General features: G+C 31.2%; 5 protein-coding genes across 15 annotated transcripts; 4 read left to right on the forward strand and 1 right to left on the reverse strand.

Annotated features, from left to right (window-relative positions):
• The first annotated feature begins 76270 nt into the window (after window positions 1-76270).
• LOC107451551 (uncharacterized) lies at window positions 76271-315022 on the forward strand. Of its 8 annotated transcripts, none has more exons than XR_015429033.1 (36): window positions 76271-76439; window positions 211260-211397; window positions 212731-212837; window positions 214378-214482; window positions 217640-217762; window positions 220142-220264; window positions 223104-223229; window positions 226295-226417; window positions 226488-226610; window positions 229382-229513; window positions 233682-233804; window positions 249167-249289; window positions 252409-252531; window positions 252614-252736; window positions 254804-254926; window positions 255011-255133; window positions 258856-258981; window positions 261527-261652; window positions 265062-265184; window positions 275932-276054; window positions 278887-279009; window positions 283050-283169; window positions 286104-286241; window positions 288743-288871; window positions 291943-292068; window positions 292775-292917; window positions 293073-293205; window positions 296587-296789; window positions 300631-300718; window positions 302360-302506; window positions 303313-303454; window positions 304583-304711; window positions 305446-305574; window positions 306271-306396; window positions 311352-311486; window positions 314711-314777. XR_015429033.1 is itself a non-coding variant. In XM_087150875.1 (36 exons), the coding sequence occupies exons 1-36, from the start codon at window positions 76357-76359 to the stop codon at window positions 314725-314727; spliced, it is 4428 nt and encodes a 1475-aa protein (XP_087007001.1). In that variant the 5' UTR covers window positions 76271-76356; the 3' UTR covers window positions 314728-315022. The 8 variants fall into 8 exon arrangements, 7 of the variants coding, with proteins under 7 accessions (XP_087007001.1, XP_087007002.1, XP_087007006.1 ...); XM_087150875.1 differs by having other exon boundaries at window positions 303313-303435; window positions 314711-315022; XM_087150876.1 differs by having other exon boundaries at window positions 291946-292068; window positions 303313-303435; window positions 314711-315022.
• Idh3b (isocitrate dehydrogenase [NAD] subunit beta, mitochondrial) lies at window positions 240450-244380 on the forward strand. Its single transcript, XM_043054000.3, has one exon. It carries the CDS (start codon window positions 240552-240554, stop codon window positions 241701-241703), a length of 1152 nt encoding a protein of 383 aa, XP_042909934.1. The 5' UTR covers window positions 240450-240551; the 3' UTR covers window positions 241704-244380.
• Window positions 315023-326051: 11029 nt separating the features above from the next.
• LOC147803315 (uncharacterized) lies at window positions 326052-331272 on the forward strand. Its single transcript, XM_087150491.1, has 3 exons — window positions 326052-326642; window positions 326808-330023; window positions 330181-331272. Exons 1-3 carry the CDS (start codon window positions 326052-326054, stop codon window positions 331270-331272), a joined length of 4899 nt encoding a protein of 1632 aa, XP_087006617.1.
• Window positions 331273-341732: 10460 nt separating this feature from the next.
• Window positions 341733-401346, forward strand: LOC107451550 (1,5-anhydro-D-fructose reductase). 4 transcript variants are annotated; one of them, XM_087150882.1, is made up of 10 exons: window positions 341733-342033; window positions 359728-359898; window positions 366012-366128; window positions 370368-370451; window positions 371282-371398; window positions 373706-373836; window positions 375515-375593; window positions 387137-387220; window positions 390821-390912; window positions 401255-401346. In XM_087150882.1, exons 1-10 carry the CDS (start codon window positions 341980-341982, stop codon window positions 401295-401297), a joined length of 972 nt encoding a protein of 323 aa, XP_087007008.1. In that variant the 5' UTR covers window positions 341733-341979; the 3' UTR covers window positions 401298-401346. The 4 variants fall into 4 exon arrangements, with proteins under 4 accessions (XP_087007008.1, XP_087007009.1, XP_087007010.1 ...); XM_087150883.1 differs by lacking the exon at window positions 371282-371398 and having other exon boundaries at window positions 341765-342033; XM_087150884.1 differs by lacking the exon at window positions 359728-359898 and having other exon boundaries at window positions 341822-342033.
• Window positions 401347-439043: 37697 nt separating this feature from the next.
• On the reverse strand, window positions 439044-455897 carry LOC147803316 (disco-interacting protein 2 homolog A-like). The gene is made up of 6 exons (XM_087150873.1): window positions 455620-455897; window positions 455367-455497; window positions 453155-453231; window positions 451008-451104; window positions 444833-444910; window positions 439044-439358 (listed from the first exon to the last, which is right to left on the reverse strand). Exons 3-6 carry the CDS (start codon window positions 453200-453202, stop codon window positions 439351-439353), a joined length of 231 nt encoding a protein of 76 aa, XP_087006999.1. The 5' UTR covers window positions 453203-453231; window positions 455367-455497; window positions 455620-455897; the 3' UTR covers window positions 439044-439350.
• Between the last annotated feature and the right edge of the window lie 49900 nt (window positions 455898-505797).

Consider the following 505797-nt stretch of genomic DNA (forward strand, 5'->3'; position numbering starts at 1 on the left):
TTATTATATTTTGAGCTACTTTTCAATATTTTAAAGCGAATAAAGTGTTCTATATGTGAAAAGAATTATTTTTCTTTGTTGAAGAGTGAATAATAGCTAAAAAAGGGACAAAAATTTTATCAGGATTCACGCACACATCATACCCCGTAACTCCCTATAATATTAACCTATAAATTTCAAACTCCGCCCAAAATTAGAGTTTAATGTTTGGAACAATCGTACTGAAGTATTTTTTTTATAAACCAATTAGTGGACCCACAATGGGCCAAAATATGTTTTGTTTACTAACCGGGAGGAGGTGTTTTAAGCTAAATATTCGCAGGGTTGGCAAGCGAAGCATGGCGCAGTTGGTAAAGCTGAGTGGAAAATTTGCTTTGTTGTCCCGTTGGCCATTGGTTCGAAACCCTGCTAGGGTGGACATAAAATTTTTTTTTTTTTTTTAATATTGTTTTTTTTAATATATTTTTTGATATTTTAACGTGAATCAAGTGTTCTGTATATAAAAAAACTATTTTTCCGTTGAGAAAAGGCGAATAATAGCTAATAAACGGAAAAAATTTCGGATAATTTTTATTTATTTATTTATTTTAATTTATATTATATTTTGAGCTTCTTTTCAATATTTTAAAGCGAATAAAGTGCTCTATATGTGAAAAGAATTATTTTTATTTGTTAAAGTGAGAATAATAGCTGAAAAAGGGACAAAAGTCGTATCAGGATTCACGCACACATCACACCCCGTAACTCCCTATAATATTAACCTATAAATTTCAAACTCCGCCCATAATTAGAGTTTAATGTTTCGAACAATCGTACCGAAGTATTTTCTTATAACCCAATTAGTGGACCCACAATGGGCCAAAATATGTTTTGTTTACTAACCGGGAGGAAGTGTTTTAAGCTAAATATTCGCAGGGTTATCAAGTGAAGTATGGCGCAGTTGGTAAAGCTGAGTGGAAAATTAGCTTTGTTGTCCCGTTGGCCATGGGCACGAAACCCTGTCAGGGTGGACATTAAAAAAATTTTTATTTTTTAATATTGTTTTTTTTAATATATTTTTTTATATTTTTATAGTGAATCAAGTTTTCTGTATATAAAAAAAAACTATTTTTCCAATGAGAAAAGGCGAATAATAGCTAATAAACGGAAAAAATTTCGGCTAATTTTTATTTATTTATTTATTTTAATTTATATTATATTTTGAGCTTCTTTTCAATATTTTAAAGCGAATAAAGTGTTCTATATGTTAAAAGAATTATTTTTCTTTGTTAAAGAGTGAATAATAGCTGAAAAAGGGACAAAAGTCGTATCAGGATTCACGCACACATCACACCCCGTAACTCCCTATAATATTAACCTATAAATTTCAAACTCCGCCCAAAATTAGAGTTTAATGTTTCGAACAATCGTACTGAAGTATTTTTTTATAAACCAGTTAGTGGACCCACAATGGGCCAAAATATGTTTTGTTTACTAACCGGGAGGAAGTGTTTTAAGCTAAATATTCGCAGGGTTGGCAAGTGAAGCATGGCGCAGTTGGTAAAGCTGAGTGGAAAATTAGCTTTGTTGTCCCGTTGGCCATGGGCTCGAAACCCTGCCAGGGTGGACATTAAATTTTTTTTTATTTTTTAATATTGTTTTTTTTAATATATTTTTTGATATTTTAACGTGAATCAAGTGTTCTGTATATAAAAAAAACTATTTTTCCATTGAGAAAAGGCGAATAATAGTTAATAAACGGAAAAACTTCGGAAAATTTTTATTTTTTTATTTATTTTAATTTATATTATATTTTGAGCTACTTCTCAATATTTTAAAGCGAATAAAGTGTTCTGTATGTGAAAAGAATTATTTTTCTTTGTTAAAGAGAGAATAATAGCTGAAAAAGGGACAAAAGTCGTATCAGGATTCACGCACACATCACACCCCGTAACTCCCTATAATATTAACCTATAAATTTCAAACTCCGTCCATAATTAGAGTTTAATGTTTCGAACAATCGTACAGAAGTATTTTTTTATAACCCAATTAGTGGACCCACAATGGGCCAAAATATGTTTTGTTTACTAACCGGGAGGAAGTATTTTAAGCTAAATATTCGCAGGGTTATCAAGTGAAGCATGGCGCAGTTGGTAAAGCTGAGTGGAAAATTAGCTTTGTTGTCCCGTTGGCCATGGGCACGAAACCCTGTCAGGGTGGACATTAAAAAAAATTTTATTTTTTAATATTGTTTTTTTTAATATATTTTTTGATATTTTTATAGTGAATCAAGTGTTCTGTATATAAAAAAAAACTATTTTTCCAATGAGAAAAGGCGAATAATAGCTAATAAACGGAAAAAATTTCGGCTAATTTTTATTTATTTATTTATTTTAATTTATATTATATTTTGAGCTTCTTTTCAATATTTTAAAGCGAATAAAGTGTTCTATATGTTAAAAGAATTATTTTTCTTTGTTAAAGAGTGAATAATAGCTGAAAAAGGGACAAAAGTCGTATCAGGATTCACGCACACATCACACCCCGTAACTCCCTATAATATTAACCTATAAATTTCAAACTCCGCCCAAAATTAGAGTTTAATGTTTCGAACAATCGTACTGAAGTATTTTTTTATAAACCAGTTAGTGGACCCACAATGGGCCAAAATATGTTTTGTTTACTAACCGGGAGGAAGTGTTTTAAGCTAAATATTCGCAGGGTTGGCAAGTGAAGCATGGCGCAGTTGGTAAAGCTGAGTGGAAAATTAGCTTTGCTGTCCCGTTGGCCATGGGCTCGAAACCCTGCCAGGGTGGTCTTTAAATTTTTTTTTTTTTTAATATTGTTTTTTTTAATATATTTTTTGATATTTTAACGTGAATCAAGTGTTCTGTATATAAAAAAAAACTATTTTTCTATTGAGAAAAGGCGAATAATAGCTAATAAACCGAAAAAATTTCGGATAATTTTTATTTTTTTATTTATTTTAATTTATATTATATTTTGAGCTTCTTTTCAATATTTTAAAGCGAATAAAGTGTTCTATATGTGAAAAGAATTATTTTTCTTTGTTAAAGAGAGAATAATAGCTGAAAAAGGGACAAAAGTCGTATCAGGATTCACGCACACATCACACCCCGTAACTCCCTATAATATTAACCTATAAATTTCAAACTCCGCCCAAAATTAGAGTTTAATGTTTCGAACAATCGTACTGAAGTATTTTTTTATAAACCAGTTAGTGGACCCACAATGGGCCAAAATATGTTTTGTTTACTAACCGGGAGGAAGTGTTTTAAGCTAAATATTCGCAGGGTTGGCAAGTGAAGCATGGCGCAGTTGGTAAAGCTGAGTGGAAAATTAGCTTTGTTGTCCCGTTGGCCATGGGCTCGAAACCCTGCCAGGGTGGACATTAAATTTTTTTTTATTTTTTAATATTGTTTTTTTTAATATATTTTTTGATATTTTAACGTGAATCAAGTGTTCTGTATATAAAAAAAACTATTTTTCCATTGAGAAAAGGCGAATAATAGTTAATAAACGGAAAAGTTTCGGAAAATTTTTATTTCTTTATTTATTTTAATTTATTATATATTTTGAGCTACTTCTCAATATTTTAAAGCGAATAAAGTGTTCTATATGTGAAAAGAATTATTTTTCTTTGGTAAAGAGTGAATAATAGCTGAAAAAAGGACAAAAGTCGTATCAGGATTCACGCACACATCACACCCCGTAACTCCCTATAATATTAACCTATAAATTTCAAACTCCGTCCATAATTAGAGTTTAATGTTTCGAACAATCGTACAGAAGTATTTTTTTATAACCCAATTAGTGGACCCACAATGGGCCAAAATATGTTTTGTTTACTAACCGGGAGGAAGTATTTTAAGCTAAATATTCGCAGGGATATCAAGTGAAGCATGGCGCAGTTGGTAAAGCTGAGTGGAAAATTAGCTTTGTTGTCCCGTTGGCCATGGGCACGAAACCCTGTCAGGGTGGACATTAAAAAAAATTTTATTTTTTAATATTGTTTTTTTTAATATATTTTTTGATATTTTTATAGTGAATCAAGTGTTCTGTATATAAAAAAAAACTATTTTTCCAATGAGAAAAGGCGAATAATAGCTAATAAACGGAAAAAATTTCGGCTAATTTTTATTTATTTATTTATTTTAATTTATATTATATTTTGAGCTTCTTTTCAATATTTTAAAGCGAATAAAGTGTTCTATATGTTAAAAGAATTATTTTTCTTTGTTAAAGAGTGAATAATAGCTGAAAAAGGGACAAAAGTCGTATCAGGATTCACGCACACATCACACCCCGTAACTCCCTATAATATTAACCTATAAATTTCAAACTCCGCCCAAAATTAGAGTTTAATGTTTCGAACAATCGTACTGAAGTATTTTTTTATAAACCAGTTAGTGGACCCACAATGGGCCAAAATATGTTTTGTTTACTAACCGGGAGGAAGTGTTTTAAGCTAAATATTCGCAGGGTTGGCAAGTGAAGCATGGCGCAGTTGGTAAAGCTGAGTGGAAAATTAGCTTTGTTGTCCCGTTGGCCATGGGCTCGAAACCCTGCCAGGGTGGACATTAAATTTTTTTTTATTTTTTAATATTGTTTTTTTTAATATATTTTTTGATATTTTAACGTGAATCAAGTGTTCTGTATATAAAAAAAAACTATTTTTCCATTGAGAAAAGACGAATAATAGTTAATAAACGGAAAAGTTTCGGATAATTTTTATTTTTTTATTTATTTTAATTTATTATATATTTTGAGCTACTTCTCAATATTTTAAAGCGAATAAAGTGTTCTATATGTGAAAAGAATTATTTTTCTTTGTTAAAGAGTGAATAATAGCTGAAAAAGGGACAAAAGTCGTATCAGGATTCACGCACACATCACACCCCGTAACTCCCTATAATATTAACCTATAAATTTCAAACTCCGCCCATAATTAGAGTTTAATGTTTCGAACAATCGTACCGAAGTATTTTTTTATAAACCAATTAGTGGACCCACAATGGGCCAAAATATGTTTTGTTTACTAACCGGGAGGAGGTGTTTTAAGCTAAATATTCGCAGGGTTGGCAAGTGAAGCATGGTGCAGTTGGTAAAGCTGAGTGGAAAATTAGCTTTGTTGTCCCGTTGGCCATGGGCTCGAAACCCTGCCAGGGTACACATTAAAATTTTTTTATTTTTTAATATTGTTATTTTAATATATTTTTTGATATTTTAACTTGAATCAAGTGTTCTGTATATAAAAAAAACTATTTTTCCATTGAGAAAAGGCGAATAATAGCTAATAAACGGAAAAAATTTCGGATAATTTTTATTTTTTTAATTATTTTAATTTATATAATATTTTGAGCTTCTTTTCAATATTTTAAAGCGAATAAAGTGTTCTATATGTGAAAAGAATTATTTTTCTTTGGTAAAGAGTGAGTAATAGCTGAAAAAGGGACAAAAGTCGTGTCAGTATTCACGCACACATCACACCCCGTAACTCCCTATAATATTAACCTATAAATTTCAAACTCCGTCCATAATTAGAGTTTAATGTTTCGAACAATCGTACTGAAGTATTTTTTTATAAACCAGTTAGTGGACCCACAATGGGCCAAAATATGTTTTGTTTACTAACCGGGAGGAGGTGTTTTAAGCTAAATATTCGCAGGGTTGGCAAGTGAAGCATGGCGCAGTTGGTAAAGCTGAGTGGAAAATTAGCTTTGCTGTCCCGTTGGCCATGGGCTCGAAACCCTGCCAGGGTGGTGTTTAAAATTTTTTTTATTTTTTAATATTGTTTTTTTTAATATATTTTTTGATATTTTAACGTGAATCAAGTGTTCTGTATATAAAAAAAAACTATTTTTCTATTGAGAAAAGGCGAATAATAGCTAATAAACCGAAAAAATTTCGGATAATTTTTATTTTTTTATTTATTTTAATTTATATTATATTTTGAGCTTCTTTTCAATATTTTAAAGCGAATAAAGTGTTCTATATGTGAAAAGAATTATTTTTCTTTGTTAAAGAGAGAATAATAGCTGAAAAAGGGACAAAAGTCGTATCAGGATTCACGCACACATCACACCCCGTAACTCCCTATAATATTAACCTATAAATTTCAAACTCCGCCCAAAATTAGAGTTTAATGTTTCGAACAATCGTACTGAAGTATTTTTTTATAAACCAGTTAGTGGACCCACAATGGGCCAAAATATGTTTTGTTTACTAACCGGGAGGAAGTGTTTTAAGCTAAATATTCGCAGGGTTGGCAAGTGAAGCATGGCGCAGTTGGTAAAGCTGAGTGGAAAATTAGCTTTGTTGTCCCGTTGGCCATGGGCTCGAAACCCTGCCAGGGTGGACATTAAATTTTTTTTTATTTTTTAATATTGTTTTTTTTAATATATTTTTTGATATTTTAACGTGAATCAAGTGTTCTGTATATAAAAAAAACTATTTTTCCATTGAGAAAAGGCGAATAATAGTTAATAAACGGAAAAGTTTCGGAAAATTTTTATTTCTTTATTTATTTTAATTTATTATATATTTTGAGCTACTTCTCAATATTTTAAAGCGAATAAAGTGTTCTATATGTGAAAAGAATTATTTTTCTTTGGTAAAGAGTGAATAATAGCTGAAAAAAGGACAAAAGTCGTATCAGGATTCACGCACACATCACACCCCGTAACTCCCTATAATATTAACCTATAAATTTCAAACTCCGTCCATAATTAGAGTTTAATGTTTCGAACAATCGTACTGAAGTATTTTTTTATAAACCAGTTAGTGGACCCACAATGGGCCAAAATATGTTTTGTTTACTAATCGGTAGGAAGTGTTTTAAGCTAAATATTCGCAGGGTAGGCAAGTGAAGCATGGCGCAGTTGGTAAAGCTGAGTGGAAAATTAGCTTTGTTGTCCCGTTGGCCATGGGCTCGAAACCCTGCCATGGTGGACATTAAAATTTTTTTTATTTTTTAATATTGTTTTTTTTAATATATTTTTTGATATTTTAACGTGAATCAAGTGTTCTGTATATAAAAAAAACTATTTTTCCATTGAGAAAAGGCGAATAATAGCTAATAAACGGAAAAATTTCGGATAATTTTTATTTTTTTATTTATTTTAATTTTTATTATATTTTGAGCTACTTTTCAATATTTTAAAGCGAATAAAGTGTTCTATATGTGAAAAGAATTATTTTTCTTTGTTGAAGAGTGAATAATAGCTAAAAAAGGGACAAAAATTTTATCAGGATTCACGCACACATCATACCCCGTAACTCCCTATAATATTAACCTATAAATTTCAAACTCCGCCCAAAATTAGAGTTTAATGTTTGGAACAATCGTACTGAAGTATTTTTTTTATAAACCAATTAGTGGACCCACAATGGGCCAAAATATGTTTTGTTTACTAACCGGGAGGAGGTGTTTTAAGCTAAATATTCGCAGGGTTGGCAAGCGAAGCATGGCGCAGTTGGTAAAGCTGAGTGGAAAATTTGCTTTGTTGTCCCGTTGGCCATTGGTTCGAAACCCTGCCAGGGTGGACATAAAAAAATTTTTTTTTTTTTAATATTGTTTTTTTTAATATATTTTTTGATTTTTTAACGTGAATCAAGTGTTCTGTATATAAAAAAACTATTTTTCCGTTGAGAAAAGGCGAATAATAGCTAATAAACGGAAAAAATTTCGGATAATTTTTATTTTTTTATTTATTTTAATTTATATTATATTTTGAGCTTCTTTTCAATATTTTAAAGCGAATAAAGTGCTCTATATGTGAAAAGAATTTTTTTTATTTGTTAAAGTGAGAATAATAGCTGAAAAAGGGACAAAAGTCGTATCAGGATTCACGCACACATCACACCCCGTAACTCCCTATAATATTAACCTATAAATTTCAAACTCCGCCCATAATTAGAGTTTAATGTTTCGAACAATCGTACCGAAGTATTTTCTTATAACCCAATTAGTGGACCCACAATGGGCCAAAATATGTTTTGTTTACTAACCGGGAGGAAGTGTTTTAAGCTAAATATTCGCAGGGTTATCAAGTGAAGCATGGCGCAGTTGGTAAAGCTGAGTGGAAAATTAGCTTTGTTGTCCCGTTGGCCATGGGCACGAAACCCTGTCAGGGTGGACATTAAAAAAATTTTTATTTTTTAATATTGTTTTTTTTAATATATTTTTTTATATTTTTATAGTGAATCAAGTGTTCTGTATATAAAAAAAAACTATTTTTCCAATGAGAAAAGGCGAATAATAGCTAATAAACGGAAAAAATTTCGGCTAATTTTTATTTATTTATTTATTTTAATTTATATTATATTTTGAGCTTCTTTTCAATATTTTAAAGCGAATAAAGTGTTCTATATGTTAAAAGAATTATTTATCTTTGTTAAAGAGTGAATAATAGCTGAAAAAGGGACAAAAGTCGTATCAGGATTCACGCACACATCACACCCCGTAACTCCCTATAATATTAACCTATAAATTTCAAACTCCGCCCAAAATTAGAGTTTAATGTTTCGAACAATCGTACTGAAGTATTTTTTTATAAACCAGTTAGTGGACCCACAATGGGCCAAAATATGTTTTGTTTACTAACCGGGAGGAAGTGTTTTAAGCTAAATATTCGCAGGGTTGGCAAGTGAAGCATGGCGCAGTTGGTAAAGCTGAGTGGAAAATTAGCTTTGTTGTCCCGTTGGCCATGGGCTCGAAACCCTGCCAGGGTGGACATTAAATTTTTTTTTATTTTTTAATATTGTTTTTTTTAATATATTTTTTGATATTTTAACGTGAATCAAGTGTTCTGTATATAAAAAAAACTATTTTTCCATTGAGAAAAGGCGAATAATAGTTAATAAACGGAAAAACTTCGGAAAATTTTTATTTCTTTATTTATTTTAATTTATTATATATTTTGAGCTACTTCTCAATATTTTAAAGCGAATAAAGTGTTCTATATGTGAAAAGAATTATTTTTCTTTGTTAAAGAGTGAATAATAGCTGAAAAAGGGACAAAAGTCGTATCAGGATTCACGCACACATCACACCCCGTAACTCCCTATAATATTAACCTATAAATTTCAAACTCCGCCCATAATTAGAGTTTAATGTTTCGAACAATCGTACCGAAGTATTTTTTTATAAACCAATTAGTGGACCCACAATGGGCCAAAATATGTTTTGTTTACTAACCGGGAGGAGGTGTTTTAAGCTAAATATTCGCAGGGTTGGCAAGTGAAGCATGGTGCAGTTGGTAAAGCTGAGTGGAAAATTAGCTTTGTTGTCCCGTTGGCCATGGGCTCGAAACCCTGCCAGGGTACACATTAAAATTTTTTTATTTTTTAATATTGTTATTTTAATATATTTTTTGATATTTTAACTTGAATCAAGTGTTCTGTATATAAAAAAAACTATTTTTCCATTGAGAAAAGGCGAATAATAGCTAATAAACGGAAAAAATTTCGGATAATTTTTATTTTTTTAATTATTTTAATTTATATAATATTTTGAGCTTCTTTTCAATATTTTAAAGCGAATAAAGTGTTCTATATGTGAAAAGAATTATTTTTCTTTGGTAAAGAGTGAGTAATAGCTGAAAAAGGGACAAAAGTCGTGTCAGTATTCACGCACACATCACACCCCGTAACTCCCTATAATATTAACCTATAAATTTCAAACTCCGTCCATAATTAGAGTTTAATGTTTCGAACAATCGTACTGAAGTATTTTTTTATAAACCAGTTAGTGGACCCACAATGGGCCAAAATATGTTTTGTTTACTAACCGGGAGGAGGTGTTTTAAGCTAAATATTCGCAGGGTTGGCAAGTGAAGCATGGCGCAGTTGGTAAAGCTGAGTGGAAAATTAGCTTTGCTGTCCCGTTGGCCATGGGCTCGAAACCCTGCCAGGGTGGTCTTTAAAATTTTTTTTATTTTTTAATATTGTTTTTTTTAATATATTTTTGATATTTTAACGTGAATCAAGTGTTCTGTATATAAAAAAAAACTATTTTTCTATTGAGAAAAGGCGAATAATAGCTAATAAACCGAAAAAATTTCGGATAATTTTTATTTTTTTATTTATTTTAATTTATATTATATTTTGAGCTTCTTTTCAATATTTTAAAGCGAATAAAGTGTTCTATATGTGAAAAGAATTATTTTTCTTTGTTAAAGAGAGAATAATAGCTGAAAAAGGGACAAAAGTCGTATCAGGATTCACGCACACATCACACCCCGTAACTCCCTATAATATTAACCTATAAATTTCAAACTCCGCCCAAAATTAGAGTTTAATGTTTCGAACAATCGTACTGAAGTATTTTTTTATAAACCAGTTAGTGGACCCACAATGGGCCAAAATATGTTTTGTTTACTAACCGGGAGGAAGTGTTTTAAGCTAAATATTCGCAGGGTTGGCAAGTGAAGCATGGCGCAGTTGGTAAAGCTGAGTGGAAAATTAGCTTTGTTGTCCCGTTGGCCATGGGCTCGAAACCCTGCCAGGGTGGACATTAAATTTTTTTTTATTTTTTAATATTGTTTTTTTTAATATATTTTTTGATATTTTAACGTGAATCAAGTGTTCTGTATATAAAAAAAACTATTTTTCCATTGAGAAAAGGCGAATAATAGTTAATAAACGGAAAAGTTTCGGAAAATTTTTATTTCTTTATTTATTTTAATTTATTATATATTTTGAGCTACTTCTCAATATTTTAAAGCGAATAAAGTGTTCTATATGTGAAAAGAATTATTTTTCTTTGTTAAAGAGTGAATAATAGCTGAAAAAGGGACAAAAGTCGTATCAGGATTCACGCACACATCACACCCCGTAACTCCCTATAATATTAACCTATAAATTTCAAACTCCGCCCATAATTAGAGTTTAATGTTTCGAACAATCGTACCGAAGTATTTTTTTATAAACCAATTAGTGGACCCACAATGGGCCAAAATATGTTTTGTTTACTAACCGGGAGGAGGTGTTTTAAGCTAAATATTCGCAGGGTTGGCAAGTGAAGCATGGTGCAGTTGGTAAAGCTGAGTGGAAAATTAGCTTTGTTGTCCCGTTGGTCATGGGCTCGAAACCCTGCCAGGGTACACATTAAAATTTTTTTATTTTTTAATATTGTTTTTTTTAATATATTTTTTGATATTTTAACGTGAATCAAGTGTTCTGTATATAAAAAAAAACTATTTTTCTATTGAGAAAAGGCGAATAATAGCTAATAAACCGAAAAAATTTCGGAAAATTTTTATTTTTTTATTTATTTTAATTTATATTATATTTTGAGCTTCTTTTCAATATTTTAAAGCGAATAAAGTGTTCTGTATGTGAAAAGAATTATTTTTCTTTGTTAAAGAGAGAATAATAGCTGAAAAAGGGACAAAAGTCGTATCAGGATTCACGCACACATCACACCCCGTAACTCCCTATAATATTAACCTATAAATTTCAAACTCCGTCCATAATTAGAGTTTAATGTTTCGAACAATCGTACAGAAGTATTTTTTTATAACCCAATTAGTGGACCCACAATGGGCCAAAATATGTTTTGTTTACTAACCGGGAGGAAGTGTTTTAAGCTAAATATTCGCAGGGTTATCAAGTGAAGCATGGCGCAGTTGGTAAAGCTGAGTGGAAAATTAGCTTTGTTGTCCCGTTGGCCATGGGCTCGAAACCCTGCCAGGGTGGACATTAAATTTTTTTTTATTTTTTAATATTGTTTTTTTTAATATATTTTTTGATATTTTAACGTGAATCAAGTGTTCTGTATATAAAAAAAACTATTTTTCCATTGAGAAAAGGCGAATAATAGTTAATAAACGGAAAAGTTTCGGATAATTTTTATTTTTTTATTTATTTTAATTTATTATATATTTTGAGCTACTTCTCAATATTTTAAAGCGAATAAAGTGTTCTATATGTGAAAAGAATTATTTTTCTTTGTTAAAGAGTGAATAATAGCTGAAAAAGGGACAAAAGTCGTATCAGGATTCACGCACACATCACACCCCGTAACTCCCTATAATTTTAACCTATAAATTTCAAACTCCGCCCATAATTAGAGTTTAATGTTTCGAACAATCGTACCGAAGTATTTTTTTATAAACCAATTAGTGGACCCACAATGGGCCAAAATATGTTTTGTTTACTAACCGGGAGGAGGTGTTTTAAGCTAAATATTCGCAGGGCTGGCAAGTGAAGCATGGTGCAGTTGGTAAAGCTGAGTGGAAAATTAGCTTTGTTGTCCCGTTGGCCATGGGCTCGAAACCCTGCCAGGGTACACATTAAAATTTTTTTATTTTTTAATATTGTTATTTTAATATATTTTTTGATATTTTAACTTGAATCAAGTGTTCTGTATATAAAAAAAACTATTTTTCCATTGAGAAAAGGCGAATAATAGTTAATAAACGGAAAAGTTTCGGATAATTTTTATTTTTTTATTTATTTTAATTTATTATATAGTTTGAGCTTCTTCTCAATATTTTAAAGCGAATAAAGTGTTCTATATGTGAAAAGAATTATTTTTCTTTGTTAAAGAGTGAATAATAGCTGAAAAAGGGACAAAAGTCGTATCAGGATTCACGCACACATCACACCCCGTAACTCCCTATAATTTTAACCTATAAATTTCAAACTCCGCCCATAATTAGAGTTTAATGTTTCGAACAATCGTACCGAAGTATTTTTTTATAAACCAATTAGTGGACCCACAATGGGCCAAAATATGTTTTGTTTACTAACCGGGAGGAGGTGTTTTAAGCTAAATATTCACAGGGCTGGCAAGTGAAGCATGGTGCAGTTGGTAAAGCTGAGTGGAAAATTAGCTTTGTTGTCCCGTTGGCCATGGGCTCGAAACCCTGCCAGGGTACACATTAAAATTTTTTTATTTTTTAATATTGTTATTTTAATATATTTTTTGATATTTTAACTTGAATCAAGTGTTCTGTATATAAAAAAAACTATTTTTCCATTGAGAAAAGGCGAATAATAGCTAATAAACGGAAAAAATTTCGGATAATTTTTTTTTTTTTAATTATTTTAATTTATATAATATTTTGAGCTTCTTTTCAATATTTTAAAGCGAATAAAGTGTTCTATATGTGAAAAGAATTATTTTTCTTTGGTAAAGAGTGAGTAATAGCTGAAAAAGGGACAAAAATCGTGTCAGTATTCACGCACACATCACACCCCGTAACTCCCTATAATATTAACCTATAAATTTCAAACTCCGTCCATAATTAGAGTTTAATGTTTCGAACAATCGTACTGAAGTATTTTTTTATAAACCAGTTAGTGGACCCACAATGGGCAAAAATATGTTTTGTTTACTAACCGGGAGGAGGTGTTTTAAGCTAAATATTCGCAGGGTTGGCAAGTGAAGCATGGCGCAGTTGGTAAAGCTGAGTGGAAAATTAGCTTTGTTGTCCCGTTGGCCATGGGCTCGAAACCCTGCCAGGGTGGTCTTTAAAATTTTTTTTATTTTTTAATATTGTTTTTTTTAATATATTTTTTGATATTTTAACGTGAATCAAGTGTTCTGTATATAAAAAAAAACTATTTTTCTATTGAGAAAAGGCGAATAATAGCTAATAAACCGAAAAAATTTCGGATAATTTTTATTTTTTTATTTATTTTAATTTATATTATATTTTGAGCTTCTTTTCAATATTTTAAAGCGAATAAAGTGTTCTATATGTGAAAAGAATTATTTTTCTTTGTTAAAGAGAGAATAATAGCTGAAAAAGGGACAAAAGTCGTATCAGGATTCACGCACACATCACACCCCGTAACTCCCTATAATATTAACCTATAAATTTCAAACTCCGTCCATAATTAGAGTTTAATGTTTCGAACAATCGTACTGAAGTATTTTTTTATAAACCAGTTAGTGGACCCACAATGGGCCAAAATATGTTTTGTTTACTAACCGGGAGGAAGTGTTTTAAGCTAAATATTCGCAGGGTTGGCAAGTGAAGCATGGCGCAGTTGGTAAAGCTGAATGGAAAATTAGCTTTGTTGTCCCGTTGGCCATGGGCTCGAAACCCTGTCAGGGTGGACATTAAAATTTTTTTTTATTTCTTAATATTGTTTTTTTTAATATATTTTTTGATATTTTAGCGTGAATCAAGTGTTCTGTATATAAAAAAAACTATTTTTCCAATGAGAAAAGGCAAATAATAGCTAATTCACGGAAAAAATTTCGGATAATTTTTATTTTTTTATTTATTTTAATTTATATTATATTTTGAGCTTCTTTTCAATATTTTAAAGCGAATAAAGTGTTCTATATGTGAAAAGAATTATTTTTCTTTGTTAAAGAGTGAATAATAGCTGAAAAAAGGACAAAAGTCGTATCAGGATTCACGCACACATCACACCCCGTAACTCCCTATAATATTAACCTATAAATTTCAAACTCCGTCCATAATTAGAGTTTAATGTTTCGAACAATCGTACTGAAGTATTTTTTTATAAACCAGTTAGTGGACCCAAAATGGGCCAAAATATGTTTTGTTTACTAATCGGGAGGAAGTGTTTTAAGCTAAATATTCGCAGGGTAGGCAAGTGAAGCATGGCGCAGTTGGTAAAGCTGACTGGAAAATTAGCTTTGTTGTCCCGTTGGCCATGGGCTCGAAACCCTGCCAGGGTGGACAATAAAATTTTTTTTATTTTTTAATATTGTTTTTTTTAATATATTTTTTGACATTTTAACGTGAATCAAGTGTTCTGTATATAAAAAAAACTATTTTTCCAATGAGAAAAGGCGAATAATAGCTAATAAACGGAAAAAATTTCGGATAATTTTTATTTTTTTATTTATTTTAATTTATATTATATTTTAAACTTCTTTTCAATATTTTAAAGCGAATAAAGTGTTCTATATGTGAAAAGAATTATTTTTCTTTGTTAAAGAGAGAATAATAGCTGAAAAAGAGACAAAAGTCGTATCAGGATTCACGCACACATCACACCCCGTAACTCCCTATAATATTAACCTATAAATTTCAAACTCTGCCCATAATTAGAGTTTAATGTTTCGAACAATCGTACCGAAGTATTTTTTTATAAACCAATTAGTGGACCCACAATGGGCCAAAATATGTTTTGTTTACTAACCGGGAGGAAGTGTTTTAAGCTAAATATTCGCAGGGTTAGCAAGTGAAGCATGGCGCAGTTGGTAAAGCTGAGTGGAAAATTAGCTTTGTTGTCCCGTTGGCCATGGGCTCGAAACCCTGCCAGGGTGGTCATTAAAATTTTTTTATTTTTTAATATTGTTTTTTTTAATATATTTTTTGATATTTTAACGTGAATCAAGTGTTCTGTATATAAAAAAAAACTATTTTTCCATTGAGAAAAGGCGAATAATAGCTAATAAACGGAAAAAATTTCGGATAATTTTTATTTCCTTATTTATTTTAATTTATATTATATTTTGAGCTTCTTTTCAATATTTTAAAGCGAATAAAGTGTTCTATATGTGAAAAGAATCATTTTTCTTAGGTAAAGAGTGAATAATAGCTGAAAAAGGGACAAAAGTCGTATCAGGATTCTCGCACACATCACACCCCGTAACTCCCTATAATATTAACCTATAAATTTCAAACTCCGTCCATAATTAGAGTTTAATGTTTCGAACAATCGTACTGAAGTATTTTTTTATAAACCAGTTAGTGGACCCACAATGGGCAAAAATATGTTTTGTTTACTAACCGGGAGGAAGTGTTTTAAGCTAAATATGCGCAGGGTTGGCAAGTGAAGCATGGCGCAAATGGTAAAGCTGAGTGGAAAATTAGCTTTGTTGTCCCGTTGGCCATGGGCTCGAAACCCTGCCAGGGTGGACATTAAAATTTTTTTTATTTTTTAATATTGTTTTTTTTTTAATATATTTTTTGACATTTTAACGTGAATCAAGTGTTCTGTATATAAAAAAAACTATTTTTCCATTGAGAAAAGGCGAATAATAGCTAATAAACGGAAAAATTTCAGATAATTTTTATTTTTTTATTTATTTTAATTTTTATTATATTTTGAGCTACTTTTCAATATTTTAAAGCGAATAAAGTGTTCTATATGTGAAAAGAATTATTTTTCTTCCTTAAAGTGTGAATAATAGCTGAAAAAGGGACAAAAATGTTATCAGGATTCACGCACACATCACACCCCGTAACTCCCTATAATATTAACCTATAAATTTCAAACTCCGCCCAAAATTAGAGTTTAATGTTTCGAACAATCGAACCGAAGTATTTTTTTATAAACCAATTAGTGGACCCACAATGGGCCAAAATATGTTTTGTTTACTAACCGGGAGGAAGTGTTTTAAGCTAAATATTCGCAGGGTTGGCAAGCGAAGCATGGCGCAGTTGGTAAAGCTGAGTGGAAAATTAGCTTTGTTGTCCCGTTGGCCATGGGCTCGAAACCCTGTCAGGGTGGACATTAAAATTTTTTATATTTCTTAATATTGTTTTTTTTGATATATTTTTTGATATTTTAACGTGAATCAAGTGTTCTGTATATAAAAAAAACTATTTTTCCAATGAGAAAAGGCGAATAATAGCTAATAAACGGAAAAAATTTCGGATAATTTTTATTTTTTTATTTATTTTAATTTATCTTATATTTTGCGCATCTTTTCAATATTTTAAAGCGAATAAAGTGTTCTATATGTGAAAAGAATTATTTTTCTTTGTTAAAGTGTGAATAATAGCTGAAAAAGGGACAAAAATGTTATCAGGATTCACGCACACATCACACCCCGTAACTCCCTATAATATTAACCTATAAATTTCAAACTCCGCCCAAAATTAGAGTTTAATGTTTCGAACAATCGAACCGAAGTATTTTTTTATAAACCAATTAATGGACCCACAATGGGCCAAAATATGTTTTGTTTACTAACCGGGAGGAAGTGTTTTAAGCTAAATATTCGCAGGGTTGGCAAGTGAAGCATGGCGCAGTTGGTAAAGCTGAGTGGAAAATTAGCTTTGTTGTCCCGTTGGCCATGGGCTCGAAACCCTGTCAGGGTGGACATTAAAATTTTTTATATTTCTTAATATTGTTTTTTTTGATATATTTTTTGATATTTTAACGTGAATCAAGTGTTCTGTATATAAAAAAAACTATTTTTCCAATGAGAAAAGGCGAATAATAGCTAATAAACGGAAAAAATTTCGGTTAATTTTTATTTTTTTATTTATTTTAATTTATATTATATTTTGAGCTTCTTTTCAATATTTTAAAGCGAATAAAGTGTTCTATATGTGAAAAGAATTATTTTTCTTTGTTAAAGAGAGAATAATAGCTGAAAAAGGGACAAAAGTCGTATCAGGATTCACGCACACATCACACCCCGTAACTCCCTATAATATTAACCTATACATTTCAAACTCCGCCCATAATTAGAGTTTAATGTTTCGAACAATCGTACCGAAGTATTTTTTTATAAACCAATTAGTGGACCCACAATGGGCCAAAATATGTTTTGTTTACTAACCGGGAGGAAGTGTTTTAAGCTAAATATTCGCAGGGTTAGCAAGTGAAGCATGGCGCAGTTGGTAAAGCTGAGTGGAAAATTAGCTTTGTTGTCCCTTTGGCCATGGGCTCGAAACCCTGCCAGGGTGGACATTAAATTTTTTTTTATTTTTTAATATTGTTTTTTTTAATATATTTTTTGATATTTTAACGTGAATCAAGTTTTCTGTATATAAAAAAAACTATTTTTCCATTGAGAAAAGGCGAATAATAGCTAATAAACGGAAAAAATTTCGGATAATTTTTATTTTTTTATTTATTTTAATTTATATTTTATTTTGAGCTTCTTTTCAATATTTTAAAGCGAATAAAGTGTTCTATATATGAAAAGAATTATTTTTCTTTGTTAAAGAGATAATAAAAGCTGAAAAAGGGACAAAAGTCATATCAGGATTCACGCACACATCACACCCCGTAACTCCCCATAATATTAACCTATAAATTTCAAACTCCGCCCATAATTAGAGTTCAATGTTTTGAACAATCGTTCCGAAGTATTTTTTTATAAACCAATTAGTGGACACACAATGGGCCAAAATATGTTTTGTTTACTAACCGGGAGGAAGTGTTTTAAGCTAATTATTCGCAGGGTTGGCAAGTGAAGCATGGCGCAGTTGGTAAAGCTGAGTTTAAAATTAGCTTTCTTGTCCCGTTGGCCATGGGCTCGAAACCCTGTCAGGGTGGACATTAAAACTTTTTTTATTTTTTAATATTGTTTTTTTTAATATATTTTTTGATATTTTAACGTGAATCAAGTGTTCTGTATATAAAAAAAACTATTTTTCCAATGAGAAAAGGCGAATAATAGCTAATAAACGGAAAAAATTTCGGATAATTTTTATTTTTTTATTTATTTTAATTTATATTATATTTTGAGCTTCTTTTCAATATTTTAAAGCGAATAAAGTGTTCTATATGTGAAAAGAATTATTTTTTTTTGTTAAAGAGAGAATAATAGCTGAAAAAGGGACAAAAGTCGTATCAGGATTCACGCACACATCACACCCCGTAACTCCCTATAATATTAACCTATACATTTCAAACTCCGCCCATAATTAGAGTTTAATGTTTTGAACACTCGTGCCGAAGTATTTTTTTATAAACCAATTAGTGGACCCACAATGGGCCAAAATATGTTTTGTTTACTAACCGGGAGGAAGTGTTTTAAGCTAAATATTCGCAGGGTTAGCAAGTGAAGCATGGCGCAGTTGGTAAAGCTGAGTGGAAAATTAGCTTTGTTGTCCCTTTGGCCATGGGCTCGAAACCCTGCCAGGGTGGACATTAAATTTTTTTTTATTTTTTAATATTGTTTTTTTTAATATATTTTTTGATATTTTAACGTGAATCAAGTTTTCTGTATATAAAAAAAACTATTTTTCCATTGAGAAAAGGCGAATAATAGCTAATAAACGGAAAAAATTTCGGATAATTTTTATTTTTTTATTTATTTTAATTTATATTTTATTTTGAGCTTCTTTTCAATATTTTAAAGCGAATAAAGGGTTCTATATATGAAAAGAATTATTTTTCTTTGTTAAAGAGAGAATAATAGCTGAAAAAGGGACAAAAGTCGTATCAGGATTCACGCACACATCACACCCCGTAACTCCCCATCATATTAACCTATAAATTTCAAACTCCGCCCATAATTAGAGTTTAATGTTTTGAACAATCGTTCCGAAGTATTTTTTTATAAACCAATTAGTGGACACACAATGGGCCAAAATATGTTTTGTTTACTAACCGGGAGGAAGTGTTTTAAGCTAATTATTCGCAGGGTTGGCAAGTGAAGCATGGCGCAGTTGGTAAAGCTGAGTGGAAAATTACCTTTGTTGTCCCGTTGGCCATGGACTCGAAACCCTGTCAGGGTGGACATTAAAAAAATTTTTATTTCTTAATATTGTTTTCTTTAATATATTTTTTGATATTTTAACGTGAATCAAGTGTTCTGTATATAAAAAAAAATATTTTTCCATTGAGAAAAGGCGAATAATAGCTAATAAACGGAAAAAATTTCGGATAATTTTTATTTTTTTATTTATTTTAATTTATATTATATTTTGAGCTTCTTTTCCATATTTTAAAGCGAATAAAGTGTTCTATATGTGAAAAGAATTATTTTTCTTAGGTAAAGAGTGAATAATAGCTGAAAAAGGGACAAAGTCGTATCAGGATTCTCGCACACATCACACCCCGTAACTCCCTATAATATTAACCTATAAATTTCAAACTCCGTCCATAATTAGAGTTTAATGTTTCGAACTATCGTACTGAAGTATTTTTTTATAAACCAGTTAGTGGACCCACAATGGGCCAAAATATGTTTTGTTTACTAACCGGGAGGAAGTGTATTAAGCTAAATATGCGCAGGGTTGGCAAGTGAAGCATGGCGCAGTTGGTAAAGCTGAGTGGAAAATTAGCTTTGTTGTCCCGTTGGCCATGGGCTCGAAACCCTGCCAGGGTGGACATTAAATTTTTTTTTATTTTTTAATATTGTTTTTTTTTTAAATATATTTTTTGACATTTTAACGTGAATCAAGTGTTCTGTATATAAAAAAAACTATTTTTCCATTGAGAAAAGGCGAATAATAGCTAATAAACGGAAAAATTTCGGATAATTTTTATTTTTTTATTTATTTTAATTTTTATTATATTTTGAGCTACTTTTCAATATTTTAAAGCGAATAAAGTGTTCTATATGTGAAAAGAATTATTTTTCTTTGTTAAAGTGTGAATAATAGCTGAAAAAGGGACAAAAATGTTATCAGGATTCACGCACACATCACACCCCGTAACTCCCTATAATATTAACCTATAAATTTCAAACTCCGCCCAAAATTAGAGTTTAATGTTTCGAACAATCAAACCGAAGTATTTTTTTATAAACCAATTAGTGGACCCACAATGGGCCAAAATATGTTTTGTTTACTAACCGGGAGGAAGTGTTTTAAGCTAATTATTCGCAGGGTTGGCAAGTGAAGCATGGCGCAGTTGGTAAAGCTGAGTGGAAAATTACCTTTGTTGTCCCGTTGGCCATGGGCTCGAAACCCTGTCAGGGTGGACATTAAAAAAATTTTTATTTCTTAATATTGTTTTCTTTATTATATTTTTTGATATTTTAACGTGAATCAAGTGTTCTGTATATTAAAAAAACTATTTTTCCAATGAGAAAAGGCGAATAATAGCTAATAAAAGGAAAAAATTTCGGATAATTTTTATTTTTCTATTTAGTTTAATTTATATTATATTTTGAGCTTCTTTTAAATATTTTAAAGCGAATAAAGTGTTCTATATGTGAAAAGAATTATTTTTCTTTGTTAAAGAGTGAATAATAGCTGAAAAAGGGACAAAAGTCGTATCAGGATTCACGCACACATCACACCCCGTAACTCCCTATAATATTAAGCTATAAATTTCAAACTCCGCCCAAAATTAGAGTTTAATGTTTCGAACAATCAAACCGAAGTATTTTTTTATATACCAATTAGTGGACCCACAATGGGCCAAAATAGGTTTTGTTTACTAACCGGGAGGAAGTGTTTTAAGCTAATTATTCGCAGGGTTGGCAAGTGAAGCATGGCGCAGTTGGTAAAGCTGAGTGGAAAATTAGCTTTGTTGTCCCGTTGGCCATGGGCTCGAAACCCTGTCAGGGTGGACATTAAAAAATTTTTTATTTTTTAATATTGTTTTTTTTAAATATATTTTTTGATATTTTAACGTGAATCAAGTGTTCTGTATATAAAAAAAACTATTTTTCCAATGAGAAAAGGCGAATAATAGCTAATAAACGGAAAAAATTTCGGATAATTTTTATTTTTTTATTTATTTTAATTTATATTATATTTTGAGCTTCTTTTCAATATTTTAAAGCGAATAAAGTGTTCTATATGTGAAAAGAATTATTTTTCTTTGTTAAAGAGAGAATAATAGCTGAAAAAGGGACAAAAGTCGTATCAGGATTCACGCACACATCACACCCCGTAACTCCCTATAATATTAACCTATAAATTTCAAACTCCGCCCATAATTAGTGTTTAATGTTTCGAACAATCGTACCGAAGTATTTCTTTATAAACCAATTAGTGGACCCACAATGGGCAAAAATATGTTTTGTTTACTAACCGGGAGGAAATGTTTTAAGCTAAATATTCGCAGGGTTAGCAAGTGAAGCATGGCGCAGTTGGTAAAGCTGAGTGGAGAATTAGCTTTGTTGTCCCGTTGGCCATGGGCTCGAAACCCTGTCAGGATGGACATTAAAAAAATCTTTATTTCTTAATATTGTTTTTTTTAATATATTTTTTGATATTTTATAGTGAATCAAGTGTTCTGTATATAAAAAAAACTATTTTTCCAATGAGAAAAGGCGAATAATAGCTAATAAACGGAAATAATTTCGGATTATTTTCATTTTTTTATTTATTTTAATTTATATTATATTTTGAGCTTCTTTTCAATATTTTAAAGCGAATAAAGTGTTCTATATGTGAAAAGAATTATTTTTCTTTGTTAAAGTTTCAATAATAGCTGAAAAAAGGACAAAAGTCGTATCAGGATTCACGCACACATCACACCCCGTAACTCCCTATAATATTAACCTATAAATTTCAAACTCCGCCCAAAATTAGAGTTTAATGTTTCAAACAATCGTACCGAAGTATTTTTTTATAAACCAGTTAGTGGACCCACAATGGGTTAAAATAGGTTTTGTTTACTAACCGGGAGGAAGTGTTTTAAGCTAAATATTCGCAGAGTTGGCAAGTGAAGCATGGCGCAGTTGGTAAAGCTGAGTGGAAAATTAGCTTTGTTGTCCCGTTGGCCATGGGCTCGAAACCCTGCCAGGGTGGACATTAAAATTTTTTTTATTTTTTAATATTGTTTTTTTTTTAAATATATTTTTTGACATTTTACCGTGAATCAAGTGTTCTGTATATAAAAAAAACTATTTTTCCATTGAGAAAAGGCGAATAATAGCTAATAATCGGAAAAATTTCGGATAATTTTTATTTTTTTATTTAGTTTAATTTATATTATATTTTGAGCTTCTTAAATATTTTAAAGCGAATAAAGTTTTCTATATGTGAAAAGAAATATTTTTCTTTGTTAAAGAGTGAATAATAGCTGAAAAAGGGACAAAAGTCGTATCAGGAATCACGCACACATCACACCCCGTAACTCCCTATAATATTAACCTATAAATTTCAAACTCCGCCCAAAATTAGAGTTTAATGTTTCGAACAATCAAACCGAAGTATTTTTTTATAAACCAATTAGTGGACCCACAATGGGCCAAAATATGTTTTGTTTACTAACCGGGAGGAAGTGTTTTAAGCTAATTATTCGCAGGGTTGGCAAGTGAAGCATGGCGCAGTTGGTAAAGCTGAGTGGAAAATTACCTTTGTTGTCCCGTTGGCCATGGGCTCGAAACCTTGTCAGGATGGACATTAAAAAAATCTTTATTTCTTAATATTGTTTTTTTTAATATATTTTTTGATATTTTATAGTGAATCAAGTGTTCTGTATATAAAAAAAACTATTTTTCCAATGAGAAAAGGCGAATAATAGCTAATAAACGGAAATAATTTCGGATTATTTTCATTTTTTTATTTATTTTAATTTATATTATATTTTGAGCTTCTTTTCAATATTTTAAAGCGAATAAAGTGTTCTATATGTGAAAAGAATTATTTTTCTTTGTTAAAGAGAGAATAATAGCTGAAAAAGGGACAAAAGTCGTATCAGGATTCACGCACACATCACACCCCGTAACTCCCTATAATATTAACCTATAAATTTCAAACTCCGCCCATAATTAGTGTTTAATGTTTCGAACAATCGTACCGAAGTATTTCTTTATAAACCAATTAGTGGACCCACAATGGGCAAAAATATGTTTTGTTTACTAACCGGGAGGAAATGTTTTAAGCTAAATATTCGCAGGGTTAGCAAGTGAAGCATGGCGCAGTTGGTAAAGCTGAGTGGAGAATTAGCTTTGTTGTCCCGTTGGCCATGGGCTCGAAACCCTGTCATTATGGACATTAAAAAAATCTTTATTTCTTAATATTGTTTTTTTTAATATATTTTTTGATATTTTATAGTGAATCAAGTGTTCTGTATATAAAAAAACTATTTTTCCAATGAGAAAAGGCGAATAATAGCTAATAAACGGAAAAAATTTCGGATAATTTTCATTTTTTTATTTATTTTAATTTATATTATATTTTGAGCTTCTTTTCAATATTTTAAAGCGAATAAAGTGTTCTATATGTGAAAAGAATTATTTTTCTTTGTTAAAGTGTGAATAATAGCTGAAAAAAGGACAAAAGTTGTATCAGGATTCACGCACACATCACACCCCGTAACTCCCTATAATATTAACCTATAAATTTCAAACTCCGCCCAAAATTAGAGTTTAATGTTTCAAACAATCGTACCGAAGTATTTTTTTATAAACCAGTTAGTGGACCCACAATGGGCCAAAATAGGTTTTGTTTACTAACCGGGAGGAAGTGTTTTAAGCTAAATATTCGCAGAGTTGGCAAGTGAAGCATGGCGCAGTTGGTAAGGCTGAGTGGAAAATTAGCTTTGTTGTCCCGTTGGCCATGGGCTCGAAACCCTGCCAGGGTGGACATTAAAATTTTTTTTATTTTTTAATATTGTTTTTTTTTTTAATATATTTTTTGACATTTTACCGTGAATCAAGTGTTCTGTATATAAAAAAAACTATTTTTCCATTGAGAAAAGGCGAATAATAGCTAATAATTGGAAAAATTTCGGATAATTTTTATTTTTTTATTTAGTTTAATTTATATTATATTTTGAGCTTCTTTTAAATATTTTAAAGCGAATAAAGTTTTCTATATGTGAAAAGAAATATTTTTCTTTGTTAAAGAGTGAATAATAGCTGAAAAAGGGACAAAAGTCGTATCAGGAATCACGCACACATCACACCCCGTAACTCCCTATAATATAAACCTATAAATTTCAAACTCCGCCCAAAATTAGAGTTTTATGTTTCGAGCAATCGTACCGAAGTATTTTTTTATAAACCAATTAGTGGACCCACAATGGGCCAAAATATGTTTTGTTTACTAACCGGGAGGAAGTGTTTTAAGCTAAATATTCGCAGGGTTGGCAAGTGAAGCATGGCGCAGTTGGTAAAGCTGAGTGGGAAATTAGCTTTGTTGTCCCGTTGGCCATGGGCTCGAAACCCTGCCAGGGTGGACATTAAAATTTTTTTTATTTTTTAATATTGTTTTTTTTTTCAATATATTTTTTGACATTTTAACGTGAATCAAGTGTTCTGTATATAAAAAAAACTATTTTTCCATTGAGAAAAGGCGAATAATAGCTAATAAACGGAAAAAATTTCGGATAATTTTTATTTTTTTATTTATTTTAATTTATCTTATATTTTGCGCATCTTTTCAATATATTAAAGCGAATAAAGTGTTCTATATGTGAAAAGAATTATTTTTCTTTGTTAAAGTGTGAATAATAGCTGAAAAAGGGACAAAAATGTTATCAGGATTCACGCACACATCACACCCCGTAACTCCCTATAATATTAACCTATAAATTTCAAACTCCGCCCAAAATTAGAGTTTAATGTTTCGAACAATCGAACCGAAGTATTTTTTTATAACCCAATTAGTGGACCCACAATGGGCCAAAATATGTTTTGTTTACTAACCGGGAGGAAGTGTTTTAAGCTAAATATTCGCAGGGTTGGCAAGTGAAGCATGGCGCAGTTGGTAAAGCTGAGTGGAAAATTAGCTTTGTTGTCCCGTTGGCCATGGGCTCGAAACGCTGTCAGGGTGGACATTAAAATTTTTTTTATTTTTTAATATTGTTTTTTTTTTAATATATTTTTTGATATTTTAACGTGAATCAAGTGTTCTGTATATAAAAAAAACTATTTTTCCATTGAGAAAAGGCGAATAATAGCTAATAAACGGAAAAAATTTCGGATAATTTTTATTTTTTTATTTATTTTAATTTATCTTATATTTTGCGCATCTTTTCAATATATTAAAGCGAATAAAGTGTTCTATATGTGAAAAGAATTATTTTTCTTTGTTAAAGTGTGAATAATAGCTGAAAAAAGGACAAAAGTCGTATCAGGATTCACGCACACATCACACCCCGTAACTCCCTATAATATTAACCTATAAATTTCAAACTCCGCCCAAAATTAGAGTTTAATGTTTCAAACAATCGTACCGAAGTATTTTTTTATAAACCAGTTAGTGGACCCACAATGGGCCAAAATAGGTTTTGTTTACTAACCGGGAGGAAGTGTTTTAAGCTAAATATTCGCAGAGTTGGCAAGTGAAGCATGGCACAGTTGGTAAAGCTGAGTGGAAAATTAGCTTTGTTGTCCCGTTGGCCATGGGCTCGAAACCCTGCCAGGGTGGACATTAAAATTTTTTTTATTTTTTAATATTGTTTTTTTTTTAATATATTTTTTGACATTTTACAGTGAATCAAGTGTTCTGTATATAAAAAAAACTATTTTTCCATTGAGAAAAGGCGAATAATAGCTAATAATCGGAAAAATTTCGGATAATTTTTATTTTTTTATTTAGTTTAATTTATATTATATTTTGAGCTTCTTTTAAATATTTTAAAGCGAATAAAGTTTTCTATATGTGAAAAGAAATATTTTTCTTTGTTAAAGAGTGAATAATAGCTGAAAAAGGGACAAAAGTCGTATCAGGAATCACGCACACATCACACCCCGTAACTCCCTATAATATAAACCTATAAATTTCAAACTCCGCCCAAAATTAGAGTTTTATGTTTCGAGCAATCGTACCAAGATATTTTTTTATAAACCAATTAGTGGACCCACAATGGGCCAAAATATGTTTTGTTTACTAACCGGGAGGAAGTGTTTTAAGCTAAATATTCGCAGGGTTGGCAAGTGAAGCATGGCGCAGTTGGTAAAGCTGAGTGGGAAATTAGCTTTGTTGTCCCGTTGGCCATGGGCTCGAAACCCTGCCAGGGTGGACATTAAAATTTTTTTTATTTTTTAATATTGTTTTTTTTTCAATATATTTTTTGACATTTTAACGTGAATCAAGTGTTCTGTATATAAAAAAAACTATTTTTCCATTGAGAAAAGGCGAATAATAGCTAATAAACGGAAAAAATTTCGGATAATTTTTATTTTTTTATTTATTTTAATTTATCTTATATTTTGCGCATCTTTTCAATATTTTAAAGCGAATAAAGTGTTCTATATGTGAAAAGAATTATTTTTCTTTGTTAAAGTGTGAATAATAGCTGAAAAAGGGACAAAAATGTTATCAGGATTCACGCACACATCACACCCCGTAACTCCCTATAATATTAACCTATAAATTTCAAACTCCGCGCAAAATTAGAGTTTAATGTTTCGAACAATCGAACAGAAGTAATTTTTTATAAACCAATTAGTGGACCCACAATGGGCCAAAATATGTTTTGTTTACTAACCGGGAGGAAGTGTTTTAAGCTAAATATTCGCAGGGTTGGCAAGTGAAGCATGGCGCAGTTGGTAAAGCTGAGTGGAAAATTAGCTTTGTTGTCCCGTTGGCCATGGGCTCGAAACCCTGCCAGGGTGGACATTAAAAAATTTTTTATTTTTTAATATTGTTTTTTTAATATATTTTTTGATATTTTAACGTGAATGAAGTGTTCTGTATATAAGAAAAACTATTTTTCCATTGAGAAAAGGCGAATAATAGCTAATAAACGGAAAAAATTTCGGATAATTTTTATTTTTTTATTTATTTTAATTTATATTATATTTTGAGCTTCTTTTCAATATTTTAAAGCGAATAAAGTGTTCTATATGTGAAAAGAATTATTTTTCTTTGTTAAAGAGTGAATAATAGCTGAAAAAAGGACAAAAGTCGTATCAGGATTCACGCACACATCACACCCCGAAACTCCCTATAATATTAACCTATAAATTTCAAACTCCGCCCAAAATTAGAGTTTAATGTTTCGAACAATCGAACCGAAGTATTTTTTTATAAACCAATTAGTCGACCCACAATCGGCCAAAATATGTTTTGTTTACTAACCGGGAGGAAGTGTTTTAAGCTAAATATTCGCAGGGTTGGCAAGTGTAGCATGGCGCAGTTGGTAAAGCTGAGTGTAAAATTAGCTTTGTTGTCCCGTTGGCCATGGGCTCGAAACCCTGTCAGGGTGGACATTAAAATTTTTTTTATTTCTTAATATTGTTTTTTTTTAATATATTTTTTGATATTTTAACGTGAATCAAGTGTTCTGTATATAAAAAAAACTTTTTTTCCAATGAGAAAAGGCGAATAATAGCTAATAAACGGAAAAAATTTCGGATAATTTTTATTTTTTTATTTATTTTAATTTATATTATATTTTGAGCTTCTTTTCAATATTTTAAAGCGAATAAAGTGTTCTATATGTGAAAAGAATTATTTTTCTTTGTTAAAGTGTGAATAATAGCTGAAAAAGGGACAAAAATGTTATCAGGATTCACGCACACATCACACCCCGTAACTCCCTATAATATTAACCTATAAATTTCAAACTCCGCGCAAAATTAGAGTTTAATGCTTCGAACAATCGAACAGAAGTAATTTTTTATAAACCAATTAGTGGACCCACAATGGGCCAAAATATGTTTTGTTTACTAACCGGGAGGAAGTGTTTTAAGCTAAATATTCGCAGGGTTGGCAAGTGAAGCATGGCGCAGTTGGTAAAGCTGAGTGGAAAATTAGCTTTGTTGTCCCGTTGGCCATGGGCTCGAAACCCTGCCAGGGTGGACATTAAAAAATTTTTTATTTTTTAATATTGTTTTTTTAATATATTTTTTGATATTTTAACGTGAATGAAGTGTTCTGTATATAAGAAAAACTATTTTTCCATTGAGAAAAGGCGAATAATAGCTAATAAACGGAAAAAATTTCGGATAATTTTTATTTTTTTATTTATTTTAATTTATATTATATTTTGAGCTTCTTTTCAATATTTTAAAGCGAATAAAGTGTTCTATATGTGAAAAGAATTATTTTTCTTTGTTAAAGAGTGAATAATAGCTGAAAAAAGGACAAAAGTCGTATCAGGATTCACGCACACATCACACCCCGAAACTCCCTATAATATTAACCTATAAATTTCAAACTCCGCCCAAAATTAGAGTTTAATGTTTCGAACAATCGAACCGAAGTATTTTTTTATAAACCAATTAGTCGACCCACAATCGGCCAAAATATGTTTTGTTTACTAACCGGGAGGAAGTGTTTTAAGCTAAATATTCGCAGGGTTGGCAAGTGAAGCATGGCGCAGTTGGTAAAGCTGAGTGTAAAATTAGCTTTGTTGTCCCGTTGGCCATGGGCTCGAAACCCTGTCAGGGTGGACATTAAAATTTTTTTTATTTCTTAATATTGTTTTTTTTTAATATATTTTTTGATATTTTAACGTGAATCAAGTGTTCTGTATATAAAAAAAACTTTTTTTCCAATGAGAAAAGGCGAATAATAGCTAATAAACGGAAAAAATTTCGGATAATTTTTATTTTTTTATTTATTTTAATTTATATTATATTTTGAGCTTCTTTTCAATATTTTAAAGCGAATAAAGTGTTCTATATGTGAAAAGAATAATTTTTCTTTGTTAAAGAGAGAATAATAGCTGAAAAAGGGACAAAAGTCGTATCAGGATTCACGCACACATCACACCCCGTAACTCCCTATAATATTAACCTATAAATTTCAAACTCCGTCCATAATTAGAGTTTAATGTTTCGAACAATTGTACCGAAGTATTTTTTTATAAACCAATTAGTGGACCCACAATGGGCCAAAGTATGTTTTGTTTACTAACTGGGAGGAAGTGTTTTAAGCTAAATATTCGCAGGGTTGGCAAGTGAAGCATGGCGTAGTTGGTAAAGCTGAGTGGAAAATTAGCTTTGTTGTCCCGTTGGCCATGGGCTCGAAACCCTGCCAGGGTGGACATTAAAAATTTTTTTATTTTTTAATATTGTTTTTTTAAATATATTTTTTGATATTTTAACGTGAATGAAGTGCTCTGTATATAAAAAAAAACTATTTTTCCATTGAGAAAAGGCGAATAATAGCTAATAAACGGAAAAAATTTCGGATAATTTTCATTTTTTTATTTATTTTAATTTATATTATATTTTGAGCTTCTTTTCAATATTTTAAAGCGAATAAAGTGTTCTATATGTGAAAAGAATTATTTTTCTTTGTTAAAGAGAGAATAATAGCTGAAAAAGGGACAAAAGTCGTATCAGGATTCACGCACACATCACACCCCGTAACTCCCTATAATATTAACCTATAAATTTCAAACTCCGCCCATAATTAGAGTTTAATGTTTCGAACAATCGTACCGAAGTATTTTTTTATAAACCAATTAGTGGACACACAATGGGCCAAAATATGTTTTGTTTACTAACCGGGAGGAAGTGTTTTAAGCTAATTATTCGCAGGGTTGGCAAGTGAAGCATGGCGCAGTTGGTAAAGCTGAGTGGAAAATTACCTTTGTTGTCCCGTTGGCCATGGGCTCGAAACCCTGTCAGGGTGGACATTAAAAATTTTTTTATTTTTTAATATTGTTTTTTTTTAATATATTTTTTGATATTTTAACGTGAATGAAGTGTTCTGTATATAAAAAAAACTATTTTTCCATTGAGAAAAGGCGAATAATAGCTAATAAACGGAAAAATTTCGGATAATTTTTATTTTTTTATTTATTTTAATTTATATTATATTTTTAACTTCTTTTCAATATTTTAAAGCGAATAAAGTGTTCTATATGTGAAAAGAATTATTTTTCTTTGTTAAAGAGTGAATAATAGCTGAAAAAATGACAAAAGTCGTATCAGGATTCACGCACACATCACACCCCGAAACTCCCTATAATATTAACCTACAAATTTCAAACTCCGCCCAAAATTAGAGTTTAATGTTTCGAACAATCGAAGCGAAGTATTTTTTTATAAACCAATTAGTCGACCCACAATGGGCCAAAATATGTTTTGTTTACTAACCGGGAGGAAGTGTTTTAAGCTAAATATTCGCAGGGTTGGCAAGTGAAGCATGGCGCAGTTGGTAAAGCTGAGTTTAAAATTAGCTTTGTTGTCCCGTTGGCCATGGGCTCGAAACCCTGTCAGGGTGGACATTAAAATTTTTTTTATTTCTTAATATTGTTTTTTTTTAATATATTTTTTGATATTTTAACGTGAATCAAGTGTTCTGTATATAAAAAAAACTTTTTTTCCAATGAGAAAAGGCGAATAATAGCTAATAAACGGAAAAAATTTCGGATAATTTTTATTTTTTTATTTATTTTAATTTATATTATATTTTGAGCTTCTTTTCAATATTTTAAAGCGAATAAAGTGTTGCTATATGTGAAAAGAATAATTTTTCTTTGTTAAAGAGAGAATAATAGCTGAAAAAGGGACAAAAGTCGTATCAGGATTCACGCACACATCACACCCCGTAACTCCCTATAATATTAACCTATAAATTTCAAACTCCGCCCATAATTAGAGTTTAATGTTTCGAACAATTGTACCGAAGTATTTTTTTATAAACCAATTAGTGGACCCACAATGGGCCCAAAATATGTTTTGTTTACTAACCGGGAGGAAGTGTTTTAAGCTAAATATTCGCAGGGTTGGCAAGTGAAGCATGGCGCAGTTGGTAAAGCTGAGTGGAAAATTAGCTTTGTTGTCCCGTTGGCCATGGTCTCGAAACCCTGCCAGGGTGGACATTAAAAAATTTTTTTTTTTTTAATATTGTTTTTTTTAATATATTTTTTGATATTTTAACGTGAATGAAGGCTCTGTATATAAAAAAAAACTATTTTTCCATTGAGAAAAGGCGAATAATAGCTAATAAACGGAAAAAATTTCGGATAATTGTTATTTTTTTATTTATTTTAATTTATATTTATATTTGAGCTTCTTTTCAATATTTTTAAAGCGAATAAAGTGTTCTATATGTGAAAAGAATTATTTTTTCTTTGTTAAAGAGTGAATAATAGTTGAAAAAGGGACAAAAGTCGTATCAGGATTCACGCACACATCACACCCCGTAACTCCCTATAATATTAACCTATAAATTTCAAACTCCGCCCATAATTAGAGTTTAATGTTTCGAACAATCGTACCGAAGTATTTTTTTATAAAACCAATTAGTGGACACACAATGGGGCCAAAATATGTTTTGTTTACTAACCGGGAGGAAGTGTTTTAAGCTAATTATTCGCAGGGTTGGCAAGTGAAGCATGGCGCAGTTGGTAAAGCTGAGTGGAAAATTACCTTTGTTGTCCCGTTGGCCATGGGCTCGAAACCCTGTCAGGGTGGACATTAAAAAATATTTTATTTTTTAATATTGTTTTTTTTAATATATTTTTTGATATTTTAACGTGAATGAAGTGTTCTGTATATAAAAAAAACTATTTTTCCATTGAGAAAAGGCGAATAATAGCTAATAAACGGAAACATTTCGGATAATTTTAATTTTTTTATTTATTTTAATTTATATTATATTTTGAGCTTCTTTTCAATATTTTAAAGCGAATATAGTGTTCTATATGTGAAAAGAATTATTTTTCTTTGTTAAAGAAAGAATAATAGCTGAAAAAGGGACAAAAGTCGTATCAGGATTCACGCACACATCACACCCCGTAACTCCCTATAATATTAACCTATAAATTTCAAACTCCGCCCATAATTAGAGTTTAATGTTTCGAACAATCGTACCGAAGTATTTTTTTATAAACCAATTAGTGGACACACAATGGGCCAAAATATGTTTTGTTTACTAACCGGGAGGAAGTGTTTTAAGCTAAATATTCGCAGGGTTGGCAAGTGAAGCATGGCGTAGTTGATAAAGCTGAGTTTAAAATTAGCTTTGTTGTCCCGTTGGCCAAGGGCTCGAAACCCTGTCAGGGTGGACATTAAAATTTTTTTTATTTCTTAATATTGTTTTTTTTAATATATTTTTTGATATTTTAACGTGAATCAAGTGTTCTGTATATAAAAAAAACTTTTTTTCCAATGAGAAAAGGCGAATAATAGCTAATAAACGGAAAAAATTTCGGATAATTTTTATTTTTTTATTTATTTTAATTTATATTATATTTTGAGCTTCTTTTCAATATTTTAAAGCGAATAAAGTGTTCTATATGTGAAAAGAATTATTTTTCTTTGTTAAAGAGTGAATAATAGCTGAAAAAATGACAAAAGTCGTATCAGGATTCACGCACACATCACACCCCGAAACTCCCTATAATATTAACCTACAAATTTCAAACTCCGCCCAAAATTAGAGTTTAATGTTTCGAACAATCGAAGCGAAGTATTTTTTTATAAACCAATTAGTCGACCCACAATGGGCCAAAATATGTTTTGTTTACTAACCGGGAGGAAGTGTTTTAAGCTAAATATTCGCAGGGTTGGCAAGTGAAGCATGGCGCAGTTGGTAAAGCTGAGTTTAAAATTAGCTTTGTTGTCCCGTTGGCCATGGGCTCGAAACCCTGTCAGGGTGGACATTAAAATTTTTTTTATTTCTTAATATTGTTTTTTTTAATATATTTTTTGATATTTTAACGTGAATCAAGTGTTCTGTATATAAAAAAAACTTTTTTTCCAATGAGAAAAGGCGAATAATAGCTAATAAACGGAAAAAATTTCGGATAATTTTTATTTTTTTATTTATTTTAATTTATATTATATTTTGAGCTTCTTTTCAATATTTTAAAGCGAATAAAGTGTTCTATATGTGAAAAGAATAATTTTTCTTTGTTAAAGAGAGAATAATAGCTGAAAAAGGGACAAAAGTCGTATCAGGATTCACGCACACATCACACCCCGTAACTCCCTATAATATTAACCTATAAATTTCAAACTCCGCCCATAATTAGAGTTTAATGTTTCGAACAATTGTACCGAAGTATTTTTTTATAAACCAATTAGTGGACCCACAATGGGCCAAAATATGTTTTGTTTACTAACCGGGAGGAAGTGTTTTAAGCTAAATATTCGCAGGGTTGGCAAGTGAAGCATGGCGCAGTTGGTAAAGCTGAGTGGAAAATTAGCTTTGTTGTCCCGTTGGCCATGGTCTCGAAACCCTGCCAGGGTGGACATTAAAAAAATTTTTTTTTTTAATATTGTTTTTTTTAATATATTTTTTGATATTTTAACGTGAATGAAGTGCTCTGTATATAAAAAAAAACTATTTTTCCATTGAGAAAAGGCGAATAATAGCTAATAAACGGAAAAAATTTCGGATAATTTTTATTTTTTTATTTATTTTAATTTATATTATATTTTGAGCTTCTTTTCAATATTTTAAAGCGAATAAAGTGTTCTATATGTGAAAAGAATTATTTTTCTTTGTTAAAGAGTGAATAATAGTTGAAAAAGGGACAAAAGTCGTATCAGGATTCACGCACACATCACACCCCGTAACTCCCTATAATATTAACCTATAAATTTCAAACTCCGCCCATAATTAGAGTTTAATGTTTCGAACAATCGTACCGAAGTATTTTTTTATAAACCAATTAGTGGACACACAATGGGCCAAAATATGTTTTGTTTACTAACCGGGAGGAAGTGTTTTAAGCTAATTATTCGCAGGGTTGGCAAGTGAAGCATGGCGCAGTTGGTAAAGCTGAGTGGAAAATTACCTTTGTTGTCCCGTTGGCCATGGGCTCGAAACCCTGTCAGGGTGGACATTAAAAAATATTTTATTTTTTAATATTGTTTTTTTTAATATATTTTTTGATATTTTAACGTGAATGAAGTGTTCTGTATATAAAAAAAACTATTTTTCCATTGAGAAAAGGCGAATAATAGCTAATAAACGGAAACATTTCGGATAATTTTAATTTTTTTATTTATTTTAATTTATATTATATTTTGAGCTTCTTTTCAATATTTTAAAGCGAATATAGTGTTCTATATGTGAAAAGAATTATTTTTCTTTGTTAAAGAAAGAATAATAGCTGAAAAAGGGACAAAAGTCGTATCAGGATTCACGCACACATCACACCCCGTAACTCCCTATAATATTAACCTATAAATTTCAAACTCCGCCCATAATTAGAGTTTAATGTTTCGAACAATCGTACCGAAGTATTTTTTTATAAACCAATTAGTGGACACACAACGGGCCAAAATATGTTTTGTTTACTAACCGGGAGGAAGTGTTTTAAGCTAAATATTCGCAGGGTTGGCAAGTGAAGCATGGCGTAGTTGATAAAGCTGAGTTTAAAATTAGCTTTGTTGTCCCGTTGGCCAAGGGCTCGAAACCCTGTCAGGGTGGACATTAAAATTTTTTTTATTTCTTAATATTGTTTTTTTTAATATATTTTTTGATATTTTAACGTGAATCAAGTGTTCTGTATATAAAAAAAACTTTTTTTCCAATGAGAAAAGGCGAATAATAGCTAATAAACGGAAAAAATTTCGGATAATTTTTATTTTTTTATTTATTTTAATTTATATTATATTTTGAGCTTCTTTTCAATATTTTAAAGCGAATAAAGTGTTCTATATGTGAAAAGAATAATTTTTCTTTGTTAAAGAGAGAATAATAGCTGAAAAAGGGACAAAAGTCGTATCAGGATTCACGCACACATCACACCCCGTAACTCCCTATAATATTAACCTATAAATTTCAAACTCCGCCCATAATTAGAGTTTAATGTTTCGAACAATCGTACCGAAGTATTTTTTTATAAACCAATTAGTGGACACACAATGGGCCAAAATATGTTTTGTTTACTAACCGGGAGGAAGTGTTTTAAGCTAATTATTCGCAGGGTTGGCAAGTGAAGCATGGCGCAGTTGGTAAAGCTGAGTGGAAAATTACCTTTGTTGTCCCGTTGGCCATGAGCTCGAAACCCTGTCAGGGTGGACATTAAAAAATTTTTTATTTTTTAATATTGTTTTTTTTAATATATTTTTTGATATTTTAACGTGAATGAAGTGTTCTGTATATAAAAAAAACTATTTTTCCATTGAGAAAAGGCGAATAATAGCTAATAAACGGAAAAATTTCGGATAATTTTAATTTTTTTATTTATTTTAATTTATATTATATTTTGAGCTTCTTTTCAATATTTTAAAGCGAATATAGTGTTCTATATGTGAAAAGAATTATTTTTCTTTATTAAAGAAAGAATAATAGCTGAAAAAGGGACAAAAGTCGTATCAGGATTCACGCACACATCACAACCCGTAACTCCCTATAATATTAACCTATAAATTTCAAACTCCGCCCATAATTAGAGTTTAATGTTTCGAACAATCGTACCGAAGTATTTTTTTATAAACCAATTAGTGGACACACAATGGGCCAAAATATGTTTTGTTTACTAACCGGGAGGAAGTGTTTTAAGCTAATTATTCGCAGGGTTGGCAAGTGAAGCATGGCGCAGTTGGTAAAGCTGAGTGGAAAATTACCTTTGTTGTCCCGTTGGCCATGGGCTCGAAACCCTGTCAGGGTGGACATTAAAAAAATTTTTATTTCTTAATATTGTTTTCTTTATTATATTTTTTGATATTTTAACGTGAATCAAGTGTTCTGTATATTAAAAAAACTATTTTTCCAATGAGAAAAGGCGAATAATAGCTAATAAAAGGAAAAAATTTCGGATAATTTTTATTTTTTTATTTAGTTTAATTTATATTATATTTTGAGCTTCTTTTAAATATTTTAAAGCGAATAAAGTGTTCTATATGTGAAAAGAATTATTTTTCTTTGTTAAAGAGTGAATAATAGCTGAAAAAAGGACAAAAGTCGTATCAGGATTCACGCACACATCACACCCCAAAACTCCCTATAATATTAACCTATAAATTTCAAACTCCGCCCAAAATTAGAGTTTAATGTTTCGAACAATCGAACCGAAGTATTTTTTTATAAACCAATTAGTCGACCCACAATGGGCCAAAATATGTTTTGTTTACTAACCGGGAGGAAGTGTTTTAAGCTAAATATTCGCAGGGTTGGCAAGTGAAGCATGGCGCAGTTGGTAAAGCTGAGTTTAAAATTAGCTTTGTTGTCCCGTTGGCCATGGGCTCGAAACCCTGTCAGGGTGGACATTAAAATTTTTTTTATTTCTTAATATTGTTTTTTTTAATATATTTTTTGATATTTTAACGTGAATCAAGTGTTCTGTATATAAAAAAAACTTTTTTTCCAATGAGAAAAGGCGAATAATAGCTAATAAACGGAAAAAATTTCGGATAATTTTTATTTTTTTATTTATTTTAATTTATATTATATTTTGAGCTTCTTTTCAATATTTTAAAGCGAATAAAGTGTTCTATATGTGAAAAGAATTATTTTTCTTTGTTAAAGAGAGAATAATAGCTGAAAAAGGGACAAAAGTCGTATCAGGATTCACGCACACATCACACCCCGTAACTCCCTATAATATTAACCTATAAATTTCAAACTCCGCCCATAATTAGAGTTTAATGTTTCGAACAATCGCACCGAAGTATTTTTTTATAAACTAATTAGTGGACACACAATGGGCCAAAATATGTTTTGTTTACTAACCGGGAGGAAGTGTTTTAAGCTAATTATTCGCAGGGTTGGCAAGTGAAGCATGGCGCAGTTGGTAAAGCTGAGTGGAAAATTAGCTTTGTTGTCCCGTTGGCCATGGGCTCGAAACCCTGTCAGGGTGGACATTAAAAATTTTTTTATTTCTTAATATTGTTTTTTTTTAATATATTTTTTGATATTTTAACGTGAATCAAGTGTTCTGTATATAAAAAAAACTATTTTTCCAATGAGAAAAGGCGAATAATAGCTTATAAACGGAAAAAATTTCGGATAATTTTTATTTTTTTATTTATTTTAATTTATCTTATATTTTGAGCATCTTTTCAATATTTTAAAGCGAATAAAGTGTTCTATATGTGAAAAGAATTATTTTTCTTTGTTAAAGAGTGAATAATAGCTGAAAAAAGGACAAAAGTCGTATCAGGATTCACGCACACATCATATCCCGTAACTCCCTATAATATTAACCTATAAATTTCAAACTTCGCCCAAAATTAGAGTTTAATGTTTCGAACAATCGTACCGAAGTATTTTTTTATAAACCAATTAGTGGACCCACAATGGGCCAAAATAGGTTTTGTTTACTAACCGGGAGGAAGTGTTTTAAGCTAAATATTCGCAGGGTTGGCAAGTGAAGCATGGCGCAGTTGGTAAAGCTGAGTGGAAAATTAGCTTTGTTGTCCCGTTGGCCATGGGCTCGAAACCCTGCCAGGGTGGACATTAAAAAAATTTTTATTTTTTAATATTGTTTTTTTTAATATATTTTTTGATATTTTAACGTGAATGAAGTGTTCTGTATATAAAAAAAAACTATTTTTCCATTGAGAAAAGGCGAATAATAGCTAATAAACGGAAAAAATTTCGGATAATTTTTATTTTTTTATTTATTTTAATTTATATTATATTTTGAGCTTCTTTTCAATATTTTAAAGCGAATAAAGTGTTCTATATGTGAAAAGAATTATTTTTCTTTGTTAAAGAGAGAATAATAGCTGAAAAAGGGACAAAAGTCGTATCAGGATTCACGCACACATCACACCCCGTAACTCCCTATAATATTAACCTATAAATTTCAAACTCCGCCCATAATTAGAGTTTAATGTTTCGAACAATCGTACCGAAGTATTTTTTTATAAACCAATTAGTGGACCCACAATGGGCAAAAATATGTTTTGTTTACTAACCGGGAGTAAGTGTTTTAAGCTAAATATTCGCAGGAATGGCAAGTGAAGCATGGCGCAGTTGGTAAAGCTGAGTGGAAAATTAGCTTTGTTGTCCCGTTGGCCATGGGCTCGAAACCCTGTCAGGGTGGACATTAAAATTTTTTTTATTTCTTGATATTGTTTTTTTTTAATATATTTTTTGATATTTTAACGTGAATCAAGTGTTCTGTATATAAAAAAAACTATTTTTCCAATGAGAAAAGGCGAATAATAGCTAATAAACGGAAAAAATTTCGGATAATTTTTATTTTTTTATTTATTTTAATTTATCTTATATTTTGAGCATCTTTTCAATATTTTAAAGCGAATAAAGTGTTCTATATGTGAAAAGAATTATTTCTCTTTGTTAAAGAGTGAATAATAGCTGAAAAATGGACAAAAGTCGTATCAGGATTCACGCACACATCACAATCCGTAACTCCCTATAATATTAACCTATAAATTTCAAACTCCGCCCATAATTAGAGTTTAATGTTTCGAACAATCGTACCGAAGTATTTTTTTATAAACCAATTAGTGGACACACAATGGGCCAAAATATGTTTTGTTTACTAACCGGGAGGAAGTGTTTTAAGCTAATTATTCGCAGGGTTGGCAAGTGAAGCATGGCGCAGTTGGTAAAGCTGAGTGGAAAATTACCTTTGTTGTCCCGTTGGCCATGGGCTCGAAACCCTGTCAGGGTGGACATTAAAAAAATTTTTATTTCTTAATATTGTTTTCTTTATTATATTTTTTGATATTTTAACGTGAATCAAGTGTTCTGTATATTAAAAAAACTATTTTTCCAATGAGAAAAGGCGAATAATAGCTAATAAAAGGAAAAAATTTCGGATAATTTTTATTTTTTTATTTAGTTTAATTTATATTATATTTTGAGCTTCTTTTAAATATTTTAAAGCGAATAAAGTGTTCTATATGTGAAAAGAATTATTTTTCTTTGTTAAAGAGTGAATAATAGCTGAAAAAAGGACAAAAGTCGTATCAGGATTCACGCACACATCACACCCCAAAACTCCCTATAATATTAACCTATAAATTTCAAACTCCGCCCAAAATTAGAGTTTAATGTTTCGAACAATCGAACCGAAGTATTTTTTTATAAACCAATTAGTCGACCCACAATGGGCCAAAATATGTTTTGTTTACTAACCGGGAGGAAGTGTTTTAAGCTAAATATTCGCAGGGTTGGCAAGTGAAGCATGGCGCAGTTGGTAAAGCTGAGTTTAAAATTAGCTTTGTTGTCCCGTTGGCCATGGGCTCGAAACCCTGTCAGGGTGGACATTAAAATTTTTTTTATTTCTTAATATTGTTTTTTTTAATATATTTTTTGATATTTTAACGTGAATCAAGTGTTCTGTATATAAAAAAAACTTTTTTTCCAATGAGAAAAGGCGAATAATAGCTAATAAACGGAAAAAATTTCGGATAATTTTTATTTTTTTATTTATTTTAATTTATATTATATTTTGAGCTTCTTTTCAATATTTTAAAGCGAATAAAGTGTTCTATATGTGAAAAGAATTATTTTTCTTTGTTAAAGAGAGAATAATAGCTGAAAAAGGGACAAAAGTCGTATCAGGATTCACGCACACATCACACCCCGTAACTCCCTATAATATTAACCTATAAATTTCAAACTCCGCCCATAATTCGAGTTTAATGTTTCGAACAATCGCACCGAAGTATTTTTTTATAAACTAATTAGTGGACACACAATGGGCCAAAATATGTTTTGTTTACTAACCGGGAGGAAGTGTTTTAAGCTAATTATTCGCAGGGTTGGCAAGTGAAGCATGGCGCAGTTGGTAAAGCTGAGTGGAAAATTAGCTTTGTTGTCCCGTTGGCCATGGGCTCGAAACCCTGTCAGGGTGGACATTAAAAATTTTTTTATTTCTTAATATTGTTTTTTTTTAATATATTTTTTGATATTTTAACGTGAATCAAGTGTTCTGTATATAAAAAAAACTATTTTTCCAATGAGAAAAGGCGAATAATAGCTTATAAACGGAAAAAATTTCGGATAATTTTTATTTTTTTATTTATTTTAATTTATCTTATATTTTGAGCATCTTTTCAATATTTTAAAGCGAATAAAGTGTTCTATATGTGAAAAGAATTATTTTTCTTTGTTAAAGAGTGAATAATAGCTGAAAAAAGGACAAAAGTCGTATCAGGATTCACGCACACATCATATCCCGTAACTCCCTATAATATTAACCTATAAATTTCAAACTTCGCCCAAAATTAGAGTTTAATGTTTCGAACAATCGTACCGAAGTATTTTTTTATAAACCAATTAGTGGACCCACAATGGGCCAAAATAGGTTTTGTTTACTAACCGGGAGGAAGTGTTTTAAGCTAAATATTCGCAGGGTTGGCAAGTGAAGCATGGCGCAGTTGGTAAAGCTGAGTGGAAAATTAGCTTTGTTGTCCCGTTGGCCATGGGCTCGAAACCCTGCCAGGGTGGACATTAAAAAAATTTTTATTTTTTAATATTGTTTTTTTTAATATATTTTTTGATATTTTAACGTGAATGAAGTGTTCTGTATATAAAAAAAAAACTATTTTTCCATTGAGAAAAGGCGAATAATAGCTAATAAACGGAAAAAATTTCGGATAATTTTTATATTTTTATTTATTTTAATTTATATTATATTTTGAGCTTCTTTTCAATATTTTAAAGCGAATAAAGTGTTCTATATGTGAAAAGAATTATTTTTCTTTGTTAAAGAGAGAATAATAGCTGAAAAAGGGACAAAAGTCGTATCAGGATTCACGCACACATCACACCCCGTAACTCCCTATAATATTAACCTATAAATTTCAAACTCCGCCCATAATTAGAGTTTAATGTTTCGAACAATCGTACCGAAGTATTTTTTTATAAACCAATTAGTGGACCCACAATGGGCAAAAATATGTTTTGTTTACTAACCGGGAGTAAGTGTTTTAAGCTAAATATTCGCAGGAATGGCAAGTGAAGCATGGCGCAGTTGGTAAAGCTGAGTGGAAAATTAGCTTTGTTGTCCCGTTGGCCATGGGCTCGAAACCCTGTCAGGGTGGACATTAAAATTTTTTTTATTTCTTAATATTGTTTTTTTTTAATATATTTTTTGATATTTTAACGTGAATCAAGTGTTCTGTATATAAAAAAAACTATTTTTCCAATGAGAAAAGGCGAATAATAGCTAATAAACGGAAAAAATTTCGGATAATTTTTATTTTTTTATTTATTTTAATTTATCTTATATTTTGAGCATCTTTTCAATATTTTAAAGCGAATAAAGTGTTCTATATGTGAAAAGAATTATTTCTCTTTGTTAAAGAGTGAATAATAGCTGAAAAATGGACAAAAGTCGTATCAGGATTCACGCACACATCATACCCCGTAACTCCCTATAATATTAACCTATAAATTTCAAACTCCGCCCAAAATTAGAGTTTAATGTTTCGAACAATCGTACCGAAGTATTTTTTTATAAACCAATTAGTGGACCCACAATGGGCCAAAATAGGTTTTGTTTACTAACCGGGATTAAGTGTTTTAAACTAAATATTCGCAGAGTTGGCAAGTGAAGCATGGCGCAGTTGGTAAAGCTGATTGGAAAATTAGCTTTGTTGTCCCGTTGGCCATGGGCTCGAAACCCTGTCAGGGTGGACATTAAAAAAATTTTTATTTTTTAATATTGTTTTTTTTAAATATATTTTTTGATATTTTAACGTGAATCAAGTGTTCTGTATATAAAAAAAACTATTTTTCCAATGAGAAAAGGCGAATAATAGCTAATAAACGGAAAAAATTTCGGATAATTTTTATTTTTTTATTTATTTTAATTTATATTATATTTTGAGCTTCTTTTCAATATTTTAAAGCGAATAAAGTGTTCTATATGTGAAAAGAATTATTTTTCTTTGTTAAAGTGTGAATAATAGCTGAAAAAAGGACAAAAGTCGTATCAGGATTCACGCACACATCACACCCCGTAACTCCCTATAATATTAACCTATAAATTTCAAACTCCGCCCAAAATTAGAGTTTAATGTTTCAAACAATCGTACCGAAGTATTTTTTTTATAAACCAGTTAGTGGACCCACAATGGGCCAAAATATGTTTTGTTTACTAACCGGGAGGAAGTGTTTTAAGCTAAATATTCGCAGAGTTGGCAAGTGAAGCATGGCGCAGTTGGTAAAGCTGAGTGGAAAATTAGCTTTGCTGTCCCGTTGGCCATGGGCTTGAAACCCTGCCAGGGTGGACATTAAAATTTTTTTTATTTTTAATATTGTTTTTTTTTAATATATTTTTTGATATTTTAACGTGAATCAAGTGTTCTGTATATAAAAAAAAACTATTTTTCCAATGAGAAAAGTCGAATAATAGCTAATAAAAGGAAAAAATTACGGATAATTTTTATTTTTTTATTTAGTTTAATTTATATTATATTTTGAGCTTCTTTTAAATATTTTAAAGCGAATAAAGTGTTCTATATGTGAAAAGAAATATTTTTCTTTGTTAAAGAGTGAATAATAGCTGAAAAAGGGACAAAAGTCGTATCAGGAATCACGCACACATCACACCCCGTAACTCCCTATAATATTAACCTATAAATTTCAAACTCCGCCCAAAATTAGAGTTTTATGTTTCGAACAATCGTACCGAAGTATTTTTTTATAAACCAATTAGTGGACCCACAATGGGCCAAAATATGTTTTGTTTACTAACCGGGAGGAAGTGTTTTAAGCTAAATATTCGCAGGTTTGGCAAGTGAAGCATGGCGCAGTTGGTAAAGCTGAGTGGAAAATTAGCTTTGTTGTCCCGTTGGCCATGGGCTCATAAACCTGTCAGGGTGGACATTAAAATTTTTTTTATTTCTTAATATTGTTTTTTTTTAATATATTTTTTGATATTTTAACGTGAATCAAGTGTTCTGTATATAAAAAAAACTATTTTTCCAATGAGAAAAGGCGAATAATAGCTAATAAACGGAAAAAATTTTGGATAATTTTTATTTTTTTATTTATTTTAATTTATCTTATATTTTGAGAATCTTTTCAATATTTTAAAGCGAATAAAGTGTTCTATATGTGAAAAGAATTATTTTTCTTTGTTAAAGAGTGAATAATAGCTGAAAAAAGGACAAAAGTCGTATCAGGATTCACGCACACATCATACCCCGTAACTCCCTATAATATTAACCTATAAATTTCAAACTCCGCCCAAAATTAGAGTTTAATGTTTCAAACAATCGTACCGAAGTATTTTTTTATAAACCAGTTAGTGGACCCACAATGGGCCAAAATATGTTTTGTTTACTAACCGGGAGGAAGTGTTTTAAGCTAAATATTCGCAGAGTTGGCAAGTGAAGCATGGCGCAGTTGGTAAAGCTGAGTGGAAAATTAGCTTTGTTGTCCCGTTGGCCATGGGCTCGAAACCCTGCCAGGGTGGACATTAAAATTTTTTTTATTTTTAATATTGTTTTTTTTTAATATATTTTTTGATATTTTAACGTGAATCAAGTGTTCTGTATATAAAAAAAACTATTTTTCCAATGAGAAAAGGCGAATAATAGCTAATAAACGGAAAAAATTTCGGATAATTTTTATTTTTTTATTTATTTTAATTTATATTATATTTTGAGCTTCTTTTCAATATTTTAAAGCGAATAAAGTGTTCTATATGTGAAAAGAATTATTTTTCTTTGTTAAAGTGTGAATAATAGCTGAAAAAAGGACAAAAGTCGTATCAGGATTCACGCACACATCACACCCCGTAACTCCCTATAATATTAACCTATAAATTTCAAACTCCGCCCAAAATTAGAGTTTAATGTTTCAAACAATCGTACCGAAGTATTTTTTTATAAACCAGTTAGTGGACCCACAATGGGCCAAAATATGTTTTGTTTACTAACCGGGAGGAAGTGTTTTAAGCTAAATATTCGCAGAGTTGGCAAGTGAAGCATGGCGCAGTTGGTAAAGCTGAGTGGAAAATTAGCTTTGTTGTCCCGTTGGCCATGGGCTTGAAACCCTGCCAGGGTGGACATTAAAATTTTTTTTATTTTTATTATTGTTTTTTTTTAATATATTTTTTGATATTTTAACGTGAATCAAGTGTTCTGTATATAAAAAAAAACTATTTTTCCAATGAGAAAAGTCGAATAATAGCTAATAAAAGGAAAAAATTTCGGATAATTTTTATTTTTTTATTTAGTTTAATTTATATTATATTTTGAGCTTCTTTTAAATATTTTAAAGCGAATAAAGTGTTCTATATGTGAAAAGAATTATTTTTCTTTGTTAAAGAGTGAATAATAGCTGAAAAAGGGACAAAAGTCGTATTAGGATTCACGCACACATCACACCCCGTAACTCCCTATAATATTAACCTATAAATTTCAAACTCCGCCCAAAATTAGAGTTTTATGTTTCGAACAATCGTACCGAAGTATTTTTTTATAAACCAATTAGTGGACCCACAATGGGCAAAAATATGTTTTGTTTACTAACCGGGAGTAAGTGTTTTAAGCTAAATATTCGCAGGAATGGCAAGTGAAGCATGGCGCAGTTGGTAAAGCTGAGTGGAAAATTAGCTTTGTTGTCCCGTTGGCCATGGGTTCGAAACCCTGTCAGGGTGGACATTAAAATTTTTTTTATTTCTTTATATTGTTTTTTTTTAATATATTTTTTGATATTTTAACGTGAATCAAGTGTTCTGTATATAAAAAAAACTATTTTTCCAATGAGAAAAGGCGAATAATAGCTAATAAACGGAAAAAATTTCGGATAATTTTTATTTTTTTATTTATTTTAATTTATCTTATATTTTGAGCATCTTTTCAATATTTTAAAGCGAATAAAGTGTTCTATATGTGAAAAGAATTATTTTTCTTTGTTAAAGAGTGAATAATAGCTGAAAAAAGGACAAAAGTCGTATCAGGATTCACGCACACATCATACCCCGTAACTCCCTATAATATTAACCTATAAATTTCAAACTGCGCCCAAAATTAGAGTTTAATGTTTCGAACAATCGTACCGAAGTATTTTTTTTATAAACCAATTAGTGGACCCACAATGGGCCAAAATAGGTTTTGTTTACTAACCGGGAGGAAGTGTTTTAAACTAAATATTCGCGGGGTTGGCAAGTGAAGCATGGCGCAGTTGGTAAAGCTGATTGGAAAATTAGCTTTGTTGTCCCGTTGGCCATGGGCTCGAAACCCTGTCAGGGTGGACATTAAAAAATTTTTTATTTTTTAATATTGTTTTTTTTAATATATTTTTTGATATTTTAACGTGAATCAAGTGTTCTGTATATAAAAAAAACTATTTTTCCAATGAGAAAAGGCGAATAATAGCTAATAAACGGAAAAAATTTCGGATAATTTTTATTTTTTTATTTATTTTAATTTATATTATATTTTGAGCTTCTTTTCAATATTTTAAAGCGAATAAAGTGTTCTATATGTGAAAAGAATTATTTTTCTTTGTTAAAGTGTGAATAATAGCTGAAAAAAGGACAAAAGTCGTATCAGGATTCACGCACACATCACACCCCGTAACTCCCTATAATATTAACCTATAAATTTCAAACTCCGCCCAAAATTAGAGTTTAATGTTTCAAACAATCGTACCGAAGTATTTTTTATAAACCAGTTAGTGGACCCACAATGGGCCAAAATATGTTTTGTTTACTAACCGGGAGGAAGTGTATTAAGCTAAATATTCGCAGAGTTGGCAAGTGAAGCATGGCGCAGTTGGTAAAGCTGAGTGGAAAATTAGCTTTGCTGTCCCGTTGGCCATGGGCTTGAAACCCTGCCAGGGTGGACATTAAAATTTTTTTTATTTTTAATATTGTTTTTTTTTAATATATTTTTTGATATTTTAACGTGAATCAAGTGTTCTGTATATAAAAAAAAACTATTTTTCCAATGAGAAAAGTCGAATAATAGCTAATAAAAGGAAAAAATTTCGGATAATTTTTATTTTTTTATTTAGTTTAATTTATATTATATTTTGAGCTTCTTTTAAATATTTTAAAGCGAATAAAGTGTTCTATATGTGAAAAGAAATATTTTTCTTTGTTAAAGAGTGAATAATAGCTGAAAAAGGGACAAAAGTCGTATCAGGAATCACGCACACATCACACCCCGTAACTCCCTATAATATTAACCTATAAATTTCAAACTCCGCCAAAATTACAGTTTTATGTTTCGAACAATCGTACCGAAGTATTTTTTTATAAACCAATTAGTGGACCCACAATGGGCCAAAATATGTTTTGTTTACTAACCGGGAGGAAGTGTTTTAAGCTAAATATTCGCAGGGTTGGCAAGTAAAGCATGGCGCAGTTGGTAAAGCTGAGTGGAAAATTAGCTTTGTTGTCTCGTTGGCCATGGGCTCGAAACCCTGCCAGGGTGGACATTAAAAAAATTTTTATTTTTTAATATTGTTTTTTTTAATATATTTTTTGATATTTTAACGTGAATGAAGTGCTCTGTATATAAAAAAAACTATTTTTCCATTGAGAAAAGGCGAATAATAGCTAATAAACGGAAAAAATTTCGGATAATTTTTATTTTTTTATTTATTTTAATTTATATTATATTTTGAGCTTCTTTTCAATATTTTAAAGCGAATAAAGTGTTCTATATGTGAAAAGAATTATTTTTCTTTGTTAAAGAGAGAATAATAGCTGAAAAAGGGACAAAAGTCGTATCAGGATTCACGCACACATCACACCCCGTAACTCCCTATAATATTAACCTATAAATTTCAAACTCCGCCCATAATTAGAGTTAAATGTTTCGAACAATCGTACCGAAGTATTTTTTTATAAACCAATTAGTGGACACACAATGGGCCAAAATATGTTTTGTTTACTAACCGGGAGGAAGTGTTTTAAGCTAATTATTCGCAGGGTTGGCAAGTGAAGCATGGCGCAGTTGGTAAAGCTGAGTGGAAAATTACCTTTGTTGTCCCGTTGGCCATGGGCTCGAAACCCTGTCAGGGTGGACATTAAAAATTTTTTTATTTTTTAATATTGTTTTTTTTTAATATATTTTTTGATATTTTAACGTGAATGAAGTGTTCTGTATATAAAAAAAATTATTTTTCCATTGAGAAAAGGCGAATAATAGCTAATAAACGGAAAAATTTCGGATAATTTTTATTTTTTTATTTATTTTAATTTATATTATATTTTGAGCTTCTTTTCAATATTTTAAAGCGAATAAAGTGTTCTATATGTGAAAAGAATTATTTTTCTTTTTTAAAGAAAGAATAATAGCTGAAAAAGGGACAAAAGTCGTATCAGGATTCACGCACACATCACACCCCGTAACTCCCTATAATATTAACCTATACATTTCAAACTCCGCCCAAAATTAGAGTTTTATGTTTCGAACAATCGTACCGAAGTATTTTTTTATAAACCAATTAGTGGACCCACAATGGGCAAAAATATGTTTTGTTTACTAACCGGGAGGAAGTGTTTTAAGCTAAATATTCGCAGGGTTGGCAAGTGAAGCATGGCGCAGTTGGTAAAGCTGAGTGGAAAATTAGCTTTGTTGTCCCGTTGGCCATGGGCTCGAAACCCTGCCAGGGTGGACATTAAAAAAATTTTTATTTTTTAATATTGTTTTTTTTTAATATATTTTTTGATATTTTAACGTGAATGAAGTGTTCTGTATATAAAAAAAAAACTATTTTTCCATTGAGAAAAGGCGAATAATAGCTAATAAACGGAAAAAATTTCGGATAATTTTTATTTTTTTATTTATTTTAATTTATATTATATTTTGAGCTTCTTTTCAATATTTTAAAGCGAATAAAGTGTTCTATATGTGAAAAGAATTATTTTTCTTTGTTAAAGAGAGAATAATAGCTGAAAAAGGGACAAAAGTCGTATCAGGATTCACGCACACATCACACCCCGTAACTCCCTATAATATTAACCTATAAATTTCAAACTCCGCCCATAATTAGAGTTTAATGTTTCGAACAATCGTACCGAAGTATTTTTTTATAAACCAATTAGTGGACCCACAATGGGCAAAAATATGTTTTGTTTACTAACCGGGAGTAAGTGTTTTAAGCTAAATATTCGCAGGAATGGCAAGTGAAGCATGGCGCAGTTGGTAAAGCTGAGTGGAAAATTAGCTTTGTTGTCCCGTTGGCCATGGGCTCGAAACCCTGTCAGGGTGGACATTAAAATTTTTTTTATTTCTTAATATTCTTTTTTTTAAATATATTTTTTGATATTTTAACGTGAATCAAGTGTTCTGTATATAAAAAAAACTATTTTTCCAATGAGAAAAGGCGAATAATAGCTAATAAACGGAAAAAATTTCGGATAATTTTTATTTTTTTATTTATTTTAATTTATCTTATATTTTGAGCATCTTTTCAATATTTTAAAGCGAATAAAGTGTTCTATATGTGAAAAGAATTATTTCTCTTTGTTAAAGAGTGAATAATAGCTGAAAAATGGACAAAAGTCGTATCAGGATTCACGCACACATCATACCCCGTAACTCCCTATAATATTAACCTATAAATTTCAAACTCCGCCCATAATTAGAGTTCAATGTTTCGAACAATCGTACCGAAGTATTTTTTTATAAACCAATTAGTGGACACACAATGGGCCAAAATATGTTTTGTTTACTAACCGGGAGGAAGTGTTTTAAGCTAATTATTCGCAGGGTTGGCAAGTGAAGCATGGCGCAGTTGGTAAAGCTGAGTGGAAAATTACCTTTGTTGTCCCGTTGGCCATGGGCTCGAAACCCTGTCAGGGTGGACATTAAAAAATTTTTTATTTTTTAATATTGTTTTTTTAATATATTTTTTGATATTTTAACGTGAATGAAGTGTTCTGTATATAAAAAAAACTATTTTTCCATTGAGAAAAGGCGAATAATAGCTAATAAACGGAAAAATTTCGGATAATTTTTATTTTTTTATTTATTTTAATTTATATTATATTTTGAGCTTCTTTTCAATATTTTAAAGCGAATAAAGTGTTCTATATGTGAAAAGAATTATTTTTCTTTGTTAAAGAAAGAATAATAGCTGAAAAAGGGACAAAAGTCGTATCAGGATTCACGCACACATCACACCCCGTAACTCCCTATAATATTAACCTATAAATTTCAAACTCCGCCCAAAATTAGAGTTTTATGTTTCGAACAATCGTACCGAAGTATTTTTTTATAAACCAATTAGTGGACCCACAATGGGCAAAAATATGTTTTGTTTACTAACCGGGAGTAAGTGTTTTAAGCTAAATATTCGCAGGTATGGCAAGTGAAGCATGGCGCAGTTGGTAAAGCTGAGTGGAAAATTAGCTTTGTTGTCCCGTTGGCCATGGGCTCGAAACCCTGTCAGGGTGGACATTAAAATTTTTTTTATTTCTTAATATTGTTTTTTTTTAATATATTTTTTGATATTTTAACGTGAATCAAGTGTTCTGTATATAAAAAAAACTATTTTTCCAATGAGAAAAGGCGAATAATAGCTTATAAACGGAAAAAATTTCGGATAATTTTTATTTTTTTATTTATTTTAATTTATCTTATATTTTGAGCATCTTTTCAATATTTTAAAGCGAATAAAGTGTTCTATATGTGAAAAGAAATATTTTTCTTTGTTAAAGAGTGAATAATAGCTGAAAAAAGGACAAAAGTCGTATCAGGATTCACGCACACATCATACCCCGTAACTCCCTATAATATTAACCTATAAATTTCAAACTCCGCCCAAAATTAGAGTTTAATGTTTCGAACAATCGTACCGAAGTATTTTTTTATAAACCAATTAGTGGACCCACAATGGGCCAAAATAGGTTTTGTTTACTAACCGGGAGGAAGTGTTTTAAGCTAAATATTCGCAGGGTTGGCAAGTGAAGCATGGCGCAGTTGGTAAAGCTGAGTGGAAAATTAGCTTTGTTGTCCCGTTGGCCATGGGCTCGAAACCCTGCCAGGGTGGACATTAAAAAAAATTTTATTTTTTAATATTGTTTTTTTTAATATATTTTTTGATATTTTAACGTGAATGAAGTGTTCTGTATATAAAAAAAAAACTATTTTTCCATTGAGAAAAGGCGAATAATAGCTAATAAACGGAAAAAATTTCGGATAATTTTTATTTCTTTATTTATTTTAATTTATATTATATTTTGAGCTTCTTTTCAATATTTTAAAGCGAATAAAGTGTTCTATATGTGAAAAGAATTATTTTTCTTTGTTAAAGAGAGAATAATAGCTGAAAAAGGGACAAAAGTCGTATCAGGATTCACGCACACATCACACCCCGTAACTCCCTATAATATTAACCTATAAATTTCAAACTCCGCCCATAATTAGAGTTTAATGTTTCGAACAATCGTTCCGAAGTATTTTTTTATAAACCAATTAGTGGACCCACAATGGGCAAAAATATGTTTTGTTTACTAACCGGGAGTAAGTGTTTTAAGCTAAATATTCGCAGGAATGGCAAGTGAAGCATGGCGCAGTTGGTAAAGCTGAGTGGAAAATTAGCTTTGTTGTCCCGTTGGCCATGGGCTCGAAACCCTGTCAGGGTGGACATTAAAATTTTTTTTATTTCTTAATATTGTTTTTTTTTAATATATTTTTTGATATTTTAACGTGAATCAAGTGTTCTGTATATAAAAAAAACTATTTTTCCAATGAGAAAAGGCGAATAATAGCTAATAAACGGAAAAAATTTCGGATAATTTTTATTTTTTTATTTATTTTAATTTATCTTATATTTTGAGCATCTTTTCAATATTTTAAAGCGAATAAAGTGTTCTATATGTGAAAAGAATTATTTCTCTTTGTTAAAGAGTGAATAATAGCTGAAAAATGGACAAAAGTCGTATCAGGATTCACGCACACATCATACCCCGTAACTCCCTATAATATTAACCTATAAATTTCAAACTGCGCCCAAAATTAGAGTTTAATGTTTCGAACAATCGTACCGAAGTATTTTTTTATAAACCAATTAGTGGACCCACAATGGGCCAAAATAGGTTTTGTTTACTAACCGGGAGGAAGTGTTTTAAACTAAATATTCGCAGGGTTGGCAAGTGAAGCATGGCGCAGTTGGTAAAGCTGATTGGAAAATTAGCTTTGTTGTCCCGTTGGCCATGGGCTCGAAACCCTGTCAGGGTGGACATTAAAAATTTTTTTTTTTAATATTGTTTTTTTTAAATATATTTTTTGATATTTTAACGTGAATCAAGTGTTCTGTATATAAAAAAAACTATTTTTCCAATGAGAAAAGGCGAATAATAGCTAATAAACGGAAAAAATTTCGGATAATTTTTATTTTTTTATTTATTTTAATTTATATTATATTTTGAGCTTCTTTTCAATATTTTAAAGCGAATAAAGTGTTCTATATGTGAAAAGAATTATTTTTCTCTGTTAAAGTGTGAATAATAGCTGAAAAAAGGACAAAAGTCGTATCAGGATTCACGCACACATCACACCCCGTAACTCCCTATAATATTAACCTATAAATTTCAAACTCCGCCCAAAATTAGAGTTTAATGTTTCAAACAATCGTACCGAAGTATTTTTTTATAAACCAGTTAGTGGACCCACAATGGGCCAAAATATGTTTTGTTTACTAACCGGGAGGAAGTGTTTTAAGCTAAATATTCGCAGAGTTGGCAAGTGAAGCATGGCGCAGTTGGTAAAGCTGAGTGGAAAATTAGCTTTGTTGTCCCGTTGGCCATGGGCTTGAAACCCTGCCAGGGTGGACATTAAAATTTTTTTTATTTTTAATATTGTTTTTTTTTAATATATTTTTTGATATTTTAACGTGAATCAAGTGTTCTGTATATAAAAAAAAACTATTTTTCCAATGAGAAAAGTCGAATAATAGCTAATAAAAGGAAAAAATTTCGGATAATTTTTATTTTTTTATTTAGTTTAATTTATATTATATTTTGAGCTTCTTTTCAATATTTTAAAGCGAATAAAGTGTTCTATATGTGAAAAGAATTATTTTTCTTTGTTAAAGAAAGAATAATAGCTGAAAAAGGGACAAAAGTCGTATCAGGATTCACGCACACATCACACCCCGTAACTCCCTATAATATTAACCTATAAATTTCAAACTCCGCCCAAAATTAGAGTTTTATGTTTCGAACAATCGTACCGAAGTATTTTTTTATAAACCAATTAGTGGACCCACAATGGGCAAAAATATGTTTTGTTTACTAACCGGGAGTAAGTGTTTTAAGCTAAATATTCGCAGGTATGGCAAGTGAAGCATGGCGCAGTTGGTAAAGCTGAGTGGAAAATTAGCTTTGTTGTCCCGTTGGCCATGGGCTCGAAACCCTGTCAGGGTGGACATTAAAATTTTTTTTATTTCTTAATATTGTTTTTTTTTAATATATTTTTTGATATTTTAACGTGAATCAAGTGTTCTGTATATAAAAAAAACTATTTTTCCAATGAGAAAAGGCGAATAATAGCTTATAAACGGAAAAAATTTCGGATAATTTTTATTTTTTTATTTATTTTAATTTATCTTATATTTTGAGCATCTTTTCAATATTTTAAAGCGAATAAAGTGTTCTATATGTGAAAAGAATTATTTTTCTTTGTTAAAGAGTGAATAATAGCTGAAAAAAGGACAAAAGTCGTATCAGGATTCACGCACACATCATACCCCGTAACTCCCTATAATATTAACCTATAAATTTCAAACTCCGCCCAAAATTAGAGTTTAATGTTTCGAACAATCGTACCGAAGTATTTTTTTATAAACCAATTAGTGGACCCACAATGGGCCAAAATAGGTTTTGTTTACTAACCGGGAGGAAGTGTTTTAAGCTAAATATTCGCAGGGTTGGCAAGTGAAGCATGGCGCAGTTGGTAAAGTTGAGTGGAAAATTAGCTTTGTTGTCCCGTTGGCCATGGGCTCGAAACCCTGCCAGGGTGGACATTAAAAAAAATTTTATTTTTTAATATTGTTTTTTTTAATATATTTTTTGATATTTTAACGTGAATGAAGTGTTCTGTATATAAAAAAAAAACTATTTTTCCATTGAGAAAAGGCGAATAATAGCTAATAAACGGAAAAAATTTCGGATAATTTTTATTTCTTTATTTATTTTAATTTATATTATATTTTGAGCTTCTTTTCAATATTTTAAAGCGAATAAAGTGTTCTATATGTGAAAAGAATTATTTTTCTTTGTTAAAGAGAGAATAATAGCTGAAAAAGGGACAAAAGTCGTATCAGGATTCACGCACACATCACACCCCGTAACTCCCTATAATATTAACCTATAAATTTCAAACTCCGCCCATAATTAGAGTTTAATGTTTCGAACAATCGTTCCGAAGTATTTTTTTATAAACCAATTAGTGGACCCACAATGGGCAAAAATATGTTTTGTTTACTAACCGGGAGTAAGTGTTTTAAGCTAAATATTCGCAGGAATGGCAAGTGAAGCATGGCGCAGTTGGTAAAGCTGAGTGGAAAATTAGCTTTGTTGTCCCGTTGGCCATGGGCTCGAAACCCTGTCAGGGTGGACATTAAAATTTTTTTTATTTCTTAATATTGTTTTTTTTTAATATATTTTTTGATATTTTAACGTGAATCAAGTGTTCTGTATATAAAAAAAACTATTTTTCCAATGAGAAAAGGCGAATAATAGCTAATAAACGGAAAAAATTTCGGATAATTTTTATTTTTTTATTTATTTTAATTTATCTTATATTTTGAGCATCTTTTCAATATTTTAAAGCGAATAAAGTGTTCTATATGTGAAAAGAATTATTTCTCTTTGTTAAAGAGTGAATAATAGCTGAAAAATGGACAAAAGTCGTATCAGGATTCACGCACACATCATACCCCGTAACTCCCTATAATATTAACCTATAAATTTCAAACTGCGCCCAAAATTAGAGTTTAATGTTTCGAACAATCGTACCGAAGTATTTTTTTATAAACCAATTAGTGGACCCACAATGGGCCAAAATAGGTTTTGTTTACTAACCGGGAGGAAGTGTTTTAAACTAAATATTCGCAGGGTTGGCAAGTGAAGCATGGCGCAGTTGGTAAAGCTGATTGGAAAATTAGCTTTGTTGTCCCGTTGGCCATGGGCTCGAAACCCTGTCAGGGTGGACATTAAAAATTTTTTTTTTTAATATTGTTTTTTTTAAATATATTTTTTGATATTTTAACGTGAATCAAGTGTTCTGTATATAAAAAAAACTATTTTTCCAATGAGAAAAGGCGAATAATAGCTAATAAACGGAAAAAATTTCGGATAATTTTTATTTTTTTATTTATTTTAATTTATATTATATTTTGAGCTTCTTTTCAATATTTTAAAGCGAATAAAGTGTTCTATATGTGAAAAGAATTATTTTTCTCTGTTAAAGTGTGAATAATAGCTGAAAAAAGGACAAAAGTCGTATCAGGATTCACGCACACATCACACCCCGTAACTCCCTATAATATTAACCTATAAATTTCAAACTCCGCCCAAAATTAGAGTTTAATGTTTCAAACAATCGTACCGAAGTATTTTTTTATAAACCAGTTAGTGGACCCACAATGGGCCAAAATATGTTTTGTTTACTAACCGGGAGGAAGTGTTTTAAGCTAAATATTCGCAGAGTTGGCCAGTGAAGCATGGCGCAGTTGGTAAAGCTGAGTGGAAAATTAGCTTTGTTGTCCCGTTGGCCATGGGCTTGAAACCCTGCCAGGGTGGACATTAAAATTTTTTTTATTTTTAATATTGTTTTTTTTTAATATATTTTTTGATATTTTAACGTGAATCAAGTGTTCTGTATATAAAAAAAAACTATTTTTCCAATGAGAAAAGTCGAATAATAGCTAATAAAAGGAAAAAATTTCGGATAATTTTTATTTTTTTATTTAGTTTAATTTATATTATATTTTGAGCTTCTTTTAAATATTTTAAAGCGAATAAAGTGTTCTATATGTGAAAAGAATTATTTTTCTTTGTTAAAGAGTGAATAATAGCTGAAAAAGGGACAAAAGTCGTATTAGGATTCACGCACACATTACACCCCGTAACTCCCTATAATATTAACCTATAAATTTCAAACTCCGCCCAAAATTAGAGTTTTATGTTTCGAACAATCGTACCGAAGTATTTTTTTATAAACCAATTAGTGGACCCACAATGGGCAAAAATATGTTTTGTTTACTAACCGGGAGTAAGTGTTTTAAGCTAAATATTCGCAGGAATGGCAAGTGAAGCATGGCGCAGTTGGTAAAGCTGAGTGGAAAATTAGCTTTGTTGTCCCGTTGGCCATGGGCTCGAAACCCTGTCAGGGTGGACATTAAAATTTTTTTTATTTCTTTATATTGTTTTTTTTTAATATATTTTTTGGTATTTTAACGTGAATCAAGTGTTCTGTATATAAAAAAAACTATTTTTCCAATGAGAAAAGGCGAATAATAGCTAATAAACGGAAAAAATTTCGGAAAATTTTTATTTTTTTATTTATTTTAATTTATCTTATATTTTGAGCATCTTTTCAATATTTTAAAGCGAATAAAGTGTTCTATATGTGAAAAGAATTATTTTTCTGTGTTAAAGAGTGAATAATAGCTGAAAAAAGGACAAAAGTCGTATCAGGATTCACGCACACATCATACCCCGTAACTCCCTATAATATTAACCTATAAATTTCAAACTGCGCCCAAAATTAGAGTTTAATGTTTCGAACAATCGTACCGAAGTATTTTTTTATAAACCAATTAGTGGACCCACAATGGGCCAAAATAGGTTTTGTTTACTAACCGGGAGGAAGTGTTTTAAGCTAAATATTCGCAGAGTTGGCAAGTGAAGCATGGCGCAGTTGGTAAAGCTGAGTGGAAAATTAGCTTTGCTGTCCCGTTGGCCATGGGCTTGAAACCCTGCCAGGGTGGACATTAAAATTTTTTTTATTTTTAATATTGTTTTTTTTTAATATATTTTTTGATATTTTAACGTGAATCAAGTGTTCTGTATATAAAAAAAAACTATTTTTCCAATGAGAAAAGTCGAATAATAGCTAATAAAAGGAAAAAATTTCGGATAATTTTTATTTTTTTATTTAGTTTAATTTATATTATATTTTGAGCTTCTTTTAAATATTTTAAAGCGAATAAAGTGTTCTATATGTGAAAAGAATTATTTTTCTTTGTTAAAGAGTGAATAATAGCTGAAAAAGGGACAAAAGTCGTATTAGGATTCACGCACACATTACACCCCGTAACTCCCTATAATATTAACCTATAAATTTCAAACTCCGCCCAAAATTAGAGTTTTATGTTTCGAACAATCGTACCGAAGTATTTTTTTATAAACCAATTAGTGGACCCACAATGGGCAAAAATATGTTTTGTTTACTAACCGGGAGTAAGTGTTTTAAGCTAAATATTCGCAGGAATGGCAAGTGAAGCATGGCGCAGTTGGTAAAGCTGAGTGGAAAATTAGCTTTGTTGTCCCGTTGGTCATGGGCTCGAAACCCTGTCAGGGTGGACATTAAATTTTTTTTTATTTCTTTATATTGTTTTTTTTTAATATATTTTTTGATATTTTAACGTGAATCAAGTGTTCTGTATATAAAAAAAAACTATTTTTCCAATGAGAAAAGTCGAATAATAGCTAATAAAAGGAAAAAATTTCGGATAATTTTTATTTTTTTATTTAGTTTAATTTATATTATATTTTGAGCTTCTTTTCAATATTTTAAAGCGAATAAAGTGTTCTATATGTGAAAAGAATTATTTTTCTTTGTTAAAGAAAGAATAATAGCTGAAAAAGGGACAAAAGTCGTATCAGGATTCACGCACACATCACACCCCGTAACTCCCTATAATATTAACCTATACATTTCAAACTCCGCCCAAAATTAGAGTTTTATGTTTCGAACAATCGTACCGAAGTATTTTTTTATAAACCAATTAGTGGACCCACAATGGGCAAAAATATGTTTTGTTTACTAACCGGGAGGAAGTGTTTTAAGCTAAATATTCGCAGGGTTGGCAAGTGAAGCATGGCGCAGTTGGTAAAGCTGAGTGGAAAATTAGCTTTGTTGTCCCGTTGGCCATGGGCTCGAAACCCTGCCAGGGTGGACATTAAAAAAATTTTTATTTTTTAATATTGTTTTTTTTTAATATATTTTTTGATATTTTAACGTGAATGAAGTGTTCTGTATATAAAAAAAAAACTATTTTTCCATTGAGAAAAGGCGAATAATAGCTAATAAACGGAAAAAATTTCGGATAATTTTTATTTTTTTATTTATTTTAATTTATATTATATTTTGAGCTTCTTTTCAATATTTTAAAGCGAATAAAGTGTTCTATATGTGAAAAGAATTATTTTTCTTTGTTAAAGAGAGAATAATAGCTGAAAAAGGGACAAAAGTCGTATCAGGATTCACGCACACATCACACCCCGTAACTCCCTATAATATTAACCTATAAATTTCAAACTCCGCCCATAATTAGAGTTTAATGTTTCGAACAATCGTACCGAAGTATTTTTTTATAAACCAATTAGTGGACCCACAATGGGCAAAAATATGTTTTGTTTACTAACCGGGAGTAAGTGTTTTAAGCTAAATATTCGCAGGAATGGCAAGTGAAGCATGGCGCAGTTGGTAAAGCTGAGTGGAAAATTAGCTTTGTTGTCCCGTTGGCCATGGGCTCGAAACCCTGTCAGGGTGGACATTAAAATTTTTTTTATTTCTTAATATTCTTTTTTTTAAATATATTTTTTGATATTTTAACGTGAATCAAGTGTTCTGTATATAAAAAAAACTATTTTTCCAATGAGAAAAGGCGAATAATAGCTAATAAACGGAAAAAATTTCGGATAATTTTTATTTTTTTATTTATTTTAATTTATCTTATATTTTGAGCATCTTTTCAATATTTTAAAGCGAATAAAGTGTTCTATATGTGAAAAGAATTATTTTTCTTTGTTAAAGAGTGAATAATAGCTGAAAAAAGGACAAAAGTCGTATCAGGATTCACGCACACATCATACCCCGTAACTCCCTATAATATTAACCTATAAATTTCAAACTGCGCCCAAAATTAGAGTTTAATGTTTCAAACAATCGTACCGAAGTATTTTTTTATAAACCAGTTAGTGGACCCACAATGGGCCAAAATATGTTTTGTTTACTAACCGGGAGGAAGTGTTTTAAGCTAAATATTCGCAGAGTTGGCAAGTGAAGCATGGCGCAGTTGGTAAAGCTGAGTGGAAAATTAGCTTTGTTGTCCCGTTGGCCATGGGCTCGAAACCCTGTCAGGGTGGACATTAAAATTTTTTTTATTTCTTAATATTCTTTTTTTTAAATATATTTTTTGATATTTTAACGTGAATCAAGTGTTCTGTATATAAAAAAAACTATTTTTCCAATGAGAAAAGGCGAATAATAGCTAATAAACGGAAAAAATTTCGGATAATTTTTATTTTTTTATTTATTTTAATTTATCTTATATTTTGAGCATCTTTTCAATATTTTAAAGCGAATAAAGTGTTCTATATGTGAAAAGAATTATTTTTCTTTGTTAAAGAGTGAATAATAGCTGAAAAAAGGACAAAAGTCGTATCAGGATTCACGCACACATCATACCCCGTAACTCCCTATAATATTAACCTATAAATTTCAAACTGCGCCCAAAATTAGAGTTTAATGTTTCAAACAATCGTACCGAAGTATTTTTTTATAAACCAGTTAGTGGACCCACAATGGGCCAAAATATGTTTTGTTTACTAACCGGGAGGAAGTGTTTTAAGCTAAATATTCGCAGAGTTGGCAAGTGAAGCATGGCGCAGTTGGTAAAGCTGAGTGGAAAATTAGCTTTGTTGTCCCGTTGGCCATGGGCTTGAAACCCTGCCAGGGTGGACATTAAAATTTTTTTTATTTTTAATATTGTTTTTTTTTAATATATTTTTTGATATTTTAACGTGAATCAAGTGTTCTGTATATAAAAAAAACTATTTTTCCATTGAGAAAAGGCGAATAATAGCTAATAAACGGAAAAATTTCGGATAATTTTTATTTTTTTATTTATTTTAATTTATATTATATTTTGAGCTTCTTTTCAATATTTTAAAGCGAATAAAGTGTTCTATATGTGAAAAGAATTATTTTTCTTTTTTAAAGAAAGAATAATAGCTGAAAAAGGGACAAAAGTCGTATCAGGATTCACGCACACATCACACCCCGTAACTCCCTATAATATTAACCTATACATTTCAAACTCCGCCCAAAATTAGAGTTTTATGTTTCGAACAATCGTACCGAAGTATTTTTTTATAAACCAATTAGTGGACCCACAATGGGCAAAAATATGTTTTGTTTACTAACCGGGAGGAAGTGTTTTAAGCTAAATATTCGCAGGGTTGGCAAGTGAAGCATGGCGCAGTTGGTAAAGCTGAGTGGAAAATTAGCTTTGTTGTCCCGTTGGCCATGGGCTCGAAACCCTGCCAGGGTGGACATTAAAAAAATTTTTATTTTTTAATATTGTTTTTTTTTAATATATTTTTTGATATTTTAACGTGAATGAAGTGTTCTGTATATAAAAAAAAAACTATTTTTCCATTGAGAAAAGGCGAATAATAGCTAATAAACGGAAAAAATTTCGGATAATTTTTATTTTTTTATTTATTTTAATTTATATTATATTTTGAGCTTCTTTTCAATATTTTAAAGCGAATAAAGTGTTCTATATGTGAAAAGAATTATTTTTCTTTGTTAAAGAGAGAATAATAGCTGAAAAAGGGACAAAAGTCGTATCAGGATTCACGCACACATCACACCCCGTAACTCCCTATAATATTAACCTATAAATTTCAAACTCCGCCCATAATTAGAGTTTAATGTTTCGAACAATCGTACCGAAGTATTTTTTTATAAACCAATTAGTGGACCCACAATGGGCAAAAATATGTTTTGTTTACTAACCGGGAGTAAGTGTTTTAAGCTAAATATTCGCAGGAATGGCAAGTGAAGCATGGCGCAGTTGGTAAAGCTGAGTGGAAAATTAGCTTTGTTGTCCCGTTGGCCATGGGCTCGAAACCCTGTCAGGGTGGACATTAAAATTTTTTTTATTTCTTAATATTCTTTTTTTTAAATATATTTTTTGATATTTTAACGTGAATCAAGTGTTCTGTATATAAAAAAAACTATTTTTCCAATGAGAAAAGGCGAATAATAGCTAATAAACGGAAAAAATTTCGGATAATTTTTATTTTTTTATTTATTTTAATTTATCTTATATTTTGAGCATCTTTTCAATATTTTAAAGCGAATAAAGTGTTCTATATGTGAAAAGAATTATTTCTCTTTGTTAAAGAGTGAATAATAGCTGAAAAATGGACAAAAGTCGTATCAGGATTCACGCACACATCATACCCCGTAACTCCCTATAATATTAACCTATAAATTTCAAACTCCGCCCATAATTAGAGTTCAATGTTTCGAACAATCGTACCGAAGTATTTTTTTATAAACCAATTAGTGGACACACAATGGGCCAAAATATGTTTTGTTTACTAACCGGGAGGAAGTGTTTTAAGCTAATTATTCGCAGGGTTGGCAAGTGAAGCATGGCGCAGTTGGTAAAGCTGAGTGGAAAATTACCTTTGTTGTCCCGTTGGCCATGGGCTCGAAACCCTGTCAGGGTGGACATTAAAAAATTTTTTATTTTTTAATATTGTTTTTTTAATATATTTTTTGATATTTTAACGTGAATGAAGTGTTCTGTATATAAAAAAAACTATTTTTCCATTGAGAAAAGGCGAATAATAGCTAATAAACGGAAAAATTTCGGATAATTTTTATTTTTTTATTTATTTTAATTTATATTATATTTTGAGCTTCTTTTCAATATTTTAAAGCGAATAAAGTGTTCTATATGTGAAAAGAATTATTTTTCTTTGTTAAAGAAAGAATAATAGCTGAAAAAGGGACAAAAGTCGTATCAGGATTCACGCACACATCACACCCCGTAACTCCCTATAATATTAACCTATAAATTTCAAACTCCGCCCAAAATTAGAGTTTTATGTTTCGAACAATCGTACCGAAGTATTTTTTTATAAACCAATTAGTGGACCCACAATGGGCCAAAATAGGTTTTGTTTACTAACCGGGAGGAAGTGTTTTAAGCTAAATATTCGCAGAGTTGGCAAGTGAAGCATGGCGCAGTTGGTAAAGCTGAGTGGAAAATTAGCTTTGCTGTCCCGTTGGCCATGGGCTTGAAACCCTGCCAGGGTGGACATTAAAATTTTTTTTATTTTTAATATTGTTTTTTTTTAATATATTTTTTGATATTTTAACGTGAATCAAGTGTTCTGTATATAAAAAAAAACTATTTTTCCAATGAGAAAAGTCGAATAATAGCTAATAAAAGGAAAAAATTTCGGATAATTTTTATTTTTTTATTTAGTTTAATTTATATTATATTTTGAGCTTCTTTTAAATATTTTAAAGCGAATAAAGTGTTCTATATGTGAAAAGAATTATTTTTCTTTGTTAAAGAGTGAATAATAGCTGAAAAAGGGACAAAAGTCGTATTAGGATTCACGCACACATTACACCCCGTAACTCCCTATAATATTAACCTATAAATTTCAAACTCCGCCCAAAATTAGAGTTTTATGTTTCGAACAATCGTACCGAAGTATTTTTTTATAAACCAATTAGTGGACCCACAATGGGCAAAAATATGTTTTGTTTACTAACCGGGAGTAAGTGTTTTAAGCTAAATATTCGCAGGAATGGCAAGTGAAGCATGGCGCAGTTGGTAAAGCTGAGTGGAAAATTAGCTTTGTTGTCCCGTTGGTCATGGGCTCGAAACCCTGTCAGGGTGGACATTAAATTTTTTTTTATTTCTTTATATTGTTTTTTTTTAATATATTTTTTGATATTTTAACGTGAATCAAGTGTTCTGTATATAAAAAAAAACTATTTTTCCAATGAGAAAAGTCGAATAATAGCTAATAAAAGGAAAAAATTTCGGATAATTTTTATTTTTTTATTTAGTTTAATTTATATTATATTTTGAGCTTCTTTTCAATATTTTAAAGCGAATAAAGTGTTCTATATGTGAAAAGAATTATTTTTCTTTGTTAAAGAAAGAATAATAGCTGAAAAAGGGACAAAAGTCGTATCAGGATTCACGCACACATCACACCCCGTAACTCCCTATAATATTAACCTATACATTTCAAACTCCGCCCAAAATTAGAGTTTTATGTTTCGAACAATCGTACCGAAGTATTTTTTTATAAACCAATTAGTGGACCCACAATGGGCAAAAATATGTTTTGTTTACTAACCGGGAGGAAGTGTTTTAAGCTAAATATTCGCAGGGTTGGCAAGTGAAGCATGGCGCAGTTGGTAAAGCTGAGTGGAAAATTAGCTTTGTTGTCCCGTTGGCCATGGGCTCGAAACCCTGCCAGGGTGGACATTAAAAAAATTTTTATTTTTTAATATTGTTTTTTTTTAATATATTTTTTGATATTTTAACGTGAATGAAGTGTTCTGTATATAAAAAAAAAACTATTTTTCCATTGAGAAAAGGCGAATAATAGCTAATAAACGGAAAAAATTTCGGATAATTTTTATTTTTTTATTTATTTTAATTTATATTATATTTTGAGCTTCTTTTCAATATTTTAAAGCGAATAAAGTGTTCTATATGTGAAAAGAATTATTTTTCTTTGTTAAAGAGAGAATAATAGCTGAAAAAGGGACAAAAGTCGTATCAGGATTCACGCACACATCACACCCCGTAACTCCCTATAATATTAACCTATAAATTTCAAACTCCGCCCATAATTAGAGTTTAATGTTTCGAACAATCGTACCGAAGTATTTTTTTATAAACCAATTAGTGGACCCACAATGGGCAAAAATATGTTTTGTTTACTAACCGGGAGTAAGTGTTTTAAGCTAAATATTCGCAGGAATGGCAAGTGAAGCATGGCGCAGTTGGTAAAGCTGAGTGGAAAATTAGCTTTGTTGTCCCGTTGGCCATGGGCTCGAAACCCTGTCAGGGTGGACATTAAAATTTTTTTTATTTCTTAATATTCTTTTTTTTAAATATATTTTTTGATATTTTAACGTGAATCAAGTGTTCTGTATATAAAAAAAACTATTTTTCCAATGAGAAAAGGCGAATAATAGCTAATAAACGGAAAAAATTTCGGATAATTTTTATTTTTTTATTTATTTTAATTTATCTTATATTTTGAGCATCTTTTCAATATTTTAAAGCGAATAAAGTGTTCTATATGTGAAAAGAATTATTTTTCTTTGTTAAAGAGTGAATAATAGCTGAAAAAAGGACAAAAGTCGTATCAGGATTCACGCACACATCATACCCCGTAACTCCCTATAATATTAACCTATAAATTTCAAACTGCGCCCAAAATTAGAGTTTAATGTTTCAAACAATCGTACCGAAGTATTTTTTTATAAACCAGTTAGTGGACCCACAATGGGCCAAAATATGTTTTGTTTACTAACCGGGAGGAAGTGTTTTAAGCTAAATATTCGCAGAGTTGGCAAGTGAAGCATGGCGCAGTTGGTAAAGCTGAGTGGAAAATTAGCTTTGTTGTCCCGTTGGCCATGGGCTCGAAACCCTGTCAGGGTGGACATTAAAATTTTTTTTATTTCTTAATATTCTTTTTTTTAAATATATTTTTTGATATTTTAACGTGAATCAAGTGTTCTGTATATAAAAAAAACTATTTTTCCAATGAGAAAAGGCGAATAATAGCTAATAAACGGAAAAAATTTCGGATAATTTTTATTTTTTTATTTATTTTAATTTATCTTATATTTTGAGCATCTTTTCAATATTTTAAAGCGAATAAAGTGTTCTATATGTGAAAAGAATTATTTTTCTTTGTTAAAGAGTGAATAATAGCTGAAAAAAGGACAAAAGTCGTATCAGGATTCACGCACACATCATACCCCGTAACTCCCTATAATATTAACCTATAAATTTCAAACTGCGCCCAAAATTAGAGTTTAATGTTTCAAACAATCGTACCGAAGTATTTTTTTATAAACCAGTTAGTGGACCCACAATGGGCCAAAATATGTTTTGTTTACTAACCGGGAGGAAGTGTTTTAAGCTAAATATTCGCAGAGTTGGCAAGTGAAGCATGGCGCAGTTGGTAAAGCTGAGTGGAAAATTAGCTTTGTTGTCCCGTTGGCCATGGGCTTGAAACCCTGCCAGGGTGGACATTAAAATTTTTTTTATTTTTAATATTGTTTTTTTTTAATATATTTTTTGATATTTTAACGTGAATCAAGTGTTCTGTATATAAAAAAAACTATTTTTCCATTGAGAAAAGGCGAATAATAGCTAATAAACGGAAAAATTTCGGATAATTTTTATTTTTTTATTTATTTTAATTTATATTATATTTTGAGCTTCTTTTCAATATTTTAAAGCGAATAAAGTGTTCTATATGTGAAAAGAATTATTTTTCTTTTTTAAAGAAAGAATAATAGCTGAAAAAGGGACAAAAGTCGTATCAGGATTCACGCACACATCACACCCCGTAACTCCCTATAATATTAACCTATACATTTCAAACTCCGCCCAAAATTAGAGTTTTATGTTTCGAACAATCGTACCGAAGTATTTTTTTATAAACCAATTAGTGGACCCACAATGGGCAAAAATATGTTTTGTTTACTAACCGGGAGGAAGTGTTTTAAGCTAAATATTCGCAGGGTTGGCAAGTGAAGCATGGCGCAGTTGGTAAAGCTGAGTGGAAAATTAGCTTTGTTGTCCCGTTGGCCATGGGCTCGAAACCCTGCCAGGGTGGACATTAAAAAAATTTTTATTTTTTAATATTGTTTTTTTTTAATATATTTTTTGATATTTTAACGTGAATGAAGTGTTCTGTATATAAAAAAAAAACTATTTTTCCATTGAGAAAAGGCGAATAATAGCTAATAAACGGAAAAAATTTCGGATAATTTTTATTTTTTTATTTATTTTAATTTATATTATATTTTGAGCTTCTTTTCAATATTTTAAAGCGAATAAAGTGTTCTATATGTGAAAAGAATTATTTTTCTTTGTTAAAGAGAGAATAATAGCTGAAAAAGGGACAAAAGTCGTATCAGGATTCACGCACACATCACACCCCGTAACTCCCTATAATATTAACCTATAAATTTCAAACTCCGCCCATAATTAGAGTTTAATGTTTCGAACAATCGTACCGAAGTATTTTTTTATAAACCAATTAGTGGACCCACAATGGGCAAAAATATGTTTTGTTTACTAACCGGGAGTAAGTGTTTTAAGCTAAATATTCGCAGGAATGGCAAGTGAAGCATGGCGCAGTTGGTAAAGCTGAGTGGAAAATTAGCTTTGTTGTCCCGTTGGCCATGGGCTCGAAACCCTGTCAGGGTGGACATTAAAATTTTTTTTATTTCTTAATATTCTTTTTTTTAAATATATTTTTTGATATTTTAACGTGAATCAAGTGTTCTGTATATAAAAAAAACTATTTTTCCAATGAGAAAAGGCGAATAATAGCTAATAAACGGAAAAAATTTCGGATAATTTTTATTTTTTTATTTATTTTAATTTATCTTATATTTTGAGCATCTTTTCAATATTTTAAAGCGAATAAAGTGTTCTATATGTGAAAAGAATTATTTCTCTTTGTTAAAGAGTGAATAATAGCTGAAAAATGGACAAAAGTCGTATCAGGATTCACGCACACATCATACCCCGTAACTCCCTATAATATTAACCTATAAATTTCAAACTCCGCCCATAATTAGAGTTCAATGTTTCGAACAATCGTACCGAAGTATTTTTTTATAAACCAATTAGTGGACACACAATGGGCCAAAATATGTTTTGTTTACTAACCGGGAGGAAGTGTTTTAAGCTAATTATTCGCAGGGTTGGCAAGTGAAGCATGGCGCAGTTGGTAAAGCTGAGTGGAAAATTACCTTTGTTGTCCCGTTGGCCATGGGCTCGAAACCCTGTCAGGGTGGACATTAAAAAATTTTTTATTTTTTAATATTGTTTTTTTAATATATTTTTTGATATTTTAACGTGAATGAAGTGTTCTGTATATAAAAAAAACTATTTTTCCATTGAGAAAAGGCGAATAATAGCTAATAAACGGAAAAATTTCGGATAATTTTTATTTTTTTATTTATTTTAATTTATATTATATTTTGAGCTTCTTTTCAATATTTTAAAGCGAATAAAGTGTTCTATATGTGAAAAGAATTATTTTTCTTTGTTAAAGAAAGAATAATAGCTGAAAAAGGGACAAAAGTCGTATCAGGATTCACGCACACATCACACCCCGTAACTCCCTATAATATTAACCTATAAATTTCAAACTCCGCCCAAAATTAGAGTTTTATGTTTCGAACAATCGTACCGAAGTATTTTTTTATAAACCAATTAGTGGACCCACAATGGGCAAAAATATGTTTTGTTTACTAACCGGGAGTAAGTGTTTTAAGCTAAATATTCGCAGGTATGGCAAGTGAAGCATGGCGCAGTTGGTAAAGCTGAGTGGAAAATTAGCTTTGTTGTCCCGTTGGCCATGGGCTCGAAACCCTGTCAGGGTGGACATTAAAATTTTTTTTATTTCTTAATATTGTTTTTTTTTAATATATTTTTTGATATTTTAACGTGAATCAAGTGTTCTGTATATAAAAAAAACTATTTTTCCAATGAGAAAAGGCGAATAATAGCTTATAAACGGAAAAAATTTCGGATAATTTTTATTTTTTTATTTATTTTAATTTATCTTATATTTTGAGCATCTTTTCAGTATTTTAAAGCGAATAAAGTGTTCTATATGTGAAAAGAATTATTTTTCTTTGTTAAAGAGTGAATAATAGCTGAAAAAAGGACAAAAGTCGTATCAGGATTCACGCACACATCATACCCCGTAACTCCCTATAATATTAACCTATAAATTTCAAACTCCGCCCAAAATTAGAGTTTAATGTTTCGAACAATCGTACCGAAGTATTTTTTTATAAACCAATTAGTGGACCCACAATGGGCCAAAATAGGTTTTGTTTACTAACCGGGAGGAAGTGTTTTAAGCTAAATATTCGCAGGGTTGGCAAGTGAAGCATGGCGCAGTTGGTAAAGCTGAGTGGAAAATTAGCTTTGTTGTCCCGTTGGCCATGGGCTCGAAACCCTGCCAGGGTGGACATTAAAAAAAATTTTATTTTTTAATATTGTTTTTTTTAATATATTTTTTGATATTTTAACGTGAATGAAGTGTTCTGTATATAAAAAAAAAACTATTTTTCCATTGAGAAAAGGCGAATAATAGCTAATAAACGGAAAAAATTTCGGATAATTTTTATTTCTTTATTTATTTTAATTTATATTATATTTTGAGCTTCTTTTCAATATTTTAAAGCGAATAAAGTGTTCTATATGTGAAAAAAATTATTTTTCTTTGTTAAAGAGAGAATAATAGCTGAAAAAGGGACAAAAGTCGTATCAGGATTCACGCACACATCACACCCCGTAACTCCCTATAATATTAACCTATAAATTTCAAACTCCGCCCATAATTAGAGTTTAATGTTTCGAACAATCGTTCCGAAGTATTTTTTTATAAACCAATTAGTGGACCCACAATGGGCAAAAATATGTTTTGTTTACTAACCGGGAGTAAGTGTTTTAAGCTAAATATTCGCAGGAATGGCAAGTGAAGCATGGCGCAGTTGGTAAAGCTGAGTGGAAAATTAGCTTTGTTGTCCCGTTGGCCATGGGCTCGAAACCCTGTCAGGGTGGACATTAAAATTTTTTTTATTTCTTAATATTGTTTTTTTTTAATATATTTTTTGATATTTTAACGTGAATCAAGTGTTCTGTATATAAAAAAAACTATTTTTCCAATGAGAAAAGGCGAATAATAGCTAATAAACGGAAAAAATTTCGGATAATTTTTATTTTTTTATTTATTTTAATTTATCTTATATTTTGAGCATCTTTTCAATATTTTAAAGCGAATAAAGTGTTCTATATGTGAAAAGAATTATTTCTCTTTGTTAAAGAGTGAATAATAGCTGAAAAATGGACAAAAGTCGTATCAGGATTCACGCACACATCATACCCCGTAACTCCCTATAATATTAACCTATAAATTTCAAACTGCGCCCAAAATTAGAGTTTAATGTTTCGAACAATCGTACCGAAGTATTTTTTTATAAACCAATTAGTGGACCCACAATGGGCCAAAATAGGTTTTGTTTACTAACCGGGAGGAAGTGTTTTAAACTAAATATTCGCAGGGTTGGCAAGTGAAGCATGGCGCAGTTGGTAAAGCTGATTGGAAAATTAGCTTTGTTGTCCCGTTGGCCATGGGCTCGAAACCCTGTCAGGGTGGACATTAAAAATTTTTTTTTTTAATATTGTTTTTTTTAAATATATTTTTTGATATTTTAACGTGAATCAAGTGTTCTGTATATAAAAAAAACTATTTTTCCAATGAGAAAAGGCGAATAATAGCTAATAAACGGAAAAAATTTCGGATAATTTTTATTTTTTTATTTATTTTAATTTATATTATATTTTGAGCTTCTTTTCAATATTTTAAAGCGAATAAAGTGTTCTATATGTGAAAAGAATTATTTTTCTCTGTTAAAGTGTGAATAATAGCTGAAAAAAGGACAAAAGTCGTATCAGGATTCACGCACACATCACATTCCGTAACTCCCTATAATATTAACCTATAAATTTCAAACTCCGCCCAAAATTAGAGTTTAATGTTTCAAACAATCGTACCGAAGTATTTTTTTATAAACCAGTTAGTGGACCCACAATGGGCCAAAATATGTTTTGTTTACTAACCGGGAGGAAGTGTTTTAAGCTAAATATTCGCAGAGTTGGCAAGTGAAGCATGGCGCAGTTGGTAAAGCTGAGTGGAAAATTAGCTTTGTTGTCCCATTGGCCATGGGCTTGAAACCCTGCCAGGGTGGACATTAAAATTTTTTTTATTTTTAATATTGTTTTTTTTTAATATATTTTTTGATATTTTAACGTGAATCAAGTGTTCTGTATATAAAAAAAAACTATTTTTCCAATGAGAAAAGTCGAATAATAGCTAATAAAAGGAAAAAATTTCGGATAATTTTTATTTTTTTATTTAGTTTAATTTATATTATATTTTGAGCTTCTTTTAAATATTTTAAAGCGAATAAAGTGTTCTATATGTGAAAAGAATTATTTTTCTTTGTTAAAGAGTGAATAATAGCTGAAAAAGGGACAAAAGTCGTATTAGGATTCACGCACACATTACACCCCGTAACTCCCTATAATATTAACCTATAAATTTCAAACTCCGCCCAAAATTAGAGTTTTATGTTTCGAACAATCGTACCGAAGTATTTTTTTATAAACCAATTAGTGGACCCACAATGGGCAAAAATATGTTTTGTTTACTAACCGGGAGTAAGTGTTTTAAGCTAAATATTCGCAGGAATGGCAAGTGAAGCATGGCGCAGTTGGTAAAGCTGAGTGGAAAATTAGCTTTGTTGTCCCGTTGGCCATGGGCTCGAAACCCTGTCAGGGTGGACATTAAAATTTTTTTTATTTCTTTATATTGTTTTTTTTTAATATATTTTTTGGTATTTTAACGTGAATCAAGTGTTCTGTATATAAAAAAAACTATTTTTCCAATGAGAAAAGGCGAATAATAGCTAATAAACGGAAAAAATTTCGGATAATTTTTATTTTTTTATTTATTTTAATTTATCTTATATTTTGAGCATCTTTTCAATATTTTAAAGCGAATAAAGTGTTCTATATGTGAAAAGAATTATTTTTCTTTGTTAAAGAGTGAATAATAGCTGAAAAAAGGACAAAAGTCGTATCAGGATTCACGCACACATCATACCCCGTAACTCCCTATAATATTAACCTATAAATTTCAAACTGCGCCCAAAATTAGAGTTTAATGTTTCGAACAATCGTACCGAAGTATTTTTTTATAAACCAATTAGTGGACCCACAATGGGCCAAAATAGGTTTTGTTTACTAACCGGGAGGAAGTGTTTTAAGCTAAATATTCGCAGAGTTGGCAAGTGAAGCATGGCGCAGTTGGTAAAGCTGAGTGGAAAATTAGCTTTGCTGTCCCGTTGGCCATGGGCTTGAAACCCTGCCAGGGTGGACATTAAAATTTTTTTTATTTTTAATATTGTTTTTTTTTAATATATTTTTTGATATTTTAACGTGAATCAAGTGTTCTGTATATAAAAAAAAACTATTTTTCCAATGAGAAAAGTCGAATAATAGCTAATAAAAGGAAAAAATTTCGGATAATTTTTATTTTTTTATTTAGTTTAATTTATATTATATTTTGAGCTTCTTTTAAATATTTTAAAGCGAATAAAGTGTTCTATATGTGAAAAGAATTATTTTTCTTTGTTAAAGAGTGAATAATAGCTGAAAAAGGGACAAAAGTCGTATTAGGATTCACGCACACATTACACCCCGTAACTCCCTATAATATTAACCTATAAATTTCAAACTCCGCCCAAAATTAGAGTTTTATGTTTCGAACAATCGTACCGAAGTATTTTTTTATAAACCAATTAGTGGACCCACAATGGGCAAAAATATGTTTTGTTTACTAACCGGGAGTAAGTGTTTTAAGCTAAATATTCGCAGGAATGGCAAGTGAAGCATGGCGCAGTTGGTAAAGCTGAGTGGAAAATTAGCTTTGTTGTCCCGTTGGTCATGGGCTCGAAACCCTGTCAGGGTGGACATTAAATTTTTTTTTATTTCTTTATATTGTTTTTTTTTAATATATTTTTTGATATTTTAACGTGAATCAAGTGTTCTGTATATAAAAAAAACTATTTTTCCAATGAGAAAAGGCGAATAATAGCTAATAAACGGAAAAAATTTCGGATAATTTTTATTTTTTTATTTAGTTTAATTTATATTATATTTTGAGCTTCTTTTAAATATTTTAAAGCGAATAAAGTGTTCTATATGTGAAAAGAATTATTTTTCTTTGTTAAAGAGTGAATAATAGCTGAAAAAGGGACAAAAGTCGTATTAGGATTCACGCACACATTACACCCCGTAACTCCCTATAATATTAACCTATAAATTTCAAACTCCGCCCAAAATTAGAGTTTTATGTTTCGAACAATCGTACCGAAGTATTTTTTTATAAACCAATTAGTGGACCCACAATGGGCAAAAATATGTTTTGTTTACTAACCGGGAGTAAGTGTTTTAAGCTAAATATTCGCAGGAATGGCAAGTGAAGCATGGCGCAGTAGGTAAAGCTGAGTGGAAAATTAGCTTTGTTGTCCCGTTGGCCATGGGCTCGAAACCCTGTCAGGGTGGACATTAAAATTTTTTTTATTTCTTTATATTGTTTTTTTTTAATATATTTTTTGATATTTTAACGTGAATCAAGTGTTCTGTATATAAAAAAAACTATTTTTCCAATGAGAAAAGGCGAATAATAGCTAATAAACGGAAAAAATTTCGGATAATTTTTATTTTTTTATTTATTTTAATTTATCTTATATTTTGAGCATCTTTTCAATATTTTAAAGCGAATAAAGTGTTCTATATGTGAAAAGAATTATTTTTCTTTGTTAAAGAGTGAATAATAGCTGAAAAAAGGACAAAAGTCGTATCAGGATTCACGCACACATCATACCCCGTAACTCCCTATAATATTAACCTATAAATTTCAAACTGCGCCCAAAATTAGAGTTTAATGTTTCGAACAATCGTACCGAAGTATTTTTTTATAAACCAATTAGTGGACCCACAATGGGCCAAAATAGGTTTTGTTTACTAACCGGGAGGAAGTGTTTTAAACTAAATATTCGCAGGGTTGGCAAGTGAAGCATGGCGCAGTTGGTAAAGCTGATTGGAAAATTAGCTTTGTTGTCCCGTTGGCCATGGGCTCGAAACCCTGTCAGGGTGGACATTAAAAATTTTTTTATTTTTTAATATTGTTTTTTTTAAATATATTTTTTGATATTTTAACGTGAATCAAGTGTTCTGTATATAAAAAAAACTATTTTTCCAATGAGAAAAGGCGAATAATAGCTAATAAACGGAAAAAATTTCGGATAATTTTTATTTTTTTATTTATTTTAATTTATATTATATTTTGAGCTTCTTTTCAATATTTTAAAGCGAATAAAGTGTTCTATATGTGAAAAGAATTATTTTTCTTTGTTAAAGAGTGAATAATAGCTGAAAAAGGGACAAAAGTCGTATTAGGATTCACGCACACATTACACCCCGTAACTCCCTATAATATTAACCTATAAATTTCAAACTCCGCCCAAAATTAGAGTTTTATGTTTCGAACAATCGTAAAGTATTTTTTTATAAACCAATTAGTGGACCCACAATGGGCAAAAATATGTTTTGTTTACTAACCGGGAGTAAGTGTTTTAAGCTAAATATTCGCAGGAATGGCAAGTGAAGCATGGCGCAGTTGGTAAAGCTGAGTGGAAAATTAGCTTTGTTGTCCCGTTGGCCATGGGCTCGAAACCCTGTCAGGGTGGACATTAAATTTTTTTTTATTTCTTTATATTGTTTTTTTTTAATATATTTTTTGATATTTTAACGTGAATCAAGTGTTCTGTATATAAAAAAAACTATTTTTCCAATGAGAAAAGGCGAATAATAGCTAATAAACGGAAAAAATTTTGGATAATTTTTATTTTTTTATTTATTTTAATTTATCTTATATTTTGAGCATCTTTTCAATATTTTAAAGCGAATAACGTGTTCTATATGTGAAAAGAATTATTTTTCTTTGTTAAAGAGTGAATAATAGCTGAAAAAAGGACAAAAGTCGTATCAGGATTCACGCACACATCATACCCCGTAACTCCCTATAATATTAACCTATAAATTTCAAACTCCGCCCAAAATTAGAGTTTAATGTTTCGAACAATCGTACCGAAGTATTTTTTTATAAACCAATTAGTGGACCCACAATGGGCCAAAATAGGTTTTGTTTACTAACCGGGAGGAAGTGTTTTAAACTAAATATTCGCAGGGTTGGCAAGTGAAGCATGGCGCAGTTGGTAAAGCTGATTGGAAAATTAGCTTTGTTGTCCCGTTGGCCATGGGCTCGCAACCCTGTCAGGGTGGACATTAAAAAATTTTTTATTTTTTAATATTGTTTTTTTTTAAATATATTTTTTGATATTTTAACGTGAATCAAGTGTTCTGTATATAAAAAAAACTATTTTTCCAATGAGAAAAGGCGAATAATAGCTAATAAACGGAAAAAATTTCGGATAATTTTTATTTTTTTATTTATTTTAATTTATATTATATTTTGAGCTTCTTTTCAATATTTTAAAGCGAATAAAGTGTTCTATATGTGAAAAGAATTATTTTTCTTTGTTAAAGTGTGAATAATAGCTGAAAAAAGGACAAAAGTCGTATCAGGATTCACGCACACATCACACCCCGTAACTCCCTATAATATTAACCTATAAATTTCAAACTCCGCCCAAAATTAGAGTTTAATGTTTCGAACAATCGTACCGAAGTATTTTTTTATAAACCAATTAGTGGACCCACAATGGGCCAAAATAGGTTTTGTTTACTAACCGGGAGGAAGTGTTTTAAACTAAATATTCGCAGGGTTGGCAAGTGAAGCATGGCGCAGTTGGTAAAGCTGATTGGAAAATTAGCTTTGTTGTCCCGTTGGCCATGGGCTCGCAACCCTGTCAGGGTGGACATTAAAAAATTTTTTATTTTTTAATATTGTTTTTTTTTAAATATATTTTTTGATATTTTAACGTGAATCAAGTGTTCTGTATATAAAAAAAACTATTTTTCCAATGAGAAAAGGCGAATAATAGCTAATAAACGGAAAAAATTTCGGATAATTTTTATTTTTTTATTTATTTTAATTTATATTATATTTTGAGCTTCTTTTCAATATTTTAAAGCGAATAAAGTGTTCTATATGTGAAAAGAATTATTTTTCTTTGTTAAAGTGTGAATAATAGCTGAAAAAAGGACAAAAGTCGTATCAGCATTCACGCACACATCACACCCCGTAACTCCCTATAATATTAACCTATAAATTTCAAACTCCGCCCAAAATTACAGTTTAATGTATCGAACAATTGTACCGAAGGATTTTGTTATAGATCAATTAGTGGACCCACAATGGGACAAAATAAGTTTTGTTTTCTAACATGGAGGAGGTGTTTTAAGCCAAATATTCGCAGGGTTGGTATATGAAGGGTGGCGCAGTTGGTAAAGCTGTGTGGCAAGTTGGATTTGTAGTCACGGTGGCCCTGGATACGAAACCCTGCGAGGGTCAACATTCAAACTTTTTTAATATTATTTTTTTAATATATTTTTCAGTACTTTAAAGTGAATAATGTGTTCTGTATATAAAAATAAGGTAGAGTGTGAACTAATTGTAGGAATTGAAGAAAAAGAGCGTGGTATCAGTCTATAAAAGTATCAATAACAATAAAAGTATCAATTGGGTGACGTGGTCCACACGTGCTAACACGTTACGTTCTTTGATGAATTTATTTGACACAGCGAATACAAAATAATTCAGTATTTAAATGTGCGCAATAAACTTTTCTTTTGTTCAAATAGAGCTATAAGTTAGAAATGATCACTGATGTTATTTTTAAAATATGTGAAAACTGAATCGATCATAGCAAAATTTAAAACAATGACTGAAGCTTATCTCATCAGTAGATTCCATTTCGTTTTTCGCTCATTCCTATTTAATGAATGAATTAATGTTTGAAACAAACCGTAATAACTTCGAGTGACATCCACTGCAAGTTCAAAGAAAATGTATTTGAACTTGAGTGGATGAAAAACAAAAGCATTTTATGAACGACTAAAAATTTGAACAAGGGGAGAGAACTAAATACAGTGAAACCTGCCAAGTTGACCACCCTTGTAAGTTGGACATTTGCATAAGTTGAACTCAATTATCAAGAACGGAATTTTTCCTATAAAATATAAAGAAGCAAAACTTTTGCAGCTTGACCACCTGTCTATCTTGTATGTTGACCACTGAAATAAGTCAATTTTGTCTAGGAGTATTATGAAATTCTGTTCTAAAACCCTCATAAGTTGACCAGAAAAAAAATTCAGAAAATTTTCTGTCATTTTGCAATGTATGTTAAAATTTCTCTTGTTTGGTTAAAAGTGTAAGAAGCTAATCTAATCCCTTTTGAGAGTTGACCATCTGGGGAAACTGTAGGAGGTCAGGTTTTGACCATTTCTTTCATCCAAAACATTGGGCTGATGTAAAGTCCAAACAACAGCGCCAAGCAACAATGAGGGTATACTTTTGTAAAAAATAGGCTTGTGAATGTAGTAATAACAGAACAAATTTTAAAGTGTTCAAATAATTTTGTTTTGTTAAAGTTTTCAAATGACATGTTTTCGTGTTCTGATATTTTAAGAAATTATTTTTATTAAACACTTCACATGCGTAACTAGCGAAATAATTTTTTAAAAAAAAGTTAGTCAAATATTAGAATTATATGTAACAAATTGATGTTCATTCGGATTTAAACACATTTCTTAAGATATTCATTTACCTATTTGCTAAATAAAATTTTTAAGTCAAGTAAAAAATTTTTTAAATATATAGCAACATGATATAGGAAACGAAAAAGTAAACAATGACCCACCGTCTCTGTAAGCTGCCCACTTGTCTAAGTTGACCACTAAAACAATGCACCAAAAGTGGTCAACTTACACAAGTTTTAAAAGAAACTTGGTAACCGAAACCTATGGCGGCTGATCTGCGCATGCGTCTGACTTCTTTTCTCCGAGAGAGGGAGAGAGAGAGAGTGACGCGGAGAAAGTAGAATGTATTTTTCATTCATTCATTTCACCTGAGTGAATCGGAGAACGTGTCGCTAGTTTTCGAGAGAGATAGAGTGTGTTTGGTTGGAAAGTATTGAAAGCCATGTGCCCGCGCAGCAATATTCTTTATTCCATTCTTTGTTGGGTTTTTATCATTTATTCCGTTGATGCACTCTCCCCAGACATGTAAGTACACATTTTATTTAAATATCCTCCTGATTTTTAGCTTTTGTCCCGCTATTGAAATTCTCCAGGAAAAGTGCTATTTTTCTTATTAAAAAGGTGCGTAGCGTTTTTAAAAAGTGCTTACTTTTGATTTACGTTTTTTAAAAACCCTTAAAGGTGTTGTTGTTTTTTATTCGGAGTTTGTAAAAAGTACAAAATTTTCTTTATTTTGAAAGGAGATTTTTATTTGGAGTTTGTAAAAAGTGCTAAATTTTCTTTATTTTGAAAAGAGATTTTTATTTGGAGTTTGTAAAAAGTGCTAAATTTTCTTTATTTTAAAAAGAGATTTTTATTCGGAGTTTGTAAAAAGTGCTACATTTTCTTTATTTTAAAAAGAGATTTTTATTCGGCGTTTGTAAAGAGTGCTAAATTTTCTTTATTTTGAAAAGATATTTTTATTCGGAGTTTGTAAAAAGTTCTTAATTTTCTTTATTTTGAAAAGAGATTTTTTCTTTGCAGTGTCGATTGCCGCTCTAAATTACAAAAAAAAAATGCATGATTTTTCCCAATTTTCTCTGCAATATTTACCAGAAACTAGTTATTTTATCATGATTATGAAAAGTTTTTGAATTTTATTGATTTTTATGTTTATAAATTAAGAACTTTTAACGATAGTATAAAATAATTTTTATTACTGCACAGATCCTATTTATGATTTTTTTGGAAAGTGAAAAATATTTTTTGCGTGCTTAAAAAGTACTTAAAAGGTGCTTATTTTTTATTGAGAAATACCCTGATTAAATATTTTTAACCCTTCAGAGACATGGCACTTTTACCTGTTGGGTTCGCGTATGTGATGCATTCAATCATTTTATTGTTTACATCACACTTTTCTTCGCAGAATCACATATTTTAGATTATAATTAGTCATAATTAATAATTTTAATTATACCAGGTAGTAAGTAAATTTGAAAAACTTCCAAATGTATAGGAGGGTTAATATTGTAATTAATCTATATGCATGCTACTTTTATTCAATTAATGTTAAAATTTATTAAAACTGTACAGATATCTAGTGAAAGAATGAAACTAATTTACAAATTCGGAAAAAAGACAAAATAAGTTTTGTTACATTTATGGTAATAAATCAAAATAGAGAAGCGCTTAAAGCAGCAAAATCCAAATATGTTTTATTTTAATTCAGAAAGTCGGAAACATAATTCTAGCAGAAAATAAAAATTATAAAAAAGTTTAAGATTTGTAACTTAATCTTCATTTAATTTTCTTATTTGTGGGCGTTTCTTTATTATGACTTATTTTGTGTACTTAGCCATTATTAAGACTTACTTTGTGATTGTCATTTATATATCTTTGCGTTGACATTTCAATTTTTCTAATTGCTTTTTCTTATTTGTTTTTCCATTATGGGATATTGGGGCACTATCAGTGCCAGACTAGGCCATGCCCTGGGGCCCCCAATGATTAGGGGCCCCCTTAAAATGGATTTTTTAAAAATAAATTTAAAAAAATAATTTTTAAAAAAAATCAATTTCAAATATATATTTTATGATTATAATATGTTATGATTACAAGGGCGCCGGCAGGGGGGTGCAAGTAGGTGCACCTGCACCCCCTGACTTTTTTTTAAGCAATTAGAGATACAGAAAAACAATTATGTTATAAGATTTGTTTATTAAAAATACTTTTATTCAAAAACAAATAATTAAGTAATTATTGATACATAACAATTAAAAAATTGTTTAATCAAACAGGAATTGTAATCGTCTTGTTTGCTCATCAAATCTGTTTATAATTTTTTCAATGAATTCTGAGTCATCTTTGATTCTTTTCTTATGCGCAATCTTGGCAGAGATCTAAGCTATATTTTTAAATTTCATTTCTTAAAATATAAATAATATTATATTTTCTATTAATTATTTTGTTTAAGAAAGGTGTATAATACAAACTGACTTCTCACAACTGTAAAACTTCATCATCACAATAAATACCAATTTTAAGCGTGCACAAACACGTTAGTAATACTGTTTGTAGTAATTTGTGTTTCAATGCCAGTGCCATCAATACAGTTTCTCGTGGCAAAATTTGCAAGTACAAGAAATTCGTACTTTTTTTTAAATTATCTTGTTAACAATGAAGAAATGTATCTTGAAAAAATAACAGATGAAAGTATATGTAATAACAAAACGAAATGTAATAAAAAAGCATTTTTAAAAAAAATTGGGGGGGGGGTAGTTTGTTAGAGGGTTGCACCCCTTTTTATATTATTCTGACGGCGCCCTTGTATGATTATGTTTTAGTTCTAATTTAACAAAATAAAGTGAAATTCAATTTGTTATTATTAATTTTAATTTTAAATATGCTTTCTTGAATGAAAAGACATATAAATACTTTTATATTTGAATATAAAAAAAAATATATGAGAAAAAAAATTTAATCAGAGGGCCCTAAAAAATTTTAGTGGCCTAGGGGCCCGCGTACGTTTAATCACTATCAGATTTTGGTTCCACAACTGACAACAGAAAGGCTCCTGTGTGTTAGCGGGGCAGTGCGTCCCCTGATGAAGTACTGTCCTGCTAACACGCATATCTTTAAAATTTTTATAATTTTTTTTTTCTGCTAAATTTTTTTTTCTGACTTTATAAACTGTACAAATATATAATTTGTATGATTATTTTGAAATCGTATATAATCGCTCTTTTTCACGAACGCAAAATTGAAATTGAATTGAATTTTTCATATTCGGATTCGTAGTTGTCCTCATATACTTGATTTTCCTGTTAATAAATATTTTGACCTGATATTCTTGTTTTTTGTGTGGTTTCCCTTTTCGTGAAAATCTCCCTTTATACCGTTAGTAATTATGTTATTTTTTTGTTTGTCAATGTATATAAATATTTTTATTTATTGTATATTTTTAAAAATTGCATTTTAAGTAGTTTTCTTAAGGACAGAAAACGTTAATCTATGTCAGAAATTGATGAATATTTTTTAATTCATTGAAATGTGTAACATTGAACTAGAATTTTGTAAATCATTTTTAAAAGTTATTCAAAGCTTAGGTAAAAACTTTAAAATTCATCGATTGATGATCGATCGTTTCAATGAATAAAGCTTAACAAACATTTAATTTGTTTGAAATTTAGTATCGGCATATTTTCGATATTGGTCTATATTGATTTAAATAAATAGAATTCTTGTTATAAATAGTTACAATTTAATTTTCTCATTGCGATTTTATGGTAGACGGAATGTTTTTGCATGAAAAAAATCATTTTTCAGAAACATTTCATTAATTTTATTTTTGATTAAAATATTTTTTTTTCTCATTCACTTGATTTTTCATACATATTCACATAAATATTATGCTTTCGTCCTCTAACTTTTCTCGGATGAAAATTTTTTCAAGATCTGCATTAAATAAATGTCGATAAATATTACATTTTAAAAGATCGCAGTTCTTTTAAAAGACAGCTGTTTCAATAAGATAGCCGCGATGGTTCAGAGGATAGAGAGTTCGCCTTCCAATGAGGTGAACCGGGTTCGAATCTCGGCGAGATACGAGTTCCATATCCCGCTAGCCCCGCCCGCAGTGCTGACGTGAAATATCCTCAGTGGTAGACGGATCATGGGTTAGAGCCTCCTTGCCGTCAGGTTAACCGTGAGAAATTCTCGTGGTCTTCCTCTCCTTGTAACGTCAATGCGGGTTAGTCCCATCAAAAAGTGTTCCAAGAAGGCAAATTTCTCCCAATACTTGATCCAGGAGTTCCCTTGTCTGCTGGATTGGGTTCAAAATTACAAGGTTACGGATTAGCGGTCGTAAACTTAAAAAATAAAAAAAAAAAGGAAATATTGGATCGGCTGTTCAACGATTGTTATAATATAAAGTATATCTTGCATTGTCTATAAAGAGGGGATATTTATGTATCGTAAACTATCGAGCCAACTATAATCGCCCAGTTTCTCGCGGGCCACTGGCAGGATGTAGCCAAGACTTGGCGATTATTCTGTCACAAATCGCGATACGGAAATCTCCTCAACTAATTATTAGTGTCCGTGTTCGGCTAACCACCTAACCAGAACATCTACTCCTGCACTCCAGAGCCCAAGGTCAAGAAAACTGAGAGGGGCACAGTAGGCCTTGGCCCTCTGTGGGCTGTCGCGCCACTGAGTTAAGTTTAGGTTAATTATTAGCATAATAATATTTAGAATTTAATTGGGTTTTTTTTCTTCATTCAATTTCAAATTTTGCAGCGGTATTATTTGAATTTAAGAAAAAAGTTACTAAATTTAGTCGCCACATTCTAAAATTACTTTTACAACCGATGGTAAAGGAGTTTCACCTCGGAAGCTCTTACTTTTTAGGATATGAAACCAGTAAACGCTTCAAACAATTTTTTTTAAATGCAAAATAAAAAACAGATTATTCTAAATATTTTTTTGTTCCAAAGATCGAATTTTTATGCACTACGGTACTATCTCAATTCATATTTTATGACTCAAATCGTTAAGAGTAGCCACAAAAAAGTGTAACTAGGACATCTTCTTAGTGTTACCCTTTTTGCATACATCACCTTAAGCTCTTGAACTATTATGGAAAATCGAAAAATATTAGTACAGTAATTTTTTATAAAGAAAAAAAACATTAGTTTAAAGTAATTTTTAATAATTATCAGGGGTCTGTTTAGAAGAAATTTGGGTCCGTTAACGGACCCTTCACAAAATATCTTTTCATAAAAACGGACCCTTCTCAAAATATTTTAACTTAAAAACGGACCCTTCACAAAATGATTTTTCTTTTAATCGGACCCTTCACAAATTTGTTTATCTTCATTATTATTTTGTTAATCGAATAAACCCTTTCCAGGGCAGAAAACAAGTAAGATGGATGTAAACGAATTAAGTTTTGTCTTCGCAGACGATTCTTCCATTATTCGTCCGAAATTAATATTCTGCGTTCAGCAGTATAGGCTAAATACCAAATATTTGTATGTTGCATCTCTAATTTAGAAGCAGCAATTGTTGTTTATTTTTTAAAATTAAATTTTTTTAATTATAATTTTACAGTGTTGAGCATAATCTTGTATATCTTTACAATTTAAAAACTCCTTGAAAAAGTTTTTTTTTTTTTGCAATAACGGACCCTATTTGCACAAATTCATAAAAGCGGACCCTGGTTGAAAGAATGTGAGTAATTTTTTCACAATTTCACCAAAAACGGACCTTTCACAAAATGTCTGGACAGACCCCTGATTATTTGATTTAATATAATAATTATATATCGACGTATCGAGCCTAAAAGAAATTCTCAAATTTGTATTTATTAAATTCTCCGTAGCAGAATCTTAGCGACTCGGCGACATTATCGCAGAATGTTGGAGAGTTCATCCAAAAAGATATTTCTTTTAAAAAGTAAAAAAAAAAAAAAATTCTCTTTTTTACAGAAATTTACACTTAATATTTGAATCATGCATTTAGATAATCACTTTTTGACACTCTCAATTTACGCCGATAGTATTGTAAATCGATGTAAATGTATCGATTATATTTTCGGCAGTTATTGATATTGATTTTCACGAGAATTTTAAATATCCCGATGTATTTCAATCAATATGGAAAACTCGAATATTGCATTTGAGTATTTACTTTTTAAGGCAATGATTCTATCGCATTTTTGGCAGTTATTGCTATTGATTTCTTCATCATTTTAAATCCGATATTTTTTATGCGTTATAATTTATTACAATAACCTAATCTCGAAACGAAATACGAATTTGAGAAGTCCAATTCACGTGATTTCGTCGGCGACCTTTTTGTCGGCAATTACTACTGCATATTTCGCGATTTTTAATATCTTTTTTTTAATTTATGATGATTATTTACAAAATACGAAATAATTTGTGCGTCCCTCCCCCAGCAAAATACTAGAATATCAGTCTTAATATTAGAATAAAATATTTATTACCTGTTCAATTAAAAATATTTATATTTACATTTAACAAACATACCTGTTCAATTAAAAATATTTATATTTACATTTAAAAAATATTTATATTTAACAAGCATATATGTTACTCATTTAAAATAACAAAAGAGCAGTAAACACAGCTCGTTTGTTATTTTAAATGAGTAACATATATGTTTGTTATTATTAAAAATATCTCGCGCAGAAAGATATTAACGCTAGAGAGTTTTGTCGCAGATAGCTGGAAAAAATTCTGCCACGGGGATTAAATTGAAATAACTTCAAAGACGTTGCATTGTCAAACAATGAGTTGTTTTTTTCTCATTGAATTTTAAATAATCATTTTTTTTTCTTTTTGTGATCGTGAGGGACGGCATTCTGCTGTTATTATTAGTTCATATTTGCGTATTTGAATTCCCATTTCCGGTGGATGTCGAGATGCGGAAATTGTTCCAGAATGAAGTATCCCATAAATTATCTTTCATTATAATTTATAAACGACTCATAAAGGAATATCTAACCTTTAAACCTTTTTTTCTGCTTTAATTGACTTAGTATTTTTCTTCTTCTTCACATTATAGATTTTTAACATATTTTACCTACCACAAATTTATTTGGAACATTTATAAGGTCATTTTTTCCCTAGTTAAGTAGTGTTATTCGAATCAGTGATCTTAATAACTAGATTCGAAATGAGATCTGAATCACTAGATCCAAATGTCATGATTCTGATTTGAAAAGTGATTCAAATCACATGAATTGAACCACTGATCTGAACTACTTAACTTGAATATTGATCCTAATCGCATGATTCAAAACGGTGATCCGAATCGCATGATTCGAATCAGTGACCTGAGAGAAACAGAGACTTCATGAGAAACAGTTATTCAAATCTCGTGATTTGAATCACTTGAACTAAATTATTTTTAAGATTTAAGAATGATTTATAAAGAGGTTATTCATTTAGCTCATTACTTAAAATGAATTTGATTTTCCGGACTTAATTTTTATGAGGTGAAAAAAGAAGTGCTGTGATGAATAAACTTGAACTTCTGTGCTTATAAATAACCGAATTTATAAATTATGAGTGAACTGCAAATGATCAAATAAACGGGGACGCTCACAAGAGAAATCTTCTTTCAAAAGCTTCACCGTTATTCACATAGCCGCACAAATCATTCGTTGAAAAATGGTTTTTTTATAAAATGAATATGTAATATTTTTTTAATTCTATTATCATGCACAATATAATCACATTTTGTAAGAGGAAAACACACTGATTATTTCGCTTTTCGTAAATCATCTTCACTCCGCTCAGCAAAACAAATCAAGAATCCAAAACTAAAGCGGATGCGTTTTCAACAGCAATAAATAATAACGTCCTTTTTAAAAAAGATAAAGAAACCGTAGACTTTCAGAATCATTTCATAATGGGAAGGGAAAAAAATAGCACTCTTTGTTAGAAAAAAAAGTAGCGCAATTTTAAGATTTGCAACGTTCGAAAAATAATGAGTAGCCCAAAAAGTAGCGTGTTGTCCAAATTCGATTTTCAGTAGCTGGGACTTTTAAAAGTATCCCAATCCGCTACTTGTAGCCCAATCTGGCAACACTGTGTATCTATCCTGGCTACTCTGTGCAGCAGTCCTACAGCTAGTGTGATTGCATGGATGGCCATACATTGGACACGCGAGCACCCCTAGTAATCGTCCACAGCCCAGCGATACGTTTGTGACAACCTTCAGCCACATGTGTTGCCTCTCATGGTGGGGCTCACAGGAACCATTTTTCAAGACACTGCGGGCCGGGATAGCCTGGTTGGTAGGGCATTGGACCCATGTCCAAGAGTTCGTGGGTTCGATCCCCACCGGTCTAAGATTTCCCGTGTAATAAATGGTGACTGGTACACGTTAAATCTGTCGAGTCACAAAGTCCAAAGGGTCGACTTACCGGTGTCATTACCGTAACTGTGGAACTAGGGGACTTCATAAGGGACTTGTATGTCTCAATGCTCTACTGCAGTGTTTCCCAAAGTGTGGTACGCGTACCCCTAGGGGTACGGGAATAGTTCAGCTGGGGTGCGCTTTCTTATGTGAAATATCTTGCAATAAACGAAAATTTCAAAAAAGCTAGTCATGAAAATTTGACGATGACGTATTTTTCTATTTGCTATTTTTTGAAGAATTAACAGTTAAAAATGAGTGGTGTCAACAACTAGTTGTGATTTTTAACTTTTGTGCAATTTTTTTATGGTGAAAAATACATTCAATTTTTTATGAGTGGTACACGGCGTTACGAAACATTTAGAAAGGGTACACAAAAGTCATAAGTTTGGGAAACACTGCTCTACTGTATAGCGCCCTGTATTCGAGTCCCATGAGGGTACGGCTTTGTGTTTTTTTCTGCAGTAAGTGATCATTTTGCTTTTATTTTTTAATCACTTATTTATATCAACGTACATTTACGTATGCAAAATCCGAACTTCTATGCCTCGAAAACCTTGACGAAATAGAAAATGAATATTTTTAGAAAAATCACAACTTAAGTTTATTGTAAACTGAGTCTTTTTCTATTTAATGCATCATTATTTTAGTCTTGCTTTTAAAAATAAAATTATTAGTACTGTATTTAGATATATTTATTAGACAACTATCATTACGTACATATTTATTAGTACTTATTTTTATGTTTTATGACTATACTTTTTATAGTATTGCCTTAGAATATATTTTTATACTTTTTAGAACATATTATTTAGTTCTGAACTTGCTATCTCGAAAACTCAGCGTCCTTTCTACTTTGAGAGAGCATACTATATATATATATATAAAGTTGTATTAGAAGTAAGAACATTTTTAAAAAAATTGGTAAGAATGACGTGTTACGACGCGCATTTTCGAGCCGATGAAATAAATTACGATGATCTTTTAAATATATTTTTATAATAAACATACAAATGAAAAACGTGATCTACTCAAACAAATTCTTTTGTTTTCTTTGTTTGCTGTTCCCATGGAGATAAGATATGCACCCAAGTAATTATTGAAACAGGGGAGATAAAAAAGCAAATGAGAAAGAGAGATCTTTGATCAGTGATTTATAGAGTTGATTTTGGAATCCATCACTTATAGAGCTTATATTTTGCCATAGGCGTAAAGGAATTCTTTTTTAAAACAATTCCTTTCGAGAGATGCCTTATGGTTGAGGCCTAGGGCTCTGTAGCAGTGATAATAATCAAACTTTATAAAATATTTTGAACATTGAAAAAATCTTGTTATTTATTTTATCAAATAGATGCCTCCACATTCTTACCGTGACGTGCGTGCACAAACATTCAAGTGTTGCTCTCTAAATGACTCCCGTCTCTGATGTTGTATATTCTACCCCTAAAACTCGAGAGTAGGGGAGAGTGGGGTCAATTGTAACAGGGTACGATTGTAACAGAGCAAAAATTTCGAGTGTCGGGTTCTAGATTTGGTTCATAGGTGGCGCACAAGGTGTATTTAATAAATCTACATGTACACCCCTGCTGGCAACCATTTTTATGTACTTTTGAAAGAGTTGCATAACAAAAGATATTTTCACGTTACGTAAGAACTTTTTTTGGTATTAGAATATTATATTGTAACAAAGTAATTTTGTTTGAACAAATAAAAATTATTAACCGAATATGTAAGTGGACACCTTAATTAACATTTCAAAAAAAAAAGATTAGCTTTGTTAATTAACTAGCATTGTTTTTAACAAATAAAGCTGAAATGGCGTCTTGGGGGCGATTGTAACAATAAATAAAGGGACGATTGTAACAGCTGAAAATAAATAATCTTATGTTTACAAACCATTACTTAACTCTTTAAGAACCACCAATAGTTTCCTATATCATTTATATTATGTTGCATGTGCATTATTTTATTTGTCACCTTTCACAGCATAAATTAAGATTTTTAACCCCTTAAAGTTAAAAGTGTAACCCTTTAGGTCTCTGCTCATTATTATTTTTACTCCTAAAATATCACTACTATTTTGATCGATAAAAAAATACATCACAACTATGATAATATGTATAATTAAATATGTTTTAGTTGAATTTATGAGCTGTTACAATTGACCCCGTAAGTGGGGACAATTGTAACAAGTGCACGACTGTCGAAAATTGTTAACAACTAATATAATAACATTTAAAATAAGGTACTTATTTTTTTTTCTATTAGAGGATAGTCTACTTTACTCGTCTGTCAATTAATACTAATAATATATTGGATTTTTTTGTTAGTTAAAAATAGTTAAGTAAAAAATGTTACAATTGACCCCACTCTCCCCTAATGATTCTTAAGATGTAGTTTTCTTAAGATATAGAATAATAAATAAACGAAGTTCTTTTAATTAACTTAATTGTAATAAAATTTATAACCGGTTTATTTTTTTTGTACTAAGGTTTTCAAGGAGATTGATTCTGTATTGATTGTCTGATTGTAGTCACTTAAATTTTTTTATTTTAGACAGCAGCGAAAAATAATTGGATAAGATTATGCTAATTTAGGTTTACAGAAACGTTGTTCTAGCTAAAATCTAATTCCTACTTTAGTGATCAGGTGAGTAATGAGCAGAATATCTAGGTTAATTCGTGAAATGAAATATTTTAACGGATCTATACCTAGTTAATTTGCACATTGATCATTAGATATTCTGTATAATAACTAATTTCTACAGGTTATATACCCAGTGGCACAGAATCGCAGCGACACGGTGACATTGTCGCAGAACGTTACAGTGTTCTTGCAGAAAGATTTCCCTTTTGAAAAGTAAAAAAAAAATTTACTTTTTCTTTTCTACAGATATTTACCCGTATAATATTTGAATCATGCATTTAGATACGTAATCACTTTTTGACGCACTCAATATACGCCGATAGTATCGCAAATCGATGTCATGTCTCGATTGTATTTTCGGCTGATATCAATTTTCTCATGGTTTTTTTAATATCCCGCTGTATTTCAAAAAATATGGAAAACTCGATTCGTGCATTTGAGCATTTACTTTTTAAGGCAATGATTCTATCGAACTGTTGGCATTTATTGCTACTTAATTTCTCCATAGTTTTTAAATCCGTTATTTTTTTTATACATTATTTATTTATTACAACAACCTAATCCTGAAGTGAAACACTCATTTGAGGAGTCCGATTCGCGTGATTTCGTTCTCGATCTTTTTTTCGACAACGGATTTCATGATTTTTATTTTTTATTGTGATGGTTATTTACGAAATGTGAAGGAGGAAATAAATAGTGAGTTTTTCCCCCCAACAAATTGCGTGAATATCATCCGTAATATAAGAATAAAAAATTATTACATGTTCAATTAAAAAAAATTATAATAGATTTTTTGTTGTAAACACAGCGCTGTGGTTATTTTGAACTAATAACACACACACACATATATATATATATATATATATATATATATATATATATATATATATATATATATATATATATATATATATATATATATATATATATATATATATATATATATATATATATATATATACCGAAGAGCCATTACATTATGACCACCCTCCATCTATAACAATGGGCTCGCCCAGGTTCTCATGGTTTCTCGCCCAGAAACAATGTTTTCATGGGGCACATTAGGACCCATAATCCTCATAAAACAATCCCTGACGTCTGTAAGCTACTTGAACACAATTACAGACCAGGTTCACCCATTCATGGCAACAGCTTTTCCTGCGAGGGATGGTGTTTACCAACAGGATAATACACCATGTCATAAGGGTCGAATCGTCGAGGAACATTCCACTGACTTTTGTGTCAGAGCATTTGTGGTCCTACGGAAAACCAAATTTGTGCTGCCACGCTACCTCCTAGCAATGTGAGGGAATTTCAGGGACCAGTTGGTGAGCGCTTGGTACCAGATACCTCAGACTACCTATCAGCACCTTGTGGAATCAATGCTCACAGTTTTGAGGGCTAAAGGTGGTCCTACATGTTATTAGCAAGGTGGTCATAATGAAATGGCTCTTTGGTGTATATATATACAGCGAAGAAAAGCATGTCATAGACTCTATCATGCCATAAACGTTTTTCTGTAGATCGAAATCTCAATGGATTTTAACTTTTCTTTTAATACTATTTATACTTATTGGTCAAGTACGTAAAAAGTTGACATTCGACCTTCAATTTTCATCGCATTTCACTGCGCCGTGTTATTACACTGTAAAAAAAAAACTCGGTTAATCTTTAACCAGTATTGGGTGCAAAGTTTCTCATTATCCCAACGTTTATTTAAATAAAAGATTATTTTATTTCAGTTACACCACATGAATTGGGAAGTATGATCTAGAAATACTTCCATGGTGCAACTGACTGCACCAAACTGACTGGTAAAAGACACAAAACTTAGACGGTGAACGATATTTGTTTACGACGCCATGTTTTCTTTGCAACTCGATCTCGGTGTATCGAGACGACTCGTGCATTTTGTTTCAAATATCAACTTATTTAAGTAGGTGAATGTTTTATTTGCATTCATTAAAGCTCATTTCTTTTATGTTGCCGTTTTAAATTTGGTTGGCGGTATAAAATGGTTAGAGGTACGTCATAAAATAACCTACTTACGGTGTATATAGTTTTGTTAAGCGGTTAACAGCAACAACAACCTTGGCCTATATCTGAGTGCTTTCTTCTGCTTTTATTAAAGAAAAAGAAACAATGAAAATAAATGTTTTGTCTCCTCAAAACAACTTTTGGTGTTAACCTTCTACTGATATTGAAAATACCAAACTATGGCTCCGTTTTATATATGCAATTTCAGTGAATGAATACCAATTTTTGGTGCAACGTGCCTAAGAATTTTTAACAGTGCAGATTGGAAAACCGATCACGGAACAGAAACGTTCTCTCAAGTCAGTGTTTCCCAAAGGGTGGTACGCGTACCCCCAGCGGTACGGGAACAGTTAAGCGATGGTACGCGTTCTTATGCGAAATATCTTGCAACAAACAACATTTCAAAAAATTTTATTTAAAAACATAACTAACCATGAAAATTTACGATAACGTATTTTTCTATTGGCTATTTTTTGCAGAGTTAACAATTAATAATGATTGGTGTCAACAGCCAGTTGTGATTTTTAACTTTTGGGCAATATTTTTATAGTAAAAAATTAAATTCATTTTTTTATGAGTGGTACACAGCGTTACGAAAAATTTAGAAACGGTACTCAGAAGAGTCATAAGTTTGGGAAACACTGTCTTAAGTATGCTCATTCACCTGATGGATACCTTAACTAAATTATGTTTAACCTTTAACTATTTCTACTATTTTCGGAATTTAGGGACAACCAAATAAATTTTTTATTTTATTTAAACAGACATTATTTTTTTCTTCTTTTAATTCCTCAATATTTGCTCCAGCTTAATACCAATTGATGCTCGGCGGTCGAGGATCAAAAATTTTTTTTGGAAGAAAATACTATTTTGACTGAACGTGCGTGTGTTTACTTGAAAGAATACTTCCATCAAAGATAAAAATTTGAAAAATTTAAAACTTTTCTTGTAACGAAATCGTAATAAATACATTCGCAGTCTGCAACTGTATGAGTTTCCATCTTTTTCTTTTTACATGAAAGGTCCCGGAATGAAAGAAGCTTTCGCAATAGCCATATTTGGATATAAACGCACTTGACTCCTGGTAATAGGAATGTCAAAAGCTATAGAATAAATACAAATTCATCGGATGTTTACACTAAACATATCAAAACTTAATATTTCTATTTCTACCACAGCCGAACAAATGATCGGTATTTATGCTTCTTGATTGAATGTATGAAATATGGATGTTAGAAGGGAAATAAACTAAAAAATTATAATTAAACGAAATTATATATAGCCAATTTTTATGTATTACAAACACAAAGAATAAGAATTTTTAATTCATTGCTCAAAGCATTTTTTACATATACTAAGGCAGTGTTCCCCAACCCCCGGTCTGCGGACCGGTACCGGTCCGTGGATCAAATGGTACCGGGCCGCACATTTCATTGAAACTGAATTTAAATTCCTAGGTTTATACCAAAAGTTAAAAATATCTGTGTTCCATTATTTTATTTATTTAAAAAAAAAGGGTTCCTTAAGGTAGTGACATAAATTTTTTAACGTTTTGAAACGATTACCCCCAGATGGAACCATCTCATTGCAAAGAAACAAACTCAGGGTTCCCATTAATTTATTGTTCTAGTAAATTAAAATGTTAAATCACTTTATATTTATTTTTTGGTGTAACTGTATTTTATTTTGAAGGCATGTTTAAATACAATTAAATTAAAATTAATAAATCAAAATAATCTAAAATATAAACAATCAACGTCCCCACCCCCTCCTACAGGCCGCGGTAAAATTATCAAACGTTGACAGGTCCGCAGTGATAAAAAGGTTGGGGAACACTGTACTAAGGTGTTTCTTTTGTACATTTTCCGCAAATATATTTCTTCTGATTATTATTATTTTCTATAATTCTTATCATTATTCTTATAATTACTGTAATTTCTTTTAAGAACGTGTGCTGCCTCGGTTGTTTCGACATTTTTCTGGGTAAAAACTAACAGTTGGTTAGAAATGAAGTAAAGCTATCAACATAAAATATAAGATACTTACCAAAAACATTTAGTTTTTGTCACTATTTCTGACACAAAAAATTGTCAATCTAAAATGTTAGCTTCTTTCTTGAAATTTGAATTCACAGTTATTCCGATTGAACTAAATAGCAACAGTCTCTGCAGAAATGTGCAACTCATCGAATGCAATACGTAGAACACGCAATTGCATCGTCATTTCTGATCCGATAACCTTATAAAGCAATATACTGTTCTCCCGGTCTACTGTGTGGTAGAAATAGGTATGCGACAAGTATTTTTCGAAACAAACAAAATACAAAAAATAAATAAATAATAGAATATTAACTGTATATAATTGTTAGAAAAAGTCATGAAGTCAAATGCATAAAAACGATAAGATGATAGTGCTAAGGCACCACAATTTCGTGACTAAAGTCATTACTGTGACAGAACATTGCGCACTGGTTGCCTTTACTTGTTTGACATGCTGGTAACCTGAAGCGGGGTGAGCCGCCATTGGAGATCGAATTTAGTTCCATCTACCGTTAGTAATAATTAATTCGCAGGTAAATAACAGCTTTATAACTTTTATGAGTTATGATAACCAAACGTATGTTTTTTTTTCATTTATTAATGACCACATTATGTGATTTCTCTGTTCAATAAAAAATAAACGAAAAAGTGATTTAATATTTATTCTTTTATAATATAAAAGAAATAACGAATTCCGTTGAATGGAAACTCATTTGATCTATGGGAGTTTAATTAATGTAGCTGTTTGTCTTTTCAAATGGAGCAAATAATCAGCAAATCTATTGTAATCAAGTGCTATTTGTTTAGTCTATTTGGTTTCGAAATACGGAAATGGAGGCCAGTTATTTCTAGTTGTTTCTCTTCTTAACTTGTTTAGATTTTCTTTCTTCATGCACACTTTAATACGTTAATACAAAAACATGCTTTTAGTAAAAAAAAAAAAAAAAAATAGTGGATGATTCGACATATACAGACAGGTAAGTTGTGTCTGGTCAATAACATAATATTTAATTTCGTTTTAAATTGAGTTTTTCAACAGGGCGGGGAGAGGATTTTTTCGACAATGTCAACATCCATCTATCAAAAGGCACCCTGACGATTGAATCACGTTAGTACTAGTGAATTGATGTTTAATAGTAGTAGTGGTAGTTACGCTACTCAACATTTATTTGCATTCTAATTTCTAAAAATTATGAAATATTAATCATACTGTAATCTACAACTCATTTTCGCGATTAATAATAATTAGTGTGCCGATCACTGGTCTGGTAGTTACTCTACTAGCCTACGGGGCCAGTGATTGTGGGTTCGAATCCCACCATAGGCATGGATGTAACTTGCCCTCACTCCCTACGTGTGTTCTGTGTCCTTTCTTCTGCGTGAATGTAACCCGCCCTGTAAACGTGTTTGTGGTTGTATGACGTGGGCGACGCTACTCCACCGTTGTGCCTTAGCCACAGGTGCCCACTGTGTAACTGAGTAGCAATTCTGAATAAAAGAGTAGACCACTGGATTAAGAGGTAGCAATTTTGGCACTTCGGAGGCCAATGAGAAATAGACCTAGGTAGGTGCCCGCCATTAAAAAAAAAATATCATTGTTCATTTTTTTTATAACCGTCGTTGAACAGCCGACCCAATTTTATGGGTTTACGACTACTAATGTTCAACTCCGTGGCCATGTCATTTTGAACCCAATCCAGAAGACAAGGGAACTTCTGGATCCAGCATTGGGAGAAAGTTAACTTTTTGATGGAGCTAACCCGCATTTGCGTTGCATAGAGAGGAAGATCGCGAGAACCTCCCTCGGTTAGCCTAACGGCAAGGGGACTCTAACCCATGATCCGTCTACCACTGAGGATATTATGCTTCAACACTGTGGTCGGTGTGGAATTCGTATCGACCATCCATCGCCGGGATTCGAACTCGGTTCACTTAATTGGAAGGCGAATGTTCTATTCCCTGAGCCATCGTGGCTCAAAATGTTCCATTTTGTAATAAAAATTTCAAATTTAAATCTGAGACTCACTATCGCACATAAATCAATAGTAAAACTGTTGTTACTTTAGCTGATCATCAGCTTAGCATCATTTTAGTCAGGGTGTTTGTAGGCGGTGGTAGACTGTATTTTATATAATCTCAAATATATAATCTTAAGACATCGAATGTATTATTAAAAGCAATATTTTGCTTACGCGAACATGATTCATAAATTAAACGATTTAATTTTCAATCCTGTAGATAGGAATTGACATCATCCCTTCTTCAGTTTTTGGCAGTGAGGTAGTTATGGGGAGGTTCGGGGGACAACCCCTCCCCCCCCCCCCCAAATTAAACATTACTTGAATAATGAACTATTGTACGGTAAGTAGGATGTAGATATAAAAAAGCTTTCATTATTCATTTTTTGCAATTTGAACGTTTAGTATTATATATATATATATATATATATATATATATATATATATATATATATATATATATATACAGTGGTGGCCAAAAGTGTGGACACTTTTTGAAAGTTTCATGTTTTTCAACTTTGTGTGCTTGTAGAATATATTAATTTTCATTTAAATACAAACGTTTATATATCAAACTGAAGGTAATTTAATGTGGAATTTAATAATAAATACAGTATTACAATATCTGTATTACAAAAAAAGTTATGCAATTAATAGTAAGATCTATCTTAGATTTGCATTTTTTTAAAGTGATACTTAGACAATCAATATTTAGTAGGATAACCCTTAATTTTTAATGTAATCAGGATGAAGCGCTTCGGCTATTCTACGTCTGACGTATTTTCTACCATCACTTCCAAAGAGCGATATTTTACTCTCATCACTACAGATTACTTGCTTCCATTGATTTTCTGACCATTTAATGTGTTCTTTTGCCAACTTAACTCGTTTTTCGCGTTGGATTTGATTTAAATATGGTTTTTTCCTTGGAATTCTAGCTTGTAGTCCAAATCCTGATAACCTTCTTCTTATTGTTTTTGAACTTACTGCAATACCAGCTGCATTCATTTCACATCTAATGGCATCCGATGCCATTTTTCTATCTTGAAGGCATAGCCATTTAATTTTTCTATCGGTAGTAGCACTTGTGTATTTTTTTCGGCCTGATTTGGCATCCTGAATGCCAAAAAATACATCGAAACTGTCCTGAAACCAAAATTGATACCTTCCATCGGGGATCTCTTCCCCAACAACGCACCATTTATTTTTCAGCAGGATTCAGCTCCATGCCACACAGCAAAAGTATGCAAAGCATGGTTCCAAAATAAAGGCATAGATATATTACCATGGCCAGGAAACAGTCCTGATCTCAATCCAATTGAAAATTTGTGGCGACGTTTGAAAATTCTTGTACGAAAAAAACGTCCATCCAATAAAAGACAACTAAGTGAAGCTATAATTGAAACTTTGCACCATGTGATTACGAAAGATGAACTCCAAACACTCGTTCACTCGATGAAAAGACGCTGTGAAGCTGTGTTAAAAATTAAGGGTTATCCTACTAAGTATTGATTGTGTAAGTATCACTTTAAAAAAATGCGAATCTAAGATAGATCTTACTATTAATTGCATAACTTTTCTTGTAATACAGATATTGTAATACTGTATTTATTATTAAATTCTACATTAAATTACCTTCAGTTTGATATATAAACGTTTGTATTTAAGTGAAAATTAACATATACTACAAGCACACAAAGTTGAAAAGCATGAAACTTACAAAAAGTGACCACACTTTTGGCCACCACTGTATATATATATATATATATATATATATATATATATATATATATATATATATATATATATATATATATATATATATATAAAAATTAGAAGGAGAGATGACCGGTAATCCGCTCTAACATATATTAAAACTCTACGCCACCGGTTTTTGGTATTTGACAAAATATAAGAAAAACGCGTTCATGCGTAAAATATATTTTGTTGATGAAGGTATTTTTAGATGTGAAAGTGACTAATTCAATTATAATTCCTGAGCTTATAGTGTTGACTCCTCTTCAAAATATCGTCTCTGTTGGCGGCATCTTTTTTTTTCTTTTCTTCTCAAGAATGCCTTTCTTGAAAGATAAAAGGAAAAACAAATAACTTGAGATAAATCAGAGCATCGAGTGTGTAAACAAAGAATTCTTATTTAATCACACAGATTTATTACGCATGGTAGTGAATTATTTCTTAAGAAAGTCAAGCACGAGCTCTGTTAAAAAAAAAAAAAAAAAAAAAAAAAATTAATCCAAAATACGTAGGTGTAGTGAAACGTCACAGATAATTCCTAGTGGTAGGGTAAAGCCTTTTGTTAAAATGTTAGTTTTGGTTCCCCATGTCTTTAATCATGATTACAAGATAACATAATTTTTTTGCAGCAGTAATAATTATTTAAAGTAATTATGATTCCAAGTAATTGCGATTACAAGTAATCACAACAAAAACGATTACGGGTAATTATGATGACAAGTAATCAAAATTTAGGATTACATGTAATCATATCTCTTGGTTGCTTGTAATCATGATTACAAGTAACTGATTTTGTAATCAAGATTACAGTTGTAATCAAAATTTTGAATGTTTGTAATCATGATTACAAGTAATTGATTACTGTAATTGAGTATTGTAATCACGATTACCGTTGTAATCAAAATTTGTAATCATGATTACTAGTAATTGGTTATTGCACCTGAAAAATGTTATAGATTACATTTCTACTCTACTCTGATGTAATCAAAAATTATGATTACATGTAATCGCGGTTACCAGTAATCGTGATCACAAGTAATTGATTATATATCCAGTAATTATCTGTAATCCATTACAGTTGTAATCGACGCCCAACTCTGGTAGCTTCTGTATCGTATTTTTAATTTAAAATCATTAAAAACATTCTTTTATTTTTTTATTTTTTTTGGGTCTGTGAATTTTAAATCTGCTGGTCGATTCACGAGACTAAATTTGTTTCAATTCACAATAGTTTATGAGACAAATATTTTCTTGTATGAAAAATTATAGTAATAAAGACATATTTAACAATTTATTATTATAATATTATATATATAATTTCATGATATAATACATATTTAACAAGATATTATTATAATAATATTATATATATAATTTAATGCTATAATACATATTTAACAATATATTATTGTAATAATATTATATATAATTTAATGCTCTAATACATATTTAACAATAGCTTTATTCGCAAATTATTTCCCCAACTGAAGTAGCACTCCAACTTGGGAAAGAATTTTATGACATCGCAATGTATGGAAATTCAAAGGGAGGCCCTTACCCCCTGAAACCAATTTCGCCGCCTATGATTTGCATATTTTTCTAGTATATTACATCATTTTTTTCTGTAATTCTTTTCTCTACCTTTCAAAATTTATGTCTAATAAGGCTTCTTCCTCTTATCTATGATTAAATTTTTTGTCGGTACTTTTCTTTTGTTTATTTCTGATGATTAGATAGTATCCTTCATCAGTTTGAAATTAGGAGGAGGATTTTTAGGTCCCTGTATGTTTTATTTTTTTTTCTTCAAAAATATAAAGAAATAAATTGAACACTCCACTTTTAGATTTGTTTAAGCTGTTGAAAAACTGTTTTGAAAAAGCTGAGGAATTCTCTGAACTTATAATGTATATATAATGTGAAAAATAAAAAATTTTTTTTAGAGTTTTAATTTATCACCCTAGTTTATCTGTACATCATCTAAGACAATAAGTGTAAAAGAAAAGCAACACACACATACTCAAACCCACTGCCACTAATGATCCTGTTACATGAAAACAATCTAACGCATGCATCAAAACGCAATAGAAAGAACTCTCAACAGAATTTGCAGAGCCAGCTGTCGGAAAATTATTGAACTAAAACTAGGATTACTATGAAGAAAAATGTATGGCCTGTCACATAAATTAACTATAAATTAGTTAATTAAGGTGAGATAAATTAATTTTGTTAACCACTTTATACTAACTAGGAGGCTCCGCCCCCTGCTCGCTAACGCTCGCCAACCCCCGAGAATTGCTACGCAATCCTATGTGGTTCACGCCGTGAACCATGGCTCGCTGCCCTCGCTCGCCAATGAGCACATTGTTCTAGCACAAAGACATAGTATTTTATCATCAAAGACACAGTATTGTACTTATGTAGAAGAATTCTACCAATGTTCTTATTGGCTTTTAAAAAAGTATATTAGCTATTTAGATTGTACATGGTGAAAAAATCAAAACATTAGCTAAATAAGAAACATGTTAGCAAAATAAATTATCAAATATTGCTTCACTAATATTCTGCATTTTAAAGCGTGAAAATTCAATGCATAAATAAACGCGAAATATAAAAAAATTCAATGCATTCAATACAAACACTTAAGCGTTTTTTAGACGTGCTCCCAGTAGAAAAATATCAATTCAACAGCGGCCTTTTAAAGCGTTCTCACTTCAATTAATTCCTAATTGAGTTTAAATTAAATATTGTCATGTTTTTAGTGCATGAATCTGAATTGAACAACCTGATAATGCTCACTCTGGTTATTGTTATCTGGTTGCTCACTACGTGCTCTTGCACGCCGAATCCAATCAATTAAAAATGAGAACTGTTGCCAGCACGAGAAAAGAAATATCATCGGTTTTATTGATACATACATACATACGTACGTATTAGCGTTTTATATAATATAGATAAATTTTAGAAAACCGTCAGTCTAATTCCGCCCTGAATGTATAAACAGTATAAGCTTCATTTTTAATTAAAAGTCACAAATATATAATTTAGATGTTACCTATCTGCAGCACAATCTGTTGGAAAAAACTTAAGAGCTAAAATCAGAAATTCCGAAAAGAATAATTTATATATTCCTCATGATTATTGCTGCGAGAATTATTTTTTTAAACTTAACTGTTATAAGCACTTGAGTCACAATCGCGCTATTTTGAATTCACGTCGATAAATTTTATTTTTAAATTCTCTACAAATGTGGAAGTGTTCAGTTTTTGAATTCACGCCGATAAATTTTATTTTTTTAAAAGTCTGTACGAATGTGGAAGTGTTCAATTTTATTATTTTATTATTATTACCACGTTTATATCAACTTGCCTTCGTGTATGTTTGTTCGGGTGGAATTTTGTAATCGATTTTAAACTAACTTCCCGACTAGCTACAGACTTCAAATTAGGCACATAGTTCAGAATTGGACGATAATGCATGAAAATGAAGAGAAAGAAGACATACAAAGTAAAAGTAAAGAAAAATTAGTATTTTCGCGATTGTCTTTTGTTGTCGATTCGATTATTTCAAATGAGTGTCACATGTCAGTTGAAAGGTTTTGCGTGCAGTGAGTGAAAAAAATTGAGATTTTGGAAGTGAGTACAAAAAAAATAAAAATAAAAAATAAAATTTTTAAAAACCACGTTTTTGTAGTGGAGAATAATAATTAAAAAACAAAAATTTGAAAAACGAAAAACGTGGGGTGCATGAAATACATAACAGTACATACACATTTTCTTCCTCATACACATGCACAACCACATCCACATACACATGCATATACACAAACATATTCCACATCCACATTCAGATACAATTAAAGATATACATACACATATTCTCATGAGCACTGTTACTGTTATGTATTTCATGCTCCCCACGTTTTTCGTTTTTCAAATTTTTGTTTTTCAATTATTATCCTCCACTACAAAAACGTGGTTTTTAAAAAATTATTTTTATTTTTATTCCCCCCCCCCTATATTCTAATTATTTTGTGCATTTCTCTCTTGATGAACATGATGTGGAACAAAGGGAGTGGCTGGCCGTGGGAAAGGGAGTGACCTCTCCTTGAAGTGGAACAATTCTTCACTCAATTAATGCCGTTTAGGACATAAAAATAAATGCCGCTGTCGCCACTTTTATGATGACTGGAAATTATTTCTCCCTATGATTAGAATATGTAACTTTATATTCAAAAGTTGATTTTTCGAATAATAATATTTGCTACAGGTCCATCGTAGTGTTTTTAAGAAAAAATGCTTATTTTCAATTTTTGTTTTTTAAAAGCCCTTAAAGGTGCTTTTTTTATTGGGTGTTTTTTATAAAGTACTTAATTTTCCCTTTTCGAAAATTAGATTTTTTTTCATTCTTTACCATGTCGATTTTCGCCACGTATAATGCAAAAGCGTGCTTCTCACATTGTTCTAAACAACGTTTTCACAATTCCATCACCACCATCCATTAAATCTGTCGGTCCGTATCGTATGAAAGCGCCAATCATTTTACATAATTTGATGAAATACTTGCGATTCCGCATATGCATCTACTGAGCTGGGTTCGGTGAGATTATTTCACTCTCATGTGCATCTCAGCTGCATTTTTCAAGATATTCTCAATTTCAGACCTCATTTTCCACCCTCTGATATCGAACCAAAACATCTCTTTAATCATTTTATAATGGCTGATATAGTCGAGAAAAGAGTTTTGTCAGAAACTAATTCTTTTATCATGATCGTGTAAAGTCTTTGAAAATTATTTTGCATATTGTTAATATACATAGTGCTTAAAAAGTACTTATTTTTTGTTGAAAAATTTGGCTACGCACCCCGATTTAGGTTTCTTTCTTTCTTTCTTTTTTTTAAAAAAAGAATTAAATTGTCCTATTAAGTGACGACACTCAAAGAAACTTTATTTTGCTTGGAATAGAAAGGCAAAAGAACTTTTTTTTAAAAAAAGAACTTTTTTTTAAAAAAAGCACTTTTTAGAAATTATGTAACAGATTTTTTAGAAATTATGTAATAACGTCAAGCCAATTTTTAATATAATTAAATATTTATAGCTATTTTTAAAAAGAAATAATTGGTACATCAGAAATAATTTAAAATTTACTATAAGGAATTGTTCAAAATTTCAACAGTTACGCATATTGTATTTTGATGTAATGCCCTACAAACAATACTTCTTAACTCATTATTTTTTTTAAAAATTTTATTAAATAGAAATACATATTTGTTAATATTTGCTTTAAACTCTTCAAAAGATTAATCCCCGAGTGATTGGATACATTGACTATGTATATATATATTATACAGGGTGCGTAGCGTTTTTAAAAAGTGCTTATTTTCGATTTTCGTTTTTTAAAAGCCCTTAAAGCTGCTTTTTTTTGGCATGGCGGTTAAAACGAGATAAAACGGTCAATTGTCAAAAACTTTCCAAACCTGCCTAATTATGATATTTTTTTAAAGTGCTTAAAAATATTTTTTGAGTGCTTGAAATGTGCTTATTTTTTGTTGAATAATTTGGCTACGCACCCTGTTATATTGTACAATTAATCACAATTTACTTTTTGTTACAATTTACTATTCAAATATATTAAGTATTAAAACTTAGTTTGAGTCAACTTTCAAATTTAGCTTCGTATTATAATTCATTTCTCTTAGAAATAAATTTCGTTCGAATAGTTATTTAATTACAATAAACTAGAGTTAGGTGGCCCGAATCAAATTGGACGATAAATTTATATAACTGTTTAAAACATGTTCTTTTTATTCCAGATCTTTTTTTCTTTTGGTATCCAAACATATCTGCGCCCCATAGATACTTTCGTAATTAATTCCACCTTCAAAAATTAAGTCCTCCTTCAAAAATGGCTTAAATTAGTATAGCTGAACAAATTAAGTCGAATACAGTGAACACTCCTTTGAAGAGTGCGTTTTTAGTGGTTCCCACCACTTATTTGAATGTTTTCAAATGCCTATAGTGGGCAACTTTGAAATCGGTGTCTTGTTTATAGAGGGTTCAAATTTCTTTTTTTAACTGTTATTTATATAAACGACGTAAAATTTTTATTTTATATGATATGTTCAATGGGTATATAATAATGACTTTTAACTAAAAATGAAGTTGTTGTTATGATAGGATATCACGTGGCGGCATCTATGGCCAAGAATTCGACTTCCGCCAAACCCGTTTGTAGGGTGGGCCCATTCATGCATCATTCATTCATCCACAGATCGTAATTTTGACGTGAACCAAACAACGATCCATCTCCAATTCAGTACCCCTAGAGGTACAATTTGTGATTGGGGACATGGAGGACTTTGTAACCCAACATATTTAACGAGCACCAGTCATCATCATTTACTACATGGGGATTCTTCGGCCGGCTGGATTCGTATGAAGTAATACACATTGGTCCGGGATAGCTTGGTTGTTAGGGCTCTGGGCCCTAGTCCAAGAGGGCGTGTGTTCGATTCCCATCTGCCGAAGACTCCCCGTTTTGTAAATGGTCACTGATGACCTTCGAATCTGTCGAGTCATAAAGTTTTCGATGTTCCCATAAAAAATCATACTTCTGTGGGTATTTACTGATCCAGGAGTTTCCTTGTCTTCTGGATTGATTCAAAATGACAAGGCTACGGAGTTGAACATGATCGAGTGGTCGTAAACACAAAATTGGGCCGGCTGTTCAACGACGGTTATAAAATTAAAATAAAAAGTAATACACATTATGTAGGAGTGTTTAAAATGAAACTGAAATTCGAGTGCTTCAAAAAGTACGAATCGGTTGTCCAGAAATGTTGACTTCAAATTGCAACTTCTTTTAAAAATGACGGAAATCGAAAAGATAAACATAAAAAAAAATCACTTTAGGGAGGCAACCACTTCGATGCATACCCATTAAAAATTTCGTTATAGGAATAAATTCGCTGTAAGGAAACTTCGCTGTAATGAAACTTCGTTGTAGTGAGACTCGACGCATTCAGTTAAATAATTTATAAACCAAATTACGTTCTATCATTATTTCTAACAAAAATACTTATAATATTTTTTTTTTATAAAGTGAGCCGTTACTTGAACCGAAATCCGCAGATGGCTCACTATAGCGACTGAAATTAAAACGAACAATCATCAATTTTTCTTTTCGTGGCCTTACTGATCAACATTTTTCTCCCATTGTTTATTTTTATCCTATATCCAATATTTAACTTGCGCTAGTTGCTCTTGCTATAAAAAAAACGCATTGGAAAAAAAAAAAAAAAAAAAAAAAACATTGTGTTTACTCTCTTCCCTAGCTTAACTCAATCATTTTCCTTCCATTTTCCCATCTTTTGGAACATTCAGTTTTATGAACAACGACACCTTTCAAGTTGTATTTTTATGTCCGTCATCTTCTTTTGTTAAAAAAGGCGGGAAAATATATGAACGCATTCTTTTTTATGATTAAATTTCATTCTTTCTTTTAACTTAAAAATTCCTCAGTTGAATTGTCGGCGTCCGGTGCATATAATAAATGCAAATGGCGGATAATACCCGATTCAGGATTTTATATGTGCCCAAATGGTCATAATAGGGGAGTATTTTGATCTTTGATATGCTGAATGCGCCGCTTGTTTAAAAGAGCTAAAACAGTCAACTTTTTAAAAGATGTTTCATTGTATTAGAGATAGTGCCGACAATAAGTTGAAAATTATTATTATGAAAGAGAAATTCTCAGAAGAATTTTATCGATAACTCTGAATTAGTTAACGATAATTCTGAATAATAATTTTGGAACAATTATGAATAAAATGGGATATAAAAGTATATACAGTCGAACTCGTTTATAACGAGCACAAAGGGACCGTAACATGTACTCGTTAAATCCGAGTGCTCGTAATAAACGGGTCCTTAAGGCAGGCGTGCAAATAGAAAAGGTCAAATTATTGAGGCTTGGAGGTCAAATTATTGAGTTTACATAAAATTTAATTAAACTTTAATTAATTTAATTAAATACTTTTCTTAATTTAATGACAACTATCCCCCCCCCCCCAACGAGCAAAAAATTTCTAGTGGCGCTTCAGTCTTAAAGGAAAGAAGCAATAAACGGAAAGAAAAATAAAGGAAAAGATTCTTACCAAAACATTTATTTTTTTCATTAATCTACATATTTAAAATAGTAGTTTGTTAGCTTACTTTGAAGTTTCAGTTCGCCGTTTTTTTTTTTTTTATTTCGAGCGCATTTCTTATCATTTTGAAAAAAAGATTGCAAGACAGAAAAATATTGCTCGCTAAAACCGGGTCTTGCTTGTTAAAAGCGACTTCTGTTCCATAGACTAACATTGATCCAACCAAATATTCTCGTTTCTCTCGGTAAATCCGAGTTCTCGTTAAATCCGAGCTCGTTATAAACGAGTTCGACTGTATATACATATAAAACTTTTTTAAAAAATACCGTATGTTGAAGAAATCTTTTAGTGGAATCGTACGATTCCATCTAGTGGTCGGTAGTAGAGCGCTATAAATGGCGAAACTACTGTGGTCGCTATTTTTTAAAAGAAGTAAGTAGTACGAAACAAAAATTTTTTTTTTAAATAAATAGTAGTTTGTAGCGCTTTCTGGTAACTACTTTTAACGTTAGTTATTAGTTAAATAAAGAAACAAAGTTCAAACGTAAAACATTTTTTGAATCTGATGGGTGTGAATCTCTCGCGGGCCTGTCAACGTACGCAATGAAAATGCCTCTGTGGTAGAATGAGATCTACGCCTGATGCTCTCAAAAATTGGTGCAAAATTGGTTCCTGAGGAATCGAATTTTAAATATCTGACATTTTTTTTAAATTCGATATCATAGAAACTATATAGTACGTTTTTGCGTCTGATTTCTTAACTTCAAACCAATTGATACACGAACGTTAACAAGTAAAAACCGGTTTGTATATGTTTTAATTCATTAAAAAAAAACAATTTGAGCGACATTTTCATGAAAACTCTTTTGTGTTCTCGTTCTTAGCTTGCCATGGACCTCTAAAAGTGTTCGAAGAAATTTCATCGAACTTTTTACATCCCCAAATTCAATTTATATTCCAAATTCGATACTTTTCCATGTGTAAATTTTTTTCATTTTTTACTTTTTTGCTTCTTAAGTAAATTTTGAAAATAAGATGATTTTACTGCAGTACGTATCTCGGCGTACCACTTTCCTCTTGTGACGCACGTTAATCACAAATATCTCTCCCCTCCTCCCCCCCAGTGCCGTTCCTGGCGGGTATGCAACGAATGCCCCGCACGCAGGCGCCCAATTTAAGGGGCGCCAAATTCAACTATTCGAAAAAAATCAAATTATAGCAAATTATTAAAAATCAAATTATTAAAAATCAAATTATAGCAAAGCTGTAAACTTTGATTACAGGAAGAAACAGTAAACTAATATAAGAAGTAACTTCTACACTGGAATTTACATGCAAAAAATCTGTTGTCGGCGTGTCGGCACTCAGCTTACGGGCGGCGGCGTGTTATGTTCTAAAACTACCTTGTTATTTGATAATTAGGTACTTAGGAATTAGACAGATCTTGCACATTTTCAAGTTAACGGATTTGTTTGCGTTGAGCGCCGTTTGAGAGTTTTAACTCATTTCACTCAGTTGAGCGACTTGAGTTATATTAGATTTCTTGTTAATTTCCGAATGGACGTGTTTTATTTATGACCTATATTGTACGTTAATAGTCTATTTTATTTGATGTCGAAAATAAATTTTTTGTCATATTTTTTCGTTGTTTTATTTTATTACGCCCATTTTCATAATCAAACACTTACACTAAAGTGACTTTAGTCTATAAGGAAACTATTCAGTTTAAACCTCAAACTAAAAATGATTATGAAAATTGGCCTTATCATCAAAATTTAAGCATAGTATATAGGGGCGCACAAAATTATTCTTGCACGCAGGCGTTCGCCACCCCAGGAACGGCACTGCTCCCCCCCCATAGATGCCCCCAAAGTAACTTTATAAGATCCATAATTCTGGCGAGACACATATAGTAACTACAGTCAAACCTCGATAGCTCGAACTTGAAGGGAGGGGAGAAAAAATTCGAGATATCGAAAATTCGAATTATCGAAAATCGCATGTTATCTATGGTAGAATAAAGAAAAATGCTCTTTACATACCTTATTTACTATTCCATATTTATTCTAAAAACACTTTTTACACTTTCATTTAGAAAAGATTCAATTATAGTTTACTTTAGAGATGTGTAAGAAAGTTTGTCTATAACACTTTCTAAGTGGACTATAGCTTTAAATGTCTTCTCTGACATATTTGGCTGCCTCTCAATAAATCTCCTTACAGTGTCCACTGCAGAAAGTGCTTGTTTTTCAGTAACATTGGGCGGTAAATCTTCGATTTCCTCATCCTCTTCTTCTGATAGTTCACAAGAAGCTTTCGTTTGAGCGATGATATCATTGTCATCCCACTGACCACACACTGTTACTGCATCATCTACGTATACAAAGTCATGAAATTCCATGTCATCAAGCTTCATGAGTCCGGTCAATCTGTCCCAATCATTTTCGTTGTAGTTTTCAGCAGAATTAACGATATTGATTGTTTGACTACTTTCGTGATCTTTAATGAATCCAGTCTTCTTGAAACCATTCATTATCGTAGAGGAAAACACATCATTCCATGCCTTGTCAGCAATTCTTAAAATTTTTGATTTTTTTTTTTTTGGAATTTTTTTTTAATTTTAGAAAGAAAAATCTACACTATTTATCGAAAAAAAAATTCAAGTTATCGAGTGATTAGAAAAAAAAAATTCGTGAAATCAAGTTTTTTTTAACATTGAGTGTATAGGAAATTTGAAGGGAATTTTTTTTCCTTCGAGATATCGAAAAACTCGTGAAATCGAGGTTCGAGTTAGCGAGGTTCGACTGTATATTACGTTTGTCATTTTCACCGCAATCGGACGTCACGCTTCCTTTTCTAATTTTTTCCTTCTCAAAGATAAAGATACATTTCAAGCTTATCAGCGCCTTTCACAGAAGACAGCGCATTCAATTTAAAACAAGGTTCCATTCCATTATGAAGGGTTGAGCACGGAAATGAAAAATTTAGTTTTATCTTTGTTCTTCTGTTTCAGATACAGTTTATTTTGTTTTCTGAATTTTTTCTTTTTATTCTTTCCAGACAGAGGCATTTCTAACATTTATAAATATCTCTTTCTATGTACAAAAAAAAAGAGAAACATTTATATTCGTGGTAGGCTTTACCTTTAACCATCGCACCAATGGATTCACCTCGTTTATATTAAAATACTATAGTTTAAATGATTTTATTTTATTTTATAACCGTCGTTGAACAGCCGAACCCATTTTTGGGTTTACGACTCCTAAGGTAGCCTTGTCATTTTAAACCAATCCAGCAGGTCAAGAGTACTCCTAAATCAAGTATTAGTAGAAATTTGCCTTCGTGGAGGACTATTGATGGAGCTAACCCGCATTTACGTTACATGAAGAGGAAGACCACGAAAATCTCCCACGGTTAGCCTGATGGCAAGGGGACTCTAACCCAGGATCCGTCTACCAGTGAGGATATTTCACGTCTGAACTGTGATCGGTGCAAACCAATCAATAGGATCAATATACAAATCAAACCGATCAATAAGTAAGGGATGATTTGGTAACAGATTTCACCCAGCGAATGTTAAAACTCGCTTGCGATGGAGGCATTTTTTTAGAAAGTCTGTATTTCATTTTTTTTTTTTTTTTTTAGAATTTCTTTAGACACCAAAAAATCATCTATTTTGTTATTGTAAGTTTAATTACACAAATATAAAGTGAAAGACTTTAATCTTAAAAGGGTCTGTATCCCTTCATCCGGAGGGGGCTTAATTCACATCTGCCCCCCCCCCCGGAATCCACGTTCCCTGTCTTCTTTCTAATCTCTCTACAGGGTGCGTAGGATTTTTAAAAAAGTGCTTAAAGGTGCTTATTTTTGATTCACGTTTTTTTAAAAGTCCTTAAAAATGATTTTTTTTATTCGGGGTTTGTAAAAAGTGCTTCATTTTGTATCTTAAAATCCTTTTTTTCTTTGCCGTGTCGATTGGCGTTCTAAATTACAACAAAATGCATCATTTTTCACAACTTTCTCTGCAATTTTCTATTAAAAAATTAGCTACTTTTTAAGGATGATGTAAATTTTTTGAAAATGCTTTTGAATTTTATTGATTTTTATGTTTATAAATTAAGACCTTAAAACGATAGAAGAAAAAAAAAAAAATTTCTACTCAGATCCTACTTATGAATTTTTTGGAAAGTGATGAAAAATATTTTTGAGTGCTTAAAAAGTACTTAAAAGGTGCTTTTTGTTGAAAAATCTGGCTACGCACCCTGTTCTAATCTGAATCAGAATAGATCCATGAGTTGGATCACCTTCATTACCTCCTCACACAGGAAATGTACGTCTTCTATATTAACATGTTTTTTTTTAAAAAAATGTACGTCTTCTAAATTTTTTTTTTTAAAAATGAACGTCTTCTAAATTAGCATGTTTTTTTTGTTTAAAAATGTAAGTCCTTTAAATTAACATGTTTTTTTTTAAAGTGAACGTCTTCCAAATTAACACGTTTTTTTTTTAAAAAAAAAAATTACGTCTTCTGAATTAACATGTTGTTTTTTATAAAAATAATGTACGTCTTCTAAATTAACATGTTTTTTTTAACAATGTACGTCTTCTAAATTAACATGTTTTTTTTGTTTAAAAATGTAAGTCCTTTAAATTAACATGTTTTTTTTTTAAAAAAAATTACGTTTTCTAAATTAACATGTTGTTTTTTATAAAAATAATGTACGTCTTCTAAATTAACATGTTTTTTTTAACAATGTACGTCTTCTAAATTAGCATGTTTTTTTTTTTAAATAATGTACGTCTTCTAAATTAACATGTTTAAAAAAAAAATTTTTTTTTGTAGACGGATATGGATGTTTGACTGTCAAAACTGGAAAATAAGGTCTTAATCAATGAGTCGGGAGTATTGGTATAATGCAAAAAGAGATGCGAGGAGAAAACTGAAATATAATTTCGCTTTTTGCATCGGGAGCTTTTATGAGCGAATCATAAACTCTTTGCAAAAAGTTTTTATCATTATTAATTATATATATTTTTTAATAATGGTGGAATAAAATTATAAACTGTGTCATTTTAAATCACGAAATACATTCATTCGAGTGTATGAGTGATGAAATTTTTAAAAAGTCGTAAATTTTGGATTTATGTTCATTCATTTTGAAGTAATTCGTGTCCATAATTTCATGCATTTCCTGAGAAGAAATTTCTCCCACTCATAAAATTGGTACCTTTTTTTATTATTGGAAAAGATAAAACCTTATTATTACAAACTATCTTCAGTTTCCGTCGTCAGAGAAGGAGAGAAGAGAGGGCGTGGTGCACTATAAATCATCGCAATAGGGTTGACGAAGTTCTTCCGTTTCTCGTTCTCCAAGGTTTCCTAGAAAAGAAGAACGTTTTATTCCAAGTGACGTATTCGTAAAATGAGTGAGGACCTAAACATAAAGTCTCCCAACAAATTACACCGGAATTGAATCACGTGATAATTCATCTACAGATTTATTATCATTTTTTTTTTAAAAAATTTAATTCTTTAGGACAGTAGTAACGAAACTGTGTAAATTCTTGTTGCACTAAAATCGTCCAATTTTTCATGGCACATCATCCGATACCAACCGATATTATCATCAAGAATTAAATTTTTTAAAAAAATAATATCAGCCTCCGATATTATCATATTTTTAAAATTTAATTCCTTATGGCGGAAGAAACTGTGTAAATTCTTAATACCCCAAAATCTTTCAATTTTTCATGGCACAACAACCGACACCGACCGATATTATCATCAAGAATTAAATTTAAAAACAAAATGATAATATCAACGTCCGATATTAACATATTTTCAAAATTTAATTCCTTAGGGCGGCAGAAACTGTAAATTCTTGATGCTCCAAAGTCTTTCAATTTTTCATGGCACAACATCCGATACTGACCGATATTATCATCAAGAATTAAATTTTAAAAAAAAATTATAATATCAACTTCCGATATTGACATATTTTCAAAATTTAATTCCTTAGGGCGGCAGAAACTGTAAATTCTTGATGCTCCAAAGTCTTTCAATTTTTCATGGCACAACATCCGATACTGACCGATATTATCATCAAGAATTAAATTTTAAAAAAAAATTATAATATCAACTTCCGATATTGACATATTTTCAAAATCTAATTCCTTAGGGCGGCAGAAACTGTAAATTCTTGATGCTCCAAAGTCTTTCAATTTTTCATGGCACAACATCCGATACTGACCGATATTATCATCAAGAATTAAATTTTTAAAAAAAATGATAATATCAACTTCCGATATTAACATATTTTCAAAATTTAATTCCTTAGGGCGGCAGAAACTGTAAATTCTTGATGCTCCAAAGTCTTTCAATTTTTCATGGCACAACATCCGATACTGACCGATATTATCATCAAGAATTAAATTTTTAAAAAAAATGATAATATCAACTTCCGATATTAACATATTTTCAAAATTTAATTCCTTAGGGCGGCAGAAACTGTAAATTCTTGATGCTCCAAAGTCTTTCAATTTTTCATGGCACAACATCCGATACTGACCGATATTATCATCAAGAATTAAATTTTAAAAAAAAAAATGATAATATCAACTTCCGATATTAACATATTTTCAAAATTTAATTCCTTAGGGCGGCAGAAACTGTAAATTCTTGATGCTCCAAAGTCTTTCAATTTTTCATGGCACAACAACCGACACCGACCGATATTATCATCAAGAATTAAATTTAAAAAAAAAAATGATAATATCAACTTCCGATATTATCATTTTTTTAAAATTTAATTCCTTAGGGTGGCAGAAACTGTAAATTCTTGATGCAACATAATCTTTCCATTTTTCCTGGCACAGCACCCGACTGATACCGACCGATATTATCATCAAGAATTAAATTTTTAAAAAAAATGATAATATCAACGTCCGATATTATCATATTTTTAAAATTTAATTCCCTAGGACGGCAACAACGAAAATGTGTGAATTCTTGATGCCCTTAAACAGGGATGGCGAACCTTTATACGCCGACGTGCCAATTTTTCTAAAAAATTGTTTAATGAGGTCATAGACGTGCCGTCAAATAATTTTGACTTCGTGATTATTGGGAAAACAATAATACTAAATACTATCTACTCAAAACTCTTTATTTACATTGAAAAAAAATACGCTTTGAAACAACTTGAAGTAACAGTGTGACTTCTGTTGTTGCAGATTAGATGACAAATAACTTATATTAAGTTGTAAGATGTTAGTTTAAGCAGGACTGTTATTTTTTTTTTGCTAGTTATTTATTGTTAGCTTGTTTTTTATGGTTATTAATTGTCTTTTTAGCATTAATTGTTAATTTTTTTATTAATAATTGTTTATTATTTTGTTTGTTTTTGTGGATTTTAATTTAATTGTTACATATGCTTCATAGTGTAATAACATTTGTGTAATAACAATGCATAGAGTGATAACAATTGTTATCGGTGGCGTGCCCAAAATATTGCACCTCGTGCAATAAATGGCACGCGTGCCATTGGTTCGCCATCCCTGCCCTAAAATCTTCTAAATTTTCTTGGCATAACAACCGATTTCGATTGGAATTTTGAAAATACGTCTTAGTACTATCCCCCCCCCCTTATTTTTTATTTTATCCTAACTTATTTTAAAATAATTTTATGAATATTTGAAATGGAAAATAAATAAACAACAGACCGCCTTTTATTTAATATTAAGCTGAAAGACGGCGTACCTAAAAAAGGGGAATTTGAAATGTTGATTTTTTAAAAATACACCCATAGCAGATACAATAAAAAATCTAAGGCTTTGATTTAGCACTTTAATTTGTTCACATAACAATAATTTACGAATGGTAAATTCAGAATTTCAAGACGCTTTTTTTTCTACCTCGTTTGCAGTTTAGTAAACAGCTTTGGTCTCCCTTTGTTTGTAAGGTTAAATTTCAGATCAAGCTTTTTTTTATCAACCACCTTTTCTTCTTCTTTTTTTTTTAACTTCGTAAGGTAGAACAAACATACGATTATCGTCTGCTTAGATTTTTTTTTTTTAGTTGTAGTCTACGCAAAGCTTATTATTATTAATCTCTGTAAATACTTATTATCTTTTTTGATAATGTTTACAATTTGTTGTATTCAAAAGTACGGTTTCTGAGTAATTGGTTTTAAATTTTATTTTCTTATATGTATTATTTATTTAATCTTTCTTTATTGTATTTATTCTTTCTTTCTTTCTTTATTTTAATTCATTCTTTATTCTCATTCTTTATTAATTTTAAACTTTGAAAATAACGAAAGCTTTTCTATTTTTCATGAATAACACTTTCACAGTGTAACAGGCAAAATAAATAAGTAAATGTTAAAAACTACTGATTAATATCTTAATCCGTTTTATTTTCATAATGATGTTTTTGAAAGTTTAAACTTATGAAGAAAAAAAGTCATCGCTCATTTTTCTTTAATATTAATAAAAATTGCCATTTTTAAAACAACTCATTTATCAGTTGTGAAAATTGCAAATCTTGTTTTATAATATATGGATGAAATAGAAATAATAGTTTTCACATTTTAAGTAGCCTCCAAATAAAAAAATTTCATATATACAGAAATTAAAGATTAATATACTGGTAAAAACAAATTAGAGGGACATTTGCAATAAAAGGCAAATAAAACCAAACATAGCCAAAATATCAACCGATATAAAACCATGTATATGGGAAAACTAAAATGGGCACAATGTGTACCCTAAATAAGAAAACTGATCATTTGTCCAGCAAAGCAGCTAACCGACATCTTGTCAGTTTGAGAAAAATATGCTTAGTTAGATGTATGGCTCCGTGATAGCTTAGCAGTGTTTCCCAAAGTGTGGTACGCGTACCCCCAGGGGTACGGGAACAGTTTAGCGGTGGTAAGCGTTCTTATGCGAAATATCTTACAACAAACGAAAATTTCAAAATTTTTTTACGGAGTTAACAGTTAATAATTAATGGTGTCAGCAGCCAGTTGTGATTTTTAACTTTAGTGCAATTTTTTTATAGTAAAAAAATACATTCGTTTTTTTTATTAGTGGTTACCACAGTTACGAAAATTTTAGAAAGGGTACACAAAAGTCATAAGTTTGGGAAATACTGGCTTAGGGGATAGAATGTTCGCTTCCCAATGAGGGGACTCGGGTTCGAATCCCAGCGATGGTGGGTCATTTTGTTGATTATTGTTGGTCGAAGAATTGATGTTTTCATATTACACAATAAAAACGAACATGACATATTATCAAACGATTTTTTAGTTGTCAAAATTGGGAAGATTTCCATAGTGTGATTGATCTGTGGTAGAATAATCGACAAGTCTTGGCAACTTCCGGGCAGCGGCCCGCGATAAACTAGAAAAAAAAAAGAAAAAAAACATTACAGAAAATGACTCACTCAAAAGATATAACTCGTAAGCATCCCCCGGTAAACATCTACATGTTTTTTTTTTGTTTTTTTTTTTTTAAAATTGCAAGTTTAAAATCTGTTTGGCACCTTGGCGATTGTAGTTAGCGCGACAGATCACGATAAGGAAATATCGCTTCAAAATGGAGTGCTATGAGTTAAGCTATCAGAAACTAATAATTATGTCGATTATTTTAAATCTCACGCAAATGAGATTTGCATGAAATCGCGCTAAAAAAGCTTTTTTTTTTTTAAAAAATATATGTGTTGAATTAAGTAAAATGATTCAATAATAATAACCTAATTGTAATCTCGTTAAATATTTTAAGCCAAAGAGATCATTTCGTAATAATGTAAAAAAAAATTTCTATATTATGTTTCCCAATTTCATCATATATTTTAATTGTTTAATTATCCAATTTAAATATCATTTTAATTGCATATGTTGACTGAACATGGTTTTACTCGAAGCTTATTACGAAAAATAATATATGTATTTTTTTTACTCTTTAATAGTAAAAATGTTTTCAGATTAATTCATTAAGGTATTAGTATGTTTCATCATGAAATATTGCTTATTAAAAAAAAAAAAATCGGAAACAATAATAGCGGAGAATAATACTAAAAATGATCATAAATAAATAATAATAAATAAATAATGATAAATAAATATTAACAAATTAATAGAAACAAGTAAATACCATTAAATTTAAGATGAGGAAATATTTTACACGTAAAAATAATTAACTTATATTAATTGTATGCCGATATCAACCAAAGTAAAAATAATTAACTTATATTAATTGTATGCCGATATCAACCAAAGTAAAAATAATTAACTTATATTAATTGTATGCCGATATCAACCAAAGTAAAAATAATTAACTTATATTAATTGTATGCCGATATCAACCAAAGTAAAAATAATTAAATTATATTAATTGTATGCCGATATCAACCAAAGTTAAAAATAATTAACTTATATTAATTGCATGCCGATATCAACCAAAGTAAAAATAATTAAATTATATTAATTGTGTGCCGATATCAACCAAAGTGAAAATAATTAACTTATATTAATTGCATGCCGATATCAACCAAAGTGAAAATAATTAACTTATATTAATTGTATGCCGATTTTAACGGCTTCCCTGATTTTTGACTCGGGTACGTATATGTAGCAAATATTTATCATCCCCAGAAAACTCGGGATAGTAAACTGATGGTAAAATTATATATTTTTTACACATAAAAAAATTAAAATTTCAACTTATAACTTGTGTATTAGGTTTTGTTTTAGTTCCTTGTATTTATTAACGAAATAAAAAAAAAAATATGTTGATTATTTGCATTTTTTTTTCCTTCAAAATAATTTGTAGGGGAAGTGGTTAATTAAAGAATCATACGATGCCAATGCATCGACTGCAATGGTTTTTGATCATTAATCATTTTATGTTGTAAAAAAAAAAATAATTTGAGAGAAACGGTTTCCGAAATATAAAAATCACAATTTTCGTGGAAAATGAAATGCAAATACTACATTTATATTATAATTACCTATAGTTAAACCCTTACATTAAAGTCAATTCTAAACCAGTTATTAACTAACTATATTTATCTTTTTTTTAAAAAAACTTTCATAACAATTAACTATTTTTGAAGTCGCGGTATGCATAATTTATAGCCTTGAGTTTTTAAATTTATTGTCTTTGAAATCTTGTCATTTTTTTGTATTTTATTCCTTTTTGCGCGATTTTTATTGAAATGTTTTTAAATTTTTTATATCGTTTTAATATATTAAATTATTTTTAAAGGAAAAAGAATTGTTATACAATAGATATATTCAAGCTATATTTTTTTGCTTTGATATCTATAACGAAGTAAATTATACAAAGGTTAAACCATATAGAAAGAGTTTTATTTCTTTTTTTTATTTCTTTTAAAAAAAATTAAACGATTTTTTTTAGTTTAGTCTACCTTTTAAAATAGACTGAGAAAAATGAATTCTTAAAGTTTGAAGTAAATGACTTGATAAAATCATTATCTAATAAGTGTAGAAAATTCTTTAAATATTTATTTATTTTTCTGACTTTTTTCCAATCTGTTAAGATATTATCTTTTATTGTGCCGTAACTTAATAGATATTTTAGTTTAAAAAAATTTATTTAACTGTTCTTCTGTTTTAAAGAATGAGTTTTCTAAGATTTAATGGCTTTATGCATCTTTATCCATGACTATAGGAAGGCTGTTTTTTAAGTAAAGGCTGTTTGAAAGTAAAGACCAAACGAAGGAAAATTTTCATGAAACAAATTTATTTTTTGATTTTACAAACGTTTCTTTTTTTTTCCGATTAGTTCACACTCTTCCTGTATCTTGTTCCAATTTTCAGTCATTCATAAAATACAGCAGGGAACCGATTATCCGGAACGATCGGGAGCATCGCTATTCCGGATAACTGATTTTTCCGGTTTTCTGAATCGCTACGAAAAGCTGTTTCTTTTATTGTTAAACGCAACTTAAAAAAAAATATTTGGAAATAATCTTGAAAAGAAGAAAAAACGATGAAGTAATACACTAATGATTATTTCCAAAATGATGGTAAGGTAAACATCTTTCAAAAAAGAAAGAAAAATCCTAAAATCTTACCAGGAAAAAAACATTTTTTTAAAAAAAAAAATGGCTGTAAAATTTATCAAATTTCGTTCCGGTTTTTTGGTTTTCCGGTTTTCTGATGTCCGGATAACGGGTTCTGTACTGTACTTTTTATTCATTCATTCAAATTCAAATACATTTTTTTAAACTTGTAGTGGATGATGACACTTGTTTTTATTACAGTTTTTTTCTTCAAATATTAATGCATTATCTGAAATTAATCTTAAATGAGAGCCGAATAAAAATTGAAAAATTAAAAATTGCGAAGTTTGGATGAACATTCGCGACTTTTCAAAAGATTTTTCTTTTCTTTTTTCGAAGTTTAGTAAAGAGAAAAATAAAAAGGAAAGCCACCTGAATTTCCGGAGGGAGCAAACGATTTAATCCTGTTACACCCTTCGTATCGAATTAAGAATAGGATGTCGTTGTTTAAGATTAGATTTTGATGAATGGTCATCTTAATTGGATCGTTTCCAAAAACTTAAAACGGATGTTTCGAATAATTGCTTAATGGACCACCCTCCTCATAGATTGCTTCTTATTGCATTCATTACTTCTTTCTTATCTCTCTTATTTGCTTTCATTGCCTTGTTTAAGAAGGAGCGTGAACAGCTACTTAAGAAAAGAGATTTTTTCTTATTCTTTTGGCGGAGTCGTTCTCAAGAGGAAGTTTCGAATGCAGGAAAAATCTTTATGATTACAGTCCGTTGGCCAAATTATTAGACGCACTGTAAGATTCTGTGTAAAATGTTAATTATCAGCTGATACACTATACAGCTTTATTGTTTTTACACCGACTGTTTGCACTTGTTTACATAAGTGTATCAATGGGTTAAATGAGACGATATATCATATAAATCAGATTATTGGATAAATTAGACGATATATTATATAAATATGGAATATTTATTATATCAGTGATTATATTAGTAGATATATTATAATAATTAGATGAAATTATTAGACGCATCATAAGATTCTGTGTAAAATGTTAAATATCAGGTGATACTCTATACAGCTTTAGTGTTTTTACGAGACTGTTAAATTAGACGATATATTATATGAATATAGAATATTTTATATTTTATTTTATAACCGTCGTTGAACATGTTTTTATAAAAATCTCGCCAAATTAGATATTTTTTTAACAAATTTCGTTATGGGTTTACGACTCATAATAACAAGCTTAAGCCCGTCCCGCCCCCGTAAGGGGGCATCCGGGGGCACTCGAAAGTTCGAAGTGAGCGTAACAGTTCAATTACATGAGCAAACATATTCAAAATTTTCAAATTAGAGTTTTAACAAATAGGTGGAATATTAAATATGAAATCCAGAAAACGGTGCTACTTAGAAATAAACTAAGGAAGCAAACATTACAAAGAAAATAAACAGTAACAATCAGAAGAGATATTGATGTCGCATCTTCAGTAGTGGTGCAAAGTTAATAAACGGAAACAATTTCACATGGAAAATATAGGCTGTTTGTAACTCAGAATATAATTATGGCTGGCACAACAGTACTAAAGTTATCAAATTCCAGTAATTATTATTATTATAATTTTTTTAAACAGAAAGGACATATATATACCATATATAAAAACTCTAGGAACACAAGTGATTAAAATTTTCAAAATGAGGAATCACATAGGGGCAGAGATTGACAAAGCATGAGACTAAAGCTCCAAAAAAACATTTTTTTTTTACGACTCATAATGTTCAACTCCGTAGTCTTGTCGTTTTGAAACCAATCCAGAAGACCAGGGAACTCCTAGATCGAGTATTGGGAGAAATTTTCCTTCGTGAAAGATTTTTTTATGGAGCTAACCTGCATTTGCGTTACATGTAACGGAAGACCACGAGAACCTCCCACGGTTAGCCTAACGGCAAGGGGACTCTAACCCATGATCCGTCTACCACTGAGGATATTGCAAGTCAACACTGTGGTCGGTGCAAGCTGGATGTGGAATTAATATCGAATGGGATTCGAACCCGGTTCACCTCATTGGAAGGCGAACGCTCTATCCCCTGAGCCATCGCGACTCAATATCAAATATTTATCATATCAAGCATTATATTAGTATGTTATATTAATTAGGACACATTATTAGGCGCACTGTAGTTTTTTATTATAATGATATGATTTGCACGATTATATACGCAATACTTCTATGTATAAACACACATGTAATGGGGTTTTTATTCGTGAGATTTTTTATACACTTCCTATTTGTATTTATTTTTAACGTATTGCATTACAATGTTAACCCATTGTTACACGAGCGTAAAGGAATGTTCATCGGAGTAAAAACAATGGGTTAACATTGTAATGCAATACGTTAAAAATAAATACAAATAGGAAGTGTATAAAAAATCTCACGAATAAAAACCCCATTACGTGTGTTTAAATATAAAAGTATTGTATATAAACTCGTGCAAAACATGTCATTATTAAAAAACTACAGTGCGTCCAATGATTTAGTCTAACTATAGTAATATACAAATACTAGTGGGCTGCGCCCCCTGCTCGCTAACGCTCGCCAACCCCTGAAAATTGCTACGCAATCTTTTATGGTTTCCTTCGCAAACCAAGCTCCCTTCACTCGCTACTAACTTAGGTACATTGCAAATGCACAAAATTCTAAGAATTCAAAACAATCATTCAAATCCATAAAACAACTTTTCTTTTTAAAAAAATTACGTCTTTTTAGTAAATACTAAGTCATTAAAATAAATTTGAATTCAAATAAATGACATGTAATTCGTTAAATCTATTGGAAATGTGCTATAGTATAAAATCTTAAGATAAAATTTCTAAAACTGATATCTCTTTAAAAAGGTTAAAATTTTGGCTATAATTAGGTCTATTAAAAATTGAAATAAGTGAATTGCAATGGAAAAACCTGCAAAAACAAAACATTGAATTTCGGAAGGAATCTCATTTGGTGAGAATGCTCTCTCTTGTCAAAAAATACAAAATAAACTGACCTCAAATAAAACTCCAAGGACTTCGAATCAAATAATTAAGGAAACTACTATCACGTTTAATATAAAAGGAAGATTTATTAACTAAACAATAAAATTACAGTATCGCAGTTCCAAAAAACGAATCTCACACTCACTCAAAAAAACAATTTGCATTCTAATTAGTCACCATAGCAACCACAAAACTCTTCTCGTTACCATCTATAAACTGATATATAATAAATAAATTATTTTACAAAAAATACGATGCGCATAAGCACATAATATTTTACACTCTGGTTACTTCAGTTTCCGTTTTTAAAAGCGCTCTATGTTGAGCCATCTCATCGAGATTTGGCATGTGACATTTTTAGCAGCAATCATTGGTCGATTTTGAAGCGTTGCCATTCGGGGAGTTGTAATGAGGCTTTTTTTTTATCGCCGTGTAAGAGAAATATATATATAGATAATACCTCATATAATAAATAATCTATATTTATATAATATATCGTCTGATGTATCCAATCGTCGAATTTTTTTAATTTAAGCAATCGATACACGAACATAAACAAGTGCAAACAGGTCAGATAAAAACAATAAAGCTGTATAGAGTATCACATGATAATTATAATTTTACATAGATTCTTACAGTGCGTCTAATAATACGGCTAGTGACTGTATATCCACGATATTGTGTGTCAGTTTTATTTTTGTTTTGAAACTTATTTCATTCAAGAGAACGAATGTTAGAACTTTAAAAAAAATACTCATTTATTTTAATTAAGCGATCTTTGAACAAAATGTTCCGCGTTCCATTAAATTTGTTGTACATGAATGACTGCACCTTTAAGCGGGATTCTTTTTTGAAAGTAATTAATACCTCGTAACCACACCCTCATTTTGAGATTAATACTTTCGATCGAACACTAATCAGAACCTTAACAATTGATTGATAATGAATCTCTGTGGAAAATTTTCATAAGTCAAAGAAGTGACAGCGTCAGCCCTCAGGATATTTTATTACAGACGCCATAATATGTTGCCCACCTATCAGATTTCGTTTTTTCTCTTTCCTTATTTTATCTTATCTCTCTTATACGCGATCATATAATACTTTTTATTTTATTTTTACAGCATTTAGTTTTATTTACAATTTAAAAAAAAAAAAATTATGTTTGTCACCAAACGTTCTTAAATATAGCATCTAATAAACTTGTGTGGAAGATGCGGGGGAAAATTTTTAATGGCAAATTCCCCTTGATGGCTACGTTGGTATTTTAAAACTTAAAATGACTGTAGAAAAATTGAGTTAAGGTAAACCTGAAATACTTTATGAAATTTTAAGTTCTAAAATTTTTTTTAAAATCAAAATGCAGTTAAACTAAGACAGGAGTAATGCCTTTGTTTCTTCATTTCGGCAAAGTTTGGCAAAATCACTTGCCTGTTTATTTACATTAAGTCTGTCAATTTCTTTATGAAATTTAACTTTGATTTAGACTTGTGGGTTGAAATTTTGACTCTGTAAGGAATATTTTGATTTTGTCACAGACTATTATAATAGTTTGGACTAATTGAGTTATTAGCCAACATGGTGTCTTGTTTTGATATTGTTGTCGATACACAATAAATTTTGATTCTGACACCTTTCTGTTTATTTTGAGGTAAGCAGGGCTGATTGTGCTCCGGAAAAAATCCGAATTTCCGGATTTTTCGCTAGCAGTGATCCGGATGCTTCCGGAGATCGAAAGTCCAGATGTTTCAAAAAATCCTAGATCGCAGAAGTTTCCGAAAATCAAATTTTCAAAGGTGGAACTTAAAAACACAGTTTATTTGTTTGTAAGGGAGAGCCAGATACTTTATAAGCTTATATTCATGATTAATATTCATTTTTTACCAGTAAATAGTTATTATAATCATAAACTCAAGAAAGAAAGACATATTTGTAAATTTTAATTACTTCTCCAGGTCATCATGGGTATATGCAAATGTTATAGGTATGTGTAAAATTTTAAATATATTTTAAGTAAACCAAGAAATATTGAGAAAAAAAACTTGCTTAAATTTTTTTCAATTTAAAGTTGTTGTTTTTTTTAACTCAAGAAATTTTCCGGAATTTTGACTTGGGTAAGGCAGGAGATTTATCATGAATAATTTTAGAAACAATTGCAAGCCATTCAATAGGAGAAATTGGTTTCTTTCAGAATCAGAAGAATTTTAATGTGTAGGGGTAAAGCGTTCGCCTTCCAATGAGGTGAACTGAGTTCTGATCCCAGCGATGGCAGGATAATATAAATTCCGCACCCAGCTCGCACCGACCACAGTGCTGACGTGAAATATCCTCAGTGGTTGACGAATCATGGGCTAGAGTCCCCTGTGGCTGTGGCCCTAGGCTAACTGTGGGAGGTCTTCGTGGTTTTTCTTCGCAAACCGGTGTCAGCCGCGTAAAAATACCTGATAATTAAGTAAACCTGATAAAACCTGATAAAAGTATCACCTGATAATTAAGATTTTACATAGAATCTTATAGTATGTCTAATAATTGGACCATGGAGTGTTATATATTTTTTTGTTTTCCTCTCCATGTAATGCAATTGTGGGTTAGTTCCGTCAAAAAGTCCTTCTCGAAGGCAAATATCTCCCAATACTGGATCCAGGTGTTCCCTTGTCTTCTGGATTGGGTTCAAAATGACAAAGCTACGAAGTTGAACATTAGTAGCCATAAACCCTAAATTAGGTTTGCTGTTCAATGACGTTGTAAAATGAAATTTAAAAAAAAAATAGTCACTTGTCTTAATAGATAATTAATAATCACATGTCTTGTAAGACTCGTAAATAGGAATATGTCAGAATTTGCAGTGTTATCACATAAAACTTTCATAACTATTAGTGTTATCGATTTAGTTTTGTTTTCATTTGATTCAGCGTTATATAGAAAATAATGCCTCCTTTTTTAGGTTGAATTTTCCCCCTGTTACGGCCCTCTCCATAAATTCGAAATGGTAGCTAAAGTAAGACAAGTTCCATTTAGTCAACATGAATCTGAACGAAAATTTAAAAACGATTTCCAGCTTTTCCCTAACTGTTTTTGATATAAGTGACAATCAATTCACCAAACATGACGAATAAAATAAATAAGTTCAGATTTATCTCTCTAATATTATACTCTACCGTATAAAGCAATGTCTTTTGCCTTTTGCGTTTGGTTCATTTATCTCTCTGTCTAATCTCTTTAAAAAGAACTTGTTGAACAGGAATTTATTCTATCTATCTATCAATCTATCTATCTCTCTCTCAAAAAAAAAAAAAAAATGTCCCGCACTGGACTAATCGTGTAGACACGGTTCCCTGCAGATCACCGAAGTCAAGCATCAGGCCGAGGCCGCGGTCAGTGTGCGGGTGGGTCACCACTTGGGTTACTCTGCGTGGGGACCGAGGGTATGCGGTATGGGTCTTCGTTAAACTGTTCACTGTAAAGTGCTCGACTTCGCTTGCAGGTCGTCGGGCAATCGAGGCGGGGGTGCCATCCCCTCTGCAGAGGATCAAAATTGTTATGGCATGTCTTCGGATCATCCTCAGGGATGTTTCCCAGACCTTCGCCAATAGCCTATTGTGCAGTTCTAGTGCGACGTAAATAAACTACTACAATAACTCAAAAAATAAAAAATTGAAGGTATTAATTATAAAGTAATATAAATATTAAAAATATAATTAAATACGATTTACTTCAAAATGGAGGCAAAATGGCTGTCTTTTTTTTTTTTTTTTTTTTTTCTTTGAAAAGAAACATTATTGTATTTTCATCTTGGACATCTTTAAGTGTTAATCATGAACTGTTCGGTACACAATTTCGCAGACACGGATAAATCCAGCACATTCTGTGTAAATTCTTTTAATGGCTGAATAGACATTGAACAGCCAATCAAGATCAATATTAACATTTTCGGATAGGTACAATGGTGTTTGATGGAGATTGTAAACTACCGTTTCGGATTCACAAGTTCATACATGAAATATGATTTGAAAGCTAGGCTTTTTTTCTTTTTTCAATTTTACATGAGTAGTGAATGTATCATTTATATTGCGTGGAAGACAGTCGACGATCTTGTGCAAGTTATTGGGTACGGTACGTTGACAATAGATCCTTTTATCCCTAACTGGTGATTTAACACCCAGCTCTCGTATTTGCATGAAAGGGGTTCGGAGAGTCACCATTCGCTCTTCGGTAGAATTCAATTCTCTCAAGCACTTTGGTACTTTTGTGAGGGAGGGGCTTCATACCTGCGTTTGTGAACGGAATCCTTTCGTTTTTCCGTCTGTGTGCAACGCTTAAGGTATTCCAGTCTACGTTCTTTGGCTTTTTCAGCTTCGGTAAGTCTAGGCCTTGGCGTCGCTTTTTTCTTGCTTCAACTCTAACTTTTGCGACTGTGTCCATCAGTTTGGACCCTCTTTATGTGTGATATTTACCTGAATTAGTATTGAAAGCGATCTAGTTTGAACTTTTGGTCAAAATTTCTGATTCCTAATTAAAACAAAAATATCGTTCAAATGATGAAATTCTCTTTTATTTACAACTCAACTAGTATTTATGGGATATCTCTGGTCCCATATCTCTAAAATAAACTCACCCACTTAATGCGTATCAAAATTAAAAGTGAGAAAAAAGAATTCTAAAAAAAAATTATCGAACAGCAACGGTCGCCACGCATGCGCACTGTTTACTTATTATTCTTGATTATTGTAGTTGAAAAGTGAGGACGTCATGAAATCCAAACCAAGGCCCATTTAACCAATGGGTAATAAATAAAAATGGAAATGGGTAACAAAAAAAAAAATCGATCTTTATTTTTCAATAAATAGATAATCCGGCCAGCTGTCAGTTGAAACATTACCACTTATTAACCAGCCTTATATTTTAACACTGGCCAGATGGTGGTTTTTTCCCCTTTCCCCTTAAGCAAAGAAAAATGTGTTTTTGCGATATATCTTGTCAAGAGTTTTGACAGAAAATATCATAATACAGTCTGAAAGATTCAACGCAGGGATGCAATGGGGCGGATAATTTAAAAAAAAAATGATTATGCAAATTTATTTTGCGTATACATATTCCGCAAGTTAAGTTAATTTCTAAATGTGCCTCTACTTAGGAAATAAATTAAATCTTTCAGAATCAAAATAATTTTTGACTATTCAGTTACTAACATTCAGTCCCTGACCAAATTATTAGACGCATTATAAGATTCTATGTTAAATCTTAATTATCAGTTGATACTATACAGCTTTATTGTTTTTACTTCACTAAAACCGGTTTGCATTTGTTTACGTTAGTGTATCAGTGGGTTAAATGAGACGATATATAATATAAATTCGACGATTGAATAAATGAGACGATATATTATACAAATATAGAATATTTATTATATCAGGTATTATATTAGTACATTATAATAATTAGATCACCCTAGCAACTTTTTGTGCAGTTCATTTCGGATCGTTTTGCCATCGTTTATACTTTAGTGTGAATATACAGTCAAACCTCGATATCTCGAACTTGTAGGGAGAGGAGAAAAAATTCGAGATATCGAAAATTCGAATTATCGAAAATCGCATGTTATCGATGGTAGAATAAAAAAAAGACATATTATTTACTATTCCATATTTATTCTAAAAGCACTTATTACACTTTCATTTAAAAAAAAGATTCAATTGTCGTTTGCTTTAGAGATGTGTAAGAAAGTTTGTCTATAACACTTTCTAAGTGGGCTATAGTTTTAAATGTCTCCTCTGACATATTTGGCTGCCTCTCAATAAATCTCCTTACAGTGTCCACTGCAGAAAGTGCTTGTTTGTCAGTAACATTGGGCGGTAAATCTTCGATTTCCTCATCCTCTTCTTTTGATAGTTCACAAGTCATCCTACTGACCACACACTGTTACTGCATCATCTACGTTTACAAAGTCATGAAATTCCATGTCATCAAGCTTCATGAGTCCGGTCAATCTATTCCAATCATTTTCGGGGTAGTTTTCAGCAAAATTAACGATATTGATTGTTTGACTACTTTTGTGATCTTAAATTAATCCTGACTTCTTGAAGCCATTCATTATCGTAGAGGAAGACACATCATTCCATGCCTTGTCAGCCATTCTCAAATTTTTTTTATTTTTTTGGAATATTTTTTTAATTTTAGAAAAAAAATCTACACTATTTATGAGGAAAAAAATTCAAGTTATCGAGGGATTAGAAAAAAAAATTCACGAAATCAAGTTTTTTTTAACATTGAGTGCATAGGAAATTTGAAGGGAATTTTTTTTCCTTCGAGATATTGAAAAATTCGTGAAATCGAGGTTCGAGTTAGCGAGGTTCGACAGTATTAGTTTTTTTTTTCATCCTGCATCTTTTTCATAAATTCTTATCAGATCACATCTCTCTTACTTGTTTACTATCCCGACCGTTATACTTTTTCAAATATTAAAGAACTAATTTTCCTCAGTTATAGTTCTCTTGTTAACATTTAAATTGTTTGGCTTAAAAGAAAGAAGAAAAAAAAACACATTACTAGCAAATTGAATATTGTTCAATTGAAATATTGTAAAATTTACAGATGCATAATCGCTCGGCAAATTTTTACTTCTAATCAATGTGGCTTTTTTTCTTCTTTTTTTTTTGGCGATAGAGTGTCGACAGATTTTTATTTGTTATTTCTTTTTTTCCGAAGCTCTGTCGCCAAGGAAAATTAAAAAAGCTATCGTTTAAGTGTCTTACACTTGAAGCAATGTGATGATTTTAAACCATGTATATTATCTTAAAAGAGAAGTCATATCTTGGCTTTAAAACAAACAAATAACTTGAAAATTATAGAAGTTATTAAACTTTTTTTTAAAAAATCGCTGATTGGCTGACATATTTCCACCTTCATAAAAATGAACAAACCACTGCCTTATTCTCCGTTTTTGCTAATTTTTATGAGCCCAGGTAATGCAGCATTGGAGTAAGTTTTTAAATATTGAAAAAAATTAGACCACAGAAGCTTTTCATTTTCACAAAACTGTTGTTACCAGACTCTATCAGAAAGTAAAATATTCTGTCGCTCTCTGAATAATAAATCTGACTAAAAAATAAAACTTCTAGTAAAAAAGAACAACATTTTATTTACATAATAATTTTCAGACGATTATTTCTTGTTCCACAAAAAGAAGACGTTGCCATGGCAACTCGGCAGTTTTAAAGAAATCAAAAGTTAGCTTTTAGCTTACATAACAAGTAATTAACAACTTTAAACATCAGTGGCTGTTCTCTGTTTTTGCACCGTTTTTAAAATAGCGTAGACAGCGTTGGGTTTAACTAGGTGAAACTTGTCCTAACAGTCATGAGTAACAGTTGCAAACTCACAGCAATTATAAAAATAGCATATTATTTGCAGAAAAGCATTTCATATGGCGACAAAGCTTGCGAAAAACAGCCTTAAAGTCAGATCGATTTGGCAGTTAATTCCCATCACAGCAGAGCCTGGCTTAGGCAGGGTAATACGGGGCAGTTGGCCCGGGCCTCCACATCAGAAGGGGGCCCCAAATCGAATAGAAAGTTTATTTTCCGTTTTCTTATTTATTGAACTTTTTTTTTTAAACAAAATATCAGCACAGTGTAAAATTCGCAAGTTTTATGTTATCTTCTTCATTCTATCGTATGAACACAAAAAATCTATTTTTCGTTAAATTCACTTTCTAGGGTGGAATTTAGCTAAATTTTCGCAGCTACGATGGACAAATTTGGACAATGCAAGTCTATATCAGATCTATAATGCCTGTATTTTTGCATATCACAAAATGTGGTATGTTTACTAAAAAACGAGTTTCTGATTGGTTTAATTGAGCTATCATAATTGGGTATACTATAGCCTACGTCACAGGATGTGTTATTCCTACTAAATTTGACTAAAAAACAGCATTTTCTGCGAACCTGATTTTCAGCAACAAGTAAACATTACATGAAGTGTGTTGTTATAAGTCGCTACTCGGCAGGTTGGAATTGTATTAGTCTAGTTCCTTTTGAAATATGAATTTAGCAAACATATTTAGAACTCAGCTTATTAATTAAACTAAAAGGTAAATGTTATTCCTAGTAAGTAGAAGTAGTTGTGTTTCTTTCATATTATACCCAGTTGCGAAAAACTAGCTGAATTGGGTATAATATAGCCTACGTCACAGGTTGTGTTGTTCCTACTAAATTTAACCCATGAACGGCATTTTCTGCGAGCCTAACTTCAAGCCACAAATAAACAAATGAAGTGTTCGATCGTTTAAATAGCTGCTCGCCAGATTTTATTGCATTATAAAGAAAAGTTATTGAAACTAAATACAAATAAATAAACAACAACAACTAAAACAAATAACAACAACTACTAATAACAGTAACTAAATAAACAACAACTAAATTCCATTCGTTTAGCATTGCGTCATATGTTGTTCCTACTAAATCGAAGTAGTTGTGTTTTTTCATATTATACCCAATTCCGCCTTAATGTCAGCAAGAATATGAATTTTTCGCAGCTAGATAACAAAGTTGACAATCAGCAAAACTGCGTTTCGGAAACTTCGCATGATGAACCAGAGAGTTGTCAGAAAATCAATAAAATGGACAGAATGATATTTGGTCGTTGGGTGGGGGGACTTTATAGCTAATTTAGGTACAAGTCAATTATCTTGTTATGTATCTGTAATGCGGTGAAAAATTTAAATAGCTCCATAAAGTTCGATTTTTCATTACTGAAGTAATGGAGCGGAGAAAAGGGCCCCCAAAGTAGTTTTCGCCCCGGGCCCCAATCGGGCTAAGTCGGGCTCTGCATCTCAGTTAAAGAAAAGATGCATGCCAGTAATATGTTTTTTTTTAAAAAAAAAGAAGAAAAAAAACAGACAAATATAAATTGCACGGTCAGCGGGTGTAAAAAGGAAAAAAAAACATAGATAGCTTTTTATCTTCGCCATAAATTTAAGAATCTAATCATTCAAAAAAAAAAAAAAAACTTCCCAATCAGCGGAACACTTTTTTTTATTTTTATCATCTATTGATTTAAAAAAAAAAAAAAAGCATCCAATCTTTCGTTTAAACAAATGAAATTCCAATTGTGACCAAATGACAGAATTTATGTGTTGGCCGCCGAGTTTTAAAACTACAAGTAAAGGGATTTCAACGACTCCCGACAGAGTCTTAAGATTCATTACGAAGCATGGCTACTGTAATTGTTCGTATTTCTTTTTGGACTGTAAAATCGATTCTGATACAAGTTGGAAATCAGCGGGTGCTTTAGTTTGTCTTATTTAAAAAAAAAGAAGAAAATAAATCGAAAAAAAAGCACCCGAAATTAATGGACCGCTGTTTTATAGACTCCTCCCACCTCTTCCAGAGAGAAGTAGCCTCGCGTCGCTAACTCGGCAGGAAATAGAAACGTTACGAGTGTCGATCAGACGTCGACGTAAATCATTACCTGACCCCTAGCACATGGCGGCCGCTCTTCTCTGTTACGTCTGTCGGCAGTCGACAGCCAATGGAAGAAAAAAAAATGTTGGCTATGATTTAGGAATAACAAAAAAATCGCCAAGGTTAGTTTCGAGGGAAAGCATTTCAGAAATGTTAAAAATCAAAAAGCCAGAAGTTTTTAAGTGCGTTACACTTGAGGCACAAAGCTATAACTCTGAAATATCAAAGAATTATCTGGGCTTTAGAGAGGACAAATAACTTGATTTCTTAAAATAATAAATAAAAAAATTATCTAATTTGGCGAGATTTTTTTTTTAAAAAATATCTAATTTGGTGAGATAATTTTAAAAATGTATTAAAAAATATCTAATTTGGCAAGATTTAAAAAAAAAAATCTAATTTGTCGAGATTTTTTTTAAAAAAATTAAAAAAATATCTAATTTAGCGAGATATTTTTTAAGAAGAACTTTGATAACAATGGGATACCTGCAAGTGACGTAGTTTGGGCCGGGATAGCCTGGTCGGTAGGGTGCTGGGCCCATATCCAAGAGGTCGTGGGTTCGATCCTCGCCGGCCGAAGACTCCCCGTGTAGTAAATGGTGACTGATGCACGTTAAATCTGTCGAGTCTCAAAGTCCTCCATGTTCCCACAACAAATCAATACCTTTGGGGGTACTGATCCAGGAGTTTCCTTGTCTTTTGGATTGGTTCAAAATTACAAGGCTACGGAGTTGAACGTTAGTAGTCGTAAACCCATGAAATTGGGTCGGCTATTCAACGACGGTTATAAAAAAAAAGTGACGTAGTTTGGTTATCTCAATCCTGATGGGTTGTTAAAACGTGGCATTTGTTTACGGTTGAAACCGTTCTTTCCGTTCTATTTCGAGTAAGCCAAGCCCGTTAAGCATCCATTCTCTTAAGTGACACATTCTATATTCTTTCACAAAGATTTAAATTCCTCCCTGTGTATTTCTTACTTAACATAAAGACAGGCTCGGAGCTATGTCGAACGTAAACAAACTAATTACGACGCATTAAAGTTGCCAGGTACACGAAGCAAAAATACGTAATGGTTACAATAATAGCGTGTGACAAATACCCATTCCCCCTTTAGGCGTTTTCTTCATACTAGAAAAACCCCTATATGTCATGTGATGCCATGTCTTTGTAATTCGCGACACTTTAGAAAGAAACTCACTGAGGAGCACCATGCGCGGAGGGGGAAATTCCCAATTTGACCGCATAATAAATGAACACTTGCAATTATTCTGACTTATAATACAGGAATATCCAGAGCTGCTGTACCAACTTTTTCATTGTCGCGCCGGAGATTTTATGTTTAAAATGGCAGCAAGATTTGTACTTTATTTAATCCCTATTATTAGTTCACAATCTCCCTATATCTTGTTCAAATTTTATATAAAATACTTTTTATTCATCCACTTAAGTTCAAGTAATTTTTTTTTTTTTTTTGGAACTTGCAGTAGATGACTCTTGATGTTAATGGCAGTTTTTTTTTCCAAATATCAATTCATTAATTAAACAGAAAAGAGCGAAAAACGAAATGGAATTTTCTGATGGGTTAAGCGTTTGTTATTGTTTTAAATTTTACTATGAGCTATTCAGTTTCTCACATATTTTAAAAATATCGTCAGTAATAATTTCTTACTTAGGGGAGAGTCCGGTAGCCCCCCCGCCCCCCCACTTAAGGAGTATTGCTTAGATTTCTGTATAATATTGAGTAATAATCAATATTTTTGCATGTTTCTATTGTTTTATCATCTAATTAAATAATGCTAAAAGAATGAACCAAAAAAGAATAGTTTAACTTAAAGAAATAGAAATTTAGAAAAACATGTTTTTCAGCTCTTTTCGAAATGTGTCGGGTAGCCCAGGGCTCGAAAAACCGCCCGTCCTCGGCGGTCAAAAATTACTCGCGGACAACAAATTTCTCGAATCCAACGTCCGCGCGGACGGCCATTTCTCCGTTAATGTTCGTGATACACTTTCAATTTTTGTTATCTTACAAGAGTCTAGCGCCTCACTTCTAAAATGACCCTCTAATCTAGAAATACAGCAACATACTGTGCGTGGTGGAATTAATGTTTTCTCTGTCTGGGAGCACTGCAGCGGTTGAAAGAGGCTTTTCAGCAATGAACTTTTAAAAAAAAAACACATTACGTACTGGTCTTAAACAAGAGTTAAACGCAATTATGAACATCTACCTAAATGGAAAACCCCTGTCAGATTTCCGTGCAGAAGCCTCTGTAAACCATTGGCTTGATTGTGGAACTGGCAAACATCATATTTGATTCATTTAAAAAACGCAGTACCCTCGAATAAATTGACATTCCAGGTAACTTGACCTTTGTCATTTAAATTATTTCCTAAAAGAAATAAATTATTTCATAAAAGAAATACTAGGTTTTGCTATTAGTAACCTAATATTTCTTTTATTACTGTATAATGTAACCCTAGTAACTACTAACTCATTGTGCAATTTATATAAATGTTAGTAATTAAGAGAAAATTATATTTTTATTTATTTAGAAGCTACGGGTTAGTTTCAAAGGAGGACGGGTACATTGTTGGACAAGCCGTCCTCGGGGACGGGTAAAATTTCTGAGTTTTTTCGAGCCCTGGGGTAGCCCCACCCAGTTACAAAAATTATGTTTTTTGACTGTTTTTTCAGGTATAAATGAAAATGACCAATGTATTGACAATAGATAAACCTCAGATAGGAATAGATTAGGAAAAATATCAGTATTCGGAGTTAAATGCAGTGGCTGTTCATCTTTAAAAAAAAAAAAAACATTGATGTAGGAAGCACCCGACAGTTTCATCTAACTTGACCTAGTATATATTTCGGACATTTACCCTAAAGCGACATGTATGATTTGTCAACATTCACCGGTGGAAGTCAACAACCACCTATTTCTGTCACTCACTGTAACATATATAGAAGGATAAAATTCTTTTGCTTCAATAATAAATAAAATAAAAAATCCTGTTTATATTTTCAAAAATTTTTTTTCCATCGATAGTTTACTGTTTAATGATTATACACTTAATTATTCTAGTCAGCAAATAAAATAATGAAGGAACCATTTGAAAAATAAATACATAGAAATAAAATAATTTATTCGTAGATAAAGGCATAATTTTTCACTTATCCCACGAACCGAATAACAAATAATTTTGCTATCGATAAATCTCGTCGAATAACGAATTGAAATAGAATATTCTGGGCCTCAAGCTCTATAATTAAAATAATCCCATTTTTTTTATTATTATTTTTTGATATTTTTTGCCGAAACTGTAAAAAGTTATAATTTTACTCTGATTAATTTCCATTCAAAAGTTCCAAAAAATCGTCACTATAAAATATTCTATTTCAAAACTAAATAGAAATTGATAAGTTACCAAATCAAAATATGCTTCTGCAAATAACAAACAAGGAAATAAAAAAACTTCAACTCTGACGTAAGCATTTTCTATGAATATTTTTTCCGAAATAATAGTAATTTTATCGGTGGTATAAATTTTTTTCTTCTTTTTTTTTAATGTAATCAGAAAATACTTCCAAGAGTTAAACATTAAGCTTTTTGTCGTTTCGTTGTCTTTTAAACGTTAAAAGTTCTTTGATTTAAAAATAAAAATAAGTTTCTGCAGAATGTAATTAAATTGATTTACATATATTTTTTAACTCGGTGCAACATTTACCTATATTACTAACCAAGCTATATTTAAGTACAAACTGTTACACTCGGTGAATTTTTTTACCCATATGCAAAATGGGTCTTATTTTGGATCTGATGACGTCCTCACACTTTTCAACAACGAGAACAGGGCCGGATTACACATTAGGCCAGACTAGGCCAGGGCCTGGGGCCCCCAATCATTAGAGGCCCCCCTAAAATGAATTGTTTGAAAATGAATTTTAAAAAATTAAGAAAAACAATGATTTTTTTAAAAAAAAACCATTTCAAATGTATATTAAAATATTTTCAAATGTTATGATTATTTTTTAGTTCTAATTTAAACAAAATGAAGAAAAATTTAATTTATTATTATTGATTTTCATTTAAAATATGCTTTCTTAAATGAAAAGATGTATGAATACTTTTGTATTTAAATAAATTAAAAATGTACGAGAAAAACAACTTAATCGAAGGGCCCCCAAAATTTGAATGGTCTAGGGCCCCGCGTACCGGCTCTGTACAAGAATCAAAAGTAATAGTAAGCAGTGCGCATGCGTTCTTATGGCGACCGCTGCTGTTTGATAATTTTTTTCAGATTTCTTTTTTTTCTTTCCTGAAAGCAGGCGAGGTGGATTTTTTTTTTAAAAAGAGCTAATTGAGCTCTTATTTTTTGATGAAACAAGTTAGTTCATGTTCTAAACTAGTTACTAATTAGTTCAAGTTGAAAATGCGCTTTTTAATTTCCAGCAGGGTGTTAGATTTGTTGAGGAAAATATCAGAGTCATAAAATGCTTGAAATGTTACTTGTTTTTTTGTTTTTTTCGTTGCTGTTTAAAAAAAATTCAAATTAATGTGCAGTTGTGACTCATTTTTTTTGTGTTTTTTAAAAGAAATAAAATATAGAAAATGATATTTCGTTAACATGCCGACATCATTCGTTAACATAGTGGACCCCACAATGTGTCTATAATAATTTCCTTCGATATGGTGCCATAGTATGTTAAAATATAATACCTGACCGAGTTTGATATAAATATAGATTAATATTAAAGGCAGATATAAGACCGTGTATAGTATACAGTCTCAGGCCAAATTATTAGACGAACTATAAGATTCTACGTAAAATCTTAATTATCAACGTTATTGTTTCGATGTGACTGAAACCTGTTTCACACTTGTTTATGTTCGTATATCAATGGGTTAACATTGTAATGCAAGACGTTGAAGATAAGTACAAATAGGAAGTGTATAAAAAATCTCCTAAATAAAAACCCATTACATGTATTTTTAAATGTAAAAATATTGTATATAAACTCGTGCAAAACATGTCCATTATTAAAACACTACAGTGCGTCTAATCATTTGTTCTAGTTATCTATATATATATTTCTCTTACACAGCGACAGTCCCGCAGTGGACTGATCGTTAGGACACTGTTCCCAGCAGATCACCGAAGTCAAGCATCACTGGCTGCGGTCAGTGTGCGGGTGGGTGACCACTTGGATCAGTCTGAGAAGGGACCGAGGGTGTGCGGTATCGGTCCTCGTTAAACTGTGCTACCGTAAAGTGCTCGACTTCGCGCGCAGGTCGTCGGGCTACCGAACGGGGGTGCCATCCCCTCCGCAGAGGATAAAAATTGTGATGGCATGTCTTCGGATCATCCTCCGGGATGTTTCCCAGACCGTCGCCAATAGCCCATTGTGCAGCTCTAGTGCGACGTAAATTAACAACAACAGCAACAACTTACATGGCGACAAAAAAAAGCCTCATTACAATCCCGCGTACCCGAATGGCAACGCTAGAAAATCCACCAATGATTGCCGCTAAAAATGTCACATGCCAAAATTTGTTGAGGTGGCTCAACATATAGCTCTTTTAAAAACGGAAACTGAAATAACCAGAGAGAGCATTCTCACCAAATGTGATCTCTTCCGAAATTCACCCGATCAGCTGCGGTAATCTCATACTATTAAGCTAGGCAGAAGTGACTTATAGTCTTTGTCGATAGATCTCTATTTTAGTATTTTGTCGAAAGCGCTTTTTTTCACGAATTTTATATATTACGAATTTATTTGACGATTTTTGATTTATATCACGAATTTATTTGGTTTTTTTTATTATTGTTATTAGTTATTCATTGAAAAATGAGTCTCAGTCGTGCTGCTGTTATAGTATCGCCTGATAATTAAGATTTTACATAGAATCTTATAGAGTGTTTCTAACAATATGGCGAGGGACTGTATGTAATGAAAACCTTTTTAAAAGTCAGATAGAATATTGTATTCTGAAGAACCAAAATAAGTTTTAAAGAACTCAGTCTCAAGATGGATCAGTTTATATTTAGTATGCGAAATCTGCATTTTCTCAAGCGATGCTTGTTTGTGGTGCTGATGACGCTGTCCTGATCTCGGCTTCTTTGCCATAAATCAATAGCTGAACGATTTATCATCACTCCCTCAACATTCTTAACTGTGTTTAAGGAATATCGTCTGCTTTACAATAATGCCTTCTGTAGACTGACTGTCATCGAATGGTTGTTCACCACTAGAAAACATATTTGTTTGTTTTTTTAATCGCTTCACAAAATGCACGAATTCGTCAGTAAAATTTTTGTGTTTTTTTGAAGACACTATTTAGTACAGAGCACGTTGAAATGCAAAAAGGGATTTCTTTACGCAAACTATGATAATAATATTTCTGATTTGAAAGTCAAATAGGCGTTTTAATTATGAGGAAAAGAATAGAATGAAAACTTATGCCTCTGTACAGTTGCAGGGGTAATTGTGAGTTCAAGTCAAAATACCGAAAAATTTCTTAAGTAAAAAAAAATAAAAAAAGTTTAAATCGAAACATTAGAAAAAAATTTAAACAAGGTTTTTTCCTTTTTCTCCATATATTTCTAAGTTTACTTAAAATATATTTAAAATTTTACCCATACCTATACCATTTACACATACCTATATTCACCTGGAGAAGTAATTGAAATTTTCAAATATGTCTTTCTTTCTTGAGTTTATGATTATAATAACTATTTACTGATAAAAAAATTAATATTAATCTTGAATATAAGCTTATGATGGCTCTCCCTTACAAACAAATAAAATATACTGTATTTTTAAGTTCCACCCTTGAAAATTTGATTTCCGGAAACTTTTGTGATCAATGATTTTTTGAAATGTCTGAAACTTCGATCTCCGGAAACTTCCGGATCACGGTTCGCGAAAAATCCGGAAATCCGGATTTTTTCCGGAGCATAATCAGCCCTGCAGTTGCGAGTCCAGTTGGAAAAGAATGTCATTAGAAATTGCATGTCATTCTATTCTTGTAGATTTCTTTTATGAAGAATATGCATCTAAATTTCATTTAAAAATAAGTATTATACTTGATATTCTTATGCTGTTGGTAAAGAGTTTGGTGGAATTTTGGAACATATACTTTATGAGACCATTAATTTTTTTTAGTGATGCCATTCAGTTTTCCTAAATGCACTGAAAATAAAATAAAAAATCAGTTCATATTTTTTTTAAAAAAAGGGGGGGGGAACATGTAATAGTGTAATGTTTTCAGTGTTATACAAACCCAGACTCAGTTATCACGGGTAACAAAATGAAGTGTAATAAACAAAGTATGTAACAAATGTCCTTCATAGCGTGTCAAATATCATATTAGCTTACTTTCATCGTTAGAGACGTTCCGCGGTGAACTGATCGTGAGGACACGGTTCCCAGTAGAACACCAAAGTCAATCATCTGTGGCTGCGGTCATAAAGAGGGTGGGTGACCCTTTGATCAGCCTGCGTAGGGACCGAGGATGCTCAGTATCGGTCCACGTTAAACTGTTCTACCGTAAAGTGTTAGACTTCGTGCGCAGGTCGTCGGATTACCAGAACAGGGAAGCCATGCCCTTTTACAGAGGATCGAAATTGCGATGGCATGTCTTCGGATTCTCCTAGTGGGAAATTTCCCTGACTGTCGCCAATAGCCCATTGTGCAGCTCTAGTGCGAAGTAAATAAAGTACCTACCTACCATTGTTAGAGACCCGTGACTTGATGGTCATTACATGTTGTAGAAATATATAAAAAGCTCTTATCACTATACCATACTCTATTGATTTTCACGAGAGAATCATCGTATTTTGCTACCAGTAGGCAATTTTCTGTAGTTATACTAATTTCTCCTGCTTTTTCTTTTAAAAAAAATTATTAAAAAAAAAACAAAAAATTTTCTCAACTATTTTTTAAAAAAAAATAATCTGAGCTTTTATTAATAATGTTTCTTTTTTTTTTTGTTGGTTAATGAACTACTGAAACTATTACTAATTGTGTATCTGCAAGTCCATGTTGGTATCCTAGAAAGCATTCGAGCATCCTCATAACCTTATGTCTGAGTCCATATATTCTGGACTTTCCAGTCTTGAAATTTACATTCACCTTCTAATGAAACTGCACAAATCGCTTATCGTTATATTTTGAAAATTCTTCAATTATCAACGCATTTTTACCTATTAATGCATTTTATCAATAGGACCCGATACTCCACCCGACACTTTTTCACCCAAACTGTCCAAATTAAAAATAAGGAGGGGTAGAGCAAGTGGGGCAGCTTATCCTTTTCTGACAATGATAGCAAATTGCGCTAATGGTTTTGGAGAAAGCTTGGTGAATTGCGCGCAAAGCAACCCTTGTGGCCACCCCTCTTCCATAAATGAGACAGTAAAACATTTTTAGATAATATCCGGGTCTCTCCAATAATGTCAATTACTGTTCCTTCACTTTTTCGACAAATATGCAATTTTCTATTCATAGTGACTTTCGTCTTACACATTTTCAATTAGTATTGGTAATTTCAGTATTTGTCTATATCAGTGGGCCCAGTAGAAACGTCATTATCTATTAGATGGTTCAACCTTTAATGACTTAAGAAAGCCAAATCCATGATAAATCTATTAAGAATAGTTTTTATACAGTAATAAATATCCGCAAAGACTTCAGTTCAATAAAATGGTGTCGTTAGAAATGAGGGGAACATTTTTTTCTTTCTGGGGGAAAAGGATTCTGTTCCCTACAGAAGGAGAAATTTTTTATTGCAAATTCTCTTTCCCCTTCAAAACTAATTTAAAAGAAAGAAAAAGTGATTTCAGGCAAACCTAGAATAGGCCATGAACACTCTTTTAGCACAATGAATCTCAACTCAACTCCCAGTACTTACCATTTAAACAATTTCATTCAGGATAATAAGTAGTATAAAAGTGGGTTATTCATAGAATTTGCATACACAATTGTAAATTTTAAACCAGTTCAGCAGATGCAACGGGGATTAAATAATGAACCGTTTGAAATATTCTAACAATTGTAAAAATTGTAACTACTGTCTACTGCCCCACCATTTCAAAATATATTAAAATCTATTCTACCTCACATCTGTTTATTATCTCCTCCCTTTCGTTTATTATCTTGTTCAAACTTGTCTGGTTAACAAGGTTTTTCGAAGCCCTTTCACCAACGAAAATAAAGCCATAGTTTAAGTGTTTTTTTCTGGAAGCAAAGCCATCATTTAAAACTGTATATGCCGTAAAGAATTTATCTGGGCTTTAAAACAAGCAAACATCTGAAATATTTTAAAATTTATTCTTTTTTTATAAATATTGCCAATTTGGCGACATCCTAGATGAAAATTGTTAACATCAATGACTTATTCCCATTTTTCTGCAAATTTTTATGAGCCCAGATAGTACAGCAATGGCAGGGTGCGTAGCGTTTTTAAAAAGTGCTTAAAGGTGCTTATTTTTTTAAAAAAAACCTGAAAGGTGCTTTTTTCATTGGGTGTTTTTAAAAAGTGCTTAATTTTCCCCTTTTAAAAATGAGATTTTTCTTTTACCGTGTTGATTTTCGCTACGAATTATGCAAAAAGACGCAGTTCACGTTCTATTTAACGTTTTCACAATGCATTCAACCCCAATCTATTTCGGCGTATTGTCAGTTCGTAGCGTATGAAAACGCCATTCGTTTTACATAATTCAAAACTTCATGATTTTTGACAACTGTCAAAAACAATGCAAAAGTTTTTTTTTATTTTGACATGACCGTTAAAACAAGATAAAACTTTCAATTGTCGAAAACTTTCCAACTCTGCCTAGTAATGATATTTTTTTAAAGTTCTTAAGAATATTTTTCGAGTGCTTGAAAAGTGCTTAAAAGGTGCTTATTTTTTGTTGAAAGATTTGGCTACACATCCGCAATGGATTAAGTTTCTAGATATTGAAAAATTAAAACACAAACGCTTTTCATTTTCAGAATAAGCATAGAGAGCTCAGACTGAACTTGAACTGACGGTCATGAGTAACTGTTTCAAACTCACATCAGTTATAAAAATAGCATAATTATTCGGAAATAAAAATCATAATAATTTCATGGGACCACAGAGCCTTCGATTAAGAGCCTTAACACTAGACATACCGTAACCGATCAAATGACCGTTTAAGAACTTCGGCTTCGAAAATGCGCTTATCATCTTATCGTTTTTGCACATTTAACTTCATGACTTTAACAATTATGTACTGTTAAAATTCTATTAGTACTTTTTTTGTATTTTGTTACTACCTATTTCTACCACAACCGGTCATTTGACCGGGAGAACAATTTATTGCTTTATAAGGTTATCGGATCAGAAATGACGATGCAATGCGTGTACAACGTATTACATTCGATGAGTTGCACATTTCTGCAAAGACTGTTGCGTCGTGAGTTCAATCACAATAACTGTGAATTCAAATTTCAAGAAAGTACCTAAAATTTTAGATTGCTCATTTTTGTGTCGGAAAAAGTGACAATAACTAAATGTTTTGGTAAGTAGCTTATATTTTATGACGATAGCTTTACTTCATTTCTAACTAACTGTTAGTTTTTACCCAGAAAATTGTCGAAACAATCGAGACAGGACAAGTTCTTAGAAGAAATAATATTAATTATAAGAATTATAATTCTTAAAATTATATAAATAATAATAATTAGAAGAAATATATTTGCGGAAAATGCCCAATGGAAATACCTTAGTATATGTAAAAATTGCATTAAGCAACGAATTAAAAATTCTTATTCTTTGTGATTGTAATATATAAAAATTGGCACTATACAATTTTGTTTAGTTATAATAAAGTTTTTGAAGTTATACTTCTTATGCGACTTCCAACAAGGTTGCGTTAAACGTTTAACGCTACATTTTTATTGGTCGGGAAATCACGTGGTAGGATCCAGTTTTCCCTCATTCATTTCCATATTGTTTTGGTTCTCACTAGCATAAAAATAATAAAAGTCATAAAAGTATTGTTTTTCTATAAATATTTTTTTAGTTTCTTTTGATACACATATAATTTAATAGGGTAGTATTTTTTATTTTCAAATTTAGTGGATAACAATTGTAAAAAATGAGTGAAAACAATCCCACGGACAATGCGACGGATTTAAGGTTCTCTCAAGGTAAATCTCTTGTGAATATCAATTGATTGTTTCTCTTCTGAAATTACATTATGACGCATTCACATACATTATTGATACAAATACATTTTCCCGGGCGAGACGATGAGGCAACCACAAGCACTTCCACTGGTTCAAGAGGTCCACGAGGGAAAAATGCACAATATTACCGTTATTACGGAGCACGGAAGCGAGCGGAGCAGGAAAAAGAGTCGTTGAATAGAACTAGTGATCCTTCTACGACTGCTGATTCTTCTACAAGTAACGTCGCAGGTTGCGAAGTTTAACTTCTTCCGTGCGGAAAGACTCCGCGCACTATGTTTTATAGTTCCAAACTTCCATATTTCAAACATTCAATTAAGAAACATGAAGTCGACCAGTTATGGTATAGAAATAGCTATAGATTAAGTGTTGGTATGTTTAGCGTTCAACTACTTGGCACTTTTTTATCTCATTACTTCTCAACTATCCTTTGGTGTTTAGACACTGAATAAGGGATACTATTGATGATAAAACCGAAACTACAGTACGCCCATTTCTGCTTCATTCAAGTTTTTCTTTTCTTTATCCTATAATTTTTATATGAATGAAATTTATGTCTACCAGACACAAATTATATGTATTTAAAAGTCTTTCATTTTTGTAAGCCTGATAAATTTAAAAAACTGAAAGGAAAGAATTTTAATTAACAAAAAAATTACAAATAATAATAAAAAACAGCTCTTGTGGCAGTTTCAGCTTCGGCTCCGTGTTCGAGAGCTCTCTCTCTGATTAATTCTCTTATTTACGAGGCAGAGAGTTGTCAAAAAATGTGGGTCACATTTCAATATTCTCATTCCATTCATGTTATGGGAGGCCTCCTATATCTACATTTAGAATGCATAAATAAAGGATCCAATAAATAATCTTTATTTCTTTCATAATTCATTAGATTAATCTAATGAATTATGAGTGGACGAACAAAGAGTTAGAACCGCAACATACATTATATTTGAAGAAAAAAAAATCCCCCCCCATAGATTGAAAACGCCCGTTAGAAAAAAATCTGATTCAGTAAAAGTCCGTTATAACGAAAAATGATAATGCCAGATGAAATCGTCGTTATAAGCAAGTTTGCCGCTTTGCACTTGTTTACGTTAGTGTATCAGTTGGTTAAATTCGACGATATATATAATATAACTTTGGCGATAGAATAAGTTAGACGATATATTATATAAATATAGACTATTTATTATATCATGTGTTATATTAGTCTATTATAATAATGAGATCAAAAGAGGGGACGCACTGTAGTGTTTTAATAATGACATGTTTTGCACGAGTTTATAGGCAATACTTTTAGATTTAAACATGCTTGCCATGGAGTTTTTATTTGGGAGATTTTTTATATACTTCCTATTTGTATTTATTTTTAACGAATAGCATTACTATGTGAACCCATTGATACAGGAGCCTAAACAAATGTAAACCGAGTATAAATGATAAAGCTGTATTATAGTATCACCAGAGCCGGATTATACCTTTCGTAGGCCCTAGGCATAGCCGTTTTTGGGCCCTCCCCTCCTTTCCCCACTCCTCCCCTCTTTTCAAAATATATGCTAAAATTTTCTTGCATATTTTTTTTTTAAATTTTTATTAATATGGATTTTAATTTACGAATTTTTTTATTGAACTTTATCTGCAATACCGACATACTGCCGATATTGCAGTTGATATCGATAATACCATTATGATTAGTTCGATCGATAACTATGTAAACACTTCACGTCAACAATACAACAACAAACCAGCAAAGAAAACAGTGAAATTGATAGTGAAATTAATTACAAGAAATATTTATACAGTGGAGAACCAATTATCCGGGATGCTCGGGACCATCGCTATCCCGGATGTCTGAATTTCCCAGTTTTCTGGATCGACCAAAAAGTGTCATTAATCGATGTTTTATCGAACCCGAATTACAAGGAAATTACACAAAAATTTGTCAGAATCTGAGATTAAACTAAAAGCGCAAAATTTGGTGAAAATTTACTCATCCGATTTAGAGAAAAACTTTGTAGATGAATTTTTACTATTTTCAAATTTATATGAACATAAATCTGCACAAGAAATGTTGAAGGCTCAAATTAAAGATAAACTTGTGAATATTTTTCCTAACGTTCACATTGCATTAAGAATATATTTGTCGATTCTTGGATCAAATGCAGAAGGAGAAAGATCTTTCTCCAGATTAAAATTGATAAAAAATTATTTGCGTTCAACAATGAATCAAGATCGTTTGGCATCGCTCGCACTTATGTCTATTGAATACGACATTTTGCCTAGTTTGGAATTCGACAGCATAATACAAGATTTCGTTGAATCCAAAAATCGCAAAAAAGTAATATATATTAGATCTATACTATACATGTTTAACTTTCATGCTTTTTGATTTCCATATTTTTAAAATAAGGCTTCTTTTATTCGAAAGAGGTTCTTAGAATAACTTTTCTGTTGACAAAGCACATCGATCTTTTCGAGTCAATCCCGACATTGTAATCCCCTCTTATCACTTCTGTTCAAACGTTTGTTTTGAATGGAATCCACATTTCAGCAGATCAACGCCTTCCTATAAGAAATGTCAGTTGTGTGTATTCACACTACACAAAATAAAGTTTTCCGTCGCACCTGTGACTTGATGTAACGGGTGGGGGGGGAAGGAAATAATTTCCCAAATGGCAGAAATGTTTGACATGTTCTAATTGGGAAGAAGGCATACGCGATAATGTAACGCGCATTTCAGATAAGATGTTTGGGACAATCTCTCATGAAAAATTAGCTCTGCGTGTGTCGGCAAGTGCTAATGGACGCGTATGCAAGCGATGCACGCCGGGATCGTAACTCACATGGTGCGTCACGATCATTTAAAGTTCCTTATCTTCTGAGTGGATGTCCCTCTTGCTTGAGTGCGATTTCAGAGACGCGACATCCGAAGGAACAGTTTTATGCGAAGTGTCGCGTAATGGTCGCATAAATGATTATCTGCCGACGCTTTCCCAAATTTTTTTTTTTTTTAGTTTCTAGGGTTGTTCCTATCGATAAAAAGCAGAATATTTCTAAGTTCAGCTGATGAATTAGTAACTTGAAATCCTTCCTTCATTCCCAAACTATAACTTCAAAGATAGTCCTTATTCTACTTAAGTTATTTCAAGTCGATGTAAAAAAAAAAGAAACCATATAGTAGATAAATATCTATCTGAAACAGAAATGATGGCGCAATCTTTATGAGGGGCATAAATGACTTTGTCTCTTATCATCTCCGTTCATCCTAAATGTAAATCAAATCAAAAGTAAAGAAGGAAAACCTCCTACAAAAGAGAAACAAGTAATATTTAAAAATAAAAAAATATATATTAAGTCAATTCCTACTAAGGTCAACGAAGAAAAAAAATTTTTTCTCCCGAATAAAACTAAAATTAATTCATTTAATTTGTGTAATGCATTAATATTTGAAAAAACTGTATTAAAAACAAGTGTCATCCACTAAAAGTTTAAAAAAATGGTATTTGAACTTGAGTGTATGAATAAAAAGTATTTTATTAAGGATTGAAAATGTGAACAAGATAGAGGGAATGTGTGAAACTAATTGTAGGAATTGAAAAAAAAAAGGCGCGTGGTATCAGACAATTATAAAAGTATAAATTGGGTGGCGTGGACCACACGTGCTACCATGTCATGTTCTTTGTTGAATTGATCTGACACAGCGACTATAAAATAATAAAATATTTAAATGTGCGCAAGAAACTATTTTTTTTTTTTTTTGTTGTTCAAATGGAGCTATAAGTTAGAAATGATCACTGTTCACGACCAGTTTGTTTCCCAAAAGTAGTGACTACATTTCGAAAGTAGTTTGGAGTCGCTACATTTGAAAAAAGTAGTTGTAGTTAGCTTCAATTGTAATGAAGCAATTGAAGTCTTAGTTAACTTCAATTGTAATAAAGTAGTTGTAGTTAACTTCAATTGTAATAAAGTAGTTGTAGTTAACTTCAATTGTAATGAAGCAATTGAAGTCTTAGTTAACTTCAATTGTAATAAAGTAGTTGTAGTTAACTTCAATTGTAATAAATTAGTTGTAGTTAACTTCAATTGTAATAAAGCAATCGAAGTCTTAGTTAACTTCAATTGTAATAAAGTAGTTGTAGTTAACTTCAATTGTAATAAAGTAGTTGTAGTTAACTTCAATTGTAATGAAGCATTTGAAGTCTTAGTTAACTTCAATTGTAATAAAGTAGTTGTAGTTAACTTCAATTGTAATAAAGTAGTTGTAGTTAACTTCAATTGTAATAAAGTAGTTGTAGTTAACTTCAATTGTAATAAAGCAATCGAAGTCTTAGTTAACTTCAATTGTAATAAAGTAGTTGTAGTTAACTTCAATTGTAATAAAGTAGTTGTAGTTAACTTCAATTGTAATAAAGTAGTTGTAGTTAACTTCAATTGTAATAAAGCAATTGAAGTCTTAGTTAACTTCAATTGTAATAAAGTAGTTGTAGTTAACTTCAATTGTAATGAAGCAATTGAAGTCTTAGTTAACTTCAATTGTAATAAAGTAGTTGTAGTTAACTTCAATTGTAATGAAGCAATTTAAGTCTTAGTTAACTTCAATTGTAATAAAGTAGTTGTAGTTAACTTCAATTGTAATGAAGCAATCGTAGTCTTAGTTAACTTCAACTGTAATAAAGTAGTTGTAGTTAACTACAATTGTAATGAAGCAATCGTAGTCTTAGTTAACTTCAATTGTAATAAAGTAGTTGTAGTTAACTTCAATTGTAATGAAGCAATCGTAGTCTTAGTTAACTTCAATTGTAATAAAGTAGTTGTAGTTAACTACAAAGAAAATATAGTTTTTTCGACTGCTGTTTTCACTGAACAGAAAAGTAAAATATATAACTTTTGTGGAAAAAAAAGAATAAATGATAAATATTTAAGTTATCTATCTACCTTGTAAATAAGTAAGTATCAAGTATGAATAAATAAACATCTTTACTGAGGAAGATATGTACTTCCCCAAAATGGCTGCAACGATGTACATTTCTAAATGTCCCCACAGTTATATAAGGACATCTCTATAATACACGATTCATTCTCTTTAACTGATGCATTTCTTGAATGGCTTAAATTAGTAGGAATTTATTTCATTTTTTCCCCTAACGAATGTAAATCAAACATTTCTATGCCCCCCACACTATTTAGAGGCCGCTGCACGCAACGGAATTTTATACATGATCATTTCTAAAGGGGGGCCCAGAATGACCTAATGCTGTGGTCGGAAAAACTACATAATTTTTGTAGTTTTCTACTACTACTTTGCCTCAAATGTAATGAACTACAACTGCTTCTACTTTGGTTTAAATGCAGTGACTACTTCGGAATTGTAGTCACTACTTTAAAAGAGACGAACTTTGTTGAAAAATTTAATTTCCACCCATGTTCAAAATGGTTCATGAATAAAATAAAAAAAATTGGCTTGCACTCAATATGAGGAAATAATTAGTAAATATTTATTCAGGTTTATATGCGCCGGTTTGTTATTTAAAAATATTTGTTCTTGAGAAATATTTCAATACTTCAAAAATATTTTTTCAGAAGTATTTGTTCTTGAGAAATATTTTTTCGAATCTGTTTGCATTTGTTTAAACTTAAACTTTTTTTTATGCCTTTTTTGACCACGGATATTTTAAGAAATGCGAAATTACCAAATACTTGCAATTTCTTGAAATCGCTTAACGCTCTTTTATTTCCTCTAAGAAATAAAGTACATCAAAAATACGTTTCCTTCCTTTTAAATAACATCATTGTTTCAGGAGTGTGATCAGGGCCGAATTACTCATTAGGCCAGACTAGGACATGGCCTGGGGCCCCCAATGATTAGGAGCCCCTTTAAAAAAATTGTTTGAAAATAAATTTTAAAAAATTAAGAAAAACAATGATTTTTAAAAAAAAATCAATTTCAAATATATATTAATAAAATACGTTATTTTTTTTAGTTCTAATTTAACAAAATAAAGTAAAATTTAATTTATTATTATTTATTTTAATTTTAAATTTGCTTTCTTAAATGAAAAGAGATATAAATAATTTTATATTTGAATAAATAAAAAATATACAAGAAAAAAAATGTAATATAAAGGGCCCAAAAATTTGAATGGCCTAGGGCCCCGCGTGCGCTTAATCCGGCCCTGAGTGTGATGCAATTGCATATGAAAATGTGACCGTAATGATTAATTATCTGTTTTTAGTAATGGCTAGTTTAAATATTAGTTATGCGAGATTTTAAATACGTACAGCCCCTGGCCAAATTATTAAACGCCACTCTAAGATTCTATGCAAAATCTTAATTATCAGGTGATACTCTATACAGCTTTATTGTTTTTATCTGACTGTTTGCACTTGTTTACGTTCGTGTATCAATGGGTTAAATGTAACGATATATAATATAAATTTGACGATTGTATACATTAGAGGATATATTATATAAATATAGAATATTTATTATATCAGATATATCATAATAATTAGACCAAGTTATTAGAGGATATATATTACATAAATATAGAATATTTATTATATCAGATATATCATAATAATTAGACCAAGTTATTAGAGGATATATTACATAAATATAGAATATTTATTATATCAGATATATCATAATAATTAGACCAAGTTATTAGAGGATATATTACATAAATATAGAATATTTATTATATCAGATATATCATAATAATTAAACCAAGTTATTAGAGGATATATATTACATAAATATAAAATATTTATTATATCAGATATATCATAATAATTAAACCAAGTTATTAGAGGATATAAATATAAAATATTTATTATATCAGATATATCATAATAATTAGACCAAGTTATTAGAGGATATATTATATAAATATAGAATATTTATTATATCAGATATATCATAATAATTAGACCAAGTTATTAGAGGATATATTACATAAATATAGAATATTTATTATATCAGATATATCATAATAATTAGACCAAGTTATTAGAGGATATATTACATAAATATAGAATATTTATTATATCAGATATATCATAATAATTAGACCAAGTTATTAGAGGATATATATTACATAAATATAGAATATTTATTATATCAGATATATCATAATAATTAAACCAAGTTATTAGCGCAATGTAGTTCCTTAATAATGACGTGTTTTGCACGAGTTTGTAGGCAATACTTTTATATTTGCACTTGCACTTGGTTACGTTAGTGTATCGATGGGTTAAATTAAACGATATATATTATAAATTCGACGATATGATGAATTGGACGATATAAGAATAGAATATTTATTATATCAAGCATTTTATTTTGATATTATAATAATTGGATCAAATTACTAGACGCACTGTAGTTTTTTACTAATGACATGTTTTGCACGAGTTTATAGGCAATACTTTTATATTTAAACATACACGCAATGGGTTTTTATTCAAGAGATTTTTTATATACTTCTTATTTGCATTTATTTTTAACGTATTGCATTACAATGTTAACCCATTGATACAGGAGTGTAAAGAAATGCAAACCGAGTAAAAACAATACAGCTGTATAGAGTATCACCTGATAATCATAATTTTGCATCGAATCTTTTGTGCGTCCAATTTGGCCAAAGACTGTATGTGTCTCGAGTTGCACCATTAAGTACGTTTGTGAAACAATACTTTGTTTTAATTCATGTAAAATGGCATTAGTATAAAGTGACCACATTTTTATTGAGACAAAGCGGGACAAATGGGATGAAATGAGAATTACAATTTAGTCAAACTTTCAACACGCACAATATATATATATATAAAAATACGAATAAATGTTTGCAAAAATATTTTCAACATCAACTGGAAATAAGTCAGATGCTGTTTGAATAGTATAGGTATAGAATGTGCGCTGCACACCCTACTCCAATATTTTTTTGCTGCAAATGTTCGTTAAGTTTCGTAAAAACGTTATTGATGCCTCTTCTAGCTTTTCCACCAAAATTTACGTTAGTGTTATCAGCACAATGGGCAATAATTTTATTGTTTAAATGATTCTTTTTTAAAATAGTACTTATTAAATCAAAAATTATTTGTGAAGTTTCACCAGGCAATGAAAAAAAAATCTAATATTATTCTATTTTTAATTCCTGTTTCTGGGTCAAAATATCTAACAGCTGTGGGAAATAATTTTAAGTCTTTGTGGTTGAAAGCATCAGAATATATGGATATAAATGCGCATTTTTCTAATTCTTTCTGCAATTGTGAAAACGAATATGGTGAAAAAACATTACAAATAATTGCTTCGGTTTTTGTCCTTGTACATGCATATTTTTTGTCGTATAATGCGACGTACAATCCATTGATCTGAAACTTTGATTGTGGTTTATGGCGTGGAAAGCAAATAGCCCTTCCGCTAATGCTAGCTGTTTTTCCGTGTTGCTAAAGCTAGCACTGCGAAAAAACTGTTCCATTTTAGATGAGGAAGCGACATTATTAAAAAATCTTTTGTGCCTCTTTGTCGCTAGATGTTTAGTAATATTGTTTTTCCCACCATGTGAGACCGAAAATTCAGCATTGCGTTTATCACACCGTACCATATAGTCTATTTTGGTACTTTTAATAAATGGAAATTCTCTACTTAACTCTTAATTAAATTTGCATCCTCTTTTTTTACTCATCTTTTATTTTGTGGGTAAATACTAGAAATGAATAAAAAATTTATTACAAAGGCTAAAAAAGAGTATTAAATTTTACCTTATTGACCGTTACTTTGTGGCGACTGTTGCTCAACCTTTGTCAATCAAATAATGAGTCAAACCGAACGTCAAATTGAAAACAACAAACCGCACTGTCTGCACCTGAATTAAGCCGAGACGTAAAGCCAATGATCGCACACCAACGAGTAAATCTAACTTGGTACATTGCCTAATTTAGTTTACTCTGCACGCATTTTATGTGTTTTTTTTTTTTTTGTATTTTTTATTTCTTTATATTCACCATAATGCTTAATAAATAATAGGAATATAATTTTACAGTACATTTAAAATAAGAAATGCAGATATTTTCTAAAAAGCGGGACATTTTTAAAAATCGGTGGGACGCGGGACTGTCCCGCCAAAATCGGGACGTGTGGTCACTTTACATTAGTATATAGTTTTTAAGCAGACTAATGTCAAAGTATGTTTTTCCCCATAGTTTTTGTTTTGTTTTAAGAACCAAAAGAAAAGAATAGCTCTGATTCATATTTAGTAAATATTTGACTTAACGATTCCATTAGTGTGGGTATTTTACTAACTTCTTCAGACCTTATCAGATTAAAACTCCAGTTTCTGATAAGAGCACTGAAACAGTTTTTATCTCTTTACCTTTATCGTGGGGGCCCCTCTTTCAGACCATCTGCATGCATAAATTACGAGGACGTGGGTCGAATTTAGTCGTGTGATTTTAATCTGCCATAAAATGGCGGCACGAGGACTGGGAACAAAATACGAGGTCGTTAATTCCGCGTTGTTTTATGGTGATCTACAAAACAATGAATATGACACAACATCTGTGATTCTGTCTCTTCTTCTCCCCCACAATTAGAATCTCCTCGATAACCTGAAAATCCTTTGTCGCAGACGATCCCACAACTCTGGCTGTAAGAATAAAAAAGTTATCTTTATTTGGTTGATTCGAAATGAGCGATCCAGTTTTCTAGTAGAGTTTTATTTTATTTTATTTTATAACCGTCGTTGAACAGCCGACCCAATTTCATGGGTTTACGACTACTTACGTTCAACTCCGTAGCCTTGTGATTTTGAACCAATCCAGAAGACAAGGAAACTCCTGGATCAGTACCCCCAGAGGTATTGATTTGTTGTGGGAACATGGAGGACTTTGAGACTCGACAGATTTAACGTGCATCAGTCACCGTTTACTACACGGGGAGTCTTCGGCCGGCGAGGATCGAACCCACGACCTCTTGGATATGGGCCCAGCGCCCTACCGACCAGGCTATCCCGGCCCCAGTAGAGTTTTATGACGAAATAAAACTTCTGAAGAGTTTACAACTATTGAAGATAACTATTTCTTCAGTTGTATACAGTCCCAGGTTAATTATTAGCCGCACTAAAGATTCTATGTAAAATCTTAATTACTAGGTGATACTATACAGCTGTATTGTTTTTTATGTGACTGAAACCGGTTTGTATTTGTTTACGCTCCTGTAACATTAAGTAAACATTGTAATGCAATATGTTAAAAATAAATACAAATAGGAAGTATATAAAAATCTCCTCTATAAAAACCCATTACATGTATGTTTAAATATGAAAGTATTGCTTATAAACTCGTGCAAAACATGTCATTATTAAAAAAATTACAGTGCGTCTCATCATTTGATCTCATTATTATAATATACTAATATAATGCTTCAAATAATAAATATTCTTTATTTATATTATATATCGTCTAATTTATATTATATATCGTCTAATTTATATTATATATCGTCTAATTTATATTATATATCGCCCATTTCACCGATTGATACACTAGCGTAAACAAATGCAAATAGGTTTCAGCCGCATAAAAACAATAAAGCTGTATACAGTCGAACTCGTTTATAACGAGCTCGGATTTAACGAGAACTCGGATTTACCGAGAGAAACGAGAATATTTGGTTGGATCAATGTTAAGTCTATGGAACAGAAGTCGCTTTTAACGAGCAAGACCCGGTTTTAGCGAGCAATATTTTTCTGTCTTGCAATCTTTTTTTCAAAATGATAAGAAATGCGCTCGAAATAAAAAAAAAAAAAAACGGCGAACTGAAACTTCAAAGTAAGCTAACAAACTACTATTTTAAATATGTAGATTAATGAAAAAAATAAATGTTTTGGTAAGAATCTTTTCCTTTATTTTTCTTTCCGTTTATTGCTTCTTTCCTTTAAGACTGTAGAGCAACTAGAAATTTTTTGCTCGTTGGGGGGGGGGGATAGTTGTCATTAAATTAAGAAAAGTATTTAATTAAATTAATTAAAGTAAGTATTAATTGAATTTTATGTAAACTCAATAATTTGACCTCCCAACCCCCCCTCTTCTGGTTGCACGCCTGCCTTAAGGACCCGTTTATTACGAGCACTCGGATTTAACGAGTACATGTTACGGACCCTTTGTGCTCGTTATAAACGAGTTCGACTGTAGTATCAACTGATGATTAAGATTTTACATAGAATCTTATAGTGCGTCTAATCATGTGACTAGGGACTATAATATGCGAAAAAAATTGGGGACCATAACAAGTTAGAGCGAAACTAATTTAAAACAGAAAAATAATTAAAATAAATCTTCTTCTTATGTGATTAGAGTTGGGACTGGGGCCCCTCGGAAATTGAGGACCCGAGCCCGGAACGCTTTACCGTAAATCAGTCCCTCAGAGAACGAAATAAGAAAGAGAGTGATAAAATGAATGAATGATTGTTCAGCCCTATTGCTCACCTGATAGCGTGAAATGAGGCGTCACTATACACCTTTGAAAAAAGAAAAAAAAAGAACACGCCCCGCGTAATTGCCTGAAACAAAAGGGAAAAAGCCGCACACCTCTATTGTGTAATAATAACACTTCTGATATGAATGATGGTTTGGCAAGCATTTTCAATTCATGCTTCCATCTTCCCATATGATTCTCCTCCACCAACTTTCAAAAAGTTTTTTCTAATATATTAATCCTTAACTTGATCAAGACTGTTCTTCCAAACCAGAGTATTACTTCATGTCCTATTTTTATTTCAATGCCTATTATTTTGCAAAAGGATGCTGTTTTAGAAAAGGATTTTCATAGCTGATGTGAAGTTTAACCATTACTTATTATAGTCCTGCGTTGAGTTTTGTGTATCAGTCAACATTCTCTGTCTCTTCTTTGAAAGTTCTGTCGGTAATACTTTTTAGAAGGAATAATTAGGATCATTCCTTCTAGAAAGCGTTTCGGATTCTTGGACGTTTTAGCAGTTATAAGAATCCTTTTTAATAATAGGATTCTTATTAACTGCTATGATATTTTTCTTAAACAGGTATTGATGACTCTTATATTGAGTTTTTGTCTCTTTTTAACCAGTCATTTTACACAAAGGTTGTTCTTTGAAGTCTCAGTGGTTTATTAAATATTATATTTATATAAAGTCATAGGATTCTTATAGCTGTTATAACAGGTATTGATGACTCTTCTATTGAGTTTTTATCTCTTTTTAACCAGTCATTCTCTAAGTCAGTGCTTTCCAAACTTTTTGTACCTGCGCCCCCCTCTTTGGAAAAAAAAATTGTTGTGCCCCCCTTAATTTTTCTAACAATCCAATTTCATAAACACTCATCTGATATTGTAGTTTATTTAATGGGCTACAAAATAATATACAATATTATGTACAAAAATACATAAAAAATTATTATCTATTTTAAGAAATAATAATATAATGTAATAAAAACAAATCTTACAAAAGTACAAAAAATAGAATTCAACATTAATACAACATTATAAAAATTTAATGTGAAGGGTGAGCTTGTTTTTCAGCACAAATTTTGTCAAACCGTGGTATCATTGAAGATATCGCGGTTCTCAGTTCCTTTTCAATCTTTAAGCAAGATCGATACTTTGTCTTTAAGACAGCTACTGCAGAAAACCCAGTTTCACATAAGTTAGATGTTACAAAGGGCAATAAAATTTCTAAAGCTTTATTTGTTAAAGTTGGAAACTCGTCCTTTACTCGTAACCAAAACGTGACAATATTATTTTTTTGACACCTTTTCGACTTTTTTGGTTTGTATTCGAAAATGATATTTTGGAATCAGCTGCGTGCCCCCCCTGCAGCAGTCTCGCGCCCCCCTAGGGGGGCGCGCCCCACAGTTTGGAACACACTGCTCTAAGTTAAGGCTGTTCCTTTGAAGGCTCTGTCGTAACGCTTTTTATATAAAGTAATAAGATTCTTATAACTACTGAGAGTTTTTTTTTTTTTAAAGTTATATTTGTGACTCTTATGTTCAGTTTTGTCTATTCAGCCACCATTCTCTATCTTAAGGATGACTTTCGAAAGTTCTGACAATTCTTGTCGTATTGCACAATGCATTTTTGCTGCTATTTTTTATGCAATACGCTATTTTCTGTGAGTTATACTCCATTTGCTGTGTGTTTGCAACTGTTGTTCATGACTTCTAGTTCAAATTCAGCCTATCTTTAATTATCTTTCACCGTTAATTCTGAAAATGATGTTTAAAACTAAGAGATTTGTCCATTCATTACGAAGCAATCATATGATATTACACAATGGTTAATTATAAAAACATTTAAAATGTATCTAACGTTTTAAAATTATTAAATAATAATAGTTATATTTATTTTTATATTAAACTTCATGTAAAATGAAGTCAGTAAAATGATATGCATTTTAAGTTATAAATACAAAATAGCAAAACATTGTTAGAAATTAGTTTTTTATAAAAAAAAAATTTTTTTAGCAATTACTACTGTTAATAAATAATACATTCATTAACTAAGTCTTCTGATCTTATAATCTTTTGAGAATGAAACGTATTAATAAAATGTTGAAATATTACAATTTAATTCAATTTTTAAAAATAAAAAGAAACTAGTTGAAAAATATCATTATATCATACATATTATTGCATGGCATTATGTATCCATACAATAAGTGTAATTATTGAAATTTAGAAGAAAAATTTTTTTTCTAAGTTTTCATCATATTTTTAAAAATATCAAATAAATGTTAAATTACGTTTAATTTTGACGCTAACACCTGAATTAAATTCGTAGTTAAATCCATATAATTACTAACGAGGTGTTTTTTTCTTTTTCTTCTTTATTTTTCTGGTGCTTTTCCTTCCTTCTATCGAGCGAGGGGAGGTCTCTACAGCTATGAACATTACAGCCATATTAATCATTTTTTATTCATTTATACTTTTCTAGTTTAGCTAATGTTTTAAACAAAATGTATGGAGCTTGCAAACACTGACATAATCTATCTTATTACTTATCCGCTTGAAACATAAAATACAGTCAAACTCCGCTATAGTGAACCTTCAAGGGAGCGAAATTTCGGTTCACTATAACCTGGAGTTCGCTCTATGCATACTGCAAACAATTTTAACTCATTTTTCCGAACTGCTCCCTTTTATGACGCATTATTTGAATTAATGAATACTAAAAAGAAACACAAAAATGAATGAAAAACAGTATGTAATAACTAGAGCCCGGATTTTGATGACCTAAAAAATCTCAATTAATGCCCTTAAAAAGTGCAAAAAATGCTCTCACAAACTGCAAGAAATGCCCTTAAAAGTGCAAAAAATGCCCTTAAAATGCGAAAATTGCGCTAAACAGACCTTATGACATGACTTAAATAGAAGTAAAAATATTGAACTAAAACAATGTTTTACTCTTTAAAATTATTATGAGTCGTTTCAAAAAATATAAAGCAACGCAATACTTGTTCTACGCTCATTAAAGTTTGAAAAATATGTTTTATATCCTAAAATAACAAAAAAAAAGGAAAATATATTGACTCCAAAACATTTTCATTTTGTATAGAAACTTAAATGAATGTAACAACTTCCATCTCATAATATTACTAAATATCAGAATTACAGTGGATTATTAAATTTCTTTAATATTTTGAAATGTAAACGAGCGTCTCTTGTCTGAAAGCAAATTTTTATACCAGGAGAAGCTTCTTTCGACGTCTACTGATGTTATTGGTGCGTACTTGAAAAGGACGGTCACACTTACTGACAATTCTTCTTCAATTTGAAAAGATGTTGCTTCACCTGTTAATATCCTGGAGATTTTCTTCATTGTTTGGAAGCCAGTGTAATAATAAAAAATTATAAAAAATAATAAAAAATTATAAAAAATAATAAAAAATAATAAAAAATTATAAAAAATAATAAAAAATAATAAAAAATAATAAAAAATTATAACTAGCATCTTACTAGCAGTATTCTACTATTCTTACTAGCAGCAGTAATAACTAGCAGTTTTCTTAGTTACAGCAGTTTTCTTTTTTAGCAGTTACTTAGTTTACTTAGTTAAGTGTAGAAATACATATATCTATTGTTATACAGTTAAACCTACATACCCCTTTAGCCCTCTTCGATGGAAAATTATCTTCCAATCGGAATCGGAACTCCACAGACGAAGAAATAGGTGTTCAAGTTCATGATAGTGGACCTTCTCATATAGAAAGAAGTATGCAATCAATTCATTAGATACCGCAATGAATTGGCTAGAACGTCAAGATGATGTTGATCTAGTTCAGTTAATTTATTTAAAAAGAATAAGGGATATGGCTGCTCAAAAAAGAGCATCTTCTTTGAAACAAAAGTCTTTGCGGGATTTCGTTTGAAATGGAACGTAAAGAAAAATGCGGTAAAATCAGTAATTGACAAAAAAATTATAGAAAGCAGAAATATGATTAAAAAAATTCGAAACAAAAATAAAGTAAAGAAAAAATATTTAAGAATGAAAAAAAAAATACTTTTAAACACGCCAGAGTTATTTTAGATATGTAGTACTGTCAGCCCTAAACCTGGAAAAAGTGTGAAGGGAAGTTAGTGCATAAATAATAGTTATTTAAACTAGATTTTAAACAACTTTCCAATTATCCGAACTTTTCATTATCCGAACCACGTTCGGTCCCGAGCAGTTCGGATAATCGGCGCTCTACTATATGAGTATAGCGAGGCACGGGAGCGAGCATTTCGTTCACTATAAACTATGTTCACTATAGCGGGGGTTGACTGTATTATTTATATGTTTCGCATTTCGTGGGAACAAACGGGCCTCTTCCTTTTCCGACGTTCATTACTGTTTTTCTTCGGGTGACCTATTAGAGGGGGGGTGGGCGGTGTCTTCTGGAGGTGTCGGCGCCCCCAGCCCCTAGTCCCCACCAAACACGGAGGCGCGAAGAATTATACACTTTGTTAGAGCTTAATTGCTGTGGTGCCCACCATGGGAATTTCTTTTTATCGGCGGGATGGGGGAGGGGGTAGAGCTGATTGTATTTCGATAATGGATTTGGACTGGGCCGTCCTCCTCCCCTGTATCACCCAAAGAGTCTGAAAAGGCGGTTCCCCGAAGAAAAAAAAGCCACACTCTCTCAGATATTTCTTAATTATAGTGAAAAAAGAAAACGATCCTTTTTATTTTAGAAATGCCCGGAGTGGGCTTAACATTTAACGTGATCTGCATTCGAATTAGGAGCTCTCGTAACTTGCTCTTATCTTAATTGTGATGTTTTGAAAGGTGTTTTCTTTTTTTTTTTACGTCTCTTTATTATTATTATTTTTTTATGTCTTTGTGCTCCAACGGTGACAATTATTGACGATGATGGAAAAAGTGGGAACTGTACTAAAAATAACGTGACACATTAATATCACTGGCGATAAAAATTTTTTTCTTCTTCGGAGTTTTAATGTTTCGTAGCATTTCGAGAACCTCCTGCAATATGCCTATTTTATATCATTACAATTCATTTCGGAGTTAAATGCATACTGGGCAGTGTGGCACTTGACCTTAAAAAAAGTATTGAAATCGGGCATACCGGGCAAATGTATACGGGACAGTGACACTTAACTGGATCTAGTATATATTTCGGACATTTACCGAAGCGACCATGTGATTTGTCAACATTTAAAGGTGGAAGTCAACAACCACCCATTTCTGTCAAGATATGCCAGAACATGACGCAAGCACTCGTTGCGTCAACTATTAGTGTACACAAAACGGCACTTATTTCAAAAAAAAAAAAAAAAAAAAAAACTCGCACATTGATACTTTTACTTACCCTAATTTTCATATCTTGTTTGAGTTCCTTTAGTGTCTAGCGTTTCGAGTGTGGTTTAAACTTTATTAAATGCAGTAAAGATCAGTTATAATAACAATATTTTGATGGAATACGCAAATAAGCTTATGTAACACTAAGATAGCCGTAAGGAAGACTCTAAAGATAAAATGATGTGCAATAGCAGTTCATTGCAGCATTTAAATGTTAATTTCAATAGAGTGATTACGGAAAATAAAAGTGCCTGAAGTTAACTCAAAGGAGCATTCTTTTGAAATGAGTTGCAATAACTTTCGTAAAAACAGCTAAATACTATTTCTTTTGTAAGGAGGAAGATAACTTGGCCGGTGGTCAGCCACACGGTTGCTTGATAAACATAAATATTAAGATTGCATGAAGAAAATCAGGTGAAATGATGTTCACTTTTAAATGTTGGTAAAAATTTCCACACTTTGCTTCCTTTTCCCGTCTAATATTACTTACGTAAATAGTAAAATTATTTTTTCCCACCAAAAAAGAGTTGTCGCAATATCGGATGACTTAGTAATTTGTAACTCGATATTAACATGCAATTTTAGTATTTTTTAAAAAAAATTCCTATTTTGATGTTGGAAACTTGTCGTAATAGCAGAGATTTCTTTTAGTAGGACCGTATTTGTTACATCGATCTTTTACTGTACTTTGAAAATATTCAGCTAAATTTGAACGTTTTGAAATGTCAACCTTATCTTTTTAATTGTAATTGGCGACACGAAGTCTGTTTGCGGATTTATTCCATTCAACTGGGCAGAATCGCAGCGACACTGTAACATTGTCGCAGAACGTTACAGAGTTTTTGCAGAAAGATCTTTCTTTTAAAAAAATTTTCTTCTTCTTTTCTACAGAAATTTAAGCGTAATATTTGAATCATGCTTTTAGATAATCACTTTTGGACGCTCCCAATTTACGACGATAGTATTGTAAATCGATGTCATGTTTCAATTGTATTTTCATCAGTAATTGATATTGATTTTCAAGCCGATTTTAAATATCCCGGTACATTTCGAATGATATGGAAAATTCGAATCGTGCATTTGAGTATTTACATTTTAAGGGAATAATTCTGTCGAATTTTTTGCAGTTATTGATTTCTCCGTAGTTTTTAAATCTGATATTTTTTATGCGATATAATTTATTACAACATCCTAATCCCGAAACGAAATTTGGGGTGCCCGATTCACGTCATTTCGTCGTCCATCTTTTTTTCGGCAATTTACTACTACGGATTTTATGATTTTCAATCTATAAATATATTTCTCTTACACGGCGACAGAAAAAAAGCCTCATTGAAACTCCCCGAATGGCAACGCTAGAAAATCGACCCATGATTGCCGCTAAAAATGTCCCATGCCTAATCTAGCTGAGGTGACTCAACATATAGCGCTTTTAAAAGCGGAAACTGAAATAACCACAGAGAGCATTCTCACCAAATGTGCTCTCTTCCGAAATTCTCCCTATCAGCTGCGGCAATCTCATACTATTAAGCTAGGCAGAAGTGAGTAGTCTTTGTCGATAGATCTCTATTTTAGTATTTTGTCTAAAGCGCTTTTTTTCAGTCCAAAATTTTAACCGGTATTAACCATTATTTAAAATTAAAATTTTAATTTTATTTCAGTTTTAGAAATTTTATCTTCAGATTTTATATTATAGCACATTTCTAATAGGTTTAACGAATTACATGTCATTTATTTGAATTCAAATTTATTTTAATGACGTAGTATTTACTCAAAAGATGTAAGTTTTTTTTAAAAAAGAAGTTGTTATATGGATTTGAATGATTGTTTTGAATTCTTAGAATTTTGTGCATTTGCAATGTACCCAAGTTAGTAGCGAGCGAAGCGATCTTGGTTTGCGAAGTAAACCATGTAAGATTGCGTAGCAATTATCGGGAGTTGGCGAGCGTTAGCGAGCAGGGGGGCGCAGCCCACTAGTTATATTTTTATTGTGATAATTATTTACAAAATGCGAGAATATGACCCATAATATTGGAGTAAAAAATCATGACACGTTTTATTAAAAAAAATTATATAGTTTTTTTTAGTAAACACAGCACGTTTGTTAATTTAAATGAGTAACCTACATGCTTGTTAACATTAAAAGTATCTTGCAGAAAGATATCAGTGCTAGAGTGTTTTGTCGCAAATAGATCGAAAAAAATTCTGCCGCCGACAAACTGCACAAAAATATCCTCTGCAGACAAGAGTAAAAAAAAAAGAAGAAAAAAAAAGAGGGAATTTGAAAGAAAAAAAATAAGTGGTAGACTTCCAAATAAAATTCAATTCTTCATGGTGGATTTCAAACACGATAAACGCTTCAATAAATAATCAAATAAAACTGTCCTAGAAAAACTGTCACAATTGTCATAATCGTTTCACTTGAATCTCAAACCCAGACCTTGAATGACACAGTGCGGTGCACAAAAGGACACTTCTTTTTTTATTTAAAGAAAAGAAAATTGAAAAGAAAAGGAAGGAAGAAAAGGGAAATATATATATAAAAAAAAAAGATCTCGAAACTGGTTGAAGAAGAAGGGGAAAAAAAAAAAAAAAAAAAAAAAAATGAGAACCTCATTCTATTGGCGATATGCTGGCGACAGGGCGACATTTCATCCGATTGAAAACGTGAAAAATGTGTTATGTTTTGATTCCTGAAATCATATTTTACGGTGTGTGATTATTTTGTAGCCGAGTCGGAATTCTCATTGTTTTTTTTTGCTTTGTAACTTCTTCTTTTGCAACATATTAACATAGTTCTACCGTCCGATAAATTAACGTTTTTTTTTTGTTTTTTTTTTTAACTGCTAAATGTATCGCATTACGAGAAAAGGATTGAATGAAACTTACATTTACTACACATTTATCAACTTAATTTTAAACTTGTTTTCATTGTCATTATTTTAAAATATGATATCTATTTCTTCGTATCACAATTATTGCATCTCTATATAACACAGAAAGATAACAGTCAAAAACCGTTGTCAGCGAACTCTAATTGGACCCAAAACGTCCTTAGTTTAAAGTCCAGTATTCTTTGTTTACATATCTATCTATACATAATAATAAACGCGGCTGTGTGTGTGTCTGTAATCACAATATATCGCCCCAGAAGCCTCGCCCAGGCACGAAACTCGGCACATAATTGTGTTTTGACATAATGAAGAAGTATTTTTTTTCTTTTTCAAAAATTTGGATTAGTTTTTTGGTTATCAGTCATTTCGTAAGAAAATCTATGCTTTTTCGTTTTCAAAGAGCCATATTCAAAAAACTATTAAAAAATGCATATACTTTTCTCCACTCTTATAAATGTATGCTATAGCGAACCTTACAATTGAAATATTAATTTTCGACAACTTAAACCAATAATATATGAAGGAATTAATAATTTAATTGTAAGGTTCGCATTAGTTTACATTTGTCAAAGTGGAGAAAAGTTTAACTTTTGTATTAAAAATGTGGCAACATATTCGATAAGTAAATAGAACGCTTCGCTTTGATCTATTTGTCGCTGCTCATAATAGTTATAATAAGTTTTTCTTCTTCGTTCCACGATCTATTTTTTTTCCTTAAGCGAAGACGATAATTTTTGTAGCGATGTAGAAATAGAAATTGATACCATAATAAATTATATAGAAATTGATACCCTAAAAAATTAATTCGTTTTCGTGTTCTTTTCATGTATTTAGCATTTTAGTTTTCTTTTTCTTAAGCGTTGTAGCTATATAATATATAAAATAGGAATTTGAGAAAAAATTGCAGGACAGGAACACTTTTATTGTCCACTAATCTTCAGATTTCCTGCTATGTTTAAAAAAACTTTATTTGTGAAAACCTTTAGCGTGGCGGACAGCTGGCCGCCTTATGCGGCTAGTAAGTAATAAAAGCTAGAGTCTGTGAAATATTTCTTTTTATCTCTTATTTAACTAAACAAATTATTTATCATAATAGGATAAATAATTTGCCAATATTTGTCAAGGGAATATTATTTCCTTAGCTCTGCTTTTGTTACGTTTTTGATTATTATGTCGAAAATTAAAGGCTCCTTAAGTATTTCCATGATATCATGTAATATTTTATTACAAACAAATTTTAAACGGTTGTTTAACTTATTAACTGGATTGTAATCATACAAACAAATTCCACTTTTATAGCTTTGCATTACATGAAACTTTACCCCCCTCAGCATAAGTAACTAAAATAATAGACACAGAATAGTCGATCACTGTTAGGAAATAACTTCCGTAAACAATCACTTCTAATTGTGGCTAAAAATATTTTACATTTTACCTAAAATTAAATAGAAATAAAAAAAAAATAGTGCGTGGAGTCCCTCAGCGCGGAAGAAGTTAAACTTCGTAACCTGCGACGTTAATTGTAGAAGAATCAGCAGTCGTAGAAGGATCACTAGTTCTATTCAACGACTCTTTTTCCTGCTCCGCTCGCTTCCGTGCTCTGTAATCACGGTAATATTGTACATTTTTCCCTCGTAAACCAATAAACCTCGTAATAAACTCGCAATAAACCTCGTAACCAATAAACCAATAAACCTCGTAAACCAAAAGAGGGAAACGTAAATTTTTCCCTCTTGAACCAGTGGAAGTGCTTGTGGTTGCCTCATCGTCTCGCCATGGAAAATGTATTTGTATTAATAATGTATGTGAATGTAATTTCAGAAGAGAAAATCTAACAATCAATTGATATTCACAAGAGACGTACCTTGACATAACCTTAAATCCGTCGTATTGTCCGTGGGATTGTTTTCACTCATTTTTTACAATTGTTATCCACTAAATTTGAAAATTAAAAAATACTACCCTATTAAATTATATGTGTATCAAAACAAACTAAAAAAATATTTATCGAAAAACAATACTTTTATGACTTTTATGCTAGTGAGAACCAAAACGACATGGAAATGAATGAGGGAAAACCTACCACGTGATTTCCCGGCCAATAAAAATGTAGCGTTAAACGTTTAACGCAACCTTGTTGGAAGTCGCATAAGAAGTATCACTTCAAAAACAATATAGTAGATAGACAGTTCACATATTCTCTAAGCAAATCACTAACTCTCACCCAGTAGTTGGAAAAACTACATTATTTTTTGTACTTCACTAAAACTACTTTGTTACAAATCTAGTTAACTACAACTGCAATTTTCTTTTTAAATGTACTGATGACCAACTACTTTTGAAAAGTCAGGGCCGTATTAAGCGTACGCTGGGCCCTAGACCATTCAAATTTTTGGGGCCCTTAAATTAAATTTTTTTTCTTGTATATTTTTTATTTATTCGAATATAAAATTATTTATATCTCTTTTCATTTAAGAAAGCAAATTTAAAATTAAAATAAATAATAATAAATTAAATTTTACTTTATTTTGTTAAATTAGAACTAAAAAAATTATCGTATTTTATTAATATATGTTTGAAATTGATTTTTTTTAAAAAAATCATTGTTTTTCTTAATTTTTTTAAATTTATTTTTAAAAATTTCCATTTTAAGGATCTTTTCATTTAAGAAAGCATATTTAAAATAAAAATAAATTAAATTTTACTTTATTTTGTCAAATTAGAACTAAAAAATAATCATAACATTTGGAAAAAAAAATTTAATTTATTAACAATATACAAAAATTATTGTTTTACTTAATTTTTTAAAATTTATTTTCAAAAACTCCCATCTTAAGGGGGCCTCTAATCATTGGGGGCCCCAGGCCATGGCCTAGTCTGGCCTAATGGGTAATCCGGCCCTGCGAAAAGTTGTCACTACTTCATTACTTAAAGGAGCCTAACTTTGCTCGAGAAATTAATTGACACCTGTGTTCAATGTGATTTTGAATAAAAAATAGGCCTACATTGAAGATGAAGAATTATTTAGAAATACAATCCCTGGATAAATTATTAGACAAACTGCAAGATTCTATGTAAAATCTTAATTATCAGGTGATACTCTATACAGCTGTATTGCTTTTACGTGACTGTTTGCACTTGTTTACGTTAGTGTATCCATGGGTTAAATGAGACGATATAGAATATAAATTTGACGATAGGATATAATTTAGACGATATACTATATAAATATAGACTATTTATTATATCAGGCATTATATTAGTATATTATAATAATGAGATCAAATGATTAGACGCGCTGTAGTTTTCGAAGAATGACATGATTTGCACGAGTGTATAGGCAATACTTTTATATTTAAACATACATGTAACGGGTCTTTATTAAGGATATTTTTCATATACTTCCTATTTGTATTTATTTTCAACATATTGCATTACAACATTAACCCATTGATACACTAACGTAAAGAAATGCAAACCGCGTAAAAACAATAAAGCTGTTACAGTATCACCTGATAATTAAGATTTTACATAGAATCTTATAGTGTGTCTACAGGGGTCTGTTTAGAAGAAATTTGGGTCCATTAACGCAGTGTTCCCCAACCTTTTTATCACCGCGGACCTGTCAACGCTTGATAATTTGACCTCGGCCTCTAGGGGGGGGCGGCGTTGATTCTTTATATTTTAGATTATCTTGATTTATTAATATTAATTTATTTTAAAACATGCCTTCAAAATAAAATGCAGTTACACCAAAAAATAAATATAAAGTGATTTAACATTTTAACTTACTAGAACGTTAAATCAATGAGAACCCTGAGCTTGTTTCTTTGCAATGAGACTGTTCCATCTGAGAGTAATCGAAGACAAGGACACCCGAAGTGTGTTGCTTATGTCCAGTTTATTCCGTTGTTTTGTTTTGGTTGGTGTTACTGAAGAAAACCCCGCTTCACACAGATAGGTTGTCGGAAATGGCAATAGGGTTTAAGTGCTGTGGTGGCAATCTCGGGGTATTCTGCCATGACTTCAATCCAAAACACAGGCAGAGTTGTTGTCTCAAACGTAATTTTAAGTCCGCCATCATTTGCAATCTTCAGCAGTTGATTTTCTTCTTGCACAGACATGCTAGATTCGTCCGATTTGTTGACAAATGGGTCGCAGATCCATTCCTTACCAGATATTTTTCATTTAGGGTATAAACCAGGGATGGGCAAACTTTTTTGGTCGTGGGCCAAAAATCTAGAAAAAAAAGTTTGGTGGGCCGAGTAAAAACTTCTGAAATAAAATAAAGTCAATTCATCATTGAGTGCATGTCACTGTACATCAACTTTGCGTTTTTTAGTTGCCATTTTGGGATAAAAAAATTTTACAAATAACTCAAAAAGACAGTAGCCATTTTATACATTTAATAATTTCACCATTATTTACAATGACGTTGTATGTGTGCAACCTTTCCATACGCAGTAAATTATGTTAGAACTCGAGCCGGCAGAAAAATCCGTTCGTTGGAACTTAAAACGCGTAGTCAGCCTCATGTGAAGTACAATTCACCTACATTAGATTCCATATGTCTGCTCCTCGAGAAAGACAAATACTAGTTGGAGCTAATCTACAGCTATTCTATAAAGAACTTTTGCTTTCAACATTTTACCAGTTAAAGCTGTTTGTGCTAACTATTTTAATTAATTTATGTTTTGTAGAACAAAAATAGAGAAAGTGAAAAGGTCATCAGTACTTTGTTAAAAAAGAAATCAACAAAAATAGTTTTAAACAAAGTAGATATATTCGCCACTGATCGACCAGTTAAAATTCTGTCCGCGGGCCGTAGTTTCCCCATCCCTGGTATAAACCTAGGATTTAAATTCAGTTTCAATGAAATCGGCTGCCCGCTACCATTTGATCCACGGACCGGTACCGGTCCGCGAACCGGGGGTTGGGGAATACTGCGTTAACGGACCCTTCGCAAAATAATTTATCTTTCAATCAGACCCTTCACAAATTTGTTTATTTTCATTATTGTTTTGTGAAACGAATAAAGAGAGGGGGGGGGGGTAGAGAAAGACAGATGTAAACGAACTAAATTTTTACTTCGGCAGACGCTTCTTCCTTTATAATCTCCTTATTTCTTGCTAAATACCAAATAGTTGTATGTTGCATCTCTAATTTAGTAACAGCAATTGCTGTTTATTTTGTGAAATTAAATTTTTTTAATTGTAATTTTACAGTGTTGAGCATAATCTTTTATGTCTTAACAATTTAACAACTCCTTGAAAAAGTTTTTTTTGCAATAACGGACCCTATTTGCACGCATTCACAAAAGCAGGACCCTGGTTGAAAGAATGTGACTTAACGTTTATTTTATATTCACAAATGACGAGTCATTTTTTCACAATTTCACAAAAACGTATCTTTCACAAAATGTCTGTACAGACCCCTGGTCTAATAGTTCACCCAGGGATTGTGTATATTAAAACCATCGGTAGATGCTTGCGCAGGTTTAATGTTTTATCTGAATGTGCATTTTGAGGATTCGTTGGGAAATGAAAGTGGAATTAAAATAGATTATTTCTGACACATTTCCATCCGAATTGGATGAAAATAAATATGACTTTGAAGAAGACGTTGGTCCGTGATTTTGTTTTTCGTTCCAGCTGAGTCAAGATAGCTGCTTTTCGCTGGGTCAATGCAGCTGCTCACTCTTGATTTCAATTGGGGGCACTCTCACCATTTCTGAAAGAAGAAGTCTTCTAATATTAATTTCTTCTTACATCTGCGTTTATTTTCTTCCATCACTCTCGAGACGTTGCAAAATATGTATAAACAGCTTTTGCGATATCCGTTTAAAGGGTCTTTATCTGCCCTGAGAGATTAAAAGAAAGATAACGTCAAATCATATGTTTTATATTGTATTATTTAGACAGATCTTTATGAATCATTTAAGCATCTTGAACTCTTCATTCAAGAATCACGAAAAATCTCATGAACTAGTATTTCATAAAACAGGGTGCTTAAAGGTGTTTAGTTTCCATTTTGGTTTTTTTTCAAAGTTCCTAAAGGTGCTTTTTTCACTTAATTTTTCCTCTACGAAAATGAGATTTTTTTCTTCCTCATGTCGATTTTCGTCACGTATTATGCAAAAGCTTGCTTTTAACATAGTTCTAATCAACTTTCTCGCAATTCATTCAACCACCATCCATTTCGGCGTACCGTCGGTCCATAGCGTATGAAAGCGCTTACCCTTTTATATGTTTGGTGAAATACTTGCGAGTCCGCATGTGCATCTACTGGGTTCTGTGAGATTATTTCACTTTCATGTGCAACTCTGCTGCATTTTGCAAGATGTTCTCAATGTCAGGCTTCATTTTCCCTTCTCTGATATCGAACCGAAAAATCTCATTTTATAATGGCTGATATAATCAAGAAAAAGAGTTCTTTGTCAGATTCTTTTATCATGATCATGTAAAATCATTTTGCATTTGGTAATGTATAGAGTGCTTAAAAATATTTTTTCAGTATCAAATAAGTGCTTATAAAAGGTGCTAATTTTTTGTTGAAAGATTTGGCTACTCTCCCTGTAAAATGAATGCCCGAGTCTGATGCACTTGAATTTAATGTAATAGCATACCTGCCAACTTTTAATCATTTCAAGGATGATTTTCCCCAGTGGTAGTAAATTTAAAATGTAATTTTAGGCAGTAACATTCGCTGTATTTTGAACAAGCGTATGCGGATTACTATGATAGTATTACATATTAATATATATGCTTAATTTTTTTAAAAATAGTGGTGGATGAAAAATATTATAAATTAAGTTTATAAACGACAGGAATATATAGAAAGCATATATTTTACTACCACTTTAAACATAGAAATAAAATTTTACGCCAAATGCGTAAAAGTTGGCAGGTATGTAATAGTTTTAATATAAAAGCATTCTTATAAATAATGAAACAATTAACAATAGTCACTCATAGGTTTAATCGTTTGTTGAGTTGTTAAAAATACCAACAAAAATGAGTAAAATATTTTAATTTAATTTTTTAAAGTTAGTTGGTTTGTTTAGAGTTATTAGCTTATACAATTTGTAAAAAAAAATAATTAAATTAAATGCTATTATTTGTACTATTATATCACAATACAGATGCATTAATTATATCGCCAATTAAAATTTTAAAAAAATTCATAGAGATTATTTTGTTTTTAAATTTATATTATACACTCGATAAATATTGCGCCAAAGAGATTTTATAGCAACATTGGGAAAATTTAATTTATAGATTTTTCTTCGCATTTTTAGATACTTATTTTGTGATAATTATTTTAACTATATTTGTTGACTATGGACACAAATTTATTAAAAGGTAATTCATTCACCGTTTCACCCCTGTAAAACGATAACTATAAGAAAGATATGAAGAAGAGAAAACAAATAATAGCCATGAATAGTGTCAAATAAGGGACCCATACATTATTTTAAACGTAACAAATACATTTCATATACATTACAACATATAGATTACATACAATTGCAAAAGTAACAGTAAAAAACATTTCATGTTTACAGTGCTACGTACAGTGTTAAAGGGGAAATAATTTAGTATATATCATCAAATACTGTTTCTGATTATTGTCAGAGCATTATCAGTTAAACAGAATGTAGTGGTAGACACACTACAGTACTCCCCCATCAGAATTATATCTGTGATAGAATTCGATGAACGGACACCCCTAGTTTATTCATATCTGTTTTGTGAGATGCCGGGAGAGCTGTATTAAGATCACCGTAGTTTTGGAGTGCGAATCGCGAGAGCTGTATTAAATTCACGATCGTAGTCGCTCCTGTGTTGCCTTTAACAGTCGAGTGTATACGTTGTGTGTGATCTTGACTGAGTAGCAACAGTGCGGGGAGGTGGATGATGTAGCAGTCACAAGTAGCTAGTCAACTGTTCAATGTGGACCATCCATCGAAGAAGGCGTGTTCAAATCAAATAGTCAAGCTAGGCGTGTTCAGATCTCGTCCGGGTCACCAATGTGGGGATAGTAATTATCCACCATGTCAACCGTCATCTATGAAGAGGTACTCCAAGAACACTCAGATGACTATTAATAACAAAGAAGATATTTTTGACTGTCATCGGCTTCAAATTAATAATATTTAAAACTGTATTTATACTGTTATAAATATTATTTGTTTACAGTATAAATAATGCTATATTATATATGAACGTTACTGATTTGACTGCATAATCAGGGGTCTGTTAAGAAGAAATTTGGACCCTTCACAAAATATCTTTCCTTAAAAACGAACCCTTCACGAAATATCTTTTCATGAAAATGGATCCTTCACAAAATAATTTATGTTTTAATCGGACCCTTTACAATGTTTATCTTCATTATTGTTTTGTTAATCGAATATACCTTTCCCGGGAGGAAAAAAAAGAAGAAAGACGATTCGAAACGAAGTAAGTTTCCCTAAGTTTATATTCCAAATGTAGTATTCTAAGAAAATATTTCTACTGTTACAGACATCGTGTGCACATTCTTATTGATATTAAACGATATTTTTTTTTCTTAATAAATAATTGATCAATTTATATTTATTCATAAAATTATTTAATGAATATCTAAGGATATTTTTTAAATAAAATATTATAAATTTAAAAATTGTTTAAGTGTACTTAATGCGTAACACATTAAAAGTGATACATAACTAAGTTGTGTTATTTAAAATATGTCAATTGAAAATAGTAAAAATTTGAGTGATTTTATTTCCAATATTCGTCCGAAATGAATATTGTGCTTTGAGCAGTATAGGCTAAATACCAAATATTTTTGTATGCTGCATCTCTAATTTAGTAGCAGCAATTGTTGAGCAGAATCTTGTATCTATTAACAATATAGAAACTTCTTGAAAAGGTTTTTAGCAATTTTTCGCAATAACAGGACCCCATTTGCACACATACACAAAAGCAGGACCCTGGTTGAAAGAATGTGACTTAAAGCTTATTTTATATACACAAATTATGAGTAGTTTTTTCACGATTTTACAAAAATAGGACCTTTTACAAAATGTTTAGGCCGACTCCTGATACTAAATGAGGGCTGTTAGTTTAAGCAATTCCGCCGGGATGTTCCTGACACTTCCACTTTTTATATGATTCATCGGGTTTTCTTAAAGATAAATCAAATTTTTTCCAGTACAAAACTTAAAACGACGAAGTAAATAAATAAAAAAATATTCAAATGCAAAAACATACGTACCATAACTTCACTGTTATGTTTCGTAAAAATATATAATAGAAATTTTTTTTAACTAAATTTAATTATTAAATCATTATTTCCTATTTACAACATTCGCGTTTTAATATCTTTAAATTATAAAACAATAATAGTGAATGACAAATGAACTGTAATAATATAATCTTCTATAAAATAATAATTTTCTTACACAAATACCGTGAGGTTATTATTTCAAATACTTTTCTGTATACAAAATTAAAATTTTTAAAACATTCGTTAATTTGTTCTAACTGTAAGAAGAAAATGTTTACTTAGCGCAAAAACTTTGCTTATTTTAAATAAAATATAGAGAACAATAAGATATAATATTTTACCGAGAGTTCGAAAATGAGTATTATCAACTAGAAATTCTGATAGTTATTTCCTGTAAAAAAGAAGAAAATAAAAAAAAAACTGTTAATAATAAAAAGAAAAAAGGTTCGTTAAAAGTTGCGTCTGATATATTTTTCTTTTAAAATTGAAAAAAGATTTTTGAGATAAAGTAACCATAACGTCAAGGACACCGGGATGAGAGGTCACTGTGACCGCCCAAAGATTTTAACTTTTCGGCAAATATTGTCTGGCTATTCGGCATACTTACACAGGGTGCGTAGCGTTTTAAAAAAGTGCTTAAAGGTGCTTATTTCGATTTACGTTTTTTAAAAGCACTTAAAGGTGCTTTTTTTATTCGAGGCTTGTAAATACAGTCGGACTTCTATTTAACGAACTTCAATTTTGCGAATTTCTCTATTTTGCAAATTTTTTCGAGGAACCAAGAACATTTTGGGAAATTTCTTCGTAAAATAACTTCCAAACAGCGAAGTGAATTGTCTATTGAACGAACTTTTCTTTCAGATCCACTTTTCCCTATTTCCCAAAATATTCCCGAACATTTCATACTTGAATGCATTTTATGGGAGAAATGACCTTGAATTGGTTTTCGAAGCCCCCCTTAACTTTTAGAGAAAGTAGTAAAATCCCTTTCCCTTTTCGTTTGCATTTCAAACGAAAAATTCAGACAAAATGAACGGATTTCATCAGCAGCCATTAAACTTATGAACGCATGTGGTAGTGTATGTTTAAAATTAATTCTATAATAAATGCACAGCTATAATTATATACATAAATTTATCTTTCTTTAGTTCAAAACGTATGGAGCATGATAGTGTAACACTGGATAATGTTTTGCTCTATTCTGGCATTCCATGCAGATTTCTTTTAGGGTTAAGATTTATAAAAATAAATAGTAGATACTAGTTTACAAGATAAAGGTATATCATTTGCTATTTTAATGATGTCTAGTGTTTATGAATTTAAAACCTGTTTTCCGTCATTTAAGTATTTCAAAAGATGATTTTCTATTTAACGAATTTTCCATATAACGAACTTATTATCGGAATTTAACGACTTTGTTAAATGGAGGTCCGACTGTAGGACTTAATTTTCTATCGTTTAAAAAGAGATTTTTTCTTTGCCGTGTTGATTGTCGTTCTAAATTATAAAAAAATGCATGATTTTCATAATTTACTCAGCAATATTTATCAGAAACTGGTTATTTTATTACGATTATGTGAAGTTTTAGAAAATATTTTTGAATTTTATTGATTTTAATATTTCAAACGGTAGAAAATTTTTTTTATTTCTGCACAGAGCAATTATGATTTTCTTTTGGAAAGTGATTAAAAATATTTCTCAAGTGCTTAAATAGTACTTAAAAGGTGCTTATTTTTTGTTAAAAGATCTGGCTACGCACCCTATGCTACAATATTTCATATTCCTACTTTTACTTATTCATTCTAAGAAATACAAATTAAATTATGACACGTTTATTTGACTTTTTTTATATAGCTATGAAAAAAAGTATGTTTTAAGTACAGTTTAAAGTACCCTTTTCACAATTTTGTTTTAAAGAAATCTAATCCGCTTCTTGTTATTGTCAATCACTCGTCTTCGCACTCTTGTTACCAAATTCAAGTCGTCCGAAAAGGAGAAATATAAATTAGCTTATAATAATAGCCTTCTATATCATCCATCAAGCAAATTTGCGAACGCAGTATTTTTCAAACTGTGAATACGCTATGGATGTATAGTTGAAACAGTTTAATTCGTTCCGAGAGCAACATTCCAAAACAGAAAATATTCAATTCTTTATAGCTTCCAGGACTAAGATGAATTAATTCTCCTCCTGCTATTGAATTAATTTACCTTACATATATTGTCCTCTGATTGCAAAAGGTTGAAGACCTCTAGATTAATATACTTTATTTCTAGATTTTATACTACACCCATCATACTTTACTTCTTAGCTGCCATCGTAAATTTCTTATTATGATTGTCAGATATTATTACACATTATGGTTGTCAGATATTATTACACATTATGATTGTCAGATATTATTACACATTATGGTTGTCAGATATTATTACACATTATGATTGTCAGATATTATTACACATTATGGTTGTCAGATATTATTACACATTATGATTGTCAGATATTATTACACATTATGGTTGTCAGATATTATTACACATTATGATTGTCAGATATTATTACACATTATGATTGTCAGATATTATTACACAATATGAATGTCAGATTTATTACACATTATGGTTGTCAGATATTATTACACATTATGATTGTCAGATATTATTACACATTATGGTTGTCAGATATTATTACACATTATGATTGTCAGATATTATTACACATTATGGTTGTCAGATATTATTACACATTATGGTTGTCAGATATTATTACACAATATGATTGTCAGATATTATTACACAATATGATTGTCAGATATTATTACACATTATGGTTGTCAGATATTATTACACATTAAGATTGTCAGGCATTATTACACATTATGGTTGTCAGATATTATTACACATTATGATTGTCAGATATTATTACACATTATGGTTGTCAGATATTATTACACATTATGATTGTCAGATATTATTACACATTATGGTTGTCAGATATTATTACACATTATGGTTGTCAGATATTATTACACATTATGATTGTCAGATATTATTACACATTATGGTTGTCAGATATTATTACACATTATGATTGTCAGATATTATTACACATTATGGTTGTCAGATATTATTACACATTATGATTGTCAGATATTATTACACATTATGGTTGTCAGATATTATTACACATTATGATTGTCAGATATTATTACACATTATGGTTGTCAGATATTATTACACATTATGGTTGTCAGATATTATTACACATTATGGTTGTCAGATATTATTACACATTATGGGTGTCAGATATTATTACACATTATGATTGTCAGATATTATTACACATTATGATTGTCAGATATTATTACACAATATGAATGTCAGATTTATTACACATTATGGTTGTCAGATATTATTACACATTATGATTGTCAGATATTATTACACATTATGGTTGTCAGATATTATTACACATTATGATTGTCAGATATTATTACACATTATGGTTGTCAGATATTATTACACATTATGGTTGTCAGATATTATTACACAATATGATTGTCAGATATTATTACACAATATGATTGTCAGATATTATTACACATTATGGTTGTCAGATATTATTACACATTAAGATTGTCAGATATTATTACACATTATGGTTGTCAGATATTATTACACATTATGATTGTCAGATATTATTACACATTATGGTTGTCAGATATTATTACACATTATGATTGTCAGATATTATTACACATTATGGTTGTCAGATATTATTACACATTATGGTTGTCAGATATTATTACACATTATGATTGTCAGATATTATTACACATTATGGTTGTCAGATATTATTACACATTATGATTGTCAGATATTATTACACATTATGGTTGTCAGATATTATTACACATTATGATTGTCAGATATTATTACACATTATGGTTGTCAGATATTATTACACATTATGATTGTCAGATATTATTACACATTATGGTTGTCAGATATTATTACACATTATGGTTGTCAGATATTATTACACATTATGGTTGTCAGATATTATTACACATTATGGGTGTCAGATATTATTACACATTATGGTTGTCAGATAGCTTATATACAGTCACTGGCAAAACTAATAGACACACTCTAAGATTCTATGTATACAATATTAATTATCAGGTGATACTATAACAGCTTTATTGTTTTTATCTGACTGTTTGCACTTGTTTACGTGCTTGTATCAATGGGTTAACATTGTAATGCAATATGATAAAAATAAATACAAATAGGAAGTCTATAAAAAATCTAATGAAAAAAATCCCATTACACGTATTTTTAAATACAAAAAGTATCGCCTAAAAACTCGTGCAAAAAATGTCATTATTAAAACACTACAGTGCGTCTTATAATTTAATCTAATTATTATAATATACTAATATAATACCTGATATAATGAATATTCTATATTTATATAATATATCGTCTAATGTATCCAATATTCTATATTTATATTCTATATCGTCTCATTTAACCCATTGATAGACGAACGTAAACAAGTGCAAACAGTCAGATGAAAACAATAAGAGCTGTATAGAGTATCACCTGATAATTAATATTTTACATAGAATCTTAGAGTGTATCTAATAATATGGCCCAGGGACTGTGTGTTGTTTTTTTCAATATTCAAGGCTGAATTACAGGAGCTCACTTATGAATCGGTCAAAATACAATAGGATTTTCACTCTGCAAAATGAAAATGGACCCTCTCTCGCAAAAATATAAGTTCGCGTGTGCCCCTGCATATCGGTGAAAGGACCCTCTTTAAAATCAGGGAACAAATCGAAGCACGATTTTCTGATGAATGCTGAGGCAGATCTTTCTTTAAGACTTAATCGTAAAAGGACAACGTGATCGGTTCGTGAATCACAGCTTGTAAATTCTTAAATTGCTTTAAACATCTCAAAACTCAAGCTTTGATCTGAGTTAGGGTCAAAAGTTCTGGGATCATTTTAAGGAGAGACAATCAATCCACATCGTGATAGCCAGGGCTCGACTTAATTGGGACCCCGGGGGCAAAAACTTCTCTGGAGGGCCTCCCTCTACTTCAGTAATGAAGAACCGAACTTTATGGAGGTAATTTAAATTTTTCACCTCATTATAAGTCTCAAGAAAATTGACTAGAACCTAAAATAGCTGTAAAATCCACCCCACCCCCCTCTACAGCGGCAGACGAAACGTCGCTCTGTCCATTTTATTGATTTCCTGACAATGTTCCATCATGTCGAATGCAGTTTTCTGATTGTTAACTTTTGCCATCTAGCTGCGAAAATATCATATCCCAGCTGATATTAGGGCGAAATTCCGCTAAAATTTCGCAATTATGATGGCTCAATTAAGTCACTCAAAAACCTGTATTTTTGTAAGCATATCGCCTTTTGCGATCTGTAAAAATACAGGCTTTTGATTGGCCAAATGTGTCCATTGTGATTCTGAAAATTTAGCTGAATTCCGCCATAGAAAGTCCTGGATTTACAAAATATAGATTGCGTTCACGCGATACATTAATTAATAAACCAGACGGATTTTACACTGTAGTGATATTTTGTTTAAAAAAAGAAGTTCATCAAAGAAGGAAATGTAAAATAAATTTTCTATTCGATTTGGGGGCCCCCTTCTGGTGTGGGGGCCTGGGGCTACTGCCCCTACCTTAGTCAGGCTCTGGTGATAGCTCTTCATTTTAACGTTTTACTTTTTAGTTCAACATCCAATATCGCTTTTGCGCTGAGGACTTCAAGTCCGTGTTTCAACAAAATGTTACGTTCTTTGGCATCAGCGGAACACTTTCAGACCTAAGTTTGGGACACTTTCCATAAAGTTCAGTTCGTTACACAGCTAAAGATGCTCATCAGGGCAATTCAATGGAGTCATCTTTGGGACAATCGTCATAGCATGCAAGTCTTTGTTCTTTGCCTTGATTTCAGCTATTTCATCAGTAAGGCTATACATATAGTTGACGCTGTCATCATCTGGTTGTTCCACAGTGTTCTTTTGAGTAGAATATTTTTTTCACACCCTTGCAGGCTGGCGGAGGACGCTACCGAAACCCCGGGTGATACTGAAAACGGCGCCATTGCCTCAATTTTGTAAAAAGAATCTGAATGAAAAAAAAAAATCCGGCTTGAATTGTATCTCTGGTGTAGTTTATAACGCTGTATAAAATTGCTTTTCATATTTTAAATGGCACTATCTATACCAGAAAACAATAAAATCTGTATGAACCCTAAATGTCGATTTAAGAAACATATGACGAATATAAACAACGATTTTAAGATTTAAAAAGAAAGCTATTTCAATGAATGAGAATATCACCTCAAATATTCTAGAATAAACATCTAATGTATGAGCAATATTTTTCATGAGTATAATCTTTTATAAGATACAAATATAGAAGCATAAAACTTAAAATTCTTTTTTTCTTGCTCTAGCATTCGCACAACAGTTTCATGAAAAACCAATTGCTTTTGTGGTTTCATTTTTGATTAAAAATTATTCCTTCAGAATTTAGTCTCTCTTGTAGACATTAAATAGGTTTTTATACCTTTTAATTTGCTATAAAAGAACGTTAACCACTTGTTACAGATAGTGGGACTGCTCATAAAATTGTCTTAACTTATCCACAAGTTTGAAAAATATTTTATGTCACATTATGAGATCAATTGGTAATAAACTATCTTATTATTTCTCTCTTATAATTGTACATGTTAAAATAAGTTATTTTCCATTCAATATGAGCTATTTTGTTCAAATTATTTTACGAAATTGTTATCGTCTAATGCCATAACACAGTTTCCAGGTTTATAAACATTTTTACGCATTTAATTTTTATGCACCATGCAAATTCACCGCTGATAATGCACCATTCTCTAATTCATTTGTAATAAAATGCTATCTTTAAAATAATCCATTAAAATGAACTAAAAATGACATCGTATTAAATATAATTACAAAAGAGCTTAGTCGTAGTAGAAGAAAAATATGAAACGAGTATTGCCATCAAGTAATTTTGATGAGATATATTCTCTGCCTAGACAAATATTGAGTTATAAAACTAGTATAAAAATAAATAAAAACCTACGTGCAACGTAACTTTTAAAGCAAATTTTAAAAAAATTTGCGCATATTTATAAAATTCGTTAATCCAAAGATAATTTTATGTAAAAAAAAAAAAACTTATTTAAGTTTTTTTTATTTAATAATAGTCAAATTTATTTTGAATTGTAACTTACACAAATTTTTACATCACTTTGAAGAGAAGAGGTCAAAGCGCTTTTGTTTGATCTATCCCTAGTTTCTTTTTGCGAATAATTAATATGCGATGAAGATCCATTTAACCGCGAATTACAATATGTTTATATATTACAATGTACTTAACAGTCTCTGTGAAAAAAAAAAAATTCCATTGCAGACAAAACATTGATTGGAATTTTTTTTAAATTTTGCTTTCTTACATCTGGCGTTAGCGAACAATTTTTTTCATTTTCCTTGAGAGCCCTTTCACACAGAACAATCGAAAATGAATTGGAGATGTTGCTGCAGATGGTATTCTGTTCATCTTTTCTTCATTCGATTCGCAGCTTGACCCTGGATGGCGCTCTATTTTTTTTTTTATGGAAATTAGAATTCGGATTATCCTTTTCGAAAAGTGTTATTGTTCTAGTTTCTTTTCATTCTCGAATTTTTTCAAAAACTTCAATAATGAACAGATTCTTTCTCAACTGCAAATTTTCTTCTTTAAAAAAGTTATTAAAATATCCCAATTGAAATTGATTGCTTATATTTTAGATTACTTTGATTTATTAATTTTAATTTAATTGTATTTTATTTAAATATGCCTTCAACGTAAAATACAGTTACACCAAAAAATAAATATAACGGGATTTAACATTTTAACTTACTAGAACTTTAAAACAATGAGAACCCTGAGCTTGTTTCTTTGAAATGAGACGTTTCCATCTGGGGGTAATCGGAGACAATGATACATTACAAACATTAAAAAATATATGTCACTACCTTCGGGGGCCCCCTTATTTTAAATAAATAAAATTTTAATGGAACACAGATATTTTTAATTTGGGGTATAAACCTAGGAATTTAAATCTAATTTCAATGAAATAGGCGGCCCGGTTCCATTTGATTTCTGATATTTTTCTTATTTTAGTGACTTTCAATGACATGTGAATGAAATTGTAACCATGACTAAATTTTAATTTAACTTTATCATAACTTCGCAAAATATATTTATGTTTCCATATTTCAGTTTCAAGATCACCAAAAAGTTCTTTATACTCCATCAGTTAACATTTAAAAAAATATCCATATTTTTCATTGAAAGCAATGGCTAGCTATAACTGGTCAGTTCCTTTGAAAACAGAAATTTAATGCCCCTGGACTTTTCTTAGCATTGCTAAATGATGGAGGCGATTTGAAAAGAACTGGATTTTTCCAATTAGTCTTCCACATCTATTTCTTATAATTTCCGTTCACGCATTGGAGAAATAAATTAGAGAAGAAAAAAATAACCATCCTGTCAAAACAAAGTGGTGACTTATTGGCGATCGTTTCTTTTTACCTCTTAAGCAAACAAACTTTGGTCGTGGAATGTTTATGAATGTTGCAATCATTGGAAAAATAGTAACACACACTCTCTCTCTTTCACATTGTGTTGTAAGTCTTTTGAAATGAGCTTCTCAGAGACATTGGAAATAAATTTTCAGTTTTTTTGTGAAAGATTAAGGGGAAAAAAATGTATATGAGGATTAAATAGAAAAGTTGCGTTGCCAGTCGTTGAAAACAAATAGTGCAAAAGGAAAATGCACTTGATGGCGATTCATTAATTATCCTCCAGACGTGGTTTTGAAATCAACGATTTAATTTTAAAAAGAATCGTCTGCAGATAAAAATCACTGCGTGTCATCACTGTTAATTTTAAAGAACGTGTTCTGCGCGATTACATTCTTCAAAATAACTGTTCCAAAATGTCCAATATCGGTACTTTTCTTTTAAACAATCTTTTTTTCTTTCGTCGTGGTCAGTAATTTTGATATTTGTCGTTGGCAGGAACTTGAAACGAATACTTTTTATCCATCCTTTCAGATAATGTAAAATAAGAGATATTTTTGAAGGAAAAAAAAAGGAATCATTTGACGTTAATGATTGTGAAAGTACTTTAAAATAAGACGAACATTCTTTCTTGAAAAAGAAACAACTATATGACGCTGCAAGAGCGTACGATTTAATTGGACCACTGAAAACAATATTTATTATTCTTTCATCGTTTGTTTTTTTGAGTGGTTTTTTTTAAATAGAAAAACGCATAATTGTTACAATTTTTAGATATCGTTTTTATTCATTCTTATTGCTGGTTGAATGATTATTAAATAAGTTTTGTTTTCCTCATTTAACTCGATTTAAGAAAGCAAACAAGCAAAAAAGAAAAGAAAAGAGAGAGAAACAAAATTGTGATCGCCTTATTTCGATAACTGGTTACCCACTGGTCAATTGCTTTTTCTCTCTGAATTAACTTCGTTAAACGCCACACCATTTCAAATCAATTGGGTTGCAAAAAACTGTCTCAATGGATGTTTGTCGTCGGATTGGTTTTCATATCCTGCCTGTGTACGTGTTTCGAGACGTCACGAAATATTTTTCTTCTTCAGTATTTATATTGAAATCACCGTCAAGCCATTCATTATACGGTAATAATAAAAAGAATATAATGAACTCTCACCAACTTAATGCATATCAAAATTAAAAGTGAAAAAAAAAAAAAGAATTCTAAAAAAAATTGCAAACAGCAGCAGTCGCCATAGCAACGCGCTGTTTACGATTACTTCATATTGTTCCTGATGAACTTCATAAGGTTTAGACTTTTATGTTCAAGAAGACTTTAATATTCTATGACTTTAATTATCTTATACTTTAAAAACTGATAAAAAAAATATATCGAGACAAAACAACATTTAAGTCAATGGTGTGAATTTTTTTTCCTCAGAAGAAAACAAGTATTCACTAATATCATAAATATTATCATAAATATATATCAAAAATAATAAAAAAATTTTTTTTCTTCTTCTAAATACGGTAAAAACTCGATGTAACGAGAATTCCGCTATTGCGACATTTTTGAAGTCAGTGTGAGAATATTCAAGATACAAAACACTTCCGCTATTACGACAAATCTTATTTGACGGATTTTTTTTAAAAATATTTATTATTGTTATTTAATACTAAGCGAGAAAGGGAAAACTATTTACTGTTATTTCCAATATCAATACAGAAAAGTATCAAAACGGACGTTATTTCATCTCATTCTCTTCACGCAATTTTTTATGCTTACGGAGCGAACATATGTGAGCGACCATGGGTTAAGTAGTAACTTCCTGAAAAGAATTATCGGCTATTTTTAGAGCCGACTCCAAACCTATGCGCCTTTCTTGACCTATATATTGAGCATAACCTCTCCCTCCCCTCCTGTTGATAACTTACCATTTTAATCAACATTTGTCAGTGGCGCCGAAAGTACATTAATGTACTCGACTCTTTTTTAAATGTTATTTTAACTTTAAATGTATATATATATATATATATATATATATATATATAGATTAGCTATATATATAGCTGGATTTGCTTTAACGGCAATTTCATAAGCTATTGTGAATTGTCATGCTACTCATAAGCATGTTATAAAGTCTAAAAATATTTTTAAAAAAATTGGTTTGCAAAAGCATGAATAAAAGTAAAATTATTTAAAAATGACGGGCTGGCAAAAGCATAAATAAAATAAATTAAAGAGATAAATTTAAAAAAATAAAATCAGACGACAAAATTAGAAGTCAATTTTTAGAACGACATAGATGTTGGTTTTCTTTAGATTAGTTTTTGTTTGGAATTTGAGTTCCTTATATCACGTTACGGGTTTTTCTTGTTTTATGATCTTTTCACTATCCCGTTACGGGTAATTCATATTTCTTACTGTTTGTGTTGTTTCTGAATAAAAGTTTTTCATAAAAAAATTGATCAGTTCTTTAATATAGCTTCACACGCTACAATATATATGTGGATTTCATGAGCTTTATTGTGTATTGTCTTTATAGCGCACATTTACTGTGTTTTAAACAAAATTAATAAAGGAAAAATGTTTTTCTATTTTTCACTTTTCAAAATGTTTAAACATTTATTTCTGCGACACATCTTTTTTGGTGGTTTTTAGACGGATGTTTGTGGTGGGGGGGAGATAACAAACGATAAATATAATGCGGGATACAATCAATATTTTCTGTCCCAACTTCGGAATGATTTCTCACAAACTGCGGCCCCTTAAAGTGTGCAAATAGTTGGTTGTGGGGGCGCTTAGGGTCAAAACCCGGGTTTACCCAGATGTTGTAAATAGGTGCGCAAACAGACCCCCTCCCTCCACTTATCTGATCAGCACACCTCTCTGAGAACATTTTTTACTACTGAGTTTTTTTTTTTTTTGTTCTTGTTACTACTGACAAAATTTGTTTACTACTGAGATCAACCATATAATATGTGCATTTTTATAAACAAATTTTTTCTAACTTCTAAAATCCATCTAATTTCGAAATATTTTAAATTTGAATTTCAATAAAAACAACGTTTAAAAATCCCAAAAGAATAAAAAAAAAATTCAAAAAAACAAAACAAAATCAACCAAAAAGTTGTGATTGTCTTTGCTTTTTAGTTGTGCTTTTTCTTTCTGGATTGACTCCGTTAAACGCCATACCATTTCATATCATGGGTTGCAAAAACTGTCTCCATGGATGTTTGTCGTTTTCATATCCTGCCTATGTACGAGTTTCAGAACTTTTCCTTCTTAAGCATTCATATTTATATTGAAATCACCGTCAAGACAGTCATTATACATTATAATAAAACATTATACATTACTGTAGAACAGTATACATTAATAATAAAAAAGAATATAAAAATATTTTAAATTATTATTATGTAAATACATTAAAAATGCCAGCTAGTGAAAATGAAATGAGAAACAGCAGCGGTCGCCATAGCAACGCATGCATTGACGACGCATGCGCACTGTCTACTCTTGAACACAGTTGAAAAGTGTGTGGACGTAATCAAATCCAAAACAAAACCCATTTTGCCAATGGGTAAAAAAATTTTTTTAAAAAGAGATGTACGATGATTTCAGTGTCCCAATCGTGAAGTAACTCTTATAATTTGTCCACAGTTCCCCCAGTGGCTGAAATAATCAGAAAATTGTTTGAGGTTTGAGAAAGTAATTTTATTGCTCGGAGAAAAGATAATTTCCAATTTCATAACTTTATATGTTGATTTTAAAGAAATTCAATCTTGAAACAATGTATTGCTCTCATTATTTTAACTTCAATTTGTTGTTGTTGTTTTTTTGATAATTTGTTTACATAAAATAAATTTGAACAGAAATTGAATGAGTAATAATGATATTAATTATTCAAAGAATCAATAAAAGGAAATAAGCGTCAAGCCAGAGAGGCATATGAGAAGGGAATTTAAATCAAAGTGAATTCAAATCATATGGGAAGTGAATTCAAAAAGTGGAGAAGAAAAACACTAAAAAAAATGCACTAAAAGAAATCCATGTAATACCTAAAAAAATAAAAATCATTAAATTTCGATGTGAAGGATTTCATAGAAAAAAAATTTTTCGGCAGTTTAATAACGTTGTTTACAGTGAGCGATTAATCGTTATGATCGATATGCGTATTTTTTTTTTTTTACAGGTGTTATTTTTTTTTTTTTTTTTTTTTTTAACTTTTGTATAGAGCAGCAATGACTGAGGGAATAGAGCGTTCGCCTTCCAATGAGGCGAACTGGGTTCGAATCGCAATCGAAACGAATTCCGCATCCGGCTTGCACCGACCATAGTGCTGACGTGAAATATTCTCACTGGTAGACGGAGCATAAGTTAGAGTCTCCTTGCCTTCTGGCTAACCATGGGAGGTTCTCGTGGTCTTCCTCTCCATGTAACGCAAATGCGGGTTAGCTCCATCAAAAAGTCCTCCACGAAGGTAAATTTCTCCCAATACTCGATCCAGGAGTTCCCTTGTCTTCTGGATAGGGTTCAGAATTACAAGGCTACGGAGTTGAACATTAGTAGTCGTAAACCCATAAAATGGGGTCGACTGTTCAACGACGGTTATTAAATATAAAATACTTTTGCATTAATACGGCGCACGCTAATTCAAACGTTTTGGAATTCGTTTCTATGTAAACGAACATAAATGAAAATATTGTATGAAAATTATGACGAAATTACGAAGACTGATTTTCGATTTTTATTTTCTAATTATAAACTGCTGTTTGTAGAAAATGCAACACCATGAAAGAATAATCAGAATCAAATGAAATTTAATGCAGAAACGACTTGTGCTGATACAAATAAATGATGAAATTTTCAAAACAAAAGAAACAAATTAAGCGTCCGAAATCAGTATTTGGTGCAGCCACCACGCGCTGCAATAAGTGCTGCTATACGACGTGGCATGGAGTCAAACAGATGTTGAATATCTGCTTGAGGAAGAGAATTCCATATCGCTTGTATGCGCAACCAAAGTTCGTCTTTGGAAACTGCAGGACGCGGATCACGAGTGAGACGCCGACCAACCATATCCCACACGTGCTCAATAGGCGACATATCCGGCGAATAAGCAGGCCAAGGAAGAAGTTGCATGCGTTGTGCTGAACAGAAGTCTCTAACAGTCCGCGCAACATGTGGGCGTGCATTATCCTGCTGAAAGATAGCTCCAGGGATGCCTTGAAGGAAAGGAACGACTTCGGGCTGTAGCACTTCACGGACGTATCTGTTGCTATTGAGATTACCCTCAATTCGTATCAAATTGGATCGTCCATGATACGAAATCCCACCCCAGACCATAACTCCGGGTGTTCGACCACTATGTCGTTCAATAATACACTCAGGAAGGCAGCGTTGACCGGCATAACGTCTAACACGAACACGGCCATCATGGGTCCACAAATTGAAGCGTGATTCATCTGAAAAGACAACTTGGTGCCAATCAGCTCGCCAGTCTCTGTGCTCAAGAGCCCACTGCCGACGCAGCCGTCGATGATCCGCCGTGAGGGGAATCCTGTATAATGGCACCCTTGCACGCAATCCACGGCGCAGCAGACGACGACGAATTGACGAAGCCGACAATTGTACACCTGTAGCAGTAGACCAATGTGCTGCCAGCTGCCTGGAGGAAGCTGTGCGATCATTCACCGCCATGCGGAGCAGGTGTCGATCATCGCGCTCTGACGTCACCTTCTGTCGTCCAGTGCCTGTTTTTCGAGTTGTTCGGTGCTCGTCGGTCCACTGCTTCCAAACTCGCATCACTGTGGAACTGTTCCGCTGCATACGAGCTGCTATTGCGCGATAGGAAAATCCTCCTTCTCGAAGGCCGATTATCCTCCCTCGTTCAAACTCCGTAAGTTGCTTGAATTTCTTATTCTTCCGTCGTGGAGGCATACTCAGGTCTCACTAAACGTTTGCCACTAACAAATAATCATAGACTATTTTCAACGTCCCGCTACAGCACTTTATTTATACGCTTTCAGCATCAATTCAGAGGGCGCTGCGCGCGCCACGCACGCGCGATGGCTCTGAAACTTTATTAATTTGCATAATATCCTATAATTGACATTTGCTGCGAATTTCATTTGATTCTGATGATTCCTTCATGGTGTTGCATTTTCTACAAACAGCAGTTTATTTTTAATTTGGAGACATTTAAAAAAAATAATTCTTATTGGACTAGCTGAAGCCATTGTTTTAAAATAAATTTCAAACGATTCTGTTTCGTCAAGTATTTTACAGATAAACTCAGTGATGTTTGCAAACTTACAGCTCTATCAGAAAAGTCGTTTATTGGCGCGTTCTGTGTAACACTTAATCATATATTTCATTCGTTATGCCAGATTACCCAAATGACCAACGTGATCGCTGGAGCGAACTACCAAAAATCACCTTCAAATTACTATTTTTTTTTAGTCACGTGTTTGATAGCTCCAACAATCACGCTAAAATCACAGTTTTCTTTCCACCATCAGTTGTAACTGTCGGTTCGACTGCGGCATTGTTTGTAATAGAAATTTGCTAGCGGGATTTGAAATCAAAGTTTTTGTGAAAAAATAAGAATTCTTTTCTTTTTGTAGAAGTATACCTACAGTCTCTGTCTATATGAATAGACGCAATTTAAGATTCTATGTAAAAGTATACTATACAGCTTTATTGTTTTTACTTCACTAAAACCGGTTTGCATTTGTTTACGTTAGTGGTTAAATGAGACCATATATAACATAAATTTGACGATTGAATGAATGAGACGGTATATTATATAAATATAGAATATTCATTACATCAAATATCAGAGAAAAACTTCACGATATGGAAGAACTTAATTACACTTTTTCTTGCCATTTCAGTGGTTTAATTCGACTCTATATCAATTAATATATTCAAAGATTTAGTTGACCCACTTTTAACTACATGAGAAACGCCATATTGTTTGCTCCGTTCAAAAAAAAGTTTGGAACCAGGAGAGCTAGTGACGTCGTTGATGACGTATGTTTAACTATAAAAGTATTGCCTATAAACTCGTGCAAAATCATATCATTATTAAAACACTTGAGTGCTTCTCATTTTTATAATATTAGTATAATGCTTGATATAATAAATATTCTATATTCATATAAAACATCGTCCAATATATCCTATCGTCCAATTTATATTATATATCGTCTAATTTAACCCATTGATACACGGTGCGTTTGAGTGGCGTAAAAACAATAAAGCTGTATAGTATCAGCTGATAATTAAGATTTTACATAGAATCTTATAGTGCGTCTAGTAATTTGGCTCAATAAATATTCAAGATCCCTCAGTGAACTGATCGTTAAGGCACGGTTCCCAGCAGATCACCGCAGTCAAGCATCACTGGCTGCGGTCAGTCTGCGGGTGGGTACCACTTGGATCAGTCTGCGTAGGGACCGAGGGTGTGCTGTATGGGTCCTCGTTAAACTGTTCTACCGTAAAGTGCTCGACTTCGCGTGCAGGTCGTTGGGCTACCGAAGCGGGGCTGCCATCCCCTCTTCAGAATATCAAAATTGTGATGGCATGTCTTCGGATCATCCTCGGGGATGTTTCCCAGACCGTCGCCAATAGCCCATTGTGCAGCTCTAGTGCGACATAAATGAACTACAACAACAACAACACCATTTTTTTTCACTGCATATGCACCTTTGTTCAGTTTTCACTACTCTGATTTTTTTTTTTATTCATTCTAAGTTAACTGCTGCTGTCCGGAATTCGTTTGTTCTGTATACCCTACACTGATCTTTTTTATTTTTAAGGTTTAGTTCTTCTTAAGGTTAAGTTTTTTTTTAAGGTTAAAGGTTTTTTTAAGGCTTTGTGATTATTTTTGCCGACTATGTTATTTGGAATAGAATAAGCTAATAAACAGTTATCGTATTTTCAGAAATAAGATGCTTCTCCCCGCCTCCAACAGCCCATCTTCGCTTTAACTAGTCATATTCCCCGAGATGACTAAAGTCAATGGTATGTCTTCTTCAAAATTGATTTCAATTCAATATTTTTTTTTTATTTTTTAAATTTGATTTTATTCCAAACTTCGATTCGCTCTCTCCACAATCTCTCTTTATTCTCTCGAATTTCGATTCACCTCTTTGTTGGAGAAGAATTTTTAATCAAGGTGAGTTATCTTGACAAGAGAATAAATTTTTTTCCGTATGTCGAGAATTTTTTTTGAATGGAAGCCCCTCTCTTCTTTTGTTGTCCTATCGTTTGGAAACATGATTCTTCGCTTTCGAACATCAGGAGGAGGGAAACGCTATTCAACAGGTGCCGCTTATTTTTTTTTTACACTTTCAATTTGATTAAGGGAGAAAAAAAATATCAGTAAGGAGAAGGGTAACTCAGTTGAGGTATAAAAAAAAAAGTTTGAATGCTGCTGTTACAAATCCATTCATAACTGAAAAACCGTTCTTCGGGGGAAAAAAAAGAAAATTGTAAACAATCAATAAATTAATATTAATTGACACTATGTATAAAACAGAAAGAATGTTTGTTTGAAAAAAACAAAGCATCTGCAGCAAACGTCTGCGGAAAATAATGATATTTGAGTCAACAAAAAAAAAATTTAAAAAAAGAACTATGTAAATATGATATTTGACTCAAAAAAGTGAAGAATGTAATTTCCTTAATTTGATGAAATGTTGGCTCGGAGCAGTTCCACGAAATGGTTTCGTCAGAAATCGGAAAAAATTACGTCAGTTGATTTTGAACATTTCCCATGAAATGGTTTCGTCAAAAACTGTAAAACATAAGTCAATTTTAAATATCTTCTCTCCTTTCTTTTCTTTTTCCAAAATGAGATTTTTTTTTCTTGCCATGTTGATTTTTGTACGCATTATGCAAAAACGTGATTTTCTCTTTGTTCTATTTAACGTTTTCACAATTCAACCACAATCTATTTCGGCGTGCCGTCTGTCCATAAGAGTATGAAAGCGCTAATCATTTTACAAGTTTGATGAAATACTTGGGAGTCAGCATGTGCGACTACTGAGCTAAGTTCGGTGAGATTATTGCACTTTCATGTGCAAATCTTGCATTTTGCAAGATATTCTCAATTTCAGGCTTCATTTCCCACCCTCCGAAAGATATCGAACCAAAAAATCTCTTGATCATTTTATAATGGCTAATATTGAATCCTCGATTCCAGCGATCCGACTCAAAGCTAGCCATTTATACAAACATTGCAGATACTTTCATTATATTTCAGTCTGAAAAAAATAAAGAATGTAATTTCTTTAATTTGACGAAATGTTTACTTACGTCAAAAACGGAGGACATTTTGTAAATTTTGAATTTGCTTTTTTGTTTTTGTTTTGTTTTCACAGTGCTTGGTTTATTCAGATGAGTTTGAATAAATTTTTTTTGTTTTTTACTGGATTGAACTCAAGATTCCAGCGAATCCGTCTCAAAGCTCGCCATTTATACAAACATTGCACATACTTTCATTATATTTAAGTCTGAAAAAAATAAAGAATGTAATTTCCTTAATTTGACGAAATGTTTACTTACGTCAAAAACGGAGGACGTTTTGTAAATTTTGAATATGCATTTTTTTTGTTTTGTTTTCCCAGTGCTTGGTTTATTCAGATGAATTTGAATAATTGGTTTTTACTGGATTGAATTCAAGATTCCAGCGATCCGTCTCAAAGCTAGCCATTTATACAAACATTGCACATACTTTCATTGTATTTAAGTCTGAAAAAAATAAAGAATGTAATTTCCTTAATTTGACGAAATGTTTACTTACATCAAAAACGGAGGACGTTTTGTAAATTTTGAATTTGCTTTTTTTGGTTTTGTTTTCACAGTGCTTGGTTTATTCAGATGAATTTGAATAATTTTTTTTTGTTTTTTACTGGATTGAATTCAAGATTCCAGCGAATCCGTCTCAAAGCTAGCCATTTATACAAACATTGCAGATACTTTCATTATATTTAAGTCTGAAAAAAAAATAAAGAATGTAATTTCCTTAATTTGACGAAATGTTTACTTACGTCAAAAACGGAGGACATTTTGTAAATTTTGAATTTGCTTTTTTTTTTGTTTTGTTTTCACAGTGCTTGGTTTATTCAGATGAATTTGAATAATTTTTTTTGTTTTTTACTGGATTGAATTCAAGATTCCAGCGAATCCGTCTCAAAGCTAGCCATTTATACAAACACTGCAGATACTTTCATTATATTTAAGTCTGAAAAAAAATAAAGAATGTAATTTCTTTAATTTGATGAAATGTTTACTTACGTCAAAAACGGAGGACATTTTGTAAATTTTGAATTTGCTTTTTTTTTGTTTTGTTTTCACAGTGCTTGGTTTATTCAGATGAGTTTGAATATTTTTTTTGTTTTTTGTTTTTTACTGGATTGAACTCAAGATTCCCGCGAATCCGTCTCAAAGCTAGCCATTTATACAAACATTGCACATACTTTCATTATATTTAAGTCTGAAAAAAATAACGAATGTAATTTCTTTAATTTGACGAAATGTTTACTCACGTCAAAAACGGAGGACATTTTGTAAATTTTGAATTTGCTTTTTTTTTGTTTTGTTTTCCCAGTGCTTGGTTTATTCAGATGAATTTGAATAATTTTTTTTTGTTTTTTACTGGATTGAACTCAAGATTCCAGCGAATCCGTCTCAAAGCTAGCCATTTATACAAACACTGCACATACTTTCATTATATTTAAGTCTGAAAAAAATAAAGAATGTAATTTCCTTAATTTGACGAAATGTTTACTTACGTCAAAAACGGAGGACGTTTTGTAAATTTTGAATATGCATTTTTTTTGTTTTGTTTTCCCAGTGCTTGGTTTATTCAGATGAATTTGAATAATTGTTTTTTACTGGATTGAATCCAAGATTCCGTGTCTCAAGGCTGGTGCACGAAAAAATAAATATAAGTCGGTTAATGCCTTCTGATATCCGAAATGAGACTTCAATTACCGAGAAGAGTTATTTAAATAGTCGTAAAAAACATCCACTTTTATTGCAAGTTCCGATCGGCTGACTTGAGTGAGATCAATTCTTGAAGAGCTGTAAATCGTTATTAGAAACGGTCATATAAAGTGACAGCTAAGCACTTAAATATCATAATTTTTAATGTCTGGCCAGAGTAATGAACTAGAATATGGGGGCCCATATTGAGTTAAGTCATTTGTTGTGACCATGGGTTGAACACGTGATGGAATTGGAAGGCGGAAGTATTCAATGGTACTTTATATTAACAATATCTTCCTTGAATACCAGTTCTCTGCACAGGGTTCAAAGGAAATAATCGGTATTAATTAACAATCTGTAATCATGCACAAGTCCCATATAACATGGTGAACAGCGTGAGACCTCATATTAACACTAAGCATACTAAATGACCGTTTAAGAACTTTTGCATCGAAAATGCTCTTATCGTTTTTGCACAATTGACCTCATTACTTTTTCTGACAATTATATACAGTTAATATTCTATTATTATTATTATTTGTATTTTGTTTGTTTCGAATAATACGTGTCGTATACCTATTTCTACCACTACCGGTTATTTTTCCGGGAGAACAATTTATTGCTCTATAAGGTCATCGGATCAGAAATGACGATGTTGTTGTTGTTGTTGTTAATTTACGTCGCACTAGAGCTGCACAATGGGCTATTGGCGATGGTCTGGGAAACATCCCGGAGGATGACCCGAAGACATGCCATCGCAATTTTGATCCTCTGCAGAGGGGATGGCGCCCCCGCTTCGGTAGCCCGACGACCTGCACGCGAAGTCGAGCACTTTACGGTAGCACAGTTTAACGAGGACCAATACCGCACACCCTCGGTCTCTACGCAGACTGATCCAAGTGGTCACCCACCCGCACACTGACTGTAGCCAGTGATGCTTGACTTCGGTGATCTTCTGGGAACCGTGTCTTAACGATCAGTCCACTGCGGGACAAATGACGATGTAATGCATGTTCAACGTATTGCATTCGATGAGTTGCACATTTCTGCAGAGACTGTCGCCTGGTTAGTACAATCAGAATAACTATGAATTCAGATTTCAAGAAAGTACCTAACACTTTAGATTGGCATTTTTGTGTCAATAAAAGGAACAAAAACTAAATGTTTTGGTAAGTAGATTATATTTTATTTCGATAGCTTTACTTCGTTTTTAACTAACTGTTAGTTTTTAACTAGAAAAATGTCAAACAATCAAGACAGCGCAAGTTCTTGAAAGAAATAATATTAATTATGAGAATAATTATAAGAATTATAATACTTATAATTCTTATATATACTTATAATAATAAGAATAATCATTAGAATTATAGAAATAATAACAATAAGAAGAAATGTGTTTGAGGAAAATGTACAGGGAAAACACCCTGTATATGTGAAAAATGTGTAGAGCAATGAATTAAAAATTCTTATTCTTTGAGCTTGAAATACATAAAAATTGGCAATATACAATTTTGTTTAATTATAATAATGTTTTTTTGTTTGTTTATTTTCTTCCTAACATCTATATTTCATACATTCACTTAAGAAATGTAAAATCCCGTCATTTGACAGGCTATGGCAGAAATAGGTATATATTAAGTATTGGTATGTTTAGTGTTAAACAATACAAAAATGTCATTTTTGGACTACATGCCTTTGTAGTTTTGTTATTATCATATCCTTTATGTCAAACTCTACGCATTTTCAGTCCCGCAGTGATCGTTAAGACACGGTTCCCAGCAAATCACCAAAGTCAAGCATGACTGGCTGCTGTCAGTGTGCGGGTGGGTGACCACTTGGATCAGTCAGCGTAGGGACCGAGGATGTGCGGTATGGATCCTCGTTAAACTGTTCTACCATAAAGTGCTCGACTTCGCGTGCAGGTCGTTGGGCTACCGAAGAGGGGGTGCCATCCCCTCTGCAGAGGATCAAAATTGTGATGGCTTGTCTTCGGATCATCCTCAGGGATGTTTCCCAGACCGTCGCCAATAGCCCATTGTGCAGCTCCAGTACGACGTAAATGAACTACCTAAATGAACTACCTACCTACGCATTTTCATACGAGTTTCCACTTGAATTGGCTGCTTCTTTATTTGTCCCCGAAAATGCATACCTTAACTTTCGAACATGAGTGTATAAAAGAATTCTGATTGATTTAATTATTACAAATGGTGTCAAACACATTATGTGTAAAAAATTAAAATATATAACTCTTTATGCGAAAATAATCTTAATACCTTTTTTTTTTTCAATGCCCGCCTGGGAAATGGCTTGACGGGATATTTCCGTATCGTGATCTGTTGCGCCAACTACAATCGCCAAGTTGCCAAATAGATTTTAAACTTTCAATTTTTAAAAACAAAAAACGTGTAGATGTTTGCCCGGGGGTGGTTACGAGTTATACCTTTCGAGTGGGTCCCTTTCTGTGATTTTTTTTGAAGTTATACTTCTTATGCGACTTCCAACAAGGTTGCGTTAAACGTTTAACGCTACATTTTTATTGGCCGGGAAATCACGTGGTAGGATCCAGTTTTCCCTCATTCATTTCCATATTGTTTTGGTTCTCACTAGCATAAAATTCATAAAAGTATTGTTTTTCTATAAATATTTTTTTAGTTTATTTTGATACACATATAATTTAATAGGGTAGTATTTTTTATTTTCAAACTTAGTGGATAACAATTGTAAAAAATGAGTGAAAACAATCCCACGGACAATGCGACGGATTTAAGGTTATGCCTAGGTACGTCTCTTGTGGATATCAATTGATTGTTTGGTTTTCTCTTCTGAAATTACATTATGACACATTCACATACATTATTAATACAAATACATTTTCCAGGGCGATACGATGAGGCAACCACAAGCACTTCCACTGTTTCAAGAGGTCCACAAGGGAAAAATGCACAATATTACCGTTATTACAGAGCACGGAAACAGAGTCGTTGAATAGAACTAGTGATCCTTCTACGACTGCTGATTCTTCTACAATTAACGTTGCAGGTTGCGAAGTTTAACTTATTCCGCGCGGAGGGACTCCACGATCTATTTTTTTTTAAATTTTCTCGCCAGCCGCTGCCCGGAAGTTTCCAAGACTTGGCGATTATTCTGCCCCAGATCACGATACGGAAATCTCCCCGATGACTTACGTCATACAGGTATCTGAAGGGCAGATTTGTTAGCCACCTTTCCAGGGGCACCCTGTTATGTGGGCCAACGTGGCTGTCACAGTAAGGACAGATAGTACAAAGAATGAAAGAACATCCGTGCCTTGCCCGTGATTCGAACCCGGAACCTTTCTGATGTAACGCCAGATCCATGACCCCTACACCGGCCGGTCGACATAACCTTAATAATAATATGTCTTATTTGGCTTTTCGCGAATTTAGGCCCTAATATGACTTATTGAATCTGGAACTGTGGTAGACTAAGGCATAAAAAATCCGAGGATTTGTATTCATGCAATTTAAAAATCGTACATAGCGATTCTTATTTAAGGGATTTAAAAATTTATTATCGCGATTTGTGTTTACGCGTTTTTAAAATCCAATGTCGTGATTCATATCCACGCGATTTTAAAATCGAATACCGCGATTCTTGTAGGAAGTAAGTTTTTTCTTGAATGAGTTACCATAAAGGTGTGATGTTCTACATTAGTAGGTAATTTAATTGTAAATGCTAGTTCAAAAAATTGTCTTAATAATACGAAATCTGATTGTATTTAAATTAATATCTTGATATCTAATTTTTCGCTGCTAAAATTTTCAGGCTTTCTCACTTTGTGTCACCATTAATCCCTGTAATTTGTAAACCAGTTTTAATAAAAAGAAGAAAAAGCTTTTAAATCTATGACACATTATTAAAACGATTAAGCTGATTGAAAGAGTAACACTGTGCGGGTACAAACAAACAAAACGAGCGACAATAGCTTCATTTTAAAAAGGTGCGTTAAAGGTGTGTACCTTTTCTAAAACCAAAGCGATCCGTTTAATAGATTAAAAAACACTGAAGGCGACAATTCATTTTCGCAATGTATTTATATTTTAAAACAAACTGAAATAAAGCTATGGATTTCGATAGTAGGGCGTGTTATACCGCGGTCTTAATCTGCCGAAGGCTTAAATAAAAAATAAAGGAAAACGATAATGCATCTCAATCTTAAAGGTGTCATAAAAAAATATTTCAAATGTATTTGGGAACAACGCCCATCTTTTCGATGTTATCGTACGAAACAATATCTTTTATTTGAATTGTTTTAATGTCCAAACACTCTCACCCCTTTTCTAAGATGATGGATGTCTATACGATTAAAAATAAATGCGGATTTGATCTCTGAATTCATCATCCATCACACCTCTTCCTTTTTTTGTCTTCTCGCAAAATCCTATCAAAAATCCAAATCTTGACGAGCCGTGGTTGAGAAACGTCAATTTTTTATTTCGGAAAGTGCGTCAAAGCTTCTCTCAGCTCAATAAGTTAATCTGCTCATTTCATTTGCTTTCCTCAATTACTTTAAAATTATATAAATGTACAATATACAAACTAACATATTACTTATGCAATTATATAAATATACAAATTAACATATTATTTATACAATTATATAAATATACAAATTAACATATTATTAATACAATTATATAAATATACAAATTAACATATTATTTATGCAATTATATAAATATACAAATTAACATATTATTAATACAATTATATAAATATTCATTAACATATAATTATATAATACATTAATTATATAATACATTAATTATATAATATAAATTAAGATTACTAGGAGGCTTCGCCCCCTGCTCGCTGGCGCTCACCAACCCCCGGAACTGCTTTCGCCGTTCATTTCGGATTGCTTCGCAATCCAATGCTCGCTTTGCTCGCTCATTGGATACGTTCTTAACGTCCAGTTTTTGTGTACTTTTTTGAATACTGAAGTTCCGAAAACTTTTCACTGTAGAAAATTCTAAACCTGTACATTTCAATATTATTTTGAAATTGCAAACAGTTCACATATTTTTTCTTAATCACACTATTCTAAATTTCAGTTGTTGAGAAAAGTAACTGTTGTATGTTTTGTTTTAAAGTCTTTCCCACCAGAGGGCTAAAACCATGTGTTGTAAAACAATATGAAACAGTAGTCTGCCACTGAACGCCGGATGTAAAGCATCGGCTTTGATGAAGATAATTTTGTATTTTTAATTCTCTGAAGGGCACCACCTTAATAATGTAGAGTTTGTAAAATAAATGTATATATTTTTGATTGTTGATGAAGCCTATCATTTTGTGTTTTCATCAGTGTTCAAAAGCAGAACAACTATAAGTTTTTTGTTTTATCACAAAAATATAAAATGTATAAAAATCAAAGAAAAGAGTAAGAAAATGAGTATAGTCATAGAAAAGCTAAAATTATATAGTATTTGTCAGTTAAAATAAAACTTCTTGTTTAAGTCATTGCTAACAATTCAAATTTCTCCGAGGCAATTCTAAAGTATAAATTAAGGTAGCATTGTTAAGTTGAAACACAATATTTTTAGTTTTGATGTCAGCAATACAATTCAATTTTTCACAAAAACGATTGTTTCCATTGTTAAGTTCAATGTCAACAATTCAAATTTTTCAGAGGCAACTCTAAACCTCTAAATATTATTTTTTTTTATGTACACATTTCTAAATGTCAGTATTCAACGATAAAACAACTTAAAGTCCTCAAATTAACATGAAGTTGTAAAATGTAATGAAATAGGGTCATAGCCATAATGAAAGTAGAAGTAAAGTTAGTACTGTAAAATTAAAACAATATTTTTAATCAATGAGCCAAGTTTTTCAAGAAGCAGTTGTAGAAGTGGGTTGTTTATTTAAAACTTTTTATAGAATTTCTTTAAGAACACAACTGTTAATTTGGGCATTTGGCAATACAACACATTTAGAATTGAAGGATTTGTAACGTCAAGCCCTCAGGTATCATAATTTTGATCTAGTTGCGCTTCTATGTCATTTTGATTTATGTTGCTAAGTTACTTTCAAAAAATTCTATGGTTGGCAACAGCATTTTTATTTTTTAAGTTGTTTATTTTTATTTCTTTTGGAATTCGTTATTTTTTTAACGAAATGTTTTTTAACCTAACAGAATTCTTTGCCGACTGTTTTCTCTATGAATGAAGAAAATAAATTAAATATTTAACTGTTGTGAAAAGAATCTTATTTAGTTGTACAAAGTACTTCAGCCAAAATTTGGGAGCCACGTAAGGGAATTATATACATTAGATCAGAAACACATCATTAAAAGGCAGAATGCTTTGGTGTTTTCAAAACAGAGCAAACGTTGCCACCGGCGGAAAAGAAATACAGCCAAAATTTGGGAGCCACGTAAGAGAATTATATATAATAGATGTGTATATTAGAGCCGAGATGGTTCAGGGAATAGAGTTTTCTCCTTCCAATGAGGTGTACCGGGTCCCAGAGATTCTTGGTCGGTACGAATTCTGCATCCGGCTTGCACCAACCACTATGCTGACGTAAAATATTCCTCAGTGGTAGACGGATAGTGGGTTAGAGTCTCTTTACCGTCAGGATAACAATGGAAGGTTTTCCTCTCCATGTTTCGCAAATGCTGGTTAGTTCCACGAAGACAAATTTCTCCCATTACATGATCCAGAAGTTTCCTTGTCTTCGGGATTGGGGTTCAAAATTTCAAGGGTACGGAGTTGAACATTAGTTGTCTTAAACCCAAAAAATTGGGTCAGCTGTTCAACGACGGTTATAAAATATAAAATAAAATCCGTGTATATATGAAACTTTTCGGGCATCCAGAACACTTAACAGTTTTAAAATTCTTAATTCTGATAACATTAATTCACTCTAACACTATTATAAATTTATAGTGTCCATGGTAGCCTTGTAAAAACAACTGTTAACTTGGAAAGAGTAACAAAATGTATCTAGAGATTTATGCAATTCAATGATATCACATGTTGAATTGATTTGGATTCATTAGTTTACTCCTTAAAAGAATAACAATATTCACATATGAAGTATAAGAAACGATATCAAAGGCCAACTTCTCTTTCATCGGTTCTTAATTTTGAACATGAATGTAAATTAATTATTCCAAAAAAATTCATCTCCTAAAAGTAATGACTACATTTAGAAAATAGTTTGCGATCGCTACATTTTATTTTTTAAAAAATGGTAATAGTTAACTACATTTGTTAATAAATATTAGGTTGGTGAGTATCAGATGTTGGATTTTCAAGTGATTATTTAAAACTGCGTATCTTTTTTTTCAAAACTATTCATTCAATTAAATAGGGTTCATTTGCTTCAATACACTTTTCATATATTGAGATTTTAATGCATGAATGCCTGTCTAGAGGAAGGAATCAATAAACTCTGATATGGAAGTTTTCAGAGTGTCTTCATTTTCACAACGTTTAGCCCTGAAAACTGTTCTAAATGCTTGAAAAGAAATGAAATTCGGTTTTCACCGGAATAAGCATATTCGTCGGATCCCTCGCCAATTGGCTTTCATTTTTTTAAAAAAACATTTAGAACAGTTTAATACGATTAGAACAGCTAAATACTATTAAGCCTGTAAAAACTGTTTTAAATGCTTAAAAAATGAAAGTTGGTTTTTACCGGAATTAGCACATTCGTCGGATCTCTCGTCAACCGACTTTCATTTTTGTAAAAACATTCAGAACAGTTTAATAGGTTTAGAACAGTTAAAGACTGTTTAGCCAGACAAAACTGTTCTAAATGCTTAAAAAGTGAAAGTCGGTTTTCACCAGAATAAACATATTCTTCGGAACCCTCGCCAACCAATTTTTCTTTTTTTTAAAAAAACATTTAGAACAGTTTTAATACATTTAGAACAGTTAAATGTGGGTTAAACGGTAGGAAGAGGAAGACAATCTGAAAACTTCCATTTGTCAGACTTAATTTATTCCTCTTTTCTTTAAGACAGGCATTCATGTAGTAAAATCTCAATATGTGAAAAGTTAAGCAAATAAGCCATATTTTGATTCAATGAATAGTTTTGAAACAAAAAGACATGCAATTTTAAATATTCTCAAGAAAATCCGACACGTTCATCCACTTATTAGTTGTAATTCATCACAAACAAAAAAAATTTAGTTTTCCCAATCTCTGTCAAAAAGTGACAGAGGTAAGAAAAGAATATTTTGAGTTACGAAAGACAATTTCTTCAAATGAGAGAGAGAGAAATAATTATGACATCGATTGCTGCAGTCAAAATAACTCTGCAAACGCCCGTCCAACATATGTTAATTTAGATAATTGTTCGAAACGATGATGGGACGAAAATATCATTAGCCATTTTTTTCTTCTTCTTGTTTCTTTACTTGAGTGAAAAATGGCGATGGAGATGACGTCATGATGAATGGTTTCGCGCTTCTGTTTTATTCGATACCTAATGCACGAAAAAGATGATTTTTCTTTGAAGATAAATAATCGTCCTTGGTGGGAGAAGTAGGTTAGTTCCTCTTTTTTCTTCTTTCGTCTGTTTTAATTGAACCGTATGTGTCACTCATTTTACAATTTTGAATACAAAGAGCTTCCAAATTGCTGAGTAGCCATTGTGTTAGAAAGCTCCGCAACACAAAGCATATCATGTCCTTATTCTCAAATATTTTGACAACTTATCAGCAAACCTTTTTTCTTTTCTTTATGTAATAATTTAATTTCACTTAATACAGGGTGCGTAGTTTTTTTAAAAAGTACTGTACGTTAAAAGTCCTTATTTTCGTTTTGAAAAAGCTGCTATTTTTATTGGGTATTTTTAAAGAGTGCTTAATTTTCCCTTTTAAAAGGAGAATTTTTTTTTTCATTACCATTTATTTTATATTTTCGTCACGTATTATGCAAAAGTGTGCTTTTCACATTGTTCTATTCAAGGTTTTCAAAATTCATTCTAACAATGCATTTCGGCGTACAGTCTCTCCGTAGCGTATAAAAGCGCCAATCATTTTACATGTTGGATGAAATACTTGTGGGCCCCCATATGCATAGACTGTGAAAATTATTCTTGCGCTATTATGTGCAACTCTGCTGCCTTTTGCGAGAGATTCTCAATTTCAGGCTTCATTTTCCACCCTCTGAAATCGAACCGAAAAATCTATCTTTTTATGGTGGCTAATGTAATCAAGAAAAGAGTTCTTTCTCAGAAACTAGTTATTATATCATGATCATGTAAAGTTTCTGAAAATTATTTTGTATTTTGTAATGATATGCATGTATTACAGGGTGCTTAAAAATATTTTCGGTGCTTAAAAGGTGCTTATTTTTGTTGAAAGATTTGGTTACGCACCCTGTAATACATATACAGCATGCGTTCATTAGTTTTTTTTACATTTACATTATTTTATATTTGTTTAAATTTTTTTTTTCTGAATTCAGTTTTGCTAATTTAGTTGCCGAATTTAGTTAATTATCGATTTTAATAGAAGGAAACATTCGAAAGTGCGTTTTCTCTTAAAACTCCAGAGTCGTTTGTGTTACTGTGCTAGGGGTTGCGAAATTTCAATAACGAGTGAGAGGAGCACTTTATATCCTAAAAATAATCCTTATAGCATTAAAAAGTATCCTAAAAATAATTGAAAAATTTTAATGGGTCCGTTTTAGAGGGAATACTACAAAATACTACAATACATCTACAATGTTTTTGCTGACCCATAAACTTAATCGCATTTTAATGTTTAACGAAATTATTTTTAATATTTTCTTTTAAACAAGTTTAACTGGAAAAGCCGACCGGCCTGTGTAGGGGACAGGGAACTGTCCTCGCATCAGAAAGGTTCTGTACTATCTGTCCTCACTAGCGACGTTGGCCCACCTAATAGGGTGCCCCTGAAAGAGAGGCCAACAAAATCGCCCTGTATATGCCTGAATTGACGGATGTTAACACTCGTGGGCATTGAGAAAAAAAAAGTTTAACTGGAAACATAATTTTTTTTTTAATATTTGGGTTAAATCTTCAATTAAACTCAAGTGGCACCGATTTTGAAAGCTTTAATTTTCTTTCAAATGTGTTTCTGAATAATGTAAATCTTACGTCAAATTTCTCCATGGTTTATCAAACTTAATGTGCCCTATAGAGCATTGTACGCAAGTCCTAGATAAAATATATGATAGTTCTCATTTAAAATAACTTATCCGAAAAATACCGGATATTGTATACAATGCCGACATTTCCCGGATTTTGATGACGTAAAAAACGACTCAAATTTTTGTGTATTTGGGTAACTTTTTCCCTTATCTTAATGTGTAGACTTTTGCAAGGGTTTGTCACAGAAAGGAACATTTTTATGGCTTTCGTAAAGTATTCGCACAAAGAAATTGTCAAAGAAAGTACCGACAACCGCGCCTTATTTATGCCCCACTACGCCCACGCGTGGTGTGTGACAACCTGGGGCAAGACAGTAATGTGTTCTTATATAGTTCCCTCTTATGATATATAAATGGTTTAGAACGCAAAGGTGGCAAACTCAAGAGGTGAGGGATTTATTCTTTTGGCCAATGTTTGAGGAAAAATGCTCCATGCAACGCATATACCAATTTTTGGATAGAAATGCTTACCTTCGGAGAGAAAAAAAAAATCAAAATAAAAAATAATATTTTTAAAAACCACGTTTTTGTAGTGGAGAATAATAATTAAATAATGAAAATTTGAAAAACGGAAAACGTGGGGAGCATGAAATTTATAACAGTAATGTTATATTAGTGTGTGTATGTGTGCTCATGAGAATATGTGTATGTATATCTGTAATTGTAATTGTATCTGAATGTGTATGTGGATTTGTATGTGGCTGTGCATGTGTATATGTAGGCAAATGTGTATATGTATGTGTATATGTACTGTTATGTATTTCATGCTCCCCACGTTTTTCGTCTTTCAAATTTTTGTTTTTTAATTATTATTCTCCACTACAAAAACGTGGTTTTTGAAAACATTATTTTTTACTTTGATTTTTTTTTGTACTCACTTCCAAAATCTCAATTTTTTCACTCACTGCACACGAAACTTTTCAACTGACATGTGACACTCATTTGAAATAATGGAATCGACAACAAAAGACAATCGCGAAAATACTAATTTTTCTTTAATTTTAATTTTATTTTACTTTGTATGTCTTCTTTCTCTTCATTTTCATGCATTATCGTCCAATTCTGAACTATGTGCCTAATTTGAAGTCTGTAGCTAGTCGGGAAGTTAGTTTACAATCGATTACAAAATTCCACCCGAACAGATATCTGTTCGGGTGGAATTTTGTACCTGGGTATACACGAAGGGCAAGTTAATATAAACGTGGTAAAAATAACCCTTCGACCTCTTTTTCTTATCACATAAAAAGGCAAAAAAAAATATTGATAGGATTTTTGCGCAAATAAAAACTTTTTTATTAAGTATGCTTGAGAAGTGGAGATTAAAAAATATATATCTATATCAAGGGGGCCCTGCTTGCATCCTCCTCCCCAACCCCGAGAAATTATCGTCGTTTCTTGGCAGAAATCAATTTTTTTTTCTGAAGTTAAAATTATTCACTTAACATGTATGCAGTAAAGGAAATTCTCTTAGCTTACGCTTGGGCCTCTACTTCCCACGTCCAAATATTATTATTTATTAGTATTATAAATATTAAGATCTATTGGTGAACAAAAGTAATTTTTCTAAGTAATAATCTTTTAAAATAACAATTTTATTATTATAACAATATATAGTTACTAGGAGGCTTCGCCCCCTGCTCGCTGGTGCTCGCCAACCCCCGGAACTGCTTTCGCAGTTCATTTCGTATTGCTTCGCAATCCAATGCTCGCTCATTGGATACGTTCTTAACGTGCTTTTGTATACTTTTTTGAATACTGAAGCTCCGAAAACTTTTCACTGTAGAAAATTCTAAACCTGTACATTTCAATATTAATTTGAAATTGCAAACAGTTCACATATTTTTCTTAATCACACTATTCTAAATTTCAGTTGTTGAGAAAAGTAACTTTTATAAGTTTTGTTTTAAAGTCTTTCCCACCAGAGGGCTAAAGCCATGTGTTGTAAAACAATACGAAATAGTCGTCTGCCACTGAACGCCGGAAGTAAAGCATCGGCTTTGATGAAGATAATTTTGTATTTTTAATTCTCTGAAGGGCGCCACCCTAATAATATGGAATTTGTAAAATAGATGTATATATTTTTGATTGTTGATGAAGCCCGTCATTTTGTGTTTTCATCAGTGTTCAGAAGCAGAACATTTTATTTTATCACAAAAATATAAAATGTATAAAAAACAAAGAAAAGAGTAAGAAAATGAGTATAGTCATAGAAAAAGTTAAAATTATAATATAGTATTTGTCAGTTAAAATAAAATTTTTTGTTTAAGTCATTGCAAATAATTCAAATTTCTCCGAGGTAATTCTAAAGTATAAATTAAGATCGTATTGTTTAGTTGAAACACAATATTTTTAGTTTTGATGTCAACAATACAATTCGTCATGTAGTGGACTGATCGTTAAGACACGGTTCCCAGCAGATCACCGAAGTCAAGCATCACTGGCTACGGTCAGTGTGCGGGTGGGTGTCCACTTGGATTAGTCTGCGTAGGGATCGAGGGTGTGCGGTATGGGTCCTCGTTAAGCTGTTCTACCGTAAAGTGCTCGACTTCGCGTGCAGGTCGTCGAGCTACCTAAGCGGAGGTGCCATCCCCTCCGCAGAGGATCAAAATTGTGATGGCATGTCTTCGGATCATCCTCCGGGATGTTTCCCAGACCGTCGCCAATAGCCCATTGTGCAGCTCTAGTGCGACGTAAATTAACAACAACAATCCCCCAGAAGTATTGATTTGTATGGCAACATGGAGGACTTGGCAACTCGACAGATTTAATGTGCCTCAGTCACCATTTATTACACGGGGATCGAACCCACGAACTCATGGACATGGGCCCAGTGCTCTACCAAGCAGGCTATCCCGACCCCTATAGGATAAATGCGGCGATATATTAGATAAATATAGACTATTTATTATATCAAGCACTGTATTAGTATATTATAATAATGAGATGAAATCATTAGACGCGCTGTAGTTTTTTAATAATGACGTGTTTTGTACGAGTTTATAGGCAATACTTTTATATTTAAACATGTAATGAGTATTTTATTCGGGATATTTTTTATAGACTTCCTATTTGTATTCATTTTTAACGTATTGCATGGCAATGTTAACCCATTTGATACAGGAGCGTAAGCACATGTTCATCCGCGTAAGAACAATACAGCTGTTTAGTATAATTATAATTTTTCATAGAATCTTAGAGAGCGTCTTGATATTATGCATATGATATCCTCTAACAAACTACCCCCCTCCCCGAAAAAATTATTTTTTAATTATTTTTTTATTACATTTTGTTTTGTTATTACATATACTTTCTTCTGTTAATTTTTTTTCAAGATACATTTCTTCATTGTTAACAAGATATTTAAAAAAAAGTACGAATTTCTTGTACTTGCAAATTTCGCCACGAGAAACTGTATTGATGGCGCTGGCATTAAAAGACAAATAACTACAAACAGTAGTTTCGTATACTAACGTGTTTGTGCACGCTTAACATTGGTATTTATTGTGTTGATGAAGTTTTACAGTTGTGAGAAGTCAGTTTGTGTTATTCACCTTTGTTAAACTAAATAACTAATAGAAAATATAATATTATTTATATTTTATTGAATGGAATTTAAAAATATAGCTTTATGTATCTGCCAAGTTTGTGGCATAAGAAAAGAATCAAAGATGACTCAGAATTCATTGAAAAAGTTAAAAACAGATTTCGACAGCAAACAAGACGATAACAATTCTTGTTTGATTAAACAATTTTTTAATTGTTACGTATCAATAATTACTTAATTATTTGTTTTTGAATAAAAGTATTTTTAATAAAAAAATTTTATAACGAAATTGTTTTTCTGTATCTCTAATTGTTGGAAAAAAAATGCCAGGGGGGTGCACTTTTTTTTTCAACAGTTGTCTTTTCTTTTTCAACAACCTGGCTTTTTTTTCCAAGTGCACTCCGCTGCCGGCGCCCTTGTTTATTTCAGTTATGACTGAATATTTAGTTAATTTTGACTGAATCCCATCGGCGCCTCGTTACACGAATGATAAATTAATAACTGAAAGGTTTGTGCGACATTTCGCATTGGCTCCATTCAGATCAACCACGTCGTTCCTTATAGAGTTATAGTAATTCCGTCATTTTTTGTTTGAAGGAAGATCATGATCTGGCCATAAATTGTGTACGGGCGCCTATGGCCACACACTGAAGGACGTCTACTTCCGAATGCCTCTCACGTCTCACTCCCCCCCCCCTCCCATTTCTAAATCACTCATTAGTTGGCCATACATACATTTTAAGAACTCCTTTGCGGCAATTGGAAAAATAAAATCGTATCACTATTTAGCTTTTTTTTTTTGTTGCTCTCGTCGAAATTGGTAGCACGTTTGAATTTATGAATGCGATTTACATTTAAAGAAAATAAATAAATAATAATATTTTTAAAAACCACGTTTTTTGTAGTGGAAAATAATAATTAAAAAATAAAAATTTGAAAAACGTGGGGCGCATGAAATACATAACAGTAACAGTATGAGTGCTCATGAGAATATGTGTATGTATATCTGTAATTGTATCTGAATGTGGATGTGTATGTGGCTGTGCATGTGTATGAGTAAGAAAATGTGTATATGTACTCTTATGTATTTCATGCGCCCTACGTTTTTCGTTTTTCAAATTTATGTTTTTTAATTATTATTCTCCACTACAAAAACGTGGTTTTAAAAATATTATTATTTATTTATTTATTTATTTATTTTTTTTGTACTCACTTCCAAAATCTCAATTTTTTTTCACTCACTGCACGCAAAACCTTTCAACTGACATGTGACACTCATTTGAAATAATGAAATCGACAACAAAAGACAATCGCGAAAATACTAATTTTTCTTTAATTTTAATTTTATTTTACTTTGTACGTCTTTTTTTCTCTTCATTTTCATGAATTGTTATCCAATTCTGAACTATGTGCCAGATTTGAAGTCTGTTCAAAATCGATTCAAAATTCCACCCGAATAGACATTCACGAAGGCAAGTTGATATAAACGTGGTAAAAAAAAGGTGTTGTTACTGTAGGTACAAAATATGAAACTAAAGAATGTACTTTTTTTTTTTTTTGAAGTATTAAAATGCGTTTTTAAAAGATTGAGTTTCGTATACTATTTAAATTTGAACACTCAGCACTGTAAAATGCGTATTTTTTAGATGCTAAATAATAACATTTTTATGCAGGGCTGGATCACCCATTAGGCCAGACTAGGCCATGGCCTGGGGCCCCCAATGATTAGGGGCCCCCGTAAAATGGATTTTTTGAAAATGAATTTAAAAAAATTAAGAAAAACAATGATTTAAAAAAATCAATTTCAAATGTATATTAATAAATACGATAATATTTTTACTTAATGTTAATCATATTTATTTATTACCTATTTTAGTTATTATTTGTAAGTATTATTATAGTTTATGTATTATAAGATTTACAACACAAGGCAATTTTATAGTAGCTTTAATTTTGCAAAGTGTTAATAAATTTAAATTTTTTTCAAAATGTTATGATTATTTTTTAGTTCTAATTTAACAAGATAAAGTAAAATTTAATTTATTATTGATTTTTATTTTAAATATGCTTTCTTAACTGAAAAGTAAATACTTTTAAATTTGAATAAATAAACAATATATGAGAAATTTTTTTTTATCAAAGGGCCCCAAAAATTTTAATGTCCTAGGGCTTTATCCAGCTCTGTTTTTACGAAAATGAAAGGGGAATTTATTTTGTTATTATAAATTTATCCTGGTTGTTTTTTCTTTGAATCGAAAATTAATGCAACGGGGAAAATGGGAGGTTTGATAATCTATATTGGACTAAATAAAAAAAACCTAAATAAATAGCTCAAAAGGCGTATTATCATTATATTTTAAACTTTATTATGAAACTTGAATTATGTATTTTATTGAAATTTGTGAGCAATAACGGTTAGATGTGAACTTATTTTGATGAAAATATATATATATAAATTAAATGCATAAAAGGGAGTTTAGAATAATAATCAGAATGTGTGATGGAACTTTTTTTTTTGTCTAACTATCACAATTTTAAGAATCCTCGCCAAGTGGAATGTCTCCTAACATCCCACAAAGACCAATTTATAAAAGACTTATTATAAACATTAAAATAGAAAGTAAAAATAAACATTAGTAGCCTTGTCGTCGATCCTCTCACATAAATAATGCCACACTCTTTTTTTTCTTTCCAACTCACTCCCCTTTCTTACAAAGTGTCCGAACCTTTGTCACTCATAAACATACAGTTCCTGTTTAAATTATTAGACGCACTGTAAGATTCTATGCAAAATTATAATTATCAGGTGATACAATACAACTGTATTGTTTTCACGCGGTTGAATCTGTTTTACACTTGTTTACGCTCCTTCATCAATGGGTTAACATTGTAATGCAATACGTTAGAAATAAATACAAATAGGAAGTATATAAAGAATCTCCTGAATGAAAACCCATTACATGTATGCTTAAATATAAAAGTATTGCCTATACACTCGTGCAAAAAATGCAATTATTAAGAAACTACAGTGCGTCTAATAATTTAATATAATTATTATAATGAACTAATATAATACTAATATATAATAAATATTCGTCTAATGTATCCAATCGTCGAATTAATATTACATATCGTCTCATTTAACCCATTGATACACGAACGTAAACAAGTGCAAACAGTATCGTAAAAACAATAAAGCTGTATAGAGTATCACCTGATAATTAAGATTTTACACAGAATCTTATAGTGCGTCTAATAATTTCATCTAGTTATTATAATATACTAATATAATAACTTATATTATAAATATTCCATATTTATATAATATATCGTCTAATGTATCCTATCGTCAAATTTATATTATATATCGTCTCATTTAACCCATTGATACACGAACGTAAACAAGTGCAAACAGTATCGTAAAAACAATAAAGCTGATAGAGTATCACCTGATAATTAACATTTTACACAGAATCTTATAGTGCGTCTAATAATTTGATCTAATTATTATAATATACTAATATAATAACTGATATAATAAATATTCCATATTTATATAATATATCGTCTAATGTATCCAATCGTCGAATTAATATTACATATCGTCTCATTTAACCCATTGATACACGAACGTAAACAAGTGCAAACAGTATCGTAAAAACAATAAAGCTGTATAGAGTATCACCTGATAATTAAGATTTTACACAGAATCTTATAGTGCGTCTAATAATTTCATCTAGTTATTATAATATACTAATATAATAACTTATATTATAAATATTCCATATTTATATAATATATCGTCTAATGTATCCTATCGTCAAATTTATATTATATATCGTCTCATTTAACCCATTGATACACGAACGTAAACAAGTGCAAACAGTATCGTAAAAACAATAAAGCTGATAGAGTATCACCTGATAATTAACATTTTACACAGAATCTTATGATGCGTCTAATAATTTGATCTAATTATTATAATATACTAATATAATAACTGATATAATAAATATTCCATATTTATATAATATATCGTCTAATGTATCCAATCGTCGAATTAATATTACATATCGTCTCATTTAACCCATTGATACACGAACGTAAACAAGTGCAAACAGTATCGTAAAAACAATAAAGCTGTATAGAGTATCACCTGATAATTAAGATTTTACACAGAATCTTATAGTGCGTCTAATAATTTCATCTAGTTATTATAATATACTAATATAATAACTTATATTATAAATATTCCATATTTATATAATATATCGTCTAATGTATCCTATCGTCAAATTTATATTATATATCGTCTCATTTAACCCATTGATACACGAACGTAAACAAGTGCAAACAGTATCGTAAAAACAATAAAGCTGATAGAGTATCACCTGATAATTAACATTTTACACAGAATCTTATGATGCGTCTAATAATTTGATCTAATTATTATAATATACTAATATAATAACTGATATAATAAATATTCCATATTTATATAATATATCGTCTAATGTATCCAATCGTCGAATTAATATTACATATCGTCTCATTTAACCCATTGATACACGAACGTAAACAAGTGCAAACAGTATCGTAAAAACAATAAAGCTGTATAGAGTATCACCTGATAATTAAGATTTTACACAGAATCTTATAGTGCGTCTAATAATTTCATCTAGTTATTATAATATACTAATATAATAACTTATATTATAAATATTCCATATTTATATAATATATCGTCTAATGTATCCTATCGTCAAATTTATATTATATATCGTCTCATTTAACCCATTGATACACGAACGTAAACAAGTGCAAACAGTATCGTAAAAACAATAAAGCTGATAGAGTATCACCTGATAATTAACATTTTACACAGAATCTTATGATGCGTCTAATAATTTGATCTAATTATTATAATATACTAATATAATAACTGATATAATAAATATTCCATATTTATATAATATATCGTCTAATGTATCCAATCGTCGAATTAATATTACATATCGTCTCATTTAACCCATTGATACACGAACGTAAACAAGTGCAAACAGTATCGTAAAAACAATAAAGCTGTATAGAGTATCACCTGATAATTAAGATTTTACACAGAATCTTATAGTGCGTCTAATAATTTCATCTAGTTATTATAATATACTAATATAATAACTTATATTATAAATATTCCATATTTATATAATATATCGTCTAATGTATCCTATCGTCAAATTTATATTATATATCGTCTCATTTAACCCATTGATACACGAACGTAAACAAGTGCAAACAGTATCGTAAAAACAATAAAGCTGATAGAGTATCACCTGATAATTAACATTTTACACAGAATCTTATGATGCGTCTAATAATTTGATCTAATTATTATAATATACTAATATAATAACTGATATAATAAATATTCCATATTTATATAATATATCGTCTAATGTATCCAATCGTCGAATTAATATTACATATCGTCTCATTTAACCCATTGATACACGAACGTAAACAAGTGCAAACAGTATCGTAAAAACAATAAAGCTGTATAGAGTATCACCTGATAATTAAGATTTTACATAGAATCTTAGAGTGCGTTTAATAATTTGGCCAGAGACTGTACATAAAAATAATTATAACTCTCCAAACGTTTGAAATTATGAGTCGGTTCTAAAAATAGAATGGTAGATCTTCATTTTTTTCCCGGTACATTTGTTCAATAAGTCATCGCTTCTCGTTGTGCAAACTTGTTTTTTCCTTCTTCTTTTTGTTCTGAGAATCCTGGTGTATATTCTAAAGCAAGAGTTCGAAGAGGAGTGACTCACGCATAACCCTCATATATACCAAAGAATTCCCATTTCGGACGAAGCATTGATATCAGACAGCAAAATTAAAAGAGATCAGAAAAAAAACCCTCATCTTTAAGGATGTCAATCATTCTGAGTGTTATTATCATCGCTATCAAACTGAAGAAACAAAAAAAAAACAATGAAAAAGCAACAATGGAGGGGGGGGGGAAATGTTGCCAAAAGGTAAGTGCTAACTTCAGAGGATTGTCACTTAACCGTCCTTTAATCGAACCAAGCGAACAAAGCTCGCTTATTATACCTTAGAAATCACCCAGTAATTGATTTTCGCAAAACATTGATTGATTTTTTCTCCCTTTAATCATAAAATGAGAATTTTTTTTTTCTTTTTTTTTAAGTTTTAACATGTAACCTTGTAGATGTAGTTTTTTATGGTAACAGTATTCTCCATTCAAACAGGGCCGGATTAACCATAAGGCCACACTAGGCCATGGCCTGGGGCCCCCAATGATTAGGTGCCCCCTTTAAAGGGATTTTTTGAAAATAAATTAAGAAAAACAATGATTATTTAAAAATTTTTCAAAATGTTATGATTATTTTTTTAGTTTTAATTTAATAAAATAAAGTAAATTTTAATTTGTTATTATTTATTTTAATTTTAAATACGCTTTCTTAAAAGAAAAGATAGATAAATACTTTTATATTTGAATAAATGAAAAATATATACGAGAAATTTTTTTTATCTAAGGGCCCCAAAAATTTGAATGGCCCAGTGCCCGCGTACGTTTAATTCGCCCCTGCATTCAAAGCTATCGAAATGTTCACCGAAGTGACTCGAAAACAATTAATTTACTGTCCAACCTCTATTTAACGAATCGCTGAATATTAATAAGTTCGTTATATGGAAAATTCGTTAAATAGAAAATCACCTTTTGTTCTTGTTGTTCATTTACGTTGCACTAGAGCTACACAATGGGCTATTGGCGACGGTCTGGGAAACATCCCTGAGGATGATCCGAAGACATGCCATCACAATTTTGATCCTCTGCAGAGGGGATGGCACCCCCGCTTCGGTAGCCCGACGACCTGCACGCGAAGTCGAGCACTTCACGGTAGAACAGTTTAACGAGGACCCATACCGCACACCGTCGGTCCCTACGCACACTGATCCAAGTGGTCACCCACCAGCACACTGACTGCAGCCAGCGATGCGTGCTGGGAACCGTGTCTTAACGATCAGTCCACTGCGGGACATCACCTTTTGAAATACTTGAACAACACAAAACAGGGTTTAAATTCATAAACACTAGACAAAATTAAATTAGCAATTGATACAATTTCTTCTTGTAAGCTAGTATCTACTATTTATTTTATAAATCTTAACCATAAAAGAAATCTTCATGGAAAGCAAGAATAGAGCAAAACATTATCCAGTGTTACACTATCATGCTACATACATTTTGAACTTAAAAAAATAGTGGATAAAATGATCGCTGAATTTATTCTAAAAGGAATTTTGAAATACAAACAGAAAGGGATTTTACTGATTTCTCTAAAAGTAATGTGGCTTCGATAATCAATTCAAGGTCATTTCCTCCATTGGAAAAAGGGGATCTGAAAGAAAAGTTCGTTCAATAGAAAATTCACTTCGCTATTTGGAAAGTTATTTCACGCAGAAATTTCGCAAAATTTTCCTCGAAAAAAAATCGCAAAATAGAGAAATTCGCAAAATGGAAGTTAGTTAAATGGAAGTCCGATTGTATTATTAAAAAATTACAGAAACCTGTTCAATTTGTTTTGTTTCATATATGTGTGGAAAAGGCATCAATTTTTTTTTTAAAATACGACGCACGGTATAAACATCTATATAATCTGACCTCATACGCACGTTGCAGTTGCTGCGCTCATATCTTTTTGCAGTGTTTTCAGAATCTGTGCCTTGAGCGAGTTATTTTTCCTCAATCACGTGGCCATCAAGTTACCGCCAAAGACAGTGTTTATAAATCACCCATGCCACACTTAATTGAAGATTTCCGTATAGCTATCGAATACAGTTAAAAGTTCTTCATAACAGTAATTCCCAAAAGCAAATTAAATACTCGTGATAGCAAGCTGTGTCGTTATAAGCAATTATAAAACAGAAGTTAAAAGATTAAATGCAGTACAACAGTAGTTTTTGATGAAACAGAATGTCGATTTCAGTGGGATACCTGCAAGTGACGTAGTTTGGTAATCTCAATCCTGATGGGTTGTTGAAACGTGGCATTTGTTTACGTTAGCAACTGTTCTTTCCATCCCATTTCGAGTAAGCCAAGCCCGCCAAGTAACAATACTCTTAAGTGACACATTCTATATTCTTTCAAAAAAAATTCTTTCGCAAAGATTTCAATATTTACACAGAGAATTAACACTATAACAACACGAAGCCATTATAAACAAACTAATTTTGCATCGAAGTTTTCAGGTACACAAAACAAAAATATATCTCGGTTACAATAAAATACATAAACAAATAATAAATCTAAAGATAAGTAAAAAAAGTAGACAGAAAGAATTTAATTTCAACTTATTCGATATGCGATAACTGCTCTGTTTTTAATTAGCTTAATTAGCTGTATTTAATTAATTAATTAGCCAATGGGCTATTGGCGACGGTTTGGGAAACATCCCTGGAGGATTATCCGAAGACATGCCACCGCAATTTTAATCCTCTTCAGAGGGGATTTCTTCCCCGCTCCGGTAGCCCGATGACCTGCACGCGAAGTCGAGTATTTTACGGTAGAACAGTTAAACGAGGACCCATACCACACACCCTCTGTCCCTACGCAGACTAATCCAAGTGGTCACCCACCCGAACACTGACCGCAACCTGTGATGCTTGATTTCGGTGATCTGCTGGGAACCGTGTCTTAACGATCAGTCCACTGCGGAACGATATAATTTTCCTTTTCACTCCCTGTATGGTTTTTTATTATAATGTATACGTATATGGTAATAAATTTTGTTAATCTCAACCAAATAAACTTTGCCATAGTAGAGGAAGATTAGTAATTTTTGAATTGATATGAGTGTTTGTTCCCTTAGCATTTTGGTGGATATATCGTATGATATCGAGCTATTAATTCATTGCAATGTGTGTATTAGTTTTGGAAATATACATTTTTAAAATCTGGTCATTTGTTTTCATTTCATTACTCGCGTTGAACAGGCTATCCACTTTTGTGTTTACCATTAGTATACCACCCCGTAGACTTGTAACTATGAGCCTAGCCCAGAAGAGGGAACTTCTGGATCAATCATCGGGAGAAATTAGCCTCTGCGGAAGACTTTTTGATTGAACTTATCCTCATATGCATTACCCAGAGAGGTTAGCCAATGAGAACCTAACCCACGATTCATTTTCCAGTGAGGATATTTTGTGTCAGGATTGTTTTCGGTACGAGTCGGAGTTCCTATCAATCGGATTCGAACCTGGGTCAACTCTATTCATTTGTTCTGTGCAGTGCTAAAATTTTCATTTTAAAATTATAGTAAAATAACTGGCAGTCTATCTGATTAACCGTAATATTTACGGTAAAGCAAATTTTTTTCCTTTATGGTTTTGAAACCATTTACAAAAGGCATGGTTATAAAACCGTGAATACAAAACTGTGCGGTTTTTCAACCATTTACAACTAGCATTATTCAAAAATGAAAAAAAAAATAATTATTTAACCAGACATAGGTCGGCTTTTCGTAAGTTAATGGACATTGGAGAGAGCCGGACACTGGAAATTCTTCGTGTGTTGAACGCCATCGAGGAAATATTGTAGTGTCAACCAACACTAGGACTCGAACTCCAGTCCTGCCGGTCACGAGATTGAAATGATTGGCAAGTGGACACACGAATAGTCTCTCGTACTTTGAGGGAAGAAAGACTTATGCAGTCTGCTCCAAATGTGAAGCCCAGCAGGCCTCTGCCGAACATATCCTTGACTGCTTGGGCTTTTCCAAGGAGGACTTACACGCTACTCCACTTCTTGTAATCGACTTTTTGAGGATCAACAACCTATTGGATCTTGTCTGACGGAGTCAGACAATTGGAGGACAAGGAACAACAACAACGAGATTGACTTATAAGCCCGCTCAGCTATGACATGTAAGCATTTGCAAAGAACTAAGTAGCTTCATTAGGTGGTTCTTGTTGGGGAGATAAAATTCTGGTTGTTTAACCGTATTAGGTGAAAGCAGTTAATAAACAGTTTGATTACCATTTTATTTATGGTTATTTGACTGGTTTGATAAAATATACTAAAATAACCATTCAATAAATTGTTATTTAACCATTTTTTCCCCGAGATATCTCTAACAGTGTGTGTCAATTGTTGTGTCTTGCAGGTCTAATGTCTGTCCTTTCAATGTGATGTCTATGGTGAAAGTAAGGAAGGCCTGCCTCAGAGCATACACTAAAATAGAGAGGATTCGAAAACCCAACTGCCTCTACTCGGACGAATATTGCACTGACTACAAACCCAGGTTATTATATCACCTTTTCCTAACCTTTCCTTTCCTTACCTTTTCCTTTCTCATAGCGAAATACAAAATTTGAGCATAATCGGTCGAATAGTTCATGAGAAATCAAATTTCAAGAAAGTCAGATATTTAAAACACGATTTCTTAAGAGACTGTTCGACTCAAATTTTGTATTTTGCCTCATAATTTTATATTCTTTAAAATGATAAAAAAAAATTTATACGTTACAGGTTAACATTTTTTCGACCATTATTAAATCAAGTAATACATATTTACTAAAAGTTGTTTTTTGCATGGAGATATCTTTGGATTAACGAATTTTATAATCGTGTGCTATTACCTACCCTTGCTATCAAAAATAAGCAATTAAGAAATCCCAACCCCCTGTTAGTTGTCTGTTAGGTAATACAGGGTTATTCATAATTCCCTCCTCCTGTAAACGCCATTTTTCTTTACTACAACTGGCTTCAGTGGTACATGTTACTTCCATCTACCGGCAACTGCTTAAATTAAAACTTGAATACTTTCGGAATAATTTCGTATGTTCTTTTTTGCCATATTCGTCTGCGTTTTTTACTATAACGCTTCGAAACCCCGGAGGGAATTATGAACGGCCCCTTTTATTTTTATCCTCTATAGTAACTTTTTATCCTAACATTTGTGTTAAGCAATATAAAAATGAATTCTGTGTGAATTTTTAAGTAAGTTCCCTGACTTTAAGTTCGCTCCAAGATGTTCTAACTCTATCATTCGCAAAGAGACAAAAAAAAATTATACGTTTTAATCTTAAGTAAAGGGATGAGATATTCTATCTTTCTCTTTTTATTATAAACCAACGATTTTTTGTTTTCATTAAACATGGTTTAAAAACACACTTTTTATTTTAATACAAAACATTTTCCAACTCTGCATCTGCTGTATTTGTTATTGTAACTTTTCTTTTAATCAGAATAAAAATCTATATGAAATATACATTTGTATGGGTATATTTAGAAATTGAGAATTTGATTGGGGCAATTTAAGCAGAGCGATTAAACAAGATTCACTAAAAATGTTCCCTAAGTTTCTAAAAATTATGAATTGTATTTTATCATTCTTTAAAATTTTAACTTTTCTTATTTTTATTTATTTTTCTGATAGAATTATTTACAATATTAATTAAAGAATAATAACGCCATTTGAAACTCGATCATCGAAAACTCGATCATCAAACGATTGTTTACTTTTCAAAAAGTAAAGGAATTTGGAGCTCTCTGCGAAATCTGCGTGTCGCTAAATTCATCCTTTTTGTTTAAATGGGTAAATAAATTAGAATAGTTTTTCTCATTTTTTTCAGAACTGTTTATTACACGGGATACACTCACAAATTAGAACCGAGGTACCACACCATCTACAGGTGCTGCACAGAATGTCTTCCGGTCAGCGATGACGGATGCGTACACGGTAAGCATATCAGACAATTCTTTTCCAAACAAGTTTAAATTCATAATGATGACGTATGTGGTGTTACCTGTGAATGACCGAATATTGGTTATTGTTGACTTCCACCGGTGAATACTGACAATCACATGGTCGCTTTGGTAAATGTCCGTAATATATACTAGTTAAGTGCCGTTACCCGGTATACATTTGCCCGGTATACCCTACACTGATGTTTTTTTATGGTTCAGTATGCATTTAACCTGTATTCCGAACACTGATAATTCTCTTAATCTATCCTCAGCAGATATTAAAATATGGAATAAGTATAATAACATCAACGAGTGAACTAATATCCAATCGGATGTAAGAAATATTTCTGACATTCACCAAAGCGACTATGATATTCACCGATGAAAATCATTATTCTCTTGATTTTCGTCCTTCACGGTAACAATAACATTAACTTTCGACTATAACGCTCCGAGTCGAATAGATCGTTCCATTTATATAATTAACTGAGGTGCTTTTTTGTGCTTTTTCTTCTTCTTTTTTTCAGTGCTTTTGCCCAGACTTTTTTCTTCCGGTGCTTTTTTTTACCCCTAACAAATCGGTCTTGTACATAGTGTCAATTAATATCAATTTATTTATTATTTACAATTACAAAAAAAAAAAGATTGAAAAATCGTTTATATTTTATTATTTATCTAAAATCACTTTTTACCGAGCTGCAATGGCTCATTGTCCGGACTCAGAGTCCGATGACTCAGTCACATGACGAAGGCGGGTTCGATCCTGAGTAGCGGCATGAAGCCCACCCGGTTCAATGAGTATTAGCTGAAGTAACTATTATAATACAGAGGGATATAAATTTTTTTTTCCTTTACTAGCAAAATAAATGAGTAAGACTTTAAAAAGAAAAAACTTTATAATTAAATAACTTTCGAACTAAGCAGAATTTTAAAAATACAAATTTCAAATTAAGCTCACACATAAATATGGCCTTTCTGCACGTTAAGTTTCATTTCTGTAGTTGCATTTCCGTGGGCTGCAGAGCGACCGCATGGTGATTTTTGCTGCAAGGTTAGCAGCTTAATTTCTCTGAATAACTCTTGAATGTTAAATTAGATTTTGTTTAATCTTCCTTCCTGTATATTTTTAACACACTTTCGTCTTCTCAAGTTTCTTGTAGCCTTTGCACTTCTTGTAACTTTTGCACTTCTTGTAACTTTTGCACTTCTTGTAACTTTTGCACTTCCTGTAGCTTTTGCACTTCCTGTAACTTTTGCACTTCTTGTAGCTTTTGCACTTCTTGTAACTTTTGCACTTCTTGTAACTTTTGCACTTCTTGTAACTTTTGCACTTCCTGTAGCTTTTGCACTTCCTGTAACTTTTGCACTTCTTGTAGCTTTTGCACTTCTTGTAACTTTTGCACTTCTTGTAACTTTTGCACTTCTTGTAACTTTTGCACTTCTTGTAACTTTTGCACTGCAAAACAAAATGTAACGTAAAATTGAACTCTCAAAACAGCTATTTTTTAATGTTAGAGAGCGTTCTTTTGTAGATGAGTGTAGTGGTCCTAGTGATGACTGCGATGAAGAACGTCTTAGGACTTACACCCACTGTACATGTGATAAGAAAAGGCAACAGCCACATCACTGCAACAAAGGTATGCAATACATTATTTTAATAGACTCACAACGAGTCGTGGGGGCTCAGGGGATGGAGCGTTCACCATCCAATGAGGTGAACCGGGTTCGAATCCCAGTGATGGTTGATCTATATGAATTCCGCACCGACCACAGTGCTGACTTAAAATATCCTCAGGGGTAAATGGATCATGGGTTCGAGTCCCCTCGACTTCAAGAGAACCGTGGAAGGATTTCGTGCTTTCCCTGTCCTCGTAACGTAAATGCGGATCAGCTTCACCCCAAAAAAAAGCATTCCATGAAGGCAAATTTGTCTCAATACTTAATTTAGGAGTTCTCTTGTCTTCTGGATCGAGTTCCAAATGACAAGGCTATGGAGTTGAACATTAGTAGTAGTAGTAAATTGTATCGGTTGTTCAACGACGGTTATAAAATAAATTTAAAAATAGTCACCGACTATCATTAAGTTTGTTTTTTGATGATAGACTCGTTCATTGTTGGTTAATTTCACAAACTATCCGATAATCCGCGCATTGCGTACACTTAAATTAACATGATGTTATTTATTTTTTTACAATCTAAAAAAAACCTGTCTATTTAACATCAATTAACAAATGAGTTGATAAAATAAACAACTGTTAATGCCCTTAGTAAATTGTGGAGATTCCGCACTTTATCCTAAGTAAATCTGTTGATTTCTTTTTGCCTCAGAACAACACATGAACACATGATAGATTCCACGGATTCAATTCCCGATTCTATTAAATCCAAAAATTGGATCGGCTGTTCAACGACGGTTATAAAATTAAATTCGGGTATAAAGTTTCGAATTAAAAGAGAAAGTTCTTAAACAGCATTTACTGTCCCAGATAGCAAAATAAGGTTTAGTTTCACTCAACGAAAACCTTTTAATCTAAACCTAAAAAGGTTTGTGATACGGTTTACGTGTAAACCTTCTAATCTTAAAACGAGATCTGGGACAATCTGCTCTATACTACGCACAATACCCTAATCCAAAACCTTAGAAAACAACCTTCGATATAAAAACCTTAAATCGAGGTTGACTTAAGAGTTTTCAAGCGTGAAAAAAACCTTTCATAAAGCTAGCCTCAAGGTGAAAACAATCTTAAATCTAGATAATTATAAGGTTTCTTTTCGGAAAGTCTCACCTAAAATCCACCTTGTCATGAAATTTTATTGGACAATAATTAGTTGACGTCACACTAGCGTTAGGATGCTAGTGTGACGTCAACTGAAACGTCATTATAGACTTAAGTGACAACTTTTTATAAAAGCTTTATAAAATAATTTTTAATCCTTTTAGGATGAAAGGTTTGAAACTGCAATATTTTTGGTTTAATGAAAAAAGGTTTTTTAGTACAAACATTTTCGTGACAATAGAAAGGAAATTCCGAAACAAGGTTGCTGTAAGGTTTACATGCTTTCTGGGTGTCATTGTGAAGTAATCAACGTTGACTTTAAATTTGTGTAGCTCTAATCTTATTAACATGAAATAGGAATTAAAATTGTTTTCCTTACTTTAACTAAGATTTCTAATTAAAAATTATATTTAGTTACATTCATTTTTTTAATAATTCTTATTGTATATTCATATTTTTAATGCCGCACAAAAAAAAAAAAAAAAAAAAATAGTACGTGGAGTCCTTTTGCGCGGAAGAAGTTTAAACTTCGCAACCTGCGACGTTAATTATAGAAGAATCAGCAGTCGTAGAAGGATCACTAGTTCCATTCAACAACTCTTTTTCCCGCTCCGCTCGCTTCCGTGTTCTGTAATCACGGTAACATTGTTCCATTTTTCCCTCGTGGACCTCTTGAACCAGTGGAAGTGCTTGTGGTTGCCTCATCGTCTCGCCCTGGAAAATGTATTTGTATTAATAATGTATGCGTCATAATGTAATTTCAGAAGAGAAACAATGAATTGATATTCACAAGAGGCGTACCTTGACATAACCTTAAATCCGTCGCATTGTCCGTGGGATTGTTTTCACTCATTTTTTACAAGTGTTATCCACTAAATTTGAAAATAAAAAATACTGCCCTATTAAATTATATGTGTATCAAAACAAACTAAAAAATATTTATAGAAAAACAATACATTTATGACTTTTATTATTTTTATGCTAGTGAGAACCAAAACAATATGGAAATGAATGAGGGAAAACTGGATCCCTACCACGTGATTTCCCGGCCAATAAAAATGTAGCGTTAAACGTTTAACGCAACCTTGTTGGAAGTCGCATAAGAAGTATAACTTAAAAAAAAAAAAAAAAAACTGAGAAAATATTTCTCTTTTTTGTAAGGTAAAAGATATCCGTTTAGTGAACTAAAAACCACCGTTTAAAATCGGAATTAAAAACTCCCTTTAGATTAGAATCAAAACCCTCGTTTACCAGAATAAAAACTTGCTTATATTGAAATCAGAAGCCTTAATCAAGAATTGGAACAAACTAGCCTTCGTGGAAGACATTTTTTGGTGAAACACACCCGCATTTGCGCCACATGAAAAGAAAAACCACGAAACCATCCCTGGGCATGTCCCAGGCTAAGGGGATTCTACAACAGCACTGTAGTCAGGAGCAGAATTCCATTGAACAAATTCCATCGCTGGAATTTGAATCTAAGTCATTTCATTGTGCCTCATCATTCGCTTGAGCCACCGCGATACCGTTGTTTCAATTAGATATTTTTTAATCATTGTTTTCATAAAACCGAGAGTAAGACGTTCTCACTATTTTGTGACCGTATTCGCCATAAGCTGCAAATAAAGTGCAATGAAAATTTAACCTACTGTTTCAGGGACAGTGCAAAAAATGAGTCACCTTTAGAGAAATCCTTGAAATGGTCCGTACAAGGTCAGGGACAAAAATGAATCTGTAAAAGTGTTTTACACATTTTAAGCAAAACAAAACGATACGTAAAATTGAATACCAAAAACAGAATTTTTTAATTTAGGGAGAGATTTCTAATTTTGTGTTTATTTAATTCCTTTTTTTATGCTTCATGGTAAGCAGTTTTTTTCTTTAATTTTCGTAATTCTTAAAGTACACACGCTGAAGTCTATACATATTAACTTACAGTATTTTTTTTGTTGTTGATAAAAAACATTTTTTTTTTCCTTGAGAAAGTTTTGACTATTTATTGTTTTTCACATTTCAGACGAGAATCCTTGTTTGAAAGAAAATGGTGGCTGTTCGCATTATTGCCATTTTGAAGAGAAGGTTTTCAGTTGCAGCTGTGCCATCGGATTTATACTCTTGGATGACAAAAAGACTTGCAAAGGTAAGAGTTGGGTACTGATTCGAATCAATTCAAATGAGTTTTTACCAGTACACATCTTTGTACGAACGGCGAGTATGGCGAGAGCGGCCCAGCAGGAAAAAATAAAAAATTAGAGAGTCTTTCTGAAGCAGGAAATACGTGTCTAGGGCACATCAGTGGTTCAAAAGACTAGTGGAAGGGGGAAAAAACTAATATCGAAAGAGTTTTATTTTATTTACAAAGCACATGGCCCGTTTATTACAAATTGGTTGAAAATGACCCGTTTATTACAATGGCGTTGTAACGCATCAAGCTATTAAGAAACAGTTCTTTGTTTTATTAAAAAAAGATTTATTTCACACCACAGCAAATACAGTAACAAATATAAAGTACTCGTAACGGGATAGTTAAATCTTATAAAACAAACGAGATAAAGTGCCCGTATCGGGATATATGAAAACTCAAATTCCACAACAACTCGCTGTTGTTCTAAAAAGGTCTTCTAATTTTATCGTCTGCTTTTATTTTATTGTTTATCTCTTTATGTGTTTATTTTATTTTATTTATGCTTTTGCTAGCCCGTTATTTTTTTAAATATTTTTAGACTTTATAACGTCCACACACTTTTAAACTGTGTTCAAGAGTAATGGTGAACAGTACGCAGGCGTTGCTATGGTGACCGCTGCTGTTTTTCTTTTTATTTCCACTAGCAGGCATTTTTAATGTATTTACATAATAATAATTTAAAGTATTCTTATATTCTTTTTTGTTGTTAACTCATAATAACTGTCTTGACGGTGATTTCAATATAAATATGAATGCTGCAGAAGGAAAAGTCTTCAAACACGTACATAGGCAGGAGATATGAAAACCAATCTGACGACAAACATCCATGGAGACAGTTTTTGCAACCCATGATTTGAAATGTTGGGGCGTTTAACGGAGTCCATCCAGAACAATTTGATCGATGAGTAATCGTGATCGTAATAAGACGATCGTAACTTTTTTGTTGATTTTTTGTTTTGTTTTCTTTGTTATTTTCATTAACGAAACCTTTAAACAGTGTTCTCTAAGTATCAGAAAAAAGCGTTTAGGGTTTAAAAGAACTATTCTTGCAGCAAATTCAAGTGAAACTGTTCATTCCACACAGTGCCTGTTTTTATTTTTAAATTTTTTTAAACGGGTGGCTATAAGAAATAATAAAACCTATTAACGCCTGAGAAACAAATGAAATTTCCATCACGGTTTTTAAATCTCTTTTAAAGACTGGTAATCACATTTATGGATTACCAGTCTTCATAACCATCATAACGTAAGCATCACCGCTCCACCATCAGTCAACAGTGGCAATCTGAGAACGGAATTTCAGTACATAAAAGTGTACCGATTGAACAAAAAAAAATGTTTAAACTAACAGTATCTGTGAATGAAATTTTTATGTCTCGTCTCAAAATGAATGGTCAGCACAAAACTAAAAACAGAACTGAGAACCGATACTCAGAGAGAATAAATTGATTCCTAACTGTTGAATTGTGAGTCTTGGATTTTGTAAAACAGTCATTCATCAACATCTAAATGACATCATAAAAATATTAAAACATTTTTCTATAGTTATTAATAAATTAAATATTAAAAAAATTACTTATTTCGCTTTTCCAGCATATCTCAAATATTTTCTTTAGGGTTTAGACTGGGGATTTTGAAGGCCAATCGAAGCATTATGGGGTGATATTCATATCATTAAAAATTTCATATAAAATCATTACAGCATTTAAATAAGATAAAATTATCAGTTTTTTTTATCATTGATTGTACCTGAATATATTGTAATAAAAAGTTCGCTAAATTGAAGAAAAAAAATTGCAAAACTAATCCAAAACATAAAAAATACTATCTATCAAACCCTAAACTGACAAACGACACATTACCCACATAAACCAACAAAAAGTGTATCATTTTCGTACTCCGTTAAATGAATAGAAAACAATAACTCAGTAAGTCACGTGCGCGATCCTCTCGAAAGAACCGAGCACGGGCAATTGCTTACAATAAGTTTAAAGATCTAAGTTTTAAATAAGTTTGAGATCTTAAATAGTTTAAGATCTTAAGTAGTTTTAGATTCTTAAATAGCTTAAGATAAGTTTTAGATTTTAAATAGTTTAAGATAAGTTTAAGATTTTAAATAGTTTTAAATAAGTTTGAGATCTTATATAAGTTTTAGATATAAGTTTAAGATGATTAAAAAAAAAAACAACTCAAGAGTTGGAAGCGAATATTGAATGTCAAGGCCTGTGATACATTATTCAAAATTATCGTTTAAAAAATGTGGCAAATTGAAATCACGTTATTGTCGAATGGTGAAGGGGTAAAAAGCAGTTAGCTGTCTATTGTTTATTGTAGAGGTGGATCCATGTCTACGTGAGAATGGAGGTTGTCACCATCATTGCCTCTACGAGAATGGGGTACAGGCGTGCCTCTGCATCGACGGTTATGAATTGCAAGAAGACGGAAGAACGTGCAAAAGTAAGTAATCGCTTTTGAATTTCAATTTTGTATAGAGGGGAGAAAAACAATTTTAAGGACTATATATATTTCCTTTATTTGTTCATACGGTTGGTTAGCACCTAAATCAGGGATGTCAAACTCGCGGCCCGAGATGAAAATTTTTGCGGCCCAGTCAATATATCCGGCGAAAAGTAAAAATAAAATAGAAATGTGAATTAGAAACGAAACCAGCAAATAAAATTATAATATACTTTATTTATAAACTATACGTATCATTTTAAATTGTACGCGCGAAAATGTAAAATTCTAATTGGCTGAAATGGAGTCCGTTTTACACTAAGCTATCAGCAGCAAACCGCATCAGCTGTCACACCTTACCTAATAAGACGCAGTTATACATACGTTATCTTACAAGTGGTTATAATTATTACTTATTACGCTTATTGATTTGTGCAGCTATTCTCTGCTTAGTAGGCTAATATTCAAGACGTTAAAGAGTTAATATTCATTAAAGTGGATGTGCCTGAATTTTACAAATATTTACTGACAAGGTTTGAAAATACTCGAAAATTCGCGTATGAAATTATTTCCATGTTTGGAAGTACTTATCAGTGGGAGCAATTATTTTCTGTTATGAATGGAAATAAATCTCCTATCCGAAACCGCATTAATTACGCTCACGTTGGGTCAATTTTGAAAGTATAGTCTCGGCCAATGAAATTTCTCCCGAAATAGGAAAGATAGTAGCAGAGAAGAGATGTCAAGTATCAGGACTCAAACAATAATTTAACTTTATACTATATGCGTATTACAATGTACTATTCAAAATAAAAATATTTGTTCCTATGAACATTGATTTTTTTTGCAGCTCGCCTAAAGTTAAGCATTGTTTATTTGGCCCAAGTTAGCTTTTGAGTTTGACACCCCTGACCTAAACTGTTTGTAAATTGCTTATTTTTTGTTGACAAGGGGTTAAGAAGAGCAATATTTTATATTATAACCGTCTTTGAACAGTCTACCCACTTTTATGGGTTTACGACTACTAATGTTCCACTCCATAGCCTTGTCATTTTGAACCCAGTCCAGAAGACAAGGGAACTCCTGGATCGAATGTTGGGAGAAATTTGCTTTCGTGGAGGACTTTTTGATGGAGCTAACCCACATTTGCGTTATGTGGGCAGAGAAAACCACGAAAACCTCCCACGGTTACCCAGACGACAAGGGGACTCTAACCCATGATCCGTCTACCACTGAGGATATTTCACGTTAGCGCTGTGGTGTCGGTGCAAGCCCTAAGCGGAATTCGCATCGACTGGGATTCGAACCCGGTTCGCCTCATTGGAAGGCGAACGCTCTATCACCTGAGCCATCGCTGCTCGAAGAGCAATATTTGAAACATATAGCGTGAAAGTGATATAGATTAAATATTTAAAAATATGACTACATACAATAGCACAGACATTAAACTTTTTTTAAAAAGCCGCAACTAAGTGCTGAAAATAATTCTTCATTTTTGAATACTTTTTAGAGTCCTCTGTCATTGAGATGACCAACGCTTCTCATTTTCCCTGGTTTTCGTTCATGAATTGCGTAGTGGTTGCTGCATCATTTTGTGAAGAAATGTTCAGCACTTTATCAGTCTAAACTGTAATAAAATTAAATTTAAAAAAAAGAGCTAAAAATAGGCAATTGTAGTTGGTAGTTATCGACAATGTCAACCTTCATCTATGAAAAGGTACCCCAGCATAGAATCCAGTTGACATGTCTTACATACTAGTGAATTGGAATTGTATTTTTGTAGTGGTCGACACATCACATAGCGCGACAGTTTTTATTAAAGAAAAGTTCTTATCTAGCACAAGTAAAACGACTCCTTTGATTTCAATCTTTTCCGAAGTCATGACTCTCTTATGATCAAGACGTTTTATTAAATGCAATTAAGCAAACAAATCTAAAATCCGAGATCGCGGAGGCCTCTTATCGAGGGCGCCAGACCACGGGAGAAACTTTTCGTTTCAAATACTGAAGAGAAAATTTTAAAGAAAAATAAATAATGAGAAGATAACTCAGAAGTTCTTTTCCAATCATTTGCTTGCATTTTTTATGTTTTCAATTCTTTTTTCAGCAATTCGTGGGTTTGTCTGAACTTTTTCTTTCTTTTAAATTAGTTATGGAGGGAATTTACGACGAAAAGTTTCTCCCTTAGTATGGTGTCCTATTGAGGAATAGAGGATATTGAATGAGCCTCAGGGGAATGATATATGCAGAGCTTGGCTATATTATTAGAAGCACTATAAGAGTCTATGTAAAAATTATAATTATCAGGTGATACTCTATACAGCTGTATTGTTTTGAATCGGATGTACATGTGCTTACGCTCCTGTATCAATGAGTTAACATTGATACAATACATTACGTAATACATAAATACAAATAGGAAGTATATAAAAAATCTTCTGAATAATAACCCATTACATGTGTGTTTAAATATAAAAATATTGCATACAAACTCGTGCAAATCATTTCATTATTACAAAACTACAGTGCGTCTAATAATTCAATCTAATTATTATAATATATTCTATATACATATAAAATATTTATTACATAATACTTGATATAATAAATATTCTATATGTATATAATATATCGCCTAATGTATCCTATCGTCTAATTTACATTCTATAGGGTCTTATTTAACCCATTGATACACGTAACGTAAGCAAGTGCAAACAGTCTCGTAAAAACACTACAGCTGTATAGAGTATCACGTGATAATTAAGATTTTACATAGAATCTTTCAGTAGTGCATCTAATAATACGGCCCAGGTACTGTAGAATGTTTTGTGTCTTCCAGAGAAGAATCCTTGTGGTGTAAATAACGGAGGATGTCATCACTTGTGCCATTATGATGAGAGTGAAAATGTGCGCTGCTCTTGTCTTGAAGAGTATGAACTAGAGGAGGACAAAACCTCATGCCGAAGTGAGTACATTCTTCATTGTGGACTTTTATTTCGTGTTGTAAAGAACAAAATTTATTTGCGCAATTTATCTTATATTTGAAGAAAGTGAAATCTTCCGTTTTCCATTGATTTTTATAAGCGTACTTAGTACGTGATGGATCTTCAAGTAACCTAAAAGTAAAAAGAGCAAACAAACCATTGTCCGTCTAACCACGCAATCTTTTGGTGCAATGATTGGTTGTAGCGCTCTACAAGAAGGATGCCAAAACCCGTGGTTAGAAATTTTTGCCATAGTCTATGAATTCACATTTAGCCATCTGACTACCTCCAGTAGAGATACATTCCAGTTCTTCGAATGCATGAGGTGTGATGCATTGTTACTAATTAGCCATTTCTAATTTCGGAAGCCCGCAGTTGAATGATTGTTAAGACACCATTCCCAGCAGATCACCGAAGTCAAGCATCACTGGCTGCAGTCAGTGTGAGTCTTCGTAGGGACCGAGGGTCGGTACTCGTTAAACTGTTCTACCTTAAAGTGCTCGACTTCGCTCGCCCTTTACGTCGAGCTACTGAAACGAGGGTGCCTCCCCTCTGCAGAGGATCTAAATAGTGATGGCATGCCTTCGGATCTTCCTCAGGGATGTTTCCTAGACCGTCGCCAATAGCCCATCGTACAGCTGAACTACTACAACAACAATTTCAGAAACAACAAAATTCGCAAGTTTGCGATCAAACATAACATTTTATGCTTTTCGCTTTTCAACTTAAAGCAATTCTAACAGGGTAAATACACCGAAGATTTATTACTATTTTTAGTGAATATATCCTTTTTCTCGTTTTCTTGATAGCACAGGAAAGCTACTCAATAATTACCAAGGGGTAAGTAACAAAAATATATTTAAATAGTTAACATGATTAATACGGTACAATGGTAGACAATTACTACTACATTACAATGTAGATGTTCTTGCTTTTTTACAAAATCTTAGTTTGCAGTTACGGTTACAATCTGATGATAAACTCCGCCATCTATCGTTGGTTCAATAACAAGTATTTCTACAATGCTCATTGCAGATAACGTCAGTCCATTGCAGCGCCATTAATCTGCATGTTGTAATTTTACTTTACAACTCTTATTTGACAACATATTCAAAATTCCATTGGGATTGGCTTATTTTTGGGAGAGTTGTCGCTTTTTTTTGTAATTTTTTTCTTAATTTGCGATAACAAGTGTAGTTTATTTTGACAGTTTTTTGGATTTTTAGAAAACCCATTGGCAGTAAAATTTTTTGCAGTTTTATTACTCTTATAAAAGTTCTGTGGAGAAACTGGAACTAGCAACGCCTCCTAGCGAGAAACTATAGAAAAAAACTCAGAGACAGTGAGAGAGTGTGAATGAACTGTAGAAAGCCTGCTATGCAAAGCTCCTTATTTTTTTTTCTTCATATATGTTTTATATGTTATGTTTGTGAATGTGCGGAGTGCTAACTATAATCATGTTGTTTACAATAAAATAAAAAGTTAGCTAGCCGTTGTTTTAATTCCCCCTATGCACCACTCTTCACAGTTCTAATTAATTTTAGAGTAATTAAATTTTTAAACTTTAGGTGTTTTTTTATACAATGTTTAAAGTTTACCGAAAGATACGTATTTTCCTTTTTATATCGTTTCGACACAACGATATGAGATATTCGACGAGAGGAAAAAAATAGGATTATTTTAATAAGGGAGCTATATGATTCGTTATATTTTTCGTCTTCAATAAATACGGATAAATTGATTTTTTTAAAATATCTATTTAGGTATTTTTGAGTTTGTAGCTGGAAGTTCTAACCACAATGGTATACAACCTGAATGACTTAAAAAGTTTTATTTACTTGCCGCTGTAGACGTAACTTTAGATAAGTCAATCATAATAATAGCAGTTGATCATTAAAATGTTGTATTTTTTAATAATTTGTCAGTAAAAAATCGGACACTTTCGCTTAAATGAAGTTGTCTAATTGAGAAAACTCGTTCCCTCTCTACTTTATGCTTTGTCATATTCGTTAACTTCTTTCCATCGTTACATCGAAAATACTCTGTAAATAATTAACTATAAATCGGCAATTTTTTCGAGTAATGTTACATAAAATTATTTTTGGTTTTGTAATTTAGTAAAAAAAAAATTCATTTCGTTTATTGCCTCGTATTCATTTGTTATCTTAGACTAATTTTTTTTGGAGAACACGTCGATGGTATTTTCAAAAATTTACCTACTGAAACGAATTGGCCACACACTTGAATGACTGTGCTTATAAAAATCTAATTTATTAATTCTCTATTTAGAACCACAAATAAACTGAATGCGAAATCAAATCATCGCACCAAAAGCCACTAGTTCTCTAGCGTTGACTCTCTCTGGCTACCCATATTTATGTAAACAGAGCTCTTCATGAGTATTTTTTTTTGTATTTTTTAATAGCTGATGGCCACGTAGGTGGGTAAAAGAGCTTCCCTACCGATATTTAAAGATAAATGAAGTTAGTGGGATGAATACCTCCCACGGCATTATTCCATATCCGGTATTCACAAACCACCCCATGTAAAGGCCTGTTTTGACGATCCAGGTTCTTGGACGAAGATTGATGGAAACTTGTTTTGCTTTGAGCTTGGTCATTGAACGATAGTAGAGCATGTACTACTTTCCATCCAAGATTTTCCTCCCTTAACCAATCAGCGTCTTAAATTTTGTGACGTCAACAAGCAGGTATTCAGATTATATCATTTTGTTGTCGGTTTTCATATATTTTAGTCCAAATAAATTAATCTATTATGGTCTATTTGTGGTATTATGATTTTATTTAGTCATTTTAAAGTTATATAAGCATAATTTTGTAATGTTGAATATGAACAATGCCCATGCGCAAGTTTTTCTTCCGACCCATCAGTGAGATTCAAGAACTCGGATAGTGTCGACGGATCATCCAATTTCTTGGAGAGAGAGAGAAATTCCACCCATTTCTCAGATTCAAGAACTTGGATCGTGTAAACAGACCTGTAGACCCCATTTTGTCATTTGAAAAACAAACTTTCCTTTTTTTAGAGGTGGATCCTTGTGCTTTGGAGAATGGTGGTTGTCACCATTTTTGCAACTACGAGAACGGAATGAAACGATGTTCCTGTGAGAGTGGTTTTGATCTTCACTCCGATGGCCATACTTGCACAGGTAGGATAACAACCATTCCTGTTATTTATCAGGAGTCCTGATAATGAATTAAAACTTCTATTTTCATTAGAAATCAATCCGTGTCTGCTGAACAAGGGTGGATGCGATCAGTTCTGCAACTATGAAGACGGCAGAAAACAGTGCCTCTGCCGCACGGGATTCACTCTTCAGGCAGATGCCAAATCATGCAAAAGTGAGTCCAAATTTCTGTTCTCTGCCTTGATGAATACGATCAAACCCCGCTATAGCGAACTGTGGGGGCCCCTCAGATGTGGAGTCAACAATAAAAGGAAGGTTATTTAAACATTTATTGTTCGAGATTAAGTTTCAATCTGGGTTAAATACAAAATAAAAGTTACATAAATTAGGTTAGAATAGTCGTAGAATACACATGTTAGCTGCAACGTTCTACATCGTTTGAAAACATCGTAAAGAATGTGTGTAGTTGAAGTTGAAGTCACTATAATCACAAGATTGTTAAGTTCGCACTGCTTTATTTAGAAATGTTTTTCCATTTTGGGTAGTGCGTATCCCACAGAACCTTCAAGGGACCGAAATTTCACTATGTCCGTACTGAAAATAATTTTAACTCATTTTTTTCGAACTGCTCCCTTTTATGACGCATTATTTAAATAAATGACACATAAAAAGAAATACAAAAATGATTGAAGAAACAATATGTAGTCACAAAAAGTGTGTTAACTTTTATTTTTTTAATGACTCTTCGTCTTGCGTACCAAAAATGGAGGAATGGCCTTTATTTAGAGATGAGAAACTGAGATAGAAGAAGCAAACAGGAAAAAAATGCTTACGGCTACATTCCCCTCAATAGATGGTTTTAAATATCGGTATATGCATTTTATGTAGACATTTCAAAATGACCAAAAAATGAGGGAAAAAAATCAGTCGAAGACAGAAAAAAGTTCATAATATCCAATTTCCTTTCTTCTTTCGATTCACTATATCCACAAAAAATAATATATGTGTAGCTCAGGAGCGACATTTCGTTCTCTATATCTGGGAGATCACCATGTTCACTATAGCTGGGTTTGACTGTAGTACGACTGCGACTTTAAGAGGATGTTATAGCGTGAGAAAAACATTCCATGGCAAACTCTGTTTCCCCTCCATTTTTGGTATTTCAAAATTTAAAGTTCGACAAAAGAGTTAGTTTAGGTAAGCCTAGAATAAACCATGAAGTTTTAAATGCTGAAAAAATGTTTTCAATATATCGAAATTTTGACAGGATTACGCAGCGGGGGAATTAATCATACAATTTGTTTGCATTTAGCTATTTTGAAAACATCTTTTCCGCATTTGAATCTTAATGATTTTACTCTAGGCTTTTCTGCTCTCACTTTTCTTTAAATTTCAAATTACTATGGAATTTGCCATGAAATGTTTCTCCCATGATATAGCGTCCTCTTTTTACTTGACGAAACTGAAACGTCGAAGAATACCAAATATACTTTTAAACATGTTTTTTAAATTTTTAAAAAAATATTCTTCACGCAATTGGGTACACCGAGGAAATAAAAAAAAATCAGAATTTTAACTCCAAGAACGATGGCGGAAGAAAAAAATATCAGAATTTTAACTCCAAGAAAGATGGCGGAAGAAAGAAATATCAGAATTTTAACTCCAAGAAAGATGGTGGAAGAAAAAAAAAACTCTAGAATTTTAATTCCAGGACAGATGGCGGAAGAAAAAAAAAATCAGAATTTTAACTCCGAGAAGGATGGCGGAAGAAAAAAATATCAGAATTTTAACTCCAAGAAAGATGGCGAAAGAAAAAAAAATCAGAATTTTAACTCCAAGAAAGATGGCGAAAGAAAAAAAATCAGAATTTTAACTCCAAGAAAGATGGCGAAAGAAAAAAAATATTAGAATTTTAACTCCAAGAAAGATGGTGGAAGAAAGAAATATCAGAATTTTAACTCCAAGAAAGATGGCGGAAGAAAAAAAAAAAAAAAAACAGAATTTTAACTCCAAGAAAGATGGTGGAAGAAAAAAAATCATCTTTAGAAACATCCATCGTAAGCAATTGACCTTAATTCAACTGTAGACAATTTTATTTTATGAAATTGTAAATTTTTGTTTTTGAATATATCCATTCCTAATGTGGTTTAAAATTGTGTATGTGCTATAAAATGTGTGAACAGGGTTACCACTCCACAGGGAAAACCTGGAAAATACAGGGAATTTAAAAATCACCTGAAATAACAGGGAAAATGCGGGGAATTTTGATATTTTCTTTACTAACTGGAAAAATACAGGGAATTTTGTTTCTTATTTTCATCTTTTAAAAAAGGGTGACCACTCAAAGCGTAATCTATGGGATATTTAACCATGATATTTCAGCTATACTAAACTATTTCATTTACTGTAGCATTATTTAAGCATGTTCAGCTGTTTTTTCCGGCAATTAAAAGTAATAGATATAGTTATCCCAATATGGCTCACACAAGAGCACAGTAATTGTTGTTACCTCTTAATATATCGTGTATGCAATTTTTTTCCTTCTAGATTTGAGTGGTAACCCTGGTAAAGAATAATATAATTATGCATATACAGGTTGTTTTGTAATACCACCCTAAATTTTTAGAACGCTTTCCGAAAATGAAAGGAAAAAATTAGCATTAGGAGTCGAAAATAATTATTTAAACTAAAAATAAAAAAAAAACATTTCTGACGAATTCATGTAGTTTTAAAAAAAAATGATTCTGACAAATTAATGTAATTTTTAAAAAAATGATTCTGACGAATTAATGTAGTTTTTTAAAAAAAAAAATGATTCTGACGAATTTATGTAGTTTTAAAAAAAAAATTATTCTGACGAATTAATGCAGTTTTAAAAAAAAATATTCTGGCGAATTAATGTAGTTTTTAAAAAAAAATGATCTCTTTGAGTAAAGAGAAAGGAAAGGCAAGTTTAAAAAGAATTTTTGTGTGTTTGTTTGTTAGAGAAGGATCCATGTGATGCGGAAGATAAAGGTGGATGTCAACACACCTGTTTCTATGATTCTTCAAAAGACAAAGCTAGATGTGGATGCTATGAGAGTTACAGGCTTTTGCCAGATGGAAAGACCTGTAAAGGTAAATAAGTAACATCATATTTTTAAAAAAATGGACAGCTCCCTATTTTCGAAAATAAATTATCCTTTGCCGAATAAGTGGGAATGAGCAACCTACCCAATTTTTCGGGTTTACGACAACTAATGTTCAACTCCATAACCTTGTCATTTTGAACCCAATTCAGAAGACAAGGGAATTCCCGAATCAAATATTGGCAGAGATTTTTTCTTTACCATGTCGATTTTCGTGTCGTATTATGCAAAAGCGTGCTTTTCACATTGTTCATCGTTATTCACAATTCATTCAATCACCGTTGGTCCATATCGTATGAAAACGCTAATCATTTTACAAGTTTGATGAAATACTTGGCAGTCCGCATGTGCGTCTATGCGTTGGGCTCGGTTAGATTATTGCACTGTCATGTGCAACTCTTCTGCATTTTGCAAGATATTCTCAACTTCAGGCTTCACTTTCCGAACCAAAAAATCTCTCGAGCATTTAATAATGGCTAATATAATGAAGAAAAAAGAGTTCTTTGTCAGAAACTAGTTATTTTATCGTGATCGTGTAAAGTCTTTGAAAATTATTTTGCATTTTGTTTATGTATATAGTGCTTCAAAAGTACTTAAAAGGTGCTTATTTTTTGTTGGAAGATTTGGCTACGCACCCTGTAAAGTGATTACTTGAATTAAAAATTATAAATAATATTGTAATTTGAAAGAGCTATTAATAATAAACAGTGTCTAAAATGAACTCCGCATTCATTATTTTATGTATTATTAAAAAAAAGCAAAGTTATTAGAGTAAATTAGTAGAGGGTCGCTTAGGAGACATGTAATCATTGATATTATGGTAATAGTGCAGTCTTAATATGTAGCGTTAATACAGGTAGAAAGCATATTATATTGGTATATTAAAACCGCATCAATACTGTATAGCTTTAATGTTGGGGCGTTTTTTATGGCTCCTTTGAAAGGATCGGAAAAAATGGCTTGAACTCTATCATGAGATAACCTCGAGCAACAGCAATATACTGAATCTTCCTTTCGATGTGATCTAAAAAACGTGTTTTACTTAACTCTTATTACGAAAAGTCACCTGAAGAGCAACAAATAATAATAACTCAGCTTTTATTAATAACTAGGAGGCTTCGCCCCCTGCTCGCTGGCGCTCACCAACCCTCGGAACTGCTTTCGCAGTTCATTTCGGATTGCGACGCAATCCAATGCTCGCTTTGCTCGCTCATTGGATACGTTCTTAACGTCTAGGTTTTGTATACTTTTTTGAATACTGAAGTTCCGAAAACCTGATCTGAAAACCTGAAGTTCCGAAAACCTGAAGTTCCGAAAATTCTAAACCTGTACATTTCAATATTAATTTGAAATTGCAAACAATTCACATATTTTTCTTAATCACACTATTCTAAATTTCAGTTGTTGAGAAAAGTAACTGTTGTAAGTTTTGTTTTAAAGTCTTTCCTACCAGAGGGCTAAAGCCATGTGTTGTAAAACAATATGAAATAGTAGTCGGCCGCTGAACGCCGGATGTAAAGCATCGGCTTTGAGGAAGATAATTTTGTATTTTTAATTCTCTGAAGGGCGCTACCTTAATAATATGGAATTTGTAAAATAAATGTATATATTTTTTATTGTTGATGAAAAAGTCCTCAAATTTAGCATGAAGTTGTAAAATGTAATGAAAGAGGGTCATAGCAATAATGAAAGTAGAAATAAAGTTAGTACTGTAAAATTAAAACAATATTTTTAATCAATGAGCCAAGTTCTTCAAGAAGCAGTTGTAGAAGTAGGTTGTTTATTTACAACTTTTTATGGAATTTCTTTAAGAACACAATTGTTAATTTGGGCATTTGGCGATACAACACTTTTAGAATTGAAGGATTTGTTACGTCAAGCGCTCAGATATCATAATTTTGATCTAGTTGCACTTCTATGTCATTTTGACTTATGTTGCTAAGTTAACTTTCACAAAATTCTATGGCTTGCAACAGCATTTTTATTTTTTAAGTTGTTTATTTTTATTTCTTTTAGAATTCGTTATTTTTTTAGCGAAATATTTTTTAACCTAACAAAATTCTTTGCCGACTGTTTTCTCTATGAATGAAGAAATTAAAGTAAATATTTAACTGTTGTGAAAAGAATCTTATTTAGTTGTACAAAGTACTTCAGCCAAAATTTGGGAGCCACGTAAGAGAATTATATATTAGATCAGAAACACATCATAAAAAGGCAGAATGCTTTGGTGTTTTCAAAACAAAGCAAACGTTGCCACCGGCGGAAAAGAAATACAGCCAAAATTTGGGAGCCACGTAAGAGAATTATATATAATAGATGTTCAGACTTTTGAATGATTTTGTTAAATTCCGATTTATCCTTATTACGGTAAAATTATAGTATGATATAACAGGGGTTTGTCCAGGCCGAATTTACTACCGTTTAGCGGTACCGTCACAAATTCAATTTTAGGTAAAATGGTCGTTTCACAAATTCAACTTTAGGAAAAACGGTAGTTTCACAAAATACTTTTTCTTGACATTTTATTTTTGTATCCCTTAAGAAACGATAAATCTATATTTTAACCATGTTTTTGTATTGATTTTTTAATATAATTTTTAATTTTTCACACATTATGTCTAAATTTTCACAAAATAGGTACCTTTCACAAAAACCTAGACAGACCCCTGTAATAAAATATTAATTTATGTGCTCAACGGTTTAATTTTAAAAGCAATATGCTGCTATGAATATAAAAACTATTCCCTCCAACAAACCAAATTTTATTTTCTAAACAGAAATTTTTCTGCTACAAAATGATACTATTGCATCCTATATTACACTTCCAACATGTTTTTTTTTAATTAATTTTTTTATGTTGCAATAAAGAAGTTCTGAGCCGTAGTGGCTCAGAGGATAAAGTGTTCACCTCCAGATGAGGTGAACCGGGTTCGAATCCCAACGATGACTGGTCGATACGAGTTCCGCACCCAGCTCGCTCCGACCATAGTGTAGACGTGAAATATCTTTAGTGATTTACGTATCATGGGTTGGAGTCCCCTCGATGTCAGGCGAACCGTGGTAGGTTTTCGTGGTTTTTTTTCTTCCAAAGAGGTGAACTGGGTTCGAATCCCAACGATGACTGGTCGATACGAGTTCCGCACCCAGCTCGCTCCGACCATAGTGTAGACGTGAAATATCTTTAGTGATTTACGTATCATGGGTTGGAGTCCCCTCGATGTCAGGCGAACCGTGGTAGGTTTTCGTGGTTTTTTTTCTTCCAAAGAGGTGAACTGGGTTCGAATCCCAACGATGACTGGTCGATACGAGTTCCGCACCCAGCTCGCTCCGACCATAGTGTAGACGTGAAATATCTTTAGTGATTTACGTATCATGGGTTGGAGTCCCCTCGATGTCAGGCGAACCGTGGTAGGTTTTCGTGGTTTTTTTTCTTCCAAAGAGGTGAACTGGGTTCGAATCCCAACGATGACTGGTCGATACGAGTTCCGCACCCAGCTCGCTCCGACCATAGTGTAGACGTGAAATATCTTTAGTGATTGACGTATCATGGGTTAGAGTCCCCTCGATGTCAGGCGAACCGTGGTAGGTTTTCGTGTTTTTTTTTCTTCCAAAGAGGTGAACTGGGTTCGAATCCCAGCGATGGCTGGTCGATACGAGTTCCGCATCCGGCTTGCAACGAGCGCACTATTGACATGAAATTTCCCTCAGTGGTAGATCGATCACGGGTTAGAGTCTCCTTGCCGTTAGATTAACCGTTGGAGGTTTTCGTGGGTTTCCTGTCCATGTAACGCAAATGCGGGTTAGTTCCGTCAAGAAGTCTTCCACGAAGGCAAATTTCTCCCAGTACTTAATACAAGAGTTCCCTTGTCTTCTGGATTGGGTTCAAAACGACAAGGGTATGGAGTTGAACGTGAGTATTCGTAAACCCGAAAATTGTGTCGGCGGTTCAGTGATGGTTATTAAATAAAATAAATAAGTGTATTTAGAAATGTTCTCTAACTTTTGGTGGAAGTAAGCGTATCTCATTTTTATATCTTGTTTATACCCAAAAGTCTACTATAAACGTGTATTATTGGATACTTCGGTCAATTTTGAATCGATAAAAATCATCCAAATAACAATTTATCACTTCTTTTATTCATTTTTGATTGTTTCAGAAATTAATCCATGCAACGTTAAAAATGGTGGATGTCAGCATAAATGCACTTTCAAGAACAAAGTGCAGAACTGCTCTTGCAAGGATGGTTTTCTTTTACAATCTGATGGACGATCTTGCAAACGTAAGTCCTCAATATTCAGTAGAAAATTATTATATCTTAATCGCTTCCCTGATTATCTCGGGTATGCATACACAGTCAAACCTCGATATCTCGAACTTGAAGGGAGATGAGAAAAAATTCGAGATATCGAAAATTCTAATTATCGAAAATCGCATGCTATCGATGGTAGATTAAAGAAAAATGCTCTTTACATACCTTAATTACTATTCCATATTTATTCTAAAAACACTTTTTGCACTTTCATTTAAAAAAAGATTCAATTGTTGTTTGCTTTAGAGATGCGTAAGAAAGTTTGTCTGTAACTATTTCTAAGTGGACTATAGCTTTAAATGTCTCCTCTGACATATTTGGCTGCCTCTCAAATAAATCTCCTTACAGTATCCACTGCAGAAAGTGCTTGTTTGTTAGTAACATTGGGCGGTAAATCTTCGATTTCCTCATCCTCTTCTTCTGATAGTTCACAAGAAGCTTTCGTTTGAGCGATGATATCATTGTCATCCCACTGACCACACACTGTTACTGCATCATCTACGTTTACAAAGTCATGAAATTCCATGTCATCAAGCTTCGTGAGTCCGGTCAATCTGTCCCAATCATTTTCGGTGTAGTTTTCAGTAGAATTAACGATACTGATTGTTTGACTATTTTCGTGATCTTTAATGAATCCAGCCTTCTTGAAGCCATTCATTATCGTAGAGAGAGACGCATCATTCCATGCCACTGACGTCTTTATGTCCATTTTTTAAAAAAAAGTTTATCATTATGAGAATTGGTTTTCTAATCTTAATTTTTTTTATTTTTTTGGAATAGTTTTTTATTTTCAGAAGAAAAATCTACACTATTTATGGAGAAAAAAAAATCAGGGATTAGAAAAAAAAAATTCGTGAAATCGAATTTTTTTTAAGCATTGAGTGTATAGGAAATTTAAAGGAATTTTTTTTTTTCGAGATATCGAAAAATTCGTGAAATTGAGGTTCGAGTTAGCGAGATTCGACTGTATTGCAAATATTTATTTTTCCGAGTAAACTCGGGCATAGTAGAATTACTATGATTTGTTTTATCACGTTTTTATTCGACCGGAAGCAAAACAAAAAATAATAATGATCTACTGCGATTGGAGGTTTGCCAATATTTGTTTGGGAGTTTTGCTGTTTATGGGACTGCAGACGTGTTGTGTACAATTGTATATACCATGGTTGATGCATTTACATAGAAAAAAAAGAGTAAAAAAAAATGGCGTTCGCGAACGAAAGTAATGCAGGTGATTTTTCAGATGATGAAGATGTGAACATATACAAAGACCAGGGTTTCTAAAAACTCAAATCTTTTACCCGTCCCCGATTACGGCTTGTCCAACAATGTACCCGTCCTCCTTTGAAACTAACCCGTCGCTTCTAAATAAATGAAAATATAATTTTCTCTCATTTATTACAAACATTTATATAAATTGCACAATGAATTGTTACTAGGATTACATTATATAGTAATAAAAGAAATACTAGGTTACTAATAGTAACCTATAGTATTTCTTTTATGAAATCATTTATTTCTTTGACGAAATAATTTAAATGACAAACGTCAAGTTATCTGGAATGTCAATTTATTCGAGGGTACTGTATTTTTTAAATGAACCAAATATGACGTTTGCCAGTTCCACAATCAAGCCAATGATTTACAGAGGTTTCTGCACAGAAATCTGAAGGAGGTTTTCCATTTAGGTAGATGTTCATAAATGCGTTTAACGCTTCTTGATTAAAGCCAGTAAGTAATGTGTTTTTTTGTAAGTTCATTGCTGAAAAGCCCCTTTCAACCGCTGTAGTACTCCCAGACAGAGAAAACATCAATTCCACCATGCGCACAGTATGTTGCTGTATTTCGAGATTAGAGGGTCATTTTAGAAGTGAGGTGCTAGACTCTTGTAAGATAACAAAAATTGAAAATGTATCACGAACATTAACGGGAAAATGGCCGTCCGTGCGGACGTCGGATTCGAGAAATTTGTTGTCCACCTTGAATTTTTGACCGCCGAGGACGGGCGGACGGGTGGTTTTTCGAGCCCTGACAAAGACTAATATTAAACTTTCTTCATTTTCCCGAGATAATTTGTTATTGTAAACTGGTAGTAAATGAAAAAAATATTTGCTCATAAAAAAATTAAAATTTCAACTTAGAGCTTGTGTATTATGTTTTGTTTTAGTTCCTTGTATTCATTAATAAAATAAAAAAAATATGTTGAATTTTTGAATTTTTTTCTCCAACAAAATTGGTAAGGGAAGCGGTTAATCAAGATTTACCGCTTCAAGATTAACCGCTATCATCAAGATTAACCGCTTCCCTTACCAAATTCCGCTTAACCGACGGTTGAGTCGCGATTTTTGAGTATTTCCTTAATAATATTCCTTAGTAATTCCTGAGTAATTCCTTAATAATTTTCTTAATAATAATAATTAAGTATTTCCTTAATTTCAAATAACATTTTTTTTTCTTTTACCAAGAGGTATAAACAGGCTATCTGCTACATTTTAGATTTTTAAATTCATGACTAATTCCAAGAACTTTTCATGACTTAACGAAGTTACTATATTTTCTCTGACACAACAATAAATTCAAAAAGCACTATAATTACATTCATTGAAATGATAGGTATAACCAAAACTCTTACCCTCTGCAACTTCATATTTATTGATTTTAAATTTAAAAAACAAAGTCAAGAAAGAGTTGAAGCAATAAAAAAGCTGAAAAAAATACAAAAGCAAAATTTTTTTTCCCCACAGAATTATATTCTAAAGATACTTTTCTTGTTCATCGGAAAGAAATCCTCCTGAATTTTCTGTTCTCATTTCGGAGTTAAAAAATTTCTCCAATGACTGGCTTGCTTCAGTTAGAATTTTAAATTGAAAGAATAAAAAAATAAATAACAAAAATTCTGAAATCACAGAAGTTTAAAAGATAATTCGCTCTAGAATTGATGTTTTTTATTTCATTTTTCTGAATGAACACTCTAATTTTTAAAGAACACGATAAAAACATTTTATATATTAATAAAATATGACTGTGAGTGGGGATTTTATTACAACTTCAGATATTCGAATCACCATGAAATTGGGGGGAGGGGGGTTAATCTATTTTAAAAACTAGATTTTTGGCGACTCAAAGTCAAAACTTTCCATGATTTTTTTTTTTTTAACTAGTTAAAATCAAGGCCCGACTTAGTCTTATTGGGACCCGGGGCAAAAACATCTTTGGGGGTCCCACGTCTTCTTCACGACTTCAGTAATTAAAAAACTGAACTTTATGAAGGTATTTAAATTTTTCACCTCATTATGGATGACAAAAAAATTTACAAGAACCTAAAATAGTTATATAGTTCCCACCCTTCTACAATGGTCAGACGAAATATCGTTCCGTCTATTTTATTGATTTTCTGACAGTTCTAAGTCCATCATGCAGTTTTTTTGATTTTTAACTTAATCATCTTGCAGCGAAAAAATTCATATCCTTGCTGACATTAGGGCTAAATTCAGTGAAAATTTCGCAGATGCGATGGCACAATTAAGCCAGTCAGAAGCCTGTGTTTTTTTTAACATATCGCGTTTTGCTACATGTAAAAATACAGGCTTTTGATTGGCCAAATTTGTCCATCGTAATTGCGAAAATTTAGCTGAATTCCGCCCCAGAAAGCCATGGATTTCCGAAATATAGATTGTGTTCATATAATAGATTAATGAAGAAGCTAACATAAAACTGACAGATTTATCACTGTACTGATATTTTGTTTAAAAAAAATTTCATTAAAGAAGGAAACGTAAAATAAACTTTCTATTCCATTTAGGGGCCCCCTCTGATGGTGAGGGCCCGGGGCCCGTAAGCCTCTGCCTTAGTCAGGATCTGGTTAAAATCATGACAAGTTTTGTTCAGTACCGAAATTCATGACTTTCCATGATTTCTCATGACTTTCCAGGTGGGCAGATACCCTGCATAAACGTTTGTTGTTTGCAACTAATCTACGATAATTTCTGTTCTATTCTCTACAGAATTCTACAAACAATAAACAAAAGCGATCTGACAGAAACAGGAAATTAAATAAAAATTCTCCTTTTAACAAGTTATTCTGGAACTTATATCTAAAAGCAAAGCTTAATTTCGACAAAAAAAAGAGGCCATAAACACAGGTAGAGTTCCTAAATCTAACTTCGTTAGAAAATTGCGTGATTCAGATAATATTCTGTGATTGGTAGAGAGCCAAAATTTACTGAAATAAAACGAAACCTTCATTTTTCTTGTAGACTTCACGTGGAGTTATTAGCAAGGTATTTTTATCTGGTAGAATTTAAAAATTATTTGTATGTATTTCTTTTTACTTGCTTTTAAATCATATTTATCGAATTCATTCTATTTATCGATTATGCGCAAATATAATGTAAAAACAATCCCACATTTTTCAAAATAGTTATTTTTAAAAATTATGATGGCTCTACTTATCATTTGTATCTGTTATTATATGCCTCATAAACTGTTAATTTTTTGATAAAACATAACTCTATTTTATAAGAAGTTATTTCTTGTAGAAAAGTTTGAAAAAGACTTAAAAGCAAGGTTATAGTTTTATGATTTAAAAGTACAACACATACCAACAATTTTCGGTACTTTGGCACAGTTTTGTGTCTCTTGACGAGAACGAAAAGTACTTAACTAAACATTGGTACCATGCTTACTAAACATTGAAAAAAAATCAGGCACAATTGACATTTTAAACATTTTTTCTGCATATCTAACATGTCATTTATGTCAAATAATACCTTCATGATAATTAATTACTTATAATTATTAAAGGAAGAATTTGTCTCTCACCGTTTGTGTTTTCCTAAAATTTATAGAGGAGCAATTTTATCTCCCCAGCTTTTTATAAAGATAAAAGCAGGGGCGGATCCAAAATTTTTCCTGGGGGGGGGGGTCATAGATTCAAATCCCCCCCCACACAAATAATTTTTGTATAAAAAAAATTTTTTTTTAAGAAAAAAAAAACTGGGGTTTTTAATGCTAGTTTTCTCATTTATTTTTTTCATAATGAACAATAGAACAATAAATAAATAATTCAAGTATTCAAAATCTTTAAATAATAAATGTAATGCGTTTTTTAGAAACTTTGGCAAATCTGTCAGTGATTTTTTACTACATATATATAGAGTTTTAAAAAAATAAACAAGACACTTGTTTCAAAATTTGTTTCATCTTTACTAAACATAGCTAAAAAAAATTCTCTCTGGCTATATATTTTAAGAATATACTTTTCAATAAAATAAAAATCACACAAAAAAAAATTGCATGCATTTTATACAATAAATAAATATTTGAACAAGTTTATGAAATAAAGTAACATAAAATTAAAAAGAAATAAAATTAAATTATTAATGTTTACAATGTTAATGTTTATTACATTATTAATGTTTACAATGAAACTATGACGAATTTCGTTGTAATATTTTGGATTATGATTCTTGAAACAGTGAAGAACATAATCAGATGGTAAAAAAATCGATTTTTCCGACCTACCTAGGTGCATATGCCTCCTTAAATAATTTTTAAGATATTTTTTATTTCTTTTGTAAACTATTAAAAAAATTATTATTTTTATTTTATTTTTCAAATATTTTTTCTTTTGGGGGGGGGGGTCATGACCCCCTGCTGGATCCGCCCCTGGCTAAAAGTAAATTTTAGTCCTCCTGAAAGTGAACAAAATGATTTGCTTCGCTCTCTCTCTTTTTTTTTTTTACAACGCCATTGCAAGATATTCTATTTTTGTTTCCTTGTTGAGAGTGATAAGAAAAATTCTAATTAATATTTACGACTTCCCCGTCATTCGGTATTCAGTTTGTACTAGTAAGAACGAGTATTGGTATACAGAGTACAATGTATAATGAAAAAACAGTGCTAGTTTTATTATATTATTTAGTTTATTATTTTATTTAGAAAGGCTTTAAAATTCTTGAAAATCATTATTTTTCTTTCGTTAAGGATATATTTTGAGAGGTAGTTTTATGGGTGAAAACTTTTATACTTCAGTGTTTAAATTCAGTCTTGAAAAATTTTTTTTACACTTTTTAAATGTCAAAGTATAGTATTTTTTAAATATTAAAATTTGTTTAAAGTTAAATTTAGCTCTATTTATAACAATAAACCTAAAAAGTTTTTGTAATTTTTATCATTGTTTTCGCAAGCGTTTTTTGATTTAACTTAAAATATTCTTTTCAAAGGTGAGTTGGTTTTCATTCCTTTCTCTCAAATTCGTTAAATCACGACATTCGCTAAATAGAGGTTCTTTAAATCGGGTTTCTCTGAGCAAATGAATAGGAGGACGGAACACTGAAGGCTCCCCCCCCCCCCCACGGGCGTCCGCAAATAATTTGAAGACACTAACCATTTAAACAAATAAACATTTCGTTGATATCCATTCCCAATGCATTAAAATCTAAAATGTTTCTTCTCTTTTCGTTTCGTCCGGTCATCCTTCAACTTTCACTCCTTAAGAATATCTGTTCTCTTTCGTTTATATTTGATATGGAATTAAAATACCGCTTTGACAAACTTTCTAGATAAATCTCGGTGAAGAGAAATTGTAATTTGCAGCGCCACGAGTGGAGGAGAAACAAGCTTCTATTTTGGAGATTAGCCAGAGCAGGAGATTCCAAGCTGCGTAGTGAAATTCGGAGAAAACGTGACCTTCTTGCTCTTGAGCTCATTGAAGCAATGGCAGCTGCACGGAATTTATTTACTTTTTTGCGCCACTCTCCTCTCTTGAACAAAACTCAGTCCAATATTTTAACAAAAAATGTCAGAAGTATCTTTTGGTCTCCCGTACATAATCTGGAGGATGCGAGAAAAACCGACAAGCGCGTGAAATGCACTTTAATCCCAGGCGACGGCGTTGGTCCCGAACTTTGCCAGTCAGTCAAGGATGTTTTTCAGGCTATTAGTGTTCCCGTAGAATTCGAAGAGTTGTTCTTGAGCGAGGTTCACCAATCTATGAGCGTTTCGGTCGAAGAGGTGATGCAATCTGTTAAAAAAAACGGAGTAGCCCTGAAAGGTACCTTGCAGTCTCCATTCAGCACCCACACCGGTGAATTGCAAACACTCAACATGAAGATCAGAAAGGACTTGGATTTATTCGCCAATGTCGTCCACGTTCGAACTTTTCCCGGAGTAAAAACTCGGCACAGTAACCTGGACTTTGTGATTATTCGGGAGCAGACGGAAGGGGAGTACAGCGCTCTGGAGCATGAAAGTGTTCCTGGAGTTATCGAGTGCCTCAAAATCGTCACCCAAGAGCGGTCTGCAAAAATCGCCAAGTTTGCTTTCGACTACGCCACCAAGAGGGGTCGCAAGAAGGTGACCGCTGTCCACAAAGCGAACATCATGAAGCTTGGGGACGGTCTCTTCCTCCGATGCTGCGAGGAGGTCTCCAAGCTCTATCCCCAAATCGAATTCTCCAACATGATCATTGACAACACCTGCATGCAACTCGTGTCCCACCCCGAGCAGTTCGACGTGATGGTCATGCCCAATCTTTACGGGAACATCATAGACAACCTGGCTGCGGGCATAGTGGGGGGAGCCGGTCTGGTGCCTGGTGCGAGTTACAGTTCGGAGTGCGTCATACACGAGCCGGGTGCTCGTCACACGTTTGGAGAAGCGGTGGGCAAGAACATTGCCAACCCAACGGCCATGCTGTTCTGCGCCGTGGGAATGCTGCGACACGTCAACCTCGTATATTATGCAAACATCGTAGCGGAGGCTGTCGAGAACGTATTGAAGGAAGGTAAAGTGAGAACGAGAGATTTGGGAGGATACTCTAGCACAACAGATTTTACTCAGGCAGTGATTGAACATCTGCCGCATTAACATCATCTTCTATAGATAGTGAATGTAGGAGGCTTTTTTGTGATATATCAAATACTCCTTCTAGAAGAACTTTATTGTGAATAGTTTAGAATGACTAAAAAGTATTGTATCATCTGGTTTTCATGCCAAAGGGTATTTGTGATTATAATTTTCCTTTCCCATTTTTACAAAGTTTATTATAAAGTCTATGTATGAGAAATTTCTATGTTATCAGTTTTTGGTCTATTTTCTCACTCTTTTAGTAATATCGAGATTTTGGGTTCTGTGCAGAGTTAAACATAATTTTAAGTTTTATATGTTGACCCATAAACCCTGTGGCAGAATCGTGGCGACATTGTTGCAGAACGTTACAGAGTTCTTGCAGAAAGATTTCTCTTTTGAAAAGTGAAAATGAAAATGACTCTTCTTTTCTAGAGAAATTTACGCATAATATTTGAATCACTCATTTAGATAATCACTTTCTGATCTTTTTTTAAGCAATTGCTGCTATGGATTTCATGATTTTTAATTACCTATTATTTTTTTATTGTGATGATTATTTACAAATGAAAAGGAGTTAATTTGTACGTTCCACCCCCTTTCAAAATTCAATAATATCACCCATAATATTGGAGTGAAAAATTATTACATGTTCAGTTAAAAACAAATTATATAGTTTTTTTTTTGTAAACACAGTTCTTTTGTTACTTTAAACTGTTAACATACATGCTTGTTATCATTAAAAGTATCTTGCAGAAAGATATTAGTGCTAGAGAGGTTTGTCACAGATAGCTAAAAAAAAATCTGCCACGGGGCCCATAAATGTGTCTCGAGTTTATTTTAAACATTGTAGGTAATTCTGTGCTATTGTTAGAACACCGTAGCACATTTTTTGTCAAAACTTTGTTTATCTGTTATTGAGAACTATTAAAAAAATTGCCACACTTTTATCGAAACTGGCGATGATTCGTTAATTGTGGTAATGGTGTCGTACTTCGAAATTTCTCTAAAAATGAAATGAAGGGCTAGGTACTTTTTCATTTTTGAATGGCCCTCATTTTGCTTAATTTACCCACCTTCTCATTACATCTAGCTAGATAAGTGTTCTTCAAAATGGAATAAAATATACAAATAAATATCATAAAAGTATTTTATAATAACTTAGACTAAAAATAATTTAATAGTAATTAGGGTAATTTGAAGTGCAATCTCTTTATCTTAAAAGAAGAATACAAAATTTTTTGAAAAAAAGGGGAAGGAAAAAGATTTTTTTCTCTGCGAAAGGTCAGACAAGATTGACCTCTTATCTAAAAACTTTGCCTGATAAAGTGTGATTATGGCTTTATGGTTGTTTCCCTTGAAACAGGTAAGCACCTTTTATTTGTATGCAAAGTAATGACCTGGATACGTACTTTCCAAATAGAGTTGCATAAGTGAGAAATTGCTGAAAATGAAGATCTCCGACAGCTTTTTCATTTTATTTATTTTTGTAACCTGAACAAAACGGAGATTCAACAAAAAATTAAATAAATAATAATTTTTTCTAAGGAATAGAGGAATTTATTTTTTCTCCCTCATTCCAAGAGCTAATGACTAAGTAATCCTCATATTTGGAAAGTGTTATTTTTCTCAGATAAAACAGTTTTTTTTTTACTTAATTTTTTCTGACTTTTAAACAGTGTAAATGTTTAACGTCAAACTTTGATTGTGAGAGATATTGCGGTATTTACGCTAACTACCTTCGCCAAATGTTTTTTTTATTTTTTACTTTTCATAAACTTAGCAACGACAAAAATACTAATAAAAATGAAAGCAATGTTTTGGGTTTTATTCCAGGGTGCGTACAGACTCCTTGGAAATAAAAAAAAGTCTCCAAGGAGTACTTGGAACTACTTAGATTTTTAAATTAGTCCTTAGAAACTCCTTAGATTATTGTGTTGCATAGATGAACTTACTAAGTACGCTGATGAATTTACTGTCCAAGCAGGGAAACTAATGATATGACATAGCTGTCAAAATCTAATAATTTAAGAAGAACTTTAAAAGAAAAAAAATTTAAATGCAAGAATTAGAAGAAAAAAAATAATAGCAAATAATTTTAATTTTACATGTTACAAGCAAACTTAAATAATAATTTAGTTACTGTGATTTTTTTTTTTTGTATAAAATGTCTTAGATTTTCTTATGTACTCAAATTTAAAAATATAAGATTGGTAGGTTTTTATGTTAATCTGTAACATCTGTGCTTTAACAAGATTTATTAAAATATTTGAAATTGGAAAATGTATTTATGTGTCAAAGTGATAACTTATTTTTCTTGATGAAGTTCGACCAAGTCAAAATTTATTTCAGAAGGGCTAGAAAGAAATAAGTAAACTATACATTTTTGCGAGTTCCTTATAATAACTGCTTTTTAATTTTTTAAAAAAAAAACTGTCTAGTTATCTTTTACACAAAGTTTTTTAATTTTTGATAAGTCCTTAAAACCTTGAACTCCTTGGATTTCTTCTTCTGATCTCTGTATGAACACTGTATTCTCATAGAGAATTTTCTGTGTTGCAAATTGTTTTTTTTTTTTTTTTTGTACTAGTCAGGTACGTCTGTGCAATCCATTGTTTTTATCACCTCTTGTTTATTCTATTTATTTTGTATGTGCTGTGTATATAATTGAGTATTAAATAAATACCCACAAAATTTATATGTTTTGTGATATTTATTTATTCCTATTATTCTTGCACCTTACAGTGCTGAATACATTAACACTTATCTGTTTCAGAACAGGGCTGATGGTTTTAACCCTGTCGCATTGCAAATCTAAAAGATTGTATTTATATAAATATTTATTCAACAAATTTGGGGCCATTAGGCAGTTGCACCATTCTTATACAATTTGTCATGCATAAAAAAAATATCTTTAAATAAAAAACTCGAGTATGTTTACTTATAAACATAAAGTTTTATCATATAAATTTTTATGCACGATTTACATAATAAATATTAAATATAAGAAGTTTTTTCTCTTTTAATTGAAGTCTCTTAATATTTTTGTTTTGATACAAACATTTGTATAACCATGCGATAAGTAATACATTATAGGTATTGACAAATGTATTTATGGGTTATTTTCTCAATTCATTGACTTTTATGTCCTCGAGCTTAATTTCTGATTAAAATCTTTAATACATTAATCTTTTGTTTAACAAGGAGTAATAAGCATCTGACACTATATTAGTAGTTTCATTTAAAATTTTTATCTATCATATAATTTTATAGAAATTAAATTTGATTAAAAAGCATGCTTATTATCTTTTTTATACTCCCTTGAGCAATAAAAAAATTAATGCAATCTGAAGACATCTGTTTTCGTTATTTACTTGATAACTATTTCAACCATGTAATATAGTTTATATAAATCCCTTTTGCTATGGTTTTTAACGAAATACTGGCGTGCAGAGATAGACATGGGATTTAGGTTTACAATCAAAAGGGGGTACCCAATTGATGACTAAGTATGCTGAAATTTTTAAGTTACTAAATTACTATTTTTATTAGAAAATAAACCTTTTTTTGAGTTAAATGTTTGTCTTGAGCGAAATACTTAAGATTAAAATAGGATCTTCTAAAATATTTAATAATGATAACATGAAATCCATATTTTAAAATCATCTTTATATAACTGTACGCAAAAATTATTCTTTTGTAAAATTCAAACAAATAAAATGTAAAATTTTGTAATGAAAATTTTGTTTGAATTTTACAAAAGAATAATTTTTGCTAATAAAATTCAAACAAACAAAATGTAAAAAATATATTAATGAAAAATTTATTCCTATACAGGAGAAAATCACTCTTGTATAGAATAACGTTTTATTTAACTAATTTTATGTTATTTTAATGAAATTGTTAGAATGCAACATTTACTAATGTTGTATTTTAAGCATTGATAACTGTTTAAAAACTTAAAGCATTTTTAATAATTTTTTTAAAAATAAGTCTTGAATGCAATTACAATCTCAAAATTTACATAAATTCAAATTTTTTTTGGGGTTATGCTTTTAAAGTCTGTAAATATGACATTCAAATAATAAAATTTCATACCTAATATATATAGACTTTTCATAAAAGCAATTTTGATTAAAATATTTTTCTAAAAGAATTAGTAGTTAACATGAGCTAGAATGAGATTGTTTTGAACAGGAAGAAAAGTAGGAAGAAGTAAAATATTTACTCTTGAAAATAAACTGTTACAATTTTGATTGATGACATTATTAAAATTTTACTGTTATGTGAGTGAGGATCTTAAAAAATATTGACTCTCGAATTTTCTCTAATCAAAAAAGTTCTTGATACAGAGGCTGACCTTCTATTTTCTCCATCTCCTGTGTTAACCTATGAAAAATTATATGAAAATTCCTTAGTTTAGTTTAGTGATTGGGAAGACTGCAATTTTTTGTACTTAACTGCAACTACTTTACTACACATGTATTTAACTATTTTTTAATATAGTGATTACAAACTATTTTTGAAATTTAGTTATTACTTAACTACTTTTGAAAGATCCGACGAATTCAATGTTTTAACTTCAATTTTTTATGCTATTCTTAATGAATATTAAATTTTATGAAAAGTTGGAAATTTATCAAGTATTTATGATTTGGTAGGGTTAAAAACTCTTAACTTCTTCCAACTCTTGACCGGCCAAAAGTATCCGGACTCCCAGTAGTATGGATTTAGAGTGTCCGGAGGCACATATTAATATGATGTCGGTCCCCTGCATCGATGACAGCCTGTACACGAAGACTTTTCACCACTTTTTGAATAGGAATTTATTTCCATCACAGCTGAAGTGAATGTTCTTGCAGAGTGAGGATGGCTACGTAATCTGAGCTCTAATTCTTCCCAAAAATGTTCTGTGGGATGTGTCTGTGAAGGCCAGTCTGGATTTTGAACACCCATTACGTCAAACCACGTCTGTGCAAGCATTGATGTCTGAATGGAGACTGCTGGAAGAGAAATGGACCGAAATATTGTCATGGATCTGGGAGTGCAGTATTGTCCACATACATATCCAAGTTCATGTTTCCAACCACAGGAACTAACGGACACAGGTCAAACCATGAGAGCACCCCCCACACCTTTATGCTTCCACCACCATAACAACCAGGTGTTCGAATACTTTTAACAGATAGTGTAGTTACAGAGTAAAATATGTTCCTTTCTGTTGGCATGCTGACATATATGACACATTCATTTAATAATCTCTGTTTTTTACATTTTTTAGTGTGTATTCATGTTTGAGGGTATGGATTTATCATGGCCAAATAAATAATTTAGCTATTATTTATAATGATTTGATTCCCCGTGGCATAATTATGGCAATATTGTCGCAGAACGTTACAGAGTTCTTACAGAAAGTTTTCTTTTCTACAGAAATTTACTCACAAAATTTGATTCATGCATTAAGATAATCACTTTTTTGCTCTCTCAACTTACCCCGATAGTATCGTAAGTCGATATAATGTTTTGATTGTATTTTTGGCAATTATTAATCTTGGCTTTCAAGTATCCCAATATATTTCAAACAAAATGGGAAATTCGAATGGTGTATTTACATTTTAAGACCATGATTCTATCGACTTTTTGGCTATTATTGCTCTTGATTTCTAAATAGATTTTAAATCTGATGTTTTTTGTTCAATATTATTTATTGAAATAACTCAAATCTCGAAACAAAACAAGTAATCCCTTTTTGAGGAGTCCCATTCGCGTGATTTCGTCGTTGATCATTTTTTCGGCAATTACTACTACGGATTTCATAATTTTTAATTATTTTTTTTATTGTGATCATGCGAAGAAGAAATAATTAATGCGTCCCCCCCCAGCATAATGCGAGAATACCAAGCATAATATTAGAATAAAAAATTATTTCATGTTTAATTTTAAAAAAAATTATATATAGTTTTTTTTTGTTAACGGCGCTGTTGTTATTTTGAATTAGTAATATATATGTTTGTTATTAATAAAAGTATCTTACGAAAAGATATGACTGCTAGAGAGTTTCGTCGCAGATAGCTCGAAAAAATTCTGCCTCAGGGATTTGATTAAGGTCTAATTATAATACATAATTCTCATTCTGAAACAGTAGATAGGTAGGTTTTGAAATTTTTAATGTTTAAGAATTGCATAAATTTCATCAAACTTTACCAAATGCTTTTGCAGATTCAAAGTACGCAGAAAATAATCACAAAGGCAAAGGGAGTTCCAGTATAAATGCTAAAGGAACTCAATAAAAATATTAATTGATTACTATTGAGGGATTAAATTATTTTTTGCTTTCTCTTGTACGAAATTTTTTAATAGATCTTAGATACTTTTGTATTGCTAATTTTAAATCTGCTCTTAATTTCTATCTCCAAGCTGCAATATTTCTTTAAAAATGTAATTTTTAGTTTTATTTTCTCTCGAAATGTACCAGTTTTAAAATATTATACTTGATAAGGGGTGTCGTAAATGTTGTGTTAAACTTCAAGGGGAGCACATTATGAGGATTAAAGTTGCATAAGAACCCAGGCCTGGAAATACCGCCACATACACTAATAGAGAACAGGTTATACTAAAGAAGCTCCCTAGCTGAGTACGACAACGACATTTCTGAGCATTAAGTTCCATGCAATTTTAATCATGATTATGTGCCCTAACTCCCTTAGAAGAGTGTCGCAATATTTGCACAACCCCTTATTATATTTAAGTTTTTCAAACTTGTACATTTAAAAAATAGGCTATAAATGTTTTTTTTGCAAAAAATCTGTCTCTTTAGGAGCAGAACTTAAATTAAAATTAGTAATTGCTGTTCCTTTATACAAACAGTTCACAATTACAGGATTATGGATTTGAACATTGCCACCAGTACAAAATTTTGTATGAGAAAAGTAAAGCATTCTCTGTTTACTTTGGAAATCGTTAAAGAGGACAAACCCTTGATTTAAAACTTTTGTATAATGGGCTTTCAGGAGAACTCCAGACACATGTCTCGTGTTGTGGCAGGAACTATAGTTACGAGGAAAGGTGGCTTCAAATTGGGGTGTAAAATGAATAGTTTTGTCTTAATCTTAGCGTAGTGAGTAAACCAATCGACACCTTCTTTCCTCCATTTCACCCCCATTAGAAATGTGCTTTTGCTTGTTACCATAGCAGCAGACAGCCCCAGACTTTCAGTCTGAAGGAGTTCTCCTCAAAGCTGCACTATAACAATATTTTGAGCATTCCATTCCTTTTTTTTTTTTTTTATGTATTTATAGAAATAAACTTTTTTTTCTCTAAATAAATTCCTAATTTTTTTTATAAATATAAGAAGCAATAATTATTGTCCAAAAAGAAGTTATTTATTAAATGGAGACCTTAAATTTTTCAAACACTTATTTTGTACCAATTTAAAGACTTTTTTTTCCTTCTAATTATAGTTTATGCACTTTTTTAAAATTCAGGTATCAATCCTTGCTCCATTGAAAATGGAGGCTGTTCTCACGAATGCCGCTACGAAAAAGGCGTGGTACGTTGTGTTTGCCCAAAAGGACATGCCCTGAATAAAGAGAGAAAGATCTGTCAGAGTGAGTTTATCTTAATTAATAATTAAAAAAGAGTTTTATCAATTTGATATTTGAATGAACGTCCACTGAATCAAATGCATTTCCAAAAAAGTGAAAGTAAAATTTCATGTGAGAAAATCTTTTCATGGATAAATCAGAGCTGATTGTGCTCCGGAAAAAATCTGTATTTCTGGATTTTTCAGCAACGGTGATCCGGAAATTGAAGGTCCAGATGTTTAAAAAAATCATTGACATTAATCAATGCTAATCATTGAAAAAAATCAATTGAAGTTTCCGGAAATCAAATTTTCAAAGAGGGAACTTAAAAACACAGTTTATTTTATTTGTTTGTAAGAGAGAGCCAGATAAGCTTATATTCATGATTAATATTCATTTTTTTTTATCAGTAAATAGTTATTATAACCATAAACTCAAGAAAGAAGGACATATTGGTAAATTTTAATTACTTCTCCAGGTCATCATGTGTAAATGGTATAAATATGTGTAAAATTTTAAATATATTTTAAGTAAACTAAGAAATATTGAGAAAAAGGAAAAAAAACTTGTTTAAATTTCTTTCTAATTTTTCAATTTAAAATTCTTTTTTTTTTTTTAACTCAAGAAATTTTCCGGAATTTTGACTTGGGCTCACAATCACCCCTGATAAATATAAATAAGCAATGGATGGAACTGAGGGCATTTGCTCAGTTTTTTGAAAGCGTTTTTTGAAAGCATTTAAAAGTGCTTTTTTCATTGGGTGTTTTTAAAAAGTGCATTTCTAATATGAGGTATATTTACTTTATCATGTCAATTTTTGCCATGTATTATGCAAAACTTGATTTTCTCATTGTTCTAATCCACGTTTTCACAATTCATTGAACCAGATCTGGCCTACCGTCGGTCCTTAGCATCTGAAATTGCCAATAATTTTACATGTTTGATGAAATACTTGTGAGTCTGCTGAGCTGAGTTCGGTCAGATTATTGCATTCTCATGTGCAACTCTGCTGCATTTTGCAAGATATTCTCATTTCAGATCAGGCTTCATTTTCCACCCTCTGATATCGAATCGAAAAATCTCTTGATCATTTTATGATGACAATTGTAACCAAGAAAAGAGTTCTTTGTCAGAAACTAGTTATTTTATCATGATCATGTAAAGTCTTTGAAAATTATTTTACATTTTATTGATGTATAGAGTGCTTAAAAATATTTTTTGATTGTTTAAAAATCACTTGGAAGGTGCTTATTTCTTGTTGAAAGATTTGGCCACACACCCTAATATATTTGACTCTTTCTGATTTACCTCTTGACCACAATGAGCTGTTGCTTTCCTTTTATTCTAGCATTTTAAACATCTAGTATTCTAAAACATGTGATAAATAAATAAAAAAAGTGAGAAATAAATAAATATGCAATTAAGATGAAGACATATTTTTTCACTAATCGAATGATTAATAATACTAATAATCAATAATAATACAATTAATAATAATTAATACTACTACTACTACTAATAATCATTTTGATGACTGTCAAATTTCGTAGAATACCGAATAGAAAAATTGTCTGACACACATATCAGCATGGGAGTTGAAGGTAAAGAAAGAACTCTCGACATTCGTTAAAAATATTAACATTGACCCTACTAATTAAAGCATTTCCAATTTTTTTTTATTTTTAAATTTGGTTTCTGTTCTGTGTAAAAGATGGAAAAAATAGATTTATTTTTTTTCCTTCAGGATATACAGAAAATAATGAGACATATAAAGTATCAGGGATATATTACTCATTTACTAACTTGAGTGTATGTGGCTGCAAAAAAAAAGAAGAAAAAAAACTGAATTCTCCTGCTAATTATCAGTGAGATTTTGAATCTTTACACAGCTCTGAATGTGTGTTTGCGAGAATCTGACATATTGTTACATGGAGTATATTTTGAATATTATTTAACGTTCTTTATTAAAATCTAAACTTTTAATTTCATACCAAATATTTATGTAACTTTTTTTATTCTTATCATATTGAATGGTAGTGAATGCTGGTCATTAATAAAAATGAATGCAGATGCTTAATCTTTGAAAGAAAAATTCTTCGTCAAATATTTGGCCAAATTAAAGAAAATGATAGAAAACTTAGTCCGATCTTGGTGTCTATAAATAAAATCTAATATTGCCAGAGTCACCAAATCTTATTATATCGGATGACTTGGACTTATTTTTCGACGTGGCTACTGAAACCCTGTTAAATTGGTCATCTTTGCAAGGGTATGAGTTAAATAGGAAGGAATTACATCAACCACAGTGCTGAGGTAAAAATATCATCAGTGGTAGACAGATCATGAATTATAGTCCCCTTGCTGTCAGGCTCTCAGTGTAACACAAATATGGGTTCATTCCATCAAAAAGTCTTCCACCAAGGTTAATTTCTCCCGATACTTTATCCAAGGCAAGAATAGCCTGGTTGGTAGGGTACTGGGCCCATGTCCAAGAGGTCGTGGAGTCCGATCCCTGCCGGATGAAGACTCCCCGTGTAGTAAATGGTGACTGATGCACGTTAAATCTTTCAAGTAACAAAGTCCTCCATGTTCCCATAACAAATCATACCTCTGGGGGTACTAATCTAGGAGTTTCCTTGTCTTCTGGAGAGGTTCAAAATTACAAGGTTACGGAGTTGAACATGAGTAGTCGTTAATCCAAAATTGGGTCAGCTGTTCAATGACTATTATATAAAATAAAATATAAAATGCTTTATTCAGGAGTTCCCTTGTCTTTTGGATGAGTTCAAAATTACAAGGCTACGGTGTTAAACATTTGTAGTGGTATACCCAAAAAAATTGAGGTAGCTGTTCAACAACAGTTATAATGCAATGGATGGATTTTGTAGAGGCGAATGTAAAAGCTAGAAGAAAAATCAGAAGAATTAGCTAAAGATGGATTGTGTGGAGGTAAACATTAAAGGTTAATTGTTTGGAATGATTGGAGAAAGCTTGTTGAGTTTAGCATTCAGATTAAAATCTTTGTTATGGAGAGAAATTCACTGTGTAGAGAGTCTGAAATAGAAATTTTTTTGTCTAAATTTTAATGGAACCCTTTGTGTATAGACAGAGAAATAATTTTTTTCTCAATGAAATTATTTTAGAAATCAATCTTTGCTCCAAATCGAACGGAGGGTGTTCTCACCAGTGCACATTTGATGGAGGTAAAGTCACCTGCATGTGTCCCACTGGATATGAATTGAAGAAAGACAAAAGAACATGCACAAGTACATGCATATATTTCTTTAAATTAATTTCAACAGTTTCTGTGTAACTAATAAATACATAGCGTGATCCTCTTTTTTTCAGACGTGGACCCCTGCCTGGTTAACAATGGGGGTTGTTCTCATACCTGCCTATTCAAAGCTGAGGAGGTCCATTGTCATTGCCCAGATGGTTTTGCCTTAGAGGAGGATGGAAAAAATTGTAAAAGTAAGTTAGTTTAATTACGGATAAACTAACAGGGTTGCCACTCCACAGGGAAATACAGGGAATTTAAAAATCACCTAAAATAACGGGGAATTTTGTTTCTTATTTTCGTCTTTTAAAAAATGGTGACCACTCAAAGGGCATATTTAAAGATGATATTTCAGCTATACTAAACTATTTCATTTACTGTAGCATTATTTGTTTTAAATATGTTCAGCTGTGCCTTTTTTCTCTTAAGTTTCTCTGCTAATTAAATTTAGTATAGTTAGTACAATATAGTTGACACAAAAGCGCAAAGTGTTTCCTCTTATATATTGTGTATAATATCTACAGGGAATTTTTTTCTCCAGATTATTGTGGCAACCCTGACTAGGATGACATCTAAGTGACACAATTTGTCATTTTGCCGCAATAAATATTTACTTACATATTTTATTTTGAAATGCACTGTAGCTTTTTTTAAAATCAATCTTATTTATTTTTTTATTAATTGATTTTAATATCTTCAGTAGTCTTTCATTTATTTTAATGTTTTTTCTTGTTTTCTGTGTATTTTGCATTAAATATGTGTATGCGTTTTTTTTTTTAAGGTTGTGAGATTTTTTGCGTGTCCTCTATGGGTCGTTTCAAATAAAATTTCAATAGGTTAGTCTCTGACAAAACTCTTAGAAAAGCATTTTATTTTAAAAAATGAAAGTATTAATTTAGTATATTAGTACATTAGTGTTATTAGTATTTCCACTGTTTAGAAATGTCATATTATCAAATTTAAAAAACTTATAACTTGGTTTTAAAAAAATTTAGCTGTTCCAATAATTTATGTTAAAATTAATCTTGGTGTCATTTACACTTACTCCAACTTTTCACCATTTATTTAAAAAGTTTAAGAATTGAAAACATGATATAATACAATACATCCATAACAACTAGTTTTAAATTTTTGAAAAATTGGAATAAGTGTAAATATGACAAAAAGTAATTTTCAAATTTTTTTTTAGAACTACCTGATTATTTTTACTAAGTTATATGCTTTTAAAGTGTGCCAATATGACAGTCATATATGGTGGGATTGCTCATATTTACTGAAATTTTAAAAGAAAAGTGTTATAGAAGGTTAGAATTAAAAGAATTTTTGAAAGTATTGTAATTTCAATAATAATAGAATAAAGTAATGATACAGATTAATATGTATTCATTTTACTTTTAAAATGCTTAAAAAAAAGTGAAAACTGTTTATAAAGCTTGTGTATCAAAATTGAGCATTGTTTTGAATTTTATTGCCCTACGGTGACTTATTTGAAGAATAAGAGTGGCATTTCTATTATTGTTAAATCAATTTCTTTTTATAATGAAGGAGATTTTAATAATAGGTCCTCTGGGTTGAAGTTTCTTTCAGAAGAAACTATTTTGTCTAAGAAGCTAGAAGAAATTGTACAATAAGATTAATTTAAATTTAACAAAATAAAATATAACTTAGTATTGGAAGGAAATTTTTTTAAAACAATAACTTTATTTATACTATTTATTTTGATTTTATTCAAAGTTTTAGAATTTATCTAGTTTCAATCATAGTATTTTTTTTTAAAAAAAAGGATTCTTGATATCCTATACTTATTATCTTAAATTAATAAAAACAATTGTAAAATCATGTGTACCTGTAAAAAAAATTCTTATCTTACTTCATATTCTGTTTGAAAAAATTGTAAGTATAGTTAATAAGTGTATGCAGATAAAATTATTCGTATTTTCAGATTTAATTTTGCTAATTTTTTTTCCTTAAGAAAAAGGAATAAAAACATATAGTGCAGTAGAGATAGTCTAGCAAAATTTTGTAAACCAAAAAATTGTCTAGAATGTGGCATTGTTAAATATGTTTTAAAGAGGCATCACATTTCTGGAAAACAGTGCATAATAAACAAAATTAATGATTTTTGTAAGTGGATAGAGGCTTGTTCAGTTTTGATCACTGGTCAATTTTCATACGAGACTATGGGTTTGAGCTTAATCAAATCCGGGGCTTGTTCAGTATTTTACTGTAATTAATTAATCTATTTTATTAAAATTTTCTAGAAATTGATCCTTGCTCCACATCAAATGGGGGATGTTCACATGAGTGCTCATTCTCTGAGGGGGAAATTATCTGCGAGTGCCCGGCTGGACAGGAACTCATGATCGATGGGAAAACATGCAAAAGTAAATAAATTTCTGAGACATCTATCAGCTTTTTGTTTTGTTTCTTAAACAAAATAAGTCTACATGTTTATAGCTTTGTTTCAGAAGTGAATCCCTGTTTGGTTGACAACGGGGGTTGTTCACACCTATGCTTGTTCGAGTCTGATGAGGTCCATTGTGATTGCCCGGTTGGTTTTGCTTTGAATGAAGATGATAAAATCTGCAAAAGTAAGCTTTCGTGAAAGGATAAGTATAAACATAACGATTTAGTTTATACAGGGGTGATTTCTGTTTCATGAAGAAGAAAAAAAAAAAAAACCTGAGGTTTTTAATTTTAAGCACCTTTGCTTTTATAATTTAATTAAAAATGATAGTTTTCATTTTTAGATATTAAGCGATAATTCTCTTGATCTTTTGCATTTGATTTAAAAATAAGCCTTAATTGACAATTTTAAAGGTGTATAAATTAGGCATGTTGAATTTATTATTTTTTGTATTCATATGTATTGTTTGAGTAATATATTTGCAATATTAAAATACATTTTTTTGAGGATTGTATTTTAGAGCTAATAATTAAAATTTTCATTACCATCATATTCATTGTGAGAAAATAAATTCTATATTCAATAACTACTTTTTATATAAAAAGTAGTTAGTACTAAATAAAGATTTATTGAAATGAACTGCATTGTATTTTTACCTTATTTTCATTCCGAAATTAAATTAATGAAATTATGTAATGAATTGAATTAAAAAAAATCCAAATAAACTATCAAAATTTTAAAATATTGATTGAAAAGTGCTAGAAGTAGTAATGCAAGTTTGCTAATTGAAACTTATTAACACAGCAATATATTTTGAATAAATCTTAAAACTATTTCCTAGTTACCAATAAATATTTTGATAGTCAGATATTAAAATGGTTTCTTTTAAATGGATGAAATGAGGATTTCTCTTTAAAAAAAATCATTTGATTTATCATTGAATCAAGTGAGTCATTGAATCATTTGAATGAAGTTAGTTTTTTAAATTAATGTTTGAAGTTATGGAAACACTTTTTTCATTAAAACTTTAATTGGGTTTAATACTGAAGAAATATTAAACCCAATTTTAATTTCAGCAGATTATTTAATTTTCAGATTGGCATTGTTAAGAGAATCTAAAATAATTAAAAATTTAAATTTAAATATATGAAGTGGCTAATGAAAGAGTCATTCACTAATTCTTATTTGTAATATTGTTTTATTTAGTATTTTGTTCCATGATATATCTTCATCAATTCAATATGTTAAATAATAGATTTTGTTACAAATTTATAAAAAGTTTCAGTAGCTGTACTTTGAAAAGTAAGGGTAATATATTACATAATAATAGTCATGCATTTTTGGTTAATATTTCTATGCTTATAATATCTGACAAGGTGCGTAGCATTTTTAAAAAGTGCTTAAAGGTCCTTATTTTTGATTTAAATTTTTTAAAAGCCCTTGAAAATGCTTTTTTTTATTCGGTGTTTGTTAAAAGTGCTTAATTTTCTATCTTTAAGAACGAGATTTTTTCTTTGCTGTATCGATTGTTGTTCTAAATTACGAAAAATGCATGATTTTCACAATTTTCTCTACAATATTTATCAAAAACTAGTTATTTTATCATGATTGTGTTGATTTTTGAAAATGTTTCTAAATTTTATTGATTTTATGTTTGTAAATTAAGAACTTTAAACGACAGAAGAAAAATAATTTTTATTACTGCACAAATCCTAATTATGATTTTTTTTGTTTTTGGAAAGTGCTTAAAAAGATGCTTATTTTTTGTTGAAAAATCTGGCTATGCACCCTGTCTAACTTCTTTCTTAATGATGCCGAATGCATCTGATTTATACTAAAAAAAAGTTGATGTTGCTATAATGATTTTACTATCATTTTTGTCAATATATTAAAAGCCTTATTCATATGTTCAGCTCTGTCTGAATAAATTTTTGAGCCCTATAGCTGTTTTATATATCGAATACCGATTATGTCAGAGATAATTTACAGATGTAAATTAATAATTTGACTTACAGTAAACTTGTAATCCTTTAAAGCCGAAAAGCTGTGAAATCATGTTTGCTTATGATATTTATAATAAATGTGATTTTAAGAGGAAGTCACTGTAACTCCCTTTTGTAGTGTTGCTACAACTCTCTTTCCTTTTATGAGTATCAGTCAGCCTATTTCTGCCCAAACTGTTTGATTGTTTGAGATAGCCTCTCTATGAATAAACTAAGCAGTTTTGGTCTGCCAATTTTTGGGTAAGGAGAAGAAACCTGAAAAGAGGGGCAGGTGAGGAAGAGAGGGCTGAGGTGGAAGGTGATTGGAAAAAGATGTTTTTGATAGAAATTCTGGAGAAAAATATGCATCAACCTTGAAACTATTGCTGCAACAATTGATATCCATAACAACCTGATTTCAACAAATGGTTCTGAGTTAAAAAAAAACAACAACTTCAAGTTAAGTGTCTTTAAATTCAATTGACTCTAGCAGAGCAATTCCTTTTCCTTGAGTGGTAACTCTAAAATCTGTTTGTCACATGTTGATTTAGTTTTGTGTAAATTTTTAATTAGCTTATTTTATTATGCCACATGGTCTGATTTATTTTAATGAGTAAATCTTGATAATTAAGTTGTAATCATCCTTAAAATTGCTTAAGTAAACTTTCTCCCTTGTGATCATTATTCCCAGGGATCGTAAATATCATGATATTTTCGAAAATAACGAAAATATCCGATAATTTGATATATATCCGATATTTTGATATATATTCAAATTTTTGTTTTATATTTAGTATCTTCAATATAAATTAACTTTTTTGTCAGGAATTGTTTTTCAGACATTATATACAAATTTAAAACATAAAATATTTCGTTTTATATAAATTCTAAATTCCTAATGTTAATTGTAATTAATAAATTTGTAATTTTTGTAAAATAAAACATTAGAAAATTTTTTTTTAATAAAAAAGGTTCTCTGAAACAAAATCTTTTGCAATCATCAAAATACAAGACATTTTTATTTTACTTTAACTAAGTTTTAAAACACATTTTTTCTTTATTTCTTGTTAAAGTATTTGAACATAAAAGTATTTGAACATAAAAGTAAATTTTTCTGCCTTTTCAGTCCCTAATCTATTCCGCAACTTGGACTGAATAAATCCAAAGCTAGAGAATATTCTCTCTAACCCAGCTGTGGAAGAAGAGGCAGTTAGTAGTTGTTCAAGAAGATTTGTTATTCTGACTTTTAATGGTTCCTCTAACTTGATAGTTTCCCACCAAACTGTGGGTTCCACATTGAGAAAGTCATCTTCGAAGTTGAAGCCTGGAAAAGGGCTCTTTTTGGCCAAAAAATTCATAGCCATGGGTAAAATATCTTTGCCAACAGAGCGTAGGAAATTAAAAGCTCTTTGCGTTTGCTCATCATTTAGTTTTTTTTCTCCACAATATCTGTGGTCCAGCATATTAGCAGCTAAATGAGCAGGGGTTAAAGCCATTACTTCTCTTTCTGAGAACTTTTTCATCACGTCTTTTTTTCCACATGCTATTTTAGAAATAGCATGATATTTTAGAAATTTTGCTGAAAATATCATGATATTTATTTCAAAATAAATATCGGATATATATCATGATATATATCCTTTGATATATATCAACGAACCCTGATTATTCCTAGACATATTTTTATCTTACCTTATTTGTATGTGTTGGTGAATTTGGGATAGGCCATAGTTGTTAAAAGCTTTAGTTCTAAATTTGTCAATTATCCCACTATACTTTACCCAGATTGTCACCACATGTACTTTTTTTCCCCCTTTGCCTCAGCTGAAAAAAATATTCTTTATTTTAAAAGTTTTGTTACATATACCAGCAATATTAACACATTAGTTGATGAAATACTTATGATTTATTTCACTTCTATAAGGAGTCAACCCCTGTCACATTGATAATGGAGGATGTCACCAAGAGTGTCATTTAAATGATAATGATGACGCTTATTGTTCTTGTCGCCATGGTTTCACTCTTCAGGAAGATGGAAAATCTTGCGAATGTGAGTCATGATATTATTCCTATTCTAAGTGATTATTAGTAGGGCTGCAGGTCTGTCACGGCGCGAATTTTCGCCACGAATTCCGCGAAATTATCCTCTTTTTTTCTTAAAATTCGCAAATTTCTCAATATGTTTCGATTTGCGCAAAAATTGCTTAAAATTTGAATTTTTTTTTTCATTTTTAATTAAATTTTTTTATTTAACAGAATTTTTTACTTTTCTAAAGCCTTAAATTGAACATGTAAAACTGATTAGATATTTAGGGGAGTGAATCAATAGCAAAATGACAGGAAAATAGTTCAGAGATAAGAGATATTCACAATATTGTCAGGTAAGGTGGTCTTTCTACACTTAGGGAGGGTAAGAGACTGGTAGGATTACCTTCCTGAAGTCAGTAAGAGTACAAAGGAAACTGGAATCACTAAAGAAGGAAAATGATGTAAATCAAATCTTTGACAGAAAAGTGGTAACCCAGGCTATTGCACTGGGCAATGAAATTTCTACTGCCTTTCTATATATCCAGGCAATATTTCCTGGGCGGCTTCTTGTGATTTCGTAAATAGCGATAGGTTTCTTAAATGAGAGGGACATAAGGCTTTAGTAACTAGTAGTTTGAATGTAGAATGTCTGAGTTTTCACAGCAATTACTTCTTACAAAGCAATGGTAAAGGAATTGCTCGTTGATGAAAGAAAATGGATCGAGTTTTGGAAATCAAAGACCGAACGGTATCCATAATTCGATGTTTATCGGTGCCTACAAACATCGTGGACGCAGACAGATCGTTTTCTAAATATAAAAATGTATTAAGTGATGAAAGACGAAGCATAAATGAGAATAATGTGACAATGTACAATACTTTGTAGCAAAATTCTGTTCACTTAAATAAAAATATTAATATGGCTTGAAATTAAAAAACAATACTTTTGTGTATTTTTTAAGCTTTTTTTTATTATTTGCGCAATTTCTGTCTTTTGCATAATATATATAGTGAATTTTCTTATGTTTAGTATCTGCGTAAATTTCAAATTTTCCTGCAATTTCGGGTCTTTTTTTCCCGCGACAAACTTGCAGCCCTAATTATTAGGTACGAGCTTATCAACCTGCTGTTCTAATTTGAGGACTAATGTATGTATAACTACCTAAAGTTGCTCACCATGGTAATAATGAATATTATAATATATTTATTACCATCACCGAGCAATCGACCCAATTTATGGCTTATGGCTACTAATATTTGACTCCGTAGCCTAGTAATTCTGAACTTAAACCAGAATACAGGGGAACTCCTGTCAAGTATTAGGAGAAATTTGCTTCGTGGAGGACTTTTTGATGGAACTAACCAACATTTGCGTTACATATGAGGGAAAACCATCCGAACCTCCTACATTGAGCCTGGGGCGGCAAGGGGGCTCTAACTCATGATCTGTCTACTACTGAGGATATTTTACGCGGTCGGTGCGGAATTTGAATTGACCAGTTGTCTCAGGGATCGAACCCGGTTCATCTCATTAGGAGGCAAGCGCTCTATCTCCTGAGCCACCACGGCTGGAATATTATAATAATGAATATTATAATAATAGATAAGCATATTATGAAAAGGTAATCCAAATTTCTATCGGCGATTAAACAATTTAAATTTTAAAAGCATTTGCAAAACTAAATACAGGATGTCCCATAAATGTTGCGACAAGCTTAGAGGGGAGTTAGGTCATATCATAAAAATCAAAAATTGCATGGTATCCCATGACTGGAAATGTCATGGTACTCTACTTAGGGCACTTTATTATTATGAACCGTTTCTTTTATGTTCCTTGGTACTTTTGTTTATCTAAGTTATCTTAGTTTCATGTTTTTTAATAATTCATCGTCGAAAATTGCTTCCAAATCGATTATTAACCGTTGACAATAACCAATAAGACAGCTGTTGCTGAGTCTATTTGAATGTAGTTTTTGGCAATAATTATTAGAAAATGTTAAAGTAGTGTGAAATTTAGATATCTTAGATAAATAAAAGTACCTGTTCAAAGGCGCATAAAGATACAGTTCGTAATAAAGTGGACCCCAGTGGCGAACAATGACATTCTAGTTTCCTTGCTATCATCATAAGAGGTTTTCGTGGTTTTCCACTTTATGTAATGCAAACTTGAGTTAGCTCTATCAAAAAGTCCTGAACAAAGGCAAATTTCTCCCAATACTTGATCCAAGAGTTCCCTTTTCTTCTGGATTGGGTTCAAAAGTACAAGGGTTTTGGAGATGAGCATTAGTAGTCGTAAACACGCAATTGATTGACTGTTCAAGGACAGCTTTGAAATAAAAGAAAAGAAAATCCTTATGTGCCCTACCTCCCCTAGAAATCTGTCATTTTTGACATCCGTTATATAAGCAATAATATTAATAAAATACATAGGATAAAATAAAAAAATGTGTCTATCAACTTCAACCTTTTTTTTCTTGATTTTAACTCGTTAGAGGTTAAATTTCCTTATTAAAGTCTTGCGATATAAAGAATATGATACATCAACTAGATTTCATTTTTTCCTCCAGGGATTAACCCTTGCTCAGTGAAGAATGGGGGTTGTCAGCATCTGTGTTCGCCAAGAGATGAAACGGATGTGCTCTGTTCTTGTTTTGAAGGATTCTCTTTAAACAAAGACCTCGTGTCGTGTGATAGTAAGTACTACAGGAAACACTTTTATCTTCATCTGTTTTGGCTACAGTTCCTATTTTTCCTTTTTTGTTGGTTTCAGATAAACACTTATAAAACTGGTTACATTTTAGAATTCAGATTATTTTATGAATCTTTGATGTAGAAGTTTTAGCATCTGATGCAAACTTTTATGAATAAAGGGAATATCATAATGACAAGAGCTGCGCTTCAACTATTGATGGTAATTCTGTACTATTTCAATTTTTTTCTTCTTTTTGGTGACAACTTTTTCATTTCCAACATCGATCCTGATCAAAAAAGTCTCTTAAGCAGTATAAGACCTTTAAAATGCAAACCTTCAAACGTAGGACTTCACGTTACATAGAAATTTATGCTATATCATTTCACTTATCATTTAACAAAGCTACTAAGCATAGCAATATGTCTGGAAGAGATCAATATAAAATCATTTATATATATTTAAAATCATTTTTAAATATAAATAAAATAGTTTAAAGCACAAAACTATGCATTTAAGTATTTAATATTTACAGAAGAAAATTTAAAAATAACTACCAGCGAATTTATCAGTTTCTGTTTGCTTTGTAGAATGTAAAGTTAGTGCTGTTTATTAAGAATACAGTTTATATATATATTAGTTGAAGTGCAAGTAATAACAAAGTTTTAGAAACGTTTGTTAAATGGCATAGAAGGCGGATTTAACTTCTTGACAACTGTTCACTATTTGGCAAAAAATCACTACATTGTTGCCAAATTCATGGATTATTACCAATAACATATCCATGTCAGTGATTAAATGAGTAATCAAATAAAAAAGAAAGTATGCACATTTATTATTTTTATTTAAATTGTGTTACTCTTGCAGAGCACCAAGTTATTTTATTTTTGTTAAAGTTAGAATCTATAAAACATGCATTTGTTTGTAGTTTTGATTTAAATTTTTTTTATATGCATTACTATATATTGAAAGTGGCTGGGTGACGCAGTTAGTTTGTCGTCGGCCTTCTGAGCCCAAGTCTGCTAGTTCGGTCCCCAGCCCAGACATCGGATTTTTGGGATGCAGAAAATCCTCAGCGGCCATGTCGTATTATTTTGCGGCATGTTAAAGATCCTTGGAGTGCCTTATTGGCTCTTTGCATTTCCGGCAAAATTAAATTCCTAGTGCACTTTAGCATCCAAATAGAGTCTCGGCGCTGCCATCTAGTGTGGCAGAAACTAGACATCCAAATTAACATGGCCAACGGTATCTCACCCATTGTGCTGGTCCTGAAAGAGTGGATACCACTTCTGGAGAACGCACTAGGTCTGCTCATCAGGAAGACTGATTGTGCAGCTCATAGGAAATATAAAAAAAACTTTATATCAAAAACTTTTCAAAATTATTCAAAAATTTTTCATTCTAATTGTACTTAATTTCAGTTTAGAAATTTTGACCCATATTTTTTATTTGCAGTTTATGAACACTTTTTCTACCATCCTGCATCTGTGGTTATGTCATAGGAATGCATTTGTTTATTAAAATAGGAATTTGTTTATAAATAGACTTTATTTATTTTTTATTTTTTTGGAGGGGAGGGAGCTTTTTGTCTGAAATACGTACTTAGAATGGCATCTGTCTGTTACAAAAGTAATAGACATATGCCTTTCAAATAATATGTTGATATTGGATCATTTATCATTTTTCCAGAAGTAACATACTTACAAAGTATAAAAAACACATAAATTACAAAAGTAATTGATAGATACCTTTCAAATAATAAGCAATCCATTTTCATAGATTGATCTGATCCATTATGGATTCTAGTGTATTATCAATATGGACCACAGGTGTTGAAAATGTTTATTGAACCAATCATTTTGTTGAAATGTTATTATATGAATTGTTTAAAAATATTATTTATAAAAAGTATTTGTCCTTTTAACAAATGTTGTAAGATACTAAATGTTGTAAGAAATGGAATTAAATGTTTTAAAAAATTTAAATAAGATTTTTTTGATATTTTTGCATTTACTTATCAAAGAAGCACTGATACGATATATTAAAAATTCTAAATATTTTTTCATGATAATATTTAACTAAAATGGTTAAACAAATATTCCAAATTAATAACTTAATAAATTAAATCGTAGCGCTTTTAATTTAAGCTCAACATTCTCATGAATTTGTAATGAAAAAGACTTAATTATTTTGTCAGTTTATCAAATGAAGAATAAATTTAGAACAGGAAAACAATTATTCTAAATGACTATTGGCAGAACAAATCTTTGTTCATTATTGTGTGTACAACAACACCTTTAATTAATTAAAAAAATACTTGTATTTAAATAAATATGAAACTAAATCAGTATAATTAAAATATGTTTATTAAAAAGCAAATTATTTTGTATACGGCTAATGAAAAGTTATAATTTAAAAGAGTTATGCCACTTTTATTCGCATTTATTTTGTTTATTTCTTTGTCTATTTTGAACATCAAATAATAATTTACATACATTCCTTTTTCAATAACTTTTAACTTCAATAGCAATCAAATCAAGCTTTTAAAAAGTTCATAATTTTAAGAACATAAACAGAGTTGATTGTGCTCTAAAAAAATCCGGATTTTTCGCTAACTGCGATCCGGAAATTTCTGGATGTCCAAGGTCTAGAAATTTCAAGAAATCATCAATCACATATATGTATAAAAATTCTTGTATATTTTTTTAAAAAATATTAGAACTAGAATTTATACTTGGCATCTCTTTCATTTGTAAATATTTTTTCTTTTAAAATAATAAATGTGATTAGAGATAAACGTAAATTTATGCGTAAATATTAATTTAAATTGGGCTGCATATAATTTATTTAGAATTCAATGTTGTAAAAATATCAATGATTCAAATTTATAAAGACATAAATTTTTTGAAATGCGTCAATAATGACTTTACTTAAGAAATTTTCGGGATTTTTGAGTTGGGCTCACAAACACCCGTGTATAAAATACTTTCCACTCAAATTAATACAGTACAGAACCTCTTATCCGGAAATCAGAATACCGGAAATCCGGAATGAAATTCAATGCATTTTCCTGCCATTTAAAAAAAAAATTTTTTTTTCCTTGAAATAATCAGTAGTTCCCTATACTGTCAAAAGAAGTAAGAGTTTTTTAAAATTATTCTAATTATATATATATTTTTAGTTGAGTTTGACAATTAAAAAAGAAAACAGCTTTTTGTAGCAATTCAGAAAACTGGAAAAATCAGTTATCTAGAATAAATAGCGATGGTCCCTTTCTTTCCGGATAATTGATTCTCTACTGTAATTTGAAAAAATTCAAATAACTTTAAAAGAAAGAATTAAAAACAAAGCAAAACATTGTCTTAAATCATGATTAAAATGAAGGCCTCTTACACAAATTATTTTATCAACAGGAATCAACCCGTGCCTCACGGACAATGGTGGATGTCAACATATATGCATGTTTGAGAATAACCATGCAATCTGTAGATGTGAGAAAGGTCACATTCTTAAAGAGGATGGAAAACAGTGCGAGAGTGAGTAAACATCCATCGCCTTAACTTTTAAAATGAGAAAGTAAAGAAGATAATCGTGTCACAAAGCAATACCTTCCAAGTTTCTGTTAGATTGACGATTTCGGTGAGAACGTCCCCATCTCTGAAAGGATAGACTTCATAATCATCGTCTGTACGCTGAAAAAGGAAAGAACATTTAGAGTGGGCAATTTTACTTTTTAATTTAAACGCAAGCAATTCGGAAACCAACTGAAAGTAGTCTGACTATTTACAGGAGCCGCGATGGCTCAGGGGATAGAGCGTTCGCCTTCCATTGCAGCAAACCGGTGCGAATCCCAGTCAATACGAATTCTGCATCCGGCTTGCACCGACCACCATATATGGCAGTACTTTTACTTTCGTTACTTGTACCGCTGGTACAAGTAAAACGTACGTACTTTTACTTGTACTTCGTTACTTTTTTAATTTAGTACTTTTACTTGTACTTTTGTTACTTTTTTAGGGAAAAAGTACAAGTATTTGTAACGGAAATATCGAATGAAATCGTTACTTTTTTCTAAAACTCGGTAAGCTTTCTAAAAAAACAAAAAATTAAATTTAAAAAAAATGCTTATGTTTTTTTGATTTATAAAATTAATGTGCAATATATATGCATTCACAGCTAACTTCGTGTTTAAATACCTTCTGTTTCAACTTATACTGCACATTAAATTATTTTTTACTAGCTCAAAGATCACAAAGCTATCTGAAACCCCGTGTTTGCTTTGTTTATGTTTGTGCTTTTAAAACGCGTTTCTAAAGAGTAAAACAATTTTAAATCAATGGTAATTTGAATAAATAAAAATAATAAATTAAAATTAATTGATAAAATTTCTTTTTCGTGCAAATTCATGAAAAGTTTGATATTAAAATTATGTTTGATTTTAAAATTATATTATACGATTATATTATAAAATTATATTATAATATTCTTCCGAATTTAAAAATAAATTAATATCCATAACTTTCAAAATTAAAAATAATTAAATAAATAACAACAATTTTGCAAAAACATTAAAGAACTTAAGAATATTATTCAATAAAATTTTAGGTTACTTTGAATCGATTACCTAGAAATGTACTTTTAAATCGTTACTTTTTTTGTTTAGTACTTGTACTTTTACTTGTACTTTTTACTCGTTACTTTTTAAAATAAGAACTTTTTACTCGTTACTTTTTTTAAAAATACTTGTACTTTTACTCGTTACTTTTCAAAAGTAACTTTGCCATATATGCCGACCACAGTGCTGACGTGAAATATCGTCAGTGGTAGACGAATCATGTGTTAGAGTCCTCTTGCCATGAGGCCAACCGTGGGAGGTTCTCGTGGTCTTTCTCTCCATGTAACGCTAATGTGAAATAGTTCCATGAAAAATTCCTCCATGAAGGCAAATTTCTCGCAATACTCTATCCAGGAGTTCCTTTGTCTTCTGGATTGGGTTCAAAATGACAAGGCTACGGAGTTGAGCATTAGTAGTCGTAAACCCATAAAATTGGGTCGGCTGTTCAATGACGGTTATAGAATAAAAAAATTATAAAAATACTATTTACAGAGGTTTGCATAGTATCTTGATATGGTTGTCTCTGACTGCAGATTTTAAACTGCAGAACAAGGCAATGTTTCTTTTTTTTTTTTTGCAAATGATTGCAAATTTTGCAACACATTTTATCCTTGTACATAACCTTGTACATTTAACCGCTTCCCTGATTATCCCGAGTAAACTCGGGTATGCATATATTGCAAATATTTACTTTCCCGAGTAAACTCGGGTTTGCAAATATTTACTTTCCCGAGTAAACTCGGGTATGCATATATTGCAAATATTTACTTTCCCGAGTAAACTCGGGTTTGCAAATATTTACTTTCCCGAGTAAACTCGGGTATGCATATATTGCAAATATTTACTTTCCCGAGTAAACTCGGGTTTGCAAATATTTACTTTCCCGAGTAAACTCGGGTATGCATATATTGCAAATATTTACTTTCCCGAGTAAACTCGGGTTTGCAAATATTTACTTTCCCGAGTAAACTCGGGTATGCATATATTGCAAATATTTACTTTCCCGAGTAAACTCGGGTTTGCAAATATTTACTTTCCCGAGTAAACTCGGGTATGCATATATTGCAAATATTTACTTTCCCGAGTAAACTCGGGTTTGCAAATATTTACTTTCCCGAGTAAACTCGGGTATGCATATATTGCAAATATTTACTTTCCCGAGTAAACTCGGGTTTGCAAATATTTACTTTCCCGAGTAAACTCGGGTATGCATATATTGCAAATATTTACTTTCCCGAGTAAACTCGGGTTTGCAAATATTTACTTTCCCGAGTAAACTCGGGTATGCATATATTGCAAATATTTACTTTCCCGAGTAAACTCGGGTTTGCAAATATTTACTTTCCCGAGTAAACTCGGGTATGCATATATTGCAAATATTTACTTTCCCGAGTAAACTCGGGTATGCATATATTGCAAATATTTATCATCCCAAAAAAACTCAGGCTTAGCAGAATGTGTCAATATATTTTATTTTACCATGTATTTCGCTTGGTCAGAAGCAAAAACACATTATCTGCTGTGATTGGAAGTTTGCCAAGTTTTATTTGAGAGTTTTGATGTTGGACTGCACACGTGCGATTGTACATACGATGGTTGCTGAATTTACACAGCAATAAGAGTAATAAAAGAAAATGGTGTATTCCTTCACTGACGTTTGAAGACTATCACTTTGTGTTGTCCCTTGTTTTAGAACTATCATACGAGGACTAATATTTAACTTTTCTCATTTGCCCTCGATAAATCGGGATAGTAAGCTGATGGTAAATCAAATGTTTCTTACACATAAAAAAAAATTGAAATTTCAACTTGAAACTTCGCCTCACAAAAAACTGTTTCTATCTCGAAAATGTTGCTAAATAGAAAAAATGATTAAATTTGTTGAGTATTTTCAATTTAATATGAATAGACACCACGCAGAGAAGTTAAGTTTTAACTTATTAGACGGTTGTAATGGATAGTTGAGGATCCACTAGAGTCATTACAGTTTGCCCATTTGTCCATATTTAAGATCATCCGCTATTCCGTCGTGGGCGCAGGAGGGTTTTCAGTCGAATGAGATTATTACTAATCTTCCCTCATACTATTAGGTTATTGTGGTGGCCATTAAAGCTTTGGCATTGGGTGTAAAAATGGGGTGTCTAGGTATAATAGAGTAACTCATTTTTATTCAAGTCACTCTATATGCCAACTGCACCATCTGATAAAGAAAATGTTTCTGTCTTTAAATCAGTACAAGATCAAAAGAAGAAGTAATTATAAAATATTATCAATTTGGTACAAATAGACACCTTGTTGTCATTACTGTTATGAATGGAACACTTAAATATGATTTTTTCCCTTAATTTCCAACCGTGTCGCATGACGAAAGGATCCTGACAGGGGCGGATCCAGAAAATTTTCCTGGGCAGGGTCATAGACTCAGATTCCCCCCACCCTCCCCACAATAAATTTTTTTATAAAAGAAAAATTTCGAATATTTTTTTGAAAAAAAAACTGTTTTTTTTATGCTAGTCTTCTCATTTATTTTTTTCATAATGAACAATAGAACAATACATAAATAATTCAAGTATTCAACTTCTTTAAATAATAAATGTAATGCGTTTTTTAGAAAATTTGGCAAATCTGTCAATGATTTTTTCAACATCCAAATCAATTTCTCAATGAATGTTTAATAATGCAAGTTCATTTAATCGTTCTTGATTTTGAGTTGCTCTGAGCCTAGTTTTGAGACGTCGAAGAGTTGAAAATAAACGTTCTGCTGTTGCTGCACTAACTGGCAGAGTTATTAAAATTCTCAACAACATATTGATTGATGGGTACAAGTCGATGTCACAGGCATTAATAATCTTGGAAAGATCGTTGGACAAATTCCTGCTTACAAGTCTTGAAACAGTGAAGAACATAATTAGATGAAGATGGAAAAAAAATCGATTTTTCTGACCTGCCTAGATGTATTTGCCCACTTAAGTAATTTTTGAAATATTTTATTTCTTTTGTAAACTATTGAAAAATTATTGTTATTATTATATTTTTTTTCAATTTTAGGGGGGGGGTGTCATGACCCCTATGACCCCCCCCCCCCCCCACTGAATCCTGGGATAAAAGTTAACGTAGTATAATGAAATATTTCAATTTTTGTTTTTTCAAGTTCTTTTAAGCTTCCTCCATTGAAAATATATTTTTTTTAAATGGTGGACAGTGGTCTATTTTCCAATGACCTCAGAAATGACAGAATTGCTACTCTCTTATTGTTACCCAGTAACCATAACCTGTGGCTGAGCTAACGGCGATGGAGTAGCGTCGCCCACGTCACACAACCACAAACCAGTTTATAGGGTTACTTTCGAGTTACTTTCACACAATCACACAGAAGAAAGAACATAGAACACACAGAGAAAGAGAGAGAGAGAGTTACACCCATGCCAACAGTGGGATTCGAACCCACAACCACTGGCCCCGTAGTCCAGTACAGTAACCACTACTGAAGTGATCGGCTTTAAAAATCGTTGTTTATTATATTCTTGAGATTATTAGTTGATGGAGAAAAAGCATGTTATGAAACTTGTATTGATGCATTATAATTTGGCTGTCTTATAGGTCTCGCCTAAAAGTTTCTCCCCTACCTGAATGATTGATGGAGTGGGCGGAGGGGTTCTATTGAAAAACTGCACCTGTTCCCGTTGATCATTACTCGCCAAATCTTTATGATGCCAACGACGATAAAGGGTCTCAAATGGAAAACTGATTTACCTCGATTTTGAGAGCCATAGTTGATTAATTCTTCCTTTAGTGGGAGAGTGAAACTTGTTGAATTTTTCGGATGCGCAAGGGATTTTTAGGGATTTGAGTTTAAACATTACACGACATTTCCGAGTGTTTTTTTATGGGTGCCGTTCAAATGACAAGGGGGGGGGGAAACTCCGATGCTAACTTTTTGAAGATTATCTATACATATCGTGTGTCTTCGTACATTTTTTATACTTAAATTTAAAGGACATACTGCATTGCATTATCCGATTGAAAATGCTGGGAATAATCAAACTGTAGCATTTGCTTTTTTATTTATTTTCTTTTAAAACCTCAAAACGATAGTATAAAAAAAATCGGTAAACCACAATGATAGTTATTTATGGAATTCAAGTGAAGATGCTACCGTTCATAAAAGGTGCTTTATGAATAGTAACATGATATTACCATAAAAGATGCTTTATGATTAAAATTTTCTTTCTATGTTATATTCAAAAAACTCATAAACATTAAAAGACTCGATTAAAAAATTTTTTTTACAAAATAATAAAGCAAAAGATTTTAAAAAAAAAGATATTTGAGGCACTTCAGTTTTATAAAGCAATGCTTTCAATTTTTTTCTTCTTTTTTTTTTAAAGAATGCTTTCGTTGCTGTTGATTCATTTGTCGTCGTCGTAAAATGTAGGCGAAAAATTACAAAGGTAGCATATTAACAGAGAAGCCAACTGCTCCGGACAAGTCAAAATAATTTAAAAAACGGTAAATAACTACAAATTAAATTTTGCAAACATTTAACTATTTTTGCTTGCTTTTTAAATGATATAGCATGACATAAGTACTATAAAATGGTGATTTACATAAGCCTACGAATTATTTAGAAATAGTGGTGGATTAAAATATACTAAATCGAATTTATTAAATCCAAAATCTCAATTGATTAACTACCACTTTAAAATATTTATTTGCTGTCCGGAGCAAGTTGGCATATCTGTATTAATAATCTTTTGACGTAGATTGGAGACTGGTGTCCGTCTTAAAAAAAAAAAAATTCTGATGCTCTAATTATAAGCAAATATATATTTAGGCATTTTTTAATTATAAAAAACACTCGAATAGTTACTAAAAATTAGTTTAGATTATCAGGAAATAACTTGTGCATTTTTTTTAAAAGCGTTATTCGAAAGTTTTTTTTATTTTTTCTGGATCAGTCTGCGTAGGGACCGAGGGTGTGCGGTATTGGTCCTCGTTAAACTGTGCTACCGTAAAGTGCTCGACTTCGCGCGCAGGTCGTCGGGCTACCGAAGCGGGGGTGCCATCCCTTCCGCAGAGGATCAAAATTGTGATGGCATGTCTTCGGATCATCCTCCGGGATGTTTCCCAGACTGTCGCCAATAGCCCATTGTGCAGCTCTAGTGCGACGTAAATTAACAACAACAACAATAACAACAACAACTAAATTTAAATCTAAATATGTGCACATTTGAAGATTGTTTGGAAGTGTCATGTTTAGAAAATTTTAATTTTATCGCAGGAAAAACAACGGTGTTTCATGTTGTATTTCGTAATCATAAATTATTAAAATGCTAAATATAATATTTTCACTTATTTTGACTTCAATTATTCTAAAATAATGAGAAAATATAAAAATTCCAGTAAAAAAAATTAACGATTTAAAATATTGTAGAGTAAAATAAGTGAAAGAGTAAAAGAGTGAATCAGTACAGGAATAAAAAGTATTAAAAATTAACAAAACAAAAAATCCTTTATGAGCACCTGTTATATTGGGTATGGGTTGATAAGGAGTTGAATTTCCAGTTTTGTTTGTAAAAGAGGGGAGAGATAACACCACTATCTTTATCACTTTTTAAGGTTGGCACCAAGATTTACATGCAAACAAAATGGCTCAGTTTGAGTATGTCGAATTAATTCGAGGTGGTAAATTAGTTTTATTTAATGAATATTTATGTAGAATAAGGATGAAACACAGAACGAAAATCTATTATAAGTGTATTTCAGATGATTGCAAAGCTTCCTTAATTCTAGAAAATAATCATATAATACGTCATAAAGCTCAGCATACCCATGCGCCTGACAAGGCGCATGGGTATGCTGTTATGCTGAGCTTTACAACTGTACTGGTTTATCAAAAGTTGTATAGCATGTAATTATTTAAAAAAAAAGCCTATTTCAAACAATGTCAACATCTTTGTTTTTTCATTTGTTATTACATTTTGCTAATGCTCTTTTGTATCGCCATTTTGTTTTCTTTGCTCGTCCAGATACTTTATCCTCTTTTAATAGTTCTGATTGTTCCACGCAGTTAAACTTTGTCTGCAGTAATTACTTCCTTATAAATACCAGTTTTTTTGGATTCATTAAATTAAAAAATTCTCTCAGATGTTCTGAATACCCGCCCATGAATATTCCCCGATGGGCCATTATTTTTTTAATCGTTTAATAAAAGTCGTCAAGTCAAATTTACCAAATATTCTAAACTTAAAGGGGGAAAAATATTGATCCTATGTGAAATGGAAATAATAGTAGTTTACATATTCTTCAGATTATTGATTATACAAGTCAATCAATTAAAAATTCGAAAATTGAAACAAATTACAGTTTGTGCATACATTCAAGACTATTTTTAATGCTTACGAACCTTTACGAATATTTTGTGCATTAGAATAATCTCTAAATATCTCTCAATAGATAAAAATTAAAATTAAAAAAATAATCAGAAATTATTAATTTTTGAGGTCTTTTAAACCCTTAAGATGGACACTTTGTCAGTGATCATTTGATTATAGTCTATCAAAATTAATTTAATGTGACTTGAAAATATTCTTAGAGATAAGAATGATTTACTGTGGATTATTGATAAACGCTCTACTTCCACATGTTTGTGCGAGTAATTATTCAACAGAGAATACAACTATTGAGTAACAATAATACATACTGCCCTACAATGATGGGCGAGACACTTTTAGACTTTGAAATTTTTATTAATTTCTCAAGAAATAAATACTAAGATTATTTTATAACTTTAGAAATACTTAGGTCATTCGTAGGGTTTAATTTAGCAATAAAAATTTAGTCGTCCAAGGGCCACATTTAATTGTCATTAAATTTAATATGGTAGACAAATTTAAAAAAAATTGAACTTTACAATTGTATATTTTTTTTTAGTACACATGAAAATTTAACAAAATAATATTAATAGAATTAGTAGTATAATATCAATAGAATTATCACTCAAGTAACACAAACTCAGTTCTTAAAGACCTTTCACAAAAAAATTAGTTCTGAAATTAAGGGTTTCCTTGTCTTCTGAGTTGGCTTCCATGATTAAATAGCAATCACATGGTATATCTTTTCCCTAATCTACATGATGATTAATTTGGAGTGGAGACGTGATTTTCATTACTATTTAAAGAATGCATTAAATTCTTAATCACCTGTTTAATATATAATAAATATATAAAAATGTTAAATGGATGAAAATGTTAAATATATAAAAACATTTCTAAAATTATTCTGCGCATGCATAGTCTGAAAAAACTACTTTAAAACCCCATATCTTGAGAAATTTTTAACAATTTTTTATATAAACTTAAAAATAGCAATTTCAATAGTAATTGAAAATGGTTTTCGAAAATTTCGTTGATTATCTGCGGAGTTATAGCCCAAAAAGTTACAAGAAAGAAAAAAATTACTATTTTATTAAAATTTTAAGTATGGAGGGGTTTGCAAATAACAACCAAAGTTATCAATGCAAATTAAAATCTTTTATTTCATCTATCCATCATCAATATTTTTTTAATGTTTCATTCAAATTAATTGCTTTATTTTTTGGCATAGGGTGTTCAAAAATACTTGTTTTCGTTTGTAATTCATTGCTGTTCTTTGAAAGCTTTGAAACATTTTTTTTAAGTATGAGAAATTTCATGACCTAAACACGACTAAAGTATTTCTTGAGAAATAATTCTAATTGGATTTAAACTACTTTCTTTTAATTCTGCTATTCAAACTTTTTTCAATGTCTCCTACCACATAAATTATTGGTCCAGTTTTTATTAGATTTTTCCATGATTCAATGTTATTTTGTGACATCTAATGAAAACTAAAAGTTCAACTTTACTTTTAAAAAATTTTTAAAAATGTAGTTTACAGGCGTTGTTTATTGGGATATTCTATGTGTAAAAAAAGTTTTATGTACTTTTCTTTTCTTTTTGTATAAAATATAATTTCATTTAAATTTAAAAAATTTTTTGGATTGAGCAAATTGATTTACATTCCTTCATTTCGTATGACAAAAACCAACTAACTATATTTAATTTATTTTAGTAAAAAGTGATTTTTCTGAAAGCTAATAAATTGTCGAAAAATTTGTTTGCGAAAAAGAACAACTAAGTTTTAAAAAGAAAAACTTCAGGATCAAGATTTTTGAAAAAGTAGAAAAAAACTTTAGATTTGGGAAAAAAGGAGAGTTAATTATAAAACCGCATTTAACAATGTTGTGCTTAATAATAATAAATAAAATTGCCGTGAAAATATTTTGTTAATGCCATTAAAGACTATTGAATGATTTCTCAGTTCTGTACTGAACATGAATTTAATTTAGTTCTTTAGTTCGCAAGTCTGTATCACGGCTTGAATATCAATACATAGAAATAGTCTCAATCATTATCCCATAAAATCTTGAGAAAAATAATTATTTTTTCTAATTATGTTTTTACGGTGCAGTTACTATATTATGTTAAATTCTTATATGTGTTGCATTTTTAAACCTCATTCATACAGACGATAAATTTTACGGTTTAAAATTATTAATCATAATAATAACATTATGATCGATTTCATTAAATTTAATTGACGTAATAATTGTACTCAATGAAAAATTAGATTTGAACTACAATTAAAAAAATTCTTGAAGACTTCAAATATTTCTTTAATGCAATTCTTAATAACGACTTCCAATGTTTAGAAAATTTTTTTCTGATAATTGAAATTTTATTTAATTTTATAGTTTATTTAAAATTGCAGAAACACTACATAAATCTATTTCAATTCGCTAGACAAGATGAGCTATTCATGAAATGGCGGTAAGTCAAGGTACAGCTCTTTCGCATCTTTCATTCTTAGAAAATTTTCCCTCTGATAGCTAAGACTTTTCCCTCTCACGACTAAGACTTCGATTACACACTTGCGGACAGGAAAAATCCTTCTTCATACCAGGAAAAATAGTAACCTTGTTATAAGAAAAGCGCCAAGAGAATATAGCTATATCATGCCAAGACAGTATTAAGCCAAGTCCGTTCTAGGGGGGCTTTTTAACGCACCTGAAAGCAATTATCCTTATCTTGACAGCTGAAGTTTAGGCGAGGTCTACAATGAACCATAATTTGTTGCAAAATTTAGTATATTTATTGAGGTATTGATCACGAGACTTAAAATGCAGTTTACTCTGTAAATCTTTTGATAATACAATTTTTAACCTGAAATTAACAGTAACACTATCAAAATCTGACAAATATTAGTTGAGAAAAAGCAAGTGCACTGAGCATTAAAACCTGTTTGATTGTACGTTGAAACTCGACGCTGTTTCTAATAATCATGTTTTTACTCCTGCAACCGAACAAGTTTCTGTGTCTTGATTTTTCTTAGTTTTGATTTGTGAGATTTCGATTTTACTGTACTTACGTATATTCATTTGAAACTTTCACTGCACACGAGCTTTGGTGCATTGAGATAAATGAAGCAATCTCTACAATATAGTTTATTCACTGTGTATACTAATAATTAATTTTGATTTTAACTTAACGAAAGTATGGAATTCTAAAGCAGTAAAACTAAATGTTGTTCTGTTGACTGTTTGATTAAAAATTGAAATTCATGACTATAAGAAATGTTTTTTTTTAAAGGAATTGATCCATGCTCGGAGAAGAATGGAGGATGTTCTCAAAAATGTGTTTCCGTAGATGGCGAGGTCAGTTGTCTTTGCCATTCAGGATATAGGCTGACACATGATGGGAAGAATTGTGAAAGTAAGTCAATTGGAACAGTTTGTTCAATAACTTTTTTTCAAAATTAACTTGACACATCTATGTTAATTAAATTTTTTATGTTTTTTTAAGATGTCATTGACAGTTTTTTAAGTTCAAGTTTAATGTTCAGATCAGCATTCTGTGTAACCTGCAGGGTGCATAGCTTTTTTAAAAAGTGCTTAAGGGAACTTATTTTCGATTTTCGTTTTTTGAAAGCTCTTAAAGGTACTTTTTTCATTTGGTGTTTTTAAAAAGTGCTTCATTTTCCCTTTAGGATGTTGATTTTTGCTACGAATTATGCTGAAAGACACTGTTCATTTTGTTCTATTCAACGATTTCACAATTAATTCAACCCCTATCTATTTCGGCTTATCGTCAGTCCGTAGCGTTTGGAAAGGCCATTCGATTTACATGATTGAAAAATTTTGAAAATTCTCAAAAACAATGCCAAAAGGTGTGGTTTCTTTTTTTTTGACATGACGGTTTAAACCAGATAATATCGTCAATTGTCAAAAACTTCCTAATTGTGATTTTTTTACAGTGCTTAGAAATATTATTTGTGTGCTTGAAAAGTGCTTAAAAGGTGCTTATTTTTTGTTGAATAATTCGGCTACGCACCATGACCCTGCTTCATTCGTAAAAATTAATCCCATTGTATTCTCTCTTGAACTATTTCTTAAAAATTTAAAATAAATGATCTATTTGTAAAAATATTAATTAAAAGTAAATAATTTAATGGGTTGGTCAAATTGGTTAGTTTTGTAATTGGTATGATTGATATAATTAGAAGACAGAATATTGGTTTTTAATTAAAAGGAAAAACATTTAAATGTACAATCCGATAATAACTTAAAAAACCTCCATAGTTATGGTAGGGAGGGGGTGTTCCTGCTCAGAGTGGGCGAAGTGTATTATCCTTCTAGGGTCGTCCAAGGCGTGAAGGGCATTCCATTATGCATAGCTAATGACTGCAGGCAAGTTTTGAGGTTTAGATTGTCTTCAGCCCTCGTGGTCCCTCAATCAAGTGAAGCTACATATTACCCTTTGGTTTTTAATAATCAGGTAACAGGGAAAGCCTGGTGTTGGCTTTCTTACACCAGGGGGATGAGTAACAGCAACATAACTTATAATTGAATAAGACTTGCGATATAACTGTTAGAAAATGTCAAAAAGTGATAATTTTATTTTGTTTAATGATGCACCAATGGAAATGGTCTTAAACATAGTATACATGTCATTTATCTGTTTCCTCTAAATGGAATGAAATGACAACCACTCATAAAAATTCAAAGCTGCCAACTCTTCTGGAATTTGCTAGTTTCTCCTGGTCTATTGGTTTAATTAAAATTCTCCTGGTTTTTTTACATTTTAGAAAATTCCCTAATATTGAGTAATTTTCGTTAAAAAAATCCCTACTGAAATAGAATTTTTATACAGATTATTGCTTGCTTGAATATTTAAATAAGTATTACTGATACATAATGAAGCGAACCTCATTTATAAAAATCAGTTCGAAACTTTTTTTGTCTTAAAATTTTCAGGTTATTTTTATTCAGAACTCTTTTCAAACTAATTAAAAAAATCTTTTAAAAACTATCTAAAAATAACTAAAAGCTATCTTTGATGAATTAATTAAATGTGTATTAATATTCAAAATTATGAGTCAGCGTAATACATAACATTTCAAATATGTGTTTAATGTCAGTGATAACTGGAAAATGTTGCAGTCTTTCTATTTTGATGACTATAAAAATCCTTAAAATTCCTTATGTGTAAAATTTGTAATCATTATGCAACAATTATCAAAAAATTTATAATATTTCGCAAAATTTGCTGAGTTTTTTCCTATCCATGTTCGCAGCTATGAAAATTGCTGGATTACAAAATCAGGTGCTTTTTAAAATCAAATCTGCAAAAGAACTCTTGAAAATAGGCTATAGATGCTGGCAGACAAGATAGAAGCTTTAAGATTTCTAGACTGTTATTTGCCATGTTTTATTTTTGTAATTTTATCTTTTATGCTGTTTAGCTTAATTTCATGGATTTGTGATATGCATGTTTGTTACACTTTAGTCAACAAATGTTTTTTCAAATGCTGTTGTTAGAAGAAAAAAACCACAATAGTGGAATCATTAAAATATCAAAACATGCTAAAACCCTCGTTTTTATAAAAACATTGCCATTTTGCAAAATAAAATTTTTGTATGGCATATGTTTTAAAAAATAAAAACTATGCTTTTTCTTGTCTGCATATTTGGAATTTACAATGTTCACTCGTTTTTGAAGCTCATAAATAAAGAATTTCAGTTCTTCCCTCAACAAGCAAAAAGAATAAAGTTACTGATGTGAAATACACTTCTTAAGGAAATTAAAGGGTGTGAGTTACAAAAATTTATAATTAAACCATTCTGAAAACTTTAAAAAAAAATGTAGTTCTTTTATGTGAATTCAGTAAATATTCTATTATTACTATTTTCTTGAATGTAGATTAAATAAAAATAAAATATAGATGTAATATTCAATTTAGCTTGTAGTATATCTCCAAAGTTTAACTTTGAATCATTTTTTTCTCCTTAGTCTAGATAATCTGGTTTATAAAATCAACTGTTCTTAGAACAGATGTGATTTTAATTGGCAGAGGTTTCTGTACATGCATTATTAGCCAGTTTCCACTTAATGGAATATTTATTATAGGGCAATGTAGTAAGAATTAATGTTGCATCCATTACGCAACGAAGAACTGCATAGTTTAATTGTATATTCAAATGCTTTATTCAATCAGATGAAGTATTCCATAATTATTTTTACTTACGTATTTAATTCTTTTTGCAGGGATTGATCCTTGCGAGGTTGAGAACGGGGGATGCGAACATGTGTGTCTAGCTATAGATGGAGAAGCGAGCTGCAGTTGCTATCCTGGTTATAGGCTGAAAATCAACACAAAGATGTGTGAAGGTTTGTTTGTGATTCATTTAGAAGACATTTTTGTTATTCAATTTGTGGATTTCTCATTTAAGTTGTTATCTGGTAGCTAATTCTAAATTGACTTCGACCCTGTGGGACAATTGTGGCATCATTGTCGCAGAACGCTACACAGTTCCTGCAAAAAAAAATTTCATTTGGGAAATAAAAAATTTTTCTTTTCTTTTCTGCAAAAATTTTCGAAAGATTTTATCTTTTCTTCAGAATTATATTCAAAGATGCCTTTTTCCCTCATCCGAGTGGAGAAAAATGCTTGTGATTTTTCTATTTTCATTTGAGAATAATAAAACATAAAGAATAATGAGGTAAAAAATTTGGTTTTCTTTTCTGTAGAAATTTTCGTTCTATTTTTTTTATGTTATTACTATTGATTTCCACATAGCTTTTAAAATCTGATATTTTAAATGCGATATTTTTAATACGATATTATTTATTACCGCAACTGAATTCCGAAATGAAAACTCGCAACAAAACATGAAAACATGCACTTAACCCCTTTTTAAAGAGTCTGGGTGATTTCATCGTTGGTCTTTTTCTTTTTTTTGGGTAGTTACTACTGTTACGGGTTTTGAGATTCTTTTTTATTACTTTTTTTAATGTGATGATGAATTATACAAAATGTGAAAAAGGAAATAGTGTGTTATCCCTCTACAAAATGCGAGATTATCCCCCATAGTAGTATAATAAAGCAAATATTACTTATTCAATTAAAAAAAAATTATTTTCTTTCTTTTTTTTTCGTTGACGCTTCTGTTACTTTAAATTAGTAAGATGTATATTTGTTATTTTTATAAGTATCTTACAGAAAGCCCGAAAAAGTTTGTTTTGCATTATAAGTAACAGATTTATTTTCTTCAAAGATAATGATATCCAAGCACATCACTTCATGAATATACTTCTTACCAACTTCATCAATTTTTATGTCTTTGTGAAACTTATTTTTTGCTTATGATTTGTGCAGTCATTTGGCGATTTTTAAAAATTACAAAGAAAATAAATTAACCAATGAAGGGCTTTGTTTACATAAATGTGGCCAATGTATGATGTTTTCTACACTGAGATGTGCTGAAAGTTCTTAACTGCCCATATTTCTGGGTTGCTCTTTCCAGTGTATTTTGAACTCATTTAGCTCACAGCGTGATAATTGTGTTTTCAGACAGTCTTGAGAAGTATTTCTTGTATATGTGTATTTGCTACCTGATTTATTATTTATGTTTTGAAAAAGAATCATTATTAGAATCATCATTTGAAGACCTGACATTTCAAGACATAATAATCGTCATTTGAAAAAAAGAACCATTATAAACTTGAAAAGGAAATATTTGATATTATATACTTCCGTGGCAGAATCGTGGCGACCTTGTAGCAGAATGTTACAGAGTTCTTGTAAAAAGATTTTTTTTTTGAAAAGTAAAGAAAAAATTACTTTTCTTTTCAACAGAAATTTACATGTAATATTTGAATCATGCATTTAGAAAATCTCTTTTTGATGTGCTCGGTTTACATCAATAGTATCGTGAGACGATGTAATGTTTTTACTGTATTTTCGTTATTGATATTGATTTTCACCTGGATTTTAAATATCCCGATATATTTCAAGCAATATGGAAAATTCAAATCGTGCATTTGAATATTTAATTTTTAAGGCAATAATTCTATCAAATTTTTGGCATTTATTGCTATTGATTTCTCCATAGCTTTTAAAAACATTTTTCATACGATATTATTTCTGACAACAATCTAATCTTGAACTGAAACACTCGTTTTTTTAGTTTGATTCGCGTGATTTCTTCGTAGATGTCATGATTTTACATTAAAAAAAATTTTTTTTAATTGAGATAACATTTACAATGACGAGGAAGGAAATAACTTGTGCGCCCCCTCCCCCAACAAAATGCAAGAATATCACCCATAAGATTAGAATAAAATTTATTACATGTTCAATTAAAAAATTATAAAGCTTTTGTTATTTTAAATTAGTAACATATATGTTTGTTATCATTAAAAGTATCTTGCAGAAAGATATTAGTGCTATGGAGTTTTGATGCAGGTAGCTTGAAAAAACTCTGCCACTGGATTATGTACTTGAAAAACGAAAACTAGCTGTCATTTTTTCTTTTTTATATAAAAAAAAGCAAGATAAAGCCCAAAAATAGAATAATTAGAAATTTATGCAACCGTTCTTCATTATTATGTTCATAATTTTTTATTTAGTAAAAGATGAAAAAACATAATAAATGTTATGCAAAAATAAAGAAGATAAATATTGTAAAATTTGTAATAAAAAATATTAATCAGGCGAGGGCCTTAATTGGTCTGACCAAGATATTTTTGTTCGGAGATTTCTTTCTAGTTTTATTATCTGATAATGTTTTAATAGTAGGAAAAGTTAAGTATTAAAATTGTTGTTTAAGAACATCAATTTGCATTTATACTCACTCATATTTAGATTGCAGTGAAATCACAACTATGCATCTAGTAACTAAAGAAAAAAAGAAAAACTACCTATTTTATTTAAAAAATGAGTCATTTTTTATTCACCTTTTTTTTAAATAAATTAATCACCTTTTTTGAAGTTTTATTAATGTTCTTCTTTCCCTGTGTGTATTTATAAGAATATTAGCTTCAGTATTTCTCATTGAAGTGTAAAAAATAAAATTACAAAAATGAATTATTTTTCTCTAACTATTTTCAACATTCAGAAGTCTTTTTTTTCTTTTTTTTTTGAAAACCATAAATCAGCTAATTTTATTTAACTTCAAGTTATGAATATATGAGAAGCAAATTCTGAACTAGACTAAACATCACTCCAGAAATGTTGATTCAAATGTGTTACGAAATCTCATTAACAGTTCAGAATCGCAGCAACAGCATTACAGAGTTCTTGCAGAAAGGTTTTTTTTTTTTTTTTTTTGAAAAGTGAAGAAAAAATTACTTTTTTCTCCTGCAGAAATCTACATGTGATATTTGAACTATGCTTTTAGATAATCACTTTTTTACACCTCAAATATACGCCGATAGTATCGTAAATCGATGTAATATTTTGATTGTATTCACGGCAGTTATGGATATTGATTTTCATGATTATTTTAAATATATTTTAAATGGAACAATTGAATAGTGCATTTGAATATTTACTTTTTAAAGCAATAATTCTATGGAATTTTTAGCTGCTATTGCTATTGAATTCTCCATAGTTTTTATATCCAATATTTTTATATGATATTTATTACAACATCCTAATCTCGAAATGAAACAAGCATTTGAGGAGTCCGACTCGCATGATTTGATCTGCAATCTTTTTTCGGCGATTACTACTACAGATTTCAGGATTTTTAATTTTACATGTTTTTTATTGTGATGATTATTTACAAAATGCAAAGGAAATTATTTGTCCATCCCCACCCCCAATAAAATGTGCGAATATCACCCATAATGTTAGAATAAAAAATTATTACATGTTCAATGAAAATAAATTATACGAGTTTTTTTGTAAACACAGCACTTTTGTTATTTCAAATTAGTATCATATATGTTTGTTATTATTAAAAATATCTTGCAGAAAGATATTAGTGCTAGAGAGTTTTGACGCAGATAGCTCAAAAAAATTCTGCCACAGGGCTCATTAGATAGTTAGCAATCTTTCTAACTTTAATGAACTTTTTTTATAAAATTAGGGTTCCACCAAACGAAGCTCAATCATTTTAATATTTCTACTGCCGAAAGAAATGGGAACGGCTGTTGCCACTTATTATTGAGTAATAAAGAACTGAATAATTTAATTTTTTATTCAGAAATATAAGATTGAGTGAGGGAAAAAAAAATCCAAATATTTTTTGTGCTTTTCAATCAGATTGGATTCATAGCACAAAGTATATCTTTCTTCATTTGTATAATAAACCTGCCTATCATAAATCACAAATCCTTAGACTTTGTTTTATTTTTCTAATTTATTCGCAACTGCATTTAAAAAACTATTGCAATATTATTCAGTGTTTTTCTTCCACTTTCAGATATTAATGAATGCAGTGAATTTTCCAATTGCAGCCATATTTGCAATAACACGCTTGGATCTTTCCAATGTTCTTGCAAACCTGGATTTCAGCTTCATTCTGACGGAAGATCTTGTTTTAGTGAGTTCCACATTCTTCTTTTGAGTATACCTCTCTTTTAAATGACCCTCATTACAGTGACCCTTCTATTATAATGACAGAAGGTTTGTTATTCCATAGACGCAATGTTTTTTTTAATGTCATTACCGTGACCCTTCCATTATAATGACAGAAGGTTTGTTATTCCATAGACACTATGTTTTTTTTAATGTCATTACAGTGACCCTTCCATTATAATGGCAGAAGATTTGTTATTCCATAGACACAATGTTTTTTTTAAATGTCATTACAGTGAGCCTTCCATTATAATGACAGAAGGTTTGTTATTCCATAGACACAATGTTTTTTTTTAATGTCATTACAGTGACCCTTCCATTATAATGACAGAAGGTTTGTTATTCCATGGACACAATGTTTTTTTTTAATGTCATTACAGTGACCCTTCCATTATAATGGCAGAAGGTTTGTTATTCCATAGACACAATGGTTTTTTTTTAATGTCATTACAGTGACCCTTCCATTATAATGACAGAAGGTTTGTTCCATCAGGTTGTAGTCCTTCCAGAAGGTTGTAGTCCTTCATTGAAAAAAAGTTTCCACAAAATTATTTAATCCATTGTTTTCTTTGATATTACCTCTCTATAACTGTAAAACACTGTGAACGACCCCTTCTTTTCCTAAGTCTTAGGGGACCGTAATGGGATGCCTGCAAGTGACGTAGTGTGGGCATCTCCTGACTAAAACGAGCATCTGTTTACGTTAGCAGCTGTTCTTTCCATTCTATTTCGAGAAAGCCAAACCCATCAAGTTTCAATTCTGTTAAGTAACACATTATAAATTCTTTCACGAAGAATCGTTCTCAAAGGTTTAAAATTTTTCACTATGTGTTCACACAGAGACTTAACGCAATAACAGGCATGAAGCCATGTGGATTATAAATGAAATAATCTTGCATCTAAGTTGCCAGGTACACAAAACAATAATGTATCACGGTTACAATAGAATACATAAACAAATAATAAATCTAAGTTAAGTAAAAGAAGTAGAAGTTAAAGAATTATATTTCAATTAATTTGATGTGTGATATAGCTCTGTATTTATTTAACTTATCGTTCATTAACATTTTAACTTATGTGGAGAAACTTAGCTCAACTTTAATCAGGGGCGGATCCAGAAATTTTTCCTGGGGGATGGTCATAGACTCAGATTCCCCCACACACGCATGCAAAAAAAAAGTTTTTAAGAAAAAAAAAATTTTTTTCACATTTTTTTTGAAAAATAAAAAACGGGTTTTTAATGCTAGTCTTCTCATTTATTTTTATCATAATGAACAGTAGAACAATACATAAATAATTCAAGTATTCAAAATCTCTAAATAATAAATGTTATGTGTTTTTTAGAAACTTCGGCAAATCTGTCAATGATTTTTTTCAACGCAAGTTTCCCATCTTCACCTTTATACAATTTTTGGTTAAACCTGTTGAAGCGCGCTTGGAGCGCTCGATGCACTTAAACATTATTAATGTTTACAATGAAACTATGACAAATTTCATTTTAATCTTTTGGATTATGATTCTTAAAACAGTGAAGATCATAATTAAATGGGGATGAAAACCAATTTTTCCGACCTACCTAGGTGTATATGCCCCCTTAAATAATTTTTAAAATATTTTATTTCTTTTCTAAACTATTAAAAAAATTATTATTTTAATTTTATTTTTTCAATTTTGGGGGGTCATGACCCCAACTATGGATCCGCCACTGACTCCATTTTGCTGATAAAGATTAGCTGGCCCTGATGTCATAGGTCACATGTGTGGTGGGTACGGAAGGTCTTCTTCTTGAAGTGTGCAAGTTCCTAATTTATGGTCATTCATAATATGTGTAACATTTTTTTCAGGAAACTTATCAGTCATACGTTATGTCACAATAATCCCCTTTACTGTTTCTTTTTGACAAGCAAATTGCTATGTTCTTTCCAAGTCAGGTGATTTGAAATCGTGATGTGATTGGTGAGACAACGCAATTACCTTACTAAAATCAAGGTATCCGCACACCTGGAAAGTCATGAATTTCAGTATTGAACAAAATTTGTCATGAAATGTCATGATTTTTACTATTTTTTTAAAAAAATCATGGAAAGTCATGAATTTAGGTCGCCAAAAATCTAATTTTTAAAATGAAATCCCCCCCCCCTTCAATTTCATCATGTTCCAGATATCTGAATTCCTAACAAAACACTACTCACAGTCATATTTTATTAGAATATAAAATGTCTTTATCATGTTCTTTTAAAAAAATGAAAGAAAAAACATCATTTCTAGAGTGAATTATCTTTTGAACTTCTGTGATTTAAGAATTTTTATTATTTATTTATCAATTTAAATTTCAAGCCAGGCAAGCCAATCATTAACGATTTTTTTTTCGAAATGAAAACAGACAAGTAAGGAGTATTTCTTTCCTTTCTGATGGACAAGAAAAGTATCTTTAGAATATAATTCTGTAGAAAAAAGAAAAAAATTGCTTTTTTATTTTTTCCCCCAGCTATTTTATAACTTCAACTCTTTCTTTTCTCTGTTTTTTAAATTTGAAATCTATAAATATAAAGATGCAGAGTATATAACAGATTTGGTTACACTTACCATTTCAATGAATGTTATTATAATGCTTTTTTAAATTTGTTATGTTTTTGTCAGAGAAAATTGTAACTTTTTTAAGTCATGAAAAATTCTTGGAATTTGTTATGGAAAATCATGAAGAGACATGAATTTGAAAATCTAAAATGTAGCCGAGACCCTGTAAAATTTAACAAACATAAATATGTAAGTAGTTATTACCTAATGCCCCACCACCACCAAATTGTGAATTCAGATTTTCAAACTTGAAATTGCTATTGATTATGTTGTTTCCAAATACGCTTAAAACAAGAAATTTCAAAAACCATTTCTTTTTCAGGAATTGCGGAAGAGTTAGTGAGCCATTGCAAAAAAGATAACGGGGGTTGCGAACAGAAATGTCAGGAAGATTCAAAAGGACCCATTTGCTCCTGTTTCAAAGGGTATAAACTCAAGGATGATAATAAATCCTGCGGAGGTATTTGTCAGTTAAGAAAGTATTATTTGTTCCTGTCTGACCATAAATCTGCAGGCTTTAATGTTCTATACTCTACAATGTTAAAAAAAAATAATGGAATGCCTTGAATAATTTTTTATTTAATGATTGGATTTCAGATACTAAGACTAAATCTTATCAGCTTGAGGGCTTCAACTTTATTCTGCAAATTAATTAATGAAGTGTGTAATTTTACCAACTAAAGTGTGTAATTTTATAATTTTTGTGCAATTTTATCAACTTTTATAAATTGAATATTTTTGACTATGTACAGGGTGTCTACAAAATACTGTTATAAACCCTGTGGTAGAATTTTTTTGAGCTATCTGCGACAAGCCTCTCTACCACTAATATCTTTCTGCAAAATACTTTTAATAATTACAAACATATATGTTACTCATTTAAGTGCTATGTTTACAAATAAAAACTGATTTTTTTATTTTTTAAATTGAACATGTAATAATTTTTTATTCTAATATGGGGGATATTCTCGCATTTCGTTAGAGGCAGGGGAAACGAACAAATTCTTTCTTTCTACGCATTTTATAAATAATCATCGCAATAAAAAAAATTAAAAATCATGAAATCTATAGTAGTAATTGCCGAAAAATGATCGGCGATGAAATCACAAGAATCGAACTCTCAATTGCATGTTTTGTTTCGAGTTTGGGTTATTGTAATAAATAATATCACATATAAAAAATATTGGATTTAAAAACCGTGGAGAAATCAATAGCAATAACTGCCAAAAATTCAAAAGAATCATTGCCTTAAAAAGTAAATATCAAAAGGCATGATTAAAATTTTCCATGTTGTTTAAAATATATCGGGATATTTAAAAACTATGAAAATCAGTAACTACCAAAATACAATCAAAACATTGCATCGATTTACGATATTATCGGCATAAATTGAACATGTCGAAAAGGGATTATTTAATGGCATGATTCAAATATTACGTGTAAATTTCTGTAAAAAAGAAAAGTAATTTTTTTTAAAAACTTTTCAAAAGAAAAATCTTTCTGCAAGAATTCTGTAACGTCCTGCGATTCTGCCACGAGGGTTACAAATATTGAATAATTTTATTTTTCAAACATTAAATAGAAAAGAATAAATATGATTAACACCATAAATGGAAGTTAACCTTGTAACTTTTTATTAAAATCTGCCACCATCTTTATTGATTTCTAAAGAGAATCTCTTACGCCATTGTTTGGTGGTGGCACATATAATTTTGCAAGGTAATTCGTCCCATTCACACAATAAAAAAGCTCTGAGATAATCCGAACTTCTGTACAGCTATGCATTCACTTTAGAATCTAACATTCCCGAAACACAATAGTTTAAAGGATTTAGATCCAGTGAAAAAGGTGGCCGGTCTTCTTGCTTGATAACCTTCAGGCAATCGACACGAAGCCAAGTCTGTGTTGTTCCGGCTCAGTGCAATGGTGCAGAATCTTGCTAAAGTATCCAATCCTTTGCAAGATCTGCCATTATGTGTGATTGTTTCGTTGAATGTGTAGCCAATACTTCCTTTTTGCAATATTCAGCAATTGTTTTAATCCCTCTCTCAATGAATTTCAGAGGAAATTTTCCAATATTTGGCACTTCAGCCCCAATTCATTACAAAATTCTTGTTTTGGATGTTAAATTTTTTATTTTTAAGAAAATTTTGAAAATTAGGGGATTTAAATATGTGTTACGCAAGCATTTCTCATTCCCATTCCCTGTCAGCAGAAGTAAGAAAATCACGAAACCTTAGGTGCTTTCTTAATCATGGTGCGTGGCGTTTTTAAAAGGTACTTATTTTCGTATTTAAAAAATCCTTAAAGGTGCTTTTTTCATTGGATGTTTTTAAAAACTGCCTAATTTTCCCTTTTTGAAAATGAGATTTTTTTCTTTACCGTGTCAATTTTCGCCGCATGTTATGCAAAAATGTGTGTTTCACATTGTTTTATTCAACTTTCTCACAATTCATTCAACCACAATCTATTTCAGCGTACCGTCGGTCCATAGCATATGAAAGCCCCCATCATTTTACAGGTTTGATGAAATACTTGCGAGTCCGCATGCGCGTATAGTGAGCTGGGTTCTGTGAGATTATTGCACTCCCACGTGAAACTCTTCTCCATGATATTCTCAATTTCAAGTTTCATTTTCCACTCTCTGAAATCTCTTGATCATATTTTAATGGCTAATATAATTTTTAAAAAAAGAGTTAATCAAAAACTAGTTATTTTTATCATGATCGTGTAAAGTCTTTGAAAATTATTTTGCATCGTGTTAATGTATCTAGAGCTTAAAAATATTTTTTGAGTGCTCAAAAAGTACTTTAAAGGTGTTTGTTTTATGTTGCTAGATTTGGCTAGACACCCTGTTAATAATTGAACAGCCACATTGTTTTTATTTTATTACTTTGCCCGTGAAACATCTATTCAAAAGCATTTTAGTTCTTAATAAGTATCTCTTTTTAATGTCTTCAGATGTGGATGAGTGTGAAATAGAGAATGGAGGATGCGATCAAATGTGCCACAACACTAAAGGATCTTATTTCTGTTCCTGCTTGTCTGCCTACAGGCTTCTGGAAGATCAAAGAAAATGCGATATCAGGGGTACTCCTTTTTCTTATCCTAGTCCATTCATTCATACAGTTTTACTCTCTTAACAATGGAGCACGCAGCTCGATGAGAGGGAGGGAATTGTATTAAGTGTGGTGCATTGATAGTTAACACTAAACATACCAACACTACCTATTTCTACCATAGCCGGTCAAATGAGCGGACTTTATGTTTCTTGATTGAATGTATGAAGTATGGATGTTAGGACGGAAATAAATATTAAAAAAACTTTATTATAATTAATCAAAATTGTATAGTGCCAATTTTTATGTATTACAAATACAAGGAATAAGAATTTTTAATTCATTGCTCAACGCATTTTTAACATATACAGGGGTTTCAGGGATGAGATTCTTCCGCGGATTTGCGGATTTCCGCTTTTTTTCAGATTTTTCCATTTTTCCCGCTAATTTCCGCTGAAATTTTTTTTTGCCCAAGTTAAAATGTTTTATGAGGAATTTAATTTTCCGCGGAGGGAAATTGTTGAAGTCCCTTTTCCTCCCTCTGAAGTTTCTCTAAAAATCATTTCCTTGGGATAAAACTGGTTGACCTTTATACAGGGATGAGATTTTTTTGTCTCACGAATTTCAGCCTTTTTATCAAAAACTCCGATTCTCTAAAAGTTTCGTTTTTTTAAATAAATATCCCGTTTTTTTTAAAATTCAGTCATTGAAGTAAAATAATTTTATTTATTTACGATTTTCAAAGATAAACAGAAAATTCAATCTGTGCCCTAGCTGCTAACCCTTCCGCATTTTTACTTATTTTAGCAATTTTCTCCGATTTCACGCACAGAAAATAAGATTTTCCGTATTTTTTATCCGTCGGCTGGATAGCTCGTATTTTCATAATTCAGATCTCGATTTTTATTCACGGGATTTTAATATCAATCATCGATTTTCGTATTTACCTGATTTAAAATTTGCACATTGCGATTCTTTTTCAGGCGATTTAAATATTGTACAGTGCGATTCTTACTTACGAGATTTAAAAAATCAATATCGCGATTTGTATTTACGAGCTTTTAAAGCCCTATGTAGCAATTCGTATTCACGTGAGCTTAAAATCCAATATCGTGATTCGTTTTTGTGGTTGTAATATCGCGCGATTTAAAAATTATGCATCGTGTTCAAAAAATTAAAAAATCATGAGTTGTATTTTCGCATTTTTTAAATTCTATGTAGAGTTTCATATTTACGTGATTTAAAAGTCTCATATTGGGATTTATATTCACATGGTTTACAAGTTTAAAAATCGCACTTTTTTGTCAAATTTTTGTTTATATAAATATATATAAATTTTTTTTTCCTTCTTTTTTTTTTCTTTATTTTTTTTTTTGTTTTTTGGATTTCCTCTTTTTTACTTTCTGACTACTCTCATCCCTGGGGTTTCCATTGTACATTTTCCGCCGTGATTTCCTTCTAATTGTTATTGTTTGCATAATTCCTATAATTATAAGAAGATATAAGAAATATAACTCTTGTAATTATTCTTATAGTATTATTTCTTCTAAGAACTTGTGCTGACTGGATCATTTCGACATTTTTCTGGGTAAAAAGTATCAGTTAGTTAGGAATGAAGTAAAACTATCAAAATAAAACATAAGCTACTTACCAAAATGTTAGGTACTTTCTCGAAATTTGAATTCACAGTTATTCCGATTGAACTAACTACACAACAGTCTTTGCAAAAATGGGCAACTAATTGAATGCAATACGTAGAACGCGCATTGCATCGTCATTTCTGATCCGATAACCTTATAAAGCAATAAATTGTGCTCTCGGTCAAATGGGGGTTGAAGTAGGTATACGATAGGTATTATTCGAAGCAAACAAAATACAAAAAATAAAAAATAATGGAATATTAACTGTATGTAATGGTTAGAAAAAGTCATGAAGACAAATGTGCAAAAACAAGATGATAAGCTCATTTTCAATGCGAAATTTCTTAAACGGTCATTTGACTGGTTATGATATGTTTAGTGTTAATAATATAGACTCGTCTAAAGACGTTTTTTAAGAGTAAACTTTTTTCGGAAAATAAAATTAATTAAAATAAACTTATTAAAAAATATTAAACTTTTTGTTTTGGATATTGAAATGTTTTTGTTTACATTTTGGTCATAATTAAAATCAATTAACAACAAAAACTTAATAAATTGCATAATTCTGTAAATAGTGGTTGTTAAATCAAGGCACGAACAAGATTTTTTTTTTAAACATTTGTTTCAATACGAAAATGCAGGAAAAATACTGAGTCATTTCAAATTCTGTTTATCTACTTTAAAGTGTAGAAAAAAAGTAAATTTAGGTGACTCATGAAGGTTTAGTTGCTGAAATTTTTTTTTAGAATTTCAAAACATCAAAATGTAAACAAAGTCGTGATGCCACAATGGACATTATATGTTTCCTAGTTTTTAAAATTTCTTAAATTTATTTATTTTTAATTTTTAATCCTTTTTAATTGAAATTTAGTTAAATGCCAGTGTATAAATATTTGATACTTTTTATACAATTTGCTTTAACTTATTAAAGGAAAATAATATAATAGAAAAAGATTTATAAAATTTGAGGCTCCATAACTCAATGAACAAACAACAAAAGTGAATACATTATCCTTAAATACAGTAAATATGCTTTTAATACTGATAAATTATGTTTTTGAACAAGGATAAATAATGCAATATTAAAAATAATAATAAACTTTTTAATACTGGATGCATAGCATTTTTAAAAAGTGCTTATTTTTTGTTGTAAAATCTGGCTACGCGCCCTGTAATAAAACAAAAACTTTTCTTTATTCTGTTTCTTCTTCCAAAATTAACATTTTATTTTTCACACTATTTTTTTTAAAATTGTGACATAATTTGTATAAAAGGGTTTTGGACAGGACGGTTTAATCCAAGGATTAATCCATTCTGTCCTAAACTGTGCCAACTCTGAGTCAAACTGAAACTTATTTTAGTTCAAACCAAATGAAAGTGAGCGAAGATTATTTTTTATTTAAAAAAAATTGAATGGTTGTGAAAATGCTTTTGTGTTTTATTCTGATTGTTTGATTTTCAGAAGACGAGAGCGATCTGGGTCCAGAAAGAGGAGATTTTCCTGAAATTGAGTATGTGGCATACAGAGAAAAACAGAGGAAGAAACAGGGAACCCTTAGTGACACACCCTCACACTTGTCTTCCACAGGTGACACAAAATCTATTTTGTTGACAAAAATTATGACTTTTCTCTTTAAAAAATTGGATTTATGTGATTATATATATATTTATAAATTAGATTTTTTACTTTATTTTTTTCGTTTTTTTTAAACATTTAACAGCCAAATCATATGTTTAAGTGTATTAATAATACTTAATATTTTTTGAAACAAATAATATAGCTAAAATAATTAATATTCCTTACTAATATTTTTGTTTCATTATTCCAAACTAATCTCTAAATATATAAAATCATGGTTATTTTTAAACAAACTAAACGCCATAAGTCAGGGAGGCAATCTGTGTCATTTAGATATCTAATAAAGTGCAATTAGGTTATATCAGAATACATTAAGAAAATAAACAGATTAAAAAAAATTTAATCTTATAAAGGATATAAAGTAATGTTTATTGATAAACGAAGACTAAAAAAAAAAAATTAAAGCTGTAAAAAAGCTTGCTTTTTTCCCACGACAAGTTTTTACCAACAGCTGGATCCATATTGACAAGTTTTTACCAATAGCTGGATCCATATTTTTTCGTTTTTTTAGATGACTGAATAATAGGAAGGCTGATAGTCGTGGGTCTGCAGTTTTTTATGTATGCATTTATATTGAATCTTCGTTAAATCTCTGTCTGAAAGTTGAAATTTAAGTGTTCAGCTTTAATTTATATTTTTTGAATCCTATGTCTAGGATGCAAACCAGGATCCTTTGGACCAGACTGTGTCTTTAATTGTCAGCAATGTAAAAATGGTGGATATTGCAGCCCTGATAAATTCAGTTGCATTTGCCAATTAGGCTTCACCGGCATACTCTGCAACATTCCCTGTCCGCAAGTAAGTCTTCTTTTTAAATAAAGAGAGCCTATTTTTTTTTAATAAGATACTATTTTTAAAAAATCCATTTGTTCTTATAGATACTTTTACATATTTTTTCAGCTTATAATATTGTAATAATTATTTACTATCACAATTATTAATTGTCTTATCAGGGTCATTATGGTGCTGAATGCCAAAGTCGCTGCCATTGTCGAAAGGAGGAACTATGCGATCCTGTTAGGGGACATTGTTTTTGTCCTTATGGACAGGACAAGAAAGGACGCTGTAAGACTGGTTGTCCTCAAGGTCAGTTTAAAAAAAGTATCTTAAAATAATTCAAATTTTTTAAGGTACTTTATGAAGGAACTGTCGTTAATCTTCATTTGAATTCTTCAATTAAATACAGTAAAAGCTCAATGTAAGTGCTTGATTATGAAGAATGTTAAAGTTACCATCAAAGGGCTTAATACTTAGGATACAAAAATTGCTTGTTTATAGAAGGTTAAATATTACATTTCCACTATTGTCACAAAATTGTTTTAGGTGTTTGAGTCAGTAATATTATACAAAAAAAATTTTGATGGAAGACTTTTTTAGTTCACAGTGAAGCAAAAATAAAAAACTGTTTCCTTCTTACAATTTTAGCCTCTTATTTTTTAATAAAGCATTGTTGGAGAACCCCGGTGGCTCTTTGCACTCTCGTGCCACAGGTCTTTGGTTTGATCCTTGGGCTGGACTAGGTTGACTCAGCCATGAGTGGGTCGATAAAATGAGTACCGAGCATGCTTGAGGACTAAACACCACTGGGGGTTCCGCATTCAACTGACCCCTCAATTTGAACATCTGCTCTTGGACCCCAAGCCGAGCCATTACGGGCTGTCGCGCCACTGAGCTTTAGTTTAGTTCGGCGACCACCAGTGTTTTCATCATAGAAAAAAAATGGGTGAGAATTTCTCACCCTTTCTCAAAAACAGGGTGAGATTTCAGAAAGTTAAGTGAGATTTCTAAAAACTGAAAAAATACAAATAGACTTGGAAAAAAAAAATTTTTTTTTGTTATAATACATTTTTAACGTCTTCTATTTTTTAAAGCATTGAATATTTTTGCTGCATCATCATTGAAGATTTTGCCTTTACTAGGTATTTGTCCATCTTACATTAGCGCATAAAAAAATTTGAACGTCTTACATGAAAAACCATACCTACAGTAAACACGTGGTTGCAGAGAAATGTGTTCTGAAAGGGGTTCCGTGGTTCGGAGGGGTTGTGTTCTGTTGTTCGAAAAAGTTCTGAACAATGCCTACTGGTAAATAGGGAAGCTGGATAACGGGGCAAGTGTTGAAAATAATGAAGATCCAGGAAGAAAAGTGAAACGGATTTTATTCTAAATGACATAATTCGAAGCTTTTTCCAAAATGCGAGAAATTCGCGAATTTTGAAATTGATTTATAGAATGCGCGAATTTCTCGCGGCAATCATTTTTTAATGCGAGAAAAGAAAAAAATATGCGAGATTCTCGCGTTCTCGCGCTGTAGTGAAAACACTGGACCACAGGCTAAATCAAATTCTTCATTACAAAAGAAAGGTTTTGCTATTTTCATAAGAATGCACCTTTTGTTAATCCCATATTTACCCTTATTTCCCTTGTGTTAATCCCATATTTCCGCAATTGATAAATTACTATTAAAATGTGTTGGATAAATAAATGCTAAAAGAGTTTTTTCTATTTTGATTGATAATAAAATAAAAAGTCTCTATCTTTGTCAATCCTGTTTAAAATGATGATCTCACGCATTCAACTAACGTCGGTAACATTACGGTCTACTGGGCTCGACCAATTAATTGTCATTTTCTTTTGTTCGTTCACGAGTGGATCTTGACGTCATTCGTTATCTGTTAAATGAGAATATGTAAGTTTCTGTTAAAGCCGACTATTTTGTATTCTTTCTTTTGGTTTCTCATTTGTCACTCTGCTTGTGAGGTTATGTCTACCAGATTAATATGCTTTTAAAATAAATTGATTACTATAGAAACTTTATTTGTCTCGTTGACGTACAGATACAATGATATTCTGCGACAATCTTGGATGTTAATATCAACATTTACGATGACGTCGTATAGTATTGTAGTTCATTTCCTTTTTCTTTTGATTTGAAAACTCATTCAAACATACCTCTCGAAGGCATTTTTGCCTTTCAATAAAGTGCAGAGTTATGTATTTCAGTCTACAATCTGTAGGTAAAAGTAGTACAGTCAAACCCCGCTACAGTGAACCTTCAAGGGATCGAAATTTCGGTTTACTATAACCGGGAGTTCACTATATCCGTTCAGCAAACAATTTTAACTAATAGTCCGAACTCCTTTAGAATTTTATTATACGTTAATTTTGTTATACATTATTTTTTTATATACATTATTTTTTTTTTATTACACATTATTTAAAAAAATGACTAATGAAATGAAATACCGAAATGACGGAAAAATAATACGTAGTAACAAATAATGTGATAACTTGCTTTTATTTTTTATTACTCTTCGTCTTGTGTACAAAAAAAAATTTGTAATCTTTAGCTGATGCAGGGAAAAATGTGTCCATACATCTGCCTGGGTAGGCCTTTGTTTAGGGATGGAAAAGTGTGATAAAAGAAGCAAACAGGAGAAAATGCTTATCACAGCATTCCACTCTTATAGATGGTTTTAAAAATCAGTATAAGTATTTATTTTGATGTAGACTTTTCAAAATTATTAAGAAAAATGACGAAAAAAAATTAGTCGAAGACAGAAAAAAGTTCATAATATCCAACTTCCTCACTTTTTTAGTTCACTATATCCATAAAAAATAACATATGTGTATAGCAAGGCACGGGACCGAACATTTCGTTCACTATATCCGGGAGTTCACTATAGCCGGGTTTGACTGTATATAGTTGTAGTGTGTCTATCACTACAAAAATACAGTTCCAATTCACTTGTATGTAAGACATGCTAACACAACTCCATGTAGGGTTACCTTTTCATAGATGAGGGCTGACATTGTCGATATCTACTCTCCTCACATTGGTGACCTGTCGACATGATGTGAACACGCCTAACTTGACAGTAACGTCCACTTCGATCTGAACACGCCTACATCGATGGATGATCCACATTGAACAGTTGACTTGTGACCTGCGATATTATCCACGGCGCTTTTGCTACTCAGTCTTGATCACGCAACGTACAACATATTCACTCGACTGCTAATGGCAACACAGGAGTGATCACGACCGTTAACTTTATACAGTACTCAAAAGTACGATGATCTTAATACAGCTCTCCCGGCCTCTCACAAAACAGCAAGGAATCAACCAGTGGTATACGTTCATCGAATTCCATCACTATAATTCTGGTGGAGATGTACTGTAGTGTATCTACCACTACAAAAATACAATTCCAATTCCCTAGTATATAAGACATGTTAATTCCATTCTATGTAGGGTTACCTTTTCATAGAAGAAGGCTGACATTGTCGATAACTCCTCTCCCCCTTATATAGTGTAGATAGTTTAAATAATTGTTGTTCAAACTGTAAGAGAATGAAGTAACTATGTCTATAATAATTTTCATAGTCTTTTTCTTTTTTAAGCTATTTTAATAATGAATATGTGTATTTGCTTTTAACAACGTGTTTATGTTATCATTTAATCAGGAAAGTATGGGGAAGGTTGTGAGAAGAGGTGTCCCAAATCCTGTCCCACAAGACACTGTCATGGAGTTCATGGGTTTTGTATTTGCCCACCTGGACGAAGGGGCACTAAGTGCAACAAGCAGTGCAAAGGACACACTTATGGATCTAATTGCCAGATGAAGTGTCGCTGTCTTTGGAACAACACTGAAAAGTGTGACTCTCTGGTAATTTAGCCTTTCTTTCATGCTTTGTACTTAGATTTATGCATAATCTTCTTGAGTTTTTTTTTTATTTTTTACAATTTACAATCACAGTGTTGAACATTTCATTCATTTACAGACAACTGAATCCTTCACACACTTGACAGCTATTAGCAACGCACATATATAACCTTGAACTTTATACAGCTCTCACGACAAATGTTCAAAACTAGGTGAACTTAATACAGCTCTCACCACAAGCTCTCAAAATGGGCTTTCGCAAATACGGCAACTAGTGATATACATCCATCGAATCCCATCCCTGATAAAATTCTTGCGAGGGAGTATTGTGGCTTAACTACCACTACAATTATTAAACATCAATTCACTAGTATATAAGGAATGTTAACTCAAATCAATCTTGAGGTACCTTTTGATAGATGAAGGTTGGCCTGGTTGATTTTTTACTCTCCCTACAGTATATATATATATATATATATATATATATATATATATGTGTATAACGGTCGTTGAACATCATTTACTGGTCACCATTTACTATGTGGGGAGATTTTGGCCGGCAGGGATCGAACCCACGACCTCTTGGACATGAGCCCAGTGTTCTACCAACCAGGCTATTGCGACTCCCTCTGTATGTTGCTATATATTAAGCGACCCAATCTGGATAGCTACAAATTGTATAATTTAAGCTGCTTTTGGCTGAAGATTATTTGGCAAAGGTATATTATTTGTTTTAATCTGGTGCACTAGCTATGAAGACTAAGGTAAAACAAGGCAGATGAGCGATTGTACTATATCTTTATGGGTATGACAATCAGAAATTTTTTTAAACAGAATGGATAAGCGATTTATTTGATTTAGCTTTATCACATACTTGAGTTTTTCTACCTATTGATTTATGTTTAAGAAAAAGAAATCTCTAGAATGTGATATAAACAACAAAATTGAAATCTGCAGTATGACGAGTGATTTAAATGAATGAGTTTATTTATATTTACTTTTAATACTAAAGCAAGAAACTTAAATAGAGGATTTGTATCAGTTCATTTTAACTTAGTTATTATTATTATTGGACACTCTACCTTTGTAATAAAATCCAAGTGAAATTTGAAAGCATAAACTATTAATTATGTTTTTTTTATAAACTGATAGTTTATAGATTTAAAATTTTATATATATATATTTTTTAAATATTTTAAATTTAATCAGTTTCTAAGGTCTGTTTCATTCATAAAATGAAAACAGCTCAAGATTTTTTAAGTATAAATAAATATTTTGTTTAATACCACTGCACCAGTATAATTCTTTGTGTTTAACAAAATATACAAATGAAACATTATATACCAGACGTTATTAATTATATAGCTTTGGTACAATTGTAAAAAAAAATGCTCTATATTGTTATTAATAATATGCAAATTAGACACAAAAAAAATTTTTTTTTGAAAGATAAAATGAAGAAATATAAGAATTTTGTGAGAAAGAAAAAATTTGGAAAAAGCACAGCACAGCAAAATATGAAACTCTCTATTATTTCTTGGTTGCTTATTATATATTACTTCATACTTCTTTTAAAATGCATTAATGAAAATGATAGAATTATAGCTTTAATCTTAGACTGAAGCGCTGTGGTTATTCTGACAGTTTTATCACGCATAAACAACTAGTGCTCACATTTATTAACTGTATCAAAGTCAAAATAAAGATTGTCTTTATTTTATATATTTTTTAAATGAGATTTATTTAAAGTCAACTTTTATTCAAAAAGCTTCTGCAGATCTTCAAAACTTGTAAAATTAGAAACAATTATTTATTTTATTTATTTATTTATTGAAGTATTTGAGCAATTTAGACTTTTAACATAAAAAATTTTAATAGTTCCTTATTCACGCATAAGAGTTTAAAAAAGTATGAGAACAAGTTGTTTAACTTTTTTGTTATAATTAAGCTTTTTCATAAATGTTTTTTGTGATAGATTCAAGTATTTTTGTTTTGAATTTAATAATTTAAATTTTCATTATTTTCTTGCTATTTTCATCTTGCTGAAATTTGCATTATACATTAGTTTTTAGCTGTGAAACAAAAATAAAAGGTATATTGATTTCTCATTTAATAATTATCACACTTATATTTTCTTAAATGAAATTTGTTTTAACTTTTCAATAGTGTTTCCAATAGTATTTTAAAATTTCTGCTACTTTTTAATGTTTCAGCATTATTTAACAATTTATATTTGTATAAGGGTGCTAAAACATTATTTTACAATGAATTTAAAAAAAAAAAAGTCGAAGAATGCCATTTAAATCTGACAAGATGAAAAAATAATTTTTAAATTTAAATGGTAAATAATAGTACACATCAACTAAATTTGATTTAAATATTTTACCGTTTTTTCATAGATACAGTTTTCATATCATTACATTAAGATTAATTAGATAATTGATGGATTTAAAATATCTTTAATATTTAATCAAAGCTCATGGATGGTTGGAACAGCTGCGTAAATTGTGTCAAACTGCTACAAAACAAAATGTCTGTTCAATGCAGTTTTTTTCTTCAAAATTCAATTTAAATAAAGAAGTATAAAAACTGAAGTAAAGACTTTAATATAAATTGATAAGTGTTTGATATTAATTTATCACACTTTTTTGTTACATTTCAATCAATTTTCAAAAACAGTTAAAATTTCTTTTAAATTAATGAAGTGATAAAACAAATAGGAATATTCTTATGTACTGATTTAAAAAATTACAAAATACCAATATTAACCCTTAATTATATTTTTTCAGGATTATTCAATATTAATGTATCTTTCTTAATGTTATTCACTTTGAATCGAAAGAAATATTTTCCTAAATAATCAGAAATGATCTGGAAAAAATCCGGATTTCTGTATTTTGCACTAACCACGATCCGGAAGATTCCAGAAATCCAAGGTCCAAAAGTTTTAAGAAATCATCAATCACATTTATACATTAGAATTAATTATGAAATATTCGAACTAGAACTTATGCTTTGTATTTTTTTCTGGTAGAATGATAAATGTGGTTAGAGATAAAATTAAACTTATTAATACTTATTCATTTCAATTATGCTGCTTATAAATTATTTAGAATTTTATGTTTTGAAAATATCAATAATTTAAATTTATAAAGAAATTTTTTAAAATGTATCATTAATGATTTTACTCAAGAAATTTTCAGGATTTTTGAGTTGGGCTCACAATCACCCTTGAATAATAATCCCTTTCAAAAAGAAGTCAAGAGCAGTGCAGCGTTTTTTTAAAATAAAGCAAAGTTAAAAAAGTAAGCAAAAGCAGTGACTGTGAAGAAAGGTTGCTCTGTAGGTAAAAACGCACAACTAATTGTGTCCTGAATCGTACAGTTACGCATCCACTAACAGTTATTAGAATCTGCTAAAACTTTCCATGAATTTATTATTGCTACATTTTCATGAACTTTCTGCTGAGCAAAATTTTTAAATCTAAATTTCCACCACTTTCTGACTAGTTAGAGCGCTCAAATCTTTGCTCAATCATGAAAGTTACCCTTTTTTTTTAATAATTCAATTTTATTTATTTACTCTATAGATGTAAGCAAACAAAATTAACAACTAACAATCACCGTTAATTATTATTAATAATGAGTATTAGCGTATTTGGTCATCTTTAATCAAAGTGCCATCATCTCAATTAAAGTACTTCAGGTGTATATGTGTGCATTTTGTTTGTTGTATTCATGCATGTTTCCTTTTTCATTTGTCTTTCTTATAGTCATATTTTTCTATATGTAACATTTGTTTTGAGCTTTTAAATTCCTCCTAGATTGATTTAATTTGTTCCCAGACAGGACAGTGTCACTGCAGGAAAGGATTTACAGGAAGATATTGTGAAATAAGCTGTGATGGAGACCTGGCTGACTGCATGCTACAAGGTTAAAAAAACAGCACTTTTCTTTCATATTTGCATACTGAGTGTTTAGAAACATTTCAGCATGAAAACGACAAAGATAAAATCCATTTTTTCCCTTCCATTTTCAACTAGCAGTAAAAAACAAAAAACAGTGCTTTATTTTCTTTACATCAAGGCAAATTGTTCTCAAACATTTAACTCTGCAATGTTTCTCAAAGTTTTTTATTATTTAATTTTCTTAATTTTTTTTCTTCCAACAGTTCAATGTTGTCAAGAACAATCCAGAATTTTGTAATCAATATGGTCATCACTGTGCAGTGACCACCGTCACTGCTCACGCACTCTGGTATTGATCTGAAATTGCTTACAGCCACCTCCTAATACAGGGTTGCCACTCCACAGGGAAAACCTGGAAAATATAGGGAATTTAAAAATTCGCCTAAAATAACATGGAAAATGCAGGGAATTTAGATTTTTTCTTTACCAGTTGGGAAAATACAGGGAATTTTGTTTCTCATTTTGTCTTTTAAAGAATGGTGACCTCTCAACATGTAATCTATGGGATATTTCAGCTATACTAAACTATTTCATTTACTATAGCATTATTTCAGTATGTTTAGCTGTTTTCCAGCAATTAAATCTAATTAATATAGTTATCCCAATATAGCTCTTATAAGAACACAGCAATTGTCGTTTCTTCTTAAAATAGTGTGTATAATATGTACAGGGAATTTTTTTTCTCCAGATTTGAGTTTCAACCCTGTGATATGACACCCCAGTTCTTCACAATGACAATTAGGTTGCCGAATAGTAATTGTAAAGAAGATAAACGTCATTAATTTTATTTAACAGTACTAAATTTCATTTAATAAATACCCCAGGAAATTTAAAAAATGAGTTTAATTATAGAATAAAATATAATGTCTTATATAAATTGAATGTAAATAATTTCTTAAAATATCAATACAAAAAAACGTATCTGTGCTATTAGAAAACATTACAATGTATATTCATGTCAACATTTTAGAATTACTTGTGTTTTACTTATTTGTGACATATGCCTCAATAGGTTTGTTTTGGTCGACTCTCAAAATGATTTATATTAACTTCTAATGCTACATTCAATAATTCAGTAAAATTTTAATCTATATTTTTGGTCAAGTTATGAAGGTTTTAGAGTAGCCTTCAATAATATCCCTAGGGACATTTAACAAACAAAATACCCGATTACAAAAATTTTGTTACCTTTTATTACGCAGGATAAATTCGGTCATTTAAAATCAAACTCAACTTAGATAGGTGGTCAACTTGATAGCTTTCACTTTATTTTTCTGTCATAACTGACAAAACAATTTCATAAATAAATCATTGATACGCTTTTCTTTTCTTTTTTTAATTGATTGTCGTTTACTAAGGGGCAGATTTTGGGCTCATGGCTACAACAGAAGTTGTGCAACATTAGCTTCTTTCTGTTTATCACACAACATATTTAGTTAACACATCCGAGTGAAATATATACCAATATCCCATTGAATTGTGTTTATCACTATTGAAATCGTCAGTTTTTTCTTTTTTTCATCTCTTCTGTGAATTAATCAGAAGCAGTATTTTCTAGGTTGAGATTATGAAGGGAAAAAGATGTGTAATTATTCTATGTTTTCAGATGGAGTTCCAGTAGTTGTTTGTGAAGAAGGTTTTTACGGTCGAAATTGTGACAGACCGTGCGAGTGTGTGAATGCCATTTCCTGCGATATTGTCTCTGGAGAATGCCAGTGCTTTCCTGGGTGGACAGGACGTCGTTGCGACAAAGGTTCACACTTTTTAATTTACTTGAATGCACTTATTCACCATATCCGGTAGTTCAAAACATGTTTTTCTTACCCACACAACAAAACTTTTTTTTTCTCTATATGTTATTCAATTTATAAATGTGAAGAAAAAAAATTTGCATAATTTATGCAAATAGAAAAGAGCAGACAAGAAATTTTTATATTTTGTTAAATTTATAAAGGTTTGTGCCATTTTCAAGAGCATCGGTTTTATTTAAGGAATTGCAAGAGACAGCTGTAAAAAAAGATTTTGAATCTGATCTGTTATCTCTCTTATCTGTTTACTAAATAGCTGCCAACTCTATGGGATTTTGCCAGTTTCTCCTGGTCTACTGGTTTAATAAAAATTCTCTTAGTTTTTGTACAGATTATTGTTTGCTTGCTAGAGTATTTAAATAAGTATTGCAAAGACATAATGAAGTGAACCTCATTTATAAAAATTCTGTACTAAAGAAAAAAAAGTAACATGTCAGCAAAAATTCTAACCGAACTTTAAATGTTTCATGGTTTTATGAAAACTCTTTAGTAGGCTTTTATCAAGAACTGTTTTATAAAGTAATTTTTCTTGGACGAGATCATTTTGATAGTTGCCTGTATGCTTTCTGACCATAAGTATATTTGATCTCCCGTGGACATGACGCCACCCTCTCATTGTCTTCTAAATTGATCTAATTGGTTAGAGTTTGATTATCTCTTAAATATATATTACAATGGTAAAAAAATATGCTTTAAAAATTGATGAAACATGTCTTTATTCAATATAAATTGTCCTGCTTTTCTATTCCAGAATGTGAGAGGGGTTTCTATGGAGAAAAGTGTGAGCAGAAGTGTTCATCATGCATCCATTGCAGTAGAGTGAATGGAGAATGTATCTGCCCTCCCGGATTCCACGGATCACAATGTCGGGAGAGTACGTTTTGCATGTAAAAGTACCCAAAACATTTTCCTTTAAAATGTCTTTTTTGCTCCTTTATATCAATTACAGTAGGAAGAGAGAAAAAAAATAGTGCAACTCTATGCAAGGTTCAAATTGAGGATAAGGTATTACTACATATGAATCACTTTGCGTTTATACGCTGAGGATTGCTCATAGCAACAGAACTATATTACTTCCAGCCTCAGCAATTTTTATTTATTTATTTATTTTTATTAAAAATTGTGAAATCATATGTGGTGAAAACGAAGATTAGGAATCTCATATAAAATTGAACTGTACACTATTTTTTCCTAAAATATATAGTTTTGGTTTAGGGATCAAATTTAATTTTTAAGATTTTCTTAAAATCAAAGGTCAGTTTTAAACAATTTTCAATTTAAAATCTTAAAATTTGCAAATGTATAATGATTTTATGCATGTAAATACTATAAAAAAACTAGTAAAAATTTCCCACTAGAACTGCCAAGTTTTTAAAAGGTGCTTTTTGAGATGTGTTCTTAAGTTGAATAATAAATAAGGCTGTCTTTTTAATTTGAAGACTGCCTTTTTCCACAACTTCACTCAAAAATTAAGCTCAGAATCTCAGAAAATATTTTATAAAGAAGCTAAAACTAAAGGTAACTAAATTTTTAAAATGTATGTTTGAAAAGTAGCAAAAATTGTTATTCAATGTTCTAATTAAACTGGAAAATAAATTGTTTGTTACATTTATACAAATACTTGCTCTTGCCTGATTCGGGTGTGGAGATTTCATATCTGAAATTAGTTTTGTTCCTGAAAGCTACAGATTTTTTTTACAACATTTTTGGTATATTTTTTATGTTGTCAAAATGTGCAACTTTAAAGGGAGCGAGGGCACATCATCAAGATTAAAATTGCATTGGAACCCATGCCTGAAACATTGTATATGTTGCAAGGGGTGCCTCCCCGTTATGGATTGTTTCTTCGTGTGCTTTTGAACAGGTCATAAAAAGGAAGCGAAGGATTTGAAATCAGCGATGTCAAAATATTCGAGATCCGTTAAAAAATCTAATGCAACAGTAAACAAAAATAAATTTGTTCTGATTGTTATTCATCTCATATTTTAACATGGAATTTCATAAATTCTATTTTCTTCCAGGATGTCCGCCAAATAAATTTGGAGTGAACTGCAAACACCGTTGCAAATGTTCCAACAATGCCACTTGTGACTTCAGAAACGGATATTGTTTGTGTTCCGACGGATATACTGGAAGTCGTTGTGAGCAAAGTAAGTGTGTCTAACTCTTGATGAATTGTTAGTAGATGTTGCGCAAATTTTAACGGTGATTTCCGCAAATTATTCATGTTTTTCTGAAATCCTCTAATTTTCCGAAATGCTACAATTTCCACTAAAATTGTTTAAAATGGGAGTTTTGAAATTTTACCTTTACATTTTAATAACAATAAGTGCTTTTATGAAGTCTCAAAATTGATAAATTGACAACTGATAAATATTTAGGATAATAGATCAATTGCCAAATGATATGAGTCTAGCTCAGATAATTCAAATTCTGTCAAGTAAGGATCCCATATCATGTAATAAGACTACAAGGGGGAGAAATTTAACTAATCTCCTTTAACCAGAAAATTTACTGAAATGAGAGATGACACTGGGCATTGCATTTCTAAATCCTTTGTGTTGTTGGTTTATTCGAGTAAGTGATGAACGGCATACAATAACAAGAACAATTTGGTTAATTCTGTTCATTTTAATAAAAATATTAATATTGTATATTATATTATATAGTTTTTTTCTTCAAATCTTTTATGTGCTTTCATTTCGTTATTTGTGCCATATGCCCATGGCTTTAAGTGCATACAATATATATTTTTTTGTATTTTGTTCCTACAAACTTTTCTACTTTTTTTTTCAAATCTTCTGCAAAATGTCTCCTTTTTTTCCCTTGCTAGACTTTGAACTGTTAGTGATTAGGTAATATGTTTTATTCTTTATGTTCACAGCCTGTCCCAGTGGATGGTACGGACATCAGTGCACAAAGAGATGCCGATGTCTTAACGAAGGCCAATGCGACCACACAACTGGAAAATGCATCTGTCTTCCTGGCTTTATGGGTCAACAATGCGAGAAAAGTAACTTCCATTTTTGTTCTTTAAATTAATTTTATTTAAGTTGCAATTTATAATGGATAATGAAATAGTTAAATTGATATTTTTTAAAGGAAGGCAGTGAATAGCGTCTCAAAAATATAGATAAGTAATATATATTTTTGATATTGCCCAAAAGACTGAGCATTATCATAATGTAAAATTAACGTATTTAACATAAACATATTTGTGGTAAAGAATAAAGAGTTATAAATTGATTTTTGTTTTCGATTTTGTTGCGACAGTGAATTAATGAGTCTTACATTAGTGATGAAATAAAAAGTTAGCCATTACATTGATTGTTAAGAAAAGAATAAAATATCTTATAATTGGTTTCTTTTAATTAAAATTTGCTTAAGAATGATTCAAAAAAATACGTTTAAGAAATTAAAGAAATTTTAAAAGCTAGGAAATATGTAATCCCTATTGTGGCCATCACAATATATATATATATAATAATTCTCCTTTTTCGTACCTTGCCTAAAAACATAATGTATTATATTCAATGCTGTAACTTCCTTAATTGCTGTTTTCATGTATACAAAAAAAAATTTAAAAAATGTGAAGGTGATTCATTAAAAAGTTCATTAATTGCTCATTGCTGTTTTTTTTTATTAATAAAACACTTTTCTGTTGAGATTTTGAAAGGATTGGATTATTAATACTCTTCATTTATAATAGTGTGTGAATCTGGTAAATTTGGGAAAAATTGTTCCCAAGAATGTGATTGTGATGGCAATAGATGTGATTCTGTGAGTGGACGATGCATCTGCCCACCAGGAAGGACAGGGAAAAAATGTCAGATCGGTAAGTGACCATTTAATTTTTATACAAAAATACTTTGAAATTTTTAGCTATGGAATGAGTTACAAGTTTCAAAACTGGGAGAATGATAAAATGAAAGAAGAAATTTCGACTGGGCCTTCAAATGTTCAGCTCTGTATAAAAGTAATGAATCGCATTTTATTTTGGGTTGTTTCAGTTTTTCATGCAGTTTCTTTTGTAGCGGTTTGCAATATTTAATATAATACAGTAAAATTTCGCTACAACAACATTTTAGGGACCAAATAAATTTATTGTTGTAGAGGGATATATTATTATATCGAGGGCCTACATACTTTGGGGACACAATAAAAAATTTTTTAATGTTATATATGTATTAACTATAAATCTAATTATATATTACATTAAAATTTTATTTGCAGAGTGTTGATTATGGCTAAATATGAAATCAGTGACTTCTTAAGTGATAAGGGAGGCAATTCTAAGGGATGTCAAGGATGGGGTATTGAAATCTGAACACTAACGCCATTCACTGTGTTGAAAAGAAATAAGAGGGATGAGATTTTTCCGCTTTTTAGCGGATTTCTGCCTTTTTCGCTTTTGTCTCTCGAATTTCAGCCTTTTTATCAAAAACTCCGATTCTCTAAAAGTTTTTTTTTTTAATAAATATTCCGCTTTTTCTGAAAATTCAGCCGTTGAAATAAAATCATATTTATTTCCGATTTGATATATAGATATAATATATCGAAAAATATATTGAAAATTCAAACTATGTAGTTGCCAACCCTTCCGCGTGTCTACTTATTTTAGCTATTAGCTTTTACTAGCAGAAGATAAGAGTTTCCTCATTTTTACCCGTCTGCTAGATAGCTCGTATTTTCGTAATCCAGACGTCGCTGCATTTTAATATCAAACATCGGTTTTCGTATTAACCTGATTTAAAAGTTGCAATTCTTATTCACGCGATTTCAATATCGTTCATTGGAATTATTTATGAGATTTAAAAATCCCATATTGCGATTCGGAATCGCACGAGTTTATCCATTGTCGTGATTCGTTTTTGCGGTTGTAATATCCAACATCTATTTTCGTATTTACACGTGGTTTAAAAATTAGGCTTCGGACGTGCCATTTAGAAATTATGCATCGTAATTCGTATTTACGCGATCGGAAAATTACTTAGCATGATTTGTATTTTCACATTTTTGAAATCCAATATAGAGTTTCATTCACGTGATTTCAATATCGTGATTTATGTTCACGCAATTTTAAAATCTTTTATCACGATTCTTGTTGAAAGTAAGTTTTTTTTCTTTAATTAGTTGCTATAAATGTCGCAGTTTTTCTATTGACGATTATTGCTATATATAGGCATTACTTCAGCGAAACTGGATGAGAATATGTTACTGATATTTTGACTATAAATCACTTAATATTTACTCGCATGAAAAATCTGCTTTTTTTGCCTTTTGGACAGTCTCATCCCTGAAAGATGAGTACATAATCAGTAGTGAGTATTCTCTTGTCATAAAAGACTGAAAAAAAAGGCAAAATATGATAAGATTTTTTTTACATTTTATGAAAACCAATAATAAATGGAGAAAATGAGGTTGAAATTTGAAGGGGGGGGGGAAATCGTTCTACAGGGGTTTATTGCGTCACAGAATATCGCAACATTGAGAGGTGGATAACATTAATTCATATGCAAGTTCGTAATAGAGGGAGTTATTGTTGTACCGGATATCGTAGTAGCGAGAGTTTACTGTATTATTATTTAAAACTGCAAAAAACAAGAGATTTGAACTTCTGCAAGAGAACCTGCTTCATCCTGGGTTGAAAAATGGGTTTTCTCTGGAAGGGAGAATCAGGGCCCGACTTAGCCTAATTGGGGTCCGGGGCAAAAACTTCTTTGCCCCCCCCCCATCAGCTTCACAACTTTAGTAATGAAGAACCGAACTTTATGGAGGTATTTAAATTTTCACCTCATTCAACACATATAAGCAAGAAAATTAACTAAAATCTTTAAAAAGCTATTAAGTCCCCCCCTCCTCCAATGGTCTGACGAAATATCGTTCTGCCCATTTTAGTGATTTTCTGACGATTCTATGTTCATCATGCCGAATGCAGTTTTCTAATTGTAAACTTTGTCATCTAGCTGCGAAAAATTTATATCCTTGCTGACATTAGGGCGGAATTCAGTTAAATTTTTGCAATTACGATGGCTCAATTAAGCCAATCAGAATCCTGTATTTTGGTAAACATATCCCATTTTGCGATATGTAAGAATACAGTCTTTTGATTGGCCAAATTTGTCCATCGTAATGGCGAAATGTACTTAAATTCCGCTCTAGAAAGCCATGGATTAACGAAAAATTCATTTTTGTGTTCATACGATAGATTAATGAAGAAGCTAACATAAAAATGACGGATTTTACACTGTACTGATATTTTGTTTAAAAAAAGTTCCTTAAAGAAGGAAATCTAAAATAAACTTTCTATTCTATTTGGGGGGCCCTCATATGTGGGGCCCGGGGCAACTGCCCCGTACGCCCATGCCTTAGTCAGGCTCTGGGGAGAACTACATGTGCTTCTTGTGACTGTCTAAATCATAATATCATTCTCATAATCGTAGACATTATACATTCTCTATCATTTAAATTTACTATATTCCTTTTTTTATGACATAACTAATAGAGACATGTAAATGAACCAGTAAAAATGTGTGAGGAATAGCAATTTCTTCAGTCATTAATTCGCAGACCAGTGACTAAAATTTCTTAATTTCTACTCCTGTAATTTTTTAAATTTATATTATTCAACTTCTTTACATAACTAAAAAATGAAACAGTGCTTTCAGATGAAATTTTTGTGCAGAATCTTTATTTGTGGAGTTAATTGTTTTAGTTTGAAAAAAATGTGTTTTTCAATTTTTCTGTGGTCCCTGTGTCAAAGTGTACATTATTGAAATGCATTGAGATTAAGTGTATTCTTGATAAAATGTAATTTATTTTTTTCAGATTTCAAATGATTTTCTTATTAAATAAGATAAAAAAATTCATTTTATTTCAGTTCCGACCAAATATTGCAGTTTTGTACCCGTCCCATGTTTATGTAAAAAAAAAAAAATAGCAAACTTCACCCCTTGTTTTTTGTTCTAACTTTGACATTTAGTATAGTAATCTAGTTTTAGGATTGAAATCAATTAAAAGATTATTAAATGATTTACATCGTAATGCGTTTTTATTTCTATTAAATAAAGAATTAATATAAGTCTTGCTTTTAAACAAGTAATATTTTATTATTTAAACAATTTAAGAAATGAAATTTACAATTAAACCAACTTAGCATTATAACATTAGTTTAACATTAATTTAGAATAGATGGAGAGAGAGATTAACCAAGTTTAGTCATGATTTCGGTTTCAGCCTTTTACACCCTCTGACCGATTGCTCTTTTGATTGCTTCCCCAACCTTTTCCTTCCGCTGCTTTTATATCCTGTATTTTTTGCTTGATAAAAAGTTGCAAATTTGAGGAAAGGTCAAGTCCAAAAGTTGTTGTTGTTTTCGAGTTTGTCCCATGATGGGGTTAATCCCATGATGGGGGTGACATTGTAAGATTTAAACCTATTTGATTATTTGAATTACTTTATTCGTATTTAAGTTACTATTTGCCGATGGAGATTTCCCACGGTAGTTTTATTTAATCGAACACTTTGAAATGTTCTTGAAATCTAATTTTAGCCCTTTCTTTTGATTTTAATTTTGAGTGACGATAAGCGTCGCAGTAAACTTTGCATAAAATATTTTTGTTTTAAATAATTTCATAAAAACTTTTGAGTAGGATACTATTTAGGAATCTTTCAAGTTTTCTAACTGACGTCAAAACTCTTGAATTCTGAAACTCCTTGCTATTAATAATGAAGAAATTTTTTTTTTCCAAGTTTGTTTATATATTGAACATTTTTGTATTAACAATTAATGATTCTTTTCCACAGAGAGTGTGCAGGTTTCACTGTATTTGTTTAATATTTGTTGTTAGATAAACGTGCACTTACTGCTAAATGGGAGAAAAACTAGGATTAATACATTACAAATAAAAAATGAGTTACAATGTGGAGTTTTCAAAAAATTTTTTTTATTTTTTTAATTCATAAGATAAAATATAAATTTGAAACAATTGCAAATATAACACGAATAACGTTAAAAGATGTGGTAGCTTAAACATCTCGTGAGCTTGTAGAAAAAATTATTTATTTTTTTTCAATTTATAAGAAAAATAAATAATACTAAAGAGATAGCTTAAAATACTCTAATGTAGAGGTCATAAATTAACCTCTGCGAAGAAAGGGAATGTGGATCTCAGGAAGAGGCAAACTCATTTTTATTTATAAAAAAAATCTAGTGATTTCATTTCTCGATTGCCTTTTCAATGATTATTGCTACAAAATTCAGCATTATTTTATCAATAAAATTTTTTTTTAATACGATATTACGTTGCTTGAATTTCGAATTTGAGTAATCACTTTTCATATATATTTATATATATAAACATTAACGTTTATATAAAAATTATCGTATTTGCCATCAACTTGACTGAATGGATCATGCTATATGACAATTAAGTCATTAACAAAATTTGAGATAAATTTTTGTTCGTATTTAGGCTACTATTTTCATGCTTTAGGCTACTAAAAGCAACTATTTTGTTCATTTTTTTCTGTGGCAACCCTGAATAACTAATGAGGTCATCCTTTTAAAAACACTAATATTGGCATTTATCTTGGGTTAATATTTGATCTTTAGAACAAATGTTATTTAAGGTACTATCTTTTACAAGAATTGTGTATTGCTTGTTTTATTTAAAAGATTGATTTTTTTCCCCTAGGGTGCTATGATCATTCATATCTTTTAATGTAAAATAAAAAATTTGTGTCCACATTTATGCACCATTAATTTGGTTTAATGTTTCCTTTGTACAGGGTGTCCTGTGAAGAGGTACGGTCCTGGCTGCTCCTTCAGATGTCGTTGCCGTAACAGAGCAACTTGTGATGCGTACACGGGAAGGTGCATCTGCCCTCCTAACTGGACGGGGTCATCTTGCCAAGTTAGACAAAGTAATGAACACAGCGTTCAATAATTAAACATCATTTTATTATCAAAGAGAAGTACACAACTCCAAAATGGATTGGGGGTGCGCAACCTGCGGCCCTCCAACCCTCAATGTGCTGACTGCAGTAGCTAAATAAAAAATTATTATTTTTTTTACTGAAGATTTATGCATAGTTTTGAAAATCCCAATATTTTTAATACTACATTATTACGATATACAAATTTTGATGCTCTTCGTGTGTGCCGATATCATCGTAAATCCAATGACTTTGTAATAGTTATTACCACCCGTTTTTATGTATCTCCTGAAATTGCGATTTTTTAAAAAAAAAAAAAACTGTATATATTTTAACATCTTGAAAGTTTTGAATAGGGAATTCAAATAAAATTACTTTTTATCAGCAATTACTGCTACGCATTGCCTTTTTAAAATTTCGATGTTTTAGCACGATATTATTATGAATCGGGAGTAACGAAAAGCTCATTTAGATAACCATATTTCTATGTGGTTTATTTGTACCGTTTTTATCTTATCTGATTTTATTTAAGTATCTTAATAGTTTTTATTATCAAGGAAAATAGTTCCTTAAAAATTAATGTTTTCTTTCTTTTCTCTCCCTTCCTCTTATAATTTATTTTAAAAGGTTTTTAAAGTATATTCCCTACTATAAGATGAATCTTATTTTACCCTGCAAATGTTTGGTTTTAATTTTAATCCTGCAAACTTTCAGTAAATTAAAGTACAATGCGCATCCAAAAAGTAAGTTTCCCTAAGAGAAAATACTCATACTTTCAGGAACATTGGCAACAAGTACAGCAATGTTTCAACTATTTTTCAACATAGCCACGACCAGAATTGAGACACTTGTCGTATCGTGGGATCAACTTTTGTATCCCTCTGTCGTAGAACTCTGCCGTCTGTAAATGGAACAAGCCTATCACAGACGTCTACAGCTCTCCGTCGTTGCTAAAACGCTCACCAGAGGACAGGAAATTCTTGAGGTGCAAGAAAAACATGAAAGTCGCTGGGAGCAAGATCAGGCCTGTAGGGTGTATGATCAAACAACTCCCAGCCAAATTTCGTCAACACAGCTGCTGTGCGTCGAGCCGTATGTGGACGAGCATTGTCATGGAGGAACACAACACCTGTAGTAAGCATTCCACGCCTCTAATGGCTGGAACCTCTAATCTCTAATCCACGCCTCTAATCTTGAACGCTGACCGTTCACAGTAACGGTCAGCGTTTACTATTTCACCACCTAGTTCCATTCACAGACGGCAAAGTTCTACGACAGAGGGATACAAAAGTTGATCCCACAATACGACAAATGTCTGGTGGCTATGTTGAAAAATAGCTGAAACATTGCTGCACTTGTTGCCAATAAATATGTTCCTGAAAGTATGAGTTCTCTTTTAAAAAAAAAGATAGGGAAACTTTCTTTCTAGATGTGCCTCGTATTTGACTTGATTTATTTTATTAACTGGAATATTTAACTTTTTTAAAAATTTAAATTTATGAGCAATAAAAAATTTTGATGTTACAATTAATCTTTTAAATGGAGTTGTGATAAAAAAATTTAATGTGATAAAAAAAAAAAAACAATAGCTTTCCCATTGTTTATTTCAATTTATCTGAATTTTTTCTGATAATTGATTCTGATTCCGATTTTCCCTAAATTAATTAGTTTAGCAGTTTTTAAAAACTTAAAAGTATTTAATTTTATGCAAATATATTATGCGGTTAAGTGATAAAAGGAATTTTGTGGCTAGAACAGTGATGTTTTGTTAACTATCACTACCTATAATTGCTGTCAACATGTTTGTCTAAAAACTTGGGCATGCGGCCTCAAAAAGGTTGTACACTCCTAATGTAGTATACTGAATTTCATTAAGTGCATAAATACTTGTTGACAATTCCTTTAACTTAAATTACATGTGAGAGAAGCTTAAGATTATTAAATCTTGTCTTCGAGAACGATTAACATTTAGGAACATTTGCTATTATGGCTGCTAAGAAAGACATTTTGAGATGTCTTAAATTTTTCAAAGTAGCAGTATTAGTTCTTTAGAAGTATTATGTAATCATGTTAAACCTTTTCTTAACTATTGGAATATTAATATTTTTCATTCCTTTATACTCTTTTTTAGAAAAGTTTAGTTAAGATATAATTTTACCTACTCTTATGCTTAGTTGTAAGGACAATTTATTAATGCATTTGAAAAAAATAAATAAATTCTAAAGATTTAATAATTAATTTTAGATTAGTGTTTTTTAATATTTTAAAGTATTATTTAAATTATTGCGCTCCTCCTGTTACAATTTATTTTAATCTGTGATTTATTTATTTGTATTTTATTTTATAACCGTCGTTGAACAGCCAACCCAATTTTATGGGTTTACAACTAGTAATGTTCAACTCCGTTTCCTTGTAATTTTGAACCCAATCCAGAAGACAAGGGAACTCCTAGAGAGCCACCCACGGTTAGACTGACGGTAAGGGAACTCTAACCTATGATCCGCCTACCACTGAGGATATTTCATGTCAGCACTGTGGTCAGTGCAAGCCGGATGCGGAATTTGTATCGACCAGCCATCGCCTGGATCGAACCCCGGTTCACCTCATTGGAAGCCGAACGCTCTATCCCCTGACCCATCGCGGCTCATATTTGTATTTTGAAATAATTTTAAAAATTTGCATGACTACTAGAGAAATTCAAAATTATGCATGCGTACCACATGGCATCCCCTAAAGTGCGTCCACCACTCTCTGGAATTCATCCCTTTTATGAAGTGACTGCAAGCACGTTATCAGTTGACAGCCTCTGAGGATGCATACAATTTTTCTATAGATTTGAAACTAAAAAGGAATAGAAAAGTTAAGCCTGATAAAAAAAAAAGTCCAAAAATAAAAAAAAGTCAAAATGAAAATAAAAGTTTGAAATACTTAAGCACAACAAAACAGGTTTTAACTTTATGTACACTAGACATAATTAAAGTAGTAAATGAAGCATCTTTATCTTGTAAGCTAGTATCTACTACTTATTTTAAAACAAATCTATTTATTTTTACTATTTATCTACTATTATTTGTTACCAATAAAATTTGTTAATTTTGTCTAGTTTTTCGTTTGAAATGCTAACACAAAAACGAAAGGGATTTTACTGCTTTCTCTAAAAGTTAAGTGGCTGCACCATACACTTGAATTTATTTTTGTTTTATTTTTTTCAGGAGATGAACTTAGCTAGTACAAAAAAAGTCATTTTTAGTGATAAAAAAATACAAGAGAAAAAGAAAAGTCAGTGATGAAGTTTTTCCCTTTGCAAAGAACTATCATCGTGTATAAAAGAGAAGCTCTATTTATTTTGCCTATTTTGTTCGTCACATTCACCGTCAGCCACACCTGTTGCATCACTTTCAAAGTCGCATTGACATTAAAAATCATTCGATTAATTCGTTGTAAATATTAATTCATGTCATTTTTTTTTATTGTGTAAATGGTTATTCATTATGTTTCACTCCAAATAAACTATTAAAAATATATTTCTGAAGTGTATTATTCTTCCATAACTCATGAATATATAATCAGGGGAGCGTAAAACAAACCCTGAGAAGATTTAGAGAAAATGAAGAAAGAACGACTTTTTAGACTCAAACCGACTTTTTATGTCCTCAAATTAGGTCTTTTGTTAAGGTTATCTGTGACGTTTGCTAATTCATTCTACTATGCTTTTTTTTTTTTTTAATAGAAAAGAGCATGTTTGGGGCCGTTCAAAAAGTGCGTACATCCCGAAGGGGGGGGGGATTATACAAAGTACGTACATTATAGGCATACACCAAATTTAAATTTGACTTTTTTATACACATGTATCAAAATGTAGTTGCTGTTAATTAAAAAATAGGTTTGAACTCCATCACAGAAATACCATACGATGCAGCATGACCATCGGTAGGAGGGGATATTAAGCGCAAAATTTGTCCTATTTGTGATACATATTTTGCATCTTTGACTTGTTCGAAAGATCACAAGAAAATATGCAAAGTAAGACCAGTTCGTGTACCAGCTCGTCGACAGAAAGAATTTTTGGTTATCCTCCGAAACCAGGAAAACGAAGATGGTCTCGTTGATGAAGATAGTCTAAATTTTTCATCAGTTGCAGACAAGAGTAACGCTGAATTGGTGTCTCTCGAGAGGCATTTGGAATGTCCTTGGGAAAATACTGTAGATTAATTGTATTGATTGTAGGAAATTATTATATTGATCAGACAATATTGTTTTATTTATTGAGTTGGTGTTATTGTTAAAATAATTTAAATGAATAAATTATTTTTATTTAAATGAATAAATTATTTTTATTTAAATGAATAAATTATTTTTATTTAAATGAATAAATTATTTTTATTTAAATGAATAAAATATTTAATTTTATTTAAAACATAATTATTTTAATTTTTATGAAAAAGGGGGGTATACTAATAAAATGTACGTACTCTAAGGGGGGGGAGGGGGTTAAAATTTCTGCATTTTCGTGTACGTACTTTTTGAACGGCCCCTTTTTACAAAATTAAAATGTCAATTTTATGGCCTGAAAAAAATCTTCTCTTATAAATTTCTTTCTGCATTTTACTCACCGAAACAGTTTTCGAAATTTATAAGAATGCAACAGAGTATTATTTTAATTGTGGACTGTGTGGATGTGTCCTTTATAGACTCCTAAACCATCCAACCGAAAGCAATGAAATTTATCATATACAACAGGGTTTCTTAACCTGTGGTTCATGGATCCCTTAGGAATCCATGGGTCATATTTTTTTTGGCGGGAGGGGTCCGCCGACTTCTCCTAATTTTTAAAACGTTTGAATCAATAATATTTAAATAACATTGATCTTTTTTTTTTCTTTCTAAAAGGTGAAAATACATACATATTTGAAACTGGGTGATCGAGATACCCCAAATTCAGTGCGGACTGCACACATCCCTCTAATATCCCTGTCATATTTTTAACATCCTCCACTAACCGGCTTTAAGTTAGCACCACCGTCTGCTGTGCTATTTTTATCATCCCCTATCAAGCTACATACATTTGACACCTTGTCCAGGTTACTTGATCTAGAATTTTTTACTAAGAAGAAAGTCCAGTTTTCGAAATCTGGAGCATTAGCCAAACTTGGATTTGGTATTCCACAAAAACCTTTGGTTGAGGCATCTCTCAAAGTTGCGTATCGTATTGCCAAAAGCAAGAAACCACTTACTGTTGGAGAGATGTTAATTAAGCCATGTGAGCTGGAAATGGTTGAAACAGTTTGTGGACTGGAACAGAGAAAGAAACTTGAGGCTATTCCATTGTCATATGATGTGATACATTCAAGAATAGTTGAAATTTCTTGCAATATCTTGAAACAGATCATCGAAGAATTGAAAGCATAGCAATTTCCCTTTAGTATGTAACTGTATGAATCTTCAGACATCTCGAATTTTAGTCAACTTCTTGTTTTTGTTCGTTACGTGTCTCTTGATACTATCAAAGAGGAATTCTTATTTTGTGAGTCTCTTTTGCAAACTACAAAGGCAGTTAATGTTTTACCAATGTTAAATGTTTTCTTTACCAAACACGACTTCGATTGGAAAGAAAAACTTCATTCACTTTCAACAGATGGAGCACCTGCGAAGCTTGCCAATAAATCTGATTTTGCTCTGTTGGTAAAAAAGTCTCCTAATGTTACTCATTGTTTTTTACATAGACATGCACTGGCTACAAAAACTCCAACCAGCCTAAAAGAAGTATTATCAATAGTTATTAAAACAGTGGATTTTATTAGAAGTAGAGCTCTTAATCATCGTCTTTTTAAAACACAGTGTCAAGAAATGGACACAGAACATGAGGTACTTCTGTACCACGCGGAAGTGCGCTGGCTGTCAAAAGGGCAAGTTTTGAAACCAATTTACATGTTGAAGACAGAAGTATCACTTTTTCTAGAAGAAAAAGATAACCCATTCTTCGAATATTTCAACAACAAAAAAAAAAAAAAGATTTTACATATAAATTGACTTACTTGGCAAATATTTTTAATCACATGAACAATATAAGTCTCTTAATTCAAGGGCCTGATATCACCATTATGGATGCATCTGAGAAATTTCAAGCATTCTTATTGAAAATGCCACTTTCAAAAAATAGAATTCAAAATGAGATATATGCAAACTTTCAAAAGTTGGACGAAGTGCTTTTTGAAAATGGATCTCGGCAAGATAATTTGTTACTGAATAACTTGAAAAATGAAAACTGTGAGCTCCTGGAAGTACTTCAAGTTTCATTTAAAAAATATTTTAATTTGGTTGAGATAAATATAAAAGATGAGTTGGGGATCCGAAAACCTTTTCTTTGTGATATGAACCTTGCCAAAGATGAGTTTATTGAACTTAGAACAATGTCCTTGCTAAAAATAGTTTTCGATTCAAAAACACTCGCAGAGTTCTGGTCTTCTGTGAGACAAGCCTACCCATTGCTTGTAAAGCGAGCTATGGCAGCTATAATTCCGTTAGTTACAGTGTATCTTAACGAAGCGGGATTTTCCACACTTGTGACAATAAAAACTAAACATCGAAGTCGATTGAATGTTGAACCATGATATGCGCGTTGCTTTGTCGAAAACCATCCCTCAATTCAATTTATTAATTAAGGAACCTTCACATTAAAAATTTTAATTTTAAAATTTTTATATACTATTATTAAAATAATAAAATTAAATGTTTTCTAATAGTTGATGTTTTTTGAAATTATTTTTTTCGCAGGGATCCGTGACTTCTTAAAATTTTTTAAAAGGGGTCTATTGTAACAAAAAGCTTAAGAAACACTGATCTAGACAATCAGTACTGGAGAACTTCAAAGCTTCTATATGGTAGTGAGTGCTGGACTCTTAATAAAAAAGAGAACAGATTGTTGATTTTTGAGAGCGGAATACTTAAAAGAATTTTTGGAGCAGTCTATGAGAATAGCAAATATCGCACCCTTTACAATCATGAGTTATATAAAAAGTATAAGCAACCAGACAAAGTTCATGTTATTAAGGCCAATCACATTCGATGAATGGGACAACTTTATAGATCTGATGACCAAAACCCAGCAAAAAAGTAATTTTTTTTTAACCAGAAGGTACACGAAAAAGCGGTAGTTCACCGACTAGGACGCAGTTGAAAGCGACCTAAAGATAATAGGAATAACTAACTGGAAAGTCATGGTACAGAATATATCAAGATGGCAAAAACGTTTTGGGACGGCCTTGACCTGTCATAAGCTGTTGTGCCCGAAAATAAGAAGAATTTATATTTTGTAATAAAAATATTTTCTATTGTGCAGACATCTACTGAATTACAAATGAAGCAAAATATCAAAAAAATATAGATAATTTTTATTATTAATAATTTGTAATATTAATATTTTCTATTCTGGTGACATCTATTGAGTAACAAAGGAAGCAAAATAATAAGAAAAAATATTTATTATCTAAATTTTGTAATAAATATTTTCCATTGTTGCGACATCTATTGAATAACAAAGGAAGCAAAATATCAAGAAAAAAATATTATTTATATTTTGTAATATTAATATTTTCCATTGTTGCAACATCTATTGAATAACAAAGCAAAATATCAAGAAAAATATTTATGTTTTGTAATATTAATATTTACTATTGTGGCGACATCTATTGAATAACTAAAACTAAACTAAACTAAACTCAGTGGCGCGACAGCCCATAAAGGGCCAAGGCCTACTGTGCCCATCTCAGTTTTCCTGATCTTGGGCTCTGGGGTGCAGGAGCAGATGTTCCGGTCAGGTGGTCAGCCGAACGCGGAACCCCCAGTGTTTAGTTCCCAAGCATGCTCGGTACTCATTTATCGATCCACTGAATGGATTAAAGTCTGAATCAACCTTGCCCGGCCCCGAGAATCGAACCCCGGATCTGTGGCACGGGAGCGCGAAGCTCTACCACTCAGCCACCGGGAGCTCTATTGAATAACAAATCAAGCAAAATATCAAGAATTTTTTTTAAACTTTGTACAGTATTGAGACTTTCATCTTTTTATTGACTTAAAGGCAGTATACAACAGTATCACGAGAAATAAGTTGTATGAAGCAATGGAGGAATTTGGTATTCCCCTGAAGCTTATTAACTTGACAACGGCAACACTCAGAAGAGTCAAGTGCAAAGTTAAGTTGCAAAACGAACTCTCCGAGCTCTTATACACTGATAGAGGCCTGAGGCAGAGACATACACTTGCCTGAATTCTATTTAATATCGAACTTGAAAAAGTAATCAGAGTATCTGGAATCAATGTAAGAGGCACTATTTTTCAAAGCTCTACACAAATTCCTGCTTATGCGGATGATGTTGATATTATAGGAAGATCTAGATTATACACAGTTCAAAGCTCGAGGAAGGTCACTGTTGACATTAGAACATTCTACGACGAACCGTTCAAGCGGGATGAGCTAAAAACGAAATGGAATTTTCTGATTGGTTAAACGTTAGCCATTGTTTTAAATTTAACTATAGACGATTCAATTTTTCACATGATTTAAATTTTTTTTTAATGGCGGGCACTTGAAACTATTGTCCATTGGTCACAGAAAGTGCCAGAACTACTAACTCTCTTTTCGTTACCCAGTGGGCACCTGTGGCGAAGCCACGTCGGTGGAGCAGCGTCTCCCACGTCACACTGCCACAACCCGTTTATAGGGCGGATCACATTCACACACTAAGGAGAAAGGACATGGAACACAGATAGAGAGAAAGAAACATCCATGCCTTGCCCGGAATTCGAATCCAGAACCTTTCTGATGCAAGGACAGTTCCCTGTCCCCTACACAGGCCGGTCGGCTGATTTAAAAATAACAGTGATAATTTCCAGCTTTTGATCAAGAAATAATTTATTGCACGTATTTAAATATTTTATATTCGCTATGTCAGTTGTTATTGTTCATTTACGTCGCAATAGAGCTGCACAGTGAACTATTGGTGACTGTTTGGGAAACATTCCTTAAGATGATCCAAAGACATGCCATCACGATTTTAATCCCCTACAGAGGGGATGGCACCCCCGCTTCGGTAGCCCGACGACCTACACGGGAAGTCGAGCACCTTACGGTATTACAGTATAACTAGGACCGATACCGCACACCCTCGGTTCCTACGCAGACTGACCGCAGCCAGTGATGCTTGACTTCAGTGATCTGCTGGGAACCGTGTCTTAACGATCAGTCCACTGCGGGACATTCTCTATGTCAGATTAATTCAATTAGCAACATTACGCGGTAACGCAAGTGGTTTAAGTCACCAAATTTTTTTAATTAATACCACGAGCTTTTCTTTTATTTATAATGTTTATTTTAAAACGCGTTTCTAAAAAATTATTTATTTAAAATCAGCAATAATTGAATAGAAAAAAATATTTATGTTCTTAAAGTCAAAATTAATGGGGTACTAATTCGTTTAGAAGAAAGGAAGTAGTTAAAGGAAAACGTACTGGAGTAAAGATATTCATTTATCTAGAAGAGCTGAAAGAAATTACCACAACTATGAGGCTTAATTAATTTCGGTAATATGTATTGGTTGAATTTTTAAAAAAATAACTTACACGTACAAAAAAGCAAAAATAATGGAGAAAAGATGCCTCTCCGTTTTGGGGAACCGTAAAAAATCGCCGTATTATTATTAAAGACGATAATGCTTAATACTGATATGTATTTATATTTTATATCCGTCGTTGAACAACCGACCCAGTTTTTGGGTTTACGACTACTAATGTTCAACTCCGTAGCCTTGTCATTTTGAATCAATCCAGAAGACAAGGAAACTCCTGGATCAGTCAGGGGCTGATCAAGACAAATTCAGGCCCAAGGCCCACCAAATTTTCCGGGTCCCTTACGAAATATTGTGAAATTAAATTTTTTGAAGAGTAGCCCTAACAATAAAAAAGAATCTATTGAAGAGAAACATTCTATAAAATTTTGAAAGCAAACAATTGAAGATCATTTTTCTAAGATAAAGTTCTCGCATCTATTAAAGCAAAATATAAAACAACAAAACAATGTTTTGTCAACAAAAAAAAAATAGTTTGGTGACCACAAACAATTGAAAATCAGTAAATTTTTCTAAAAGTCACTGATTAGTGTAGAATTATTTTTCACTGTAAGCTGTAATTATTTTTTTATTTAGTACTTAAACCAATACAAAGCTCAGCCGACTTTTCATAAGATTTAACGATAAGTTCAGCATGTATGCTATGATATTAAGGTTATTAATTATAATTTTTATTAAAAAAATACACCCAAAAAATATCCAAAAGGAGCCAAAATTATAGCTACTCATAGAAAATTAAAAACGCATTTAAATGATAATTTATTTAAAGATATCACTTTTAAAAAGTTAAAATTCATATTCTTTCGAATTTGATTAGTGCAATGTTTACACGAGTTTGGTTTATCACAATATAAAGAAAATTTGAAGAAGGAAAATAAAAGTAAATTTTCTGAGAAAAACTGTTTCTTTTAGTATTTAAAAAAAAAAAGTAATATTGTGGATTTTTTACTCATTTTTGAGGCCCCCCCCCCAAAAGTGTGGGCCCTAGACCCGTGCCTATTGGGCCTAGGCACGGGCATCAGTCACCATTTACTACACGGGGAGTCTTTCTTTAGTCGGCCTGGGATTGAACCCACGAACTCTTGGACATGGGCCCAGTGCCCTACCAACCCTGATATATTTTAATAGAAGTAAAATAAGCTATGTTCTAGAAAGGAATTTAATGAGAAATTTGTTTAGGAAAATCGTCGAAAAGTGCCATTCCCATATTATGGGTATCGGTTTAATAAGAATTCTACAACGGAATAAAGTATTTTTTTTTTCAATGGTAACTAGCAAAGATAATGTATTAATATTTTATTGATTTCCCCACCTCTACTTATACATATTTTAACGGTAAAGTAAAAATCAGATAGATAGATAATCATGCTCCGAAATCCTTATCAAGTTCTAATAAGAATTATATTTTATTGATTTTCCCACCACCACTTATAAATATTTTAACAGTAAAGTAAAAATCAGATAGATAGATAATCATGCTCCGAAATCCTTATCAAGTTCTAATAAGAATTATATTTTATTGATTTTCCCACCACTACTTATAAATATTTTAACAGTAAAGTAAAAATTAGATAGATAGATAATCATGCTCCGAAATCCTTATCAAGTTCTAATAAGAATTATATTTTTTTTTTAAAGATCAGCTTTAGTTGTCTGCCACAGACAAATGTATTACACAGAAAACTTAAATGGTGAAGGGTTATATAATGATGAGTACTAAATGTATAAAATGTATTGATATATTTGGTGATTACTGAAATTACTTCAATACTAAGCAGTTTAAATGCCGATACTTTGGAAATAAGTATTTCACTGCCCCTCGAAAGGGATATGTACTGGAGAAAATTGCTTGAGGGTGGTAAATTTTGACTGTCTTGAATTGTCGCGAGCAATAAATAGCATCATGGGCAATTGATGCGAAATACATTTCATCTTTATTCCAATGGGTTAAACTACAAAATTTACTTACGTCAATTACGTAAAACCACCTAAAAGGGCAACAAATAAAAATATTGAAATTATTTTATCTATATTAAGTGAAAAACTTAGTGGAAGAACCAGGTAAGTGACCTTTTCAGAACGAAGGCATTTTGAATTTGTTATTATCTCTGCAACAACTTGTTTCTTTGAAAAAATTATAAGGTGAGTGTTTGTATTTATATGAAGTGGAATTAATTACATGTAATAGTTTTATTTTTCTCACTGTGAAAAGGAGAATTCAAAATATAGTTATTGAAGTTACGTTTTATTTTTTTAAGCATTATATAAAAATAAAGTACTGAGATAAGGGGGTGTTTCACGGGATCAAAAAACGATGAAAAACCAGTGAAGAAACAAGTATTCCTTTACTGTTTTTTTTTTACTAAGTTAATGAAAATAAAAGATAAACTTAAATTTTCTTGTATCTTTAGTGATGTTCCGCATCAAAGATATGTTAAAAATACGAAAAACAACTTCTAACCAGTGAGGAACCTTTACTGGGCATAAATTTCCCAGTGAATGAACAGTATGTGTTAATATGTTGACACTTTATTCAATTCACGATTACAAAAAAAAAGTTAACATTTTCCAAGTATTTATATGTTATTATTTCAAGAATAGGCTTGTTTTTAAATATTTGTATGATTTATAAATTCATAAAGAGCATTAAAAATTAACCGAAATTAAGTGTTCCTTTACTGGGTGTTCATTCACTGGTAAAAGCTGTTCTTTCACTTGGTCTTCTTACCACTTGTTATTTGAACCTCCAAAACTTTAAAACGATATTATGTAAGTTGTCTACAATTCTTTTTTTTACATAATTTGCAATTAGTAGCAAATATGTTGACACTGTCATTTAACTAAAATTACGAATTTTGAAATTAATATGATTTTTTAAACGGCAAGCGAAGCTTAAGTGTTCCTTCACTGGTTAGTTTACCCTAGTCAGAGCAAACTTTTAGAATGAAAGAATCAATAGTTAAGGAGGATCTCTTAAAAGCACTAACATCATGCGTAACACTTATGAATTTAAAAATACAGTGTGTCCAAACTAAATAAGCCATATTGAATTTTTTGTCACAATCAGGAGCAATGAGAACCAAACATGTACAAAAAGGATCACTCTAAATCATTTTTGTTCCTAATGATCAGATTTTCACGGAATACTTAATGATTCTAGGGGATGACTTCAAATATGATAAATAATTAGTGCTAACTATTAATTAAGTTACGAAAACATACAAAAAAAAACTTTCTCTGAATAAACATATGATTTTTTAAATATTATCTTTTCCTAACCCTCTAAACAGTTGGTATAATTAAACAGTTCCATTACTACGGTTTATTAAAACATGATCAACACTCATAATTTTTAGAATACGATACTTGTTTACTTGGTATTAAAAATTTAAAACTATTCATTATATTCAAATGGTACACATTCATAAAAATTAATATTTCTCTATAAGAGAGATTATTACCTTTTCCGTTTAAGAGACCATTATTGATTGATTAGTTAAAACCACAACACGCCAAAACAAAGCTTTTAAAATACACTGGTGGACAAAATTAGGAGATGGAAAGCATTTTCGCACATTTTTATGACGGTATATTCTTCTATTACACACATTTCTGGTCGGTTATTGATATGGAGGGAGCCTGGAACCCGATACCATACCAGCAACATTATCGAAAGGGACCATTATGCTGGTGGAGGACTCATGGTTTGGGCAGGGATCATGCAAGATACCCACACATTGCTCCATGTGTTTGACAATGGTTCCATGAATACCCAGAGGTACAGGCAGGAGGACCTAGAGCCCTATGTGCGTCTTTTCAGGGGCGCTGTTGGCCCTGAGTTAATTTTTATGGACGACCACATAGGGTTCTCATGGTTGATGAGTATCTGGAAAGCGAGGATATTCAACGAATGGATTGGCCAGCCAAATCCCCTGACCTGAATCCTATTGAAACATGCTTGGGATTCTCTTGGGATAGCTATTGCGATGCGCCAACCTCCCCCCCCAAAAAAAAAACATTCTGGAGTACTGGAGTTAAAAATTGCTTTGGTGGAAGATGGGAGGGTCTTCCACAAGTACTCCTTAACTCCCTTATTGACAGCATGCATACTCGTTGTGCATGCTGTCTGTCTGTCAGGGGTGACCATACACCATACTAGAGGCAACACACACTGTACAATAAGCCTCACTTTTATCCTTAAGTTCAGACTACATTGGATTTATTGGCAATAGGTCTTGCCAGTGAATGGCACTTTCATTTTTATTTTGCATACTTTATAATCATGGAATACGCTATATTCATACCAAATTTCATTTATTTATATTCTGTATTTTTTGAGATATTAGGGAAAATGTCTTCCATCTCTTAATTTTGTCGACCAGTGTAATTAAAATATTTTACATAACGTCAGTATTTGTCATACACAAAAGCAGTTTCCTCTTAAATTTTAAATTAAAAGACATAAAAATGTTTACCAGATCAAGAAAACAAAAGCCTGATAAATACGTTTTCACGGCAATAAGAACTCCACCGCCTTTACAGATGACTGTCGCTGAATCTGTATCCGCACGGATTTGTAGCGCCACCTAGTATAACTTGTAACACAGAGAGAGAAAGAGTGTGTGTGGACGGAGAGCTGTAACGAGCTACAAAAAAGCTCTCTTCCAAATAATAATAAATAAATATTGTGTATTTACAGTCCGCTTATTTTCTGTTTATTGAGCGAGTTCATATTTACCTGAGCGTCGACATGAGTGGTCCGCTCACCAGGAGAAATAATCAGCAAAATTAAAAACAATTAACGAAAAGAGTTTCGTTTTGAGTTCTAAGAGATAACCATTGTGGACAGTGTTACGAGAAAACTGTGGATTCGTGCCTTCCCATTCGAAGTAGGATTGTTTTGATTTTTTATAAAATACTTTAATTTACAATGTTTAAGAATTGTAAAAAAGATGATTTAAGGCTTATTGCCAGTGAACTAGATCTAGAGATTAGTGATGATATGACTGTGGTAAACTTAATTGATATAATTAAAAGTTGTGAAAAATATAAAACTGACTCTGAAACTGTTAGTGATCTAGTAAGTTTAATAGTAGAAGAGCGCAAGTCTGAAGAATCAAAACAATTAAAGTTAGAGAATATAAAGCTCGAGAGAGCAAAAACTGAACTAGAAATTGCACGTATTCGTGCTGAGCCAAAGGAGCTCGAGAGAACAAAAACTGAATTAGAAATTGCACGCATTCGTTCTGAGCCAAAAGAGAATAATATAGAGCTAATTGAATCTAATAATTCCCTAGATTCTTTGATTAAGAGCATTAGAACATTGACCATTAAAGTGCCGTGTAAACCCGAAAATTGGGGATTCTTCTTTACATCGTTAGAACGAGCATTTATAGTTAAGTGTGTGCCAGATAAATATAAATCAGAGATTCTTCTTAATCTGCTTGGAGAAAGATCGTCTAATATTATCACATATATAAGTGATGATGATCTTAATAATTATGAAAAAGTGAAAGAAATAGTACTTAGAGAATTTCAGCCAACGGCTCAATCTTGTCTGGACAATTTCAAAACAACCACGCGCCAGTTAAACGAAACGCACGTCCAGTTTGCGTCACGTTTAACAACTAGTTGGGATTATTACTTAAAATTAAGAAATGTCACAGATTTCAAAACATTAAATCAGCTAATAATTTCTGATAAACTCTTCCAAACATTGGACAAGGAAACCGCTACTTATATAAGTGTAAAACAATCGGACACCTGGTTTGAACCAATTAAACTAGGAAAGGAAATAGATTTATTTATGACATCTCGCGGAAAATCTTTAACTAAGAGCTCTTATAATAAAAGTCATAATGAAAGAAATACTTCTAAAACCTTTTTGTCTGATGTTAAGAGTTCAAAGTGCATTTTATGTGATGAAAATCACCCCTTTTATATGTGTTCTACTTATAAGAAATTATCTGTGTTTGAGAAAATGCAATTTGTTAAAGATAATGAATTTTGTTTTAATTGTCTTGGTAAACATAAAGTGATGTCTTGCAAATCAAAATATTCTTGTGCTAAATGTGGTAAAAGGCATCATATTTCATTACACTTTAATCGAGAACATAATTATTCAGCGAAATCAAAAATAAGAGAGGAGAACATTATGAATTCAGAATCGAATAAAAAACAAATTGATAGAGGAAATCCCCCCCTCTCTCCACTTGCTTCTGAATTTACACCCGCAGCATGCGAAGGGCAAAACACAGGCGCCAATATCTTTTCGGCCACGAGTAGTTATGTCTGGAATAAAAACAAAACAGTTCTTTTGAGTACGGCAATTTGTTATTTATGTGATTCTTTTGGAAATGAGAGTGAAGTTCGTGTTTTATTAGATTCGGGATCGATGTCTAATTTCATAAGTAAAGAATGTGCAGATCGCCTACAATTGAGAAAGAATAAAATTAACATAGTAGTGTCTGGGTTGAATGATTCAGCTATTTCTGTTAGGTCTCAAGTTTGTGCTACTTTAATAAATAAATCCCGAACTTTTAACGCAGATCTAAATTTATTAGTTGTTCCTAGAATTACGGATCTCACACCCTCAAAGAAAGTAAACAAGTGTATAGAAGGGTTGGAAAACATTAACTTAGCTGATGAGTATTTTCACATTCCGCAGAGAGTTGATTTATTAATCGGTGCGGAATCCTTTTTTGAGCTAATAAAACCTGGGCAAATTTACCCTCCTAACTCGAATTTAATCTTACAAAATTCTGTGTTTGGTTATTTAGTTAGTGGAAGCATATCAAATATGGAGGATAATAAAATCCATTGTGGGTTAATTAAAGAAACTCTTGATTTAGAACAAACTGTTAGAAGTTTTTGGGAGATAGAAAATATCGAAACTGAAATAATTGAGAGTAAAGAAAAAATTATTTGTGAAGAACATTTTAAAAACAACTGTGCTAGAAATTCTGAGGGACGGTACATAGTAAAGATGCCTTTAAAAGAGGATCCTAAGCATTTGGGAAAATCTAAAGAGTTTGCGTTAAAGAAATTAAATCTGATGTGGAAACGTTTAATTAAAGAGCCAAATTATTTATCTTTATATAAAGATTTCCTTCATGAATATTTAGAGATGGGACACATGTCAGAAATTTCGGATGATGAGGAGGAAGAGGCCACTTACTACATTCCCCATTTAGGAGTTTACCGCCCTGATAGGCAATCTACTGTCCTAAGAGTTGTTTTTAATGCGAGTTATCCTACCTCAGCTGGTAATTCCTTAAATTCTTTGCAATTAAATGGAGGCATAGTTCAGAGTGATTTATTTTCCATCATGACAAGGTTCCGTAAATATGTCTATGCCTTCACAGCAGACATAAAGAAAATGTACCGAATGATCTTAATTGACCAAAGCCAAAGAAAATTGCAGCGTATTCTTTGGAAAGAAAAAGAGAAAGGACCTGTCAAAACCTACGAGTTGAATACCGTCACTTACGGCACGGTGTGTGCACCATTTCTAGCAACTCGTACATTAAAGCAAATAGCTATTGATGAAGGAGAAAAGTATCCTCTTGCTGCTCCAGTCATTGAAAATGATTTCTACATCGATGATGTGTTGACCGGCTCTGATAATTTAGCAACTGCAAAAGAACTTAAAAATCAGTTAATTAGTATCTTAGGAAATGCTGGCATGCAACTCCACAAATGGCATAGCAACTGCGCAGCGTTAGTTTCTGATGGTGAAGAAATATATAATTTTACTAACTGTGATGGAACTCAAGTGCTAGGAGTTTCCTGGAGTCCGAAGAAAGATAGTCTTTATTTTAAAGTTACCTGTAGTGCATCACATAGAAAAGACTCGAAAGTTACGAAGCGATGTGTCTTATCCACAATTGCACGCCTTTTCGACCCCCTTGGATTGCTTGGACCAGTAGTGTCAAAAGCAAAGATATTTTTGCAACAGCTATGGTCTTTAAAACTGGACTGGCATGAAGAACTGCCTGAGAAACAAATCCAAGAGTGGAAGAAGTTTGTCGAAGCTTTAAAGAGTGTTAACAACATGGAATTTGATAGATGTATACTTACAGAGGGAGCTGACATGATTGAAATTCATGGATTCGCCGACGCGTCAGAGGTTGCTTACGGTGCTGTTGTTTACTGTAAGTGTGTTAAAAATGGTCAAGCAGCGACTATCAAATTGATTGCTAGCAAAAGTCGTGTATCACCTTTGAAAAGAGTAACCATCCCAAGACTAGAACTTTGTGCCTCACTGCTTCTAGCCAAATTAGTGAAAAAAGTGATAAAAGCTCTTGATTTGCCTATATCCAACATATACTTATGGAGTGATAGCATGATTGTGCTTTCTTGGATACGTAAGGAGTCATTTCTACTTAAAACTTTCGTTGCCAATCGTGTATCCCAGATTCAAGACTTAACTAACATTGACAGTTGGAGATATGTACCATCAACTGAGAACCCAGCAGACATTATTTCCAGAGGTCACGATCCTGATAAACTTTCACAATGTAGATTGTGGTTCGAAGGACCAAATTTCTTGTGTAACAGTGAATATCCAAATAGAGACATTCCATCCAGAGTTATTGAAGATGAATTTTCTAATGAATTTAAACCATCTAGTGACTTCAATTGTTTTATTAGTGATAATAGTAATTTTCTTGATAATTTTTTGGAAATTAGTAATAATTATAGTAAACTCATTCGTGTATTAAGCTTTGTATATAGGTTCATCGATAATTGTCGGAGCACTTATGACACATCAACTGGGTCTTTGTCTCCAGATGAACTTAAAAGAGCTGAACTAAAATTGGTAAGTTTAGTGCAGAAACGGGAGTTCAGCAAGGAAATCAGAGATTTAGAAATTACAGGTGAAGTTTCAAAGCAGAGTAAGGTAAGAAATTTATGTCCTTTCATTGATAAAAAAAGGTCTCTTAAGAGTAGGTGGACGTTTGTCCAATAGTAATTTGTGCTTTGACAAAAAATTCCCATTGTTGTTACCAGAAAAACATAAATTAACACAATTGATAATTATTAGTAATCATATTAAGAATTTACATGTTGGACCTCAAACATTATTGTTTATTATAAGGCAAAGATTTTGGCCAATCAATGGCAGATCTAATTGTAGAAAAGTAGTTCGTGAGTGTTTGTCGTGCTTTAAAGCTAAACCAATAACTTGTGATCAACTTATGGGTGATCTACCCAAAAGTCGTGTGAGTCAAAACTTTCCATTTGCCATTTCAGGTGTGGACTTTTGCGGTCCATTTACAATTAAATACAAGAACCAACGGAAAGGTACTTTTCAAAAAATTTATGTCGCGATTTTTGTATGTTTCGTCACAAAAGCGATTCATTTGGAGCTTGTGACAGAGTTGAGCTCTCAAGCATTTATAGCTACATTAAAGAGATTTTTTTCGCGTAGAGGAAAAAGCAGTATTCTGTACTCAGATAATGCGACTAATTTCGTTGGGAGTAATAATGAGTTACAGCGATTATTTAGCTTAGTTAAAAATCCTGATAAGAGTTTATGTAATTATATGAGTCATGAAAATATCAAATGGAAATTTTTGCCACCTAGGAGTCCGAATTTTGGAGGGCTCTGGGAAGCTGGAGTGAGATCCTTCAAATATCATCTGAAAAGAGTAGTGGGTGATAAGAAATTAACTTATGAAGATTTTTTGACTGTAACTACTCAAATTGAGTCAGTTTTAAACTCAAGACCGCTTACCCCGTTATCTTCAGATGCCAATGATTTGAGCGTTCTCACTCCAGGCCATTTCCTGATCGGAAGACCGTTCACATCAATTGTTGAACCAGATGTAACCAATGTATCTGATAATAGGTTGAGTTTATGGCACAAAACCACTAAATTCGTGCAATTAATATGGAAAAAGTGGCACAAAGACTATTTGTCAACTTTGCAACAAAGGTCGAAGTGGTACATTGATAAGCAAAACATTAAATTTGGAGATATGGTTTTGATAAAGGAAGATAATTTAGCTATATGTAATTTTCCAATTGGTAGAATTGTGGAGGTCTTTCCGGGAAAGGATGGCAGAGTTCGTGTTTGTAGTATTAAAACGAACAAAGGGATCTTTAAAAGGCCCATTTCCAAGATTTGTTTATTGCCAATTGAATGAATATTTTTTTAAAAAAAACTTTATATTACTTTTCATAATCATGTAAAATGTGAAATTTATCGTGTAATAGTAATTGTTTAGTATAGTAATATTTGTGTAATAGTAGTAATATTGTTAATAGTTGTATTAATATTGTTGATTGTTAAAACAATGCAACGCCCGGCGGTATGTATCCGCACGGATTTGTAGCGCCACCTAGTATAACTTGTAACACAGAGAGAGAAAGAGTGTGTGTGGACGGAGAGCTGTAACGAGCTACAAAAAAGCTCTCTTCCAAATAATAATAAATAAATATTGTGTATTTACAGTCCGCTTATTTTCTGTTTATTGAGCGAGTTCATATTTACCTGAGCGTCGACAGAATCCTTCGAAACAAATCACACTCAGTTCACAACACAAAGTTTCAATTAAACAAATAATATCATAATCCACGGAAGGAACGAAGTCGGAAAAAACGCGTCTTTAGGTTTGTCTTGTCGGCAATTAATGTTCTGATTTTGAGTTATTTCCTAACACAAGAGCATCGCGTCACGAAGCTTGCTTAAAATTCCATCAAATTTTGATGGTCAATTTGGTTCATAGTTTATGTGATGTCATTGCTCTTTAGTCCAGCTGTGGACTGATCGTAAAGACACGGTTCCCAGTAGAACACCGAAGTCGAGCATCACTGGCTGCGGTCCGTAAGAAGGTGGGTGATCACTTTCGATCAGCCTGGGATCGAGGGTGCGCGGTATCGGTCCTTATTAAACTGCTCGACCTCGCACGTAGGTCGTCGGGCTATCAAAGCAGGGTAGCCATTCCCTCCGCAGAGGATCAAAATTTCGATATAATGTCTTCGGATCATCCTCCGGTATGTTTCCCAGACCGACGCCAATAGCCCAACGTGCAGCTCCAGTGAAACGTAAATAAAGTACCTACCTGTCTCATTATTCATTATTTAATAATAATTCTTTTTGTCCATATTTTAAACGATTCTATCGATTTAAAAAAATCGAAAAAAAAGAGAAAAGTTAAAATTTCAAGAAATAATAAAATACACTTAACGATTTTTGGAAATTTAAGGAACAATCCGATTGAATCTGGTTTGAACGCTCTACTTGAAAGGCACTGATTGAATTCTCAATTTCTAAATGTAGGGTTCATTTGATTTTCTATTTTATTATGAAAAACCATGCAATAAGAAATACAGTCGGTGCAGCAACGACAAATATTGAAATGGAAAGTTTGATTTCAAAATGTTTTAATTCACCACCAAAATCGCTTGTTTATAACAAAAAGAGAAGGATAGAATATCTTCTCAAAACATTGAAAACTTTTTTGTGTTTGTTTTTGAACGTCAGAACATCAAGGAGCGTATCATGAACTAATAAACTAGATTATTTCTCAATCTGCATCCAAACTCGGAAAATTTCCTTGCCTGAAATAAAATGCTTTTACTCATAAGTTCCACTCTACTCCGGTATATTCATAATTCCCTCCGCATGTAAACGCCTTTTTTCTTCACTACAACTGGTTTCAGTGGTACATGTTACAGCCATCTACCGGCAACTGCTTAAATTAAAACTTGAATACTTTCGGAATAATTTCATATGTTATTTTTTGCCATATTCGTCTTCGTTTTTCTACTATAACGCTTCGAAACCCCGGAGGGAATTATGAAATTTTAGGAAGTGATAGTACGCACCCAAGCAAACAATTTTTATCATAGAATGCATGATCGAAAACAAAACGCAAAACCGCTAGAGGGCGTCAAAGTTTATGTTCTTGTATGAGGCAAAAACACACAAAGAACGATGAAGTTAAGTTATAAAAGAAAATTTAATGGCATGTGATTACAATAAGTGTTCAAAACAGTGGCCGGCAGCGGCTATGCACGCAATAAAACGGCGAAGAAAAGATTGGCGAACATTCTGAAACACAAACTTTCCCTGCAGCGGCCGAAAGCTTGGCGACAAGTAACGCAGAGCAGTAACTCGCAACAGGAATGGAGCTTTCACGTTTGCATCAAACAACTTTCCAAATGCGCCAGCACCTTTGCGTTTTGTTTTCGACCATGCATTCTGTGATAAAAATTGTTTGCTTCGGTGTGTACTATCACTTCCTAAAATGTTGCCCATCTTTTTAGAATCACCCTGTATGTATATATATATATATATATATATATATATATATATATATATATATATATATATATATATATATATATATATATATATATATATATATATATATATACACTGGTTATCATAAATTAAGGAAAAATCACAAAAATAGCGATAACTCTTTCAAAAGTAAGCCAAACCGTGCAAAATTTGCATATGTTGTCCACTAAGAGTAGCTGAGTAAAATTGCAATATGCAAATTAGTGGCGCTGCACTCGGCTTACGTCATCTGCCTGGAGCATAAAAGTCCAAGTTTGAGAGAAAGCACACAAATTTTACTGTGATTGCGACATTGAAAATCTGAGATAGCCAATTCGTAATAATGACCTCTAGGCATCATTTGCCTGAAGAACTACGATGGAGAGCCATCGGGAGACTAGAGGCAGGGCAGAGTCAATCAGAAGTGGCCAGATGGCTAAATGTGAGTCCATCTGTGGTTCATAGACTTTGGAGGCAATTTCAAACCACAGATTCGGCATCTAGGAGGTTCAGTCAAGGACGGCCAACTGTTACGACCAGTGCCGATGACCGATATTTGACATTAAGTGCACGCAGGAATAGAACCGCTACTCCGACACATCTTAGATCCTCTCTTGCTGCAGCCACCGGAAGGTTGGTGTCAACGTCAACTGTGCGCAGAAGGCTCCACGAAGGTGGTCTGTATGCGAGACGACCAGCCATTTGCGTGCCGCTCACATCACGCCATAGGAGAGACCGTTTGCAGTGGGCCCGACAACATGTCCACTGGACGTCAGATCAATGGAGGCCTGTTCTCTTTACGGATGAGTCCAGGTTTAGTCTAGAAAGTGACAGTAGACGTTATTTGATATGGAGAGAACCTGGGACCCGTTATCATCCATCAAACATCCGTGAAAGAGATGCATACGGAAGAGGCAGTGTCTGTGTTTGGGGAGGCATATCCTTAGGAGGGCGCACATACCTCCATGTCTTTCCAAGGGGAACCGTGAATGCTCAGGTTTATCGAGACAACATCCTTGATGCTTATGTGCGCCCATATGCCGGGGCAATTGGTGATTGCTTCCTGTTACAGGACGATAATGCAAGACCACACAGAGCTCGCATTGTTGATGATTATCTTCAACAGGAAACAATTACTCGCATGGAGTGGCCAGCTCGATCCCCGGACTTGAATCCTATCGAGCACGTTTGGGATGCTCTAGGGAGGCGTGTATCTGCCATCAATCCGCCCCCTCAGACCCTTGCCACGCTTGCAACTGCTTTACAAGAGCAATGGCTCTCACTTCCTATTGAACTGATAGACCGCATAATTGAAAGCATCACACATCGCTGTTTGTGCTGTATTGCTTCTAGAGGCAATCATATTCCATATTAAAGGTACTTTTTCTATTGCAAACCGATACTTCCAATTTGTTTATTTTATACATGTGCTAATTTCTATACTACTATTAATGTCTGATAATTTCTTTTTATGTTGTTTAATACCTTACTATGTGTTGTATATTGTGGGTAAGTTTCATAAAATTCCATGTGTAATTTCTTGAGTTATCGCGATTTTTGTGAATTTTCCTTAATTTATGATAACCAGTGTATATATATATATATATCATTAAAAAAATCTGTTTTGAATTTATCCGAATACACTTTAGATTGATTTTCATGCATTCATTCAACCTGGAGGGTAAATATACCTTATTTCCACCAGCTTTCTGACTGTTTTTTTTAGCTTTCATTTATTGGTACGCATACATATGCTCAATTAAATAAGTATGGTTTATAACCCTTCGTCTAGTTGAAGAACAGATATTACATCCGTCGTTGAACAGCGGACCCAATTTTGGGTTTACGACTACTAATAGTCAACTCCGTAGCCTTGTCATTTTGAACCCAATCCAGAAGACCAGAGAACTCCTGGATCAAGTATTGGGAGAAATTTACCTTCATGGAGGTCTTTTTGATAGAACTAACCCGTATTTGCGTTAAAAGGAGAGGAAGGCCACGAGAACCTTCCACAGTTAGCCTGACGGCTAGGGGACTCAAACCCATGATCCGCCTACCACTGAGGATATTTCACGTCAGCACTATGGTCGGTGTAGGCCGGATGCGGATTCCTATCGACCAGCCGTCGGCGGGTCGAACCCGGTTCACCTCATTGGAAGGCGAACGCTCGATCCCCTGAGCCATCGCGGATCAATAAAACAGATAGTACAATTCAGAGAAAGATATCGCGAAAGTACATCCAGCGAAATTTGAACCCCCTATTTTCACGCTACAGAGCTTTTGGCGAGCCGCTCGCTCAATGAGGTCCCTCGCTCTTTCTTGTTTTCAAAACGTTTAAAGTCTCACAGTAGACTGATCGTAAGACACTGTAGATCACTGTAGTCAAGTATCACTGCCTGTGGTCAGTGAGTATGTGCGTGACCACTTAGATCAGGCTGTGAGGGAACAGAGAGTATCTGTTCTCTATAAACTGTTCTACCGTGAAGAACTCGATTAGAAAACGCTTTAACTTTCGCAATCTGTTTAGGGGAAACAATGCGCCGTTGACGTTGGAACGCATGTCAAAATATGTCGTTCCCTTCCCATTTTAATTATGAATTTCTATACCAGGTATGGACAACGCTTCAGCGCGTAGTGCAAGAGGGTGCACTTGCACCCCCCTGTCTTCAAAAATAATAATAATAATAATAATAATAATAATAATTAAAGAGATACAGAAAAAAAAATTTTATAAATTTTTTTTTATTAAAAATATTTTTATTCAAAAACAAATAATTAAGTAATTATTGATGCATAACAATTAAAAAATTGTTTAATCAATCAAGAATTGTAATCGTCTCGTTTGCGGTCCAAATCTGTTTATAACTTTTTCAATGAATTTTGAGTCATCTTTGAGTCTTTTCTTAGGCACACTGAGCATGCACAAATTTGGCAGATATATAAGCTATATTTTTAAATTGCATTTAATAAATCATAAATAATAATATATTTTCTATTAGTTATTTAGTTTAACAACGGTGTATAACACAAACTGACTTCTCACAACTGTAAAACTTCATCAACATAAATAAATACCAATGTTAAGCGTGCACAAACACATTAGTATACGAAACTACTGTTTGTAGTTATTTGTGTTTGAAAGTCAGTAGCTATGCCAGCGCCATCAGTACAGTTTCTAGTGGCAAAACTTGCAAGTACTAGAAATTCGTACTTTTTTTTTTAAATATCTTGTTAACAATGAAGAAATGTATCTTGAAAAAAATGAACAGAGGAAAGTATATGTAATAACAAAACAAAATGTAATAACAGAATATTTAAAAAAAAATTTTTTTTTCGGTGGGGGTAGTTTGTATTTCTATTATAGCAGTCTTTGTTAGAGGGTTGCTACCCCTTTTATACCATTCTGACGGCGCCCTTGGGTATGGATATTGTTACTTTGAAATAATATAAAGTCTATGAGTGTGAAAGGATAAAAAAAAAGAAAGAGAAAACAGCAAATTTGTTGATTTATAAATTTGTCATCTACACTGGTTATCATAAATTAAGGAAAATTCACAAAAATCGCGATAACTCAAGAAATTACACATGGAATTTTATGAAACTTACCCACAATATACAACACATAGTAAGGTATTAAACAACATAAAAAGAAATTATCAGACATTAATAGTAGTATAGAAATTAGCACATGTATAAAATAAACAAATTGGAAGTATCGGTTTGCAATAGAAAAAGTACCTTTAATATGGAATATGATTGCCTCTAGAAGCAATACAGCACAAACAGCGATGTGTGATGCTTTCAATTATGCGGTCTATCAGTTCAATAGGAAGTGAGAGCCATTGCTCTTGTAAAGCAGTTGCAAGCGTGGCAAGGGTCTGAGGGGGCGGATTGATGGCAGATACACGCCTCCCTAGAGCATCCCAAACGTGCTCGATAGGATTCAAGTCCGGGGATCGAGCTGGCCACTCCATGCGAGTAATTGTTTCCTGTTGAAGATAATCATCAACAATGCGAGCTCTGTGTGGTCTTGCATTATCGTCCTGTAACAGGAAGCAATCACCAATTGCCCCGGCATATGGGCGCACATAAGCATCAAGGATGTTGTCTCGATAAACCTGAGCATTCACGGTTCCCCTTGGAAAGACATGGAGGTATGTGCGCCCTCCTAAGGATATGCCTCCCCAAACACAGACACTGCCTCTTCCGTATGCATCTCTTTCACGGATGTTTGATGGATGATAACGGGTCCCAGGTTCTCTCCATATCAAATAACGTCTACTGTCACTTTCTAGACTAAACCTGGACTCATCCGTAAAGAGAACAGGCCTCCATTGATCTGACGTCCAGTGGACATGTTGTCGGGCCCACTGCAAACGGTCTCTCCTATGGCGTGATGTGAGCGGCACGCAAATGGCTGGTCGTCTCGCATACAGACCACCTTCGTGGAGCCTTCTGCGCACAGTTGACGTTGACACCAACCTTCCGGTGGCTGCAGCAAGAGAGGATCTAAGATGTGTCGGAGTAGCGGTTCTATTCCTGCGTGCACTTAATGTCAAATATCGGTCATCGGCACTGGTCGTAACAGTTGGCCGTCCTTGACTGAACCTCCTAGATGCCGAATCTGTGGTTTGAAATTGCCTCCAAAGTCTATGAACCACAGATGGACTCACATTTAGCCATCTGGCCACTTCTGATTGACTCTGCCCTGCCTCTAGTCTCCCGATGGCTCTCCATCGTAGTTCTTCAGGCAAATGATGCCTAGAGGTCATTATTACGAATTGGCTATCTCAGATTTTCAATGTCGCAATCACAGTAAAATTTGTGTGCTTTCTCTCAAACTTGGACTTTTATGCTCCAGGCAGATGACGTAAGCCGAGTGCAGCGCCACTAATTTGCATATTGCAATTTTACTCAGCTACTCTTAGTGGACAACATATGCAAATTTTGCACGGTTTGGCTTACTTTTGAAAGAGTTATCGCTATTTTTGTGATTTTTCCTTAATTTATGATAACCAGTGTAGTATATTGATTTATTCCAGTTGCACTTCTATTTGAAAAAAAATTTTAGTGATGAAAAATTACCTACCGAACCACAATTAACACTAAACATTATACCAACACTTAATCTATACCTATTTCTACCAACTTTTAATACCTATTTCTATAAACTTTATAATTAAACAAAATTGTATATAGCCAATTTTTATGTATTACAAACACAAAGAATAAGAATTTTTAATTGATTGTTCAACGCATTTTTTTAAATATACAGGGTGTTTCCATTAAACATTTTCCGCAGACATATTTCTTCTTATTGTTATTTTTTTAAAATTTTAATAATTATAAGAACATATAAGAATTATAATTTTTATAGTAATTCTTAATATTATTTCTTCTAAGAACTTGTACTGTCTTGATTGTTTCGACATTTTTCTGAGTAAAAGCTGGCAGTTAGTTAGAAATGAAATAAAGCTCTTGAAATAAAATATAAGCTACTTACAAAAATATTTTAACTTTCTCTTGCACAAAAATGCCGATCTAAAATTTTAAGTACTTTCTTGAAATTTGAATTCACAGTTACTCTGATTGAACTCACTACGCAGCAATCTTTGCAGAAATGTGCAACTCATCGAATGCAATACACGCATTTCTTTTGATCTCTCACAATTCGCCAAATGAAACGAGAGTTCATTTTGACAAGGATTATGAAAAACCTCATAAAGTAAATTTCCCAGAAGCGTCTCATACGTTTTATTAGTTTTACTACATCAAGTAAATACGCCCAACAAAAAACAAAAAAAAAAACATACGGCAATTAATCTATTACAGTCAAACCTCGATATCTCGAACTTGAAGGGAGATAAGAAAAAATTCGAGATACTGAAAATTCGAATTATCGAAAATTGCATGTTATCGATGGTAGAATAAAGAAAAAAGCTCTTTACATACCTTATTTACAATACATTCCATATTTATTCTAAAAACACTTTTTACACTTTCATTTAAAAAAAGATTCAATTGTTGTTTGCTTTAGAGATGCGTAAGAAAGTTCGCCTATAACACTTTCTAAGTAGACTATGTCTCCTCTGACATATTCTGCCTCTCAATAAACCTCCTTACAAAGTCCACAGTCTTACAGTTACAGTGTACAGTGAGAATTAGTTTTTTATTCTTAAACTTTTTTTTTTATTTTGGAGTATTTTTTTTATTTTCAGAGAAAAAATCTACACTATTTATGGAAAAAAATTCAAGTTATCGTGGGATTAGAAAAAAAATTCGTAAAACCAAGTTTTTTTTTTTAACATTGAGTGTATAGGAAATTTGAAGGGAATTTTTTTTCCTTCGAGATATCGACAAATTCGTGAAATCGAGGTTCGAGTTAGCGAGGTTCGACTGTACTTTGCTTTTGATAACTCGGATGGAATATTGCAATCAAAATTCTGACCATTGTCTGGTTAGCTAGAGGGCTTAAATTTTAACTTATGCTCTGGAGGACAATATAATTTTCAATTGTTTAATTGACCGCTATAAGCAAACTTTATCGTCAATCAAAATTCCGACCGCTTCATTGACACTCTACGTTACAAGAGTTTTCTGACCTCTACAAGCAATATCCTGCCGCCCTGTTTATCAAAAATCTGACCACTGTTCGAATAGTTGTTACATATGTAAATATTAAACCAATATTAAATTCTACTAAAACTATATTAAATCTTTATGCTGTTATTGTATAATATTAGCTAGATTAAATCAAACGTTTGCTTTCACAAAGATATAAATATTATGATCTCCTATAACTAAATAATTAATGAAATATATGAGTCTTTTAGCCCATCTGATAAAGAATTTGTCTATTACTTTTTTTTTAAATAAAAAAATAAATAATAATCGAAATTTTAGAGTCTTTGTTGACATTTGTCCACGTAGTGCAGATCTACAATCTAAATTGGAATTTAAAAATAAAGCAATAGGACCAAATTAACGTTAGTTTTACAAAAATTTAAAAATAAATAAATGCATATAATTTTTTTTAAAGTTTTAATCTATCTATAATGACTACTGCTATAAACAATGTGTGCATAAATCATTCATAATAACAGTTATAAGTTTTTTTTTTTTTTTTTTTGTAATTGTAATTTTTTTTGGCGTAATTTATTTAGAATTTTTTTATTTTTTTTATGGTTTTAGAGTTATGAATCTTTTTCTTGAGCGTCATTTAGTTAATATTTTTTCCCCTTCAGTTTTTGATTTATAAATCTTTCGTATAGCATAATTTATTTAACAATATTTTTTAATTCTGTAATAAACAATGTATGCATAAAACATTCAAAATAACAGCTGTGAGTTTTAGTAAGTAATTGTAATTTTTGATTTGTAAATCTTTTCTTTACGTGATTTATTAAACAATTTTTTTTCTTCTCGTCTTTGAGTAATGAATCTTTTTCTTGAGCGTCATTTAGTTAGTACTTTTTTCCTTCAATTTTTGTTTTATAAATCTTTCGTATAGGATAATTTAGTTCATTTTTTCTTCTTTTAAATTAAGTTACGCATCTATCTTTTAACACAATTTGGTTAGCATTTTTTTAAAATTTTTTTTAGCAATTGCAATTCTCGAATTGTAAATCTTTTCTTTAAGTGATTTATTTAACAATTTTTTTTCTCGTCTTTGAGTAATGAATCTTTTTCTTGAGCGTCATTTAGTTAGTATTTTTTTCCTTCAATTTTTGTTTTATAAATCTTTCGTATAGCATAATTTAGTTAACATTTTTTCTTCTTTTAAATTAAGTTACGCATCTATCTTTTCACACAATTTGGTTAGCATTTTTTAAAATTTTTTTTTAGCAATTGCAATTCTCGAATTGTAAATCTTTTCTTCACGTGATTCATTTAACAATTTTTTTTCTCGTCTTTGAGTAATGAATCTTTTTCTTGAGCGTTATTTAGTTAATATTTTTTTCCTTCAATTTTTGATTTATAAATCTTTTGTAATCATTTCCTTTCGTAATCAATCCTTAGTAAAAATTTTTTTTTAAAATTTAGTTACGCATCTATCTCTTAACATAATTTGGTTAGCATTTTTTTAAATAAAAGAATGTGTCGTAGCAAAGTTTTACGTTTACAAATATTTTGAGTAAATTGTTATGGAAAAAACTTTCCGAGACGAGTACCTTCTTAATACGTAAGGATTACCCTTTCGACAATAAAGGTTTCTCACATCAAGGTCACCGTTTTCATCCCCCACCCCCTTCCAAGAAAGCAATAATTTATTTTATGTCAGCTGGCAACTTTTGAGCGTCACCCCCACCCTTCGCATACCCCCTACTTAACATGCCTTATTCAACCTTGCCCTTCAATTTGCCCCTCTGCCACAAGAAATATCTTTACATTTTTTACACAAGAAAATGAGGAGCCGCCTTGGGAAAGATGTTTATTCAGTTTTTGCAGTTTCCACTTAACGAACAACAAAGCGTCTCTTTGTGAGGAGTTTTTATCGAGAGATCAAATATCAGATGAAGAGTTGATCTTTATAAGTTTGTCTTTCGGTCAATGAGTGCCTGGAAACATGAATCTTTCCAGTGGTCATCGCATGCCCCCCATCGGACTCGGAACTTGGCAGGTAATTATGAATGCCTCCATTATTAAATAGTTATTCATCTGGATTTTTGAATCGAACAATATTTGGAATCAACGGCTTGTGTATTTAAAATGTTGCAATAAAAATAATTGTACTTATTTTGATAATAAAAGTAAGTGATAAATTTTTTTTATTTTTACTTACTTGCAAGGCCGTTATATATATATATATATATATATATATATATATATATATATATATATATATATATATATATATATATATATATATATATATATATATATATATATATATATATAAATATATATATATATATATATATATATTCTATATTTTAATACTTACTGACGATAGATTAGAAGAAACATCAGTGTAGGGTATACCGGGCAGCGGCACTTAACCTTAAAAAAACATCAGTGTAGGGTTAAAATATCGAATAAATGTAATGATATCCACGAATAAATCCATATCAAATCGAATGTAATAAATATTTCGGACATTCACCTGTGATTGTCGACATACACCGGTGAAGGTCCGAATGTACAAGAATGTAATGAAATATTCGATCTTTCGCCGTGACATGTAGAGAAAACATGGAAAAACTTCAGAATAAAAAAGGGAAAAATAAAAATATTAAGAAAAATAATTACAATTAAAAAAAATTCCGAAAAAAGGAAAAATAAATAAAAATCCGGAAAATAAAAGATATAATCTTTTCATCAGCTTTTTTTTTTCTTTTTATCCTTTTTGTATTTATCTATTATGTTATATATATTATCCACAATTTTAGTAAAATAATTAATCAACATTTCGAACTCATTAATAGAAATACCTACCAGCAATCAATTCGTTTTTAGTCAAAGTTAGCACGAAATAAAAATTAAAATTACTATTTTACTATTTACAATTACTATTTTACTAGTATCAAAGGTAAATCATTGTATTGAAAAATCATTTCAAAAAAGCGTATACACGATCAGAAGAAATTTTTGTGTTTTGAAGGAATTCAGTGAATTTTCCCCATAAATCTAACCTAGTTTATTTACTTTTGAAATGTAAAGCGTAGAAACAAATTTAGAACTGGTGAATTTGTTTTTATTTCTTTGATTATGCTTATAATTTGTTTTTCTTAAACTCTATTGAAATAAATATAGAATTTTAACTCATCTAACTTTTTGTCATTAGCTGTGACAAGAGTTTCGTAAAATGTAAAAATTTATTAAAATCTTTCGTCGCAAATTCTAAGTTATGGTATAACTCTAAATTTTTCTATTAACTTTAAATTAAAAATATAGAAAAAAAAAACGGGGATTTATTTCTGTAAAAGTATATTTTTATATCTAAAACAACTGATTAAAAACAAAAATTAATTGCATTTATAGAACTGTTTCTTTTCGTTTACCGCTTGTTTTAAATAAAATATAGTCGACAAAAATGCATCTGATAAATTTATACAGGGTTATTCATAATTCCCTCCGGGGTTTCGAAGCGTTATAGTAAAAAAAAGAAGACGAGTATGCAGGGGCGGATCCAAATATTTTCCTGCGGGGGGGGGGGGGTCATAGACTCAGATCCCCCCCACACACAATTAATTTTTTTTATAAAAAAATATTTTTAAAAACATTTTTTCGAAAAAAAACTGGGTTTTTTAATGCTAGTCTTCTAATTTATTTTTTTCATAATGAACAATAGAACAATACATAAATAATTCAAGTATTAATAATTCAAGCATGGTGCCAGATTTTATTTACGAGTTTCGCAAGTTTCCCATCTTCACTTTTATGCAATCTTTGATTAAACCTGTTGAAGCGCGCTTCAACATTATTAATGTTTACAATGAAACTATGACGAATTTCGTTTTAATCTTTTGGATTATGATTCTTAAAACAGTGAAGAACATAATTAGATGAGGGTGAAAACCAATTTTTTCGACCTACCTAGGTGTATATGCCCCCTTAAATAATTTTTGAAATATTTTATTTCTTTTGTAAACTATTAAAATATTATAATTTTTTTTTCTTCCAGTTTTTTTTTTGGGGGGGGGTCATGACCCTTATGACCCCCCGCTGGATTCGCCACTGCGAATATGGCAAAAAAGAACATATGAAATTATTCCGAAAGTATTCAAGTTTTAATTTAAGCAGTTGCCAGAAGATGGCAGTAACATGTACCAATGAAGCCAGTTGTATAGTCCAATCCACCTAAGTTGGCACTGTAGAGAAAGGCAGGTAGACCGGATTACAGCCGTTGTCATGGAAACTGGGTTACTCTTTAAGTCAGTTGGGTGATGAGGTAGCAAAAAAGGGAGAGAAAGTGGCCAGTATTGGCGTTTAAGAAAGCAAAACGCCGAATTTTTTTTATTTTTAAAAAACTAAGAATCGTACTAAAATTTTGAACAGAATACGGAAAAGAACACGATTTTTTAGAGCAATTCTAATAATTATTATTTTAAGATACTAGTTGTAAGCTCATTTCTTAATTCATATTTAAAAAGCAGATTTTCTTATTACGATTTTTTAACTAAATGATACTAATTTTAAACAACAGAAAAAATATATATATTTAAAAATATTCTTTTTTGCTGAAATCTAAGTAAAAAAGAAAAGAAATACATAGATGCGCATGAATACTTTGTTTTAAATATTTATTTTTATATTCTTATTTTTTTGTAAATTAATGTACATTAATTTATCCCACATTGGTGTTTTGTTGGGGAAGGAAAAGTCAGCATAGGCAGGAAATTACATCCCACCCTCTTAGACTCAACAGGAACTCTTTGACCACCTATCCTGGTGGTTATCATGTTATTCATTTAATATTTTAACAGTTGACAGTTCCTTCTGCAAACTATTTGTGGGATCGCCCAGAATTAAATTCAATCCACAATTTCACATCAGGAGAAATTCTACTTGGTTGGTTAGGCACATTTTTTCAAAAGAAAATACATATCTTAAAATATCAGAACCTTTCCTTTACTTTTCAGGATCTTTGCGGGTGATAAGAGGCTTAAGACAAAAATCCGTATAATTAGTTATTTAAGTATAGTAGAATTAGTTAGTCTCGAAATATTTTGTCAGATACTGAAATATCTTAATATTTTCTATGTAAGAGAAAGAAATTCTCAGCTTTTTTGGCTTTGTATTTCAAAAATAATAATTAAAATATTGATTGGTTTAAATTAACCTTTCGATGTTTAAAAAAAAATTAACGATTCAAATTTTGTGTCTTTATTGAAATTATTTCAATTCCTATACATTTTATTTGTTTATAACTAACGGATTTGCGCACTTATATTATGGAATTTGTATTTCGGATAATATTTAAAAGTCCCTTTAATTAAACAGACTAAAAATCTTAAATTTCCGCCATCACATTATTAAAGTTCCTATAAAAAGCGAATTGTACTTCAGAGCTACACATGGCGCAAAAGACACTAAATTTGAATCTTTACAAAGATTGAATAAAGCGAAAACAATTTTTACTTTTGTCGTAAAAAAATAATAATAAAATCAGATGTTAAATTAGCTCTACGGCAAATATGCTCAACTGTCATCAGTTTAATAATATTCACCTGCCTATTTGGGTGGTTTTTTTTTTCATTCATTCTGTGGGGAAATTTTTTTTCATTAAATATTGTACATATGAGGTTAATATTTAGAAAATTAAACAGTCAAATACAAAAAGAAAGCAAAATAAGAACAGCACAAGAGATAGAACACTCAAGCAAAGGCAAGGAGAATGGAAAGAGCTGGCTGACCAGTGTAAAAACATAGCCAACGCGCCAATTCCGCTTGGCCTTTAAAACTGATTCAGCGCTAAACTAAAACACCTCCTTTTTCTTTGTACATTCGCTTCACTGAGAAGGTATTTATAAGTTAAATACATTTAAACATGAAAAGTTTCTAATGCATGTTTTAAGATAAACTTTTCTTACTATACAACATTTATTTATATTTGTACGCTCATTTAAACTGCAATTCATTTCAAAATAGCGAAGAACTACTTTTCAAAGGCGGAGTATTACATAGTAAAGAAAAATGTGTTTACATTATGTAATTTTTTTTATTGTAAAGAAAAACGGCGTTTACAGGCGCAGGGAATTATGACTAACCAAATATATTATGTTTTAGTAAGATTTTCTAAGTTGGATTTAACATTATCTTAGAAAGCCAGGACATTATTCTTTTGCTTGCTGAAATCTGCGTAATTTTATACGTAAAAACTTGAAAGTGCATTTAATGGAATTTTATTTAGTGCAAGAAAGTTAAAAATTTTTCTTATTATTTAAGGAAGAAAATAATTTTTTGTTGGCTCAAGTCGGCCGAACTTAATTTGTAGATTCAGAAATAAAACTGCAACTGCACACAAAAAATTAAAAAGAGTTTCTTACTTACAATTAAAAAAACGTATTCACATTATGGTAGTAATATTTTTCTTCATTGTTAATTATCATGTTAACATTAATTTTAAAATGTGATCAGGTTAATCTATGTTATTATAGGAAGTAGTTATAGAAACTTTAACTACGGCCATTCCAAAAAAAAACTCTGATATAGAGTAGCCCTCTGTTCGCTGCCGCTCTCTGACCCCGATGATTGCTTTTCAATAATTGTTATTTCTTGACAGAAAAAGTTAAAATTGAGCCGTGATGGTTCAGGGAATAGAGCGTTCGCCTTCCAATGAGGTGAACCGGGTTCGAATCCCAATGAAGACTGGTCGAAAAGAATTCCGGCGTGCACCGACCGCAGTGCTGACGTAAAAATATCCTCCATGGTAAACGAATCATGGGTTGGAGTCCCCTTACCGTCAGGCTAACGGTGGGAGATTTTCGTGGTTTTCCCCTCCATGTAACGCAAATACGGGCTAGTTTCAACAAAAAGTCCTTAACGAAGGGGCATTTCTCCCAATACTTGATCCAGGAGTTCTCTTGTCTTCTGGATTGGGTTCATAATTACAAGGCAAAGGCTACTTTACAAGGCTAACGGCAAAATCACAGTCGTATACCCAAAGTCGTAATTAATAGCCGTAAACCCAAATAATTGAGTCAACAACGGTTATAAAAATAAAGTTAAAATTATTCAGTTAACATATGTGTACCAAAAGCATTTCTGTTTGTGTGCATTATAAAATATGATAAATATTCAAAAAACAGAAGTAATTTTTTTAAGTAATCATTTTTAAAAATAGCATTTATATTGTTCGAACAAATGTGATGAGTTCACCACCGTAATTTAATATTTTTTCTTACCAAACGGGTGGATATATTAAATACTATTTTCGCTTGCATCTCTGTGTGCATGATATAACAGATCTCAATAACTGTAAGTTATAACAATATATTAATGTCACAAAAATAATAATTGTAAAATGGTTAATAAGATTAGACCACCTTTCTAAATAACTTTATTGTGGGGGAAGACCATATTAGACAATGTCAACCTTCGTCTATCAAAAGATACCTCACCATCATAGAATCGAGTGAACATGTCTTTGTATACTAGTGAATTAAAATTGTATTTTTTGTAATGGTAGACACATTACAGTCCCCTACCAGAATTTTATCTGTGATTGAATTCGATGAGCGGGATACCACTAGTTGATTCATTGTTGTTTTTGTGAGAATCCGGGAGAACTGTATTAAGATCACAGTACTTTCTGAATGTTGAGCGTGAGAGCTGTATTAAGTTCAGGTCGTGATCGCTCTTGTGTTGCCGTCAGCAGTCGAGTGAATACAAGTAGCAAGTCAACTGTTCATTGTGGATCATTAATCGAAGTAGGCCTGATCAAATCGTAGTGGGCGTTTCTGCCAAGGTAGGCGTGTTCACATCACGTCCGGGTCACCAATGTGGGGAGAGTCGCATCGACCCTGTCAACCGTCATCTATCAAAAGGTACCCCATCATAGAATCGAGTGAATATGTCTTATATACTAGTGAATTGAAATTGTATTTTTTGTAGTGGTAGATACGCTACAGACTTACCGTTTCCACTTAGTGACCAAAAACAAAAACTTCGGAAAATTAGAATAACAAAGGAAACTTGTTTTCCCGCTAAATTTATGTTACCAATGGAAGATGTATATTCTGTTTTGTATGCAAAGCAAAATGACAAAGTATGAAATGTAATGACGGGCCGTTCCATTCCTACGTAAGCATACTTTTTGGCAACTTTGGACTTCCTCCTATAAATAAAGCCTTCCACGCTTGCTTACGTAAGAAAATACCGCCTCTTGTTTTTGACTTCCACTTTTACTCTACCAATCTACGTTTAGGATTAAATTTAAATAAAATACGTAAAAATAATTTAGCACAAAACGATGCTTGTGTTTCATCACTTTTATAAAATTTAGAATATTCTTTATTTTATTTTATTTATATTATATTTATTTATACTATATTTTTACATTGTATTTACGTCGTTGAACAGCCGACCCAATTTTTGGGTCACTCCGTAGCCTTGTCATTTTAAACACAATCCAGAAGACAAGGGAACTCGAGTATTGGGAGAAATTTGCCTTTCGTGGAAGACTATTGATAGAGCTAACCCGCATTTGCGTTACACGGTGAGGAAGACCACGAGAACCTCCCACGATTCTCCTATGATTCGCCTACCACTGAGGATATTTCAGGTCAGCACTGTGGTCAGTGCAAGCCGGGTGCGGAATTCGCATTGACCAGCCATCGCCTATATCGAACCCTCATTGGAAGACGAACGCTCTATCCCCTGAGCCATTGCGGCTCATAATTCCAAATTTGAAATTTTTTCGATTGGAATTTCTTTTTTACATTTTTTAAAAAAAAAAATTTAAAATAAGGGGAGCCTTGCTCATTATCCTCCTCCCTTTGCTAGCAAAAATATTAGAGGAGATATTAAAACTAAAGATTGTTCTGTTAAACCTGGATTTGTTTATATGACACAATGTCATTTAATAATGGTAACAGGATGCGGTAAGCAAGTATCGAAAGTTTTTTTTACAAAGTCACACAAAGCTTTACCTCAGTGATTCTCAACCTTTTTTTTTATTTTTATGGCGGGACACTTTTAACGATTTCGAAATTTGACGGCACACAATGAAAAAAATTAGTTTAAAAGTTGTTTACTTACCTATAATACACTGTGTTAAATAGTTTGTGATAATAATTTTGAACGCGAAGTAAAATATGTAAAATAAAAGCACGTTTATTAAGGGATTAAATATTTCATTCGACCAATTTTTTGCTAGTTAGTAACAGTTATTTATTTTTTTGCTAGTTATTAATTTTTAGCTTGTTTTCTATAGTTATTAACTGTTAGTTATTTTACATTGTTATTTTTTTGTGATTTCTTGTTAACTAGTTTTTTTGTCAATTATTAATTGTTAGCTTATTTTTTTTTGTTAGTTATCCTTTGTTAATTTGCTTTTAAAACTATTAATTGCATAGCTTACTTTAATGATTAGCTTTTATTTCCGTTTGAAAGTTAATATTTAGCTTGTGTTCCTTTGTTAATTAATAATTTTAATACTCATTAAATTTTCTACTTATTTCAACATTTTTCTAAAATTGGCCAAGGACAATTTAAACGCTTCCTTCTTATTCTAACTCACTTTAAGATTGTCAGAGAAAAGACAATCGCCGACAAAAATGTTCACGCGGTTAAAGCGTGGAAAAATTATAAAAAGTATATATATATATATATATATATATATATATATATATATATATATATATATATATATATATATATATATATATATATATATATATATATATATATATATATATATATATATACGAGGGTTGCTATTTATATTTCTGGCCTTGGCAACAGTAAGTGTTGCTAGGCGCCCGCAGACGATTTTAATCGAATGTTTGATATTTTTAAACATAAATTTAGCAGACGATTTACCATTATAGCTTCATTTGTGTTGTTAACAGTAAATTGAAAAGTTCTTCTCTTTCAAAAAAAGGAATTTAATCGTAAACATTTTCGTGCCATTATTTTTCATAACTTTCGACGTGGATTGTCAAGACAAGAGTGCTTCGATGAACTTAATTCTTTATTCAGCGATAAAGCGCCATCCTACAGCACTGTAAAAAATTGGTATAACGAATTTAATCGTGATCGATGTTCGATCCAGGACGAATCCCGTGCAGGTCGTCCAAAATCCGTTGTTGTGCCAGAAAAGATCGATGCTGTGCGTGAACTGATAAAGCAAGATCGTCATGTGACATGCCGTGAGATAGAGGCGTCTTTGGACATTAGTATGACTAGCATCAATAAAATATTGCATGAACATTTGAGCGTAAAAAAAATTTGTTCGCGTTGGATCCCGCATAATCTGACAAACGCTCAAAAAAGGCTCGTGTCGATTGGTGCAAGGAAACGTTGGAAACATACGTTCAAGGTACATCAAAGGCTGTGTATAACATCTACACAGGTGACGAATCATGGATCTATGCATATGAGCCGGAAACAAAACAACAATCAACTGTATGGGTCTTCCAAGACGAGGCAAAACCAACAAAAGTTGTTCGAGGAAGAAGCACATTGAAACAAATGATTGCCTGTTTCTGCGGCATTAACGGTCATGTGGCAACAGTGGCGTTAGAGCAACGCAGGACGGTCAATTCTGAATGGTACACGACCATTTGTTTGCCAGAAGTCATCGGAGAAATTCGAAAAAAGCAGAAGAACAGGCGAATCATTCTTCATCATGACAATGCGAGCTCGCACACATCGACTCAAACAAAGGCATTTCTGACGGAGCGAAAGATCGAACTGATAGGTCATCCGCCGTACAGCCCTGATTTGGCACCCAATGACTTCTTATCTCCACACATTAAAAATAAATTACGTGGACAACGATTTTCGACCCCCGAAGAAGCGGTTGATGCATTCAAAACGCATGTTTTGGAGTTACCTCAATCGGACTGGAAAAAGTGCTTTGAAAATTGATTCAAACGCATGCAAAAGTGTATTGATCATCATGGAGAATATTTTGAAAAACAATAAAACCAATTTCGATCCTACATATTTGTTTTTTCATTATTAGGCCGGAAATATAAATAGCAACCCTCGTATATATATATATATATATATATATATATATATATATATATATATATATATATATATATATATATATATATATATATATATATATATATATATATATATATATATATATCATATATATATCATATTATCTATGAATATATAATATTATATGTATATATACTTTTCTTTAACTTAAACTTTACTCGTAATAAAAAAAAGCATTATGATTTTAATTTTTATTGTATCATTTCTAATATTTGACGGCACACAAAAGTTCCGTGGCACAGTGTTTGAGAATCACTGCTTTAGCTAAATAAGATTGTATTGTCAAACGTCCTGTTCATGTCCTGTACTTTTGAGTAGGAAGTTCCCCCTTCTAGCTTTTAATTCAGCTGCAGATCCAGAGCTGCAATAAATGATTTTCAAGAACGTTTGATGAGAGAACCTTATTGAATGCAATAAAAAGTTTAAGAGAATTAATTAATCATTGTGTCTCATTTTTAAATTGCATTTTTCAATTAACTTCTCAAACAGTACTAAACAGAATTTTTCACGAGTTTAAAGCGTTAAAAAGTGATTAAAACTTTGGTTTAAATAGAACTATGTACAGAATATTCAAGAGTATCAGAATTTTCAACAAAACTGGTCATTTAAAAGGAAAAAAAAAATACTTTGATGCATATAAACATAAAATAATTAATTTTATCTAATTTTTATAAATGGAGCAACTATTTTTGTATGTTGATTATTAGTAAAAATAAATGATTCAATTCCTACTATTAGTTTCAAACTCTCCCTGCATCTTGTTCAAACTTTCAATCGTTAAATAAAATACTTTTTATTCATACAATCAACTTCAAATACATTTTTTTTGAAATTGCAGTGGATGTCACTTGAAGTTAATACAGTTTTTTCAAATATTAATTCTTTAATCAAATTTAAGCAATAAGTTTTAGCTTTAAATGGTAGAAACCGGTTTGCATTTTTTTTATCCTCCTCTATCAATGGGTTAACCTTGTAATGCAATACGTTAAAAATAAATACAAATAGGAAGTATATAACAAATCTCCTGAGTTGTTGTTGTAGTTCATTTAAGTCACACTAGAGCTGCACAATGGGCTATTGGCGACGGTCTGGGAAACATCCCTGAGGATGATCCGAAGACATGCCATCACAATTTTGATCCTCTACAGAGGGGATGGCACCCCCGCTTCGGTAACCCGACGACCTGCAAGCGAAGTCGAGCTCTTTACGTTGGAACAGTTTAACGAGGATCCCATACCGCACACCCTCGGTCCTTACGCAGACTAATCCAAGCGGTAACTCTCCCACACACTGACCGTGATGCTTGACTTCGGTGACGAGTCATCGCACTCCAGAGTTAATGGTAATAAATAGTTTCCTTGTCATTATAGCCGGGTTGGTAGGGTGCTGGACTGAAGTTCGTGAGAACAGGAGGCTGAATCCAGCTGGCCGAAGACAGTAGTAAATAGTGAGTGGTGCACGTTAAATCTGTCAGGTCATGAAGTCCTCCATGTTCCCATAACAAATTAAACCTCTGGGGGTACTGAATTGGAGATTGGTCATATATTGGAAAAATCTCCCGAATTAAATGTATGTTTTAAATACAAAAGTATTGCCTATAAACTCGTGCAAATCATGTCATTATTAAAAAAAACTTCAGCGAGTCTCATAATTGGGTCTCATTATTATAATATACTAATATAATATCTAATATAATAAATATCCTATGTTTATATAATATATCGTCTAATGTATCCTATCGTTAAATTTAATATATGGTCTAATTTAACCAATGAACGTAAACAAGTACAAACAGGTTTCAGTCTCGTAAAAACAAGTATCACCTGATAATTAAGATTTTACATAGAATCTTAGAGTCCGTCTAATAATTTGGCCAGTGGACTGTAGACAGTAAGTTATTAATACTGAGCGGTTTTAAAATTATTATTGGAAAAATAAAATAATAAAGCAACATGTTCAAAAATATGCAACAATTTAAACAAAAAAAATTAGACTAAAGTTGAGACTGTTAGCTCAAAGGATTTGAAAAACTTCATACTACACACTACACAATCAGTATCTGAGATAGATGGGTCAGCTTGTCTAGGAAATAAAGGCGGATGGTGCGCAATGCTGACCATATTGTCACTATTATGACTGTTGATCATGGAAATTATGGATGCTTCATTTCCATAACCTCCAGGTTCTCAATGTATTATTGTGAGAATATTTTGCTTTAAGAATTGTTAATACTTCACATATATTTTATTTAATTTTTTTAAAATTTTTATTCCAATTTATTTTTTATATTAAGATTACGTGTTATAGAAGTTTAACTAAAATAACAAATTTTGGTTTTTGTTATTTGTCTCTTCATTTGAAAAAAATATTGCAAAATTCTTTGTATCATTTTATATAAAAAATTAATTAATAGATAATCAAGTATATATATATCAATAAATAGATAACCAAATATATATTATAATAGAATAGATCATCAAAAAGTAATGGAAACAAATAATCAAAATAAAACGCACATAATAAAAATAAATAGCCATACTTTTGACAACCTGTAATAATTAGTTAATAATAGGACATATTAATAATAGAAAATGTAACAACCTAGTTAATATTTTCTTGAATAATAAATGTACAGTAGTAAATACAAATTTTCTAAATAAATATGAATATCCAAACAATTTTTCCTGCATAATAAAATAATTTTCTAAATAAAAAATATTCTTCGGCTTATAAATTTTATCTAATAACGAAATTTATTTAAAGATAATTTTATTTTTGATTCTTAAATTTATTTATAGTATGAAATGTACTTTTATATATCTTTAAGTTTGAACAACTAAAATATGTAATTAAATTCGCTTGAAATTATTTAAAAAAAAATTATTTCAACGCATCAATATAAGTTATAGAGAGAAAATTACAGCTGTAATCAAAATTTTGATTACAGCTGTAATCAAGATTACAAGTAATTGATTACTGTAATCGACTATTATTTTACTCTTTTTTTTTCTTCCCTGTGTAAATTCAGCAACCCTCGTATATAAAATCGCACAAAACACGTCCCACAATCAAAACAGCAAAACTAGGAAACAAAACTTGGCACACTTCAAATCACATTAGATTATTATTATTAGAGCCCGGATTTTGATGACCTAAAAATTCTCAACTAATGCCCTTAAAAAGTGCAAAAAATACCTTTAAAAATGCGATGTTTTACTAAAGCGATGTTTTACTGTTTAAAATTATTATGTGTCATTTCAAAAAATTTAAAGCAATGCAGTACTTGTTCTACGTTTATTAAAGTTTGAAAAATATGTTTCATATCCTAAAATAACTAAAAAAAAAGAGAAAAAAAGAAAAGGAAAACTGTAACAAAGAATTACTTCTAAAGATTTTATATCAATGAATAACATAATGGAAAAACATAATGAAATGCAGGTGGTATTGAGAGTTAGAATATGATATGTAAAATTATAAGACAAATCCAACATTTCATGTCATAAAAATGCCCCAAAAAATAATAAAAATTGGAAAAAATGAACAAAGAACTTAAAAAATGCTTTAAAATGCAAAATACGCCCCAAAATTTAAGAAAAAAGCCCCCATAATTCTAAAAAAATGCTCTAAGGACAAAAAAATGTCCGAAAATGCAAATATCATCAAAATCTGGGTCTTAATAATTATGTATTATTTTTTTGTTGTTGCTCCAAGCCGAGTAAAAATGTGATAAAACAAAACGTCGTGGCAAATTATTTTACGCCCGATTTTTCTCGGAATAATAAATATTTGCAATGTATACAACCCGAACTAACTCGGGATAATCAGGAAAGCTGTTAAAAGTGAAAATAAAAGGATGAAAATCTTACTTGTGAAATATAAAAGGTCTTCCTCTTGTGAATTTTTCTTCGCATCCGTATGCAGAGCAGTAGGCGAGCATTTTTAACTGAATTTTATTGTTATCAAAACACAGATCAGCAATCCACTGCCACAATAAAATACTGGAGATAAAATTTACTGGGGGGGGGGATCGTCTCGGATCTTTGCAACAAGGGAAGGTTCTGTCGATGTAGAAGCCCGCTCCAAGTTCATGAATCCGAGAACTTGGAGGTAGAATGGTAGAAATCATATAAATCTCGGTGCGCTGCCGCGAAGCGGCATTAACCGATTCATCTGTAGTAGTAATTCGATGATGAGGAGTAGTGAGGTGGAATGGAGATGGGGGGAAGAGGTGGTGCTTAGCACCAAAAATCGAGAGTGTATTTCGTGTGTTAGGGCTACGTCATATCCCTAAGGAAAAAGGCAGTGATTGGGCTAAATTTAGTGTTGTCGTCAATTAATTCAATATCTAGGAGTGAGTTAAAATTGCTGGTGGTACAGGTTTTTGCTTCATCGTAGAAATTTTGGTTTAAATTTTTTATATAGACGTTGATGTCATCAATTTTAAGATCCCTTTTTATACTATTTGTTGGAGTGGTTTGTTACTCCTCTGAATACATTAAGTTAACAGAATTAAGTTTCGGTCGTGTGGTGGCAACAGACATTTTCTTTTCAGATAACGTAAGTGACGTCATCCGTGCATATGATTATGGAATCTGTATATAAAGCATGCATTGTTGTAAGCATGTGTTCTTGTCGACTTCCTGTCTTGTCTCTTCACTATGTCACGTCACTGTGTTGTTGTTTCCGGTGACGTACCAACATTTTTGTTAAGATATATTTATGTTTAAATATCTTCAGTTGTACGCTGTATCGAGATGGTACTGTATGAAATAAAGAAATGTTTAAATCTTCAAGTTTCTTTATGTGAGTTAACACTTTCACTCAATACTGTGCTACTCCGCTAACGCATCAATACTATTATTGCTAATGCATTTAGGGGCGCCGACGAGTCTTCTTATAATCTTCCCTTCTGCCATAGAGAGTTTATTTTTTAAGTGATCACTTAGAGTGGAGAACTTGGAGGAATTTCTCTCTCCAAGAAATTGGATGAATCGTCGGCACTATCCAAGATATTGAATGTCACAGATATCTGCGCATGCGCATTTTTCATATTCAACATTTTAAAATCATACTTACACGAATTCAAAATGACTAAACAAATTCAGATAAAATCATAATAACACGAATAGAGGGTCCCGCATTGGACTAATCGTTAAGACACGGTTCCAAGCAGATCACCAAAGTCAAGCTTCACTGGCTGCGGTCAGTGTGGGTGTGGGTGACCACTTGCATCAGTCTGCGTAGGGACCGAGGGTGTGCGGTATGGGTCCTCGCTAAACTGTTCCACCGTAAAGTGCTCGACTTCGCGTGCAGGTCGTTGGGCTACCGAAGCGGGGGTGCCATCCCCTCTGCAGAGGATCAAAATTGTCAGGGCATGTCTTCGGATCATCCTCAGGCATGTTTCCCAGACCGTCGCCAATAGCCCATTGTGCAGCTCTAGTGCGACGTAAATGAACTACAACTACAACAACAAGATCCTAACGAATTCATTTATTTGGATTAAAATATAGGAAAACGGACAGTAAAATGGCATAATCTGATGCCTGCTGGTTGACGTCACGAAACTTTAGAAACTGATTGGTTAAGGGAGGCAAACTTGGATATCAAGTAGAACATGTTCTACTATCATTCAGGGATTTGGCGGGGATCAAACCCATGACCTCTTGGACATCGGCACAATGCCCTACCAACCAGGTTATCAAGGCCCTTTTCTCTCGATAGTGTTATTTTAGTTGTTATTGTTATTTTAGTTGTAGTTCATTTTCGTCGCACTAGAGCTGCACAATGGGCGACGGTCTGGGAAACATCCCTGAGGATGATCCGAAGAAATGCCATCACCATTTTGATCCTATGCAGAGGGCATGACACCGCAGGTTCGGAAGCCCGATGACCTGCCCCCGCGAATTCGAGCACTTTACGATAGAGCAGTCTAACGAGGACCCATATCGCATACCCTCGGTCCTTACGCAGACTGATCCAAGTGATCACCCACCCCCACACTGACCGCAACTAGTGATACTTGACTTCGGCGACCTGCTGGTAACCGTGACTTAACAATCAGTCCACTGCGGAATGAGGAAATACTTGGATGGCAAGTAGAACATGTTCTACTATCATCCAAGGATTTGGCGGGAATCGAACCCACGACCTCTTGGACATAGGCCCAATGCCCTACCGACCAGGTTATCCCGGCCCCTTTCTCCCGATATAGCAAATATTAAATATATATATATGTATAATCATCTTTTTAGAAAAAATACCATTTTACCCCTCCCATAAATGTCTTTCAGGCAACACCTGTGAATTTTGCGAAGATAAAAATTAATAATTTATCGGAAATATAAATCCTTGCAAATTGAATTGACTCACTATATGCTTAATCTTAATTCATTTTTTAGACTACTTAATTTGTAAGAATTTAACTTTGGTCACTGTGTAAAGTAAAATATTGTATTTAAAAAACATCTTATAAAAATATCTAAAGAATAAAATATATTATTACCCCTCATAATTGAAGACAATCATTGCGAAGTAGGTATTTCAATATAAAATAAAACTGATATTCATTTTACATTTCATAAAAGATAAATAGCAAACATTAAGAGGAGAGAATTTTTTTAGATTAAGTATAAATTTGAGTTCGGTTAATTAATATATAATGCATTATAACAGAAATGTATAGTTCAAATCTTTTACTGCCAATATAATTTATATATTACAATTCCAAATTAAAAATAAATTTTTTTAAAATTTCGATTATGTATAGTTATTCTGATTGATAATCCCTCGTTCTTTTCGGAATAGCACCCAATTCTATCTTAAGATTGTTTAAAAAAGATTAATTTGACCGGCATTCATAAGAAGGCTTCTATTATAATCTTTGAAGCATCTTTCTTGTTGTACACTCTGCAGTTCATAGTGAATCGAATGTGTGAGATGCTTAATTATAGGGTAAATTTTAGTATGGGATTTCCAGGTAAAGATAGGACATGCATGCCCAAAGGGAAGAATAAACAATAAGTATAATATTATATTAAGTATAATATTATATTAAGTATAATATTATATTAAGTATAATATTATATTAAGTATAATCTTATGTTTATACTTAATTATATGAGCCGTGGTGGATAGAGTACTCGCCTCTCAATGAGGTGAACCTGGTTCAAATCCCAGCGATAGCTATCGATACGAATTCCGCACCCGGCTCGCACCAACCACAGTGCTGACGTAAAAAATCCTCAGTGGTAGACGGATCATGGGTTAAGAGTCCCCTTGCCGTGGGAGATTTTCTTGGTTTTCCTCTCCATGTAACGCAAATGCGAGTCAGTTCCATCATCAAGTCCTGCACAAAGGCCAATTTCTTCCACTACATGATCCAGGAATTCCTTTGTTTTCTGGAATGGGTTCAAAATAGGTTTAGGTTTCGGTGTTGAACATTGATAGTCGTAAATTCATACTTAAGCCGTCCCGTAGTGGACTGATCGTTAAGACACGGTTCCCAGCAGATCACCGAAGTCAAGCATCACTAGCTGCGGTCAGTGTGCGGGTGGGTGACCACTTGGATCAGTCTGCGTAGGGACCGAGGGAGTGCGGTATTGGTCCTCGTTAAACTGTGCTACCGTAAAGTGCTCGACTTCGCGCGCAGGTCGTTTGGCTACCGAAGCGGGGGTGCCATCCCCTCCGCAGAGGATCAAAATTGTGATGGCATGTCTTCGGATCATCCTCCGGGATGTTTCCCAGACCGTCGCCAATAGCCCATTGTGCAGCTCTAGTGCGACGTAAATGAACAACAACAACAAAAATCATACTAGAGCCGGCTGTTCAATGCCGTTTATAAAATAAAAAAAGAAAATATTTAATACCATAAAAACTTCAATTGCGTCAGAGCAAACCAATGGTCATAACAGTCAATGTTTCTGTAGCATTCGAAAACAGGTTCCCATTTTCAGGACTCGCTAGACGTGAATGATTTTTAATAACCGTCGTTGAACAGCCGACCCAATTTTGGGCTTACGACTACTCATGTTCAACTCCGCAGCCTTGTCATTTTGAACCCAATCCAGAAGACGAGGAAACTCCTGGATCAACACTCCCGGAGGTATGATTTGTTATGGGAACATGGATGACTTCGTGACTCGACAGATTTAGCGTGCACTGGTCACCATTTACTACACGAGGAGTCTTCTCTCGGCGGGGATCGAATCCACGATCTGTTCGACATGGGCCAAGGGCCCTACCCATCCTAGCCTCTAGACGTGAGTGATTATAACAAAAGAGATTTAGGGTCGGGATAGTCTGGTTGGTAGGGCATTGAGCCCATGTCCAACAGATCGTGGGTTCGATCCCAGGCCAACCGAAGACTCCCCGTGTAGCAAATGGTGCATGCTAAATCTGTCCAGTCACAAAGTCCTCCCATGTTCCTATAACAAATCGTACTTCTGGGGGAACTGACCCAGGAGTTCCCTCGTCTTGTTGGATGGGTTAAAAAATGACAAGGCTACGAAGTTGAACATGAGTAGCGGTAAACCCAAAATTGGGTCGGCTGTTTAACGACGGATATAGCTAAAGATATTTGAGACAGAAAACGTAAAATGAAGAGTCATTCCTTTTTGTTTGAATGTATATTTAGATGGAGGATGATGACGTGTCCCGTAAAGCATTGAGATGGGCCATCGATGCAGGCTATCGGTTCATCGACACGGCCTTTATCTACAAGAATGAAGCCGTACTGGGACAAGAACTGCAGAAGATACTCGAGGAAGGGAAAGTGAAGAGAGAAGAACTTTTCATAGCCACCAAGGTATTCTCTTCCTATTTCATATACAGTAAAACCCTGTTATAGTGACCGAAAAGTCCGCTCCCGCGTCTTGCTATACACGTATCCTGTTATTTATTGTGGATATAGTGAACCAAAAAAGAGAGGAAATTGGATATAATGAACTTTTATCTGTCTTCGACTCATTTTTTTTATAATAATTTTGAAATTTCTACTTAAAAATAAACACATATGAGCAATTCTACAAATAAACGCCAATTAGGCGGCCAAAAAAGAATAAATTTTTTTGGTGGGGAGGGGCACACTATTTCTACATGAATTTTCTTCTTTTTTATACCCTAAAAAGGCAAGGAAAAAATCGTGAACATGAAATTTTTTCTTTGTGACATACTTTAAATGTGGCATACTTTTTCTGACATACTCAGATAAATCTGAGCCATTTATTCAGATAAAACGATTTTTACATAAATATAATATTATTATAATGTCTCTCTAAAATGTTATTTATAAAGATTTCATACTATAAGATTATATTTTAGTATAAAAATTGGCGTTTATTTGTAGAATTGCTCATATGAGCAATTCTACAAATAAACGCAAATTAGGCGGCCAAACAAAAATAATTTTTTTGGGGGGGGGGCACGCTATTTCTACATGAAATTTAATCTTTTTTACACCCTAAAAAAGCAAGAAAAAAATATTGAACATGAATTTTTTTCTTTGCGACATACTTTAAATGACAAAATACCAATTTCAAAATTTTCCCGATTTTTTCAATTTACGAACTTTGATTAAATTTTTTTATTTTTGTTTGTTATACTAAAATATAATCTTATAGTATGAAATCTCTATAAATACATTTTAGGAAGACATTATAATAATATTATATTTTTGTAAAAATCGCTTTAACTGAATAAATGGCTCAGATTTATCTGAGTATGTCACATTTAAAGTATGTCACAAAGAAAAAAATTTCATGTGTACGATTTTGTCCTGCCTTTTTAGGGTGTAAAAAAGAAGAAAATTCATGTAGAAATATGAAGAAAATTTTTTTTATTGGCCCCCTAATTGGCGTTTATTTGTAGAATTGCTCATATACTGATTTTTAAAATCATATATAGCATGGAATATAGCGAAAAGCATTTTTTCTTGTTTGCTTCTTTTATCTCACTTTCTCATCTCTAAACAAAGGCTAACACCAGCAGATGTTGCAACTGTAAGGGAGCAGTAGGGTCAATATTTATTTCCTATCAGAGGGAGTGCGTAGTTATTCATTAATTGTCAAAGGGGTAGATACTAGTCTGTGAGGATATGGCAATAATTTCAACTAGTTTTTACTCTCATTTCATTTAAAGAATCCTGCGAAGAATAAGCGTCACAAATTAGACTATGGCAAGCATTAAACGTAAAATCTTCATTGACGATAAAATGGCAAAAAACAGAAAAATTGAAAATGGATATAATCAAGTCGATATTTGCAATAAAAAAAGTTATAAAAGCTGATATTTAAAAAAATTAACACATTTTTTGTTACTATATATTATTTTTCAGTCATTTATTTAAATAATGTGAAATAAAAGGAGGCGTTTGGAATCATAACTTAAATTGTCTGAGGAAGGATATAGTGAACTGCTGGTTATAGTGAACCGAAATTTTGGTCCCTTGTGGGTTTACTATAGCGGGGTTTGACTGTATATTGTATTTCTATAAAGGATTATTATTGTTGGAAAAGTAACTAAATATAGAGTTAAATATGCTATTACAAAAAAAATCGGTTTAAAGCATCTACAACTGTAAAATATTTTAACGTATCTTAACACCAAAAAGACATCAAGTATAAAATAATACTTAAAAAACTTCTTTAGTTGGAGCGAAAATACAGTTATCCACTCACTAAAAAGGGAAAAATAATATTTTCTAAATTCGAATTGTCAGAAAGTATTCTGTTTAAAATTTAATATTCAAAGTTTTTTTTTTTCTCAAATCACATTTTTTGACCTGGTGGGAAAATTATTCGACTTCTAATAAAGCTATTAAATAAGAGTTTTTTAATCGGTTTGATTATAGTATAGAGAATAACACAGTGAAAGCCTTTATAATAAGAATTTTTTTTAAAAATGGATTTTGCAACAATTGTGAACTTAAGACATATTTTTTTTTATCTGCATATCTTAATTTCATTTTTTAATGTTTCAAGTACAGAAATTTAAAAAATGAGCGCTTATAAAACACTATGTTTACAAAATATGCTTTTTTTTTAAAAAAAAAAATCATCCATAATTTGTTGTACTCATAAGCTGAAAAAGAATCTACCAAATTGGATTCCGTTTTAATTTTTTAAAACTACATTTAGGATGTTTTCGCTGCACTTAGAATTTAAAAAAAAATGTAATTTTTTTTAACAAAATGGCTGTGTTCTGAAAACCAAAATAAAAAAAAATAAAAAAAATGTGATACAATTGTATTTTTGAGTATTATACTTAAAACTAGAAAACTATTAAAAAATGCTTACTTGCAATGAAAACAAAATTCGTAGTATATGGGTGGAAAATTCTTTTTAGAGATACAGCAAATAGAGATATTTAAAAATGTTATCAAAAGCGCGATAACATAGATGTTTTCAGAAGCGAAAAGTCCCGCAGTGGACTGATCGTTAAGACACGGTTCCCAGCAGATCACCGAAGTCAAGCATCACTGACTGCGGTCAGTGAGCGGGTGGGTGACCACTTGGATCAGTCTGCGTAGGGACCGAGGGTGTGCGGTATTGGTCCTCGTTAAACTGTGCTACCGTAAAGTGCTCGACTTCGCGCGCAGGTCGTCGGACTACCGAAGCGGGGGTGCCATCCCCTCCGCAGAGGATCAATATTGTGATGGCATGTCTTCGGATCATCCTGCGGGATGTTTCCCAGACCGTCGTCAATAGCTCATTGTGCAGCTCTAGTGCGACGTAGATTAACAACAACAACAACAGCATCAGAAGCGAAAATAATTCAAGCAGGGCGTAAATGTGCGTGCGAGATAGATGTTAGCTTTTTCCATTCGGTGTTGGCTCGAAATTAAGTGTTTCTTCACATAATTGTCTGGGCTGTTCAACATCAGAGAGATATTACAACACACAATACAAGGGCAATGATACGTTATAGTATATAATTAAGTACTTGCACTTCAAGAAGAAGAAGAACTCCCATACCCTCACATGTGACCTATGACGTCAGCGCCAGCTAATCTTTATCAGCAAAATGGCGTCTTAAAGTTGAGCTAAGTTTCTCTACATAAGTTAGAATGTCAATGAAAGATAAGTTAATCGCACATCGAATGAGTTGAAATATAATTCTTTTTCTTCTACTTCCTTTAGTATTATTATTTGCTTATGTAGTTTATTTTAATCGTGATATATTTTTGTTTTGTGTACCTGGCAACGTCGATGCATAATTAGTTTGTTCTTATTCCACATGGCTTAGTGACTGTCTTTGTGTTAAGTCTCTGCGTAAAGTATGCAGTGAAGGAAGTGAAATCTTTGTGAGCGAATTTAGAATGTGTCGCTTAAGAGAATCGGTACTTGGCTTACTCGAAGTCGAATGAAAAGAACAGTTTCTAACGTAAACAAATGCCACGTTTCAGTAACCAATCAGGATCGAGATACCCACACTACGTCACTTGCAAGCAAGTATCCCATTATAGATGTTGGTAAGAAAAAACTAATAGAATATTAAAGAAATCTTAAACATCATCAAAATTCTGACAAGCCAAGAAGGTCATCTTCGCGACTCACTGTTAATTATCCTCACCACAGAATCAGTAATGTGTGAAGGAAAATAAATAGGATTCACTGAACTCTCCAAGCATTATAATTATTTACTATAGCCCCGCCCAGCGGGTACTCCGCCCACTGTCAATTTCATATGTATAGAATATTTTTTCAAGTCAATGGGCCATCGGACATTAATTGTTATATTAAAAAAAGATTATTTTCAAAGTTTCAAGTATTTATGCAGCTGGTAACATGGTAAACAATAGTTTTGAAAATATGATGAATACAGCAGTCATGAAATTAAGAAAAATTGGTTGAATGTTTCGATTAAACTTCATTTTAATACTAAAACAATAATTTTTTCTATACATACAGCATTAAAGTATGTAGTCTTAAGATTAATTTGCACAAAGAAAGAAGTTTGTATGTAAAAAATTGTTCGAATAATTACAAATTTACAAAAAAATTGGATTTCGGGTAGCCCCGCTCACATGAATGTCGGCTTTAACCGCTCAATTTTATTTCGTCGATAAATGTACGGTTGCAAAGATTATTATTTTATTGCTTCAAATTTGAATGTTATATGCATTTTTAACAACAAATATAGGTTTTAATATTACATGAAACATAAATTTATATATTTAAAAATGAAAAATTAAATATTTTTAAAATGTAATTGATATATCCAAATTAAATTTAATATCAAGAAATCATAAATATTATGACAAGCTATTTGCTTACTTATTTATTTTCACTTATTTGTGAACGAATCAATCTACAGAAGCATTTGAATGCAATCAAAATACAAAGTGAATTTGTAATTTTATAAGAAGTATTTTATATTAAGTTTATAAGAAGAGATCAACCAAATAAGTTTATATTGAAAAAACTATTGTTATTAATTATTGTTACTTAAATTAAATTATTTTCGTTAAATATTTAATATAAATATATATTAATATTATAATATTTTAATATACATTAATAATGATAAAAAGTAAGACATTTGTTGTTATTAAATGATAGAATTCACTAAAAGTATATAAATATGTAATAAATAAAATAATTTTGTGATAAAAATGATAAATGAGGTTTATCTATTGTCAATACATTGGTCATTCTCACTTACACCTGAAAAAATAGCCAAAAAACAAAATTTTTGTAACTGGGCGGGGCTACCCGACACATTTTGAAAGGAGCTGAAAAACATGTTTTTTTAAATTTCTATTTTTTTAAGTTTAACTATTCTTTTTTCGGTTTATTCTTTTTGCATTATTTAATTAGATGATAAAACAATAGAAACATACAAAAATGTTGATTATTACTCAGTATTATTCAGAAATATAAGCAATACTCCTTAAGTGAGCGGGGCTACCCGACTCTCCCCTACTTTGTGTATGGTGAGGCTAATTTGAGATACGCACGAATTCTGGATTTGAATGCAAACATAATTTTTTCACAACTTTTCGCCCCTCTCGGGTGTCATCTCTCTTTTGTTGGTTTATAAAAATTGTCATTAAATTGTTTCCCCTAGTCTTCTGCGATGAATTTTGTTCTATTTACTTTTTATTTTTATATATTTTTTAACAGCCGACCCAATTTTGGGTTTACGGTTACTCATGTTCTACTCTTAACCTAGTAATTTTGCACGAATCCAGAAGACAAGGAAAGTCCTGAATCAGCACTCCCAGGGGTATGATTTGCTATGGGAAGACTTTGTGACTCGACAGATTTATCGTGCACCAGTCACCATTTACTACACGGGGGAGTCTTCGGTCGGAGGGGATCCAACCTACCACCTCTTGGGCATGGGCCCGGTGCCCTAACCATCAGGCTATCCCGGCTCCTTGTCCTATTTACTTTCATTTTATTTTATTCCCGTCGTTGATCAGTCGACCCAATTGTTTGGGTTTACGAATATCAATGTTGTAGTTAGCAAGCAAAGTCATGGCAGGGATAGCTTGATGGGTACAGCATGTCCGAGAGGCCATGAGTTCGATCACTGCTGGACGAAGACTCCCCGTGTAATAACTGGTGACTGGTGCAAGTGAAGTCTGTCACAAAGTGCTCCATGTTCCCATAACAAATCAGTACCTCTGGGGGTACTGAATTGGAGATTTATCGTTCTCTGGTTCGGATCAAAATTACGATCTACGGATGAAGGACTGGATGCATGAATGGGTTGTGACTGAAGTGTGTATAGTGTGGCTGAAGTAGCATTCTTAACCGCAGATGGCTCCACTGGAAAACAAGAAGCGCACTCTCTGTCTTAAACTCGTTTGGTTTCACCAAACAGTCTAAGACTTCGTAAATGAATGTCTGGTAATTTGATTCAGAGTTTTCACACAGTTAATTTACTAAAATGATATTCTTTTCTCTCTTCCAGCTTCCTTGCAATGGTTTAAATCCACTGAATGTAGAATACTTCTTCAGATTGTCTTTAAAAGCTCTGCGCCTGGATTACTTAGACCTGTATTTGATACACGTCCCAATAGCCTGCCAGGTAATAAACATCTAAAGATGATTTTATTTTATAACCATCGTGTACAGCTGAATACGATTATCCGTGTTCAATTCCTCGGCCTTGTATATTATGAATAAAATCCAGAAGAAAAGGGAATTCATCGATCAAGCATCGAGCCTTCTCAAAAGAGTTTTTAACTAGTTTAATAGAACTGCCCGCATGTGCGTTACATGGAATGTAAAACAACGAAAACCTCCCACCGGCAAGAGAATTCTTTTTGCCACTGAAGATATTTTGCATCGGATTTGCAGCCCAAGGAACGGTATGTTGATACCGCAGTGCTAACGTAAGACATCCTTAGTGGAAGATAGATCATGGGTTAGATCCCCTCGTCTTTGCATAAAAGGGTGAGATTTTCGTGGTTTTCCTCTCCATGATGCGGAAAGGTAGATCAGTTCAACACAAAGATCGCCACGTTTGTTTTAATGCTTAATCATGGGGTTTCCTTATCTTCTGGGTTGGGCTCAAAAAGACATATCTCTAAAGGGACATCTTCGACATATATCTAAAGGAATAATGTATCATTCCACTCATCAATGTTCGAACCACTCAATAAAAATTTTAATATCGAGCATTCCTGTTGAGAACTAATCAATTTAATCTATTTGAAAGCTGTTTGTTTTTCAAAAAAATAAATAAATAAAAGTATTACTAAATTAAGAATTATTTTTTTTTGCATTATTTTAAGGAAAAAAAATTTCAATGAAACTTTAAAAAAAAAATTCTTATACTTAAAGCTTAAAAGCCTAGGTAAACTGCAGATTAACCAGGTTAATGGACGGAATCAAGAGTTTTTCCGAAATTTGCCTTGTTAATGTTCGCATTAAAAGGACGGAGAAACTTCTCGTCGCAAATTCTCTTTCACCTTCATAAATAATTTAAAGTATAGAAAAAGTGAGTTCAGACAAGCGTAAACCACGAAGTTGCCGACACTAAAAAGAATTTTTTTAAATATCAGAATGCAAATAAATTATGAGAAAATAACTTAGGAATACACAATGGAGAAGTTCTTTTCCAATAATTTGTTTGGAATTTTATATTTTAAAATTTTTTTTCCCGACAGTTAAAACTTCATTGCTTACACTAGGTTTTAAATTTTTAAAGAGAGTTTTTCCTGTGGTATGGCTTCCCTTTCAAGGGTCTCCTTATCTTTAAAGTTCGAAAGTTTTTTTTTTATTCTATCAAATAATGTACTGATTGCAGTCACTTGCGTGTTTTAAATAGCAAAAAATTAGATGAATTTTGTTAAGCCCTTCCGTCTCGCTCCCGTGAAAATGACAGGGTGAGTTTTCGCCCTATATTTCTCGCTCCCGTGATATTGACGGGCTGGAGTGTTCAGTAGTAACGCGCCAATAAGAATAATACTAATTAATTTCTTTTGCCCGGAAAACATTTTATTTCACATTTTACACACCAGATGGCAGTACCAGGATATTTTTAAGGTAATTGCATATAGTTATTTTATTTTAAACTATAGATGTTAGCACTAATCAAATACGTAATACAAACACAAAAACCAAAAAAAAATAGGCACTTTTATGACCGTTTTCTTGAAAATTAAGTTTTTACGCTGCAGTTTTTACGGCAACGACCTTATTTTCACTAGAACAAGTGCTAGCGTCTGGAATATGTGCATATTATCTAGGTAGTTTGCAGATTGAGAAATGAAACAATAGTTTGCCATTTTATCTGATTGCCCTAGTTAATATGCATTTTGTCTGAAAAAATCAGTAAAATAATAGATGACTACACTTTAGCGTTAGCATATATGATACACTATTGTATAGGGTAAATCAACCAGTGAAGGAGCATTTCATATATATTGATTAAAAATAAGAATTTGCAAGTTTTTCTTTCGATTGATTGGTAACAATAGCTAACTGCCAAACAATAGGAAGTCATCTAGCAATGTTTTGGTTTACCTGGTTAAATAGACTTCTCTGGAAAAATTTGTGAATTTGCTATTATCTCTGCAACACCTTGTTTCTTTAAAAAAATTATAAGGTGAGTGTTTGTATTTATATGTTTGAAGTGGAATTAATTGCATGTAACAGTTTTATTTTTCTCACTGTGAAAATAAGAATTCAAAATATAGTTATTGAATATTGAAGTTACGTTTTATTTTTTAAGCATCATAGCATAATGAAGTACTGAGATAAGGGGGTGTTTAAACCAGTGAGGGAACAGGCATGTTCCTTTACTGGGCGTAGATTTCCCAGTGAATGAACAGTATGTGTTAATATGTTGACACTTTAATTTTAAATTCAGGGTTACAAAATGAAAGTTAACATTTTCCAAGCATTTATATGTTATAATTTCAAGAAAAGGCTTGTTTTTAAGTATTTGCATGGCTTATAAATTCATAAAGAGCATTAAAAAATAACCAAAATTAAGTTTTCCTTTACTGGGTGTTCATTCACTGGTAAGAGCTGTTCCTTCACTTGGTCTTCTTACTACTTGTTATTTGAACCTCCAAAACTTTAAAACAATATTATGTAAGTTTTCTACAATTTTTTTACATAATTTGCAATAAGTAACAGATATGTTGACACTGTCATTTAACAAAAATTACGAATTTTGAAATTAAAATTATTTTTTAAAAGGCAAGCGAAGCTTAAGCGTTCCTTCACTGGTTAATTTAACCTACTTGTGTATCCTTCTTTTGCAGAATTATGAGATTTGTTAGCTAAGGACGTAAAAGCTCTGTTTTTCGATAAGTTATTTTTAAAAAAAATCCAAAATAGCTCTGCATTTTAATTTATAAAGTCTAGTATAACTCTTTTCCATCAATTTACTGTCTCAAATGATCTCGGGCAAATGAAAAAAGTTTGATATTAGTCTTTGTATATGTTCACATTTTCATCATCTGAAAAATCATCTGCATGTAAATTCATCAGCTATCGTATATGCAAAGCGCGTCTGCGGTACCACAAATAGCAAAACTCCCAAACAAATATTGGCAAACTTTCAATCACAGCAGATTATTATTATTTTCTGTTTCACTTCCGGCCGAATAAAAACTTGATAATAAAACAAAGCGTATTGACGAATTCTGCTATGGCCGAGTTAATTCTGTTATGGCCGAGTTATGGCCGAAAATAAATATTTGCAATGTATACATACCAGAATTAACTCGTTATAATCAGATAATGCATTCATGGATAAAATACATTCATAGATAAAATACATTCATAGATAAATACATTCATTGATAAAATGGGTTGGAAACTTTGCAATCATTAAACAACAACAACAAAAAAAAAGAGGAAAGATAAAAGAAGAGAAACATTGGCTTTTGTTCTGCAGTTTAAGATCCGCAGTCAGAGACAACCATAGCAAGATTCAACACCGCTACTACACAAACCTCTGTAAATAGACTTTTTATAATTTTTTTAAAATTTTATAACCGTCGCCGACCCAATTTTATGGGTTCATGACTACTAATGTTCAACTCCGCAGCCTTGTCATTTTGAACCCAATCCGGAAGACAAGGGAACTCCTCGATCGAGTATTGGGAGAAATTTGCCTTTGTGGAGGACTTTTTGATTGAGCTAACCCGCATTTTCGTTACATGGAGAGCAAGACCACGAGAACCTCCCACGGTTAGCCTAATGGCAAGGGGATTCTAACCCATGATTCGTCTACCACTGAGGATATTTCACGCCAGCACTGTGGGGTCCCGCAGTGGACTGATCGTTAAGACACGGTCCCCAGCAGATCATCGAAGTCAAGCATCACTGGCTACGGTCAGTGTGCGGGTCGGTGACCACTTGGATCTGCCTGCGTAGGGACCGAGGGTGTGCGGTATGGGACCTCGTTAAGCTGTTCTACCGTAAAGTGCTCGACTTCGCGTGCAGGTCGTTGGGCTACCGAAGCGGGGGTGCCATCCCCTCTGCAGAGGATCAAAATTGTGATGGCATGTCTTCGGATCATCCTCAGGGATTTTTTCCAGACCGTCGCCAATAGCCCATTGTGCAGCTCTAGTGCTACGCAAATGAACAACAACAACAGCCAGCACTGTGGTCGGTGCAAGCCGGATGCGGAATTCGTATTGACTGGGATTCGCACCGGTTTGCTGCACTGGAAGGCGAACGCTCTATCCCCTGAGCCATCGCGGCTCCTGTAAATAGTCAGACTACTTTCAATTGGTTTCCGAATTGCTTGCGTTTAAATTAAGGACTAAAATTGCCCACTCTAAATGTTCCTTCCTTTTTTCAGCGTACAGACGATGATTATGAAGTCTATCCTTTCAGAGATGGGGACGTTCTCACCGAAATCGTCAACCTAACAGAAACTTGGAAGGTATTGCTTTGTGTCATCTTCTTTTCTTTCTCAATAGCTCGATGGCCCGGGGTGGGTTCTGATCTTCTTCTGTCATTTTTCTAACCTCTCAAACTTTCAGCAGTTGCAATTTATTGTTGTCAGATACCTTTTTTTTAAAAAATCGAGATACCATTCGACACAATCAATCCAATTTTGTCTAGGCCACTCAAAAGACTCATACTTTTGAAATTTTATCAGAAGCTATTCAACCGATTTAATTTAAATTTTGTCAATTATAACTAGCTAGAGGAAAAGATGTAAAAATCAGTATATCTCACATTCATTCTTTATTCAAAAAATTTTTAAACAATAAATAATTATTCTAAGAACTAAACTAAAATCAGTGGCTCGAAAACCCATCGAGGGTTAAGGCTTACTGTGCCCATCTCAGTTTTCTTGACCATGGGCTCTGGGGTGCAGGGGCAGATGTTCCTTTCAGCCGAACGCGGAACCCCCAATGTTTAGTTCCCAAGCATGCTTGGTACTCATTTATCGACCCACTGAAGGAATGAAAGGCTGAGTCAACCTTACCCGACCCGAGGATTGAACTCAGGACCTGTGGCACGGGAGAGCGAAGCACTACCACTCAGCCATGGGGTCAAATATTTATTCAAAACTGCTTTATACGTGGTCTTTAGATAATGGAATTTCATAATTTTGTTCTAAAAGTAAAATTCCTATAAGTCCGGAAGTAAAGTTGCTAAGAGTGGAATCTTTTTTGTGAGAAATGATCCCTAATTTAAAGATTTGTGAAGCAGCTGGTGAGTTAATATTTGTAAAATTATAAGCGTAAACATTATTTTTTGCAGGTGATGGAATCCCTCGTAGATAAGGGCCTTGTACGGTCTCTTGGCCTCTCTAATTGCAACAGTCGCCAAATTCAGACTATTTACGATGCTGCCAGAATTAAACCAGCAAACGTACAGGTAGGTCATTCACTTCACTTGTAAACCAATTCATTCCTTTTAGAAACTCCTCCTGATTTCATTTTTACAAAACTATGAATAGAGATAATCGAACCTCATCCATTTGTTCAACCTCATCAGCCCCGAAGCTAACTTCCCAATAAATGCTGTCTCTTAGCGTAAGACAGTTTCTTCTACGAAAGTTGAAACTATTGACTTAAAATACAGTCCCTTATGAGACCCACTATAAGATTCTATGTAAAATCTCAATAATCAGGCGATACTTTACAGCTTTATTGTTTTTTACGCTGATGAAACCGGTTTGTACGTTCGTGCAACAATGGGTTAAATGAGACGATATCTATACATAAACGTGGCTGTGTGTGTGTGTCTGTAATCACAATATATCGCCCCAGAAGCCTCGCCCAGGCACGAAATAACTCGGCACATAATTGTGTTTTGACGTAATGAAGAAGTATTTTTTTTTCTTTTTCAAAAATTTGTATTAGTTTTTTAGTTATCAGTCATTTTGTAAGAAAATCTATGCTTTTTCGTCTTCAAAGAGCCATATTCAAAAAACTATTAAAAATGCATATACTTTTCTCCGCTCTTATAAATGTATGCTAATGCCAACCTTACAATTGAAATATTAATTTTCGACAACTTAAGCCATTAATATACGAAAAAATTAATAATTTATTTGTAAAGTTCGCATTAGTTTACATTTATCAAAGTGGAGAAAAGTTTAACTTTTGTATTAAAAATGTGGCAACATATTCGATACGTAAATAGAACGCTTCGCTTTGATATATTTGTCGCTGTTCATAATTGTTATAATAAGTTTTTCTTCTTCTTTCCACGCTCTATTTTTTTTTCTTAAGCGAGGACGATAATTTTTGTAGCGATATAGAAATAGATACCGTAAAAAATTAATTCGTTTTCGTGTTCTTTTCATGTATTTAGCATTTTAGTTTTTTTTCTTAACCGTTGTAGCTATATATCATATAAAATAGGAATTTAATTGTTTTTGAAGGAACGATCACACTTATCTAGGATCTCTTTGGTTTTTCTATTCTTTATTTTAACAGTTTTTATTAAATGTAATTAGTTATTTTCAGAAAGTTTCAGTTTGCAGGTAAGCACTTAGATTTTAATATTGAAGTTTCATGATTTGCTTTCGCAGTAATTGTTGTTCTAAAGTATTCGTTGACTTCTTAAAATCCCGATTACTGACATGGCAGAACCGCCTTCCAAAAAAACTTTGTATTTTGTCAAAGAAAAAGATATTAAGAGATTCTCAAAGAAGAAGAAGGGCCCAAGAAACGTCTGTGGAACGTCAAAGAAGGATGGAACATGACCGAATTTCGACAAGCAATTCTAGAGCCCAAGAAGTATCAGAGAAACGTCAAAGAAGATTAGAAGAGGTTTTCAGCTATTGGCAAATGATGATTTCGAAAGCAACTTTTGTATGCTTTTACAATTTCTGAGGCCCTTTTTTTTAAAAAAAAAAAAAAACAAATCTCCAACTGATAGTTATATTATAGGTTAGGTTACCATAGGCCTTAGGTTACCATAGCAAAGTTACATTTTCAAACATCCTCAAGAGCTATAACACATCTGCAGCAGAACTGTATATAGAATATATTATAATAATTAGACCAAATTATGAGAAGCACTGTAGTGTTTTAATAATGACATGTTTTGCACGAGTTTATATACAATACTTCTATATATAAACATACATGTAATTGGGTTGTTATTCAGGAGACTTTTTATACACTTCCTATTTGTATTTATTTTTTAACGTATTGCATTACAATGTTAACCCATTGATACAGCGTAACGTAAACAAGTGCAAACAGTCCTGTAAAAACAATAAGAGCTGTATAGAGTATCACCTGATAATTAAGATTTTATATAGAATCTTATAATATGGCCAAGTACTGTATATGAACTATTCTATATACTTACGCTAGTGCCGCATTTCCAACATAAACTTCTGTACTTTAAATGTTTATTTTAGGTCAAATTTGATCAGTAAGTAGTGCAGAAGATTCTATTTCCCTTTTTATTAAGATCTATTAGCGAACACAAATAATTTTCTTTGGTAATCATTTTTTTTCCTTCAAATTAAAAGTACATTGTTGTAACAAAATCGGTGAGTTCGCCAAGATTTGCTGAAATCGTGGTGACGGAGAGGATAAAAGTGTGGAGAGTGGAGAAATCGCGTCACCTTAAAACTTACAAAGAGAATGTACGTTACTATGGAATATCTTTATGCATTATAATAGTTGATGAAAGAGACTAACGATTGCTCAATTTGTTCAGGTGGAATGCCATGCTTATCTGCCGCAGGAAGAACTGTTCGAATTCTGCAAGAACCTGCGAATAACATTCACTGCCTATTCCCCCCTAGGCTCACCCGGCCTCCCGGATTACGTGAAAAAACACCACCACCTGTAAGTCTTGTTGTACTCCTCCCTACCCTTAAATAGTATACTGTATGATATCATTATGCCATAATGACGTCACACTAGCGATAGGACCGAATTGCATTGTCCATTAAAATTTCATGACAAGGCGGAATTTTGCTGAGCATACAAGACTTTGAGAAACGAAACCTTATAATGAGCTAGATTTAAGGTTATTTTGACCTTGAGACTAGCTTTATCCAGGGATTTTTTTTTCACGCTGAGGCAACCTCGATTTAAGGTTTTCATATAGAAGGTTGTTTTCTAAAAGTTTTGGATTAGGGTAAAATGCGTAGAATAGAGCAGATTGCGACAGATCTCGTTTTAACCCTTTCGAAGGCCGTGGGAAGTATGCTCACCACCACTTTTAATTTAGGTTTCCATCTGCTAATAGCCTTCAGCTTTCTTGGAGTGCGTTGGAATAAAATTGGTAACCATTTGTTAGTTTAAAAAAAAATGTATAAAAGTTATAAAATACATAATTCCTTTTGAAGTGTGTCGCATTTATGAAAATTATTTTATAAATAAAGAAAAATAAAAGTCAACAAGTTCCTAATAGGTAGTGTTAAATATATTTACCACCAAAAAAGGGCATTTTTATGAACAAAATGAGTTTTTTTTCTTCTTATATCAATTACTATTCTTAACACAATTTCAATTCCAAAAATACTTTAATTTACCTTTACTAGAAATAAATGGCGCATTTAAGGGTTAAGATTAGAAGGTTTACACGTAAACCGCATGAAAACATTTTTAGGTTTACGTTGAAAGGCTTTTGCTGAGCGAAAATGAACCTAATTTTGCTATCTGGAGATGAATAAATTGATACCGAAAAAAAGTAATAATCGTCTCATTTACGAAAATTCCATTGAATTAAATTTTATTTTGTGGGAGCCACATTCACATTTTAAGTAATCATGTTTTTGGCAAATTCTCACTAAACACATTCACGAACTTCTCCTACCCTTACGTGAGGAAGTTGTTCTTTGCTTTCCCCGTTTGCTCTTTCACTTTCGTTGCAGTAGTCTCTAATAATTTCCTCTCCAATAATTTCTAATAATTTTAAATTCAAATAAACAATGTACCTTTGCAAGGAACGTAATTTGTGTTTCATAAATTTTTGATTAGAAAATTGGGTGCTCGAAATTCTTTTAAAAAGTTAACAAGAGATACTGACAGCTGACTTTTCGAATGATCCAGTTTATAGATTCAACGTGACGCCATTGTTCTTTACAGGGCCGCATTACCCATTAGACCAGACTAGGCCCCAATGAGTAGGGGCCCCCTTAAAAAGTTTTTTTGAAAATAAATTTTAAAAAATTAAGAAAATCAATGATTTAAAAAAAAATCAATTTCAAATATATATTAATAAAATGCGATAACTTTTTTACTTCTAATTTAACGAAATGAAGTAAAATTTGATTTATTATTATTTATTTTTATTTTAAATTTGCTTTCTTACATGAAAAGATATATAAATACTTTTATATTTGAATAAATAAAAAATATACGAGAAAAAAATTTAATCTAAGGGACTCAAAAATTTGAAGGACCAAAGACCCAACGTACGCTTAATGCGGCTCTGCCGACACTTTTTACATTCCTTGTAACTAATTACACGTTCCTATTATTTTTCAATAACATATGTGTATAAAATTTTATTTAGGGAAATCAAGCCCATAAAGCTATTAGATGATGAAAGACTTCTATCCATTGCAGAAAAACATCGGAAAACAAAGGCTCAAGTAAGTGAATTTTACTTTTATTAAAGAACAAATAAATATTTGCATTCAATTGATACTTACCACAAGCAATATTGTTCCCACAGTCGTAGTACAGCCAACCCAATTTATGGGATTTGCGACTGCTAATGTTCAACCTCGTAGCCTTGTCATTTTGAACCGCATTCAGAAGACAACGGAACTCCTGGATCAAGTATTGGGAGAAATTTGACTACGGGGTAGACTTTTTGACAAAACTAACCTGCATTTGCGTTATATGGTGAGGAAAACCACGAAAATCTCCTATGGTTAGCCTTACGGCAAGGGGACACATGATTCGTCTTAAACTGAGAATATTTTATGTAAGCACTGTGTTCGGTGCGATCCAGGTGCGGAATTCGTATTGATAGCTATCTCTGGGATTTAAACCCCGTTCACTTCATCGGGAGGCGAGCGCTCTACCCCTAGTAGATCAGCGAAGTTCAGCATCACTGGATGCGTTCAGTGAGCGGTTGGATGATCACTTTGATCATCCTGCAAATGGACCAAGAGTGCGAGGCATCGGTCCTCATTAAACGTTCAGGTCTTCGGGATTCCAAAGAAGGGTTCTCTCAACAGAAGATCAAAATTGTGATCTTTGATGTCCTCAGGAATGTTTAACAGACCGCCGCCATTAGTGCGACATAAAAGAAGTGCTACTATAGCTTCTACAAAAACGTTGTTGCTTTAACCTTATTTATTTAGTGTTATATTATAATGAGTCATCTCGGAAGGATATATAGCGCGTAAAATAAAAAAAAACTATGAATAACTTATAATCTAATGAAAGGATTTTCATGTACTAGGAGTCAATTGGTTCGAGGGGTTGACCTCAAATAGGCTTATTAGTTAGTACAGACAATATTTTAAGTGAATAAATACGACACAAAAACGCACTTTTTCAGAATAAACATACCTCTTTTTACCTAAGGATTATGATTTTTGACCCCAAAATACAGACGATAGTGTACAAAATGTAGATGAGCTGTGGAAAACTAAGACACCATAAATAGCGAATTTCGCCAGGTGACGAGAACTTTTTAATCGAGAAAAATTTGCAAGCATTTAAGAGATTTGATTTCCCGAAAAATTTCAGCATAAAATATAATTTTTAATAATTAACTATTGTGTGTCCTATGCTTCCGAACATATTCTAAAAACGTCACCAAAAACATTCTTTTTAAGTATCAAATTTTTTTTTTGTTGCTGCTTAAAATGAGTGGTCGGAAACTACTTTGTTGCAAACGTAGTTGACTACAACTACTTCTTTTTTCAAATGTAATGACTACAAATGACCACTTCGCTACTTTAAGGAATGAAACTTTGGTGGGGAAATTAATTTACGCATTGTGTTCAAAATGGTTTTGAATAAAGAAAATTGTCTTATATTTAAACATGAAGAATTATTTGGGAGCCTAAGAAGAGAGACTAACATCACAAAGTACATCGCTAAGCTTAAGAGCTGTGGCTCCTACAATAGAACGTCATTATTTGTATCAAACTGGACAAACAATCAGAGGCTGAAGAGGGACAGCCCTCTTAGTTTGATGGAGAGCCCTGCCCTCTTTTTAATCTATTGACACCTAATACTTCTCTTAGTAATGTAGTTTTTAAAGATGACTTAAATATCGATTTTACCAAGCAAAATGAGCATCCGGAGTTGCTACTTCAGCTGGCTCTCGAGGTAATCAATAATATCCGTTCGGATACAGACGGAATCAAGTCTGACTCTGGTAGAACGGGCAATCCTAACCATGGACTCTGGCGTACCTGACATATGGATATTAACGGATAGCAAGAGTTCAATTCAATATTTGAAGAACTGGTCAAGTGTCTTGGAAAATTTGGGTCAGGAAATCGTTATCAAATTGACTACTTTGTCTCAGATCGGCTCGGTGCACTTGCTGTGGATCCCCTCCCATGTGGGTATTTATGGGAATGTGATTGCTGATCGGGTTGCCAAGGAAGGGGGTGAACTTGCTACTCCCCCTTCCTCTAAACTACTGGTGTCTGAGATTCACTCCCTGAAGTTAGCTAGGGTAAACTCAGCATTGAAACACCCACCAGATCATGATTGGTATGCCCCGGATTATCCCTGCAGTACTCTTGTCCTAGATTTGCTCAAACAGCTTTGTCAAGACTTAGAACCGGCCATATAAAGTGTTTGACCTTCAGATCGAAAGAAAAGACTTATGACTATTGTCATTGCTCGGCCATCACTTCCCCTTTGGATCGATCCCCATCTTCTGGATTGCATTGGTGCCTTTGTGAGGCAACTGATGAGTGATGGAGAGACTGTCTATGACTTGCTGATGTGACATGATCTTCTCGACTTGGTCTAGGGCTCTACACCAAGGGGATAGGTAACAACAACAACAGAATTATTTGGGTATTTATTCATGTTTACATGAGCTAGTTTGTTATTCTAAAATATTTTTTTTCTTTCGAATTTGTTAACTTAAACTTTTTATGTCCTTCTTGGCATCGAATATTCAATTTTAGAGATGCTAGTAAGTTATCAAATACTTGCAATTTCGTTAGGTGTTTAATGCTTTTTTATTTCTTCAAAGAAATTAAATGCATCGAAAATATGTTTTTTTCCTTTAAAATAACATCAAGGTTTCACGAGTGTATGTACATTTACATATAAAAATGTGATAAATTATCTATATCCGGGTTCGAATCTCAGTGATGGCCATCAATACGAATTCCGCGCCCAGTTTGAACTGACCCCAATGATGATGTAAAATATCTTCAGTGGCAGACAGATCATGGGCTACAAGCCCCTTGCCGTGGGAGGTTTTCGTGGTTTTCCCCTCCATGTAAAGTGAATACTGGCTCCACCAAAACTTTTTCCACTAGGGCTAATTTCTCTTAATACTTGATCCAGGTGTAGTCCTCTGGATTGGGTTCGAAATTCCAAGGCTACGGAATCGAACATTTCAGGGTATCCGCTCACCTGGAAAGTCATGAAAAATCAAGGAAAGTCATGAATTTCAGTATTGAACAAAATTTAGCATGAAATGTCATGATTTTTTTTTTTTTTAAAAATCATGGAAAGTCATGGATTTAGGTCTCCGAAAAATTTAATGTTTAAAATGGAATCCCCTCCCCCAATTTCATCTTGTTCCAAACATCTGAATTCCTAACAAAATCACCACTCAATCATATTTTATTAGAATATAAAATGATTTTATCATGTTCTTTAAAAATTATGGTGTTCTTTCAAAAAATGACAGAAAAAATATAATTTCTGGAGCGAATTATCTTTTAAACTTCTGTGATTTAAGAATCTTTTATTATTTATTTTGTTTTAAATTTTATTCATTTAAAATTCTAGGTGAAGCAAACCAGTCATAGGCGAATTTATTTTATTCCGAAATGAGAACAGAAAAATTAGGAGTATTTCTTTTCTTTCTGCTGAACAAGAAAAGTATCTTTAGAATATAATTCTGCGGAAAAAAAATTATTTGCTTTTGTATTTTTTCCCCAGCTATATTATTGTTTCAACTCTTTCTTTACTCTGTTTTGTAAAATTTAAAATCTATAAATATGAAGATAGGGAGTATAACAGTTTTGGTTGTACCTATCATTTCAATTCATGCTATTATAATGCTTTTAAAAATTTATTATCACGTTTTTGTCGGGAGAAAGTAGTCACTTCGTAAAGTCATGAAAAATTCTTGGAATGAGACATGAAAAGTCATGAATTTGAAAATCTGAAATGTAGCAGATACCCTGAGTCGTAAACCCGGCTGCTCAACGACTGTTAGAAAGTAAAATAAAGTAAAATGTAGTAATTTGTGTTTCAGATACTGATACGGTTCCCAATCGAGGGAACAGTTTTGGTTATACCTATCATTTCAATGAATATTATTATAATGCTTTTTTAAATTTATTGTCGCGTTTTTGTCGGGAGAAAGTAGTCACTTCGTAAAGTCATGAAAAATTCTTGGAATGAGACATGGAAAATCATGAAAAGTCATGAATTTGAAAATCTAAAATGTAGCAGATACCCTGAGTCGTAAACCCGGCTGCTCAACGACTGTTAGAAAGCAAAATAAAGTAAAATGTAGTAATTTGTGTTTCAGATACTGATACGGTTCCCAATCGAGGGAACAGTTTTGGTTATACCTATCATTTCAATGAATGTTATTATAATGCTTTTTTAAATTTATTGTCGCGTTTTTGTCGGGAGAAAGTAGTCACTTCGTAAAGTCATGAAAAATTCTTGGAATGAGTCATGGAAAATCATGAAAAGTCATGAATTTGAAAATCTAAAATGTAGCAGAGTCGTGAACTCGGCTGCTCAATGACTGTTAGAAAGCAAAATAAAGTAAAATGTAGTAATTTGTGTTTCAGATACTGATACGGTTCCCAATCGAGGGAACAGTTTTGGTTATACCTATCATTTCAATGAATGTTATTATAATGCTTTTTTAAATTTATTGTCGCGTTTTTGTCGGGAGAAAGTAGTCACTTCGTAAAGTCATGAAAAATTCTTGGAATGAGACATGGAAAATCATGAAAAGTCATGAATTTGAAAATCTAAAATGTAGCAGATACCCTGAGTCGTAAACCCGGCTGCTCAACGACTGTTAGAAAGCAAAATAAAGTAAAATGTAGTAATTTGTGTTTCAGATACTGATACGGTTCCCAATCGAGGGAACAGTTTTGGTTATACCTATCATTTCAATGAATGTTATTATAATGCTTTTTTAAATTTATTGTCGCGTTTTTGTCGGGAGAAAGTAGTCACTTCGTAAAGTCATGAAAAATTCTTGGAATGAGTCATGGAAAATCATGAAAAGTCATGAATTTGAAAATCTAAAATGTAGCAGAGTCGTGAACTCGGCTGCTCAATGACTGTTAGAAAGCAAAATAAAGTAAAATGTAGTAATTTGTGTTTCAGATACTGATACGGTTCCCAATCGAGGGAACAGTTTTGGTTATACCTATCATTTCAATGAATGTTATTATAATGCTTTTTTAAATTTATTGTCGCGTTTTTGTCGGGAGAAAGTAGTCACTTCGTAAAGTCATGAAAAATTCTTGGAATGAGACATGGAAAATCATGAAAAGTCATGAATTTGAAAATCTAAAATGTAGCAGATACCCTGAGTCGTAAACCCGGCTGCTCAACGACTGTTAGAAAGCAAAATAAAGTAAAATGTAGTAATTTGTGTTTCAGATACTGATACGGTTCCCAATCGAGGGAACAGTTTTGGTTATACCTATCATTTCAATGAATGTTATTATAATGCTTTTTTAAATTTATTGTCGCGTTTTTGTCGGAAGAAAGTAGTCACTTCGTAAAGTCATGAAAAATTCTTGGAATGAGTCATGGAAAATCATGAAAAGTCATGAATTTGAAAATCTAAAATGTAGCAGAGTCGTGAACTCGGCTGCTCAATGACTGTTAGAAAGCAAAATAAAGTAAAATGAAGTAATTTGTGTTTCAGATACTGATACGGTTCCCAATCGAGGGAACAGTTTTGGTTATACCTATCATTTCAATGAATGTTATTATAATGCTTTTTTAAATTTATTGTCGCGTTTTTGTCGGGAGAAAGTAGTCACTTCGTAAAGTCATGAAAAATTCTTGGAATGAGACATGGAAAATCATGAAAAGTCATGAATTTGAAAATTTAAAATGTAGCAGATACCCTGAGTCGTAAACCCGGCTGCTCAACGACTGTTAGAAAGCAAAATAAAGTAAAATGTAGTAATTTGTGTTTCAGATACTGATACGGTTCCCAATCGAGGGAACAGTTTTGGTTATACCTATCATTTCAATGAATGTTATTATAATGCTTTTTTAAATTTATTGTCGCGTTTTTGTCGGGAGAAAGTAGTCACTTCGTAAAGTCATGAAAAATTCTTGGAATGAGTCATGGAAAATCATGAAAAGTCATGAATTTGAAAATCTAAAATGTAGCAGAGTCGTGAACTCGGCTGCTCAATGACTGTTAGAAAGCAAAATAAAGTAAAATGTAGTAATTTGTGTTTCAGATACTGATACGGTTCCCAATCGAGGGAACAGTTTTGGTTATACCTATCATTTCAATGAATGTTATTATAATGCTTTTTTAAATTTATTGTCGCGTTTTTGTCGGGAGAAAGTAGTCACTTCGTAAAGTCATGAAAAATTCTTGGAATGAGACATGGAAAATCATGAAAAGTTATGAATTTGAAAATCTAAAATGTAGCAGATACCCTGAGTCGTAAACCCGGCTGCTCAACGACTGTTAGAAAGCAAAATAAAGTAAAATGTAGTAATTTGTGTTTCAGATACTGATACGGTTCCCAATCGAGGGAACAGTTTTGGTTATATCTATCATTTCAATGAATGTTATTATAATGCTTTTTTAAATTTATTGTCGCGTTTTTGTCGGGAGAAAGTAGTCACTTCGTAAAGTCATGAAAAATTCTTGGAATGAGACATGGAAAATCATGAAAAGTCATGAATTTGAAAATCTAAAATGTAGCAGATACCCTGAGTCGTAAACCCGGCTGCTCAACGACTGTTAGAAAGTAAAATAAAGTAAAATGTAGTAATTTGTGTTTCAGATACTGATACGGTTCCCAATCGAGGGAACAGTTTTGGTTATACCTATCATTTCAATGAATGTTATTATAATGCTTTTTTAAATTTATTGTCGCGTTTTTGTCGGGAGAAAGTAGTCACTTCGTAAAGTCATGAAAAATTCTTGGAATGAGACATGGAAAATCATGAAAAGTCATGAATTTGAAAATCTAAAATGTAGCAGATACCCTGAGTCGTAAACCCGGCTGCTCAACGACTGTTAGAAAGCAAAATAAAGTAAAATGTAGTAATTTGTGTTTCAGATACTGATACGGTTCCCAATCGAGGGAACAGTTTTGGTTATACCTATCATTTCAATGAATGTTATTATAATGCTTTTTTAAATTTATTGTCGCGTTTTTGTCGGGAGAAAGTAGTCACTTCGTAAAGTCATGAAAAATTCTTGGAATGAGTCATGGAAAATCATGAAAAGTCATGAATTTGAAAATCTAAAATGTAGCAGAGTCGTGAACTCGGCTGCTCAATGACTGTTAGAAAGCAAAATAAAGTAAAATGTAGTAATTTGTGTTTCAGATACTGATACGGTTCCCAATCGAGGGAACAGTTTTGGTTATACCTATCATTTCAATGAATGTTATTATAATGCTTTTTTAAATTTATTGTCGCGTTTTTGTCGGGAGAAAGTAGTCACTTCGTAAAGTCATGAAAAATTCTTGGAATGAGACATGGAAAATCATGAAAAGTCATGAATTTGAAAATCTAAAATGTAGCAGATACCCTGAGTCGTAAACCCGGCTGCTCAACGACTGTTAGAAAGCAAAATAAAGTAAAATGTAGTAATTTGTGTTTCAGATACTGATACGGTTCCCAATCGAGGGAACAGTTTTGGTTATACCTATCATTTCAATGAATGTTATTATAATGCTTTTTTAAATTTATTGTCGCGTTTTTGTCGGGAGAAAGTAGTCACTTCGTAAAGTCATGAAAAATTCTTGGAATGAGTCATGGAAAATCATGAAAAGTCATGAATTTGAAAATCTAAAATGTAGCAGAGTCGTGAACTCGGCTGCTCAATGACTGTTAGAAAGCAAAATAAAGTAAAATGAAGTAATTTGTGTTTCAGATACTGATACGGTTCCCAATCGAGGGAACAGTTTTGGTTATACCTATCATTTCAATGAATGTTATTATAATGCTTTTTTAAATTTATTGTCGCGTTTTTGTCGGGAGAAAGTAGTCACTTCGTAAAGTCATGAAAAATTCTTGGAATGAGACATGGAAAATCATGAAAAGTCATGAATTTGAAAATCTAAAATGTAGCAGATACCCTGAGTCGTAAACCCGGCTGCTCAACGACTGTTAGAAAGCAAAATAAAGTAAAATGTAGTAATTTGTGTTTCAGATACTGATACGGTTCCCAATCGAGGGAACAGTTTTGGTTATACCTATCATTTCAATGAATGTTATTATAATGCTTTTTTAAATTTATTGTCGCGTTTTTGTCGGGAGAAAGTAGTCACTTCGTAAAGTCATGAAAAATTCTTGGAATGAGTCATGGAAAATCATGAAAAGTCATGAATTTGAAAATCTAAAATGTAGCAGAGTCGTGAACTCGGCTGCTCAATGACTGTTAGAAAGCAAAATAAAGTAAAATGTAGTAATTTGTGTTTCAGATACTGATACGGTTCCCAATCGAGGGAACAGTTTTGGTTATACCTATCATTTCAATGAATGTTATTATAATGCTTTTTTAAATTTATTGTCGCGTTTTTGTCGGGAGAAAGTAGTCACTTCGTAAAGTCATGAAAAATTCTTGGAATGAGACATGGAAAATCATGAAAAGTTATGAATTTGAAAATCTAAAATGTAGCAGATACCCTGAGTCGTAAACGCGGCTGCTCAACGACTGTTAGAAAGCAAAATAAAGTAAAATGTAGTAATTTGTGTTTCAGATACTGATACGGTTCCCAATCGAGGGAACAGTTTTGGTTATATCTATCATTTCAATGAATGTTATTATAATGCTTTTTTAAATTTATTGTCGCGTTTTTGTCGGGAGAAAGTAGTCACTTCGTAAAGTCATGAAAAATTCTTGGAATGAGACATGGAAAATCATGAAAAGTCATGAATTTGAAAATCTAAAATGTAGCAGATACCCTGAGTCGTAAACCCGGCTGCTCAACGACTGTTAGAAAGTAAAATAAAGTAAAATGTAGTAATTTGTGTTTCAGATACTGATACGGTTCCCAATCGAGGGAACAGTTTTGGTTATACCTATCATTTCAATGAATGTTATTATAATGCTTTTTTAAATTTATTGTCGCGTTTTTGTCGGGAGAAAGTAGTCACTTCGTAAAGTCATGAAAAATTCTTGGAATGAGACATGGAAAATCATGAAAAGTCATGAATTTGAAAATCTAAAATGTAGCAGATACCCTGAGTCGTAAACCCGGCTGCTCAACGACTGTTAGAAAGCAAAATAAAGTAAAATGTAGTAATTTGTGTTTCAGATACTGATACGGTTCCCAATCGAGGGAACAGTTTTGGTTATACCTATCATTTCAATGAATGTTATTATAATGCTTTTTTAAATTTATTGTCGCGTTTTTGTCGGGAGAAAGTAGTCACTTCGTAAAGTCATGAAAAATTCTTGGAATGAGTCATGGAAAATCATGAAAAGTCATGAATTTGAAAATCTAAAATGTAGCAGAGTCGTGAACTCGGCTGCTCAATGACTGTTAGAAAGCAAAATAAAGTAAAATGAAGTAATTTGTGTTTCAGATACTGATACGGTTCCCAATCGAGGGAACAGTTTTGGTTATACCTATCATTTCAATGAATGTTATTATAATGCTTTTTTAAATTTATTGTCGCGTTTTTGTCGGGAGAAAGTAGTCACTTCGTAAAGTCATGAAAAATTCTTGGAATGAGTCATGGAAAATCATGAAAAGTCATGAATTTGAAAATCTAAAATGTAGCAGAGTCGTGAACTCGGCTGCTCAATGACTGTTAGAAAGCAAAATAAAGTAAAATGAAGTAATTTGTGTTTCAGATACTGATACGGTTCCCAATCGAGGGAACAGTTTTGGTTATACCTATCATTTCAATGAATGTTATTATAATGCTTTTTTAAATTTATTGTCGCGTTTTTGTCGGGAGAAAGTAGTCACTTCGTAAAGTCATGAAAAATTCTTGGAATGAGTCATGGAAAATCATGAAAAGTCATGAATTTGAAAATCTAAAATGTAGCAGAGTCGTGAACTCGGCTGCTCAATGACTGTTAGAAAGCAAAATAAAGTAAAATGAAGTAATTTGTGTTTCAGATACTGATACGGTTCCCAATCGAGGGAACAGTTTTGGTTATACCTATCATTTCAATGAATGTTATTATAATGCTTTTTTAAATTTATTGTCGCGTTTTTGTCGGGAGAAAGTAGTCACTTCGTAAAGTCATGAAAAATTCTTGGAATGAGACATGGAAAATCATGAAAAGTCATGAATTTGAAAATCTAAAATGTAGCAGATACCCTGAGTCGTAAACCCGGCTGCTCAACGACTGTTAGAAAGCAAAATAAAGTAAAATGTAGTAATTTGTGTTTCAGATACTGATACGGTTCCCAATCGAGGGAACAGTTTTGGTTATACCTATCATTTCAATGAATGTTATTATAATGCTTTTTTAAATTTATTGTCGCGTTTTTGTCGGGAGAAAGTAGTCACTTCGTAAAGTCATGAAAAATTCTTGGAATGAGTCATGGAAAATCATGAAAAGTCATGAATTTGAAAATCTAAAATGTAGCAGAGTCGTGAACTCGGCTGCTCAATGACTGTTAGAAAGCAAAATAAAGTAAAATGTAGTAATTTGTGTTTCAGATACTGATACGGTTCCCAATCGAGGGAACAGTTTTGGTTATACCTATCATTTCAATGAATGTTATTATAATGCTTTTTTAAATTTATTGTCGCGTTTTTGTCGGGAGAAAGTAGTCACTTCGTAAAGTCATGAAAAATTCTTGGAATGAGACATGGAAAATCATGAAAAGTTATGAATTTGAAAATCTAAAATGTAGCAGATACCCTGAGTCGTAAACCCGGCTGCTCAACGACTGTTAGAAAGCAAAATAAAGTAAAATGTAGTAATTTGTGTTTCAGATACTGATACGGTTCCCAATCGAGGGAACAGTTTTGGTTATATCTATCATTTCAATGAATGTTATTATAATGCTTTTTTAAATTTATTGTCGCGTTTTTGTCGGGAGAAAGTAGTCACTTCGTAAAGTCATGAAAAATTCTTGGAATGAGACATGGAAAATCATGAAAAGTCATGAATTTGAAAATCTAAAATGTAGCAGATACCCTGAGTCGTAAACCCGGCTGCTCAACGACTGTTAGAAAGTAAAATAAAGTAAAATGTAGTAATTTGTGTTTCAGATACTGATACGGTTCCCAATCGAGGGAACAGTTTTGGTTATACCTATCATTTCAATGAATGTTAATATAATGCTTTTTTAAATTTATTGTCGCGTTTTTGTCGGGAGAAAGTAGTCACTTCGTAAAGTCATGAAAAATTCTTGGAATGAGACATGGAAAATCATGAAAAGTCATGAATTTGAAAATCTAAAATGTAGCAGATACCCTGAGTCGTAAACCCGGCTGCTCAACGACTGTTAGAAAGCAAAATAAAGTAAAATGTAGTAATTTGTGTTTCAGATACTGATACGGTTCCCAATCGAGGGAACAGTTTTGGTTATACCTATCATTTCAATGAATGTTATTATAATGCTTTTTTAAATTTATTGTCGCGTTTTTGTCGGGAGAAAGTAGTCACTTCGTAAAGTCATGAAAAATTCTTGGAATGAGTCATGGAAAATCATGAAAATTCATGAATTTGAAAATCTAAAATGTAGCAGAGTCGTGAACTCGGCTGCTCAATGACTGTTATAGAGCAAAATAAAGTAAAATGTAGTAATTTGTGTTTCAGATACTGATAAGGTTCCTAATCGAGCGAAGCATGATTCCCATTCCAAAAAGCACTCATCCAGACAGGATAAGAGAAAACATTGAAGTAATTCTATTTTAATAATGCTCTTATCATAAAAACTGTTGCTTAAGTATAAACTATTTGAGAATCAATGGCTAATATAGAATGTTTTTGTGGGAAATAAGGGCGCTAGTGAGGACATTAATTACAAATTTGTCAAAATGCCTTTATTAAATGTTATTTTCAACTCGTGATATATATTTTTAAACAATAATTTGTACGCGTTACTGCATTTTGGTTATATCTCAGAGATGACAACTGCTCCGGAGACGCCGAAATAATTTAAAAAACCAGTAAATAAATACGAAGTCACTTTTGCAAATACAGTCGAACCTCGCTAACTCGAACCTCGATTTCACGAATTTTTCGATATCTCGAATTAAAAAAAATTCCCTTCAAATTTCCTATACACTCAATGTTAAAAAATGTTTCTTCCTAATCCCTGAATAACTTGAATCTTCTTTCTTCTCCATAAGTAGTTTTTTCCTCTAAAAATAAAAAACTATTCCAAAAAAATAAAAAATTTTAAGAATAGAAAACCAATTCTCATAATGATTAACTTTTTAAAAAAAATGGACATAAAGACGTCAGTGGCATGGAATGATGTGTCTTTCTCTACAATAATGAATGGCTTCAAGAAGTCTGGATTTATTAAAGATCACGAAAGTAGTCAAACAATCAATATCGTTAATTCTGCTGAAAACTACAACGAAAATGATTGGAACAGATTGACCGAACTCATGAAGCTTGATGACATGGAATTTCATGACTTTGTAAACGTAGATGATGCAGTAACAGTGTGCGGTCAGTGGGATGACAATGATATCATCGCTCAAACGAAAGCTTCTTGTGAACCATCAGAAGAGGATGAGAAAATCAAAGATTTACCACCCAATGTTACTAACAAACAAGCTCTTTCTGCAGTGGACACTGTAAGGAGATTTATTGAGAGGCAGCCGATTATGTCGATATGTCGAAGGGAAAAAAATTCCCTTCAAATTTTCTATACACTCAATGTTTAAAAAAAACTTGGTTTTACGAATTTTTTTTCTAATCCCTCGATAACTTGAATTTTTTTCCATAAATAGTGTAGATTTTTTCCCCTGAAAATAAAAAAAATACTCCAAAAAAAATGAAAAGTTTTTAGAATAAAAAACCAATTCTCACTGTACACTGTAACTGTAAGACTGTGGACTTCGTAAGGAGATTTAATGAGAGACAGAATATGTCAGAGGAGACATTTAAAGCTATAGTCCACTTAGAAAGTGTTATAGACAAACTTCCTTACACATCTCTAAAGCAAACAACAATTGAATCTTTTTTTATATGAAAGTGTAAAAAGTGTTTTTAGAATAAATATGGAATAGTAAATAAGGTACGTAAAGAGCATTTTTCTTTATTAGACCATCGATAACATGCGATTTTCGATAATTCGAATTTTTTCTCTTCTCCCTTCAAGTTCGAGATATCGAGGTTTGACTGTATTTCACTATTTTTGCTTGCTTTTTAAAAGGTACAGCATGACATAAGTACTATGAAGTGGTGAATTCTATAAGCCTTCGAATTATGTATAAATAGTGGTGGATGAAAATCTACTGAATTGAATTTATTAAACCAAGAATCACCATTGATAAACTACCTCTTTAAAATATATATTTGCTGTCCGGAGCAAGTTGGCATCTCTGATATCTGTACTTAAAAATGAAGAAAAACTAAAAAAAAAACTGAACAACAGGTTTAACAGGATTTAAAACAGGGCTGTTTTTCGTGGCTAGTGTGGACCAGCTATGGGGCTAATCTTAATAATTTGTTAATTATTATATACAAACCAAAAAGAAATTTAGTTCAATCTAAACCTCATTTTACTAATATATTAAAAAATATTAATTTGCAAAAAAGCATTTCGAAATACTAAAATAAATTTGACTACAAATCAATAAATATAAAAATCATTGTTCAATTTTGGTTAATTTGCAAAATATTTTGATTTTTATCAACAAAAAAAATTTGAAGTATCAAATTTAAATGTATATTGACACGCAGTCACTAAGAATGGAAGTTTGGTAAATATTTCTTCTCCTGAGAATTAAAAAATATTTTTTATTTCAAGAAAAACAAGATATTTATGATTAAATAAACTATATCCATCTTTTTTTCTTAAGAATTGAATATTATCGATATTAACAATAACTTCTACTCTACCAACACAATGCACAACGCTGGCTTTCAATTTTTCTGAAATAAAATTTTTAAATATGTCATTCACAAGAATTTTCAATTTATTCATATCTACTCAATATCATTGCGATTAATGAAAAAACCTAAATTTTCTGGTTTATAAATTTAAAAATCCACTTAAAGCACTCTAGTCCCACCAACCTGTGTCTGTACTAACCAAAAAAAGACATATGCCCCCTATTGTTGATTCATTGAAGTTATACAGAACAAAATTAAATATTAAAATAGGTAAAAAACAGTACCCAACAACAAGGTAACAGTATTAAACAGTATAGGTAACTGAATAATAACAGAGGTTTCCAACTTCCATGAGGCCGGGGGGCCACAATTAAAAACACAAATCAAATGCCGGGCCGCAACTTTATCAAAATTTTATGTAGGACTCTTTAATGTTTGAAGGAACATTAAATATGACTGTCATAGTTTTACCAAGTTGTGCAAAACAAAAGTATTGAATTACAAATTAAAATAAGAAGTAGATTTTTAAAAGTATTTAATTGCATATTAAAAATTCGGGCTACAATAACTTTAATGTGCACCCATGTATTAAACAATTAATGTGCAACAGAGATATAAAACTTTAAAAAGGTTGGTATTAAAACTTACATAGTAACACACAAAATGTTCAATGAGAAAATTGAGGTTTGTCTGCTGCAACCACCAGAGAATAGATATTTACATTTTAAATTTAAAATTTACAAATCTGTGTGTTAATATTTTCGTCCAAAATGAGTGGTTTCAAAAAGTTAAATCGGAGAATTTCTTCGAGAAAATTTCTGATACACACATGCTAAATTAAATTCACAAAATACAAAAAAAATGAAATAAAAAAAGAGCAACATAGGCGATTATTTTTGTGCTTGAATGAATATTTTCTTGGATGCAAAACCTGAGAAAAAATTTTTTTTGCACCGTTGGTATGTTAAATTTCACAGAGACGAAGAAATTAGGTTTTTATTAACGAGAAAAGTATTTTAAACCCATACAGATTTTTTACTAAAATTGTCAGCAAAAAAATGACAACTATTATATTTTAGTTCGCGGGCCACAAAAAAAACCTCGCGGGCCGTATGCGGCCCCCTGGCCACCAGTTGGAAACCACTGCTTTATAACATATTATCCTATTCAGTTGAAATTCTGAAAATAAAATATGCTAGTAAAGAGAAAAATACTTTTGCACCTTCCTTTACAAATTTTATACTTTTTAGTACTCACATTGGGATTGACCAACTTGCACGGGGAAGAGTACACCAGTGTTGCCAATTTTCGATAGAGGAGACTTGAACCATAAATAAAAACGTTATTCAAGATGTCCTCACTAGCGCCCCCTATATGTTGACATTCGCATGCCTAGAGTTAAGTTTTTTTTTTCTTTCAATTTTTAAGGTTTTTGATTTTGCTCTCGATGAAGAAGATATGGAAATCCTGAGATCAATGAAGAATGGATTCAGATATTTCAAATTCGACTTCGCCAAAAGGTAATAAATCATCCATTAGATCCACAGTCTCTGGTCATATTATATTAGAAGCACTATAAGAGTCTATCTAAAATTATAATTATCAGGTGATACTCTATACAGTTTTATTGTTTTGACTCGGATGTACATGTATCCCTCCTGTATCAATGGGTTAACATTGTAATGCAATACGTTAAAAATAAATACAAATAGAAAGCATGTAAAAAAATGTTCTAAATAATAACCCCATTACACGCATGTTCAAATATAAAAGTATTGCCTATAAACTCGTGCAACACATGCCATTATTAAGACACTACAGAGCGAGCGTCTAATAATTTGTTCTAATTATTATAATACACTAATATAATACCTGATATAATAAATATTCTACATTTATATAATATATCGTCTAATGTATCCAATCCTCAAATTTATATCATATATCGTCTAATGTATCCAATCGTCAAATTTATATCATATATCGTCTAATGTATCCAATCGTCAAATTTATATCATATATCGTCTAATGTGTTCCGTCATCAATAAACAGTTAGTTTTAATAATTGTTTTAAATCGTCTGCCGATATAATAACTGCAACTCCAGCTGGTTGCTAGGCAACCAAACGACTTTTTCTTATTATTAATGTTTTTGTTTATCGTTCGTCTCTGTATGTCTGTGGAAATAAAAGAATGTAAAAGCTAACATAATGTATCCAATCCTCAAATTTATATCATATATCGTCTAATGTATCCAATCGTCAAATTTATATCATATATCGTCTAATGTATCCAATCGCCAAATTTATATCATATATCGTCTAATGTGTTCCGTCATCAATAAACAGTTTGTTTTAATAATTGTTTTAAATCGTCTGCCGATATAATAACTGCAACTCCAGCTGGTTGCTAGGCAACCAAACGACTTTTTCTTATTATTAATGTTTTTGTTTATCGTTCGTCTCTGTATGTCTGTGGAAATAAAAGAATGTAAAAGCTAACATAATGTATCCAATCCTCAAATTTATATCATATATCGTCTAATGTATCCAATCGTCAAATTTATATCATATATCGTCTAATGTATCCAATCGTCAAATTTATATCATATATCGTCTAATGTGTTCCGTCATCAATAAACAGTTAGTTTTAATAATTGTTTTAAATCGTCTGCCGATATAATAACTGCAACTCCAGCTGGTTGCTAGGCAACCAAACGACTTTTTCTTATTATTAATGTTTTTGTTTATCGTTCGTCTCTGTATGTCTGTGGAAATAAAAGAATGTAAAAGCTAACATAATGTATCCAATCCTCAAATTTATATCATATATCGTCTAATGTATCCAATCGTCAAATTTATATCATATATCGTCTAATGTATCCAATCGTCAAATTTATATCATATATCGTCTAATGTGTTCCGTCATCAATAAACAGTTAGTTTTAATAATTGTTTTAAATCGTCTGCCGATATAATAACTGCAACTCCAGCTGGTTGCTAGGCAACCAAACGACTTTTTCTTATTATTAATGTTTTTGTTTATCGTTCGTCTCTGTATGTCTGTGGAATAAAAGAATGTAAAAGCTAACATAATGTATCCAATCCTCAAATTTATATCATATATCGTCTAATGTATCCAATCGTCAAATTTATATCATATATCGTCTAATGTATCCAATCGTCAAATTTATATCATATATCGTCTAATGTATCCAATCGTCAAATTTATATCGTATATCGTCTAATGTATCCAATTGTGAAATTTATATCATATATCATCTAATGTATCCAATCGTCAAATTTATATCATATATCGTCTAATGTATCCAATCGTCAAATTTATATCATATATCGTCTAGTGTATCCAATCCTCAAATTTATATCATATATCGTCTAATGTATACAATCCTCAAATATATATAATATATCGTCTAGTGTATCCAATCCTGAAATTTATATCCTATATCGTCTAATGTATCCAATCCTCAAATTTATATCCTATATCGTCTAATGTAACCCATTGGTTCACTGACGTAAACAAGTGCAGACAGTCAGATGAAAACACTAAAGCTGTATAGAGTATCAGCTGATAATTAAGATTTTACATAGAATCTTATAGAGCGTCTGATAATTTGGCCCAGAGAGTGTACAGAAGTAAACACTCTGGTTAACCTTTGATCTAATGATTAAATTATCACGGTATCTTAGTAGTTCGAGTGTTTTAGGCAGAGTTGGCCAAAAATGTAATCGATTACATTTTTTGATTACAGTAATCAATTACTTGTAATCATGATTACAATTTTCAAAAATTTTGATTACAGCTGTAATCATGATTACAATTTTGATTACAGTAATCAATTACTTGTAATCGTGATTACAAAGTTTGATTACAGCTGTAATCATGATTACATAGCCGATTACAGTAATCAATTACTTGTAATCATGATTACAATTTTCAAAAAATTTTGATTACAGCTGTAATCATGATTACAATTTTGATTACAGTAATCAATTACTTGTAATCATGATTCCAAGTAATTGCGATTACAAGTAATCACAACAAAAACGATTACAAGTAATTATGATTACAAGTAATCAAAATATATGATTACATGTAATTTGATTACATGTAATTTGATTACATGTAATTTGATTACATGTAATTATGATTACATGTAATCTAATTACACGATTACAAGACTATTGTATTCTTATAAATGATTATATTTTACAGTAGATAGTAGAATGTATTTTATAATGATATATTTTGCACGTATTAACATGTACTGCATTTTGTACGTATTTGTATCCGTAGAAATGAATGTAACTGAAATGTATGTACATATGATTTTATCTAGCGCATATGTTCAGACATTTTAGTATCACACACATGTACATACACTTATATTGTAGGTATAAAATATATGTACGTATGTATATAGATAATAATTACGTATGTATGTGCAAACAATGTAGACATGTACATTTATACACAATGAATATATGCATTTTATGCAAATATTTGTGTATGTAAAATGCATATCTATGTTCATGTACGCATGTATATACAAGTACTTGTGTTTGTACGAACATACATACATTGTCTGTACAATGTATGTCCCATGCATGTATGTGCAATTTATTTATGAACAGTACAATATATGTATGCATGTACAATATAGGTATATCTGTAGGATGTACAATATATATATGTATACATGTACATGATATGCATGCCCAGTGTATTTATGTACATGTACATAATATGTTCATGCTCAATGTAAGTATCCAAATATGCATAATACATTTGTGAACTATTGTACGTACATTGGGCGTATTTATATTTCACATATATTCATACATGCATTCGACATGCATAACGTGCGTACATACTCACATTTGAGATGCATGTATGGTACAGATGTATATACATATAGCGTACAGATGTATATTCATATAATGTACATATGATGAAATGAACATATGATGAAATGAACATATGATGAAATGAACATATAATGTTCATATAATGTACATATGTGTGTACATATACAGTACGTATGTGCATAAATATATTGGGCATAATTCTTTCGTACAAATTTTACATGTGTACATGCATGCTATCCCTATCTATGCATATGGTGCAATGTATATATGTACAATGAATGTATCCACACATGTACAATACACGTATGTTCCATGTATGCATATCCATATGTACTATATATGCACGTACAATACATGAATGTATGTACATACATTGTACATGCGTACATACATTACGCGTATACATATGTACATTACATTTATGTCTAAATATGTGTACAATGCAATAAATAAAATGCATGTAAGTTAACTTTTAATGACTCAAGCAAGTTAAATGACAAAATCAAACGATATTTAAATTTAGTTTTCAGCTTTAATTGTTCTATATCATTTTGAAATTCTCTGAATAAAAAATTATTTTCAGGTATTTTTATGAAATGCTTGACAATACAGATTTATTTTTTTTTATAACATAATGCATGATTCATAGAAATTTTTTAAATGGTAAGAAAAACGCTAAATTTTATGTGTGGAATTAATATTTAGAAATTCCAAATAAAATTATCGTTTGCTTTCTAAAAAATATGAGGTCGAGTTTCATATACCTTAGAATAATTTTAAAACAAATTTTAATAACTTTACTCATATAAATTTTTTTAATGTATGCACAATGTATGTGTATATTGTAATTACATATATTTAAATGTACGCACGTATTTGTACATTACTTGTAATTATGTACATGTATACGTTGTATGCACATGCATACATTGTGCATATAACTATTTTTTTGTACATCCATGCATTACATGCGCATAAGTATCAACAAAGTATGTAGTTATACAAGTACATACGTAAGTGGTACATAAGTACATACTTTGCGTGCACATATATCGATGTATATATAAATATGCATGTATACATGTACGCATTTTATTTACGCAACTATGTGCATATATTGTACCTTTAAATAACATTTTTACGTATTGTACGCAAATACGTACAATTTTATATACAAACGTACATTGTATATACGTGCTATTATCGTAAATTTTTACAATATATGCACTTAAGTACATAAAAGCATGCAAACGCATAAACATTATTTTCATATACGTTCATACATACATTGTCTATGTATACAAAGATACAAAACATTGCCTTTTTGTACAAAACATACATGCGTACATGTATCATAAATGCATAATTATATGTACTAAGCAGCATATGCGCATTGCATTAAGTATATTACAATATAATTATGAATATTGTACGTACCAACAACGTTTGTGCATACATTGTATGTATAGGAATCGCAAATTGTACGTTCATGCGTGCGTACATTCTATGTACTTAAAAATATGTAAACATATGAATACTTACATAAAAAATTTGACTATAGTATACAATCGTAATAACTTGTAATCGTATAGTTTGATTACAAGTAATCACAATTACATGTAATCAAATTACATGTAATCATGATTACATGTAATCATATATTTTGATTACTTGTAATCATAATTACTTGTAATCGTTTTTGTTGTGATTACTTGTAATCGCAATTACTTGTAATCATGATTACAAGTAACTGATTACTGTAATCAAAATTGTAATCATGATTACAGCTGTAATCAAAATTTTTTGAAAGTTGTAATCACGATTACAAGTAATTGATTACTTGTAATCATGATTACAAGTAATTGATTACTGTAATCAAAATTGTAATCATGATTACAGCTGTAATCAAAATTTTTTGAAAGTTGTAATCACGATTACAAGTAATTGATTACTTGTAATCGTGATTACAAGTAATTGATTACATAGCTGTAATTATCTGTAATCAATTACAGTTGTAATCGATTACTGTAATCAACGGCCAACTCTGGTTTTAGGAATGTTTATGAGCGAAGAAGATAATTTATGTAACGAATGTCAGACACGAAATGTAATTTTTCTGAATAAAAATATTTTCGATGGATTTGGATGTTTGACCCCCGAAATATGAAATATGGGGGGGGGGTAGTAGCTGCAATCTGGAATATATGGTTCGAATAGTTAAAGAAGGAGAGCAGTTTCAAGTTTAGACCCTTTGAAGTTTTGATGCCTGTATTGCTTCTTCCCCCCTCCCCATATTTTTGGGGTCAAAAATCAGAATCTATTAAAAAAAGGTATTTTTTATTCAGAGAAAGTATATTCTTGTGTTCGATTTCGTAATTTCGTAACTTAAAATATAGTGCGAACTAATTAATTAGCATATTTAGGGTTAGGCCATGGAACCATAAAGATTAGTACATGAAAATCTCATCGTGAGATCAAAATCGTTCAAGGTGTTCTTCGTTTTACGGACTTTTTTTTAAATCAATAACACAAATGTTTTCATTATTTGAAGGCTGAGCTGAAATTCCAGTTAAAAAGGACATAGTTCTAAAAATAGCTCTAAACTATTCTATAATTTTACAAAAAAAAAGAAAAAAGATTTAAGTTTTTGAAAGATGCTATGAAAAAATTTATAAAAGGAAATAATCAGTTCTTTCCTTTGTTTTAAAAAACACTCGTTGGTGTTTTTTAATAAATGTTTTATTCATTATAGATTCGAAACCGACAGTCTTTTCATTTTCATGTGCATATTAAATTAATTGAATATTCTGAATACGGAGTAATTAATTGTTAATGTTCCTGTTGTTGTTGCACGGCCCCATTGGCCAGCAATGCTAGACCAGGTCCATGACGTTATACAGCCTCAAAAAATCCAACACCGTCAATGGATCATCTGCTAAATACTGTTTGGTGAGCCCCAGGCACGCGAGGATGTGGTGAGGCGAAGCCTGATCTGAAGAACAGTTGGTACAAATTTCAAAGTTTTTGGATCCTTCCGAAAATTTCATTGATTTAAAGGTGCCCACTTCGAAAGCGGGCAAGAATAGTTTGTTCTTGTCTGTTAAAACCTTGGGCCAGGGAGCCTGCAGGTCGAGAACACTGATACCATGGGTGCTTTGGGGGGATTCCAAGTGGTCTTGGTTTTGTGTTTTATTTTTGAGAAGGTTTCCAAAAAGGAAGGGGGTGCCGGCGGCACAGAAGCCTCACAAGCACCAGCTTTAGCCAAAGTGTCCGCGATCTCGTTTCCTTCAAGATCGACGTGGGAAGGAATCCACCGTAGATGAATCTGATGCGAAATGGAAAGCCGTTTTAACTTTTTCAGTATTGACACTCCAGCACTATCTCTCACGCTTTGCCAATTGGTCAAGAGCTGTATTGCACTTCTGCTATCAGACAGAACCCATATCTCGTTTCCACGGATAAGAAACACAAGAGAGTCAATGGCTATTAGCACCTGTTAATGTTCCTTTTTATTTCAATAATCCTGCTAAAAAAAATTAACTTACACTTAACAATAAGAATAAATCGCTCATAAATTTGCAGATTGATGCATAAAGAATTTTATTTTTATAAATTCAGTGCGTATAGAAATTTAGTAATAAAAATGAGAAATATTATCACTGCCTTCTTCATTAAATAAACCGACACACCCGAATTAGGGGTAAACGGAAAAATAAAACTCGTCACTTCGCGGGACCAGCCCCTGGATCTAATTTATAATCCAATGGCTCCACTCTCTCTCTCTCTCTATTTTTGGAGATTTTCTTCTTGGCTGTAGTTGAAGCCAATTACAATGCAAACTTTTATTTCTTTCAAAATGTGTTACCTGAGTTTGAAAAAGAAAAGTTCAAGAGTCAAGTTTCTTTTCATTTAAAGGAAATGCCAAACAGGAAACGGGGTTGTTAAAAGTCCCGCCCCGAAAGAAAACTCCATAAGGCTCACGCAAGATCAGCAGCCAATGAGCCTGGCAACCACCAGTGCATTTATTAAAAATCCAGACATACGAAATATAACAGATTAATGGATTCATAATTTACATGACTTAATAAGTTATAATAGCTCATAACGAGTAGTGACAGCTCAGGGGGGGGTAGAGCGTTTACCTTCCAATGAGGTGAACTGGGTTGGAATCCCAGCGATGGCTTATCGATACGAATTCCGCATCCGGCTTGCATTAACCGCAGTGCTAACGTAAAATATCCTCAGTGGTAGACAGATCGCTGGTTAGAGTCCTCTAGTCGTCGGGCTAACCGTGGGAAGTTTTCATGGTTTCCCTCCCCATGTAACGCAAATGCGGGTTAGTTCTATCAGAAAGTCTTTCACAAAGGCGAATTTCTCCCTTTACTTGATCCAGGAGTTCCCTTGTCTTCTGGATTGGATTCAAAATGACAAGGCTACAGAGTTAAACATTAGTAGTCACAAACCGCAAAAATTGGCTCATCTGTTCAACGACTGTTATATATATATATATATATATAAATAGTTAATAATATTACAAGTATGAAGGATGTGTTAAACAATTTGTCGAATCGACTTTATTATAAATAGTTTGAATTAAACTTTACATGATGAATTTTTAAAGAAAAATTATCAGAACTGCATATTCTATCAACTAGGTTTTATTGACAAGAATTTAAAATTGTTTCCACCTTAAAACTTTAAGAAGGTTGGTATTAAAACTTACATGGTAACACACAAAATGTTCAATGACAAAATTGAGGTTTGTCTGCTGCAACCACCAGAGAATAGATATTTACATTTTAAATTTAAAATTTACAAATCTGTGTGTTAATATTTTCGCCCAAAATGAGTGTTTTCAAAAAGTTAAATCGGAGAATTTCTTCGAGAAAATTTCTGATACACACATGCTAAATTAAATTCACAAAATACAAAAAAAATGAAATAAAAAAGAGCAACATAGGCGATTATTTTTGTATTTGAATGAATATTTTCTTGGATGCAAAACCTGAGAAATAATTTTTTTTTGCACCGTTGGTATGATAAATTTCACAGAAACGAAGAAATTAGGTTTTTGTTAACGAGAAAAGTATTTGAAACCAATATAGAGTTTTTACGAAAATTTGCCACAAAAAAATGACAACTAATATATTTTAGTTCGCGGGCCACAAAAAAGGCTTCGCAGGCCAGATGCGGCCCCCGGGCCGCCAGTTGGAAACCACTGTTCTCGGTCATTTGCCATTTTTTCTTGGAAATACCTCAAGTATTCTACCTAGTTAAAACGTTTCTGGTATTCAACTATGACTATTTCTCTTACTTTGAATTCATCGGTTTTCGTTTTTGTTTTCTCCGCTGTCCTATGCAATCGAATCTAAAATAACTTCTGATAATATCAATTCTTGAAGTCTACATCTGTATAACTGACACTTGCGAAGACTGTTGCCCGATATGATCAAATGGTCAAATCCTGTAACCTCAATTAACTTATACACTTAACAGTTAACGATCGGTTAATTTCCAAGAAAACGGTCATAAAAGTGCCTATTTTTTTTTATCCCTGATTAGTGCTGACATCTGCTGAACTAACTATCGACAATTACATTAAAAATATCCTGGTACTGCCATCTGGTGTGTAAAATGAGAAATAAAATGTTTTCTTGGCAAAAGAAGTGAATTAGTTTTATTCTTATTGGCGCGTTACTACTGAACACTCCATGCCGGAAATATCACGGGAGCGAGAAATAGAGGGCAAAAGCTCACTCCTTCATTTTCACGGGAGCGAGAAAGAAGGGGTTAAAGGCTGTAGATCGTCTTCTGATATATATGGTAGGGGTCGTGAATTCACAGTGCCTTCACAATCATCATCATCTGTCCTGGGCAAATTTACTGCCTTTTAAAGGTACCTTCACAAATTCAACTCATAAAATTTTGTTTTTGTATTCCTGTATTATGCGCCATATTATAGAGATCTTTTTTTCGCATTTTTTTTAAAAAATTAAATGATGAATCTCCCCCTTAGTAAACTTTACAGTATGTTGTGAAATTCCATCATTATTCTAAACATTGCTCTAAATTTATTCTAACAGACCTTTATTTGTTTATGAAATATTTTTTACTCTCTGAAACTTTTTTTCTATATGTTCCCGTGTGAAATGTTCTCTTAATGAAAATAACGTTTAGTGTAAGTACTGTTAAATGCACGTTTTTTTAAAAAAAAAAAATTCAAGTTGAAATTTAACAATGGACCATTATTGTTATGGCTTTTTAAATTTAGATGCAATTTAAAGCCCAAAATCTTACAATAGCAAAATTATTTTTGAATATATGGGGCAAATATATAAAAATTTACCAGTCATAAATGATTTTATTTGTAGTGACAATTTTCGAAAATATATTCTTATTTTACCATATTTCTGTGTTGATTTTTTAATATAATTTTTAATTTTCGCAAATTATGTCTAAATAATTTATAAACTGGTAATTCTTTTTTTTTTCAAAGAAGAAAAATCAATAAATAAAGAAATTAAAGCCTTTAAATAAGGTTCATTGATCAGTATGCTTTTTGCTTTCCTCGAAATTTTCTTATATTTTCTTTATGAGGTGTATTTTGAGTCGCAATATCATTTGCAATTTTTAATGCTCTCTTTTTTAAAGTTAATCTGTCTCTCTTTTGTCTTTCATGCTCTCTTCTTTAAAGTTAATCTGTCGCTCTTTTGTCTTTCATGCTCTCTTCTTTAAAGTTAATCTGTCTCTATTTTGTCTTTCATGCTCTCTTCTTTAAAGTTAATCTGTCTCTATTTTGTCTTTCATGCTCTCTTCTTTAAAGTTAATCTGTCTCTATTTTGTCTTTCATGCTCTCTTCTTTAAAGTTAATCTGTCTCTATTTTGTCTTTCATGCTCTCTTCTTTAAAGTTAATCTGTATCTATTTTGTCTTTCACGCTCTCTTTTTAAAAGCAAATCTGTCTCTTCTTTTCAGTCTCCTGGAACATCCGGAACAACCATTCAACGGATCATTTTGATTTAAACTGTGTACATAATAAATAGCCTGAATAAATTGTTAGAACATCATTTTGCTCTTATTTATTGAATCTTTTACACATATGTAAACATAACAGTAAACAAGAATTTACACTGCAAACAAATTCAGTGCATTCCAACACAAGACAAGTTATTCAGAATAAATAGAGTCGGCCCAAGCTCCACCCCCAAACGAAAACATTTTACTGACCTGTATGAATGGATGTATAGTTATCATTAGTCATGCATTTTTAACGCAAGGGAGGAAGTTTTTTTATTTGCCATTCGTATGCCTGTTTAGGCAGAGGGGTTGCGATTGTTCTTGTTCTCCAGTGGCGCCCTCTATGGCCAAGAATGCGACTTTTGACACACCCATTCGTCGCACCCGTTTCATAGGGCGGACCCATTCATACATCCATTCATTCATTCCCAGATCGTAATTTTGACCTGAATCAGAGAACAATCGATCTCCAATCCAGTAAATCCATTTTTTTCTTAGGGAAATAGCGAAGAATAGCTAATAAACGGATAAATTTCGGATAATTTTTATTTTTTTATTTATTTTAATTTATACTAATTTTTTAACTTCTTTTCAATATTTTAAAGCGAATAAATTGTTCAATATGTGAAAAGAATTATTTTTCCTTGTTAAAGAGCCAATAATGGCTGAAAAAGAACAGAAATCATATCAGGAGGCACGCACACATCACACCCCGTAACTCCTTATAGTATTAATCTATAAATTTCAAACTGCGCCCAAAATTAGAGTTTAATGTATCGAAAAATTGTACCGAAGGATTTTTTTTATAGACTAATAAGTGGGCCCGCAATGAGCAAAATTTACTTTTGTTTACTATCCGGGAGGAGGTGTTTTAAGCTAAATATTCGCGGGTAAGGCATGTGAAGCATGGCGCAGATGGTAATTCTGTGTGACAAATCAGATTTGTTGTCCCGGTGGCCTTTGGTTCGAAACCCTGCGAGGTTCGACATTCAAATTTTTTCTTTCTTTTTCTATTATTTTTTCAAATAAATTTTTTGACATTTTAACGTGAATCAAGTGTTCTGTATATAAATTTTTTTTTTATTTTTTCTTTGCTAAATAGCGAATAATAGCTAATAAACGGATAAATTTCGGATAATTTTTATTTTATTATTTATTTTAATTTATATTCTTTTTTTTAACTTCTTTTCAATATTTTAAAACGAATAAACTGTTCAATATGTGAAAAGAATTATATTTCTTTGTTAAAGAGCGAATAATGGCAGAAAAAGGGACTGAAATCATATCAGGAGGCACGCACACATCACACCTCGTAACTCCCTATAAAATTAACCTATAAATTTCGAACTCTGAACAGAATTAGAGTTTAATGTATCGATACATTTTACCGAAGGATTTCTTTATATACCAATTAGTGGGCCCACAATGGGCCAAAAAAATTTTGTTTACTATCCGGGAGGAGGTGTTGTAAGCTAAATATTCGCAGGGCAGGCATGTGAAGTATGGCGCAGTTGGTAAAGCTGTGTGGCAAGTTGGATTTGTTGTCCCGGGAGGCATGGGTTCGAAACCCAGCGTGAGCCGACATTCAAACTTTTTCTTTTCTTTATTTTATTTTTTTTAAAAATATTTTTAGATATTTTAACGTGAATCAAGTGTTCTGTATATAAAAAAAAATTCTATTATTTCTTTGGGAAATAGCGAATAATAGCTAATAAACGGATAAATTTCGGATAATTTTTATTTATTTATTTATTTTCATATATATATATTTTTTTAACTTCGTTTCATTATTTTAAAGCAAATAAAGTGTTCTATATGTGAAAAGAATTATTTTTCTTTGTTAAAGAGCCAATAATAGCTGAAAAAGAGACAGAAATCATATCAGGAGGCACGCACACATCACACCCCGTAACTCCCTATAAAATTAACCTGCAAATTTCAAACTCCGCCCGAAATTAGAGTTTAATGTATCGATAAATTGTACCGAAGGATTTTTTTTATATACTAATTAGTGGGCCCGCAATGGGCCAAAATAAGTTTTGTTTTCTAACCGGGAGGAGGTGTTTTAAGCTAAATATTCGAGGGGCAAGCATGTGAAGTATGGCGCAGTAGGTAAAGCTGTGTGGCATGTTAGATACGTTGTCCCGGAGGGCATGGTTTCGAAACCCTGCGAGACCGACATTCAAACTTTTTCTTTTCTTTATTTTTTTTTTAAAAATAGTTTTAGATATTTTAACGTGAATCAAGTGTTCTGTTTATAAAAAAAATTCTATTTTTTCTTTAGGAAATAGCGAACAATAGCTAATAAACGGATAAATTTCGGATAATTTTTATTTATTTATTTATTTTAATATATATATTTTTTAACTTCTTTTCAATATTTTAAAGCAAATAAAGTGTTCTATATGTGAAAAGAATTATTTTTCTTTGTTAAAGAGCCATTAATAGCTGAAAAAGGGACAGAAATCATATCAGGAGGCACGCACACATCACTCCCCGTAACTCCCTATAAAATTAACCTGTAAATTTCAAACTCTGCCCAAAATTAGAGTTTAATGTATCGATAAATTGTACCGAAGGATTTTTTTATATACCAATTACTGGGCCCGCAATGGGCCAAAATAAGTTTTGTTTACTAACCGGGAGGAAGTGTTTTAAGCTAAATATTCGCGGGGCAAGCATGTGAAGTATGGCGCAGTTGGCGAAGCTGTGTTGCAAGTTAGATATGATGTCCCGGGACCGTGGGTTCGAAACCCTGCCAGAGAAGACATTCGAACTTTTTATTTTTTATTTTTTTAAAAATATTTTTAGATATTTTAACGTGAATCAAGTGATCTGTATATAAAAAAAATATTCTATTTTTCCTCTGGGATATGGCGAATAATAGCTAATTAACGGATAAATTTCGGTAAATTTTTATTTATTTATTTATTTTAACTTATATTATTTTTTTAACTTCTTTTCAATATTTTAAAGCAAATAAAGTGTTCTATATGTGAAAAGAATTATTTTTCTTTGTTAAAGAGCCAATAATAGCTGAAAAAGGGACAGAAATCATATCAGGAGGCACGCACACATCACACCCCGTAACTCCCTATAAAATTAACCTGTAAATTTCAAACTCCTCCAAAAATTAGAGTTTAATGTATCGATAAATTGTACCGAAGAATTTTTTTATATACCAATTAGTGGGCCCGCAAAGGGCCAAAATAAGTTTTGTTTACTAACCGGGAGGAGGTGTTTTAAGCTAAATATTCGCGGGGCAAGCATGTGAAGTATGGCGCAGTAGGTAAAGCTGTGTGGCAAGTTAGATACGTTGTCACGGAGGGCATGGTTTCGAAACCCTGCGAGACCACCATCCAAACTTTTTCTTTTCTTTATTTTATTTTTTTTAAAAATATTTTTAGATATTTTAACGTGAATCAAGTGTTCTGTATATAAAAAAAAATTCTATTCTTTCTTTGGGAAATGGGGAATAATAGCTAATAAACGGATAAATTTCGGATAATTTTTATTTATTTATTTATTTTAATATATATATTTTTTAACTTCTTTTCAATATTTTAAATCTAATAAAGTGTTCTATATGTGAAAAGAATTATTTTTCTTTGTTAAAGAGCCAATAATAGCTGAAAAAGGGACAGAAATCATATCAGGAGGCACGCACACATCACTCCCCGTAACTCCCTATAAAATTAACCTATAAATTTCAAACTCCGCCCAAAATTATAGTTTAATGTATCGATAAATTGTACCGCAGGATTATTTTATATACCCATTAGTGGGCCCACAATGGGCCAAAATAAGTTTTGTTTACTAACCGGGAGGAGGTGTTTTAAGCTAAATATTCGAGGGGCAAGCATGTGAAGTATGGCGCAGTTGGTAAAGCTGTGTGGCATTTTAGATATGTTGTCCCGGAGAGCATGGGTTCGAAACCCTGCGAGACCGACATTCAAACTTTTTCTTTTCTTTATTTTATTTTTTTAAAAAATATTTTTAGATATTTGAACGTGAATCAAGTGTTCTGTATATAAAAAAAAATTCTATTCTTTCTTTGGGAAATAGCGAATAATAGCTAATAAACGGATAAATTTCGGATAATTTTTATTTATTTATTTATTTTAATATATATATTTTTTAACTTCTTTTCAATATTTTAAATCTAATAAAGTGTTCTATATGTGAAAAGAATTATTTTTCTTTGTTAAAGAGCCAATAATGGCTGAAAAAGGAACAGAAATCATATCAGAAGGCACGCACACATCACACCTCGTAACTCCCTGTAAAATTAACCTATAAATTTCAAACTCTGCCCAAAATTAGAGTTTAATGTATCGATAAATTGTACCGCAGGATTATTTTATATACCCATTAGTGGGCCCACAATGGGACAAAATGAGTTCTGTTTACTAACCGGGAGGGGGTGTTTTAAGCTAAATATACGCGGGGCAGTCATGTGAAGTATGGCGCAGTTGGCGAAGCTGTGTTGCAAGTTAGATATGATGTCCCGGGGACCGTGGGTTCGAAACCCTACCAGAGCCGACATTCGAACTTTTTATTTTTTATTTTTTATTTTTTTAAAAATATTTTTAGATATTTTAACGTGAATCAAGTGATCTGTATATAAAAAAAATATTCTATTTTTCCTCTGGGAAATGGCGAATAATAGCTAATAAACGGATAAATTTCGGTTAATTTTTATTTATTTATTTATTTTAACTTATATTATTTTTTTAACTTCTTTTCAATATTTTAAAGCAAATAAAGTGTTCTATATGTGAAAAGAATTATTTTTCTTTGTTAAGGAGCCAATAATAGCTGAAAAAGGGACAGAAATCATATCAGGAGGCACGCACACATCACACCCCGTAACTCCCTATAAAATTAACCTGTAAATTTCAAACTCCTCCAAAAATTAGAGTTTAATGTATCGATAAATTGTACCGAAGGATTTTTTTATATACCAATTAGTGGGCCCGCAAAGGGCCAAAATAAGTTTTGTTTACTAACCGGGAGGAGGTGTTTTAAGCTAAATATTCGCGGGGCAAGCATGTGAAGTATGGCGCAGAAGGTAAAGCTGTGTGGCATGTTAGATACGTTGTCCCGGAAGGCATGGTTTCGAAACCCTGCGAGACCGACATTCAAACTTTTTCTTTTCTTATTTTATTTTTTAAAAATATTTTTAGATATTTTAACGTGAATCAAGTGTTCTCTATATATAAAAAAAAATTCTATTCTTTCTTTGGGCAATAGCGAATAATAGCTAATAAACGGATAAATTTCGGATAATTTTTATTTATTTATTTATTTTAATATATATATTTTTTAACTTCTTTTCAATATTTTAAATCTAATAAAGTGTTCTATATGTGAAAAGAATTATTTTTCTTTGTTAAAGAGCCAATAATGGCTGAAAAAGGGACAGAAATCATATCAGGAGGCGCGCACACATCACACCCCGTAACTCCCTATAAAATTAACCTGTAAATTTCAAACTGCGCTCAAAATTAGAGTTTAATGTATCGATAAATTGTACCGAAGGATTTTTTTATATACCAATTAGTCTGCCCGCTATGGACCAAAATAAGTTTTGTTTACTAACCGGGAGGAGGTGTTTTAAGCTAAATATTCGAGGGGCAAGCATGTGAAGTATGGCGCAGTAGGTAAAGCTGTGTGGCATTTTAGATATGTTGTCCCGGAGGGCATGGCTTCGAAACCCTGTGACATTCAAACTTTTTCTTCTCTTTATTTCATTTTTTTAAAAATATTTTTAGATATTTTAACGTGAATCAAGTGTTCTGTATATAAAAAAAAATTCTATTCTTTCTTTGGGAAATAGCGAATAATAGCTAATAAACGGATAAATTTCGGATAATTTTTATTTATTTATTTAATTAAAAATATATATTTTTTAACTTCTTTTCAATATTTTAAATCTAATAAAGTGTTCTATATGTGAAAAGATTTATTTTTCTTTGTTAAAGAGCCAATAATGGCTGAAAAAGGGACAGAAATCATATCAGAAGGCACGCACACATCACACCTCGTAACTCCCTGTAAAATTAACCTATAAATTTCAAACTCCGTCCAAAATTAGAGTTTAATATATCGATAAATTGTACCGCAGGATTATTTTATATACCCATTAGTGGGCCCACAATGGGCCAAAATGAGTTCTGTTTACTAGCCGGGAGGGGGTGTTTTAAGCTAAATATTCGAGGGGCAAGCATGTGAAGTAAGGCGCAGTAGGTAAAGCTGTGTGGCATTTTAGATATGTTGTCCCGGAGGGCATGGATTCGAAACCCTGCGAGACCGACATTCAAACTTTTTCTTTTCTTTATTTTATTTTTTTTAAAAATATTTTTAGATATTTTAACGTGAATCAAGTGATCTGTATATAAAAAAAATATTCTATTTTTCCTCTGGGAAATGGCGAATAATAGCTAATAAACGGATAAATTTCGGTTAATTTTTATTTATTTATTTATTTTAACTTATATTATTTTTTTAACTTCTTTTTAATATTTTAAAGCAAATAAAGTGTTCTATATGTGAAAAGAATTATTTTTCTTTGTTAAAGAGCCAATAATGGCTGAAAAAGGGACTGAAATCATATCAGAAGGCACGCTCACATCACACCTCGTAACTCCCTGTAAAATTAACCTATAAATTTCAAACTCCGCCCAAAATTAGAGTTTAATGTATCGATAAATTGTACCGCAGGATTATTTTATATACCCATTAGTGGGCCCACAATGGGCCAAAATAAGTTTTGTTTACTAACCGGGAGGAGGTGTTTTAAGCTAAATATTAGAGGGGCAAGCATGTGAAGTATGGCGCAGTAGGTAAAGCTGTGTGGCATTTTAGATATGTTGTCCCGGAGAGCATGGGTTCGAAACCCTGCGAGACCGACATTCAAACTTTTTCTTTTCTTTATTTTATTTTTTTTAAAAATATTTTTAGATATTTTAACGTGAATCAAGTGTTCTGTATATAAAAAAAAGTTCTATTCTTTCTTTGGGAAATAGCGAATAATAGCTAATAAACGGATAAATTTCGGATAATTTTTATTTATTTATTTATTTTAATATATATATTTTTTAACTTTTTTTCAATATTTTAAAGCAAATAAAGTGTTCTATATGTGAAAAGAATTATTTTTCTTTGTTAAAGAGCCAATAATAGCTGAAAAAGGGACAGAAATCATATCAGGAGGCACGCACACATCACTCCCCGTAACTCCCTATAAAATTAACCTGTAAATTTCAAACTCTGCCCAAAATTAGAGTTTAATGTATCGATAAATTGTACCGAAGGATTTTTTTATATACCAATTAGTGGGCCCGCAATGGGCCAAAATAAGTTTTGTTTACTAACCGGGAGGAAGTGTTTTAAGCTAAATATTCGCGGGGCAAGCATGTGAAGTATGGCGCAGTTGGCAAAGCTGTGTTGCAAGTTAGATATGATGTCCCTGGGACCATGGGTTCGAAACCTTGCAAGAGCCAATATTCAAACTTTTTCTTTTTTTTATTTTATTTTTTTAAAAATATTTTTAGATATTTTAACGTGAATCAAGTGATCTGTATATAAAAAAAATTCTATTTTTCCTCTGGGAAATAGCGAATAATAGCTAATAAACGGATAAATTTCGGATAATTTTTATTTATTTATTTATTTTAATTTATATTATTTTTTTAACTTTTTTTCAATATTTTAAAGCAAATAAAGTGTTCTATATGTGAAAAGAATTATTTTTCTTTGTTAAAGAGCCAATAATAGCTGAAAAAGGGACAGAAATCATATCAGGAGGCACGCACACATCACTCCCCGTAACTCCCTATAAAATTAACCTGTAAATTTCAAACTCTGCCCAAAATTAGAGTTTAATGTATCGATAAATTGTACTGAAGGATTTTTTTATATACCAATTAGTGGGCCCGCAAAGGGCCAAAATAAGTTTTGTTTACTAACCGGGAGGAGGTGTTTTAAGCTAAATATTCGCGGGGAAAGCATGTGAAGTATGGCGCAGTAGGTAAAGCTGTGTGGCATGTTAGATACGTTGTCCCGGAGGGCATGGTTTCGAAACCCTGCGAGACCGACATTCAAACTTTTTCTTTTCTTTATTTTTTTTAAAAAATAGTTTTAGATATTTTAACGTGAATCAAGTGTTCTGTATATAAAAAAAATTCTATTTTTTCTTTAGGAAATAGCGAACAATAGCTAATAAACGGATAAATTTCGGATAATTTTTATTTATATATTTCTTTTAATATATATATTTTTTAACTTTTTTTCAATATTTCAAATCTAATAAAGTGTTCTATATGTGAAAAGAATTATTTTTCTTTGTAAAAGAGCCAATAATGGCTGAAAAAGGGACAGAAATCATATCAGAAGGCACGCACACATCACACCTCGTCACTCCCTGTAAAATTAACCTCTAAATTTCAAATTCCGCCCAAAATTAGAGTTTAATGTATCGATAAATTGTACCGCAGGATTATTTTATATACCCATTAGTGGGCCCACAATGGGCCAAAATGAGTTCTGTTTACTAACCGGGAGGGGGTGTTTTAAGCTAAATATACGCGGGGCAGTCATGTGAAGTATGGCGCAGTTGGCGAAGCTGTGTTGCAAGTTAGATATGATGTCCCGGGGACCGTGGGTTCGAAACCCTGTCAGAGCCGACATTCAAACTTTTTCTTTTTTATTTTTTATTTTTTTAAAAATATTTTTAGATATTTTAACGTGAATCAAGTGTTCTGTATATAAAAAAAATTCTATTTTTCCTTTGGGAAATAGCGAATAATAGCTAATAAACGGATTAATTTCGGATAATTTTTATTTATTTATTTATTTTAATATATATATTTTTTAACTTCTTTTCAATATTTTAAAGCAAATAAAGTGTTCTATATGTGAAAAGAATTATTTTTCTTTGTTAAAGAGCCTATAATAGCTGAAAAAGGGACAGAAATCATATCAGGAGGCACGCACACATCACTCCCCGTAACTCCCTATAAAATTAACCTGTAAATTTCAAACTCTGCCCAAAATTAGAGTTTAATGTATCGATAAATTGTACTGAAGGATTTTTTTATATACCAATTAGTGGGCCCGCAATGGGCCAAAATAAGTTTTGTTTACTAACCGGGAGGAAGTGTTTTAAGCTAAATATTCGCGGGGCAAGCATGTGAAGTATGGCGCAATTGGTAAAGCTGTGTTGCAAGTTAGATATGATGTCCCTGGGACCATGGGTTCGAAACCTTGCAAGAGCCGATATTCAAACTTTTTCTTTTTTTTATTTTATTTTTTTAAAAATATTTTTAGATATTTTAACGTGAATCAAGTGATCTGTATATAAAAAAAAATTCTATTTTTCCTCTGGGAAATAGCGAATAATAGCTAATAAACGGATAAATTTTGCATAATTTTTATTTATTTATTTATTTTAATATATATATTTTTTAACTTCTTTTCAATATTTTAAATCTAATAAAGTGTTCTATATGTGAAAAGAATTATTTTTCTTTGTTAAAGAGCCAATAATGGCTGAAAAAGGGACAGAAATCATATCAGGAGGCGCGCACACATCACACCCCGTAACTCCCTATAAAATTAACCTGTAAATTTCAAACTCCGCCCAAAATTAGAGTTTAATGTATCGATAAATTGTACCGCAGGATTATTTTATATACCCATTAGTGGGCCCACAATGGGCCAAAATAAGTTTTGTTTACTAACCGGGAGGAGGTGTTTTAAGCTAAATATTAGAGGGGCAAGCATGTGAAGTATGGCGCAGTAGGTAAAGCTGTGTGGCATTTTAGATATGTTGTCCCGGAGAGCATGGGTTCGAAACCCTGCGAGACCGACATTCAAACTTTTTCTTTTCTTTATTTTATTTTTTTTAAAAATATTTTTAGATATTTTAACGTGAATCAAGTGTTCTGTATATAAAAAAAAGTTCTATTCTTTCTTTGGGAAATAGCGAATAATAGCTAATAAACGGATAAATTTCGGATAATTTTTATTTATTTATTTATTTTAATATATATATTTTTTAACTTTTTTTCAATATTTTAAAGCAAATAAAGTGTTCTATATGTGAAAAGAATTATTTTTCTTTGTTAAAGAGCCAATAATAGCTGAAAAAGGGACAGAAATCATATCAGGAGGCACGCACACATCACTCCCCGTAACTCCCTATAAAATTAACCTGTAAATTTCAAACTCTGCCCAAAATTAGAGTTTAATGTATCGATAAATTGTACCGAAGGATTTTTTTATATACCAATTAGTGGGCCCGCAATGGGCCAAAATAAGTTTTGTTTACTAACCGGGAGGAAGTGTTTTAAGCTAAATATTCGCGGGGCAAGCATGTGAAGTATGGCGCAGTTGGCAAAGCTGTGTTGCAAGTTAGATATGATGTCCCTGGGACCATGGGTTCGAAACCTTGCAAGAGCCAATATTCAAACTTTTTCTTTTTTTTATTTTATTTTTTTAAAAATATTTTTAGATATTTTAACGTGAATCAAGTGATCTGTATATAAAAAAAATTCTATTTTTCCTCTGGGAAATAGCGAATAATAGCTAATAAACGGATAAATTTCGGATAATTTTTATTTATTTATTTATTTTAATTTATATTATTTTTTTAACTTTTTTTCAATATTTTAAAGCAAATAAAGTGTTCTATATGTGAAAAGAATTATTTTTCTTTGTTAAAGAGCCAATAATAGCTGAAAAAGGGACAGAAATCATATCAGGAGGCACGCACACATCACTCCCCGTAACTCCCTATAAAATTAACCTGTAAATTTCAAACTCTGCCCAAAATTAGAGTTTAATGTATCGATAAATTGTACTGAAGGATTTTTTTATATACCAATTAGTGGGCCCGCAAAGGGCCAAAATAAGTTTTGTTTACTAACCGGGAGGAGGTGTTTTAAGCTAAATATTCGCGGGGAAAGCATGTGAAGTATGGCGCAGTAGGTAAAGCTGTGTGGCATGTTAGATACGTTGTCCCGGAGGGCATGGTTTCGAAACCCTGCGAGACCGACATTCAAACTTTTTCTTTTCTTTATTTTTTTTAAAAAATAGTTTTAGATATTTTAACGTGAATCAAGTGTTCTGTATATAAAAAAAATTCTATTTTTTCTTTAGGAAATAGCGAACAATAGCTAATAAACGGATAAATTTCGGATAATTTTTATTTATATATTTCTTTTAATATATATATTTTTTAACTTTTTTTCAATATTTCAAATCTAATAAAGTGTTCTATATGTGAAAAGAATTATTTTTCTTTGTAAAAGAGCCAATAATGGCTGAAAAAGGGACAGAAATCATATCAGAAGGCACGCACACATCACACCTCGTCACTCCCTGTAAAATTAACCTCTAAATTTCAAATTCCGCCCAAAATTAGAGTTTAATGTATCGATAAATTGTACCGCAGGATTATTTTATATACCCATTAGTGGGCCCACAATGGGCCAAAATGAGTTCTGTTTACTAACCGGGAGGGGGTGTTTTAAGCTAAATATACGCGGGGCAGTCATGTGAAGTATGGCGCAGTTGGCGAAGCTGTGTTGCAAGTTAGATATGATGTCCCGGGGACCGTGGGTTCGAAACCCTGTCAGAGCCGACATTCAAACTTTTTCTTTTTTATTTTTTATTTTTTTAAAAATATTTTTAGATATTTTAACGTGAATCAAGTGTTCTGTATATAAAAAAAATTCTATTTTTCCTTTGGGAAATAGCGAATAATAGCTAATAAACGGATTAATTTCGGATAATTTTTATTTATTTATTTATTTTAATATATATATTTTTTAACTTCTTTTCAATATTTTAAAGCAAATAAAGTGTTCTATATGTGAAAAGAATTATTTTTCTTTGTTAAAGAGCCTATAATAGCTGAAAAAGGGACAGAAATCATATCAGGAGGCACGCACACATCACTCCCCGTAACTCCCTATAAAATTAACCTGTAAATTTCAAACTCTGCCCAAAATTAGAGTTTAATGTATCGATAAATTGTACTGAAGGATTTTTTTATATACCAATTAGTGGGCCCGCAATGGGCCAAAATAAGTTTTGTTTACTAACCGGGAGGAAGTGTTTTAAGCTAAATATTCGCGGGGCAAGCATGTGAAGTATGGCGCAATTGGTAAAGCTGTGTTGCAAGTTAGATATGATGTCCCTGGGACCATGGGTTCGAAACCTTGCAAGAGCCGATATTCAAACTTTTTCTTTTTTTTATTTTATTTTTTTAAAAATATTTTTAGATATTTTAACGTGAATCAAGTGATCTGTATATAAAAAAAAATTCTATTTTTCCTCTGGGAAATAGCGAATAATAGCTAATAAACGGATAAATTTTGCATAATTTTTATTTATTTATTTATTTTAATATATATATTTTTTAACTTCTTTTCAATATTTTAAATCTAATAAAGTGTTCTATATGTGAAAAGAATTATTTTTCTTTGTTAAAGAGCCAATAATGGCTGAAAAAGGGACAGAAATCATATCAGGAGGCGCGCACACATCACACCCCGTAACTCCCTATAAAATTAACCTGTAAATTTCAAACTCCGCCCAAAATTAGAGTTTAATGTATCGATAAATTGTACCAAAGGATTTTTTTATATACCAATTAGTCTGCCCGCAATGGGCCAAAATAAGTTTTGTTTACTAACCGGGAGGAGGTGTTTTAAGCTAAATATTCGAGGGGCAAGCATGTGAAGTATGGAGCAGTAGGTAAAGCTGAGTGGCATTTTAGATATGTTGTCCTGGAGGGCATGGGTTCGAAACCCTGCGAGACCGACATTCAAACTTTTTCTTTTCTTTATTTCATTTTTTTTAAAAAATATTTTTAGATATTTTAACGTGAATCAAGTGTTCTGTATATAAAATAAAATTCTATTCTTTCTTTGGGAAATAGCGAATAATAGCTAATAAACGAATAAATTTCGGATAATTCTTATTTATTTATTTATTTTAATATATATATTTTTTAACTTCTTTTCAATATTTTAAATCAAATAAAGTGTTCTATATGTGAAAATAATTATTTTTCTTTGTTAAAGAGCCAATAATGGCTGAAAAAGGGACAGAAATCATATCAGAAGGCACGCACACATCACACCTCGTAACTCCCTGTAAAATTAACCTATAAATTTCAATCTCCGCCCAAAATTAGAGTTTAATGTATCGATAAATTGTACCGCAGGATTATTTTATATACCCATTAGTGGGCCCACAATGGGCCAAAATGAGTTCTGTTTACTAACCGGGAGGGGGTGTTTTAAGCTAAATATACGCGGGGCAGTCATGTGAAGTATGGCGCAGTTGGCGAAGCTGTGTTGCAAGTTAGATATGATGTCCCGGGGACCGTGGGTTCGAAACCCTGCCAGAGCCGATATTAAAACTTTTTCTTTTTTTTATTTTATTTTTTTAAAAATAATTTTAGATATTTTAACGTGAATCAAGTGATCTGTATATAAAAAAAAATTCTATTTTTCCTCTGGGAAATAGCGAATAATAGCTAAGAAACGGATAAATTTCGGATAATTTTTATTTATTTATTTATTTTAATTTATATTATTTTTTTAACTTCTTTTTAATATTTTAAAGCAAATAAAGTGTTCTATATGCGAAAAGAATTATTTTTCTTTGTTAAACAGCCAATAATAGCTGAAAAAGGGACAGAAATCATATCAGGAGGCACGCACACATCACACCCCGTAACTCCCTATAAAATTAACCTGTAAATTTCAAACTCCGCCAAAAATTAGAGTTTAATGTATCGATAAATTGTACCGAAGGATTTTTTTATATACCAATTAGTGGGCTCGCAAAGGGCCAAAATAAGTTTTGTTTACTAACCGGGAGGAGGTGTTTTAAGCTAAATATTCGCGGGGAAAGCATGTGAAGTATGGCGCAGTAGGTAAAGCTGTGTGGCATGTTAAATACGTTGTTCCGGAGGGCATGGTTTCGAAACCCTGCGAGACCGACATTCAAACTTTTTCTTTTCTTTATTTTATTTTTTTAAAAATAGTTTTAGTTATTTTAACGTGAATCAAGTGTTCTGTATATAAAAAAAATTCTATTTTTTCTTTAGGAAATAGCGAATAATAGCTAATAAACGGATAAATTTCGGATAATTTTTATTTATTTATTTATTTTAATATATATATTTTTTAACTTTTTTTCAATATTTTAAATCTAATAAAGTGTTCTATATGTGAAAAGAATTATTTTTCTTTGTTAAAGAGCCAATAATGGCTGAAAAAGGGACAGAAATAATATCAGGAGGCACGCACACATCACACCCCGTAACTCCCTATAAAATTAACCTGTAAATTTCAAACTCCGCCCAAAATTAGAGTTTAATGTATCGATAAATTGTACCGAAGGATTTTTTTATATACCAATTAGTGGGCCCGCAATGGGCCAAAATAAATTTTGTTTACTTACCGGGAGGAGGTGTTTCAAGCTAAATATTCGAGGGGCAAGCATGTGAAGTATGGCGCAATAGGTAAAGCTTTGTGGCATTTTAGATATGTTGTCCCGGAGAGCATGGGTTCGAAACCCTGCGAGACCGACATTCAAACTTTTTCTTTTCTTCATTTTATTTTTTTTAAAAATATTTTTAGATATTTTAACGTGAATCAAGTGTTCTGTATATAAAAAAAAATTCTATTCTTTCTTTGGGAAATAGCGAATAATAGCTAATAAACGGATAAATTTCGGATAATTTTTATTTATTTATTTATTTTCATATATATATTTTTTAACTTCTTTTCAATATTTTAAATCTAATAAAGTGTTCTATATGCGAAAAGAATTATTTTTCTTTGTTAAAGAGCCAATAATGGCTGAAAAAGGGACAGAAATCATATCAGAAGGCACGCACACATCACACCTCGTAACTCCCTGTAAAATTAACCTATAAATTTCAAACTCCGCCCAAAATTAGAGTTTAATGTATCGATAAATTGTACCGCAGGATTATTTTATATACCCATTAGTGGGCCCACAATGGGCCAAAATGAGTTCTGTTTACTAACTGGGAGGGGGTGTTTTAAGCTAAATATACGCGGGGCAGTCATGTGAAGTATGGCGCAGTTGGCGAAGCTGTGTTGCAAGTTAGATATGATGTCCCGGGGACCATGGGTTCGAAACCCTGCCAGAGCCGACATTCAAACTTTTTCTTTTTTCTTTTTTATTTTTTTAAAAATATTTTTAGTTATTTTAACGTGAATCAAGTGTTCTGTGTATAAAAAAAAATTCTATTTTTCCTTTGGGAAATAGCGAATAATAGCTAATAAACGGATAAATTTCGGATAATTTTAATTTATTTATTTATTTTAATTTAAATTATTTTTTTAACTTCTTTTCAATATTTTAAAGCAAATAAAGTGTTTTATATGTGAAAAGAATTATTTTTCTTTGTTAAAGAGCCAATAATAGCTGAAAAAGGGACAGAAATCATATCAGGTGGCACGCACACATCACTCTCCGTAACTCCCTATAAAATTAACCTGTAAATTTCAAACTCTGCCCAAAATTAGAGTTTAATGTATCGATAAATTGTACCGAAGGATTTTTTTATATACCAATTAGTGGGCCCGCAATGGGCAAAATAAGTTTTGTTTACTAACCGGGAGGAAGTGTTTTAAGCTAAATATTCGCGGGGCAAGCATGTGAAGTATGGCGCAGTTGGCAAAGCTGTGTTGCAAGTTAGATATGATGTACCGGGGACCATGGGTTCGAAACCTTGCAAGAGAAGATATTCAAACTTTTTCTTTTCTTTATTTCATTTTTTTAAAAATATTTTTAGATATTTTAACGTGAATCAAGTGATCTGTATATTAAAAAAAATTCTATTTTTCCTCTGGGAAATAGCGAATAATAGCTAATAAACGGATAAATTTCGGATAATTTTTATTTATTTATTTATTTTAATATATATATTTTTAAACTTCTTTTCAATATTTTAAATCTAATAAAGTGTTCTATATGTGAAAAGAATTATTTTTCTTTGTTAAAGAGCCAATAATGGCTGAAAAAGGGACAGAAATCATATCAGAAGGCACGCACACATCACACCTCGTAACTCCCTGTAAAATTAACCTATAAATTTCAAACTCCGCCCAAAATTAGAGTTTATTGTATCGATAAATTGTACCGCAGGATTATTTTATATACCCATTAGTGGGCCCACAATGGGCCAAAATATGTTTTGTTTACTAACCGGGACTTGGACTTGTATAGGTGGTTTGACGAAGTACCTGCCCGCGAATGCGGGCACCTCACTTCTTCATCGAAATTGGGCCCTAAGGCGACGGTGACTATTGGCTTTAGAAATAGTAGTAGTTCCACAGATGAAGATCTGTGGTCGTCATCATTGGCAGTAACTCCTCGTCTAAGTCTCAGTTGGTGGGAGGAGGGACTGGATCAGGGAAACTAATTCCACATCTTTCATGAGTTCCTGAAGTTCTCTCACGATGTGAGTAAATCTGGCCACTGGGTTGGCAGGAGTTCGATGTTGTTGTCTCCTCCTGGGTGCGGGCTTTTTCTTTGGCCTGGCTGGGCAACCTGTGAAACAGGCTGGGTGATCTTCCTTGCAGTTCACGCATGATGGTGGCTCGCTCAGGGGTTTCGTGCATTTGTAGGTGTAATGCGCACCAGCGCATTTCATACACGCCGGCTCATCGGTGCATTTGCTCTGTGTATGGCCGAAGCCTTGACACCTATAGCATTGAATTTCGTGGCGGCCGCCACGAAATCTTTCCACTCTGACTGGCGTGTTCAGCAATCGGTTGATTCTGAGGATTTCCCGGTGCTTTGGATCATCGGGCAGGATAAGCAGGTAGAGTGGGAGGAGCTTGTAGTCTTGGCCACGCCTCTTCCTCATCTGTTCGGTTTTGATTGGCCGTAGCTCTAAGTCTGTGAGTTCTTTTTCGAGATCGGAGATTTCGATGTCTGTACTAAGCCCTCGGACGAGGGCTTTCAAATTTCTACGGGTGGGTTGTAGAACTTCTATCGGCTTGCTTTCTTCTACTGGAGTCTCGATGATAACCGGGGCTGCAGTACTAATAGGATCTGATGAATCTTCCACTGTGGGTGTGGAGGCGATCTTTTTCTCCGGGCGAGGTGGTTCGCTATCTGATTTTGGTTCCGTGCAATTCTGTGTCGCCGTGTTGACACTGCACTTCTTACTTTTCTTCCTCTTTTTGCAAGGTTTTGAAGTGGTGGAGTCAGTCTCTGGGATGGTATTAGACATTGGCTTTTCGATGTTGTCAGTTGTTGTGGTCTGAATGTCCATAGTTTCCAACTCAGGCTCTGGTTCCTCTGTAGAAGTAGTGGCAGCCGGGGCTGTTGTCTGACTATCGGACTTTTTCTCTTCCTCTTGGAGATCCATCTCAATGTTATTCAGCTTGGGTGGTACTGGTTGTGTGGGATTTCCATTCGGAGTAGAAGACAGTGATCTTTTCACATCTTTGAGTGCTTCGAGATAGTACATGTCCTTATATCTTGCGACATAAGTCTCTTTATAGACACATTTTTCCTTCAATTCTTTCTCGAGTTCAGCTTTGGAGTCATTTGCGCAAGCTTGCATAAGCCGAATTATACCATCCAATTTATCTGGTTCATTCATGAAAGATTTTGCTCTATCTCGCATCTCAGTCTTGATCGCATCGTGGTCAATACCCTTGGATGTTTCGCGGTAGGGTCGGAAAGCCTTCCCTCCGCGGCCAAATCTATGTGAAGCCATCGTAGCAGGAGCTCGGTTATAAACAACCTAACTCAACGATATCCAATGATCGAAATAGGTCGAAAATGGGTGCGTCCTTCGTCAGCAAGAAATTGTAACGAAAATGGTTGATGGTGAACTAACCGGGAGGAGGTGTTTTAAGCTAAATATTCGAGGGGCAAGCATGTGAAGTATGGCGCAGTATGTAAAGCTGTGCGGCATTTTAGATATGTTGTCCCGGAGGGCATGGGTTCGAAACCCTGCGAGACCGACATTCAAACTTTTTCTTTTCTTTATTTCATTTTTTTAAAAATATTTTTAGATATTTTAACGTGAATCAAGTGTTCTGTATATAAAAAAAATTCTATTCTTTCTTTGGGAAATAGCGAATAATAGCAAATAAACGGATAAATTTCGGATAATTTTTATTTATTTATTTATTTTAATATATATATTTTTTAACTTCTTTTCAATATTTTAAATCTAATAAAGTGTTCTATATGAGAAAAGAATTATTTTTCTTTGTAAAGAGCCAATAATGGCTGAAAAAGGGACAGAAATCATATCAGGAGGCACGCACACATCACTCCCCGTAACTCCCTATAAAATTAACCTGTAAATTTCAAACTCTGCCCAAAATTAGAGTTTAATGTATCGATAAATTGTACCGAAGGATTTTTTTATATACCTATTAGTGGGCCAGCAATGGGCAAAATAAGTTTTGTTTACTAACCGGGAGGAAGTCTTTTAAGCTAAATATTCGCGGGGCAAGCATGTGAAGTATGGCGCAGTTGGCAAAGCTGTGTTGCAAGTTAGATATGATGTACCGGGGACCATGGGTTCGAAACCTTGCAAGAGAAGATATTCAAACTTTTTCTTTTTATTATTTTAATTTTTTAAAAATATTTTTAGATATTTTAACGTGAATCAAGTGATCTGTATATAAAAAAAAAATTCTATTTTTTCTCTGGGAAATAGCGAATAATAGCTAATAAACGGATAAATTTCGGATAATTTTTATTTATTTATTTATTTTAATATATATATTTTTTTAACTTCTTTTCAATATTTTAAATCTAATAAAGTGTTCTATATGTGAAAACAATTATTTTTCTTTGTTAAAGAGCCAATAATGGCTGAAAAAGGGACAGAAATCATATCAGAAGGCACGCACACATCACACCTCGTAACTCCCTGTAAAATTAACCTATAAATTTCAAACTCCTCCCAAAATTAGAGTTTAATGTATCGATAAATTGTACCGAAGGATTTTTTTATATACCAATTAGTGGGCCCGCAATGGGCCAAAATAAGTTTTGTTTACTAACCGGGAGGAAGTGTTTTAAGCTAAATATTCGCGGGGCAAGCATGTGAAGTATGGCGCAGATGGCAAAGCTGTGTTGCAAGTTAGATATGATGTACCGGGGACCATGGGTTCGAAACCTTGCAAGAGAAGATATTCAAACTTTTTCTTTTTTTTATTTTTTATTTTTTTAAAAATATTTTTAGATATTTTAACGTGAATCAGGTTTTCTGTATATAAAAAAAAATTCTATTTTTCCTTTGGGAAATAGCGAATAATAGCTAATAAACGGATAAATTTCGGATAATTTTAATTTATTTATTTATTTTAATTTAAATTATTTTTTTAACTTCTTTTCAATATTTTAAAGCAAATAAAGTTTTCTATATGTGAAAAGAATTATTTTTTCTTTGTTAAAGAGCCAATAATAGCTGAAAAAGGGACGGAAATCATATCGGGAGGCACGCACACATCACTCCCCGTAACTCCCTATAAAATTAAGCTGTAAATTTCAAACTCTGCCCAAAATTAGAGTTTAATGTATTGATAAATTGTACCGAAGGATTTTTTCATATACCAATTAGTGGGCCCGCAATGGGCAAAATAAGTTTTGTTTACCAACCGGGAGGAAGTGTTTTAAGCTAAATATTCGCGGGGCAAGCATGTGAAGTATGGCGCTGTTGGCAAAGCTGTGTTGCAAGTTAGATATGATGTACCGGGGTCCATGGGTTCGAAACCTTGCAAGAGAAGATATTCAAACTTTTTCTTTTTTTTATTTTTTATTTTTTTAAAAATATTTTTAGATATTTTAACGTGAATCAGGTTTTCTGTATATAAAAAAAAATTCTATTTTTCCTTTGGGAAATAGCGAATAATAGCTAATAAACGGATAAATTTCGGATAATTTTAATTTATTTATTTATTTTAATTTAAATTATTTTTTTAACTTCTTTTCAATATTTTAAAGCAAATAAAGTTTTCTATATGTGAAAAGAATTATTTTTTCTTCGTTAAAGAGCCAATAATAGCTGAAAAAGGGACGGAAATCATATGGGGAGGCACGCACACATCACTCCCCGTAACTCCCTATAAAATTAAGCTGTAAATTTCAAACTCTGCCCAAAATTAGAGTTTAATGTATTGATAAATTGTAATGAAGGATTTTTTCATATACCAATTAGTGGGCCCGCAATGGGCAAAATAAGTTTTGTTTACCAACCGGGAGGAAGTGTTTTAAGCTAAATATTCGCGGGGCAAGCATGTGAAGTATGGCGCTGTTGGCAAAGCTGTGTTGCAAGTTAGATATGATGTACCGGGGTCCATGGGTTCGAAACCTTGCAAGAGAAGATATTCAAACTTTTTCTTTTTTTTATTTTATTTTTTTAAAATTATTTTTAGATATTTTAACGTGAATCAAGTGATCTGAATATAAAAAAAAATTCTATTTTTCCTCTGGGAAATAGCGAATAATAGCTAATAAACGGATAAATTTCGGATAATTTTAATTTATTTATTTATTTTAATTTAAATTATTTTTTTAACTTCTTTTCAATATTTTAAAGCAAATAAAGTGTTCTATATGTGAAAAGAATTATTTTTCTTTGTTAAAGAGCCAATAATGGCTGAAAAAGGGACAGAAATCATATCAGAAGGCACGCACACATCACAACTCGTAACTCCCTGTAAAATTAACCTATAAATTTCAAACTCCGCCCAAAATTAGAGTTTAATGTATCGATAAATTGTACCGCAGGATTATTTTATATACTCATTAGTGGGCCCACAATGGGCCAAAATAAGTTTTGTTTACTAACTGGGAGGAGGTGTTTTAAGCTAAATATTCGCGGGGCAAGCAATTGAAGTATGGCGCAGTAGGTAAAGCTGTGTGGCATGTTAGATACGTTGTCCCGGAGGGCATGGTTTCGAAACCCTGCGAGACCGACATTCAAACTTTATCTTTTCTTTATTTTATTTTTTTAAAAATATTTTTAGATATTTTAACGTGAATCAAGTGTTCTGTATATAAAAAAAATTCTATTTTTTCTATAGGAAATAGCGAATAAAAGCTAATAAACGGATAAATTTTGGATAATTTTTATTTATTTATTTATTTTAATATATATATTTTTTAACTTCTTTTCAATATTTTATATCTAATAAAGTGTTCTATATGTGAAAGGAATTATTTTTCTTTGTTAAAGAGCCAATAATGGCTGAAAAAGGGACAGAAATCATATCAGGAGGCACGCACACATCACACCCCGTAACTCCCTATAAAATTAACCTGTAAATTTCAAACTCCGCCCAAAATTAGAGTTTAATGTATCGATAAATTGTACCGAAGGATTTTTTTATATACCAATTAGTGGGACCGCAAAGGGCCAAAATAAGTTTTGAATTATAACCGGGAAGAGGTGTTTTAAGCTAAATATTCGAGGGGCAAGCATGTGAAGTATGGCGCAGTAGGTAAAGCTGTGTGGCATTTTAGATATGTTGTCCCGGAGGGCATGGGTTCGAAACCCTTCGAGACCGACATTCAAACTTTTTCTTTTCTTTTTTTCATTTTTTTAAAAATATTTTTAGATATTTTAACGTGAATCAAGTGTTCTGTATATAAAAAAAAATTCTATTCTTTCTTTGGGAAATAGCGAATAATAGCTAATAAACGGATAAATTTCGGATAATTTTTATTTATTTATTTATTTTAATATGTATATTTTTTAACTTCTTTTCAATGTTTTAAAACTAATAAAGTGTTCTATATGTGAAAAGAATTATTTTTCTTTGTTAAAGAGCAAATAATGGCTGAAAAAGGGACAGAAATCATATCAGAAGGCACGCACACATCACACCTCGTAACTCCCTGTAAAATTAACCTATAAATTTCAAACTCCGCTCAAAATTAGAGTTTAATGTATCGATAAATTGTACCGCAGGATTATTTTATATACCCATTAGTGGGCCCACAATGGGCCAAAATGAGTTCTGTTTACTAGCCGGGAGGGGGTGTTTTAAGCTAAATATTCGAGGGGCAAGCATGTGAAGTAAGGCGCAGTAGGTAAAGCTGTGTGGCATTTTAGATATGTTGTCCCGGAGGGCATGGATTCGAAACACTGCGAGACCGACATTCAAACTTTTTCTTTTCTTTATTTCATTTTTTTAAAAATATTTTTAGATATTTTAACGTGAATCAATTGATCTGTATATAAAAAAAAATTCTATTTTTCCTCTAGGAAATAGCGAATAATAGCTAATAAACGGATAAATTTCGGATAATTTTAAATTATTTATTTATTTTAATTTAAATTATTTTTTTAACTTCTTTTCAATATTTTAAAGCAAATAAAGTGTTCTATATGTGAAAAGAATTATTTTTCTTTGTTAAAGAGCCAATAATAGCTGAAAAAGGGACACAAATCATATCAGGAGGCACGCTCACATCACTCCCCGTAACTCCCTATAAAATTAACCTGTAAATTTCAAACTCTGCCCAAAATTAGAGTTTAATGTATCGATAAATTGTACCGAAGGATTTTTTTATATACCAATTAGTGGGCCCGCATTGGGCAAAATAAGTTTTGTTTACTAACCGAGAGGAAGTGTTTTAAGCTAAATATTCGCGGGGCAAGCATGTGAAGTATGGCGCAGTTGGCAAAGCTGTGTTGCAAGTTAGATATGATGTACCGGGGACCATGGGTTCGAAACCTTGCAAGAGAAGATAGTCAAACTTTTTCTTTTTTTTATTTTATTTTTTAAAAATATTTTTAGATATTTTAACGTGAATCAAGTGATCTGTATATAAAAAAAAATTTCTATTTTTCCTCTGGGAAATAGCGAATAATAGCTAATAAACGGATAAATTTCGGATAATTTTTATTTATTTATTTATTTTAATATATATATATTTTAACTTCTTTTCAATATTTTAAATCTAATAAAGTGTTCTATATGTGAAAAGAATTATTTTTCTTTGTTAAAGAGCCAATAATGGCTGAAAAAGGGACAGAAATCATATCAGGAGGCACGCACACATCACACCCCGTAACTCCCTATAAAATTAACCTATAAATTTCAAACTCCGCCCAAAATTAGAGTTTAATGTATCGATAAATTGTACCGAAGGATTTTTTTATATACCAATTAGTGGGACCGCAAAGGGCCAAAATAAGTTTTGAATTATAACCGGGAAGAGGTGTTTTAAGCTAAATATTCGAGGGGCAAGCATGTGAAGTATGGCGCAGTAGGTAAAGCTGTGTGGCATTTTAGATATGTTGCCCCGGAGGGCATGGGTTCGAAACCCTTCGAGACCGACATTCAAACTTTTTCTTTTCTTTATTTCATTTTTTTAAAAATATTTTTAGATATTTTAACGTGAATCAAGTGTTCTGTATATAAAAAAAAATTCTATTCTTTCTTTGGGAAATAGCGAATAATAGCTAATAAACGGATAAATTTCGGATAATTTTTATTTATTTATTTATTTTAATATGTATATTTTTTAACTTCTTTTCAATGTTTTAAAACTAATAAAGTGTTCTATATGTGAAAAGAATTATTTTTCTTTGTTAAAGAGCAAATAATGGCTGAAAAAGGGACAGAAATCATATCAGAAGGCACGCACACATCACACCTCGTAACTCCCTGTAAAATTAACCTATAAATTTCAAACTCCGCTCAAAATTAGAGTTTAATGTATCGATAAATTGTACCGCAGGATTATTTTATATACCCATTAGTGGGCCCACAATGGGCCAAAATATGTTTTGTTTACTAATCGGGAGGAGTTGTTTTAAGCTAAATATTCGAGGGGCAAGCATGTGAAGTATGGCGCAGTAGGTAAAGCTGTGTGGCATTTTAGATATGTTGTCCCGGAGGGCATGGGTTCAAAACCCTGCGAGACCGACATTCAAACTCTTTCTTTTCTTTATTTCATTTTTTAAAAAATATTTTTAGATATTTTAACGTGAATCAAGTGTTCTGTATATAAAAAAAATTCTATTCCTTCTTTGGGAAATAGCGAATAATAGCTAATAAACGGATAAATTTCGGATTGATTTTATTTATTTATTTATTTTAATATATATATTTTTTAACTTCTTTTCAATATTTTAAATCTAATAAAGTGTTCTATATGTGAAAAGATTTATTTTTCTTTGTTAAAGAGCCAATAATGGCTGAAAAAGGGACAGAAATCATATCAGAAGGCACGCACACATCACACCTCGTAACTCCCTGTAAAATTAACCTATAAATTTCAAACTCCGTCCAAAATTAGAGTTTAATATATCGATAAATTGTACCGCAGGATTATTTTATATACCCATTAGTGGGCCCACAATGGGCCAAAATGAGTTCTGTTTACTAGCCGGGAGGGGGTGTTTTAAGCTAAATATTCGATGGGCAAGCATGTGAAGTAAGGCGCAGTAGGTAAAGCTGTGTGGCATTTTAGATATGTTGTCCCGGAGGGCATGGATTCGAAACCCTGCGAGACCGACATTCAAACTTTTTCTTTTCTTTATTTCTTTTTTTTAAAAATATTTTTAGATATTTTAACGTGAATCAATTGATCTGTATATAAAAAAAAATTCTATTTTTCCTCTAGGAAATAGCGAATAATAGCTAATAAACGGATAAATTTCGGATAATTTTAAATTATTTATTTATTTTAATTTAAATTATTTTTTTAACTTCTTTTCAATATTTTAAAGCAAATAAAGTGTTCTATATGTGAAAAGAATTATTTTTCTTTGTTAAAGAGCCAATAATAGCTGAAAAAGGGACACAAATCATATCAGGAGGCACGCTCACATCACTCCCCGTAACTCCCTATAAAATTAACCTGTAAATTTCAAACTCTGCCCAAAATTAGAGTTTAATGTATCGATAAATTGTACCGAAGGATTTTTTTATATACCAATTTGTGGGCCCGCAATGGGCCAAAATAAGTTTTGTTTACTAACCGGGAGGAAGTGTTTTAAGCTAAATATTCGCGGGGCAAGCATGTGAAGTATGGCGCAGATGGCAAAGCTGTGTTGCAAGTTAGATATGATGTACCGGGGACCATGGGTTCGAAACCTTGCAAGAGAAGATATTCAAACTTTTTCTTTTTTTTCTTTTATTTTTTTAAAAATATTTTTAGATATTTTAACGTGAATCAAGTGATCTGTATATAAAAAAAAATTCTATTTTTCCTCTGGGAAATAGCAAATAATAGCTAATAAACGGATAAATTTCGGATAATTTTTATTTATTTATTTATTTTAATATATATATTTTTTAACTTCTTTTCAATATTTTAAATCTAATAAAGTGTTCTATATGTGAAAATAATTATTTTTCTTTGTTAAAGAGCCAATAATGGCTGAAAAAGGGACAGAAATCATATCAGGAGGCACGCACACATCACACCCCGTAACTCCCTATAAAATTAACCTATAAATTTCAAACTCCGCCCAAAATTAGAGTTTAAAGTATCGATAAATTGTACCGAAGGATTTTTTTATATACCAATTAGTGGGACCGCAAAGGGCCAAAATATGTTTTGTATTATAACCGGGTGGAGGTGTTTTAAGCTAAATATTCATGGGGCAAGCATGTGAAGTATGGCGCAGTAGGTAAAGCTGTGTGGCATTTTAGATATGTTGTCCCGGAGGGCATGGGTTCGAAACCCTGCGAGACCGACATTCAAACTTTTTCTATTCTTTATTTCATTTTTTTAAAAATATTTTTAGATATTTTAACGTGAATCAAGTGCTCTGTATATAAAAAAAATTCTATTCTTTCTTTGGGAAATAGCGAATAATAGCTAATAAACGGATAAATTTCGGATAATTTTTATTTATTTATTTATTTTAATATATATATTTTTTAACTTCTTTTCAATATTTTAAATCTAATAAAGTGTTCTATATGTGAAAAGAATTATTATTCTTTGTTAAAGAGCCAATAATGGCTGAAACGGGGACAGAAATCATATCAGAAGGCACGCACACATCACACCTCGTAACTCCCTGAAAAATTAACCTATAAATTTCAAACTCCTCCCAAAATTAGAGTTTAATGTATCGATAAATTGTACCGAAGGATTTTTTTATATACCAATTAGTGGGCCCGCAATGGGCCAAAATAAGTTTTGTTTACTAACCGGGAGGAAGTGTTTTAAGCTAAATATTCGCGGGGCAAGCATGTGAAGTATGGCGCAGATGGCAAAGCTGTGTTGCTAGTTAGATATGATGTACCGGGGACCATGGGTTCGAAACCTTGCAAGAGAAGATATTTAAACTTTTTATTTTTTTTATTTTATTTTTTTAAAAATATTTTTAGATATTTTAACGTGAATCAAGTGATCTGTATATAAAAAAAAATTCTATTTTTCCTCTGGGAAATAGCAAATAATAGCTAATAAACGGATAAATTTCGGATAATTTTTATTTATTTATTTATTTTAATATATATTTTTTTTAACTTCTTTTCAATATTTTAAATCTAATAAAGTGTTCTATATGTGAAAATAATTATTTTTCTTTGTTAAAGAGCCAATAATGGCTGAAAAAGGGACAGAAATCATATCAGGAGGCACGCACACATCACACCCCGTAACTCCCTATAAAATTAACCTGTAAATTTCAAACTCCGCCCAAAATTAGAGTTTAATGTATCGATAAGTTGTACCGAAGGATTTTTTTATATACCAATTAGTGGGCCCGCAAAGGGCCAAAATAAGTCTTGTTTACTAACCGGGAGGAGGTGTTTTAAACTAAATATTCGAGGGGCAAGCATGTGAAGTATGGCGCAGTTGGCAAAGCTGTGTTGCAAGTTAGATATGATGTACCGGGGACCATGGGTTCGAAACCTTGCAAGAGAAGATATTCAAACTTTTTCTTTTTTTTATTTTATTTTTTAAAAATATTTTTAGATATTTTAACGTGAATCAAGTGATCTGTATATAAAAAAAAATTTCTATTTTTCCTCTGGGAAATAGCGAATAATAGCTAATAAACGGATAAATTTCGGATAATTTTTATTTATTTATTTATTTTAACATATATATTTTTTAACTTCTTTTCAATATTTTAAATCTAATAAAGTGTTCTATATGTGAAAAGAATTATTTTTCTTTGTTAAAGAGCCAATAATGGCTGAAAAAGGGACAGAAATCATATCAGGAGGCACGCACACATCACACCCCGTAACTCCCTATAAAATTAAAACATAAATTTCAAACTCCGCCCAAAATTAGAGTTTAATGTATCGATAAATTGTACCGAAGGATTTTTTTATATACCAATTAGTGGGACCGCAAAGGGCCAAAATATGTTTTGTATTATAACCGGGTGGATGTGTTTTAAGCTAAATATTCGAGGGGCAAGCATGTGAAGTATGGCGCAGTAGGTAAAGCTGTGTGGCATTTTAGATATGTTGTCCCGGAGGGCATGGGTTCGAAACCCTGCGAGACCGACATTCAAACTTTTTCTTTTCTTTATTTCATTTTTTTAAAAATATTTTTAGATATTTTAACGTGAATCAAGTGTTCTGTATATAAAAAAAAATTCTATTCTTTCTTTGGGAAATAGCGAATAATAGCTAATAAACGGATAAATTTCGGATAATTTTTATTTATTTATTTATTTTAATATATATATTTTTTAACTTCTTTTCAATATATTAAATCTAATAAAGTGTTCTATATGTGAAAAGAATTATTTTTCTTTGTTAAAGAGCCAATTATGGCTGAAACGGGGACAGAAATCATATCAGAAGGCACGCACACATCACACCTCGTAACTCCCTGTAAAATTAACCTATAAATTTCAAACTCCTTCCAAAATTAGAGTTTAATGTATCGATAAATTGTACCGAAGGATTTTTTTATATACCAATTAGTGGGCCCGCAATGGGCCAAAATAAGTTTTGTTTACTAACCGGGAGGAAGTGTTTTAAGCTAAATATTCGCGGGGCAAGCATGTGAAGTATGGCGCAGATGGCAAAGCTATGTTGCAAGTTAGATATGATGTACCGGGGACCATGGGTTCGAAACCTTGCAAGAGAAGATATTCAAACTTTTTCTTTTTTTTCTTTTATTTTTTTAAAAATATTTTTAGATATTTTAACGTGAATCAAGTGATCTGTATATAAAAAAAATTCTATTTTTCCTCTGGGAAATAGCAAATAATAGCTAATAAACGGATAAATTTCGGATAATTTTTATTTATTTAAATATATATATTTTTTTAACTTCTTTTCAATATTTTAAATCTAATAAAGTGTTCTATATGTGAAAATAATTATTTTTCTTTGTTAAAGAGCCAATAATGGCTGAAAAAGGGACAGAAATCATATCAGGAGGCACGCACACATCACACCCCGTAACTCCCTATAAAATTAACCTATAAATTTCAAACTCCGCCCAAAATTAGAGTTTAAAGTATCGATAAATTGTACCGAAGGATTTTTTTATATACCAATTAGTGGGACCGCAAAGGGCCAAAATATGTTTTGTATTATAACCGGGTGGAGGTGTTTTAAGCTAAATATTCATGGGGCAAGCATGTGAAGTATGGCGCAGTAGGTAAAGCTGTGTGGCATTTTAGATATGTTGTCCCGGAGGGCATGGGTTCGAAACCCTGCGAGACCGACATTCAAACTTTTTCTTTTCTTTATTTCATTTTTTTAAAAATATTTTTAGATATTTTAACGTGAATCAAGTGTTCTGTATATAAAAAAATATTCTATTCTTTCTTTGGGAAATAGCGAATAATAGCTAATAAACGGATAAATTTCGGATAATTTTTATTTATTTATTTATTTTAATATATATATTTTTTAACTTCTTTTCAATATTTTAAATCTAATAAAGTGTTCTATATGTGAAAATAATTATTTTTCTTTGTTAAAGAGCCAATAATGGCTGAAAAAGGGACAGAAATCATATCAGGAGGCACGCACACATCACACCCCGTAACTCCCTATAAAATTAACCTGTAAATTTCAAACTCCGCCCAAAATTAGAGTTTAATGTATCGATAAATTGAACCGAAGGAATTTTTTATATACCAATTAGTGGGCCCGCAAAGGGCCAAAATAAGTTTTGTATTATAACCGGGAGGAGGTGTTTTAAGCTAAATATTCGAGGGGCAAGCTTGTGAAGTATGGCGCAGTAGGTAAAGCTGTGTGGCATTTTAGATATGTTGTCCCGGAGGGCATGGGTTCGAAACCCTGCGAGACCGACTTTCAAACTTTTTCTTTTCTTTATTTCATGTTTTTAAAAATATTTTTAGATATTTTAACGTGAATCAAGCGTTCTGTATATAAAAAAAAATTCTATTCTTTCTTTGGGAAATAGCGAATAATAGCTAATAAACGGATAAATTTCGGATAATTTTTATTTATTTATTTATTTTAATATATATATTTTTTAACTTCTTTTCAATATTTTAAATCTAATAAAGTGTTCTATATGTGAAAAGAATTATTTTTCTTTGTTAAAGAGCCAATAATGGCTGAAAAGGGGACAGAAATCATATCAGAAGGCACGCACACATCACACCTCGTAACTCCCTGTAAAATTAACCTATAAATTTCAAACTCCGCCCAAAGTTAGAGTTTAATATATTGATAAATTGTACCGAAGGATTTTTTTATATACCAATTAGTGGGCCCGCAATGGGCCAAAATAAGTTTTGTTTACTAACCGGGAGGAAGTGTTTTAAGCTAAATATTCGCGGGGCAAGCATGTGAAGTATGGCGCAGTTGGCAAAGCTGTGTTGCAAGTTAGATATGATGTCCTTGGGACCATGGGTTCGAAACCTTGCAAGAGCCGATATTCAAACTTTTTTTATTTTATTTTTTTAAAAATATTTTTAGATATTTTAACGTGAATCAAGTGATCTGTATATAAAAAAAAAATTATATTTTTCCTCTGGGAAATAGCGAATAATAGCTAATAAACGGATAAATTTCGGATAATTTTTATTTATTTATTTATTTTAATTTATATTATTTTTTAACTTCTTTTCAATATTTTAAAGCAAATAAAGTGTTCTATATGTGAAAAGAATTATTTTTCTTTTTTAAAGAGCCAATAATGGCTGAAAAAGGGACAGAAATCATATCAGAAGGCACGCACACATCACACCTCGTAACTCCCTGTAAAATTAACCTATAAATTTCAAATTCCGCCCAAAATTAGAGTTTAATGTATCGATAAATTGTACCGCAGGATTATTTTATATACCCATTAGTGGGCCCACAATGGGCCAAAATAAGTTTTGTTTACTAACCGGGAGGAGGTGTTTTAAGCTAAATATTCGAGGGGCAAGCATGTGAAGTATGGCGCAGTAGGTAAAGCTGTGTGGCATTTTAGATATGTTGTCCCGGAGGGCATGGGTTCGAAACCCTGCGAGACCGACATTCAAACTTTTTCTTTTCTTTATTTCATTTTTTTAAAAATATTTTAGATATTTTAACGTGAATCAAGTGTTCTGTATATAAAAAAAAATTCTATTCTTTCTTTGGGAAATAGCGAATAATAGCTAATAAACGGATAAATTTCGGATAATTTTTATTTATTTTAATATATATATTTTTTAACTTCTTTTCAATATTTTAAATCTAATAAAGTGTTCTATATGTGAAAAGAATTATTTTTCTTTGTTAAGGAGCCAATAATGGCTGAAAAGGGGACAGAAATCATATCAGAAGGCACGCACACATCACACCTCGTAACTCCCTGTAAAATTAACCTATAAATTTCAAACTCCGCCCAAAATTAGAGTTTAATGTATCGATAAATTGTACCGCAGGATTATTTTATATACCCATTAGTGGGCCCACAATGGGCCAAAATGAGTTCTGTTTACTAACCGGGAGGGGGTGTTTTAAGCTAAATATACGCGGGGCAGTCATGTGAAGTATGGCGCAGTTGGCGAAGCTGTGTTGCAAGTTAGATATGATGTCCCGGGGACCGTGGGTTCGAAACCCTGCCAGAGCCTACATTCAAACTTTTTATTTTTTTAAAAATATTTTTAGATATTTTAACGTGAATCAAGTGTTCTCTATATAAAAAAAAATTCTATTTTTCCTTTGGGAAATAGCGAATAATAGCTAATAAACGGATAAATTTCGGATAATTTTTATTTATTTATTTATTTTAATATATATAGTTTTTTTAAACTTCTTTTGAACATTTTAATGCTAATAAAGTGTTCTATATGTGAAAAGAATTATTTTTCTTTGTAAAGAGCCAATAATGGCTGAAAAAGGGACAGAAATCATATCAGAAGGCACGCACACATCACACCTCGTAACTCCTGCGACGATCCTGTTTTCCTGCGGTCCTGCGACGGTTCCTCTCCTGCGACGGTCCTGTTTTGAGTTTCTGGCTTGCCAACAAATTCGAACATTGACCTAGTGAGCGAATATTATTTACATAAAAACACTGATATCATTTTCAGATTATTGATTTTAAATTTTTTATTTATTTTGGATTTTCTGATTAAGTATTTGTGTTTTACATCTTCATTTGTAATCATGTTTATTCCAATGATTTCAGTATTATAATGTTAGCTATTGCTGACCGGCATGTTTGCCGTGTGCTGCGTCTCGTAAGGTGGAAAAGGGGATCCTGGAGTTACTTGTTTGCATTCTCATTCGTGCGTAGTGTCCAAGGGGGCAATTCTATCTCGGAGTTTGCAGGCTGCGTGAGCTTTGACCCATGCTTCACTCTAGACGAGAGGAAGGAGGTTAGGTCCCCCTCTCTTTCAACCGGCTGGTGGGGCATGCTTTCCAGCACCCTGCTAAGGACTACGTTCTGCATCAAGGGAGTGATTCCGAGCTCTTGAGAGTTTTGGCGAATCGCCGCTCCTCTGATGTAGCGCTATACCTGGAGCTATCCTGAACAGAGCACCGAGGCTGAGTTATTCAGAGCCGGTGTTTCTGTCTCCCTTGTTGGGCTCAATGGTGGGCATGGGAGTGATAGAAAAATTATTTCGCCATGGCTATTAATAGTGAATCACCTCGCCTCAACAGATAAACACAAAGCTTTGACCTTTGATGTGCAAATTACGGCCCCCCTTAGATTTCTTACATTAACTTCTATTGAGAAAAAGCTCTCTACTGTGTCACCATTTCTCGTTCAAAAATCTCTAGAATCAACAATAAGAAACCCATAGAATGTTCGAAAGTTACCCTCTGGTGATCTGTTAATTGAAACTACTTCCTTACTAAAAACACATAAATTTGACAACGTCACTATAACCGTAACTCCGTATGATACATTAAACATATCCAAAGGAGTCATTATTTATAAAGCTTTACAATATCTAGAAATATCTTAAATTATCGAAGGTCTCTCCAACGTAATAGATGCACGACATATCACAATTTAAAAAGGCAGTAATATTATAAACACACAACACTTGATACTGACTTTCAGCAGGCTACCGTAATTGTGAAGTTCAAGCTTACATTCCTAATCCTCTCCGTTGCTTCAAGTGCCAGAAATTTTGCCATTCTACTAACAATTGCCTACATTGACAATTGCTTATATTACAATTGTATGTATATTATTGAAATTATATCAATTATTGAAAACGAACTAAAAATAAAGTTAAACAAAGCTGATGTATAATCACATTCTATCAGAACCATGCTTTTTATAAAACTCGACATTCGTTGAATTAAATGTTTCTTATTTAATGAATTTTTTTATTCATATCTTTTTATTAAATTACAAATAAAGTTTTAGACGACTACAAAAGAAACATCGCATTTTATAATAAAAAGAACAAAAGGATTAGCAAGGTTTAGTTATTAGAGCAAAAAATATGGATGAAAGTTCACGCTAAGCTCGCGTAAATCAAGTTTCTCGTAAGTTAACCACATTTAAATATTAATCACCCAATTTAAATATTTCTTTATTGTCCCCAAATTATTTTTTTTTCTAAAAATAATTAATTTTAATCTTTCTCGGCTTCTGCTAAATAAAACTCTTGAAACTTTAGATTTTGCAATAGAAAAATACGTAGATTAATATGGTATGATAATTTATACCTCATAATTCAAAATTTTCAACTCATATTCCACAATTAAATTATATAATAAAAAGTAATTAATAATTATTTTTTGCATGAAATTAACTTTGAGTAAAAGGATTTTATGAGTGAGTACAATTCTTTTTAATTGCTTAATTAGTTTTAAAAATATGACTTAAAACACAAACAGTTAATTTACCATTAAGGGATCCGAACTTTGGATCGTTTTCCTGTCCAAACTATAGGGACCATATTTCCCAGATTGCGACTTCTATTTTGAAAATTAAGAATCGAAATATGTAAAAAAATGTATATGTGTACTCAGAGAAAGTACGTTTTTGTGTCCGATTTCATAACTTAATTAATAGTTAACATATTTAAGGTCACCCTCAGGAACCATTAAGATTGATACTTAGTACTTGAAAATCTGATCATTAGAACAAAAGTTAATCTGGGTGATATCTTTTTTTGTCTTTTAGCTCACTATTTATTGGAAATCGTAAACTCAAAATTGGATCGGCTGTTAAGCGACGACATACTCATCCTCTGCATTTTGTATACGTTGCATTTTTTTCACAAAATTTACTCGTTCACTTTTCTTAATGCGTTAATTTTGCGCTTTTAATTTTTATGTGCTTTAGTTTTACGCGTTACTATTTTATGTTTTAACTACATAATTTTAATCTTTAACCGTTTTCTATTTGTACTAAGTTTTATTCTTCGTGCATTATTACGTGTTTACTTTTATATTGCAATTTCTTTCGCGTTTGTAATGCGTTAAGTTTTGCATGTTACATTTATTTATAATTTTAATTTTTTTTACTTGCGTTTATATTGCTTCATACATTACATTGCTTTTACAAGGTTACTTCTTTATATGTAGCTTTTACTTATGTGCTATTTACTTGTTATATGCATTATATTTTACTCGTTACTTTCCTTTATGCGTTACCTATGTTAGTTTACCTCATTTATGCTGCGTTATTACATTTGTACGCTTTTTTTTCCTTAAGCGGAACTTCTCTTATACGTTTACTTTTAAACGTTTAATTTTATTATGCAGTTTTACTATTCTTTAGAGTTTTCTAGGCGTTACTTTTACTTTTTTTTCTGCGCCCTTTATAGGTGTTTAATTTCCTATGCGTAACTTTTACGTCTTACTTCCCGTTATGCTTTAAATTGCATATTTATTATTTTATACTTTATTTAATGTGTTACTTTCAAGCGCCAATTTTTATGCCTTATTTTACCCGATCACTTTATTTTATGCGCTTCTTTTCATCATGCGTTCACACTTTGCCTTTCTAACGATTACTGTTTTAAGCCCAGCTTTTAATCGTTGCTCTTTATATTTACGCGTTATGTTTTAATGCTACTTATTTTTTTTAAATCAGTTACATTTACTTTTCTTATAAGTTACTCTTAAATTTGCGCGTTAATATATTTTACGCTTTTTTCTTCTTTTTGCATCACTTTTGTTTTCTTTTCTTATGCATTACTTTGACGCTACCCATTGCTGTACATTTTACACTCTTCTTAGACATAACTTTTTCATGCATTATTTATATTCGTTAAATTTGTTTTTTTTACTTTTACATACTATGCGTTATCTTTTCACCTTTCTTCACGCATTTATCTTTCTTGCTCAAAAAAAAGTTACGTTGAAATCTAACATTTTATAGTATTTTGCACGGTGCTTTTTTTCTTACACGTTTTTTACTCATTGCTTATGCTCATTACTTTTGTGTTACTTTTATCCAATACATTTACTATTCTGTTATTAAATTTATGCGTTATTATATTTACGCTTTTTATTCTTTCTGCATTACTTTAACGCATTCCATTACTGTATATTTTACGGTTTTCTTTTTCTTTACGCCTTTTATTTACGCTTCTCCTCTTCATAAGCGTTACTTTTTCATGCATTATTTTTTATTGTTATTCTCGTTTTTTACTTAATTGCAAACTACCTACTTATTATTTTAATTTTCTTATGCGTTATTTTTCTTGTGCATAGAAAAGTTATGTTTAACTTTTATACTTTGCACGCGTCTTTTTTTTCTTATATATGACTCATGCATTTTTACGCATTGCTTTTACTTATGTGTTACGTTTTATTTTATGCTCTACATTTATTTTATTCGACTTTTAAATTCATGCTTTATTATAATGTACGCTTTTGTTTCCGTTTTCTTATGCATCAGTTTTACGGGCTTTTTTTCTTTGAGATATACACTCATGGACAAAAAAATTAGCGTACCAAGAAGGAGTCATCAAAATGAAACGAAATTTTACATATTTATAATGACTACTTTGATGTAAGTAAATGATTAGAAAATCAAACTTTATCGTCATATAAAATTAAGATGCTGTTATTTGCAAAATCCCTTATCTTTATTATTCATAGAGTAGGGAGGAAAAGGCAATTTCTGGAAACTGAAACCAGACCGTATTCACTTAATTTAATTCGATATATATTTTTTTATGCGTTTCATTTTCACGTTTTTAAACATTACTTTTTAACGCTTTTATTTTATTCGTATTTTTTTTTTTATTCTATACAATTTTTACTTTTCTTTATGTTTACTTTTACGCATAACATAGTTTTGCTTTTATTTTCACGCACTTTTTACTCTCCTATATGCGTTACATAATTATGTATATTACGTGCATTTTAATTTTACTTGTTGCTTTTATTTGTGCATTGAATTTTCGCTTTAAAGTTTTAATTTGCAGCATTACTTTTCTTATGTGTTACTTATAACATTTCTGAAGCACTCTTTTTAGCGTTTACACTACTTTTACAGATTATTGTATTTTGCATGTTGCTTTTATACTTTAATTAAAGCGTTTATTTGCTTATACATGACTACTTTTGTACGCAATGCTTTTACCATTCTCATCTGTTACTTTTCTGCGCTACATCTACTCATTTTTACGTTTGTTTAATTATTAAATTTATGCGTAAGTATACTTTAAATTTTCTTCTTCATATGCATTAATTTTAACCGTTGTTTTTATTTATTCATAAGATCCTTTACTGTACATTTTATGGTTTTTTTTTCTTTATGAGCTAACGCTTATGATCTTATTAAGTGTTACTTTTAAACGTTTAATTATTAACTAACTAAACTATGCATCAGTTTTTCCCTTTAAATTTGTCTTTTAACCTAATTTACTCACCATTTACTAAATATCTTATTTTATTTGTCTTTATTCACGCGTTTATTTTTCTTTCGCATAAAAAGTTATGTTTAACTTTCATACTGCATTGTATTTTGCGCGTTGCTATTATACTTTACTAAAGACGTTTTCTTTCTTACACATGACTTTTTTACGTATTTGTGATATTTTATTTTTATGCGTTACATTTATTCTATTGTTAAATTTAAACGTTATTATTTTTCACGCTTTTTTTTCTTAATGCATTACGTTTGTTTCCTTTTCTTATCACCAAATTTAAGCATTGCTTTTATTTATTTCGCTATCCTTTACTGTACATTTTACGTTTTTTTTAATTTATGCGCTATATTTACACTTCTGATCTTCTTAAGCGGTACTTTTTAACGTTTACCTTTTTACGCATTATTTTTACCTGTTAAAAATTTGTTTTTTACTTAATCGACACACCATCTACGTTATATTTTATTTTGTTCGCCTTTCATAACGCTCTTATTTTTCTTACGCATCAAGAACTTATATCTATCTTTCACGCTTTATTGTATTTTATATTTTACTTAAGTCAAAATTTTAAATGCTTTTGATTAATTTATTTAATATTCAGTTTTAATGTACTTATATCGTGATTTTTTTCCACAATTAAAATCCTTATGTTTTTAAAAATGGCCTCATCACGATTAGAAGGTATTAATCGTTCGCATAAATAAGCACATGCGAAAATGTAACACAGTATATATAACGTATGAATTATTCTCTTTAACGCAAAAAAATATAATGGGGCGCTAATTAACAATGTGCTTAATAAACCCTTTTTACTTGATAATTAATTTTTATTAATGCATTATTTTCGTTTTTATTAATGCAACGCGATTATTTTCTCCGATGCATACATTTATTCTTTATATGTAGCTTTTACTCGTTACATGTATTATATTTTACGCTTTAATTTTTTAATTAATTTATGGCTTTTAAGTGTTCACTTTTATTGTGCGTTACTTTAACGGTTTGCTTTCTTCTTTTATTAGTTTCTTTTAATTATCCCTTACTAATTTTTATGTGTTTTACTTTCTCCTTATCTTAACGTGGTGCTTTTAAGAGAATACTTATACATCAGATTTTTTTTTCTTAGGTTTTGTTATTTCGCGTTTACTATTTAATTTGTTTACCGGAACTATAATTTTCTAATAATTATTATACAGTTTTTTATAGCTTATGCTAGTTTATCTTATCTAAATTAGCACGATTTCTAGTTATTGATGGACAAAATGAGTAAGTACATTACGATTGAGTTCTTTCATACAAAAATTATGTAAATCTTTGTTTAAAAAGTGATTATTAATGACATATTAACTATGCTTCTATAAAATTAGGCTGCTGTTATAAATTCTGATAATCCGCGATTGTTCAAGAGAATATTAATTTTAAGAGTACCATATTCGGGATTTTCTTCTTTTCTCGACACGTTATTTCATGTTTTGATGGTAAAGGAAGAAACACACACGATGTACATTTTAATAACATTAACAAAAACCGGATGTAAAATTTAAAAATATAAATATACATTTTCAGAAGAGAACTTGGCTGCCTTCAAAAGTTTAGGTTCTTTTATATACACGGATGATGATCACGATTACTCACAATTAGTCTTCCCTGAACGAAACTTACTCACTCAAAGCTGCCCAGCGATATGAATTGTTCAACATCATAACATGAGGAGATCCTTTCAATTTCTAGAAGATTTCAAATTGTTCTTGCATAAATAAGTCTATTTCATTTAGGAGCCTGTAATAAAAAAGTACACTATTTTACCATCTTTCAATTCATAATGATTGCAAAATCCCTTATCTTTATTATTCATAGAATAGGGAGATAAAAAAAACTTCTGGAAAGTGAAGCCATACCTCTCGAGACTGTATTCACTAAATCTAATTCGGTATATATTTTTAATGCGTTGCATTTTCGCGTTACTTTTATACATATTTTTCTTTTCTATTCTATACACTTTTTGCTTTTCGTTAAGCCTTACTTTTTCTTTTCTGCTATGTTTTTTTACGGATTATTGTTACGCATTTACTTTTACGCATAACATAGTCTTGCTTTTATTTTCACGCTCTTTTTACTTTTCTTTATGCGTTACTTTCTTTTTTGCTCTCTTTTTAGGTGTTTAATTTCCTATGCGTAACTTTAACGTCTTTTCGTTATGCTTTAAATCGCACGTTTATTATTTTATACTTTATTTAATGTGTTACTTTCACGAGTTGCATTTTTATGCGCTACATTTTCTTCTCTTATACGTCAATTTTAAGCCTTGATTTTTATGCATTTTATTTCATAAGTTTCTTTTCATTATGCGTTCACACCTTGCCTTTCTTACGATTTCTTTACTTTTTTAAGCGTTGCTCTTCTTTATATTTACGCTTTTACTTTCCTCACGTGTCTCTTACTTTTACGCGCTATGACTTTATACTATTTAAAAAATTAGTTGCATTTCCAAATTTACTTTTCTTATAAATTACCTTTAAATTTACGCTTTTTTTTCTTATGCATTTCTTTAACGTTTTACGTTTATTTATTTACGCTACCTTTTACTGTACATTTTACGTTTTTTTTTAAAAATTTATGCACTATATTTATGCTTCTCTTCTTAGACGTAATTTTTTCCTATTTGCTTTTTTATGCATAATTTTTATTCGTTTTATTTGTTTTTTACTTAATTTACATTTTATTTTTCTTGTGCGTTATTTTTTCGCCTTTTTTCACGCATTTATTTTTTTTGCGCAAAAAGTTTTGTTTAAATCTTGCATTTTATTGTATTTTGGATGGTGCTCTTATACTTTACTTAAAGCCTTTTTCTTATACATGTTTTTAACTCATTGCTTTTCTTATGTGTCACTTTTATGCAATACATTTATACGTTTATTAAATTTACGCGTTATTATATTTACGCTTTTTTTTTCTTTCTGTATTACTTTTGTATTCTTTTCTTATGCATTACTTTTACGCTTTGCTTTAATTTGCGCTGCACTTTACTGTAGATTTTACGGGCTTTTTTTCTTTAGAGTTATATTTACGCTTCTGTTCTTACTAAATGTTACTTTTTCACGTTTAGTTTTTTTTTTGGCATTATTTTTAGAATAATTTTTTTATACATTATTTTTAGAATTGCATTATTATTAGAAGCCATACCTCTCGAGACCGTATTCACTAAATTTAACTCGATAGATTTTTTGTATGCGTTGCATTTTCACGTTTTCAAACATTACTTTTTAACGCGTTACTTTTACTTTTCTAACGTGTACTTTCACGCATTATTGTTACGCGTTTACTTTTACGTATAGAATAGCATAGAATCTCTTTCACACGCTTATTACTCTTCTTTATGTGTAACATAATTGTGTATATTACGTGTAATTCCTTTTGCGTGAATTTTAATTTTACTCATTACTTTTATTAGTGCATAACATTTACGCTTTAAAGTTTCAATTTGTCGCAATACTTTTCTTATGTGTTACTTTTAAACATTTTTGTGACGCCTTTTTATTTAGCGTTTAATTCTCTAATACACTACTTTTTTGTATTTATTTATTATGCGTTACATTTATTTTTTTGTCAGTTACTTTTACGAGTAGGCGTTTTCTCTCATTGTTTTTTCGTTTTGGGTTTATATTTTTTTTGCGTTAATTTTACTTATCTTATGAATTTTATTTGAGCTTTTATTTTTATTAATTATTTTATTTGCTTTTATTTTACGCGTTACTTTTCATTTAGAGGTACTTAGTTAACATTTACTTTTTAGCTTTATATTTTTCCCGTTTACTTTTCTTAAGAACTACTTTTATTCTTCCTCTGTGTTACCATTAGAGTATGATTTTCAAATGCATTACTATATCGCACTACACTTACTTTCATACGTTATTGTCTTTTATGTATTACTTTTTTAGTTAGCTCTTGCATTAACCCTTTTCGCATCCCGCTTTGCACCGACCGCATTGCTGACGTAAAATATCCTCAGTGATCATAAGGTAGAATCTTCTTGCCGTCAGTCTAACCATAGGAGGTTTTCCTCTCCATGTAAGCCAAATGCAGGTTAGTTCCATCAAAAAGGCCTGCATGAAGGCAAATTTCTCTTAATACTTGATCCAGGAGTTACCTTGTCTTCTGGATTGGATTAAAAATTAAAAGGCTACGGAGTTGAACATTGGTATTCGTACACCCAAAATTAGGGTCGCCTGTTCAACGACGGTTAAATAAAATATAAAATTCACCCCTTTCAGCTGTTACGATTGAAATTTATTAGTTTTCAGAAATCCGATCATTAAAACAAAAGTTATTCAGGGTAATCTCTCTTTTTTAAGTGCTCCGTATGAGTTGCTAAATTTGAATGAAATAGAATTTTCCTTGATTGATGCGAATTCATTGTTTCTGCAGCAAAAGCTATTCTTTTGGTTGCATTTGTTTTAGCTTTTAATTTATTGGAGGCCAATATTTTAAGTTAAGTGACATTAAAAGATTGTACAACTGTCTATCAATTTTTACAAGTGATTTTTTTAAATATTAAGTTATTTTTTTATTCGGTTTTTTATCGGTGGTAATTTAGTGTATCTAATGTCACATGATGCACTTGCATCTTGATCCGATAGATGTGAAGCTTTGTATGATGATTTTGCTGAACGTTTGACTTTTTTTTTTAATAATTATTTTCAGCCAGATTCTTAATGGAAAAAATAAGAGCCAGACTGAAAATTTTTATGGAGATTACTTACAGGCTATAAGAAACGTGACTATATATACCACCTAGAAATCTCACGTCTGCTGAGGAAACGCTTTGCTAAATCTATTAATATGAAGAGATTAAGTGAAAGAAAAATACAATTAGAGCCTGGGATATTAATATTTTTTTGAGGCAGTTCTTTCGCTTGCAAATTTTAAACTTACTCAAGTGGAAATTTAAATTAAATTAATTTCTTATTTGAATGATAGAATCGTGATGTCTCAAGGGATAGAGCGTCCGCCTTCTAATATGGTGACCGGGTTCGAATCCCAGAGATGGCTGGTTCGATACGATTTCCGCACCCGGCTTTGCACCGACAACAGTGCTGACGTAAAACATCCTCAGTGGTAAACAGATCATGAGGTGGAGTCCCCTTGCTGTCAAGCTAACCTTGAGAGGTTTTCCACACCATGTAACGCAAATGCTGGTTAGTTCCTTCAAAAAGTCTTCCCCGAAGGCAATTTCTCCCAATACTTGATCCAAGAGTTCCCTTGTCTTCTGGATTGGGTTTAAAATGACGAGGCTACGTAGTTAGTAGTCGTAAGCTTAAAAATTGGGTCTGCTGTTCAACGGCTGTCATATCGGAATGATAAAAATACCCTTCGGATTTTTTGGGGGTAATATTGCCTTATCTTCAGCCAAGAATAATATTTCCACTCAAGATTAATAATATTCATTGTGTTCTTGCAGTACAGGAAATGTCTTTTAGCTTTCACCTACGTTTGCGATGCTATTGATGATAGAGTAATCAACAACATGGCAAATTTTATTCTTAAAGTGTGTAGTTTTTCTGTGAATAAAATATATATTTTCATTCATCAATTTTCCTTTTTGTTTTACTTTTAGACACATGCATTTCGTTTTCATTCATGATTCATTGATGAAGATCTTAAAATTCTTTTAACCACTTGCAACTTCAGATTCAAAACTATGCATCGAGGAATTGATGAAAATTAAAATAAGCCAGCAGTGTAAGATCTTACAACGTTATTATTTGTACACGCAAAATTATTGCAAAGATTTAAAAAAAAATCTGTTTTAAAAAGTAAGAATCTGCCTATCACATTTTCTTGTTTATTAGAAATGATTTATACACTTATTTTATATTTTAATTTCCATCACAATTCAACTAGTAATTTAGTAACAAATTGAAATCTGAATTGCTTAAATATAAAAAATTATTTTTTAGTTTCCTGTTTCATATTACTACTTTCTTTAATATTTGGCTATGACGCAGAATTTTTATTAAACACATTTTTCATAAAATTTTGTATTAATTTATATCAAAATAAGTAAAAATATCATATTTTGCTTTTTAACAATTTATGGTTATGAAATTCAGCATGTAATGACGGTGTTAATTTTTTTACTGCAAATTTTATTTTAGCTGATTTCAAAGATTAAATTGAAGAGGCACATACTAAGAGTTTTACACTTAAGACCACTCCTAGATAAACGTTCGCTGTTTAGTAATTAGTATACGTTGTTCATTAATTTAATGAGGGCGTTTTTCACAATATTAATTATCTTTAGCAAATTTTTATAGGTTACTAGTGGGCTGCGCCTCCTGCTCGCTAACGCTCGCCAACCCCCGAAAATTGCTACGCAATCTTATAGGGTTTGCTTCGCAAACTAAGCTCGCTTCCCTCTCTACAAACTTAGGTACATTGCAACTACACAAAATTCTAAGAATTCAAAACAATCATTCAAATCCATATAAACACTTTTTTTAACAAAAAAATTGCATCTTTTTAGTGAATACCAAGTCATTAAAATAAATGTGAATTCAAATAAATGACATGTAATTCGTTAAACCTATTAGAAATGTGCTTAAGGCGCAACAGCAAGACTGATATTAATCTGATTTGACTGATTTGATATTAATCAAAAATTGTCAAATAAATTCGTAATATATAAATTCGTGAAAAAAGCACTTTCGACAAAATGCTAAAATAGAGATCTATCGATAAAGGCTACTCACTTCTGCCTAGCTTAAGGTCATTTCAGTTTCCGTTTTCAAAAGCGCTATACGTTGAGCCAACTCAGCTAGATTTGGCATGTGACATTTTTAGCGGCAATCATTGGTCGATTTTCTACCGTTGCCATTCGGGGAGTTGTAATGAGGCTTTTTTTTGTCGCCGTGTAAGAGAATATATATATATATATATATATATATATATATATATATATATATATATATATATATATATATATATAGATATCACTCCAGAAAAATGTGTTCAACAAAATTAAAGTTTATTGGAGCAGTTGTTGCAAAGAAAATGTTTGTGTGTTGCAATTTGCAGTTTTGAGAAGAAAAAAAAAGGCTAGCAAAAGAAACTTGTTGCAAAAGTTTACAAGTGGCATCAAAATGTTTTAAAAAAATTAATTCTAATTAGCATTTCTACATCAGTATTGCTATGGCCATTTTTGTTCCATAAGCGCGGACATCTTAATTTATGAAACAAGAGAACAAATTTCTTACCAGAACTATGTTGCTCCACATCATACCCCAATTTACACCCTAACTTCTCTGTCAAAAAACTAAGGGCCACAAATTGTCCTGCGAAATATGCAAAGAAAACAATAAGCAAAGTTTTAATAAGCATTTCAAATCCCAAAATTAAAAAAAAAATTAATATATTCACAATACTTTTAATTAAAATAACAAATATGTGCATGGTGCAAAAGACTATCGGAACAAAGAGAAACATCTAAGTAACATAGAAGAGGTGTCATAAGTTTTAACTGAGTTTTTGTAAGACTTACTTGATTATTTCTTTAAAATATACACTGAACAATAAAAATGAATTAAAAATCATTAAACTTTAGCATTGCTTTTTTTTTCAAGAAATTTTACTTGAAGAGAAAAATTATAAGGAGGTTAATTTCAAACTTCTTTATTTCTCGGTTAAAACTTGTTTTAGATAGAACTTTTTGTCGTGTGGTCTAACGATTTCCTTCATTGCGCCTACGTTTGTGGTCAGCTAAAATGGGTTTTGAATCTAACCTTCTTTTTTTTTAACGGGGGTGAAATTTTTGTTGGATTTAAAATATTTTCGAGATATGACGAAATACGCAAAAAGTGAAATTAACATTAATGACCTCATAATTTTGAAGAAAACTTTCATAAAAAGTGTTTATTTTTCTTAATTAATTTTTTTATATAAAATTAAGTGTACATGACATTTACAGTGTTCAAAATTAAAAAGACTCCACCCTTAGTAACTTTTGATCTAATCATCGATTTTCATGAACTAATAAAACCACAGTGAGAAGCCAAATTCAGCAAAAAATAAGCACCTTTTAAACACTCAAAAAATATTTGTAAGAACTTAAAAAAATATCATAATTGGGATATGCGTACTAATAAAATTTTTCCCTTCCTATTGATGGAAGTTCGTCATGTACACATTAACAAAATGCAAAATAATTTTCAAGAACTTCATGTGATCATGATAAAATAGCTAGTTTCTAACAAAGAACTATTTTCTTGATTACATTTGCCCCATAAAAACAATTTATATGCACTTTTAAATATATTTAATATTGAGTGACTCATTATATTTTCTAAATTAATAATTAAATACTTTATTTAATTAATTATAATTTTGAATTAGTTTTTTTACTTGACTTATTATTTAAAAAGGTTCTCAAATGTATTTTTTAGATTTAAATAAAAGTCATTCATAATAGCATATTCTACAAAACATTAACTAGATTATGTTATTGCTTATATCGAATTTATAGAAATATGTAAAGAATTAAGCAAATTAAGAAAATTTTAATAAATTGGTGTTTCAAATGTAAATTAGTAAATGACCCCTTATAAATTTTCATTAAAATTTGTTACGTGGTTTTAGCCTGTCTCTAATGAAATGATTAAAAGATTTTAAATAATTTTGATTTGTAAATACGAGTTTTGAGACAAAACATTTTTCTCAGAAGTAAATTATTATATGGCCCCTAAACTCATAATATTTAACAAATCTGAGATAATTGAATTTTTTATTTCAATTGTTTTGTTTAAATCAAGTCATGAAGAAATGAATTTAAACTTTTTTGGAGTAACATGAGATTTTTTGTTGCATTTTCTTCAACTTTTAAAACTTGCATTGTTTGAAAATGACTCAATATCACACTAAACGTTTCGCGTTGAACTCGACTTTTTCAACTTTTTTTTACTATTATTACCTTCGACTCAATACCTCTTCCCTTGTCCATGGAAGGTGTTGATCTAACAAGCTTCATTCGCTTTCACTATCAAGCTTTAAGTTGATTCTTGTGGCAACGTAACTACTTCCGTGTAATACTAAACTAATTGCAAATAAGACAAAGTTTCAGGAGTGTCATTATATTGGTAAGAAATTATTATTGTTTTATTGTACATATTTATATAATACTTTTATTAATTTTTCTTTCTTATGCTTGTGTTACAGTTTCATCATTATTCTTTTTGTTTTTCGACCTTCTCATATTTGAGTAAACAAGGGTCTGTCTGGGTTTTTTTTTTTTTTTTTTGAGAGGTACCTATTTTGTGAAAATTTAGACATGATTTTTTAATATAACTTTTCATTAATTAACACAAAAATATTGTACGAAAATATTTTCAAAAATTGTCACTTCAAATAAAAATCATTTATGACAAGTAAATTTCTGTATATTTTTCCCCATATAAAAAAGATAATTTTGCTATTGTAAAATCGTAAACTTAAAATTACATCCAATTTTAAAATTCCATAAAAATCATTGTCTATAGTTAAATTTCATCTTGAATTTAGTAAAAACCTGCATTTAACAGTACTAGCACTAAGAGTTGTTTTCAATATGAGATTATTTTCGACTAAGTCATATAGAAAAAAGTTTCATAAAAAATAAAGGTCTGTTAGAATAAACTTACAATAATGTTTAAGGTAATGTTCGAATGTTTAGAATAATGTTCGAATTTTGAATTTCTGTAAAGTTTACAAAGGGCGACATTCGTTGTTTCATTTTAAAAAACTCGGCTAAAAAAACAACAACTCACTTTTATATGGTGTGAGCGACCGGTTAGGTTTACCATATTGCAGTATCTGACCAAACATGTGCTACCTTTTCGTAAAAGACATCTGGCCAAAAAGCTCCTCTTTTATTGCAACGATAAAGGGGTTTTCGTAAGAACTTGCTTTATTACAAACATTTTGTGAAACTACAGTTGTTCCTAAAGTTGAATTTGTGAAGGTACCGCTTAACTGTTGTAAATATATTCTGGATAGACCCCTGGTGAATAATTAAGGGTATTTTTGTATCGGTACCTTTTTGCACTAGTTATGATTGAAAATTAATTTGTTAAAATCTGGGTAGAGGTTTGCTCAGACATGGTTAAAATAATGTGATATCAAATAATTAATGTTAGAAAACATCCTTTTTTTTTAAGGAAAATTAATTTAAAATCTTAAAACTCATTTATTCAAATCAAAACATTTGTTATTATGTAAATATCTCAAAATAACATTGCCTGTTGTGTTTTTAATTAGAAGTATCATTTGATTTAATAATTTTCTTAAATAAGACAGTTTATTAAAGAAAATTAGAATTGAAAATTATTTTATTAATCCTAAGATTAAGGAAACCACTTTTTTAGAAAGTATATGCATGCATTTTTTATTATTATTTCAAGAAATCATTATCTTTAAAAATCATTCTTAAATAAAATTAATGCCTTATATTTTTAAAACTCAACTTATAATAACTAAGAAAAGTACGGGTAAATGTGCAATGAATGTAAATATTAATGGCCTCATGCCAAATATTCAGCTAAATTATAGATCAATATTCATTTATAAGTTCTAATTTTAAACAAAATACTGACTCTTATTTTTGCTAAACCTGCTCATTGCTTCAGTTATAGAACTTACAAGTTTTAATTAGTTTTTAGCATTTTATTAGAAACTAAACAAAATTATCCAGCTTTTAATTAGTGAATACATTTTATCACAAATCTACTCTTTATATACAAAATTTACTTTCAGCTGACATAGTTTTTACAACTTCATTATTTTATTTTTGTATTACAAAATTTTAGAAAATTGGCAAAAAATTATAAATTTAATTTTAAATGTTATATAGAAATCAATAGTATAAATGATGCATTATATGTTTGGAAAATTATTTTTGGCCATTTACGTATTTCTTTCTGTATTCAAAGATTCTGAAGTTAACTTTTATTTCTATTTTTTGTTTGTTTCAAATATATTTACTTAAAAAATAGAATTATATGTATAAAAATTTAATTATAGCACAATTATTTATTGTAAGATTATTTTTATCTATTGTAAATTAAATAAAATCAAATGATTATTAAATTAGTATTTGATATTTTTAAATTTAATATAATTTTATAATAAATTTAAAGAACATTTAAATTAAGGATGTATTTCGGTAACCTCTTATAATTTCAAAAGTAAATAAATAGAAAACATCTGCTTATTTCGTATGAAAAGATTCTTTTATTTATTATTCAGCAAATAAATAAGTGATATTCTTTTACAATGTTTTATTTATTTTTTCACATTTCATAAAGATAAATTAGTTTCTTTTTTGAGTTCATTTTTTTAAGATGATTTTCAAGAAGGCTTTGAAACTTCACTGGTGTTGTCAGGTATTTTATTTTTTCAGCTTTTAATATGTATGTACATGTCCTAATCTAAAACAATCAATTTTTAAGTGTTTGTGTATAGCCACAAAGTTCCCAATTTGTATTTTGATTTATAAAAAATATTTCACCTTTATTTCCTTAAGAAAAAATAAGCCTAATATGCAATTATAAAAAAAGTGTTTTAATCCGGTTTAGTCCCCATTAAAATGCTGTCATTATACGATCTAAGAATTTTTATGTTTTCTTTTGAATTTCACTTTAAATTTTGTGAGTGGTAAATTTATATCCAATTAAAGTTTTTTGTTTCTTGAAGTGATTATTATTCCTAATTTTACTAATTTACTATTTACCATTAAAATGCATTTCATAATTTTCTTGATGGCCTAATATATAAGAAATGAATGTTAGTCGATTCATGTCTGGACTCATGAAGTGTGATTGCATGACAGTAAATAAAAATAAACTGCCATATATATTTTCAGTTTTCCAATTACAATTTCAGATGATTTTATACTTTTTACAACATATTTTAATATTTAATTAGAAATTAAATTAAAAGAATTATAAATGAAAGCTTGAATTTAAAGTTGGAAAAACTTTTAAAAAAGATCTGCAACACAATATTCATGCAAATAAAGAAAGATTTTGTTTTCTAAGACAGTGATTAGAAATAATAGATGCAGTACTGCCTACATCCACAAAATCTTGTGATTTTGACTTCAGTTACACAAACATATTAAAAAATAATATATAATCACTTTTTTATAATAATTTATTTGAATTGCAATTCTCTCAAAAATTAATTTTGAAAAAGCCATAAGTAGATAGTAACTTCGCACTAGAAAAAGCCGGACATACAATTACTATATTCTAAAATAAACAGTTTTTTATTTATTGAGCCCACATAATTTTAATATAAATGAGTGTGAGATATTCAAGGCAATATATTTTTTCAATTTAAAATAATTTATTTTAAATGGAAATTATTAAAATAATTAAAATATATTTTTAAATTTAATATTAAAACATCACAAAATGATAAAGACGAGAGAAGAAAAACAGACTCCATAAATATAAACTAAAATACTAAATATAGGTTTTAGTGCAAACAGTTTGAAGAATAAAGAATAAAATAACTTTTTTATTACTTAATTTAACATAATGGAGCTTTAAATTTAACAATATTCTTATTGACATATTGCAGCATAATATAAATAAGAAAAAAATATACTTCAGATTATATTAACAAATATTAAAATGTAATTTGTAATTTGAAAATTTCAATAATGAATATAAGTATACTGGATAAGTAAAATACCGATTTATTTACACTGGTGATGGAAAACACCTAAACCCATTGATACTTTCTACTGTAGCAAAAGTAGTGTGTTTAACAAGTAAATAAAAATAAAATTTGGGAAGCTTAAACTCTTTCAATAATTACATTATTTAACTAATATGAAAAACTACAAAAACATGGAATGTCCATTTTAATTTTAAAATTTTTTTTAGAGACATTGACTTAATCTTAAATTTGTTCACTTTATTTTACATCAGGTATGGCAATAAATTTCTCTCAGTGATCAAAAAAACCACCCTCAAAGAAATAGATTTCTTCCATCCCAAGTGGAAGAAACTCTTTTCCAATCAGAAATATTGAATATTTAAAGAGTTATTTTTCTAAACAGTTTCTAACTCCAATCTAGTTTAAATAATAATATCAATTTTTGTGGTTTTAATAATCTAACATTTTATACATAGGTAAAAACGAAAGTTTTTATAAATTTCTAATGAAATTAAGGGTAGCTAGTTTATCATTAATATTTTATTTTAAAGAATATACTAAATTGTAATTTTATATTTGAAGAACTATAAAAATAACATAACTGAATTTTATTAATACTACTAAATCACTAAATCACATACTGAACATAGATAAAATTAAAAGCCCATATTGAATTCTCAATTGCAAATAGCTTATTCTTATAATTAAATAATGTTAATTATGAATACTCAAACCAACCAGAAAATAATTTAGAGAATGAGGTTGTTAATCTAACTCTAGGCCTCTTCTCAGCTACAACAACACAGGATTGAACGCAGCTCAAGTTTATCCCTCTCTGCAATGAAAAAGACTAACTGTAATAATAATTACAATGAGTAGCATACAAAATGATAAAAATTTTATTTGCCTTATAATGTATAAAATATATTAGAACTAAAATTTCAGTGTTTCATTTGCAAGCACAAAAAATAATAATATTATCCCATTCTATGAAAATTAATTAAATTATGTTAAAAAAATTTCCTTACTCCTACCAAAAGTAGTCATAGGACTCACAAATAGTTACTTATTACATATTTACAATAAAATTACTTAAATTGTTTAAGTTAAGTTTAGCTTTCCAGACTACTACACAAAAAATAGGAATGCTAATCAGTAGAGACATTTCTCTATAGCGTTCCATCTTCATAAATTTTTTACAGGATAATAAATAGATGAAATTAAGGATTTAATTAAGATTTTTACAGTTTCTCAAATAGATAAGTTTTGAAATATAATTAAAACCAATTAAATTAATAAACGCAATAAAAAAAACTCTTTTGGCAAGTAATTAAACTGACAAACAAACTGGCTCAACATTTTAAAGTTATAGAAAAATTTATTGCTGAGTTCAAAAGTCAACCCAAATATGAGACAGTCAACAAAACGTCACTGAAATATAAAAACACAGAAATTTATATCACTTTTTATCATATAATAAAATTTGTTAAATGTTTAGAAAACAAATATTTTTAAATTATTAAACATTATCAAAGGATAAAAAAAATGTGTGAAAAAGTTTTAATGAATGAAAAGAATCCAAAAGTGAATGAGAATGTCTGAAAAAGTTAAGAAATCATAGCATAATTTATAGGATTAAAAAAGTCTTGAACTAGTTTCCATTTCTTACTAGACTAATATGTTTTTGAATTGTAAAAATATATAAACTAAAAATATTCAAATTTGAAGAGGGTAATCAAGCAAAAGAAAGGACATAAGAAGCAGGTGTAGTAGTGGAACAGCCCTTGAAATATCAAAATGTAGAAATCAAAAGAAAATTGATTTTCGAATGTTTGGAAAGAATAGATTATAATAAAGAAAGTCATGAAATAAAAAATCAGAATTTATCAAAATTTTCTTTCAAGAATTCCATTCTTTCCAAATATTTGGTAATGCACTTTTTAAAAAATAATTTCTACATCTTGCAACACAGATAGCTTTCACCCTACCAACAGCACACTTTTTATTATTTTTTTTATTTGATTAATCGGTTCAAGCTTGTACCCCAACTGCCTTTTTTTCCTTCCTTTCTTGTAACTTGTTTATAATTTTCTCTTGCATCTCTGCGTTTCTCTTTCAGTTTGAGTGTACACGCAAAGGAAGTTTCATAATTATAAAACGAGAAATATGGTATATCTTTTTAAGAAGCATTATTTGTGCTTTAGAGCACATTGTTTAGATAAGGATATATATATATATAGTACAAAATTAAAAATTTTATCATCGAAACAAATTTTGTTTGGTCTTATTAAGTTGTGAAACATATTATTCAAAAAAACGTTTTGCTTAACAGAGCAAAATGTATTTAAATAGTTTTTAAAAAATCATGTATTTTCAAAGAAAGAGAATAAAACAAATAACTGTGGAATTTTCAAATTCAGTTTTATCTGGATCAACCTACAAGTACAGTTTGCCGAAAGGAGGTAATTAAGTTTCTAGTATAGAATCTCGCCAGAAACATATCAAACATTACTATAATATAAATTTTAAATCTAAAACATAAGCATTATGAACTATACCAGCCTGTAAAGAACAATAAATGTTTTAAAATATTCTTCAATACAAGGCAATGGTTCTAAGTATAGGCAGCGTGCATGGAGTTAAAAATTTGTCTATAAAGAAAACGAAAAAATGCACGAGGCAAAATGATACTAAATAATTTTTTTTCTTTTTTAAAGTTTAATTTCTATCCTAATGGTCATTGTAGCAAAAAAATTCCATCAAAAATAGAATCAAAGTATAAAGAATACATTATGATCTGAAAGTATTTGAAAACCCTCTAAATGGGTAAGCACACACACAAATGGCCAAGAAATTTTGTAAGTGAAAATAGGCTATTACATTACCTTCAATTGGCTGATAGATGATTCTAAGTCTTTTGTGCAAAGTTCCATAATGCCATATGAACAGAATGTATCACGAACTTTAAAATAAAAAAACAAATTAGAAATTATTAAAAAAATAACTTAATTTTTCTTATTTTTATTATTATTCAGAATGAATTACAACCTTTGTATTGACTAATTGTTGACAACCAAAGGGCGGGATTAATTTCAACTTCCCATGGTGGGATTAAAATGGTATGGTGACCTGAATAAACACTAAAATGGTTATGGGTTCTTACAATGAAAATATTTAAATTTTCATAGAAGAAATATAAAAGAAAGTTAAATTCATCAATAAACGATTCCTTTTTAATTCATAAGTAAAATTTTTTTTCTCTCATAACACACCAAAAATATTTTAGCATACTTTTTCTTAGAGTCCAGTCCTATCAATAAATACGTATCAATTCCATTTGTATTAAAAACATAATATCAGTACTTTGCTTATAAAAAGCTTACTTGCAATTTCTGTAGAAGCACAAAACAGTCCAGTTGCTATTAATAAATTTGCTGTCATTTCTTTTAAGCATAAAAAACTTTGGTTGGGAAAACAAGCTCCTACACCAAAAGTCAAGTATCAAAACAAAAAGTGCCATTTTTGTTATAGTGCCGGCAAAAAAAAAGTGAATGAAAATCTTGGCACGGTCATGACAACTATGAATGCAAAGGTTTTTTTACACCACTGTAGCAAGAATTGAATAATAAAGACAAAATCTCTTTAGTTTTGATATTCGAAACCTAATTATTTTGAGTCAGCAATAAATAAAGAGGATACCTTATGCACAAAGCTTCATGAAAATGTATTGAAAACTTCAAGATATTAATTAAAGCTCTTTTCTTATAAACACATTTAATTTAAAAAGTAAATCTGGCAAAAATTTTTAAAAATAATCTTAGTCACAAATTATAATAATTTTGATAAAATAATTTTAGTCAATTTGGCGGAAACATTGTATTGGTTTTTATAAAAAATATTTCCTTTATGTCAATGTATGAGTGAACATTTTATTTATTTAATTATTTTGCTATCACTGTTGATCTTTTAAGTTTTGAGAGTAAACAGAAATATTAAAACCAAAAGGCTTTTGTGTATGTATATGAAGAAAAAAGAATGCAACCATCTCTAGGATAGTAAAGGAATTTCTTTAGTATTTATCAAGCCTTAAGGATGAAAAGTTACTAAAATGTTTGTGTCACAAGAATAAATAGTTAACAATTTCCCTCTAAATGAATTTTCCATCACTATGAAGATCACATCTATAGTGATTATATGCAATTCTCATGTTATGAAAATTTTAATTTCTAAGAATTGCAATAAATTTTTAGCAGAAAATACAAAAATAGATGGTACTTTTAAAATGTTAATTATGAATTGCCTCCTTCCACATATTTAAGTGCATGACAATAACAGAATGTTGATCATCTGCATAATAACACAGTAGAAAAAAAGCATTAAATATAAGAGTAGTATTATAGTTATAGAAATAGACTTTCTAAAACATTATCAGTGTGAAAGTCAGAGAAAATTATTTAACTTATGGAGAGGCTTTAAGCAAGCACACTTGTAAAAAAACTCAAAAAAGATAATCAAAAGCATTACATTGAAAATATTAGATAACGATACATACTAACTAATATTAGATAACAATACATATAAACAACTTAAATTTAGGTAGTAATTATTCAGAAAATTAAGTAAGAGAATAAACTCTCAAAAATACTTTTTAATCTTTACCAGAAAAAAATTTTTTTTTTGCAAAAAGAAAATATCAGGAACTGGTTCTTAAAAATAATTGCTTTTGCAGATTTTGTTATTTAATTCTCAGAAACTTCAATAGAAATGTATAAGACTTCATGCTGTTATACGTTTCAAGCAGAAATCTTTATAAATAAAGTTAACAAGATAAGGATAAAATGAAAACCTCATTCATTCATTGACTAAATTAAAAACATAGTTTAAAATTTTATTTTATAATCTTATCTTAATTGAACGAATTTTATTCACTATTTTCATGTCAGATAAACTTTTTTAATTGTCTCTACTTAAAAAATTCAATATAAATCCTACTTTTGCTGATATAGCACATATAAGAAAATCACTAATGGTTTAAACTATTTAAGAGAAAAAAAAACGTCACTAATTTAATTGATGTGAGTAAAGTTAACAAGTTACCTATTCAAACACCATAAGGCAAAACCTAAACAACAGTAAGGATCAAGGCCAAAAGCTACATGTCTTGATGGATATAATTCACAAGCAAGTTTCATACTTGTACAGAAAGAGGTTGATACTGCATGGGACATCTGAAATATGTTATCTTTTTAAGTCAAAATACACAGACTGAATAAAGTTATAAATATTTAATTCCAATTAATTTAAAACAATATTTTAAGAATACAAATAAAACAGCAAAATATTTTTATACTTTAATACCAGCTAGCATTCCAGTTGCGCTAACACTTAAATCCGAATAAGTTATCATTTCAGGAGTTGGGGCTCTATATATGCTAGTTAATTTCTTTTTTGGAATGTCATCAGTATCTAAGATGAGAGGCCATGACTTTATATCAACAACATTGCCATCTTCCTATGGGCAAAAAAAATTTAAAATCCAATTAATTTAAAATTAAAAATTCTCAATAATTTACAATAATATTTTCCAAAAAGTTGAAAAAAAGTACAATAAGCCATGTTAAATATATTGATAACACAGAGCATATAAATCACAATTAATGGAGGAAAAAAAACCGAAAGAAAAACACTCCTCCTTATCTATGGTAAATATTTTAATTTTCTAAGATTTTTAATAGACATTTTTAAAAAAGTGTTTTTTAGCCATAATCCTACATAACACAATACATCTTACAGATATTCCTGCAAGTTCAACCCTACGTTTATTTTTGAGATGAATTTTAAACAAATCAAGTATTGCTCAGCAGCATAAGTAAAAACATCTTGATGCTTTTTTAATGTTTGTTTGTCCTTAAACGAGTGTTTTTTCTTTCATTGTAAAAATATAACATTTCAAATTTATTCTTATCTCTTTCAGTTATTATTCATTTTTAAAAATCAGAAATTGGTAGTAAATGTAAAATAAATAAAGTACTACAACAATAGGTAGTGGCAGGTGGCGCCTCAAAGATTGTTCATGGTAAAAAAGTAGTATTTCAGGCACATAGATTTGGTCCCACCATGAGCAAATTCACATTTAAGGCAAAAGATTAAACCGAGTCTCAGTTCAATTGTGTTTTTATAACATAAAATGCGTGAGGGTTACATAAAAATATGCTACTCACATGCAGGATCTTGATGTTTACCTTAAAAAACCAAGAGTAGATGCATACTATAAACTAATACAGGATGCGTAGACAGATTTTTCAACAAAAAATAAGCACCTTTTGAGTATATTTTAAGCCCTCAAAAAATATTTTAAGCACTTTCTCTGAAAAATCATAATTAGGATCTGTACAGTAATAAAAATTTGTTTTTTTCTATCGTTAAAATTTATAAACATAAATTCAATAAATTCTAGTTTTCTGATAAATATTGCAGTGAAAATAATTCATCTTTTGTAAATAATTCATCTTTTGTAAAAATATTTTTTTAAGAAGAAGAAATGCTATTAAACTTGACATAAATGTAATAATAAACATATTATGCACTATGATAGACTGTGTAATATTTTTTTTCATTTTGTGATGTAAAAAAGTGAACTATTGACCAATCTTTTAGTCAAAAAAGGAATATTTGCCACTGCCTCGTTCAATATCAAAGATTTGGATTTCCAAACCTGTGAATAGAGAAGATTTTCTTTCTCACACATAGAAAACAAATCTCAATTACATAATGATGAAATATCATTTCTTGGTTACAAAAATTGAGGAAATATATAAAATTGAAAATGTAGTTAAGAAGGTCAACCCATAGCACATTGTATATTAACACAATATTTCTATTCTGATGTTTTCCATTGTCATCTAGACAAGTCCCATAATAATGTTGCAAATCAGAAGTAAAAAGTAATTTAGAAATTGAAAAAAAAATGTACCAAAAAATACAAGGCCATTAGAAAATATCACTTTCCTTAATCTTAGGGTATTTGCATTTTCTTAGTCAGAACTGTATAGAAATTATAGAAAATCATCTCTATACATATGAAGATCTTCAGATGTTACAGTTTTGAAGTAAGACCATCCAGTTTTTACTTGACTAGTAAACAAAAAATATGATATTGTGATAAATATGACAAAACAATTCTAATTGCAAGAAACAAAGCTACAAGAGTAAACGGGTTGCAAAATCTATTTTTCTATTGATATTTCAAGGATATTTTTACTTACTTTTGGCAAGCAATTAGACAAAACTAAAGCAAGACTGTAAATTCCAACTTGATGAAAGCTATCAACAGCTTGCAGTACTCAACTCATCCATTGAAAACTCTGAAAAATATAATAGAAACAGTTCATTAGAATTATCATCACAAAGCAAATTACATAGTTATATTTTTTTTACAAAACAATTGAGTGAAAAAACATTAACAATACTGTTACAGGTAGTATAGACCACAGTGTTGGCGTAAAATATCCTCAGTGGCAGACGGATCATGGGTTAGAGTCCCCTTGCCATCAGGTTAACCGTGGGATGCTTTCGTGGTTTTCCTCTTAATGTAACGCAAAAGAGGGTTAGTTCCTTCAAAAAAAGCCCTCCATGAAGGCAAATTTCTCGCAATACTTGATCACTTGTCTTCCGGTAGGGACACAAAATTACAAGGCTGCGTAGCTGAACATTGGTAGTTGTAAATCCAAAATTGTAAAAAAAGAATTTCCTTTTCTGTGTTCGATGACTGGTCTATATGGGTTCGACTCCCAGCTTGAGACAACCAAAAAGTTGAAATAAAAATTATCTCTGTAAATGGGTCATAGATTAAAATCCCTTTACCGTTGGGCTAATCATGTAAGGTTTTCGTGGTTTTTCTCTCCATGTAACACTTGCGTTTTTTTGTGTGTGTGTGTATGTGAAAAGATATACTCGACATTTGTTGTCATTTAATGAAACTTCGTGTAACATGCTGAAAGAATTTTTCGAAACAATTAACAGGAATAGTTTGATGTAAAAATATCACATTTTGAGGAAATAAAGTGAAACTTATTACTACTATATATCGTCCCAAATCTTTTCATTCTAAAATGATGAACATATAAATACTGGTAACTCTTAATAGATTTATCAACCTTGTGGTTGAAAATATAATGACATTCTATTAACTGGTCTATAAATCTATTTCTTTAATAAACAAATATTTAATATATGAAGTGTATTTTTCTCATTTGTAATATGTATACCAATATTATAGAGTTTAAACATATTTTTACTTCTAGATAAAATTCTCAATTTTTTGCATTTTTTACAGACAATTTCAATCTAACATTTCATATTTCAGCATTTAAATAATGGAAATCATGCAATATAAAGAATCATAAATATATGTTTTTTTCTAAGGGGGGTAAAAAAATTGTTAGGATAGTTTTCGGTATCCAAAGTGCAAATCGAATAATCGGTTAAGCCGTATAATATATAAAAGGGAACAGTACTTCAACTATTTTTTTTACTTTTGAAATTATATGAATTTATTTCAAATTTGTAAATAAATTATTGTATTATAAATTAAAAATGTTAATATTCTGTTATTCTTTCTTTGAAATTTTTTTTTCCATCGATGTTTTAATTACGACGCGTTATTTTTTAAGAGCATTTCTGATGATTTTATTCTCTTATCTCCACTTTTTCCTAGATAATATGGAGAAATAAAATTTTTCTTTTGAATTCAAAACGATCAATTTTCCTTTTTCTCCTTTGCTTCATTCATAACTGTCAGAAACACTCTTAGTAGCGTTTTTATACCTTTATATATATTGTTTTTGTTTTATTCCTCTCTATCTTTATTATTTTGCTATAAGTGGTGATTCTGATATATATTTTTTTCTATTTCTTGCGTTTTTTTTATTTTGCCATTTCATTTTTTTAATAAATGTAGACTTTTGTACTTTTTATCGCAGTTTTTTTTTAGTATATTATGTAAGCTAACATGAAATACTGATAATTTGTTCCAAAACGTTTAATAAATATAGATGTAAATTAAGTAAGGTATTTGTATATTCTTCTTACTATTTCCCCTCTATTTAATAGTTTCAATTCATTTAATTTACTTGATATTTGGGGACAACTATTATATTTTTTTCCCACTTCACTGTTACAATTTTTTATAAGCGTTGATTGCCATAATTTGTTTTCTGTAAGATGCAGCATTTTGTTTTCCCCAGAAGGTTGAGTAACGTTAAAAAAAAGAGATTTACAGTTTTCGAGTACACGAAACCTTTGCATATCTGGATTATTGAGTGTTTGAACAGTAATATGGATTTCTGAACGTCTTTCTTTCTCTTACATGTTTTATTTGCATTAATCTATTTATAAGTTTCATGTCAGTTAGAATCCTACTTAATTTTGAATAATGAAACTCTGAACAATTTTATTTTACACTGGATCTGTATTTCAAGGAAACTGAATTTCGTTATCAAAGATTCATTTCGAAATCAAGTTCATTTTACATTAAATTTTAATTTTGATTTATGGTTGATAATATTTAAAAATAATTGAATAAAATATTTCACTGTATTAATTTTAACAATATCAGTTTTGTTTAGTGCCTAATAAATTTTACGATTCTAAACTAACTCAAATTTCATCTAGCATTACTGGTTTAAAAGATTAAACCCTAAATTTTATAAGATAAAAACGTTATTCATACTATGCTTACATTTTAAATAAAATTACTTGAACGGTACAGAACTTTTTTTAAGCACTTAAGAAATTAATCGTGTAGTGTATATAATATTTTGAGAAATGCATTACATAAATAATATGGTTTGCTTTTTTAATCATTTTAAATTTCTAATTTTTGAAAAAGTGGCCCCTATAAAAAATGCCCTTGGCTGATAACAATTTCTTATTAATTTTGTCCTATTTCGCTCAGCAAAAAATCATAAAAAATTTAAGCAAAATTTACTTTAAGTTAAATTTGCTATCGCAACCCCGAGTTTGAATTTTGCTGCAAAACGTTAGCGAATTATTGCAAGTAGTTCGCCCAAAATTTTCGTAAGGGAAGCCACAAAGAAATAAAACAAAAAATGTGGCGCCTTGATGACGTAGGAAAATGTTTGAACTTTGCTACCAATCTTTAGCAATTAAGATTCTGACCGTGGACGCTTAAGACTTCTACAGGACCTATCGCAAGTTACAGAAAAAATAAATTTCTAAACATTGAGTATTACAATATAAAAAAAAATAAAAAAACTCTACCAAAACATTATTCACACTTTTATCTCTACACATATGTCATGTAATTATCTCAAGTAATTATCTTAAGTAAAGTGTTTTAACTAGAGACAAGTTTGAATTTTAAAGAGCGGACGTTTGCCCATTGTATGAAATTGTTAGCCCAAGTATATGCTATTTTACGTTCCAAAGATTTACAGAAAAAACAAAGTTTAGTTTTCTTTATGATTAGAAAGATCGAATTTTAATCTCATCGTAAGCAATCATCTGGCCCATAATTTGTTTTCGTCAGTCAACTTGTTAATTATACCACCAAAACTAGTTTTGCGCAACTTTTACTTAGAAATTGCAATTTATAACTTAGATTCTTCAAGTATGAATTTTTCCTGATGTAGCCTATTACAATGTCGTAAGTTAGCATTGCTTATACTCCCCCCCCCTAATTTATCAGAAAAGAATTAGCAAATCACATTATTACCAGAACTATGGTGCATCGCAAAAAACCTGCCAATTATATGTCATCTTCATCATAAAGACAAGAATTTGATTCGTAAAACTCAAAAAAAAAAAAAGTAATAAGATTTCAATGAAGTTATGATCATATCAATTCAAATCATTCGAAAAATTATATTTATAAATTTTCGACACTGTATAACCCTTTATGTACCAATCGGACTTTTAATTTAAACTAATAATATTTTCATAAAGCATTGAAACAGAACAAAATATCCCATTTTAACTTGCTTGTCCCTGTAATATGACTTTACGTTTATTATTATTAACTGCCAACACACGATTATTTGAAGTTTAACATCAATGTAACCATTTATGTTGGTCATTCGTTCTAGGAAGCCATTTTATTATTTCTAAATTTCATTCCTTAATTCTCAGCTTTCCATCGAGGACAATTTTGCCAGCAAGTCTTTCATATTTTCCTGTTGATTCATTAATAATTTAAACTAGTTAAGAAACAAAGTATTAAATGTTTGACTTAAATTTTACAATGAGTTGTAAAATCCATATTAAGAATTTTAAGGAAAATTAGAAGTTAACATTCAATTTTTAATAGAAAAAATTATTATTCTAAGTGTAAAATATGCTATATTTAATGGGACAAAAAAGTTTTTCACTCTTTTGATAATTTTTTAATTAATTCGTACATAAAGTGTTAAGTACAGTATAAGTTCGATTCAACAAGTTCGGCATGTTATAAGAAATTCATTATTACGGCAAGTTGCTGACAAAATTCTGTCATTGAAGATTCCAAAAATATTTAGATTGCAAGATAGAGCAAATTGAAGAAACAAATTTCTTACTTTTAACAAGTCATATATGACAAGCCAAATATCCAACTCTGTTGGGCTGAATTTCAATTTAGAGAATTTATGACTTTTTCACCATGAAAATTAAATTTTTCTTCCAAATGATAACTCACTAAATTTAGAATCGTAAGATTGAAATCAAGTCGTTACGATGACAATATCATTTTTTTTCAATAGTTCACCAGCCATAAAAATTTTACGACCAGAAAAGTTCCATCAAATTTATGACTAAAAAACGACAGATTTTAACTTTTTCAAACGTTAGGTCATTATAATAATACGTTAGCTCAAGGAAAATCATCGTTAGCCTTCCAACTTAAAAACAAAAGGTGCTGCCAAATCAAGTATTATTGGCTTACTTCTGACCTAGAAATGACAAGTTTAAATTTTTCCACTAAACATTAACTGAGTTCAATTTATAATTACTTCAACAAAAGGTTTTGTTAACTCAAGTACCAAAATAAGCTAAGGCAAGAATAAATGATTGAAAAATTACAAGTTTGATATTTGCTTTCAAAAGTCAACTTATTGTAAGAAAACTAGGGTGACCACTCAAATCAGATTTCAAATTTTCCTGATTTTTCCAGGTTTTCCAGCAAAAATCTTAAAATTTCCAGGTCAGCGTGTTATTTTTTTTCATAAAATATAGGTAGGTACAAGAAAAGTGTCAATATTATTTAAAATGCTACTTTTAATATATCATATTAAATAGATGTGGAGAATAATATGTTTAACTAGGAGAATATATTTTAAATGAATAAAAAATGTCTTTAAGTGTTAAATAGTTTTTGTGCAAAATGTACCAAATAGAAAAAAAAATACTAAGTTACCCAAAAAACCCTTGGATAAGTACTGTTTAATATATTTTAATTAAGCAAAGGAAAATAACTCCTGGTGATTACACATCAGTAAATTTTTACATTTATTTGCATTTCAATATAGAGCCATTTTATAATGTATTTTATCAAAACAGTGCTCTTTATAAAATTCATTGATATTTTTTTTAAACCAATATCTTAAGTAAAATGTTTAAATAATGTTGTTTGCTTTGAATTAGCCCTATTATTTTAAGAGATATTCAGTAATCGCAGATGCAAAGTTGTCAAATTTCTTGTAGCATATTCTATAAGAAAACACTAGACAAAATTCTTTAAATTTTTTTTTCTTAGTAGAAATTAGAATATTTAAAAATTCCAATCTAACCTCACGTTTTTTTTGTTTAGATTATTTAATTGTTTTTCTTCTTACAAATGGACAATTCCATGGTGTCAGACATGAAAAATTAACATGAATTTCTTAGAAAAACTATCTTATGAAACATAAGTTATAATCATCAAATTTTTAGATTAAATATTATTACATCATAACCAATCGAAAAACAATTTATTTTAAACAAATTGATTACAATAAGTTCAAACTAAACGGATTAAATTGTGAGTGTCGGATGTAAATCGCACAAAAGCAAAAAACAATTACTCATTTAATTGATAGATAATTGTCTGAACTCCGTGAATTTGTTTATAATTTAAATGTAAACATGACTGAATTTTGAAGCTGACACTTCAATAAAAAATTCTATGCAGTTCTTAACTTGTGAAATATGATATGTAATTAAGTTGAAATTTTATGCTTCAGTGTCAGACATAAAGTTTTCCAGATCAGGGCCGTCTTAATAGCATGCAGGGCCCTCGGGCAGAGAAATGTTTTGGGCCCTTATAACAGGTCATACTGCTTAAAATCGAACTAACAAAAACTTCACATACACAAAATAAAGCATTTTTAACATATGCAATAATTTGAGCAAATTTAAATACATTTTGATTCCTCAAAAATCTGAATCCACATAAAAACTAGATTTCGTAGAAAAATAGATTTCGGGTGTCTTTTTTAGTTTCCCTGGTGATAAACTATTAAAATTATTGTTTCTTTGCATGATAATCAATCACTATTTGTAGAAAGAAAAACAAAATGCACACTTTATACCAAAGAATATATTTATTTTTAAAAATATATCAGGCAGTTTTGTTTATTCTTAGTTTTTTTTTAAATACAATTTATAAAAATTAAGATTCTCAAGTTGTTAGTCTCAAGTTGTAGCGCAAGAGATGCGCCCAGCTTATGAAAAAAATTTTTTATATCAATTCTAGAACAAATTTTAATCTCTTTTTAATACCCCTTCTCTAGTTTCATTTGTTAATCACAGTCCCAATAACTGCTAACAATTTTATCCCATTTACCTAAAAAATGAATAGGATGTGTGTTATTGTTGTAATTTGCTAAGCAAGAAGGTTTATTACTTCTTTCAAGAAAGAATTTTTTCCTATACTCAAAAAAAATAAATAATAATAAATAAAATAAAAAATAAATAAACAAAAAGTAAATAACTACATAATGTTCTGAATTTTTTTTTCTGTTAATAAATGCATTTTTCAGGTATTAAGCAAAATGATTGATATAAAATGTTCTGAATAAAGATAAATTGCTTCTCAAAAAATTAAAACTGAGTTAATTAACTCAAATAAAAAAATGAAAATAAAAAAATATATAAAAACTTCATTGATTAATTTTAAGTTATAATATAAATAACTTAAAGTACAGCACAGTTCAACGAATTTTAGTAGGTTACAGAAGAGAAATATGTTATTGTAAATTAACCTAAAAGAATATTTAAGATGGTTTCTATTTAGATTTCACTTAATTTCATAAAGAAAAAGCGAAATAAGAGATGGAAATAAATAAAAACAAATGTAATAAAAAGAAAGGCAGTGGTGTCCGACGTAAATATAATTAATTATTAATTTACAATAAAAATATTTATTATTATCAAAATCTTACTTTTTAAACAGAAAAATAATTTAATTATGTTAAATCGAGTGACTCAATACAATTAATTATGTATTTTGGTGTCGCATGTAAATTTTACGCAGTAATTTTTTTAAAAATTAAAATGTAAAATGTTTATACGCATTTGTGCAAGGTAACCTGTTTTGTTACAGTTCACTTTGATTATTGTTTTTTCCATTTTCTATTATTTGTATAAATTAAAAATAAACAAACAAACTGTACTTCGTAAGAGATTCACTTATCATGGTTAAAAATTTGAAATGATGTAACCTTTCATTTAACAGCCTATAACCTATTAAAAACTGTTATTTACAAAACATTATTTTGAAATCCTACGTTTTTCACCTTGAAAATGATCCCTTGTTTACTTAATATTAAATTTAAAATTTTGGTCATCCCAAATTGAAACCTGTACCACTACAGTGCAGAACAAAAAAAAAAATCGTTTCCCTTCTTCCTAATGAAGAAATATAATTATTTTTTTATATTCTAAGTTTATACATCATTTAACATGTTTGCCAAGCATTCCGTCGTTTTTAGGCTAAAAGGAGAAACAGTTTCGGAAATATTTCTGGTATGTAAACAAAATAATTACAAACTTTTGACATTGTGATTAATACACAATTTGAATTTTAAATTATATATTAATAAAAGAATCTTTCTTTAAAAATAAAATGTGTTACAAATGTTTAAAATGAAATCCAGAAAATTAGCATCAATGCAATAATTGTAACGATTTTGCTGTTAGCGATTCAAGAAAATGAGCGATTGGTTGGCTTTGCAGAGAAAAAACAATTCATTGGATGGAAGTACAAAAGCTTTCAGAAAAAGAGTGTAAGATAAAATCTATTATTAAATTATAACCAATTATTTTATTGAAGAATTTTATAAAGTTAAAAATACTGAAACGTTTTGTTAAAAGAAAAAAAATATCCCCAAACCATAGGAACAAACTTGAACAGTAAATGAATTTAACCCACAGATTAAAAGATAAAAAACAGAAAAATCCTCTTTTTATGAACAGAAGCAAATACACTTCTTCCAATTCCCCAACAATCTTTCCTAATCTGCTTTGCCCCATAATCTCCAAAGAGATTTCTCCATTCATTTAGCAACATGGGAGAGTTTTATATGGCATTCTAGCTTAGCGGGGTAATAATGGAGAGAATTTTAATGAAGTATTGCAAAGATATTTCGACTGTTTGACGATTTTTAAACTGAATAAAGTGGATATAACTGATGGTAAAAAAATTTAAATTAAGAACTAGCTTTTCTTAAAAATTCCCTGTTAATTCCAGGTTTTCAAGGTGGGTGGCCACCCTGCTTTTATAAAGTTAATTTTTTTAAAAATAGATAAAGTTGCAAACATTAAGCAACCAAAATTTATAAATGCAGACAATTTCACCCATTAATAATCTGAATATTTATCTGTTATCTATTAAGATAATTTTCAGAAACTTCAGTGACCCAGTGAAATGAAATCATTGAACAATTGAAAATTTGCCATAAACCAATTAAAACCAAAAAGTCATACATACCATAGAGGGAGCTTGATTAGAATTTGCTTGAGATAATCCAAACGGATCAAAACGATCTTTTTCTAAAAACAAGAAATAAGTATTAATACAGTTTTTAAAATAATTAGAATAAAATAATTTTTAACCATCTAAGTAATAGATCTGGCTCTTTTTAAGCTAAAATCTTTTAGCTAACATCAATTTCTGTGCCGGTTCCAATCTGTTTGCTTTTCTGTACAGAAAATCTATTTTCCCACAATGGAGATACTGCGCTTGGCATGAAAATATTCACTTGACTTTGAAAATTGGTTAAAATGTTAAACAGGTCACATTGTTGCAACAAAAACTGTTGTTGTAGCAAACGTCACTTGCCAATACCGGCAATCTTCCCATGAGAATCTAAGCTATTTTAAGGCAGAGAGAGCATTTCTTGCTTTTTCAGTGGCGCCATCTAAGCCCAAGAGTACGACTTTAGTCATACACACGTCACAACCTATTCTACCAGGAGAACTCATTCACACTACACGCATCATAATTTTGAGCTTAACCAGAGAAAGATCAATGTCCAATTCAGTACTTCCGGAGATATTGATTGGTTATGGGAACTTGGAGGACTTTGTGTCCGCAACAAATTTAAAGTGTCTTAGTCACAATTTAATACACAGGGATTCTTTGGTCAGCAGGATTCGACCTCACGAACATGAGCCCAGCAACCTACCAACCAGGCTAATCCGGTTCATGCAACAAAAACTAACTTATCTCAATGTTACTTATTGTGAAGCAAGTTAGCAGCAGGGAATAGCTTACTCAATTTTGCCTAGAGTTAGAATTTGGAAAGCTGAAGTTTTCAAAAATGAAAAGCAAAAAATAAATAAGTAGATTCAGATCTGCCAAAATGCAATACATTTTTATACAACTACTTACCAGGGTTTGTAGGGGTAGAAGCAGTATCAGATCCCCCAAATGGATCACTTCCAGAGAATGGATAACTCTTTAAATAATCACTCTTTAATTAACTCGGAAAATAATAATGCTTTTGGAAATTTGAATGCATATAAGTTGATACAATACATATATAATGAACATTCACCAGGTATGATAACACTCACACACATGATCATGTGCAACACTCATCGGACTTGGAAGGTATGAAACAGGAGCTACTGAATCGAACAAATGAAAAATTGTTCCAAACTATGGCCCCTTTCTCACAGACATACAATACATTCTCAAACAAAAAAGGTAGAAATAAAGCAGCTAACATTATTTTCAGGGTCTAGAGATGGTTGTCTGATACCTGTAAGTTTTAATTTCTCTTCCCAGAGCATTTCACACATACTATTTCATTGAGTAGAGATCTTAAGTTTTTGCTGGAAAATCTATTTAGTCTATATTTTCACTTTTAAGAAAATCACAGTCTATCTTATTTCTGTTCGAAACTAATTGATCAAATCTAGATCTAAGTCAAATTTGGGTCAACTGTATCGATTAAAAGGCAAATATAATGATTGTTTTCTCAGATACTTGAGAAGTTTTGGCAAACCACTGGTTCTCTTCATATTAAAGAGTTTCACTTTTGAACAAAGGCGCCACTATCTATTCTCTAATGTTACCAGTGTAATGATTAAGAAATTTACTATTATGGAAGCTTAGTGTTGGTGGTCCGAGTAATCAGTATGCTGAATAGCTGCAGACCCCCTATATATTTTATAAACTAGCACTTTGACTAACACAAGGTATAAAAAAGAACCCTTGATACTCTTTGTTTGACTTTTCAGAGGTGAGGTTATCCCTATTTTCTTCTTAAGGTAGCACATTACAACACAGAGCTCACCAGGTAGACAATTTTCTGAAAAAGTGCAGACTTTGGTCAAAAAGATTTGATAATCAGGTCTCTAGATCTGATCTCTATAAAGCATGATTGGTACACTCTAGAGAGCAATTTCAGAGTGCGATATCTCTCCAAAAACCCTTCCTTTTTAATCCACTATTTCATACTTTGAACTCACATGAGTAATACACTTGATCATGCAAAAGGCATTATATTTGTTGAAAGGTCATTAAATTTGTATTACATTGATTATGTTGATAGTAAATTTCACTAAAATCTATACAGTAGTTCTAGATATAATCTATTACATCTACAATTTCTTCTCAATTTTTAAAACCATTGTATAACGGAACTTTTAGCTCTAATATTATAAGAATCATAAGTTTTAAGCAAAGGAAATATGTGAAATAGAATGTATATGTATTGAAAATTTTTTTAAAATTAATTGTTATGTTTAAAAATGTATAATACAGTAAACTAAATTAAAACTAATAAGAAATGTATCTTTTAACCAATTTACAAAAAGGAAAAAGGAATTCATGAAGCTTAAACAATAAATTTTGATTTAATTCTGTTTTTATAGAATTTTGACAATAAAATAAAAAAAATATTCAAGAATACTATCTAAAGCAATGAATTTGCAGAGTCAAATAGCTGTTTTTTCATAATTTACCCCCATAAGAAACAATATTCATAGAATGTAATAATTTGTAAATTCTGATTGAACTGCATATTTGATCAATTGTATTAAAAGTTTCTAATATGTACAATATTATCAAATTAAACATTTAATTCACTTTCTATAAGTTGTCTTGTTTTTATAAACGATAAGGATAAAAAAAGAAACATTTAATAATATTAATTTTATTCAAATAATAATTATTTTACTAATTAATATTGTACTTGTATAAGTTTCAGCAATCAGAAACAAAAGCTAAACCCGCATAAATTACAGTAAATTAATGTCATTTAGAATTCATAACTGAAATGAGAAGTTTCTTCTAAAATATGTATTGCATAACAACCAAGTATTAATAGCTGTTAAAAAAATTTAAATAATCAAATGAAAATTTTTTTTTAAAAATATTCAAATCAAAATTCTCACTTTTTTATTGTTATGCAGTTACATTAAAAGCACTTTCGAAAGGGTCTCCACTGAAAGGATCACAAACTGCTGTTCCAACATTAGTATCAACAAAAGAACTTATAAAATAAGAGAGAATTCTAGACACTATATATTCCTGAATAGCATTAATTATCAATCAAAAATTTATTATCATTAAAAAATTATTAAGTGAAACAAACTATAAAACTGAAACATATATAAATTCAGTTTCATTAAATTAAATAAAAAGCAAACTTTACAAAATAATAATTGGAACCTTAATTATGCAAAAACTATACAAAATGTCATATAAAGAGTGTAACAAACTGATTAGAGCTAAAAGCAAAGAGCAACTGTTTTAATTTGAAGAAATAATTTATAACTAAAGCTTTATAATTCCAAAAGAAAAAAAACGAATTAAATATAAATTGCCATTATCAATGAGAGGTTTAGGTGCCAGCAATTTTAAGATAAATACAGAAACTTATTCAAAGGATCATTAAAAATTTAATAATAAGTTAAAATAAAATTCTCCAAAACAATATTAAGACAAAATGAAATTTTCATATAAAATAATAAGACATAATAAAAGCCTTTCAAAAATATATATTGAAATTATAGTGTGGTCTCCAAGCCATAATATAAATGTCAGCAGTAAAATTGTTAATATCAATAGCTAAGAACAGCCTATTCACTTACTGCAGATTCACATCCATTGTTAAGTAATTTTAAGGTGGGAAAAAATCATACACTTTTTTGAAAATTTACAAATATATCATATAAACATTGACATGTGTGTTTAGATATGCATATATTTACTAAGAGGATTGGCTAAAAAATGTTTTGCTTTATAGTCCCAAATTTCTATTTAAAAGAGAACGGAAAAAATAGAAGACTGATTATGGAATGATATATATATATATATATATATATATATATATATATATATATATATATATATATATATATATATATATATATATATATATATATATATATATATAATGGATTACTACTTTTCAATGGATCCTCCTAGAAAGATTGCAATAACATTTAAACAAAATAAATAACGATAAAATATCTATAATTCAAAAAAAAAAAATATGAGTTAAACAGGAACATTTTGAGCTTTAAACCCAGAATTTTTTGATAAAAATTTGGGAAATTATGATTAAACCGTGTTATAAATTTGTTCAGGGTATCACCGCTCTGAGGGAAAATAGAGGGGTACTCAGGTGTAATAATATGCAAATAATACTAAGTTTTCAATTAGTTACTTTGTATCAAATTGAAACATTTTATTATTTTTATGAATATTTTTTTTTAATTTATCAAAATATTAAGTCCTCGAGAGACTATTGTTTGTAGATACATTATAACAATACTACTATACATTATATAATTGAATTACAAATTAAAAATACCTTAAGTAAAACTTAAAATTAAACATTGTATATTAATTAGTTTCTAAAAATATATAATTTGCTTTGAATAATTGTTAACAACTACAATTTAATTAATTTAATTAAATTTGGGTTCAACTGTCCAAATCAAATTGAATCTGAATTTATATAACAAACAAACAAACCAAATAAACCAAACAAACATAACTGCATCTTTACAGAGATATCAAAAACTATTATTATTATTTCAAAATAATTTTCCAATTTGATTTCCACATATTTACACTTTGATCAATAATTAGTTCTATAAGTATGCTTGAATTGACATAATTCTCTTAATGCCTCACAGAGCAAGGGGCCACAGGTTTAGAACACTAACCATATTTTGTGACACTAACCATATTTTATGAATAATAAGAAAGTTTTAAAATTTTCTCTTCAAAGAAATAAATAGGAAAATATGATTACCTGAAAATCATTCACAGGTGTAGTAGTTACAGCTGGTTCAACTTCATCAAAGGTTTTTGGGACCTTAAAAATATTTCATGCATTTTTAAAAACTATTTGACTAACTAAATCACAAATGCAGTTTGATACAGTCTAATATAGAATCAAAGTACTAGTATAAAAATAATTGCAAGTACTTTCACACAAACCATATAGATTTTAATATTCGTAGTATGAAGAAACTAAACCTATTAAAAAAATTAGTATCCAAATTTCCAACAAATTAAGTTACCACAAAGTTGCATAAATTCGATAATTTGAAAAGTATAAATTTGATTTAATGTATTTTATAAAGAAAAAAAATTAAAAATAATAAATTTAGACTTATATAATCTAACTAATTTAACATCTGCCAATTCAATAACAAATGACAACAATAACAAAAATTTAATAAATATCATTGTATATCATTGTATATTTTCTGAGAAATGTAACTCATTTTTGTTTCTAGAAGAGGGATTAAATGATGTATGAACTGAAAACTAACTTTTTGAAACATAACACATTTTTTATACATCTCTGATGCAGTCAGGCACTCTTCGCAAATTTGTGGAATAGTAAAATGATTATATCGAATACTTTACATTTCATTCATTATTTTCTTCAAGTTGATTACAGTAAATACTTGAAAACTACCTTTTGAATATGAAAAAAAGAGTGAACATCGAATAAAGCTGAAAAGCCCAGTCTCATAACAGAATTTCTGCCCTTGCACTTAGTGTATATTTTTAATCATGCTCTACAAGAAAATTTTCCCTTTTTACTTATGAAAGTAACGCAGATAATTGAAAGTATGAAATATGATACAATGCATTTAGTAAAAGAGAAAGTAAAAATTTTTCTAAAACAAAATAAAAGCCCATATAGGAGATAATACCAACTATTTTTTTAATGGATTACAATATATGTAAAGCTTAATGAGAGAAGAATTATAATTGGTCATACTGCACCAAACACAAATGTAACAACCATCAGAACTAACTAAATATGACTAAGGTCTAAGTCATGTGACCAGTACTTATTAATAAAAGGGACGCTCTAAGGCGTTGTCTTTTAAAGAAACACACAAGAGTAGAATAATTAAAATACCATGTATCAAAATGTATATATCAAATTTGAACCCCTAAAATTTTACAAAAATCAGGGGCTCTACTTATACACCAGTAGTGAAGATAGACATTAATTGATCGAGAAATATTGATGCATTATAATCGATGTGATAGATATGAATAACTCTGTATGGACCCTTTCAAAAACTATTTTAATATGTTAGATACAATTAATTTTCATTTTCTTTCATAGTATTTTTTTTCCTCACATATTAAGGTTTTCTTCTAAAAAACAATTCTTATGACCAAAAAAAAAACATGAAAAACATAGGAAATCAAATTTTTTTAAGAGTATTTCAAAAAATAAAACATAATAAAAATCTTTTTTAAAATATACCATAAATCTAGAACTTTTAAGATTCAAGGACATATGTATTGGAATCAATAAATTAGCAAGTCCCACTCACTCTGTAACGGTTTGAATGGAAAATTTTGAAGACTTGATTTTTTTAAATGTATTTTAAATTTTAAAAGCTTTTATCTTAGGTTTCTTCTTCCGTAAATGACGTGTACTACCAACATACCAGAAATTTGCTATCTTGTAAAAAAAAAAAAAAAAGGATTGCCTTAAACACTTAGATGTTTGATAATTATTTTTAAAAACTTCATAGTTTAAAATTAGAACAGAAATGTAAGCATTGTATTTAATATATGATATTAGTTGAAATTAGAATTTCTTTTTATATATGTAAATAAATTACGATGATTAAAACTTACATGGACCTTTATGATGTAAATAAAAGATAAACACAATAAATGCTTCTAAGTGATAAACAATCTAATCAAAGCTTAAGGCATACTTACAGTTGGTGAAATATAGGTTATGTCATCATTAGATGTAGAAAAGTCATTCAAAGTCTGATACATTTCGGAAATCACCAAATGAAACAGCATTATCCACATCCTTGATAGCTTCGCTCATTCATCTATGTTGCTCTTGTATTTGGTGAATTTTATATTTTATCTAGAAGAAAAGAAAATAAACACGGAAAGTTAAGTAATTGTCTTTAAAAAAATTAAGTATTTTAAGATATTAAGTTTGTCATTAAGTAGTTGAGCGAATTATCACTTTAACAGACAGACAAAAATTAAATTACTTATCCATATCCTTGATAGCTTCACTCATTAACCTGTGCCGTATTGTATTTGATCTTGTATTTGATCAATTTTAATTTTGATCTGGACAAAAATACACTAACAAGGCAACTTTAATTGTTTTCAACAAAAAATCTACTAAGACGAATTAAGCTGTAAATATTTTAAGTTGCCAAGTTTTTTTAACAAGTAGCTCATAGCTCAATTTACAAAAACATAATAATGCAGCAGAGGATATAATTGAAAAGCATAACGTAGGAATATGATAAGTACAATTTTAGTGAATAATCACTTTAGCAAATACACGAAAAATTAAATTGCTTACATAAGCTTTAAATTTATTTTGAAAAAAAAAAATAAAATAAGGAAAGGAAAAATGGAAAAAGGATAAAATAAGGCTGTGTTTATATCGTTTTTTTCCCTCCACAGAAAGCAAATTATAAAATGAGCTTTAAACTTATTTCACAAATAAATAAATAAATAACAAATAAGTAGAGACAAGTAAAAAAGATTTATTGTGTTTTTTACAGAGGATAAATTTTAGTGCTTCAAACTTAATCTTCGAACCAAATAAGCGAAATGAAATGGAGAAAATATATGTGTTCGATTAAGCGAGAATGATGCATTTGTGTTTTAATGCATTGCTTTTAATTTACTACTGTCATCACATTAAAGTGGATTATTTGTCTTTTATAATTACAAGTGTGTTTAAAAATAAGCTAAAATTTAATAAACAATATTAAGTAACATAAAATTATTTACTTGACGTATCTAAAGGGTGCTACTTTGTAAAGAAGAAATCAAATTGAGTTTTGCTTGAATTGAGTTTACTTTCCATTTGGGACTCTTTTTTCCTTAACTCATTCAATTCCACATGCTTATCATTCAGTTCCTTTTCTTGTATCTAAATAAGCATTAATTTAATTGCTCAAACAATAACATACTTTAAATTTATTATCAATATATTGAAATAATATCATTTAATTAATTTTAACAAATTAAAAGACTAAATATTTGACAAAATCAATTTAAATTTTTCACAATAAACCTCTAGCTCCATTTCTTGTTCCTCTTTCTGTTTTTTTCATAGCATCAATCAGTTAAGGAAAAAAAAACATATATAGTTAAAAGAAATAGGATAGAACTGTGTTTTTAAAAAAAATAATATGTTTTAAAAATACCAATTCAGTTTATGGCATATAGTGCAAAGAATAAAATATATCGAAATATATTTAAAAGAATAAATAAAGTTTTTTTTGTTAAATTAGTTTGAAATAAGTAGAAACAGAACTTGAACTTTTTGATAATGAGATAAAAACAAGGTGGCTACTCAAATCAGGTTTCAAATTGCCCTGATTTTTCCAGGTTTTCCAGTAAGAATCTTAAAAATTCCAGGTCACCGTGTTTTCTTTTCTAATAAATTGCTGGTGGGTACAAGAAAAGTGTCAATATTATACAGTATTTTATTTAAATGTTATTTTTTTAATATAAAATCTTGATTAGATGTGAAGAAAATAATATGTTTAGCTTGTAAAATATATTACTTTCAGTGGATAAAAAAAGTGTTAAAGTGTTAGTTTTGAAGTTTATGCACAAAATGTACCAAATAGCAAATACAGTGACCCAAAACAAAATTTAAATTGCCTTCTATCTCCTGTTGGAATGGATGGATCAATGTGTATTATACAATTTTCCATCTTGTAAAAGTTAGTTGAAAAATCACTAATTTTAATTGTGCAAGGTGTATTAACAGCAATGTAAATAAAACTCATATTTAAGCAATATTTCCTGAAATTCATTAATTTTAAAGATCTTGGAACCTGGAATAAAAAAACTGTCGCTGAGTTTTTTTTCTTTAAATGCATACATTTTTCAAGATCTAAGTAAAATGATTGATTTAAAATGTTCTAAATAAATTTAAATTGTTTCTCAATAAAGTAAAAACTGAGTTGTTTACCTCGAAGAAAGAAACAAATTAAATTAAAATAAGAAATATATATAAAAACTTCTTGATCAATTTTAAGTTATTTATATTATAACTTAAAGCACAGCATAGTTAAACAAATTTTATTAGGTTACTGAGGTGAAATACATTATTGTAAATTAACCTAAAAGGAATATTTAGATGGTTTCTATTCATATTTCATTTCATGAAGAGAAAGAAAAATAAGAAGGAGAAATAAATAAAAACAAATGTAATAAAAAGAAAAGCAGTGATGCCTGATGTAAAAACAATCTATCTATATTATATAAAACGCTAATACGTACGTATGTATGTATGTATCAATAAAACCGATGATATTTCTTTTCTCGCGCTGGCAACAGTTTTCATTTTTAATTGATTGGATTCGGCGCGCAAGAGCACGTTGTGAGCAACCAGATAACAATAACCAGAGTGAGCATTATCAGGTTGTTCAATTCAGATTCATGCACTAAAAACATGACAATATTTAATTTAAACTCAATTAGGAATTAATTAATTAATTGAAGTGAGAATGCTTTAAAAGGCCGCTGTTGAATTGATATTTTTCTACTGGGAGCTACTTAAACGTCTAAAAAACGTTTAAGTGTTTGTATTGAATGCACTGAATTTTTTTATATTTCGCGTTTATTTATGAGTTGAATTTTCACGCTTTAAAATGCGGAATATTAGTGAAGCAATATTTGATAATTTATTTTGCTAATATGTTTCTTATTTAGCTAATGTTTTGATTTTTTCACCATGTATAATCTAAATAGCTAATATACTTTTTTAAAAGCCAATAAGAACATTGGTAGAATTCTTCTACATAAGTACAATACTATGTCTTTGATGATAAAATACTATGTCTTTGATGATAATATATTATGTCTTTGTGCTAGAACATTGTGTTCATTGGCGAGCGAGCGCAGCGAGCCATGGTTCACGGCGTGAACCACATAGGATTGCGTAGCAATTCTCGGGGGTTGGCGAGCGTTAGCGAGCAGGGGGCGGAGCCTCCTAGTTAATTATTAATTTGCAATAATTATTATCAAACTCTTGCTTTAAACAGAATAATAATATAATTTTGTTAAATTTTAGTTGCGCAGTATGATTAATTATGCATCCTGGTATCGCACGTAAAATATCATAAGTGCATGAGAATTTTTTTTGTAAATCAAAGTGTGAAATGTTTCTGCACATTTGTGCCTGTTAATAACCTGTTTTGTGACAGTTCACTTTAATTATTATTTCTTCCATTTTCTATTATTAGTGTGAATTTAAAAAAAAAAAACTGTACTTTGTTAGAGATTCACTTACCACAGTTAAAAATTTCAAATGATATTGCCCTTCATTTAACAGTCTGTAACTTTAGGAAAACTGATATTAAGGTATAACTTATTACTTCTAAATCTTCAATTTTTTATCTTAGAAATGATACCTCATTCACTTAATATTAAGTTTAAAATTTTGGTCATCTGGTTGCCCAACTTCAAATCTGTACAGTGCAGAACAGAAATACAAGGTTTCGTTTTCCTTCTTTCGAATAAACAAATATAATTAATAAAAATTTCTATTCTAAGTTTATACATCATTAAACATGTTTTTCATACATTCCTTGGTTTTTGCCAGCTTTTCAGGGTAAAAGGAGAAACAGTTTAGGAAATATCTCTGGAATGTAAGCAACATATACCAACTTTCAACATTGTGATTAGTACACAGTTCGAATTTTTAAACAAAAATCAAATATTTACCAACAGAAACATTTAATGTTAACATCTAGTTGGTTCATAAAAGAATATTTTTCCTTTCAATAAAACATGCTATGAAAGGTTAAAAGAAAATTCAAAAAATTAGCATTAATGCAACAATTGTAATGATTTTGCTATTAGCGATTCAAGAAAATAGTGATTGGTTGGCTTTACCGAGAAAAAATAATTCATTGGATGAGAAGACAAAAGCTTTCAGAAAATAAAATCTATTATTAAATCATAACCAAATACTTTTTCGAAAGTTAAAAACACTAAAACATTTTGTTAAAAGAAAAAAATATCCCAAAAGCATTGGAACAAACTTGAACAATAAATGAATTGCGCCAACGGAGCACAAATATCCTAAACCCTTCTTCTACCTCTATTACAATTCCTAAACTGCTTAGTCCTATCATCTCTTAGAGAGTATCCTTGACCTCTAATAAGAGGTCAAACATTTCGACAATCATTTAGCAATATAGGACAGTTTCATATAGTATTATAGTTTAGCAGGGTAATAATGGAAAGAATTTTAATGCAAGCAATGTATTAGTAATTTGATGATATTTCAACTGTTTGACGATAAATTTCCGTATAAATAAAGTGGATATAACAGATGGTAAAGTAATTCAAATTAAGAAACAAATTCCAACTTTTCTTTAAAATTCCTTGATTTTTCCAGGTTTTTCCAGTATAAAATTAATTAACACCCCCGTTAAAAATGTGCTCTTGCTTGCTTACAATAGAAGTAGACAGCCGCAGACTTTTAGTCTGGAGGAGTTCTCCTCAAAGTCACACAATAGATAGAGCGCGAAATAAATAAATAAATTTGTTATCAAGCTAACCAAGGAAGATTAACATGCAAAGCAATTTTCAGTTTACTTTTGACTGAGAAGAGTGTAATGCTACCTCCTAATGATAATGCACAGCAGGAAATCCTAGTTTCAAGTTAATGTGATAAAATATTACAGCCAGAATTTTAATCTTTCAAATTTTGCTCATTTTGTTTTGCCACGGCATTTGAATAGTTATTGACAAGGACTGTTTAGAATTTTTCTTTGTGTCTCAAGTTCACGGAGTTTATTCAAACTCTCTTTAGCACGTGCTGAAAACTACAAATTAGAAATTAGTCTACAGACGTTACATTTTGTTCAGAAAATATTTAGCGCAGGTAGCTTAATAATAATTTGCGTTAATTCTCCCACCAATACAAAAAAAGCTATACCTAAAATGTATATGCAAATTATTACTCAGAAATCACAAGTCAGAATTCTACTTCGTAAGCCCATTGTAATTACTCTTATCCCAACAAAAAGTAGAGGAAATTTTGGTGTCTTATGTTTGCACTGCTTTTAACCTTTCTCTTCCCAGAAAAAAATAAACGAATCACTAAGCCCTTTTCGTTCTTTTTGAATAGCTCAAAAATTTCTGTTGCTGTTGTTGTTGTTGCTTATCCCCTTGGTCTAGAGCCCTAGACCAAGTCCAGAAGATCATGTCGCATCAGCAAGTCATAGACAGTCTCTCCATCACTCATCAGTTGCCACACAGAGGCACCAATGCAATCCAAAATTTGAGATGGAGAAGCGATGGTTGAGCAATATCAATAGGCATAAGTCTTTTTTTTCGCTCTGATGGTCAAACACTTTATATGAATTCTAAAGTACATAATTAAAATTCTTACCAGAACTATGATGCAAAACAAAACACTTTTCCATAAATCTTCCTCTTCATAGACATGCCCTGCAAAATGCAAAACAATTAAAAATAATACTGTTTAATTTACAACACTGTTAATGTAAATGTGAATAATACATTTCAGTTTTATTTATTAAAATGGAAAAAAAATCTAAACAACTTAGATTAAATGAATTCATACATCCTATTTCCATTCTTCTGTCTTTCAAAGTTAGCCCCGCTAAGCAAAAATATAAATATTGCATTTATAAAATGTTATTCTCCTTGATAATTTTTTAGTTGCGTCTGTACTATTTTTATCCGAACTACTTACACCTGACAAAAGAAGGCATATTAATTAATAATAAAGGAAGAAATTATTAAAAAGAATTAAAAAGTTTAAAATTAATACATTTTATTTTATTTGATGAGTTTAAGACTTTAGCATGTCATTGAAAAGACTATATTGCGGCATCCTAATTATTATTTAAAGTAGCTAAATATTTCTTAAACCACGTTATTTTGAAAAGAATTAAAAATTGAAAATTTTTTTCAACATTATTTAAAGTTCAAACTAAAAGTTGTTTATTTTCTCAATATGGCATAAAAGGAATGTATAAAAACTGGAACGTCATAAGTACTTTAATTGTTTTAAATATTTTGGACTGCGGTCTTTTTTTTTCTTTCTCGAAAACCGATTAATATCAATTTCTGAATTCGAACACTTCTTTTTTTGAGGAACAACCTCTTGTGCTCTTTTAGTTAAAAATTTATAACCTTATAGTAAGGAACAATTATCCACGAAATTAATTAGTAACGTTTAAGTGGGATAATTAGTTAATAACACTTCACTGTACACTTTACTGTGTGAAAACCTTTATATCAAAACTAAACAGTTTGAAAAAAAAAGAACTTAAATTCTTTATTTGTTTTAAAGGAAGTTTAAATTTTTTGTTTTGATAAGTGGCTGGCAAGGAACCTTATATATGAATTACTAAGATCTAAGGTCTGAGCTATTAAGTATTTTTTTTTCTCGTGTTAGCTTTTACACCAACTTTTTACTCTTACAAAGTATAGTTTTATACTTAATTATTACTCACAGCTCCAGTTATTCAAATCGTGTTTTAATATGTTACTAGTGAAAAAATATTAAAAGGAAACTGCACAATTGGTATATTTAAAGGCAATATGAAAGACAGTTTTAATGCCCTGATTTCTCAGGGTATGGAGTGTTTGCCTTTCAATGAGGTGAAACGGGTTCGAATTCCTGCTATGACTGGTCGATTTGAATTCCGCACCCAGCATGCATCGATCCTAGTGCTGGCAAAAAATATCTTCAGTGGCAGGCGGATCATGGGTTAGAGTCTCCTTGCAGTCAGATTAACCGTGGAAGGTTTTCCTCTCAGTTTAATGCAAATGCGTGATAGTTCCATCAAAAAAAGTCCTCCTTAAAGGTAAATTTCACAAAATACTTGATCACGTGTCTTCTGGTTGGGGTTCAAAATTACAAGGCTACGTAGTTGAACATTTGAAGTCGTAAATCCGAAATTGGGTCGAGTGTTTCATCGACGGTTATAAAATAAAATTGTCAAGAGAATCAAGGGGAAAAGAAATTCTCTTCCCTACCTATACCATTTATGATCCAAATTCAGCAAATTTGTATTTTACCTTCAAACGTTAGCCCGCGATAATTGCCAAAATAAGTTATCGATAACTTTTGACGCATAAAACACAATATTTTACCTTTAAACATCAACTCATTTTATTTTCTAGCCGGCCTTGAACATTGAATCAGTAACCAATGTCAGCTCCAATATCCCGGTCAATCATTGGGACAAACTAGCCATCGTGAAAGATATTTTAATGGAACTAACCCACATTTGTGTTTCATGGAGTAGGAAACCACGAAAACATCCTACGGTCAGCCCGACAGCAAGGGTACAACATTTGATCATTGTAGGAAGTCGTTAGTTTATAAAAATGAAGGGTAATGTAGTATCTTTCATAAGCATTGCTCATTACCTTCCTCCCCTATCGTCAGAAAAAAATAAGTTCAGAAGCGTTCGTTATATTTGCAAAAAACCTGCAAATTGACAATAATTAAAAATAATAAGATTTCAGTGTCGCATGTTAACAATGCTCATAACTAGGGACTGAATTAGAATTCTGGAGATTAAAGGAGGCAATTTATCGGAGGGTTCACTTGTCGTAACTTTAAGCCAAATTCAAACGTTATTGATATAAAAGATGTGCTTAAAATATTCACAATTTAATTAAATTATGACAAAGTAAATTTGAGCTTGAACTTTTTTAAATTTTTGATATCAGACATCGCTCATAACCTTCCTCCCACTTTGACCAAAAAATTGAGCAAATTTCTTTCCGATTTTAGGTGCTTCTCTTATATTTGAACAGTCCGAAAATCTTTTGAAGTACTCTAATATAATTCTTACCAGAGCTATGATGAATCACAAAATACTATTCTCCATCATAAAGACAACATCACATCCTGTCCTATAAAATAAAAGGTAATCAAAATTATATGAATAAAATATCATCCTTTTAAAATAATAAATTTACGACGCATATGAATATGTGGTCACTATTACTTCGATAACAATAATATTACAATACCCAATTCTTTCCCATACCTTTGTCAACCAAAGAATGCCTTCTAGGTATAGGGATTAATTATCAGTAGACACATACCGCACGGAGACCAAATATTTAAATATTAAATTATTGCCTGCCATTCACCACCAGATGCAACTTTTTACCGCCAAAATTATGCCATGTGCTCCAAAATAAGTGATTTCGATAATTTGCACTATGCAAGAAAGATGCTATTTTCAACTAAAATTTCATTGCCCGCATTCTTCTTGTTGTTGTTTCGAAAGCGACTTGCTTGTACCAGCAAGCCTTCTGGGTGATACCAAGCGAATTTTAAAGTGGAGAGTGCGTTTCTTGCTTTTCAGTGGCGCCTTCTATTATTAAGAATACGATTTCAGACACAGACACACACACGTCACAGCACCCTTAAAGGGTGAACCTATTCATTGATCCATCCACCGATCATAATTTTGACCTGAACCAGAAAAGTTCATATTTACGATCTAATTCCAATTCAGTTCCCCCAGAAGTTCGATTTGTTATGGAGACATGTAGGATTTTGTGACCCGACAGAGTTGACGTGCACCAATCACACTTTACTAAACGGGGAGTCTTCGGCCGGCAGGGATCAAACATATGGCCACTTAAACATGGTCGCAACGCTTCACCAACCAGGCTATCCAGGTCTTCGAAGAGTTTTTTTACTTTTGGACGTTACAAGATTATTAAATAAGACTTTAATGACGAATAAAACTATTTTTTTTATCTTCTCCACTTGCGGCAATACGAAAAACCAAGAAAGAAGATAAACCCTAAATTTTGCAAGATAAAAATGTTATTTATATTACGCTTAAATTTTAAACAAAATTAATTAAAAAGTAGAGAAATTTTTTCCTGCATTTTACAAATGAATCGTGTAGTGTAAATGATGTTTGGAGAAATGCTTTGCATAAATAATATAGTTAGCTATTTTAATAGTTTTAAATTTTTAATTTTTGAAAAAGTGGTCCAATATTTCACACGTAAATGTTTAATTTTAGTTTACTCTTGGTATTATATTAGTTCTATTTAAAACTTACATTATACTTTAATTTACTCTACAATTTATATACTCTGGTTTACTGTACATTCAACTAGACAAGCATTTTCCTTTACATTTAATTCTACACTTATTTTTTAGTTAACACAATTTTTATATTATGCTTTCTACTTTTTACTTTAAGCTTTACTTTACTAACTGCTGTCTTTACATTTTTTGACTTAATTTGTACTCCACATTTTATTTAACTTCATATATTACTTTTCGATTAGTTTACTTGACGCTTCAACTTTAAACTATGCTGTAATTTTTACTATAGTATATTTTAGTGCCTTCATTACTTTACAGTTAACTTTTTCTTTTTACTATATTTTACATTTTTTATACTTTCTACTTAAAGCATTGATTTGTAATTTAAACTTAATTTAATTTTTACATGATACACTTTTTAAAATTTTTGTTGCTTTACATTATTTTGTATTTTATTTAATATTTAACGCTACATTTTACACATTACTGTATATTACACCGTTCACTTGAATTTACGCTTTATTTACTGTACACGTTTCTTAATATCCTACACACTACTTTACGTCATACTTTCTACTATGCTTTAATTTTTTTCTATGCTTCATTTTTTATGCTTTCCGATTTTTACCTTTAGTTTTTCACTTTACGCTTTGTTATTATATTTTACACTTTCATTTAACTCTAACTTACTTTTTAATTAACTTTCATTTACATACGCTTGACTTTTTTTCTAATTTATTTTTTGTTTTTTTTCTCATTCTTTACGTAGCACTTTACCTTTTATTTCATGTTTTACGCTTTAAGTTTTCCTGATATTTCTCATTTTTCTACTCTTCATTCTCTGCTATAACTTCTACTTAATATTTTAAGTTTTACTTAATTTTAAACTTTTTTTATTTTACAAACATTCTACTTCATTAAATATTTTACCTTTTACACTTTATATTTTATCTCTGTTTTGTTTTTTATGCATTTCCGTGCTCAATTTTTATTATGGACTGTATTTTAAATTTTATTCTTTATTTTATGCTTATTTTTTTATTTCGATTACGCATTATTTGAACGCTTCAGTAAAACATTTTAAAATTCATTAATTTAATCCTTATTATCGCAAAATTAAGTCCTTATTTTTTTAAAAAAAATGGCTTTAACATGATTAGAAGACATCAGACATTTTCTGGACGAAAAGGTACCGTTTTTTTTTGTGCTTAATTTCGGCGAATATGTAGTAAGTCTTGAATAAAACTTTTTTTTAGTATACGAAAATATGTTTGCTATTAATATATCTCTTTATTTGTATTGCGTATTCTTTTTTATTTTTTTAAAAACGTATATAAATGCTGAATTATATTAACACGAAGATCATTACATTCTTCTGACTGACCTTTAAAAAGCTAAGGCATCGACTCTTAGTTGGATTTGTAGACAATATAGTTCTCGAAGGAGGAAAAAATATGACGTAGTGATTAAAATTGCATAAATATTTATGCAACACTATCATGACTTTTCAAACTTTATTTAAAGATGTAACAGGGAAGAAGATTTGTGGTTTACTTATTTTATCTGACAAGTAGCATGCGGGATACGAGCAACGTTTACGTAAAGCATTCGACAGCAAAACACAAAAGTTTCGAATTTTTTCTTTAAAAAAGAACAGTGATTGGGGAAAAATTACAATTGAAATAACTTCAAATTTAAAACTAAAGTTAAATATGAATAAGGTAAAGATTTGACAAAAATTACTTTTATGTCATTATAATTAAAAATTTATGAAAATCTGCAAAATTTCCTTAAGAATATTCTTCTCAAGCTCTTCGTATGAAATACCTACTTATTTTAGTTTTAAGTCAAAAACATTATGTTAGTTTTAGTTAAATATATGTTCATCTAGGCTCAAAATTAGAGTACTCCAGGGATAGACAAAATTAGAACTAAGTGGTGCGTTGTTACTTTCTTACGTCATCATAAGATAAGATATGCATATTTTTGGTCACAAGGAGAAAGGGAGTGTCCTAAGGTAGGGGAAAAAGCATACTTTATTTTTACATTTCTATATAAATCGAAATCGTTAATTTTTCAGTTTTTCTATAGATGGTTCAATATAGAGATTTGCGAAGATGACACGCATTTTATTCAGAATTTTCAAAATCCTGCAAAATTAAGAGAATTTATAGTTTTAGTTCAATCGAAGATGAAGAGAGTTGAATCTTAATAGATAGATGACACTAACAAAGCAAAATACCTATTAAAATTTTGCAACGTTTAAAATATTAGATTTAACTTAACTTTAAATTGCATTAAATTTTTTTTATAACATGTTATTCTCTTTGATAATTTTTCGGTTGCTTCTGTACTATTTTTGTCCTAACTTCTTAGATTTGACAAAAGAAGGTGTCAAACATTTCAAGAAAGGAATTATTTTAAAAAAATTAAAAAGTTTGAAATTAATGCATTCTACCTTATTTGCTGAGTTTATGACTTTGGCACGTCATTGAAAAGAATATATTGCGGCATCATTATTATTATAAATAGCTAAATATTTTTTGAACCACATTTTTTTTCAAAAGAATTAATTTTTATTTACATTATTTAAAATTCAAACTTAAATTTGTTTATTTTCTCAGTATGGCCTAAAAGGAATATATAAAAACGAGAACGACTTAGATACTTCAATTTTTTTTAATATTTTTGAATACGGTCTTTTTTTTCTCTTTCGAAAACTGATTAAGATCAATTTCAGAATTAGAATACATTTTTCTTTTTTTGAAGAACAAACTATTATATGCTATTTTTTGTTAAAAATTTATTACCTTATAGTTATTAACAATTATCCACGAAATTAATTAGTAATGTTTATGTGGGATCATTAGTTAATAATATTTTACTGCATGAAAATCTTTATATCAAAACTAGTAAATAATTTGAAAAAAAGAACTTGAATACTTTTTTTTTAAAGGGAGTTGAAATTTTTTGCTTTGCTAAGGGGCTTATAGGGAACCTAAGATCTGAATTACTAAGATCCAAGATCTGGGCTATTAAGCATTTTTTTTCTCTCATGTTTGCTTTTACTAATTACCAACTTTTTATTCTTAAGAAGTATAGTTTTATATTTAATAATCACTCACAGCTCCAGTTATTCAAATCGTGTTTAACTATGTTACTAGTAAAAAAAATTGGAAGGAAATTGCATAATTGGTATATTTAGAGGCAATATGTAAGATATAGATTTAATGCCGTGATGGCTCAAAGCTATTGAGGACTTGCTTTCCAATGAGGTGAATTGTGTGCGAGTTCCTGCGATGACTGGTCGATTCGAATTTCGCACCCGTCTTGCATAGACCCAAGAGCTGGCGTAAAATATCCTCCGTGTCAGACGGATCATGGGTTAGAGACACCTGGCCGCCAGATTTACCAAGTGAGGTTTTCATTGTTTTTCTCTCCGAGTAATACAAGTGTGTATCAGTTCTACCTAAAACTCCATAAGCGCAAATACTTGATCCCTTGTCTTCTGGATTGGGCTCAAAATAACAAGGCTACTTAGTTGAACATTGGTAATCAAAAACTGGGTCAGCTGTTCAATGACGGTTATAAAATAAAAGTTAAATAGTCAAGGAAGAAGCAAACTGAAAAAGAATTCCCTTACCAACGAGGTGTCCTGGGTTCGATGACTGATCTACATTTGTTTTACTCCCGGATTGCACGAGCCAGAAAGTTGAAGCAAGAGATCATCACTGCAAATGGGTTCCTCTCGATGTCACGTTTGCCGTTTTCTGTGTAGGTGAAAAAATATATTCGACATTTATAGTCATTCAATGGAACTGAAGGGAAATACGTTGAAAGTAAATGAACTTATGCAAATTATTTCAAATGAAATTATTATTATATCAAAAAGTTTTTTCTAGATAAAAAATTATTAATAAATTTAGTACCGTTATTTGAATAATGAATATTCGTCTACCGGTATAGTCTGTAGAAAACGAATACTGTAATAATAGAAAACAAATACTTTTAGAATTAGATTACATGTGCAGCCTAAGTTTGCCAGCTAAGCTCACTTATGTTCAAAAAACCAAAAGCTAGAATTTTGCATACAAATTTTCGCATATTGTACAAATTCGTTAACACACCTTAGCAACAAAATGTAAAGTTATCTCATACATAAAAACTATGGAAAGTTTTAGATTTTTTATAGCAGAAACTCAAGTTTGAATTTTACAAAACTGTCAAAACAAAAAAAGGTATGGTCAAAAGCTGATTCTGTGACTACTTCACTACCATAAAATGTTTCACTCATAACCTTTCTCCCACTTAGCCAGAAAAAGTGAGCAAATCCTAACTCCCTTTCCGCTTTCGCTATATTTGAACGGACTGAAAATTTATTGAAACACCAGAACATAACTCTTACCAGAAAAAAAATATGATGAATCACACAATATTATTCTCTATCATAAAGACAACATCCTATCTTATGCAATTCAAAGCAATCAATAAGATGTGTATAAAATATCAGCCTTTTAAAATAATAATAAATTTACGACACATATGAATATGTGGTCACTATTACTTCTTTATTCGAAGAAACATTTTATTACTACATTGTATAACAATATTATTAAATACCCTATTCTTCCCTGTCAACCAAAGTTGGCCCTCCTAAGTGTACGGATTAATTAACAGTGGACACCACCGCATGAAGACTAAATATATGGATATTAAGAATTGCCTGCCATTCACCATTTGACACAACTTTTTCCAGACAAATTTGCACCATGTGTTCCAAAATCATTGATATCGACTTCATTTAATACGCAAGAACGATACTATTTTCTAGAAAATTTTATTGCCGCACCGTTGTTGTTGTCTCTAATTCCACTTGCCCATACCAGTAAGCCTGCTGGGTGAAACCAAGCAAATTTTAAAGCAGAGGGTGCGTATCTTGTTTTTCAGTGGCGTCTTCTATGGCCAAGAATTCTATTTCAGACACACACACGCCATAGCCCGTTTAAAGGTTGAACCCATTCATTCATTCATCCACAGATCATAACTTTGACCTGAACCAGAGAACAATCTAGCTGCAATTCATTTCCCCCAGAAGATTGTTTTGTTATGGAAACATGGAGGATTTTGTGACCGGACCGAGATAACGTGCACCAGTCAGTCACCGTGCACCAGTCTTCGGCCGGCGGGAATCAACTCACGGCCACTTAAGCAGGCTCTACCAACCAGGCTATCCTGGTCTCCGTAGAATTACTTCATTCTTGGATGTTACAAAATTACCAAATAGGGGCCGGGATAGCCTGGTCGGTAGGGCGCTGGGCCCATATCCAAGAGGTCGTGGGTTCGATCCTCGCCGGCCGAAGACTCCCCGTGTAGTAAATGGTGACTGATGCACGTTAAATCTGTCGAGTCTCAAAGTCCTCCATGTTCCCACAACAAATCAATACCTCTGGGGGTACTGATCCAGGAGTTTCCTTGTCTTCTGGATTGGTTCAAAATTACAAGGCTACGGAGTTGAACGTAAGTAGTTGTAAACCCATGAAATTGGGTCGGCTGTTCAACGACGGTAATAAAAAAAAAAAATTACCAAATAAGGTTTCAATGACGAATGAAACATTTTTTATCTTCTCCACTTTCGGCAATACGAAAAACCGAGATTTACAGTGATAAAGGTTTCGTTAAAGAATTAAAAAAAAACGATTTTTTTTTATTAGAATTAAATTTAAAATTATTGTTATTGACGGTGATTTTATTCAGAGGCATTTTTAAGTGTTTTTTTTTAGACTCTTTCTATCGTCGTTTTTTTTTCGAAAATTTTCGGGTTATAAGTTTTGTTTTAAGAATAGAAACCTATTTTTTCCGTTTTATATTTTTCACAAACTTTTTAAACATTTTTTTCATTTTCGCTGTCAAAGATACATTTCGAAATCAAGTTAATTTCACATCAAATTTTAATTTATGGTTAATAAAAAAATAATTCAATAAAACATATTGCGCTATATTAATCCCAATAATATCAGTTTTGTTTAGTATCTAATAAACTTTACGATTCTAAACTAACACAAACTGTATCTAGCATTACTGGTTTAAAAGATTAAGTCCTAAATTTTATGAGATAAAAACGTTATTTATACTATGCTCAAATTTTTAACAAAACTAATTAAAAAGGTAGAGAAATTTTTTTAAGCATTTTAGAAATGAATCGTGCAGTGCATATAATATTTTGATAAATGCTTTACATAAATAATGTAGATAGCTATTTTAATAGTTTTAAATTTTAGATTTTTGAAAAAGTGGCCCCTATAAAATATGGTTGATAACAATTTCTTACTAAATTTGTCCTATTTCGTTCAGCAAAAAAAAAAAATCATAAAAAGTTTAAGCAAAATTTACTTTTGGTTAAATTTGTGATCGAGACCCCAAGTTTGAATTTTGCTTCAAAACGTTAGCGAATTATTGCAAATAGTTCGCCCAAAATTTTCGCCAGGAAGCCACAAAAAAAAAAATTAATGCAGCAATTTGATAATGTAGGAAAATGTTTGAACCTTTCCACCAATCTTCAGAAATTAAGATTCTCCTCAACGCAGGGATAGTAGAAGCTACAATTTTCAAAAGTGTGTAAAATGTTGTTTAAACCATGTGATTATAAATCAAGATGATTAATTTGAAAATTGTAGAATCACATGCCTGTTTGAGAGAATATGAATCCCGATATGTGGCTTTTAAATCACGTAAATATGAAACTCTACATCGAATTTTTAAAAAAAAATTGAAAATATAAGTCATGATAAGTAATTTTGAGATTGCGGAAATATGAATCCTGATGTATAATTTTTAAATCACGTATAACGATGCTTGATGGATTATACGAAAATCGATGCTTGATATTACAACCGCATAAACGAATCACAATATTGGCTTTTTAACTCGCGTGACTACGAATCGCCACATAGGGTTTTAAAAAGGCCTAAATACTAATTGCGATACTGGATTTTTAAATCTTGTAAATAAGAATCGCAATGTACGAAATTTAAATCGCGTGAATAAGAATCGCAATGCGCAATTTTTAAATCAGGTAAATGCGAAAATCGATGTTCAATATTAAAATCGCGTGAATAAGAATCGAGATATTAGCAGATTCTGGGTTTGGGATTTCTAAAAGGCTTGTTTGTATTGTTTTTCCTTAGCCGTAATAAATAAAAATTAGATTAATTGAATGAACAAATATATTTTCACCACAAACCCACAGCAATTTTTTTTTTATTATTTCGTTTGCTTTCCCGCCTGCAAAGTGGAAGCAGCGACGTCTGAATTACGAAAATACGAGCTGTCTGGCGGGCTGGCAAAAATACGGAAAATCTAATTTTCTGCACGTTAAAAGCGGAAAAAAAACAGTTAAAATAAAAGGCGGAAGGTTTAGCAGCTGCGACGTAGTTTGAATTTCCTATTTATCTTTGATAATCGAAAATAAATATAATTTTTTTACTTCAACGACTGAATTTTCAGAAAAAGCGGAATATTTATTTAAAAAAAAAACAGAAACTTTTCGAGAATCGGGGTTTTTGATTAAAAAAAAAAGCTAATGTCTTTATTTTTTTTCAATTTATCTATTTCTCTGTCAAAATACATTTGCTATCATAAATTTTCGTTTTATATTCTTTATCTTTCTTCTTACAAATATCGGCTGTTTTCCCATATTGATTACTCATTTAAAAAACTTTTAACTATAAACTAAACACACTATCAAAAAAATAGGCACAGTTTTGTATAAATAGTGTGCATTAATAGTGGAGGAACTGGTTTAAACTAGTTTACTCAGGATGCATTAGCACTTGTTTATACTCCTAGACTCAATTTTTAATGGTCAACCTCTCAATTTTGTGTAACTGAGGGTACATTTAATTTTGTCCTCTCTGTTGCATGAGAAACTTTAAAATTGTTAAACTGCTTTTTCTTCAAAAATATAACATAACATGATTGTACTAATAGATTTTATTGTAAAAACCCGTTATTAAGTTAAAAAGTTAAGTTAAAGGTAAACGTGGTAATGAATAAAATGAACTTAAAAGAAAATTTGTAACAAAGGGGGCAAATATATATTTGAGATAATTTTTGACTTGAAAAGCAAGAATTTTTTTTTGACAGAAATCACTTCATAATTAGCACATCAGGAACAGACATTTGGTGAAATGTAAAGTAATTTAGATCAGATTATTTTAATGAAAAAATTTTTAAAAAAAATGACTCTGGGCAGAACAAACACTTCATAATAATACACTAAATGTATATTTAGTGAGTTTTAAAACCACTTGTATTTAAATAAACATAAAAGTAAAAGGGTAAAATTGAAATATGTTTATTACCAGTAAAATATTTTTTGTACAGTTAATGGAACATTATAATTTAAAAATTTATAATTTAAATATAATAATCTACAAACAATAAAAACTTCATTAACACTTAAAACTATCTTTAAAAATATCACAATCCAGAGAATAGATTTATAATAACATTAAGTTCTAGCAGAGAAGGAAAAACAAATTTAAAAAACATAGGACAACCATTTAAGTGATTGGTTGCAAATTTAAGCCTGGTGCCTTTTACAAATATGAAGGAAAAAGCATTTTTAATTTATTAGATTTCAAAAAATACTAAAGTTTGAGAGAAGTTTTTTTTCTTCTACACTTGAATCTGGGGGGGGGGATTATTTGATTTAAAGAATTTTTTGTAGTACACTCATTGTAAAGGTGCTCTCGCAATTCCATGTAATTTATTTTTTAAAGTTAATTTCATTTCACAATTTAAATATACTATTATTTCATTAAAAATTTTAATATATTACCAAAGCACTTTTCGGTAAGCTATTATTTTAATTATTTAAATTGTTTAAGTAAAAATTATTAATTGCTTTAAAATTAATTCTCATATTTGCGATTGTTCACATTTTTTTTACTATGTTTGTTTCATTATCCTTCGAATTAATCAGGCGTGAATTTCCGAATCAAAATGCTCATCCAACATTAAAAAGAGTCTTAACCAATTCATTCCTTTAGAATTTAGATATAAAAAAATAATTTTTTTTAAGGATTTATTCTAATCTTTTTTCTTCTTCTTTCTTCATTAATCTTTAATATTTTCCATATTTTCTCTACATTTTTAACTTATGTGCATATATATATATATATATATATATATATATATATATATATATATATATATATATATATATATATATATATATATATATATATTGTTAGTTCAGACACTTCCATCCAAAATTCATACACACACCATCCTTGCAGCAAAAAGGAATATACACAAATGTAATAGAGTCATTCCTTGACAAGATAAGTAAGAATACTCACTACATATTCATCTTCATGGCCTTCATTATCATCTGGCTCTTCACTGTTTGGATCACAATCTTTAACTAAGTACTTTAATATGTTACTCAATGTTTCAAGTACTGAAAGAAATTATAAGTTTCAATACAAGTACACAAAACAACTTGCTTTTTAACACAAAATTAAAAACACTCAGGTAAATCGTTAATGTCAAAACTATATTAAGCATTGCTCTCTTAGAGCAATACTTTAGCTGCGATGTTAAAAATTTTAATTAATTAGCAAAAACATAAACTGCTGTTTGTAGAAAATGCAACACCATGAAAGAATCATCAGAATCAAATGAAATTTAATGCAGAAACGACTTGTACTGATACAAATAAATGATGAAATTTTCAAAACAAAAGAAACAAATTAAGCGTCCGAAATCAGTATTTGGTGCAGCCACCACGCGCTGCAATAAGTGCTGCTATACGACGTGGCATGGAGTCAAACAGATGTTCAATATCTGCTTGAGGAAGAGAATTCCATATCGCTTGTATGCGCAACCAAAGTTCGTCTTTGGAAACTGCAGGACGCGGATCAGGAGTGAGACGCCGACCAACCATATCCCACACGTGCTCAATAGGCGACATATCCGGCGAATAAGCAGGCCAAGGAAGAAGTTGCATGCGTTGTGCTGAACAGAAGTCTCTAACAGTCCGCGCAACATGTGGGCGTGCATTATCCTGCTGAAAGATAGCTCCAGGGATGCCTTGAAGGAAAGGAACGACTTCGGGCTGTAGCACTTCACGGACGTATCTGTTGCTATTGAGATTACCCTCAATTCGTATCAAATTGGATCGTCCATGATACGAAATCGCACCCCAGACCATAACTCCGGGTGTTCGACCACTATGTCGTTCAATAATACACTCAGGAAGGCAGCGTTGACCGGCATAACGTCTAACACGAACACGGCCATCATGGGTCCACAAATTGAAGCGTGATACATCTGAAAAGACAACTTGGTGCCAATCAGCTCGCCAGTCTCTGTGCTCAAGAGCCCACTGCCGACGCAGCCGTCGATGATCCGCCGTGAGGGGAATCCTGTATAATGGCACCCTTGCACGCAATCCACGGCGCAGCAGACGACGACGAATTGACGAAGCCGACAATTGTACACCTGTAGCAGTAGACCAATGTGCTGCCAGCTGCCTGGAGGAAGCTGTGCGATCATTCACCGCCATGCGGAGCAGGTGTCGATCATCGCGCTCTGACGTCACCTTCTGTCGTCCAGTGCCTGTTTTTCGAGTTGTTCGGTGCTCGTCGGTCCACTGCTTCCAAACTCGCATCACTGTGGAACTGTTCCGCTGCATACGAGCTGCTATTGCGCGATAGGAAAATCCTCCTTCTCGAAGGCCGATTATCCTCCCTCGTTCAAACTCCGTAAGTTGCTTGAATTTCTTATTCTTCCGTCGTGGAGGCATACTCAGGTCTCACTAAACGTTTGCCACTAACAAATAATCATAGACTATTTTCAACGTCCCGCTACAGCACTTTATTTATACGCTTTCAGCATCAATTCAGAGGGCGCTGCGCGCGCCACGCACGCGCGATGGCTCTGAAACTTTATTAATTTGCATAATATCCTATAATTGACATTTGCTGCGAATTTCATTTGATTCTGATGATTCCTTCATGGTGTTGCATTTTCTACAAACAGCAGTTTATTTAATTAAGAAAAATTTTATTTTGAAAAATATTGTCATGCTATTATAGGGTATACATATTTCCTAGCTTTTAAAATTTCTTCATTTCATCAATTTATAATACTTTTTAACTGGGTGCGTAGCCAAATCTTTCAACAAAAAATAAGCACCTTTTAAGAACTTTTTAAGGATTAGATACATTAAAAAGATGCAAAATAATTTTCAAAGAATTTACACGATCATGATAAAACAATGTAAAATAATTGACGCTATCACACGTTACGGACCGACGGTACGCCGAAACGGATTGTGGTCGAATGAAATGTGAAAGCGTTGAATAGAACAAAGTGAAAAGCAAGCTTTTGCATAATACATGGCGAAAATCGACATAATAACGAATTAAAACCTTATTTTCGAAAAGGGAAAATTAAGCACTTTTTAAAAGCACCCAATGAAAAAGCACCTTTAAGGGCTTTAAAAAATCGAAAATAAGCACCTTTAAGCACTTTTTAAAAAACACTACGCACCATGTTTAATCATTCCAAATCTCGTTCTAAGCAAATTAAATGAGCTGTTTAATTTTTATCCAATTTCATTCAAAGCGAAAATAAATACTTTTATTTTAACACTAAATGTAACTCTTTGCGCAATACAAGCGTATAACTATTTATAATTCAATGTTGCGACAAAATGAATATCAAAAGTTCTTTTTTTAAATCTAACTTTCTTTAAGTTGCTTTATTTCTTTATTAACCTCAAAAATGTTTTGGTTACAGGGTTAAATTCTGAAGGGAATTTTTGGTGATTAATTTTCAAGCCAGATTATTTCTAATTTAACGTTAGTTCGCTTTATTTTTGACTGAATCATTTCTCAATAACTCGCCAATAATGGATCTCCTAAGTGTGGGTTAGGATCAACAAATACACTTGGATTTTGAAAATGCTGGACTTAGGTCTAGTGGGTTTTTGTATGTCCCATGGCCCCTCAGCCTGACTGCCAGAAATGTTACAAAATTGACTTTTTGAATCTGTCTTGCTAAAAAAAAAGGCTCTATTGTGAAGGATGCACAATGTGAAGTTTATGATGAATAGGGAATGTGTTTCTTTGTGATGCCATTATTAATTGATAAATTTCTCAATTTTGATGAATAAAAATTGGTAACAACTTGACAGCTCATTTTCTTAACATAAGAGGACTTTACTTTGCCCTATTAACAGGGCTCAAACTCAGAATGGCATATAATATTTTGTTTTTTCATTGCTTTAAATAAAAAATTTTTTAACAGTTAGCCTTCACAGAATTTAAATTAGTACAAATTTGAGGTTTACAAACCATATTTTAAATAGATATATAATATGAAATTATGCAAAAATTTACTATTAAATAGAAAAAATGTAACACAGGATTGTTCCTCAAATCTGGAAAACAAATTCCTTGTGCTTTCCCTGTACATATTATACACAATATATTCAAAGGAAACACAATTACTGTGTTGGGTGAACGATACTAACTTTAATTGAAGGAAAAATTTCGAGGAAAAAAAGGAACAGCTGAACATACTTAAATAATCCATAGATTACGCTTTAAGGGGGCACCATTTTTAAAAAGAAGAAAATAAGAAATAAAATTCCTTGCTTTTCCCAGTTTGCTAAGAAAAATTAAAAATCCCCTGCATTTTTCCTGTTATTTCAGGTAACTTTAAAATTCCGTGTATTTTCCAGGTTTTCCCTGTTGTACCAATGGAGTGGCAACCTTGTAACATTTAGATAAGAGTATTAAATTAAAAATTATACATTACTGAAATTTCGTTTCATTGTAAAATATGCTAAAAATTTTAAATGTAACTTTTAAATTTTCATTTCAGAAATATATAAATAGGAATTTCACCTGTCTGTTACATTTTTATTAGAGTAATTAGTCTGAAATTATAGTACAATTTTTCAATTTGTTGGATTGGTTAATACTCTTGACAAACTTATAGTTTATATCTTATCATTTGATACTTTACAATGTTTGAATGACTTTTGAAACTTAGTACTAAAAAGTTCCACGAGGTAATTAGCTAAACTTTTTTTTGTTGTCTTCTTAGATGTTTCTTCGTTTGAAAAAACCTGTCCCATTTCGCCCGTATAGCTCAATATATCGAAAAACAAAAATTATGTTGTTTTTTTTTTCTCATGTTTTTGCGCTATTTTGTAATATTACTTCGGAAATATAATTTGCTTTTTATTCATAATATAAAATTACGAAAATTATTATATTTTCACTGCTATATTTAATAATTTAAACGTACTATATTATTATTTTTTATTTTTGCTTGCCATATTTCAGCCGCCATTTTGTTTGTTTTTCTGCGTATTTTTAGTGTATTTCAAAATTTCAACTGTGAATTCAATTTACCTGCACATAAAACCCCCAAATTTTGAAACAAATTTTATCGAAATACTAATTTTGGCCTTGAAACCTTGAATGCTGGAACACTATGGGCTGTATGCAGAACTATTAATTGTTATTGAAAAACAAATTAACTGACTTTTTCAGCATCGCTTGCAGTGGAAATAATAATTCAATAAAGAAGAAGGGCACAAATGTCGGACTAACTGGAGAATGTTTCACATGCAGTATAAAATGTAAGGCACTTATATTGCGGCTTTATTTTTCTTGGAGCAAGAGCTTCAAAAAAGTTAATATACATTTAAAAAAGTTCATTTAAAAAGTTAATTCACATTAGTGTTAAACTAAATAAAGATAAGGATAAATACCTCACCTGCAAATATATCTTGATGTGAAGCAGCAACTTTATCTTTGAACTTCTCAAGATGGGAACATCTGAAACTAACAAATCAACAATATCTTATAATCATACTTACATACGCAGGATATCTGCAACACTTTTAGACTTTCAAATTCATGACTTTCCATGACTAATTCGAAAAGTTTTACATGACTTAACGTTACCATTTTTTCCGACAAAAACGCAACAATGAATTTAAAAAAGCATTATAATAACATTAATTGAAATGGTAGGTATAATCAAAACTGTTATACTCTGCATCCTCATACTTATAGATTTTAAATTTAAAACACAGAGTAAAGAAAGAGTTGAAGCAATAAAATAGTTGCAAAAAATACAAAAGCAAATAATTATTTTTCTTTTTCTCTGCATAATTATATTCTAAAGATACTTTTCTTGTTCATCGGAAAGAAAAGAAAGACTTAAAATTTTCTGTTCGCATTTCGGTATAAAAAATTAAAAAACATTCGGCAATTACTGGCTTGCTTCAGCTATAATTTTGAATTGATAACATAAAAGAATTAAATAATGACTGAAATTCTGAAATAAATAAAAGAAAAATTTAATCGTGCAGTTATGAATTTTGTAATGGTTTACTTATGTGCCGAGTTTTGTGCGAGCTAAATTGTCGTCCAGACGTGGACTATAAGGTTAAGGGTTTTGCAAACCTAGGTACGTGTCCACGTCTGGAAGAAAAGAAAAAAAAAGGAATAAATCCATCATTTGTTTCGTATGCCTTGAATTTTGAATTACAAGAAAAACCATTCCCTAAAACATTATCCTCAGAGCAAGTTATAGCCACAATTGATGCTAGTAAATGGTGGCGAAGTGCGCAAAATTCTTGTGAAATTTCCAGAGAATTTTGTGAATTTACGTCTCATTTACACTCGTGTCCTTCTAGTAGTGCTCCCATTGAAAGAGTGTTTTCGAATTTTTCATTTGTACATTTTAAAATTCGGAATAGGTTGACTGTAATGTTTCAAAACTAGTGTTCTGTTATATGTTGAGATGATGAATAAAGTATTGAATATGCGCAAATTTAAAAAATTGCATTGATGCATGTATATTTTAATTAACTACACATGTTGATAGATATTTTATGCTTTAAATTATAGTTATATTAATTTAAAATAAGTTCATTTCACTGAAAAAAAGAGAATAATCACTTAATTTTCCGATCAATAATGTTTCAAAATACTAAAATGATATATTAATACATTATGATTTAATTATGGAATCATAATTTTGCTAATTTTTTTAAATTATACATATTTATAGTATTGTATTTCAATTTTACGAATAATTTTGAACAAAAAATGTGTTTTTGTCCTCTCATCTTGGAAAATATATGTTTTTGTCACTTTGCTTGGCAAAAAGCTGTTTTTGCAAATCAAAATGGTTTCTTCCAACTGTGGCAAAATCTTGCTAACCCAGTACACAATATATTAAAAGGAAACACAATTACTGTGCTCTTGTGTTATCTATATTAGGATAACTATGTTAGTTTTTATTGCTGGAAAAACTTGGAGGAAAAAAAGGAACAGCTGAACATATTTAAATAATGCTATAGTAAAAGAAACAGTTTAGTATAGTTAGAATATCATCCTATCCCATAGATTATTCATTGAGTGGTCACCATTCTTTCAGAGACGAAAAGAAACTAATTTCCCTGTATTTTCTAAAATTGTAAAGGAAAAAAAATCAAAATTCCCTGTTATTTCAGGCGATTTTTAAAATTCCCTGTATTTCCGCTGTGGAGCGACAACCCTGGATAATTAGGAAACTGTACATATTTTCCATTTGGAAACCATCTCTGCAATAGTTGATTTTAGACTAAAAAATTAAGCTTTTATAGCTTTATTTATAAATTTAATAAACAAAAGAGATGTACCATTCAAGACGAATTGGGAGTAAATTCTTCTTTGCTTCTGATTTAGGATATTTAAATAGTAGGTTGCTCTGTCTCTCACTTCATCTTCACAATCCAGGAGGCTCCTTTGCAGAAGAACTAAAATATTTGGGAGAAGCTCTTCAAAGTGAGCGCCAAACTTAGCCAAGGAATTCACAGCAGCTGCGAAATAAATGTATATACTTTCAAAGCAATGATCAATCACATGAATGCGTAACATACCAGCCAACATTGAAGAAATAAAATCTAATATATATAATTTTCTTACGTGGCTCCCAAATTTTGGCTGCATTTCTTTTCCGCCGGTGGCAACGTTTGCTTTGTTTTGTTTACGTTACTGTTTCTCTTACACGGCGAATCTATCAATGATTGCAGCTAAAAATGTCACATGCCAAATCTAGATGAGTTGGCTCAACATATAGCGCTTTTAAAAACGGAAACTGAAATAACCAGAGAGCATCAGCTGCGGCATCAATCTTATACTATTAAGCTAGGCAGAAGTGAGTAGTCTTTGTCGATAGATCTCTATTTTAGTATTTTGTCGAAAGCGCTTTTTTTCACGAATTTATTTTATATATTACGAATTTATTTGACGATTTTTGATTTATATCACGAATTATACTATAGCCCATTTCTAATAGGTTTAACGAATTACATGTCATTTATTTGAATTGAAATTTATTTTAATGATTTAGTATTTACTAAAAAGATGTAATTTTTTTAAAAAAAACAATTTTTATATGGATTTGAATGATTGTTTTGAATTCTTAGAATTTTGTGCATTAGCAATGTACCTAAGTTAGTAGCGAGAGAAGCGAGTTTGGTTTGCGATGCAAACCATATAAGATTGCGTAGCAATTTTCGGGGGTTGGCGAGCGTTAGCGAGCAGTGGGCGCAGCCCACTAGTTAGAGATTTTACTAGGCTACGAGTAAAATTTTGATACATCATGCATAATCACGTAAGTCAAAAAGAGAAAATCAAAATATAAGAACTTATATTAAGCAAAATAATATGTATATAAATCTTAATCTAAAGAAGATTTTTTAAACCATTATTTATAAATTATTTTATAACCGTTGCTAAACAGCCAATCCAATTTTGGATTTACGGCTACTAATGTTCAACTCAGTCGCCTTGTCATTTTGAACCCAATCCAGAAGACAAGGGAACTCCTGGATCAATCAAGTACTGGGTGAAATTTGCCTGAGTGGAGGTCTTTTTGAAGAAACTAACCCGCATTTGCATTACATGGAGAGGAAAACCACGAAAACGTCCACAGTTATCCTGACTGCAAGGAGTACTTAAACTATTAACACTCAGCATACTGCAGTGATAGCACCATCTGTTGAGGAATAAGAGAAGTGTTTTTGCCATCATTGGGTAAAATGTTTGTAACACAGAAACCGCAACTTTAAAATTTGCCTTCCAATGTTAGCTCATTGTGAGAAATCAAACAATGATACTAAGGTCAGCAAAATGTTATCTTACATTAGAAAGATGCAATATAATACAGAACGTGCTACAAAAACGCTAGACTCCCGAATCCTATATTCTAATATTAGAGATAATATTATATGAAACTAAATAGTTGTAGTTCATTTACGTCGCACTAGAACTACATAATGGGCTATTGGTGACGGTCTGAGAAACATCCCAGAGGATGATTCGAAGACATATAATCATAATTTTAATCCTCTGCATAGGGAATGGCATTCCCGCTTCGGTAGCCCAACGGCCTGCACGCGAAGTAGAGCACTTTAAGGTAGAGCAGTTTAACGGAGACCAATACCGCACTCCCTCGGTCTCTACGCAGATTGATCCAATTGGTCGCCCACCAGCACTCTGACCGCAGCCAGTGACTTCGTTGATCTGCTGTGAACGATCAGTCTCCACTGCGGGACTGAGATTAAATAATTTTCAATCTAACAATGAACTTTTAAAATTATCACCTATTTCATTATTTTTCATCCTTTGTGAAAATCTATTCCATATTATTAATAAACAAACATTAATTTATGAAGGAAAAAAATGCATTAAATATTACATAAAATATCATTTTTAGCCAATGCAAGAAAGTAAATTCTGTTCGCGAAAAAACTGAAACAGGAAAAAAAATTTAAACTGTAAAGTTGTAACTCCTTCACAATTGCTTTTACATCGCCATTCGCTCTATTGTTCGTGGTCGGCAGCTAGAATAAATCGTTTCATCTGCTTAAGGTATTTATAATTTTTAGTAAGCTTTAAAAATTTCAATGATAATTACATAAAACTTTAAAGTAGTATCGTAGGTAGCGTTTTTCCAGTAGTTAAAAACCAGCTAGAAAAGTAATATAAAGCACGATTTGTAAGAGAGGATGATGTTGTAGAGACATTCTGTGTACTTCATAATCTTGACCGCTTAATCAAAGCTCAATTAATTTAACTATCATATATCTAATAAAGTCAGTAAATACAGTAATTCTTCAAGGGACCGAAATTTCTGTTCACTATATCCGTACTGCAAACAGTTTTAACTAGTTTTTCCGAACTGCACCCATTTATGACACATTATTTAAATAAATGACCTATTAAAAGAAATACAAAAAAGTTTTAAAAAAAACAATATGTAGTCCCAAAAAATGTGTTAACTTTTATTTTTTATTGCTCGCCGTACAAAAAGTTTAGGGATGGCCTTTATTTAAGGATGGGTAACTGAGATAAAAGAAGCAAACAAGGAAAATGCTTATGGCTACATTCCAGTAAACAGTTGGTTTAGAAAATCTGTAGATGCATTTTAAGTAAAAATTTTAAAATTACCAAAAAATAAAGAAAAAAAATCAGTCGAAGACAGAAAAAGGTTCATAATATGCAATTTCCTCTCCTCTTTTGATTCACTATATCCACAAAAAATGATATTATATGTGTATAGCAAGACACGGGAGCGAACATTTCGTTCACTATATCCGGGAGTTTCCCGATAAACCATGTTCACTATAATGGGGTTGGACTGTATTATTAATTGCGATCATTGACTTCTCTGCTAAAAGTATTGTCTAACTATAAATAATAATTACTGCAATTAATTCAGAATATGCTTGTAAAACGTTTGCTTAGTTATTCGTCTGTGACAGAATTTTTATGCAACAATGTAAAACATAAAAAATTAATTGTCCATTAACAAACTTGCCATGCTGAAACAATTAAAAATTTATAATCAGATACTTTTAGCTCAATTAAAACCATTAAACTGTTTGAAGTTTAATACAAACAGTACTGTTACCGTATTAAAATTTTATGTTGAAAATATTGTAAAACAATGAGTTACATCTATCTATCTATATTATATAAAACGCTAATGCGTATGTATCAATAAAACCGATGATATTTCTTTTCTCGCGTTGGCAACAGTTTTCATTTTTAATTGATAGGCTTCGGCGCGCAAGAGCACGTAGTGAGCATGTCATATGTCTAATCGGGTGAATTCTCACCGAATTATCAAAAAAATTCTCACAAAATTATCTTCATCGAAGCCGATGCTTTACATCCGGCTTTCAGTACTATTTCATATTGTTTTACAACACATGGTTTTAGCCCTCTGGTGGGAAAGACTTTAAAACAAAACTTACAAAAGTTACTTTTCTCAACAACTGAAATTTAGAATACTGTGATTAAGAAAAATATGCGAACTGTTTTCAATTTCAAATTAATATTGAAATGCACAGGTTTAGAATTTTCTACAGTGAAAAGTTTTCGGAACTTCAGTGTTCAAAAAAGTATACAAAAGCTAGACGTTAAGAACGTATCCAATGAGCGAGCAAAGCGAGCATCGGATTGCGAAGCAATCCGAAATGAACTGCGAAAGCAGTTCCGGGGGTTGGCGAGCGCCAGCGAGCATAGGGGGGGGGCGAAGCGTCCTAGTTTTCGTATAAATTTTTTGACAATATATCGATATATGTGTTTTTGATGCATCATCATTTATTTGTAAATGATTAAAAAATAAACGACAATACAATCTATTTAAAATGTTGTTACGGTGAATGAAGAGCAAAGCTGGAAAAAAATACGAAAATTTCCTGTTGCTTTCATATAAGCTTGTGCATGCTGATATTTGCTTCCAAACATTAATTTATTGTAAGAAAACGTTAGCACTGTGTTAACCGAATAAACTTTTGTTAGACTTACCGTTAAAACGTTTTAACGATATTCTGACCTAATTACAAATTTGAATTTAAGATCCAAACACTAGTCCACTGAAGGAATTTGTTAACCCAGCAAACAATTTCGGCTCTACAATCATCAATTAAAAGAAACGGTAAAACTAACTTTTGTCAAACCTTAAATTTAATTGAGACCACTGATTCATTAAATTCATTGCCGAAACAAGTTTTAGTAAACTTTTCCCTATAAACCACAGGAGTAAAATAGATACAGCGCAAAAGTAAATGAATTTGTTTTCAAATCAACTAAAAAAGAGTTACATACAAAACAATTTTTAGTTTACTTTTGACCTAAAAAGTGTAATGTTTCATTTTAATGATAGAAATCGCAATTTTTGTAAGAAATCGTAATTCCACGTTGGTTTGATAAAATTTATAGTCTGAAGTTCTTTTCATCCTTCAGATTTTACACATTTGTTTTTGCCAGGGCATTTGAATAGTTATAGACGAGAACTGGTCTGAATTTTTCTTAGACTCTCAAGTTGACGAATTTTTTTATTATATTTTATGTCCGTCGTTGAACAGCCCCCCCAATTCGGGTTTACGACTACTATTGTTCAACTCCGTAGCCTTGTAATTTTGAACCAATCAAGAAGACACGGAAACTCCTGGATCAGTACCCCCAGAGGTATTGATTTGTTATGGGAACATGGAGGACTTTGCAAATCGATCGATTTAATGAGCATCAGTCACCATTTACAACACGGGAGTCTTTGAACGGCGGGGATCGAGCATATGAACTCTTGAACATGGACCCAGTGCCCTACCAACCAGGCTTTTATTCAAATTCTCTCTAGCACGTGCTGAAAACTACAAATTTGAAATTTGCATACAAGCGTTAAATTGTTTTAGAAAATATTTAGAGTTGGTAGCTCACTAAAATTTGCATTTATTCTCCCGCCGATTCAAAAAAGTTATAACTCTAAAAGTTTAGGCAAATTATTAGCGAAGGAAAATTTTACTGTTTTTGGCATAAAAATCACAAAATTGAGTGATTTTGTCCTAAAATGTAAGCTCGTTACTGGAAACTGTTAGCACTTACACTACTACTAAAAAAATATTGCCAAAACAAGTTTTAGTTGATTTGTAACATAAAAACCGCAACTTTTAAATTTGCTTTCTAATGTTAACTCTTTCTCAGGAATCAGTTAATGATAGCCTCAAAAATGTTCGCTATCAAAACCACCCAAAATAACAAATTTTTGACATTAAAACTACAATTTTGAATTCTGCTTTTCCTGACAAAAAAAAAAGTCAAAATAAGATAATTTTTTTCTTCCAAATGACAATTCATTAACATGTTGAATGCCATGGGGTCACCGGTGACTGGCGAAGCCAAGATTATTAGAAATACATAATTCGAGTAAATTTTTAATGCTTTTAATTTTTTAATATTAGTATCGTTACTAAAATGGTTTGAAGAAATTAATGCAATACATACTGAGAAAATCATTTTTGCCAGTTGGGCAAGCCATGTGAAATTAGAATGGCATTCAATGTGTTAAAGGAAATTTTATGTCCACGTTAACTCGACAAAATATTTCGATAGCTCAGCCGTTAAAAACAACTCTGACCATATAACTCTTTAAAAGTTAATCCGTAAAAGAAAATCTTAAGCTTAACAAAAACAATTTCAGCCACCCACCAAATAATTGGCTGAACTAATTATTTGGCTGTACTTTTTAACTAATTCGTTACCTAGAAATCAAAAGTTTGATTATCGAGTCAAAACTTTAGTTCATTAACAGTAAATTATCAGCCCAGCAACTTTATACTCTAGTAGCAACAAGTTTAAATTTTAACTTCAAACGTTAGCCCATTGTAATAAAATTGTTAGCTCATTTTAGCCAGATTAAAAGTTTTGTTAGAAAATTATTCTTATAGGAAGACATGGCCAAAACAAGTTTCAGCTAATTTTTGACTAAGTAACTACTAGTTCGAATTGTAGACCAAACGTAAGGTATCATCAGCCAAACAAAAAATTTTTGTTATTTTAACCTATAAAAAAAAACTCTCCGCTTACTTTTGACGAAGAAAATTTGAATTTCATACCCAATAGTAAGCTCATTGTGCAAAATCGTAAGGTCATGACTGCTAAACAAAAATTTTCGCTAGCAAACTCACCAAAAAATTTTACAGCCAAAACAATTTTAAGCTCCAAAAATATTTTAACTAATATTTGACATAACTACACATTTGAATCAAACTTTAGACTGTTATAGTTATGGAAAATTGTTGACCAATGTTATTCAATTCAGACCCTCCGAAAAAGGGAATACTCAAAACAAATTTTATCCATATTTTGTCTTAGAAATATTGAATATTGTCCACAAATGTTGTATTATATCATTAGATCACCATAAATAGTTTTTTAACCCACCATTACTTTGTGTTTGGTTTAACACAAAGTTATTGCCAAAGCAAATTCTAGCTAACCTCTGACAGAGAAACTACAAGTATGAATTTTACTTCTAAGCATTAACTCTTTGTAGACCAAATGCTAACGACAGACATTGTCAACAAAAATGTTCGTTAGATCAACTGCCAAAAAAGTTTATAGGAAAAAAAGAGAGTTATGTAATTTTGCAATAGGAATAGTTATAATTTTACCTCGCAATATCAGCTCACAGAAGAAAATTTAAATCGTATGCCAACTCAACTAAAATTTTCGTTAGTCTGCCAAAAATTACCAAACTAAATTTCAGTTAATGCATTAATTAGAAATCACAACTTCAAAAATTAGCTCACTGTAATAAATCGAAGAATAAACAAAGAATAGATTATGGCTAAAACGACAAAGAATAGATTATGGCCAAAACGAGTTTCGGATAACTTTTGCTTTAGGAAGTTAGAAGACTGCCCTCCAAACGTTAATTCAGCGTTACGCAACCTGCAAAAAAAAAAAAAGGAATGGCCAAAATATTTTTTACTAACTCCTGACTTACAAACCACACATTTTGATCCTGCATTTCAAACACTAGCTCACAGTAGGAAATCGTTCACCTACCGAAAATAAAGACATTTTTGTGTCTTAAATATGAGCTACTCCCTCATATTCTCCCCCCCCCCTCCTTTCGATGCTTTAGTGTGTAGTGTATATCTGCTACTACAAAATACAATTCCAATTCATTAGTATACAAGACATGTTGACTCGATTCTATGTTGGTTTACCTTTTCATAGACGGCGGTTAACATTGTCGATATCTACTCTCCCCACATTATGCTTATATTTCTTTAAAATGTTTAATTTTTATGTAATAAAAATTTGATTGTTCTTATTTAATCTCTTATTTATTTAACGCAACCTATGCCTCAAGTTATACTGGGTTTTTTAAAATGAATATATCGATTACAAACAGCTATAACTATTTAATAAAAAATAATTTATCGCTAAGATAAACATCAAAAGTAGATTGAACATAAAAACTTCTTTACGTAAGGTGCAGACGCAGTGAAGCGGAATCCTGCACATGCGCGAGTTTATTAGTGAAAATGACCCCGTGCAGAAAGAATGCTGCATGTTAGAATTTAACAAATGTCA

Source organism: Parasteatoda tepidariorum, chromosome 9, assembly GCF_982258835.1.
Source record: "Parasteatoda tepidariorum strain Cologne lab strain chromosome 9, Ptep-v5.0, whole genome shotgun sequence".
NCBI lineage: Eukaryota > Metazoa > Arthropoda > Arachnida > Araneae > Theridiidae > Parasteatoda > Parasteatoda tepidariorum.

What these genes read in the sequence shown, in the direction of transcription:
- LOC107451551 (XM_087150875.1), top strand. Translation starts at nt 76,357, where the DNA reads ATGTGCCCGCGCAGCAATATTCTTTATTCCATTCTTTGTTGGGTTTTT. An exon ending in GATGCACTCTCCCCAGACAT is followed by an intron (nt 76,440 to 211,259) that starts GTAAGTACACAT and finishes TGTGTCTTGCAG; the next exon opens with GTCTAATGTCTGTCCTTTCA. An exon ending in AGATGATAAAATCTGCAAAA is followed by an intron (nt 255,134 to 258,855) that starts GTAAGCTTTCGT and finishes CACTTCTATAAG; the next exon opens with GAGTCAACCCCTGTCACATT.
- Idh3b (XM_043054000.3), top strand. Translation starts at nt 240,552, where the DNA reads ATGGCAGCTGCACGGAATTTATTTACTTTTTTGCGCCACTCTCCTCTC.
- LOC147803315 (XM_087150491.1), top strand. Translation starts at nt 326,052, where the DNA reads ATGTTTAAGAATTGTAAAAAAGATGATTTAAGGCTTATTGCCAGTGAA. An exon ending in ATGAAAAAGTGAAAGAAATA is followed by an intron (nt 326,643 to 326,807) that starts GTACTTAGAGAA and finishes ACATTAAATCAG; the next exon opens with CTAATAATTTCTGATAAACT. An exon ending in AAGTTTCAAAGCAGAGTAAG is followed by an intron (nt 330,024 to 330,180) that starts GTAAGAAATTTA and finishes AATCATATTAAG; the next exon opens with AATTTACATGTTGGACCTCA.
- LOC107451550 (XM_087150882.1), top strand. Translation starts at nt 341,980, where the DNA reads ATGAATCTTTCCAGTGGTCATCGCATGCCCCCCATCGGACTCGGAACT. An exon ending in ACGTCCCAATAGCCTGCCAG is followed by an intron (nt 366,129 to 370,367) that starts GTAATAAACATC and finishes TCCTTTTTTCAG; the next exon opens with CGTACAGACGATGATTATGA. An exon ending in GGATAAGAGAAAACATTGAA is followed by an intron (nt 387,221 to 390,820) that starts GTAATTCTATTT and finishes TCAATTTTTAAG; the next exon opens with GTTTTTGATTTTGCTCTCGA.
- LOC147803316 (XM_087150873.1), bottom strand. Translation starts at nt 453,202, where the DNA reads ATGGAACTTTGCACAAAAGACTTAGAATCATCTATCAGCCAATTGAAG. An exon ending in CATCTATCAGCCAATTGAAG is followed by an intron (nt 451,105 to 453,154) that starts GTAATGTAATAG and finishes TTTTCATTGCAG; the next exon opens with AGAGGGATAAACTTGAGCTG. An exon ending in ATTCTCTAAATTATTTTCTG is followed by an intron (nt 444,911 to 451,007) that starts GTTGGTTTGAGT and finishes CATATTTCGCAG; the next exon opens with GACAATTTGTGGCCCTTAGT.